The sequence below is a fragment of the Mastigoproctus giganteus genome, chromosome 10 (genome assembly GCF_048544385.1).
Source record: "Mastigoproctus giganteus isolate SK-2022 chromosome 10, ASM4854438v1, whole genome shotgun sequence".
Taxonomy (NCBI): Eukaryota; Metazoa; Arthropoda; class Arachnida; order Uropygi; family Thelyphonidae; genus Mastigoproctus; species Mastigoproctus giganteus.
The window spans coordinates 112551955-113050500 of record NC_143584.1 but is presented as its reverse complement, the minus strand read 5'-3'; the positions used below and the strand labels follow the sequence as shown (position 1 = coordinate 113050500).

Below are 498546 nucleotides of genomic sequence, written 5' to 3'. Positions count from 1 at the left end.
ATTAGGTAAGGAACAACTGTTCAGAATGTCACAATACACAGCTGCACTCATGGTCTCACTGATGACAACCAGTAGACCAAGTCCAAACACATATCAAACCACATAAAACAGGCCCATACTATCAAACTCTCACGACGACGACCACGAAACAACATTGTTGGTGCAATACAATCTGTGCGATACTTTTCTTTGGGCACAAGCCACACCAATGTACAGTACTTCCATTTCATGCCTGTACCGTGTAGGCGGCATGAACAACTATAGTTGCCAACTGTGCGGCTTGCAACCAGAACAGTCCGGGTACCAGTTTATACCTTCAACCTGTCTGGTTGAAGGTATAAACTGGTAGACTGTCCAGTTTTTATACCTTCGGTTTTAACCTGCCACAAACCGGCAGTGAGAAGTGGCAGGTCAGTCATGCAATAAAGAAACTACAAATTCAGAGCCCCGCGAGATTTAAGAACGGGCTCTCTGTGCTCGTTAAAAAACCTTATGATAATAGTCGTCGAGCCGTTTTACCTTGTGACGCCACCGCAGTGGCCGTCCTGGCGGTATGGCAATTTCACCAGTGAGTCGCTATATTATATCTAGTTCAGTATGTTCTCAAAAAATACAAAAAAAAGAGAAAGTTCTTGTTTATATTTGCATGACTGACGGGTCAGAGAAGTCTACAATAAATCATGAATACAATATGTAGCAGTCAAGCGGCCTTGAAAAATAAGACTGATTTCTAATAAAGATTGCCGCCAAAATTCGTAGACAAAAACATAATTTTGTTTATTATTTTTGCATTTCGAACAGATTACACTTTCTTCCCCTCCATAATATATGGAGGGGAAGAAAGCGTGATGACGTGCATTGATGAGCGGCACAAGTGGAAAAAGTAACTATGATGTTTTTTTTTCCTTTCAAAACATGCTTCACTATTCCAAGTTTACTCTGTGTTGTTTTCCAATCATTCATAAAAATATCTAAACGATGCGATCGGCAATTGGATATTCAATAACAAAAGATTTCTGTTAAAATTCGCCAACACCGAAGGAGTTCCGCTGTAGTCGTTTTCAAAAAAAATAAAGCGCAAGGCGACATCAGGAGCGAACGAACACAGAATTACGAGTACATGTAAGGTGTGATCGCCAGAAATAAGTTGCCGCTCAAATTGTAAATAACTTATTTGTGTAGCATATTCTTTCAAATGCGTCTACGCTTGTTATTGATAGATTTAGGCAGCTTGCCTCAGCGTAAAGCAACCAAGTTCACTTTAAAATGTCATTATCAGTAGTTGAAACTGATAGATTGCTAGAAACTTTGAAAACATCTATTTTGAAATATTTTACGGGAATGTACAAAACCAGAGAATAAATAGAGCAGGAAGCTAAGGATAAACGAACGCGATATCTGTCCGGTTTCCTTGAAATTTAAAATGGCAACACTATTCATCAATCCACATCATGGTCTCCCACTGCTGTAATAATGCTTCTGTTCTCTGCACCAGGCGATGACGTGCATTGATGAGTGGCAACTTTGGCTTACAAGCAGCTATTAAGGGTACCTTTGATATTTCCTCTCACACTGACATGCTCTTGGGGCTATTAATCGTTGTCTACCTGAATTGGAATGAGCGGTTATTTTCTGTCTTCCATTAGCGTACAATGTATTTTCAGTGTTCTGTTCTTTTTTGCTGTTTGGCGAGTGGACATGCCCGCTATGTGAGACCCTTTATCAGACCTCTTGTGAAGGGATCCTTTCTTTCTTGAGAGCCTTTTCTCGTCTTATTCTATTTTATTTACTTCTAACTGACTGTATATTCTATTTACTTCTAACTGACATGCGTTTTATATTCTATTTACGTCTAACTAACTGACATGCGTTTTATATCCTATTTTTAACTGCTATTGCCATTTGCCTGTCATATGACCTCTGAAATTAACTCAATACGTGTTAGAGGATATGTAAATGAGATTATAATTAATTCACCCTTTATTCAGTTAGCTTAGAAAATTCTTTATGAAGGACAAAAACCTGGTAGAAAATTTGTTAATATTTTCAATGATGGTTTGAGATTTTTCCTTCAAAGCGAAATGGAAATTTACATTGTCTATTTGTCTATTCATAATTGTCTATTCGTACAATTATGGCTTTTTTTTTTTTTTTTTTTTTTTTATGTCTACACTCATCATCGACGTGGATATTTCCGGTTGTTAGTGAAAAAGTGACCTGTCAAACGAGTCATCGGCTAACCAGTTTAAAATGTACAGAACAAATCACGCCGTTGTTGGGATTATCATTTTAAATAAAAAGAAATGCTATAACAGTAATTCAAGACCACTAAATCAATTTTAAATTCCTAGAACTGCAGGAACATGTTATTAAGCTACAGGAAGTGGATCTGAATGTGAATATTTCAAACACTCGTAAAAAAACAGTCTAATCAGTGACAATAAATTAACACATTTCTCATGTGTAAGCCTTGATTACATCAGTTTTAACTGCAGACGGAAGCAAGACATTTATGCAGGCCTTTCACTTAAATGCGTAAGCATGCATATAGTGATGTAACTACTGGCGGCAAAGATGCGGCTGCATGGGTCCCACTTAAAATAACAGAACCTCTCTCTCTCTCTCTCTATAGCAGTTCACTTAAGAAGGTGTCATTGCTCTCTCTCTCTCTGAAAGCAGAAGACAAACATAACAAATTACAAAGTAAGAAACGTAAATGACCAAAGAAAAATCAGGAAATGAACTCTTGTATTTACATTCCCTTCAGAAATTAAAAGAGAGAAATGCTATGAACATTATTAAAAATTTTTTCGAGGAAACTCATTTTTGTTTGTCAGCTTTTGCAAATATTAGTTTGTATCACCTTGTGGTTTCATTTTCAAAGTTCAAAGTATGAAAGAAAGTTGTAACTTGCTTTGATATAAGTAGATATACCCAGTGAAAAGCTTATAGTCACTATTTTACCTGTTAATTAATACTCGTAATTGATTAAACTACACTAGCGCTCAAAAGTTAAAGAACAAACACGAAAACGTAAATAAATTATGGCAAAACTTTTGCGACAAACTTATGCATTATTAAAACTTATGCATTATTAAAGTCTTAATAATGCATAAAAACTGGACAAATTACAGTTTTTCAAATGAATTCATGAAAATGGCACATCGAAAATATACACTCCGCCTAACAAATTTTTGGAATCACATTTCGTTTTTCTTAATTTTCAAAAAGTTTTTATTAAATTAGGACTAACTTGTTTAACAATTTTTATTAAAATATTTTCTATTATGTATAAATATCAAAAAAACTGAAATAATATTTAAGAAATCTCTAGAATGTTCGAGATTATTCCAGAAAGGTGTGGAACACATAATTCAGCCTGCAATTGACGGAGTCTTGATCCCCTACATCGAAAAGCAGAAAGATCTGGGTGTGATCTTAGACAGAAAATTAAGATTCCATCATCATATAGAAGAACTCTGTGCCAAATCCAACAGAAAACGGTGGGTTACCAAGCAGCCCTTGCTACATATTCAGTACACAAACCTGATAAAAATGTATATCAGGACGATAATTTTTGGAGGTGTACTGTATGGAGGAGAGCTGTGCTCGGCTGCAAACACCACATTTAAGCCATTAAACGCCGCAGAATACTGGCTCCTGAAGTGGGCGACCTGGAAGTGTCATCTCTCACTAGAGCAGCACACAACACTAATGGGCAAAGCCCTGAACTTAACTAGGTTTTCAGCATTAATGCATGAAAGAAGACTCATCTTCACCATAAAAATGATCGCTGGGAGAGTCTCAGCGCCCAGCAATTGGGACACCGTGTGCTGACGGATCCCCCAGCCAGCTCACCGCTCCACTCCCAAGCTTCTTACTCTTCCTTCGAGGCTACAGTTTAAATATCACTTGCTCCCGTATTAAAAGCTCCATCTAGTTCAATCCCTGGATGCTTACTTGTGTAAAATAATAGATAATAAAAAGTATAGAAGGCTCATCCTAGATCTGCACGTTGTCTCCACAACTATCAACTGACTACAGATTGTTACGGCTGGGCATGAATCTCACAGAAAACTGAACTCAAGTTAAAATCTCTGAACTAAAGGAAAAATCTTTGAAAAAAAAAACTTTCGTTAACTTAATTTGTATTATTTTTATTTATTTATTTTATTTTTTTTTTGTATTATTAGTTTTCCTTTCAAGTTAATATTATCTGCTATAAGATTTTTTTTTTTTTTTATAATACATAATTTGCTTATAATTTAATCTTTATAATACGGCACCCCTGGCATGGTACCGTAAAGGGTTTTGGACAGTAGTGGTACCTGCGTGTACCTTACAATAAAGATCATATTATTATTATTGCTCATATTATTTCTCCCTGATTGGAGGTTCCACCTAATGACGGGTGGTTGTTGCCATGTCTGGTGTTACTGTTGGTTGAGGAACTCTGACTATCCTACAGGTGTTCAGGATTGCGACTTTCTAGAGTTCCTTGTAGGTGTTTGCTGGGAGACCCATTGCTGCTAAGCTCTTACGTAGGGTTTTTGGCACCATACCGGTGGTTGACACGATTATCAGAATGGTCGTTACTTGTTGCATATGCCACATCTCTTTGATCTCCTGTCTTAGGTTCGTGTACTTTCTGATTTTTCCCCCCATTGGTTTTTGCAGTGTTCGGTACCGCTATGTCAATCAGATAGGTAGCCTTTTCCTTCTTGTCCACAAGGGTTATGTCCGGTCTGTTGTGAGGGATTGTATTATCCGTTATTATGGCGCGCAGTCCCAGTACAGCTTATGGGTTGGGGTCTCTAGTACTACCTGCGGTTCGTACTTGTAGTACGGTACACTTTCTTTGATATTATTTCCTCTCTAGCTTCTGATGTATTATCCTGGCTACCTGGTAGTGTCTATGAGTGCACTCAGTCTGGATGATCATCTTGCATCCCGCGGTGATGTGTTGGATCGTTTCTGAGGCCAGGTGGCATCGTCGACATGTGTCATCGGACACTCTGTGCTCCTTAGCAATGTATTTTCTATAGTTTCTGGTGTTGATTACCTGGTCTTGGATGACGAGCATGAATCCTTCAGTCTCAGGGAAGAGCCCACTCGTGAGCCATGCATTGGAAGCAATTTTATCTATGAAATTTTATTATTATTATATTATTATTATTATTATTATTATTATTATTATTATTATTATTCCTGAATGTCGTAGAACACTGTAGAATATTCTTTAATGTGGCAGAACATTACAAGATTCCTGAATGTGGAAGAAAGTTATAGATGATTCCAGAATATTCTGGAAATTGGGGATATTGTTTCAATACTATTAAAGATTATAAAAGATTGTAAATAATATAAATCGAGGAGTAAGAGCTGTAACTTATAAAATCGAACACCCATCATTCAGAAAGAGTATTTGGTGCAAGTTTCATGTGTCTCGTGATAAACATGGCAAGAAATAAGGAACTGAGTATTGAAAAAAGCAGTGCTATTATAACTCTCTATAAAGAAAGTTATTTGCTGAGAAGGATTGGCAAAAAAAATAGGTGTTTCATTTGAAGGAGTACAAATTACCATTCGACGATTCAAAGAAGACTGGCAGTTTAAAAGACAAACTACGAAAAGGACAACAGTACGTAACAACGCAAGTACAAGATAAGATCATAACACTGATTTCTAAACGAAATCGACGATTTACTGTATCAGAAATCCGAACTGAGTTCAATAGGAACAGAGAAACTTCCGTGTCTACACTAACATTTCGCCTTAAACAAGCAGGACTTCATGGTCATGCAGCATCCAGAAAACCCTTATTAAAATCGAAAAGAACATTAAAAAAAGCACTTTTCCTCTTTAATTGACCAATTAAAGAGGAAAAACGTGCTGGATGAATCCAAATTTGAAATTTTTGGATCCAAGGATAGAGGTAGGATGATCAACTAAATCAAAAATGGTGAATGCACATTGTTTAGTGCCTACAGCCAAGCACGGTGGTGCTTCCATCATGATCTGGGTTTTTTTGGAGTGGGTTACATCGCCAGAATTGAAGGAATTTTAAGAAAAGAAGGCTAAAAAAACATTCTCGAACATAATGCAATATCCTTTAGACTTCGACTTTGTGGAAGAAATTTTATATAACAAGACAATGACCTGAAGCACAACTCTTAGCTGTGCAGTGACTTTGTAGAAACTAAACAACAGGAGGGGGTACAGCAAATTACGATGTGGTCCCCCCAATGGCCTGACTTAAACCCAATACATCTTTTATAGGATCATCTAGATGTCAGTTCCATGAATTCTGCCCAGCTTCACAAATTCACAGGAAACCTTGAAAGTCACTTGGAATAACGTTATTGAAGACACTACGATAAAACTAATCGCCAGATTGCCACGTCTATGTAAAGGGAAGCAGCATCATCAACTATTTTCAATCCACTGCAGGATGAAGGCCTCTCCAGCAACTTTCCAGTTCCTTCTGATTTGAGCACTGGCCATCCATTTACTACCCAAAAACTCATGAATTTCATCTATCCATCTCCGCCTTTGTCTTCCAGGTTTTCTTCTAGCTCCTCTTGGGTACCATTCTGTTATTTTCTTAGTCCATCTGTCATCATGACTTCGAGCTATGTGTCCTGCCCAAGACCATTTTAGTTCTTTAGTTTTGATAAGAATGTCCTTTACTTCAGTTTGCTGCCTAATCCATGTGTTTCTCTTCTTATCTAACAGTCTGATTACCAATATAATTCGTTCCATTCTTCGCTGTGTAGTTCTCAGCTTCTCTTCCATTCTTTTGGTGAGTGCCCAAGTTTCACTTCCATAAGTCATGGTGGGGAGTTTACACTGGTTCATTATTTTACGTTTCAGACAAACTGGGATATTGCTCTTCAGTATGTGACTATATTTCCTGAATGCTATCCATCCAAAATTTATTCTTCTCTTGACTTCCAGCCATTTATCATTATTACAGCTAATAACTTGTCCCAGATAAGTATATGACTCCACCTTTTCAATTACTGCTCCTTCAATCATTATTTCCCTTTCCGTGGCATACTTGTTCATCATTACTTTTGTTTTAGCCATATTCATCTTTAGTCCAAAATCCTTACTAACTGTGCATAACTGATTAAGATTTTCCTCTAATTCTTTGGGATCGTGGCTTATAACCACAATGTCATCTGCAAATCGTAAATGGTTTAGGTACTCTCCGTTCACATTGACTCCTTTCTGCGACCAGTCTAATCTTCTGAAAGCTTCCTCAAGGGCAGCAGTAAACAGCTTCGGAGATATTGTGTCTCCTTGTCGAACTCCTTTCTCAATTTTAAATTTCCTACTGTCTTTGTCTAGTCTAATAAAGGAGGTAGCACTCTCATATATTTTCTTCAAAATCATAATATATGGGGTATCAATGCCTTGTCTTTCCAGTGCCCGAAACATTGCCTTATGCTGTATGGAGTCAAATGTCTTTTCATAATCCACAAATGCCAGGCATAATGGTGTTTTATATTCATTTGCTTTCTCCATTAGCTGTGATATTATGTGAAGGTGATCCATAGTTGAGAATCCTGTCCTAAAGCCAGCTTGCTCTTTCGGTTGATTCTCATCAAGTATTCTTTCTAATCTGTTAGTAATGACCCTTGTGAACAACTTGTAGATGTGGGATAACAAGCTAATTGGTCTATAATTTCCAATTTCTGATTTATCTCCTTTCTTATGCAGCAAAACTATGATTGCATTATTCCACTGCTTAGGCGTCACACCTTTTCTAATGCACTTTGTGAAGAGCCTTGCCAGTTTTTGTGTTATGTCTCTTCCTCCCAATTTTAACAACTCTACAGAGACTTCATCTTCCCCTAGGGCTTTCTGATTCTTCATTTTCTTCAATGCTTGTTCTACCTCATCAGGAAGAATATCGGGTATGTCGTATGTGTTGCTACTTTGCAATCCATCTTCCCCGCTGCTGGTATCATTCCCTCGCTCCTTGTATAATTATCTATAGTAGTCTTCTGCTATTTGAATTATGCCTTCTCTGCTATTTATAAGTACACCATCGCTATTCTTCAGTTTCAGTATCATTTGTGTTTCTGTATTACTGCTCATGGCTGCTGATTTAAATTCTTTGTTTTCCCTTAATGCTTATTCTACTTTTCTTGTGTTAAATCTTCTTATGTCCTCTCTGAGTCTCTTTCTAATGGCTTTGCATAACTCAGTATACTCAATTTTCTCCCTGTCAGTGTTTTTCTTGCTTTTCATTTGTCGTCTTCGGTTCATCATGACAAGTGTTTCTTGACTAATTTTTTCTTCTTTGGATTTCTTTTTCCCTATAGGTTTCTTGGGCTTTATCACTTTCAGAAGGTTGTAATATTCCTCGTCGACATCTTGGTCCTGAGCAGTCTGCAGAAGCTCAAACTTGTTTTTAAGTTCCAGTACATACTGCTTTTTCTCCTCCTCTGTTATCTCAAAGACCTTTGTATTATTTACTCGAGTCAGTTTTTTCCTTTCCTTTCCTACATCTATATCAAGTGTATATCTTACCATTCTGTGATCACTTCCAACATTTACCTTATTCAGGACGGTAACATCATTCACAATATATCTTCTGTTAGTGAGGATGAAGTCGATTTCATTAGTTGTTAATCCATTTGAACTCTTCCATGTCCACTTTCTGTTCACCCTTTTCTTGAAAACAAGTGTTCATTACTGACAATCCTTGAGATCCTGCAAATTCTACAAGTCTTTCACCTCTTTTATCATTATCAATCCACTGCAAGAAGAAAACCTCCTCAACAATTCATGTTGAGGGAAATGGACCATAATCTGGCACGCTAGTCCAGTGCGGGTTGGCAGATAGATTGTATTTATCAGTCAGGGGTTTGAATCCCAGTCTACTCAAAGAGCGTGTGCTATTGCACTCGCGCTCCTGACCACTCGGCTAGGGAGGCTGTCCACATCTATGCAAGGCAGTGATAAAATCTCGTGGAAGATATTTTGATTAAAAATCAATATAGTTGTTAATATTAATCATTTCAATATTTTTTATGTAAATTTTTCAATATTTAATTAAAAAAAATCAAAACACTGTACTTTGTAGTGTGTTGTTGCTTTTTTGTATTAAGCCTTACATTGTCACAGCTAATTTCAAAAAATAAATAAATAAAATAATAATAATAATAAATAAATAAAATAAATTTAAAAAAAATAACAAGTACTGTTATCATACCTGTGATTCCAAACTTTTATGTGGGAGTGTACGCGAGTAACAATACCAGCTTTACATCGAATCCCCATGCTGGGAACGACAATACTAATTAGTGCAGGAGACATCAATTCCCATTTTTGTGTAAGGGCTGACACAATCTTAGCGAACCTTCTATGGGGAAGGAGCCGACCGGGCTAGCCGAATGGGTAAAGTGCCTGTCTGGTAATCCAAAGGTCGCGGGTTCGAATCCCGCCTCGGGCTTGGATCAGAGTAGTGCAAAAAACCTTGAGAGGTGTATTATGGCCACAGAAGTCAACGCGCCAACAACTAACAAAAAAAAAAAAAAAAAAAATGGGGAAGGAGGAGTGCGAATGGGAACCATCGTACCTCGAGCATCCTACGGACCCCTTCAAAAATGAAAAAAAAGTTCGCGGACCACCTATATATACACTGATGTTCAAAGAAAGTGCATCATCCCTTAACATGGCAATATTTCTTACGGATTGCATCAGATAAGATTGACACGTGTAGGTAATGACGTAATATCAGCTGTTGCTTTCAGCTATATAAGCACGCTCTGCTCTGCAAGCGTTGCCGTCATTGTGTCAGAATGGCGAGTTACGTGCAGTTGACGCCAGGAAGAAAGAGTGAGATTGTTGCTTTACGTGAGGAAGGATGTTCTTCCCGTCATATTGCTTATAGAGTGTCTTGTAATCAGTCTGCAGTGAGTAAATTTCTTTCCAAACTCAAGAATACTGGTTCTGCTAATAGGAAAAAAGGAACCGAATGCAAACGAGTCTCTAAGACAAAACAGGACCGTGTTTTGAAGCGCTTATGCCTTAAAAACCGTAAAGCTTCTTCGTCTGAGCTGAAAAGAGAATGGGAAGAACATACAGGAGTGGTAGTATGGAGAGCAGTAACAGTCAGAAGATGCCTCTTCAAAAATGGACTTGTAGCCCGTCGTACTAAGAAGAAGTCCCTCCTCACACAAAAAAATGAAAAGACTCCATTAATTTGGTATAAGGTGCAAGTCAAATGGACCCAGGAGCAGTGGAAGTCAGTTCGGTTATTTTCTAGGTATACATCCAGTATAGTCTATAATGAGAAGAAATTCGACCTGCATGGCTCTGATGGGAGACAAACGATTCGCTGTAAACATGGTGAAGTATTCTAAGTGTAATGTAAATTTATCATCTAAAACAACTCCAAGATGTTTAACCTGAGGAACAAGAGGTATCGGTTTATTTTCAATAACTACCTTCGGTGGACGATAAGGTTCAGCCATGTGAATCACCATTCATTCACTATGCCTTGAAACGCGGATCCACCATTACCAACCTACTGCAAACCACCAACACTATTCTGGGGGGCTCTACAAGATAGGGCTGAGATGGTAATTGTTTATCTGGATATCCAGTCTGTATTCGACAGCATAGACATCCAGCCCCTCCTGCAACTTTGTGAGGACAGATACCAGATAAAAGGTCGTAAGTAGCTACTTCTTGAAGTAGCTACTTACGACAAGGGTCTTTGACTGTGAATAAAAAATGTTTCACAAGGAAAGTTTGTGTAGGTGTTCCCCAGGGCAGAGTTCTTTCAGGGCTCCTCTTTACGGCTGCCATCCACCCATTTCTGTGCCAGCAAACAGAATTTATCAGTTATGTAGACGCCTTGAAGCTCCTCTATCGGATCAACGGGACCGCTCGAACTGATTCTGTTTCTGAAACCATTATCAACAGCCTTAAGAATCTGATTACATACTTAGCACAGTTTTCTCTTAAGATAAATCCAAACAAATCTGCACAAATGGTGTTTTCACTTAAATCAAACCCAACGCAACTAAACCTGGAAATCCACAGACCCACCATCAAATAAGATAAATTACAGAACCCCATCAAAAAAGATAAATCCAAACAAATCTGCACAAATGGTGTTTTCACTCAAATCAAACCCAACGCAACTAAACCTGGAATTCACAGAACCCCCATCACCCCAGTCACCAAGCACAAAGATCTCGGCGTTGTATTCGACCCTAAACTCAGTTTCAAACACCATGTTGCAGACATTCACAACAAGGTCTGCAGATCAAGATGGCTTGCCAAATAACACCTCCTTCATGTCACAGAGCCTGAGTACATACTCCAATACATATACCGGTTTCTGCAGCCAGTCATCACTTACGGTTCAGAAAGCTGGGCGTCGGCAACGAAAACGACGGTAAAAACCATTGCAACCGATGACTACTGGCTTCTTCGGTGGGTCCTCTTCAAGCATAAACTGTCACCACTCACACATACTTCAGATATCACCCAACTTCTATTAAAATACAGAAAAGTCTCCAAACGGATATTCGCCCTCCGCTTGCTCGTGTCAATTAAAATGATAGCAGGTGAAGTCAATGCGGCAGATGTGCAGATGTGCAATTGGAGGATCCCCTCGAAACCCTTAAGAGGCCTCCCCTCTCTACAGTCTGTGGCGTGGAGGCCCAGGATAGGTGATAGATTCCTGCCAATGGAGCTGCTCCACAACGTCCAGGAGATGGATGTGGACTACAAAAGTTCATAGAGGACAAATCGTACAGAAGACGCATCATCAGGGAACAGCTTTCGTCTTCAACCGAGTGACCGCGATCGCCTTTTCATCGCTTTTCATTTGTTTTCATTTCCATGTTAATATCAATTTTAAATGTAAAATATGTAATTATACGTTTTATGTTCTAATATATGTTTTATGTAAATTTTCCTGTATTAGTTATTTCATGTTAAATCCCTAGAATTGTCGCTGTTGTGGGTATTATTGCATCAGGCAATCATGTAACCATTCACTGCCTGCAATAAAGATATTAATAGTAATCAAGCTTACCATTCGTAAGCATCATCGCTGTTTTAGAAGGAGAAATCCTGAGTTTGCTATTCGAAGCCCAGTGAGCAAGACTGTTCACCACTACTCCAATTTTATGTTCAATTTGTTATCTAGATTTAGCCTCTACCAACAAAACCAAATCGTCCGCAAAAGCTATCTTATGACACTCAGACTTATCAAAGGCTAACCACAAGTTTAAAACCAAGTTCAAAAAAACCCGGCCCAACACTGATCCCTGAGGACATCCGCAGTTTATAACCCTCTCATATTTCAAATGCTAGGACCTTACTATGAATTTCCTGTCACTTAAATAACTTATTATTATATATAGCATATACGGGCATTTTAATAATCTTAATGCTAATAGAACACTCTCGAACCAAACAGTATCGAATGCTCCTACAAAATCAACAAATAAGGCCAATATATACTTGCTATTAGATTGCTTATTGAAATTCACTAAATCATTGATGGCGTCCTCAGTAGAGCAACTCCATTTTAAAACTATACTGAAACTTGAATTCGAAATTTCTATCCAAAAACAAAGATTCCAATCTTCATAGTATTAATTTCTCAAAAATTTTACCTAAATTTGCTAGTAAGGAGATTGGGCGAAATCCCCTTGAATCAGTTAAAGGCTTTACCGGTTTCTGAATCAACTTCAATAAAGCAATCTTCCAAAATGAGGGAAATATCCCCTCAAGAAAACATTTATTAAATACATTTAATAACACATCAGGACACAACTGTGTGGCTCTAATAATGCAATTATTTTCAATTTCATCCAACCCTGGGGTCTTATTTATATTTAACTTAGAACACACAAACATTAACTCACTTAAATTGAACAAGTCTGTGTCGTTAGAACCCTGATAAGCTCTGTTTTCCTCCCTAACTACAGCCTGATACGCAGTACCCTGGGCTTCACAGTCAGCTAAAAATAACTGATCTGTAATAGACTTGATAGTTGTAGGCCAATTACAGGATTCCATATCATCAGTTATGACACTACTTATCAGATTATTAATATTTAACTTGTTTCTACATATTTTAAATAATTAATCCCATGGGTCATTGTTCCCAACAGACAAAACTAAATCTTGCCATGCCTTGAGTTTATGAAAATCGATTGCCTTATATTGTAGTAGTAGTAGTAGTAGTGGCATGTGATGCAAGAAATTATGCAGCATCAGCCAAAAAAAAAAAAAAAAAATCACACCGTTCTCTCCAAATTGCTGTCCAGTTCCTCCTTTAATTTATTTAACTTATCAACTTCCACAATGACAGATGGAAGTTTGTTCCAGCAATTAACCACCCGCTGGCTAAACGCAAATTTCCGCACATCTATTCTACATCTGTCTTTTCTTAATTTGAATTTATGCCCCCCTTAGGTTAATCTGAACAAGTGGAAGGATCCCATCAGAATTCAGCGTGCTCAATCCATTCAAGGCCTTATATACCTCATTCAGATCACCGCGCAGGTGCCTAGTCTCCAGCCACTGCAATTTGCAGAACTTAAGCTTCTCTTGGTAACAGGATCCCATCATTCCCCTCACCAATCTTGTTGCCCTTCTCTGTACACGCTCAAGCAAATCCACATCCTTCCTAAAATGAGGCCTCAAGACCTGTACGCAGTACTTAAGGCGTGGTCTGACCATTGCCTTATACAGAGGAACAATCACCTCCTTTTCTCTGCTAGCAAAATTCCTATATATCATTGACAAAATTCCATGACCTGCCCTGGCAGCCTGTCTGCATTGCTCAGAAAACTTCATATCTGACTGAACAATTACTCCCAGGTCTTTTTCATTTTCTACCACCTTAAGTGTAGTACCACACAGTTGGTACATTTATCTGGGGTTACTTCTACCCATATGCAGTACTTTGCATTTGTCAAGGTTAAACTTCAGTTGCCACTTCTTAGCCCATCTGCCCAAATTTTCTAGATCCTGTTGCAGTAGCACACTGCCATTACTGTCATTAACAACCCCTGCCAATCTTTGTATCATCTGCAAACTTCGACACTAAGCCTGATATACCTTCATCAATATCATTGATAAATATACAAAACAACAGTGGACCTAACACCGAAACCTGTGGGACTCCACTAATAACATTAGTCCACGAAGAGCAGCACCCATTGATTACCACCCTCTGTCTTCTCCCACTCAACCATCCTTTTATCCATTGTAGCAACTTACCCTTAATACCATTCTGCTATAATTTGTACAATAGTGTTCCATGCGCAACAGTGTCAAAAGCTTTCCTGAAATCGAAATATATGATATCAAAATTATTTTTTGAATCCAGTTCCTTTGTAACCACGTCATAATATCCTATCAAATTTGTCAGATAAGGCTTTCCCTTAACAAACCCATGCTGTGTCTGAATTATTGCTGCAGTCTTGTCTAGATGATCCTGCAATGCATCTTTAACCAGTGACTCCATTATTTTACCCGGAACAGAAGTTAAACTAACTGGTCTGTAATTACTCGTGTCACCCTTCGATCCCCCTTTGTGAATTGGGGATACATTTGCACATCTCCAGTAATTGGGAATCTCCCCTGAGTCAAAGGATGCTCTCATAATTATGGCTAAGGGTTTGCTTACTTCCTTTGCCGCCTCCTTTAATATAACTGGATAGAGCCCATCCACCCCAGGTGCCTTTTTGTTATGTTTAACTTCAACAATTTTTCCTCCCCTTTGTTCTCAGTTATTACAAAATCACTAAGCACCCTGCTACAATTTGATAACCTTCTGGCATTTTCAATCCTTAATAACTCCTCATGTGTGAATGTAGATACAAAATACTCATTCAGTTTGTTTGCTATCTGAGCAGGATCATCAACAGTCGAACTATCGATATCAAGTGGACCAATCAGATTCATCCCCTTCCTTTTAGAGTTTATATAAGTAAAGAAATCCTTGCTGTTTTTCTTAGCATCCTTTGCCAAAGATTTCTAGTAATCTGCCTTCGCCTGCCTAACCTCCTTTGTGACCTGATTACAGACTAGCTTACATCTGCCATAGGCTTCTGAGTCGCTTAATAATTTATATGCGTCCCATGCATTTTTCTTCTCTGTCACGAGTCTCATTAGTTCATTTGATAACCATTTAGGCCTAAACCTTGAACAATATTTCTTAATAGGTATGAAACTTTTGGTAGCTTCCACCATTCATTCCTTGAATGCTCCCCACTTAGAATTTGCTGTTGGTAACATCGTCAGTTGAGTCCACTGTACAGAATTTAAAAACTGTCTAAGACCACTGTACTCATCTTTACGGAAGCAAAAACCCTTTCCTTTACCCCTGATGGTAATTATATCTTTAAGTAAATCCCACATCAGTACATTGTGATCACTGCCACCTAGTGGTTCCTTTATCTGCAAATTTTTAACACTGTACACGAATGATCACTGCTGATAACCAGAACAAGAGTATTATCCTCTCTGGTTGCCTCTCGAACCTGCTGCTGCAGAAAACAATCATCCAATAAATCCACAAAAGTCTGACTAGTGTGTGAGTGACCAACCCACAAGTTCCAGTCAATATCTGGGAAGTTAAAATCCTCCATTATAAGACATTCTGATTTACTAGCCCACTCTATTTCTCTGTACAATTGTTCACTGTACTCATTCGAGTCATTACGCCTATAACACACTCCTACTCTTATTTTTGCTTTCGCAGTGCTTATGTCACACCAAACTGACTCAACACTGCACTGTTCATCTATATCGACTGGATGCACTTATTTTGATTTTATGTTTTTCTTAATTAACAGCATGACACCTCCTCCCTTCCTATCCTGTGTATCCTTTTTGTACACATTGTACTCCCCAAATTCCAACTCTGCATTCCTAATATCAGTGTGACACCACGTCTCTGAAATCCCAACAATATCCGCCTTTGATGTCTTGACCAACACTTCAAACTCATCAAATTTATTTACTATTCTTCTAGCATTGGTATACAAGCAAGCATACATGCACCTATTCCTATTCCTAGTTACCCTGACGCATCCCATATACCCACCTGTTTCACGATGACTGCCATCAGTCCCTGAAACCCCCAACACCTCTCGCTCCAGGTTGCTACTTATTCTAATAGAAGTTGTGCAAGAATCACCATCACCTCTGCCTGCCGCTACTTTTAACCTTTTAGTCTGTGAATCCCCCCCCCCAAGCTAGCAGTTTCCCGACTCACCTAACATTGCCTCGATAGCATCAGCAAATATTCTTGCACCCTTTCTATTTAAGTGTATCCCATCCCTGTAGAAGCAGTCTCTCCTGTTAACAAGCACAGACCAGGCTGAAAAAAATTCTACCCCTTGAGCCTTGCACATTCCCTCCAGGGCCGAATTGATTGACAAGGCTCTCATCATGTACTCCCTCCTATCGTGTCTGGGCAGAATTTTTCTAGGTCTCAGCCATACCTCGACTTCTCAATCTCTGATCTTAATATAGATAATTCATGAGACCACCATGGTACATTGTATGCCCTATCTCGTCTCCTTCTTGCAGCAAATCTCAAGGCATTATGCATAAATGATTGAAAAAAATAAACTAACTCAGGTGAATTCAATTTATAGAAACTGAGTTTAATTTCATTTGTAATATTACTCCTAATTATACTATCAAATATATCCCAATTAATTTTCCTGAAATTAAACCTTAGGCACTCCTAAAAATGTGTCTCAAACAACTGTCCATCCATCAAATTAATATAAAACACAACTGACCTATGATCACTACTAGTAAAATTAGTAATTACATCCCAATGAAATAATCTCCTACTTAATTGGTAAGAAGCCAAGGTTATATCAATATTAGAGCTCCCGTGAACATTATCAAAAGTGTGTGGTTTGTCAGGTAAATTTAATATAGTCAAATTCTGACTAAGAATAAATTCCTCCATTTGAACTCCCCTAATATCAGCAGTATAACTATACCACATATGGGATTTAGCATTAACATCCAAAGCTAGAAGGACATTCCCTCCAGAAATAAAATCCATAACACATTCCAATAGTTGGATGAAACAATCGATACTCACACTTGGAGGACAATAAGCTGAGACTATATAAAAAGACACAACCACTGTATTAATATGAATACATGTAATATGAGTACAGTACAGAGACTAGAAATCACTGTCACATTTAATTTTTATTTAATATCATTGTTGCAGTTTTAGGCTTAACCCTCTTGGTATGGATCACATTGGCAGTTATTGGAAAACCTGTCACCCTATATGAGCCAGCAAATACTCCCACATAAGGCTCCTGCAAACACAATATATCGAAACTATTCAATCATGACCACCCTGGCTTCATCCGTAACAATTCGAGCTTTCGGTTCATTTAATTGTATATATTTCAAATATACTCCTGGAATATCAAAGCTAACATTCACTGAATTCAAACTACTCATTACAGATACGCGTACTTGCAACTTCCATTGCTCTGAGAAACTCAGGACATTTGGGATCTCTAACAGAATGATCACTTATCCTTCCACGTCTTTTACAATCAATGCAATTTACTGACTGATCCTTACGCTGGCAATCCTTGTAAATGTTCCCTGATTGGGCACAATGCTCACAAGTCACGTTTTATGAGAACAAAATGCAGAAGAGTGTCTATAACCTAAACATTTAAAGCACTTTGTAACAACTATGAATTTCCGGAACTTATGAGAATTATAACCAAGATAGATTCTATCATTGCAAAATACATTTTTGATGGTAAACTTATGACCCAATTGGTTACTTTAGGTTTTAACCCAGTGTTAAACCTAAAGATTATTCCTTCTTTCACCTCCTGCTCACTAAAACCATAGTCAACTAAATTTTTGTAATACAGATCCTGGGGCATTTCCTCTTCACTGTTTTGTTTGGGTACATCAAAAATTAATATAGTTGGGTTTGTCAGCTTTACCTTATCTGCTTTAATACCTTTATCTTGAAATTGCTCCAGACTGGCTATTCTGTTTAAATCCTCAAATTTCTCAAATCCTTCAAAAATAAAGGGGTAAAAAAAATAAATAGAAAACCCCTTTATTTTTGTACTATTATTAATTTTAGACTTCCCAACCTTTGGTTTCACATTGTCTGTTCTAACCTGTCCTCCATAGTAAAAGTTTCCCTTATCATCGACAAACGTCTCCTGGACGACATCAGATTGAAGCTTATCTGCGTAAGAGATCTTCTGTTCACTACACACACTCAACACAGGTTGGCCCCTGACTAGCTCCTCAAACAAACCTGCCCTAACTTGTAGCTCATCAATCTTTGCCTCTAACTTTTCGTTGTCTATCAACAGCGCCATAGTGGTGGTCTCCATATCAACACATTTGTCCAGAACGAAATTCGACACAACCTTGATTACTTTGTTGGCTTCATTAGTTGTGTAATCAACAATTAACTTCTTCAGTTTAGACACCAATTCAAAAATAGAGTAACTTGTAACTGTGTCGTTAGAACCCTGATAAGCTCTGTTTTCCCACTAACCACATCCCGACAACACTGTTCGTGAATGTTTGACACAATAATGAACAAGTTTCTACCAGGTTTCGCTCAGTTGCGCTGCTGCAATAGGTGCCGTATATGTATAGTGCTGACTTTAAAGGTGATGAAAGTGCTATAGTAAGAAATCTTTTGATTTTGTGTGCAAATGCTTAAATTTATTTTCTTTTAACAGATTTAACTAAAGTTACTAAACCCTATCAAAATGGATGTTTTTAAAAAAAGAAACTGAAGCGAACAAGAGATAAAAAAAAATGATGCATTAATACTAGCTTCGCAGTCGTCTGATTTAGATCTACACGTTTAAAATGTAAAGAAACAAAAATTTAAAAATTATGCATTCAGCCCTCTTGGAAATATGATTATTTGGTAACAGATAATAGTAGTGGAACTGGTGTAATTTGCTTATTATGTCAGGCGTGTTTGGCTGGCTATCAGAAGTTGAATTGTGAGACATTGCCGACCGGGCTAACCAGGTGGGTAAAGTGCCTGCCTGGCAGCCCAAAGGTAAAGTGTAAAGTGTAAAGTGTGTTTAGGGTCAAACGGCATCAGGGGTTTCCCCCATCTCCGCGTTGCTTTCATTGTGGGTGAACCAGTTCGCTGGGAAATGCCAGAAATTTAAAAGTGTATGGATATTGTATATGTGTAGTGTCATGTACCGTTGTTCATCTGGTCGTTTAGCCGCTGGACCCCTACTGAGGCCCAACGTTGCCCCACTTTCGCCCCGTGGAGGCAGACCAGGAAACACCAGTAGACTAAGATTTACTCTGGCAGGTCCTGCCGCTTAATTTCCTGAGATTTCGGGGTTAGGACCTAAAAAAAAAAAAAAAAAAAAAAAAAATATATATATATATATATATATATATATATATATATTTGGTAAATTCGATGAGGAATAACGCTAAATTTCTGAAAGGCCGAGTGTATGGGCGAAAAACGTAATTTGGAGATGATTAAATCAATTCCGACGTGTAGGGCATTCGCTTGCGTATGTGCAGGTAGAGTGGGTGGGGAGACTGAAGTCTGGGGGGGGGAAGACAGAAGTATGGAGTCGAGAGAAGAGGCAACCCCAAGTCACAGTGGGGCGTGGGGCATGCCCATGCCCCACCAGAAGGGAAAGTGGGAATGGCGAGGAGGGGAGGAGACAGTAAGACCGTCTCCCCCCCCACACACCGGGAATAGGGATATTAAAGATGAAGGAGGCTAGGGCGCCCTCTTCAAGTCGCCAAATAGCGTTTGGCAGCTGTGCTGCGTTAAGTCTCTTTTCTTCAATGTCGAGTCGATTTCAGTCCAGTCGCTCATGGGGTAAGCCCGTCCTTGTGTTTTTCACTAACTTGTCTCTTAACTTGTGGTGGTCTTTCGTCAGACACGATTTATGGTAATTAGCAGTTTTCTCCTCTCGAAGAGGTCCTGGGCATATTGAGAAAGTGCTCTGTATTCCTCTTCTGTGTCAATGAAGTGGGATTCCAGTCCTTTCGGAAGATAGTGTATATTTGTGATCAGGATGCCTCTGAGATCTTCATATTCTAGGCAGTCGTAGACCAAGTGATTCCAGTTCTCGACCTCCCCACACGTGCAGTTGGGGTCCTCAACAAGGCCGAACCCGAGCAGTTTCTCCTTAAAGGGGCCATGACCAGTAAGGAGCGAAGTCAAGGGCTTCCCCGGAAAGTACCAGGCCGGTTGCTTGGGGTATATTTTGCTAAGGTCGGGGAGGAATTTTCTTGTAATTTCTCCTTTTGTTGTATCGGTCCATCTTTGTTGCCACTCCCGAAGTAGGTAGGCCTGTAATCGGACTTTTTCTGTTTTAGTACTACTCGCTGGGTCAATTATGAAATCCTGAAAGGTGGTAGCAACCCCCCTGGCATGCAGGAAGAGCAAGCCAGCTTTTACAGTCTCCAAATCGAGGGGAAGCGCTCCAGCAAGCACCTGCAACGCCGGTGTGCTTACTGTTCTGCATACTCGTGTGGTTGTTAATAAAATAGTCCTTTGTATCATATCTAGAGTTCTCCTATTGATTGCAAGCGTTGTTTTGCTGTACCACACTGCTGCAGCATAAGTTATCGCAGGGATGAAGGTTGCCTTATAATACAACATTAGTGTTGGTTTTTTTAATCCCCAGTCTTTTCTCGTAACCCTCGCCACCAGTGCCGAGTAACGTCTTATCTTCGTCCTTATACTTTTTTTTTTGTATATTGCAGGTGAGGTTGAAAGGATAAGTTTTTGTCTAGAATAACTCCTAGATATTTCATTTGGTTGGCAAGTTTAATGGTCACACCTTCTATTTTAATTTGGGGTGGGCGCCGTATTTGAAGGGTTCCTTTTAGCAGAATAGATGTGGTTTTTGTCGGTGAAATTTTTAACTGGTTTCTTGTAGCCCAGTTTTGTATTTTCTGTAGAGCTTGGTTTGCTGTGGTTTCCAGTTGAGCTCTTGAGTCAGCCTCAATGGTAAGAATAAGGTCGTCTGCAAAGGCCTGGGCCCCAACCAGCCCCAGGTCCAGGTTCAGGAGCTCATCGAGGACCATGTTCCAAAGGAGTGGCCCCAAGACAGACCCCTGCGGGCAGGTAGAGTGTATTTAGTGTCAAGCGGCACCAGGGGTTTCCCCCATCTCTGCGTTGCTTTCATTGTAGGTGTGCCAGTTCACTGGAAAGGCCAGAGATTTAAAAGTGTGTGGATATTGTATATGTATAGTGCTATGTACCGTTGTTCTTCTGGCCATTTAGCCGCTGGACCCCTGCTGAGGCCCAACGTTGTCCACACTCATTCCCGTGGAGGCAGGCCAGGTATATCAGCATTATAATTAATTACTCTGGCAGATCCTGCCACCTAATTTCCTGAGATTTCAGTGGCTAGGACCTAAAAAAAAAAAAAAAAAAAAATTTGATCTTTCGCGTGGGGGGGTAAGAGTGCTAGGATTTGAAAGGCCGAAACTATTGGCAAACAGTAATTTGGACATGATTAAATTTGGACGTGTAGGGCAATCGCTTGTGTAGAAATAGAGTAGGGGAGGGAGACTGAAGACTGGGGGGGAGACAGAAATATGGAGTCAATAGGGAAGGCGACCCCAATAGGTGTCAGTGGGGCATGCCCATGCCCCACCAGAAGGAAAAATGGGGGTGGCGAGGAAGGGAGGAGACAATAGGACAGGCACCTCCCCCCCTGCCAGGGAAGTGGAGTGGAAAGAAAGCCAGGAAAGAGTGCCCAGTTCGGTCGCCATTTGGCACACTGGCAGCAAATCTGCTGTTCAAGGTGGGGAAAAAGATATGGGTCCAACGAAGCAGTCGGAACCAGTTCCCCGATGTCATTCATTGGCTATGTGTCCATCCAGGTAGGCTGAGGTCAGTCACATTTATGGGTTATATACACGACCAGGGTAGTCTCTTGGAGTGTCTCTTTTGCATCCCGGATGGGTCTGGTCCTTTGATCCTGTTTCCATCATCAGGAAGGGTGGTCTAGTGCTGCTTATAGTCCGGTGTTGTGGAAGTTTAATGTCTGCTACAAGGCGTACTGTGCCCTTGGTCGCGGGTTCGAATCAGGCTTCGGGCTTGGATCACAGTAAAATGCAAAACCTTTGGGAGGTTGATTTTGGTCACAGAAACCGATGCGCCAACAACTAACAAAAAAAAAAGTGAAAGACTTTTCACCATAGGAATTTTCATGAAGCTTATCCCAAATTTAGTGATATTAGAAAAACTAAACTTCAAGAAGAAAAAAAAAAACTTGAAAAGCAGAAAAATATTTGAAATTATAGTAGTAAAGTGTTATCGAATGAAATGTCATTTATTTTATCAAATATAATTGCAAAAAAAAGTGAAATAATAAAGTGGTGAAATAATAAAAATTTGTGTGATGTCATCATTAGAAGTGCTTGCCAGCGTCTTACCAGAAAAACAGAAAGCTACCTTGATTAGCTCCGCCAAAAATATTCCTTCGAGTAATGATACAGTTTCAAATCGAGTTCAAAAAATGGCAGATGTAATATTCAATGAATTATTAGGTAGAATCGAAAGTTGTGTATTTTTTTCACTGGCACTTGATGTGAGTCGACTGATGTTTCGGGCATATCACAAAAAGATTTTATTTCTTCAAATAAAACCTCTTCATATAAAGAAATATTTCATTTTTTTATTTCTTAAAATAAAGAAAATATAAAGCAATAAAGAAAACCTTTTTAATGAAATTTTTACAGAAGGTTTCAAGATTACTTTCATTCGGGGTCGACATCTTCAGCCATTTAAATGAGTTAAATTTGAGGCTACAGGGAAAAGATAAATTTGCGGTAGTTTTATACGAGGAGATTATTGCATTTGAGAAAACCTTCAAGTGTTTCGGAATCAAGTTTTAAAAGGAAATTTGTTTCATTTTCCTACTCTTAAAAAATGTCTAGAGGAAACTGCTGAGAAGTGCCCATCGTTTGCAGAGGCGAACTGGCCATAACACTTACCGCGGAAAGCCCCGGTGGGCCGGAGGGCGATGTGATTTGGCCATAAACACGAGTGCATGAGGCCGCTGCAAGTTTTCCCCGTTAAGAATTTTTGACCTAGTCCACCCATTATTGTTTGTAATCAATGTAATCAAAGACCTTAGTGACCAATTCCAAGAAAGATTTGAATACTTGAAAGAGCACCTCCCAAAATTTGAATTAACGATAAATTACAAAAATTTGAAATCAGTAACTTGGAACAAATGTTCAATCAAAATGAAGTAGCAGCCGTCGAGTTAGAACCTGTTGATATTCAGCCGTTTTTAGTTCTGAAATGTCTTTTCCAACGCAAAACTATTTTAAAATTCTGGGGTTCTTCCGACTCCAACAAATTTCCTTTATTACAAAGAGAAGCGTTCAAAGTACTTTCTATGTTTGGATCAACATACGCGTGTGAAAGTGCTTTAAATCATTAATGAACAATATCAAAAACAAAAAAAGGACAAGATTGTTGACATCATATTTGGAAGAAAATTTGCGAATATCTCTTTATAATGGAGAAATTAATTTCAAAGGTTTGCCATCATCTCTTCAAAGTCAAGGTTCACACTTATAAAGTAATAAATATTAGCACCCAAAATTTTTAATTAAGAACTATAATTCTTGTATGAGTAATACGGCTAAAAAATTAATTAAAGAATGCATTTTTAATCTTTAAGCAAAAAAAATTATATTTTAATATATGGGGCTCGCCCGTACTGTAAGCTGCAAAATCTTGCTCACTTAAAGCAAAAAGTTTAAGAACCCCTGGATCACAGCGAGATGCTAATCGCATTTGTGGCTTAGCATTAGTTGAGGCATATGATACAAGAAAGCAAGTTTATAGAGCATCAGCCAAAAAACCTTTCCAATTCACCCATCCGATCACTCTAAATGTTTGTCTAGTTCAGCCTTAAATTTATTTAAGCTATCAACTTCCACAACAACAGATGGAAGTCGGTTCCAGCAATCAACTAGCCGCGGACTAAAGGCAAACTTCCGCATATCTATTCTACAACTGTCTTTCCTCAATTTAAATCTATGCCCCCTCAGGTTCTTAATCTCAAAAAGTGGAAGTATCCCATCAGCATTGAGCCTGCTCAAACCATTCAAGGCCTTGTACACCTCAATCAGATCACCTCGCAGATGCCTAGTCTCCAGATGCTGCAACTAACAGTTTAAGCCTCTTCTGGTAAGAGAACCCCTTTGTTCCTCTCACCATTCTTGTTGCCATTCTCTGTACTCATTCTAGCAACTCTACATCCTAAAATGAGACCAGACCTGTACGCAGTACTCAAGGTGTGGCCGACCATTGCCTTATACCAGGGGTGGCCAACTTATTTTGTGATGCGATCTACTTTTTTTTATTCAAAATGTGCCGCGATCTACCATCTCAAGAATTTCACTGCACATGGTTAAAAGAGTTAATCAACACACATTGAAAATTGCTGTTTATAAATTTTAAAATTAAATACAATTCAGAATTCTTATCTTAAATTAGCATATATTTAAATTTTTAATTTATGTGAAGTTTGTGTCTTCATGTCATCTGCCAAGTTTTCAAAATCGGGGATATACTGTGATAAGGTCGACAGTAAAGAATCTTCTGTTATGCAAGTCCGTAAGAATAGAGCGATTCTTCGGTTTTTTTTTTGGTTTTTTTTCCCAAATACGAAAAGCAATAGGTCTATGATAAAAGAAATAAGATACAAAGGGTAGACAAGATACATCCAAGTTTCTGGCGAAAGTCAGATCAATACAAGTGTTATCGAGCATTGTCGCCATGGTCTGAACGTAAGTGAGATTAAACTCGCGTTGCATAAAGTTCTGGAGTGATCGGTTTCGTGACACATCGACATTGAAGTCACCGGTGATGATGATCGGCATATGCAGGTCTGGCTCGATACTGGGGATTATTTTCTTTATACTTTTCGAGTATTGCAGCAGGGATTGATAGATACAACATTCTGTTGCTGAATGATGGAATATATTCAGCAACATTCTATAGCTGAATGATGGAATATATTCAGCAACATTCTATTGCTGAATGAATCGGGCTCCATCGATTCAATGGGGTAGTTGCTCTCCATCACTTCACTGTCGTCGAATGCTTCCCAGTTTATTGTAACGTTGTACAACGGTCGATTCACCAAATAACGAAGTCAAACCTTTATGACAGATTTCTTCAAGAAACCACTCAAATATGTAGATTTGTGTATCAAGTTCTTCTTTATATTCACGTTGAAAGCGTGATCGTCGTCCAAACGCCGAGGAAACTGCTGCACCATAGTGTTCACGTCGACTGGCACGTTTATGACTTGACCCACTATGCCGTACTTGCCCTCAAAACGAAGCCTCCGGATCTGCATGAATGGCAAACGTGGTGAAATCAGCCGTGCACTGATCGGGTCCAACGGTGGCAGTCCGCTGTGCTTCGATGGATACTTGAAACCGTTCGATCGCAACAAGTTTGGAATCTTATTGCTGTCCAGTGATTTTCTGCAAGCACTGCACAACTTGAAATCTGCAACCGCTTCGCCCGGGAACGTGTTGTGGAGCAGTAGCATGTGTTTTGACTTCACTGGCTTCAGGTCTCGCAGAAACCATAGTCTGTCACACACATCACATTTATGACCGAATGGATTGTTCACAAACGTGCTCTTGAAACGCTCACTCGCCGACCGCCAATGGTCTTCCATTGTCACCGATCTTCCGAAATCCACATCCATTTCGTAAAATCCGAAGCGGTGGCATAGTCACTTACGTCATTTTCATCCATGGGTTCGTGTGCCGCCGCAGAAGTGCTAGCGCTGCTTCCATTTTTTTTCGCTCCCGATACTTCCTTATTCGTTCCGACCCAGACATTGGGGTATTATTGCAAAGCAGACGAGCTGCTCTTTCCCGTCGTATGCGTTCGACATATTTCTGGCTCGCTTTCCGGCGAGTATAGGCGGACACTGTGAAATTTCTAAAATTTTTCAACTTCAATCCACATTGTCTTCACCAACACTGTATTGAAATTTAATTATTTCGCATTAAACCGATAGATATCGACGAGACCTGTTGATTGACACTAAAACGAGCTTCGTACCACGACTGAGTGCGAAGTTATACTGGGTGGAAGTTTCCGAAGCGCGGCGGATCTTACAGAAAATGGCGGACCCACCACTGCCACACGTGTGGCGCATCGCGCTATCTGAAGGTCACTGACAAATCTTTATTCCCTGAATTATCGAATGATATCAGTTTGGTTTGGCTACCTTTAATACTTTACAAATTATTAAGCCAAACCTTATCGAATGATTTCGTTACACTCAACTTTTCGTCCCGTACCCCCTAGTACTGTTCTGAATTTAGAGATGTATTGACGTCAAAAAAAAAAAAAAATTGTGAGTTACCCAGATAGAGACAGAGACAGAGGGAGAAGTAGAAGGGAATCACCAAGAAGGAGTAATGATAATATCCAGCTCAGTACCCTGGGTGTGCAAAGCCCATACCCACCAGATGTAAGCCCCTGGGGTTAATAAACATATGCTAAAAGTGAGTACATATCATAGTTCAGTGAGAGTTTGGAGCTTACGCTCTAGGAATTCTGAAAAGTTGTGACACTTTGCATCAGAAAATTTGAAAAAAAAAGAAGCTATTTTTAAAAAATGAGTTAACCTCAGGCCTCCGTAGCCGAGTGGGCAGGAGCGCGAGTACAGTAGCACACGCTCTTTGAGTAGACCGGCGTTCAAGCCCCTGACTGCTAAATACGGTCGATCTGCCAACCCGCACTGGACCAGCGTGGCAGATTATGGTCCATTTCCCTCAGCATGAATTGTTGAGGAGGCTTCCATCCTGCAGTGGGTTGATAATGGCTGCACTTTACTTTTACTTTTTTCAGTCACAGTTCTGAGCTGATGCACCAGAATGTTTAAAATCTACGACACTTTTTATCTGAAAATTTGTATATGGTGAGGTCAATGTCGTAACTACAAAAGTGAGCCCCAATGCAAAGTTTAGTGTAGGTCCCCCCTCCTGAAAATATTTGTTTTGGTAAAAATAAAAAATCTTTAAAAACAAATCCTTAAAAATTGCCCTGGAAGCAGCAGTATGCTAATACCATTTCACCTCTATTCATTGCAGTGTATTTTTTTTTAGCTTGTGCTGTGCAGCTAGCTAACAAAACAAAAAATAGCTTCTTGTGAAAAAATTATTGTTCACAGACAGTAAATTTTTTATCAAAAACATAACTAAAAAACTTACATTTTTAACTCAATTAAATTTTTTTCTGTTTCGGGCAGGAGGGCCCAATGCACTGCTTGGCATAGTTACACTACTGGTTATGGTAATCTAGCAGTTGTTCTTTACTTTGGTATCGAGGAGTCACAGCGTGACAGTCTCCCTGCGCTTCAGCTGCGACCTGTGACTGAACCAGTGATCCCATTCTAACGAAGCACGAATGTTGTCACCTCTGTCCATCTCTTTTCTGGGAATTTACGACATAAAAAAATTAAAATTAAATTTTCTATTTATACTCCGGCACGACAACCAAGTCAGTAGAATTTACAATAAATCGCCAATACAAATATTTACTGTATTTAAACCCCTGTCCACTTAAGGAACGTATACTATGCACTCTCGCTCCTGACCACTCGGCTACGTCAGGCCTTAACACACTTTTAATAATTTAGAAAGAATTAAAAATATCTTTTTAAATACTGTACTTTTAATGGTTTTATTTTTAAATTATATTTTTACTGAGAATTTAAACTTGCTGTTCGGTGCTTGCGTGTTGGATTGTCCCTCTCCGATGCGTGTAAGGAATTTCTTATTTCAGTAAGAACGAATTAAGAAATAGTTTTTGTTTTTAACTGTAGTTAGCATTGTTAATTTTAATTTCCTATGCTGATAGCAGTGGCATTTTCGCTACTGCCTTAAATAAAGTAATAAAATTTTAGGGTTACATAAAAAACACATATATAGATATACACTGAGTGATCACTTAATTATGACCACCTACCGAATACTTCGTAGGTACTCCTTTTGCTCGCAGTACAGCAGCTATCCGACGTGGCATTGATTCAACAAGATATCATAGATTCAACGTGGCATTGATTCAACAAGATATCAGGAGGTATGGCCAACTGTGTGTAATGCGGTGAGTAATGCAGGTATGGAGGTGATTGGTGTATCCAGACGCCTGATATGCCTTTCCATAGGGCCTCACAAGTGCTCTATGGGATTGATATCGGGGGAGGTCGGAGGCCAATCGATATGCTGGAAGTCTGAACTGTGTTCCGTAAACCATTCCTGCGCATCAATCGCCCGTTTTCATAGGAGGTGGTCATCTTGGAAGACACCATCGCCATTCGGGAAAAAGTGTAACATAGAGGGGTGTACACAGTCAACAAGCAGTTGACGATAGCGGAGACCACTGATACGTTGTTCCTCGTGCACCAGGTGTACAAGTTCCTGCCAGTGAAACATGCCCCACGCCATACAACTGCCTCCACCGGCCTGCACTTTTGGTACCATGCATGATGGATCAAGAGCCTCATGTTGTTGACGCCAAATCCATGCACGACCATCCACGGTGTGGAGTAAATAACGTGACTCATCTGACCAGAACACCTTCTTCCAGTCTTCTAACGTCCAATTTGCATGCTCTTTGCACCAGGCGACTCTTTTACGATGATAAACCTTAGTTAGGAGAGGATGCCGGAGGGGTCGTCTGCTGGTATAGCCCATACGTGCGATGCATGGTCATGCTAGATATTGTACCAGGTTGGCCCATGTTGTATTGGGTAGTCAACTCTTCAACAGCGCTGCGCCTGTACGAGTCGTCGGACCCGGCTCTTACCTCTAACATCAACCTTTCGCTGACCTTTGCAGTTTTGTCGTCGGGTCGTTGTTTGACCATTTTTACGCCAGCCCTGGTACACTTTTAACTACGGCGGCTCTCGAACACTGCACCAGTTCAGCCGTTTGGGAAATGAAGGCACCAGCTCGTCGAGCACCCACAATCTGTCTTTTATCAAAGTCCGATAAATACTTCCTTTTATCCATCACGCGCGGAATTTTACTACCTACTGAACCACTGACACCTTATCTATGCTACGTAGGTCGACTAACTTCGCACTCTCGTACGTCACGTGTTCAACGGGTCGCATTTCCTTTTCATAGGAGGTGGTCATAATTCAGTGATCACTCAGTGCATACTGCACATTACACATTTTCATATATAGGGTGATTCACTACCAGTGTGACAAACTTGCAGGAGGTGTAGGGAGCACAAAGACGAATCGGAATCATATAGCATTGCAGGATCCGAAATGCCTTCGTCATGCGGTAGAGGACGTTGAACGGGAGGTCGCGTGAACAGCGATCCCGCTGGAAGTCAGCATTTGCGAACCGGTTCCCGAGGCAGTAGGATAGACGAGTATTCAAACGTTGAACTCGCTGACATGCACCTCGCGTATGGAGCTGCGGACTGTAACGGGCGCCCCGCTCTGTACCAGGAACCTTTCCCGCACAGGCGTGCTCCTCATCATACGATTTTCGCACGTGTGCACAGAAGGTTACGTGAGACTGGTTGTTTCACGAGAAGTACCATGAATCGAGAGCGAACAACGAGGACGCCAGGCAATGAGGAGAATGTCCTACATCTTGCAGAAGGCAAACCGAGTACGAGTACTCGAGCGATAGGCCAACGATTGGGTATTTCCCAATCCACTGTATGGAGGATACTGTCAAAAAACCAAATGAGTTCATACCATCTGCAACGCGTCCAATCATTGGAGCCTGCGGATTATCCACTCCGGAGGACTTTTGCTACTTGGTTTCTTCAACAGAGTGCGGCAGACAGCACATTTGCTGCGTCCGTATTGTTCACGGAGGAGGCAAGTTTCACAAGTTTCAATCAACATAACGCCCATTTGTGGGATTTAGAAAACCCCCACGGTACGCGAACACGTGCAACTCAACGCCGTTTTTCTGTCAATGTTTGGGCCGGCATTGTTGGAGACTACCTCATTGGACCGTACCTTCTGCCCCCTCGTCTGGACGGTAGGGCATACTTGATCTTTCTACAGCAAGTCCTGCCCGAACTTATTTTTTATTATTATTTTTTTTATATTGAGGGTCTAGCGGCTCCTGGGATTTCTCCCATCTCCGCGAATGTTCTATGTATCGGTGACAGTACCCTGTCAAAGCCAGAGATTTAGAAGTGTGTGGGTCATGAGTAGTGTTATATGTTGTGCCCATTGTTTATCCGGCTTATTGGCCGCCAGGCCCCTAATGGGACCAGACGTTGTCCATACCTCGCCACGTGGAGGCTAGCCGGGTGTTACCATTGAGTCAATTGTACTCTGGCTGGTCCTGCCACTTACTTTCCTGGGATTTTAGTGGTTAGGACCTAAAATAAAATTGGAACGACCGCGGTTGATTTTAAATAACTTACATTAAGCACTAATATGGGGTTGACGCTGAAAGCCTGTTTCTGAAGTGCCTAAAAGGTTGGGCGAAATTTTTTGGTGTATTTAAATTTGGACGTGTAGGGCTATACGCTGTGCAAGAAAAAGTGCTGGGAGGGGAGAATGAAGGCTGGTGGGTGAAATAGGAAGAAGAGGGTCGATAGGGTAGGTGACCCCCAATTTTTCAGTGAGGCATGCCCATGCCCCACCAGAGGGAAGAAATGGTGTGGCAGGGAAGAGAGGCGACAGCAAGCCGTCACCTCCCACCCCTGCCGGGTGTGGGAGTAAAAGAATTGCACTGCACAAGAGAGTGCAGAGCATAGAGCCAATATGGCTCCGTTGAGGCAGCAACTTGGAGTTCTCTATCTTCGTTGGTCTTCTCTGTCATTGGTAGCCATATTTTTCCTCAGCTATGAACACTGGTCAGGTCCATTGTTGGTCTGTTAGCTATGGCTGTGGTTCTCTTCATCATGGGAAGATCCGCAGCTCCATGGGGTTATTCTTGCGATCGCTGGTTTTAGATGATTAGTAGTAAGCAGGTTCCTGGGCGAGGTTCTCCTTGAGTCCTCTCCACGCATGTTCTGTGTTTTTTTTTTTTTTTTACCTTCTGTAGATGGCTATCAATGTTTTACGCCTACCAAATAGTTTTTGGGCATATTCCTTTAGCTCCCTGTATTCCTCAAGTGAGTCCAATAGATGTGATTCCAAGTTCTTGGGGAGGTAGTGTATTGCAGTGATCAGTCTGCACCTGAGGTCCTCATAATGGGTGCAATCACACATAACGTGCTCCCAGCACTCAAGCTCCCCACAGGCACATCTCGGATCCACCTCAATCCCCAGCGCTGCCAGCTTGGCTGTAAAGGCCCCGTGACCAGTCAATAAATAGGTGGTGTATAAGCCAGGTTGAAACCAAGTTGGGGGACTGGGGTACATCCTGTCGATGTTCGGAATGAATTTCCTGGTGATATTTCCCTTATTTGAGTTGGCCCAGCGCTCCTGCCAAACTTGCATCAGGTGTTTTTGCAGCCTTGTCTTTTCATTTTTTTGTGGTGCATTAACGTCCACAGTACAGCCATGGTATGTACAAGGTATTCCTTTCTCTATGTGGTAGTTCATTCCCCTACGCATGATCTCTTAGTCAAGGGGAAGAGCTCCGGCCAAGACCTGCAGCGCGTGGGTACTGGTTGTCCTACAAGCACGTGTAACTGTCAGTAGGATTGTTCTTTGCGTTGCATCAAGGATGCGTCGGTTTACTACAGTTCCTGTTTTGGAAAACCATATTGCTGAGGCGTAAGTGATGATCGGTAGGAAGGTTGTTTTATAAAACAATGACAAGGTGCGTTGGTTTAACCCCCCAGTCCCGCCTGACGATCCTAGCCACCAATCCAGAGTATCTTTTGATTTTGGCTCTGATATAAGTTAGATGGTGTTTAAAAGTAAGATTACCATCCAGTATAACTGCTAAATATTTTAACTGGGTCACTAATTTTATTGTGGTAGGTCCACCTTTATTTGTGGCGGTCTACGTATATCAAGCTTGCCTTTTAGCAGGACGGAGGACGTCTTTGTTGTTGATATCGTCAGGCAGTGGGTTCTGGTCCAGTTTTGCAATATCAGCATTGCCTGATTGGCCTTTTCCTCTAGCTGGGCCCGGCTATCTGCAGCAATGGTGAGGACCAAATCATCAGCAAAGGCCTGGGAGCGCACATCACCAAGGTGCAAAGCCAAGAACCCATCCAAAACCATATTCCACAGGAGCGGCCCCAGAACAGAACCCTGGGGACAGCCCCTGTGGACATCACGATTCACTCTACCATAAGGTGCTTCCACGATGATGCGTCTCTCGGAGAGATAAGACCTAATTATGGAATATAAGTTAATCGGCACATGTGCCAGCCTTAGTCTTGCCAGTACGCTCGGCCACCAAATGGTGTCGAACGCCCCAGCGAAGTCAACAGAGATGGCTAGAAGATATTTATTATTGCAGTTTGCTGCTGATTCCGATAGGCTACGCAAGGCTTCCACAGTAGACGAACCCTTCTTGAATCCGTATTGCGATGTCTCTGTGAGTTTCGCTGCCTGGTAATGCTGATTTATCCTTGTACAGAGTAGTCTTTCAAGCAGTTTGCTTGCAACCGGCAGCAGGGCTATTGGCCGATAGGAGTTTGGCAGGTGGGGTGGTTTGTTCGAATTTTTGGCGATTAATTTTACCTTTGCTGTCTTCCATTTTTTGGGGAAGATGCCCTTAGCCAAGCAGCTGTTATATAGGTGTAAGAGGAGGTCTGGAACGATTTCCACGGTCTTCTTAATAATTTCGGGTTCTAAGTAGTCCAGGCCTGGACATTTATTATTTCTTATCGTGGTTGCCATTTGTTGTAGTTCATCCCGTGTGAAGGGTGGCTCCTGAGTGTCTGTTGAGTAAACTTCATTATCTTGACAGATGATAAGTTGCTCTGGCAGTGATGGCTCTATTGGTTTCGGGAAGATGGCATCCAATATATTGCTTATAGATTGTTGCCACGTGGTGGTATAATCACCTTGTGGTGTCTGGGTGGTTGAAATGACTTCCCCCCTGGGAAGCACATGTTCCTCAGTCGTTGCGCCGCTCAATGTGGTTCCAGCATGATGGGGCTCCGCCACATTATACCAATGATGTCCGCCAACACCTAAACGTTACATTTGGACAGCATTGAAAAGGGTGTGGTGGTCTGATTCATTGGCCTGCTAGATCGCCGGACCTATCATGCCTGGACTTCTTCTGCTGGAGTCAAATGAAGACATTGGTGTATGAGAGCCCCGTTGAATCAGTTGAAGACCTCGTCGCTCGCATCTCTGTAGCTGCTGGGGAGATTCGAGACACGCCAGGAATCTTCCAGAACGTTAGGGATTCCATGCGGCGGCGCTGTGAAGCCTGTGTGACTGCTTCTGGTCGAACTTTCGAACACCTTCTGTAGCATGGCTTTTTGCCAATGTAAAATTTGTCATTAAAATGATTTCTGTTACACTAATGAGTTGCTGTTTCTGTTCTTTTTCTTTGCTTACGCGACCTCCCGCATGACGAAGGCATTACGGACCATGCTATGTGATTCCGATTCGTCTTTGTGCCCCCTACGCCTCCTGCAAGTTTGTCGCACTGGTAGTGAATCACCCTGTATACTGCACATTATACGTATATGGATCCTGGCCTTATGGGTAGTACAGTTGGTATAATCACCGTCCTCGTCACACATGAAGACATTGGTGTATGAGGTGAAAAAGACCTGAGATTGAATTCTGTCAATGAAGCGAGAACGTATTATGGGCCTTTTTTCACACGTAGCTGAGTTAATCCGTAGTTGGTTTTTAACTGCCGAAAACTGGGGTTTTTCGTCCAGCAAACAGCAAATCGACCACAGAACACACGCAATGTACCAACATATTGCATAGAGTGCAATATGGCCTAAGTTGCTGATGTGCCTAAAACTCTGCAACATAGTGTATGGTGTTGATTGTCAAACAGCACTGGGAACCCCCCAACTCAGCGTTTTTATTCTCTGTATTGCAGTACAAACTCTGTAAACATACAGAGATAATGTGAGTTTTGGTGTTGGTTTGCATAGTGTGTTGTTGGGTTTTATTGGTCTGTTGTTACTCCAGCATTTTGCACCGAGGGGCCCACGTTGGCCGTCCACCGCCGCGAGGAAGCATCCAGGTACGGTAAGTAGTAGGTATACTCTGGCGAGGGTGAACCCTGGTCTGCGGCTGAGGTTGCCAGGGAGCACCCACAAAAAGAGCTGAAAATATTTTATTGGAAGGGAAGAACAAGGGTGATAGTTCAAGTGTTTTAGAAATAGGGGGTGAAATAAAAAGGGGTGAATGATTGGAAGACTATCCACCTGAAAATTAGAAGTTATAGGTTTTTGATAGTTAAATGGGTACCCCTGTAAAAGGAGCCCAACCTCCACAAGGGGAGGAACTGACAAGAGCAGTAAAAGGTTCCTGATGGTAGGGTCCACCAGGCGAAGAAGTTGGGTTGAAAGGTGGGGGAGGGGAAGCAGGGATTGTAGTGAAGAAAAGTCGGGGGAACAGGCCGCCCTATGGGGGAGGGAGATCGCACTGTGGAAAGTGCTTTTTGTTTCTTCTTCTCACACCGGTTGGAGCAGCTGCAGTGGGTATCGACTAAACCTACATCATGTTGCCTGGGGTCATAACATCAACAAAACAAGAGGAGTTTCCTACTAGGTTGCCCCCCACTGTTGCCTAGATTGGGGTGAGGGCTGCTAGAATAACACACACAATTTTCGTGCACTCAACCCAACTGCACACATGTCATGCTTACACAAGACACATTTTTTTCCTTTAACATATTTAGGGGCAGATTGGAAAAACACATGGCACCCATTTACATTTATTATCATTCAGAGACAAAACGCAGGTGCCACCTGAATATGACAACTACCTAGACAGTTACTTTTTTTCTTTTTTTTTCTTTTTTTATGCTGTTCACCAACGTTCTCTCAATCACTATACAGTTTACACAGGGGACTATGGCATTCATCCTCATTTACACAACTTAACCTGTAAGGTAGTGTGTATGTCTATGTATACCCAGTCTATGGTGACTCCCGGAAACAATCCATCTCCAACAATTATCTCTGTGCTAGATTACAGACTCTGTAAAACAGGCCTGACATGTAACGTTAGTGTCTGTTCTGTTTGCGTGAGTTAATGCATGTACTGTTATATGTGTTGTTTATGCCAGGCCTCTTTGTCACCAGGGATCAGCCATCTCCTAGGCAACTTTTGCCTAGTGTCCATTCGTCGGCACGTGGAGTCGGACCTGTATCCAGTATCTATCAGCAGTCTCTGGAGGTAATGCTATACCAGAACTGCGAATACCCCGTACTAGGCAGTCCAGGCCAGTGAACTGGTAAAAAAAAAACAAACAAACAAAAAAAAAACTGTACTTGCTTAAATCTGCAAGTTGATTACTTCCACAGGAAGAAGTGCTATATATATGGAAGAGAAAAAAAATTACCTTCTGCAATTCATTAATAGTGTCCTCTTTTCAATTACCTGAGAACAAAAGATCTGCAATGCCTTAAATTTCCGACTATCTGTTAATGTCTGTGCTCTTCCAGTATTAAAACTATGTCATTAAATTCCAATGTAAGTTTCATACAACTGACTATCAAACAGGCCAAATTCACGCTGACCTCCGGCCCACCGGAGTTTCCCTGGTAAGTCTTATGACCAGTCCGCCTCTGACTACTTTCAAGTTACACGTACCGCAGGTTGAGAAACACTGGCTTACGCAATTTAACTGTCATTGTGATGGCCGTCACTATATGCTGTAAGAGATCTGCCGTATCTTCAGTAATTCAGAATGTATTATTATTTTTTTAATATATACTGTAGTTAGCTTTGTATTTTCTAATTCCTGTGCAATACAGCGCAGGAATTAGAAACACATAACGTAGATTTTAATAACCATAAAATTTCCTTAAATTGCCTTAGAGTTTTATAATAGATTTTAACGTAGATGTCTCCATAACGTAGATTTTTAAAATAAAAACAGTGGATATATAGCAGTAGTAATTTCTCACATACTGTAGATCTTTACAGTTTCATCACGTTTACGATTGTATTCATTGCTCACGACCGGCCCACCATAACACAAAATTTTCAACCTTTTCAGTTTTAAATTACATTAGAAATTGCAGTATTATCATTAACGTAAAAAACTCGCTTACCTTTTAGTTCAAAAATTCTTTTTAGCAAAATCAAACTTCAATGAAAGAAAAAACACAGTTATAAATTTCGCTTTCGTAATACAATAAAATTTAAATTAGAGTATCATTAGGGGAATTTAATACCCTCACACGCATGCCCCAATTTTAAATCGTTTATTTATTTTTATTTTTTTTTGCGGGGAAAAATAAAATGCAAAATTTAAAAAAATAAATAAATAAAAATAATATATATATATATACTTCAATTTTAAATTTATTTATCATATAAATAAATTTAAACATAATTTGGATTTTTCCCGCAGGGTCTTATATGTTAATTGGTAATACTGAGATTTATTATTATTATTATTGCTATTTATATTATTTCTCCCTGATTGGGGATTCCACCTCGTGACGAGTATTGCTACCAAGTACACAGGGTGGTTGTTGTTATGTCTGGTGTTACTGTTGGTCGAGGAACTCTCTGACTGTCCTACATGTATTCAGGATTGCGACTTTCTGGAGTTCCTTGTAGGTATTCGCTGGGAGATCTATTGCTGCTAGGCTGTTATGTAGGGTCTCTGGCACTATACCTGTGGTTCACACGATGATCGGGATGGTCGTTATTTGTTCCATATGCCACATGTCTTTGATCTCCTGTCTTAGATTCGTGTACTTCCTGATTTTTTTCCCCATGGGTTTTCTGCAGGTTGCCAGTGTTGGGTACCGCTATGTCAATCAGATAGGTAGCCTTTTCCTTCTTGTCCACAAAGGTTATGTCCGGTCTGTTGTGTGGGACTGTCCTATCCGTTATTATGGCGCGGTCTCAGTACAGCTTGTGGGTTCGGGTCCCTAGTACTGCCTGGGGTTCGTACTTGTAGTACGCTACACTTTATTTAACCAACTGGTATTTCCTTGCTAGCTTCTGATGTATTATCCTGGCTAACTGGTCCTATCTATGACTATGAGTGTACTCAGTCTGGATGATCACCTTCCATCCAGCAGTGATGGGGGATCGTTTCAGAGGCCAGGTGGTATCGTCGACATGCGTCATCGAACACTCCGTGCTCCTTGGCTACGTATTTTCTATAGTTCCTGGTGTTGATTACCATGGCTTGGATGCAGGAGCGGATTAAGGTCGGTTGAGGCCCCAGGCGCCGAAGAAAATATTGGGCCCCTTAAAAAAAAGAGAGAGACAGGGAAAATAAAAATACATGTTAACAATTTTTTTAAATAAATAAAAAATATTATGTACTATTAATGTTTTATTTCCAATAAAATTTGAATATAATATATGTATAATATAATTAATAATAGCATAATAATAATCACAAAGTTTTGAACTAATAGTTGAACATATTAGTTTAACTATTAGTTGAACTAATATGTTAACTAATTTGTTGGGGTTTTGCGTGGGCCCTTCAGAAGTCGGGGCCCAGGGCGCGCGCCCGTTGCACCCGCCGTTAAATCCGCCTCTGCTTGGATGGCGAGCATGAATCCTTCAGTCTCGGGGAAGAGCGTCCCACTTGTGAGCCATGCATTGGAAGCAATTTTATCTATGTGATCTTGATGGAGATCATTATAGTGTCTGCCATGGAGTGTCTTCTCTGCCCATCTTTCTGACTTCGTTTGTACCTCCTGGTTGGAGGGGAGCTCCTCGCTTAGATTGAGGGGGTACACCGCTTGTTTATCTTCCTTATGGCTTGGTGGAGTGCTGCTGTGTGTTTCTGGAAGTAATCCTTCAGGTGAACTATCGCTGTCTTGTGTTGCCCAATGAGGTCAATCACGCCCCTTCCTCCTTCTTCCGGGCAATCGTCATTCTCTCCACGGTAGATTTCGGGTGGTGTTGGCTGCTCTTGGTCATCATTGTCCTTGTCTTTCTCATGATGTCCCCCAGCTCGGTGTTAGTCCAATCTATGACCCCGAAGGAGTATGTTAGCACTGGATCTGTATATGTGTTTATGGCTTTAACTGTGTTCCCTCCGTTCAGCTTTGCTTTCAGCAGGCTTCGGGGTCTCTGATGGTATTTTTCAGTCAGGCAGGCCTTAATTTCTTTGTGCTGAAACTGCTGAGCCTGCATCATCCCCAAGTATTTGTAGGCGTCTCCCTCTGCCATGGCTTCGATCTCTTTACCAGTCTGCAGCTGGTAGTATCAGTTGACTAATTTTCCCTGGTGCAATACGTGGGACTTTCATTGGTCTAGACCAAATTCCATCCTAATATCATTGCTGAATTTTTCGGTGATCTGGAGTAGTTTCTAGAGGTGCTTCTCGGTTCGTGGGTAGAGCTCGATGTCATCCATTTACATCGGGTGGGTGAGGGTGTATAGGTTCTTCCTTCCTTCTTTCAGCTTAGATCCATACTTGCTACTGTTGAGCATGGTGGATAGCGGGTTAAGTGCTAGTCAGAACCACAATGGGCTCAGGGCATCTCTCTGAAAGATTCCTCTCCTGATGGGGATTGGCCTGGTTGTAATGTTTTCGAACTTAATGGTGGTATTCCATTTCGCAATCGTTTCTCCTAGGAAGTTTGTCACTATTGGGTTTACTTTGTAGATGTTCAGTGCCTCTATTAGCCAGCTATGAGGCACCGAGTCGAAGGCCTTTCGATAATCGATGTAGGATGTGTACATGTTGCGGCGCTTCTTGTAGGCTTGCTCCATAACCACAGCATCTATGGTTAATTGCTCCTTGCATCCTTTGCTCAGCCATTTGCATCCTTTCTGCTATTCGGCCATTATGTTCTGACTCCCAAGTGAACTGATATCTTCCTGGTTATGCGGCTGATTAGGATCTTGTACATTGCTGGAAGGCAAGTGATTAGCCTATATTTCGCCGGGTTTCTTGTATCTTCGTCTTTAGGCTTCAGATATGTGATTCCTTGAGTGAGAAACTTCAGGATTGTCTCTGGGTGCCTTATCATTCAGGTGAACTGCCCTGCTAGGTGCTTGTGTGTGCAATTTAGCTTCTTGTAGTTGTGGACGTTATCTATTCCTGGAGTTCGCCAGTTGTGAGAGTTCTTGATCGTCTGTTTTACTTCTTCTTCTTCTTCACGAATCTCCCACCCTCTCATTTCTTGTACGTCTTGGTTTTCTTGCGTTCTAGTTCTATCCAGGGGGGCTCGGCTGTTATGTCTTACTTCCGTGCTCCATATGTTTCCCCAGAACTTCTCAATCGTCTCCTGCTTGGGTGGTCCGTTCCCTTCTTTTCCGTCTTCTCCGAGACTCCTGTAGAAGCCTCTTTGGTCCTCATCGAAGATTAGGTTGTTTATTTTCTTCTGGGAGCAGCTCTTTGTATCGGCGTAGTCTCTTGCTGAATGCAAGAAGGTTCTGCTTCAATGTGTCCGAGTACTCTACTATTCTCTGATTTTTTTTTTTTTTTTTTTTGTCTCATGTTTGCTGTGGACGCTGTCTGAGTTATGAATTATTCGGTCTCAGGCGTAGAGAGCAAGGTTTTTTTTCCCCAGAAACTGGGGTTTTTTTCGTCTAGCAACCAGGCAAATCGATCAGCGAACACACGCAATTTACATACAAAATATTTATGGATAGATGTAATGATTTACAGGGAACCCAAGTACGTAATTTGGTTTTTGGACGCTGTATCTCTTGAGAATGCTCTTCACTTTTCCAATTAATTTCTTTCTCCTATTGCCTTGTTGGTACTGGGTCAATTGGCCTATCTTGACTCTTAATTCTTCTATATTTATTTAGCTGAAGTCTTCTTTTCCAAACTATATATAGGTGTTTTCGGTTTTTCTCCTGCTGGTTTCTCTTCCATCAATTCTCGTGACTGCTACAGCAACACAATACCTGGCTGTGTGGATGGCCTTCAGTGTTGCACCATTGCTGTCGAGGTAATGCTGTATTATGTGCCGATTGTGGTTGTCTGTGACTCACCACAAGGTTCTATTCGGCCTCTGCTTCAGTATCACGTGAGTTTTTGTGGGGTCCATTCCTTCAAATTCTGTTAAGGCCTTCTTCCACTCGTTCTCTGTTCTGGATATGGATATCATGACCCTGTCTCTTTCCACTTCAGCTGCTGTTGGTTGTATTTCTTCTTGCTCTTCCTCCTCTGGTTCGGTGGTGGTATGTTCTTCCTCCTATGCTTCCTTATTCTTTATCCTTTGTAGTTGATCTCTCACCCTCTGCCATGGCCAGCTTGATTTTTACCAAGATTGCAGGAGCTATCAGGTTCTTAGTGACGATGGTTCTTCTCTGGTCCGCTATTCGCTGTTCGGTGACCTGAATATCCGGGAATCGTTCCAGCCATTTGGTATGAAGTCTCGCTCTGTAAGTTGTCATATCGGTCTCCAGCTTCGTTATTTTGTAGTATGCTTGCATGATGTATGTATTCATTTCGATGCTCATTTCATGTGTTGGCATTTTCTCCCTTCCTGGGTGGTCACTAGCGCAGTTGCACAGGAAGCACTTCCAGTTGGTGGGGCTGGATGGTCTTACCCTTTTCTTGTTGCAGCCATACGGGGGACAGCGCCACTTGCTCCACTGTCTCGTTCTCGGGAGACCGTCTCTGATTTTTCGAATAGACTCCTCTGTCTAAGGCCTGAACGCGAGTGACTTTATCCTGCGCCACACTCGATTCAGTATGATTAATATTTCTCTGCGACAACATCCATTGGAGGTGGACCTCTTTAGCTTCGGCTTATGTCCAGTTGTGGTTCTCGGGTGCGACGCCAGATGGCGCCACAATCTACTTTAGCCTCTACTCCGACCTTTGGGTAGGTAGGTCCCTTGGAGCAACTTTCACGATATTAATTTTTTATTACTATTAATTATTTATTATTATTATTATTATTCTAATTTATTACTATTATTATACTGGTCTCCCAGTGTATTGGAGCCACATTCGCTTCCGCTAAGGCGGTACTCGAACTCGTGTCCATCAGGCTGGTAGTCCAGTGTCGTAGGGCCATCGTGCCCCTATTATTATTATTTCTTCCTGATTGGAGGTTCCAGGTGTTCGCTGGGAGACGTATTGCTGCTAATTGTTATGTAGGGCCTTTAGCAGAATACCGGTGGTTGACACTATGATCCGGATGGTCGTACCTTGTTGCATATGCCCCATCTCTTTGATCTCCTGTCTTTGGTTCGTGTACCTCCTGACTTTTTTCCGCGTGGGTTTTCTGCAGATTCATCACTTATTATTATTATTATTATTATTATTAAACATATGGTGCGAGGAAGCCTGAGGCTTATGCTGCACCAGCCAAAAAAAAAAAAAAAAAAAATTTCGAGTTACCCTGAGAGAGAGAGAGAGAGAAAGAAAAGTAGAAAGGAATCATCAAGAAAGAGAAGAATGATGATATCCAGTTCAGGACCCTTGGTGTGCCAAGCCCATACTCAAGAAATATGAGCCTGTGGGTGAATATGTTTTTTTTTTTTTTTTTTTTATATTCTATCACTCATTTCCCCGTCTTAGCCGTTTAGTACAAGTCCCACTGGTTGAGAAGCTGCATTAAAATCAAGTTACCTCGATGTGTGAAATCAGAGAACTCGGAAATAAGGAATGGGCTGGCTGCGGTCCAGATGCAACGTAAATGGCTACTGGTATGCAAGCCGCAAAATCAAGACGTATACTTCCACAATTCTTTCTCTTACTTCATAACTAAATATAAATAGACATAATAGATTTCATATAACTAACTAAAGAGGCGCTAGTAATGCAGCTATATAATCGTACCTAGAAACGATTCAGTCTAAATCCATAATTCGGTAGTGTATATATTAGCAATTGGGTGGTATGGCAAATTTCGTGTTTATACGCTTGTGTGGAATAATGTGTAGAACAGAGTAAGCCTATATATATATATATTTTTATTTATTTATTTTTTACACCGGAAAGTTGGGTTTTGTGCTTCATTTTACTACAGTATTTTGAAGTGTGATATCAGTTGGGGTTACTGATGATTCAAATTGTAGGAGATGTAGCATGCAAACTTAGTGCACGATCACTATGTTCCGCAAGAATATTTGTCGTGGATAATCCATGTGTAATTGGTTCCCGAACTATGCTTCTCTGATCCCAAGGGAACCGCGAACAGTTCCCAGGTGAATTATGAATAATTTTTGTTATGGCTGCTTTGAATTATACTTATTTTTAAAAATAAAATCTGAACATCATTAGACTGGATGTCGCACCTGACACTGAGAATTCAGTTGTCTACAATCACTCTCTAAAGGACTTTGTGAGAAAAAAATAACACAATTCTTCGCACTAGTAGCCTATTTGAGGTACGATTGATTCTGTACTCAAATAGTGACAGTTTATTCAGTTATTTTTTGTATCCGTCTGAAAAAGGTAGATTATAAACATATAATAAATCAGTTCTGAGATATAAATTTTTAATACCTATCGTTCAGATCCCATATCGGTGGTATTCAGTGGTGAGGATCGGTGGTATTTTTCGAAGCCAAATGGGGTCCGCGAGCAAAAAAGCTTGGGAACACTTGGTAAAAATGTTGAGCTAAAAATATTGAAATGTATTCGCAGAGCGTGGTTTATATTAGTATATTGACATGCTAGTGTAAACCCTTGGGGGTGAGGCGAAGAGAAGGAATTAATAACGTTTTAATCACACATTTTACTTATTCACTTGTAGTCCCAGGGGCTCTCATCTGGTGAATATGGGCTTGGCACACCCAGGGTCCTGAGCCGGATATCACCATTCTTCTCTTTCTTGGTGATTCCTCCCCCCTCCTCTCCCCTCTGGGTAACTCGGAATTTTTTTTTTTTTTTTTTTTTTTTTGGCCGGTGCAGCATAAGCCTCAGGCTTCCTTTTTTTTTTTTTTTTTTTTTTTTTTTTTATGAAAACCCCAAACACGAAAGGTATCAAAACCTATAGTACTTAGTACCGTGCAAGGGTTGAAGGAGAAGTGTGGGGGGAGGGGGATGCCGGAAACTTTGCTCTAGAGACTAAACATGGGGTTCACCACTTCAAGCCTCCAATAAGCAAAGTGGTGGTATTTCACCGGTTGATGAAAGTCATCTACCACCTACTTATTTGCACCATATGGCTAATAATAATAATAATTCTGATGCAAACAGTCAATTACAAGAGCCACAAACAAGATTCTCAAAAGCACAAGTTTGATCAAACAGGTTAGTTAAACTGTGTTCAAAATCATAAGCAGCAAACTGAAGTGACAAAACAACAACATAGCAAGTCCTGAAACAGCCATGGGACAGCAATGGGGAATAATGGAGAGTGGTCCAAAAATATAAATAATAATAAAGAAAGAAAGAAAAATAAACAAAATAAAACAATAAGTTCATTTATAATAAACAAGCAAATACTGAAAATATAAAATACAATTATATTCTTGCTAATTATGACAAAACAAGTTTCAGCAGATACAATAAAATAAGATTAACTGTATGGTAGAACATATATTACTCATAACAAGTACTATTATTGAAAAATGATTAATAAAATCTGGATGGAGGGAGAGAAAGGATATAATGGATTAATTCAGGTTCATTTGAATGTGATTTAACATGTGGCAAAGAAGAGCTTTACTCTTAATTAATAAGGCAGGATCTAAATTCAGTGAGTGGACAAAAAATATTAATGTTAGGTGGAAAGTGATTCTCTACTGTATGCAATTTGTTTAATAATGAGGTTATGCCGACCGGGCTAGCCGAGTAGGTAAAGTACCTGCCTGGCAACCCAAAGGTTGCGGGTTCGATTCCCGCCTCGGGCTGGATATCACAATGGTGCCGAATCAACTAGTTGGTTGGATATCCCGGCAACGATACACGAAGGAAGCAAGAAAAAACTGGTTCCTTCTTGTATTGATCACATCATACGAAATAAATAAATAAATGAGGTTATTATTAGTTTAATTCTTGAGGATTTCCTAGGAATTTTTCATACCATGAATTTCCAAATTTCAAAGCAGTCCATAGTGGAATTACACAATTTGCAGAATAATAAAAGGCACATTATCAAAAAAATGATTAGATAAGAAGAGCTGATGAATGCAGCTCACTTTTAGTACCAAATTACATAAAATTTTAGATACACGAAACTGAAAAAAGCACATTTCTTCATTTTTGAAAGCTGTTGCAAGAGACTAATAAATAATTATTGGAGTATGAGTCTATTTGCCTGAAAAATCTGTGCTAAAATTACATGTTGACACATGTAGGCAGGAAACATCAAAAGAGTTTTCTCTGAAATAAATGGTTATCTGCTATTAAAACAACAAAACAAATTTTTCTCTCTCCTTCAACCAGAAATACATTATGAAGGAAAATATTTGGACACCCATAGCATTGCCACATTTTAAAATTCAAAAAGGAAACCTTTTTTAAAATTAAATATGAATTGCAGGTATATAGTATAATAATATTAAAATTATAAAAATAATTATAATTTTTATAAAATAAATTTATATTATATAAAATATTATGTAAATAGCATCATATATTGTATTATATAAATAACATAATATATTATATTATTTATAATATAATATATTGTGTAATATATATTATATAATAACATAATATATTATATTATTTATATAAAATTTCACCCCCTATTCATTTTACTTTCTTCTCTGAGGCTTATATACTTTTTGTAGATGTGGTCTCCATACTTTGAACACAGTATTCCAAGTGCAGTCTTATGACTGCCTTATACAGTGGCATTAGGATCCTCAGTATCTCTACGAGCAAATATTTGATAAATTATCGATAAGACTGTGGGCCTTCATTTTGTTTGGAGAATTCCGTGTTCTATCATTTCATAAATGCCAAATCTTTTCTTTCTCCATTGTTTTTAGTTTGATCCCACAAATTGTATATGTTAGGAGCTGCCGTTCCCCAAGTGTAAGTCCTTGTACTTTGCTGCATTAAAACTTAGCTACAACTTTTCTAACCATCCCATCTATTTAAGCTAACTTAAAGAAGCCCTGCATAGCTTTGATCATTAACTACCACTGACCTTATCAACTGCAAATTTTGACATCACACCCTGTATCCTTTGCCATTTAAGAAAAAATACAGTGATCCAGTACCAATTCTTTGGTAACCCCACTTCTTACATTAGCCTAACATGGAGAGTAATCATTAATTATAACCCCTCTTTTTTCTACCCAGCAACCACCTTCTGATCCACTGTGTGATCCAAACAAGTTCCAGCTTATTAAATACTCTTTATTGCACAATGAGAACAATGAACGCTATATACAAAGCTCTTCATGGCTTCAAACAGGAATCACCTACAGCCATTTCAGTCAAAGTATTCAATGTGGATCTTGTAACCATTATAAGATACAAATTAAATCATAAATTATTGTAAAATTTACCTTACAGAATTTAGATCAGCAAATAATCACAGTTAATTAAACAGAACTTTATCTACTATGAACTTAAAAATTTAGGCCTACAAGGTACCAAAAATAATGAAAAGGTAAGAATTAAATTTGACAAAATTACTGAAATTAAATTCACAAAATTAATGGAAGAAAGGAAAACAAGTTATAACAAGTTATTTAAATAAATTGAGGAAAAACAAAAATTTTTGTGCTAATCTCTTTATCTAATTTTCCATCTTCTCGAATATAACTGCATAAAATATGTTGGTATAAAAAGCTTAGTAGCTTTTATGATTACTTCCCTGAAACTTCCAGTTTAGAATTTTCTAAACAGGAAGTTTAGAAGTTCTTAACATCTTTGCCAGCCTGTTGAATAGAATTTAAAAACTGTTTAAGACCATTATAGTCACCTTTAAGAAAGTAAGATGCATTCCCATTAAATGCCACGTCATTAGTTTATGATCACTGCCACTTAGTTTCTTGGTTCCTTTATCTAGAAATTCTTAATGCATAAAGAGTTATTGCACTATCTTGTTGCCTCTAACATGCTGATGTGGAAAACAGTCATTCAATAAATTCAGGACTGTTCTGTTACTATGTGAGTGACCAGTCCGCAAGTTCCAGTCTGGAAATTTAAAATCCCCACAATAAGACATGCCGATTTATTGACCTGTTTCATTTATTTGTTCAGTATACTCATCACAATCATTTGACTTATAACTTACCCCCAATTTTGTTTGCTTATATTATACCAAACTGACTAAACCATATATTAGCAGCCCATATCAACTGGATGTGCTGCCTTAGATTCTATATGCTTATTAACCAAGAGCATAACTGCTGCTCCTCTCCTGTCTGTCTTTCTGTACACAATGACAAGTGTCCAAAAAGTTCTCAGAACAGGGTACATAAAATCTATTAATAAATTCTAAAATTGGTTATTTTTATAGGTTTAAGTCTTGTAAAACAACATAAAAAAAATTCTATGTAAATATCTTATGCATTTTCTAAAATTTAAAAACTTAACATTTGATTTTTTAAGTTGGTAAGTGGAAGAAGGATGAATATCCAGAAAATTAAGCATCATTCATCACTGAAGAGGGCAGGCATGCTAAAGAAATCCATGAAAGAATGACTAGAGTTAGGGAAGCATTGCCCAGTTATGCTACTGTTGCAGGCTGGTCAGCAGAGGTTAAAAGACAACAGAAGTCAGTCAAGTGCGATTCAAGATGGCTTGCCATCTAGAGTAATTAATTCTGAAGCAATTAGTATTAGTCATGACAACTGATACTGTAAGAAAGCAAGCTTATACAGCATCAGCCACAAAAAAAAAAAAAAAAAAACCCTTCCCATGTCACCTGTCCATTGCCTCCTATTGTTTGTCTAGTTCTTCTTTGAATTTATTCAAACTACCCATTTCCACAACAGATGGAATTTGTTCCAACAACCAGCTACCCACTGGCTGAAGGCAAACTTCTGCACATCTGTCCAGTATCCATCCGTACTCAGTTTGAAATTATGCCCCCTTGTGTGTGTAGTGTGAATAAGAGGAAGGATCTGATTGAGGTTTTATGCCATCAGTATTGATAAAGAAAAACCTCAATCAGAGACCACTTTGCAGTCCTCTAGTCTCCAGATACTGCAATTTGCAGATTTTAACTCTTTCTTGGTAAGAGCACACTTTTGTTCCCCTTGCCAATCTTGTTGCCCTTCTCTGCACCTGTTCCAGCAGATCCGTATCCTTCCTAAAATGAGACCTCTAGACCTGTATGCAGTACTCAAGATGTAGCCTAACCAATGCTTTATACAATGGTATAATCACTCCTTTTCCCTTCTAGAAGAATTCCTGTATATCATTGAAAAAACCCCATGAGCTGCCCTGGCAGCCTGTTTGCATTGCTCAGAGAATATCATAACTGACTGCACAATTACCCCAGATCTTTTTCATTTCCACTACCCTAAGTATAGTTCTACATAGTTAGTACATTAAACTGGGATTATGGCCATCCATATGCAGTACCTTGCATTTGTCGGTGTTAAACTTCATTTGCCATTTCTCTGCCCACCTGAATTTTCTAGACCTTATTGCAATACCTTGATTACTGTCATTAACCACCCTGCCACATTTCTATCATCTGCAAACTTAAGATGTTAAGTCTGAGGGGCTCACATCTGGTGAGTATGGGCTTGGCAGACCCAGGGTCCTGAGCTGGATATCATCATTCTTCTCTTTCTTGGTGATTCCTTTCTACTTCTGACTCTCTCTCTCTCTCTCTCTCGGGGTAACTCAGGAATTTTTTTTTTTGGCTGGTGCAGCATAAGCCTCAGGCTTCCTTGCACCATATGGCTAATAATAATAAGTGTGATATACCTTCATCTATATCATTAATAAATACAGAAAACAACAAAAGGCATAATACTGAGTCCTTGGGAATTTTTATTTTATATTTTTTATTGCACTAGGCAGAACTAGACAACCTTCCTGGCAACCCTGCCACCTCTTTACAATACTGTACTGATAATTACAAACTTGCAGCCACTAATTAATACCTGCTTCATTATAAGACATAGCAGTCCATATCAACTGCATTAGTCCTTGAAGCTCTGTGGTTCATGTAATTTGATTTGAAGTCCCTGCCACAAAGAGTAGCTAATGAGAAATTGCAGTAAGTTCTTGCAATCTCAATGTGATATCCATTCCGGGAAAAGTCTTTATAATAAATGAAATATAATCTGGAAAGCTGGATTCCATACTGTGGATGTATGCTTATCGATAAATTGCAGTCAGAAGATGAACATAGGACTGCTACAAATGCATAATTTTCATTAACCTTCAAATATGCTTGATTAGATGTTGATGTTTCCAATGGCCTCGTTGAGTACACTGATTTGACCAATCAGTGATGAAATGTACATCCTGAAGCACCTATCCTCATTGACTACTCTGACTTGAAATACCACCCAGTAAAACTAATGATGAACTGGCCTATTCATACTAGCCCTCCTGCAGCTAGTAAGAATGATGTCTGCTAGCCTTCAGCTTGATTGTCTAGTACTGTTGATGGTCTACTAGTCGCTGAAGCTCTTGCCTGCAGCACACGGAGCTGCATTGTACAGCTGTTGTTCACAGTGTAAGGAACCACTTTGCAGTAATCTAAAGATTGTCAAGTGAAGCAGCCCCTCTGAGGATACCAGGCGCCTCTGTAGGCAGGTGGGCAGAAGCAGCAGTGCGTATCACACGCTTCTTGATTAGACCGGTGTTTGAGCCCGTGACCACCAGATATGGAGGATGCAGAAAGGTCAGGGAATGACCACCGCATATACCCAGAGCAATATGGCTTTAGTTGCTAATGCTCCTAAAAACCAAATAACAACAACTGAGGATACCATGTTGTAGGAACTGTGCACTCCTTGGAATTTTAATTTCCATATGATGTAGCTGGAAGATCAACCCATACAGCAAGGATCATTCAAAAAAATGTCAGAGCTTTCACTGCTTGGTTGTATTTGTTTTTGATATGATGTTGCAAGCATCACAGTTATCTCCTTTGATGTCCTCTTCAGTGGTTACATCCACTGAAGAGTACGTTAGTTTTCACCTCCACAAGGAGTAGTCACCTTTTACTGAAGATGATGTTAGTTTTACATGAACGTCACCTGTGGTTAAATAACTTCTTCCATTTTGCTTGCTACAGCTGAAAGAAACATTCTACAGATATCCCTGTCAATCATAAAAAACTGTAGCACACCAAGCCAGTGCACCACACAGAAATGCAAGTATCATCTTATCTTGTGCTATTCTCACACAAGAATGGTGTTTCGCTGTGAGTGATAGCTACATTTGTATTTTCACAGGGTAAGCTACCCACCATTAATTCAGGTACCACACATCCTATGCTTACCCTGACTGCAGAATTCTCTGTTCCAATGGCCATTGAACCACTCCACAAACATTAGTCCATGAACAGTGGTGTCCATTGATAACTGCTCTTTGTCTTCTCCAACTCAACCATTCCTTTATCCACAGCAGTAAATTGCCCTTAATGTGACATTGCTCCAATTTGTACAATAGTCTTTTATGTGCAACAGTGTCAAAGGCTTTTACAGGAGTAGGCGCATTATAACTGTACTCCTGTCTAGATGGTCCTACATTACTTCTTTAACCAGTGACTCCATTATTTTCCCTGAAACAGAAGTTACACGTCAATTCGTTTTGTGAACTGGGGATACATTCTAACATCTCCAGTCAACAGGGACCTTCCTGGAATCCAAACATGCTCTCATAACTATGGCTAAGGATTTGCTTTCTTTCTTCCTTTGCTGTCCCCCCCTTAAAATAATTGGATAGATTCCATCCACACCAAGTGCTGTTTTCATGTTTAGCTTCAACAATTTTTCCCCACTTTCCTCTCAATTATTAGAAAATCAGTCATCTCCCTGTTTCAAATTGATAAACTTCTGGCATCCCCTTCCCTAAAGAATTCCTTGTGTATGAATGAAGATTCAAAATTCCTGTTCAGTTTGTCAGAAATCTGAGCAGGATCATTAAGTCCGTGCCCGTGATCGAGTCCGTGCCCACCAAATACGGAGGATGCGGAAAGGTCAGGGAATGACCACTGCATATCCCCGGAGCAATATGGCCTTAGTTGCTAATGCTCCTAAAATAAAAAACCACAACAAAACCACAACCCTCTAGTCTTGACATAAGTAAAGAAGTCTGTTGGTTTTCTGTGCCAAAGACTACTCATAATCTGCCTTAGCTTGCCTAACCTACTTTGTGACTTTATTGCAGACTAGTTTATATCTACCGTAAGCTTCTATATCACCTAATAATTTATATGCATCCCATACTTCTATGCCATTGAGCTCATCAGGTCATTTGGCATCCATTTTGGTATAAATTCTGAGCAGTATCGCTTAGTTAATATAAAACACTTGGGCTGTATGATTACCTCTCTGAACACTTCTCATTTGTCATTTACACTTTTTAACATTAATTTGTTCCACTGAAAAGAGTTAAAAGATTGTGTGAGCCCATTATAATGACCTTTGTGAAAAAATCTCTTCCCTTTAACCTTGACAGTAGCACCTTCTTTGAATATCAATACACCATGATCACTGCCACTTAAAGTTTCCTTTTTGAAGATTCTCAGTACATGATGAATCACTGCTGTTAACCTAGATCAAGAATATTGCATTTCGTTGCCTCTCCTCTGAGTTAGTATAGAAAATCCAACAAATCGAGAAATGATCTGCTACTAAGTGAGCTACCAAACCATGAGTTTCAATTTATACCTGGAAAGTTACAATCATCCATGCCATGACATTGATTTGCTAATTCACTCTGTTTGTGAGTTAATCATAACATTTGGTTTATAACAGGTTTATAACAAAGGAACAGTTTCCAACTGTTTCTTTGTTGTTCCTGTGTTTATATCACATTAGAATTTACTGAATATTAAACTGGCATAAGTCTACTGGTTTTACTGTTTTAGAATGTGTTTTTTAACCAAAAATATCAACTTCCCCCATCCTCCTGTTATGTCTGCCCTTTCTGTACACTATGATCATCACAGCTATAAACTATGCTCCTGGTATTAGTGTATAAGCAAGTAAATGTACATCTGTGTTTTTGGTAACTGGCAATTACATGGTCTGTGTAATTTCCAGTCCCATGTGAACCCCCAGCAGGCCTTGTAATCCTGATACTTTTCTCTCCAGCTGCTGCATATCCAAGTAAAAGCACTGCAAGAATCACTTTTGCCCTCTGCTTACAGCTACCATTAAACTATTTGTCTGTGTGTATTTCAAATGATTGTTCTCTATAATTTTTTATTGTTATAAATTTTTCATGGCTTTCTTATTATTATTATTGAATGAACATTTTAAATAAGCAATTTAAATATTTTAAAAAGGCATTAAAATGAAGTTAACATTTCAGTTTCCTGTCCTGAAAAAGACCAAGAGTCTGTGCATTGTGAATATTTGTTTATCCTGCTTGATAGATCTTCCATACGAATGAAGACTATATGTATCACCATCTGTGGCATAAGCTACTGTTTTAAATTTCAGTATGTGATGACAAACAGTTCCCTTAGGATAGGATAAACAGGATAAACAGTGAACACTTGATCCTTTGAAAGTATCACTTAACATGTCTGGATCAGTCTCATCAGTTGAGGGAGAATTGAATGCCATAATTAAAGAGGTAACACATTACTGTTAAATAAAAAGTAAAAAAAAAAAATTAATGTTTATGCATGTGTATCTAATTTGTAAATCATATTTTAAAATTTCTAAAGTTCTTTAACATCTTCAATTTTAAAAGTTATATAAAATTTATGTTGAAAGAAGGATATTAAATGGTTGTTCATAAGGAATTAATATGAAGTAAGAATTACACTTTCATAATCCAGGTGTAATTCCTGGATTCAACACAGAATGAATCCAGAAATGTTAAGTAATTACAGTAAACCCCCGCTATTCGTGGTATCTGTATTCGTGGTTTCGCGTATTCGCGATCGCTGATTTAATATAAAATGAAACCTAAAAAAAATGTGAATTTTAAAGCGCTGTGAATATTTTCCGCCATAAAATAACATGGGCATGGCTAAAATTATCTTTCCCCGTCAAAACAGCGTTCAGTGGGTGGGGGGGGAGGGGTGACAAAATCGCGAGCGTGGATGTTTCTCGCTAATCCTTGTTCAGTATGTGTTGTGCGCTTGTCATGGAAGGTTTGGTCGTTTGCTTTTAATTTATATGCTTATAAATTGAATAAATTTATCAATTTATAAATTGATATGCTTACAAAAGTGATAAATCTACCGTTTTGCAGTGTGTTAGTGTAAACAGACTTTTTCGAGTGTGTTAACGGAAGAAAGTGCCTTTATTGTGGACAAGTTCTTTTTTACCCGTACAAAAATATGGCTACGAATAACAAGGGAAATGTGAAAATATCAAAGAAGGTGATGACATTAGCGAATAAAATTGAGTTATTAGACAACATTTTTAATGGTGAAAGTGTCTCTTCAATGGCAAAACATTATAAAATCAATGAGTCAACGGTACGATCAATCAAAAAATCGGAAGAAAAAAAATCCGCCGTAGTGTCCGTGAAAACACGCTAATTGCTTCAAAAATTTGCTCTGTAACTCGTGATGTTAAATTAGAAAAAATGGAAAAGGCTTTAAATCTGTGGGTAGAAGACCGAACTCAAAATAAGATTCTGTTAAGTTCACTCATCATTTGTGAAAAGGCAAAACTCCTTTATCAACACTTTAGCGAAACTGGTAGCACTGGCGGATAAGTTTTTTTTTTGCTAGCAAAGGCGCTGGTTTGAAAGATTTGTTTGAAATTTCTAATAAATATTACATTTAATATTAAATTGTTTCTTATTTTCATTTCGATGCCATATGCTTTCATATCACTATGTACTGTCTATGTACAGTCATATTATGAAGGTACATATAATACATACACAGACAAAATTTTAGACTAGTTTTTCTTATATATTTCATACTTTGGAACGGAACCCCTTTATTACTATGGGAGCCATAACTCAGTATTCGTGTTTTCGGTATTCGCGACATTTCTCAGGTATGTAACCCCCGCGAATAGCGGGGGTTTACTGTATGTATGTGGGAACTTTAGTTCGTTAATAGTAAACTATAATCCTCTCTTCATAATAACATTTGCTTTATAACATTTCACATAGCTTAATTAGCATCATTCTTATTTCACATTAATTCTCTATATGATTGACTTGCAAGAGATATGTTTTATGTAATGTTAATCTTTTTGGGATTGTTGAATGAATGAACATGAATGAAAGAAGAGGGATTTTCTTTCAATGTAACATAGTAACACAGCCTGCAAATAGTATTACAAAAGTCATGCAATATTATTATTCTCATCAAGGGATAATATTTTGAATTTCTAGTATAGTTGGAGGTGATCACTTAGGTGGGAACCAATATCATCATGGGTTGAGATGTGGCTTCCATGCTATAGAGAGGAATAGCAGAGCATTGTGACACTAAGCGGTACTGGGTAGTGTCGCTAATTGTAATATCACCACTTTGCTTTATGGAGGATTGAATTAGTCAAATGTGACTGCATCTCTTTTATCATGTAGTATGAAGTAATGTATTTTAATGTTATGATGGTTGAGACTAAATTGATTATGGTTCAAGATTACAGTTTTAAGACCATTTTTTTCAAGATGACTACCAACTAACAGAAAAACCTGATGGTAATGCCCCAGGAGGCTTCCACTTCAACCAGTGAATCTTACTACCAACTATAAATGGAGGAAATCCAAGTAGTGTGTATGTGGGGGAGCATTAGCAAACCTAATTTGTTAATAAAATAAAATTAATTAATAACTTAAGTTAAAAAGTTTATATTATTGATAATAAATTAAATTAATTGTGGATTTTAATTTTGTTAATTTAGTATCTCGAACACCTTGGTTTGGATGAAACTGTACATTCATTTGAAACAGAATGCCAGAAGCTTGGTAAACCCGTTCAAGATAATGCAGGCAGTTCCAGAAGAGATAAAAGGATTGTAAAAATTCAGGTTGCTTTTTTTTTTTTTTTTGTATTAATATTTATTTCTAATTTTAGCAAATTAGAAGATTCAGTTCATTGTATTTGAATAGCACTTGTAATGAACAACAATATTAACCTTTCTTTCTCTTCCCCCCCCCCCCACTTTAGTGACAAGACATTTTTGTATAATTTGAGACATTACCAGTTAGCAAAAGGTGCAATTTTAACATATGTGTATTATTTTTCTGAAATATAAGCAGAGTGTTTTTCTTTATGATAAATGTGGGGTTTTAATTTACTGGAAAATTTAAGATACATTAAAGAAAATATCAGTAATGACAGACATTAGGAGGATAAGATAAGACCAACAAATTTTGTCACTTCAAGAGCAAGTTTAATTTTTGCAGTCTCTTGGATTAAAATCTTGGAGAAATTTTGAGGTTGAGGTATTAGTTAATATTCAATTCCAATAAATGTAAACAACATAGGAATATCAGAAACAGTGGCATTCTGTTATATATTTACCATATGCAGAATATGGTAAATATAATGGGTACAGAAAGGATAGACATGAAGTGAAGGGGAAGGAGTTATGCGTTTAATTGCCAGGCATATAGAGTAAGGCAAATATTAGAAATTAGAAACAATTTCCTCAAAACAGACACTCCCTCCAGTATGGATGTGGGCACTTTAATAGGTGGGTTTTTTTTTTTTTTTTTTTTTTTTTTGCATTTTCAACTTTCCTGGACCATTCACTTTCAAAGGTGAGTTAACGCATATATTTTTATAGATACTACAGTGCAACCTTGATATAATACACAGTGGCAGAGCCAGGGTAAGCTCAGCAGGTAATTACATCTCCTGATGCTGAAATCCAGTATTGTGGCGCATTTTTATGAAAGTAACCACGTTATACATTGTACAACTTACTTAAATATTTATTCAATGTTTCTAAAAATATTAACTTTTATACGTATAATTCATCATTCTTTATAATCAAATTACATGCATCGTACAATGACTTTAACAGATTTTTGAATATATTGTATGACATACAATGTATATACGATGATTATTATTATTAACTATATGGTGCAAGGGAGCCTGAGGCTTATGCTGTATCAGCCAAAAAAAAAATAAAAATTCTGAATTACCCTGAGAGAGAGAGAGAGAAGTAGAAGGGAATCGCCAAAAAATAGAAGAATGATGATATCCAGCTCAGGACCCTGGGTGTGCCAAGCCCATACTCACCAGAAGGTGTTGAGTAGCATGGCAACTGTGGGCAGTGTCAGCTGTGAGCTGACAATTGAATGTTCTCAGTTGTGTTTTGTTTTTTATTGTATCTATTATAGTGTCAAAATATTAAAAATGGTATGCTATCAAGATATGTGCATAATTTAATAATTACTTTAAATATTAGACTCGGAGCTGGATTAAAGTTTTTTTTTTTAACCAAGGGCTTCTGGGCCAAAATTTAACAACCAAAAAAAAAAGAGATCATACTGGAAAATAAATTATGAAAATAATTGAAACATTTTTTGATTATACGTTCCTTTAATTATGAAAAATTTTAATATATTATTAAAACAATAACAAAAAATGCAATATGATTAAAGAGGCCTATGCGCTCTGGATTCATTATTATCAAAACTAAAATTACTGTAACACAGAGCGAAAACGGATACAAAAATAGATTGTGACAAGTTTAATAATAGGAAATATACATATATTAGATTAAATACATACAAACAAAAAGCTTTCGGTTATTTTGTTTTTTGGTTGTATTGCGTGAATTAGAGGGTCGTGCATTTACAAGTGTACCAGATCCCATTACCTTTTGGTGTCGCTACATGGACGATATGTTCGTGGTTATCCCCAGAAATTCAGGTGACTGAATCTTAGACCACCTCAATTCTCTGTTGCCTTTCATAAAATTCACCATCGAGCTAGAGTCGGACAACATCATACCATACTTAGACACCCTTGTCCGGCGCGAGGGCACGCCCTCGAAGACAACTGTCCATCATAAACCAATGTGTGTTGGCCAATTTACCAACTTCCGGTCAGCACACGCACGTAGCCCTCTTCTTGCCACTGCACGAACCTTGCTAACTCATGCCTGGACACACTCTAGCTCTGTAAATGAGAGGTGCACCGAAATTGCTAAAGTCAAGGTGGATCTTATGAGGTGTGGCTATCCCATCAATACCCTTGACAGGTGTGACCTACAGACACATGGCCACGTAGCGACCAACAGAAACATCCAAGGTAATGACTCACCCTTGAGCGCCTTTATCCCATATTACCCAGACCTATCACAACAGGTTTGTAGAGTCTTAAAATCACATGTGTACGACTGGCAGAAAATTACGATCCCTCATCTCTAAAGTAAAAACACCGGTCCCCACCTTACTACAAAGCGGATTGGTCTACCGCATCTCTTGCCGTGACTGTACTAGCTGCTACATCGGGGAAACTGGGAGATGGCTCATCCGCTTAGCGAATGTGGAGCACTCAGCTATTGCTGAACACGTTTGGGCAACCCACCACGACATTGACCCACACTGTGATGTCATGATTGTGGATAAGTCCCACCACTATCGACGACGTGCCTGGTTGGAGTCATTGAACATCAAATGCTCCAATACCTCAGTCAACAGGAACAGTGGATGTCAAGTCCACCCTATCGTCGAAACAGCAATCCTGACTATTGACAAACGCTGGCAACGTCCACATGCATCACAGCCACAGGCTTCAACATCCAACAATTAATCAAGCACTTCACGAACAAGATTGGCAGTACATGCCCTCATGTTCTATTCTTAACTGTCAGTTTAACTGAGGAAGGTTGACAAAACAACCGAAAGCTTTTTGTTTGTATGTATCTAATCTAATATATGTATATTTCCTATTATTAAACTTGTCACAATCTATTTTTGTATCTGTTTTCGCTCTGTGTTACAGTAATTTTAGTTTTGATAAAAAATACAATACAATTATTTTGTTGTTTAGGCAATATACGCATATAATATAATGAAAATGAACTTGGCTAAAAAGAGGAAACTGTCAGGAAATGAGAGAAAAAAGAAAAATGCTCTTGATAAAGCTAGTCAAAAGCCAGAAAAAGACAGTGATGTTATTGAAATAGAAAGGATTCATGTTGATACTTATTAGATTTTGCTGATATGTTGAGAGAAGATTTTAAGTGGCCTACTGATCTATGTCTTTTAAGATTGGTAATTTAACCCCAAATTTAATAAAGAACATTTTGGATTACGGCCCCTGCTGGCCAGGAATCAAAGATCAATATTTTAAATTTGATAACTTTTCAAGAAGACATTATTTTTACAATGATGACATTACGAAAAAATGTGTTATGTGATCTTGGCTAATTTATTTGCCAAGAGTAAAAAAAAAGTTATTGTTTTTGTTGCTGGTTATACATAAATAATGGTGGATTTACAAATTTTATAAAAATCACAGGTAAACTAAAACAACATGAGAAATCAGCAAGTCAAAAAATTGACCATATACATTTTTTTTTAAAATGTATATGGTCAAATTGAGACTGAAAAAACCAAGGTTCTGTTATAAATTTAGGTATATAGTGTACTCTATTTTAAATGATGTGAGTTTTTTTGAAATGTCAGTATTTGCCGTTAAGAGGGCATTATGAACATGGAGGAAAATCTACAAGTGAAGAAAATGAAGGAAGTTTCTTAAAATTAGTAAAATTGCTTGCTCACTATTATGATAAGAATCTTGCAAATCATTTGCAGCAGTGCAAATGCAATGAAACATATTTAAGCCTCCAAATCCAAAATGATTTCATTTACTCGTCAGGACAAGAAACTTTAACATCAATTATTTGCTGAAGTTAAAAACGCAAAATATTACAGTTTAATTGTAGACTCCATGATAGATATATCTGGTTTGGACCAAATTATTTCATTAAGATATATTGGTCCTGCACGTCACCACCAAATACGGAGGATGCAGAAAGGTCAGGGAATGACCACCGCATATCCCGGAGCAATATGGCCTTAGTTGCTAATGCTCCTAAAAAAAAACCAAAACCAATTGGTCCTGCAGGTTTGGTTATGGAACAATTTATAAAATTTGATGTTCTTCCTAGTTCATGTGACGAGGATTGTTACAGTTTGGTACTGAAATTTTTAAATGATTTTGACTTAGGTTTAAAATAGGCCAAGATGTGATGGAGCAAATGTAATGTCAGATGGTGGAATCGGTCTTCAAAAAAGGATAAAAAATATAGTGCTGATGGCTGTGTATATTCATCGTTATGCACATAACTTAAATTTAATTGTTACTGAATCCACCAAAGTTGCATCGAAGCAAAAACATTTTTTGGCACAGTTGAGGCCATTTATACTTTTATAAATAGCAGCTTGCCTTGTTTGAAAATACAGCCACTCCCCGACTTATGTAAGGGTTCCGTTCCATGGAACTCCACATAAGTCGAATTTTACGTAAGTCGGAATTTCCCTAACGGCTAATGCAGCACTCACAACTATTCGTGCTGAATTTGATTAAAGTAAACAAGAAATGTTCAATGAACATGTAAATAGAATTATTTATTCAATTTTTTTATCTTATGCATAGGAACTTTTGTATAAAAGTGTACAAAATTACAAAAATTTCAAAGTTATAAAATTGCAAAAAGAGAGGAGACAAGCATAACGTCAGCAAGTTTTACCTTTTAAGCATCATTGCCAGAATTAACTTTCCATCTGATAAGCATGCCACTGTGGAAGTTGAGGGCTGTGGAGATTTAGAAGGGGTTTTTTCCAACACATCACAAAATTTCTCTGCAGCTGCAGAATCGGCACTGGCGACTTCACCACATACTTTAATGTTTTGGAAACCAGTGCGATGCTTGAACCTATTAAACCACCCATTGCTTGCCACAAACTTGACTTGGGGTTTGCCATACTTATCCTTAATATCTTCATAAATACTTCTTGCTTTTGCTTGAATGGCCATTAGAGTCAGGGGCACTTGCTTCTGAATCTGATTTTCCATCCATATTATTAATAGCTTTTCCATCTCCGATATAGCACCTGAATCCCTGTTTTGTGATCACTGTTGATCTTAAATGCTTTGATCCTTTAGCATGTTCTTTTATACACACACTGTCCCTTAAAATAGTAATCAAAATAGTAAGCAAGACCTAATTCTGTGCAATAGATGACAAACTTTGTCCTGCTTCGTACTCTTAATTAATCATCTTCATTTCAAATCAATTTTGTTTCATTTCCTAGCACTGCCAGCACTTGCACTTTCCGTTAGTCCCTTTCCCTTCACCATTGTAATGAGTAAATAGGAATGAAGAGAAGATTCTGAAAATTTATTTATGTTTTTTATATGATTGAAGATTTCAGTGAAGGGAAACTCATTTCATCATAATACCATAACGTGAAAACCCACAGAATTCCAGTTATCGGTATTATTGCAAATGCAATAAGATCGAGTTTACTACATATTTATAATAGATTGAACTAACAGAATAGCCTAATAAACCAGAAAGTGCAAATTATATTATTGTTTTATGGTAGTGACCCCCAGAAATGTATTTTAGAAAAAATATCACAAAAGCATTCAAAATTGATTCTTATAATGGAACATATGATAATGATGAAAGTGTAATGCAATTTCCATTATAAAAATGACCTTTTAGAGAGATAATTAGCTTAGTTATATAGCGAAAATTTCAACTTCTGAGGTCTTGGAACGAATTACCAAAAAAAACAATGTATTATTGGGTTCACATTACGATATTTTCATGATACTTCCATTTATTCCTATGGTATGCAAAATATGCTTCCATGATTTTTTTTAAGTTTGCACTGGCCGGCAAAAACTTATGTAAAGTCGGATTTCTGTAAGTCGAGTATTACGTAAGTGCTGGGGGGGGGGCTGTACTGAAGAAGGAACAAGAACTTTGCAATAGCATGTCTTGCTATTTAACACTAAAAATGCTTTCAGAAACTTGGTGATCTAGTAGGATTTTTATCTTGATCGTAATAAAAGTAAATTTACTGACAATTTACAACATAGTTATGCTTTCTGTAAATGGAGAAATTGACTTACCAGTAAAAGCAATGGTTTTGGGGTGCAGAATACTATCACCCATAGATACATTTGAATTTTATGTATTATTAACAGTCTGAATATCAGTTTTAAACACAACCAGTGTTTTATCAAAATTTTTATAGTCTCCATCAATAAAAGTTGATGATGCTCATATCTTCCTACCAAAAATCAATGAGCAATCTTAGATCAGATGAAAAATTCACAAATAATTTGGAGGAATCAAAACAACTTGCAATATTATGCAGTATAACTCCTGAGTTTCGGCAATTTAGAGTAAGAACAAAAAAAAAGAATGTTTTCAATGATAAAACAAAAAACAACTCAATAAGGGATCCCATTGGAAAATTTAAGACTGAAACATATAACATTATTCTGGACACAGTAATAGAAAATTTTACTGATAGATTTCAGGATGTTGACAGGAATTTTAAATCCCAAAACTTTTCCTGCCAAAAGATGGGTTTCAGATATTGAAATCAATTATCTATCAGTGCTTACTGAATTTTACAAAAATGACATAAATGCCGATGATGTTCTAGCTGAATTTAAATCTTTTAAGTCATTTTAGAATATTCTGAATAGCAGAAATAAAATTTGAAGATATAATTGCATTTATGTTGGCAAATAATTTGGATGTAATGTATAAACAATATATTAATATTATATAAAATTTTTCTAATCATAGAAATCACTAACGAGTGTATCAATTGAAAGAAGTTTCAGCAGATCAAAACTGAATAAAAATTATCTTTGAAGCTCAATGGGAGAAGAGCACCTATCTTTCTTAGCTCTTTTAAGTATTGAGCATGATTTATTATTGCAGTTAAATTACGATCAAGTTCTGGAAATGTTCTCAAATATGAAATAAAGATTTAAAAAATTTTAAATAATCTTTTCTTTAAAACTTTCTGCCTTTTGTATATCAATTTTTTTTCTTGTAATATTTTATTTATGAATAATTTTTGCACTTTACAGGAATACCTCGCATAGCGCGGTTTCGAACAGCGCAGGTTTCGCTATAGTGTGGTTTACAAATTGAAAAAAAATTAACTGCGTTACGTACCAATACATTTGATATGTATGTATGTATGTATGTATTATAATGCTAGCACGTAGCCAATGCATTATGGATTCAAGGCCACGCTGCCTGTTGTCGCAACTCCCATTATATACGGACTCTGCTAGCATTCATACATTCGTAAGCAGTCTAGATTCCGAGCGGTGAGGTCGTTCACAGTGCGTAAGCTGTACAAATATTTTTCGCTGTGTATTTTTATTAAAGATTATTTTTTTAAAAACATTGCACCTTTATACGCAAATATGAGTGGAAAGCAGAAATGTAATGGTGCTGAGGGTTCTTCTAGATCCAAACATCGAATGAGGTATGAAAGTAAGGTAGGCGTTGCAAAATGACATTTGATGTTATAAAGAGATGTATGCAGATAAAAAGAAGAGAACTGTGCAAACTAAGCTGATCAGTTATTTTTCAAAATAAAAATACAGTACATACTTCACTTATATTCTTTTGGTATATACATACTGCAATAAAAAATCTTTTGTACTGTACTTACTAGTATTTTCATTTTTATCATTTTAATTTCTTTTTTATGCAAGAACTTTGTGTGTGTCAATTTATAGTAAACAAACACTTATATATTTTTGCAACTTGGCCCATATAATCAAATTGTCGGAACGCATTACATTAAAATACATACTAATAATACCTCGATCAGCGCGGTATTTTTTTGGCACGAATTAACCGCACTATGCGAGGTATTCCTGTATTTTGTTTTACATGTTTATTTTCATATTTATATAGGTATTGCTTATATTTTATACATATATGATATATATGAATAGAAATACTTATACAGGCACTTTCTGGCTTACATAATACTCAACTTACGAAAATTTGAGCTGGCCGGGCTAGCCAGGTGGGTAAAGTGGCTGCCTGGCAACCCAAAAGTCACGGGTTCAAATCCTGCCTCGGGCTTGGATCAGAGTAGCGCAGAAACCTTGGGAGGTGCATTATGGCCACAGAAGCTGATGAGCCAACGACTAACAAAAAAAAAAAAAAAAAAATTTGACTTTATGTAAGTTTTTGCCATTTGGTGTAAATGTAAAAAAAAAAAATTGTGGAAACATATTTTGCATCCTGTAGGAATAAATGGAGGTATTTTGAAAATATTGTAATATGAACCCAATAATACATTGTTTTTTTTTTTTTGGTAATTCGTTCCTCAGTAGTTGAAATTTTTGCTATATAACTAACCTATTTATCTCTCTAAAAGGTGGTGCCTCCGTAGCCAGGTGGGAAGGAGCAGCAATGTGGAAAGGTCAACGAATGACCACCGCATATTCCCGGAGCAATATGGCCTTAGTTGCTAATGCTCCTAAAAACCAAATAATAAACAAACTGCCACACTACTCCAATTTGTGCAGCAGTCTTTCATGTGCAACAGTATCAAAGGCTTTTCTAAGATCCAAATATATGACATCAAAGTTATTCTTTGCATCCAGTTCCTTTGTGACTACATCATAGTATCCAATCAAATTAGTCAGACAAGAATTCCCCTTACCAAACCCATGCTGTGTCCGAGCTATAACTGAAGTCTTGTCTAGATGATCCTGCAATGCTTCTTTAACCAGTGCCTTCATTAATTTCCCTGGAACAGAAGTTAAACTAACAGGTCTGTAATTATCTGTGTCTCCCTTTGATCCTCCTTTGTGGATTGGGGTCACATTTGCACATCTCCAGTCCATAGGTACCTCCCCTGAGTCCAGGGAAGCTCTCATAATTATGGCTAAGGGTTTGCTTACTTCCTTTGCTGCCTCCTTTAATATAACTGGATAGATTCCATCCACCCCAGGTGCCTTTCTTGTGTTTATCTTCAACAATTTTTCCTCCACTTTACTCTCAGTTATTACAAGATTATCTAGCTTACTGCAGAGTTGAATGCACCTCTGGCATTCCCCTCCCTGAATAACTCCTCAAGTGTGAAAGTCGATGCAAAATATTCATTCAGTTTGTTAGCTACCTGAGCAGGATCATCAACAGTTAAACCATCGATATCAAGTGGACCAATCTGATTCATCCCCTTCCTTCTAGAGTTTACATAAGTAAAGAACTCTTTGCTGTTTTTTTTAGCATCCTTTGCCAAAGATTTCTCGTAATCTGCCTTCGCCTGCCTAACCTCTTTTGTAACTTGGTTACAGACCAGCTTATATCTATCATAGGCTTCTGTGTCACATATTAATTTATATGTATCCGATGCATTTTTCTTCTCTGTCACATGTCTAATTAGTTCATCCGACATCAATTTAGGCCTAAATCTTGAACAATATTTCTTTGTTGGTGTGAAAACCCTAGTGGCTTCCAAGATTAATTCTTTGAATGCTTCCCATTTTGAATTTGCTATTGGTAACATCATCAGTTGGTTCCACCGTATAGAATTTAAATACTGTCTCAGACCACCATAGTCAACTTTACGAAAGCAAAAACCCTTCCCTTTACCCTTGATGGTAGTTATCTCTTTGAGTAAATCTCACTTCAGCACACTGTGATCACTGCCACCTAGTGCTCCTTTTATCTGCAGATTCTTGATGCATGAAGAATCACTACTGATAATCAGATCAAGTGTATTACTCCCTCCAGTTGCCTCACCAACATGCTGCTGTAGAAAACAATCATCCAATAAATCCACAAAAGCCTTGCTAGTGTGTGAGTGACCAACCCACAAATTCCAGTCAATATCTGGGAAATTAAAATCCCCCATTATAAGACTCTCTGATTTACTGGCTCACTCTATTTCCCTGTACAGTTTCTTATTATACTCATCAGAGTCATTAGGCCTAAAGCACACTCCTACTCTCAATTTTGATCTCCCAATGCTTATGTCACACCAAACTGACTCGACACTGCACTATCCAGCGATGTCGACTGGCTTCACTTCCTTGGATTTTATGTGTTTCTTATCTAACAGCATAACCCCTCCTCCCTTCTTGTCCTGTCTATCCTTTCTTTACACATTGTACTCCCCAAATTCCAGTTCTGCACTTCTTATGTCTGTGTGACACTATGTCTCTGATATCCCAACAATATCTGCCTTTGATGTCTTGACTAGCACTTCAGACTCATCGAATTTATTAACTATACTCGTAGCATTGGTGTACATGCAAGTATACATGCACCTATTTCTACTCTTAGTTACCCTAACACAGCCCATGTATTTACTTGTTCCACTATGACTCCCAGCAGTCCTTGAAATTGCCATTGCCTTGCTTTCCAGGCTGCTGCTCAATTGCATTTCAATAGAAGTAGTGCAAGAATCACTTTTACCTCTGCCAGCAGCTACTGTTAATCTATTAGTCCGTATATCCCACCAAGCTAGCAGTTTTCTGACCCACATAATTCTGCCTCTATAGCATCAGCAAATATTCTTGCACCCTTTCTATTTAAGTGTATCCCATCCCTGTAGAAGCAGTCTCTCCTGTTAACAGGCACAGACCAGGCTGAGAAAAATTCTACCCCTTGAGCCTTGCACAATCTTTCCAGTGCCAAATTGATCAACAAGGCTCTCATCATATACTCCCTCCTGTCGTGTCTGGGCAGAATTGCAAACACTTTCAAATTCAACCCCCATAACTCACGGCTTTTTTTCAGCATTGTCTTTTACTTGTTAAGTAATTCTGCCGGTCTCATACTCTTAATATCATTAGTGCCAACATGTTCAACAATATCACCCTTTGTGCCCTTAAAGGATGATATCTGCCCTATGTCATCAACCTTTGCCCCTGGCAGACATACCCTGGTCCTGTTCTATCTATCCTTTTTGCACAATATGTTCCCCGTTTCCCTGACAACAGAGTCAACTACAACAACTAGTTCCTTTGGGACCAGCGCATTCTGCCTTGGGGGTTGCTGCTGTGTTGCGTGATGTTCAAGTGCAAGCTCTGGCATTGATGTGGGCAGCTGGGAGCTTGGCGGGCCCTCAATTTAAATCCTTCGAGGGCATCCCCCCTGTTCTTTAAGCTCTCATATAAGCCCATAAAAATGCCGAGTTGGCGCTTGATTTCCTTGCACTCCTTACATCGCACACACACAAAGACATTCCCCTTGCTGGCAATATCATGTCCCGTTCCTGATTGCTCCACAAACATTAAACAAGCAGTGCATTTCATTAGACTGTGATTCAGAGGACAACTGCCCCCCCTCAGTTCTCCCCTGAGCCACAGCACTTCCACTAGTTTGAGCCTTTTGCTTTGCTGCTCTGAGTCATGATTTCTATTCAAGTTCAATAAAATTCCAATACAAAATATAACCCTAAATCTATATCCCAATGCAGTTATAACACTATATATATGTATTTCGGTATCGAATATCTCCGAGTTACATTATATGACTTTCTTATCCCCTGTCAACTTATATGTATTAATTTATGATGTTATGTTTGTAATAACTAGGTCACTATATTTATTTAGTTAAAAAAGTAAAATTCAATCGACAATGAAATTTAATGAGATTAATAAATTTTACTGATTAATTGATACTACTATACTCGCTATATAGTTTTCCGTTAAACCTCACGCTATCTTGTTTTCCGTTAAACCTTACGCTAGCACACGTATCTTTGATTATATCTCATATGTAATATGAGATATAATCAAATGATGATGTATACTACCTGGGTAGCAGAAATGATGGAAGTTCAGAACCCATGCATAAACAACCTTTTTCAAACTCTTGGATATTTAGTCAAGAAATAGTTTTAGATATTTATTTAACATGAAATACTGTAAGATAGTAAAGTAATTATAAGGAAGGGTGGGAAATGTTGTTTCTTTCTTTGGCAGTTCTTTACTTTTTATTTAATTTTATTTTACTTTATTGTTTATTATTAGTTATATTTTGCAGCTTACAATAATATACCTATGTAAATCTAAGCAGACGCCATTAGAGAATTTTTAGTGTGAACCCCCTAGAACACTTTCATGAACCCCCAGGGGTTTGCGAACCACCGGTTGGGAACTACTGCCATAGCTCATGGAGCTTTGTGGCTATTCTTTTTCTTTCAGCCTTGATGGTGTTGGCTGTGTCGAGCTATTCCCAGAAAATCTGTGGGTATGCCCTTTTTAAGTCTATAATACAAGCCTCTTTTGGCTACTTCCAGTTAAACTGGGAGAGCTCTGGCCAGCACCTGTAGTGCGGGCATGCTAACTGTGTGACATGCTCTGGTAATAGTGAAAAGTATTGTCCTTTGTATTGATTCTAATTTATTCCTGTTCCTTACTGGCCAAGCAGGTGAACTACACACCGGCTCCATAGGTGATAACATTAAGAAAATTGCACAGTATATGATTGCCAGGGTCTTTCTTTTGAGTCCCCAGTCTGCCTGACTGATCCTGGCTCATACCTGCATAATTTCTCACTTTCTGTTTCAAGTAGGTCAAATGGGGATAAAAAGTTAATTTTGAATCGAAATGTGGAATCTTACTTTTGAATCGAAGACTACTCCAAAATATTTTAGTTCTTTTAACATTTTTATAGTGGTGGTGTTAATTTTGTGGACATCTTATGTCCAAATTCCCTTTTAGAAGTATTTGTTTGGTTTTGTCAGGCAATATTTTGAGCATGTGCATTTGCCCACTCCTGCAGTTACAAGAGGGCAGCATTTGATCTCTGCTCTATAATCACTCATATGTTACCTTTTACAAGGAAAATCATGTCATCTGCAAAGGCCAAAAATTCATCCAGAACAATGTTCCGGAATAAAGAATAAATGATATTCAATCGCCTGTCAATTCCTGGAACCTTGCGTGTACTGAGACACTTCTCTCTGTAAGGTAGCTGTTTATTACCTTATAGAGGTTTTGTGGGGCATTTGCCTGGCAAAGCCTCCTAAGGACACTAGACCACCAGAGTGAGTCAAATGCCCCAGCAAAGTCAATAGAGATTGCCAGCATATATTTCTCCTCTGAGTTTTTAACTGTTGTCAGTAGGTGGTGCATAGCATCCTCCATAGAGTTGCTCTGCTTAAAACCATACTGATTGTTGGAATGTAAACCTGCTTCTGTGTAGTATTGAGCTAATCTGCTATATATTAGTCTTTCATATATTTTCCCTAGTAAAGGGAGTAGGGCTATTGGTCTATATGATTTGGGATTGGTAAGGGGTTTCTCAGGGTTTTTGAGAATTAGTCTGTTTTTTTCACAGCTTTTTTCCATATTTTTGGGAATATACCTTCCGGCATACAGTTATTATACAGTGCTATTAATTTGTCTGTTGCTATTTCTGCTAATTTTTTGATAATCTCAACCTCTAAGAGGTCAAAATCTGGGCATTTATTGTTTTTGGTTTTAGATAGTGCTATTTAGTATTAGTATTAGTATTGGCCGCATGGTGCACGAAAGCCTATGGCTTATGCTGCACCAGCCAAAAAAAAAAAAAAAAATCCAAACAAAACAATGATAAAAATAAAAAAAATAAATAACTAAATAATAATAATTAAGAAAAAAAAAAAAAGGAAATTAAACCTATCATCCTATGCGCTTCCCTTACCCGAAAGTACTATCCAGATGACCTTTGAATTTCCCCAAACTGTCGGCCTCTACCACCCATCAAGGCAACTTATTCCAGTAATTTATAACTCGCTGGCTAAAATAAAACTTCCTGCAGTCCAATCTAAACATTTCCCCCCGTAACTTGAATTTATGTCCCCTAGTTCTAGCATCATTTATAATCTTGAAAATTTTGTCCTCATTCATTTTATTGATGCCTCTCAGAGCCTTAAACACCTCAATCAGATCTCCTCTAAGGTGTCTAGTTTCCAAACTCTGCAACCCACATATTCGAAGTCTTTCTTCATAAGGACGCCCTTTTGCCAATCTCACCAGGCGAGTTACCCTGCTTTACACCCTTTCAAGAGGCTCAATGTCTTTCTTTAGGTGCGGTCTCCATACTTGAACACAGTATTCCAAGTGTGGTCTAACATAAGCCTTATATAATGGGATTATCACGTCCCTATCTCTACTTGCAAAAGTTCGATAGATCATCGATAGGACACCATGGGCCTTCCTTGCAACCTGTTTACAATGCTCAGAGAATTTCATGTCTGACCATATCACCCAAGTCCCTTTCCTCCAGTACTGGGTTTAGTTGAACTCCACCAAGGAATAAGTTTTTTTGGGATTACTGTTTCCCAGGTGTAATACCTTACACTTTGTTGGATTAAAGCACAGCTGCCATTTTTCTGACCATTCCTGAAGTCTATCTAGGTCTCTCTGAAGAAGCTCAGCTTGACAGTGATCATTAACTACTCTACCAATTTTAACATCAACTGCAAATTTAGACATCACGCCCTCTATCCCTTCATCAATGTCGTTTATGAAAATTAAAAACAACAGTGGTTCTAATACTGATCCTTGGGGAACCCCACTTCTTACATCAACCCAATCTGAGGAATAGCCATTTATCACAACCCTCTGCCTCCTGTCCTGAAGCCATCCTTCTATCCATCTAAGGATTTTCCCAGTGATTCCAACCTGTTCCAGCTTATAAAGAAACCGCTCATGTGGGACTGAGTCAAAAGCTTTGCTGAAATCTAAATAAACAATGTCGAAATTATTCTCTAAATCCAGCTCGTGAGTGACCCTTTCGAAATAGCGAACCAGATTTGTTAAACACGATTTTCCCTTTACAAAACCATGCTGAGTATCCTTGAGAATTTCAATTCGATCCAAATGATCCTGAATTCCATCCTTGATCATTGCCTCCATGATTTTCCCCACTACTGAAGTCAGACTGACAGGTCGGTAATTTCCAACTTCACTTTTAGAGCCACCCTTATGTATGGGAGATACATTTGCACTTTTCCAATCCAAGGGAATCTCCCCAGAGTCTAGTGATGCTCGCATAATTAGCCTCAATGGTTCAATGCACTCGCTTGCTGCCTCTCTTAAGATTATAGGGTATATTCCATCAACTCCAGGAGCCTTACTGGTCTGTAGGCTCGAAAGTTTTTTCATTAAATAATCTTGCGAAATTTCAATATCATTAATTGCATATTTTTTAACTTTGCTCCCACAATTTCCCATTGCCACAAAAGGCTTTTCATTTGTAAATATCGATGCAAAATAACTGTTGAGTTCATCTGCAGCGGCAGCTGGTGTATTTATTACTATCCCCTTTCCCTTACGTAAAGGTCCAATCTGGTTTGTCCTGCTCTTCTTGGCATTTGTATATGTGAAGAATTCTTTATCCCCCCTCTTTGCTCTGTTTGCTAGTGATTTCTCATAAACTGCCTTTGCCTGTCGAACCTTTTCTGTGGCTCTATTACACATCACCTTGTAGCTGTTATAGGCTTCAGTACTTTTTATTGCTCTGTAACCTTTCCATGCCACCTTTTCTGCTCAAGTAATGTGGCAACTTCACTATTCATCCAACTTGAAACCCTTCTTGTGGAGTATTTTTTTAATGGTATATACTCATTCAAGGCATCTGTGATTAATATTTTAAAAGCGTACCACAGTTCAATTGTATTCATTCTCTGCACGATATCTACCCAGTTAATAGAGGCCATGTAGTACCTTAAGGCATCGTAATTTCCTTTTCTGAAATTAAAACCCATTCCTTTGCCTTTTACTTCTGCTGCCTCTCTCGTCATCATCCACTGTAGAACTCCGTGATCACTTCCTGCTACTGGTTCCTCTACTGTCAGCCCTGTTATGTCATCTGATTCATGAGTGATGATGAGGTCTAGGATATTCTTTTCTCTAGTACTTTCCCTGACATGTTGATACAAATAACAGTCATCTAGTTGATTTAAAAATTTTGTTCCCCATGTCGAGTTTCCTTCCCATTTACTCCAATCAATTAGAGGCAAATTGAAATTACCCATAATAAGGCATTGACGCTTACTTGCCCATTCCATTTGCATGTAGAGGGGCTTTTGTCATAACCTTCACAATCAACTGGTCTGTAGATTACTCCTACACGCATATACCTTTGTTTCCAACTATCTCACACCATACAGACTCTATACTAGCATGTGAAATGTCTGAATCCGGGAAAGCTATCGTCGCGCTTAGGCTGCTTCTGATAAGAAGCATTACCCCACCACCCCTTCTATCTAACCTATCCTTCCTAAATACATTATACAAGCCGTACTGAAACTCATCATCCCCAATTTCCGGGTGGCACCACGTCTCTGTAAGTCCTATTATGTCCGCGTTACTTGTTTTAACCAGCAGTTCGAATTCGCTCATTTTATTGACGACACTTCTAACATTACTGTATAAACAATTAAGATTTACTGTTCTTGTATATTTAACAACCCTAACACAACCCTTGAAGTTTTTTACGCTCTCTTCCCTGATATTAGCTACCCGCTCACGTGAAACGTCTTTGACCCCAGAACATCTAGATAATACGTCCAGTTGGGGTAACAGATAAGAACTCTTAAGGTATGTGCAAGGGTTACATTGACCAATATTATCAGATAAATGCGTGTCAGTATTACCCACATCCCCCCCCCCTAACTAGCAGTTTCCCTGAACCTTTAAGGTATCCTCAATAATACTGGCAAAAACCTTTGCACCACCTTTGTTTAAGTGTATCCCGTCTCTACAAAACAAATTCCTTCTACCTACAAGTGTGGGCCATGCTGATAGAAATTTATCTCCTAAAGCCTTGTCGATTCCTTCAAGTCTTGAGTTAATCCACAAGGCTCTTAACATATAATCCCTCCTATCGTGTCTGGGCAGAATTGCAGACACATAGACATTATGGCCTAGCTCGCGACATTTCCTCAGCATGGTCCTGTATTTTTCCAACAAATCGTCAGATCGTGTACGTTTAATATCATTTGTCCCCACATGAATAATAATATATTCTTTACCCCCTTTAAAATCTGACAATCTGTTGGTGACATCATCAATAGTTGCTTCCGGCAGACATACCCTCGTTCTGCTCCACCTATCCTTATTACAAAAAATATTCCCTGTTTCCCTGACAATGGAGTCTCCTAATAAAACAGTGTCCTTTTTAACCAGAGTAGTTTGCACTTGGTTTTTCTGTTTTGAGGCTCGAATCGGGTGTGCATCACTTGGTAGATTGCTGGAGTTTTGAGTCCCTGACGAGCTCCCAGATGCATTATTTTCGAGGGCAAGCACTCATTTTTTCAGGGACTCAAATTGTTCCATCAGTGCACCAAATTGTAATTTAAGATCGGTGTACTCCTTACGTCGATCACAAAGAAAAGAATCCCCAGGTGAGGTAGGATTAGTCACCAGGTCGACCTTGGAAAACATTCCTCGGGTTCCACAACGGATTAAATCATTACTCACCCATAAATCGCCATCTGCTATTTCCGTGTGAGTCACGATACCCTGTGATGTGTTTAAGGCAGATCTCGTAACTACCATTATAAAATTAAATAAATATCAATGAAAGTAACTTTAAAAAATTATATCTATAATATTATTAAAATCAAACAGTTACAGGAAAACCTATAACAAAATAATCCAACAATATCTAAATAAATCAAATATTTAAAAGCACTATCCAAAAGTAAACCACTTAACTGAGGAGCCCTGTCAAAGCGCGTCCGCTCACCTCGAATGCCAACGTAGAATATTTCGAGGTCTTGTATAGTAAACAGAGGTTCGATATTGGCATTGTCATATTCAGTGTTTTCTTTTATAATGTCTAGCTGGGTGGGAGAATGATCCCTAGTTAAGTCTGAGTAATACTGTGTAAGATGTAAGACTGTGTTATTTACAGAATCTGCCCAACATAGGGTTGGGGTTCCATCTGGTTTGACAATAGTTTTTAAGACATCTCCTCTTGGCAGCTTGTTGGTCACTATTCTGTAGTCAACTCCCCAAGGGTTATTGTTTTCAGTAGTTCCCACCAAGACTTCCAGCATTCCCTTTTCTTGTCTCTTGCGAGGGCTGTATACCGATTCCTGAGAGTTCTATAAGAATCTCTCAGTGCATCCACCTCATTTTCTGGCCAAGATGTTCTGGCTCTTTGGAAATTTTTCCTCACCTGGAGCACCCTTCTCCTAGGTATGGTCAGTACCAACTGTGCAGTACTACACTCAGGGTAGAGGAGAATGAAAATGACGTTGGTGTAATTGTGCAGTTAGATATGAAGTTTTCTGAATAGTGCAGACAGCCAGGGCAGCTCATGGAGTCTTGTCAATTGTATACAGGAATTTTGCTAGCAGGGATAAGGAGGCGATTATCCCTTTGTTTAAATTTTTCAATTTAAAAACAGTGGCCACTATCTCCCCACTTGCCACTGTTTCAAAATTGGAAAACAAGTTTTCCAATTTTAAAACAGTGGCAAGTGGGGAGATAAACACCCTGCCTAAGCTAAGCATCCCACCCCTCCTGGTTAGGCCACACTTTGAGTACTGTATATAGGTCTGGAGGCCTTGTTTTAGGAAGGATGTAGAGCTGCTGTAACTAGTACAGAGAAAGGTAACAAGATTGGTGAGGGGATCAAAGGGTTGCTCTTACCAAGAAAGTTCTGGAGACCAGGCACCTGCAAGCAATCAGATTGAAAAGTATAAGATGTATTGAACTTGCTCAAACCCCTTAAAGGGGTTTGAGCAAGTTCAATGCTGATGGGATTCTTCTTGTTCAGATTATACACTTGAGGGGGCATAAATTCAAATTGAGGAAAGAGAGTTACAGAATATGTCTGGAAATTTGCATTTAACCAGCAGGTGGGTTGTTGTTGGAATAAACTTCCATGTGTTGTTGTGGAAGTTGATAGCTTAAATAAATTCAAGGAAGAACTGGACAAACTTTTAGGGCAAATGAATGGGTGACATGGGAAGTGTTTTTTTTTTTTTTTTTTTTGCTGATGCTGTATAAGCTTGCAGCTTAACTCCATTATTTGGGTACTACTTATCTCTGTGCTGTGGGCGTGGTCATAGAACAGAATGATTGTACAGTCAAGTTCTGTGATTGGGTGATTATTGTTAAATCCATTTTCTTTCTTATTGTTTTGTGTCGTTGAGGAGCGGTGGGGTGCTTAGCTTAGGCAGGGTGTTTATCTCCCCACTTGCCACTGTTTTAAAATTGGAAAACAAGTTTTCCAATTTAAAAACAGTGGCAAGTGGGGGGAAAACACCCTAGGCATATCAACCTAGGTGGACAGTGGGTGAGGAAAGCAGTGGCACCTGCCAATCACTGCTTTTTTTCCTGTTTCTTTGTCGAAGTATGGCTAGTACCGAAGAACTGAAGTTTCACCAAGCTTGCTTTCTTGCATCATATGCTCTACTAATACTAATGCCAATATAAGGGGCCATAAATTTAAATCAAGGGGAGATAATTGTAGATTGAACATCCAAATATTTTCCTGTAGTCAAAGAATGATTGACTGTTGGAACAAATTCCACCTAAGCTTGTGGATTGTGAAAGTTTACTAAATTTAAGGAAAGTTTGGGTAAATAATTTAAAGAAATAGATATATGAAGTTTGGAAAGAGGATGCTGGTTATTTATGTTATTTTCTTATTATTTTGCTTATTTATATTTTTGGTTGATGCTACATAAGCTTGCTTCTTTGCATCACTTTGCAGTACTAATACTGCAAAGTGATGTGCAGTATTAATACTGCAAAGTATTAGTATTTGCAGTATTAGTACTGCAGTATTAATACTGCAAAGTAATCAGCACCAGTCTGAATAGAGTTAGCCTATATTTTATTTATTTATTTTTTAAATAAAAGTAAAGAAAAGAATCTTTAAGGATAAGTTGCATGCCATGTTTTTGTGAGTTGTTTGTGGTTGCCTTCTTTCTGAAAGTTTTCAAAAACAGCTTAGTGATCATAACGAAAGAGGACACATTACATTATGTCAGCAGTTCTCAAACTTTTTTGACTTGCGGTACCACCTTTCAACATATTTTTATCACAAACCACTATTCTCTATATTCTCTGAAATCATATAATAGTTCTGCACTTTTATTATAAAATATTTCCAGTACACCTGGTCGTCGACTTACGACCTATGCGACTTACGACCGGCCGCACTTACGACCACAAAAAAAAAATAATAATAATAAATTAATTAATCGATGACGGGAGGCCTGAAGACAGCACCAGGCACATACACCCAGTCACTCTCTCTCACATACACCCAGTCGCTTTCAAGTATCTGTTGCGTGTGGTGTATTAATTAAAATTCTACTGAAATACGCATAAAATGTTTAGTAAAAGGAAAATGACTTCATCTACATATACACCAGCTAAAAAGTCAAGGAAAACTATTGATTTAGAGTGTAAAATGAAAATTATCCAGCAGTATGAAGGCGGAAAGAAAGTGAATACGATAGCATGTGACTTGAAGTTATCACATTCCACGGTATTGACGATACTTAAGGACAAAGAAAGAATTCGGGAAGCTGTGAAAGGTTCTGCACTTATTAAGTCTACAATTTTAACCAAACAACGACAGGAACCCATCCATGAAATGGAGAAATTGTTGTTTATGTGGATGGAAGATTTAATACAAAAAAATACACCCATGAGCCTTCACACAGTGCAAGCAAAGGCTAGAAGTTTGTTTCAGTTTAAAATCACGCGCCGGAGACAATTACACAGAACTGGGTGGTTTAAGCGTTTTTAAAAAAAGATTTTCTTTGCATAATGTCTCTATAAATAAACATTTCCTACCTCAACCCAAGAACATGGCCCTGACGATGCACAACCCAGCACAAGCAAAGATTGAAAATTGATTTTGTAAATTTCATTTGTATTAATTTTTACATTAATTTTAGATTGTATTTTTGTGTTTACAGTACATTATGTACAATATAATTATAGATTGTAGTTTTGTTTTTTTATAAACAGTATGAATAATAAACCAATTAAAATGTAGAGAACGTTTGAATTTAACCTCATAGAGAGAGAGAGATAGCCTAGGCGTAGAAACGAAGGTATATTCAGTATCGCTAAGTAAAAGATAAAAACATTACTGTATTTAAAATGAAAAATAAAAGATTATAAAAATAAATCATAAAGATGATAAAAAGATTAGAAAGGTTAAAAAATACTGTTAATAAATATATGGCCGACATACGACCAGATCGACTTACGACCTGTCAGTCAGAACGGAAGTCGGTCGTAAGTCGACGACCAACTGTACTATGTTTTTATAAGTAATAATATTGCATAATAATATAAAATTATTATTAAGTACCTATACATAACAATGGTCTTTAAAAATGAAAAAAATTTAGTATTTTTTTTTTTTTTTTTTTTTTATGAAAACCCCAAACACGAAAGGTATCAAAACCTATAGTACTTAGTACCGTGCATGGGTTGAAGGAGAAGTATGGGGAGAGGGGGGATGCCGGAAACTTTGCTCTAGAGACTAAACATGGGTTTTACCACTTCAAGCCTCCAATAAGCAAAGTGGTGGTATTCCACCGGTTGATGAAAGTCATCTACCACCTACTAAATATGGAAAACATATTTATTTACCATGATATAGATAGTAAACTAATTATAAGGAATTGTGGGAGATGTGGTTTCTTTTGTTGCCAGTTCTTTACGTTGTTTAATTTTATTTTACTTTATTCTATCTTTATTTATTACAGTATTAGTTTTAATTTTTTATATCCCTTTTACCACAGCCAAATGATGCGATACATATGCACTTTTGCACCCATTCCTTCCCCCACTAATATCCCATCATGCATGCTCGCTATGGGGAGATAGAGGCCACTGTTTTTAAATTGAAAAATTTAAAAACAGTGGTAAGTGGGGGGAAAACACCCTAGGCATATCAACCTAGGTGGACAGTGGGTGGGGAAAGCAGTGGTATATAATTAATATTATGTAAGGACAAGTGACCCAGACCACAACTAAATATAAATTTTTAACCGAACCATATATATTAATATTAACTATTTTGTAGATTACAAAAAATATACCTATGTAAATCTCAGCAGATACCATTTAGTGCAAACCACTGGTTGGGAACTGCTGCATTATGTAAAGCAAAAAATTTTTGTATGAATATTTTTATCAATTTATAGTTAAAACATATAATGAACCTCTTTGGCTATCTGAAATGCAGTGTGTACTTAAGATCGGGATACAAACAATCACTATTATAATAAAATTAAAGTGTATTACTGAAGGATGGCATGGAGATATAATTCATTCCTTTACACAAGCTTAAAATCTGAAAATGGATTACAACAGAATGTAATTTTCCAATGCAAGTTTCTTATGCCTGAAACAGTGACTCCTGTCTAGGACATCAACTAAATTAATAAAAGTATTCATAGAAATATTTTTAGCTTTAGCCAGGGAAATGTCTTATTTCATTATAAGTTAACCTGCATATATCTCTAACTTTAATACACTTATCAGTTAGAGATTGTTCTCAGCACCTTCAGTTTCATTATTGCTGGTATCCTTCATTTTCATGATTTGTGAGCTGACAAGAATAAAGGCAAATGAAAAATTAGGCACTTGAACCTGCATAGAGTAAAGCCAGTTGTGTAATTCTTAAAGAAATTACAGGTAATTCTCAGATGTTTCATGGTACTTCCTATCCCACTTCTTTGTTCACTGAATTCTTGTCCTTATTTCACCATCAACTTCATTGCTATCATACCATTAATATAACAAAAATTTTTGTGCTGGCTGGTGGGCTGGGAAATATGCTAGATTTCGGAATGCCATATGAGTTTGTACTGTATTGATATGCTGTAAATATCTAGAAACCACTTCCTTCTGGAAGATGAAAATAAATTAGTTTATAATTAATATTAAAAACAGGAGTAGCTCAAAGCTGTGTATGTATACTTTTGATTAGATTTGGAATACAGAATGACATTAATATATACAGAGTAATTCAAAAGTAGTTTCAACTTTGTGAGCCCGTGATTTTAACTTAGTAAAATGTACCAGCAACAGTAAAATATGCCAGTATATTTTAAACTTGTCAACATACCAGCACTGCGTAAAAGTTGTTGTCGTAACATTTTTGTTGGTGTTTAAGTATTGATTCCTTTTCTACGAATATTGTTTTATCAAGATGTATTAGGTGATAGACACTTCACTGAAAAAGAATTTCTCCCATTTTTATAGGCAGACAAAGTGTTATTTGTTATTCATTCACAATATTATTTACAGTTTAGTACCTTTAAAATTGATAAAATATATATGGCCACAACTGAAAACACAGAAATTAATATAATTTCTGTGTTTTCATCAAGCTCTCAGCTGACCACATTAATGCCAGAGCTTGCACTTGAACATCAAGCAACACAGCAGCAAACCCCAAGGCAGAATGCGCTGGTCCCAAAGGAACTAGTTGTTGTAGGTGACTCTATTGTCAGGGAAACAGGGAACATATTGTGCAAAAAGGACAGATGGAACAGGACCACGGTATGTCTGCCAGGGGCAAAGGTTGATGACGTTGTAGAGCAGATGTCATCTTTTAAGGGCACAAAGAGTGATATTGTTGTACACGTTGGCACTAATGATATTAAGAGTAGGAGACCGGCGGAATTACTTAACAAGTACAAGTCGATGCTGAAAAACAGACAAGTTAGGGTTGAATTTGAAAGTGTCTACAATTCTGCCCAGACACAATAGAAGGGAGTATATGATGAGAACCTTGTCGATCAATTCGACCCTGGAGAGATTGTGCAAAGCTCAAGAGGTAGAATTTTTCTCAGCCTGGTCTGTGCTTGTTAACAGGAAAAACTACTTCTACAGGGATGGGATACACTTAAATAGAAAGGGTGCAAGAATATTTGCTGATGCTATCGAGGCAGACTTAGATGGATCGGAAAACTGCTAACTTGGGGGGATACACGTACTAATAGATTAACAGTAGCTGCTGTCGAGGAAAAAATGGATTCTTGCACTACTTCTATTGAAATGCAATTGAGCAGCAGCCTGGAAACCAAGGCAATGGGGATTTCCAGGACTGCTGGGAGTCATAATGGAACAATATACTTGCATGTACACCAATGCTAGGAGTATAGTTAATAAATTCGATGAGCCTGAAGTGCTAGTCAAGACATCAAAGGCAGATATTGTTGGGATATCAGAGACATGGTGTCACACAGACATAAGCAGTGCAGAACTGGAATTTGGGGAGTACAATGTTTACAGAAAGGATAGACAGGACAGAACAGGAGGAGGGGTTATGCATTAGTTAAGAAACACATAAAATCTAAGGAAGTGCATCCAATTGACGTTGGTGGACAATGCAATGTTGAGTCTGTTTGGTGTGACATAAGCACTGGGAAAGGAAAAATGAGAGTAGGTGCGTGTTATAGGCCAAATGAATCTGATGAGTATAATGAGCAATTGTGCAGAGAAATAGAGTGGGCCAGTAAATCAGAGTGTCTTATAATGGGAAATTCTAATTTCCCAGAGATTGACTGGAATTTATGGGTTGGTCACTCACACACTAGCAAGACTGTGGATTTATTGGATTATTGTTTTCTACAGCAGCAGCAGCATGTTCGGGAGGCAACTAGAGGGAGTAATACTCTTCATCTGATTATCAGTAGTGATTCTTCATGTATCAAGAATCTGCAGATAAAGGAAGCACTAGATGGCAGTGATCACAGTGTGCTGAAGTGGGATTTACTCAAAGAAGTAACTACCATCAAGGATAAAGAGAAGGATTTTTGCTTTCATAAAGGTGACTACGGTGGTCTGATATAGTATTAAATTCTGTATGGTGGGACCATCTGATGAGGTAACCAACAGCAAATTCAAAATGGGAAGCATTCAAAGAATTAATCTTGGAAGCTACTAGAATTTAATTTATACAGGTCCGGGGGCCTCATTTTAAGACGGATATAGAGCTGCTGGAACAAGTACAGTAATACCCCGAAGTTACGCGATAGGTGGGTCCGACGAAAATCGCGTAAGTCGAATTCGCGTAAGTCGGGGTAAAACTTTGCATATAAATACATATAAATTTTGCTTAATTGGGACCAAGGACTAACAAAAACACTAGTTTAGAAGAAAAATATTAATAAAATTGCAGTTCTTTATACATATTAATACAAAATATGTATTAAAAAAACAAATGACTTACGTTAAAAAGTTATTTCGATGTCGATGGCTTCATAAAATCTAACAAATTCGTCTGACGACACAGCGCGTTCTTTTTTTCACGCAGAATTTCTTCGTAGCAAGCTAATAATTTTTTTTATTCCTTGCTTTGTAGCTATAACGCGTTCTTCGTTCCATGTGCTTTTCGCCGTTGCTTCATTTAGGCCTGTAGCACGTGCAATATCACATGGTCTTTCATTTCGCTCAAAGCGTTTCACAATTTCATATTTTTTCTCTATCGACAGAGGCGGACTGGCCATAAGCCTTACCGGGGAAACCCCGGTGGGCCAGTGTGATTTTGGCCATAAACCATAGTATGAGGCCACTATAAATTTTCCTGGGTAAGAATTTTTGACCCAGTCCGCCTCTGTTTATCGATAACTGCTTTTCTTTTTCTCTCTGAATCTGCAGTGTCTTCACCAGGACGCTTCCTTTTCACACCTTTTAATTAAGTATTTTACTCATTTTTAGGGAATAAAGCACAATTACAAAACGAGGAGGCACGCTTGATACGTATAAACAAAGCTGCGCGCATGTAGCAACTGAATAAACAACACCATAAAGGCAGAGATACGCTATTAACACCTCACATTTCTAGGGGTTACTACCATAAAACAATAAAAATCCAGTTGCGTTTCTGCTAGTGGAATCTGTTATAAACTGGTAGTAAACTCGATCTAATTGCATTTGCGATTATACCGATAGCTGGAATTGTGTTGGTTTTTACGTTATTATGGTGAAATGTGTTTCCCCTTCACTGATATAAAAAACATAAAAGCAGCAAAGTTGAATTTTGTTCATCTTTCGCTCTCATTCTCCGCCGTCGCACCGTATATCGATAACATATGAAAAACGACCTTGAAGATAGTGGGCGGCAGCGTTGCCAAACGAAAAAATCAAGAACCGCGTAACTCCGAGTTCGCGTAAGTCGGGGTAGCGTAAGTCGGGGTATTACTGTACAGAGAAGGGCAACAAGATTAGTGAACAGAACAAAGGGTTGCTCTTACAAAGAAAGGCTTAAGTTTAGCAAATTACAGTGTCTGGAGACTAGGCACCTGCGAGGTGATCTGATTGAGGTCTATAAAGCCTTGAATGGTTTCAGCATGCTCAATGCTGATGGGATTCTTTCTCTTACTCAGAATAATTGCGTGAGAGGGCATAAATTCAAATTGAGGAACAACAGTTTAGGATAGATGTGCGGAAGTTTTCATTTAGCCAGTGGGTGGTTGATTGCTGGAACCAACTTCTATCTATCATTGTAGAAGTTGATAGCTTAAATAGATTCAAGGCAAAACTAGACAAACATTTGGAGCGAGTGGATGGGTGAAATGGGAAGGTTTTTTTTTTTTTTTTTTCGCCTGATGCTATATAAGCTTGCTTTCTTGCATTGCATGCATTTGGTGATGCTAATGTTATTATTATTATTATTAGCCATATGGTGCAAGGAAGCCTGAGACCTATTCTGCACTGGCCAAAAAAATTTCTGAGTTATCCTGAGAGAGAGAGAGAGAGAGAGAGAGAGAGAGAGAGAGAGAGAGAGTAGAAAGGAATCACTAAGAATGAGAAGAATGATGATATCCAGCTCAGGATCCTGGGTGTGCCAAGCCCATACTCACCAGATGAGAGCACCTGGGGCAAATATATATTTTATCAATGATGGAACCCCAAATTAAAGACATTTTCACATATGCTTATTCATATGCGTATGTGGCCCTTATGTATATGCCGTCACTCTTAACCTACAAAAAAACGTTTATATTAGAAGCCCACAATAGGCAACATCTTTGCTTCGCTCACTGCTGCAAATCACACTGTGTAATCCCCAAGGGATTTAGAATCAAAGACTCTTTCCGTCATGACTGAATAAACCATGCTTGCTTGAATTTCGGCCTGAAAACCTTAAGAATTTGTATTCTTAAGGTTTTCAGGTTTTCTTAACCTTTTCTAACATCATTCAAATTCTATGCTCACAGGCTGTCAGCAAGACTGAGATATACTGCTTGCTCTGGCAGAATAAATTTAACAACTTGCTGCACGAGCCCTTCACCGTCAACAACGCACATAGACACCACTCAGAGGTTGACTCGTTTTATTTTGAATTTAAGCAGTAAACAGCATGAACTTTTAACCTCTGAGATGAAATTTACCGTCCTCTCATGGAAACCTCCTGTCACACAATTAGCCATGGGAGTGGAGACATCTCTCGTTTGTTTGCCGGAGGAAACAGCGAACGAGATCCATTTTAAAATCCCCTCAATTTTGTAACATATCAGTCCTGTCACTTCAAACCTTAGCCGCCACCAAGAAGATGGTCTCTTACGTCATTCAGAAGAGGTGACACCATTGTGGTCCTGCCTACAGATAAAGGGTGGCACACTGTAATTATGGACAGGTGTGAGTATTCACATAAGGCTCTCTCTCCCCCCCCCTGCATGATCACAAAGTATACGAACCCTTACAGGACTCTCCTGTTAAAATTTTGGAGAGATTAGAATCTAAAGTCAACAAATTGATACACAGCTGGTTTACATGGAGCGAGGGGTGTTGGGGGTTTCAGGGACGGATGGCAGTCATCATGGAATAGTTGGGTATATGGGATGTGTTAGGGTAACAAGGAATAGGCATAGGAGCATGTATGCTTGTATGTATACCAATGCTAGAAGTATAGTAAATAAATTTGATGAATTTGAAGTGTTGGTCAAGACATCAAAGGCGGATATTGTTGGGATAGCAGAGACGTGGTGTCACAAAGATATAAGGAATGCTGAACTGGAATTTGGGGAGTACAATGTGTACAGAAAGGATAGACAGGACAGAAAGGGAGGGGGTGTTATGCTGTTAATTAAGAAAAACATAAAATCAAAGGAAGTGCACCCAGTTAATATAGATGAACAGTGCTCTGTTGAGTCAATTTGGTGCGAGATAAGCACTGCGAAAGGAAAAATAAGAGTAGGAGTGTGTTATAGGCCTAATGACTTGAATGAGTACAATGAACAATTGTACAGAGAAATAGAGTGGGCCAGTAAATCTGAATGTCTTATAATGGGGGATTTTAACTTCCCAGATATTGACTGGAACTTGTGGGTTGGTCACTCACACACCAGTCAGACTTTTGTGGATTTATTGGATGATTGTTTTCTGCAGCAGCATGTTCGAGAGGCAACCAGAGAAAGTAACACTCTTGATCTGGTTATCAGCAGTGATCATTCGTGTATTAAGAATTTGCAGATAAAGGAACCACTAGGTGGCAGTGATCACAGTGTGCTGAAGTGGGATTTACTCAAAGAGGTAACTACCGTCAGGGGTAAAGGAAAGGGTTTTTGCTTCCGTAAAGGGGAGTACAGTGGTCTCAGACAGTTTTTAAATTCTGTACAGTGGGATCAACTGACGATGTTACCAACAGTAAATTCTAAGTGGGAAGCATTCAAGGAATTAATCGTGGAAGCTACTAGACTTTATATACCGATTAAGAAATATCGTTCAAGGTTTAGGCCTAAATGGCTATCAAATGAACTAATGAGACTCGTGACAGAGAAGAAAAATGCATGGGATGCATATAAATTATCAGGTGACGCAGAAGCCTGTGGCAGATATAAGCTAGTCTGTAATCAGGTCACAAAGGAGGTTCGGCAGGCGAAGGCGGATTACGAGAAATCTTTGGCAAAGGATGCTAAGAAAAACAGCAAGGATTTCTTTACTTATATAAACTCTAAAAGGAAGGGGATGAATATGATTGGTCCACTTGACATCGATGGTTCGACTGTTGATGATCCTGCTCAGATAGCAAACAAACTGAATGAGTATTTTGCATCTACATTCACACGTGAGGAATTATTACAGTTTGAAAATGGAAGAAGGTTATCAAATTGTAGCAGTGTGCTTAATGATTTTGTAATAACTGAGAGCAAAGTGGAGGAGAAATTGTTGAAGTTAAACATAAGAAAGGCACCTGGGGTGGATGGGATCTATCCAGTTATTTTAAAGGAGGCGGCAAAGCAACTAAGCAAACCCTTAGCCATAATTATGAGAGCATCCTTGGACTCAGGGGAGGTTCCCACGGACTGGAGATGTGCAAATGTGTCCCCAATTCACAAAGGTGGATCGAAGGGTGACACGAGTAATTACAGACCAGTTAGTTTAACTTCTGTTCCGGGTAAAATAATGGAGTCACTGGTTAAAGATGCATTGCAGGATCATCTAGACAAGACTGCAGCAATAATTCAAACACAGCATGGGTTTGTTAAGGGAAAGTCTTGTCTGACAAATTTGATTGGTTATTATGATGTGGTCACAAAGGAACTGGATGCGAAAAATAATTTTGATATCATATACTTGGATTTCAGGAAAGCTTTTGACACTGTTGCGCATGGAAGACTACTGTACAAATTGGAGCAGAATGGTATTAAGGGTAAGTTGCTACAATGGATAAAAGGATGGTTAAGTGGGAGAAGACAGAGGGTGGTAATCAATGGGTGCTGCTCTTCATGGACTAATGTTATTAGTGGAGTCCCACAGGGTTCGGTGTTGGGTCCACTGTTGTTTTGTGTATTTATCAATGATATTGATGAAGGTATATCAGGCTTAATGTCGAAGTTTGCAGATGACACAAAGGTTGGCAGGGTTGTTAATGACAGTAATGGCAGTGTGCTACTGCAACAGGATCTAGATAATTTGGGCAGATGGGCTAAGAAGTGGCAACTGAAGTTCAACCTTGACAAATGCAAAGTACTGCATATGGGTAGAAGTAACCCCAGAGAAACGTACCAACTGTGTGGTACTACACTTAAGGTGGTAGAAAATGAAAAAGACCTGGGAGTAATTGTGCAGTCAGATATGAAGTTTTCTGAGCAATGCAGACAGGCTGCTAGGGCAGGTCATGGGGTTTTGTCAATGATATATAGGAATTTTGCTAGCAGGGAAAAGGAGGTGATTGTCCCTCTGTATAAGGCAATGGTCAGGCCACGCCTTGAGTACTGCGTACAGGTCTGGAGGCCTCATTTTAGGAAGGATGTAGATTTGCTTGAGCGTGTACAGAGAAGAGCAACACGATTGGTGAGGGGAATGAAGGGATTCTCTTACCAAGAGAGGCTTAAGTTCTGCAAATTGCAGTGGCTGGAGACTAGGCACCTGCGCGGTGATCTGATTGAGGTCTATAAGGCCTTGAATGGGTTGAGCACGCTGAATTCTGATGGGATCCTTCCACTTGTTCAGATTACGAACCTACGGGGACATAAGTTCAAATTAAGAAAGGACAGATGTAGAATAGATGTGCGGAAATTTGCCTTTAGCCAGCGGATGGTTAATTGCTGGAACAAACTTCCATCTGTCGTTGTGGAAGTTGACAGGTTAAATAAATTTAAGGAGGAACTGGACAGGCATTTGGAGGGAATGGTGTGATGATTTTTTTTTTTTTTTTTTTTGGCTGATGCTGCATAAGCTCCTACACTTGCTTTCTTGCATCATGTGCCACTACTACTACTACTACTACTACATCTAACAAGATCTCAAAAACTGTATGTTGGTAAGTAACTTTGTGCAACCTATTGCCAATTTCCACAATTTTATGTGCTCCTGAAGATCCACAAACCGGGCATTCCCCTAAGATCCATTGTTTCCTGCTGCAACTCACCTACATATGAACTTTCAAAGTTTATTGCCAGACTGTTAACACCCCTAGTAGGTAATACCAACCATACTGCTTCCAACAGTGTAGAATTTCTGCACCTCATTAAAGATCTTGTGACCTCTGAAGACCAGGTTATGGCCATTCTCCTTTGATGTACTGTAGTCTCCTTATTCACTTCTGTTCCAGTACAACAAGCCATTACCTGTGCGCGATATCTTATAGACCATGATACCACCTTATCTGACAGAACCTCGCTCTCTACTAATGATATTTGTGTGGCCCTCAACCTATGTTTGACTGGCAGCAGCTTGATTGTGTTTGGCAACTCTCTATTCCATCAGATCCATGGCACGGCTATGGGAGCCATAATCAGTTCGATCGTGGCCAACATTGCAATGGAGGAGCTGGAGAGCTGTATATTTTCAAACCTGCCCATCACCATTACTCTCTGATGCCAATACATGAATGATATTTTGCCGCAACACATCAATTCCCTGTCATCCTTCATCCAGTTTACCATCAAACTAGAAACAAACAACACCCTCTCCTTTTGGGATGTTTTAGTACAATTCTTGGACTTGCGTTTAAGAACTTCAGTTTATAGAAAACCCGTGTGTGCAGGCCGGTTTACAAACTACTGGTCTGCACATGCTCCCAGCCATTTACTTAGTACCACAAGCACCTTACTTTCCGTGCTTCTACCCATTACAACTCTATAGATGAGAGGCTGTTGGAAAATTCAAAGATAAGAGCTGACCTTTCAAGTTGCGGCTATCCTGCTCACATTCTAGCCAAGTTTGATTAGAAGCTTGTGAGCTTGTTTTCACAGCTGAATTCACCTTGTAACAATGAAGTAATATGAACCGCCTACATTCCCTACTACCCAGGCGTTTCAGAACTCCTTTCCAGAATCCTACATTATTATTATTATTAGCCATATGGTACAAGGAAGCCTGAGGCTTATGCTGCACCAGGCAAAAAAAAAAAAATTTCTGAATTTACCCAGAGAGAGAGAGAGAGAGAAGTAGAAGGGAATCACCAAGAAAGATAAGAATGGTGATATCCAGCTCAGGACCCTGGGTGTGCCAAGCCCATACTCACCAGATGTGAGCCCCCAGTAGGAAATCACAATCATTTATCTCTTGGGTGAAAGCACCAATCCCCTCCTTCCTACTTAGTGGTCTGTGTACCATATTACATGCCCTGATTGTGGTAGATGGTACATGGGCAAAACCACTAGAAGGCTACAAGATTGAGTCTCGGAACGCGAAAGGGTCCTTGGTCCACTGACTGAACACTCCTCCATTGCCAAACGCTATTGGTCTGAACAATATGACCTTGATCCCTGATGTGATGAGATTGTTGATCACTCACATAACTACTGCTAATGGTCATGACTTGAATCGCTACACATAGCCAAATGTAGTAGTATCTTGAACCGTAATGGATGTGCTCATGCATCCAATTATGGAGGCAGCTGTTTTACAATACGACGAGCACTGGTATTACTTCTCACATACATACCTTACATTCTCAGCACCAAGTGTCTGATTCTGCCCAGTGACTCATTCATTGTTCCTTCCATATAACATTCAGCAACCTCGTGCATGCTCCTTACTCTGCCTAACACATGATCACGCCCAGTCTTATATTGATATTCCATATGGAACATATTTGTTTATATAATGTTCAGCTGAAGAAGGGGCACATTGCCCTGAAAGCTCCTGTTTGTTTATATCTTAACTTAGTTAAAATAAATTAGCATTAGCATTTTACCGTAAAATGCAATTTTTTATAACTCTTTTTGGGTGGGGGAGGGACATGATCACATCTGCATTATACCCAAAAAATGTGGTATAACAAGGTGTGGTATATTGAGGTTGCACTGCATTTAACAGGGTATGAATAAATATATTACCATTTTTGTAAACTGCTGATTAGCTCACAAAAATGGTAATATTAATTACCCATTAATTACCACTAAAATTTAAGTAAAATTGATCTTGTAATAATAGAAATGGGTATATGTGAGCTGTTCATTTTGTTTAGATATTTGTTCATTCAAAACTCCTCAAGTAATATTGCAAATAGTTCTGCATCCTTTGATTGGCAAAAAACCCTCAAAATAAACCCTCAAATGCAGCTGTTTAATTAATTCAGTGTCCTGCTAAATTAGACTGATATCTAATAAGTAAATATACCTAATTTAAAGTGTATTTCTTGTGCATATAATGGCTGCTTGATTTGCAATAATATTAATACTAAATTTGATAATAAAATTATACTTTTTGATAGTATTACAGACAGTTGGATTATCTTATTACAAACACATGCATATGTACAGAATATAAGAATGGAGAAACTGGAAAATAAAAAATAAAAAAAACCCATAGTGAAAAGAATAATGTACTAAGAAGACTGGATTATACCAAGCAGCCAAGCCAAATGTCATAGAATATATAATTACAAATAAATATAATTACAGTAACAGTATAATTAAGGAGTGGCTGGGCGCCTCCGTAGCCAGGTGGGAAGGAGCAGCAGTGTGTAGCACACGCTTCTTGATCAAACCGGGGTTCGAGCCCGTAACCACCAAATACGGAGGATGCGGAAAGGTCAGGAAATGACCACCGCATATTCCCGGAGCAATATGGCCTTAGTTGCTAATGCTCCTAAAAACCAAACAACAACTTAGCATGCTAACCCAGTGTAATGCCCATTTCTCATGGGCACATGTGGTAAATAATAAATTTTAGATATATAATCCTTACAGAAGTGATGGAGAAATAAAGTCTATGTCAAAAAAAAAGCAAGAGCAAGCAAACAAACAGAACAGAACTTAGCTTTGAAGAGATGGGACTCCATCAGAAAATTGATTCTCTGTGACAGCCTAATTGTCATGATACATTGCAGTCTGCCACTTGTTTGAAGGGGTCTAGATTTGATTCTTGCTAATGACTGGGGATGTTTCTCAAGTCCTGTTCACTCAAGCTACAGTTTTCCAATCTCAGACAGAGGAAATAGTGTTTACCCTGTGAGCTATTCCAGAGTTTTCAGGAAATTTTCATGAAAATTGCATGAACATACATGGCTATAAACAAGTACATGTAACCAAATGAGTGACAGGTTAAAGACTATAACCAGATGGATGGACACACTTAGTAAGAACATTAATTGCAATTAGATGAATTGCTTAATGGCAAAAGAGTGGCATTTTTTCAAGGATCTCCTTTAAAAAATGCTATTGTTTTATTACTTTGCTCCTTTATGAGTTTAAAGACTTCAAGGAACATACTTGAAATGAAGTTGGACCTCAGGTGAAACCTGAGTCTGAGCCAGATCAAACACCTGCCAAAGCAAAAGAATTGCCACTTTTCCTTGTTAGCAGTATGTTCAGGGCCATCCTTTCCATTAGGCACTGTACCTAAAGCCTACTGTATTTTTAAAGTTTTGGAAATTACTTTTATTTTAATCGGCATGGTAGTATATACATACAATACACACCACTCTTCAGAAATTATCTGGACATCCCTGTTTTCATAGTCAATTGGTCACTTTCTGGGATAAAAGTGACTCAGATGACTTTATAAGGATGTATGAGCCACACAGTTGGTTATTCTTATGACATGTAGAGATAAACTGACTGATTTAAAAATGGGGGGAGAAAAAAAAAACTTTTTGCGCACTACAAAAAAAAAAAACATGACTAAAATTAGTAAGTAGTCTTTATTACTATTATAAAAAAAAATAATAAATAAATAACAGTAGTTGAAAGTTTCTAATGAGAAATTCGTTGCTGTATAATTCTGTACACAGTTACACTTATGGTCATCACAGCCACATATGACTGGTAAACCATAAAACAAATTTGTCTCTAAGTAAAAACTTAAGAGTAGTTGCACAAACAGTGTAAACTGTTTGTGCAACTACGTGCCCATATACTTTTCTCTGTGTGCTTCTCACGGTATGGATGCCACTGGTTTGCTATCTATAGTCTACATCCAGAATCATTGATGTTGTCACAAAATGGAAGTGTGACATGGTCTTCTTGTGCATCTTTACAAAAATAATGCACAGGAAGACTATGGAAACTTTTTCTATGTGACCAGAGAGAGTACTTGGAAGGGTAGTACAACAATCTTGTCAAACATCCCTTCAAAACCATCAGCTAGGAGTTTCAGCCATCAACAGGGGTTTAAGTCTTTATTAGTACAGCACGTATGGAACGACACAACTTTTGGTTTCATGGTGTACTAGTAGTATGTAAGCCAAACATTATCGCCAACTGCATTCAGTGGTCTAGTCTTGTGTGGCACAGTGAACACCATAATAGATCTATAGAGCAATGGAAATCAGTTATGTGGAGTGACAAATCTCTCTCTACACCCTATTTTGAGCAGATAATTGTAGAGAATGCTGGGAAAAATTCTGCTGCTAGAGTGTACTGTTGCTAACAATGAATGATCTAAGTTGTTGATGAGCTTAAAACCCAAAAACAACCAACAGTGAAGTTTAGAGAAGGTGAGATTATGGTATGGAGCTGTTTCTCGTGATATGGACTAGGACTTTTGGTGATTGTGTGGAGAATCACAAACGCTGACACCTACCTTAACATATTAAAAATAAAAGAAATATCAGATTAGGGTCACTCTGAGTCACCACATATCCATGTGTTTTATGTCTCCATAAATTGCATGTGTTCTTTGGCTGTATTGCCTTTTTTTGCTTTACGAAAAACCAGAGTTTCCAGGGGGAACTTACTATCCACACTTGAGACCAACTAATTATGAGCTTTCTTCACTTAGCTGGAAAGTGAAGAAAGCTCATAAGTTCCTTGCATCATTGATAGGATTTGAACCTGGGCCTTTTCCACTCAGCGTAGAGAAGATAGTGATTACAACCACTGTGCCACCCACGCAGATGTCTTAATGTATTGGACAATTCTATGCATCCTAGGTTGTGGCAGTTCTTTGGTACAGACCCATGTACCCTACCCTATGCCATACTTCCGGTACTGTTTGTTGTTGTTATTTGGTTTTTAGGAGCATTAGCAACTAAGGCCATATTGCTCCGGGATATGCGGTGGTCATTCCCTGACCTTTCCGCATCCTCCGTATTTGGTGGTGATGGGCTCGAACCCCAGTCTAACCAATAAGCGTGTGCTATGCACTACTGCTCCTTCCCACCTGGCTACGGAGGCACTCCCTTACTGTTTGAGAATGGGTTATGGACTTTTATGTATATGCAAAAACTGAAATGACCTATGTGGAATCTAATTTGAATGTTTGGAAAACTTATGGAATGAATCTGAATATTGGATGAGGGCCAGACCAACGTATCTGACATCACTAGCTCAGTTGGTTACTGTTCTCGTACGAGGAATGGAGAATTATACCTACTTCGGTCTAATATTCATTGTTGGTAAGTCTAATCATTGTTATGTAGTGTGTGTTGTGACATTAAAAAAAATTAAGCTTTTTATCTTATTTATTTATTTTTTTTTTTTACCTCTCCAAGGATGTACGTAACCAAAGCTTTTCTTGATTAAGTATGGAAAAAGTGGTAATCTCTAGTAATATGTAAGCTGTTTTTCAGTTCATTCCCACCTTTCTTTATCATTAGCAGTTTTGCTATTCTAAATTGAATGTCTTATTTGAATAAAGGATCGTGTGCTGCTCAATTAGTCAAAGTGGAATAGATCATGTTCTGCTCAATTATTCAAAGTGAAGTAGATCATGTGCTGTTTATTCATTTGTTCATTTAGAGTACATTTTTATGTTTAACTGAATATGCTGAAAGTGACAAATTTAACTGAATATACTGCAATTGACAAATAAGTAGCTGGTTCTTTTCACAGAGGTGAATGTTTACTTTTGCGAGCGTTCTGTGATTTGCATTTCACTTATATATTATTTATTTTTTTTTGATTTGGTAGTTGTTGGCGCATCGGCTTCTGTGGCCATATTGACCTACCAAGGTTTTTGCAGTACTTTGATCCAAGCCCGAGGCAGGAATCAAACCCGCGACCTTTGGTTTGCCGGGCAGGTACTTTACCCACTCGTCTAGCCCGGTCGGCATATATTATTTATGCATCTGTAGTTGAAGCAAGGTAGGGGAGAACTTGGGGCTTAGAGAGGAACAGGTATCCTGTGTGTTATCAGACACGCAGCCTAAAACACTGATGGATCCAATATCTCTCTATTACAGAAGATTTAGGAGAAGTCCGGTTGGCCTGCCTCCCTAAAATCCATTCATGTACACCTCGATGGTAAGCCCTGTTACGTCACTTAGGTGGCAACGAACGTATAGAGTGGTTCTCTTCAAGACGCCTGGTCAGTGTGAAGAGGAAAAGACCAAACCTTCCAGCATATGACAGCACGAGAAAACACATGGCCCTCAGTCCCCAGCAGCTTTTACTCTCCCTCTTACGGCAGCGAGAGAATCAGAGTGGAAGCAGAGGGTGCTAAGAATCTCTGGGTACGACCAGGCTGCCATGCACGGAAACTGAACTTGGCCTGTTATAATATAAGGTCACTCATCAGTGAAGACAGGATATTAGAGCTGGAAAAGGAATTAGAAAATGTCAATTGGAATATCATCGGTTTGGCTGAAACAAGAAGAAGAAATGAATCCCTTATAAGTTTATCAAGTGGAAATCTGCTGTACACTAATGGAAACAGTGAAAGGAGTGAAGGTGGAGTTGGGTTTCTGGTCCATAAAGATTTTAAAAACAACATTTTGGAATTCAAAAGTACATCACCAAGGGTGTCAAGACTAATACTCAAGATTTCTAAGAGGTACAAGCTAAAGATTATAATGATTTATGCACCAACATCGAGCCATGATGATGAAGAGGTTGAAGAAATATACACCGAAATTGAGAGTCTTCTAGATGAGCAGAAAACCCACTACACTATTATTATGGGGGACTTCAATGCTAAGGTTGGAAAAAGACAAAATAGCGCAGAAAGGGGAACTATAGGAAATTTTGGAATTGGTGAAAGAAATGAAAGAGGTGAAAGACTTGTAGAATTTGCAGAATCTCAAGGACTGTCAGTAATGAACACTTTTCTCAAGAAAAGGGTGAACAGAAAGTGGACATGGAAGAGTCCAAATGGATTAACTACTAATGAAATCGACTTCATCCTCACTAACAGAAGATATATTGTGAATGATGTTACCGTCCTGAATAAGGTAAATGTTGGAAGTGATCACTTAATGGTAAGATGTACACTTGATATAGATGTAGGAAAAGAAAGGAAAAAATAACTCGAGTAAATAGTACAAAGGTCTTTGAGATAACAGAAGAGGAGAAAAAGCAGTATTTACTGGAACTTAAGAACAAGTTTGAGCTTCTGCAGACTGCTCAGGACCAAGATATCGACAAGGAATATTACAACTTTCTGAAAGTGATAAAGCCCAAAAAACCTATAGGGAAAAAGAAATCCAAAGAAGAAAAAATTAGTCAAGAAACACTTGTCATGATGAACCGAAGATGACAAATGAAGAGCAAGAAAAACACTGACAGGGAGAAAATTGAGTATACTGAGTTATGCAAAGCCATTAGAAAGAGACTCAGAGAGGACATAAGAAGATTTAATACAAGAAAAGTAGAACAAGCATTAAGGGAAAACAAAGGATTTAAATCAGCAGCCATGAGCAGTAATACAGAAAGACAAATGATACTGAAACTGAAGATTAGCGATGGTGTACTTATAAACAGCAGAGAAAGCATAATTCAAATAGCAGAAGACTACTATAGAGAATTATACAAGGAGCAGGGGAATGATGCCAGCAGTGGGGAAGATGGATTTCAAAGTAGCAACACATATGACATACCCGATATTCTTCCTGATGAGGTAGAACATGCATTGAAGAAAATGAAGAATCAGAAAGCCCTGGGGGAAGATGAAGTTACTGTAGAGTTGTTAAAATTGGGAAGAAGAGACATAACACAAAAACTGGCAAGGCTCTTCACAAAGTGCATTAGAAAAGGTATGACGCCTAAGCAGTGGAATAATGCAATCATAGTTTTGCTGCATAAGAAAGGAGATAAATCAGAAATTGGAAATTAAAGACCAATTTGCTTGTTATCCCACATCTACAAGTTGTTCACAAGAGTCATTACTAACAGATTAGAAAGAATACTTGATGAGAATCAACCGAAAGAGCAAGCTAGCTTTAGGACAGGATTCTCAACTATGGATCACCTTCACGTAATATCACAGCTAATGGAGAAAGCAAATGAATATAAAATACCATTATGCCTGGCATTTGTGGATTATGAAAAGGCATTTGACTCCATACAGCATAAGGCACTGTTTCGGGCACTGGAAAGACAAGGCATAGATACCCCATATATTATGATTTTTAAGAAAATATATGAGAGTGCTACCTCCTTTATTAGACTAGACAAAGACAGTAGGAAATTTAAAATCGAGACAGGAGTTCGACAAGGAGACACAATATCTCCGAAGCTGTTTACTGCTGCCCTTGAAGAAGCTTTCAGAAGATTAGACTGGTTGGTCGCAGAAAGGAGTCAATGTGAACGGAGAGTACCTAAACCATTTACGATTTGCAGATGACATTGTGGTTATAAGCCACGATCCAAAAGAATTGGAGGAAAATCTTAATCAGTTATGCACAGTTAGTAAGGATTTTGGACTAAAGATGAATATGGCTAAAACAAAAGTAATGATGAACAAGTATGACACAGAAAGGGAAATAATGATTGAAGGAGCAGTAATTGAAAAGGTGGAGTCATATACTTATCTGGGACAAGTTATTAGCTGTAATAATGATAAATGGCTGGAAGTCAAGAGAAGAATAAATTTTGGATGGATAGCATTCATCAAATATAGTCACATACTGAAAAGCAATGTCCCAGTTTGTCTGAAATGTAAAATAATGAACCAATGTATACTGCCCACCATGACTTATTGAAGTGAAACTTGGGCACTCACCAAAAGAATGGAAGAGAAGCTGAGAACTACACAGCGAAGAATGGAACGAATTATATTTGGAATCAGACTGTTAGATAAGAAGAGAAACACATGGATTAGGCAGCAAACTGAAGTAAAGGACATTCTTATCAAAACTAAAGAACTAAAATGGTCTTGGGCAGGACACATAGCTCGAAGTCATGATGACAGATGGACTAAGAAAATAACAGAATGGTATCCAAGATGAGCTAGAAGAAAACCTGGAAGACAGAGGCGGAGATGGATAGATGAAATTCATGAGTTTGTTTTTTTTTTTTTTTTTTTTTCGGTAGTTTTGGCGCATAGGCTTCTGTGGCCATAATGCACCTCCCAAGGTTTTTGCAGTACTTTGATCCAAGCCCGAGGCGGGAATCGAACCCGCGACCTTTGGGTTGCCAGGCAAGCACTTTACCCACCCGGCTAGCCCGGTCGGCCATGAGTTTGTGGGTAGTAAATGGATGGCGAGTGCTCCAAACAGAAGGAACTGGAAAGTTGCTGGAGAGGCCTTCATCCTGCAATGGATTGAAAATGGCTGATGATGATGATGAGGGGAGAACTTGCATATCTACAGTAATTTCACAGATAAGTCCTGTTCATAGATTGTACTCTGTGAAATTACTACATGAGAAGAAATCTCAGTTCCCCCCCCCCCCCCACCCACATTTCCAGGTTAAGGGTATGCGTTTCATACTTGAGAAATCACTTAAAATAGTAACTGGTTCTCCGTTATAGATGTTACTCTTACCAGTTTATATTTTAAAATTAGCATTTTGCAATAAATTGCATTTTCAGAGTCACCTATATTATATCTGAAACCACATAATGGTATGTTGAGTTTATGCTGTATCAAGTTTTCTTTCATGATGCAATTTGACTAATCTTTATTCTCTGTGCTTAATTGATTCTTGAGTGAGGTGATATCATGAATATACTGAGAATTTGAACTTTTAACATGGCCAATCAAAGTGGTTATAGGCAACTGAAATTCAGATATTTATGCTAGTTTTATTAGCTATCTTCATAGAAATGTCATTTAGTTTCCAAGTGTTTGTTATGAGGTGACATTGTGAAAAGTATAGTTGGATATTCATTAATTATAGTTGGACATCTGTATAGTTGGATATTCAGCATGGCCTATTCACTTTCTTAAAATGAGAATATAGAAATATCAAACAAAAGGGTTAAATGGCTATTCTCTTGTATAGTAATATTCTGCCTGGATTGAATTTGCCATTCAGTTTTTTTTTTCCTGAAAAAAGTTGATCTGATATAAAATTAACATGTTTATTTTCAAAATTAGCACCAAAAAATCTGTAAAAATCACTAAATTTCAATGAAGAAACAAAACCTTTTTTATGGTAACAGAATATTATAATTCTTTTATTACAGAGTGAATTGTTTGAGTATTTTGATCATGGAAAGAGACTAGAATTCTTTTCGGCTTGGGAATCTTATGTGTCATCAGATGTACGTGATGGGGACTCATACTGCCAAAAATTGGAATTTCAACTGCATATCCATTTTGCTGTTTATCCACTTCGGAGGAAAGATTTATGGGTAATTTAGTTTTCATAATAATTTTGCTATTCAAGGATAGAACATTTAAATATGTAATAACTATGTATTGAAAAAACTAATACATATAATTATTTTTAAGACATCTGTATAGTTAATCAATACAGATTAATTTCTTAAAGATAGCTTTAAGAAACTTTCTCTGTACTTTTGAAATTTGTCATTCATAGTAGAAATAAGAAATGTGCCTGCACATGTAAAATCTGTGAATAGTGAGACGAAGATCTTATGGGAAAGGGGAGGTTAGGTTTTTACCTTGCAAAATGTTTTGCCATAAATATATTTCAGTACTGCAACAATATATTATATACATACTGATTGGTCATTCATTTTCTACATAGCATATATCTGCTAGATATATGCTATGTAGAAATCTAGAGTTTATCTGTCTAGATAATAAATCTAAAAACCTTTTCATCATATACATAGCATATCCTATCGAATTATTATATTGATTTGCTAACTGTGAAACTGCATTTTCTATTGGCTAGAATCGCCATATAATTCTGCAAGTTTTGATTTGAAACAAAATAAAAAAAAGACATCTGAAATTAAGAAACAAATAAGTTTGTGCACCAAATTGATATGTTGGTCGGTCGGTCCAGCTAATCATTGATAACATATAATTCAATACAAGTGTTGTCAGTAAGCATACAGATAAATTCAGAGACTTAAAAAATATTTTCAGATATTTTCATATTGTTATTCCTTTGACAGTGGGGATAGAAGCTTTTTACAGAGATGCAGACAGTTGATTTATCATTTGAAGGAGACAATTATCTTCAGCAATATTATATGATATGACAGATATTTGCAAGAATATTATGCCAGTAGTACAGGTAAACTATGGCAGATTATCTAAAATATTTGATTAACCAGACAAACCTTGGTCCCAATTAGTTCGGATAATCGACATTTTACTGCATTGTTACTTTTCTCGTACACAATTTTACTTGACAAAATTGTAACCAATAAAAAGACGTTATTTCAAAGATGCTTTAATAAAGGTATTAAAATAAAATCCTTCACAACAAAAATTTAACTTTTAGCTTACAGAACAAATTTAATATAAAATGATAAACCTCTCTTATATTATAAATATAAAATATCAGTGAGACTTCTGTTGCTGCACCATTGACGGCAGATACTTTACATCAGGCTTATACTTTGTAACTTTTAGAGCTATGTGCACAGCACTAGTTTCATCCGTAAGACCGTTCCTATGACTAGACTTAACAAAGTTCATCACTGAGAACGACTCACAAGAATATGTTGTGAGAAAATTGTTAGTAATATGCTGTTGCCAGATTTTTTAAACAGACAAAAGTTTCAGGAATGGAATTCCAGACTTTTAGTACCTCATTTTCAGCAGTTTTCTTTGCTAATCCCATCACTAATCATTCCCTTTCAGTATTTTCTAAATCAGCTCTGAGATCAATAAATTTTTGCCTCCAAATTGAGCTGTTCTGAAAATCGGTCAATTGCATCTCAAAATCATCCAGGTTGATCCACTGAAACATTTTCAGGTTCAGTTCAGCTAGTTTTACACTGCCTGCAAACTTAATGAATTTTGTTATTAAGTTTGCAGGTTTCTTCCAATTCTCTGAAGTTACTTCATTGTTTTCCCTGGAACAGAAGTTAACAGATTACGCTAACAATTACTAACATCACCCTTTGACTCTCTTTGTAAAATGGGGATACATTTGCACATCTCCAGTCCAAAGGAACTGGAGATGTGCAAATCTACAATCCAGGAATTCTTCCATAATTATGGCTAAGGGTTTGCTTACCTCCTTTGCTGCCTTCCCTAATATAATTTGATAGATAGAGGCGCCTCCGTAGCCAGGTGGGAAGGAGCAGCAGTGCGTAGCACACGCTTCTTGATTAAACCGGGGTTCGAGCCCGTCACCACCAAATACGGAGGATGCGGAAAGGTCAGGGAATGACCATCGCATATCCCTGAGCAATATGGCCTTAGTTGCTAATGGTCCTAAAAACCAAATAACAAACAATAACATAATTTGATAGATCCCATCCATTCAATCCAAGAACCTTTTTTACGTTTAACTTCAACAATTTCTCTTCAACTCTCCTCTCAGTTATCACAAAATCATTTAGCTCCCTGTTAGAGCTTAATAAACTTCTGGCATCCCTCTCCCAAAGAATTTCTCGTGTGTGAATGTAGAAGTAAAATACCTATTCGTTTGTCAGCCACCTGAGCAAGATCATCAGCAGTTAAACCATCAATATCAAGTGGGCCAATGTGATTCTAACCTTTCTTCTGCTGTTCAGATAAGTAAAGTTTGCTGCATTCTTTTCATTTTTTTTCCGGAGACTCATAGTTTGCCTGAGATTGCCTAACCTGCTTTGTGACTTGATTGCACAGCACTAGTTTATAGCTATCATAGGCTTCTATGTCACCTGATGATTTATATGCATCCATCTATTTTTCTTCCTCTACTGTGACTTATTAGTTCATCTGACATCCATTTAACTCTAAACCTTGAACAGTATTTCTTGGTTGGTATGAGAATCCTAGTAGCTTCTATGATTGTTTCCCTGAATACTTCCCATTTAGAACTTGCTGTTGGTAAAATCATCAGTTGCTCTCACTGTATAGAATTTAAAAACTGTCTGAGACCACTGCAGTCACCTTTATGGAAGTAAAAGCCCTTACTTTTACCTTTGATGATAGTTGCATCTTTGAGTAAATTCCACATTAATACACTGATCACTGCCATTTAGTGGTTCTTTTATGTGCAGATCCTTAATGCATGAAGAATCACTGCTGATAATCAGATCAAGAGTATTTCTCTCTCTTGTCTTTCTAACATGCTGTAGAAAATGAATGACTTTTCTTCATGAGATCCACAAATGTTTTGCTAGTGTGTGAGTGAATAATCTGCAAGTTCCAGTGAATATCTGGAAAGTTAAAATCTCTCATTCTAAGACATTCTGATTTACTGGTCTACTCTGTTTCTCTCTATGGTTGTCATTTACACTTATCATAGTTATTAGGCCTACAACACGCTAACACATTCCTGCTCGTTTATGTTTTCCCAGTACTTATGTCACATCAAACTGACTGAACGTTGCACTGCCTGCCCTTGCCACCTGGATACACTGCCTTAAATTTAATATGCTTCTTCACTAAGAGCATAACCCCCTCCCTCCTGTCCTTTCTGTACATATTGTACTCCCCATATTCAAATTCTGCTTTTGTTGTGTCTGAGTAATACTTAGAGCAACAGCATCTGGAGAGTTTAATTCCTTTTCCTGTTTAGTTATTAGAGTTTCAAGTGACCCAATAAATGCAATTGTGTCAAGTAATATGCCCAATTGATATTGCAAAATTGCATCATGAAATCTCAAAATTAGGTTGATTGAATTGCATGTGTGAACCATGATGGTTTCATTATTTTAATAAAGTTTTCTGAAAATTCAACTCTGGCATCTAGATCATTCTCACTAGTGCATGATGCAATTTAGGAATGTAAACCTTGTATCCTGATTCTTAATTTAATTGATTTTTTTTTTTTAGGACAGACTAAAAATTTCATAACATTGTATATATTCATATTAATTAGTTCAGTTTTTAATTAAGTTTAAATTTTTAATTGTTCAGTTGAGCTACGTATTGGTTGCTTTCAGCACACCATTGTTTTTCTTCCACTCAACATCAATCATCTGTAGTTGTGGAGCATATATTTACTTTGTTCCTATTCCTTTTATGTGCATTAATTAATAGTGCTTAAAACATTATAACTGGGTCAGCAAGTGAGTGCAGTTAATGTTTTGTGAGAACCCCCACTGGACATCAATTCACCATCCTACATAACTGGGTGCAATCTCAGGCTGCTTCAATATTCCTGAGGACGTCAGTATTCACCAGCTTGTGAAATATCATATAATGTTAAGTGTTAACTAATAGTAAAGAGGTTTTAGAGAAATATATTGTTTATTATACCTTCGTTCGGTCGCTGTCCACTATTTTGCCAGCTAATAGGCCTTCTTCCATGTGGTAGGGAAGGTAACCTACAATGACTATGGGTTACTACTTTCCTACTGTGAAAGACCAGTAGGATATATATTATGTTTACTTAATGGTTGGTTGCCTGTGGCTGTGTGGTCAGTTAACTGCTATGACAGAATTGCAACTTACTTGTCTTCCTTTTTTGTGATTGCCTAGTTGGGCATAACAACCAGTAGGGTGATTATCTGATGGACTGTCTACAATATGTCCTTGTTAGTTCAGTATCAGATTATTCAAAATGATACATATTTCGAAGTTGCCACCATTCCCTAACCAGTATATAGGGTTTCCAATGAATGTTTACAATGAAATTCCAAGTTTGAATGGAGTCTTGTGACTTGTGAAAAGCTTGTCTAATTCAAAACACTGTTGAAGACATACAGGCAAACATTATACAGTATTTGGCACCTTTTAAATTTTACATTTCTGTTCACCTCCTCTCCATGAACCGTGTATGGGATCATGGAAAATTCATGTAACTGTAACTTGTATTACACTGCGTGCGTAATCAATTTTGTTTACAACATGGGGAAAAAAAAAAAATACACTGATCATTAATGATACAAAACAGTGCAAGTGCTGATTATCTTCAAGTATCTACTTGTATGCACTCAATTTGAGTAAGAATGATAATAAATGTTATAATTCTCTCTCAAATTGAGTGCATGATAATAAATATTCTTCAAATAAAAAAAAAAAAAAATTCAGAAAAAAAATTGGCAATTCTTCCTAAAAAATTCACAAGCTGGGTACGTGCAATACTTTTCGATTCTTTTGCTTGTAATAACAGAGATTGCGAGTTTTGTTTTTGCTGCCTATCTGAGACAGAGAGAGAAAGCATCGATATTTTTGGATTAATTTGCTGTTTAATACTTGTAATTCATGTAAAAAGGGTGAAAATTTTCCTCTTATAACACTGCTCTGCTTATTCAGTAAACTTTGTACATAGCATTAATCTATTCTTGCTAATTAGTGGGGGAGAGAGAGAGAGAGAGAGAGAGAGAGAGAGAGAGAGAGAGAGAGAGAGAGAGAGAGAGAGCACCCAGTGTATTTGCAGAGCTTCAACCCCAAGCCATGCTTTCAGTTCATTGACATTCTCAATACACTTTCAAAGAAAGTGTTTTCTTTGAGTTTGCCACTGAAAATTCCAAAAATCTAATTATCATGTAAAAAGTAAAAATGCCGGACCAAATAAATTCTACTTGGACAGTATGAACTGTGGGGAACTAAATAGGCACCCATAGTTCACCATTTAGAGATTCATGTTTACATAAACTTTTTATGCCGACAGTGCTAGCCAGGTGGGTAAAGTGCCTGCCTGGTAACCCAAAGGTCTCGGGTTCGAATCCCGCCTCGGGCTTGGATAAAATGCAAAGTAAAATGCAAAAACTTTGGGAGGTGTATTATGGCCACAGAAGCCGATGCACCAACAGCTATCAAAAATAAATAAATAAATAAACTTTTTATGCTATATGTGAAAAAAATTTTAAAGTTATATTTCATTTTAATTGGTTTTATTAAGATATGGTAGCGCGACTTACTCATTTGAACAGCTATGAATGACTGATTTCAGATCTGAATAAACTAGAACAGCAGTTCCCAAATTGCGTGGCATAGAATATTTTATATTTTTTAGGGAAACACAGCGACACTCAACATCTGTTGAACACTGTGCGAACTAGTAGCTCAAGGTAGTTCCCAGTTTCAACATTACTTATTAAGTTTTTTGGACCTAACTACTTCATAAATGGAACTGTTTGTAAGCTGCTGTCCACAGCTGGAGTGAAACTTCACATGTTTTTATAGTTTGTATTGCTCCCAGTAACTACCAGGAGCCTCCGTAGCTAGGTGGGCGGGAACAGAAGTGCGTAGCACACGCTTCTTGATTAGACCTGGGTTCGAACCCATGACCACCAAATATGGAGGATGCGGAAAGGTCAGGGAATGACCACAGCATATCCCCCGGAGCAATATGGCTTTAGTTGCTAATGCTACTAAAAACCAAATAACAACAACAGTAACCACCATGTCAAAGTTTTCTTTTTTGCTCATTGTGATAGGTTTGGTGCAGCAGGGGTAGCACAACCCCCATATTTTTTGAACAACATATATTTCTGCTTATACACTGAGTGATCACTGAATTATAACCACCTACCTAATACTTTGTAAGTCCTCCTTTTGCCATCAGTACAGCAGCTATCCGATGTGGCATTGATTTAACAAGATGTTGGAAGCATTTGGGTCTGGAAAACAAGATGCAGGATATTTCAGAGACTGCTGGGAGTCATTGCGGTACAAGTAAACACAGGAACCTAAATAGCCAGGTGGGAAGGAGCAGCAGTGCGTTGCACAAGCTTCTTGATTAGACCAGGGTTCGAGCCTGTCACCACCAAATACGGAGGGTGCGGAAAGGTCAGGGAATGACCACCGCATATCCTGGAGCAATATGGCCTTAGTTGCTAATGCTCCTAAAAACCAAATAACAAACAAACAAGTAAACACATGGGTTGTGTTAGGGTAGCTAAGAACAGGAACAGATGCATGTATACTTGCGAGTAAACCAATGCTAGGAGTTTGGTAAATAAATATGATGAATTTGAGGTATTGCTCAAAACATCAAAGGCAGATATTGTTGGGATATCGGAGATGTGTTGTCACACCTTATAAGAAATGCAGAACTGGAATTTGGGGAGTACAATGTGTACAGAAGGATAGACAGGATAGGAAGGGAGGAGGGGTTATGCTATTAGTTAAGAAACACATAAAATCCAAGGAAGTGAAGCCAGTCGACATCGCTGGACAGTGCAGTGTCGAGTCAGTTTGTGTGACACAAGCATTGGGAGATCAAAATTGAGAGTAAGGCTGTGCTATATACCTAATGACTCTGATGAGTATAATAAGAAACTGTACAGCGAAATAGAGTGGGCCAGTAAATCAGAGAGTCTTATAATGGGGGATTTTAATTTCCCAAATATTGATTGGAATTTGTGGGTTGGTCACTCACACACTAGCAAGGCTTTTTTGAGTTTATTGGATGATTGTTTTCTACATCAGCATGTTCGGGAGGCAAATAGAGGGAGTAATATTCTTGATTTGATTATCAGTAGGGATTCTTCATGTATTGAGAATCTGCAGATAAAGGAACCACTAGGTGGCAGTGATCACAGTGTGCTGAAGTGGTATTTACTCAAAGAGGTAACTAACCATCAAGGGTAAAGGGAAGGGTTTTTGCTTTCGTAAAGGTGACTACAATGGTCTGAGACAGTATTTAAGTTCTATACAGTGGGACCAACTGATTATGTTACCAAAAGCAAATTCAACATGGGAAACATTCAAAGAACTTATCTTGGAAGCTACTAGGCTTTACATACCAACTAAGATCAAGGTTTGGGCCTAAATGGATGTCAGAGGAACTAATGAGACATGTGGCAGAGAAGAAAAATGCATAGGATACATATAAATTAACATGTGACACAGAAGCCTATGATAGATATAAGTTGATCTATAACCAAGTTACAAAGGAGGTTAGGCAGGCAAAGGCAGATTACGAGAAATCTTTGGCAAGGGATGCAAAGAAAAACAGCAAAGAGTTCTTTACTTATGTAAACTCTAGAAGGAAGGGGATGAATCAGATTGGTCCACTTGATATCAATGGGTCAACTGTTGATGATCCTGCTCAGGTAGCTAACAAACTAAATGAATATTTTGCATCGACATTCACACGTGAGGAGTTATTCAGTGAGGGGAATGCCAGAGGTGTATTCAACTCTGGCAGTAAGTTAGATAAAATTGTAATAACTGAGAGTAAAGTGGAGGAGAAATTGTTGAAGATAAACACAAAAAAGGCACCTGGGGTGGGTGGGATCTATCCAGTTATATTAAAGGAGGCAGCAAAGGAAGTAAGCAAACCCTTAGCCATAATTATGAGAGCTTCCTTGGACTCAGGGGAGGTACCAATAGACTGGAGATGTGCAAATGTGACCCCAATTCACAAAGGAGAATCAAAGGCTGACACAAGTAATTATAGACCTGTGAGTTTAACTTCTGTTGCAGGAAAATTAATGGAGGCACTGGTTAAAGAAGCACTGCAGGATCATCTAGAGAAGACTTCAGTTACAGCTTGGACACAGCATGGTTTTGTTAAGGGAAAGTCTTGCCTGACCAATTTGATTGGATACTATGATGCAGTCACAAAACAACTGGATGCAGGGAATAACTTTGATATTATATATTTGGATCTTAGAAAGTTTGATACTGTTGCACATGGAAGACTGCTGCACAATTTGGAGCAGTGTGCCTGCCATTGGAGGAAATTTCTGCTGTGGATAAAGGGGTGGTTGAGGGGGAGAAGACAGAGAGTGGTAATCAATAGACACTGCTCATTGTGGACTAATGTTATTAGTGGAGTCCCTCAGGGTTCAGTGTTGGGTCCATTATTTTTTTCTGTATTTATAAATAATATTGATGATGGTATATCAAGCTTAATGTCCAAGTTTGCAGACGATACAAAGGCAGGCAGGGTTGTTAAGGACACTACTGACGCTATGCTGCTACAACAGGATCTGGAAAGGTTGAGTAGATGGGTTAAGAGGTGGCGAATGTAGTTTAACATTGACAAATGTAAAGTAGCATATGAGAAACAGCAACCCCAGAGCAACGTATCAACTCTGTGGTACTACACTGACAGTGGTAGAGAATGAAAAGGATCTGGGGGCAATTGTGCAGGCAGATATGAAGTTCTCTGAGCAGTGCAGTTGGCCTGTAAGAGTAGCTCATGGTGTCTTGTCAATGATATACAGGAATTTTTCTAGCAGGGATAAGGAGGTGATTATTCCCTTGGATATGGCAATGGTTAGGCCACACCTTGAGTACTGTATACAGGTCTGGAGGCCTCATTTACAAAGGGTACTAGGAAAGTTTTGCAATACAGCTTTGTTTATTTAATTTTTTCAAAGTAATTTCCTCTACATTCAATACACCTCTCCATCCTCCGAAACCAATCTTTAAACCAGTTCTGCCAAGTTTCACTAGGGAGTAAAGCACACTCGTTGTCCCAATCCCGTAGAAGGTCCTCATCACTGGAAAACCGCCTCCCTTTTAGCTTCATTTTCACATGCGGGAACAGTGCAAAGTCGCAGGGAGCAAGGTCTGGTCTGTAGGGAGGGTGCTCGAGAAGTTTCAGTCCTGTCGTGATCAAATATTCGGTGCAGGCTTTAACGCGGTAAGCTGGAGCATTATGGTGATGGAGGTACCAGGTGTCCATTCTTGACTTTGGCCGCAGGTTCTTCATAGATCCAATGACTTTAGGCAGGCATTGTTCAGTATACCACTTAGCTGTGACTGTCTTCTGCGTGTCCAAAACAACACGTTCCACAATTCCACTCGATTTGAAAAATACAGCTATCATTTTCTTCTTTACAGATCGGGATTTTCTGACAATTACGGGTGTGTCGTCATCATCAAAGACCCAAACTTTGTTTTGAGCCTTGGTCGGCAGATCGTAATAGTACAGCCAAGTCTCGTCACCTGTCACGATGTTGTTCACATACCGAGATTGTCCCTTATCAAACTTTTTAACATCTCCCGGCACCAAGTCACACGTCATGTCATCTGCTCTTCAGTCAGTTGATGCGGCACCCAGAGAGAACAAAGTTTCTTCACATGCAAATGATCTTGCAGAATCGAATGAATTGCTGGTGCATTTAGGCCCAAAGTATCCTCTATCTGTTGGTAGGTCACTCGCCTGTTTTCGTCAAGCATTTTCCTCACAGCAGTAACGTTTTCCTCCGTAACTGACGTTCGTGGCCTTCCCGGCCTCTCAGAATGCTCCAGAGTGAAATTTCCCTTTGGAATTCTCTATACTACCTGAATATCGTTATACGATGTGGACAATCATCATCTAGTGCAAGAGTCATTTCTTCTAAGCACTGGTCTATGGTTAAACCACGCACGAAATTATACCGCAAAACTGTCCTTATCTCATTTCGTGACCACGATGCCATCGCAAGCACTTTACACTCTCACTACTAATGAATAACTGAGCCCATCGACTTGGCGCGGCGGCTACTATGCACGTATGAACATGTCTCAACATGCAGCAACAAGCAGCTGCCTGTGATTCATTGTTGTGTCATATTGCAAAACTTTCCTAGTACCCTTTGTAAAGGATGTAGAGATGCTGGAAGGAGTACAGAGAAGGGCAACAAGATTAGTGAATGGAACAAAGAGTTGCTCTTACGAAGAAAGGCTTAAGTTTTCCAAATTACAGTGTCTGGAGACTAGGCACCTGCGAGGTGATCTGATAGAGGTGTACAAAGCCTTGAATGGTTTGAGCATGCTTAATGCCGATGGGATTCTTCCTCTTTTTTTTTTTTTTTTTTTTTTATGAAAACCCCAAACACGAAAGGTATCAAAACCTATAGTACTTAGTACCGTGCGTGGGTTGAAGGGGCAGTATGGGGGGAGATGGATGCAGGAAACTTTGCTGTAGAGACTATCTCAGAATAATCACCTGAGAGGGCATAAATTCAGATTGAGAAAAGACAGATGTAGGATAGATGTGCGGAAATTTGCCTTTAGCCAACGGGTAGTTGTTTGGTGGAATAGACTTCCATCCCTTGTTGTGGAAGTAGATAGCCAAAATAAATTTATGGCTCAGCTGGATAGGTATTTTGAACAAACGGAGGGTGAAGTGGAAGTGTTTTTTTTTTTTATGGCTGATGCTGCATAAGCTTGCTTTCTTGCATCATATGCCTCTACTAATGGTAATGTATGGCCAACAAAGCTGTGTGTAATGTGGTCAGCAATGCAAGTATGGAGGTGATTGGTGTATCCAAATGCCAGATATGCCTTTCCATAGTGTCCCATAAGTGCCCTATGGGATTGATATCGGGAGGCCAATCAATATGCTGGAACTCAGAACTGTGTTCCTCAAACCATTCCTACAAGTGCCCAATGGCTCGGCGCATTGTCATCTTGGAAGACACCATTGCCATTTGGGAAAAAGTGTAACATAGCGAGGTGTGCACAGTCAACAAACAGTTGATGATAGTGAATACCACTGATACCTTGTTCCACATGTACCAGGGGTCCAAGTTCCTGCCAGTGAAACATGCCCCACACCATACAACCGCCTCCACTGGCCTGCACTGTTGATACCATGCATGATGGATTAAGAGCCTCATGTTGTTGACGCCAAATCTGTACACGACCATCCACCGTGTGGAGTAAATAACGTCACTCATCCAACCAGCATACTTTCTTCCAGTCTTCTAATGTCCAACTTGCATTCTCTTTACACCAGGCGACTCTTTTACGCTGATGAATCTTGGTTAGGAGAGGATGCTCTAGAGGTCTTCTGCTGATATAGCCCATATATGCGAGCGTGTGATGGTCATGCCAGATATTGTTCCGGGTTGGCCCATGTTGTATTGTGTAGTCAACTCTTCAACAGTGCTGTGTCTGTTCGCCTGTACGAGTTGTCAGACCCGGCACTCACCTCTAACCTCAACCTTTCGCTGACCTTTGTAGTTTTGCCGTTGGGTGGTTGTTTGTCCATTTTGACGTCAGTCCTCGTACACTTTAACTACGGCGGCTCTCGAACATCTCCCACCAGTCCAGCCATTTGGGAAATCGAGGCACCAGCTCGTTGAGCACCCACAATCTGTCCTTTATCAAAGTCCAATAAATCCTTTCTTTTACCCATCATGCTCGTAATTTTACTACCTGCTGGACCACTGACATGCCAAGTAGGTCGACTAACTCTGCATTCTTGTATCTCACAAATATATGGTCAATGGGTCACATTCAGTTTTCATGGGGGTGGTCATAATTCAGTGATTAGTCAGTGTACCTTACCTTGGATACAGAAATATGCATCCAGTTTTATTAATTCTGCTTAAAATTAAGAAAAAACATTACAGTCATAAAATATCAATATGAAACTATTAGGCACGTCTATTTTAGAGGATAAAATCATTCAGCTTGCAAAAATTCAAATTTACGAAATGCATATATTTCTGCCTTGTAATTATGCTTGTGGGCCTTTTACACTTGATATTCTGTTTGGAAGATATTATTCATAATAATATGATTTACAAAATAAATAATAAATAAAAATCATTTTATGTAATAAATGAAATATAAAATGATTAAAATCTGACTTATGAAATAAAAAGATTCATTACTGTTATATAAAAAAAACACCGAAGAACTGAACTTATTCTTTTTTATCAACCAAAGTGCTCTTCAAAAAATTAATTGTAAGAATGATTGCAGTGAAAGAACAACCCTTTCCACAGTTCTCACATGTTTTCAGGTAATTATTTTGGGAAATACTTAAAAATATTCCTCCAAAGATGGGTCTAAACTTTATTTAGAAGTTCAGAAAGATTACAGCAGAGAATGGCATGGATACTGCTTCTTTTTTTTTTTTTTTTTTCCAGTGCAAACTAATAAAGCTACTTTCTTCTGGAAAATGGACAAACTAGAACCGCAATCATTTGTATCAATTACCTGAGCATTACTTGTCAGAAGATGCACAGATAAGAAAACTAAAAAAAAAAAGTTAAAAAATTGTTCTTGTGGGGCCTGTCTGATTCTTTCATGCAGCTACTATTTTAAAAACAAAGTATCACTTCAAAAACAACCTGAGAAAAACAAGGTCTATATTTGGGGAGGTAGGGAAAGTTTCAATCATTAATCTTCAACAAAAAAAAAAAAAAAAAAAAAAAAGTCACTTAACAGGTCTCTTGTGACTACTACCATGTTAAGTTTAAGAAAAGAGATTAGCACTTAGAATAAATTCAAATGTTTACAAAAACATAAAAATGCTTTATGGTGCGATCCTCTGCCACTTCAGTGTCTATAAAGACAGTAAAAGCCATAATGAAAATCTACAAGTTCATGTAATTTTAGTTTAGTTTAATTTTATTTTTACGGAATTAAGTTGCTACTCAGTATGGCCAAATACTCTTTAAGTTGAAATATTGAGATTAGAAAAGATTCTCATTTATCTCTTGTTGTAGCTTCATTCACTTACAAACTCACTAAACTGAACAAAAGTAATCAAGACCTTGGAAAGTTTTTTGATTACTTTTTCTTGTACTCTTAAGCTAGTGGTGAGATTCATTATTTCTTGTTTAGATATTGAGTGACCATTAGTGGCCTAGTTCTAGGTTATGATAACTTGTGGAGACTATTCTTTGATATCTCCTTAATTGATAGCAATTAATTACTAATAAGTAATTAATTGCTATTGAGATTAAGGCTGCTCTTGTTAGCTTAATATAGGGATTATGGTTATCATTATTAATGGGGGTCATATTATTATTATTACTAATGATATATGGATTTGAATTTGTTTTATGTGTGCAGTTGGGTTTTACAGAAACCATCGTTTCCCAAACTTGATTGTAAAAAACCTTGATTGTTAAAACTTTTTTTTTTTTTAATTTTTGCATATTTGAAGTGTGCAACACTTTTTGTATAAGTACAATTTAACATTATTTTTCCCACTTATTAATAGATCATGTACTGGATATGACATATTCACTCAACGTGTTTGTATACATAATAACTTTTTTTATGTCGAGCACATTTGTTAATTTTGAATGGATTTCTATAATACTTTATGCGTGGCACCTCCATAGCCAGGTGGGCAGGAACAGCAGTGCGTAGTACACGCTTCTTGATTAGACTGGGGTTCGAGCCTGTGACCACCAAATACGGAGGATGCAGAAAGGTCAGCGAATGAGACCACCGCATATCCCCGGAGCAATATGGCCTTAGTTGCTAATGCTCCTAAAATCCAAATAACAACAACTTTATACGTTGTTTTCCTAATAGGAATTGTGCATTAATGATATATTTTTTTTTATTTTGAGTTTGTTTTCAAAAATAAAACATATTTTAGTATTAATTATGTATTTTTTATTTCAAAAACCAAATAGCCACAAAAGAATGTGTTCTGTAAATATATTGTAAGATGAAAAGAGTTTAAAAACAGAAACGGGACTTCTATCAATAAACATGTCTTTTGTTTCTCTTAACGTATTTGTTATATTAATAAAAAAATTTTCTTTGTACTTTCTGCATATGTAGTATTTGTTTGTCATTAAAATGGTTTTAAAAAGACCTATTTTGTGCCCTTGTTCTCAGGTGTGCTAACAATGGCCACATATACAAATTAGACCCTGCAAACCATTCCATCAGAACAAGACCACAAATGTGACTTTTTTTTTCTTTTTTTTTTTGAAAACATGACAGATTACGACACACGAATATTGTAGATGCAGAATGTTCAACAGTTTGTTTCCTTATAGTAACACATATGTTAATAGAAACAAAAGCATGCTTATTAACAGAAATCATATTCAAGTTTTAAAAGTCGAGTTATCACTTAACTAAAACTCAATAACAAAACAAACATAAAACAAATATTTGAACTTCCCCACCTTTAACAGGAATATTTCAACTCCATTAATAAAAGCAACCCATAAGAGATTCAGAAATGTTGCCAAATTGTAGTTAAATACAAGGGTGATTCAATAAATAAAGACACAAATGATATTCTATAAAAGTTGGTTTATTGAAAAATCATTGAAAACTTTCATTTTCAGTATAGTTTCCCTTAATGTTTTGCCCGTCCTATCTTTTTACTAGGCTTTCTATATTAGGCTAGTTATGCATTGCCAACTAAATTGTTGTAGCAATAATTAAGATACTGATTGTGGCACTCTGCACATGCATGCACTGGAACAGGACAATTGCTAATATTTGTGCAGCTGCAGTTAAATAATGGACTTTATTCCTTAGATGAGGAAAGTATATAGCAAAAAGCAGTTTGTAGGTCCAGTCAGTACTTAAACTTTTAGAGGGACAGTTTATAAATTATACAATAAAATTTTAATTACTCTAAAAGATATTTCTGAATGAAGAAATATGATGAGTTTAAGAGTCATATAAGTTTTAAATAATACCATTTTCAGTAACACACTGCTTCTTTACATTTCTTACAGACTCCTTCACAAAATTTTAGGAACAAATTATTTCATTGATTTTTCAAATTGACTGTGGACATAGTCCTTTCTGCAGATCACCCACCTCCTAAACTTAAGCTTATAGTAAACAAGAATCGATGACACTTTGAATATTGTGTCACAGTAACAAAAGAACTGGATGCAAAAAGTAATTTTGACATTATATGCTTAGATTTCAGAATAGCTTTTGATACTGTTCCACATGAAAGACTGCTGTACAAATTGGAGTAGTGTGGCATTAAGGGAATGTTACTGATATGAATAAAGGGATGGTTGAATTGGAGAAGTGGTTATAAACGTTACTTCTCTTCTTGGGCTAAAGTTATTAGTGGAGTGCCCAGGGTTCACTGCTGAGCCTGTTGTTCTTTTCAGTATTTATTAATGATATTGAAGAATACATATACAGGCTTAATGGCTAAGCAGATGATGCAAAGGTTGGCACTGTGGTTAATGACAATCAGGTTAAATATTTCAACAATATTTGGAAGAATTAGCAGCTGGGCTGAGAAGTGGCAGGCTGAAATTTAACATTGACAAATGTAAGGTACTGCATATGGGTAGCAGTAATCCCAGATTAATGTATCAACTGTAGTACTAAAATAATGAAGATAGTAGAGAATGACCTGGGGATAATTGTGCAGTCAGACATGAATTTCTCTGAACAGAGAAGACAGGCTGCTAGGACAGTGCATGGGGTTTTATCAACGATATAGAGAAATTTTGCCAGCAGAAAGGAGGAAGTAATTATTCTGGTGTATAAATAAATGGTAAGCCCACATTATGAGTATTGCATACAGGTCTGGAAGTTTCATTTTAGGAAGATGTGGGGCTAATTGATTACTTAAAGGGACACAAATTTAAATTGCATTATTGTGCAGGAGAGATGTGTAGAAATTTGTCTTTAACCAGAGGGTAGCTGATTGTTGGAAAAAATTTCCATCTGGTGTTGTGAAAGTGTGTAGTTTAAATAAATCTGAGAAAGAATTAAAGAACTTAAGAGAGTTGTACAGGGGATTTGGAAGTGTTTTTTTACTGATGCTAATAAGCTTCTTTCTTGCATCATTTGCCAATACGTATACCATGAGTAACAGGTCACAAACCTTCCTCCACTCGATAGATCAGAACTTTTTTTTTATATACAAACATTTAAGAAACTATTCAGGAAAATTTTCAAAAATATTTGTATTTTAAAACACTATGTGTGATATATGCGCAGCAAGAAACTTTTGTTACTAGTATGCGTGAATACGTTCAGACAGACACATGCATCCTATTTCATACAGGGAACAGTCTCATTTCTTCAAGAAGAGAGCACATTCTATCTTTTTATGAACTGCACCAAAAAAAATTGCCTCTGTTGAGACTTTCACTTAAAGCAATGTGTTTCATCCAAGGAACTTAACAGATGCTGAACTAAAGTTGTGTCCTCATGAAGTATAGTGGTTTTGCCACTTGTCACCTGTTTGGAAAGATCTGAGTTTGATTCCTGCTTATGACTGGACAGGAATATCTTAAGTCCTCTTCATTTGGGACTGCAGCTATCCAATTCAGGCAGAGGGAATAGGACCCCACCCCATGAGTTATTCTATGTTTTTCAGCTTATACAATGTGCAAATTGACCATGAAATACTCTTGTACAGACATAAAATGGTGTGATATGGATGCATCTAAAACCAAACGACAACAATAACTAAAGTTGGGAGTGTACATGTCTATGTACACTCCCAACTTTAGTTATTGTATGCCTAGACTTGTAGTAATAAAGAATTCATTGTCTTTGCGTTAAAGTCAATTTTAAAAATATTCCCTGACTACATAATTATCTGCAAAATGCTTCTCACATTAGGCTTCTTTCATAGGTCCATACAATTGAAATCACAAGGTGATAGGTCCAGGCTCTGGACAGGACGAGGCTCAAGCCCAATTTCTGTGATTGTCAGTTCACGTAACTGAGAACTGTGTGGAAGGACATTATCCTGCAGCAAAACATCTTTTTGTCAATCTGGGATTTTGCAAAGTAATGCAGACTTGACCTTGTCTTTATCAGAATAATACTGTAGATAATTGTGTCAGATAGGCTACAATTATGTGTCCCAACAAATAAAACCTTGCCTGCTGATGATGGTCTTGTTTTGAATTTTTGTTATCAGTGATCCTGAGCGTTTCTGCTCTGTTTTGGTCTTTTTGAATCAGGCTTATGTTTATGATCCTTTTCACAAGTCCACATGCAAGAAAAAGGTGTCATCATCAGGCAAGTGAAAAAAGTATCATTAATCAAATACTGATTTTTTGAGTCTTCAATTTTCTGATTTTTTTTTTTTTTTTTTTTTGAAATTATAATTCTTAGTCTTATGCTCATCCATCAACATTTTGGTACCCACCTTCCTTATGTTCCTAATTTAACTTATTGAGAATGATTGAAGTGTCTACAATTTGCTTGATATTAATTCATCAATTTTCAAAAATCATTCATTTTACATGATCATTTGAAATGAAGACTTCAACTTCAAAAATTTAAAAATAATTCAAGAATCTGTTCTAAGAGCAGTCTTTAGGTGCATTTTCATATATATATATATATATATACTATCATTGATTTAAATATTAACTTAAGTTAAATTATAATAAAGTGAATAAATAAATAAATAAATAATTAAGCATTCATTAGAGGCAGCAACATACAATTCCTCCATATGAAGCTGAAATACATCCAATATTTTAAATTAAATAAAATAAAACATAAGCCAGTAGTATGGCAAAAACTATAGAGCGAAAATTAACATAAAAATAACCCAAATAAACAAACGAACGAAAAAAAAAAAAAAAGAATAGATATAAATAGTAGCCCAGAAACCCTTGTATAATTTCGAACTTTAAATCCAATTAACAAAAACTATACAAAATTTAGGATAATGCCAATTACATATTAATTTAGCGGTAACCCCCCCCCCCCCCCCGAGAGGTACCAGTTCTGAAAGACGTGGTATTTCGGAACTGGTACCGCTAAATTAATATGTAATTGGCATTATCCTAAATTTTGTATAGTTTTTGTTAATTGGATTTAAAGTTCGAAATTATACAAGGGTTTCTGGGCTACTATTTATATCTATTCTTTTTTTCGTTCGTTTGTTTATTTGGGTTATTTTTATGTTAATTTTCGCTCTACAGTTTTTGCCATACTACTGGCTTATGTTTTATTTTATTTAATTTAAAATATTGGATATATATATATATATATATATATACACACACACACACACACTAAGTTGCTGTCTAAAAACTACCACCAACAACAGCTGTGGTGGCATTTGTTGTTTTTACTTATTGAAACATTCTCGTAAGTTGATTGTGCAGGTATTTGTTTATATTTGCATGTTTGTGTACATTCTTGTTATCTGTAATTCCATTTCAACACAAGAAAAATCTGCTTAATATGTAATAAAATGTAATCCACATCATTTTTGTTATACAGGTGAAAGATGAAGTAGAAGAAGCCATGTTTCATTTCCGTTATTATCTTGATACAAAAGGATCTGCTCTTAGTCAGACTACTGAATTGTTACCATATTATGCATTGCCATACGTAGCAGTTCCCAATTCCCATCCCTCTTTTAAAGATATATTTCAGGTAATGAATTATTTTTGATTATTATTTCTTAATATTTTAGCTTTTTTTCTAAGAAGTCATGAAACAAGCTAAATATACAGTAGCGCATAAAATCCGAACGAGCCAGCATTTATTATTATTTTTTTTTATGCTGTTGCCATAAAATAATTATGGTAAGCTCTGATTATTGTGATCACATTTGCGAATTGAATTTTGATTTTATATTAAACGGAAATTCTAATAAGTAAAATTTGGAGGAATGTTATCCACTGGCTATAAAAATGAAGATATAAAGCACAAATTTGCACTTTTATTACCTTACCAATTAAAAAAATTAAATATGTGAAATTCAGAAGAATATTATCCACAGGTTAGCAAAATAAAAATAAATTTATGTTTGTGTACATAGCTTTAATTAATATACATACAGTACTAACTTAACATAACACTTTGTAATCTGTTATTCAACACACTTTGTAATTGATATTTCTGTTCACTGACGATTTTTTTTTTTGGATTGTAAAATCTAAAAGAGTAAAAAAAGATAAGCATCAATCAATAACAAAGAACATGGCACACAGAAATTGTAACTAACATGATACACACGTGAAATATGGCGTAAAAATTTACAAAGTTTAGATATAGGAATGAAGAAAAGATTCTGAACATTTATTTACAGAGTTTCGTTTTACTGTACTCTTGTAGTTATGGCATCTTCTTTCTCGTCTTTTAAAAGGAAGCTGAAATTTTTAATAGTTGAATCAAATATTGATTTTAAACAGACTTTCAAAGGGAGAAAGCAGATCTTCGTTAGCAAAATTTTGCAAGGTTGGAAAATCAACCATAAAAGACAAAATCAACAAGGAAAAAATTTTAAAGTTTGCATCGAAACTTGATCCAGATGATGGTGCAAAAAAAAAAAAAAAAAAAAACTATGAGAACACCTAATGACCCATCTCTCTAAGATGCTGCTTATTTGTGGTTCATACACAGAGATGAAATTGAGGAGAATCCATATCTGGGTTCCCCATAAATTTCATCTTTGTTGTGTGAAAAAGATTCTGGATTTTAACAAAAAATTAGACAGTCCCTCCGATTATAAAGCCAGTACAGGCTCGCTAAAAAACTTGAAATCACGGCGTGGCATTAGAGAACTTCACATTGAAGGGGAAATTTTATCTTGTGATTTTTCTGCAGTGGAAAACATTTTTTAAAGAAATGTTTATCAATCTTATGGAAAGTGAAGGATATTCCAAAGATGACGTATACAACGCTGACAATACTGGAATAAACTGAAAGTCACTACCTCGAAAATCTCTTGCATCTCACCATAAAACATCTGCTCCTGGGTGTAAAGTGAGTAAAGGGCAGGTTACAGCTATGTTTTGCACTAATGCCAATGGGATTCATGCTTTGCCATTGATGTTGATAGGAAACTCAAAAAGCCCGTTGATAGAAATATCAAACCCCATTGTTTTAAAAATGTTTCCTGTCTCCCCGTGTGTTATAAAGCACAAAAAAATGCATGGTTGAACTCAAGTGTTTACTGATTGGTTTACCAATGACATTTTTATTTCAAATGTCAAAAGTATCGTGAACAAAAAGGCAAAATGGGCAAGGTCTAGACAACACGCTATCACATCCTTCAGTAGAAACATTAAACAAAATAGACAACAGATTCAAGGTCATATTTCTTCCCTCAAACGTTACTTCACCCCTCCAACCTATGGACCAGGGAGCTATTGAAAAGTTGAAGAGAATGTACAAAAAACAAGTCTTGCATCATTTACTTCTAGCAGAAAACAATGAAGAAAGCATCGTAGCTTTATCAAAAAAGTTCAGTCTCAAAGATAGCTGCTACGTGTTAGCTGGCATGCTGGAATCACTCACTGCACAGAATTTAAAAAGTTGCTTTGAAAAAACTGTGTGGCCTATTGCAGAAGAAACCATAGGAAATAAGCAGAATTGAATTGAAGGAGATGGGGAACAAATACTGAATGAGATGATCAACTTGTTTCAATCAATCCTTGGGTTTGAAGATTGCGATGAAACAAGGGCATGGCTGGAAAATGATATTGATGCTACAGGATTACCTGTTTTAAATAAAAACGAAATTGTGAATGTAAAAGAAACTGAAGCTCCTGAAAATGATATGGATGAAGATGACGGCAAAGAAAATGACAACACTGGGCATACTTATGCTGAGTCATTCGCCACACTAGAGACTGTGGTGGCTTGGTACGAGCAACAAACCGAATGCTGTCCAACTCAACTACTCTTGCTGAGAAGAGTGAGAGAGCAAAGAAACGAAGTTTGAAAATAAGGTAGTAGAAAATAAGTGATTATTTTCATTAGAGGCCTATAAATATGTTTTATTGTGACTGAAAGTTACATTTGTTTTATTACCTGTGAATAAAAATACACAAGTACAACTTAGTGTTTTTATTTCTAAACTTGCTAAACCTGTTTTTTAGTTTCCAGAACAGTATCTTTTATGAGTTCAAAAGTCCAAACTACTCACTGTCTCAGTTAGTTCGGATTATCAGCGCTCTACTGTATTAGGAATGCAGGCATTTAACATATGTATTAATAAATTTATTATAGTTGCACACAGAGCGTATTTTTTCTTCTTTTCTTCTTTTTCTTCTTTTATTTATACGCTCTGTGTGCAACTATAATAAATTTCTTAATGAATCCAGAGCGCGTAGGCCTGTTTCATTATATGTATTAATGTATACCATTGTTTAGAAGGAGGTTTTCTCTATGGAGATCTTCAGGGTAATGCTCTTATTTTGGAAATTTTCTCTTAAGATTTGTCATAATTATTTAAAGTTCTCTGTGTAACCTGTGATGTCATATGAAAGGTGGTCAAAAAAAATTGAAAAACATTGTATTTCAATGTTTTATGCAGTTTTAAAATTTAATTTGATTTTAGTTGAATGTCCAGCAAATCTAGCATCATTTGTAATCAAATTTTTGACCAAAGAGGACAGAAATGCAAAAGGGTGACACGAGTAATTACAGACCAGTTAGTTTAACTTCTGTTCCGGGTAAAATAATGGAGTCACTGGTTAAAGATGCATTGCAGGATCATCTAGACAAGACTGCAGCAATAATTCAGACACAGCATGGGTTTGTTAAGGGAAAGTCTTGTCTGACAAATTTGATTGGTTATTATGATGTGGTCACAAAGGAACTGGATGCAAAAAATAATTTTGATATCATATACTTGGATTTCAGGAAAGCTTTTGACACTGTTGCGCATGGAAGACTACTGTACACATTGGAGCAGAATGGTATTAAGGGTAAGTTGCTACAATGGATAAAAGGATGGTTAAGTGGGAGAAGACAAAGGGTGGTAATCAATGGGTGCTGCTCTTCGTGGACTAATGTTATTAGTGGAGTCCCACAGGGTTCGGTGTTGGGTCCACTGTTGTTTTGTATATTTATCAATGATATTGATGAAGGTATATCAGGCTTAATGTCGAAGTTTGCAGATGACACGAAGGTTGGCAGGGTTGTTAATGACAGTAATGGCAGTGTGCTACTGCACCAGGATCTAGATAATTTGGGCAGATGGGCTAAGAAGTGGCAACTGAAGTTTAACCTTGACAAATGCAAAGTACTGCATATGGGTAGAAGTAACCCCAGAGAAACGTACCAACTGTGTGGTACTACACTTAAGGTGGTAGAAAATGAAAAAGACCTGGGAGTAATTGTGCAGTCAGATATGAAGTTTTCTGAGCAATGTAGACAGGCTGCTAGGGCAGGTCATGGGGTTTTGTCAATGATATATAGGAATTTTGCTAGCAGGGAAAAGGAGGTGATTGTCCCTCTGTATAAGGCAATGGTCAGGCCACGCCTTGAGTACTGCGTACAGGTCTGGAGGCCTCATTTTAGGAAGGATGTAGATTTGCATGAGCGTGTACAGAGAAGAGCAACACAATTGGTGAGGGGAATGAAGGGATCCTCTTACCAAGAGAGGCTTAAGTTCTGCAAATTGCAGTGGCTGGAGACTAGGCACCTGCACGGTGATCTGATTGAGGTCTATAAGGCCTTGAATGGGTTGAGCACGCTGAATTCTGATGGGATCCTCCCACTTGTTCAGAATACGAACCTACGGGGACATAAGTTCAAATTAAGAAAGGATAGATGTAGAATAGATGTGCGGAAATTTGCCTTTAGCCAGCGGGTGGTTAATTGCTGGAACAAACTTCCATCTGTCGTTGTGGAAGTTGATAGGTTAAATAAATTTAAGGAGGAACTGGACAGGCATTTGGAGGGTATGGTGTGATTTTTTTATTTTTTTTATTTATTTATTTTTTTTTTGGCTGATGCTGCATAAGCTCCTACACTTGCTTTCTTGCATCAAGTGCCACTACTACTACTACTACTAAATCCATGATAGAATGTTTGAAGAAGTCTCGCCCAGTTATGCTATTGTTTGCAAGATGGTCTGTCTGCAGAGTTCAAAAGAGGATGAGAGTCAGTTGAAGTTGATCCAAGGTCTGGCCAGTCATCTGAAGAAATTGAAGAAAATATTTCAGAAAACAGAAGAATTAAAGCACCTGAACTTGAAATATTTCCCATGAAAGCATTTTAACATAAATACATGAGCAGTTGGGAATGTCCATAGTTTGTGCAAAATGTGTTTCCAGAAACCTTTCCATTAATGACAAACAACAGAGTGTGGAGCCATCAAAAGGGAATTTAAAATGAATTCATGTTAATCCAGATAAATATTTATCCTTTTTGGTGGTTGTTATGAAACTTGGCTACATTTTCCTGTAATTCATTTTTAATTTCCAGAATTTTTCGCTTTCTAATTTCCAAATTGGAAAGCACACAGTGAAAGCACAAGGGGTCTTCACCCCTGAAAAAGTTTTGAACCCACACATTAGTTTGAAAAGTGTTAGCCTCAGTTTTCTGGGACGCAAAAGGATTATTGTTAATTGAAAATATATGCACATTATTTTGTGTTGTGTTATTGCCTAATACCACAATAAAAGAAATATTATGCCAAAGTTAAAATCTGCAATTTGGGAAAAAAAGCAAGGAAAGTTGGGTCATTAGGTTTCACCTCTCTATGGCAGTGCACCTTTCATGGGTGCACTGCCATAGTGCACTCAACATTTGTGTGAATTTTATAAAATTCACACAAATGTTGGTTTGAACAATTAATGACCCCCACCTGTACAGCCTAGGTCTGGCTCCAAGTGACTTATTTGTTTATGGAACTCATTTTAAAGATGAACTAAAAGTGGCTGTGGAAGCGAGGTTTTATGCCCACTGCCCAAACTGAAGAAATTTTTTTGAAGAATTAAACTCTTTGCAGATTAGATTCATTAAGTGTATTGACCCTGAAGTGCATTCAGGGTCAATATATTGAAAAATAAATTAGATAATATGAACCAGAGCTGTAATGCTCAATACATTCTACGTTAATATCAATATTTGTAAAATAATAACAGAAGTTTACCTCAATATAGATAGTACGTAGAACACTTCCATATGATACTCTCCAGAAATTAAAACGAAAAAATCGAAAATCTTACATTAAAGTAACAAATAATTAAAAATCAATTTAACACAATTAAAAATCAGTTTAATGCAATTAAAAATAAGAAAATTAAAAGAATTTAATGAAAAAATTGCAAAATGATTTTTCTTCCTGAAGTTGACAACGCTTTTTGACCGTGTTTCGTGATCACAAGAATGAAAATACAGGAATTTCATTCCTGTGATCACAACATACAAAAGCATAGAATTTTGTGCCTGTATTTTATACTCTGTTCTCAGAACTTTTTGACCATCCCTCATAGTTCCTTTCATAAAAGAGCTTTCTATCTGTACTTAAGACCCCTCTACCTTCTGTAACATTATGAAAATGTAATTTGAACAAAAAAATCTATGTGAAGTGATACTGTTCATAGCTAGAATCAGAGGTTACAATAATGTTTTTATAGTTTTTTTACTTTGTTTCATAATTCAGAGATATATTAATTTTGCTTTAGTACAGGACAAGTCATGTAGAGCCTATAGAAAGTCTTCATTCATTTGTTTATAATGAAGTCTGCAGATGCAACAAGAGGTGTCATAAATGACATTGTTTTTTGTCATCTAAGCACACCACTATTTAGACCTGCAGAGAGTAATCTTTTTTTGGCAAAGGATTAATTCAGAAGGAAAAAAGGTTTGCAGGCCATGTTATAAATGATATCTTTATTTTTTTATTTATTGTTAATGATATTAAATATTGACCAATGCCTTCAACCTAAGCAAGTGCCTGTATTGAGATGGTCATTATTATTATTATATAAAATAAGATTTATAAAAATGTTAAAAGTGCTTACATATATGTTATCATTTCGTTGTACTAAACCAAAGCAACAAAACCAAATAAATACTGGAACTCCCAATTTACATAATGCATGACTTACGTAAAATCAACTTTATGCTAGTTTTTGCCAGCTGGTGCAAACTGAAAAAAATATGGAAACTTATTTTGCATCTGTAGGGATAAATGATGGTATTGTGAAAATATTGTAATGTGAACCCAATAGCATATTGTGGTTTTTTTTTTTTTTTTTGGTTTTTTTTGTCATTGTTCCAAGTCCTTGGAAGTTGAAAATTTTGCTATATTACTAAGCTATTTATCTTTCTAAAAGGTCATATTTATAATGGCAATTGCACTACTCTTTCATCGTTATCATACGTTCTGTTATAAGAATCAATTTTGAATGTCTTTGTGATATTTTTCTAAAACACGTTTCTGGAGGTCATGCCCAAAAAACAATAAAAACAATTTGCACTTTCCACTTTATTGGGGTTTTCTGTTAGCCCAACCTATTATAAACGAGTAGTAAACTCGATCTTATTGCATTTGCGATAATCCCAATAACTGGAATTCTCTGGAGTTTTTATTATTGGTAAAATGTGTTCCTCTTCACTGAAATCTTCAATCACATAAAAAACAAATTTTCAGAAACTTCTCTTCATTTCTATTTACGTATTACAATGATGAAGGAAAAGGGACAACAGAAAGTGCAAGTACTGGCAGTGCCAGGAAACAAACAAAATTGATTTAGAAATGAAAATGATTAAGAAGTATGAAGCAGGACAAAGTTTGTCATCTAGTGCACGGAATTAGGTCTTGCTGCTTCAACAGTGAATACTATTTTAAGGGACAGTGCACGTATAAAAGAACATATCAAAGGATCAATGTACTTAAGATCAACAGTGATCACAAAACTGTTCAGGTGCTATATCAAAGATGGAACAGCTATTAATAATATGGATGGAAAATCAGATCCAGAAGCAAGTGCCCCCGAGTCCAGTGGCCATTCAAGCAAAAGCATGAAGTATTTGTGAAAATATTAAGGATAAGTACAGCAAACCCAAAGCCAAATTTGTGGCAAGCAACAGGTGGTTTAATAGGGTCAAGCATTGCACTGGTTTCCAAAACATTAAAGTATGTGATGAAGTCGCCAGTGCTGAATCTGCAGCTGCAGATAAATATTGTGATGTGTTGGAAAAAATTATTGATGAAGGTGGCTATTCAACACAGCAAATTTTTAACGTTGATGAGACTGCTCTGTATTGGAAAAAAATGCCAGATTGAACATACATTGCCAAAAAGGAAAAGACAATGCCTGGTTTCAAGGCTTCAAAAGATAGGACCACACTCTTGCTTTGGGCTAATGCAGTGGGAGATTACAGATTAAAATCACTACTTGTGTACCATTCTGGAAATCCTCGTGCATTTAAGGGCATCAATAAAGCTACCCTACCTGTGTATTTCCGATCTCGTTATACAGGGCGTCTCAAAAATATTGGTACAAATGTTTAGGGGAGGTAGGTAACATCTAAAGGAATGTGAATCGCATAGGAACCCATAACCAGAAACGTCACCGTAAGTCGGTAGACGGCGCTGTTCATCAGTTCGCGAGAGGGAAAATTTCTTGTTTACTCATTCAAGCAGTAGTTGCCGCATGAAGAGCATGCATCGATATATGAACTGTGAGCTGGCAGACATGCACCTAGTGTATGGATTTGCAGAGGACCCACATGGTGTGTGCCCCCATGTGGCACAACATCGCATACCTGTTACCATCCCGCATATACTCCGCTAAATATCGGATCTTTCTTGAACAAGTTCTACCAGGGTTACTTGATGATGTTCCAGCAAATGTGAGACGCAACATTTGGTTTCAACATGACGGGGTGCCTGCCCATTATGGAAGGTGTATTCGTGACCATTTGAATAGGCGTTTTGGGTGTCGATGGATTGGCCGTGGTGGACCCGTTGCCTGGCCCCCACGCTCACCTGATTTATCGAGCCTTGATTTCTTTCTGTGGGGAGGCCCTCAAATCTATCGTGTATGAATCGCCTGTGGAGACAGAAATGGATCTCGTGACGAGACTCGTCTGTGCTGCTGCTACTGTCAAAGAAAGTCCAGGTGTGTTCGACCGTGTCCGCCAATCCATGCTGCATTGGTGTCACGCATGCATTGCATTTCGTGGTAGAAGCTTCGAGCATCTGTTGTAACATCATGGAATGCATCCATCTCGTACTCCATTGTTAATATTATGTCAAATAAATGTTTTCCACTAATTACTGTCATTTCTGCTTCTTGTGCCTCTGCTACTACTTTCCCGTGACGTTTCCGGGTTATGGGTTCCTATGCGATTCACATTCCTTTAGATGTTACCTACCTCCCCTAAACGTTTGTACCAATATTTTTGAGACACCCTGTGTGTGTATATATATATATATATATATATATGGTGATTGTAGTGTGCCACAACAAAGAAAAGGTTGAGAAATGTTGCTCTAATATATACATTTTACCACTCTTCCTTTTACTACCATTCCATTATTTCATAAAAGATTATATATATATATATATATATATATATATATATCTGTAAATTCAAAGGGATTATTTGCATAAGTAATATTTTAACAATTTTTGTTGCACCCCAGGTTACCTAAGTACCAGCTTTATATTCTTTTCACTTTCCTACCCCTAAAATTCTTCAACACTCTGAGCTATTAGTGCAATACGAAGTGTCTATTATTATCCTAAGTACCTTCCTAACTTCACCTCCCATTAGCTAAATAGCCAGACATTGACTGCTAATTGTAACAACATGCATTTAAATGCATATATATTTATATATATATATTTCTATTTTAGCATGTGGATCTGACTTGGGTTGCTGCCACAAAATAAAGTATTCTTCCAAACTTTCTCCTTTCTGTTGAATTTTCCTCGTCAAGGAAAAATTTTCTGTTAAATTTTCCTCATCAAGGTTTATACTGCATAGAAATTTAAGTTATACTTACGTGTCAAAATTAATTGCCATTCAGGCTGTGGAAGTATTTGTAAAATGTTAATTAAATGGAACTTAATTTCATTAAGTTCCATTCCATTTGGGGTAAATAAATTACAGAATACCTTCAAGAAACACTAGATTGGCACTTAATATATATCTTTACTCTAAATAAAAGAATTAAATCTCTGAATTTGTTTTCCCCAAATCCTTAATTAATATTGTTTGTGTAAATCATATAAATGTAATGTGAATTCTATTGTAGTCAGTTGCCCACTCCTAATGGGTTGATAGGACCAGGGAATGTCTGCCAGGGGCAAAGGTTGATGACGTTGTAGAGCGGATATCATCTTTTAAGGGCACAAAAGGTGATATAGTTGTACACGTTGGCACTAATGATATTAAGAGTAGGAGACCGGCGGAATTACTTAGCAAGTACAGGTCACTGTTGAAAAAAAGCCATGAATTAGGGTTGAATTTGAAAGTGTCTGCAATTTTGCCCAGACACAATAGGAGGGAGTATATGATGAGAGCCTTGTCGATCAATTCGGCCCTGGAGGGATTGTGCAAGGCTCAAGGGGTAGAATTTTTTTCAGACTGGACTGTACTTGTTAACAGGAGAGATTGCTTCTACAGGGATGGGATACACTTAAATAGAAAGGGTGCAAGAATTTTTGCTGATGCTGTCGAGGCAGAGTTAGGTGGGTCGGAAAACTGCTAGTTGGGGGGGGGGATACAAGGACTAATAGATTAACAGTAGCCACTGGCAGAGGTGGAAGTGATTCTTGCACTGCTTCTATTGAAATGAGCAGAAGCCTGAAAAACAAGATGCAGGATATTTCAGAGACTGCTGGGAGTCATTGCGGTACAAGTAAACTCATGGGTTGTGTTAGGGTAGCTAAGAATAGAAACAGGTGCATGTATACCTGCGTGTACACCAATGCTAGGAGTTTGGTAAATAAATTTGATGAATTTGAGGTATTGCTCAAAACATCAAAGGCAGATATTGTTGGGATATAAGAGACGTGGTGTCACACAGATATAAGGAATGCGGAACTGGAATTTGGGGAATACAATGTGTATAGAAAGGATAGACATGACAGGAGGGGAGGAGGGGTTATGCTATTAGTTAAGAAACACAAAGTCCAAGGAAGTGAAGCCAGTCGACATCTATGGACAGGGCAGTGTCGAGTCAGTTTGGTGTGACATAAGCATAGGGAAATCAAAATTGAGAGTAGGAGTGTGCTATAGGCCTAATGACTCTGATGAGTATAATAAGATATTGTACAGGGAAATAGAGTGGGCCAGTAAATCAGAGAGTCTTATAATGGGGGATTTTAATTTCCCAGATATTGACTGGAATTTGTAGGTTGGTCACTCGCACACTAGCAAGGCTTTTGTGGATTTATTGGATGATTGTTTTCTACATCAGCATGTTCGTGAGGCAACAAAAGGGAGCAATACTCTTGATCTGATTATCAGTAGTGATTCTTCATGCATTAAGAATCTGCAGATAAATGAACCACTAGGTGGCAGTGATCACAGTGTGTTGAAGTGGGATTTACTCAAGGAGGTAACTACCATCAGAGGTAAAGGGAAGGGTTTTTGTTTTCGTAAAGGCGACTATGATGGTCTGAGACAGTATTTAAATTCTATACAGTGGGACCAACTGATGATGTTACCAACAGCAAACTCAAAATGGGAAGCATTCAAGGAACTAATCTTGGAGGCTACCAGGCTTTACATACCAACTAAGAAATATTGTTCAAGGTTTAGGCCTAAATGGTTGTCAGATAACTAATGAGACATGTGGCAGAGAAGAAAAATGCATGGGATACATACAAATTAATGGGTGACATGGAAGCCTATGATAGATATAAGTTGGTCTGTAACCAAGTCACAAAGGAGATTAGGCAGGCAAAGGTAGACTACGAAAAATCCTTGGCAAAGGATGCAAAGAAAAACAGAAAAGAGTTCTTTACCTATTTAAACTCAAGAAGGAAAGGGATGAATCAGATTGGTCCACTGGATATTGATGGTTCAACAGTTGAGGATCCTGCTCAGGTGGCTAACAATCTAAACGAGTATTTTGCATCTACATTCACGCATGAGGAGTTATTCAGGAAGGAGAATGATGTAGGTAAAGTAAACATTGGCAGTGAGCTGGATGATTTTGTAATAACTGAGAGGAAAGTGGAGGAGAGATTGTTGAGGATAAACATAAAAAAGGCACCTGGGGTGGATGGGATCTATCCAGTTATATTAAAGGAGGCAGCAAAGGAAGTAAGTAAACCCCTAGCCATAATTATGAGAGCTTCTTTGGACTCAGGGGAGGTACCCATAGACTGGAGATGTGCAAATGTAACCCCAATTCACAGAGGATCAAAGGCTGACACAAGTAATTATAGACCTGTTAGTTTAACTTCTGTTCCAGGTAAATTAATGGAGGCACTGGTTAAAGAAGCACTGCAGGATCATCTAGACAAGAATTCAGTTATAGCTCAGACGCAGCATGGTTTTGTTAAGGGCAGGTCTTGCCTGACCAATTTGATTGGATACTATGATGTAGTCACAAAAGAACTGGATGCAGGGAATAACTTTGATATTATATATTTGGATCTTAGAAAGGCTTTTGATACTGTTGCACATGGAAGACTGCTGCACAAATTGGAGCAGTGTGGCATTGGAGGCAAATTGCTGCTATGGATAAGGGGATGGTTGAGTGGCAGAAGACAGAGAGTGGTAATCAATGGACACTGCTCAACGTGGACTAATATTATTAGCGGAGTTCCTCAGGGTTCAGTGTTGGGTCCGTTGTTGTTTTCAGTGTTTATGAATGATATTGATGATGGGATATCAAGTTTAATGTCCAAGTTTGCAGATGATACAAAGGTTGGCAGGGTTGTTAAGGACACCACTGACGCTATGCTGCTGCAACAGGATCTGTAAAGGTTGAACAAATGGGCTGAGAGGTGGCAAATGAAGTTTAACATTGACAAATGTAAAGTACTACATATGGAAAACAGTAACCCCAGAGCAACATATCAACTCTGCGGTACTACACTGACAGTGGTGGAGAATGAAAAGAACCTGGGGGTAATTGTGCAGGCAGATATGAAGTTCTCTGAGCAGTGCAGACGAGCTGCAAGAGTAGCTCATGGTGTCTTGTCAATGATATACAGGAATTTTTCTAGCAGGGATAAGGAGGTGATTATTCCCTTGTATAAGGCAATGGTTAGGCCACATCTTGAGTACTGTATACAGGTCTGGAGGCCTCATTTCAAGAAGGATGTAGAGCTGCTGGAACGGGTACAGAGAAGGGCGAAAAGATTAGTGAATGGAACAAAGGGTTGTTCTTACGAAGAAAGGCTTAAGTTTTGTAAATTAGCATTAGCATTAGTAGAGGCATATGATGCAAGAAAGCAAGCTTATTCAGCATCAGCCAAAAAAAAAACACACACCACTCCCATTTCACCCCTCCGTTCGTTCGAAATACCTGTCCAGTTGAGCTTTAAATTTGTTCAGGCTATCAACTTCGACAACAAGTGATGGAAGTCGGTTCCACCAACCAACCACCCGCTGGCCAAAGGCAAATTTCCGCACATCTATCCGACATCCGTCCTTCCTCAATTTGAATTTATGCCCTCTGAGGTGATTATTCTGAGCAAGATGAAGAACCCCATTGGCATTGAGCATGCTCAAAGCATTCAAAGCCTTATACACCTCTATCAGATCACCTCGCCGGTGCCTAGTCTCCAGACTCTGTAATTTGCAAAACTTAAGCCTTTCTTCGTAAGAGCAACCCTTTCTTCCATTCACTAATCTTGTTGCCCTTCTCTGTACCCGTTCCAGCAGCTCTACATCCTTCTTGAAATGAGGCCTCCATTCCTGTATACAGTACTCAAGATGTAGCCTAACCATTGCCTTATACAAGGAATAATCACCTCCGTATCCCTGCTAGAAAAATTCCTGTATATCATCGACAAGACACCATGAGCTACTCTGGCAGCTCGTCTGCACTGCTCAGAGAACTTCATATCTGCCTGCACAATTACCCCCAGGTCCTTTTCATTCTCCACCACTGTCAGTGTAGTACCGCAGAGTTGATATGTTGCTCTGGGGGTTACTGTTTCCCATATGTAGTACTTTACATTTGTCAATGTTAAACTTCAGTTGCCACCTCTCAGCCCATCTGTTCAACCTTTCCAGATCCTGTTGCAGCAGCATAGCGTCAGTAGTGTCCTTAACAACCCTGCCAACCTTTGTATCATCTGCAAACTTGGACATTAAACTTGATATCCCATCATCAATATCATTCATAAACACCGAAAACAACAACGGACCCAACACTGAACCCTGAGGAACTCCACTAATAACATTAGTCCACGTTGAGCAGTGTCCATTGATTACCACTCTCTGTCTTCTGCCACTCAACCATCCCCTTATCCATAGCAGCAATTTGCCTCCAATGCCACACTGCTCCAATTTGTGCAGCAGTCTTCCATGTGCATCAGTATCAAAAGCCTTTCTAAGATCCACATATATAATATCAAAGTTATTCCCTGCATCCAGTTCTTTTGTGACTACATCATAGTATCCAATCAAATTGGTCAGGCAAGACCTGCCCTTAACAAAACCATGCTGCGTCTGAGCTATAACTGAATTCTTGTCTAGATGATCCTGCAGTGCTTCTTTAACCAGTGCCTCCATTAATTTACCTGGAACAGAAGTTAAACTAACAGGTCTATAATTACTTGTGTCAGCCTTTGATCCTCCTTTGTGAATTGGGGTTACATTTGCACATCTCCAGTCTATGGGTACCTCCCCTGAGTCCAAAGAAGCTCTCATAATTATGGCTAGGGGTTTGCTTACTTCCTTTGCTGCCTCCTTTAATATAACTGGATAGATCCCATCCACCCCAGGTGCCTTTTTTATGTTTATCCTCAACAATCTCTCCTCCACTTTCCTCTCAGTTATTACAAAATCATCCAGCTCACTGCCAATGTTTACTTTACCTACATCATTCTCCTTCCTGAATAACTCCTCATGCGTGAATGTAGACGCAGAATACTCGTTTAGATTGTTAGCCACCTGAGCAGGATCATCAACTGTTGAACCATCAATATCCAGTGGACCAATCTGATTCATCCCTTTCCTTCTTGAGTTTAAATAGGTAAAGAACTCTTTTCTGTTTTTCTTTGCATCCTTTGCCAAGGATTTTTCGTAGTCTGCCTTTGCCTGCCTAATCTCCTTTGTGACTTGGTTACAGACCAACTTATATCTATCATAGGCTTCCATGTCACCCATTAATTTGTATGTATCCCATGCATTTTTCTTCTCTGCCACATGTCTCATTAGTTCATCTGACAACCATTTAGGCCTAAACCTTGAACAATATTTCTTAGTTGGTATGTAAAGCCTGGTAGCCTCCAAGATTAGTTCCTTGAATGCTTCCCATTTTGAGTTTGCTGTTGGTAACATCATCAGTTGGTCCCACTGTATAGAATTTAAATACTGTCTCAGACCATCATAGTCGCCTTTACGAAAACAAAAACCCTTCCCTTTACCTCTGATGGTAGTTACCTCCTTGAGTAAATCCCACTTCAACACACTGTGATCACTGCCACCTAGTGGTTCATTTATCTGCAGATTCTTAATGCACGAAGAATCACTACTGATAATCAGATCAAGAGTATTGCTCCCTCTTGTTGCCTCACGAACATGCTGATGTAGAAAACAATCATCCAATAAATCCACAAAAGCCTTGCTAGTGTGCGAGTGACCAACCCACAAATTCCAGTCAATATCTGGGAAATTAAAATCCCCCATTATAAGACTCTCTGATTTACTGGCCCACTCTATTTCCCTGTACAATATCTTATTATACTCATCAGAGTCATTAGGACTATAGCACACTCCTACTCTCAATTTTGATTTCCCTATGCTTATGTCACACCAAACTGACTCGACACTGCCCTGTCCATCGATGTTGACTGGCTTCACTTCCTTGGACTTTATGTGTTTCTTAACTAATAGCATAACCCCTCCTCCCTTCCTATCCTGTCTATCCTTCTGTACACATTGTACTCCCCAAATTCCAGTTCTGCATTTCTTATAAGGTGTGACACCACATCTCCGATATCCCAACAATATCTGCCTTTGATGTTTTGAGCAATACCTCAAATTCATCAAATTTATTTACCAAACTCCTAGCATTGGTGTACACGCAGGTATACATGCACCTGTTTCTATTCTTAGCTACCCTAACACAACCCATGTGTTTACTTGTACCGCAATGACTCCCAGCAGTCTCTGAAATATCCTGCATCTTGTTTTTCAGGCTTCTGCTCATTTCAATAGAAGCAGTGCAAGAATCACTTCCACCTCTGCCAGTGGCTACTGTTAATCTATTAGTCCTTGTATCCCCCCCCCAACTAGCAGTTTTCCGACCCACCTAACACTGCCTCGACAGCATCAGCAAAAATTCTTGCACCCTTTCTATTTAAGTGTATCCCATCCCTGTAGAAGCAATCTCTCCTGTTAACAAGTACAGTCCAGGCTGAAAAAAATTCTACCCCTTGAGCCTTGCACAATCCCTCCAAGGCCGAATTGGTCAACAAGGCTCTCATCATATACTCCCTCCTATCGTGTCTGGTCAGAATTGCAGACACTTTCAAATTCAACCCTAATTCACGGCTTTTTTTCAACAGTGACCTGTACTTGCTAAGTAATACCGCCTGTCGCCTACTCTTAATATCATTAGTGCCAACGTGTACAACTATATCACCTTTTGTGCCCTTAAAAGATGATATCCGCTCTACAATGTCATCAACCTTTGCCCCTGGCAGACATACCCTGGTCCTATTCCACCTATCCTTTTTGCAAAGCATGTTCCCCGTTTCCCTGACAATAGAGTCACCAACAACAACCACTAGTTCCTGTGGGACCAGCGCATTCTGCCTAGGGGTCTGCCTCTGTGTTGCTTGATGACCAAGTGCAAGCTCTGGCGTTGATGTGGGCAGCTGAGAGCTTGATGGGCCCCTCAATTTATTTCCTTCGAGGGCATCCACCCTGTCCTTCAAGCTCTCATAAAGGCCCATAACAATGCTGAGTTGTCGCCTGATTTCCTTGCACTCCTTACATCGTGCACACACAAAGACATCCCCCCTTGGCAGTATAATGCCCCGTACCCGACTGCTCCGCAAACATCAAGCAAACAGTGCATTTTGAAAGACTGTGATTCAGAGGGCAACTGCCCCCCTCAGTTCTCCCCTGAACCACAGCACTCCCATTAGCTTGAGCCTTTTGCTTTGCTGCTCTGGTCAGAGTCATGATTCCGATTTAATTCAATAAAATTTCAAAACAAAAATTGAATCCTTAAGTTATATCCCAAAACAGTTATATTATATATTTTTTTTTTTCGGTATCTAGTGTTTTCTACGAGTTCCCTTTATACAACTTCCGTATCACGTGTACCACTATAGTTATGTATTAATTATTTGTTACGATTAAGTCGTTATATATATATGTAGAGTTAAAAATACAATTTAATTGACAATAAAGTTTATCAAGATTAATAGATTTACTGATTAATTGACAATATTATATTATGCACTATACTACACTAAGCTTATGCTATCGTGTAAAAATGGCGGGAATTCTCGAACGGTACTTCTACGGACTCGTAAGTATTGATTAGCTTCCAAATCTCGCTATCTCAATTTAGAATAAACTAAGGATCCTGACTAGGTCTATAATCTACTTATAGAAGATAATTTGATATAACAATTGGTTAATAAATCGACTAAATTTGGTTAAAAAAAAAAGACCTCTCGTTCAATTTGTAACACGTGGATTTGATACCGTTACCGATACTAAGTAATACCTACAAAATCTCTGTCTAAGTTAAACTTTAAACTAAGTATCGTAACTAGGAATATAAAGCTACTCTAGAAAATAAGTTAATATGACAATTTAAGCTAATAAATCAGGAAAAACTTCTCTGTTCCAAGAGCTTCAAGGAATTTCGACCGCACAGGCTAACCTCGACCCAGATTTGGGTACTTACACCTACAAAATTTTCATTTTGTAGGTGTAATTACAGAGTCTGGAGACTAGGCACCGGCGAGGTGATCTGATAGAGGTGTATAAGGCTTTGAATGGTTTGAGCATGCTCAATGCCAATGGGATTCTTCATCTTGCTCAGAATAATCAGCTCAGAGGGCATAAATTCAAATTGAGGAAGGATGGATGTTGGATAGATGTGTGGAAATTTGCCTTTGGCCAGCAGGTGGTTGGTTGGTGGAACCGACTTTCATCACTTGTTGTTGAAGTTGATAGCCTAAACAAATTTATGACTCAACTGGACAGGTATTTCGAGCGAACGGAGGGGTGAAATGGGAGTGGTGTGTTTTTTTTTTTGTCTGATGCTGAATAAGCTTGCTTTCTTGCATCATATGCCTCTACTAATGCTAATATTCTGCTAATGTTGATGTCACTTTAACTTTGTACATTATATTATATTAATTGTGAATGTGCGTTTTTTTTTTGTTTTTTTTTAAATAACTGATACTATTTTAATTCTTTTATTAAGAGAGTGTTGGGAACCATTCTTTTCTAAGTACCTTTGGACACCCTGCCATCTGGGATGGGTCAGAAATTTCCTGTTAGATTGGTTATCGTATAATTTATTATATACACTATTCTGATCAATAAACTGATATTGTTATTATTATGTTATAATTATCTCAAAGTTAAAAAAAACTAACTGATATAGCTGTTTATGTTAAAGTATCTGCTGCTGCTATGAATATTTTATTTTGCAAAATAAAATTTAGAATGAAATTTAGAGGTCTTAATGCCAATTAAAACCTATAAATTCCATAAGAGGTCTTAATTGGCATTAGGTTTGTAAGCTTCTAAATCAGTGCTTTGCAAACTTTTTTTTGTGCCAATACATCATATACATACTAAAAATAATTCACCACTCCACCTAGAATTTTGTAATTATTCAACGCACTACCCTTGGTTTCCTTTTCTTTTAGTTTAATGGTGAATGCTGTGGTACTCAGCTTCCTTTGCTTTCAACAAAAAACATGTAAATGAGAGTAAGAGAAAGTGAGGAAAGATATGCTAAACATAAGCTAAACCAAGGTCATCTTAAATCAGTTATATTAGTTATTAGCTTTCAAAGAGAATGTGTTCCATAACTTATAGCGGGCGCCTCCGTAGCCAGGTGGGAAGGAGCAGTAGTGCATATCACATGCTTCTTGAGTAGACCGGGGTTCGAGCCCGTCACCACCAAATACGGAAGATGCGGAAAGGTCATTCATTTAATCAAGCTAAACCAAATGGCCACCTGAGCCGTAGCTCATCTGCCACTTACAATCATAACTGTTTTATTTGTTAATAACCTTGGTCAATCAATCTTTAACAAAACAACAAACAATTACAAAAGTCTAACTTGACTAATGACATAAATCAAAAGACAGCACAACCTTTAGCCTCGCGGCGGAGTCGGCATCTCCGCCCCCACCACGAGTTTCCGTCCCCACCACGAGGAGGTAGCTTGCCCTATCTAGTGAAACATAGTCTGGTACCTGCCAGACTAAATAATAATAACAACAATTGATCTTTCAAAAAAATTCATAATAACAATTGATCATACAATACTCACACCGGTCCAGTCCCTGCGAACCCCAACACTGACGTTACTGTGACCGATGACCCCCAGTCACCACCGGGAGAAGTCTTCCTACAATTACTAAAAAAGGGGTAACTCCACATGATACCAACTAATCTTGTTCAGTTCTTCTCTTTAAAGTATCAACCGCCTTTAAATATTCTGGACAAGTTCGATCGTTAGCACCATGTGCAGAAGGCACCTTCCTCCTCCAGCAATTTACACATTTTGGAGCATCTGCTCTTTGTGTACAAGACTTAAAAGTATGACCACTCCCGGCACAGTGACTGCAGAACTCGCCCGCATCACAGTACCGGGCCACATGGCCATACGCCATACATTTATAACATTGCGTCGGTGTCCACAACTCCCAAACACAGTATGAGCTCCAATTCAAAAACACTCTTGAATATTTTAAAAGGTATCTCCTTACACGTGGGGAAACCTCCACCACTACATTGTACCCTGGAGAGTTCCTTGCCTTATTTTTTGCGAGTATTTTTATCTCGGAAAGAATTTGGTCTTTACTGACGAATCCGTCAACCAAATTCCTTTCCCACAATTCATTTTTTAGGGACTCTCGATCTACATCTGAATCAACATCAAAAATTACTAATCTTGGCAACCGATGAAGGGGCCTTTCAACCTCCATCCCAAGCTTTTGTACCTCCGTACACTCTTCGAATTTCTTAACATTGACTTCAGAAGCAGTTTCGATCATTACCCTTTTATTTCTTATAGGTCGAACTGATACTATCTTGACGTCAGTTAAGACGGGCAACTCGTCCCATCAACTCACTCTTAACTTGGTCACTAGTACTATATTTGTCCGCCTTTGCCTTCACTATAATCATTTTATTCTTGGACTTTACCTCACTGGAACTGACAGCCTCTGCATATGATCTTTGAACAGCCACTTCTTTTTCTTTCTGTTCCATCAAAGTGCTCAACTTAGTCTCAAGGAGCACATTTCGAACAGTCAAAGACTGCACTAACTCAGCCATCTTGTCCCAGTATCCCATTACAATATCTAGATCGTGTACACTTGGTTTTTTTAAAGCCGATACAAAAAACCTTAATTTACTTCTATAAAAATCCAAATTCTCCAAGGTGGTAGGTTCTAACATACACCGTGCATATTCCGAGGACTTCTCCTGTGAATCAAAAGGTATCTTCTGTCTTGAACTCTTCCCGTCTGGAATTCTTTTCTTTACAGGTGGTCTACTCGAGACCTCTCCTGTGACTTCTTCAACTGAAGACTCCGAGTTCTCCTCCGAAGATTCTTCCACTGGAGGGACCGGAATCTTTTTCCTAGTTCTTGGCATTATACTCTACAACTTTCTTGACCACTCACAAAATTTTGATTACACGAAATTACAAAAAGAACCAGTCCTAAACAAGCTCTATCTACCAGCTGAGGGAACAATCACCTCAGCTGCCCAGCCCAGACCACTAGGAGGAAGAGCCTCTTCAAACAGTTTGTCGTTCAGGGATCCAAACAAACAGCCGCACTATCACAAGACCAAACAAGTCGCAATGATAAAGTTTTGACCAACTAATCAACAAATCATTTGGTACCTGGGCCATGCGGAAAGGTCAGGGAATGACCACCGCATATCCCGGAGCAATATGGCCTTAGTTGCTAATGCTCCTAAAAACCAAAAAAACAACAACATAACTTATAGCCACCAAATTTGAAGACGTCAATGGATTATTCAGTAATTGTATTTTAATCAATAAATTACATCAGTATATGCAGATTGAAAACAATTCTGATGTGATCCAAAATTTGGTGCACCCACTGTGGAAAACTCTGTTCTAAAATTTTAGATATAAAAGAATCAGTCAGCATTGACCATTTAATGTAGGTTTCGAAAGCTAAAAATATATAATTACATTATGTTATGTAATGTAGTGTTTTGTTTATGGAGTTATCTAGGTTTGGCAACGTAAAATTAATAAGTATAATACAGTATATCCTTGATTTAATGGACTATTTGGGGGGATAAGGGTCTGATATTGCTGATTATAATATCCATTAAATCCAAACATCCGTAAAATAGCATCTATATGAAACCAGAAGTCTGTTAAATAACAAATGATATATTTTGCAACCCTTATTTAAAAAAACAAATTTTGCTGTATATATATATTACATATCATGCATTAGAAAATATTAATGAATTACTTGTCTCTCTTTTGACAAGGAAAAAAAAAAAATAAAAAACTGAACATTGTGTAGTCTACTCAGAAGAGGAATCTCTTTTCTCCTCTTCCATGTTTATTGTCAGTCCTGACAATGTGTTTGACGTCATTGAGATGACACAGGTTTGGTCAGATAATTGACTTGAAAAAGCTTCCAATTTCAATTGTGGTTTGGTGTTTATGAATAATAATCTCTCTGAAAATCAGAGTCATATGGCTGAACTTCAGGATCAGATGGCGAGTTGATAAAGGTGGTCAAGTCATTGAGATGAGATCTTAATTCAGGTAGCCTGATTTTGCAAATTGGTGGCCCTTCTTCCTCCTCATCATTTTCTTGCTTTCTTTGTCCTTTTTTTATCATAAGCCATAACTTCTTTTATCAAAAGCAGTGACTATCTTCCTCTCTGTCATCACTCGATATCCCAGAACACCCTCTTCTTCTGTTACACCTTTTTTGCCAGCATTCGTAATTGTCCTGTGAAAGTCACTGACCTCACAACCATTGAATTGTAAATTGGCATCCATGTTATTTAAAAGTTTTTTTTTTTTCATCCATTTTTGAGTGTTTGGTTGTTTACTGCTTCCCAAGCTGATGCAAAGTTTAAAATTACTGATTTTAGACACAAAAGATGATATTGTTGTACATGTTGGCACTAATGACTTTAAGAGTAAGAGATCTACAGATTTACTTAATAAGTACAGGTCAATGCTGGAAAAAAGTCGCGAGTTAGGGTTAAATTTGAAAGTGTCTGCAATTCTGCCCAGGCACGATAGGAGGGAATATATGGAGAGATCCTTATCAATCAATTTGGGCCTGGACAGACTGTGCAGGGCTCGTGGGGTAGAATTTTTCTCAGTGTGGTTTTTGCTTGTTAACAGGAGAGATTCCTTCTACAAGGTTGGGATAGACTTAAATAGAAAGGGTTCAAGAATATGTGCTGATGCTATTGAGGCAGTGTTAGGCAGGTTGGAAAACTGCTAGCTTGGTGGGGATACATGAACTAATAGAGTAACAGCAGCTGCAGGCAGGGGTGAAAGTGATTCTTGCACTGTTTCTATTGGAATGAGCAGCAGCCTGGAAAATGAGGTGCGAGGGATTTCGTAGAGGGCTTGGAGTAATTGCAGACAGGCTGCCAGGGCAGGTCATGGGGTTTTGTCACTGATATACAGGAATTTTGCTAGCAGAGAAAAGGAGGTGATTGTCCCTCTGTATAAGGCAATGGTCAGGCCACGCCTTGAGTATGTATACAGGTCTGGAGGCCTCATTTTAGGAAGGATGTAGATTTGCTTGAGCGTGTGCAGAGAAGGGCAACAAGATTGGTGAGGGGAATGAGGGGATCCTCTTGCCAAGAGAGGCTTAAGTTCTGCAAATTGCAGCAGCTGGAGACTAGGCACCTGCGAGGTGATCTGATTAAGGTGTATAAGGCCTTAAATGGGTTGAGTACGCTGAATTCTGATGGGATTCTTCCACTTGTTCAGATTATGAACATAAGGGGGCATAAATTCAAATTGAGGAAAGACAGATGTAGAATAGATGTGCAGAAATTTGCCTTTAGCCAGCGAGTGGTTAATTGCTGGAAGAAACTTCCATCTGTTGTGGAAGTTGATAGGCTAAATAAATTTAAGGAGAAACCAGACAAACATTTAGAGGGAATTGTTTTGTATTTTTTTTTTTTTTTTTTTTGGCTGATGCTGCATAAGCTCATACACTTTCTTTCTTGCATCACATGCCACTACTACTACTATTATTGCAGAACAAGTAAATACATGGGCTGTGTTAGGGTATCTAAGAATAAGAACCGGTGCATGTACACCAAAGCTAGAAGTAAAATAAATAAATTTGATGAATTTGAAGTGCTGGTCAAGACATCAAAGGCAGATATTGTTGGGATATCAGAGACATTGTGTCACGCAGATATAAGCAGTGCAGAATTAGAATTTTGGGAGTACAATTTGTACTGAAAGGATAGATAGGGTAGGAAGGGAGGAGGGGTTATGCTGTTATTTAAAATCTAAGGAAGCGCATCCAGTTGAAATTGGTGGACTGTGCAATGTGAGTCTGTTTGGTGCGACTTAAGCACTGGGAAAGGAAAAATGAGAGTAGGTGTGTGTGTGTGTTATATATAGGCCTAATGACTGTTGAGTACAATGAACAATCGTGCAGAGAAATAGAATGGGCCAGTAAATCATATTGTCTTATAGTGGGGGATTTTAACTTCCCAGATATTGACTGGAACTTGTGGATTGGTCACTTGCACACAGCAAGACTTTTGTGTATTTATTGGATGATTGTTTTCTGCAGCCTGTTCGAGAGGCATCCAGAGAGTGTAATACTCATGATGTGGTTATCAGTAGTGATTATTCGTGCATTAAGAATTTGCAGATAAAGGAACCACTAGGTGGCATTGATCACAATGTACTGATGTGTGATTTACTTAAAGATATAATTACCATCATTGGTAAAGGGAAGGGTTTTTGCTTCTGTAAAGGTGACTACAGTAGTCTCAGTCAGTTTTTAAATTCTGTACAGTGGGACCGACTGATGAAGTTACCAACAGCAAATTCTAAGTGGGAAGCATTCAAACAACTAATCTTGGAAGCTAATAGGATTTTCATACCAATTAAGAAATATTGTCCAAGGTTTAAGCCTAAATGGATGTCAGATGAACTAATGAGACTCGTGGCAGATAAGAAAAATTCATGCGATGCATATAAATTAACAAGCGACACAGAAGTCTATGGCAGATATTAGCTAGTCTGTAATGAAGTCACAAAGCAAACTTAAGCAAGTAAAGGCAGATTACCAGAAATCTTTGGCAAAGGGTGCTAAGAAAAACAACAAAGACTTCATTACTTATATAAACTCTAGAAGAAAGGGGATGAATCAGATTGGTCCACTTGATGTTGGTGGTTCAACTGTTAATGATCCTGCTCAGATAGCTGATAATCTGAATGAGTATTTTTCATCTACATTCACACATGAGGAGTTATTAAGGGAGGAAAATGCAGGAAGTTTATCAAACTGTAACAGTGTGCTTAATGATTTTGTAATAACTGAGAGCAAAGTGGAGGAGAAATTGTTGAAGTTAAACTTAAAAAAGGAACCTTGGGTGGATGGGATCCATCCAGGTATATAAAAAAAGGCAACAAAGGAAGTAAGCAAACCATTAGCCATAATTATGAGAACATCTTTGGACCCAGAGGAAGTCCCCATGGACTGAAGATGTAAAAATGTATCCCCAATTCACAAGGATATCTAAGGGGGGTGACACGAGTAATTACAGACCAGTTTGCAGATGATACAAAGGTTGGCAGTGTTTATAATTACAGTAATTGCATTGTGCTACTGCAACAGGATCTAGAAAATTTGAGCAGATGGGCTGAGAAGTGGCAACTGAAGTTTAACATTGACAAATACAAAGGGCAAATGCAAATGGGTAGAAGTAACCCCAGAGAAAGACAAAGATATATCAGTTAGATATGAAGTTTTCTGAGCAATGCAGACAGGCTGCTGGAGCAGGTCAAGGGATATTGTCAATGATATACAGGAATTCCGCTAGTAGGGAAAATGAGGTGATTATCCCTTTGTATAAGGCAATGGTCAGGCCATGCCTTGAGTACTGCATACAGCTGTGTAGGCCTCATTTTAGGAAGGAATGTAGAGTTGCTTGAGCATGTACAGAGAAGGGGAACAAGATTGGTGAGGGGAAGGAATTGATCCTCTTACCAAGAAAGGCTTAAGTTCTGCAAATTGCAGTGGTTGAAGACTAGGTACCTGCAAGTTGATCCGATTGAGGTGTGCATCTGAGATCTTACTCTTGTTCTGTGTTACACTGTTATTCTACACTGTTACACTACTTTTGTTTTTCGTTCTTGGAAATTTACTCAGATTCAGCCAGTCCCTAAAAAGGATGACAGATCTTTCCCATCGAATTATTATACAATTGTACCTACCTCTACTTCTTTCCAAAGGAATGGAAAAATCCATCAAACCAACTAAACCAGTCCACCAAACCTTCTGTCTGATCAGTGATCTTCAATATGATTTGTGTCATTGCTGATCTATTGGCTTATATTACTCAGCTTTGTACAAATTCAATGGAAAAGTTTCAAAGTTTAAAACTTGAGCAGTTGCACCGAACATTTCTAAGGCTTTTGATAGTTTTTGGCATAATGGTCTTATAAACTAGCTTCCATCTTATGGATTGCTGACTATTTTTTTTTTTTTTTTTTTTTTTGCAATTGTGTATCCAGTTTTCTCTCTTTTTACTGTTCCATGCAAGTAATGGTTGGTCGTCTTCTAACTTCTCCACTAACGTTTACTTTCCCAAGGTTCAGTTCTTTCTCCCATTCTTTTTCTCTTGTATATTCATGACCATCTCCTGCTGACTGGAAATCCTATCCATAGTTTTGCTGATGATAGTGTGCTACGTTCTAATTCGAATTTGCAAAACCTTGTCCTGCACAAAACTTCTTCGACTTCTCACATATCCTCCACCAATTCCTTTGCTGATCTCCAAATAATTCTAAAGAAGCCTTAATTAATTTCAATCCATCCAAAACTCTGGCCTGTCTTATTTTTCTCAAAAAAGTCTAAATCCATGGAGTTCTGCTCCCACATCTGGGGTTGATGCCCCCGAACCTCTTGAGCTTCTGGGCTCAATTCAAAGGAAAGCAGTCAGGTTAATTAATGGCTTCTCTTATAATATCACTCCATATCTGTCTCATAGATGTTTAGTTTCTGCTGCATGCCTTTTCAATAGATAATACTTCCATGGGCACTGTTCTTCTGAATTGACATCTATAATCCCCTTCCAAACCAGTCTGAACACTTGCTGCAACCAATCAGCATACTTTTGCTGTCCAACCGCAAACTCACAAAATCAACTTTTATTCTCCCTTGTTTATCCCTTCTGCTTCTGTATTTCACAAAAATTACAATCTATAGAAATTCAAGTTGTTGTTGTTGTTGTTATTTGGTTTTTAGGAGCATTAGCAACTAAGGCCATATTGCTCCGGTGCGGTGGTCATTCCCTGACCTTTCCGCATCCTCCGTATTTGGTGGTGACGGGCTCGAACCCCGGTCTAATCAAGAAGCGTGTGCTACGCACTGCTGCTGCTCCCCACCTGGCTACGGAGGCGGCGAGTGAGAAATTCAAGTCTAATGTCAAATATTTTGTTTTTTCAACCTGGAACTCATACGTGGTACCATGTAGTATAGGTTCTGATACCTTTCATGTTTGGGATTTTCGAGAGAGAGAGAGAGAGGTGGAACATATGCTGGTCTTTCACAAATCCGCAGAGAGTAAAATCTAAAGTTAGATCACAAATAATTGTGGGGGCTACAAAAACAAGAGGGGTGTGAAAAGTTTGTATCCTGAGTATGTAAAGGTATTGATACAACATTAAAAATTTCTGTTTCACCCACAAAGTTTCATGTGGTTTCTTTTTTTAATTATGGGTCCTGAGGTCAATAAAGTTTTGTAATTGAGGAAAGATGGACAAAATCAGTCACCGTGCAATCATTAAATATTTGGGAAAAGTGGAGCTAATACCAAAGGCAATTCATTAGGATATGCTTACAATGCTGGGGAGAGTATACCCCCTTCCTATTCCATGGTTAAGAAGCAGAATTTAAATGAGGGAGGGAGAGCCTACAAGATGACCTACACTGTGGAAGATTTGCAATGTCTGTCACTCCAGTATCTGGTGTGATCTGGTGATGAGCGATTGAAATATGAAAGTGTGTACCACATAATAACAGAGGTTCTCACTATGAAAAAGGTGTCAGCACAATGGGTCCCAAAGTTGTTGACATCAAATCAAAAACACACACAAGTGTTAAATCAAGTGAACATTTGCATCGTTTTCATGCAGATCCAGCAATCCTTGAAAGATTTGTTACCATGGATATAGGTCCATCACTTTTAGCCTGAGACAAAGAAGTGGTCCAGACAGTGGAAAAAATACAGCTCTTCTCCCCCTCCAAAGAAAGTCGAGTCAATCCCTTCTGTTGGACAAGTTGATGACATTGTTTTTTGGGATGCTGATGGAGTGTTGCTAGTGTATGTATGTATGTACGTATTTAACTGTCGAAGGGTGGCACCCGGACATACATCCATCTCCACCAATTTATCATATAATATCATGTTCTCATAATGGCCTGTTAGTGTAAGTGTGTGTAATGTGATGTAAGTGAAACAGGCTACTCCTCTGCCACCAGGTGATAGTCCATTGGGCAATTACCACCTGGTGGCCATCCCTGGCACGAGGAGCTATGCCTGGATCTATTAACTCTTGCTGTGCATATTGCACCTAAATCCCGCACCCACCAGTAAGGGTGCAAGACTGGTGGGTGCCAGCAGTCCCGCTCCTGGGGTGCCCACACCCAAGAGCCAGCAAAAAAAAAAAAAAAAAAAAATGCACCAACTAGGAGAATACATCTTACTAGTGAGTGCAACAATCCTGCCTCATGGTCATTCCACAAGGCCAGCCAAAAAAAAAAAAAAAAAAAAAATTTCTCCCCACCTCCAAGACAGAATGCCTATCCATCCAGAGGAGGGGAGAAAAAAAAAAAAAAAAAAACAGGTCTTTACTTAGTCAGTATTAGTAACAACATGTATACTCCTCCTCCTTTTATTAAATATCAGCCTGCAAAACCATTGAAATTCTACAAAATTCCTTTCATTAGACAGCCAAATTAATTCAGAACCCCTAATAAAATTAGGTACCAAATTAAATAAGTCTAATCTAAATTCATCATATAAATTGCATTCATATATGATCCCATGTTTCCAACCTTCCACAAACACAGTAAGGATCTTCCACTAAACTAAACTGATGCAACTTACTTTTTAAGGAACCATGCCCCGTAATCAAATATGAGCATTCCATACTTGGATAAAACCAGCGATGCAATTTGTTATTAAAATTAAATTCAACACTAGGTATAAATAAATAAGTTACTCTACCAGTACTACTGGAATCCCAATGGTCCTGCCATAATTTAATTAATTTCACCAAAATTTCTTTCTTCTGTTTGCTAACTGCAGAAGAAACTTCATTAGTAATCCCCAGAAATGTAATTTGTATTCCTTTTCTTATAAAATAACAAAAAACTCTATACACGACTGTTAAATCCAAAGGCAATACCCCCGCAATCACCTGTAGAGCATTAGTCGAAACCGTCTTACAAACACGCAAAATAGTTAACATTATTCTTTGTATTGATAATAGTTTTTGTTTAAATTTTACATTGACAGTACGAACATACCAAATTGATGCAGCATACGACACAATCGGAATAAAAATAGCTTTATAATATAGATACAAAATGCGTTTACCTAGTCCCCAATCTTTTCTGGTAACCCTAACTATAGAAGCAGTGTAATTTTTTATTTTCCTACTTAAATAATTCAAATGTTGGGAAAATAATAACTTATCATCCAAGATAACCCCTAAATATTTTACCTGGGAAACAAGAGGAATTTGTTTACTGTTTACTAATAATCGAGGCGGTCTGTTGTAGTCTAATTTTCCTTTTAATAACATCATGACAGTTTTAGAAGATGAAATTTTTAGTTTATTTAATGTAGCCCAATCAGTCAAATCCTGAACAATAACCTCCATTCTACTTTCTAATACTGCTCTAGATCTTCCTGTCACACACAAAACCAAATCATCAGCATAAGCCACCTTATAACAATTAGGGACTGTTCTACTTAACCACTGGTTTAAGACCAGATTCCATAAAATAGGACCCAACACAGATCCTTGTGGACAACCGCGATCAATAATTCTATTAAAAGTTAAATGTTGGGATCTTATAATAATCTGTCTATCCATTAAATAACTTTTAATAATTTGGTATAACAAATTGGGACAATTTAATTCTCTTAATAAAAAAAGCACACTTTGATACCATACAGGATCAAATGCTCCTTCAAAATCTATAAATAATGCTAACACATATTTCTCACCAGAATTTACACTAAAATTAATCAAATCACGTAGGGCATCCTCTGTTGAACTATTTCTCTTAAAACCATATTGATATTTAAAATGAAGATTTTGTTCGTTGAACAATTTCTCTAGCCTTAACAACAACAATCTTTCCAATATTTTGCCCAAATTTGCTAACAAAGAAATGGGTCTATAACCCCTAGGATCAGTCAACAATTTGCCAGGTTTTTGTAATAATTTTAACAGAGCAATTTTCCAAAATACTGGAAAAACTCCTTTCAATAAACACTTATTATACATATTAACCATTATTTCTGGACACAAGTCAACAAACTTTTTAACACAATTATTTTCAATCAAGTCTAAACCTGGTGTTTTATTATCCCCAACCTTAGAACATACAAATTTCACTTCATCAATATTAAACAATTCCATCTCAGATGATCCAGTGTATTGTTCATTCCCCTGTCTAATTTGTTGCTGCTGTACACTATCTTCCCCACAATTGTCATTCAAAAATAAAGTGCTAGTAATAGTAACAATTGTAGAATACCAATCAGTAGACTCAGTATCATTTGAATACACAGTATTAATTAAATTATTAACATTCAACTTGTTTCTAGTTAACTTAAACAACAATCCCCATGGCTCACTATTTCCAGTAGTACAAACCAATTCTTTCCATGCATTAAATTTGTGTTCAGAGATTGCTTTATGGTATTCTCTCCTCTTAATTTTATACATTTCTTTATACCTTAATGCTTCATTATTACTTCTACCCCTAACCCTTTGAAAAAGCTTCCTAATTCTAAACACTTCCCTCCTTAATACTGATAGCTCCAAAGACCACCAAGGTACTTTATAACCTCTCTGTTTTCTTCTCTTAGCAGCCAAATTTAAAGCATTAAAAATAGAAGATTGAACAAAAAATGCATATTCAGAAGCAGTTAATGAATTTAAATTGTCCCTAGTATAAACTGAAAAACTATCCAACACAGCACCTTTAAATTTATCCCACTTAATATTTTTATAATTAAATCTCAAAGTATCATCTGTTGACATATCTGTATTGCTAATTTCAGATAAATTTATAATTATTACAATAGCTCTGTGATCACTGTTAGTCATATTTGTAACAACATCCCAAGAACTGACTCTTCTATTTAATTGATTATTTACTAAGGTGATATCAATATTGGAAACACCATGAATGTTATCAAAAGTATATGGTTTAAAAGGTTCATTCAAAATACTTAAATTATGACATAAAATGAATTCCTCTAATTGAACACCTCTATAATCAACCATATCACTATACCACAAATGTGATTTTGCATTAGCATCGGTGCCTCCGTAGCCAGGTGGGAAGGAGCAGCAGTGCGTAGCACACGCTTCTTGATTAGACCGGGGTTCGAGCCCGTCCCCACCGAATACGGAGGATGCGGAAAGGTCAAGGCAATGACCACCGCATATTCCCGGAGCAATATGGCATTAGTTGCTAATGCTCCTAAAAACCAAAATAACAAAATAGCATTAGCATCCATTGCTAAAATAAGATTACTAGAAGCTACAAAATTCATTACATTTTCTAAGTATTGCACTGAAATATCAATATTAAATGAAGGTGGACAGTATAGAGATACTAAATAAAATGATATCACATTAGTTGAAACATGAATACAAGTAGCATGTTCAGAGCAAAGACTAGATATAACAGTGATATTAAAACTCTTATTAAAAACTACAATAGCAGTTTTAGGTTTAACTACAGTAGTGTGTATAACATGAGCAGTTATTGGAAATCCAGTGACCTTACAAGAGTTTGCAAATGTACCTACATAAGGTTCTTGGAGACAGAATATCATAACCTCCTTCAATCATACCAACTTTAATTTCATCCATGACATTTCTTGATTTTTGCCCATTCAATTGAACAATTCTTAAATAATTTACTCTATGATCATACGTACTAGCATTATTCATCATAATTAATTCGCATACTTGCAATTTCCAATGCCCGGATATATTCAGGACAATTAACATCTCTTATAGAATGATCATGAATCCTTCCCTTCCTTTTACAATTAACACATTTTGGAGTACCATCCTTATCTTGACAATCACTATATTTATGCCCCCCGGGCACAATGCCCACAAGACAGTCCTATGTGTACAGTTACCAGCTGAATGCCCGAATCCCAAACATTTAAAGCATTTGGATATTATTACAAACTTTCTGAATTTAAAAGAAGCAAACCCAATGTATAACCTATCACAAGCTAAGATACACCTGTGTAATTTTGGATTCATACTTATAACTCAATTATTATACCTGGCTTTAGATCCAGTACAAAATCTAAATAATACACCCTCTTTAACTTCCAATTCAGTAAAACCAAAATCCTTAAAGTTCTTATAAAACAAGTCCTCAAAAAATTCCTCCTTTTCCACATCCTTTGGCACATCATATACTAAAATTGAAGGGTCTGAAAGTTTAATGTTGTCTAGTTTTAAAACTTTATTTACTAACTGTTCAGAATTGATAATTTTATTCAAATCCTCCCTTTTAACTGTTTCAATCAGCACTCCCTTATTTCTTATCATTTTTAAATTTCTAATTTTAATGTCCTTAAAGCCTTCTTTCAGGGATTGAGCCCCGACATCCTTCACCTCTTGACTGGAAGTAAATTGAGTATTGTCTTCTGCTCGCAATATAAGAGTATTGCCCTGTTTTTGCTGAATGTTTTTAGGTTGATGCCAATGACTTCCATCTAACACACCTTCATTGATCCTTTAAAACAACTTGAGCACCCAATTGCCCCTTTACAACACCTGATTTCAATTTATCTGCATAAGAAACTGCCTGTTGTTCTCCAATTGTTGACAGCTTGGACTGATCTCTAATAAGATCATCGAATAGATTGGCTCTTAATTGTAGCTCATCAATCCTAGCCTTCAAACGCTCATTATTAATGAGCAAGGCTGTAGTGATTATCTCCATGTCAACCCATTTATCTAGTATAAAATTTGATGCTGTCTTTATAACCTTGTTGGCTTCGTTCGTGGTGTAATCAACCACAATCTTCTTTAACTTTGTAATGAACTCATATATTGTATTTACATCCCCATATCTAGATCTTTGCTCGTATATATTGTTGACTATTATGTTGCTTTCTCTGACATTGGTACCTATGCTTCGTCTGCTAATATCCCCAGAAGAATTGTCAACGTCAACATTAAGAAATTCTGAATGAGCCTCTGAAGCATCTGATATCTTTGGCGCTGATGTTAACTGTAAATCCTGTATATCCTCTCTGATCTCTTCACTCTGTGTTCCCTGATCTATAACACCATTCAGAACCTCAACAGCTGTCATGGAACCTACATCTTTATCCTCATTCCTTGTACCACTAACTCCTGGATTAGAACTGAAAGTTGCACCTTGAACTGAAGTTGAACCAGCTTTAACATTCTTAATTTTATGCTTTGGATCTGTTGGCTTTTTAGCCACCTCTCCGTGTAGCCTGGGAACTCGCGAGGAGAGGGGGGAAAGTGCCAGGCTCTTCTTCTCTTCCTCCCCCCACCTCTAGGATTTTTCTTCTTATCCATATTTTAAACCAGATAATTGATCAACTCAGAAACACCAGAAATACAGTAACTATCAGCAGGAAAACCCAATTACGTTTCCCGCTAAATTACGTGTCCGCCGACTATGATCGTTGCCACATGGCAGCCAAATTGGCTCTGCCAATGCGGTAATCCACAGACACTTAATCAAATAGCAATATTACAAAAGTTAATTATTATTTCACCTTGAAACTATTAAAAAAAAAAAAAACAGCTAAAGAAACTCTTCAATAGTTAATGTTAACGAACACACAGCAATCACCTTCCAAGAGTGTTGCTAGTGGATTACCTTCAGAAAGGTCAGACAGTCACAAGGGCATATTATGCAGATGTTTTTTTGTGAGGTGTTTGCATTAGAAGAACAAAGGGAAATGCCAAGGAAAAAGCCAGGAAAGAAGTCTTGTTCCACCAGGACAACATGCCTGCTCAAAAGTCTGTCATTGCCATGGCTGTACTGCATGAGTGCAACTTTAAAATCTTGGCCCATCCCTCCATATTCATCAGATCTACACAACACTGACTTTCACTTATCTCCTAAATTTGAAAAAATACCTGTTTGGCATCCATTTTTCTACTAAGAATGTTGTCGTTGCTGCAGTGGATGCATTCTTGGAGGCCCAAGAAAGTGTTAAAAGTGAAAAGTGTATTGACTCCTAAGGGGACTACATTGAACAGTAACATATTACCAGATTCCTCAAAGAAATCCTTCATACTCAGACCACAAACTTTTCAAATGCCCCCCCATGTATAAACCTATTTAAAGGTAATCCTATTTAAAACAGAGGATAGAAGTACTGAGAAAAGCATAAGTTGTGAAAAATGCAATAAGCAATCACTAATGAGCAGCACCAATTCACATCCAAATTCACTTTATGATCTAAAAGAAGTTTGAAACAAGTTAGTTAATGTATGCAGTGTTGTTACTTTTCTATTAGTATTACTATTTTAGCAAAAAAGTAATAATTCATGATTTAAAGCAAAAACATAAGCAAAAAGTAATGACTTATTTTGGAAGGGTCAACAAATCATTCTAAAGAGCAAAATATAAAATTTCACAAATCGATTCACTGTAAGTTATGTGTGGACAGATGGACAAAGAAATAATAATTAGCAGATTTATTTTGGTTCAATTTTAATGAAATTTGGGATGGATCTATAAATCTTTCTTAAATTCCTAAATATAAAATTTCATAAAATTCCATCCACTGGGAATTGAATTATTATGTAAGGAAAGGGGGAAAAACTGCTGGATTTCCATTGGTCTGATTTCAATAGAATTTGGAATAGCTCAACAAATCATTTTAAAAGGCCCATATATAAAATTTCAAAAAATTTATCCTCTTGGAGTTGAGTTGTTACATGTATATGGACAAATGTATGCATGTAAAGTTGTGTGTGTGTGTGTGTTGTAGTAAGCCCAAATGTGAAACTTGTATATACTCAACAGAGACTAGGCACGAAAAAATGCATATTGGTATACTCATGAAAGGTTAAAGGTGTTCCATGTCACTCTTTCTTGACTGCATAGATTTGTGAATCTAAAAAGGATCACATCTGGTGAGTATGGGCTTGGCACACCCAGGGTCCTGAGCTGGATATCATCATTCTTCTCTTTCTTGGTGATTCCTTTCAACTTCTCTCTCTCTCTTTCTCAATTTTTTTTTATTGGTTGGTGCAGCATAAGCCTCAGGCTTCCTAGCACCATATGGATTATAATAATAATAATAATAGTAAAAATATCACTATTTGATCTTTAGTGATTCTTGGTAATTTCTTTTTAAATAGGAAAAATCCATTAGTCATTCTTGGAGCTATTACAAAACTTTATTACCAAACTTATTTATTGTAAAGTGGGTGCTATTTTTATGTTCAGGAACCAAACCTTGATATATAGTGGCAGTTCCTTAGCCATGTACCAATTTTCTCTTATTTGACTATTCCATTCAAACATACTTTAAAAGTTGATACAAATTATATACTACCAACATTTAGATTTGGAAAACACAAGATTTAGTTTTTAAGTGAAAAAAGCCAATTTTTATTTTTAAACCAGATATTGGCCTTGTAATTAAATTTCACTGACAGTATATACTCATTTTATATTGAGATACAGCCATTGGATTGTCAACCAGTGCTAATTTTTTAAAGAATACCATATTGGAAATTAGCACTAGGATTTTTCTATCTATAGATTTCTCTTTCGGTTTTTGGACTTATTTCTGTGTGGATTTTCTATCTGAGAGATTCCCTGGCTTCCTGCCATGATGAACATAATGTACTTTTTCATTTGTTACTTATAGGCTATGATGGTACATTCAATAAAGATTTATTTCTTTTATGCATTATCTGTTAGCTACCACCAAGTATCATTGCTTCAGGGATGATACTATTGCAGTTTATTATTTAAAAGGTGTGTGATATTATGATTTTTTTTTTATAATTTTTAATGATTATAATTATGATTACTATTTTTATCATGTTTAGCATTATTCTAATATCAAATATCTTTAGGATTCCTGGGTGAGTGAACTTAGAAACCGGCTTGAGACATTTCTTTGGGAAGTACTGAAAGACTCTATGCATACTCCACAGCAGCCTCGTCTTTTAGAACTCTATGTATCCTTTTTTTTTTTTTTTTCCTATCTTCTTCTTTTCTTTTACAATCATGTAACTGTTCAGCATTTCATCACATAATGGATTTCATGTAAAATTACATTGTGGGGATTACACACCATCCAGTTATTTAAATAGTTCTTAGTTTTATTTGGAATTAAATTTGTTATACTCTTCTTTAAATATGAAAATGGTAAATAGAACAGAAAGGGTTATACTTCTTATTGGTAAGTGCATAGACTAGCACACCCAGTTGATAACTATATTAATAGTGGCAAAATGACGCAAGGAAACAAATGATATACACCAGTCATTTAAGAAAATATACCTGTTTCATTTGCCCATCCCTTGTAATAATTTGACCACTTCTTGTTTAAATTTATTCAAACTAAACACCTTCATAACACCAGGTGGAAATTTTTTTTAACAATCAGTTATTCTCTGGATGAAGGCAAATTTCTGGATATCTCTCCTGGAACTATCCTTTTCCAATTTATTTCCCCTTGTGTGTGTGTGTGTTATCTAAGAAAGAGTAAGGATGCCATCAGCACTTAGTTAACTTAACCAATTAAGAGCCTTAAACATTTCAGTCAAGTTTACTTACAGGTATCAGTTTCCAGATGCTGCAATTTACAGAACTCATCTTTCACAATTTTCTGCATCTGTCTGATATTAAGAGTAGGAGTCCGGTGGAATTACTTAACAAGTACAGGTCACTATTGAAAAAAGCTGTGAATTAGGGTTGAATTTGAAAGTGTCTGCAATTATGCCCAGACACGATAGGAGGGAGTATGTGATGAGAGCCTTGTCAATCAATTCAGCCCTGGAAATATTGTGCAATGCTCAAGGGGAAGAATTTTTTTCAGCCTGGTCTGTACTTGTTAACAGGAGAGACTGCTTCTACAGGGATGGAATACACTTAAATAGAAAGAGTGCAAGAATATTTGCTGATGTTATCGAGGCAGTGTAGGTGGGTCGCAAAACTGCCAGCTTGGGGGGATACAAGGGCTAATAGGTTAACAGTGGCCACTGGCAGAGGTGAAAGTGATTCTTGCACTGCTTCTATTGGAATGAGCAGCAGCCTGGAAAACAAGATGCAGGGTATTTCAGAGACTGCTGGGAGTCATTGCAGTACAAGTAAACACATGAGTTGTGTTAGGGTAGCTAAGAATAGGAACAGGTGCATGTATACTTGCGTATACACCAATGCTAGAAGTTTCGTAAATAAATTTGACGAATTTAAGGTATTGCTCAAAACATCAAAGGCAGATAGTGTCGGGATATCAGAGACGTGGTGTCACACAGATATAAGAAATGCAGAACTGGAATTTGCGGAGTACAATGTGTATAGACAGGATAGGAAGGGAGGAGGGGTTATGCTATTAGTTAAGAAACACATAAAATCCAAGGAAGTGAAGCCTGTTGACATCGCTGGACAGTGCAGTGTTGAGTCAGTTTGGTGTGACATAAGCATTCGGAGATCAAAATTCAGAGTAGGAGTGTGTTATAGGCCTAATGACTCTGATGAGTATAATAAGAAACTGTACAGGGAAATAGGGAATACAGGGAAATAGAGTGGGCCAGTAAATCAGAGAGTCTTATAATGGGGGATTTTAATGTCCCAGATATTGACTGGAATTTGTGGGTTGGTCACTCACACACACACTAGCAAGGCTTTTGTGGATTTATTGGATGATTGTTTTCTACATCAGCATGTTCAGGAGGCAGATAGAGGGACTAATACTCTTGATCTGATTATCAGTAGTGATTCGTTGTGCATTAAGAATCTGCAGATAAAGGAACCACTAGGTGGCAGTGATCACAGTGTGCTGAAGTGGGATTTACTCAAAGAGGTAACTACCATCAGGTGTAAAGGGAAGGGTTTTTGTTTTCGTAAAGGTGACTACGAAGATCTGAGACAGTATTTAAATTCTATATGGTGGGACCAACTGATGATGTTACCAACAGTAAATTCAAAATGAGAAGCATTCAAAGAATTTATCTTGGAAACTACTAGGCTTTACATACCAACTAAGAAATATTGTTCAAGGTTTAGGCCTAAATGGATGTCAGATGAACTAATGAGACATATGGCAAAGAAAAAAAATGCATGGAATACATATAAATTAACGGGTGACACGGAAGATTATGATATATATAAGCTGGTCTGTAACCAAGTAACAAAGGAGATTAGGCAGGCAAAGGCAGATTATGAGAAATCTTTGGCAAAGAATACAAAGAAAAACAATTAAGAGTTCTTTACCTATGTAAACTCTAAAAGGAAAGTGATGAATCAGATTGGTCCACTGGATATTGATAGTTCAACTGTTGATGATCCTGCTCAGGTGGCTAACAAACTAAATGAGTATTTTGCATCTACATTCACACATGAGGGGTTATTCAGGGAGGAGAATGCCAGAGGTGTATGTATGTATTCTGGCAGTGGGCTAGATGATTTTGTAATAACTGAGAGTAAAGTGGAGGAGAAATTGTTGATGATAAACATAAAAAAGCACCCTGGGTGGATGGGATCTATCCAGTTATATTAAAGAAGGCAGCAAAGGAAGTAAGCAAACCTTTATCCATAATTATGAGAGCTTCTTTGGACTCAAGGGACTGTAGATGCGCAAATGTGACCCCAATTCACAAAGGAGGATCAAAGGGCGACACAAATAATTATAGACCTGTTAGTTTAACTTCTGTTCCAGGAAAATTAATGGAGGCACTGGTTAAAGAAGCACTGCAGGATCATCTAGACAAGACTTCAGTTATAGCTCGGACACAGCATGGTTTTGTTAAGGGGAAGTCTTGCCTGACCAATTTGATTGGATACTATGATGCAGTCACAAAAGAACTGGATGCAGGGAATAACTTTATTATATACTTGGATCTTAGAAAGGCTTTTGATACTCTTGCACATGGAAGACTGCTGCACAAATTGGAGCAGTGTGGCTTTGGAGGCAAATTGCTGCTATGGATAAAGGGGTGGTTGAGTGGGAGAAGACAGAGAGTGGTAATCAATGGACACTGCTCATCGTGGACTAATGTTATTAGTGGAGTCCCTCAGGGCTCAGTGTTGGGTCCATTATTGTTTTCTGTATTCATAAATGATATTGATGATGGTATATCAAGCAAAGTTTGCAGACGATACAAAGGTAGGCAGGGTTGTTAAGGACACTACTGACACTATGCTGCTGCAACAGGATCTGGAAAGGTTGAGCAGATGGGCTGAGAGGTGGCAAATGAAGTTTAACATTGACAAATATAAAGTACTACATATGGGAAACAGCAAACCCAGAGCAACATATCAACTCTGTGGTACTACACTGACAGTGGTAGAGAATGAAAAGGACCTGGGGCTAATTGTGCAGGCAGATATGAAGTTCTCTGAGCAGTGCAGATAGGCTGCAAGAGTAGCTCATGGTGTCTTATCAATGATATACAGGAATTTTTCTAGCAGGGATAAGGAGGTGATTATTCCCTTGTATAAGGCAATGGTCAGGCCACACCTTGAGTACTGTATACAGGTCTGGAGGCCTCATTTCAAGAAGGATGTAGAGCTGCTGGAACGAGTACAGAGAAGGGCAACAAGGTTAGTGAATGGAACGAAAGGTTGCTCTTACGAAGAAAGGCTTAGGTTTTGCAAATTACAGTGTCTGGAGACTAGGCACCAGCGAGGTTATCTGATAGAGGTGTACAAAGCCTTGAATGGTTTGAGCATGCTCAATGCTGATGGGATACTGCCTCTTGCTCAGAATAATCACCTGAGAGGGCATAAATTCAAATTTTGGAAAGACAGATGTAGGATAGATGTGCGGAAATTTGCCTTTAGCCAGCCGGTAGTTAGTTGGTGGAACAGACTTCCATCCCTTGTTGTGGAAGTTGATTGCCTAAATAAATTTAAGGCTCAGCTGGACAGGTATTTTGAACGAACGGAGGGGTGAAGTGGAAGGGTGTGTTTTTTTTTTTTTTTTTTTTTTTTTTGGCGGATGCTGCATAAGCTTGCTTTCTTGCATCATATGCCTCTACTAATGCTAATATAGAAGCTTTAGCCCAAGGACATGAAGACAAAGATTTAAAGCCCTCCTGCAGAAAAGGAAAATGGCTTTTTAAAATTCAAAACAACTCTTAGAAAATATATAGACTGAGAACTGAGAGAAAAATTTCAGAACTTGTAGTCAAAAATGGTAGACTGGATTCCTTCTTTGTCCAAGTTCTTAGAAGAAGACTAATATCAATGTTCTTCTGTGCATTGTGAAAGTCATTTCTCTTTAATAAACTTCTTTATTAAAGAAGGTTTACACTGGTGTAAAACCTAAAAGAAGAATTTCTGGTAGCGAAATATCAAATTTATGGTACTGTTACTTTTATGGGGTTGGGAGGGGGATATATCAAATACTGAAAAGGGAGGGGGATATATCAAATACTGTAACGAGAAAAGGGCAAGTTTGGGCTTTGGTACTTCAGCATCTTGAATTTTTCCCAGCCATGATGTCATGATATGGGGGAGTCAGTCAACTTTGGGGTTCGAGCCCGTCGCCACCAAATACGGAAGATGCAGAAAGGTCAGGGTATGACCACCGCATATCCCGGAGCAATATGACCTTAGTTGCTAATGCTCCTAAAAACCAAATAAACAACAACAACAGTCAACTTTGCCTGGAGGATGCAAGGCTTTTTGAATAGAATTTTTTTTTAACATAGCATATACCTGCCCATAAGAGAAACTGTTTTTACAGGAATGATATACGTACATTTAAATAGAAGAGGTGCAAGAATATTTGCTGATTCTATTGAGGCAGTGCTAGATAGTAGGAAAACTATTAGTTTTTTGTGGGAAGATACACTGACTAATAGTTTAATGACAGCTAGAGGTGAAGTTGTTTATTGCAGTGCTTCTACTGGGATGTGGAGCAGTAGAAAGCAAAATGTGGGAGATTACAGATCATGTTGGGGACTCTCGTGGGACAAACAAATGTATGGGCTGTATGGTTACTGAGAGCACAATCAGGCAGGCTTTTACTTGCATTATACACTAATGCTAGGATCATAGTAAATAAATTTGATGCATTTGAAGTGTTGTTTAAGTCATGAAATGCAGATATTATAAGGATATCAGAAATGTGGTGCCATTCTGACATAAGGGATACAGAATTTAAATAGGGCGAGTATGTGTACAGAAAAGATATGTATATGTAGCTTTTCCGGAAATTCTTAGGTGCTAAGGATTCCCTGAAACCATATGTCTCTGTTGAGCATCTCTCCAGGCAGTATGTCATATTGGTTTGTGTGTTTAGCAACATGTTTTGTTGTGTTGTATACTGGCCTCTTAGCAACTGCCTAAAAATGTCACCTGAAAAATTTGCCTGCTGGCTCCTGTCCCTGCATCTTGTATAAAAAATTAAAACTTGGTTTTAGGGCCTCCAACCACAAGCCCTGAGTTGGGCTTGTGGTTGGAGGCCCTAAAAAAAAACCCATTAAATAAAAAATAAAATCATATTGGATGTAATATGATTTTAAGATGATACAGAATGAGCCTAGTGCAGGTCTTCTATTTCTAAAATTTTCTGTAAAAATAGCACAAATTGTTTCTCTGTTAATGTGAAGTTGTTCTTCCATCATATGAAGAATCATTTGACAGTCAGGTGAAATCAGTATACAAATGCTTGTTTCTGAGGTTTGAAGCATTTTTGTATGTTTGTGGTGCATGTCATCCTCCAGATTATAGCCAACATGAAATCTTTCAAACCAGTGAAAAACATGAGTAAGATGAGTAAGATTGTTACTACATGCTTGTTTTACTAATTCATAATTTCATTCTCACTTTTTCCCCAATTTGAAACAAATGTTTGCTCTTTGTTCCATCATTTAATACAAGGTAATACCTTGAACAATGCAACGTGCACACAGGTGTAGGTGTTTTGCACATCAAAAATGACTGTGTGCAAAACACCTACAATACTCAAATATCCTTCTTAGAGGGAAACAGTCATATAGACAGCTGCCACAGTATACTGCATTGTTGTCCTACTTGCTTGTAATGGATTCAGTCCTGTATCAATATCTACGCATTCCTCTTGACAAGTAATAGCACCAATTAAATTGATAATCTTCATAATTAGACTTAAATGTGTTTTTATCCTTAAATTTTTCCACTAATTTAGAAGAACTACAAAAAGCCAATATATAATTTACTGCTTAATGACTGATTCCAAAGTTTTTGAAATTAATGGTTATATGAAATTTAAGCCACTAATTAGTGGCTTAAATTTCTACTTGTCTGTGTGAAGGGTATTATTAATGTTAATCCATTTTGAGTGTCTATACCTGCCTTTAAGCAACATGGTGTCTATATCTAAGTGACTATTATTTGTATGATTTTAGCTTTGCAGCCCACAGATGAGTGCCTAAGTCAATGTTTCTTAACCTCTGTGCCACGGAATATGGAAAAAATATGTAAATGAAAAAAATTTAGATGTGTTTCTTTTGACTGCCAAAATAAATTATACTAAAATAATTAATTTAATAATTGAAACATAAGAGCTGCTAAAAACAAAAATTGAGCATTACTTCCCATCCCTTGATACCAAAAAATATTTGTGGATAAGAGACCCATTTGCAACAAGAAACCTTCCAACATTAGAACTCAGTCTGCAAGAGGAGGAAGAATTACTTGGGATCCGTAGTGACCAGTTGCTGGAAATTTACTTTAATAACACTAATGTTAGCAAACTTTGGATCAAAATTCAAAATGAATTTCCACAAATTTCAGAAATGGCAATTAGAATTGTATTGCTGTTTTCCACTTCCTGCTTATGTGAAAGTAGGTGGAAGATTAGCTGAGAGTAAGCCTATCCACAGTAAATCCTCATATTAAAAAACTGTGCACTCCCATCAAACCCAACCATCTCATCTCACTGATTAAAATGTTACAATTGTATTTTTGATTGTTTTTATATAATTATGTTAATTTTTTACATATTTTCTTTTAAATTCCATGTATGTTCAAAAAAATTTCTTTTAAATTTCATCTAATTCATGTAACTTAAAACAAGAGATATTAAAAACATTTAAAACAAATAATAAGTGTATTATTAAATATACCTAACAGAAATAACTTTCCGTCTGTGAATATATAAGTATAGTAGTGATTGTAGTTTGCCGCAAAATTTTAGTGTCTTTAAAAGTGTGCCGCAGCAACAAAAAGGTTGAGAAACACTGGCCTAAGTTACATTTTGGCCCACTTGTGGTTAGAAGTTGGACAGCCTTGTCTTAAAGTGATATTTCTGCATTTTTGTCCCTTAAATATTTTATTACATAGATTTTGAACTTGAATAATCTAAATTTTTAATTTCTTTAAGTATATGTAAATTTATTGTTAGAAAAATTGTGCTTTAACATTTTTTCAAGACATGCAATGATATAGCCCTAAAAGGTAAGTTCTTTGCCTCTTAACTGTTTGGTATCTAAATATAATAAAGTGAGAATGAGTGGCATAATTTTTTTTTAAAGTGATTAATGTAAAAGTTTAATTAAAATTTCAGAGAATGAGGTGGGAAAGCTGTGTGCTCATTTAAATTACCTATGTATAAGTTAGCGCTAAGCATGTTTACATGTTGCAAATGTCAAGAAAGCAAAACTATCTATATAAATAATACAAAATAAAATTTTATCCACTTCATTTGTCCAGTCCTTCAAATTTATTCAAATTATATACTTCCACAATGCTAGGCGGTAGTTGATTCCAACAATCAGTCTCTGGCTGAAGGCAAATTTCTATGCATCTATTCCAAAACCAGCCTTTTTCAATTTAAAATTATGCCCCATTATGTATCATCTCAGAAAAGGAAAGAGGTTACCAGCAATTAGTTTGCTTAACCCTTTTAAAACTTTAAACACCAGTTTGCAATCAGTAGCTAGTACTCCTCAGTATGGTACATTTAGATCTCTGCTATGATCAAGTGATATTTTCTCTTAAATCCAAAATCAAAACCTAAAGACAGATTTCATTATAAAAATCCATAAATAGTAAAGGGTCTTTTGTTAAATTTTAACCAGCATGTCATATCCTTCTCAAGTTCAGTTAACTTTAGTTAGATCACCATGCAAATGCGTAGTTTCTGTATTCTTCCATTTACCGAACTCCAGTCTTTTTTGGTAAGAATATCTTCTTGTTGCTCTTTTTACCCATTCAAACAGATCTGTATCCTTTCTGAAATAAGGTTTCCAAAGCCTTATGCAGTATCCTGGATGTGGCTAAACTTTATGGTTTAGGTTTAACTTTATGCAGCATTCCAGTTGAGGATCACTTTATACAGTAGCATAATCACTTTGTTCCTTAGCATTCATGTGGTAGATGACTTTCATCAACCGGTGTAATACCACCACTTTGCTTATTGGAGGCTTGAAGTGGTGAAACCCATGTTTAATCTCTAGAGCAAAGTTTCCGGCATCCCCCTCCCCCCATACTTCTCCTTCAACCCATGCACGGTACTAAGTACTATAGGTTTTGATACCTTTCGTGTTTGGGGTTTTCATAAAAAAAAAAAAAAAAAAAAAGTATGTTACCGACAGAACTCCAAGAGTTGTTCTAACACCTTGTCTGTGCTGCTGAGAGAACTTATGTCAGATTGTACAATTATTCCTTTTTGCTTATCAGCTACCTTGAGTTTAGTGCTCCTCAGATGAATGTTATTCTGGGATTATGACTAGCCAAATGCTGCACTTATCTGTATTTATCTATGTTAAACCTCAATTGTCATATATATATATATATATATATTTTAGCTTATCTGCCTAGTTTTTCTAGATCTCTTGATCTTCTTAAAATATCATAATCTGATTAATATCATTAATCCCCTCACCCATTTCACCTTTATATCATATGCAAACTTATAACTTCTGTTGAAACTACATTCTGTCTACTCTCACTGAAACACCTCTTTATAATAATAATAACTTTCCCTAATGCCACATTGCTCCAATGTATTATATCAATTGTTTATGTGAAATAATATCAATAGCTTTGCTGAAACCTAATTCCATGACGTCAAAATTATTCTATGCATCCAAATCCTTTGTGACAACCCTCCTAGTAGCAAATCAGATTTGCTATGTGTAATCCTCTTTAAGCAAATCCACATGTAGATGCACAGTTATTCAATTTGTCAGCAACATATACAAGGTCATTAACAGTCTGTAGTTATCTACTTCATTCTTTGGACAAACTCTTTGAAGAGGAGAGACATTTGCAAATTTCTAGTCTATAGGAACTACCTCTGAATCCAAGGATGCTCTCAATATTATAGCTAAAGGTTTAACTACCTCTTTTACTGCTCCTTTTAATATAATTGGTTTTATTCCATCAGCCTCAGAAACTCTGTCATAAATACATCACAAAACTGCCTTACCCTTGATAGTAGTTCTTTCTATGATTAAATACCACATCAATGTAGTATGATCACTACCACATAGTCGCTCCATTAGTTGAAGATTCTTAATACAAGATTAATCACTGCTGATGATCAGACTTTTAACTGCACCAGTTTCTCTTCCAACTTTCTTTCATTTATCATAAAGTCAGTTAACCCCCAATCAACATTTACATGTACATCTGTTATTATAGTTGCAAAATATTTATTCAGTTTGTTAGCAACCTGTGTAGGATCATCAATAGTTATGCTGTTTCTATAGAGTGGACATGTGTGATTAATCCCTTTCCTTCCAGCATTAACATAAGAAAAGAATTCCTTGTTACTTTCATTTTCACTCCTTGCCAAAGCTTTCTGATAATCTGCCTTAGCATACTTAACACCCTGAGCCACTTGATCACAGAATAATTTCTACTTCCTGTAGGATTTTCCCCCTGACAATTTATAATTGACCATGCATTTTCCTTTTATGTCACTAAACTCATCAATTCATCTGTCATCGTGCCTCCGTAGCCAGGTGGGAAGGAGCAGCGGTGCGTAGCACACGCTTCTTGATTAGACTGGGGTTCAAGCCCGTCACCACCAAATACGGAGGATGCGGAAAGGTCAGGAAATGACCACCGCATCTCCCGGAGCAATATGGCCTTAGTTGCTAATGCTCCTAAAAACCAAATAACAAACAAACAAACAAACAATCATCTGTCATCCATTTTGATCTAAATTTTGAATAGTATACTCTTTGTTAATGTAAAAAAGCTTAATGGCTTTTGTGATTACTTCCTGGAACACTTTCCCATTTGGCATTAGCATTTTTTTTTTAACATCATTAGTTAGTCCACTGAAAAGAGTTTAAAAAATGTGACTCCTTTTAATCACAATATGAGTCCTAGAGCAATCACAATTTTCCCATTTCTAAAAATGTAACAATCCAGTCCTACCTCGAACTTGCCAAATCCTTTACCTTAACTACCCTGAGAGAAAACTTATTCTAGAGATCAACATCACGTTGCCCAAAGGTGAACTTCATGAGATGTAATGTCCTACTGTTCTACTACTTCCCAAAATTTTATATTTGTATCCCCTTATTCTTGTTTCACTTGTCAACATGAAAATATCTTCCTCATTCATCTTATGCCTTTAAGGGTCTTAAACAACTCTATCAAGTTGTCTCTAAGGTTGCCCAATCGCTGCTGTCCATATCTTTTAAGACATTCCTCACAGAGCCAATCCTTAGCACTCCCATCCAATCTAGATTGTTGTTCTTTGAACCTACCCTAGAAGTTCTGTGCCCTTTTTTTTAAATGAGGCCAGCAGATCTAAGTAGCTGAATACTCCAAATTGAGGTCTTTCCATTCTTTATAAAGAGGAATCGTAATGACACCCTTCTCCTGGATTTCAAAAATCATATTGATTATTGATAGTACACCCTGAGGCCTTCCTAGCTGCTTACACTACAGAGAAAACTGCATATCTGCATGTATTGTAACTCCTAAACCTTTCTCAGCCTGAGAAACCTTTAATTCACATACCCTAATTGAATTTCTTTGATTTTGCCTTTGGATTTCTTTTCCACCAAATATAAAACTACATTTAGCCACGTTAAACATCAGATGCCAATTTTCACCCCATATGTGTAACTGATCTGATTCATTATGGAGCAGCATAGCTTGTTCTGATTGTTAATCATCCTACCCACCTTTAAATAATAGCAAACTTTAACTTTATGAATGGGTGAGAGATTTGGACATCTTCAATCCAAAGGAATCACCCCAAGTCTAATGGTGACTTCCTGTGTAACATATGAGTAGCAATTCCTTCCTGCATTCTTTAATAAAACTTGGTGCACCCCATCTACCAGTTTTGCCATATTCTCTTTCAGCATCGGTGCTTTTTCTGAATAGATATATTGAGATGCTTCTGAGACATCATATTACTAATCTTACTGCAGTATGATTCTGTTTCCTACCGTGTTCAAATGTGCTTCAATTGTAAAAATGGATACAAAAGTGGATCAATATACAGACGACCCCCACTTTATACGATTCTGATCAACATGTTTTTTGAATTAGCATGGTTTATAAATTGTTAAGTTATAAGTTATAAGTGTTACCAAAATTGATTTAACATGGATTAAAATTCACTTAACACGGTTGTTTTCCAGATAGTTGCTCAATAATTGCTTAGAAATTATTCAAATGATACATGCAAACTTTGGTTGCCATGGAAACCTCTGCACTGGTTTCCATGGCAACAGAACAAGTGAATGCATTTGCTTTCTGTGAGTGTCAATCCACCACTGTATCAGTGACCTGCCTGCTGTTGTATACCACATGTTAATTCCCTGCTATGTTATTATTGCAAGCATTTTTATATTAAAAATTAATTATTCTCAACCCTTAACTATGGATAAAAGGAAAAATGAAATACAGAGTGCATGTACTAAAAAGAAGCAAAAAGTTCTTTTTAAAACTTGAGAACAAAAACTTGAAATAATTAAAAGATTCAAACGTGGTGATAAGAAGGCCGAAATCGGCTCTGCTTTAGGAATGAATGCTGCAACAGTGCGAACAGTTTTTGCAACAAGCTAATGAATATAAGAACAAAGGTCAAGTGGCATCAACTTCAAAGGCTGTGCAGTCCACTAGAAATCGAAATGATAAAATTATTGAAATGGAGCGATTCTTGTCAATTTGAGAAGATGCAATCAAAAACGAATCCATCTTAGCACTTATAGCATTAAATGAATGCTTTAAGCCTATTCTCCATGTTGAAAGAAGACAACAAATCATAAGGTGGGAAAGGTTTTGTTGGTAGTTCAGGCTGGTTTCATTGTTTTAAAAAAAGAACTTGATTGCATAGTGTTAGAATTCAAGGTGAGCTTGCAAGCGCAGATGTGGATGAAACAGCATTATTCTGGAAATGAATGCTTTCCAAAAAACTTTTCTTACCAAAAGAAGAAAAATCTGTACCTGGTTATAAATCGTCAAAAGATCAAATAACAATTTTAATGGTGGTAATGCTGAAGGAGATATCAAACTAAAACCCATGGAGATAAACCATACTCAAAATCCTAGGGCACTCAGAGGGTACAGCCAGCAAGCACCTAGTCATTTGGCATGCCAGTAAGACACCATGGGTGACTAAGCCTCTTTTTGAAGACTGGTTCAACACTTGTTTCTGTCTATCGGTCAAGAAGTATTGTGAAGAAAATAATCTTAGTTTTATAGCTCTATTCCTTTTGGATAATGCCCCTGGCCATCTCACGTTGTAGGTGACTTATGTGAAAATGTGATGATAATATTTTTACCATAGAATATGACATTAATTTTACAGTTTATGGATCAAGGAATCATTGCAACTTTTAAGGCCTATTGCCTGAAAAGAACTTTTGAACAGGCAATTCAAGTCACTACGGGTAACAAGTTAACAAGCCAATTACACCAGTGGAGTTCTGGAAAAATCATAACATTAAAAATGCAATTGAAAATATTCGTAAGTCGTGGCATCAAGTGATATCAAGCAACATGAAAGCTGTGTGGCAAAATCTTCTGCCTCATTGTACAAACAATTTCATAGGCTTTAGTCGGCAAGTAACTTCTGTTGAAGAAATAGAGAACATCAGGCAAGAACTGGGCTTTAAGGAAGTAGACACTACAAATGTTCGGGAGTTATTAGACTCATATTCCAAAGAACTGAGCGATAATGACCTCCTTAATATCAATCAGCAACATACTTATGAAGGCAGTGACTGCAACGAGGACGAAAATGCACCAACAAAGAAAATCACTTTAAAGGAATTCCAAGAATTGTTTTGCATTGCTAAAATTTTAAAACAACAATTTATGGATTTCGACCCTAACCTTGATCACAGCATGCAAGTCTGCTGAAACATAGACAATGGTTTGAGCTGCTATGGTGAGATGTATACAGAGAAAAGGAAACAAAAGCATGTGAAACTACTGTGGATAAATATTTTTTACGGAAGTAAATTACATATATGAACTACATAATAAACTGAATTGTTTCAAACATCTTTGTTCTCTTTTATATAGTTATATTAGCAGTAAAAACAGCTATTTTAAAAAATTTAGTAAAGATTTTGAAAGCCCTTTGGATAAATTACAGTATTTTACATTGGTTATTATATTCAATTAACACATTTTCACTTAACACTTCATGGGATACATTAACCATGTAAAGCAGGGGAATCCCTTGTACAATGGCAATGGTATTCATTTGCCTCCACCTCACTACATAAAAAGGAACCTTGATAGTATCCATTTTGCTGTCATAGGAAGCTGGCACTTGGATATGGCTGCTTTTTGTGTTTCCATCTTAACATGGCATTGACTTGGAGTACATTGTGTCTACTTCTGACTTTCATGTTAAGCTGTTTTTGGCTTCCTCAGTAGGGAGGGAATGGGGAGGAAGGAAAAAAATGCAGCATTATTAAAGGAAAGCTACATAGTGGACATTTAAACGGTTAGATTTAAAAATCAGTTGTAGAGATGATATTAAATAGATATATTCATGTTTCCTCATGAATATAAAATGGTTTCCAAATCCATAGTTTATAACAAACAAACTTTCCATTACATTAGTTCGTTAAAATTAAATCATAATTGCTCTCTTCCTGAGCTATCTGTCTTATGAAACGTTGATAAAAATAAGAAATAAGTTAGTTAATGAAACACACTGCAGGCGCCTCCGTAGCCAGGTGGGAAGGAGCAGCAGTGCACCGCAGCACACGCTTCTTGATTAGACCAAGGTTCGAGCCCGTCACCACCAAATACGGAGGATGCAGAAAGGTCAGGGAATGACCACTGCATATTCACAGAGTAATATGGCCTTAATTGCTAATGTCCCTAAAAACCAAATAACAAACATAACAAACAAACAAACACTGCATACATTAACTAACTTATTTCTTATATTAATATACATTAACTTATTTCTTATTTAAAATAGTAATTCATGATTTATAACAAAAAAAAGAGCAAAAAGCAACAACTTTTATGTACAAACAGAGAATTTCATTTCTACACATCCACTGCATTGCACATTCATTCTACCAACTAGTTATATGGCAACAAACATTGTAGATATCCGCTCTAAAACTGACGTTGTAGAGCGGATATCATCTTTTAAGGGCACAAAAGGTGATATAGTTGTACACGTTGGCACTAATGATATTAAGAGTAGGAGACTGGCAGAATTACTTAACAAGTACAGGTCACTGTTGAAAAAAAGCTGTGAATTAGGGTTGAATTTGAAAGTGTCTGCAATTCTGCCCAGACACAATAGGAAGGAGTATATGATGAGAGCCTCGTTGATCAATTTGGCCCTAGGGTAGAATTTTTTTCAGCCTGGTCTGTACTTGTTAACAGGAGAGACTGCTTCTACAGGGATGGGATACACTTAAATAGAAAGGGTTTGTTTGCCGATGCTATCGAGGCAGTATTAGGTGGGTCGGAAAACTGCTAGATTGGGGGGGGAGATACAAGGACTAATAGATTAACAGTAGCCACTGGCAGAGGTGAAAGTGATTCTTGCACTGCTTCTAATGGAATGAGCAGCAGCTTGGAAAATAAGATGCAGGATATTTCAGAGACTGCTGGGAGACACTGGGGTACAAATAAACACATGGGTTGTGTTAGGATAGCTAAGAAAAAGAACAGGTGCATGTATACTTGCGTGTACACCAATGCTAGGAGTTTGGTAAATAAATTTGATGAATTTGAGGTATTGCTCAAAGCATCAAAGGTGGATATTGTTGGGATATCAGAGACGTGGTGTCACACAGATATAAGGAATGCAGAACTTGAATTTGGGGAGAACAACGTCTACAGAAAGGATAGACAGGATAGGAAGAGAGGAGGGGTTATGCTATTAGTTAAGAAACACATAAAATCCAAGGAATTGAAGCCAGTCGACATCGCTGGATAGTGCAGTGTTGAGTCAGTTTGGTGTGACATAAGCATTGGGAGATCAAAATTGAGAGTAGGAGTGTGCTATAGGCCTAATGACTCTGATGAGTATAAGAAACTGTACAGGGAAATAGAGTGGGCCAGTAAATCAGAGAGTCTTATAATGGGGGATTTTAATTTCCCAGATATTGACTGGAATTTGTGGGTTGGTCACTCACACACTAGCAAGGCTTTTGTGGATTTATTGGATGATTGTTTTCTACATCAGCATGTTCGGGAGGCAACTAGAGGGAGCAATACTCTTGATTTGATTATCAGTAGTGATTCTTCGTGCATTAAGAATCTGCAGATACAGGAACCACTAGGTGGCAGTGATCACAGTGTGCTAAAGTGGGATTTACTCAATGAGGTAACTACCATCAGGGGTAAAGGGAAGGGTTATTGCTTTCGTAAAGGAGACTATGATGGTCTGAGACAGTATTTAAATTCTATACAGTGGGACCAACTGATGATGTTACCAACAGCAAACTCAAAATGGCAAGCATTCAAAGAACTTATCTTGGAAGCTACTAGGCTTTACATACCAACTAAGAAATATTGTTCAAGATTCAGGCCTAAATGGATATCAGATGAACTGATGAGACATATGGCAGAGAAGAAAAATGCATGGGATACATATAAATTAACATTTGACACAAAAGCCTATGATAGATATAAGTTGATCTGTAACCAAGTTACGAAGGAGGTTAGGCAGGAGAAGGCAGATTACAAGAAATCTTTGCCAAGGGATGCAAAGAAAAACAGCAAGGAGTTCTTTACTTATGTAAACTCTAGAAGGAAGGGAATGAATCAGATTGGTCCACTTGATATCGATGGTTCAACTGTTGATGATGTTAGCTACCTGCTCAGGTAGCTAACAAACTAAATCAATATTTTGCCTCTACATTCACACAAGAGGAGTTCTTCAAGAAGGAGAATGCCATAGATGAAGTAAACACTGGCAGTGAGCTAGATGATCTTGTAATAATTGAGAGTAAAGTGGAGGAGAAATTGTTGAAGATAAATACAAGAAAGGCACCTGGGGTGGATGGGATCTATCCAGTTATATTAAAGGAGGCAGTAAAGGAAGTAAGCAATCCATTAGCCATAATTATGAGAGCTTCCTTGGACTCAGGGGAGGTAGCCACAGACTGGAGATGTGCAAATGTGACCCTAGTTCACAAAGGAGGATCAAAGGCTGACACAAATAATTATAGACCTGTGAGTTTAACTTCTATTCCAGGAAAATTAATGGAAGCACTGGTTAAAGAAGCACTGCAGGATCATCTTGACAAGAATGCAGTTATAGCTCAGACACAGCATGGTTTTGTTAAGGGAAGGTCTTGCCTGACCAATTTGATTGGATACTATGATGTAGTCACAAAAGAATTGGATGCAGGGAATAACTTTGATATTATATATTTGGATCTTAGAAAGGCTTTTGATACTGTTGCACATGGAAGACTCCTGCACAAATTGGAGCAGTGTGGCATTGGTGGCAATATAGCAGTCTTCCATGTGCAATGATACTGTTGCACATGGAGGACTGCTGCACAAATTGGAGCAGTGTGGCATTGGTGGCAAATTGTTGCTATGGATAAAGGGATGGTTGAGTGGCAGAAGACAGAGAGTGGTAATTAATGGACACTGCTCATTGTGGACTAATTATTAGTGCAGTCCCTCAGGGTTCAGTGTTGGGTCCATTGTTATTTTCTGTATTTATAAATAATATTGATGATGGTATATCAAGCTTAATGTCCAAGTTTGCAGACAATACAAAGGTTGGCAGGGTTGTTAAGGACGCTACTGATGCTATGCTGCCCCAACAGGATCTGGAAAGGTTGAGCAGATGGACTGAGAGGCGGCAAATGAAGTTTAACATTGACAAATAAAAAGTACTACATATGGGAAACAGCAACCCCAGAGCAACGTATCAACTCTGTGGCACTACACTGACAGTGGTAGAGAATGAAAAGGACCTGGGGGTAATTGTGCAGGCAGATATGAAGTTCTCTGAGCAGTGCAGACTGGCTGCAAGAGTAGCCCATGGTGTCTTATCAATGATATACAGAAATTTTTCTAGCAGGGATAGGGAGGTGATTATTCCCTTGTATAAGGCAATGGTCAGGCCACACCTTGGCCTCCTGAAATGAGGCCTCCAGACCTGTATACAGGTCTGGAGGCCTCATTTCAAGAAGGATGTAGAGCTGCTGGAACGAGTACAGAGAAGGGCAACAAGGTTAGTGAACGGAACGAAGGGTTGCTCTTACGAAGAAAGGCTTAAGTTTTGCAAATTACAGTGTCTGGAGACTAGGCACCGGCGAGGTGATCTGATAGAGGTGTACAAAGCCTTGAATGGTTTGAGCATGCTCAATGCTGATGGGATATTGCCTCTTGCTCAGAATAATCACCTGTGAGGGCATAAATTCAAATTGAGGAAAGACAAATGTAGGATAGATGTGCGGAAATTTGCCTTTAGCCAGCAGGTAGTTAGTTGGTGGAATAGACTGCCATCCCTTGTTGTGGAAGTTGATAGCCTAAATAAATTTAAGGCTCAGTTGGACAGGTATTTTGAACGAATGGAGGGGTGAAGTGGAATGGTTTTTTTTTTTTTTTTTTGGCTGATGCTGCATAAGCTTTCTTTCTTGCATCATGTGCCTCTACTAATGCTAAAAAAAACATATCCAATGCTTCAGCTACAACATATGGTATATGGATAACCTAAGTTATACGTATGACAAAAATGAGAATTGTTGGATTTCTATTGACTTGATTTCATTTAAATTTGGACTGGCTCAACATATCTTCTGAAAGCGCCAAATATAAAATTTCGTCAAAATCCATTCACTGGAGTTGAGTTATTACATGCTGATGGATGGACAAAGAAATAATGCTCAGATTTCTGTTGGACCAATTTTAATGAAATTTGAGATTGGCTCTATAAATATTCTTGAAAAGCCCAAATCTAAAATATAAAAATCCATCCACTGGAAGTTGAGTTATTAGATGAGGATGGAAAAATAATAATTGTTACCAGATTTTTATTGGTCTGATTTGAATGAAATTTGGAATATCTTGACACATCTTTTTTTAAAAGGTCCAAATATGAAATTTCTTGAAAATCTGCCCACTGTGAGGTGTTGTATGCAGACATGCAAAGACAATAGGCACATTATGTATCATATCTGCTAATGTGCCTAATAACATAAGGAAAGCCATAGTGTAGTATTTTTTTTTTTTTTAGGAAAACTCCAAACACGAGAGGTATTAGAACCTATAGTACTTAGTACCTTGGCGCCTCTATAGCCAGGTGGGAAGGAGCAGAGTTGCATAGCACACGCTTCTTGATTAGACCGAGGTTCGAGCCCGTTACCACCAAATATGGAGGATGCGGAAAGGTCAGTGAATGACCACCGCATATCCCGGAGCAATATGGCCTTAGTTGCTAATGCTCCTATAATATAAAATAAAACCAAATAACTTAGTACTGTTCTTGGGTTGGAGGTTGAGAAGATGAAAGAAGTTATTTGTTGACATTAGACTTGAACTTCTGTAGACTAATGAAGGAAGGAAAGACATACGAAGGAAGGTTGTTCCAGAAAACGGCAGTTGAATGACTAAATGAGGAAGATGAAAAGTTGGTTCTGAGTTTGAACTTGACAGTAAATGGATGTTGGCTGGTGTCGGCACGTGTTCTGACTGTTTTGAATGAGAGAGTGGGAATAATGGAAGCCAATTCAGAAGAACAGTGCCCATGGAACTATCTGTAGAAAAGGCATGCAGCAGAAGCAGTATGTCTATGAGACAGCGAGTGAAAAGATTCTGTTAGAGGGGAGTCATTAATTAACCTAATTGCCCTCTTCTAAATGGAATCTAGAAGGCTGAGAGAGGTTTTGTGGGCACCGCCCCAGATGTGGGAACAATATTCCATGGTAGGGTGGATTTGCGATTTGTACAGAATGAACAGCTGTTTGGAAGAAAAGTAATGCCGAAAGCGAAAGAGAAAATCAAGTTTTTTAGATGCAGAGGAAGCAATATTTGTAATGTGCTTGTGTCAAGAGAGATTAGAAGTCAGGGTAATCCCCAAGAGAGATATATCATTTTGCTAGAAATTGAAGTGTCACCAAAGATAAGCATAGGAGCAGAAGAATCCTTTTTGCAAGATATAAGACAAGACTGAGTTTTAGAGGGATTGAAATCAACTAAGTTGTCTTTGCCCCACTGGAGAATTACCTGGAGATGGGCATTGAAGGAATTGGTAGCAGATATTCAAAAAGTTGAAGCTGATTGAGCAGGGTAAGGTTTCTCAAAATGGAATGTGGAATGCAATGTGGTATCATTGGCAAAACTATGGATAGGATTTCCCGTCAATGGAAGAAGGTCATAAATATACAAGAGGAAAAGAGTTGGGAAAAGAACTGAACCTTGGGGCACACCAGCATTAGTGAAGAAGTTAGAAGACATAGAGCCATCTACCATCATTCTCAGTGAGCGATCAGGGAGAAAACTGGATAACCAATTACAAAACACAGTTGGCAAACCATAGATGGAAGTTTGTTTAGTTCTTTTCCATTGAATTTGTCCATAAGTGGGTAACATAAGCTAGAATATCACCAGTGGATCGACACTGACGGAATCCATACTTGTGATAGTTGATCAGACGGAAGGTTTCTAGGTAGTTTAAGAGTTGGCGGTTAATTGATTTCTCCATTACTTTAGAAAGAGTAGAAGTAATTGCAATGGGATGATAATTGGATGGGAAGGATTTGTTACCCTTTTTAGGAACTGGCTGGATATGAGCAAATTTCCAAGCAGAAGGAAAAATACCTTTGGAATAAGAAAGTGAAAAAATGTGACAAAGAACAGGAGTAAGTTCAGGAGCACAGGTTTTGAGAACAAGTGCAGAAATACCATCAGGACCTGGAGATTTGTTAGCATCAAGATTCATCAAAATCCTTCTGACATCATTTTTACGGAGGACCACAGGAAGCATTGAATGGAGTGTGCTAGGAATGGTGGGAGGTGTTTTACCAAGATCATTAATACATGAGTTGGAAGAAAAATGTGATGCAAGCAGGTCAGCTTTAACCTTGGCTGAAGTGACAACAGAACCATCTCGTTTTGATAGAGGTGGGAGCAGAGATGGGCAAAAGTTGCGGCCAATAGCTTTGGCAAGAGACCAGAATGCTTGGCTGCCATTAGTGCAAGAAACAAGTTTTCTACTCTTAGCCTGTTCAAAATCTAGTTTGGACTGATTAATAACTGCTTTACAATTGTTGCGAACTTTGGTGTAGGCAGAAAATGAAACTGAAGAATTGGAAACAAGCCAATTACGATATGCAACATTCTTCTCTTAAACAGCCTTAGCACATTTATTGTGAAACCAAGGTTTAGATAAAGGATGAGATTTTAAAGTGGGGTGTGGAATAAAAGGATTCCATTCCTACAAGAATAATTTCACTGACACGATCTGAGCAAACGTTGACATCAGAAGTTTTGAAACAGTGATCCAGCCAAGGAAAAGAAGAAAAGAAATCTTGCAGGTCATCCCATTTTGCATTCTTGTAATGCCAATCAAAACAAGGTTGGGAATAGCCATGAGATAAAGGCTTCATTGGAGAAGAGACAATCACCAAGTTGTGATATGAGGTGCCTAAAGGATCACTGACTTCGATCGTGTATTTAGAAGGGTCATTTGTGAGAAAAAGATAAAGCATATTGGCTATATGGTTAGATTGTCCAGTATTCTTGTAGGTAAATGAACCATCTGTGTAAGGTCATTAGTAATTGCAAATGCCTCAGCATCTCGACCAGCTGGATCGTTGTGACTAGAAAACGGAAACCAGCTGAAGTTGTGGACATTAAAATCACCAAGGGAAATTACTTCACTGTTAGGAAAGTTGGACTGGAGAAAGTCAAGTTGCAATGAGAGGAAGTCAAAGAGCTCCAAGTGATTAGTGGAGTTGGGAGAACAGTAGAGACAGCAGATGAATTTGACAGTACAAGGTAGAGAGATTTTAAGCCAAAGAAGATCGAAGAGAGGAGATTCCAAATTATCAAGTCTCTGACAAGGCATATCGGTACGGTCATATGAAGAAGTACCACCTTTAAGGCTGAAGGAATCATATAGCGAATAATTTGGGCAACTGAGATGAGCAGTAGTTGAATCAATCGATAACTGAGATTCTGTCAGAAAAAGTACATGGGATTTGGCAGACAGAAAGTGGAAATGAATGTCGTTGAAATTAGAATTGAGACCACATATATTTGTGAAATGAAGTAGGAAGTGTTTGGGATGTTTAGATGTTTTCACAGATAAGCTTACTCTATTAGTTTGACAATTCATGGTGTAATCGATAGTAAGAAAAAGTGGGGGGGGGAGTAACATGCTGTATGAAGTAATGAAATTTTTGGATATGGCCTACACATGGTAAGAATATAGCCAAAGTAACACAGTTTGTCTGTTTTTTGACAGTTTACATCATTGTCTTTTCAACTTGCAACATTTAAAAGCAGTTAAATTTCAGTTGTGCATCTCAATATATAAATTGTTAAACCACATCATAGTGATTGCAGAAATTGTAGACATTTTACACTATTAGATCTATATTCTGCAATTTCTGAAGACTGTAGACTATATATAACAGAATATATATATATTCTGCTGTACATGTACTTAATTGCTGTTCCATAATTGTGCCTTTATTTTGTTGAATATTACATCATTTCATTTAAGATGTCCGTCAAGAACTGAAATCAGCAGAGAAACGTTTGGAAGAATCAGAAAAGAGGTGTGTTCTTCAAGCAAAGAAATTGGAAAAAATTCAAGTAATTTCTTATTTTTTCTTTAATTAAATAAAATATAAATGTATAAGAATTGAAAACAAAATTGAAAAGTGCATTCTCTTATAAATTCTTCAAATTTAAAATCTTATTCTTGTTATTTTACTCAAATTATTTTTTGTAAGTAGCTTATAGACCTAGTAAGGATCGTTAGTTTATTCTGAATTGAGACAGCGAGATTTGAAAGTTAATTAATACTTAAGTGTCCATAGATTTACCGTTCGTAATTTCCCACCCTTGTCTTTGTCATATGATCGTTATATATTCAAACCTAGATAGCTTTAGTATAGTATAGGTTATAATATTTTCAGTGATCGGTAAAATCTATTAAACTTGTAGAACTTCGTTGGCATTTAAATTGTACTTTTAACTAAATACATATACCGACTTAGATTACAAACGTAACATAATTAATTAATACATAACTGATACGGAAGTTATATAAAGGGAACTCGGAGATAATTAATACTTGACACTAAAAAATATATATTCCGTTATAACTGTGTTGGGAGATAAGTTAGGGTTATAAAATGAAATTGAAATTTTATTTAAATTAAAAGAAATCATGACTCAGACCAGAGCAGCAAAACAAAAGGCTCAAGCTAATGGAAGTGCTGTGGCTCAGAGGAGAACTGAGGGGGGCAGTTGCCTTCTGAATCACAGCCTTCTAAAATGCACAGCTTGCATGATGTTTGTGGAGCATTCAGGTACGGGACATGATATTGCCATGGGCGTCTTTGTGTGTGCGTGATGCAAGGAGTGTATCGAAATCAGGCAACAACTCAGCGTTCTTATGGGCCTATATGAGAGCTTGAAGGACAGGGTGGATGCCCTCGAAGGAACTAAATTGAGGGGCCCATCAAGCTCTCAGCTGCCCACATCAACGCCAGAGCTTGCACTTGGTCATCGCGCAACACAGCGGCAACCCCCAAGGCAGAATGCGCTGGTCCCAAAGGAACTAGTAGTTGTTGGTGACTCTATTGTCAGGGAATCGGGGAACATGCTTTGTAAAAAGAATAGGTGGAACAGGACCAGGGTATGTCTGCAAGGGGCAAAGGTTGATGACGTTGTAGAGCAGATATCATCTTTTAAGGGCACAAAAGGTGATATAGTTGTACACGTTGGCACTAATGATATCAAGAGTAGGAGACCGGCAGAATTGCTTAACAAGTACAGGTCACTGTTGAAAAAAAGCCGTGAAATAGGGTTGAATTTGAAAGTGTCTGCAATTCTGCCCAGACACGATAGGAGGGAGTATATGATGAGAGCCTTGTTGATCAATTTGGCCCTAGGGTAGAATTTTTTTCAGCCTGGTCTGTACTTGTTAACAGGAGAGACTGCCTTCTACAGTGATGGGATACACTTAAATAGAAAGGGTTTGTTTGCTGATGCTACGAGGCAGTATTAGGTGGGTCAGAAAACTGCTAGCTTGGGGGGAGACAAAGACGAATAGATTAACAGTAGCCACTGGCAGAGGTGAAAGAGATTCTTGCACTGCTTCTATTGGAATGAGCAGAAGCCTGAAAAAAAAAATGCAGGATATTTCAGACTGCTGGGAGTCATTGCGGTACAAGTAAACACATGGGTTGTATTAGGGTAGTTAAGAATAGAAATAGGTGCATGTATACTTGCGTGTACACCAATGCTAGGAGTTTAGTAAATAAATTTGATGAATTTGAGGTATTACTCAAAACATCAAAGGCAGATATTGTTGGCATATCAGAGACGTGGTGTCACACAGATATAAGGAATGCAGAACTGGAATTTGGGGAGTACAACGCCTACAGAAAGGATAGCCTGGATCGGAACGGAGGAGGGGTGATGCTATTAGTTAAGAAATACATAAAATCCAAGGAAGTGAAGCCAGTGGACATTGCTGGACAGTGCAGTGTCGAGTCAGTTTGGTGTGACATAAGCATTGGGAGATCAAAATTGAGAGTAGGAGTGTGCTATAGGCCTAATGACTCTGATGAGTATAATAAGAAACTGTACAGTGAAATAGAGTGGGCCAGTAAATCAGAGAGTCTTATAATGGGAGATTGTAATTTCCCAGATATTGACTGAAATTTGGGGGCTGGTCACTCACACACTAGCAAGGCTTTTGTGGATTTATTGGATGATTGTTTTCTACATCAGCATGTTCGGAAGGCAACTAGAGGGGGGGGGGGTAATACTCTTGATCTGATTATAAGTAGTGATTCTTCATGCATTAAGAATCTGCAGATAAAGGAACCACTAGGTGGCAGTGATCACAGTGTGCTGAAGTGGGATTTACTCAAAGAGGTAACTACCATCAGGTGTAAAGGGAAGGGTTTTTGTTTTCGTAAAGGTGACTACGATGGACTGAGGCAGTATTTAAATTCTATACAGTGGGACCAACTGATGATGTTACCAACAGCAAATGCAAAATGGGAAGCATTCAAAGAACTTACCTTGGAAGCTACTAGGCTTTACATACCAACCAAGAAATATTGTTCAAGGTTTAGGCCTAAATGGATGTCAGATGAACTGATGAGGCATATGGTTGAGAAGAAACATGCATGGGATACATACAAATTAACACATGACACAGAAGCCTATGATAGATATAAGTTGATCTGTAACCAAGTTACAAAGGAGTTTAGGCAGGCGAAGGCAGATTACGAGAAATCTTTGGCAAGGGATGCAAAGAAAAACAGCAAAGAGTTCTTTACTTATGTAAACTCTAGAAGTAAGGGGATGAATCAGATTGGACCACTTGATATCGATGGGTCAACTGTTGATGATCCTGCTCAGGTAGCTAACAAACTAAATGAATATTTTGCATCGACATTCACACACGAGGAGTTATTTAGCGAGGGGAAAGCCAGAGGTGTATTCAGCTCTAGCAGTAAGCTAGAGAATCTTGTAATAACTGAGAGTAAAGTGGAGGAGAAATTGTTGAAGATAAACACAAGAAAGGCACCCGGGGTGAATGGGATCTATCCAGTTATATAAAAGGAGGCAGCAGAGGAAGTAAGCAAACCCTTAGCCATAATTATGAGAGCTTCCTTGGACTCAGGGGAGGCACCCACAGACTGGAGATGTGCAAATGTGACCCCAATTCACAAAGGAGGATCAAAGGCTGACACAAGTAATTATAGACCTGTGAGTTTAACTTCTGTTCCAGGAAAATTAATGGAGGCACTAGTTAAAGAAGCACTGCAGGATCATTTAGACAAGACTTCAGTTATAGCTCGGACACAGCATGGTTTTGTTAAGGGGAAGTCTTGCTTGACCAATTTGATTGGATACTATGATGCAGTCACAAAGGAACTGGATGCAGGGAATAACTTTGATGTTATATACTTGGATCTCAGAAAGGCTTTTTATACTGTTGCACATGGAAGACTGCTGCACAAATTGGAGCAGTGTGACATTGGAGGCAAATTACTGCTGTGGATAAAGGGGTGGCTGAGGGGGAGAAGACAGAGAGTGGTAATCAATGGACACTGCTCGTCGTGGACTAATGTTATTAGTGGAGTCCCTCAGGGCTCAGTGTTGGGTCCATTATTGTTTTCTGTATTCATAAATGATATTGATGATGGTATATCAAGCAAAGTTTGCAGACGATACAAAGGTAGGCAGGGTTGTCAAGGTCACTACTGACACTATGCTGCTGCAACAGGATCTGGAAAGGTTGAGCAGATGGGCTGAGAGGTGGCAAATGAAGTTTTACATTGACAAATGTAAATTACTACACATGGGAAACAGCAACCCCAGAGCAACGTATCAACTCTGTGGTACTACACTGACAGTGGTAGAGAATGAAAGGGACCTGGGGGTGGTTGTGCAGGCAGATATGAAGTTCTCTGAGCAGTGCAGACGGGCTGCAAGAGTAGCTCATGGTGTATTGTCAATGATATATAGGAATTTTTCTAGCAGGGATAAGGAGGTGATTATTCCCTTGTATAAGGCAATGGTCAGGCCACACCTAGAGTACTGTATACAGGTCTGGAGGCCTCATTTCAAGAAGGATATAGAGCTGCTGGAACGAGTACAGAGAAAGGCAACAAGATTAGTGAATGAAATAAAGGGGTGCTCTTACGAAGAAAGGCTTAAGTTTTGCAAATTACAGTGTCTGGAGACTAGGCACCAGCAAGGTGATCTGATAGAGGTGTATGAAGCCTTGAATGGTTTGAGCATGCTCAGTGCTGATGGGATTCTTCCTCTCGCTCAGAATAATCACCTGAGAGGGCATAAATTCAAATTGAGGAAAGACAGATGTAGGATAGACGTGCAGAAATTTGCCTTTAGCCAGCGGGTGGTTGGTTGGTGGAACAGACTTCCATCCCTTGTCGTGGAAGTTGATAGCCTAAATAAGTTTAAGGCTCAGCTGGACAGGTATTTTGAACGAACAGAGGGGTGAAGTGGAAGTGGTTTCTTTTTTTTTTATTTTTTATTTAATTTAATTTTTTTTTTTTTGGCTGATGCTGCATAAGCTTGCTTTCTTGTATCAAATGCCTCTACTAATGCTAATGCTATTCTGTGATATGAAACATTGATTCTCTTACATGAGTAACTTGTGTGATAAATATGCTGCTTACTTTTAATAAATAATATTAAAATTATTTATTAAAAGTAAGAATATATTATTACATTAACTGTATAAGAATATTAATATATGCTTGACATATTCTCTAAAATGATGAAGGCAGCAAAAGTCGTAAAATATTTGCTTTAATATAAAAATATAAAAAAAGCTGATAATTGTAGCCTATGTATTCTTCATTTTTTTATTGTTTCAGAATTTGCTTATCTGATTCCTTTTAAAGATATACTCTGTAAGGTGAGAATTTGTTCCACTAGCCAATTAGCATATTAGCAAAAAGCTTTTCTTGCATTTGGTCTAGTTATAATTTTTTAATTTAAATCTTTCCCTTTGTGTGTGTGTGCGTGCGTGCACGTACACACTACTCAAGAAAGGGAAACAGTCAGGATTGGCACTAGCATTCGTGGCACGTGAGGCAAAACCTTGCAACTTCAAACTGCTAGCTTGGGGGATACACAGACAAAGGTTAACAGTGCCAGCCGTAGGAATAGGCAAAAGTGATTCTTGCACTGCTTCAATTAGAATGAGCAGCAGCCTAGAAAGCAAGACAATGGAGATTTCCAGGACTGCTGGGCGTCATAGTGGAACAAATAAATACACGGGCTGTGTTAGGGTATCTAAGAGTAGAAACAGGTGCATGTACACTTGCATGTACAGCAATGCTAGGAGTATAGTTAATAAATTTGATGAGCTTGAAGTGCTAGTCAAGACATCAAAGGCAAACATTATTGGGATATCAGAGATGTTGTCACACAGACATAAGCAGTGCAGAATTGAAATTTGTGGAGTAGAATGTGTACAGAAAGGATAGACAGGATAGGAAGGGAGGAAGGGTTATGCTGTTAGTTAAGAAACATAATAAGCAATTGTGCAGAGAAATAGAGTAGGCCAGTAAATCAGAATATCTTATAATGAGAGATTTTAACTTTCCAAATATTGACTGGAACTTGTGGATTGGTCACTGCACACTAGCACTTTTGTGGATTTATTCGATAACTGTTTTCTATAGCAACATGTTTGAGAGGCAACCAGAGGGAGTAATACTCTTGATCTGATTATCAGTAGTGATACTTCATGAATTAAGAATCTGCAGATAAACTGTAACTGTAACACAGCCTATATTAGCATTAGCATTAGCATTAGTAGAGGCATTTGATGCAAGAAAGCAAGCTTATGCAGCATCAGCCAAAAAAAAAAAAAAAAAACCCACTTCCACTTCACCCCTCTGTTCGTTCAAAATACCTGTCCAGCTGAGCCTTAAACTTATTTAGGCTATCAACCTCCACCACAAGGGATGGCAGTCTGTTCCACCAACCAACCACCCGCTGGCTAAAGGCAAATTTCCGCACGTCTATCCTACCCTATAAAGGAACCACTGGGCAACAATGATCACAAATGTATTGATGTGGGAATTATTTAAAGATGTAACTACCATCAAGTCTAAAGGGAAGGGCTTTTGTTTTCATAAAGGTGACTACAGGAGTCTCAGACAGTTTTTAAATTCTGTACAGTGGGATCAACTGATGATGTTACCAACATTGAATTCTAAATGGGAAGCCTTCAGGGACTTAATTTTGGAGGCTACGAGGCTTTTCATTTGAACTAAGAAATACTGTTCAAGATTTAGGCCTAAATGTATGGGATGCATATAAAGTATGAGGCGACACAGAAGCCTACGGCATATATAAACTAGTCTGTAATTAAGTCACAAATGAGGTTAGGCAGGCAGAGGCAGATTAAGAGAAATCCTTGACAAAGGATGCAAAGAAAAACAGCAAAGAGTTCTTTAGTTATGTAAACTCTAGAAGGAAAGGGATAAATGAGATTGGACCACGTAATAGTTAAGACACAGCATGGGTTTGTTAAAGAGGAAGGTCTTGTCTGACCAATTTGATTGGATACTATGATATGGTCACAAAGGAACTGAATGCCAAAAATAATTTTGATATCATATACTTGGATTTCAGGTTGATGCTGTTGCACATGAAAGACTGCTGTACAAATTGGAGAGGTATGGCATTAAAGGTAAGTTGCTACAATGGATAAAGGGATGGTTCAGTGAGAGACAACAGAGTGGTAATCAATGGACACTGCTCTTCGTGGACAAATGTTATTAGTGGAGTTCCCCAGTGTTCAGTGTTGGGCTCACTGTTCTTTTGTAGGCACCTCCATAGCCAGGTGGGCAGGAGCAGCAGTGCGTAGCACATGCTTCTTGATTAGACCGGGGTTTGAGCCCGTGAGCCACCAAATACAGAGGATGCGGAAAGGTCAGGGAATGACCACCGCATATCCCCAGAGCAATGTGGCCTTAGTTGCTAATGCTGCTAAATAACAACAATAACAATAACCGTTGTTTTGTATATTTATCAGTGATATTGATGAATGTATATCAGGCTTAATGTAGATGTTTGCAGATAATACAAAGGTTGGCAGGGTTGTTAATGACAGTAAAGACAGTATGCTACTCCAACTAGATCTAGATAAGTTGGACAAATGGGCTGAAAAGTGGCAGCTGAAGTTTAACATTGACAAATGAAAAGTACTGCTTATGAGTAGCAATAACCAAAGAGAAATGTACCAACTCTGTAGTACTACACTCAGGGAAGTGGAAAGTGAAAAAGACCTGGGGCCATTGTGCAGTCAAATATGAAGTTCACTGAGCAGTACAGAGGGGCTGCCAGGGCAGGTCTTGGATTCTTGTCAATGATATTTAGGAAATTTGCTAGCAGGGACAGGGAGGTGATTATCCCGTTATACAAGGCAGTGGTCAGGCCACACCTAGAGTACTGTGTGGAAGTCTGGAAGCTGAATTTTAGGAAGGATGTAGAGTTGCTAGAATGAGTACAAAGAAGGGAAACAAGATTGGTGAGGGGAACAAAGGGGTGCTCTTACCAAAAAGGCTTAAGTACTGCAAATTGCAGCACCTGTGAGGTGATCTGATTGAGGGTATAAGGCCTTGAATGGGTTGAGCAACCTGAATGCTAATGGGATTCTTTCTTTTGCTCATATTAAGAACCTGAGGCAGCACAGATTCAAATTGAGGAAAGACAGTTGTAAAATAGATGTGCGGAAATTTGACTTTTGCCACAGGTAGTTGATTGGTGGAATAGGCTTCCATCTTTTGTTGTGGAAGTTGATAGCCTAAATAAATTTAAGGCTGAGCTGGACAGGTATTTGGAATGAATGGAGTGGTGAAATGGCAGGGTTTTTTTTTTTTTTTTTTCACTGATGCTGCATAAGCTTGCTTTCTTGCATTGTATGCCTCTGCTACTGCTAACATTGCGTAATACAGAAAAGCATCTGCACTCTACACAAACCATTAAAAGAAATCACTTAACAAAATAGTTTATTAATAATTCCTAAAATTAGATGAATTTTCAAAATTCTGAGTTGTAAAGCATTAACAAGAGGTGTGAGTAAAAACACTAATTTATAGAAGGTAAGTATAATAAATGAAAGATGTTATAATACATTGGTATATAAATTTATTAAATTAATAAAGACTGTATTATTAATTATTAGAAAAGATGTAAATTTAAAAATAAAAAAATGATAAACACAAAGATGCTTAACAAGTATTTTCAAAACAGAAAAATATAAAGGGTTACAAATAAACAAATTTTACATAACCTCAATCTTTCTGACTTTTACATCTGCAAATTCATTTAAAAGTTCAGAATAATCAATGCTTTCTGATAGCTCTCTTTTTCTATAGAAATTACCTCTAGCACTACTAAATGATCTTGTCATTGTCGTTCTCATGTGGCCCCGGGTGCCAAGCGTTCCGTGGCCAAGCGATTCTAGTGCGTTTTCCAAAGCGTTTTTCTACAGAGAACATTTGAGCGAACAGTTTCTATTTCAGTTTGAAAAACCGTTTTCTTGATTTCTATAGCATAGTAGCTCTCTCGCACTACAAGAAGTAGGCAGAAGCCCAGAAAGGGAAACCACCTTTCTGTTTTTTTCTATTAGTACTAACTTACTAACCCAGCCGCTTGGTCACCTCGTGGTACTGCTCCTGCCTCCCCGTGGCGGGGCCAGAAACCTGGGTGGTAAAGATAAACCCCCAGGGCGAAAAGGAGCTATCATGGATTCAAACAATTTTCCACCCTTAGAGCCTTCAAGCTCAAGACAAGAATCCTGTCATGATAATATTAATTAACCAAAAAGGCTTCGAACTGAAGCACAGCATCCAGACATCCCTAATTTTCTTGTGATACACTCTGTGTCCACGCAGCCCGTGGGCAAGTTATCACCATTTATGATTCAAAGACATCTAGAATCTATTGCAGGATCTCCAAAAATGGTGAAGCGACTACAATCAGGAGATCTCCTGGTTGAAACAGCCACATCCAAACATTCTGAGTGGCTATTAAAAACAACTACATTTGGCGGATTACCAGTGTCTGTCACTCCTCACAATACCTTAAATTCATCTAAAGGAGTCATCACAGAATGGGACTTAATTACAATGTCTGAGGAGGAATTAGTCCAAGAACTTAGCCATCAAAAGGTAATCGCTGCTAAAAGAATTATGACAAAAAAAGATGGAAATCTCATTCCAACTCGTTCCATCATTTTAACTTTTAGTACTCCTGATTTGCCATCCTCAGTAAAAGCTGGATATTTAAATTGTCGAATTCGTCCATACATCCCAAATCCTCTTCGCTGTTTCAAATGCCAAAAATATGGCCATTCACAGCAGGCATGCAGAGGTGATGCCATCTGTCCTATTTGTGGAGCAAAAGATCATACACAGGCAGATTGTCCAGCCGCAATTCCCATTTGCCCCAACTGCAAAGGCAATCACCCTGCCTTTTCTAAATCATGTGAGATGTGGAAAACAGGTAGGACAATCCAAAAATACAAAGTAGAACATAAAGTCACATATCCTGAGGCACGCAGACAAATAATGTTGACCATGCCAAGTCCATCATATGCCTCTTGAACCCGCAGTTTTCATACAACTGCAATTCAAACAGATGTCTCAATACCGCCCAACGTCTCGCTAGCTAATTGGGTTAAAACAACCTTATCAACCACTGGAAAAGAAAATTCTAAAACTAAAACCAGCCATGCCACCAACACCCCAATTAGTATCCCAACTGATACTGTGACAGTCTCAAATGATGCAGAAAGATTGAAACCCAATAAAGACTCTAAGGAAACTGATCCACCAACCAACACTATGGAAGTGGATATACACCAAAATGATGAAGACCCTATCCTAGAACTCCATGCCAATAACACTATGGATACTGGACGTCCATTATTCCCAAAAAAAGACCGAAAAAAATGCCCTGCACATAAAAAACAGTCAGATGAATCATCTTCAGCCAAACCAAAATAATGCCTAACATCATACAGTGGAATTGTAGAGGACTAAGCAGCCATTCTGATGACATAAGGGATTTAATCTCTCAGTTTAACCCCATAGGTATATGCCTACAGGAAACATTCTTGTCACCCCAAGTTTTGCCGAAATTCTCAAATTTTATGATATACAGACAAGACAGAAGCCCAGAGTCTTCTGCCCGTGGAGGAGTAGCCATTCTTGTAAATACTAACATACCGTCCAGACCGATCCAATTAAGAACCAGCCTAGAAGCTGTGGCAGCTCGGATTGCAGTTGGTATTTCAGTTACCATTGTTTCGATTTATATTCCACTATCTCTATCACTGGCCCAATCAGAACTTAACAACCTCATCGCACAACTTCCAACTCCAATTTGTCTTTTCGGTGACTTTAATGGACACCATCCATTGTGGGGATCAGCTACAATGGACAGAAGAGGCAAGTTGATCAAGGAATTTATATATAATAATGACCTAAATTTATTAAACTCTGGATCTCCTACCTACAGGATCTACTTCTCAAATTGACTTGTCAGTTTGCTCACCTTCCATCTTTCCAATCATGACATGGTCTGTATTAACTGATCCTTTTAGCAGTGATCACTTTCCGATCATTTGCTCCTTACAAACAGGAGTAACACCAAATCCTGATAAACAATCCTCTTGGAAGTTTAAAAAGGCGAACTGGGATGGCTATTCTGCTCAAATACTTCTAGACAGACTTTACGTTAAAAAAGAACCTATTGATGATGTAAATACTTACATCACCAATCAGATTCTGACTGCAGCAAATACCTACATTCCAAAATCCAAGACATATCACAATCACCGAAATCACTGGTGGAATGCAGATTGCTTCACTGCCAAACAGGAAAAAAACCGAGCTTGGAATAATTTCCGTAAGAATCCCACCACTAATAACCTCATTGCTTATAAAAGGTTTAAAACAAAAGCAAGGCAGATTAGACGGAAAGCGAAACGAGACTCGTGGATCGCTTTTGCCTCAACAATCACAAAAGACACCGACACACGCCTCATTTGGAAAAAAATACAGGCACTAAATGGGAAATTTGCTCGTATGCCCTCTCCAATACTTCATTGGAAAGGGAAAGACCTATCTACAGCTGAAGAAGTTGCTAATGCACTTGCTGAATCATTTGCTACAATCTCTGCTTCTGCCTCCTATGGGTCCACATTTCAGAACATCAAAGCTAGTGCAGAACGATATAAAATCAACTTTTTCACGCACCGTTCTTTCCCGTACAACCAACCCTTTACGTTCATAGAACTTCAAGAATCGTTAAACAGATCTTCAAACAGTGCTGCAGGCCCAGATGGAGTTCATTATGTTATGCTGAAGCATTTAATTCAAGAAGATTTGAGTACCATGTTAATCTTTTATAATCGGATATTCTCTGAAAATGCCTATCCTTCTTCCTGGCGTCATTCTTTCATTATTGCTTTACCAAAACCAGGAAAAGATCATTCCTGTGTTGAAAACTATAGGCCAATATCTCTTACAAGCTGCCTGGGTAAAATTTTCGAAAGAATGGTTCACACTAGGCTTACTTACATCCTGGAGTCACAAAATCTCCTTCCAGATCATCAGTATGGCTTTCGGAAGAATAGATCAACGCTGGACGTGCTTATCAAAGCCGAATCTCATATCTGCAATGCCTTTGTCATGAAACAACATCTAGTCATGGTCAACCTAGATCTTGAAAAGGCATTTGACACTACATGGTGTCATGGGATTATTATGGACCTTTACCACTTGGGGTTTAGGGGCCATTTGCCGAAAATAATTCAAAATTTTCTGCAATTGCGTTCTTTTCAGGTCCGATATAAAAATGTACTCTCTGCATCCCACATTCAGGAAGAAGGAGTCCCGCAGGGATCGATACTTAGTTCAACACTATTTTCAGTCCGAGTTAGCAGCATAACACGAGACATCCCAAAAACTGTTGAAACTTACATGTACGCAGATGACCTTACAATTTCTTGTCGATCTCAAAGTATGAACACCATCGAACGGCAGCTCCAACTTGCCATTACCAAAATACAATCGTGGACTTCACGGAATGGCTACAGACTATCAGAAAAGAAATGCACTCTCACCCACTTTTGCAAGAAACGAGCTCTCCATCCCGATCCGGAATTACAAATAAACAATATTCCAATCCCGCTTGTAAGTACCGTTAAATTCCTTGGAGTGATATTAGATAGCAAGCTGAATTTTCAAGCTCACATCTCTCATTTAAGAAATACATGTCTAAAGCATCTGAATATACTGCGATCAGTCTCGGCTATGTCATGGGGCACTGATCGGTATACACTATTGAACCTTTATAGAACTTTAATCCGGTCACGGCTAGATTATTGTTGTCCGGTGTATGACTCTGCCAGGAGCACTACTTTACAACGTCTAAATATTGTCCAGCACAGTGCTCTCAGGACTGCGTTGGGCGCTTTTAAGACTTCTCCAATCCAGAGTCTCTATATCGAAGCACACGATCCTCCATTACATCTTCGTAGGAAATCATTACTGCTCCACTATGCTACTAAGATTCAGAGTCTTCCATCTCACCCCAGTTGGGAGTATCTTTATAATACTCGGTGGGATTTGATATATGACAGCAAGCCAAATGAAAACAGACCTGCTTCACTAAGGATTAAAGAGCTTTCTCAGAGTTGGAATATCAATTTAAACGATATTTTTCAGAACACAACTGCACCTGTTCCACCTTGGACATACGTTTCTTCCTCCCACGATACACATTTTTTGGAGTGGGGAAAGAATACTGTACCTTCCTTTAATATCAGGCAGTTGCACTTAGCTCACACTACTCTGAACTCCCATGCCTGTAAAGTCTATACTGACGGATCCAACACAGCTACTGCGGTTGGTGCAGCTGCAGTTTTTCCTTCTCTAACGGTTACTGCTTCACTACCATTAGTCTGCAGCGTCTTCACAGCCGAATTATATGCCATCAAATTAGCACTCAGTAAAATTATTGAACTTTCCATCTCACCTGTCATAATTTACACTGACTCGCTCAGTGCTGTTTCTGCCATAAGGAAGAATTTTTCATCTTCTCATCCTACCTTGAAACACATTCATTCTCAGCTATTTTCCTGCAGTGTGTCTAATCAATCAATCAGTTTTTGCTGGATCCCTGGCCATTCTGGTATTCCGGGAAATGAAAGTGCGGATCTTGCAGCTAAAAATCCTCAACCAGCTGGCCCAGAACATCCTCAGGTTCCTTACACTGATTATAAGCCTGTTATTCGCAAAGCAAGTTACAACAACTGGTCACAGATCTGGAAAAGTAACACCAACAATAAACTTTACCAGATAAAGCAAGAACCAAAGCTGTGGCTCTCAGGCTTTCGACAAAACAGATGAGAGGAAGTAGTACTGGCAAGACTCAGAATTGGACACACTCATCATACTCATCTGTTCCTGCTACTGGGAGAAGATCCACCCCAGTGTTCATCCTGTGACAGTCAACTTACTGTTAGGCATTTCCTCTTTGATTGTCCCCTATATTCAACCGTACGGTCAAACACTTTTCAGTCAGTCTCTAGGTTGAACCTCTCACATGATTTAACTCATATCCTGGGAAATGAAGCAAACATAAATGAACTTGTAATATTTTTAAAACGTATTGGCCTATATAGGAGTATTTAATTTAACATCAACAGTGTTATATTTCGACTAAATAAACTATGAGCAGACACAATTTGGCCTCAGTAGCCCTTGTGTCGTTAAGCTAAATAACAACAACAACAACAACATCGTTCTCATGTAGTTTTTAATTATCATTAATTTTAAGAAACTGCATTTTCCCGTAGCCACATGTACAGGTAATGTGAGAAAAATATTTAATGCAATTATTACGTTTGGAAACAAAGACGGCAGTTCATTATTATGCAAGTATTTCAGAATATCTAAAGGGTAATGAATATCAGTGGGAAGAGATAGATCTAGTAATTCTTTATTAAAGCTCTCTCCCTTTAATATCGTTATGCTCACCATTTGTAAGAGATAGTTGTAAATCTATGCAGCCTTTGCCTAAATCATCTTTTGTCATTTCTCCTAATGCTTTAAAATTATACAAAAAGTGGAACTTTCTACCATGATCTTCCAATAACTTGAATCATTCTTCAATAGAAGCTGTTGCTTTATCTAAAACAGTGAAGTAAAATTCAATCTTAAATTTGAGTATGGTGACCAAAAAAAAATTCATTTCATGATTCATAATCGAAATTTTTCTTTTTTTTCTTTTTTTTTTTGTTTCGAACTCTTAGAGGTACAATATCTTTAAAAGTAGTTTCTATGCCCAAAGCATTGTAAGTTTGGTAGAAATTTGTATTAGTTTTTCAAACCCTGCATTAGAACATTTTCCTACTAAAAAATCTTTAGCTTCTTTAAGGAGTGTTAAACATTCTATAAGATTTAAACATGGGTTCCACAAAATCTTGCAAACCACATTAAGCTTTTTTAGGATACCATACCATATCACAACTGAAAATATAAATTTTAAAGTTATTATTTTTCTTGCTAGTGACTCTGCTAAATGATGAGACATTGTCATTTTCATTATTTTCTAACAACTCCAATAGTGCATCATATATACCACCTAGATGATATTGCAGTGGTTCAAGAGCATCTATGCAACTTAACCAATGTGTTTCAAACAGAAGTTTTAAAGTTGGTGGTGGAACATGTTTTAGCCCACCTAGAATTAGAACTGAAAAAATATACATAAAGCTCTTGGATGGTATTAAATAAAGCAATTTCTTCTGTTGAGGCCAATACAGAATCATTAATCACTAAATTTAATGAATGATTTGCACAAGGAATGAAAAATGCACGTGGATTTCAATTTAATATTTGCCACTCTATACCTAAATTTTTACCTTCCGTGTTTGCCCCATTATTGTGTCCTTCCCTGCATAGATCACCCAAAGGGGTTAAACATCATATTTGTATGTAAGTTACATACAAATATGATTCTAATGCACTAACCTGTTACATTAACTAAAACGTAATATAATTTAGCACTTAATTTTTACAAACGTACACAAAAATACTATGTGTAAGTAAAATGCACTAATCTAAAATGTCCTCTAGAACACATTTAAAATTATTTAAGATTTTTCACTAATACTACATAAAAAAAGTAAAGACTTTACCCTTAAATCAAAGAAGCCAGTTAATCACACTTTGTATGTTGATAAAAATATATTTGTTTCTTTGCAGTTCGACAGATGCACTTAGCATTAGTTGAGGCATATGATACAAGAAAGCAAGCTTATACAGCATCAGCCAAAAAAAAAAAATAATAAAAAAAGAACCCTACCCATTTCACCCATCTGGTCACTTCAAATGTTTGTCTAGTTCAGCCTTAAATTTATTTATGCTATCAACTTCCACAACAACAGATGGAAGTCTGTTCCAGCAATCAACTACTCGCTGGCTAAAGGCAAGCTACCCCACATCTGTTCTACAAGTATCCTTCCTCAACTGCTTAGTCTGAGCAAGCAGACGTATCCCGTCAGCATTGAGCCTGCTCAAGCCATTCAAGGCCTTATTATACACCTCAATCGGATCACCTCACAGGTGCCTAGTCTCCAGATATTTCTTAAGTTCTGCAACTTGCAGAATTTAAGTCTTTCTTCATAAGCACACCCCTTTGTTCCTCTCACCAATCTTGTTGCCCTTCTCTGTACTCATTCTAGCAACTCTACATCTTTCCTAAAATGAGGCCTCCAGACCTGTATACAGCACTCAAGGTGTAGCCTGACCATTGCTTTATACAAAGGGATAATCACTTCCTTGTCTCTGCTAGCAAAATTCCTATATATCATTGACAAAACTCCATGACCTTCTCTGGCAGCCCTTCTGCACTGCTCAGAGAACTTCATATCTGACTGCACAATTACCCCCAGGTCTTTTTCATTCTCCACACTCCCTGAGTGTAGTACCACACAGTTGATACATTTCTCTTGGGTTATTGCTACCCATATGCAGTACTTTGCATTTGTCATTGTTAAACTTCAGTTGCCACTTCTCAGCCCATCTGCCTAACTTTTCTAGATCCTGTTGCAATAGCATACTGCCTATAGTGTCACGAACAACCCTGCCAACCTTTGTATCATCTGCAAACTTGAACATTAAGCCTGATATATATTCATCGATATGAATATATATCATAATGTTATATGTAATGTTATTAGCGGTGCCCCCCTAGGGGGGCCACCACTAATAACATTAGTCTAGACAAAACTTCCCTTAACAAACCAATGCTGTGTCTGAACTATTGCTGCTGTCTGTGTGATCCTGTATCATGTCTTTAACCAGTGACTCCATTATTTATTTTCCCTGAACAGAAGTTAAACTAACAGGTCTATAATTATTTGTGCCACCCTTTGAACCCCCTTTGTGAATTGGGGATACATTTGCACATCTCCAATCCTTGGGGACATCCCTTGACTCTAAGGATGCTCTCATAATTATGGTTAAGGGTTTGCTTGCTTCCCTTGCTGCCTCCTTCATTATAACTGGATAAATTCCATCTGCCCCAGTTGCCTTTTTTATGTTTAACTTCAATAATTTTTTCTCCACTTTGCTCTCAGTTATCACAAAATCATTTAGCTCCCTGTTAAGAGTTTGATAAAGTTCTGGCATTCCCCTTCTTGAATAACTCCTCGTGTGAATGTAGATGCAGAATACTTATTCAGTTTAGTAGTAGTAGCATGTGATGCAAGAAAGCAAGTGTATGAGCTTATGCAGCATCAGCCAAAAAAAAAAAAAAAAAAAAAAAATCACACCATTCCCTCCAAATGCCTGTCCAGTTCCTCCTTAAATTTATTGAACCTATCAACTTCCACAACGGCAGATGGAAGTTTGTTCCAGCAATTAACCACCCGCTGGCTAAAGGCAAATTTCCGCACATCTATTATACATCTGTCTTTTCTTAATTTGAATTTATGCCCCCTTAGGTTCGTAATCTGAACAAGTGGAAGGATCCCATCAGAATTCACGTGCTCAACCCATTCAAGGCCTTTTATACCTCAGTCAGATCACCGCACAGGTGCCTAGTCTCCAGCCACTGCAATTTGCAGAACTTAAGCCTCTCTTGGTAAGAAGATCCCTTCATTCCCCTCATCAATCTTGTTGCCCTTCTCTGTACACGCTCAAGTAAATCTACATCCTTCCTAGAATGAGGCCTCCAGACCTGTACGCAGTACTCAAGGCGTTTATCAGCTACTTGAACAGGATCATCAATAGTTGAACCATCTATGTTAAGTGAACCTATCTGATTCATCCCCTTCCTTCTAGAGTTTACATAAGTAAAGGTCTCTTTGCTGTTTTTCTTTGCATCCTTTGCCAAAGGTTTCTCGCAATCGGTCTTCGCCTACCTAACCTTCTTTGTGACTTGATTACAAACTAGGTTATATCTGTCGCAGGCTTCTATGTTGCCTGATAATTTATATGCATCCCATGTATTTTTCTTCTCTGCCTCAAGCCTCATTAATTCATCTGACATCCATTTTAGGCCTGAACCTTGAACAGTATTTCTTAGTTGGTATGAAAAGCCTAATAACTCCAAGATTAAGTCCCTGAAGGCATTCTCATTTAGAATGCACCATTGGTAACATCATCAGTTGATCCCACTCTATAGGATTCAAAAAATGCCTGAGACCTCTGTAGTCACCTTTATGAAAACAAAAACCCTTCCCTTTACCCTTGATCGTAGTTACATCTTTAAGTAAATCCCACATCAGTACAGCCGACCGGGCTAGCCGAGTGGGTAAAAGTACCTGCCCGGCAACCCAAAGGTCGCGGGTTCGATTCCCGCCTCAGGCTTGGATCAAAGTACTGCAAAAACCTTGGGAGGTGCAATATGGCCACAGAAGCCGATGCGCCAACAACTACCAAATCAAAAAAAAAAAAAAAAAAAAAACCACATCAGTACACTGTGATCACTGTCACCTAGTGGTTCCTTTATCTGCAAATTCCTAATGGATGCCTTATCACTGCTGATAATCAGATCAAGGGTATTACTCCCTCTGGTTGCCCCTTGAACATGTTGCTGTAAAAAAACAATCCTCTGATAAATCGACAAAAGTCTTGCTTGCGTGCGAGTGAACAACCCACAAGTTCCAGTCAATATCTGGAAAGTTAAAATCCCCCATTACAAGACATTCTGATTTACTGGCCCATTCTATTTCTCTGCACAACTGTTCATTGTTCTCATCAGTGTCATTAGACCTATAACATACTCCTACTCTCATTTTCCCTTTCCCAGTGTTTATGTCACACCAAAGAGATTCAACGTTGCACTGTCCACCAACATCAACACCACCCCTTATTAGCAAACTTTTTCTATATTGACAAATTGGTGTAATGCAATCATCATGATGAAGAACAACTTTGATAACATAGCAGTCTAGTACACTGGTGTGCAAAACTTAAGGACCAGTCAGGTTTTCACCTGTAGCTTTTCATAGGAGAGCCCTGAATATGGGAAAAGCATACCAAAGGAACCTCATGAGGTACAGAAATGATGAAGGAAACAACACCGACACAACAAAAACAAAACGGTACAGAGGAACTTTATTCAAAAATGGCAACATAGCACTGGCTGCCATGATACAGATGCATCACTGCTAAAGATGGAAAGATGGAAGAGGTGATGCTCAATAGGAGATGGCCACCCCCTAATGTCAATGCAGGCTTTGCACCACGTGTCCATACTTAGAACAACGTTGTTGATAAGTTCTTCCGGTAACACATCCGTTCCTCTGTCAGTGCCATCTTCAGCTGGTGAACATTTTCTGGTGGGTGTGGACGTGCTGCTAGGCATCTCCCCAGAGCATCCCATATGTGTTCGATGAGATTTAGATTGATGGAACCTGTAGACCAATCCATACGAACAATGTCCTCACTTTCCAAAAGCATATCAACAGCTGCAGTGTGATGGGGTGTGGCGTTATCATCCATAAACATGAACTCGGGGCCAATGGCACCTCGGAACAGACGCAAATGGGGAGAAGTAGAGTAGTGATTCCCGAATTAAGTTAAAATAAATTAGGGAATCCTCCTGGTTATGCTATCGCAGAAAAGTTCCTTTGATTTTCCAGAATTTCAACACAATGTTTCTAGAAAGTTTTGGGATTAATAGGTTGTAGACTTCTACACCCATAATTAGGTTGGTTAGATTACAAACAAACAGTACAACTTTAGCAGAGAGGTTAGCAAATGGTCTTCACAAACTGCATAGTTCTGTTAAGTGAGTTAATTTTTGTGTAAAGCTCATTGGTTTTTTGATATCTTTCTATTTTAAATTTGTCGGAAAATTATTGTTTTCATTATTCTAATTAAATAGGTGTATTTACTTTTTAATCAGACATGTAATTGAAGAGATTTCTGAACTGACAATAGTGATGAATTTTGGCATCTATTTTGGATATCAGTCAGTACTGGTGATAAGTACAATTTTTTATTACCTTTCACTAAATATGTCAATTTAAATGTGATGTTATCAAATAATGATTTATATGATTACTCCACATTTAACCACTCATTGAAGAAGGGATCACTGTGGTTCCTTCAAACTTTCTTCTTTTGTTCCTTTTTTTTTTTCCCCTGTCTCTCTTAAGTAAGTGTCTGTATTTGCCCATTAGGATGCTGCAGTGGGCGCTTCCCCTTGCATATTTCAGGAAGCATTTGCATCATGCTTTTTGCAAGTACTGTGCCACTATGCTTCCCTGGGTGAGCATAGGCCCCTGCTTATGTATTCAAAAAATTTTTATTTTTTCATTTGGTAACATATAAATAAATAAATCATTATTTAATTACACCTTATCATACCATGTTAAGGAAAGTGTTTCAAATGGCAACAAGTAATGCTGAAGATGTGCTACATACAGAAAAAAAATTAAAAAATCAAATTCAAATTACCAATGAAAAAATATATATAATTTTAGAATACAGTGGATTCTGGTTGTTTGGGACACATTGTTACTAGTGCACCTTGGCCCGGTTAAGCAGCTGCCCCAATTATGCAAAGTTTCACGTAAATACTTAAAAATGCGGTGGGCCCCCCACTTTATGATTAGTTCACTATACAATCAAATCACATTATGATGGACTCTCCATAATAAAATACCATTCGCTATACGATATGTAGTAAGTGCTGGTCATTGTAATGACCTTTGTGAATTGGATTTTAATTCTATTAAATAGCTATTCTAATAAGTGAAAATAGCAGGAATATTATCGACAGGCTATAAAAGTAAATATATAAAGCACAAATTTACTCTTTATTACCTTACCAATAAAAATTAATTGATATGTGAAAATCGAAAGAATATTTTTCACAGGTTAGGCAAAATAAAAATTAATTTACCCTTACGTACTGTAATATGTACATCACACTGACTAACTGATATTTCTGTTCACTGACTTCTTTTTTTGTTTGGGTTGCAAAATTTAAAATAATAAATAAGATAAGTAATCAATAACACGGCATGCACAAATTGCAGCTAACACGATACACACAAGTGAGATACAGTACAGAGTAACAAGTTTACAAAGCGTAAAAATAGGAATAAAGAGAAGATTCTGAAAATTTATTTATGTTTTTTTATATGATTTAAGATTTCAGTGAAGGGGGAAACACATTTCACCATAATAATGTAAAAACCCACAGAATTCCTGCTATCAGTATTATCACAAATGCAATAAGATTGAGTTTACTACCTGTTTATAATGGATTTCACTAACAGAAAAGCCGATTGAAACCAAAACTGCAAATTGTTTTTATTGTTTTATGGTTGTGACCTCCATAAATGCACTTTACACCACGGGATCTGATCAGAGACAATTGGGGATAATCTCGAGTGCTGCAGTCTCCTGCCCTGATTAAACGGCATTTGGCTATTTTCTCAGTTAGGTTCTGGTCTCTAAGAATTGTCCCAAATAAACGGCTGTCCCGATTAACCAGTGGCCCAAATAATCGGAATCCACTGTACTTTAGGAGGGACTTATGCTCGCTAGGCATAAGTCCCTCCTTATGGTCCTTTGAAAAGCTTGTCGCATCTGCTGCCTGAAAAAAAACACACAAAAGAATAAAGTTTAGGAGGGGGACCATAGTGATTACTTTCTTAAGGAGGGATTGGCCCTGTGAAATTCCCAAAGCACACATGTATCTTTCATGGCCTGCATAATTGTGCATATGGGGAATACAGAATTTGAATATAGTGATGATTCAGAGAAAGTTCCTGTATTCAAAATGACTCCACTAATTTCATAAAAACATATGCTTGATATTCAACTCTTTCCCAAAAATAAGTTATTCTCAGTACAGCAGCCTCTCAAATCAAACACCCATCCCAAGGTAACATTGCCAACATTTTGTGTTATGGAGCAATGGTCAGCACAACACAATGCATTTGTCTATAAGAGCCATTAGCATTATTTCTGCCCTGTGAATATATGACCTTCTGTTATTTATCTTGCCAGAGCTTCAGAGAAGAGTCCAGATAACTGCAAGATGCATGTGTGCAGCGCCCTGACACAGCACTGCCACAACTCCTTTTATTTTGTTTTGACTTTAAGAACAGCTCATCCTGATCTGTGCTTGCCAATGTACATATTTTGTATACTTTATTTAATTGAAACATTTTCTTGTTAAGTGTAGATCAATATCAGCAGATACCAAAATGTCAGTTTGTGGATAAATATGATTGCAAATACCACTTAATTAGCATTAGCATTATGTTATTAGTGGGTAGCTTCAGGGAATAATGCTCTTTTCATGTATGTAAAGCTAGTGTAGCTTCCTGTCCTAATAATGAAGTGCATAAACATGTTTGCACCATTCCCTATATAACACCTTTATTGAATTGTGTCTTTAACGTAATTTATTTGTTACTGAAGTATTTGCTTTCTATTCATTGGTATTATTTTAATTCTAGAACAAAAACTGTCCTGTCATTGTTTGTTAATTTTTTTTTGTTTAATGACAGATATTCCTTTCATTTTAGGATGACTGTCAGAAACTGATGGCAGTAACATCTTATTTAATCACTGCTTTAGAATCAGCTGTCCGAGGAGACCTGGTATGTAGGTTTTCATTAAGCATTAATTTTTTTAGATTGTGAAAGTATATAAATATATTAGCTACATCAAATGACATTGTTATGTCATTTGATGCTTGGGTGTGACTTGAGCTGTGCAGCTGAGTGCTCGATTGGTCCTTCTCTTTTATTCCTTTGAGGGTGTTAACCCTCAAGCCTTTCCATCAGAATACTGAATTTGCAGCCCTTAACCTCTTCATGCTCTTTACAACACACACACACACACACACACACACACACACACACACACACACACACACACACACACACACACACACACACACACACACACACAATGGCATCCTGTCTGGCTGGATCATGTGTGGCTAAAGGTAGCTTTACAAAGTGGCAATAAGCAGAGTACATTATAAAACGTTGATTCGCAAGAATGTACTGCACAGAGAACTATCATTGGCAGTTCTCCCAAGCCAAAGCATTCTGTCTCAAGACCTTTGAGCCTTTTGCTTTGTTGCTTCTAAATTTGAGAATACCACACGAGACTACTAACTAAATTTGAGAATACTACATGAAATTAAATATTGCTACCCTATATCTCAATTATTTGGCAGCAGTATTTGCTGCACTATTTTAAGTTATGTGCTATATGATACAGTTATGTTATGAGATTGAATTTGTATTGCTGTAAATTCATAGTGTATGGACTTGATAAGAATGCTTCTAATATTAACTGTACTCCTATGGAATTACATATAAGACTACTAAATTCCATTTATATTGTTCTTATATCAATGCTATAATTGATACGACATTTATATCATTCTTATGTCAGTACTATACAATGCCGGCTATATCGTTCTTATATCAATGCAGTAGCAATGGTGGCTGACTACAACTTTAATTTTATAAGCAATTTTGAAAACCGAGTTAAGAACAAATTAACCAACAGATAAACAGTAACAAGTGCATTACTAATTTTAAACTAAAATATATCAAAAATCAATAACTTTTGGTAATAAAAAAGTCAACTTAGGAGCTTCCAAAAAGCAGTCTGTTCACTGTAATCTCAGTGGCAGGTTTTTTGTCACAGTATATTTAGATTTTAGTAAATCTCTTAATACTATCCAAAGTGAATGCCTTTTTGCATAAATTGGAACAGTATGCCATTGATTGGCAGATAGTGTTGGATAAAAGGTTTGTTAAATGATAGAAAACAAAGGGTGGTTATAAATTGCTAATGATATGAGTGAATGAGAGTTCCCACAGGGTTTAATGCATGATCCCTTGTTGTTTCTATATTTGCTAACAACATTGTTAAAGGCACATCAGGCTTATGTCAAAGAAGTTTGATGACGATACAAAAGTTTGAATGGTAGTAATTAAACAAGGTATGGTGCTTCAACAAGACCTAGATAAATCGTCCAGTCTGCTGAATGACAATTAGAGTTCAATATTATTGAACTCTAATTGTCATTAATAAAAAGGAACCTGTGTAATCCAATGTGAATTTCTCTTAACAATCTAGCAAGCTGCCAAAACAGCAAATGTTGTTTTAGCTATGATGTACACTAATTTTGCTAGCAGGTACAAAGAGGCAATTATTTTCATTATACAGTAAAACCTCAGTAATTCATACTAAAAAAGGGAAGTGACAGTCCAAATTATCATGGTACATCAATATTTCAAGTTGTAGTCTATAAAAACAAGCAAATTTGTTCACAATCTGGCAATTTAGAAGGTATTAACAGAAAAAAATATGATGGCCACATTTGGTTTTGGCAGGTTCCTGGAACATTTCAGAGTACGTTATCACAGTTATGAAGTTTGCCAGTGGTACCTCTCACCATTTGAGTGTGTTTCCTCATTGTTCAGGCTTGGATCATTGGTCATTGTTTCCGGAACAATTAATGTCATGCAGTACATTGACATTCTAGACAATTCTGCTCTTCACTGTGGCAGCAATATGCAAACTGCTATTTTCTGTTTCAGCATTATAGTTTACCATGTCATACTGCAAAGCTTGCAGTGACTTGGTTTGCAGACATGAGTGTACAAACACATTATTGTTCTGCCTAGAGTGCCAACCTTCACTCCATCGAGCACCTTCATGATGAACAGGAACATGAGCCTTGGATCAGACCATTGTGCCCATAGGACACACGTATTTCAGTCACTCTTATCTTTTGCGAGGAGAGGATCCCCCTCTATGCCCTATCTGTCACACACACAACAAACAGTAGAACATGTACTGATTACTTGTCCAGCTTTTGCAGATGAGCGCTGAAACTCCTTCAAAGAGCTAAACAAACATCACTCCCTCACTCTCAAAACCATACTGGAAGATAGAAAAAATATAGCAGATGTTTTTCAGTTCCTCAAGAAAATAAATTATTACAATCAAATATAAAACTAAATATTATCTCTAAAGCAAGCTGTAGTCATTCTCTGTTACTCTTGGAAATCATTAGCAGCAATATACGAATTAAAACAAAACCATTATATAAAATATAAAATTTTACAGGTGCATTTTAGCCGCAGTAGCTCTTGCGCCAAGAATTCTTAAATCAAATCAAATTATTGTGCCCATAATAAGTAGTTGAACTGATTGAATGCATTGAGACAGGAATGGGCCAAAATATCACCTTCCTGTTATCAGAAATTGGTTTCAAATCTGCTGAAGGATGCTGTGTGTAATTAAGGCTAAAGTTGAGCCAAAACATTATTAAATATTATATTAGTAAAAGGTTTTTTGAATCATGCCGATGTTCAATTGCTTTTGGCAATATCATGTGCATGTGTATATATATTTTTTTGTCTTATTACAAAAGTAGTTTTTACAGCCTTATCTTAATTGGTTCTTTTTTTTTCACAAGCACATTTAATGTAGTAGATCGACAAAACAGTCACCTTATGCAAAAACTTTCAATTCATAAAAATATTCATGTTTTATTTAATTTTACAATGAAAAACAAAAATATTTCGTTTTCCATTTTGTAAAGTACCACATTTCATTACGTAATTATATCTGCCATTTTGGGTTTTTCTGTTAATGCTACACCAGCATGTTATGGAGTCTTCATACTTGATACGTTAGTTATATCTGTGTCAGAACTATCACTCTGTAAATACACTCTTTATATAAAAATTAATATACGGTAATTCTCTGACTTACATAAGCCAAGTTACATAACTTCAGACTTACGTAAATTTTTTTTCACAAAAATTTTTTTTTTTTTTTTTTTAGGTTTGTAAAATTTAAAACTAAAAAAAAAAATAATAATAATAATAAGCAATCAGTAACAATGAACACAGCACAAACAAATTGCACAAGTGAGATGTGGACAGAGTGACAAGTTTACAAAGCTTAAAATATAGGAATGAAGAGAAGATTTTGAAAATTTATTTATATTTTTTTATGACTGATATTTTTTACATATAACTAATATGTAAAAAATATATAGCAAATTAATTGAAAAATATATAACTATTTTTCTTTATTCTTCTGAGGATATTATCTGGTTTTTGTAATTTTGGCATATCAGGGATATAGTAGCAATATTTTATTAGCCATTCCCAAGTTACGTAAAACTCGACTTACGTAAGAAGTCCTGGAACGTATGTTGGGGACATACTGTATTCTGAAATAAATAACATCTGTAATATTAGTGAGGCTTAATATAAGATAAAAGTAAATAATTACTGTTCAATTGAATATCTATATTTAGAATGAATAAATCCTTTAGATTAAGTTATTTGTTTGGGTTTTTTTTTCCCCCTCTCTTGTATTATCTTGTTTTCTTTCTAGTTTTCAAGATGTGATACTTTCTTTTTAATAATCCTTTAATAATAAAAAAAAATTGAATGAAAAATATAATTACCACTTATACTACATTATTTGAAAACATCTGTTTATCGGGAGAATGCATATCAGTGTTTTTGAATATCAGTTGTTACTGTGCCTAATGCTCCTGTTGAGGTAACACACTTTTAGAACAATCAGCTAAAACTCCTTTTGTTTTTATAAATAACTTATAATTGTCCTCACATCAAATAAATTTTATGCAGGAGGAAAATAAAATAATCATAAAGTCAGTGTTCCCAAATGATCCTTATTTCTTCTTATTATTTTTTTTTTCTTTTCCTGTTTTATCCTTATTTTAAAATAAAGTAGTTAATTCTTTGTTTTTTTATCTCATTTTTTGAAACAACATAGTTTAAGTTAGTAAGGCCAAATGATGCAAGGAAGCAGACTTTTTCTGCATCAGCTAAAAAAATAGTAATAACGAAACAAAATATTCATACTACAGTAGACTTGAAATAATGGCACATTGAGATCAGATGTATACATACAGCGCAGATATCTTACAGTGCCGTAAAAAAGAAAATGGCAAGTCAGTGAGTACTGTGTTTATGTTTGCCATTTTCAAAGTGAATTCTATACTGATATCATGGATTATACAGCTGTTTTACATTTATTTTAAATTAAAAAACCCCCACTATGGCTCCTAAAGTTAATAAACCTCATACAGAGAAGAAAACAAGAACAACATTAAAGCTTAGTAACAAATTTGATATAATCCATACTATTACATTAGGATCACCTGGAATGTTAATTCGTATACCCTTGGTATTGTATTTGTAAATTGTGTGTGTTCTCTGCTCAATTTGCCTGTTTTGCCGGATGAAAAACCTCAGTTTCTGGGGGGGAACTTTGCTATCTATGCATGAGACCCACTAACTCAGCCACGGAGTGAAAAAAGCCTATAAAAGTTCTTTGCGTCATTGGCGGGATTCGAACCCAGGCCTTTTCCACCCAGTGTGGTGATGACAGTGATGATACCACCGTGCTACCCATGCAGACTAAACTTGATATAATAAAGAAAATAGAATGGGATGTAAGCAGAAGTGTATTAATGGCAGAATATAACATTGGTTCATCAACATGTTTATGTTTTTTTATGTGTAGTTAATAAAATTGCATTCTTAATCTCTCTATTTCTTATTTGGCCTCATTATTTCTGCATTAAATACATTAAAAATAAAACTTTCTAGATAACATAAAAATCAAAATAACGGCACCTTCGGGGATTCAAGGTGCCATTATTTCGATTTTTAAGTTTACTGTATTCTCGTTCCCACAAGGTAACCATCCAATTCCTCTTTGAACTTGCCACGACTGACTAGTCATAGGTGAATTTTATGATATCCATTCCTCTGCTTTTCCCTGAGATTTTATAATTGTACTCCTTGTTTGTTACCTTACCTATGAGGAAGAATAGATCATTTCATTGTACTCAACCTCTTTAGTGTCTTATAGTCAGATCTCCATTTAGATGTCTAGTTGTCAAACTTTATAGCCCACACCTTTTAAGCTATTCTTCATATGTACATCATTTGTTCTCATCGCTAATCTGGTCACTCTACATTCAACCCTCTTCAGAAGCCCATGTCTTTTTTTTAGGTGCTGTCTCCAGATTTAAATACAATACTCCAAATGCAGCCTAATTGTCATCTTGTATAGAGGGATAATTATCCTTTTCCCTACTAGCAAAGATTCTGTAAATCACAGACACCATGTTCCTAGCTGCCTGTTTAAACTGCATGGAAAATTTTGTCAGCATGGATCATAACATCTAAGTAATTTTTAGTTTTTTAGCTCTTCTCCCCCAACCACTTTTAGTACTTCTCCCTCTAACTTATACATGACTCCAGGATTTGATTTTTGTTTTCCAGATGCATAATTTGCATTTTGAAGTATTAAATTTTAGTTACATTTTTCCAATCAAAGTCTTTTTGAAACACCATGGCCTGGGGCGCCTCCGTAGCCAGGTGGGCAGAAGCAGCAGTGCATAGCACACGCTTCTTGATTAGACCGGGGTTCAAGCCCATGACCACCAAATACAGAGGAGGCAGAAAGGTCAGGAAATGACCACTGCATATCCTCGGAGCAATATGGCCTTAGTTGCTAATGTTCCTAAAAAAAAAAAAAAAAAAAAAAAAAAAAAACAACAAGCATGGCCTGGTTTGGCTTGTTAACACCCCTTCCCACCATTAAGTCATCAGAAAACTTTGATGGCTTCCCTTGGATATGCTTGTCAATATCATTTATGAAAATTAAAACTAGGAGTGACCCGAACACCATGCCCAGATGGAACTCACTTGTTACACTAGTCCACCCTGAAGACTGACCTTTTATGACAACCCTCTCCTATTATTTAGCTGGCCCTGTGATCCAGTATAGGATCTTGCCAGTAACTCCAACTTCTTCTAGTTCACACAACACCTTTCCATGTGGAATGGTATCAAAAACTTTATTTAACATCTAGATATATAATGCCAAAATTGTTATCTACATTTCACTTAAATTGCATCATAGTAGCTTATCAGACTGGTCAGACATGGCCTCCCCTTAACCATATCCAACACTTCCCTAAACAAAATCAGCACTTGTTACAGAATATCCTCTGTCCCCTTGACCTGTATATATAGGTTTAGTGTACAGAGGAAAGTCCCTCACAAGTGTTCAGCTGGAAGTTTATAGGAAGATTTCAGATATTCATGCATCTTCTACAGTTTTCTGGAAAGTCTACATTTCTTCCAGATTTAAATTATTTTTTTTTTTCTATTTTACATGTGTATTTATTATTTCATTTTATTTATCAATGTAAACTTCAAAGTCGCCAATAGATGGCTCTACGTGTGTTTAGCACTGGAATTCTTGATCATATATTTACTATATATGGCAGGCAGGCAGGCTTTCAGTTTCTTTGTCTTTTACAGTAGCAGTATTTGCAAGTTTTATGTGATTTATTCTTCCTTAAATGATTATTGGTGGCTTCCCTTAATTATTTGTATTTAAAAATTCTTTTAAAAATTCACAGCTTACAGGGGATTGATTTCTTTTCTGTGAGTATTGTCATCTAAAATTATATTGTGATATAATACTACAAATAATTCTTTCTTTTGTCAACTGGCATTGTTATTTATATTTGAAGTAAGTGCAACTGAGAACATATAGTTTGGTAAACAATTTGTAGGTTATTAAAGTGGTGAAAGACACTTGGAGAAAAAATAAACACATCCTCTATGTAGAAAATGACAGGATTTTTTCCTCCATAGAAAAAGCCATGAGTTAGGGCTGAATTTGAAACCACTGAAATTTTTCCAAGGCAATAGGAAGAAGCTCATAATGAGATCCTTGTCGGTCAATTCAGTCCTGCAGATATTGTGAAAGGCTTGTGGGGTAAAATTTTTCCTGGCATGGCCTGTTCTTCTTAAGAGATCAGGCCATGCTAAGTTAGGAGCAGAGAAAGTAAGTTTCATGAATTTGAAGTATTGGTTGTCATTAAATGCTGACAATAGGAATATTGGAAACATGATTCTACTCTGATATTGAGGGTGCAGAATTTGAATAAGGAGAGTACAATGTGTACAGAAAGGACATGTGGTAGGAAGGAGTTGTGTTTTTCATTAAGATGTGTGTAGCTTCTAGAGCAACACATTTAGTGGACATAGATTGCCAATGTTTATTACAAGACTGAGTCAGCCTGGTGACATAAACACTGCTAAACAAAAATGGGAGTAGAAGTCTGTTGTACCCCAAAAGACTGTGATGAGTATAATGAATAGCTATACAGATATATAGAATGGGCCAGCCATTCAGCAGGTCTTATTATGGAGAATTTTAACTTTCCAGATAGTGATGAGAACTGAAGAATTGCGATCAGTAGCAGAATATTTCTGAATTCTCTAGATGGCTGTTTTCTATATTGACATGTTAGAGAGGCTACAAGAGAAAGGTTATTCTTAATCTGATTATTTTTGTAGTTTTTATAATATGTATTTTTATAATAAGCTCAGACATTATTTAAACTCTTTTTCATTGGGATTAGCTGTTGTCAAAAAATGTAGATGCTAAATGTAAACAATTTGTAGGTTATTAAAGTGGTGAAAGGCACTTTGAGGAAGTATTCATGGAGGCCACTAAGCTTTTTATTCCAAATAAAAGTTATTGCTCAAGGTTTAGTCCTAAATGGATGTCAGATGAGTTTAATTGCAGAGTAGAAAATGCATGGAAAGATTATAAATTGTTAGGGGACACAGACTCCTATAGGAAGTAAATTAGTCTGTATTCTACTGAAGCAACTCTTGGGAAAGTGTCTTCACAATATGAGATTGTTGCATTACATACAAAACTGAGGCTGTTGCTCTACCCCCTTAGACTAATGTTCTGTGATGGAGTGAGACTTTTGCCAGAAATTTGTTTGGCTCTTATGGAATGAGACTTTTGCCAGAAATTTGTTTGAGTTTGTAAACTTCTGCACCATTGAGCTTCTCACATTTTGTGGATATTTCTCATTATCATTTTGTCCAGTCATTCACTCATGGTTCTTCTTTACCCACCCACAAAGTGCTAGCAATCACTGAAACTGGGTAACAGCACAGATTTTAAATGAATAGCAATATGCTTTTCTATTGTAGCAGTTTTTTTATTTCTTATCACTGTTTCAATTACATGTGCAAAGTATTTTTAGCTTGCACCTTAGTAAATTTAAAAAGTCAAGAACCAGATTTAAGACATTCTTTTCTGTTGAATCAAATTTTAAGGGTCTCTGTTCTTCAAAACAGATTTTTCATTTTTTTTTTTTTTTTTTTATGTTGATTATATTTTAATGTACCTAACTACAACCTTGATGACAATATAAAAATTGTGATTTTGTTGTAAATATGTTTCAGGAGACAATTCCCTCAATGGAGATATCCATAAAATTATCTATTAATAAAATTTATTATTGTTGTAGTTTTTTTTCTTCTTTTTAATTGTGATGTTTTTGAGTAGTTCGCATTTATAGTACTAAAGATATATTAATAAAAATTACTCATCACTAAATTTGTTACTGTTTATTGTTTTCCAGGTAGATATGGACAGTGTACTATCTTCATGTGCTAGTCGTTTCCCTGATGTTTTCAAACTTCAGGAAATTGAAAACAGTTTCTTAGAATTATCTTCAATATCCAGAGAGGGTGGAAATAATTCTTCAAAAACACATTTTACAAAAATTTCTTCAAATCAGAAAATTAGGTTTGAAATTAATCATTCTTAAAAATTTATAGCTTATCATGTCTGAGAAATATGTACAACATTCAACAGTTATTTATATTCCTTTATTTATGTATAGAGCTTATTTTAACAAAATGTTTCCATTTCTATGTGAATATGTTAAATGGTGTGTGTGTGTGTGTGTGTGTGTGTGTGTGTGTGTGTGTGTGTAGGTAGTATGCATATTGCACAATCAGGTTGGTATTCTACTACAAAAAGACACATTCGCTGCAGCTAATATACTAGTATATCAGCTGTTTCAAAACAGTTATAGTAAGTTTTAAAACCCTTGGGCCATTTCAGGGCATATATCAGGATATGAAAAGATTAAAATTTTTATTCTTTAATAATTTGATTAATAAATTATTTATTAAACACAAAAACCGTTGTTCAGGAATAGATTCTTCCATTTTGCATTTTAAGATCAAAAAATATACAACTCTTCAGAGAGATGATGTTTCAGCTGCTACACAAAAAAGATAGTATTTATGCAAATAGACCGGTGAATAAGTGTTCTTGTTGCAGATGGAATTTAAGTATGACATAATATCTGAAATATCATCCACCAATTCATTCTTTTTGTAAGCCATCCTCCTAGCATTAATGCCAAATGTGAAACATTTTCCATCTTGAAAAAAAAAAAGTGGTTTTAAACATCCATATGAATATTTTGGCTGTAAACAGGAAAAATATTAAGTTTTTGCTATGAACAGACTTGTCTGGGGGAAAAAAAAGCTGCCACTAATTTAAAATATTCCACATTTTAAATTAGTATGGGGAAAAAAATATAGTATATTTTTCATATGTGTTGACAGGTTAGATTTGTTTTATTAAAGATTTTATCTTTTAAAATCAGTAGTTTTTTGTTAATTAACATTAATTAATCATTTGACATTTTTTTATGTTTCTGTTTGCAATGAAAATAAAACTGAAACACTTTTATAAGAGAATAAAAAAAAAAAGGAAATAACAATAAAATATGCTTGGTTTTTTCCATGATGACAAGCTTAAGTTTTTTGTTGTTCTATGTGATGAACATTAATTACGTATTATTGATTTTTGATGAGACCTTGCAGAACACTGTTCTAAGCATTCCAGCTAAAAACGAATTGTAAAAAGTAACATTCTGATTGGTGACTATGAGAGCTTGAAGAGTTGGGTGGATGCCCTCAAAGGAATTAAAATGGGGGGGGCCATCAAGTTCTCAGCTCCCAACTCAATGCCAGAGCACACTCTTATGCACCAGGCAACACAGCAGCAACCTTCAGGGCAAAATGCACTGGTCCCGCAGGGGCTAGTTATTGTTGGTGACTCAATTGTCAGGGAAACGAGAAATATATTGTGCAAAAAGGATAGGTGAAATAGCACCAGGGTATGTCTGCCAGGGACAAAAGTGAATGGCATTGTAGAGCAGATATCTTTTAAGGGCACAAAAGGTGATATTGTTCTACACGTTGGTACTAATGACATTAAGTGTAGGAGATCTGCGGATTTACTAAGCACGTACAGGTCAGTGATGAAAAAAAGTTGGTAGTTAGGATTAAATTTGAAAGTGTCTAAAATCCTGCCCAGACATGATAGGAGGGAGTATATGATTAGAACTTTGTCAATCAGTTCGGCCCTGGTGAGATTGTGCAGGGCTCGTGGGGTAGAATTTTTCTTAGCGTAGTCTGTGCTTGTTAACAGGAAAGATTGCTTTTACGGGGATGGGATACACTTAAATAGAAGGGATGCACGAATATTTGCTGATGCTATCGAGGCAATGTTAGGTGGGTCGGAGAAATGCTAGCTTGGAGGGATTCACAGACTAATGGAATCACAGTCGCCGCAAGCAGAGGTCAAAATGATTCTTGCTCTGCTTCTATTGGAATGAGCAGCAACCCAGAAAGGCAATTGCTGGGGATTTCAGGAACTGCTGGGTGTCATAAAACAAGTAAATACATGGACTTTATTAGAGTAACTAAGAGTAAGACTAGGTGCATATATACTTGCATGTACACCAATGCTAGGAGTATAGTAAATAAATTTGAAGTGCTGGTTAAGACATCCAAGGTGGATATTGTTGGGATATCAGAGACGTGATGCCACTCAGATATAAGGGATGTAAAATTGGAATTTGGGGAGTACAATGTGCCAGACAGGATAGGAAGGGAGGAGGGGGTTATGCTGTTAGTTAAAAAACACATAAAATCTAAGGAAGTGCATTCAGCAAAGGCAGATTATGAGAAACCCTTGGCAAAGGATGCAAAGAAAAACAACAAAGAGTTCTTTACCTATGTAAACTCTAAAAGGAAAGGGATGAATCAGATTGGTCCAGGGGATATTGATGGTTCAACTGTTGATGATTCTGCTCAGGTGGCTAACAAATTAAATGAGTATTTTGCTTCTACATTCACCCATAAGGAGTTATTCAGGGAGGTGAATGCCAGAGTTGAGTTAAACTTTGGCAGTAAGCTAGATGATTTTGTAATAACTGAGAGGAAAGTGGAGGAGAAATTGTTGAAGCTAAACATAAAAAATGTCCCGGGGTGGACGGGATCTATCCAGTTATATTAAAGGAGGCAGCAAGGGAAGTAAGCAAACCATTAGCCAAAATTATGAGAGCTTCTTTGGACTCAGAGGAGGTACCCATGGACTGGAGATGTGCAAATGTGACCCAATTCATAAAGGAGGAGGAGGATCAAAGGCTGACAGAAGTAATTATAGACCTGTTAGTTTAACTTCTTAATGGAGGCACCAGTTAAAGCCAGTGCAGATGGGCTGCAAGAGTAGCTCATGGTGTCTTATCAATGATATACAGGAATTTTTCTAGCAGGGATAGGGAGGTGATTATTCCCTTGTATAAGGCAATGGTCAGGCCACACCTTGAGTACTGTATACAGGTCTGGAGGCCTCATTTCAAGAAGGATGTAGAGCTGCTGGAACAAGTACAGAGAAGGGCAACAAGGTTAGTGAACGGAACGAAGGGTTGCTCTTACGAAGAAAGGCTTAGGTTTTGCGAATTACAGTGTCTGGAGACTAGGCACCGGCGAGGTTATCTGATAGAGGTGTACAAAGCCTTGAATGGTTTGAGCATGCTCAATGCTGATGGGATACTGCCTCTTGCTCAGAATAATCACCTGAGAGGGCATAAATTCAAATTGAGGAAAGACAGATGTAGGATAGATGTGCAGACATTTGCCTTTAGCCAGCGGGTAGTTGGTTGGTGGAACAGACTTCCATCCCTTATTGTGGAAGTTGATAGCCTAAATAAATTTAAGGCTCAGCTGGACAGGTATTTCGAACGAACGGAGGGGTGAAGTGGAAGGGTTTTTTCTTTTCTTTTTTTTTTTGGCTGATGTTGCATAAGCTTGCTTTCTTGCATCATATGCCTCTACTAATGCTAATGCTAAAAGCAATGCAGGATCATCTAGACAAGACTTCAGTTATAGCTCGGACAGAGCATGGTTTTGTTAAGGGGAAGTCTAGCCGGACCAGTTTGATTGGATACTAATGATGTGGATACAAACGAACTGGATGCAGGGAATAACTTTGATATCATATATTTGGATCTTAGAAAGGCTTTTAATACTGAACAAATTGGAGCAGTGTGGCATTGGAGGCAAATTTCTGCTATGGATAAAGGGATGGTTGAGTGGGAGAAGATAAAGAGTGGTAATCAATGGACACTGCTCATCGTGGACTAATGTTATTAGTGAAGTCCCTCAGGGTTCAGTGTTGGGTCCATTGTTGTTTTCTGTATTTATAAATGATATTGATGATGGTATATCAAGCTTAATGTCCAAGTTTGCAGACGAAACGAAGGTTGGCAGGGTTGTTAAGGACACTAATGACAGTATGCTGCTGCAACAGGATCGAGAAAAGTTGAGCAGATGGGCCGAGAGGTGGCAAATGAAGTTTGACATTGACAAATGTAAATTATTACACATGGAAAACAGCAACCCCAGAGCAACATATCAACTCTGTGGTACTACACTGACAGTGGTAGAGAACGAAAAGGACCTGGTGGTAAATGTGCAGGCAGATATGAAGTTTTCTGAGCAGTGCAGACGGTCTGCTAGAGTAGCTCATCGTGTCTTGTCAATGATATACAGGAATTTTTCTAGCAGGGAGAAGGAGGTGATTATCCCCTTGTATAAGGCAATGGTCAGGCAACACCTTGAGTATACAGGTCTGGAGACCTCATTTTAAGAAGGATGTAGAGCTGTTGGAACGAGTACCGAGAAGGGCAACAAGATTAATTAATGCAACAAAGGGTTGCTCTTATGAAGAAAGGCTTAAGTTTTGCAAATGTCAGTGTCTGGAGACTAGGCACCTGTGACGTGATCTGATTGAGGTGTATAAAGCCTTGAATGGTTTGAGCATGCTCAATGCTGATGAGATTCTTCCTCTTGCTCAGAATAATAATCACCTGAGAGGTCATAAATTCAAATTGAGGAAAGACAGATATAGGATAGATGTGTGGAAGTTTGCCTTTAGCCAGAGGGTAGTTGGTTGGTGGAACAGACTTCCATCCTTTGTTGTGGAAGTTGATAGCCTAAATAAATTTAAGGCTGAGCTGGACAGGTATTTGGAATGAATGGAGGGGTAACATGGGAGCAGTTTTTTTTTTTTTTTTTTTTATAAGCCTGATATACCTTTATCAATATCATTGATAAATATACAAACAACAGTGGACCCAACAGCAAACCATGTGAGACTCCACATTAGTCCATGAAGAGCCCATTGATTACCACCCTCTGTCTTCGCCCACTCAACCATCCTTTTATCCATTGTAGCAACTTACCCTTAATACCATTCTGCTCCAATTTGTATAGTAGTCTTCCATGTGCAACAGTGTCAAAAGCTTTCCTGAAATCCAAGTATCTGATATCAGAATTGTGATTCATTAAACCAGACGACCTTCTTCTAATCACTCAAGGTCCAGTTTTGATGCTCGCATGCCCATTCTGGGTGCTGCAGCCAGTGAACCGTGGTTAGCACCGGCACTCGGAGCACCCTGTGGCTACACAGCCCGATTTTCAGCAAGGTTCGATGTACTGTGTGTTGTGAAAAGTTACTCCCGTCACCAGGAAATTCTGGCGAGTTGTGCCACAGTCACCCTTCTGTTTCCACATACCATCTGGTAGAGCCTTCGCTCACCTCACAGCTCATCGAGCTGTTGGACAACCACAGCTCGATGAGCTGTGGTTGTCCAACACCTCGCCAGCAGTTCATGGGTTTTCTCTCCTCGGACCACTTTCAGACTAACCACGGCTGACCGTAAGTACCCCACCAGCAGTGCCGTTTCAGATATGCTCTGACCCAGTCATCTGGCCATTACAATTTGGCCTTTGTTAAACTCGCTTAAGTCCGCTGCCTTTCCCATCTGAAGAACAAGAGTAACACTGATTAACGGAGCTCAGTAGCAGGTGTTTTTTATACCATGTCCCGACCCGCGCATGTGTCATAGTTCACCTGCAGTTGCTTCGATTTGCATAACGACTCGCTGGTCATAATGTTTTGGCTCATTGGTGTATACTGTATATCTGATCATTTATTGGCAGGCTGGTGCACGATTTTATCACACGAACTTTCCATAACTTCCACTAAAAGCACCCCCTGATCACTACTGAGCAGACTGTGGGCGCATGCCAGCACTTTTCAACCTGGTGTTGCTTTAAGAGAGATTTTTTAGCTATGGGTCACTGGTGATCATTTTGAAGCGAGTATCATATCGGACATAGAGATTGAACAGTGATTTATGATTCCTTATTGTATCAGACAGTGCTGAAATGCATCGGAAAGAATTAAAGAGATGAATGAAGCATATGGTATTGAGTGTGTTGATAGGAGGGCCATGTTAAAATGACACAAGAGTTTCAGTGAAGGCTGTGTGTCTGTTGTTGATGACCCAAGGCCTGGTCAGCCTTCCTCAACAACTCCTAAGCAAATTGAAAATGCTCAGGAAATCTTGGTTGAAGACGGGCGATTTACACTTCATGAATTAGCTGTTTCAAAGGCCATTTCATATAGTAGTGCTCACAATATTGTGAAAGATCACCTGAAAATGTCACAAATATATGCCCACTGGATTCCACACAGTTTGACTCCAGCAAAAACAGCAAAGAGTAGTGACTTGTGATAAAACTTGGATTTTTCACTATGATCCAGAGACAAAACAATAGTCGAGTGAGTGGAGGCATTCTGATTCATCAAGGCCTAAGAAATTTTGAGCTATTCAGCAGTATCCTGTAAAGCACAATGAATGTTTTGCGGCATCTGCCATATTTGTTTTACCTTTTACTCTTTAATTTTTGTTCTGCTCTCAAAAATTAAACAGCACTTAAGATTTCAGGGTTTCAATAACAAAGTTGAAATGGTCACTGCCATCAGCGGGCACCTCTGTAGCCAGGTGGGAAGGAGCAGCAGTGCATAGCACACGCTTCTTGATTAGATCGGGGTTCGAGCCCGTCACCACAAATACGGAGGATGCGGAAAGGTCAGGGAATGACCACCGCATATTCCTGGAGTAATATATGGCCTTAGTTGCTAATGCTCCTAAAAAAAACCAAATAACATAACATAACATAACTGCCATCAGCAAGGCCCTTATTCCATAACGGTTTTTTTTTAAATAAGGAATCCACATCCTGTGATATTTCCAGCTATGCAAACTGTCTTTGGTCTTCTACTTTGCTTCTCATCTTCTAGACTCTCTGTCCTCAAAATACTCTTTATCACTTGAAAATTGTTATACTGTAACATTTTTTGTTTTCCCTAATATTTGACAAAATTCTGTTATTGCAGTTAGTTTTGTTCATTTCATTGTCATGCATAAACACAATCATGTTATAAAAGCAGTGTAGCTGGATACATGCTGTAATGGCAAGCCACTACATATGCTAACAATAAATATCCTACACTTGAGGACCACATAGTTGGGCAGTTTCTGCTCTGCAACTGATGCACCATCACGAGTCTCAGGACTTTGCACAATCATTAGCAAAATGTTGGATTTATCATACCTATAATTTTGAATAAATTAATATTAATTGATTTCTATTTCTAGTAAGGTTCACGAACTCATGCTCCCTCCTTTGGATTTTTCGAAACTTAAAAATGATTTGATCAGTTTAGAATCACGAGCAAGAACACTACTACTTCAGGCACTGCGATGGGTGAGCAACCCCCTTATTTCTTATTTTCTTATTATTACTTATCTTTCTAAATTGCATGGAAACTTAGGTTTATTTTAATGTAACTAGTAGTTGAAATATTCCACAATAGATTGAGTTTATTTTTAATAATAAGATGAGTGCATTTTTATCATTTTTCCCTAATATATTCAGAATAACTTACATACATGATCAATTTCTTATTGCAAATAGACTTTTTTTAAAGTCATTTTACAAAAAAAAAAAAAGTATTTCAAATATTTAACACTTCTTTGTTTGGAGAATAACTGGAATTGGTATAATTTAATTAGTATAATTGGTATATCACGTGAGGAGTTATTCATGGAGGAGAATACCAGAGGTTTATCAACCTCTGGCAGGGAACCAAATGATTTTGTAATAACTGAGAGCAAATTGGAGGGAAATTGTTGAAGTTAAACATAAGAAAGGCACCTGAGGTGGATGGGATCTATCCACTTATATTAAAAGAGACAGTAAAGGAAGTAAGCAAACCCTTAGCCATAATTATGACAGCATCCTTAGAGTCATTGAGGTACCCATGGAATGGAGATGTGAAAATGTGACCCCAATCCACCTCCACAAAGGAGGATCAAATCCTCCTTTGTGGAGGAGATTCGATCTAACAGAAGTTAAACTAACAGGTCTATAATTAATCCTTTTGGATTAATTATAGACCTGTTAGTTTAACTTCTGTTCCAGGGAAATTAATGGAGGCACTGGACAAAGAAGCACTGCAGTATCATCTAGACAAGATTGCAGTTATAGTTCAGACACTGCATGGGTTTGTTAAGGGGAAGTCTTGTCTGACCAATTTTATTGGATATTATGATGTGGTCACAAAACAAAATGGATGCAAAAACTAATTTTGATATCATATACAGTAGAGCATCGATAATCCAAACTGATTGAGACCAGGAGGAGTTCAGACTTCCGATTTGTTTGAATTTGTGAACTCATCAAAAATGCTGTTCTGTAGACTAAAAAAAAAGGTTTAGTAAGTTTAGAAATAAAATCACTAAGTTTTACTTACGTATTTTTATTCATAGGTAACAAAACAAATGGAAATTTCAGCTACAGTAACACATATGTATAGAGTAACATGTGTTACTACAATAACACATATGCTTTAACGAAAATAATTACTTATTTTGGGCTGTACTATTTTCAAACTTTATTTCTTTGCTCTCTCACTCTTTTCAGCAAGAGTAGTTGAATTGGGCAGCATTCAGTTTATTGCTCGTACCAAGCCATTGTATTCTCTAGTGCAGCAAAAGCCTCAGCATGTGTAGGCCCACTGTTGTCATTTTCTTCATCATCGTCTTCGTCCGTATCATTTTCAGGAGCTCCAGTTTCTTTTACATTCACAATTTCATTTTTATTTAAAACAGGAAACCCTGTAGCATCAAATATCATTTGCCAGCCATGCACTTGCATTGTTGTAATCTTCCAACCTTCAGTGCAATCTTCAAATCTAGAGATCAGCTGAAACAAATTGATCATCTCATTCAGTATTTGGCCCTCATCTCCAAATTGATTCTACTTATCTCCTATGGTTTCTTCTGCATTAGTCCACTGTTTTTTCCAAGCATTTTTTAAATTCTGCACAGTGAGTGATTCCCACTCATCAGCTAACATGTACCAGCTGTCCTTGAGACTGAACTTTTTCGAAAAAGCTACAATGCTTTCTACATTATTTTCTGCTAAAAGTAAATGACGCAAGACTTGTTTTTTGTAGATTCTCTTCAACTTTTCAATGGCTGCTCCCTGGTCCATAGGTTGGAGGGGTGAAGTTACGTTTGGCGGAAGAAACACGACCTCGAATCCATCGTCTATTTTGTTTAATGTTTCCACTGAAAGATGTGATGGTGCATTGTCTAGGGTGAGGGAAAGCTTGCCCATTTGCCTTTTCATTCATGATACTTTTTTTGACATTTAGAATAAAATCGTCAGTAAACCAATCAGTAAACACTTCTGAGTTCATCCATGCATTTTTTTGCATTTTATAACACACAAAACAGGAAACATTTTTATTAAAAAGGTTTCTTTGATTTTCCTATCAACATCAATGGCGAAGCATGAATCCCATTGGCATTAGCACAAAAAAAAGCTGTAATCCACTCTTTACTCACTTTAAACCTGGGAGCAGCTGTTTCACGGTGAGATGCAAGAGATTTTCAAGGCAGTGACTTCCAGTTTATTCCAGTCTCATCAGCATATACATCATGTTTGAAATATCCTTCACTTTCCATAAGATTGATAAACTTTTTTTTTAAACAATTCTGCTGCAGCAAAATCGCAAGGTAAAATTTCTGCTTCAGTGTGAAGTTCTCTAATGCTGTGCAGTGATTTCAAGTTTTTTAGCCAGCCTGCACTGGCTTTATAATCTGAGGGAATACCTAATTATTTGTTAAAATCCAGTGCCTTTTCATACAACAAAGGTCCAGATATGGGTTCTCCTAAACTTTGTTTCTCTGTGTGAACCACAAATAAATGGCACCTTGGAGGAATGGGTCATTAGCTGTTCTCATAATTTTTCTCTTTTTTTGCACCACCATCATCTAAATCAAGTTTCAGTGTGAATTTTAAAATTTTTTCCTTGTTTTAATATCTGTTATGGATGACTTTCCAACCTCGTAAAATTTTGTTAACAACGACTCACTTTTTTTCCTTTGAAAGTCTGTTTAAAATCTCAATCTTTGATTCAATTGTTAAAAATTTCTGCTTTTAAAAGACAAGAAAGAAGATGCCTTAACTACAGTACGGTAAAATAACTCTGTAAATAAATAAGTTTGTTGAATAACAGAATAAAAATTGTTATGTTTAGTTAGTATTGTATGTATATTAATTAAAGTTATGGTACCAAGCATAAATTTATTTTTATTTTGCAAACTTATGGATAATATCCTTCCAGTTTTCACATATCATTTAATTTTGTTAATTGAAAGGTAATAAAAGTGTAAATTTGTGCTTTATATCTTCATTTTTATAGCCTGTGGATAATATTCCTCCAATTTTCACTTATAAGAATTGCCGTTAAATAAAATCAAAATTCAGTTTGCAGATGTGATCACAATAACTGACACTTACTGTAATTATTTTATGGCACCAGTATAAAAAAAAATAAATGCTGGCTCGTTTGGATTATTGACGTTTTGAATTATTGATGTTCAGATTTTTAACGCTCTACTGTACCTGGATTTTAGTAAAGCTTTTGATACTATTGCACATGGAAGACTACTGTACATATTGGAGCAGTATGACATTAAGGGCAGATTGCTGCTATATATAAAGGGATGGTTGAGTGGAGTGGGAGAAGGCAAAGTGGTAATCAAAGGACACTGCTCCCCAGGGGTCGGTGTTGAGACCATTGTTGTTTGATGTATTTATTAATGATATTGATGAAGGTATATCGGGCTCAATGTCCAAGTTTGCAGACAATAAGAAGGTTGACAGGGTTGTTAATGACACTAATGACAGTACACTACTGCAACAGAATCTAGAAAAGTTGAGAAGATGGGCTGAGAGGTGGCAACTAATGTTTAACGTTGACAAACATAAAGTAGTGAATATGGGTAGCAGTAACCTCAGAGTAAAGTATCACCTGTATGGAACCATACTCGGGGTAGTGGAGAATGAAAAAAATCTGCGGGTAATTGTGCAATCAGATATGAAATTTTCTGAGCAGTGCAGACAGGCTGCCAGAGCAGCTCATGGGGGTCTTGTCAGTGATATACAGGAATTTTCCTAGAAGGGATAAAGTGGAGGTTATCCCCTTGTATAAGGCAGTGGCAGGCCACACCTTGACTACTGCATACAGGTCTCAAGGCCTCATTTTAGGAAGCATGTAGAACTACTGAAATAAGTACAGAGAACTGCAGTGAAATTACTGAGGGGAACAAAGGGTTGCTCTTACCAAGATCAAGTTGAGTTCTACAAATTGCAACATCTGAAGACTAGGCACCTGCAAGGTGATCTGATTGAGGTGTATTAGGCCTTGAATGGTTTGAGCAAGCTCAATGCTGGTGGGATTCTTCCTCTTGCCCAGATTAATCGCCTGAGGGAAGATGGCTGTAGAATAAAGTGTGGAAATTTGCCTTTAGCCATTAGGTGGTTGATTGCTGGAACAAACTTCCATCTGTCATTGTGAAAGTCAACAGCTTTAATAAATTCAAGGCAGAATTCGACAAACACTTGGAGCGAATGGATTGGTGAAATGGGTAGTGTTTTTTTTTCCTTTTGGCTGATGCTGTATAAGCTTGATTTCTAGCATCATATGCCTCTACTAATGCTAATTTTTACTAGGTTTTTGCATATTTCTTGTCTTAATTTATATAAATAACAATGTGTAAAAAAAAAAATACTTATGCAATTATTTAACTGTTTCTTATTTGGTTTTTGGTTTTTGGTTTTTTTTTTAGGAGCATTAGCAACTAAGGCCATATTGCTCCGGGATATGCGGTGGTCATTCCCTGACCTTTCCGCATCCTCCGTATTTGGTGGTGACGGGCTCAAACCCCGGTCTAATCAAGAAGCGTGTGCTACGCACTGCTGCTCCTTCCCACCTGGCTACGGAGGCGCCTACTGTTTCTTATATGCATTTTCTGCTTTTAATTCAAAGCTGTCTCAATTTTTTATCTGTCATTATTTAGGCAAAAATTAAAAGAATTGAATATTTGTGTGTTCCATATAAGTGATTTTTTTTTTTTTTTCTTCTTCTGTGGCTGAGAAATGAGGATATAAGCTGTTTCTATTATGTTTGTGGATGTTATATCAGTCCAAAGTAGGCTTAAGTGTAACACCATTGGTGACACAAAGTTTTGTACTGCATGTAAATTTTATTTTGGATTGTCTAGCCATAGCTACCAACTCTGGATTTATGATAGAGAATCTGTCTTTTTAACTCAAGTTGATCCCGTCTCCACCTCACCATCATACTTTTTCCAAAAGCATCATTTTTCTTCAATTTCCTTTCACAAAAATTTATAAAACTGCATTAAAATCATAATTTTTAAAAATTCAGTGAATTTTTTCCTAATTTCATTAACAAATATAGCTGTGATAAACACCTATGAATAATTTGCTGTAATTGTTCAGTTAGCCATAAAAAAAGTACACTACAGCCCAGGGGTATGATCATGGGCACTGGCAGGATATTTTGAAAGGTGGCGCAAAAAAAAAAAAAAAAACACTATAGTAGAACATCGATTATCCAAACTGTGAATTATCTGAAACACCGCTGCCCCAAAAAATAATAAATCAGCACAGAAATAGTCTTAATTTGTTATTACAGGAGTTAAAAATCAAATGTTGGCTTTAACTGCTGTGTAGACCCAGGATAGTCTCCTGTGACCTTGTTGCATCATTAATTTCTGTTGTGAGCACAGGAGTATGGTGGGGGGGGGGTTGGCTTTCACTCAGTCTGCTGCGAGCCACTGCAGTGCGAGGTTATTTCAGGCTTTTTGTTTCTAATCACTCACTGTTGAGGTTTTTGTTCGTGGCTATTTCAAAGAGAAATACTGTGTCGGTTTGCTTTTTAATGTTAATACTGCTGCCCCTTTGTGTTAATAATGGTGTCTACCAGCAAAAGAAACTGAAATGTGTTGTCAATAGAAGACAAGATAACAATTATTAATAAAAGGGCAGAACTGGTGTATATCTTGCTAAGATTTTTAACATTGGTAAAGCAACCATATCTGACATAATGAGCAGAAAAAAATTAAATTCTGAAGTTTACTTCAAAGTTAGATTATGAACGCAGCTCCAAAAAAAGGAAAACTATGAAAAAAGCTAGTGATGAAAAATTAGAAGACATTGTTTATGTATGATTTCTACAAAAAAGAAGTCAAGGTGAAACTATTTCTGGACCTCTGTTATGCGAAAAAGCGTTACAATGGAATCAAAAGATTAAAAGCCCATCTGAATTTAAACTCAGTATCTGCAATAAGGCCTCTAAGGTTGAGATTATTCATACCACAAATTTAAATATATACACCAACCATTTAAAACTGATTTAATAGTAAAATAAAATAAAATGATACAAAAGACTGTAAAATAATATTTACAAAAATTTGATTATTTACAAAAAACTAGTTTACAACAAAAATAAAATAAAATAAGTAAATAAGTTAAAATGCATTAAAATATAAATTTAAAAGTGATAAAAACACTATTGAAGCTTTCGGAGGTGTCTGCCTCCTGCCTCAGCAATAATGAAACTTAAGCGACACATCCTTAAATACCAGGTTCACGGCACATGTGGATGACCAGGCGCATACTCGGTATTCCTTTCACTTGAACCGGAAGTGGTCTGGGGACGTGGAAAACTAAAACATTTATCTCTGGCAAAAACCGCCGCCTCAAAAAGGGGTGAAGCCTAACTCCCCTGTCTCTGTTCATGCTATTGTTGCCAGAGGATCCAATCCACAGACTTTCCAGCCCATTTACGGTCCCAGAATCTATGCGCCCGGTCAATGATGACAGCGTTGCTGGGGGAGATCTGGTGTTGTTTTTCCCAATAGTGCTCGGCAATGGCGGATTTATTGAGTTCTGCGGTCCATATCGCTCTTGAATGTTCCCCCAGACGGTCCTTGAGATGCCACCCTGTCTCCCCCACGTAAATATAGAGAAGGACGAGATGATGATGTCATTAGATGTCATATCATTATTCACGTGTATCGCCATAGCACATGGGGTAGAATGTGTGAAGTTGGCTTTACAGAAGGATAATACCTTAAGTGCTAGATCCCACCTAAACATAGAAGATATATATTGTGCTGTTGAATTATGTCTTTCTAGTACAACCTTGGTTTTTCCAAGGAGTGATGTATAAACAGGTTCGTGGCACAGCCATGGGTTCTCCAATCAGCGCCATTGTTGCAAATCTGGCTATGGAGGAATTAGAGAATAGGGTTTTTGCTATGCATAAGTGGAAAGGATATGTTGATGACATGTTCACTATTGTAAAGAAGGGGAGAGAGGAGGATGTGGTCTCATGTCTCAATGGTTTCTGCCCCTTTATAAAATTCACCTCAGAGGTAGAAATAGATGGCACCCTCCCATTTCTGGACATAATGATATATAGGGAAGGCCCCAGACTTAGAACCAAGGTTAGAACACGACATAGGAAAGCAATGTGTAGGGGCCAGTATACACATTATAGGACAGCACAGACTGCCCAACATAAAAATAGTGTGGCCAGAGCACTTTGGGGTAGGGTGAGGACACATTGCAGCACCTCTGAGGAGGGGGAGAAGGAAATTAGGCAAATTACGACAGATCTTATGAGGTGCAGTTACCCCCAGAGGGTTATTGATAAATACAATAGAGAGGAAGAGCCCAATCGGGTAGTTCCGCCTGTACCGCTTACCACAGTGTATGTTCCCTACTATCCGGGCCTGTCAGATCGCACTGCGAGGATGCTTTGCGACTTTCAGACACACTGTGTGCAGCTTCCGGGTCGGAGGTTGCACACAGTAGTGTCACAGGTCAGAGACCCCATTACTAGGGATTCTAGTAGTGGGGTCGTATATGAGATCACATGCCCGGATTGTGGGGAATGTTATGTGGGGGAGACAGGACGGCGTCTCAAGGACTGTCTTGGGGAACATTCAAGAGTGATACGGAACCGCAGAGCTCAATAAATCCGCCATTGCCGAGCACTATTGGGAAAAACAACACCAGATCTCCCCCGATAACGCTGTCATCATTGACCAGGCCCATAGATTCTGGGACCGCAAGTGGTTGGAAAGTCTGTGGATTGGATACTCTGGCAACAATAGCATGAACAGAGACAGGGGAGTTAGGCTTCACCCCCTTTTTGAGGTGGTGGTTTTTGCCAGAGATAAATGTTTTAGTTTTCCACATCCCCAGACGAAGGAGCAGCAGTGCATAGCACACGCTTATTGATTAGTCTGGGGTTCAAGCCCGTCACCACCAAATACGGAGGATGCGGAAAGGTCAGGGAATGACCACTGCATATCCCGGAGCAATATGGCCTTAGTTGCTAATGCTCCTAAAAACCAAACAACAAACAAACAAACAAACGTCCCCAGACTACTTCCGGTTCTGGTACAAGTGAAAGGGCCGACCGGGCTAGCCGAGTGGGTAAAGTACCTGCCCGGCAACCCAAAGGTCGCGGGTTCGATTCCCGCCTCGGGCTTGGATCAAAGTACTGCAAAAACCTTGGGAGGTGCAATATGGCCACAGAAGCCGATGCGCCAACAACTACCAAATCAAAAAAAAAAAAAAAAAAAAAAACAAGTGAAAGGAATACCGAGTTGCGCCTGGTCATCCACGTGTGCCGTGAACCTGGTATTTAAGGATGTGTCACTTAAGTTTCATTATTGCTGAGGAAGGAGGCAAATGCCTCCAAAAGCTTCAATAGTGTTTTTATCACTTTTAAATTTATATTTTAATGCATTTTAACTTATTTACTTATTTTATTTTTGTTGTAAACTAGTTTTTTGTAAATAATCAAATTTTTGTAAATATTATTTTACAGTCTTTTGTATCATTTTATTTTATTTTACTATTAAATCAGTTTTAAATGGATGGTGTATCTATTTAAACCCAGTACAGGATGGCTGAAAATTTTCAAATCTAGCCACCTTACAAGGGAGCTTTAAATTCAAGGAGAAGCTTTATCAGGGGATGTCCTAGACGCAGAAGCTTTTAAACCCCAAGGGCTCACCGGTGAGTATGGGCTTGGCACACCTAGGGTCCTGAGCTGGATATCATCATTCTTCTCTTTCTTGGTAATTCCCTTCTACTTTTTGAGTCTCTCTCTCTCTCTCTCTCTCTCTCTCTTAGGGTAACTCGGGAATTTTTTTTTTGTTTTTGGCTGGTGCAGCATAGGCCTCAGGCTTCCTTGCACCATATAGCTAATAATAATAATAATAATAATAATAATAATGAGTCTTTTCTGAAAATGGTGGAGGAAGAAAGTTTTCCAAGGATGACGTTTACGATGCAGATGAAACTGGTCTTAATTGGAAGCCACTCCCTCGTAAATCACTTGCTCTATGACGCGAAATGGCTGCTCCTCGTTTCAAGGCTAACAAACAGCATGTTACAGTTATGGTTTGTGCAAATTCAAGTCAAGTGGACAGCACGTTTACCATTGTTGGTGATTGGGAAATCCAAGATGCTTTAAAGGTGTAAAGTGCCTACCACCATTTTTTTGGATTGGTTTAGCCAAGGTTTTATTCCAAGTGTGAAGAGCCATCAAGAAAATGAGGGTAAAGGTGGTAAAGTTATGTTTATTATCAATAATGCACCATCCCACTCCCTTCTTGAAAAAATGAATTCAATTGACGAGAACTTCATTATCAGGTTTTTACTGCCAAATGTTACATCCCTGCTGCAGCCAATGGATCAAGTTGTTATAGAAAAACTAAAAATATGTACAAAAAAACAAGTCTTGCATTGTTTGCTGCTACCAGAGGGAGATGAAGACGGCGTGGTTGAGTTTTCAAAGCTCAACATTAAAGATTGTTGCTACATGTTAGCAGATGACTGGAACATGTTGATAGAGAGAAATCTGAAAAAGGCATGGCATAAACTTTGGGGTGCTGCCAGAGAGACGGTCACACATATGCAAGATTTGAATGAAGATGTAGGTGAGATTGTAACTTTATTTCAAGGGATTCCTGGGTTTTCCGAATGTGGACAAGATGATGAAGAGGCATGGTTAAACAATGATGCTGATGATCCTTGTTATCCATATTTTAACTAAAGAAGAAATTTTTGCATTAGTCCAGGATGAAGAACGTGCTGACTTTAAACAAGGTGATTCTGATGACGAAGAAGAAGAGGGAGCAGGCCCGCTCGTGCAGAGGCTTTGCTGGCTAGAAACTGTAATGGCATGGTGTGAGCAACTGTCTGAATGCAGTTCTACAGTGATATTGCTATTAAAGAGGATGAAAGACCTCGCCACAAAAAAAAAACAGTCTTGCATGTTTCAAAGAAATATTCAAGATTACATGTTTTAAACCTTTCCAACATTCATTATACTCTTATTTGTGGACAATTACTAGTGTTTGTTTATTTCTGTTTATGTAAAAAAAAAAAAAAAAAAAAGGCGTTATTTATAGTTTAAACCATGTAAAACAATTAGGTAAATTCAAAATAAATGTAATATATAATATTCAGTTTCTTCAAAACGTTTTGATTATTGTTTACAAATTATTTCCTATATCAATTATTTTTTATAATTTTTTTTTTTTTTTCTTTCTTTCTTTTTTTTTTTTTTTTTTTTTTATGAAAACCCCAAACACAAGAGGTATTAGAACCTATAGTACTTAGTATCATGCTTGGGTTGGAGGTTGAGAAGATGAAAGAAGATATTTGTTGACATTAGACTTGAACTTCTGTAGACTATAATTTTCAGGAAATATGTATGAAGGAAGGTTGTTCCAGAAAACAGCAATTGAATGAATAAACGAGGAAGATGAAAAGTTGGTTCTGTAAGTTTGAAGTTGGACAGTAAGTGGATGTTGGAAAAGTTCAATGAAACACAAGCAGTTGCTCTTGACATCTCAAAGGCTTTCGATCGTGTTTGGCATAAATGTCTTCTAAATAAGTTTCCATCTTATGGTTTGCCAACCTGGACTGTTTTGAAAGAGAAAGCAGGAATTATAAAAGCCAACTCAGAAAAACAGTGCCCATAGAAGTATCTGTAGAAAAGGCATGCAGCAGAAACAGTATGGCTATGAGACAGAGAGTGGAGACAGTCTGTTAGAGGGGAGTCATTAATCAACCTAAGTGCCCTCTTCTGAATGGAATCTAGAAGCCTGAGAGAAGTTTTGGGGGCACTGCCCCAGACGTGGGAACAATATTCCATGGTAGGGAAGATTTCCAATTTGTACACAGTGAACAGCTGTTTGGAAGAAAAGTAACGCCGCGAACGAAAGAGAAAACCAAGTATTTTAGATGCAGAGGAAGCAATATTTGTAATGTGCTTGTGCCAAGAGAGAGAGATTAAAAGTTAAGGTAATCCAAAAGAGATATACGATCTTGTCTACAAATCAGAGTGTCACCAAAGATAAGCATAGGAGCAGAAGACTCCTTTTTGTGAGATATAAGACAGGACAGAGTTTTAGAAAGAGTGAAATCAACTAAGTTGTCTTTGCCCCATTCCGATCAGCATTTAAGGAATTGGTAGCAGATATTTAAGAAGTTCAAGCTGATTGAGCAAGGCAAGGTTACTCAAACTGGAAAGTGGAATGCAATGTGCTATCATTGGCAAAACTATGGATAGGATTTCCGCTCAATGATAGAAGGTCATTAATATACATGAGAAAAAGAGTGGGGGAAAGAACTGAACCTTGGGAAACACCAGCATTAGTGAAAAAATTAGAAGACAGAGAGCCATCTACCATCACCCTCAGTGACTGGTCAGAGAGAAAACTGCATAACCAATTACAAAAAACAGGTTGGCAAACCATAAGATGGAAACTTATTTAGAAGACATTTATGCCAAACACGATTGAAAGCCTTTGAGATGTCAAGAGCAACTGCTTGTGTTTCACTGAACTTTTCCATTGAATTTGTCCATAAATGGGTAACATAAGCCAGAATATTGCCAGTGGTCGACACTGACGGAATCCATACTGGCGATCGTTGATCAGACAGAAGGTTTCTAGGTAGTTTAAGAGTTGGCGGTTAATTGATTTCTCCATTACTTTAGAAAGAGTAGAAGTAATTGCAATGAGACGATAATTGAATGGGAGGGATTTGTCACCCTTTTTAGGAACTAGCTGGATATGAGCAAATTTCCAAGCAGAAGGAAAAACACCTTTGGAATAAGAAAGTGAAAAATGGCAGCAAAGAACAGGAGTAAGTTTAGGAGCACAGGTTTTGAGAACAAGTGGAGAAATACCATCAGGACCTGGAGCTTTCTTATCAAGATTCATCAAAATTCTTCTGACGTCCTTTTGATGGAAAATCACAGGAGGCATTGAATGGAGCGTGTTGGGAATGGTGGGAGGTGTTTTACCAAGATCATTAATACAGGAGTTGGGGAAAAAATGTGATGCCAGCATGTCGGCTTTATCCTTAGTTGAAGTGACAACAGTTTTTTTTTTTTTTTTTTTTTTTTTTAGGAGCATTAGCAACTAAGGCCATATTGCTCCGGGATATGCGGTGGTCATTCCGTGACCTTTCCGCATCCTCCGTATTTGGTGGTGACGGGCTCGAACCCCGATCTAATCAAGAAGCGTGTGCTACACACTGGTGCTCCTTCCCACCTGGCTACGGAGGCGCCCAAGTGACAACAGAACCATCTGGTTTTGACAGAGGTGGGAGCAGAAATGGGCAAAAATTTGCAGCCAATAGCTTTGGCAAGAGACCAGAATGCCTGGCTACCATTAGGGCAAGAAGCAAGTTCTTTACTCTTAGTCTGTTTAAAATCTAGTTTGGACTGATTAATAACTGCTTTACAGTTGTTGCGAGCTTTGGTGTAGGCAGAAAATTAAACTGAAGAATTGGAAGCAAGCCAATTACGATATGCAGCGTTCTTCCCTTGAGCAGCCTTAGCACATTTATTTGAAAACCAAGGTTTAGATAAAGGACCAGATTTTAAAGTGGAGTGTGGAATAAAGGATTCCATTTCTACAAGATTAATTTCACTGACACGATCAGAGCAAACGTTTGACATCAGAAGTTTTGAAACAGTGATCCTACCAAGGAAAAGGAAAAAACAAATCTCGCAAGTCATCCCATTTTGTATTCTTGTAATGCCAAACAACACTAAGTTGGGAATAGCCATGAGATAAAGGCTCCATTGGAGAAGAGACAATCACCAAGTTGTGATCTACGGTGCCTAAATGACCACTCACTTCGGCCATGTACTTAGAATGGTTGTTTGTGAGAAAAAGATCAAAGTGTGTTGGCTGTATGGTTAGGATTGTCTGGTATTCTTGTAGGTAAATGAACAATCTGTGCGAGGTCATTAGTAATTGCAAAAGCCTCAGCATCTCGACCAGGTGGGTCTGTGTGACTAGAGAATGGAAGCCAGCTGGAGTTGTGAACATTAAAATCACGAAGGAAAATTACCTCACTGTTAGGAAAGTTGGACTGGAGAAAGTCAAGCTGCAAAGAGGGGAAGTATAAGAGCTCTAAGTGATTAGTGCAGTTGGGAGAACAGTAGAGACAAAGCAAATTTGACAGAATGAGGTAGAGAGATTTTAAGCCAGAGATGATCAAAAAGAGGAGATTCCAAAGTACCAAGTCTCTGACAGGGATTATCGGAATGGACATATGCACAAGTACCTTTCAGGCGAAAGGAATCATACAGCGAATAATTTGGGAAACTGAGATGAGCAATGGTTGAATCAACCGATAACTGACATTCTGTCTGAAAAAGTACATGGGGTTTGGCAGACTGAAAGTGGAAATGGACATCATTGAGATTAGAACTGAGACCACATATATTTGTGAAATGAACTAGAAAGTTTGGGAGGTTTAGATCTTTTTACAGATAAGCTTGCTCTATTACTTTGAGAATTCATGGTTAATTCAATAGTGAGTAAAAGTAGGGGTGGTGGACATGTTGTATAAAGTAATGAATTTTTGTATATGGCATACACATGGTAAGAATATACCCAGATCCTTGACATAACGTGGCCTCGACAATGCCCCCACACATACACACTACTCTGACTCCCTCCAGTCACTATCTGGCAGAGCAGAGGTAGCAAGAATATACACTAGATTGTATACATAAAATGAGTTTGATAGAACTTAACAGAATAAATTTTTATTTTTTCAGTATATTGTAACATGTTCATAATTTTAGTTGAAATTTTAAGTGGAACATTTTTAAAGGTTATTTTGGAAAAAAAAATTTCATCAGTGCTCTGTTTTGATGTTTTTTACTTTAACAAATTCACTACTTACTCACATAAATATGTGGTATCGGATTTTTAATCCACTTGGAGGGAAAACCGCTCTACTTTTAGAACTTTTTCTTCCAATTTGACAGAATAAGATTGAATATTTTTGAAAAACAACCTTCGCTGGAGGCTAATTAATTCAGTCCTAGATAGAAGAAAACACAAAAATGTCTCTTCCCTGCCCTTTTCAATTCTAGGTCAGAAAGGTCATTAGAAAAGCCAGCAGCAAAAGTTTTAATCTTTTCTTAAAGGTAGTTATAGTTTCAACTAGATAGATAACTTAATGTGTTACTGGTTGTCATTGACTGGGGAATTGTCACTGGAAATTCACATGTGAGTTATGTCCTTTTGCCTTATACTTGTTTGTTTGTTATTTGGTTTTTAGGAGCATTAGCAACTAAGGCCATATTGCTCCTGGATATCGGAGCAATATGGCCTTAGTTGCTAATGCTCCTAAAAACCAAATAACAAACAACAACAACAGCTCCTGGATATGCGGTGGTCATTCCCTGACCTTTCCACATCCTCCGTATTTGGTGGTGACGGGCTCGAACCCCGGTCTAATCAAGAAGCATGTGCGATGCACTGCTGCTCCTTCCCACCTGGCTACGGAGGCGCCTTTATACTTGTATTGCATATATGCAGAACTTTCTTTAGTGATGGAGATTCGTGTGTGTGTGTGTGTGTGTGTGTGTGTGTGTGTGTGTGTGTGTGTGTGTGTGTGTGTGAGAAATGTAAGGAATGACCTTGGATTAAAACTCAATGTATGTTGAACGGTGTTCGCCTGAATTAGCATTAGTAGAGGCATTTGATGCAAGAAAGCAAGCTTATGCAGCATCAGCCAAAAAAAATAATAAAATAAAATAAATAAATAAATAAAAATAACCACTTCCACTTCACCCCTCTGTTCGTTCGAAATACCTGTCCAGCTGAGCCTTAAACTTATTTAGGCTATCAACTTCCACGACAAGGGATAGAAGTCTGTTCCACCAACCAACCACCCGCCTGGATCTTCCAACGTAAAATGCACTGATTTTGCAGGAGGCAGTTGTGTGGGGGGGGGGGATTCAATTATAACAAAAACCAGAAATATATTCTGTAATAAGAACAGATGATATAAGTATTTAATTATCTATTTTTAAAGGGTGATCTTCAGTGTATGGTCCCACGTTTGGGGTGAGAGAGCTATAGAATGACATGTTAGTAGCATGGATGAAAATTACGCCTGCATCATTACTGAGAGCACTTGTGAGTGACCTGTAATTACCTCATGCACAGAAAGCGACATTGAAATAGACACAAAAATTAACACCAATCATAAATCATCTAGAAAAATGTGTTTAAACAGTTATAAGGAATGCAATAAGGTTATAGAAAGCAATAAAGTACAAATATTACTGACTAACTGAATCATAATCCCCTGTCTTTTTTGTCCTGAATCTCTTTTAGCTCCTCTTCCACAAGCTTATATATGACTCCAGGATGTCTATTCCTCAAATGCATAACCTTATATTTAGAAGCATTAAACTTTTGTTGCCTTTTTTAGACCATATGTGCAGCTGATCCAAATCTTTTTGAAGTAACATGGTGTGGCCCAAATTGTTAACCACCTTTCTCACCTTCAAATCACAATGAACTTTGAAAGCTACCCTTGGATATCCTCATCAGTATCATTTATGAAAATTAGAACTGTGTGGGGACACAACACTGAGTTGTAAGGGACTCCACTTGTTACACTTTGTCCACCCTGAAAGCTGACAATTTATAACCCCTCCACGTCCCCAATCTTTTAGCTAACCTGCAATCCAACAAAAAATCTTTACCATAATTCCAATTTGTTCCAGTTTATATTTTAGCCTCTGTCGTGAAGAATGGTATCAGAATTTTTACTGACGATTCTTGTATCATAGAAATTTGCTAGATTGATCAGAAGTGAACTTCTCTTCACGAATCCTTGTTGAGCTGGTCCTGCATTACATCTTTAACCATAGATTTCATGATCTTATCTACTACCGAAGTCACATTCGCTGTCCATTAGTTGCCCAACCCCTCTTTCGCACTTCCTTTGTGGATTGGAGACACAGCACATCTCAGTCCAACAGGGGATCATACAGAGTCTTATGACATTCTAGTTAACATTCTCAATGGTTTTATCCACTCACATGAATACTTTTTTAATTGTAACTGAATATTTATCATACTCCTCTAACTTCAGTAACATTTCTAACAAACACTTCTCTGAGATTATTTTATCCCTTATTTTGCAGCAACCTGATTCCTTAGCATTAGCATTAGCAAGGGCACATGATGCAAGAAAGCAAGCTTATATAGCATAAGTCAAAAAAAAAAAAAAAAAAAAACACAGACCCTTCTCATTTCACTCATCCACTCACTCCAAATGTTTGTCTAGTTCTGCCTTTAATCTGTTTAAGCTGTCAACTTCTACAATGATAGATGTAAGTTTGTTCCAGCAATCAACTACCCGCTGGCTAAAGGCAAACTTCCGCACATCTATCCTACAACTTTCTTTCCTCAATTTGAATTTATGCCCTCTCAGGCGATTATTCTGAGGAAGAGGAAGAATCCCATCTGCATTGAGCATGCTCAAACCATTCAAGGCTTTATACACCTCAATCAAATCACCTCGCAGGTGCCTAGTCTCCAGACACTTACATCCTTCTTAAAATGAGGCCTCCAGACCTGTATACAGTACTCAAGGTGTGGCCTGACCTGACCATTGCCTTATACAAGGATAATCACCTCCTTATCCCTGCTAGAAAAGTTCCTGTATATCATTGACAAGACACCATGAGCTACTCTTGCAGACTGTCTGCACTGCTCAGAAAACTTCATATCTGCCTGCACAATTACCCCCAGGTCCTTTTCACTGTCTACCACTGTCAGTGTAGTACCACACAGTTGATACATTACTCTGGGGTTACTGCTTCCCATATGCAGTACTTTACCTTTGTCAATGTTAAACTTCAGTTCAATGTTAAACATTCTCCAAATTTGCTTTCAATTAAATATCATTCAGAAGTATCTGTTCAACTCATGTCATTTCTGCTGGGCTTTTTATCCTTCCTCCTTAACTGCAACCAGTTAAGGGACCTATTTGATTTTCTTTTTTTTTTTATTCACATACAAGAACTCTCTATTCCTATTCTTAAATCTCTCTTTGCTAGTGCTTTCTTTGTAATCAGCTTTTGCCCACTTACTACATTAGTGTTTTTGTTACATATTTTTCTATAATGTTCTTATAAATTGGAATTATGCAGTAGGCTGTAACTGTCCCATGCTTGTTTCTTTGTAGGCTACCAACCCGTTTTGGCATCCTACTTTTATGGAACTTCACCACTGAAACAAATATGTTTGTGGCATCCAGGATAAATTGGTATTGCAGGTGTAATGCAGGTGCTGTTTTGCTCTCCATTTCAGATGCACTTCCTGCCTGCTGAGTTTGTTGATGTGATGATTAAATCTCTGTGTTAAAAAAACATCATAATATCTGCTTACGTGACTTTATAATATCTGTAACAGACACTTTTAGGAGTGTGCATATGTATCATGTTTAGATAAAACACACGTAAATGACTATATCACAAATTAATTTTTGAAATTTGTAATGAGATTCAGAATGCCCTATACAAGTAATGAGAGTTGTTGTGAGATAGGTGCATTTCAACACATGTAGTGTACACTGACCAAGCAAACTGATGGAGTTGCATAGGCTTAGGTTCCTTGGAATAGTTGTAACAACACCATAGTGAGCTACAACACTACTAGTTGTTTGTGAACCCTGGAAAACGACGTGCAAGTCATGCAGAATAATATTTGAGATTGGATAATGCTTTCTATCATAGGTATCATCCCAATAGTGAAGTTAAGTTTGAATGTGGGGGATGGAGTATCATGTTATATAGCTGCTGTTTTATAGTTGAATCTGAATGTAAGTTTTTGTGCTGAAAACTGTAAATTTTGCATCATGGTTACACTCTGGAATTTTGAATTTTGGACAACTTCATGGTTACACTCTGTGAATTCTTTGGCACTAGGTCCTTACTTTTCCAACATAAAATGTTCCAGTGCACAAAGTCAATTATATGAAACTGGTTTATAGAAAATGAAGTTCGACAGTTGGCTTGGCCACACTAGCATCTCATTCTTAATCTTCTTTAGATTATATTTTGTATGAGCTGAAATTCAGTGCAGAATTGAGACCAAACCTTTATTTACTGGTATAATAATTGCATTGAAGGAAGAATAGTACCAGATTCCAATTACTGTCATGAACTGGCTAGAACTATGAATGTGAATTATGCCTAATTTTCTCTTGTGATTTCTATAGTAAAAATCCATTTTCATCAATAGTACTGGTGTCCAGATACTTTTTGAGAAGATTGTATATAATTGCATATCAAGTAGGCATTCCTCATGAATCTGAATCAGTAATATTAAAAATTATCAGCTTAAAGTTAAGGAAATGCCGCATTTTAAATATGATAAAAAACTTTCTAACATACAAATGTTCACAACTTTTTTTTTTTTTTTATTTTCTCTTATGTGTCAGCGACTTACTAAATCTCAACCTGGAGAACAGAGAGCAGCTGTGTTACATTCATATCTTAGTAATGACATCCTTGGTTGTAGCAGTTCATCTGAATACAGAGTATGTATATATATTTTTAAATTAAATTTTTTACAAGAATTTTTTTTGATGTTTTAGATTAAGTTAGTGGTATTCACTGTAATTTGAGAAGGAATCAGTATGGATAAAGGAAAAGTTTTAAAAGGCTATAAGTATACTAAAATATATTATATTAAATAATAATATATTTCAGTATACTATTACAGACAACTTCTCACCAGTTGTCTGTAAAAGTACCAATTGCACATTGTCAAAAGCAATAATTAAAAGCAACTACAGGTAGCCCTCGAATAACACAGTAGTTTGGTTCATACTCGTGTTTCAGGCTGCTGTTTTTGAATCTCCTGTCATAAATCATCTCCAAAAATTTTTTTTAATACTACTGAAAAATGACATGGTGATGCCTTGGTTGTGTAATCAATTGAGATTAAACAGTACCACCTGAAATTACTTAACACCTTTTTTCAACACAAAAACATCCATAGATATACATGGGAGCGACCATCACTTCAGCAAAAATCAATTATAAACTTTATAATTACTCGCCAGAAGTCGGTATGGACGACAAAAGACTGCAAGGTAATGGGAGGTGCCAGCTGCAGGTTGGATCATTACCTGTGATTGCAGAAATATTATTCAAATACCAGAATAAATGGCAAGTGAGCCCTAATATCATCAGTAAATACAATAGGGTAGTAGAAGAAATTGCTTATAAACTGGAACTACTATCTCGCAGCAGTATTAAAGATCTTTACCATCAAAGACTCTAGAATCATCTATCTCACATTGGAGAAACAGAAGAGGTGAATATCTTATATAACAGCATTGAAACTGCCATACACAAGGCTGCTAAATGAGGCGCTAGGCCTAATAGATCACAAATGTAAGCAACAGTATTGGTGTAATGAAAAGGTAGCAGGTTTGGTGAAAGAAAAGAAAAGAGCCTATAACAAATGGTAATGAATAAAAATCAGCAAAATAGACAATAATACAAAAGGTGCAATAGAAAGTTAAAAGGAAAATTGCTGAATCCAAGAATGTTGCATGGGAGAAAGGATCCCAAGAAATTGATAGCTCATTAGGAGGAACACAGTTATCCAAAACCTGGCGAAGCTTGAGAGCACTGAAAACAAATGAATCTTGATTGAATAAGAACTTTATAGATATGCCAACATGGGGAAAATCATTATAATAACCTCCTAAACAAAAGACGATCTCAGTATCAGAGCATAATTACCCCTTCAGCAGTAGATAAAAGGGAGATAGAAATTACAAAACATCAAGTTCTTGACTGTGCAAAATTAATGAAGAACAAAAAATCTCCAGGCCCTGGGAACATAGCGATGGAACTAATTAAATAACCACCAAGTCTTTTCGATCTGATAGCACAGCTGATTAACAGATGTATACAGCTAAGGAAAACTCCAAATGAATGGAAAATAAGCTATGTTTCATCCACATGAAAGATGTTTTATTTTATGTATAAACATCTATGGCGGCTTTGGTAACAGGTATAAATATCTCTGGTAAAAATATCCCCGGAAAAAATCTGCATTTTTTAATTATTATTATAATACTTAACACACATTACTGACAATAATCACAATTTAATTATATCAAAATCACAGATTAAAATTTGCAAAAAATCATAAAAATTATAATCAAATGTTTAAGTATTATAATAATCTTAATAATACTTAAAGGCTATAAAGCATTTAGGGTGTAAGCCTCAAGCTATGGAAAAGTCTAGACCAGTGTTTCTCAATCTTTTTACTCTCGTGGCACATTTTCCAAAGAAGAAAAATTTCGCGGCACACCTACGTAGTCATAGAAGAAGAAATTTCTAAATTTCGCGGCACACTTGGAAAATTTTGCGGCACACCCTTTGAGAAACACTGGTCTAGACTATGTATAAGTATAGTGCGAAAGCATCAATAATACATAGCCAAATCTGAATGAACAGAATATTAGCAAAGCGGCATCGTTTTAAGTTATATCTGATATCAAGTTCTTGACTATGCAAAATTAATGAAGAACAAAAAATCTCCAGGCCCTGGGAACATAGCGATGGAACTAATTAAATATGGACCATCTGACCAATATCCATCTGAGAATAAGTATTCTCTATTGCAGTGAAATAGTAATTTGTATTGATTTCTGCATCACAGTATCAAATTTTGCGATTTTTTCACTGTTTAATATTAGAAGTAACCGTTAGTCAAAATATGGAATTGTACCCAAGATCTGGAGTTTACCTATTTAAATAATCTTATTATAATAATAAGAAGAAAATGGAATATTTTTTCTGGGATTCGGTGGCACTAGAGAAAAACTTTTTAAATTTTTGAACAGTTTGATCGAAACTGACTTACTCACTTACGCTACTTAGAAGGTTGATGTTGAACAAAATCTCAAGAAGCAGATTTTATTAAAGTCTGCATTTTATTCTTGCATAATATTACTACCCGCTTTCTTGCATAATATTCTGGTCCACTAGCCAAGCGTTATAGTGATCAAGTGATTTCCACGTGATTCATAGAGCGTTTACTTCAGTTTGAAAAGTTTTTTTACATCCTTGTTAATCAATAACAAACTTAGTCTTACTAATTGTAAGCAAGTTTAAGAAAGGAAAGCCATCTTTCTTTCTTTTTCCTTTAGACTAACGCTTAACTTTTTATAGCACTTGGTCATTCTAGCGGCACTGCTCCTGCCTCCTTGTGGCAGGGCTGGTAACCTGGGAGAAAAATCCACTTTCCCAGGGCTGAAAGGAACAAAGATGGATAACAAAATGTATCCACCTTTAGAGCCATCGAGCTCAAAATTAGTAACAAATGACACCGATGATGACTACTCTCAACCGTAGTGGTTGAAAACAAGCCCTCGTCAGGAGATACCAGATTTCCTCATCTTACATTCACTATCAAATCTGCCTCTGAGCAAATTATCACCCTTCCTAGTGCAGAAATGCATTGAGTTTGCTGCTGGTTCACCTAAATCGGTAAAGCGACTCCAGTCGGGCGATCTTCTGATAGAGACTACTCAACCTCAACATTCTGTGAAGCTATTAAAGCTCACAACCTTTGGAAGACACCAAATAAAAGTTACACCTCGTGCCACCTTAAACTCCTCTAAGGGAATAATAACAGAATGGAACTTATTACTTGTATCAGAGGAGGAAATTGTCCAAGAATTACACAATCAAAAGGTAATCCAAGCAAGGAGAATCAAGACCCAAAAAGGTGGTACTCTGGTTCCAACAAGGAGTATAAATCTTACTTTTAGCACTCCTAACTTACCAACATCTGTAAAAGCAGCCTACCTACATTGCTGTGTCCCACCGTATATTCCAAATCCAATCAGGTGCTACAAATGCCAAAAACACGGACACTCACAAACTGCATGTAGAGATGAGGCAATATATCCCAACTGTGGTTCAAAGGAACATAACCAATCTGACTGCACCATTACCACTCCACATTGCCCAAACTGTAAGGGTAACCATCCGGCTTTCTCAAAAACATGTGAATTATAGAAGCAAGGAAAAAAAATTTAGAAATATAAAATAGAAAACAAAGTGACATACTCAGAGGCGAGAAGACAGAAAACAAAACAGAGACAAAGCGCAAGTATGCCACAGCAACTCAACATTTCCAGTCTGTTGGAATCCAGACTGAAGTATCAGTTCCTCCAAATATATCTATTGCGAATTGGACACATTTGTTGCTCTCTATTTCAAAACAGTGTCCTATACAAACTAGTGAACAAGCCAGTAATACTCCAATTACCATACCAGCCAATGTTCCATCGACAGTAAAACCAAAAGTAACAGAAACTATGAAACTGCAAGCAACACTCTCCATCTGAATCATGACAAACATCATGATTCAGATGATGGAATCCTAGAATTACATGCAGCCGATGAGATGGATGTGACCTGCCCCTTCTTTTCTAAGAAAGACAAAACAAAAATAGATTGATATTGATACAAGCAAACTACAACTAAAAAGCAGTCGGAACCAAAACCAACCCATAAAACCACATAATGGAAAGAATCCTTCAGTGGAATTGTAGAGGCTTTCGAAATACAAAAGATGATTTGCAGGATCTCATAGATCAGTATGCATCAGCTGCCATAGCTTTACAGGAAACTCTTAAATTCTCGAGTGTGTCCTACCATCAAAACCTATGCTATCTATAGACAAGATAAGAGTATTTATACGCCAGCTCATGGAGGAGTGGCGATTATTGTCAGAAACAATATTCCATCCAAACATGTTTCTCTTCAGACTCCTTTTGAAATAGTGGCAGTGCACATCATAATTGGTGTCACTCTCACAATAGCTTCTATATACCTCCCTCCGAATTTCTCTTTCTCCTCAGAGCCTAATAGATCAGCTACCACCTCTCTTCTGGTTATTCAGGGACTTCAATGCTCATCATCTGCAATGGGGATCTCCAGCAATAGATAAAAGGGGCAAACTAATAGAATTCCTGCTTGATATTCATCATCTTACCCTGTTAAACCTGGTGATATCTTATCCTGTTACTCTGGTGAGCCTACCTATATCCATTTGTCTACGGGATCCATGACTGCTATAAATCTCTCAATCTGTTCTCCTTCCATATATGCCAATATGGAGTGGTCAGTTCTTGATAACCTACTAAACAGTGATCATCTACCGATCCTTTGTAAAATTCAAACATGAGTAAACTTGTCCCCATTGCAGTGTTTCAACTGGAAATTCCGTACGGCTCTCTGGCATGAATACGCCTCCCTCTAATTCAGTTTGATGATGATATAATCTGGTCCCAGCCCATAGATAATGTGACCGATCATATAATCAACCAGATATTACAAGCTGCTACTTCTGCAATACCTAAATCTGTGCCTGGGAAAGGTAAACACAGCAATTTCTGGTGGAATCAGGATTGCACACATGATAAACAAGAAAAAAATAGAGCTTGGAATTTATTTCGAAAATTCCCTACAACTGGTAATCTCATTAACTTTAAAAGACTCAAGGCCAATTTCGGCAAAACAAGAAGAAAAGCGAAGAAAGATTCCTGGATAAGCTTTGCTTCCACCATTTAAAAACGCAAACGGACAACTGACTCATCTGGAAGAAAATCCAAGCACTTAATGGTAAATACGTGCATTCCCCAGCATCAATCCTAAACTGGAAAGGACAAGAGTTGTCTACACCAACAGAAATAGCAAATGCATTAGCCGAATCTTTTGCCAGTGTATCAGCAGTGTCCAAATACAGCCAAACTTTTAAAAAAAATTAAGTCATCTGCAGAAAAACATAAAATAAACTTCTCTACCATGGTATCACACCCGTATAATCAGCCATTCACATTAACAGAACTCTTACAGTCTCTCAATAAAACATCCAGTACTGCTGCTGGTCCAGATGGAGTCTGCTATATTATGTTAAAAAAAGCTAAATAACAAAGCAATAAACTCCCTGTTGAATTTCTACAACCAAATATTTTTAGGAAATGTTTATCCGCACTCCTGGTGTCACTCGATTGTACTAGCATTTCCAAAGCCAGGGGAGGATCATACCATCCCGCATAATTACAGGCCAATTTCGCTGACTAGCTGTTTAGGCAAAATCCTAGAAAAAATGGTTCATAGGTGCCTAACATGGTTTCTGGAAGCTAACAATCTGCTAAACCGAAATCATTATTGGTTTCGGAAAAAATCACTCAACCTGAGACGTGATGATCAAAGCAGAAGCTAACATCCACAATGCTTTCGTAAGGAGACAACATCTGGTTATGGTTAATCTTGACATTGAGAAAGCCTTCGATACCACATGGCGATATGGTGTCCTCCAGGACCTTCATTCTTTTAGATTAGGGGGGGTAGATTCATACAAACCCCAATTCATACAAAACTTCTTGCACCACAGAACGTTTCAGGTCAGATATATGAACAGTTTATCTAAATCATTTGAACAAGAGGAGGGTGTACTGCAAGCATCCATCCTAAGCGCAACATTATTCACAATAAGAATTACAAATATGACACGAGACATACCAAAAACAGGTGAATCATACATGTTTGCTGATGACTTCATTATCTCTTGTCAGTCATAAACTATAAATGCCATTGAAAGGCAAACTTCAACTATCCATAATCAGAATAGAATCGTGGTTACAACGAAATGGATATTCCTTAGCAGAAAATAAATTGACTGCAATTCATTTTGTAAAATATGCAAATTACATCCGGATCCTGAAATATATTTAAAAAACAACCCAATTCCTCTTACCAACAATTTTCGTTTATTGGGTTTATATCTAGACAAGAACGGCCTGTCTAAAGAAACTGAACATCTTAAGAGATGTCTTCGCTAACTCCTGGGGTGCTGATAGACACTCCCTCTTACATCTTTATAAAACTTTAATTCAGTCCCGCTTAGATTACGGATCACCTGTTTACGACTCTGCAAGAAACAGTTCCTTGCTACATCTGAATACCATTCAACATAGTGCACTAAGGATAGCCACGGGAGCCTTCAGAACATCTCCAGTCCCCAGCCTGTATGCTGAGGCAAATGAACCTCCGCTGCATCTCAGACGAAAATCCTTACTATGTAGCTATGCTGCAAAAATTAAAAGTATTCCATCTCATCCCAGCTGGGAATACCTGTTTGACCCTCAGTATATAATGCTATACATTAGGTTTATTATGTATGCTATACATAATAAACCTAATGAAAACCGCCCAGCGGGTCTTAGATTGCAAGAGCTGATGCCTGATTAACTTTCAGCATATCCTCAAAGATGATACTCTTGAACATCCCCTGGATTCATTCCATACCTCCTTGTGATAATTTCTTTCTGAGATGGGGAGAAGGCTCCCTGACAAACAACAACTTACAGCAAGTACATGAAGCCCACACCTTCAGAGAATCTGAAAACTCAGAGAAACTACTTATTTATACTGATGGCTCAAAAACAGACGAAGCTGTAGGTGCTGCAGCAATTCGTTCTACCTTCTCAATAGCTGTGTCTCTTCCTACAGAATGGAGTATCTATACCGCAGAACTTATGCAATAAAACTAGCCATAGATAATATAACCAAGCAGCAATTCAAGCAATCTCTTATATATACAGATTGCCTTTCAATCTACTACTTCTTCCTACCATCACATTCTGAAACAGATCCAGTCTCAATTATATCAATATCAAACATCCAACCAGATGGTCACATTTTGTTGGATCTCTGGTCATGTTGGCATTCCAGGTAATGAATGTATGGCTTGTGCTGCTGAACATCCTGATAATGGATCTTTCTGGCATCTAAAAGTGCCGTTCACCAATCTCCGTAGCCGAGTGGTCAGGAGCGGGAGTGCAGTAGCACACGCTCTTTGAGTAGACCGGGGTTCAAGCCCCTGACTGCTGAATACGGTCAATCTGCCAACCCGCACCGGACCAGCGTGGCAGCTTATGGTCCATTTCCCTCAGCACGAATTGTTGAGGAGGCTTCCATCCTGCAGTGGGTTGATAATGGCTGCACTTTACCTTTTTTTTTTTTTTTTTTTTTTATTAAAACAGCATATAGGAATCAATGGGCTAAACTGTGGCAAACTCAAGTCAATAATAAACTATTCCAGATTAAAAAAGAACCTCAACTGTGGACTTCTAGTTTCATGAGAAGCAGGCGAGAAGTTGTTTTGGCAAGACTTCGAATTGGCCATTCCTATATAACTCATCTGTTCCTGCTTATGGGAGAGAACCCTCCTCAATGTTCCTTCTGTCAATCCCAACTAACAATCAAACATATTTTCATAGTGTCCCCATCCCCAATATTCAAGTATCCAGAAATCCAGTTTTTGCTCTCTGTCCAACTTTCAGGAACCTTTGACTTTACAATACATACTTGGCAATAATGCAGATTTGGAAGAACTGTTTCAATACTTGATAAGCATTAATATATATAATCATCTCAGATAACTATATTATAAAAGTTTCAGCCATAAGTTAATCACGAACAGGCACAATATAGCCCAGGAGGTCCTTGTTCCAAAAAACACCCAACACAACAACAGCATAGTATTCTTGCATAATTTTATCTCGAAATCTTATCGCAATTGTAAAACTGTTTAAATTTTTGAATGGTTTGATCGAAACATACTCACTTACACTATTTAGAAGATTGATGTTGAACAAAATCTTGAGAAGCAGATTTTATTAAAGTCTGCATTTTATTCTTGCATAATATTACTACCATCTGCTTACTCTACCGAATCAATGTTAGAGTAAATCACTAGAATAAAATCGTTACCAATCGATTTTACTCTAGTGTTGCCATAGATGATTTCACATCAAAATTTTCGTTATCCATCAGTTGCTTCATTTCCATTATATTAATTGCGTCATTTCCGTTACAAGAAAATTTCATTACCAATCGATTGTACTCTAGTGCTGCCATAGATGTTTTCACATCAAAAAGCTGGATCCGGGGAACTGCAGAGGCTTAAGTGTTAATTGAACTGTGTCCAGACTTTACTCTAAAGTGCTTCAGTTAAAATTACAAGAGGAGGTAAAAGATAAGTGAAGAACAAAATGGATTTAGGTCAGGTCGCTCTTGTGTGGACAATTTGTTTGTTCTACAACAGCTAGTGGAGAAAAGAAAAGCAAAGAAATAGAGATACCTTCTTTTCCTTCATCAATTGAGAAATGGCTTATGACTGCGTTTCAAGAAAGGAATTATGGAAAGCCCTTCAAAATATGTCAATTAATCCAGAGCTTGTGGAAGTGATTAGGGAATTTTGCGATATACTAAGTTGAGAATGCTTTATATAACCCAATCTATCCAACAAAGGAGCTGAGACAAGGATGCAGCTTATCACCTTTATTGTTTAATGTTTTCTTGGAATGTGCTTTACAAGAATGGAAAACAGGCTGTTATGGTTTGGGAGTACCAATTAAAGACAGATATTTTTGGAGTGTAAATTTTGCCAATGATCAGGTTATCATTGCACAAGAAGCTTATGATTTAGAATACACACGGAGAAAATTGTATCTTATACACAACCAATGCGGCCTCAATATCAATTTTACAAAGACAGAACACCTAAGCACAGCTATCCTGATGAACTGGAAGTTACAGTCTATACATCTAAAACTTGTTGACTTTTCAAATATCTTGGATGTAGTTTAACTAAGGAAAGATTGGGGAAAGAGAAAGTTTACATATGAATTGATCAAAGTAGGAAGATTTTTAGTGCCCTCAACTCTGTATGGTTGGACAACAATATCTCCGATAGAACTAAAAAACTTTGGACAGTCGTTAGTGGAATAAGTACTTTGCTATGACTGTGAGGTGTGGACACTGAAGAAGGGTGACAAAAAAGAAGCTTAGGGCCCCTAGAGATGGACTACCTATGTCAGAGTGCTAGGGTTTCTAGGCTAGAGAGGATAACGAATGAGGAAATAAGACGTATTCGTGCAGATGAAGATATTATAGAATGAATAGAAAATAGAAGATTGTGATGGTTTGGACATCTGCTGTGCATGAATGAAGAGAGATGGCCTAAAATTATATAGATGAGTGGATGCCACAAGGGAAGAGAAGGCAAGGATGCCCTAGAAAAACATGGAAGGAAGGTGCAATATCAGCCATGAGAAAGAGAAAATTGAAAGTTGAAGATGCCCACGTCCGGCGACTTTAGAAAATGGGAACGACAAGGCAGCAATCTGCCATATTAAGTTGAACATAAATCAATTGAGATTACTTCCTCCATATCAAAGATCATGATTACCATTTGCTTCACTTTTGATTATTGTTAACAGCATTTTTGGATGAGGTGACAACTGGTACCTCTACTCAGCAGAATGGCTCTTGAGTGCAGCACAAAATTATGTATCAAGGATTTATCAATGGCAACAATTCTCTTTAAAAAAATTTTACCTTCTTTTCTTAATATGTGAGAAGCTAGTTTGTAGTGAATTTTTAATGTGCTTTTTCAGCTAAAATTTAATATAATAAATTTTTAGTCACCTGATGCAATCTCTTTGCATATTACTCATCTGTCTTCTTCCAGTATAGCATATATAAAGACAACTGATGCATCATACATATCAGTCAAAGATCTTTTGTATTACAGGTCATCTTCATTGCTTGCACAGCTTCCTGCCCTTTGGAATGTCAATGCAAAGCAGTGCTACCAGTCAGGGTAACTTCACTTGTGTGGGGACAGGCATTTTGTGTGTGTGTGCTGAAATACAAATCAAATTTCATAATAGGTGCCATTAATGATTTTGAGATATAATAACAGGAATGGCAAATGCAGTCAATATATCTGAAAATGGTACTCCAGTGGCACACTTCCCTCAACAATCATATTCAAAGTCAAACATCTGTTGTTTAACATTATCAAAATTACTCATCTTCATTGATATTTAATCAGATTTTTGACAAGCATATATTGATATTTTTAGGAATGAAGGAATACAAAACTGGTTATAAACTAAAGAATGCATTTTCATGATGAAAACTTTATTAGTTGTTATTGTGGTTGTCATTGCTTCTTTTTCATTGATACTTTTGAATCTTATCCCATTTATTCTTCTAATTATAATTTTATACTGTCTGAAAAGTACAAATCCAATGATTGAATATATTTGATTTAATGATACTTGTATAAATCACTTTACCAACTCTTTCTTTTTTAAAACTTCTTTAATCAAGTCTATCTTTCTGACCTGCGAATAGAAGAATTCTGCAGTCAAATCCAGAAAATAAACATATTTGATCCAGTTCTTGATGTGAGTAGATGTCATTTTACCAGAGGAATTCTGTGACAAATTATTAATTTGAAAAGAATAGATGGCAACAGCATCACATCTACTGTAGCTCAATTGTATTATAAAAATTTAAAAAAATTAAAAAATAAGGAAACCATGTCAACAAACTGAGAGTGATCAATACTAGAAGGCAGTATCATATTAATATTTTGTTTTGTCAAAATAAAGAACTATCTTTTAAAATAAGAGAATTACAACAAAAAACAATCACGATCCTTAAAACTTCTCCATTTACCAATAAAAACAGAAGAAAACGAGTCAGCCAGCCCTTACTTACCACTTGGCATTAAGTAGTCCACTGCAGTAATGCAGAAATTTGGAAGATTCCCACCATACATATGCATGCTCTCATCCATAATTAGTACAGTCGAAGCTCTTTTTAGTGACCCTCTTTTTAACATCCCAACACGTTATAACGTCATATGTGGTTGGTCCCAATTTCTCATTAACCTAATACTATTTTACATTCAGTAAAATGACCTTGAAAATAAAAGGATTTCTCTATAATGACCATAAATTTCTACCTCTTAATCTGAATTTTCACTTTCTTATATATATTCTCATTTAAAAATGACAGAACAGTTCAAATATATTGAGTAATTGCAGCCTGACTGTGAGAAATTATTTTTTTAGATTTTCCACGCTCTTGTCTCATAGTGTGGTAATCAAATTAACATCGACTAGAAGTCGGTCACAGTGGATGTTTATTGATATAGTTCCAAGAAAGCAGATAATTAGAATTTTGCAAACTGTGTTCTGCGGAACACTAGTATTTCGTGAGATGTGAACCAGTGTTCCGCGAAAAATTGTAATTAATAATTAAAAAATAAATAAATTTTGCATATTTGTAGCATACGCCACTTTTGTATCATTATAATATTTAGCATAATTTTTTTTGTTATTAATATACTGGCATAGACTAATAATCAAATAGACTGTGGGACACTTCATTTTGTTGGGCTTTGCATAGAGACATCAACGAAAAAGTAGCAATGTGGTGATCTAGTATGCCATTCGTGTGTAGTTTAGCCTGGAGTACACAGGATGAAGGAGAGGAGAAGAGAAAGTGAACCGATATCATAACTAAACTCACTTCCTTGTATAAATTTTTTTTTTTTTTTGATAATTAGTATTTCGAAATATTATTATTAAAATATGTGACCATGGATTTGTGGTTGAAAAAAAGGAACTTAAAATGAGAAGCAAAATACTTCTAGTAGTGAAACTGTGATCAATGAAAATGAACACAATATTGTCACACTTCAAAGTGAGGATGAACAATGGCAGCCTTTTCTTCCCCAAAAATCCGAAGTGGAAAAACAGGAACCAACTAATAAAAGATCAAAACGAAAATATAATGACAAGTATTTGAATTTCAGCTTTACATGTGTTGGAAATAAAGATGCCTCCGATGCACAGTGCATCATGTGTAATAAAATATTAGCAAACAGTTCTTTGGATCCCACTAAACTTGTGTTCTGTGAATATCTTGTGAGATGAATAGTGTTCTGTGACTAAAAAAGTTTGGGAAACACTGCTGTAGATAATGGTGTGCATTCTAAGACTGACATTGCCAAACAATTCCACATTCCTGAGAGTACTCTGTTAACTATTCTGAAAGAACGGAAAAAGATTGAAAGTTTAGAGAACTCTACAGCTGCACCGGTAATCCAGTTTTTTAAAAAAAATTACTGAAGGATGCTATTAAATAAAATTGTGCTGTCTTGAAAGCAAAATTCAATGCTAAATCAACATCCTGCAGGCAATGTATTTATGTGTTTAAGCATGGAATGAAGCTGATGAAAAATTGATCGCTAACTGCTTCGAACATGCAGGATTTACCACCTTGAATGATGCATTGTGTGAAGTTAGCATTAGTAGAGTTTTCTCGTAGCTTTCTTGCATATGATGCAAGAAAGCAAGCTTATGCAGTATCAGCCAAAAAAAAAAAAACCACTCCCATTTCACCCCTCCATTCATTCGAAATACCTGTCCAGCTGTGCCTTAAATTTATTTAGGCTATCAACTTCCACAAGAGGTGGAAGTCTGTTCCACAAACCAACTACCTGCTGGCTAAAGACAAATTTCCACACATCTAGCCTACATCTGTCTTTCCTCAATTTGAATTTATGCCCTCAGGTGATTATTCTGAGCAAGATGAAGAATCCCATCCGCATTGAGCATGCTCAAACCATTTAAAGCTTTATACACCTCTATCAGATCACCTCGCGGGTGCCTAGTCTCCAGACACTGTAATTTGCAAAACTTAAGCCTTTCTTCATAAGAGCAACCCTTTGTTCCATTCACTAATCTTGTTGCCCTTCTCTGTACTCGTTCCAGCAGCTCTACATCCTTCTTGAAATGAGGCCACCAGACCTGTATACAGTACTCAAGGTGTGGCCTGACCATTCCCTTATACAAGGGAATAATCACCTCCTTATCCCTCCTAGAAAAATTCCTGTATATCATTGACAAGACACCATGAGCTACTCTTGCAGCCCATCTTCACTGCTCAGAGAACTTCATATCTGCCTGCACAATTACCCCTAGGTCCTTTTCATTCTCTACCACTGTCAGTGTAGTACCACAGAGTTGATACGTTGCTCTGGGGTTACTGTTTCCCATATGCAGTATTTTACCTTTGTCAATGTTAAACTTCATTTGCCACCTCTCAGCCCATCTGCTCAACCTTTCCAGCTCTTGTTGCAGCAGCATAGCGTCAGTAGTGTCCTTAACAACCCTGCCAACCTTTCCTTCTAGAGTTTACATAAGTAAAGAACTCTTTTCTGTTTTTCTTTGCATCTGCAAACTTTGACATTAAGCTTGATATATCATCATCAATATCATTTATAAATACAGAAAACAATAATGGACCCAACACTAAACCCTGAGGGACTCCATTAATAACATTAGTCTACAATGTGCAGTGTCCATTGATTACCACTCTCTGTTTTCTCCTCCTCAACCATCCCTTTATCCATAGCAGCAATTTGCCTCCAATGCCACACTGATCCAATTTGTGCAGCAGTCTTCCATGTGCAACAGTATCAAAAGCATTTCTAAGATTCAAATATATAATATCAAAGTTATTCCCTGCATACAGTTCTTTTGTGACTACATCATAGTATCCAATCAAATTGGTCAGGCAAGACTTTCCCTTAACAAAACCATGCTGTCTGAGCTATAACTGTAGTCTTGTCTAGATGATCCTGCAGTACTTCTTTAACCAGTGCCTCTATTAATTTTCCTGGAACAGAAGTTAAACTCACAGGTCTATAATTACTTGTGTCAGCCTTTGATCCTCCTTTGTGAATTGGGGTCACATTTGCACATCACCAATCCATGGGTACCTCCCCTGAGTCCAAAGAAGCTCTCATAATTATGGCTAAGGGTTTGCTTACTTCCTTTGCTGCCTCCTTTAATATAACTGGATAGATCCCATCCACCCCGGGTGCCTTTCTTGTGTTTATCTTCAATAATTTCTCCTCCACTCTCAGTTATTACAAGATTATCTAGCTTACTTCCAGAGTTGAATACACCTCTGGCATTTCCCTCGCTAAATAACTCCTCATGTGTGAATGTAGATGCAAAATACTCGTTTAGTTTGTTAGCCACCTAAGCAGGATCCTCAACTGTTGAACCATCAATATCCAGTGGACCAATCTGATTCATCCCTTTCCTTCTAGAGTTTACATAGGTAAAGAACTCTTTTCTGTTGCCAAGGATTTCTCATAATCTGCCTTTGTCTGCCTAATCTCCTTTGTGACTGGTTACAGACCAGCTTATATCTATCATAGGCTTCCATATCACCCATTAATTTATCTGTATCCCATGCATTTTTCTTCTCTGCCATATATCTCATTAGTTCATCTGACATCCATTTAGGCCTAAACCTTGAACAATATTTCTTAGTTGGTATGTAAAGCCTAGTAGCTTCCAAGATAAGTTCTTTGAATGCTTCCCATTTCGATTTGCTGTTGGTAACATCATAAGTTGGTCCCACTGTATAGATTTTAAATACTGTCTCAGACCATCGTAGTCACCTTTACAAAAGCCTTTACAAAAGCAAAAACCCTTCCCTTTACCCCTGATGGTAGTTACATCTTTGAGTAAATCCCACTTAAGCACACTGTGATTACTGCCACCTAGTGGTTCCTTTATCTGCAGATTCTTAATGCATGAAGAATCACTACTTATAATCAGATCAAGAGTATTATCCCCCCTCTAGTTGCCTCCCAAACATGCTGATGTAGAAAACAATCATCCAATAAATCCACAAAAGCCTTGCTAGTGTGTGTGAGTGACCAACCCACAAATTCCAGTCAATATCTGGGAAATTAAAATCCCCATTATAAGACTCTCTGATTTACTGGCCCACTCTATTTCCCTGTACAGTTTCTTATTATACTCATCAGAATCATTTGGCCTATAGCACACTCCTACTCTGAATTTTGATCTCCCAATTCTTATGTCACACCAAACTGACTCAACACTGCACTGTCCAGCGATGTCGACTAGCTTCACTTCCTTGGATTTTGTGTTTCTTAACTAATAGCATAACCCCTCCTCCCTTCCTATCCTGTCTATCCTGCCTATACACATTGTACTCCCTAAATTCCAGTTCTGCATTTCTTATATCTGTGTGACACCACGTCTCTGATATCCCGACAATATCTGCCTTTGATGTTTTGAGCAATACCTCAAATTCGTCAAATTTATTTATCAAACTTCTAGCATTGGTGTATACGCAAGTATATATGCACCTGTTCCTATTCTTAGCTACCCTAACACAACCCATGTGTTTACTCGTACTGCAATGACTCCCAGCAGTCTCTGAAATACCCAGCATCTTGTTTTCCAGGCTGCTGCTCATTCCAATAGAAGCAGTGCAAGAATCACTTTCACCTCTGCGAGTGGCTACTGTTAACCTATTAGTCCTTGTATCCCCCAAGCTAGCAGTTTTCTGACCCACCTAACACTGCCTTGATAACATCAGCAAATATTCTTGCACTCTTTCTGTTTAAGTGTATTCCATCCCTGTAGAAGCAGTCTCTCCTGTTAACAAGTACAGACCAGGCTGAAAAAAATTCTACCCCTTGAGCCTTGCACAATCTTTCCAGGGCTGAATTGATCGACGTTTTGCATACTTCTTCCTCTATTAATTTAATACTGTAGTATATATTATAAATAAGTTTATACTATATTGTATTGGTAGAATTACATTAATTATTCAAGCTTTTACTTGTACATTAAACAATCGGTGTAACATCCTTCTGATATAAAACCGTTTTTCTCATTCTCCTGGAGAGTCATTATATAGATTTTCGACCAGTGGTGGAATTCAGCCGGTTCGCACCGGTTCGGCAGAACCGATACCTAATTTTTTGTTGAGTTCGGTGAACCGGTTGTTAAAATGGCACTTGTGATCAGGGTTCTCTCTAAGGTGGGCTCCTGGTATTCTATGCCATTTATTAATTCAGCAAGAAATTTTCGTTTAGTATCGATAAAATGAAGAAAATGTATGTTCTGACTGATGTTTATCAATGATATAAGCATTGTGCTTTGTTTATAAAAGTTTATGATATGACCACACGTGGACAGAACCAGTAAAAATATTCAAATATATTTGCACATATCCGCTCCTGCTCTATAATATATTAAAATAAAACATTTTTAAAATTTTTTGCAGTAGCCCTTAAAAGGATAAAAAGGCAACAGAGTTTGACAGATTTTTTTCAATAAGAAACCAAAATCAGAATTTGTTGTATTAGAATTGGCCTTGGATTCAGTTACATCATCAACAATTTTCGTTGAACTAGTTGAATTGGAAAAACATGATGCAGAGACAATATGTTCTTCAGTTATGGAAATTTTAAATAATGTTGGGCTTAATAAGAACTACCTAGAAAAAAATCTAATAGGATTTTGCTCCGATGGTGCCAACGTTATGCTTGGGAGAAAATCTGGAGTGAGCACTAGGATTGCAAAAGAGTTTCCAAACATAATAATATGGCACTGTTTAAATCATCACCGCCATCTTGTTTTAGATGATTCGATAAAGGAAACAAAACAAGTAAATCATTTGATAAGATATATACTATTTTTCATCAATCCAATAAGAACCAAATTGAACTTTCCAAAATATCCAAACAACTTGGAATTGAAATTATAAAGATTGGTAGAGTTTTGGGACCATGATGGGCTGCCTGTAGTTTAAGGTCAACCCTAGCTGTGTGGCATGCTTATCCAGCGCTACATTACTATTTTTATTCAAATAAAAAGTACTTAGGTATGGCTGCCCACCTTGAAAATATATATTTTATAACTGATTTGGCATTGATGATTGATATTTTAAACGAAATTTCTCTTCTTTCAAATGCACTGCAAGCAAGAAATATAGACATAATAAAGGCTGAAAAACTCGTGATAAGATCTATTAAAGCATTTCAAATGCTTGGAAAGGAAAAGGGTCCATACGAAAAAAAAGTTGATGAATTAATTACTTCAGAAACCTTCAAAAATATAAAATTTGTAGAAAATCATCGATTTGTCTCGGGCTTCCTCGAGAAAGACTTTTAGAAAACATCGTAACGAATTTGAAAAAAAAAAAAGACTAATGGATTGTGAACATTTAAAAGCAAGTTGTAGCCAATTTCAAGATAGGAATAAATTACAATTTCTCAATTTTTTGGAGCCAGATTACTGGAATATTGAAGAAGTACTAGTTCCATGGAAAGCAGCTGAAGAACAATTGCTCGTATTTAATGACATTTTTAATTACCAAATTGATATTAATGATTATCGAGATTTCTTGGAAAATGTTTTAAAAAATTCCCAAAATTATGCAATTCCTGAAAGTGTTCAAAGAGCTAAAAATATTGTCAAAACAATTGCTGTAAGTTCAGCAGAAGCGGAAAGGGGTTTTTCAAAGATGAACATAATATGTTCCGAGAAGAGAAGTCGCCTAACTGTTTCTAATATATCAAACACAATGACTATTAGTCTAATCGGCCTACCTCTAAAGGAATGGGATCCTACTCCTACAGTGGTTAAGGATAAATCACTCAGCCGATGATGCTCGGATAAAAGCGAAGAAAATTGCAAGCGAGGACGCCAATCAAGAAACAATGTGGAAATATCCTAAATAACAGTTTTATTGTTTTTTGTCAGGTATTATTTAATATTTTTTCATTAATATTTAAAACTCTTTCTTATAACATAATCTAGTTTTGTGGACCTCTTTTATTGTTCTTATTTAAGTATTAACTGCATGAAATAATAAACTACCTTTCGGTGTATAGTTTTTTATACTTAGAATGGTTATTAGGGCAGCGAACCGGTTGTTAAATTATTTGAATCCCACCACTGGTTTCGACTGTATATCGTTGAGCAATGCAAGCAGATTGTTTCCAAAAACTGTACATAAATGTTGCCAATGATACCAACCCAAATGTTGGTGAACTGTTACTGATGTAAAGATTGAAATAATCATAAGGATTTTCCTGTGCCCCCAGGTGTCAATTATGAAAATTGATGATACTAGTCCTGCAAACAATGCCTCAGATGCAAAGAGAAGTGAAGATCAACACATTGCTTCATAAACCACTAGCAGAATCTGTCATACTGGAAAATTGTTTGGTGAGATTTTCTATGCTCACTTGAAGTGATAAGGATGTAGGTTATTTTGAAGAATCCTTGAGACTGTTACTTGTACTTATCCTTGCCACTACCTTTCTCATGCTGGTTCAGGATGGTTTCTGGTAGAGATGCCTGACTTCCCTGCCATTCATTAAATGCATGTACCCAGTGGTGTCTTACATTTTCCTGTAAGGACCATATTCAAAGTTAAATTTGTTTTGTGGTCCGCACTGAGTGATTCAAGAAAAATTAGTGTGTTACATTTTCCATATCTTGTTGTAAAAGGAAGTTTCTATTTTCGTGTTACCATTTTTTATTTTCAGGCTATATATAAAAAATGCAAATTCCCAACACTTATGTGCAATCATGCAGCCCACATCTTTTGTGGGCTGCATGATTCGACGTGGTGGATTGCTTCTGGATGCAATGGAGGGGACTGTGGAGGGAAATGCCCTAGGGGTAGACCAAAAAAGACCTTCATTGGGACATTGCTGGATGAAGCAGGACTTCAAAACTTTGAGAAACTTAAACAAATGGCAGGAGAGACAAAGATGGTGACAGCTCATCAGAAGAACTGACCAGTCACAAGACTGAATTACTGATGATGATGATTAAAATTATAAAAATAATACTTAATTTTGTTTTTAAAAAAAATACTTTCCTTTTGTTTTTTTAAAAAAATACATTATTTTTACTTTTAATGCTCACTTCAGAAAATTTACAAAAGGATCATCACTGCTTTTCAATATTAAGGTGAATAAATAAATATAATGATGCACCTAATGTTTTGTAACTTTGAACACTTTTCTTTTTGCAACACTCCTTTATATTGATCATAAGATTTATGCTTGGAATAGTAGTGTTGTTTTAAAATTATATTCTTTAAAAACTGACGCAGTCTCCTCACACACCAAACACACTGCTTTTTCGTCGTACTTAATGAAGAAATAGTCTTCAGTCCACCTTCAATTAAAAACATGACCCAAATTGACTTTCCTCTTTCAAACCATTTTTAAGGATGATTTTTTAATTTAGTACAAAGTAATAATAATTCAGTGCAATGAATGTTATATCAAAATAGTAGAATTTCACAATATGAAAGGATTGATAAGTACATAAGTATTTTGCTAGTTTGAACCAGAGCTATAATGCTCAATACATTCTACATTGATATCGATATTTGTAAAAGAATAAGAGAAGTTTACCTCAATATGATACGTAGAACACTTCCGTATGATACTCTCCAGAAATTAAAATGAAAACAATTAAAAATCGAAAATCTTACATTACAGTAAGAAATAATTAAAAATCAAATGAACACAATTAAAAATCAATTTAATGCAATTAAAAATTAAGTAAAAATTTAATTTAACGAAAAAAATTGCAAAATGATTTTCCTTCCTGAAGCTGACAATGCTTTTCGACCTTATGTTGTGATCACAGGAATGAAAATTACCAAATAAGGGTGAGTATGGAACTTAAATAGAGATTATTTGTCTTCGCACATGCATGTAAAGGACCACGAGTCCGAGATTAGATGGGGCCTCCATAGCCTGGTGGGCAGGAGCAGCAGTGCATAGCACACGCTTCTTGATTAGACCGGGGTTCTAGCCCGTGACCACCAAATATGAAGGATGCGGAAAGGTCAGGGAATAACCACCACATATCCCCGGAGCAATATGGCCTTAGTTGCTAATGCTCCTAAAAACCAAATAACAACAACAACAAAAGTGCTGTTGTCACTCTGATTGACAAATTTACACTCCATCTTGTACTGATGGATATTTGTTAGTGACTGAATGTACTATTTCCTCTCATCATCTGCAACAGATTGTTTTGTTGTTGCACATATACCTACAAAAAACAGCAGATCAAATTTTAAAGAAATACTTATTGTAGAGCAGCCACATTATGATAATTTCACTTCATGCATGCACTGCATCAAGTGAAATGTAATGTAGTTGTTTTTTCGATACGTGGTTAACGTTTTATTGTATTGATTGACCAAATTGGTAAATAGTGCCGGGTCTACTTCGAGATAAGTGGAGGTATCTGATACAACTGACTCTAACTTATTAATATCGGGTTTACTGAGTATTACCACTGTATCACCTTTGTCAGCTCTCTGAATAATAGTAATGTCTTTATTTTCCCGAAGTTCGCATAAACCTGAACTGTCATGTGTATTCAATTTAGGAAGTCTCGTTTCTTTTATGTTATTCACCACCTGGTTAACTTGTTGAATAAATAAATCTTTTTGTGTAACATTACAAAGCCCAAATTCAGTATCAATTATGCACTTTTTGTTAGGTAGTTTTCGAGGTAGTAAATTGTAGTTTAATCCTTTGGGTAAAAGTGAAATCTGGTCCTGCAATAGCATATACAAGGAAAGATTTGTAACCTGTTGATATGTCGGTTTGTTGAAAGTTAGGCAAGGCAGTGTTCGCAAACTAGCTGAAGTATTCTGCTGTAGACCATTGTGCATATGTGGGGGGGGGTCCTCACAAAACTTGTATGCATTTGGTCGCAAGCTCGCAACAATGTGTCAGAACTCGTGTGAATGTGTCTTGACCCTCCCGATAATGTATTCGATTTGTTAACGTTTCTGTTTTTTATTTCCGAGGCCTATGCTTCACATCGCAAATCTATGGAGGTCTTCGATACAAACCAATCATTAGGATGCAGATAATTTTTAAATTTGTCGCGAAGTTTCCTAACTTGGGAAAGGTAGTTTTGTTTATTAGAATACTGATATCTTTAAGGCAAGCTTAACTATATTACGTGATGTGGTAAGTGCTAGTTGTTTAACGCCTGAAGCTTTATGATTTAAATTGACCCTGGAAAACTTCGGAATGATGTTGTTTTGAAGGGCAGTACTTTAGAAAAGAAATGTGGTAACTTTGGGTCAAGTATTTTAGTGTTAATCTAATGTGATTTTGCACCAAGGTATTCAAAAAATCCCCCATAATTGTGTGTATCAGTAGGTTATACCTGGAGAGAAAGGAAGTGAATAAAATAGTCAATAAGAGATTAAAAATGAATTTGATAGTATGAAACAGAGCTATAATGCTCAATCCATTCTATGTTGATATCAATATTTTACCTCAATATGATATAGAATGCTTCCGTATGATAGTCTCCAGAAATTAAAATGATAACAATTAAAAAATCGAAAATCATACATTACAGCAAGAACTAATTAACAATAATTAAAAATCAAATGAACACAATTAAAAATCAATTTAACACAATTAAAAATTAAGTAAAAAATGAATTTAACGAAAAAAATTGCAAAATGATTTTCCTTCCTGAAGCTGACAATGCTCTTCGACCATACATCGTGATCGCATAAATGAAAATTACCAAATAGGGGTGACTGTGGAACTTAAATAGCGATTATTCATCTTCGTGCATGCGCATAATGGACTAAGAGTCCAAGACTAGATATGGCCGGTTAACATAAAATCCTTTAGACAGGCAATACAACTTGGGATTAAGAACTACGATACACTATTTAATAACCTTAAGGACTGTAGACTTGGCGGTAGTGATAATTTAATATCACTAGATGTTACCTTGTTATATACAAATGTAAACATTGAATACACATTAGATATTCTTTGGGATATGTTAAATAATAACTCTATACCGATTAATTATATGAAGCTTCCTATTAAGGAAATTTTTTCACTTAATTAAACTCTTAGTTGAAGCCAACTATATCACCTTTCGAGACAAAGTATACAGACAAATTTTTGGTTTGCCAATGGGATTAAGTGGTCTAATATCGGAGATGTATCTCTCAACGATTGAATATATAGCATTATTAGCATTAGTAGAGGCATATGATGCAAGAAAGCAAGCTTATGCAGCATCAGCCAAAAAAAAAAAAAAACCACTATACATTTGATGCCTTGTCTACCCCGTATCACCATACTATGGGCGGTATTTAGACAATGTTCTAGTCATTACTGATAGTAGCACTATCCAAGACATTTTACATTCGTTTAATAATATTCATTCTAGACTCAAATTTACATTGGAGAGAGAGAATACGGATACTAAGTCATTAAATTTTCTAAATTTCATGCTTACTCGGGATGCAAATAAAATCCAATTTAACGTCTATCGCAAAACTACAAAAGATCAATTGTCTTTAATCAGTTTCTGAATGCTTATAAATGTTCAATGACGGAATCTGCTTTGGGCTCAGAAATACAAATATTAACCAGCAGATTCTTAAACAGGGGTTACTCACTTGCTACAATAGACAGAATTAGGGTACAAGCTAATGATAGAATAAAAAAAATACACCAACCAACAATAGTAATATCAAAAAATACTTTATTTCTGTCTCATATGTTGAACAGTGGCACAAACAACTTAACAGATTCTTTAAAGATACCAAATTTAAAATTGAAGCCAGGCCAATACGGAAATTACACACTATACTGAACAATCACTCAGTCCTTTCCTCATTCGCAACTCAAATAAATGACCTAGTATACAACATTTCTTGCGGTGATTGTGACTCATCTTATCAGGGTTCTATGCTGTTTCCTCTGAATTTGTGTTAATCACCACACGGCCTCAGTTTGTGCTTCTCGTTCAGCAGTGTCAGAATTAGCCTTTCGTGCCGTTAATGAAAAACATATTTTTTTATTTAACGAGGCCAAAATACTTAAGTGTCCAACATAATTATACAAGGCTATTAATTGCAGAAACCATTGAAATTAAATTACATGAGAATTCTGTTAATGTTCGCCGGCCATATCTAATCTTGGACTCGTGGTCCTTTATGTGCATGCGCAAAGACAAATAATCCCTATTTAAGTTCCATGCTCACCCCTATTTGGTAATTTTCATTCTTGTGATCACGACATACAGTTGAAAAGCATTGTCAGCTTTGGAAAGGAAAATCGTTTTGCAATTTTTTTCGTTAAATTAATTTAAATTGATTTTTAATTGTGTTCATTTAATTTTTAATTGTTTTCATTTTAATTTCTGGAGAGTATCATACGGAAGTGCTCTACATATCATATTGAGGTAAACTTCTCTTATTCTTTTACAATTAAGTATTTAGCTTACATATGACTGCACTGAACTACATGTGCATGTTTGATACAGTCCAGCTCGACGTTTGCATGCCTGTACACATTGTAATACAACTCTCTAAAATGCTGTTTTAGTTCACTTTCCACGTGGGCCGTATAAAAATTATACATGGACACTATTAATGTACACCATTTCAGCATTTGAATAATGATTTGTGTCCACCAAAATCTGTAATAAGATGAAATAAAAGCCAATTTGAATTTAAAGAACACTGCTAACAGTGACACCAACACCATCGGGAGTAACCGCATGGCTATAAATCATTAAGGAAGAATTTGCAGACTTATTTGAACTTTTCTCATTGTTTTGGCCACTAGAACTACTCCTCAACTGTGGTCAGACTTTTCAGCATCGTTCTGTATATTTTATTAAGTGAAAATAATTTACATTTAAAATAAAATAATATATTATTATTTTATTTGGTTTTATTTTTTTCAGCAACGGGTATTGCATATGATGAGAAATACAACTGAAATTCTTCGTCAAACCTTAGCTCGATTTCTAAATGCATTTGCTTCTTTTAGTAAAGGTAAGAATAATGAAGAAATTTCATCCAACATTATAGTCATTATATATATATATAAAGAATATATTTGTAAAATGTTAAGAGAAGTTTACCTCAATATAATACATAGAACTCTTCCGTATGATACTCTCCAGCAATTAAAACAAAAAAATCGAAAATCTTACATTACAGTAAAAAATAATTAAAAATCAAATGAACACAATTAAAAATCAATCTAACACAATTAAAGAAATTTAATGAAAAAATTGCAAAACGATTTTCCTTCCTGAAGCTGAGAACGCTTTTTGATTGTTTGTTAGTTTGTTTGTTATTTGGTTTTTAGGAGCATTAGCAACTAAGGCCATATTGCTCCGGGGATATGCGGTGGTCATTCCCTGACCTTTCCGCATCCTCCGTATTTGGTGGTCACAGGCTCGAACCCAGGTCTAATCAAGAAGCGTGTGCTGCTGCTCCTGCTCACCTGGCTACGGAGGCGCCACCTTTTTAACTGTATGTCATGATCACAGGAATGAAATTACCAAATAGGGGTGAGCATGAAACATATGTATAAAGTATATGTATATATATTCTTTTTATGCTTTTCAAAACATATTATTGATGGTAAACTCTGTTTTATTAATGCATTTAGGGTGCATGTGGAACTTAGAATATATTAGACCATCATATGTTGTCTTTATAAATTTCTGTTCATGGGTCGATTTGCATGTTGTACATGCTGAGAACCTTGGAATAACTCATATGGAACCCTACTCTTCCACCTGAGATCATTTAACCACTGCCTTAATTGAAGTGGACTTTAGAAATACCTCCTATCATAGGTGGGAATCAAACCCAGACCTCTCCAAATGAGTGACTAGTAGCAAAACTGCTGTCATGATGGAATAATGGTATATGTCTCAAGTGTCACAGTGAAATAATATAATAATTAAGCAGCAAAAGCTTATGTCAGTTGAATCTCGATTCTCAGTCTATTTACTTAAATTAAAGCTGAAATAAATTTTGATAATAAAAAATAAGTATTTAAAATCATAATGCATTCTCTGAGAAAGTGTGTATTTATTGTATTTATATTAAGGAAATTTTTCAAAAAGTTTTTCGTTAATTTGATGAAGTGGTGCAAAAAGTTGCACACTTTTCTCAAAGGAGATTTAAAATCCAAGGATTTTAAATCCTTGTTTTTAATGTCTTTTACTTCATTCATTCAAGTGCAAGTAGAACAAAACTTGTCTATTGTTTAACTATTGACTTTTGTATACATGAAGTTTATATTTTCAGGATGTATCCCAAAATCTTATTCACTTTGCTATGAATGTGGTTAACTTTAGCAAACACATGGCATCTGTGACTTTCTGGATTATATTTCCTTAATTTTCTTCTCAAAAGAGAATTAAGTTCACCTTTTTGTTTCATAAAAGCTTTATTAGCTTTTTTATGGGAACAGCTTTTTTCCTATCAAGATGGAGCAAATTCTTTGCTCTGGAGTTAGTTGTTGTTATGGTCAGAGGTGGAGAAGTTACTGACAGACTGAGTTGAGGTGATATCATTAGGAAATAAATAGCCAAGTGAGCTTTGAAACTAAAGGTTTATGTTACTCCTTGGATTAATATAAAAAAAATCTATATAAAAAAAAATTAAAATAAAAAAAAATATATATAGACACTAATACTTCAGCAAAGAGGCCCAGAACTGAAACCCCACCATGTCCATCACCTAGATACCTGATAATCCATTCCACCAGAGAGAGGCCCATAGGGAAAATGTCACCCTTCTTTATTCAGAAGAATTAAGGATTTTAGAAGAGTTGGCAGGCTCCCTTAAAACTCTGAAACAGCTACATTCTGGGAATATCCTCATTGAAATCAAGTGTGATGAAACTCAGAACAGCTTCTTTGAGCCACCTCTATTGGGGGAATGCCAATTACAGTAACACAGTGCAAGACACTGAACTTGTCCTGATGTGTCATCTCAGAATGGGACCTCCCTGAAGAGTCGGAAGATGAGATCTGTTCAGAACTAAAATTGCAAGGAGTGACAGCTGCAAAGCAAATGTTTGCATGTAAGAATGGGAATCTTGTGACAACTAGATACCTTATCCTTACTTTCAATAAGCCAATGTCTCCTAATAAGATGAAAGCTAACTATCTGAACTAGACAATATATCCATGTCTTCCAGACCTATTAAGATGCTTCAGGTATGAAAAATATGAACACTCAAATGGCCTGCTGTGATGCACTTGCATGAATTCGGTGTGATGCAGAGGACCATGAAATTACAGTTACAGCATTATAATAAATTCATACAGATGGCTCGAAGTTAGAATCATGTGGGATCTGTTGCTGTCTTTCCCTACAGTACTATATCCGAGAAGATTTTGCAAAAGACCACAAAATTACAGTTACAAAACCCACCTGCATTAACTGTCAAGTGGGAGCAAGGGCACCCTGCATACTCTCGAACATACCAGAGGTGGAAGGAAGAAAACAAAATGCAGACTTAAGACAAAGAACATTTCATACCAGGAAACCAAAAAAGCAATTAAACCAGCAAATAGCAGTAAGGCAACATGTGCTTAAAAGGTTGCCAATAAATTTCCATTGGGACACAAATGGAATTGAATGTACCATCAAAAGAGTAATTTGTGTACATTATATCCTATTACAGTTTGACTCCATACAGCATAAGGCAATGTTTTGGGCACTGAAAAGACAGGGCATAGACACACCATACATTACGTTTTTGAAGAAAATGCTACCTCCTTTATTAGACTAGACAAAGACAATAGCAAATTTGAAATTGAGAAAGAATTCGATAAGGAGACAATATCTCCGAAGTTGTTTACTGCTGCCCTTTAAGAAGCTTTCAGAAGATTGGACTGATTGCAGAAAGGAGTCAATGTGAACGGAGAGTACCTAAACCATTTACAATTTGCAGAGTTAGTAAAGGTTTCAGACTAAAGATGAATATGGTTAAAACAAAAGTAATGATGAACAAGTATGCCACAGAAAGGGATATAATGATTGAAGGAGCAGTAATTGAAAAGGTGGAGTCATATACTTATTTGGGACAAGTCATGTATTTACCCATATGATGGGCCATTTATCATTCACAAGTTGTAAATAGCTCTCACCCTTATGAAGGCACTTGCTTTCAGACCAGATGACATCCATTATGAAATGATTAAATGCCTTTCACCAAAATCCATTGACCATCTGCTCTTCCAATACAACAGGATCTTCCTTGAAGAGGAATTTCCAGACATCTTGCAGAAAACAACTGTTCTTGCTTTTGCTAAGCAAAGAAAGACTTAAATTTCCAACAGAATACCATCTCATTGCTCAGACTAACTGTTTGTACAAACTATTTAAGAGAATGGCCAATGCTCATCTTACATGGTACTTAGAATCAAATGACCTCTCTCCAACATACAGTGCAGCTTATGAAGAAACAAGTCCACTTTAGACCACTTAATTAGATTGTTGACATCTATTCAAGTTGCTTTCCTAAAGCGAGAGCATCTGGGGTCAATATTAGTATGAGCAGAGGCAGGCATATGATGCAAGAAAGCAAGCTTATACAGCGTCATCCAAAAAAAAAAAAAAAAAACCTTCCCATTTCACCCATCCATTCACTCCAAAAGTTTGTCCACTTTTCCCCTGAATTTATTTATGCTATCAACTTCACAACAACAGATGGAAGTGTGTTCCAGCAATCAACTACCCCGCTGGCTAAAGGAAACTTCTGCACATCTATTCTACAACTGTCTTTCCTCATTTTGAATCTATTCCCCTCAGGTTCTTAATCTGAGCGAGCGGAAGTATCCCGTCAGCATTCAACCTGCTCAAACCATTCAAAGCCTTATACACCTTGATCAGATCACCTTGCAGGTACCTAGTCTCCAGATGCTGCAGCTTGCAGAACTTAAGTCTTTCTTTGTAAGTGCACCCTTTGTTCCTCTCACCAGCCTTGTTGCCCTTCTCTGTACTTGTTCTAGCAACTCTGGTTCCTTCCTAAAATGAGGCCTGCAGACCTGTACGCAGTACTCAAGGTGTGGCCTGACTGCCTTATACAAAGGGATAATCATCTTCCTTGTCTCTGCAAGCAAAATTCCTATATATCATTGACAAAACTCCATTACTTGCTCTGGCAGCCCGTCTGCACTGCTCAGAGCACTTCATATCTGACTGCACAATTACCCACAGGTCTTTTTCATTCTCCACCTGCCTGAGTGTAGTATCACACAGTTGGTACATTTCTCTTGGGTTACTGCTACTCATATGGAGTACTTTGCATTTGTCAGTGTTAAACTTCAGTTGCTTCTTCTCAACCCATCTGCCTAACTTTTCTAGATCCTGTTGCAGTAGCATACTGTCTTTATTGTCATTAACAACCCTGCCAACCTTTGTATCATCTGAAAACTTCGACATTAAGCCTGATATACCTTCATTGATATCATTGGTAAATACACAAAACAACAATGGGTCCAGCACCAAACCCTGGGGACTCCGCTAATATCATTAGTTCATGTAGAGCAGTGTCCATTTATTGTCACTCTCTGCCATCTCCCACTCAACCATCCCTCTATCCATTGCAATTGCAGTAACTTGCCCTTAATGCCATACCGCTGCAATTTGTAAAGCAGTCTCCCATGTGCAACAGTATCAAAAACTTTCCTGAAATCCAAGTACATGATATCAAAAATATTTTTTGCATCCAGTTCCTTTGTGACCACATAGTAGTATCCAATCAAATTGGTAAAACAAGACTTCCCCATGCTGTGTCTGAGTTATTACTGCTGTTTTGTCTAGGTATCACCTCTTTAACCAGTAACTCCATTATTTTCCTCAGAACAGAAGTTAAACTAACAGGTTGTGTCACCCTTTCAATCCACTTTGTGAATTGGGGATACATTTGCACATCTTCCAGTCCATGGGGACCTTCCCTGACTCTAAGGATGCTCTCATAATTATGGCTAAAGGTTTGCTTACTTCCCTTGCTGCCTCCTTCAATATAACTGGATAGATTCCATCTGCCTCAGGTGCCTTTTTTATGTTTAACTTCAACAATTTCTCCTCCGCTTTGCTCTCAGTTATTACAAAATCACTTAGCTTCATGTTAGAGTTTGATAAACTTCTGGCATACACCTCTTTGGATAACTCCTCGTGTGAATGTAGATGCAAAATACTCATTCAGTTTATCAGCTGTTTGAGCAAGATCATCAATACATCAATAGTTGAACCATCTATGTTAAGTGGACCAATCTGATTCATTCCCTTCCTTCTAGAGGTTACATAAGTAAAGAGCTCGTTGCTGTTTTTCTTTGCGTCCTTTGCCAAAGATTTCTCGTAATCTGCCTTCGCCTGCCTAATCTCCTTTGTGACTTGATTACAGACTAGCTTATATCTGCCATAGGCTTCTGTGTCGCCTGATAATTTATATGCATCCCATGCATTTTTCTTCTCTGCCACGAGCCTCATTAATTCATCTGACTTCCATTTAGGCCTTAACCTTGAACAGCATTTCTTAGTTGGTATGAAAAGCCTAGTAGCCTCCAAGATTAAGTCCCTGAAGGCTTCCCATTTAGAATTCACCATTGGTAACATCATCAGTTGATCCTACTGTATAGAATTAAAAAACTGTTTGAGACCACTGTAGTTGCCTTTATGAAAACAAAAACCTTTCCCTCTACCCTTGATGGTAGTTACTTAATCCCCATGCAAACCTGAATACCTCAAAGTATTATCTCTGAGTGGGACCTTCTCAATTTCAATGAAGAAGAGATCCTCAGTGAATTAAACAAGCAGTGTAGTAAGATTTAATCTCCTAAGAATTTACTGGTAGTTAAACTGTGTTACCCTTTTTTGTAATCACATTTTTGCCTCAATGCTAGCTCTCAGGGTAACTCTATTTGACCTTAGCATCTAGGCAGATGTATTGTAATACTCAATATATTGGTTTATTGTTAATTATAAATACGTTGCCTGTTTGATTTCATTGTGCAGACTTCCACCAACTCGTTGAAAAATGCATTGTTGCCATCACACGCACACACACGCACACATACACACAAGCAAGCCTAACAGTAGTTAATGTGTACTATGACACTGTCCGTTGTGTGGAACAATAGTCAAAAAGAGAGAGAGAGAGAGAGTGGGTAAAAAATATGAGAAAAAAGTTTTAAGTATTAACACTAAGTTTGAAAGTATATAATTCTTTTTATAGCTGAGAAACTGTTCAAGTTGTCAAAAAAAAAAAGGATATTTGTCTGATTAATGACCATTCTGGTTTATAACCAATAAGGTTAGACAAGAGAATCAAAAATAAGTTATAATTTGCCTAGTTAGAATTGTCATGTTATGGGCACTAACAATTTAGAAACTATAATTTCCTGCAGATGGAAGCTGTAACCAAAAGCAGATTTTAATAGCACTTGAACTCATTTATCAAATGCGTTGATTTGAGCCAAATATCAAGGATAACTTGGTAGATCCAAATTATTTAAAACAGCATCCTCAGCTGTCTTCTTCAAAGATTCCAAATAGCATGATGGAAATTTCAGCACCATCAGAGAAACTTTATATTGAAGAAATTCGTCCCATGTTTCTGAGAAGGATTCATCCCAAAACAATTGTAAATAAAATAATCCTATTCATAACCATACAGAATATTCTGATGTTAATATTCATGTGACTGAGAAACTCTTTCTGTTTTTGATGCTCCTATTGGTTTGTTCTTAAGAATACCTAATTCTTTTTAGTAGCTAAGAAACAGTTAAAGAGTTGTCAACAAAAACATTAATCTAATTAATGACTTCTTTCTGGTTTATAACCAATAAGAATAGGCAAGAGGATCAAAGATAAGTTATAATATTATTGAAAAGGAGCTGTGTTAGATTCAGTACTTTTTTGGAACACTAGCACATTTATGAACTTAACAGTGTGACATATTGGAAGGTAATTAAGAAAGCTAGAACCTGATTATGGTGGTGAGGAGGAACCCCAAAGTTAACTTGAAAACAAAGTTTAATAAGGGAATAACTGCAGTTGAATTTTTTTTTAATTTATCTTTTGGGAACCACAAGACATTTAGCTTTTAACTTAATTTGCACCTAAAGGTTAACAGCAGTGAATAATAGAAATAAAACAGATCACTATTGGAAAAAAAAAATGGGAACATCACTAAAATCCAAAACCAGATTCTGACATTTAATAAAAGCTGGATTCCTAAATTGTTTAGTGTGAACATATATATATATATATATATATATATATATATATATATATATATACCATAATTAGATAAGTTATAGTGCAAGAACCCTCCATAGTTTGAAAATCGAGGCAGACCCCGGCTGACCGTACTCCCGGTAAAAATGAAAAAACATATATAATAGGTTAATTAATATAATAAGCCTTACGTGGGAAAATTAATAACCTGCAGTACGTCCTTACGTGACGTACTGCAGGTTATTAATATTGCCCTTTTTAAATATATGAGCTACTACACTTCGAATAATATGGAGGGTTCTTGCACTATAACTTATCTAATTATGGCATATCTAACGTCCGATGTAATGTTCTATCTCACGATGGCATTAATCAATTCGTTCCATATTTAACGTGCAATATTTTATGTTAACCTTTTAAACGCAGTAATATTACGATTCTATATATATATACCAAACTCACTACTGTGCGTTAAGTGCTGGACGTATAATCAATTTGAAACAGCATGCAGAGGTACACTTGTCTGAACCAAGTGTGGAAAAACAATCGTGATAGTCAGAAATAACAAATCTAATGCCACAAACTATAAAAGAAAACATCTGACATATTTCTAAATGGAAGCAATGTAAAAAGGAGAGAAAAAAGTCCCTATGAAATATAAACAAGAAAGCAACACAACATACCAAAAGGTAAAAAAGGATAATACAATTATGTTGTATAAATAGATCAGCATATACTAAAATAATTCACAAGCACCACACAATAGGAATGCAGATAGAAATTTCTAATCTTCCAAATGAATCATCATCTTTTGTGACACCTATTAGCCACACCTCAATGAAAAATCACAAAAAGTTTGGTATCGGATTGGGGTGAAAAAATCTGCAGTAAGTTGCAAATGGGACAATTTGAAAAAGTGACAGGCTTTGCTTTTCAGTTGCTTGCAACCAGAGCTATAAAGATTGAAGCAAAAGTATGGTAAAATAGCTGTAGTATCTTAATTATTTCCTGTTTGAAAACAGATTTATACAAAAGTTGTTGGACACGTGTCTAATTAAGGTGTACAAGAATTAATATTCTGCCCAGTTATTTTCAAGTTGCAGTATCATTGAAAGATTTTAAAAAGTATTTTAACAAATGGGCATCTACCTTTCTTATTAGCATGTTTTTGTGGGTTTTGAGGGTTAGAATAAATAGAATTTTGAAAACATTACATAAATGTTTGTAGCCATCCTGTGTATGCCTGTGTGCGTGTTTGCATGCACATTTACAGAAGAGATTAATGACATATATGTCACAAGATATTCCAGAACATTCTATTAAGAAATATTTGAAGCTCCTTTCGGAAAGTTTTTTGACCGTATAAAGAAGTGTTAATGGCCACTGAGGAAGAATAGTAATGGAGTGGTTTGGTTGTGGTGAAGTATTAAGTGGATGTCTTTGTGCTAATGGCAGTATTTATTGTGATCAGGCAATGCAGTGAAGACCATATATATTAGACATAGCAATAAAACAGAAGTATAATGTGTAACTTGTATACCAACGTAGAGCTCCTGAAAGAGAAAGTTTTGAAGTGATGAATATAGATCCAAGCATCCTGGATAAACAGCTTGCTCAACAGATCAATGATTTTATGATGAAACATATAACTGGTGGGGCAGTTATGATAGATGACGATACCCTGTAGCATAAATTCAATGCCAGCAGTGGTTTATTTAATTCAGAAGAAACATCACAAAGCAGTTCTACTACTTATCATATCTGTCAAAATTCCACCAACAGAACATTAAGGTTCGGTTTATTGTAAAAAAAAAAAAAAAAGATATAAACAAGGTTGTAAGGGTAGAGTAAAAGACAAAATTGCTCCTCAAAAAGAGATATATCAAATTGTTGCATCATTTATGGAATTGGAAGGAAAGAAATCAGAGAAGCTTAGAACGTCAAAAAATATACAGAATAGGTTGGCATCAGTCTTTCCAACTTTGAATGTGAAATGGATTTTTTCCCCCCTTTCCAAGCCTTTATAGTGATATCATAACTTGAAAACAACTAGAAAAAACATATACCTTAATTAAGCACACAGTATATCCAACAATTTTTGTTTAAACCTGTTTTCCTCTGCTTTTGCTTCAACCTATACACTGAGTTGGCTTTACATTAGCAATACCCTCATGTAAGAATGGACTGATCTGTGATGCTGGCTCAAAGTCAGGAACAGCCGATTGTAGTTTGCATACATAGCGATCAGTTTTTGAGTTTCTGCAAGGAAGAATAGGTTGGCATCAGTCTTTCCAACTTTGAATGTGAAATGATTGTAGGGCAAGATGTATAAGTGCCAGTATCTCAACAACAGCCAACATGGTTAAGTGCACCTCTTCTGTGGTGTTACAAATCCACCATGACTAGCTCAATGGCAGTCGAACAACCAGCTAAAGGTCACAAGTCAGATGGCCAGGTGTTGTTGAAACCTGTGGTGAGAACTGCATGTCTCATCTCATAGCACAGCAGCAACATAGCACATTTGTCCAACTAATCCCCCAGTACAATGTAGGAAAAGCAAGATCAGCATTTACATGGACTGTGTGCCAGACATTAGCTCATATAGGCTATGGCAGTTGTTGGCCATCACAGGTACCTGTTCTCACTGCAAGACACAAACTGTGCCTTGCATGTGTATGTCAGAACCAACACTGGATCGCTGGTGGGAAAATGTGTCGCCTGGTCTGATGAATCGCTTTCAAACTTTATCATGCTGATGGACGTATCTGCATTTAGGAAAGCAACATGTGATCATGACACCTGGTGGATGCACTTTTGGTGTTTGGTAGGCTGGAGGTGATGGCATTATGGTTTGGGGACTGTTTTTATGTCCTGGCTCCTATGATTATCGTTAATCACTGTCTTGATGGGAATTCCTACCTCTCTAACATTGCTGACCAGGTACATCCCTTCGTGATAACAGTGTATCTCCATCTCCAACATATAAAGCAACAACACAACTTGTCTAAAACCAGTTGGCAGGTTGTTAACTGATTTCAGGAACATAGCAGTGGATTCTCTGTCCTCCCATGACTCAACCCAATTGAGCATGTTTTGGACCTACTGGAAAAGAACATTCAGTGCTGTGACCATCCATCTGAAAAGTGCAGTCAATACCAACACATTGTGCAATGCATGGGTAGCATTATCACAGGACACCCTGCAACACCTTCCAGAGCCCATGCCAAGGGCTGTATTACAGGTGAAAGGTGGCCCACGAGGTATTAAGTAGATGTTGTTACTGCAAAGCGAACTCAACATATAACTGTAGTTGTGAATGATTGCAAAACAGAACCTAACACACTTTTTCATATTTCTCCATTTGTAATTCACTGTCATCGACTCTTCAGCCCACTGATTCTGGACTGTCATAACCTTCCCTTGTAAACCAAAAAAACAGGAAAAAATGGTTAACACAGCAAACGGCATAAAATATTTAAACCAATTAGATGATTGTTATCTATATTATTTATATCTGTATGCCACTAAGAGTAAAAATATTCTGGACTCAAACAATGCTAGTAATCCTGATAGTATCATGTATCAGATTGCCACTTGGGAGTCTAAAATGCTGATGGATCTGAATTCAAGTCTAAGTTGAATTTCTGCTTTCTACTGCCATTTCTACAATTCAGATCGTCTGCTTGCACTTTTTTTTGTGCTGCGGGTTTGAATGTTAGTTACCCTGTGCAACTTCAAAAAATACTATACCTAGTATGGTGGAATCACCCTTGTGTAAACCAATTAAATTAGAGGTCAAGGAATGGAATTCATACTACATAGAGGAATGGCTGACCCTTTGTGACACCAATTCATAATTGGTAGATGACTTTTATAACCTTGTGAAATACCACTACTTTGCTTAATGGATGCTTGAAATATGAAAACTGTGTTTTTGGTCTCCATATCAGAGCTCCTGTAACTACCTTTTCTTCTGTCATGCAGTATGCATCATGTCTTTTGAGATTATAATGGACATCATCATGAGGAGATTAATATTCCTTAAATTTCAAGGATACATCTTTAAAAATATTTTTACAGGATGAATGCTACATAATCCACTGTACCAAACTTATTAGTTAATGCTAATAAGTTTGTTGTGTAGTTAATGCTCTAGGAGGCATTCAGATCATCTAGATAATCTTGCTGCCCCTACTCTGCCAACTGTGATGGTGGGAGTCTGAGCAATTTGCTAAATTTAATGGCTACTGCCAAGGTCTCATTGTGTTAAGGAGAGGTGGATGTATTTTGCTGTTCATACACCATATCTAAAAATTTTATAAGTTTGTACATGTTCCCTGCTAACTTTTACATCAGCTATATCATTAATAATCAAACTAATGGAACAAAAAAAAAAACTCAAATTTTCACAAATATACTTGATTTCATTTCTGATCTCAACGATAATCATCTTCAATCTTCCAAGTCCCAGTTACTTTTACTAATAGATCTCAGTTATCAGTTTCTCCAACCACTACTCATCTCATTTGCCCTAAGGTTTCTTATGCTTTAATTGTGTACTTATCTGTTCATATGTCTGCTCTGATATTCCTTATCAGAAACTGCTAAACTTGGAGTCTCCTCTAATTTAAAATAATTGGGTATGTTTTCCAGTTTTTCAATAAGTTTTGTTTTCTTCTAACTTTTATTCAAGTTATGATATATTTTTTAAATAATAAATTCATTTCTTATTTAAGAACGGAAGGAACACAATGAACTTTGATTAGAGGGGCTATACAATATACTCATTTGTTCACCCCGTCTGCAAATAGGAATGAAAAGAAAGTTGTGGAAAAATTAATCTATTTCAATAGTAGGGATTATTATATATTATATAAATATTATTGGAATTACATTTATTAACATTCACTTAAATAATTATTAAAAATCTATAGGACGTACTTACCTCTCACAGTGCCCTCAGCTGCTTGCTGTGCTTCAGGATAATTTACTGGCTAATCAGGTACAAGATTCAGTAACCAGAGATATGACACTAGGTACTCTTCAAAAGTTAAGCATGAGGTATGTTATTTTTTTATTAATATAATATTGCTTTGTGAAACTGAAGAATAAATTTCGATGGGTATCATGTTCCTCCTAATTATTTAAATTTAATTTCATTTCAGAATTTAAATGAATTCTGCATAATGTTTTATAATAAAGATTTGTGTCCATTGCTACTTAGAAAATGCCTTATATTAATAAACAAGTGATTGTGTTTAGAATCTTGTGGCTTGGGTGGAAAAATTAAATAAATAAATTTCTGTGAAGACATAAGATGATATATACAGGAATTATCCACTTTCAATTTATGCTGGTGTTTTATTTAACTGATTTATTAATTTTACAGAAAACATACTACCATGTATTTTCAATTGCCACCTTGCACCTTCTTGACGTGTTTTTTTATATAGTACAATGTCATAACTAAGGCTCTGTTTAGTCTCCTGTTTTTAGAGATATTGATTCACCCCAGATTTTCTCCAGCAGTTCTCCGTGTGATTTAAAGCTGATTTTTTTCAAGCTGGAGAAGGTATTCTGTTTCTTATTCTTACCGTCATTTGTTCACCTTAAAAATAAAAATTCAGAATATCTTATGGAAAAAAAATTTAACACCTTGTAACATAAAATGTTTGAAAATTCTAAAAATTCCTTGCTAGATGCAGCTTTTGCTTCATTTGTTCTGCTCCCACATTGATTAAAAAGCCTTAGTCTGTAGGTAGTAATCTGTTTTTTTTTTTTTTTTTAATGATTGAGGTGATCATTGCAGAAGAGCTTGTATTAGAATTACTATTAGTAGTGGAAAATAATGCAAGAAAACAAGCTTATACAGCATCAGCCAAAAAAAAAAAAAAAAAACCTTCCCATTTCACCTATCCATCACCTCCAAAACTTTGTCTATTTCTTACTTGAATTTATTCAAGCTATCCATTTCCACAACGATAGATGGAATTTTTTTTCCAGAAATCAACACTTGCTGACTAAAGGCAAAGTTCCACACATCTATTCTGCAACATCCTTCCTCAATTTCAATTTATATCTCTCCCATGTGTTGACACCCACAGAGTAAAAGGTAGTGTAGTCTGAGCAAGAGGGTGAATCCCATCAGCATTGAGCTTGCTCAATCCATTTAAAACCTGAAACACCTCAATCAGATCACCTTGCAGGTCTTCAGATGCTGCAACTTGCAAAATTTAAGCCTTTCTTCATAAGCACACCCCATTGTTCCTCTCACCAATCTTATTGCCCTTCTCTGTACTTGTTCCAGCAGCTCTACATCCTTCCTAAAATGAGGCCTCCGGACCAGTATGCAGTACTCAAGATGTGGCCTGGCCATTCCTTATACAGTGAGATAATAACCTTATCTCTGCTAGCAAAATTCCTGTATATCATTGACAAAACATTCTGAGCTGTCCTGCCAACCTGTCTACACTGCTCAGAGAACTTCATATCTGACTGCAAAATTACCCCAGGTCTCTTTTCATTTTCCACCACACTAAGTGTAGTTTCACACAGTTGTTAGAGTACTCTAGAATTACTGTTACTCAGTGGTGTAGCTACCATGTAGGCAGGCAAGGCAATTGCCTCCAGACCATTTAGGGGCCCGGCGTCTTTGGATGTCTCCTCTTTTTGAAATTTTCATTAATTAAGTAGGGGCCCGAACATGTTCTTTGCTTCCAGGCCCGAAAAAGGGTAGATACACTACTGCTGTTACTCATATGCCATACTCTGCATTTGTCACCATTAAATTTCAATTGCCATTTCTCAACCCACCTGCCTAATTTTTCTAGATCTTGTTGCAGTAACATTACCATCATTAACTACCCTCCCAACAATTATATCATCTGCAAATTTAGACATTTAAGCCTGATATATCTTCATCAATGTCATTAATAAATAGAGAAAACAATGACCCCAAAACTGAACCCTGGGAGACTCCACTAGTAACATTAGTTATTAGTGGAGTCTCCCATGAAGAGCAGTGTTCATTGATAACTCCTCTCTGTGTTCTCTCATTTAACCTTCCCTTCATGCATAAAGTAACATGCCCTTAATGCCACACTGCTCTATATTTGAAGAGCAGTCTTCTATGTGCAACAGTATCAAAACCTTTCATGAAATAAGATATCAAAATTACTTCTTGCATCCAGCTCCTTTGTGACTGCATCATAGTATATAATCAAATTGGTTAGACAACTTTTTCCCCTTAACAAACCCATGCATTAATACATTCCTGTCTAAATGGTCCTGCATTACTTCTTTAACCAGTGATTCCATTAGTTCTCTGGAACAGAAGTTAAGCTAACAGGTTTGTAATTACTTGTGTCACCCTTTGATCCACCTTTATGAATCAGAGATACATTTGCACATCTCTAGTCCATGGAAACTTCCCCTGAATCCAAGGACGCTCTCATAATTGTGGCCAATGGTTTGCTGTCTCCCTTAATATAATTGGATATATCCCATCTGCCTCAGGTGCCCTTCTTATGTTTAACTTCAACAATTTCTGTTCCACTTTCCTATGTTATTACAGAATCATTTAGCTCCCTATTAGAGTTTGATTACCTTCTGGCATCCACTTCACTAAAGAATTCCTCATGTGTGGATGAGGTTGCAAAATGCAGTTTGCCAGCAATCTGAGCAAGATCATCAATAGTAGAACCATCAATACCAATGTGATTCATCCCTTCCTTCTAGTGTTTACATTAGTAAAGAAGTCTTTGCTGTTTTTCTTTGCATCCTTTGCTAAAGATTTCTCCTAATCTTTCTTAACTTGCCCAACCTCCTTTGTGATGATTACAGAGTTGTGTATGTCCTATGAATTTAATTTTTTTTTCTCTGCTGTCAAATCTCATTAATTCATCTGACATCCATTTAAGTCTGAGTTTTGAACAGTATTTCTTAGACGTTATGAAAACTCTAGTAGATTCTGATTATATTCTTGAATTCTTCCCATTTAGAATTTGCCAATGATAGCGTCATCAGTTGGTCTCACTATATAGAATTTAAAAACTCTCTCTGATCAATGTAGTCACCTTTACAAAATCAAAAACCCTTTCCTTCACCCTTGGTGGTGGTTACATCTTTAAGAAATCCCACATCAGTACACTGTGATAACAACCACTTAATGTTTCTTTTATCTGCAGATTCTTAATGTGTGAATAGTCACTGTTGATAATTAGATCAAGAATAATACTCTCTTTTGCTACCTCTCCAAAATGCTGCTGCAGAAAACAGTTATCCAGTAAATCCACAAAAGAGTTGCTAGTGGGTGGGTTTTCCAACTTACAAGTTCGAATCAATATCTGGAGTTAAAATCCCCTATTAGAAGACACATTTACTGGCCCACTTTATTTCTGTGTATAGTTGTTCATTTTACTCATCAGTCATTAGGCCAATAACAGTTCTGACTCTCATACATGCACCTGTTTTTACTCTTAGTTACCCAAACTCAACCCGTGTATTTCTTGTTCCAAGATGACCCACAGCAGGCCTTGAAATCCCCGTTATGTGCTTTCCAGGCTGCTGCTTTTCCAATAGAAGCAGTAACTCTGCCTGTGGTTGTTGATCTGTTAATCTGTGTATCCCCCAAAGCTAGCAGTTTTCCAGTCCACCTAACACTGCCTCAATAGCATCAATAAATTTTCTTGCACCATTTCTATTTAAGTGTATCCCAACACTGTAGAAGCTGTCTCTCCTGTTAACAAGCCCAGACTATGCTTAGAAAAATTCTACCCCACATGCCTTCACAATCTCTCCAGGGCTGAATTAATTGGCAAGGCTCATCATCCTATTGTTTCTTGGCAGAATTGCAGAAACTTTCAAATTCAACCCTAATGTGTGGCATTTTTTCAACATTGACCTGTGCTTGTTAAGTAATTCCACAGTTCTTTTACTCTTAATATTATTAGTGGCAACTTGTACAACAATATCACCTTTTGTACACTTAAAAGATACTATCTGCTCTACAACGTCATCAACTTTTGCCCCTGGCAGAGAAAACCCTACTCATATTTTACCTATTCTTTTTGTACAATATTATTCCCTTTTCCCTGACAGTAGTCACCAACAGTAACTACCTCCTATGGGACCTAAATGCAGTTATTGTTGCAGTCTGGCTTGGGGGTTGTGGCTGTGTTGCTTGATGCACAAATGTAAATTCTGGTGTTGAGGTGGGCAGCTGAGAGCTTGATGTCCCCCCCCCTTCCAATTTAATTCTTTTGAGGGCATCCACCTTGTTCTTCAAGCTCTCATAAATGCCCATCAGAATGCTGAGTTCCTACCTAATATCCTTAACTGTTTACTCAAACATTTACAAACATATCCTCTTTGGGTGTATCATGTCCCATTCTAGATAGAACTACAAATGTGAAACAAGTAGCACATTTCATGAGGCTGTGATTCATAGCATAGTCCACTCAGTTCTCCCTGAGCCAATTAAACATCACTTCCACTACATTGAGCCCTTTGCTTTCTGCTGTATACTGGGGCATGATTGCTTTTTAAATTCAATATAATTGAGAATACCAAACCAATATACTTAAACTCTATTCACCAATTATGCAGCAATAATGCATTACACTATCAATTTTACATTATATGTATTACTCTTATCAGGTTTATGTTATACGTACTACGTTGTTGTTGTTGTTGTTGTTATTTGGTTTTTAGGAGCATTAGCAACTAAGGCCATATTGCTCTGAGGATATGCGGTGGTCATTCCCTGACCTTTCCGCATCCTCCGTATTTGGTGATCGCGGGCTCGAACCCCGGTCTAATCAAGAAGCGTGTGTTATGCACTGCTGCTCCTGCCCACCTGGCTACGGAGGCGCCATGTACTACGCTATCCAGTTTACACTATACTGTTTTATGTATTATGCTGCACTGTTATATTTGTAAAGTTATAAGTTAATTATAATAGTTAAAAAAAATTATCTAATTAATGCCAACCTATGTAATTTGAACTTTCGAGTTATCTAATTACAGCAATAAAAACACTAGAATTCTCCTACCATGCACTACTGTATAGTTAGGGGATGACAATATGGTTTTTTTCCATGAAAATTAATTATTATAATTAATAACCATTCTTATACCATGTGAATATATTATTAATTTCACATGGTATAAGAATGATTATTAATTATAGTAATTAATTTTCTCAACAGTGTAAGTTATGAGATACAACTTCGCACTAAATCACCGACACAGATGGTCTTCATATATTAAGTTGTAACTTACAAAATCACTACGTAAATTTAAAATTTAACTAACGATCATGACTAGGACTATAAAGCCATTTATTGAATATGATTTAATATATTAATTAGATCAATAAAACTCAATTTTTCAAAAAACTCATCTGTTTCCAGGTGCTCATAATTCTTCAACTTCATATTGGGAAAGAAATATTGCGGAAAAAAAAGAAAAAAAACAATTGTATTATGAAACAAATTAGTTAATGTATGCAACATGTTACATTTCAGGCATGATCGATTTTTTTTTTTTTTTTCCTTCTTTTTCTGTGGTTAAAAGAAGTGAAAAGTAAATATAGTAATAGTAATCGTGGCATGTGATGCAAGAAAACGAACTTATGTAGCATCAGCCAAAAAGAAGAAGAAAAAAAAAAAAATTCACACAACCATTCCCTCTAAATGTTTGTCCAGTTCCTCCTTAAATTTATTTAACCTATCAACTTCTACGACAGATGGAAGTTTGTTCCAGCAATTAACCACCCGCTGGCTAAAGGCAAATTTCTGCACATCTATTCTACAGCTGTCTTTCCTCTATTTGAATTTATGCCCCCTTAGGTTCGTAATCTAAACAAATTAAAGAATCCTATTAGAATTCAGTGTGCTCAACCCATTCAGAGCTAAGGCCATTGTAGTAACTTATGCCTCAATCAGATCACCTCGCAGGTGCCTAGTCTCCAGCCGCTGCAATTTGCAGAACTTAAGCCTCTCTTAGTAAGAGAATCCCTTCATTCCCCTCACCGATCTTGTTGCCCTTCTCTGTACACGCTCAAGCAAATCTACATTGTTCCTAAAATGAGGCCTCCAGACCTGTATGCAGTACTCAAGGTGTGGCCTGACCATTGCCTTATACAGAGGGACAATCACCTCCTTTTCCCTACTAGCAAAATTCCTGTATATCATTGACAAAACCCCATGACCTGCCCTGGCAGCCTATCTGCATTGCTCAGAAAAATCCATATTTGACTGCACAATTACTCCCAGGTCTTTATCATTTTCTACCACCCTAAGTGTAGTACCACACAGTTGGTACGTTTCTCTAGGGTTACTTTTACCCATATGCAGTACTTTGCATTTGTCAATGTTAAACTTCCATTGCCACTTCTCAGCCCATCTTCCCAAATTTTCTAGATCCTATTGCAGTAGCACACCGCCATTACTGTCATTAACAACCCTACCAACCTTTGTATCATCTGCAAACTTCGACACTAAGCCTGATATACCTTCATCAATATTATTGATAAATATACAAAACAACAGTGGGCCCAACACCGAACCCTGTGGGACTCCACTAATAACATTAGTCCACGAAGAGCAGCGCCCATTGATTACCACCCTCTGTCTTCTCCCACTCAACCGTCCTTTTATCCACTGTAGCAACTTACCCTTAATAAAATTCTGCTCCAGTTTGTACAGTAGTCTTCCATGCGCAACAGTGTCAAAAATTCTGCTCCAGTTTGTACAGTAGTCTTCCATGTGCAACAGTGTCAAAAGCTTTCCTGAAATCCAAGTATATGATATCAAAATTATTTTTTGCATCCAGTTCCTTTGTAACCACATCATAATATCCAATCAAATTTGTCAGATAAGACTTTCCCTTAACAAACCCATGCTGTGTCTGAATTATTGCTGCAGTCTTGTCTAGATGATCCTGCAATGCATCTTTAACCAGTGACTCCATTATTTTACCCGGAACAGAAGTTAAATTTACTGGTCTGTAATTACTCGTGTCACCCTTCGATCCCCCTTTGTGAATTGGGGATACATTTGCACATCTCCAGTCCATGGGTACTTCCCCTGAGTCCAAGGAAGCTCTCATAATTATGGCTAAGGGTTTGCTTACTTCCTTTGCTGCCTCCTTTAATATAACTGGATAGCTCCCATCCACCCCCGGGTGCCTTTCTTGTATTTATCTTCAACAATTTCTCCTCCACTTTACTCTCAGTTATTACAAGGTTCTCTAGCTTACTGCCAGAGTTGAATTCACCTTTAGTTTTCCCCTGGCTGAATAACTCCTCATGTGTGAATGTCGATGCAAAATATTCATTCAGTTTGTTAGCTACCTGAGCAGGATCATCAACAGTTGACCCATTGATATCAAGTGGACCAATCTGATTCATCCCCTTCCTTCTAGAGTTTACATAAGTAAAGAAATCGTTGCTGTTTTTCTTAGCATCCTTTGCCAAAGATTTCTCGTAATCTGCCTTCGCCTGACTAACCTCCTTTGTGACTTGATTACAGACTAGCTTATATCTACCATAGGCTTCTGTGTCGCCTGATAATTTATATGCATCCCATGCATTTTTCTTCTCTGCCATGAGTCTCATTTGTTCATTTGACAACCATTTAGGCCTAAATCTTGAACAATATTTCTTAATGGGTATGAAACGCTTAGTTAGCTTCCACGATTAATTCCTTGAATGCTTCCCACTTAGAATTTGTTGTTGGTAACATCATCAGTTGATCCCACTGTACAGAATTTAAAAACTGTCTGAGACCACTGTACTCACCTTTACGGAAGCAAAAACCCTCTCCTTTACCTCTGATGGTAATTATATCTTTAAGTAAATCCCACATCAGTACACTGTAATCACTGCTACCTAGTGGTTAATTTATCTGCAAATTCTTAATACACGAATGATTACTGTTGATAACCAGATCAAGAGTATAACGCTCTCTCTGGTTGCCACTCGAACATGCTGCTGCAGAAAACAATCATCGAATAAATCCACAAAAGTCTTACTAGTTATCTCCTTATCAATTAGTTACTAAAATTATAACTTTATAGAACACTTAATAAAACTCCAGTCTTACATTCTCTAAACTTAGCCTTCCAATTTAATTACAATTGTAATTAAGTACTCTTCTTAATTAATTAATTACTCTTGTCCCATATACAGTTGACCCCTGCTTTATGATTGGTTCACTGTACGATCAAATCACTTTACAATGAACTCTCCATAGTAAAGCTGTTCACTATGATATGTAGTAAACTATGATTCTAATAAGCAAAAATAGGAGGAATATTATCCACAGGCTAGAAGATATAAAGCAAATTTACACTTCATTACCTTAATAATTAACAAAATTAAATGATACATGAAAATAGGAAGAATGTTTTCCATAGGTTAGCAAAATAAAAATGAATATGTGCTTATAAAAATAGCTTAATTAATGTTTTAATATATACATGCTAACTAATTGATATTTCTGTTCACTGATTTTTTTTTTTTTTTTTGTTATAAAATTTAAAACAGTAAAAAAGATAAGCATTCAATAACAAAGAACACGACATGCACAAATTGCCAATGACACAACACATGCAAATGAGATACAGAGTAACAAGTTTCCAAAGCTTAAAAAAATAGGAATGAAGAGAAGATTCTGAAAATTTATTTATGTTTTTGATATGATTGAAGATTTCGTGGAAGGAGAAACACATTTTTACCATAATAGCCCATTGAATTCCAGCTATTGGTATTATCGCAAATGCAATAAGGTTAAGTTCACTATCCATTTATAATAGGTTGTACTAACAGAAAAGCTAAATAAACAGGAAACTACAAATTGTTTTTATTGTTTTATGGTTGTGACCTCCAGAAATGTGCTTTAAAATATCACAAAGGTGTTCAAAATTCATTCTTATACCTGAACATATGATAACGATAAAGCGGCTGTTCTACTAACCAGTGATCACTTTAACCGGTGCCTACTTATTTCACTTTGCATTTGTCTGCAACCGGATCATGTGGTCCTTCCTCTCAGCCAATAGCGTCATTTGTAAATGTGTTGGCCATGTGTCTTCTTTTTTCATCTTTTAGTTGAAGTGATTTTTTTTTTGTGCTTTAATCAATATATTAGTTTTAATCAGTTTTTTTAATCAATATGTACAATTTCTATTATAAGATTTTAGCTTCTGAGATCTTGGAACGAATTACCAAAACACAATGTGTTATTTGGTTCACATTACGATATTGTCACGATATGATGGTGTCTCTGGAATGGATTAATATTATAAAGCTGGGGTCCACTGTACTTTTAAGTCACTTTTCTCTCTCTCTCTCTCTCTCTCTCTCTATATATATATATATATATATATATATATATATATATATATAGAATATCATTAGAAAAAGTAAATCAATCCAATAATAAGAATACCATCAAGGACTTAAGAAAACGCAAAAAAAAAAAAAAAAAAATTATTATTATCGCTTTTTACCGACAATCTAGATGACTTCAACTGGGGCCAACCACCCAGAATGAAGGCAAAAAACGACAAGAAGTTCTCTGTTTCTGTGATGATCAATATATGCTAAGTAATTTAAATCTAAACCAAATATAAACCAGTATAGGCCGAATATAAATCGAATATAAATAAATCGAATGAAGATAATTAATTAAGAAAAATTTTGAAATATTAGAATCAAAGGTAAGAAATATAAGTAAAATATAAATGTAAGCATATATTAATCATCGTTGACCCGACAGAGAACGTAATTTAAGGATTAAAACAAGATTAAATATATAATACATACTACATTTGACCGTATCTAGGACATAATGTAATAGTCGTCAAAATAATAATGTGGTGCCCCCTATGTGATGGATACGGTAAAAATAAATAAATAATTAAATTAAATTAACACAAAGAGAAACATGCAGATAGTAAGAAGAAAAACTAAAGGAGTAGGAAAAATAGAACCTGAACTCCACAAAGGCGAAAAATAGTGGTATAGATAAGAAATAGTTTCTCCTACGTCCTCGGATTGCCCTAATAATTTCGGAGAAATAAAAATAAAGAGTGTAGGACAGCTTAAAGGCATTACAAGATATAAGTTGTGGCTCGGGTATGCCTGGGATCGCAAACCCGTTCCTATAGTAGGACCCTGAGCTGAATTTGCATGTTATCTCAGCGTGAATTTAAGTAAATTTAAATGAATTTAACTATATGTATTAAAAAAAAAAAAAAAAAAAAAAGATACACTGTAATTTGCAAGCCGGTGGGTACAAGTTTTCTACGCCGTAAGACACCAAGAATGCAAAGTGTATCCTATTTACATATATACATGGCACTAAATATAACGATTTTATTGAAAATTATATTGAAACGATAGGTTCAGAAAACAAATTTTTGAAATTAATTATGCTAATTGCTTTCCTGAAGTGATATTTCAGGTAAGCGATAGGGAAATTATTATTAATCAACTTGCCATACAACGCTGTTAAGCCTGTTGAACAATTTTTTTTACTATTGCAGATATAAGCAATCCTTAAACATTGCGATAAAATTATATTAGCATGCACTGATTTTGATACATTTGATTTCCAGTTTGTAAGGCTGACTACGTTAAAATTAAATGCATCTCTTTTATTATATACGTTTACGTCTATTTTATTATTATGTAATATTTCTATATGAAGATCCAAGTAATTTGCTATAGTATCGGAACTATTAGTTTTTTCCAACACAAGCTCCCCTGGATATAATCCACTGTAATCCTGGACAAAATGTGGACAATTAAAAACACATATATCATCTACGTATCTGTATATAAGTAGGTTATATTGAAATTCTCTTTCTGTATAATACAGATAAAGGTTTGCGATTATGCTTGATGCTGGACTTCCCATAGGGGTGCCAGTCACTTGTAAGTATAACGAAGTTCCGTCATATACATAATTATTAAAGATGCATAATTTTATTAGAGAATCCCAATAGGTTAAGTCAACCTTTATAGCATTTTTATTTTCTAAATATTGTTTCTGGAGGACGACTTTTAAATTATCAAGATTAATACTCGTAAATAGACTGTTAAAGTCAAATGTTTGTATTTGATGAATATTGTTATTTTTTATAGCATTTATAATCGGTAAGTTATTATTTATTATAATAGTTTTATTTAAGTTATTTAATATAATTTTAAGTAACTTTTCTAACGTTTTTCCGGGAAATTTAGCATAACTATCTCTACATGATGTTATGAATCTAAAAGCAATGGGTGATTTGTGAAATTTGGGTATGCAATATATAAATGGATATTTTAGGTTATTATACTTTAACTTTAATTTTTTTATGCAATGCAATTAATTTTTTGATTATTATATTAGAAGAAGATGTTATCTGTTTATATGTACGGCTAGACTGTAGTTCATTTTTTATAATATCTATATAATATGATTTACATATGATTGCATAATTGCAAGCAGCTTTGTCAGCGGGAGTTATTATAAAATGTTCATGTATATCTTTGAGCTGCCTATTTATTAATTTGGTATTATATAGATTATCCTGTACGAATTTCAATTGATTATATTTATTAGATATGATATTAAGCATTGTAAATAACCACATGTGATAAGCTTCAACCGGTATATTATGTTTGTATGCTGATCTTATGCAGTATTTTAGTAAATCTAGATATAACAATTTTTTTAAAAATTAGATTTATTAATAGGTGGATTAGGTCGAAATTTAAAACCCAGTGATAAAATATCTCTAAGTTCGGGATATGGGATTATATCTAAATTGCCGGTTATAATGTGATTATGGTTAGGATCCACGTATCTATGAAATGAAGGTTTGTGACAAACACATGTATCCTGTCCGATGTTAATATTGTGAAGGTTTGTAGCTATTGTTTTATAGTTACACACTTTAAGACCAAATGGTTTAGAATATCTAAATCTGATATTAATATGTAAGTTATTAATAGGCAGCAAGTCATTACGTAAATTAATAGTTTTATGTATATCTAAATCATCCATCATTTTATTTTGAAAGTATAAGATGAGGACAGAGTTTTCAGGCTGCTTGCTAACATTCAAAATATTAATTCTGAATTTAAAAATATCCAATATAATGTGCATAAGGTGGGAGGATGCAAAGACGTAATCATTGGTTTTTCTATATAGTGCTTTGAGTACACTAAGTTTAATACTGAAAAGTGTGTTGTGAATTTTACTAATATTTATAGGATCCGTATCCCACATTTTGAATAAATCTATAAAGTCTCCTAGATGTTCTCGGTTGCTTTTATACGTGTTGGATTTACTATATTTCCTATTGCGATTATCTTTACGAAGTTTGGCAATTTGAAACATATTATAAACACAAATATCTTTTAAATTATTCGTCATATATTTTTGATTAAATTTATTATTTAGACCGTATGGATATAGTGTTTTATATTGTAACATGCTAATTTCTTCTTGCAATAATCTTTCATTTGCGTTGTTAATTACGTTAAGTATTGAAATGAAAATATTACCAAAAGTATGTTTTTGGAAATGTCTGAATTCAATATCATGTTCCAGATTACCTGTTTTCTTACTGGATTTGTTATTATAAGTTTTAATATCGGAACGATGAAGGTTCATTCTGATATTTAGTTTATTGCTAGTTTGACCAATATATTTAACATTGCATGTACGACAAGTGATCATATATATAACATTATTCATTTTACAGAATATATGTGAATTCGTATTCATTGTAGCATGATTTGGATGCATATAGGGGCCTATATGCATATAGGGGCCTAGATGCCTATATGCATCCAAATCATGCTACAATGAATACGAATTCACATATATTCTGTAAAATGAATAATGTTATATATATGATCACTTGTCGTACATGCAATGTTAAATATATTGGTCAAACTAGCAATAAACTAAATATCAGAATGAACCTTCATCGTTCCGATATTAAAACTTATAATAACAAATCCAGTAAGAAAACAGGTAATCTGGAACATGATATTGAATTCAGACATTTCCAAAAACATACTTTTGGTAATATTTTCATTTCAATACTTAACGTAATTAACAACGCAAATGAAAGATTATTGCAAGAAGAAATTAGCATGTTACAATATAAAACACTATATCCATACGGTCTAAATCAGTGTTTCCCAACCTTTTTTTTACCATGCCCCACCTAAGTCTTTCTAAAATTCTGATGCCCCCTATGTAACGTTGGGAAACACCGATATACATATTTTTTATATTCAAAAATTGAATTATTTCCTAAATGAAGCCTAATTACAACTTGTTCAGGACACAAAACTTAGGTTTTAGGAAGAAATCATTAGGAAATTATTAAGAAAAAAACAGTAAGTAAATTTTCAAAACATATAATGGACAACTAAAATTCAAGTACAAAATAATTTATATGAAAGATTTTTTTATAATATTTTAATTTTTAGTAATTATTATTTAATTGTTTAATAATTTCAACATTCCATGTGAAGTCACTTCTAGATGAGTGCACTAAATTTAGTGAGACCCTTGTGCTTGATGCTTGCCGCAGAGAGATTTTATATTGGGCTCCAATTTAGTCAGCTTCAGTCTCAAGTCTCCCCGTTTTGTGATATCCAGTCGATTTCTTTTCTTTAGGAACAAATCATTTATGGCACTAAATCCACATTCAGCTAAATATGAAGATGGAAACGGTAACAATAGCTCTCTTGCAAAGTTGGTTGAATTTGGGTATTTAATTTCTGTTTCATCACAAAGCCATGCCATCGCTCCTTTTATATTGAATAAAGTTTTAACTGACTCATCATTTTGCATTTCTGAGAGTTCTTCTTGGTACTGCATTGATACATCAGACAAATCCACTAACATTGGTTGCATCATCCAGGTTGGAAAATCAATTTGTTTTAAATCAGAAAACCTTTCTTTTAAATCAGCGGACAGAATTTTCAGATGATCGACAATAACAAGTACAGCAGTATCAGTCACTTCACATTTTTGCAGCCAACGAAACTGTTCAAAATTTTTGTTACAAATATATTTTTGACATAATTCAATAAATGTAATGAAACCAAATATCTTCGCTTTTGCATCGACGAGAGTTTTATTTGTTCCTTGAAGTTGTTTATTTAATATATTTAGTTTTTCAAAGATATCGGCTAAATAACTCACAAATGCTTCACCATCGACCGTTAACAGATGCTTCATTTCAGGTTTGTCACTTAAAAAGTCACTAATAGTATCAAATAGTTCCATGAATCTTTTCAAGCAAGTTCCCTTTCGAGAGCCACCTTACTTCAGTGTGAAGTAAAAGTCTCACATGGTCTCCATTTTGTTCTTCACAAAAAAGCTTGAAGAGACGCTCACATTTGGCATTAGCTTTAATAGCATTGACACATTTTATAACTGATTTTAGTACTTCATTAAGAACAGGCGAAATATTTTTAGCTACCAAGTTTTCCCTATGAATAACACAATGCACAAGAAGCATTTCTGGATTCTCATCTTTCATCAATTTTAAGCAGCCATTTTTCTTGCCCATCATATTAGGAGCACCATCTGCAGCACAAGATGTTATATTTTTCATTGGTATATTATTGTCATCTAAGTAATTTTTTAGCTTATTATATATATCTTTGGAGGTAGTGGTGCTCTCTAATGATTTACAGAATAACATTTCTTCAGCAAAATTACCTTTATCAATATATCTCACATAAGTTATCAGTACGGCTTCACTGTCTCTCAAAGTTGATTCATCCATTTGCACTGAGAATTTTCTTGTTTTCAGCTTTCCAACAAGTTGTATTTCAATATCTTCACTCATTTCATCTATTCTTCTGCTAACAGTATTGTTATTGAGTGGCATAGCTTTCACGTCTTTGTCATCTTTTTCCAGAACTGTTTTAAGAAATGCTGATATTGATGGTTTGATTAAATTCTCTCCTATAGTATGATTTTTCCCAGATTTAGCAATGAGTAAAGAAATTTCATAACTAGCCTCAAGAGTACGATTGACAGTTGCAGTATGAGCAATAAACAGAGACTTTAATGTTGCTCTTTTTTCAAAATTCTTCTTTAAAGTTTGAAAGTAATCTAAATCTGAATTTACATGAGCATTATGTTTCGCCTTCAAATGCGCCTCAAGACGACCTCGCTTCATTGATTCGTTGGTCAAGCATTGTTGGCATAAAAGACAAAAAGGTGACCTTTGATCGTGGACAGCGGGTATGAAACCAAATTTTAAGTATTCCTCTGAATACTGACGAACTTTTTTTTTACTTGCACTACTCATTTTACTGCGCAACTGAAAGAAATAAATATAAGATAAATCAAAAACTAAAAATAAACTATGCATTAAAGTTAATTTAATTTTATTTTAATATATCAAAATTAATTATTAGTACGCTTTTTGAATGAATAAATCACACGAATTACTGAATTCGGGCTATTAAATCTGTGGTCTCTGTGAACAAGCAGATAAGTCTAATTTGTCAAAAATGAGATAAGTGCACTATAATAAAGTATTTATTATTTACTATTATGTGACACGCAGCTATCTTCGTTATTGTAGTTTTAGCGTGAGTAATAAATATTTGTATATTCGAATATATGCGTGTTTATATGAGAGTGTGAAGTTTATTTTTCCTCTCCTGCAAATTCGAGTTTTTGGACTTATTTGCTTATTTACTGAGACCACAGAAATACATATATGACAAATACATACCATTGTATATCACGGTTCTTCATTAATAATAATTCTGTGCGTGGACAAAGTAATTTTTATTTTAATCTGAGATCGTCAAACCTATCCAAATGTACAGTCACGATGCCCAAACGAGCGTTTGTATGAAAGGAATTACCTATTTCATATAACATGCTGAGTTTGCGGTAGGCTACAGTAGACAACCACTTTGCTTGCACATTGCATATGCCATAAGCAATCGTCCAATACAGTATGTACTATTCCTTCACTAGGCATAGTAAGCAATACTCTCCGAGCAAACTGTAGTTGATATTACTCCAAACTTTCAAGTGCAGCTCTATAGAAAGTACAACATTTAACGAATGCTTATTTAAAATTGAGATACCAACAATTCTTCTTTTGTACAAGTTAAATCATAGTAGGCGGTTGTTTTAAACTCTAGACGAGCAATTTTTGAATTGCCCCCCTGAACAATCAAATTGCCCCCATGTGGGGCGTGGGACCCACGTTGGGAAACACTGGTCTAAATAATAAATTTAATCAAAAAAAAAAATATATGACGAATAATTTAAAAGATATTTGTGTTTATAATATGTTTCAAATTGCCAAACTTCGTAAAGATAATCGCAATAGGAAATATAGTAAATCCAACACGTATAAAAGCAACCGAGAACATCTAGGAGACTTTATAGATTTATTCAAAATGTGGGATACGGATCCTATAAATATTAGTAAAATTCACAACACACTTTTCAGTATTAAACTTAGTGTACTCAAAGCACTATATAGAAAAACCAATGATTACGTCTTTGCATCCTCCCACCTTATGCACATTATATTGGATATTTTTAAATTCAGAATTAATATTTTGAATGTTAGCAAGCAGCCTGAAAACTCTGTCCTCATCTTATACTTTCAAAATAAAATGATGGATGATTTAGATATACATAAAACTATTAATTTACGTAATGACTTGCTGCCTATTAATAACTTACATATTAATATCAGATTTAGATATTCTAAACCATTTGGTCTTAAAGCGTGTAACTATAAAACAATAGCTACAAACCTTCTCAATATTAACATCGGACAGGATACATGTGTTTGTCACAAACCTTCATTTCATAGATACGTGGATCCTAACCATAATCACATTATAACCGGCAATTTAGATATAATCCCATATCCCGAACTTAGAGATATTTTATCACTGGGTTTTAAATTTCGACCTAATCCACCTATTAATAAATCTAATTTTTAAAAAATTGTTATATCTAGATTTACTAAAATACTGCATAAGATCAGCATACAAACATAATATACCGGTTGAAGCTTATCACATGTGGTTATTTACAATGCTTAATATCATATCTAATAAATATAATCAATTGAAATTCGTACAGGATAATCTATATAATACCAAATTAATAAATTGGCAGCTCAAAGATATACATGAACATTTTATAATAACTCCCGTTGACAAAGCTGCTTGCAATTATGCAATCATATGTAAATCATATTATATAGATATTATAAAAAAATGAACTACAGTCTAGCCGTACATATAAACAGATAACATCTTCTTCTAATATAATAATCAAAAAAAAAAAAAAAAAAAAATTAATTGCATTGCATAAAAAATTAAAGTTAAAGTATAATAACCTAAAATATCCATTTATATATTGCATACCCAAATTTCACAAATCACCCATTGCTTTTAGATTCATAACATCATGTAGAGATAGTTATGCTAAATTTCCCGGAGAAACGTTAGAAAAGTTACTTAAAATTATATTAAATAACTTAAATAAAACTATTATAATAAATAATAACTTACCGATTATAAATGCTATAAAAAATAACAATATTCATCAAATACAAACATTTGACTTTAACAGTCTATTTACGAGTATTAATCTTGATAATTTAAAAGTCGTCCTCCAGAAACAATATTTAGAAAATAAAAATGCTATAAAGGTTGACTTAACCTATTGGGATTCTCTAATAAAATTATGCATCTTTAATAATTATGTATATGACGGAACTTCGTTATACTTACAAGTGACTGGCACCCCTATGGGAAGTCCAGCATCAAGCATAATCGCAAACCTTTATCTGTATTATACAGAAAGAGAATTTCAATATAACCTACTTATATACAGATACGTAGATGATATATGTGTTTTTAATTGTCCACATTTTGTCCAGGATTACAGTGGATTATATCCAGGGGAGCTTGTGTTGGAAAAAACTAATGGTTCCGATACTATAGCAAATTACTTGGATCTTCATATAGAAATATTACATAATAATAAAATAGACGTAAACGTATATAATAAAAGAGATGCATTTAATTTTAACGTAGTCAGCCTTACAAACTGGAAATCAAATGTATCAAAATCAGTGCATGCTAATATAATTTTATCGCAATGTTTAAGGATTGCTTATATCTGCAATAGTAATAAAAATTGTTCAACAGGCTTAACAGCGTTGTACGGCAAGTTGATTAATAATAATTTCCCTATCGCTTACCTGAAATATCACTTCAGGAAAGCAATTAGCATAATTAATTTCAAAAATTTGTTTTCTGAACCTATCGTTTCAATATAATTTTCAATAAAATCGTTATATTTAGTGCCATGTATATATGTAAATAGGATACACTTTGCATTCTTGGTGTCTTACGGCGTAGAAAACTTGTACCCACCGGCTTGCAAATTACAGTGTATCATTTTTTTTTTTTTTTTTTTTAATACATATAGTTAAATTCATTTAAATTTACTTAAATTCACGCTGAGATAACATGCAAATTCAGCTCAGGGTCCTACTATAGGAACGGGTTTGCGATCCCGGGCATACCCGAGCCACAACTTATATCTTGTAATGCCTTTAAGCTGTCCTACACTCTTTATTTTTATTTCTCCGAAATTATTAGGGCTATCCGAGGACGTAGGAGAAACTATTTCTTATCTATACCACTATTTTTCGCCTTTGTGGAGTTCAGGTTCTATTTTTCCTACTCCTTTAGTTTTTCTTCTTACTATCTGCATGTTTCTCTTTGCGTTAATTGCGTTAATTTAATTTAATTATTTATTTATTTTTACCGTATCCATCACATAGGGGGCACCACATATTATTTTGACGACTATTACATTATGTCCTAGATACGGTCAAATGTAGTATGTATTATATATTTAATCTTGTTTTAATCCTTAAATTACGTTCTCTGTCGGGTCAACGATGATTAATATATGCTTACATTTATATTTTACTTATATTTCTTACCTTTGATTCTAATATTTCAAAATTTTTCTTAATTAATTATCTTCATTCGATTTATTTATATTCGATTTATATTCGGCCTATACTGGTTTATATTTGGTTTAGATTTAAATTACTTAGCATATATTGATCATCACAGAAACAGAGAACTTCTTGTCGTTTTTTGCCTTCATTCTGGCTGGTTGGCCCCAGTTGAAGTCATCTAGATTGTCGGTAAAAAGCGATAATAATAATTTTTTTTGCGTTTTCTTAAGTCCTTGATGGTATTCTTATTATTGGATTGATTTACTTTTTCTAATGATATTCTATAGACATTGTGGGTGTATTGCATGATTGCTTGCAACTGCATTAACCCATAAATATTAGTTATTGTCTTTTAACTTTCTTGCTTTTCTTTATTTCTTGCTTTCCTTTTATCACTAATATAACTATTAATATATATATATATATATATCTTTTTGTAAGCAACAGCACATTCATGTGTCTTACTTAACAATACACAAAACGTAAACATTTTGTCTAAAGCTAACAATACTGCATTAAAACTACATTTAATATGTGAATTTCTTTTATTCTATACAATTTGTATTAGTAAAATAATAAGAGGAGTTTACCTCAATATAGTGCGTAGAACACTTCCGTATGATACCCTCCAGAAATTAAAACGGAAAAATCGACAACTTACCGGTACATTAGAGTAAAATATAAATAATTAAATAAACAATTTAACACAATTCAAATCAATATAAAATAATTAAAAATCAAATTAACGCAATTAAAAATCGTTTTGAATATTTTCGTTTGATTCTTTTAATTGTGTTAATTTGATTTTTAATTATTTTATATTGATTTGAATTGTGTTAAATTGTTTATTTAATTATTTATATTTTACTCTAATGTACCGGTAAGTTGTCGATTTTTTTCGTTTTTTCCGTTTTAATTTCTGGAGGGTATCATACGGAAGTGTTCTACGCACTATATTGAGGTAAACTCCTCTTATTATTTTACTAATATTATTATCAACGTAGAACATATTGAGTAAGCTCCGCAAAAACGATAAGTGTTTGCCTTTTATTTACATGATTGTTGTTTTATATTGTACTTAATACGTAGTCATATAGTTATAGTTACGCTGGTTATTTTTTTATTTTAATTTAGATAAAGAGTTTTTGTGGATTTTACTTACGATAGGTAAAACCGTTATTTTTGTGTTCGATTTTTGTAGCCATTGTTTTTGTAGGGAATTCAAATTTTTTAATTGAGGTAGCTAGGTAGCTCTAACGCATAATTATATAGTAATACGCTTCACTGTTTCTATTTAATAGTTTCTATTCAAATACTATTGACATTTACTTTATTGATTTTATTAATTTAAACTACCATGCCCCAAACTAGAGCAGCAAAGCAACGGGCACAAAGTGGCAGGAGTGCTGTGACTCGTGGAAGAACCGAGGGGGGCGATTCTCCAACGCGTCACAGCCTAAAAAAATGTGCAACTTGTGAAATGTTTGCCGAACTCTCTGGAACGGAACATGATATTGCCATGGGGGATGTCTTTGTGTGTGCGCGATGTAAGGAGTGTAAGGAAATCAGGCGACAACTCAGCGTTGTTATGGGCCTATATGAGAGTTTGAGGGACAGGGTGGATGCCCTCGAAGGAAATAAATTGAGGGGCCCATCAAGCTCTCAGCTGCCCACATCAACGCCAGAGCTTGCACTTGGTCATCGCGCAACACAGCGGCAAACCCCAAGGCAGAATGCGCTGGTCCCACAGGAACTATTAGTTGTTGGTGACTCTATTGTCAGGGAAACGGCGAACATGCTATGTAAAAAGGATAGGTGGAACAGGACCAGGGTATGTCTGCCAGGGGCAAAGGTTGATGACGTTGTAGAGCGAATATCATCTTTTAAGGGCACAAAAGGTGATATAGTTGTACACGTTGGCACTAATGATATTAAGAGTAGGAGACCGGCAGAATTACTCAACAAGTACAGGTCAATGTTGAAAAAAAGCCGAGAATTAGGGTTGAATTTGAAAGTGTCTGCAATTCTGCCCAGACACGATAGGAGGGAGTATATGATGAGAGCCTTGTCGATCAATTCGGCCCTGGAAAGATTGTGCAAGGCTCAAGGGGTAGAATTTTTTTCAGCCTGGACTGTACTTGTTAACAGGAGAGATTGCTTCTACAGGGATGGGATACACTTAAATAGAAAGGGTGCAAGAATATTTGCTGATGCTATCGAGGCAGTGTTAGGTGGGTCAGAAAACTGCTAGTTGGGGGGGATACAAAGACTAATAGTTTAACAGTAACCGCAGGCAGAGGTGAAGGTGATTCTTGCACAACTTCTATTAGAATAAGAAGCGACCTGGAGCGAGGGGTGTTGGGGGTTTCAGGGACGGATGGCAGTCATCCTGGAATAGTTGGGTATATGGGATGTGTTAGGGTAACAAGGAATAGGCATAGGAGCATGTATGCTTGCATGTATACCAATGCTAGAAGTATAGTAAATAAATTTGATGAATTTGAAGTGTTGGTCAAGACATCAAAGGCGGATATTGTTGGGATAGCAGAGACGTGGTGTCACAAAGATATAAGGAATGCAGAACTGGAATTTGGGGAGTACAATGTGTACAGAAAGGATAGACAGGACAGAAAGGGAGGAGGTGTTATGCTGTTAATTAAGAAAAACATAAAATCAAAAGAAGTGCATCCAGTTGATATAGATGGACAGTGCACTGTTGAGTCAGTTTGGTGTGACATAAGCACTGCGAAAGCAAAAATAAGAGTAGGAGTGTGCTATAGGCCTAATGACTCGAATGAGTACAATGAACAATTGTACAGAGAAATAGAGTGGGCCAGTAAATCAGAATGTCTTATAATGGGGGATTTTAACTTCCCAGATATCCGAGTGGGTAAAGTACATGCCCGGCAACCCAAAGGTCGCGGGTTCGATTCCCGCCTCGGGCTTGGATCAAAGTACTGCAAAAACCTTGGGAGGTGCAATATGGCCACAGAAGCTGATGCGCCAACAACTACCAAATCAAATCAAATCAAAAAAAATCTTCCCAGATATTGACTGGAACTTGTGGGTTGGTCACTCACACACTAGTCAGACTTTTGTGGATTTATTGGATGATTGTTTTCTGCAGCAGCATGTTCGAGAGGCAACCAGAGAAAGTAATACTCTTGATCTGGTTATCAGCAGTGATCATTCGTGTATTAAGAATTTGCAGATAAAGGAACCACTAGGTGGCAGTGATCACAGTGTGCTGAAGTGGGATTTACTCAAAGAGGTAACTACCGTCAGGGGTAAAGGAAAGGGTTTTTGCTTCCGTAAAGGGGAGTACAGTGGTCTCAGAGAGTTTTTAAATTCTGTACAGTGGGATCAACTGACGATGTTACAAACAGTAAATTCTAAGTGGGAAGCATTCAAAGAATTAATCGTGGAAGCTACTAGACTTTTCATACCGATGAAGAAATATTGTTCAAGGTTTAGGCCTAAATGGTTATCAAATGAACTAATGAGACTCGTGACAGAGAAGAAAAATGCATGGGATGCATATAAATTATCAGGCGACGCAGAAGCCTGTAGCAGATATAAGCTAGTCTGTAATCAGGTCACAAAGGAGGTTCGGCAGGCAAAGGCGGATTACGAGAAATCTTTGGCAAAAGATGCTAAGACAAACAGCAAGGATTTCTTTACTTATATAAACTCTAAAAGGAAGGGGATGAATATGATTGGTCCACTTGACATCGATGGTTCGACTGTTGATGATCCTGCTCAGATAGCAAACAAACTGAATGAGTATTTTGCATCTACATTCACACGTGAGGAATTATTACAGTTTGAAAATGGAAGAAGGTTATCAAATTGTAGCAGTGTGCTTAATGATTTTGTAATAACTGAGAGCAAAGTGGAGGAGAAATTGTTGAAGTTAAACATAAGAAAGGCACCTGGGGTGGATGGGATCTATCCAGTTATATTAAAGGAGGCGGCAAAGCAACTAAGCAAACCCTTAGCCATAATTATGAGAGCATCCTTGGATTCAGGGGAGGTTCCCACGGACTGGAGATGTGCAAATGTATCCCCAATTCACAAAGGAGGTTCGAAGGGTGACACGAATAATTACAGACCATAGTTTAACTTCTGTTCCGGGTAAAATAATGGAGTCACTGGTTAAAGATGCATTGCAGGATCATCTAGACAAGACTGCAGCAATAATTCAGACACAGCATGGGTTTGTTAAGGGAAAGTCTTGTCTGACAAATTTGATTGGTTATTATGTTGTGGTCACAAAGGAACTGGATGCAAAAAATAATTTTGATATCATATACTTGAATTTCAGGAAAGCTTTTGACACTGTTGCTCATGGAAGACTACTGTACAAATTGGAGCAGAATGGTATTAAGGGTAAGTTGCTACAATGGATAAAAGGATGGTTAAGTGGGAGAAGACAGAGGGTGGTAATCAATGGGTGCTGCTCTTCGTGGACTAATGTTATTAGTGGAGTCCCACAGGGTTCGGTGTTGGGTCCACTGTTGTTTTGTATATTTATCAATGATATTGATGAAGGTATATCAGGCTTAATGTCGAAGTTTGCAGATGACACGAAGGTTGGCAGGGTTGTTAATGACAGTAATGGCAGTGTGCTACTGCAACAGGATCTAGATAATTTGGGCAGATGGGCTAAGAAGTGGCAACTGAAGTTTAACCTTGACAAATGCAAAGTACTGCATATGGGTAGAAGTAACCCCAGAGGAACGTACCAACTGTGTGGTACTACACTTAAGGTGGTAGAAAATGAAAAAGACCTGGGAGTAATTGTGCAGTCAGATATGAAGTTTTCTGAGCAATGTAGACAGGCTGCTAGGGCAGGTCATGGGGTTTTGTCAATGATATATAGGAATTTTGCTATCAGGGAAAAGGAGGTGATTGTCCCTCTGTATAAGGCAATGGTCAGGCCACGCCTTGAGTACTGCATACAGGTCTGGAAGCCTCATTTTAGGAAGGATGTAGATTTGCTTGAGCGTGTACAGAGAAGAGCAACACGATTGGTGAGGGGAATGAAGGGATCCTCTTACCAAGAGAGGCTTAAGTTCTGCAAATTGCAGTGGCTGGAGACTAGGCACCTGCGCGGTGATCTGATTGAGGTCTATAAGGCCTTGAATGGGTTGAGCACGCTGAATTCTGATGGGATCCTCCCACTTGTTCAGAATACGAACCTACGGGGACATAAGTTCAAATTAAGAAAGGATAGATGTAGAATAGATGTGCGGAAATTTGCCTTTAGCCAGCGGGTGGTTAATTGCTGGAACAAACTTCCATCTGTCGTTGTGGAAGTTGATAGGTTAAATAAATTTAAGGAGGAACTGGACAGGCATTTGGAGGGTATGGTGTGATTTTTTTTTTTTTTTTTTTTTTTTTTTGGCTGATGCTGCATAAGCTCCTACACTTGCTTTCTTGCATCAAGTGCCACTACTACTACTACTACTACTACTACTAGTAGTAGAGCTCTGATTCATACTATCTAATACAATTTGTATGGAAAAAAGACAAATTTCTATTTGTCCAATTTTAATGAAATTTGGAATGGCTTGACGAATATTTTTAAAAGGCCCAAATATAAAATTTCATGAAGATCCGTTCACTGGGAGTCCCTCTGTTACATGCAGATGGATGGACAGACAGATGGATAGATTGACGCACTACATATATGTGAATTGGCTTAAAAACAGAATAATTAGTTGGTTAGTCTTTTTTGTTTCATAATGCAAGCAGGTGAATGGGGTAAATTTTTTCCTCAAATTTTAACATTTATAGCCTGACTGTTTATGAATATTTCTCATTAACTTTTTCTTCTGGTTAATAATAACACAAGCAGTCTACAAATAAATGAGGAAATTAAACTATTGCCATCATTTTGTAATGGCAATGATTTGAAAAAAAAAAAAAAAGTATGGAAAATGAATAGTCATGCCTTATCATTTAGAACTTTATAACACAACCATAAATAATTTCTCCCTTTTTTTCTTTTTTTTTTTTTCAGCAGTGTATGCCAGTTGCAAAATCACCTACTGCCAGGTCTCTCACTGCAATTGAGGGGAAGACATTTATTTACTGAGGAGTTGGGGGCGAAGGCTCCCGACTGTTAAAGACCTTGTGGGCTGTACAGAAATTTCGTTGTGGGGACAGAATTTATAGTTTTGCCACTATTGTATGCACTGCTAAAATAAAATCTGTTCATAATGGCAGTAAGTAGTGCAAAACTTTGGGGACAAAAAAATATTTTTCTTCATATAAATAATATGAAAAACTAACTTCATATCCACCCAAATCATAACTCCGAGATTCCTTTCTTCCTCTGCTGTTTTTAATTTGGCCCCACTAATTTTATAAGTGTATGGCCTTGCATTTTCCTGCATTAAAACACAGTGCCACTTTTATAACCCTCTCTGAAGTCCTCCCAAGTCAACAAGCACTGCTTGGCACTTTACATTTACCACTCTCCCAATCTTTACATCATTTGCAATTTTTGACATCAGTTCCTCTAATTCCTTCATCAATGCTCTTTATGAAAATCAAAAACAAAAGTGGTCCAAGAACTGATCAGTGGGACAAGAACTGATGAATGGGACAACCTGGAACCAATCCTAAGGATTGGTTCCAGGTTGTCCCATTTTCTCATGTTATGCCAATCTGAAGATTATCCGTTAATCACAATCCCATGCATCTTGCCCAGCAGCCACCAGAAGTTATCCAAGCAGTGTAGTCAGGTGGCCAGAAAAACCCAGTGTCATATCAGTGATTTACCAAATAATGTAAACAGGAAGAACAGGTGGATGGGGTTATGCTTTTAGTTAAGAAACATATTAAATTTAAGGCAGTGCATCCAGTCGACATGGGTGAACATTGCAATGTCATTATTATTATTATTATTAGCCATATAGTGCAAGGAAGCCTGAGGCTTATGCTACACCAGCCAAAAAAAAAATTTCCAAGTTACTCTGAGAGAGAAAGGAAAAAGGAAGAGAGAGAGAGAGAGAGAGAAGTAGAAAGGAATCACCAAGAAAGAGAAGAATGATGATATCCATCTCAGGACCCAGGGTGTGCTAAGCTCACACTCACCAGATGTTGAGCCCCTGGGGTTGTTTTTGAGTCAGTTTGGTGTGATACAAGCACTGGGAAAACAAAATTGAGAGTAGGAATGTGTTAGCATTAGTATTAGTGGAGGCATATGATGCAATAAAGCAAGCTTATATAGCATCAACCAAAAAAAAAAAAAAAAAAACCTTCCCATATCACCCATCCATTCACTCTAAATGTTTGTCTAGTTCTGCCTTGAACTTATTTAAGTTGCTGACCTCCACTATAACAGATGGACGTTTTTCCAACTGTCAACCACCCACTGGCTAAGGGCGAATTTCTGCACATGGATTCTACAATTGTCTTTCCTCAATTTGAATTTCTGTCCCCTCAGGTGAGTAAGCTGAGCAAGAGGAAGAAGAATCCCATTAGCATTGAGCTTGCTCAATCCATTCAAGGCCTTATACACTTCAATTAGATCACCTCATAGGTGTCTAGTCTCCAGAAGCTGCAATTTGCAGAACTTGAGCCTTTCTTGATAACACCAACCCTTTGTTCCACTCAGCAATCTCATTGCCCTGCTCTGTACTCATTCCAGCAGCTCTACATCTTTCTGAAATGAGGCCTCCAGAACTGTATACAGTACTCAAGGTGTGGCCTCACCATTCCCTTATACAAGCGGACAATCACCCATTTATCCCTGCTAGCAAAATTCTTGTATATCATTGACAAGACACCACAAGCTACTCTTGCGGCCTTTTTGCACTGCTCAGAAAACTTCATATCTGACTGCACAATTACCCCCAGATCCTTTTCATTTTCCACTTCAGTTGCCACCTTGCAGCCCATTTGCTCAAATTTTCCAGATCCTATTGCAGTAGCATAATGTCATTGACAACCTTCATATCGTCTGCAAACTTAAACATTAACCCTGATATACCTTCATCAATATCATTGATAAATAGCAAAAACAAAAATGGACTCAACACCAAACCCTGAGGGACTCCACTAATAACATTAGTCCATGAAGAGCAGTGTACAATCTTCCATATGCCACATTATCAAAAGCTTTCCTAAAATCCAAGTATATGATATCTAAATTATTCTTTACATCCAGTTCCTTTGTGACCACATCATAGTATCCAATCAAATTTGTCAGACAAGACTTCCCCTTAACAAACCCATGCTGTGTCTGAACTACAACTGCAGTCTTATCTAGATGATCCTGCATCGCTTCCTTAACCAGTGACTCCATTATTTTCCTGGAACAGAAGTACAGAACAGAACAGAACTTTGTGAATTGGGGACACATTTGCACATCTCCAGTTCATGGGGGGCCTCCCCTGAGTCCAAGGAAGCTTTCATAATTATGGCTAAGTGTCTGCTTACTTCCTATGCTGCTTCCTTTAATACAACTGGATAGATCCCAGGTTCCTTTCTTATGTTTAATTTCAACAATTTCTCCTCCACTTTGCTCTCAGTTATTATAAAATAATTTAGTTCCCTGCCAGAGTTTGACAAGATTCAGGCCTCCACTTCCCTACAGACCTTCTCATGTGTGAATGTAGATGCAAAATAATCATTGAATTTATCAGCTACCTCAGCAGGTTCATCAATAAGTGAACCATCGATGTCAAGTGGACCAATCTGCTTCATCTCCTTCCTTCTAGAGTTTACATAAGTAAAGAAGTCTTTACTGTTTTTCTTTACATTGTTTGCCAAAGATTTTTCGTAATCTGCCTTTGCTTGCCTAATGCCCTTTGTGACTTGATTATAGACTATCTCATATCTACCATAGGCATCTGTATCTCCTGATAATATATATGCGTCCCAAGCATTTTTCTTCCCTACCACGAGTCACATTACGTCATCTGACATTCATTTAAGCCTAAACTTTGAACAGTATTTCTTAGTTGGTATGAAAAGCCTAGTTGTTGTTGTTGTTGTTGTTGTTTGGTTTTAAGGAGCATTAGCAACTAAGCCCATATTGCTCCGGGGATATGCGGTGGTCATTCCCTGACCTTTTCACATCCTCCGTATTTGGTGGTCATGGGCTCGAACCCCAGTCTAATCAAGAAGCATGTGCTAAGCACTGCTGCTCCTGACCACCTGGCTACAGAGGTGCCGAAAAGCCTAGTAGCTTCCAAGATTAATTCCTTCAATGCTTCCCATTTAGAATTTGCTGTTGGTAACATCATCAGTTGGTTCCACTGTATAGAATCTAAAAACTCTCCTAGACCACTGTAGTCATCTTTACGAAAGCAAAAACCCTTCCCCTTACCCCTGATGTAGTTACATCTTTAAGGAAATTGCACATCAGCACAGTGTGATCACTGCTACCTAGTGGTTCCTTTATCTGCAGATTCTTAATGCATTGCTGATAATCAAATCAAGATTATTACTCCCTCTGGTTGTCTCTCGAACATGCTGCTGTAGAAAACAATCATCCAGTAAATCCACAAAAGTCTTTCTGGTGTGTTTGTGTGACCAACCCACAAATTGCAGTCTATATCTGGGCAGTTAAAATCCCCCATTATAAAACAATCTGATTTAATGTATATCATTGACAAGATTGGTACTGTTCTTTTGTGCTACTGATTACACTATGATATTCCAGTCAAAACACCAATACGAAAGTGATAAGGTAGTGAGTTGTAACTTACAAAGTAACTAGCTAAAATTAAAAAATATGCTAACGAATGCTACTAAACCTATTTAATCTATTTGTAAAACACAAATTAACACGTTAACTAATCACAAATAAAAAAGATATATGCCCAAAAGGTGATTAAACCCTTCAAAATATTTATTTATTACAATTTAAACCCTACTATTCTTCTGAGCTACTGGTTGTGCTATGATATTCCCACCAAACACCGGCACGATACCAGTATGAGTAACAAGTTATAACTTACAAAATCTCTTGCTAAACTTAAAAAATAAGCTAACAAATACTACTAAGCCTATTTAATCTATTTGTAAAACACAAATTAATACGTAACTAATCAAAAATACAAAACTTATCCATTTGCAGCAGCTACAGAAGTCTGTCTTCGCCAAGCGACGGGTGGTGGCCATCATTAGACCTATAACACTTGGCTGTGTTATAGGCCTAATAACTATGATGAGTATACCAAACAGCTATACAGAGAAATATAGTAAATCAGAATGGCTTATAATGGAGGATTTTAACTTTCCAGGTGTTGACTAAAATTTGTGGGTTGGTCAATCACACACTAGCAAGACTTTTAGATTTATTGGATGACTGTTTTCTACAGCAGCATGTGTTAGAGAGGCAATAAAAGGAAGCAGTACTCTTGATCTGGTTATCAGCAGTGATTCTTCATACATTAAGAATCTGCAGGTAAAAGACCCACTAGGTGGCAACGATCACAGTGTACTAATGTGGAATTTAATTAAAGACATTCTTTGTAAGGATAAAGGGAAAAGCTTTTGCTTTCATAAGGGTGACTACACAGGTCTCAGACCATTTTTAAATTGTGTGCAGTGGGACCAACTGATGTTGCCAGCAGCAAATTCTAAACGGGAAGTATTCAAGGAAGTAATCAAAGAAGCTCCTAGGCTTTTCAAACCAACAAAGAAATACTGTTCTAAAACAGTATTTCTAATTTCTAATTAGGCTTTTCTAATACCCTAGAACAGGGTAGTAGAGAATGAAAAAGACCTGGGGGTAATTGTGCAGTCATATGTAAAGTTTTCTGAGCAGTGCAGACAGGCTGCAAGAGTAGTTCATGGGGTCTTGTCAATGATATATAGAAATTTTGCTAGCAGAGATAAGGAGGTCATTGTCTCTTTGTATAAGGCAGTGGTCAGGCCACACCTTGAGTACTGTATACAGGTCTTGAGGCCTCATTTTAGGAAGGATGTAGAGCTGCTGGAACAAGTACAGAGAAGGGCAACAAGACTGGTGAATGGAACAAAGGGTTGCTGTTACCAAGATAGGCATAAGTTCTGCAAATTGCAGTGTCGGGAGACTAGACCCCTGCCTAGTCTCCAGGTAATCTGGTTGAGGTATATAAGACCTTGAATGATTTGAACAAGCTCAATGCTGATGGGATTCTTCCTCTTGCTCAGATTCTGCACCTGATGGGGCATAAATTCAAATTGAGGAAAGACAGTTGTAGAATAGATGTGCAAAATTTGCCTTTAGCCAGCAGGTGGTTGATTGGTGGAACAAACTTTCACCTTCTGTCATTGTGGAAGTTGACAACTTAAATAAATTCAAGGATGAACTAGACAAACTTTTGGAGTGAATGGATGGGTGAAATGGGAAGGGTTTTTTTTTTTTTTTTGACTGATGCTATATAAGCTTGCTTTCTTGCATCATATGCCTCTACTAATGCTAAATGGATGTCAGATGAACTATTGAGACATGTGACAGAAAAGTGCATGGGATGCATATAAATTATCAGTTGACAGAGAAGCCTATAGGATAAATAAATTAGTGTGTAACCAAGTCGCAAACGAAGTTAAGCAGGTAAGGTAGATTATGAGAAGTCTCTGGCAAAGTAAAGCAACAAAGACATCTATGCTTATATTAACAGTACAAGGAAGAGGGTTTGAATCATATTGGGCTACTTGATGTCAATGAATTAGCTGTTAATGATCCTGCTCAAGTTGCTGAAAAATTGAATAGGCATTTTGCATCTACTTTCACACACAAGGAATTCTTAAGGGAGAAGAATGCCAGAAGTTTAACAAACTCTAACAGGAAGCTAAATGACTTTGTGATAACTGAATGGAAAGTTGAAGAGAAATTTTTGAAGCTGAACATAAAAAAGGCACCTGGGTGTATGGTCCACGGAAAATAAAGGATTCACTTATTAAAGAAGTTATGTAGGACCATTTGGATGGAATGCAATATTGCAGTCACAGCTTGGATTTGTTAGAGGCATAATTGTGCAATCAGATATGAAATTCTCTGAACAGTGTAGACATGCTGCCAGGACAGCTCATGGCGTTTTATCAGTGATATACAGAAACTTTGATAGCATGGATAAGGAAGTGATTATTCCTTTCTTCAAGGCTGCATCTTGAGTATTATATACAGATCTGGAGGCCTCACTTTAGGATGGATGTAGATCTGCTGGAACATGTGTACAGAAGGGAAACCAGATGTTGAAGGGAAGAAAAGGGTTCTCTTATGTAGAAAAGCTTCATTTCTGCAAATTGCAGCATCTGGAGACTGCACCTGCAAGTCAATATGATTGAGATGTTTAAGGCCTTGAATAAATTGAGTAAGCTGCATATTAATGGCATTCTTCCTCTTTGCTGAGACTACACACATGAGGGAGCATAAATTCAAGTTGAGGATGGTTGGTTGCAGGATAGATACGCAGAAATTTGCCTTCAGCCAGTGGGTGGTTGATTGTTGGAACAGGCTTCCATCTGTTGTTGTGGAAGTGAATGATTTGAATAAATTCAAGGAAGAGCTAGATATATTCTTGGTGGATTTGGATGGGTGAAGTGTGTAATGGTTTTTTTATTTTTATTTGTTTTTTATCTGATGTTATATAAGCTTGCTTTCTTACATCATTTGCCACCACTACTACTACACCGTGTGATTCATCTTAGAACCTTTCCAGTAATTCCAACACATTCCAACTTATACATTAACCTCTCGTGACGTCTGAGTCAAATGCTTTGCTAAAATCCAAATAAACTATGTCAAAATAGTTCCCTGCATCCATCTCATGACTAACAGTGTCAAAAAAAAGGTAACTAGGTTAGTTAAACGTGATTTTCCTCAAACCATGTTGTGTGTCCTGCATATTGCTATTTCTATCTAAAAGTCCCTGATTGCACTCTTAATCGTTGCCCCCAAGATATTCCTAACCAACCACTGAAGTCAGACTGACCCAGCTGTAGTTGTCTACTTCACTCTTAGAGCCACCTTATGTATTGGCAATAGGATTGAAAAACTGCTAGCTTGTGGGGATACATAGACTATAGATTAACAATAGTTGCAAGCAACAATGTAAGCAATTCTTGCATTGCTTCTATTGGAACATACAACTGCCTGGGAAGCATGATGTTAGGTATTTCTGTTGCCTCTATCATTCTCTCAACTCCACTAATCACTTAATGCTTTGACTTCCTTTCTTTGAAGCTTGATGTTCTCAAGTCCAACTTTCCTAGCAGTGAGGTAATTTTCCTTAGTGATTTTAATGTTCACAACTCCCGTTGGCTTCCATTTTCTAGTCACATAGACCTAGCTGGTCAAGATACTGGAGCTTTTGTAATTGCTAATGACCTAATACAGATTGTTCATTTACCTTCTAGAACACCAGACAATTAACACACAACCAACCTAAAATTTCATCTTTTATCTAAACCTTGTGCATTTAATCCTTTAGATAAAAGATTAAATGCGCAAATGCTGTTCAAGACAAGAATGTTGCATATTGCAGTTGGCCTACATCCATATCTCCAGGTTAATTTCAGACTATGCCAATGCTCACAAAGTTATAAAGCAGTCATTAATCAGTCCAAACTAGATTTTAAAAGGGCCAAGAATAGAAAACTTGCTTCTTGTGCAAATGACAGTCAAGCATTCTGGTCTCTTGCCAAACTATTGGCTGCAACTTTTGCCCATCTCTGCTTCCACCTTTGTTAAAACCTGATGGTTCTATTGTCACCTCAGCTAAAGATAAAGTTGATCTAGCATCTTACTTTTTTTTGTAACTCTTGTATTGATGATCTTGGTAAACCACCTCCTACCATTCCTAGTACATCCCATTCGATGTCTCCTGATGGCATTTCTCCACTTTTTCTGAAAACCTGTGCTCCTGAGCTTTACTCCTGTTCTGTGTCACCTTTTTACACTTTCTTATTCCACCTGTGTTTTTCCATTTGCTTGGAAATTTGCTCATATTCTGCCAATTCCTAAAAAAAGGGTAACAAATCCCCCCCATCCAATTATCGTCCCATTGCACTTATGTCTACTCTGTGTAAAGTAATGGAGAAATCCATTAACCATCAACTCCTATACTATCTAGGAATCTTCCATCTGATAAATGATCGCCAGTATGGATTTCATCATTGTTGATCCACTTGTAATATGCTGACTTTTGTTAGCTATCTATGGACAAATTCAATAGAAAAGTTTGATGTAAAATTAAAATGTCAAGAGCAACTCAAGCATTTGCTCTTGACATTTTAAAAGCTTTTGATCATGTTTTGGCATAAAGGTCTTCTAAATGAGCCCTCATCTTATGGTTTGCCAACAGTTTTTTTGTAATTGGATATCAAGCTTTCTTTCTGACTGCTCACTGTGGGTGATGGTTGACGGCTCTATCTTCTCCACAAATGTTGGCGTTTCCCAAGGCTAAGCTGCTCTTCTGCCAATAGCTCTTAAACAACAACAAAGTTTCCCAAGGTTTAGTTCTTTCTCCCACTTTTTTCCTCTTGTATATTAATGACTTTCTTTGATTGACTGTAAATCCTATCCATAGTTTTTCTAATGATAGCACATTGTATTCTATCTTCAGTTTTAGAAATCTTACTCTGCAAACAGCTTTAACTTCTCGAATATCCACTACCAGTTCTTTAAATGCTTATCTCCAGGTAATCCTCCAGTGGAGCAAAACTAACTTAGTTAATTTCAATCCTTCTGAAACTCAGAAGTTGCAAAAAGAAGTCTACTGCTCCAACAGTCATTTTTGATGACACATGGATTTCTAAACAAGATCACATATCTCTATTAGGGAATACCCTGACATCTAATTTCTCTTGGCATAAGTGCATCAAAATATTGTTTCCTCTGCATCTAAAAACCTGGGCTTTCTCTTTCACACTGTGTTACTTTTCTTCTAAACAGCTGGCACTCTGTACAAACTTCAAATCTGCTCTAACATGGAATATTGTTCCCATATCTGGGACGGTACCCCCAAAATCTCCATCAGGCTTATAGACTCCATTCAAAAGAGGGTAGTCAGGTTAATTAATGACCCATCTCTTACAATTTCTCTCTCCACTCTCTGTTTCATAGAAGTTCTGTTTCTGTTGTATGCCTTTTCTATAGATACTTCCATGGTTACTGTTGTTCTGAATTGGCTTCTATAATTCCCACATCCACTTCCAAGCCAGTTCAAATGCATGCCACAACAAGTAAGAATTCTTTTACCGTCCATCTTCCAACTCACAGAACCAACTTTTCTTTTTCCTCATTTATTCCTTCAGCTTCTGTTTTTTAGAACAACCTCTCTTCATACATATTTCTTGAAAATTACAATCTACAGATATTCAAGTCTAATGTCAACAAATATCTTCTTTCATCTCAACCTTCAACCCATGAATGATACTAAATACCATAGGTTCTAATACCTCTTGTGCTTGGGGTTTTCGTAAAAAAAAAATATTGTATCAATGTACTGAACTGAATTGACTGTTGATTCTTCTTTCCAAAATTTGGTGTGAATAACACCTTTAGAGTCTCAAAAAAAAAAAAAAAAACAGTCATCATTACTTTGCTAGCTGATGATTTGACTTTGTATTTTTGGTGGGAAGACAGATATCTTTTGTGTTTAAATTCTTTGGACTGTCTCTTGTTTTCCGTATCTCATATCATAATAGCAAATCCGGGGTTCATCCCCACTTGTAGTAATGTTTGAAAATGCATTCTTTTTGCATGGACAGGATTTGTTGACTTGCATCCTATTGTTATCTTTTCATTTCTTCCATAAGCCTCCTGGGATGTATCTGTTTCTATACCCTGTTTCTGTATCTTTCTATCCCCTAGCCCAGAGCCAAATGTATTCATTAGAAATCCTTAAAGTTTCAGCGATATCTGATTTTTTGATCAGATATATCACTGAACGTTTATGATCACTGACAATAGCTTTGCCAACTTTACTACCGTTGGTAAAACCCACTGATAAACATTGCTTATATCAGCAATGTCATCCTTGTACATGGATAGTAATTGGCAATGAATTTCTCCAGGTAATTTTTGGCACTCAGAGACTCAATAACTGCATATTGTGTGAATCCTATGTTCAAAAGAGACTTCCATTTAAAACAGTAACTTATATTATAAATGAATAACAGAAATGCTAGTGAAAGAAATGAAATATGCAAGAAATGCTAGTGCACGTACTAACTAGAAACTATTAGCTACATGCAGAACTTAACAAAATCTTGCTGTGCTACCTAGCATTGAGTTTATGAACTAAGCGTTAGTTTTCAGTCTTGTAAATCATTAAATATTCAGTCTTGTAATATTCTGCAGAACTAGTGGCATTCCAAATGGCAGTTGAACATTTCCAAACCGTGTAGTAGTAGTAGTAGTAGTAGTAGTGGCACATGATGCAAGAAAGCAAGTGTAGGAGCTTATGCAGCATCAGCCAAAAAAAAAAAAAAAAAAATCACACCATTCCCTCCAAATGCCTGTCCAGTTCCTCCTTAAATTTATTCAACCTATCAACCTCTACAACGACAGATGGAAGTCTGTTCCAGCAATTAACCACCCGCTGGCTAAAGGCAAATTTCCGCACATCTATTCTACATCTGTCCTTTCTTAATTTGAACTTATGTCCCCCGTAGGTTGGTAATCTGAATAAGTGGAAGGATCCCATCAGAATTCAGCGTGCTCAACCCATTCAAGGCTTTATAGACCTCAATCAGATCACCGCGCAGGTGCCTAGTCTCCAGCCACTGCAATTTGCAGAACTTAAGCCTCTCTTGGTAAGAGAATCCCTTCATTCCCCTCACCAATCGTGTTGCTCTTCTCTGTACACACTCAAGCAAATCTACATCCTTCCTAAAATGAGGCCTCCAGACCTGTACGCAGTACTCAAGGCGTGGCCTGACCATTGCCTTATACAGAGGGACAATCACCTCCTTTTCCCTGCTAGCAAAATTCCTATATATCATTGACAAAACCCCATGACCCGCCCTAGCAGCCTGTCTGCACTGCTCAGAAAACTTCATATCTGACTGCACAATTACTCCCAGGTCTTTTTCATTTTCTACCACCTTAAGTGTAGTACCACACAGTTGGTACGTTTCTCTGGGGTTACTTCTACCCATATGCAGTACTTTGCATTTGTCAAGGTTGAACTTCAGTTGCCACTTCTTAGCCCATCTGCCCAAATTATCTAGATCCTGTTGCAGTAGCACACTGCCATTACTGTCATTAACAACCCTGCCAACCTTTGTGTCATCTGCAAACTTCGACATTAAGCCTGATATACCTTCATCAATATCATTGATAAATACACAAAACAACAGTGGACCCAACACCGAACCCTGTGGGACTCCACTAATAACATTAGTCCACGAAGAGCAGCACCAATTGATTACCACCCTCTGTCTTCTCCCACTTAACCATCCTTTTATCCATTGTAGCAACTTACCCTTAATACCATTCTGCTCCAATTTGTACAGTAGTCTTCCATGCGCAACAGTGTCAAAAGCTTTCCTGAAATCCAAGTATATGATATCAAAATTATTTTTTGCATCCAGTTCCTTTGTGACCACATCATAATAACCAATCAAATTTGTCAAACAAGACTTTCCCTTAACAAACCCATGCTGTGTTTGAATTATTGCTGCAGTCTTGTCTAGATGATCCTGCAATGCATCTTTAACCAGCAACTCCATTATTTTACCCGGAACAGAAGTTAAACTAACTGGTCTGTAATTACTCATGTCACCCTTCGATCCACCTTTGTGAATTGGGGACACATTTGCACATCTCCAGTCCGTGGGAACCTCCCCTGAGTCCAAGGATGCTCTCATAATTATGGCTAAGGGTTTGCTTAGTTGCTTTGCCGCCTCCTTTAAAATAACTGGATAGATCCCATCCACCCCAGGTGCCTTTCTTATGTTTAACTTCAACAATTTCTCCTCCACTTTGCTCTCAGTTATTACAAATTCATTAAGCACACTGCTACAATTTGATAACCTTCTTCCATTTTCAAATTGTAATAATTCCTCACGTGTGAATGTAGATGCAAAATACTCATTCAGTTTGTTTGCTATCTGAGCAGGATCATCAACAGTCGAACCATCGATGTCAAGTGGACCAATCATATTCATCCCCTTCCTTTTAGAGTTTATATAAGTAAAGAAATCCTTGCTGTTTTTCTTAGCATCTTTTGCCAAAGATTTCTCGTAATCCGCCTTCGCCTGCCGAACCTCATTTGTGACCTGATTACCGACCAGCTTATATCTGCCACAGGCTTCTGCGTCACCTGATAATTTATATGCATCCCATGCATTTTTCTTCTCTGTCACGAGTCTCATTAGTTCATTTGATAACCATTTAGGCCTAAACCTTGAACGATATTTCTTAATCGGTATATAAAGTCTAATAGCTTCCACGATTAATTCTTTGAATGCTTCCCACTTAGAATTTACTGTTTGTAACATCGTCAGTTGATCCCACTGTACAGAATTTAAAAACTCTCTGAGACCACTGTACTCCCCTTTACGGAAGCAAAAACCCTTTCCTTTACCCCTGACGGTAGTTACCTCTTTGAGTAAATCCCACTTCAGCACACTGTGATCACTGCCACCTAGTGGTTCCTTTCTCTGCAAATTCTTAATACACGAATGATCACTGCTGATAACCAGATCAAGAGTGTTACTTTCTCTGGTTGCCTCTCGAACATGCTGCTGCAGAAAACAATCATCCAATAAATCCACAAAAGTCTGACTAGTGTGTGAGTGACCAACCCACAAGTTCCAGTCAATATCTGGGAAGTTAAAATCCCCCATTATAAGACATTCTGATTTACTGGCCCACTCTATTTCTCTGTACAATTGTTCATTGTACTCATTCAAGTCATTAGGCCTATAACACACTCCTACTCTTATTTTTCCTTTCGCAGTGCTTATCTCACACCAAACTGACTCAACAGAGCACTGTTCATCTATATTAACTGGGTGCACTTCCTTTGATTTTATGTTTTTCTTAATTAACAGCATAACACCCCCTCCCTTTCTGTCTTGTCTATCCTTTCTGTACACATTGTACTCCCCAAATTCCAGTTCTGCATTCCTTATATCTTTGTGACACCACGTCTCTGCTATCCCAACAATATCCGCCTTTGATGTCTTGACCAACACTTTAAATTCATCAAATTTATTTACTATACTTCTAGCATTGGTATACATGCAAGCATACATGCTCCTATGCCTATTCCTTGTTACCCTAACACATCCCATATACCCAACTATACGATGATGACTGCCATCCATCCCTGAAACCCCCAACACCCCTCGCTCCAGGTCGCTTCTTATTCTAATAGAAGTTGTGCAAGAATCACCTTCACCTCTGCCTGCGGTTACTGTTAAACTATTAGTCTTTGTATCCCCCCAAACTAGCAGTTTTCCGACCCACCTAACACTGCCTCGATAGCATCAGCAAATATTCTTGCACCCTTTCTATTTAAGTGTATCCCATCCCTGTAGAAGCAATCTCTCCTGTTAACAAGTACAGTCCAGGCTGAAAAAAATTCTACCCCTTGAGCCTTGCACAATCATTCCAGGGCCGAATTGATCGACAAGGCTCTCATCATGTACTCCCTCCTATCGTGTCTGGGCAGAATTGCAGACACTTTCAAATTCAACCCTATATCACGGCTTTTTTTCAACAGTGACCTGTACTTGTTGAGTAATTCCGCCGGTCTCCTACTCTTAATATCATTAGTGCCAACGTGTACAACTATATCACCTTTTGTGCCCTTGAAAGATGATATCCGCTCTACAACGTCATCAACCTTTGCCCCTGGCAGACATACCCTGGTCCTGTTCCACCTATCCTTTTTACAAAGCATGTTCGCCGTTTCCCTGACAATAGAGTCACCAACAACTACTAGTTCCTGTGGGACCAGCGCATTCTGCCTTAGGGGTTGCCGCTGTGTTGCGTGATGACCAAGTGCAAGCTCTGGCGTTGATGTGGGCAGCTGAGAGCCTGATGGGCCCCTCAATTTAGATCTTTCAAGGGCATCCACCCTGTCCTTCAAACTCTCATATAGGCCCATAACAACGCTGAGTTGTCGCCTGATTTCCTTACATCGCGCATTATGCCAAATATGTGTACATATTTGGCATAATGCCACTAGTTCTGCAGCTTAAATATTAAAAATTCTGATAATTCTTTGTGTGACACTGAAATTGCTATTTCAGTGTCACAGAAGGAATGATCAGAAGTGCAGGCAAATTAACAAATGAATAAGTTGCACCAAGATATACAGTTGATTAAAATATGGGAACAATCAGGTGGAAGCTTTAGCTGTTATAAAAATTATTGTAGAAATCGTGGGGTTCAAAAACAATGCATGTATGATGCATTTAACAGGCTTCTATCTTGCAAGAGACTGTAGAGAATGCTGAGATGTCACATTCGACACCAATATCAGCAACTTTGATAGAGGTTAGATTATCGAGGCTGGATGGTCGCTCTGTTGTGTGGCAGAACATGTGGACTGTGACAATACTACAGTGCACAGATGGCAGTAGGAAGGTAGTATGATTACTTGTTGAATGGGCAGTGGAGCACAATGGAGAACTGCAGAACAGGACAATATCTTATCCATTGACAGGTTTATGCCATACCTACAGCCATGCTGGCTACCATCTGATGAACTGTAACATCAGCTGGCTGTCACCCATCACCCGTTGAACCGTTGCATGCTGACTGGCAGAAGGGGCCGCCATGCATACTGGCCATTGCTTCGACTAAGTTCCAATAGTGAACAGTGTCTGGAATGGTGTCACGCGTGGTTTATCTGAGATACAGAATGATGTCAAGTGGTCTTCAGTGATAAATCCCACTGCTGCTTGGGGCCCGATGATTGACACACGTCACATGCACATGTGGCAACAACATGGTGAACACAATGATCCTAGAGCTATTATTGAATCCCATACTTTATTCCCTGCTGGTGTTATGGTGTGAGGAGTGATCAGTTTTGATAGTTGGTCATCATTGGTGTTCATCAATGGCAGTCTGATTGCTCTCTCCTTTCTTATGGGGGGTGCTGATGTTATGATTTATCTGAACAACACCCAAACGCATAACTGCAGGGATTTCCTCTAAGTTTCTTTGTGGTGTGGACATACTGTCTTGGATAGCCAGGTCACAAATTTCTCTCCCAACAAGCACATGTGAGGTATGATTGGATGCCATCTACAGAGCTATTTGCAGCCAGCACTAACTACAGATGTTTTGTGGAAGCAAGTGCAAAAAGCTTGGTGGGAAGTGTCAGAGGAGATTTTTTAACACTTATACAACTCAATGCCAAGACATTTAGCTCAGTGTTCGCAACCATAGTGGAATTATATCGTATCGATCTGTCTATTGTAAACATCATTTTGTGTCATTAAATGTGTTCACACACACACACATTGGTATCTGCAACTTTTTTCATGTATTTCTTGACTTTTCTCTTAAGTAATGATAGTCAAGAATTCCTCTGTATTCCTGTTCCCCTAGGGCAGTGGTTTTCGACCTTTTTTTAATAATGGCACCCTTAAGTAATTTATTTTATTTTGTGGCACACCTACTCAATTTTCTGCATGTTAGATCCGAATCTCTCTCTGTGTGTATATATATATATATATATACTATAATATTATATAATATTATAGTATATAATACTGTACTATACTATTAGTATTATATTATATTATACTATATTATAGTATATAATGCTGTACTATAATATTATATATATATATATATATATATAATATTAAAAAAATTATGATAGTAATTATAAGGATGTACTTTTTTATAATGGAATAAATACTTAAAATTTAAAAAAATAATAATAAGTTTAAGTAACTTAAACCCAAATTGCATGGAGTGTTGTTGCAGCACCCCAGTTGAAAACCACTGCTCTAGGGTGCTGCAATTTCAATGTCATAGAGTGACATTGAAATTGAAATAAAAAAAATATTTAAAGAAAAGACCCACTCATTTCTCATTTCCCTACCAGGTTAAACACTTCATAACAAACAGATGTAATAAGTGAAAAATGCAGTATTATATTATGCAAGATACGTAGGAATATTAAAAAACAAAACAATGCCCTCACAAGGACAAACTTAAACGAAAACTAGGAAACGATAGGAGGGTGTATATGATGAGAGCCCTGTCGATCAATTCGGCCCTGGAAAGATTGTGCAAGGCTCAAGGGGTAGAATTTTTTTCAGCCTGGTCTGTACTTGTTAACAGGAGAGACTGCTTCTACAGGGATGGGATACACTTTAGCATTAGCATTAGCATTAGTAGAGGCATTTGATGCAAGAAAGCAAGCTTATGCAGCATCAGCCAAAAAAAAAAAAAAAAAAAAGTAACATAAATAAATAAAAATAACCACTTCCACTTCACCCCTCTGTTCGTTCGAAATACCTGTCCAGCTGAGCCTTAAACTTATTTAGGCTATCAACTTCCACGACAAGGGATGGAAGTCTGTTCCACCCACCAACCACCCGCTGGCTAAAGGCAAATTTCCGCACATCTATCCTACATCTGTCTTTCCTCAATTTGAATTTATGCCCTCTCAGGTGATTTTTCTGAGCTAGAGGAAGAATCCCATCAGCATTGAGCATGCTCAAACCATTCAAGGCTTTGTACACCTCTATCAGATTACCCCGCTGGTGCCTAGTTTCCAGACACTGTAATTTGCAAAACTTAAGCCTTTCTTCGTAAGAGAACCCCTTTGTCCCATTCACCAATCTAGTTGCCCTTCTCTGTACTCGTTCCAGCAGCTCTACATCCTTCCTGAAATGAGGCTTCCAGGCCTGTATACAGTACTCTAGGTGTGGCCTGACCATTGCCTTATACAAGGGAATAATCACCTCCTTATCCCTGCTAGAAAAATTCCTATATATCATTGACAATACACCATGAGCTACTCTTGCAGCTCGTCTGCACTGCTCAGAGAACTTCATATCTGCCTGCACCACCACCCCCAGGTCCCTTTCATTCTCTACCACTGTCAGTGTAGTACCACAGAGTTGATACGTTGCTCTGGGGTTGCTGTTTCCCATATGTAGTACTTTACATTTGTCAATGTTAAACTTCATTTGCCACCTCGAAGCCCATCTGCTCAACCTTTCCAAATCCTGTTGCAGCAGCATAGTGTCAGTAGTGGCCTTGACAACCCTGCCAACCTTCGTATCGTCTGCAAACTTGGACATTAAGCCTGATATACCATCATCAATATCATTTATAAATACAGAAAACAATAAAGGCCCCAATACTGAACCCTGAGGGACTCCACTAATGACATTAGTCCACGATGAGCAGTGTCCATTGATTACCACTCTCTGTCTTCTCCCCCTCAACCACCCCTTTATCCATAGCAGCAACTTGCCTCCAATGCCACACTGCTCCAATTTGTGCAGCAGTCTTCCATGTGCAACAGTATCAAAAGCCTTTCTAAGATCCAAGTATATAATATCAAAGTTATTCCCTGCATCCAGTTCTTTTGTGACTGCATCATAGTATCCAATCAAATTGGTCAGGCAAGACTTCCCCTTAACAAAACCATGCTGTGTCCTAGCTATAACTGAAGTCTTTTCTAGATGATCCTGCAGTGCTTCTTTCACCAGTGCCTCCATTAATTTTCCGGGAACAGAAGTTAAACTCACAGGTCTATAATTACTTGTGTCAGCCTTTGATCCCCCTTTGTGAATTGGGGTCACATTTGCACATCTCCAGTCAATGGGTACCTCCCCTGAGTCCAAGGAAGCTCTCATAATTATGGCTAAGGGTTTGCTTACCTCCTTTGCTGCCTCCTTTAATATAACTGGATAGATCCCATCCACCCCACGTGCCTTTCTTGTGTTTATCTTCAACAATTTCTCCTCCACTTTGCTCTCAGTTATTACAAGATTCTCTAGCTTACTGCTAGAGTTGAATACACCTCTGGCATTCCCCTCGCTGAATAACTCCTCATGTGTGAATGTCGATGCAAAATATTCATTTAGTTTGTTAGCTACCCGAGCAGGGTCATCAACAGTTGACCCATCGATCTCAAGTGGACCAATCTGATTCATCCCCTTCCTTCTAGAGTTTACATAAGTAAAGAACTCTTTGCTGTTTTTCTTCGCATCCCTTGCCAAGGATCTCTCGTAATCTGCCTTCGCCTGCCTAACCTCCTTTGTAACTTGGTTACAGATCAACTTGTATCTATCATAGGTGTCCGTGTCACGTGTTAATTTGTATGTATCCCATGCATTTTTCTTCTCTGCCATATGCCTCATTAGTTCATCTGACAACCATTTAGGCCTAAACCTTGAACAATATTTCTTAGTTGGTATGTAAAGCCTAGTAGCTTCCACGATAAGTTCTTTGAATGCTTCCCATTTTGAATTTGCTGTTGGCAATATCATCAGTTGATCCCACTGTGTAGAATTTAATTACTGTCTCAGTCCATTGTAGTCGCCTTTACGAAAGCAATACCCCTTCCCTTTACCCCTAATGGTAGTTACCTCTTTGAGTAACTCCCACTTCAGCACACTGTGATCACTGCCACCAAGTGGTTCATTTATCTGCAGATTCTTAATGCATGAAGAATCACTACTGATAATCAAATCAAGAGTATTACTCCCTCTAGTTGCCTCCCGAACATGCTGATGTAGAAAACAATCATCCAATAAATCCACAAAAGCCTTGCTACTGTGTGAGTGACCAGCCCCCAAATTCCAGTCAATATCTGGGAAATTAAAATCCCCCATTATAAGACTCTCTGATTTACTGGCCCACTCTATTTCTCCGAACAGTTTCTTATTATACTCATCAGAGTCATTAGGCCTATAGCACACTCCTACTCTCAATTTTGATCTCCCAATGCTTATGTCACACCAAACTGACTCGACACTGCACTGTCCAGCGATGTCGACTGGCTTCACTTCCTTGGATTTTATGTGTTTTTTAACTAATAGCATAACCCCTCCTCCCTTCCTATCCTGTCTATCCTTTCTGTAGACATTGTACTCCCCAAATTCCAGTTCTGCATTTCTTATATCTGTGTGACACCACGTCTCTGAAATCCCCACAATATCTGCCTTTGATGTTTTGAGCAATACCTCAAATTCATCAAATTTATTTACTAAACTCCTAGCATTGGTGTACACACAAGTATACATGCACCTGTTCTTTTTCTTAGCTACCCTAACACAACCCATGTGTTTACTTGTACCCCAATGATTCCCAACAGTCTCTGAAATATCCTGCATCTTATTTTCCAGGCTGCGGCTCATTCCAATAGAAGCAGTGCAAGAATCACTTTCACCTCTGCCAGTGGCTACTGTTAATCTATTAGTCCTTGTATCCCCCCAATCTAGCAGTTTTCCGACCCACCTAACATTGCCTCGATAGCATCAGCAAACATTCTTGCACCCTTTCTATTTAAGTGTATCCCATCCCTGTAGAAGCAGTCTCTCCTGTTAACAAGTACAGACCAGGCTGAAAAAAATTCTACCCCTTGAGCCCTGCACAATCTTTCCAGGGCCGAATTGATTGACAGGGCTCTCATCATATACTCCCTCCTATCGTGTCTGGGCAGAATTGCAGACACTTTCAATTTCAACCCTAATTCACGGCTTTTTTTCATCAGTGACCTGTACTTGTCAAGTAATTCCGCCGGTCTCCTACTCTTAATGTCATTAGTGCCAACGTGTACAACTATATCACCTTTTGTGCCCTTAAAAGATGATATCCGCTCTACAACGTCATCAACTTTTGCCCCTGGCAGACATACCCTGGTCCTATTCCACCTATCCTTTTTACAAAGCATGTTTCCCGTTTCCCTGGCAATAGAGTCACCAACAACTACTGGTTCCTTTGGGACCAGCGCATTCTGCCTTGGGGGTTGCCGCTGTGTTCCGCGATGACCAAGTGCAAGCTCTGGCATTGGTGTGGGCAGCTGAGAGCTTGATGGGCCCCTCACTTGTAATCCTTCGAGGGCATCCACCCTATCCTTCAAGCTCTCATATAGGCCCATAACAACGCTGAGTTGTCGCCTTATCTCCTTACACTCCTTGCATCGCACACACACAAAGACATCCCCCATGGCAGTATCATGTCCCATACTTGACTGCTCCGCAAACATCAAGCAAATAGTGCATCTTACAAGGCTGTGATTCAGAGGGCAACTGCCCCCCTCAGTTCTCCCCTGGGCCACAGCATTCCCATTAGCTTGAGCCCTTTGCTTTGCTGCTCTGGTTTGAGTCATGATTTAGATTTACTTTCAATAAAATTTCAATTTCTGTACAAAATTAAATCCTAAACTTGTATCCAAACACAGTTATAACGCTATATTTATGTTTCAGTAACGAGTGTTATCTACGGAATATTTACGTTTCAGTAACGAGTGTTATCTACGAAATATTTACGTTTCAGTAACGAGTGTTATCTGCGAAATCCCTTTATATAACTTTCGTATCAAGTTATGTTACGTAACCTAAGTGGTTATATGTATAATTAATTATGTTAAATATAATTAATTATATTACGTTTGTAATCCAAGTCGCTATATGTATCTATTCAAACGTACAACCCAACTGCTAACGAAGCTCAACTAACGCTATCTAGTACGGTATATCGTATCACAAAGGCGGGAAAATTACGAACGGTTAGCGGAGTTGAAACACGTGGAAACCTTTACCGATACTTTTATGCAATTACAAGGCCGAGTAAAGAATAAATACACCAAATTAATCAGAAAATCACAAAATAATGTTATACTACTAAATTTAAATCAAAAGTTTTAGAAAAACAATAATTTCAAATCAATAAATAAGAAAAATCCACTTAGCGGCTTTGAAAACGACCGTCTCTAGTAGCCTCGTCAGCAGACTCACTTAAATAGAAAGGGTGCAAGAATGTTTGCTGATGCTATCGAGGCAGTGTTAGGTGGGTCGGAAAACTGCTAGATTGGGGGATACAAGGACTAATAGATTAACAGTAGCCACTGGCAGAGGTGAAAGTGATTCTTGCACTGCTTCTATTGGAATGAGCTGCAGCCTGGAAAATAAGATGCAGGATATTTCAGAGACTGCTGGGAATCATTGAGGTACAAATAAACACATAGGTCGTGTTAGGGTAGTTAAGAAAAAGAACAGGTGCATGTATACTTGCGTGTACACCAATGCTAGGAGCTTAGTAAATAAATTTGATGAATTTGAGGTATTGCTCAAAAATCGAAGGCAGATATTGTGGGGATTTCAGAGACGTGGTGTCACACAGATATAAGGAATGCAGAACTGGAATTTGGGGAGTACAATGTGTACAGAAAGGATAGGAAGGGAGGAGGGGTTATGCTATTAGTTAAGAAATACATAAAATCCAAGGAAGTGAAGCCAGTCGACATTGCTGGACAGTGCAGTGTTGAGTCAGTTTGGTGTGACATAAGCATTGGGAGATCAAAATTGAGAGTAGGAGTGTGCTATAGGCCTAATGACTCTGATGAGTATAATAAGAAACTATACAGGGAAATAGAGTGGGCCAGTAAATCAGAGAGTCTTATAATGGGGGATTTTAATTTCCCAGATATTGACTGGAATTTGGGGCTGGTCACTCACACACTAGCAAGGCTTTTGTGGATTTATTGGATGATTGTTTTCTACATCAGCATGTTCGGGAGGCAACTAGAGGGAGTAATACTCTTGATTTGATTATCAGTAGTGATTATTCATGCATTAAGAATCTGCAGGTAAATGAACCACTAGGTGGCAGTGATCACAGTGTGCTGAAGTGGGATTTACTAAAAGAGGTAACTACCATTAGGGGTAAAGGGAAGGGTTATTGCTTTCGTAAAGGCGACTACGATGGACTGAGACAATATTTAAATTCTATACAGTGGGACCAACTGATGATGTTACCAACAGCAAATTCAAAATGGGAAGCATTCAAAGAACTTATCTTGGAAGCTACTAGGCTTTACATACCAACTAAGAAATATTGTTCAAGGTTTAGGCCTAATTGGATGTCAGATGAACTAATGAGACATATGGCAGAGAAGAAAAATGCATGGGATACATACAAATTAACACGTGACACAGAAGCCTATGATAGATACAAATTGATCTGTAACCAAGTTACAAAGGAGGTTAGGCAGGTGAAGGCAGATTACAAGAAATCTTTGGCAAGGGATGCAAAGAAAAACAGCAAAGAGTTCTTTACTTATGTAAACTCTAGAAGGAAGGGGATGAATCAGATTGGTCCACTTGATATCAATGGGTCAACTGTTGATGATCCTGCTCAGGTAGCTAACAAACTGAATGAATATTTTGCATCGACATTCACACATGAGGAGTTATTCAGCCAGGGGAAAACTAAAGGTGTATTCAACTCTGGCAGTAAGCTAGAGAACCTTGTAATAACTGAGAGTAAAGTGGAGGAGAAATTGTTGAAGATAAATACAAGAAAGGCACCCGGGGGTGGATGGGAGCTATCCAGTTATATTAAAGGAGGCAGCAAAGGAAGTAAGCAAACCCTTAGCCATAATTATGAGAGCTTCCATGGACTGGAGATGTGCAAATGTGACCCCAATTCACAAAGGAGGATGAAAGGGTGACACAAGTAATTATAGACCTGTTAGTTTAACTTCTGTTCCCAGAAAATTAATGGAGGCACTGGTTAAAGAAGCACTGCAGGATCATCTAGACAAGACTTCAGTTATAGCTCAGACACAGCATGGTTTTGTTAAGGGGAAGTCTTGCCTGACCAATTTGATTGGATACTATGATGCAGTCACAAAAGAACTGGATGCAGGGAATAACTTTGATATTATACTTGGATCTTAGAAAGGCTTTTGATACTGTTGCACATGGAAGACTGCTGCTCAAATTGGAGCAGTGTGGCATTGGAGGCAAATTGCTGCTATGACATATGGTATATGGATGCCATATGGATTCTTGGCATATGGATTATTTTGAATTCAATAGGGCTTCAGTGAGAAACTCACATTGTAATTGCTTAGATAAAGAGAAAAAAAAGGTTTTAAAAAGTTGAGGGGGAGAAGACAGAGAGTGGTAATCAATGAACACTGCTCATCGTGAACTAATGTTATTAGTGGTTGAGGGGGAGAAGACAGAGAGTGGTAATCAATGGACACTGGTCATTGTGGACTAATGTTATTAGTGGAGTCCCTCAGGGTTCAGTATTGGGTCCATTATTGTTTTCTGTATTTATAAATGATATTGATGATGGTATATCAAGCTTAATGTCCAAGTTTGCAGACGATACGAAGGTTGGCAGGGTTGTCAAGGAGACTACTGACACTATGCTACTGCAACAGGATCTGGAAAGGTTGAGCAGATGTCCTGAGAGGTGGCAAATGAAGTTTAACATTGACAAATGTAAAGTACTACATATGGGAAACAGCAACCTCAGAGCAACGTATCAACTCTGTGGTACTATATTGACAGTGGTAGAGAATGAAAGGGACCTGGCGGTGGTTGTGCAGGCAGATATGAAGTTTTCTGAGCAGTGCAGACGGGCTGCAAGAGTAGCTCATGGTGTATTGTCGATGTTATATAGGAATTTTTCTAGCAGGGGATAAGGAGGTGATCATTCCCTTGGCAATGGTCAGCCCACACCTAGAGTACTGTATACAGGTCTGGAGGCCTCATTTCAAGAAGGATGTAGAGATGCTGGAACAAGTACAGAGAAGGGCAACAAGATTAGTGAATGGAACAAAGGGGTGCTCTTACGATGAAAGGCTTAAGTTTTGCAAATTACAGTGTCTGGGGACTAGGCACCAGCGAGGTGATCTGATAGAGGTGTATAAAGCCTTGAATGGTTTGAGCATGCTCAATGCTGATGGGATTCTTCCTCTTGCTCAGAATAATCACCTGAGAGGGGATAAATTCAAATTGAGAAAAGACAGATGTAGGATAGATGTGCGGAAATTTGCCTTTAGCCAGCGGGTGGTTGGTTGGTGGAATAGACTTCCAACCCTTGTCGTGGAAGTTGATAGCCTAAATAAGTTTAAGGCTCAGCTGGACAGGTATTTCGAACAAACAGAGGGGTGAAGTGGAAGTGGTTATTTTTTTATTTTATTTTATTTATTTATTTTTTTTTTTGGCTGATGCTGCATAAGCTTGCTTTCTTGCATCAAATGCCTCTACTAATGCTAATGCTACTGCTAAACTAATTCATGATAGGCATGAAGAGAAGCTGTTCTAATCGTGCTAAATATTGAATATATATGCATCATGTATGGCATCCTATTCCTGTGGAAGGAAGACTTCTCCACAATGTATTAATTGCAGCATGGAAATAACCAGCAAACATTATCTTAGAAAAGAGGTTCTGATTTAGGGAGATGAGGAGGCCTCCTCCCAAAATCGAATTTTCTAACATGTATTTCATTAAAAAATTTTGAAATTAGAATAAGGGAAGTGAGATGACAAGGTAAAACCATATGAATTGTCATTATTTTATGATTTATTTACATGCTTGGAAAGTTTTTCTAGGATTTTTGGATTTTTTTTATCTGCTTTTGTAAGTCGTATCAAACTTTGTGATGTAAGTTTATGTAATCAGAGTTTTATTAATGTTAGTTTAGTAAGATGGCTAACTGATGCAAGGAAGCAGACTTTTTTTCTGCATCTGCCAAAAAAAAGAAAAAAAAAAAAGAAATGATCATTCATTCTCCATCATCCCAGAAAGTAACCATCCAATTTTGTTTCGAGCTTAAACTTTCTTCCTGAGTCATCTTGGCAGGTTATTTATTCAAGTAATCTACAGCACACTGGTTGATAGTAAATGTTGTGCCACTATTAAAAAAATGAATTCCATCCTTACAATACAATTATTTTTTTTTTTACTAACTAGGACAGGGCAGGTTGAGAAAAACTGCCCCATACCATTGTATAAACTTATGAATAAACTTACACAGATTTATTACATATCGGTGGGAGCTGTTGTTCAGTAATTCTTTTAGTTACTCATGTATTGATAAGTTTATAATTTTTGTATTAAAAAAATTATAAATATTAGACATGACCACTGAGTTTAGTAATCCTGAAGTTCAATGGAAACTTTTCTGCTAATGTTAACTCTATCAACCAAGGTATCGTGCATTCACAATTGTACTACTGTCTCCTTGAAGGCCTACAAACATTTATAGCTGTCTTGTATATTTATAACTATGTCTTACACATGACTAAATATCAGCAGAGGGGTATTCAGATATTATTGTTAGGGCAGTGTATGTTTTGTTTTCAAGGTTCTGTTAATGCAGTATCAACAAATTATCTCTGTATTAAATTAATGAAAATTAAATTATTAAGTTAATGCAAAATCAACAAATATGGCATAATTTGTTGATTTTGCAAAAGCTACTATAGCACATCTTTGTAGAGTTTCAAGGCAATCTATAGCCTCCAAGGTACAGATTGCCTTGGAACTTTACAGAGATGTGCTGTTGCCATCTATTAAATGGGTTTAAAATAATAACTGTTTGTTAATTTTGAAAATTAACATACGAAGATTTATTTTTGCCTAAATTTAAGAAATGCTGTGTGTAATTTAGATATAGAAGTTAATGAAACTGAATAAAATAAATGTAGAGGATATTACTACAAAGAAAAAAAATAAATAGTGATGATTTTTTATGATTTATTTTTTTTTTATTAATTTGTTTTTTAATTTGATTTTGATTTTATTTTTGACAATAATCCCACTCTTATGTTTGGCTATAAAGTCAGAATATGAAACATTCAAATAAATTGAAAAGCATAGGAATAATATTTTAAAACATTTATGTACATAGTTTTTCAATTTTTATGAACAGATTTCTCAAAGATTCACCATGGATCATGTGCATACTATAAAGAAACCTGCTCACAAAAAGGTGAGCAGGTTTTTTAATTTGGTTGTTTGCCAAAATCCATAGCAAGCAACTTAGTCATTTATGATAATATTTCTGTATTTAACTGCTTTTCTTTGGTGTTATACCAAAATCCATTTAGAAATTGTGAATAATGTTAGATTTTTTTTTTTCTCTTTAAGATAGGTTATTTAAATTCAATAGATATTTCTCTAGATTGGTTTTTAAAAAAATTTTAATGATTATCAGTGAATTCTCAGAAGTAGTGAAGTTGAGAAAAGTATGGAATTTTGAATTTGTTTCAATGAAAATCTTTATCAACCACAATGTGTTGTTTCATAACAGAATGGGAGGTTGGTTTACTGATGATCAGAATGTTATCAAAAGATTTGCTGTGAAACTTTTAAATCATTGATAAGGAGAAAAGCAATTTTCAAGTTCAATATCTACTAATATATTTTGACAAAATAACAACCTACCCTTTGGTTCATGGCATATGGATTATAAGGTTACTGTTCCCAGTTTTAATTCAGTGATGCAAAGTAATTTTATTTGAATCTCTCTATAACAAAAGTGAATGATATTTTAAATGGCATATCTACATTTGCAGCACTAGAAATTACATTATAGTTTTCTCATAGTATACAGATTATATTGTTACTGTTCCTACTTTTTATCCAGTGATGCAAAGTAATTTCATTTGAATTGCTGTACTATTTGAATCTCTCTCTCTACAACAAAGGTGAATGATATTTTAAATGGTGTATCTACATTTGCAGCACTAGAAATTACATTATAGTTTTCTTCAGTAATATTCCTGTTATTAAAATAGTGACATGAAACATTATTAATGTAGAAAGTTAGAAATATAACCTTCTTAACTATTTTTAATTTTATTTAGACACACGCTTCAGAACAATATGATTGATTCTGGTGTGATAGAATGGCTTATAGAAACACTTGGCAATCCAAAATGTCTTACAGATTATGGCCTAGAATATGCTGTAGCACTATTCATGAATCTCTGTCTTAGATCAGCAGGTATTATGTTCTTTTATACTAGCAATTTATTGTTTAATTTCTTTAATGTTTATTTAATGTAGAAGGTTAGAATGGAACCTCAATTCAACTTCATTAATTATTTTTAATTTCATTTATTTATATACTTCAGAACAATGAACAATTCCACTGTCATTAATGTAAATTCTCAATATTTTAATTTTACAGAAAGATGGCATCACAGTTATAATAGGAACATTGTAACTTTAATGAGACTCTGTCATTGCACTTGAACTGCTTGCTTCTTACCATTAATTTATTTTGAATTCAATAGGGCTTCAGTGAGAAACTCACATTGTAATTGCTTAGATAAAGAAAAAAAAAAAGGTTTTAAAAAGTTGTAACTTACCTGTTTAATTGATTTTGTAAAACCACAAGAATATTGTAACTTTAATGAGACTAGGTCATTGCTATTGAACTTCTTACTTTTAATTTATTTTGAATTCAATAGGGCTTCAGTGAGAAACTTATGTTGTAATTGTTTAGATAAAGAAAAACAAAGGTTTTAAAATGTTGTAACTTACCTGTTTGATTGGTTTTGTAAAACCGCGCTACTACAATTGTCTTCTATCTCTGTAAGTTCATTACATAGGTTTAAAAAAAAAACTAGCTGGGGGGGGTTGGTCTGAAGATTAGTAAAATAAAAATGTTATGTACACTGAAAGGACAGAATTCATAGGGTTCCTGGGCAACACGATGCTGTCACCCCTCTTGCTAGTGGATGTACCCACCATTTGGCAGGTATATAGGTACACTGCATTCATGTAGATGGTAATTCGATGTCAGTAGTAATAAACGTCATGAGTTAACAGACTTTGAAAAAGGGATGATAGTGGGTGCCGAAAGCATGGGTCACTCTATCGCAGAGGTGTTACAGAAACTGTTTGTTATTTTGTTTGTTATTTGGTTTTTAGGAGCATTAGCAACTAAGGCCATATTGCTCTGCGATATGCGCGGTGGTCATTCCCTGACCTTTCCGCATCTTCCGTATTTGGTGGTGATGGGCTCGAACCCCGGTCTAATCAAGAAGCATGTGCTATGCACTGCTGCTCCTTCCCACCTGGCTATGGAGGCGCCATTACAGAAACTATCCATGATAAACAGTATCGAGAGAGTATCAGGAATAAGCCATTTCCGGAATGACATCTCATCGTGGACAGTGCTGTGAGCAGAGATAGGTGATAGATGAACATGGCTGTCGACATCTGTCTTACATTGTTTCAGCCAACTGGAGAGTGACAGTGGCACAAATCACTGCAGACTTCAACAAGGGAGGTTCCAGAAATGTCTCCACCAAGACCATCAGGCAATCATTAGTCATAATAGGTTATGGGAGCTGCTGACCCACCACAGTCCCATTGCTAACACCACAACACAGGACTCTGCGCCTCAACTGGGAAAAAGGACATCGACACTGGACCTTGGATGACTGGAGACTAGTCTCCTGGTCCAATAAGTCCCATTTCCAGTTATTTCGAGCAGATGGGTGAGTGCATATCTGGCAGAGACTGCGTGAAGCTATGCACCCGTCATGTCAACAAAGAACTGTTCAGGCAGGTGGATGGTTGGTAATGGTCTGGGGCTTGTTCGACTGGCACATGCTGAGACCTGTGGTACGTTTAGATGCATCTCTGAATGGTCCAGGTTACATGTCCATCCTTGCAGACCATCTGCATCCCTGCATGGTCCTCATTCACCCACAGGGCAATGGACTCTTCCAGCAGGACAATGCACCTCCCCACAGAGTCATGGTGACTAGAACATGGTTCGAAGAGCATTCCACAGATTTTACCACCATGGATTGGCCTCCTCGTTCATCAGACATGAACCCTGTGGAGTACCTTTGGGATGCTGTGGAAAGTTCCATTCAAGCTTTGGATCCTCCACCCAGGAATGCAACGGAATTATGGACAGCAGTGCAGCAGGCATGGATGGAAATACCTGTGGAATGCTTTCGTGAACTAGTGGACTCAATGCCTTACCGTGTGACTGCCCTTATCTGGGCAAAAGGTGGGCCTACCTGTTACTAGGTAGGTATCCCATGATTTCTGTCCACTGAGTGTACTTCATATCTGATGAAAAGACTTGCTTCAAGTTAACAGTCATTATTATACAAGTAAAGTTGACATTTGCATATACAAATATACTCTTAACATTCTATAATAAAGCCATTGTTGGTATTCTTTCAGTTGACAAGGAAAATTTTTCTCATCAACTGAAAGATATTTTTTATTGTATTTTGAAGAAAAGGGAATTCTTCACAGGGTAATAATAGAATTTTAAGATTTAAAATAAAAGAAATTAACACATTCTATGAATATTACCATTGACAAAATAAAGCAAGGAAACAAAGCTTACACATTATTTACTTCTACAAGTTAAGAGGGAGATAGATAAATTTAATATACTGTTAAAATTAAAAAAGATGATAATTAAGGGGGCGGGCGCACTGTTTCGAAGGAGACTTTGCCTTCTTTTGGGATAGAGATAAAAAACTTTTTATTTATTTTTTATTTATTTTTCTTTTTATGAAAACCCAAACACAAGAGGTATTAGAACCTGTAGTACTTAGTACCATGCATGGGCTGAAGGTTAAAAATATGAAAGAAAATACTTAGCATTAGTGTTAGTTGAGGTATATGATGCAAGAAAGCAAGCTTATACAGCATCAGCCAAAAAAAAAATCCCGTTTCACCCATCCGGTCACTTCAAATGTTTGTCTAGTTCATCCTTAAATTTATTTAAGCTGTCAACTTCCAACAACAGATGGAATTCTGTTCCAGCAATCAACTACCCATTGGCTAAAGGAAAACTTCTGCACATCTATTCTACAACTGGCTTTCCTCGTTTTGAATCTGTCCCTCAGGTTCTTAATCTAAGCAAGCGGACGTATCCCATCAGCATGCTCAAACCATTCAAGGCCTTATACACCTCGATTAGATCACCTCACAGGTGCCTAGTCTCCACATGCTGCAACTTGCAGAACTTAAGCCTCTCTTGGTAAGAGCACCCCCTTTGTTTCTCTTATCAATCTTGTTGCCCTTCTCTGTACTCATTCTAGCAACTCTACATCCTTCCTAAAATGAGGCCTGCAGACCTGTACGCAGTATCAAGGTGTGGCCTGACCATTGCCTTATACAAAGGGATAATCACCTCCTCGTCTCTGCTAGCAAAATTCTTATACAGCAGATTCTCGATTAACTGGTATCAGATTAACCGGGAAACTTCAAGACTCCAAATGAAAAAAAAAAAAACCAGAAATCATAAAATTCAAGTAATAACTAGAATTGGTATAAACAGATGTTTTGCAAGTGGTAAATAAGCGGCAAGTGGCATTATAAGTCGTCATTGGGAGATTAGTGTACCTATTATCTTGCAATCCCCACTGTTTTCACACCCGCTGCTCAAAAAAAAAGAAAAAAAAAGAGAGACCAAATGTTTAGTTTGTTTTAGTGCGCCGTGTCGATTGTTATGTTCCATTGCAGCCCAAAAGGACAAATTTTGTTTTGTTATTTTTGTCAGGGATGTCCGAATTTTTTTATAGTAATTTTTTTTTTTTTGTTTAGAAATCATGAAAATGATGGGTAAATGCAAAAGAGTTGCGTTTTCAGTTAAGCAAAACTTGAAATCATTCAAAAGTTTGAAAATTGTGCATCCATTAAATCTCTAAGGAACCATTATAATGTTGGTGATCAAACCATACACAACTTCGTAAAAAATAAAGGGAATCTATTAGATTTAAAATCGACACTGCAAAAAATAAAGGGAAGCATCGTATTGGATACCCGAGTAGTGCGTGGTAAGTTTTTTCGTTTTTTATCTATCGCCATGTTTATTTACGTAGGTTGCTGAACATTTTTCGATACAGTAAGTCCCTGAATTACGCAACTACGGTTTTACGTAAATTTTTTTTCACTCAATTTTTTTTTTAGGATTGTAAAATTTAAAACAAACAAAAATAATAAATAAATAAAATAAGCAATCAATAACAATGATCACAGCACCCACAAATTGCACAAGTGAGATACGGAGTAACAAGCAAAAAAATAGGAAAGAAGAGAAGATTCTTACAATTTTTTTTTTTTTTTTTTATATGACTGAAGATTTCAGTGAAGGGGACACATTTCACCATAATAACGTAAAAACTCACAGAATTCCTGCTATCGGTATTATCGCAAATGCAATAAGATCAAGTTTACTACCCGTTTATAATTAGATGCATGAACAGAAAAGCACAGTAACCTGGAAGGTGCAAATTGTTTAATGGCAGTGACCTCCAGAAATGTGCTTTAGTAAAATGTGAGTTTGTGTGAGGTGATAATAATGTGTTTCCCCCTTAACCCTGTGAAGTTCTTTTCAGAAAATTTCATTTTGACCGTTATCACGGTGCCGACTAAGAGAATAAGTGACAGCGCTTCTAGTAAATCTATCAACAAAAGGAAAGCCATCGATTTGGATCAGAATTAAGGATGTATGAAAATGGCCAAACGTTAACAAGTATTGCGCAGAATTCAGATTTGTCAATAATAATATAGTAGCAATGTGTTATTAGTCATTCCTGAATTACGTAACACTTGACGAAGTAAGAAGTCCTGGAACATATCTCTTACATATGTCGGGGACTTCTGTATTTTTGGATTAACCAGGAAATCGATTATCCAGGATTTGTTTTTTACTATCTATCCCGGAAAATCAAGTGTCCACTGTATATCATTGACAAAATTCCATGGCCTGCTCTGGCAGTCCGTCAGCACTGCTCAGAAAACTTCATATCTGACTGCACAACTAACCTCAGGTCTTTTTCATTCATCACCTCCCTGAGTGTAGTACCACACAGTTGGTATGTTTCTCTTGGGTTACTGCTACCCATATGCAGTACTTTGCATTTATCAATGTTAAACTTCAGTTGCCACTTCTCAGCCCATCTGCCTAACTTTTCTAGATCCTGTTGTAGTAGCATACTGTCTTTACTGCCATTAACAACCCTGCCAACCTTTGCATCATCTGCAAACTTGGACATTAAGCCTGATATACCTTCATCAATATTGTTGATAAATACACAAAACAACAATGGGCCCAGCACTGAACCCTGGGGGACTCCACTAATAACATTAGTCCACGTAGAGCAGTGTTGCCATCTCCCTCTCAACCATCCATTTATCCATTGCCTCAACTTACCCTTAATGCCATACTGCTCCAGTTTGTACAGCAGTCTTCCATGTGCAACAGTATCAAAAGCTTTCCAGAAATTCAAGTATATGATATCAAAATTATTTTTGCATCCAGTTCCTTTGTGACCACGTTGTAGTATCCAATAAAATTGGTCAAACAAGACTTCCTCTTAACAAATCCATGCTGTGTCTGAACTATTACTGCAGTCTTGTCTAGGTAATCCTGTATCACCTCTTTAAACAGTGACTCCATTATTTTCCCCAAAACAGAAGTTAAAATAACAGGTCTATATTTATTTGTGTCACCCTTTGCACCCACTTTGTGAATCGGGGATACATTTGCACATCTCCAGTCTAGTGAGACCTCCCCTGACTCTAAGGATGCTCTCATAATTATGGCTTAGGGTTTGCTTACTTCACTTGCTGCCTCCTTCAATATAACTGGATAGATTCCATCTGCTTCAGGTGCCTTTTTAATGTTTAACTTCTACGATTTCTGCTCCACTTGCTCTCAGTTATTTAAAAATCACTCAGCTCCCTGTTAGAGTTTGATAAACTTCTGGCATTCCCCTCCTTGAATAACTCCATGTTCAAATCTAAATCTTGAACAGTATTTCTTAGTTGGTATGAAAAGCCTGTAGCTTCCAAGATTAATTCCTTGAAGGCTTCCTATTTAGAATGCACTGTTTTTAACATTATCAGTTGATCCCACTGTATAGAATTTAAAAACTGTTGAGACCACTGTAGTCACATTTACGGAAGCAAAAACCCTTCCCTTTACCCTTGATGGTAGTTCCATCTTTAAGTAAATCCCACATCAGTACACTGTGATCACTGTCACCTAGTGGTTTCTTTATCTGCAGATTCTTAATGCGTGAATAATCACTGCTGATAATCATATCGAGAATATTTCTACAGGAACATCGAACATGTTGCTGTAGAAAACAATCCTCCAATAAATCCACAAAAGTCTTGCTAGCATGTGAGTGACCATTCCACAAGTTCCAGTCAATATCTGGAAAGTTAAAATCCCCCATTGCAGGACATTCTGATTTACTGGCCCACTCCCCAGTCCAAAGTCTCTATATAGAGGCAAACGAACCACCACTCCTCCTCAGAAGGAAAATGTTACTCCTCATCTATGCAACCAGACTTAAAAGCCTTCCATATCATCTGAATCAACTGCTCCTTTTCAATCCTGAAAGGATAACATTCTGTAACCTACTGAAAATAGACCAACTGGTATTAGACTAAAAGAGTTGAGTACTGCTGGAATGTTCATTTTGAAAACACACTGAGAGAAACCAAAAAACTGATCTGCCTTGGTCCTCAAACCCACCTTGCTGCGACACCTTTTTTTCAACAATAGGGGAAAAGTCCCTGGAAATCTGTTACATCAAACTACTGCACGAAGGACATGCTGCTAGCAATGCGCAGAGCTGCTTAATATATACTGATGGCTCAAAATCAGATGCCGCCATAGGTGCTGCAGCAGTCTTTCCCTCTTTCACAGTATCTGTATCTCTCCCAGCTGAATGTAGCAGTTATACTACTGAACTGTATGCAATCCATCTAGCTATAGACAATATCAATATCTGTCTCAACACTAAGAGTTTAATATATACAGACTACATGAGTGCACTGTTCGCAGTAAGTAACAATTTCTCAACCCCCACATCCCATAGTAAAAGAAATCCAATCTCGTCTAAATCATTTGAGGAATAGCAATCATGCTGTAAGTTTCTGTTGGATTCCAGGGCGTACTGGCATTGCAGGCAGTCAAGCACCCAAACAGCAGTTCACCTCCATCTTACCAAGTACCCTATATTGATTTCCTAAAACATACCTGACATACCTGTAGGCACCAGTGATTAAATATTTGGAAGACACATACAAACAGTAAATTATTTGAAATTAAACCACAAATACGGAGCTCCAGCTTGAGAACACAGGCATGAAGAAGTAATACTGGCAAGATTGTGCATAGGACACACACACCTGACCTACCTGTTCCTGCTCATGGGCAATGACCTCCTATATGCACGCATTGTTCATCACAACTTATAGTTCGACATATTCTGTTAGACTGTTCGTATTATTCCCATATTAGGTTGGTTTTGTTATTATTTGGTTTTTTTTTTTTTTTTAGGAGCATTAGCAACTAAGGCCATATTGCTCCGGGGATATGCGGTGGTCATTCCCTGACCTTTCCGCTTCTTCCGTATTTGGTGGTGACGGGCTCGAACCCCGGTCTAATCAAGAAGCGTGTGCTACGCACTGCTGCTCCTTCCCACCTGGCTCCTTCCCACCTGGCCCTCCCATATTAGAAATACTACCTTCCTCTCTCTCCACTAACTCTCTCCCCACCTATTGGGAAACAGTGTCAATCTGGATGAGCTTTTTGCTTATCTTAAACAAATTAGACTTTATGAATATATCTAATATCAAATAAGGCAAACTCCGGCACTTCCAAGTATTTGAATAGGCACATTTTGGCCTCAGTTGCCCTTGTGCCACTAAACCTCTACATTACCACTGGCCCACTCTATTTCTCTGCACAATTGTCCATTTATCTCATCAGATATTGTACTCATCAAAGTCATTAGGCCTATAACACACTCCTACTTGCATTTTCCTCTTCCCACTGTCACACCAAACTGACTCGACATTGCACTGTCCACCAATGCCTATTGGATTCACTTCTTTAGATTTTGCATTTCTTAACTAACAGCATAACTCCTCCATTCCTATCCTTTCTGTAATATTGTACTCCCCAAATTCCTATTCTGCACTGTTTGATGCCTCCGTAGCCAGGTGGGCAGGAGCAGCACTGTGTAGCACACGCTTCTTGATTAGACCGGGGTTTGAGCCCGTGACCACCAAATACGGAGGATGCGGAAAGGTCAGGGAATGACCACCGCATATCCTCGGAGCAATATGGCCATAGTTGCTAATGCTCCTAAAAACCAAATAACAACAACTGCACTGCTTATATCTGTGTGACACCTTATATTTGATATGACTGCTTATATCTGATATCCCAACAATATCCTTTGATGTCTTCACGCTGAATTAAATTAAATTAATTAAATCAAATCAATTTATGTCAATTAAATTCATGATTTTAATTGGCATTTTAATTTTAATTTTGATACATAATGTAGTTACTTACCACATAAGTGGTAAGTAACTACATTATGTATGTAATGCAGAATATTTTATATGTACAAATTTTTGAATACTAAATGTTTTGACCAACATTTGTGCATCTTTTCATTACCATTTATTATTGATTAAAAAATATCCTGTGGCACAGACTGCAACTCACAAATACATGTTTCCTTATGGGAATACAGTGCTCGCTTTGTGCTGATTCACTTAATGGTGTTTTTCCAGAACGAATTATCAACGTTAAGCGGAATCACCTGTAAATTCAAAAAGCAAATATACACACACATAATATTAGCTCAGTAGAATGGCTGAAAGAAATACTGAAATGCTTATATTATTATTTTTTTTTTTATTACTTTTTTTTTTTTTTTTTTTTTTACTTTCAGGAAAAATAAAGTGTGAAGCATTCAAAGAAAAAGTATTATGGATTTTGAGCAATCTTCTTAAACATGAAAATAATGAGGTATATTTTAAATAAATAATTTATAATTAGTTTTTAATGTCAACAGTATGAGAAACAAAACTTGATGTCTGTACTTCTGTGCTTAATATTTAAGTATTTTTAATATTATTAAAAAAATTTCATGAATATTAAATTAGATTATTAATACTTTCCAAATAATTCAAGGAAAGAAGCTTATGTATCATCAGCCTCAAAACAAAATAAAAAAAAAAAAATACTGAATTATTATTCGTGTGCCTTCTATTCCTATCTTTTATCTTTCATCCATTTAATTAGTCACTTTTTAAATTATATTATATCAATAAAATCAATACACAGTTACTTGAACAGAATTATAATTATTTACAAACCATCATGCATTACACTTACTAGTTACTTTATCAGACATATTTACTTGCTGGGCAGAACACAAACAAATAAACAAGCAAAAAATAATTTTATAGAACAGTGAACCTGTAAAACAAATTTAATAAAAACAGAAAAAAGAAAGATGAGGGAACCATCGGCATGACTTCATCAAGAAAAATTCATTCCTGTAGGTTTCCCGAAAGTAATATTTCCAGAGTAAACTGCTGAGATTCAGCCAAGCATTCACTAAAGTGTCAGGAAAATTTTTTTTGTTGTTGAAAGATTTATTAGTGAAATCTTATATATTATGCTTAAGTTCTTCAAAATAAGAGAATTTCAAAATCAGAAAGTTTCTGATTCAAAGTAATCTGTTTATGCTGGTTTCTGCTCAGTCTCTTTTTCGGTTTCCCCCCTGAATCATTAAATTTTCTGAAATATAGGAAGTTCACATTGTCTCTTCATTTGTCATTTTCTTAATTTGTTGTTGTTGTCAATCGTGTGCACACCATGGTCTGTTATAGTGCACATTGAGACATATTGCTGTTAAATCAGTTTGCTTTGTGTATTTATTGAAAATTTCTTATAAATTTCATTGGAACCTTAATGATATTTTCAATTATTTAAATATTTTCAAAAATAATATAAAAAAGCTGAAAATATCTGCACATGTTTTAATCCACTTCTTACTGTTATTAATGAAATTAATGTAAATTTTCTAATGAAGTTTATATTTGCCTTTAAAGTAAGAATTTGACAAAAGTGCTAATGAAAATGTTTTTAATGCTAATCATGGATGGTTTAATCACCTAAATGTAATTTATTGTTGCTAAGAGCCTTACAAACAGAAATTACAAACAGAGTAAAATCTTGTTAATACAAACTCGGTTTATACAAAGTACTCATTTATATGAAGCACATGCCATTCCCCTGCGAAAGGATAGGCTTTTATATGTAAATATATTCATTTATTGCAAAATTCGGATAATATATATTACAAAGTTCGTTTTAATCCTGTGAGATATAAGTATTGTTATTTTGTATGTTTAATGCAAATCTTGGCACAGTTGTCTGAATTAGGGAACTGGATTATTGGGACAATAATCCAGTTCCCTGTTTCCCAAAGGATGGCACTTACTTGTTAGAATTTACTTTTGTGTAAACAAAACTAATTTATGGTAGCTATAACATAAGTGGACTCTGAAAAACATCATTGTGAAGGAAGAGCTCTTAAATTAACTAAAGAATAAAAACAGTTTTTCTAAGTTGCTTACATACACTCCCTTATTCTCCACAAAATTAAGGTCAGTTGCAATTGTTACACCAGTTCAAAGAGCCTTTTGCTACAGTACTGTATAATCTATTTTTATGACATTTTATTTGAGCTGATGTCATTTTTGGAACTTGTCTTTAAATTAATTTAAAGTTTGTTTATATTAAATCTCATCTAGCAGTGTTATGGCGATAAAACATAAATGGATGGAATTAAGCCTGGAAATTATACAAGAGGAAACTGAAAATTATACAAGAGGTTGATAGGATGGAATGAAGCAAAATAGACATTGCAAAGGAATACAACATCCCTTTACCTACTTTATCAGCGCTTCCGTAGCCAGGTGGGAAGGAGCAAATATGGAGAATGTGGAAAGGTCAAGGGAATGACCACCGCATATTCCCGGAGAAATATGGCTTTAGTTGCTAATGCTCCTAAAAACCAAAAAAACAAACAAACAAACCTACTTTATCTACAATACTGAAAAACTAAAAAAAGCTTGAAGTTTGTGACACTAGAGCAGCGAAAAAAAAACAGGAAATTAATTCATGGTGCAAAACATGAGGAGCTTGAAACAAAACTCCCAAAATGTGTGCATCTAATTTGCCAATATTGAGTCCAATTTTTCAAGAAAGGACAAATTATCTAGCTGAACAATATGAAATTAGAGACTTCAAATGCAACAGGGGCTGGCTCCCAAGATTTAAAGATCGAATAATTTGGTTTTGCGAAATGTTTGCAGCAAGTCTGGATTAATCAACAAAGAAAAGGCTGCAGACTGGTTGTGTTCTGTACAGTCCATTCTTGAAAAATATGAGGCACAGGATATTTTTAATCTTGATGAGACAGGTTTATTTTATAATTTGCTGCCAAACAAAACATTTGCTGTTTGAGGAGAGTCTTGTCGTGGTGGAAAATTAAGTTCTGTTATGCTGCAATTCAGATTGCAATACAAAACTACATTCACTTGTGTTTGGTAATTTTCCAAGCCAATTTGTTTTAATGAAGTTAGCCAACTCCCCTGTGATTGAGGCCAATAAAAGTGCTTGTTTTCGGTCAAAATTTTTCACTCTTGGTTATCAAAAGTGGACAGAAGAATGGCTTCAGGAAAAGGCATTCTGATGATTCTAGATCGTTGTACAGCACATTCTGCCAGGACACTTAAGTTGACAAATATACGGCTGTTTTTACTTCCCAGTACCACCAGTTTTATACAGCCCCTGGATCAAGGCATTATTTATAACCTTAAGAGAGCATGTAGAGCCTGCCTGATAAGGTACTTGAACTGGAACATAGCAGGAGGGAACAATTTTCAGCCAAATTGGAATGTCTTGGATGCTGTCTGCAATCTTGTTATTGCTTGGGAGAGTATTGCATCAAGTGTAATGATTAACTACTTCAGAAAGAGAATATTTGGAGAGAATATCATCAAAAAACATGATCCAGCAGATGGATGTGATAGCAACATTGAGGAATGGGGGAATCTGAAGGAACATACAGATTTTGTTGGTGAATTTGAAGAGTTTGTGATGGTGGATGATGAAGTTGCTACCACAGCAATGCCAACACCAAAAGATCTGCTGAGCATCAAGCAAACCGATGATGTTTTTGTTACCAGCAAAAGTGAAAAAGCACACCCACACTGCCATCTGAAAAAGATGCCCAAAATGCATTGAGCATAATTGAAAATGTGTTGGCCTGCAGTAATATTGATAAAGAAACAACTATTGTATTTGATAATGTCTGTGCTGTAAAAATGCATATAGGACAAAAACTGTGCAGACAACATTGGATTCTTTCTTTAAATTAGATTAATTTATTAAAAATTTATTGATTTGTATGTCTTTTTTTTTTTTTTTTTTTTGTTAGTTGTTGGCGCATCAGCTTCTGTGGCCATAATGCACCTCCCAAATTTTTGCAATTTACTCTTATCCAAGCCCGAGGCAGGATTGTATCAGACCTTTGGGTTGCCAGGCAGCCACTTTACCCACCTCGCTAGCCTGGTCAGCTTGTATGTCTCCTTTTATATTAAGATTGTAATTCTTTTTACTGTGATACTAAAATATTGTATATATCAAAATATATACAGGCAGTTCCTGCTTTACGAGTTCCTAGGTTTAAGAGTTATTTTTTTTAAAGTACTAAATATCAACAAAATTGAAAATATGAACATTAAATGCAATAAATAAATGCTGCTAAACATTCATAAATATGCCATTTCAAGCCACATACAATACTACTGTGTATTACTGTGCTACTACTGTACATGCATTTGTTCGTTTGTTCAGGCAGAGATGAGGAGGGAGGTCCAACTCTTAAAGAATTTTAGAGAGAATTCCATATTTTAGATGCAATCAAAATAATTAAACGAGCCTGGGACAAAATTACAGAGAAGAACATGAAGGGTGTTTGAAATAAATTGTCCTCAGTTTATTGATAATTTTGAAGGATTTCAAGAACCAGCAGAGATTGTACAAAATGAAACAGAAGCGGTTGCTAACCAATTGCAGCTTGAGGTTTCTATAACTCACGTTACTGATCTGCTTCAAGCACACAATGGAGAGCTCACAAATGAAGACCTGACCTCCTTGAAATGGCAAAATGTGAAGAAGCTAAGGAAGAAGATTTAACAGCTGAAACTCCTGTTTGTTCCTTTACTCTCAAGTGGCTCTTGGAAGGTTTTCAACACAGAAAAAGCAATTGAGATTTTCGAGTCACAAGATTCAAATTTCAAGAGCACTAGAAAAGTTGCTACAGAATTAAAAAGTGCTTATGCATGCTATCGTGAAATTTATAAAGAAAAGAGAAGACTGGCCTGGAAACGTGACTCATGAAGCAGCATTTACGAAGAAGATTACTCCTTGTGCTTCCAACAAACCAACAACGAGTGTGGAGCTAACAATGAGTGTTGAATCATCAACGAGTGTGCATTTAGTCGATAATGATGAAGAATAAACATTCTTTACATTTGTATGACAAATAATTTCTTTATTATTATAATTTGCTTGATTTTAAAGGCTATGTTGTCATTTATTTGGATAAATAAATCATTGTTTAAGCACAAACTATTGTTTTGTTGACCTTTATTTAACGTTACTATGGTCAAATTTCATAGTTGAGAACGTAACCCCTGTTTTTAACATTACATCTATGGGAAATAAATTCCCACTTTACGAGCACTCACTAGGAACGAATTAACTCGTAAAGTCAGGAACTACCTGTACTATAGAATATTTTAATTTCCATTAATTGTTTTTCTCTTAGTTTATCCTAAAAATAAAATAAAACCTTTAAAACATGTGTTATTCCTATTACTATATTGTTAGACAAAGCTTTTGTTTTTATTATTTTATTTTATTAATTTAAATTAATTTATTTTTCATTTATTTTTGATATTACTATTGCTTATTATTATTCTTAGATATATAGCATGTACCAAAAAAAACTAAAATTTTGACACTTTTGGAAGACCTTTTTACTACAAACCTAGTTATTACAAAACGTAAAACTTTAGGTCCCTCAAGGGACCTAAATACAAAGTTCAAACTTTGTATTGATGAGATTCGACTGTAAAAGCAAATAACCAAAAATTAATTCTTTCTTTAACAAAAGGCCACAATATCTGAGTCCTTGCAGAAATAAACTGGTGAATTTTTTGCTTATTTATAGCTTACATGCATGAAGTTTATTTTAAGGAGAAAAACATTTGATGACCTGAAAACATGAATTATGTGGGAGAGGGCAAGACGTTAAGTAAGGAGGGGTTGAGTAGCCAGTTATTTTCCTTTGATTGGTATTTAGTCTTTTTTTTTTTTTTTTTTTTACCTTTATTAAAAGTGATGTGTGAGCTTAAAGAACAACTGTGCTTTTATTCACATAAATAAAATAATTTTTTTGCCTTTGGAACAATTTTTGTGCAGTGCATGCCAAATGCAAGTAATACACATGGAGGTTGATTTGTAATAGTAATAATATTTGCCATATAGTGCAAGGAAGCCAAAGGCTTTTGCTACACTGGCAGAAAAAAAAAATACAAATTATATGCTTCCCAAACTATCCAGTTGATCTTGGAATTTATTCAAACTGTCAGCCTCAACTACCTGTGAGGGTAACTTGTGCCAACTATGAATGACTCACTGACTAAAAGAAAACTTCTTAAAATGTAATCTAAACCTCAAGCCCTGTAATTTTAATTTAAGACCCCTAGTTCTGGAATTCTTTAGAACAGTGAGAGCAATGTACACCTGGATTCCTGTGTAGATGATCCTGCATTACTTCTTTAAACTAACCAGTGACTCCATTATTTCCCCTGGAACAGAAGTCAAGCTAAGAAGTCTGTGATTATTCATGTCTCCCTCAGATCCCCTTTGTGAATTGGGAATACATTTCCACATCTCCAGTCATTACGGACCTCCTCTGAATCAAGGGATGCTTCCATTATCGTGGCTAAATGTTCACTGACTTCCTCTTTTGCTGCTTCCTTTAATATAACTGGATAGATCCCATCCACTACAGGTCCTATTTTTATGTTTCGCTTCAATTATTTCTTCCACTTTTCTATCAGTTATCAAAAAATCATTTAGTACCCCACCAGAATTTAAATCACTCCAGGCATCCTCATCTCTAAAAAATTCCTCATGTATCACTGTAGATGCAAAATACTGAGCAGGATCATCAACAGATAATCCATTCATATCTAGTGGACCAATGTGATTCAACCCCCTTCCATCTACTGTTTACATAAGTAAAAAAGTCATTTCTACTTGTCTTTACCAGTGACTTCTTGTAATCTGCTTTAGCTTGCTTAGTGTCCATGACTTGATTGCAAACTAGCTTATATCTACTATAGACAAAATCTGTATCACCTGATAATTTGTATTCATCCCATGCATTTTCATTTTTCTTCAGTGCCAAAAGTCTCATCAGTTCATTTGATATTCATTTAGGACTGTGCCTTGAACTGTATCTCTTAGTTGGTATAAAAACCTAGCACTTCTACAATAACATCCCTGAATGCTTCCCATTTAGAATTTTATATTGGTAACTTCATCAGTTGTTCCCATTGCATAGAATTTAAAATCCGTATAATACTGCTGTAGTCACCTTTACAAAAGCAAAAGCCCTTTCCCATGTCTTTGATAGTAGTTATGTCTTTAAGTAATTCCAATATGAATACATTGTGACCACTGCTGCCCAGTGGGTCTTTTACCTGCAGACTTTAATGCATGAAGAATCAGTGCTGATAACTAATTCAAGAGTACTGCTTCCTCTTGTTACCTCTCCAACATTCTGCTGTAGAAAAAATAGTCATCCAATAAATACAGTAAAGTCTTGCTAGTGTGTGAGTGACCAACCCACAAAGTCCACTCATAATCTGGAAAGTTAAAATCACCCATTATAAGACATTCAGATTTGCTGGCCCACTCTACATAGTTGTTCATTATACTCCTCACTTTCATTAGGCCTATAACACACTCTTACCCTCATTTTTGTTTTCCTAGTGCTTAAAAGATCTATATTTTACTACATTAGTGTTTTGCTTATTTTCAGAGATTGTTTTTGCTTCTTAATCCTGCTATAATTACAAATTGCTATTAGCTCTGCCATTTAATTATACCTTTGTACTCTGAAAATATTGGGTATATACTCATAATAATTTATATTATGAGTATATACCCAATTTAATTAATTTTTAAATAACTTCTTATTAATTTCAGATTTTATTTTCATAAATAGATTCTACCATATGTGAATGGAGCTTTGTATAGTGTGCTCTCAATCTCTGATATCAAACAGCATGCAATAAAAATGGTATTTCTTTTATTACTTTGTTACATATATATTTTTTAATTGTGTTACTCTTTTAAATTTTGAAAACTGTGATCTTTTTCATGACATTTTAAAAATATTTGGAGTACCTGTAAAGTAAAGATGGACAGTTAATGGCCTTTCTCTACTCGTGTACGGACTGCAAGGTTTTTTTTTTTTTTTTCAAAAGCAGTATTATGCGTTTATAGTAAATTTTTTATATTGTTCCTTTTTTTTTTTTTTTATGTGATTGCAAACTTAAGAGTATTATGTGAGAGACATATGGCATAAATTAACTCTTAAATATTAAGTTTAAAAAAAAAAAAATAAAAGAAGACATTTAAGAGCCTTGTGTTAATTTGAGCAAAATTGTGTGTTAATGAGATTTAATCACATAAAGTTAGGTTGTCACATACTTATATTATTTAATTATGTTATTCTTAATGTCTGTATCTTCCTTGCTGTTCCAACCTAGGGTTGGGTCAGGTGAATTAAAGCCATCCATCTTTTTCTATCTTCCCAAATCTTATCTTCTGTCATTCTCCCCACTCAGTTCCCTTTTTTTTCATATCTTCCATAATCTGATCTCTCCATCTTTTTTGAGGTCTTCCTCTCTGCCTCTTCTTCTCCATTTTCATCTCAAACATTCCTCTTGGTATTCTGTTCAAGTTCATTCTCTTCATGTGGCCAAATCATCACAAATGTGATGCAGTCATCTTCTCCCTCAAACTTCTATTCTCAAATTCATTTTAATATCAATATTTCTAATTTTGTCTCTTCTAGTTTTAGCTAGCATAGTTTAGCATAGCTTAACACCTTCGTTTCCATTGCTTGGATTCTCCTAGTATTCTTTTTATTCATCCTCCATGTCTCAACAGCATAGGTCAAAATAGGGACAAAATATGTCCTATTTATCAGCTTTTTACACTTCATCGAAACTTCCCTAGCCCATAACAGGCTGTTAACATTACAGAAGAAACTCTGCTTCTGTTCTTGTTATTTCCATATCTAGGCTGCCATCCTTTGTTAATACCCTCCCTAGGTACTTAAAATTGTCCACCACTTTCAATATTTCATTCCCTAATTTTATCCCTTTTTTACTCACTTCTCCCCCTCTATCCATCACCATCTCTTTGGGTTTTTTGGCTACTCATCCTTAGCCCATACTCACTAACCACACTTTCCCAGTGTGTTAGTTTCACTTGAAGTTCTTCCTCATTGTTTGCCCAGAGGACATCATCTGCAAACACAGCTGTTCCACCTTTTGTGTTCCACCTTGAAGTGGGAAATTATCGACCTGTCAGTCTGACTTCAGTAGTAGGGAAAATCATGGAGGCATTGATCAAGGGTGGAATTCAGGATCATTTGGATCGAATTGAAATTCTCAAGGATACTCAGCATGGTTTTGTAAAGGGAAAATCATGTTTAACAAATCTGGTTCGCTATTTCAAAAGGGTCACTCACGAGCTGGATTTAGGGAATAATTTCGACATTGTTTATTTAGATTTCAGCAAAGCTTTTGACTCAGTCCCACATGAGCGGTTGCTTTATAAGCTGGAACAGGTTGGAATCACTGGAAAAATCCTTAGATGGATAGAAGGATGGCTTCAGGGCAGGAGGCAGAGGGTTGTGATAAATGGCTATTCCTCAGATTGGGTTGATGTAAGAAGTGGGGTTCCCCAAGGATCAGTATTAGGACCACTGTTGTTTTTAATTTTCATAAACGACATTGATGAAGGGATAGAGGGCGTGATGTCTAAATTTGCAGATGATGTTAAAATTGGTAGAGTAGTTAATGATCACTGTCAAGCTGAGCTTCTTCAGAGAGACCTAGATAGACTTCAAGAATGGTCAGAAAAATGGCAGCTGTGCTTTAATCCAACAAAGTGTAAGGTATTACACCTGGGAAACAGTAATCCCAAAATAACTTATTCACTTGGTGGAGTTCAACTAAACCCAGTACTGGAGGAAAGGGACTTGGGTGTTACGATACGGTCAGACATGAAATTCTCTGAGCATTGTAAACAGGTTGCAAGGAAGGCCCATGGTGTCCTATCGATGATCTATCGAACTTTTGCAAGTAGAGATAGGGACGTGATAATCCCATTATATAAGGCCTATGTTAGACCACACTTGGAATACTGTGTTCAAGTATGGAGACCGCACCTAAAGAAAGACATCGAGCTTCTTGAAAGGGTGCAAAGAAGGGTAACTCGCCTGGTGAGATCGGCAAAAGGGCGTCCGTATGAAGAAAGACTTCGAATATGTGGGTTGCAGAGTTTGGAAACTAGACACCTTAGGGGAGATTTGATTGAGGTGTTTAAGGCTCTGAGAGGCATCAGTAAAATGAATGAGGACAAAATTTTCAAGATTATAAATGATGCTAGAACTAGGGGACATAAATTCAAGTTACGCGGGGAAATGTTTAGATTGGACTGCAGGAAGTTTTATTTTAGCCAGCGAGTTATAAATTACTGGAATAAGTTGCCTTCGTGGGTGGTAGAGGCCGACAGTTTGGGGAAATTCAAAGGTCATCTGGATAGTACTTTCGGGTAAGGGAAGCGCATAGGATGATAGGATTAATTTCCTTTTTATTTAATTTTTAATTTCATTTTATTATTTTTATTTATTTATTAATTATTATTATTTATTTATTTATTTAATTTTTGTTTTTATCATTGTTTTGTTCGGATTTTTTTTTTTTTTTTTTTTTTTTTTGGCTGGTGCAGCATAAGCCATGGGCTTTCTTGCACCATACGGCCGTTACTAATACTAAATACTAATACTAAATACTAAATTAGACAATGGAAACCAATCTGAGTCCCCAAATTTTGTCCTCACACAACTTTCACACTTTGGATACACATTTTTAATCATCACAACCTCCCCTCCCCCCTGTCTATTACCATTCTCCCCAGACTTTCCCACATTTTTTTTCTGTTTGCACACATATGCAAACAGAAAAAAGTTTTGTCATATGCCTTTTCAAGGTCTAAAAATGCCAGAAAGAGGCTCTCAGAAAACTCTCAATGTCTTTCTAGCAATTCTCTTAAAGCAAATATCAGGTCAATTGTTGACTTTCCTCTTCTAAATCCATACTGTTCTTCCCTCATTCTCTCTTCTATTTTATTCCTTAGTCTTGTCTTGAACACTCGCTCAAAAATTTTAGCACAATGGCATAATAAAGTGATTCCCCTACAGTTGTTACATTCTCTTCTGGACCCTTTCTTAAAAATTGGTATGATGATGATTCCCTTTATCCAGTCATCTGGAATTCATTTATTTTTTCCAAACTAGGCTGATAATATCATACAGCCATTTTAATCCGATATTGCCAGCAGCTCTAATAACTTCAAATGGTAATATCAACTCCAGCTGATTTTCCATTCTTTATTTCTTTCATTGCTTCTTTTACTTCACCAAGACCAACTTTTGGGCTCTCTTTTCCCACTGCAAAGTTTTCTCTTCTTACACCATCTTCCTTTCCTTTGGTATTAGCATTAAACAGGTTTGTAAAATAGTATTGCCACTGTTTCCTGATTTCCTTCTCATCTGTGACTTATTTTCCACCTGCATCAACTAGGCAATCTGGTTCTTCATTGTTCCTTTTCTTATTCCTCAGCATCCCATATATCATCTTCCTATTTCCATTAATATCTTCCCCCAATTTTTGTGTAAACCCCTTCCAAGTTTTGTCCTTTTCCTCTTTTACAATTCTCTTTGCTTCTTTTTTCTTCTAATTATATGCCTTTCTCTCCTCTTCCAATTTTGTTTTCATAAATTTCCTGAAAGCATTATTCTTCAGTTTCACTGCCCTTTTAACTCTGTGATTCCACCAGTGTGTTTCTCTTTCTTTTCTGATTCCTCCAGTTCTTCCACACACCTGTACAGCAGTTTGTACCAGCACCTTATTAAATTTTTTCCATTCATCATTGACACCTGTCATTGTACTTGGTACTTTCTCTTTGATCTTCTTTTCAAACTCCTCTCTTATCTCTTGATTCTGCAATTTCCAGATCTTTATCTTTTGTCCAGTTCTACTCTTTTTATTTTTTATTTTCAACTCATATCTTAAATTTGACCACCAACAGTCTGTGGTCACTGTCCATACTTACTGAGGGTATAACCTTTAGCTCTATCACCTTCCTACTCCATATTCTATCGATGATAAAATAATCTATTACTGTTTCATATATCCATCCCAGCCGTATCTCATTATCTTATGGCTTAGCTTCTTGTCAAACCAAGTATTACTTATTTTTAGTAATAAGTAAGTATATTCAGTATATTCAGTGTTCCAATTCACAGTTCAGTGTCCAATCTATATCATTTTCCATTATTTTCAGTCCTGCTTTGACTCTTCTGGTTTTCTGTAGCACTTTTTATCCACTGCTTGCTTTTCTGGGCCTGTCACAACTTCTCCAGAGCCCCATTAGCCAGTACAAAAGTGCTCTGTTACCACCATGTCCATGTGGCTCAGATGTGGGGTTGGTTGGATTTTGTTAGGCTTATTCTTAATGTAAGTTACATAATATATGATTAATCCTCAGTTTTGCTGTAATTCGTGTGACTTTTTTTTGTACTTAATTTAAGCTTTAAAATCAGTTATATCAAAGTTAAGAGTTATTTTTAGTGTTTGGAAGAGGTGGGATGAATAACAAATCTATAGTTGAGTGAATTTTGTCAGCTATGTCAAAAAAAATACAGGTTTCAATCTCAGTGCAACTTGGAGTAGTCTTAAGAGTTTTACTGGGTTATCTTCATAAATAAAAGTCTGAAGACAATTCAGAAACATGTATTCACTCCCTTCCTTCATCAGTTTGGTTAAAAGTAGTATTTTTGCCTATTATGATACCACTAAAAAAAGAGAGATGTGGATCCCTCTAAGTCAGCACACTCCACTGTCCAGTAGTAGTAGTAATGGCAAATGATGCAAGAAAGCAATCCTATATAGCATCAGCCAACCAAACATTTCACCCATCCATACCCTGAGCAGTGCAGAGATGCTGTCCTGGCAGCATCTCTGCACTGCTCAGAGAATTTCATATCTGACCACAATTACCTCCAGGTCTCTCATTCTCTACTACCCTGAGTGTAGTACTAAACAGTTGATAAGTTACTCTGGAGTTACTGCTACCCATGTGCACTACCTTGTATATGTCAATGTTAACCTAGATCAATGTTAACCAATTTTCCTAGATCTTGTCACAGTAGCTCACCCTGATTACTGTCATTAACCAACCTTCTAACCTTTGTATCATCTGCAAACTTTGACATTAAGCCTAATATACCTTCATCAATATCATTGATAAATATTGAAAACACCAATGGATCCAGCACTGAACTCTGGGCAATTCCACTAATAACATTAGTCCCGAAAGAGCAGTGCCCATTGATAACCACCCTCTGTCTTCTTCCATTTAACCATCCCTTTATCCATAGCAGTAACTTGCCCTCATTTGCACAGCAATCTTTTATGTGCAACAGTATCAAAAGTCTTCCTGAAATCCAAGTATATGGTATCAAAATTATTTTTTGCATCCATTTCCTTGGTCACTGCATCATAGTAATCTATCAGATTGGTTAGACAAGACCAGCCCTTGACAAATCTATGCTGTGATTGTATAATTGCATGCCTGTCCAGATGGTAATGAATATTTCTTTAACCTGTGATTCCATTATTTTCCCTGGAACAGACATTAAGCTAACAGGTCTGTAATTACTCACATTGCCTTTTGATCCCCCTTTATGAATTGGGAATGTATTCACACATCTCTAGTCCATAGGGACCTCAATCCAAGACCCTGAATCCAAGAATGCTCTCATAATTATGGCTAAGGGTTTGCTTACCTCCTTTGCTGTCTCCCTTAATATGATTGGATAGATCTCATCTGCCCCAGGTGCCTTTTTATGTCCATCCATTTCAGTTATCACAAAGTCATTAAGCTCCTCATTACTTTGATAAACTTCTACCATCCCCTTCCCTAAATAATTCCTCATGTGTGAATGTAGATGCAAAATACCTATTCAATTTGTCCGCAACCTGAGCAGGGTCATCAACAGTTAAACCATAGACGTCAAGTGACCCAATGCGATTCAACCCCTTTCTGTTAATATAAGCATCAAGGTGTTTGCTGTTTTTCTTTGCATTCTTTATGGGAGACTTCTCATAATTTGCCTTGTTTGCCTAACTTCCTCTGTGACTTGGTTGCAGATTAATTTATATCTACCATAGACTTCTGTATCTCCTGATAATTTTTATGTATTCCATGCACTTTTCTTTTCTGCCACATGTCTGAACTTCATCTGACACCCATTTAGATCTAAGCCTAGAACAGTATTTCTTTGTTGGTGTGAAAAGCCTGGTCCCTTCTTTGATTACTTCCCCGAATACTTCCCATTTAGAATTTGCTGTTGGTAACATCATCATTTGGTTCCACTGCACACAAATTAAAAATTATCTGAGACTTTGTCAGCTTTAGGAAAGCAAAAGCCTTTACCTTTGCCAGTAGTTATGTCTTTAATTAAATTCCACATTAGTACACATTAATGTGTAAATGTGTACATGCATTAATGTGGAAAGTACACATTCCACATTAATGCATGAAAAATCACTGCTGATAACCAGATCAAGAGTATTGCTTCCTCTTGTTGCCTCTCTAACATGCTGCTGTAGAAAACAGTCATCCAAGAAATCCACAGTCTTTCTAGTGTGTGAGTTACCAACCCACAAATTCTAGTCAACATCTGGAAAGTTAAAATCCCCCATTATGAGATATTCTGATTTGCTGGCCCACTATTTCCCTGTATAGCTGTTTGGTATACTCATCACAGTCATTAGGCCTATAACACATTCCTACACCTCAATTTTGTTTTCCCAGTGCATTTATATCAAATAAACTAGCTCAACATTGCACTCCACTTGTGACCCAAGTCAACTGGATGCACTGTCTTAGATTTAATATTCTTCTTAACTATGAGCATAACCCCTTCACCTCTCCTGTCCTTCCTGTATACATTGTACGGCCTGTATTCAAATTCAGCATCACTTATATCTGAGTGACATCATATCTTTGCTGTTCCTACAATGTCTGCATTTGATGACTTAATTAGTACTTCAAATTCATTAAATTTATTTACAATGCTCCTAGCATTATTGTACATGCAAGTAGACATGCACATGTTCTTACTCTTAGTTACTGTAACACAGCTCATGTATTTGCTCTTCCAAGATGATCCACAGAAGGGTCTGGAATCCCAGTCACCTTGCTTTCCAGTCTGCTGCATGTATCAATAGTAACGATGCAAGAGTCACTTTCACCTCTGCCTGTGGCCCCTAGTTAAACAATTAGTCTATGTATCTTCCCCCCCCAAGCTAACAGTTTTCTGACCCACCTACCACTGCCTCGATAGCATCAGTAAATATTCTTGCACACTTTCCATTTAAATGTGTCCCATCCCTGTAAAAACAGTCTCCTGTTCACAAGCACAGACCATGCTGAGAAAAAGTCTACCCCCATGAACCTTGTACATTCTCGTATACTCACTCCTATCATGTCTGGGCAGAATTTCAGACACTTCAAATTCAGTCCTAACTTGTAACTTTTTGCCAAAATTGCCCTGTACTTGTTAAGGTAGTCCTCAGATTTCCTACTCTTAATATCATGTGCCAACATGTACAATTTTGTTTCCTTAAAAGATGATATCTGCTCTACAACGTCATCTACTCTTGCCCCTTGCAGACATACCCTGGTCCTGTTCCACCTATTCTTCTTGCACAACATATTTCCCATTTCCCTGACAATAAAGTCGCCGACAATAGCTAGCTCCTGTGGGATTAGCACATTTGAAGATTGCTGCTGTGTTGTCTGATGCATAAAAGCAAGTTATGGAATTGAGTTGGGCAGCTGAGAGCTTGATGGGCCCCATTTTAATTAATTTTTTCGAGGGCATCTACCCCTACTCCTTAAACTCTCATAAATGTCCATCAGAACGCTGAATTAGTGCCTAATTTCTTCACACACACACACACACACACACAGAGCCTGGCACACACAAACCCATCAGTTTTTTTATCTAAACGTATAAACAACTAGAAAAAAAAATAAAATTAGAGGACTGGTTAATTTCTGATAAGTACTGTTACTGTTAAGACTTATCAGTCTTAACACTAACAGTATTTTGCAAGATATGATGTGATTAATGTATGGACAGAAATGATATTTATGCCTGAATACCAGTCTGAGTTCTGCTGTGGACCAGTGCCAGCCCTTAAATCACCATTTCAAGAAACTTTGCTCTGTATCAGAAACCACCTAAGGAACAACCGGGTTGGTAGTTTGACTTGAGTTATTGAGTTACACATTCACACTGATAATTACTCCAAATTTATAAAACAACATTTGTTGCCTAAATAAAATAATCACACAAGAAATATCTTATGTTAATATATTCTCCAAGAATACGTGCTAACACTACATATAAAAAAAAAAAAATATATATATATATATACACAGGCAACCCCCGTATAACACGGCACTTCTACAACACAGTTTCGCTCTAACATGATTGAAAAATTGCAGCAATCCTCGCATGACACGGTACTTGTATAACCCAGTTAGAGAATTGCTGGGAAAACCCTGCTATTATGTTAGATGTAATTTTCCACGTTTCCATTCCTTTTTGTGAAATCCTGCTGTTGACTCGCTAGTCGTTATCGCCTTGGTGATATTTTTCTAAAGCACATTTCTGGAGGTCACTACCATAAAACAATAAAAACAATTTTCTTTTTCTGGTTTATTGGGCTTTTCTGTTAGTACAGTCAGTTATAATCAGGCAGTAAACTCGATCTTATTACATTTGCAATAGTTCCGATAGCTGGAATTCTGTAGATTTTCACGTTATTATAGTAAAGGCGCCTCCGTAGCCAGGTGGGAAGGAGCAGCAGTGCGTAGCACACGCTTCTTGATTAGACCGGGGTTCGAGCCCGTAACCACCAAAATACGGAGGATGCGGAAAGGTCAGGAAACGACCACCGCATATTCCCGGAGCAATATGGCCTTAGTTGCTAATGCTCCTAAAAACCAAATAACAACAACAACAACAATATTATAGTAAAATGTGTTTCCTCTTCCATGAAATATTCAATCATATAAAAATACATAAATAAATTTTCAGAGACTCATTACTCCGTATCCCACTTGCACATATCATGTTTGTTGCAACATGTGTGCTATGATCTTTTTTATTTATTAAAGCAGAAAAATCCAGATTTTAAAGTTTTATTACTATTGGATAACTTGCCAGGCCATCCAAAAGGTTTAAGTCATCTAAACTTATAAACATTGAAGTAATGTACCTACCACCTAATATCTACCTTTAAAACTTATTACATCAGAAAATTGTTACAATGGATTTTAAAAAAAAATTGATTCCAAATCTGTTGAAGTGATGGAGGCATGGAAACATTTTTCAATTTGGACTGTATCAAAATCAGAATATTCAAAATCATCACTCAAAGAAGTAAAACCATAAATATTAAATGCACGTTGGGAAATTGTATGGACAGAGTCAGTTCATTCAGGAAATATGGTTGAACCGGTGCGATAGTAGAACTTGCTAAGTTGGTAGGAGGGGAAGGTTTTGATTATATGACTACTGAAGACGTTCAAGAATTACTGGTAGAAACAGAGGCTGGTTAAGCAGATTTGGTGGAAATGGCATCGGAGGTAAACCAAATCAAATCAAATCAGACGATGATAGCACAGACAAAAATTCTGAAGATCCAAATTTTACACTAAAAAACATTCTATATAATATTGGTGTAGATACACCATAGAAAACTCTTAAACGAAAAAAACTACGTTTGTAGTTTGAAGGGGCATCATTTTATCTGTATCTCATATTGTGCTCCTCCTTCACAATGAGTTTCCATGTATTGCACTACCTCGAATAAGTAATGCTTCACCAAAAAAGAAGACTATTGTTATTTATTCTTGGTAGGTACCACCACCCAGACGGCACCGTTTCACCTTTTTTTTTTTTTTTTTCCCCCGTTTAAGAGTTTCCTATGGTTTATTTACACCAATATTATATAGAATATTTACACTCTTAAACATATGATGCTTTATTGCATCAATCTTCGTTTTAACTAAAAAACATACGGGAAGGCATAAACTTAGCCGAGCAATTAGAATCTTATTTTTTGAATGCAGATCCTTCGACTGAAAGGAACACAAAGTTCAAAAGGGAACTTCAAAAATGTTTAGCTCCATACCAAGAAATTTACAAAGATCTATCAAGCAAAAGTAAACAAACCCAGATTATTGATTTTTTAAAGAGAGCAAAAGATACACAAAATCTAGATGCTGCAGAGTTCAGAAGGTGACATTCTGCAACAGACAAATCGTTCTATTTTGATTGTGCTTAGCAGCAATGAAGAGGAAGAAAATTAAATGAACGTACATTATCTGACATGTAAGTATCACAGTTTGTAAGGTAAGACATTTGTTCAGTTATTACTATTTAAGTTACTACTATTATAAAATTAAAGTTAAAATATTTAGTTATTACTATTATAAAAATTAAGTTTCCGATAGTTATAAAAAAAATGGTGTATTTTTGTCAGCTTTTGGAACATAACTCCCTCTCCCTTTTTGTACTGGTTCTTCATCATCATCATCAGCCATTTTCAATCCACTGCAGGATGAAGGCCTCTCCAGCAACTTTCCAGTTCCTTCTGTTTTGTGCAATGGCCATCCATTTACTACCCACAAATTCATGAATTTCATCTATCCATCTCCGCTGTTGTCTTCCAGATTTTCTTCTAGCTCCTCTTGGGTACCATTCTGTTATTTTCTTAGTCCATCTGTCATCATGTCTTTGAGCTATGTGTCCTGCCCAAGACCATTTTAGTTCTTTAGTTTTGATAAGAATGTCCTTTACTTGAGTTTGCTGCATAATTCATGTGTTTCTCTTCTTATCTAACAGTCTTATTCCCAATATAATTCATTCCATTCTTCCCTGTGTAGTTCTCAGCTTCTCTTCCATTCTTTTGGTGAGTGCCCAAGTTTCACTTCCATAAGTCATGGTGGGGAGTATATATTGGTTCATTATACTGGTTCTTAGTTCCATATAACATGGTTTCACATTACACAAGATTTTGTAGGACTCAAACTGCCATGTTATATGAGGGTTACCTGTATATATATAATAATAATAAATAAATACTGAGGGGTGACTTCAGGTAAAGAAGGAAATTGACCAAAAAAATGACTTCACCAAAGCCAGAGGTAAGAGTTTAAAGAAAACAAATTAATATTACAGTCATCTGCCACTTACTGTAGAATTATGTTACAAGTTGGCAAAACAACTAAATCAAACCTAATTAAATAAAAATAGATGTTAAATTTACTCTATTACTTAAACAAATATTTCCTGCTAGCTTGGAGAGGGGAGGATATAAGCATGCATTCATCTTATGATTTTGGCTGAAGTAATGCTTGTACATATATATCAAGCATCCTTGTTTGTGCCTTTAACAGATAAGAGTTCTTGTTTGTTAAAATTAAAGGCATGATTTTAATTTCAGGAACAGGGACTGTGACAAGTTACGATGCTATACAGCCTCTATCAATTGGGAAGATATCAGAGGTAGGGTGAATACATTAGAATTATGAAATATCTTTAAGCAATAGTCACAGAAGCAATCAAGGAACATATAGTACTAAGAAAATATAGCACAATCAATGAGCACAGAGCTAGCCAGTCTAATAGAGCAGAAAAAGATGGCATCGAAAATTTACAGAATGATGAAAAGTACTGAAGAACTAATAGGCTAACCTTTTCTTTGGCTGGAAAAGGCAGATTACAAGAAATTGATGACTAAGAGAGCAAAGGTTGGTGACAAAAATTTCTCATATATGTTTATACAAATAAGAGAAAAACAAATTGGATTGAACTCATCACATGACCTAGCTCAAGTTTTGGATGAATTGAACAGGTACTTTGCATTGATATTTAATCATAATAAAAAGAAATATCATAAGGAGGGGAGAGACTGTGCAAATGAAGCTGAGCAGTATAAAATTATCGATATTGAAATTAAAAATGATTGTTTATTAAGAAAACTTTGAAATCTAAACTTAAAACCTCTTTGAAAAAAACTTTTATTATTATAAGTAATGCAATTTTAATTCATAAAAACTAGTTAAAGTAAATGTGCTCCCTTAAAAGTCATGCAGCTTCCTAATCTCTGCTGAAAACTTTCCATGAAATTGACACAACAAGTTTTCACCAGCCATTCTGATTTCTTGTGGAACTTCTCTTTTAATTCAGTGATATTTAAGGGGCAATTGTAAAAAACCCTTTCCTTCAGATATCTCCACCATTTTTTTTTTGTCTCAAATTGGAGAACTGCATGAAAAACCATTGCACAATCTAATGGTTGCAGTATGTACATAATTGCAAGAGTGAGATCATCGTACCATATTTTTTTGAGGAGTAGGAGGTAGAAATGGAACGAATGAATATATTCATTTATTGAAGGCATTTTTACAAAATGAGTTATGAAAACCAGGACTAGACAGTATAGTTTTTTTCCCAACAAGGTGAAACAACAGGAGCAAGCTACTGCATATAAATTTGGAGACCTCATTTTACAAAGGAGTTAGCTCTATTGGAATGGATGCAGAAAAAAGCAAAAAGATTAGTGAGGAGCACAAAAGTCTATTCTTACCAAAAAAAAAAAAAAGATCTGAGTGTTGAAAATATAAAGTGTAAAGAAACTAAACACCAATGAGAAAACCTAAATTGAAATGATTATGACTGATGGCTTTCTTTCTCAGATGAACACAAACAAGGGGAAAGAAATTTAAACTGGAAAAGGATGATTACAGAATAGATATGCAGAAATTTTCTTTCAGCCAAAGAGTAATTAATTGCTGAAACAAACTTCCTCCTGGAGTTGTAGAAGTAGGTAGTTTAATAAATTTTATGAAAGGATTAGACAAATTGCACTGGCCTAAAAAAAAAATAATAAAAATTTGTACCTGCATAGACAGCATTGCGGATTCTGAAGGAAATATATCTGCTGATTCCAAACCTACCAAAATTATGTCTCAACCATGTCTCCATTGAAAGATGTACTGAAATTTTAGTAACTTAATGAATGGCTAATTTCAAATATCATTTAGTGATACATATGCTATCTTAAAAATGAGCCCTATTCATTTTAAAATACAGTAGAGCATGAGTTATCCAGAATAATTGATGTCAGACCTCTTCCGGATAGCCAAATTTTACAGAAAATCAAACTTAAGGTAAGATTAAATAAATAAAATAAAAAATTAAATTAAAAAAATTATAAACCAATCTCGGAAAACAGAAACATCCATCCAGGCATTTTTATGTTTTTTTATACAAAACAGAAAAATTAGAAAGATTTTTAAATGTTCTCGGATTTTTTGCCTTACCGATAACAAACAATCTGTGCATCCCATGGCATTTGCACACACAGCAATTGTAATTTGCTCTTTTCTCGTCTTAAAACCTGGTGCAGGCATTTTCTTTTAGTGGTTATGGATTTTCTTGGTAATGCTTTCCATAATAAGCCCATCTCATCAACATTATAAACATTTTTTTTCTTGTAATTTGCTATTACTGAAGCAAACTTACAAGAACACTGCTGGTAATTCGTCTGCAGAAAGTTTCTCACATTGATTATCTAGTTCACATATACAGTGTCTCAGTTTAAAGTTTGTCAGCCAACCTGTGCTTGCCTTTAAAATCTTCATTACCTCTTAATTTTTGATTAAAATCTAATTCCTTTTCACACAACATTGGGCCAGACACTGGTTCTTTTAAACTTTGTTTCTGAAGAAACCAGAAATAAAGTGCAATCTCTAAAGCAGCATTTTCAGGTTTCAACATAGTCTTTTTCCTGCTAGATCTTCCTTCGCTCTCCTTAATCAACACAAATTCTCTTATAGCATTGGAATTTTTCTTGATGTTGTAAATTGTTGAAGTCCCCACACTAAAATCTTTTAAGAGATTTCCTAAATTTTCATGTTTTCTAATTCTATTAATAATTTCCATTTTTTTTTTTGTTGCAATGTTAAAACCATGCATTTTCTTTTCATTCACATTTTACCATAAAAAATTTAGAAAAATAATAAATCGCAGTTTCAGGCAGATATTCTTACTGATCTGAAATTCACTCGTGGTTTCTGAGAAAACCCAGTAGTTTCTGTGATATTTTTATACATTTCTGAAGGTCACATAGCATTCTAGAGGTCACAGCCATAAAACAATAAAAACAATTTGCAGTTTTCGATTTATTGGGTTTTTTTGTTTGCAAATTCAATTTGCAAACATGATCACTGTAACCAGCGCTTACTGTACTACCGTTAATAAAAAAAGAAAAGAAAGATCAGCCTTTCGAATTATACTGGATAACTGACTTTTCGGATAATCGATGTTGTACTGTACTTTCATCACTCATATTATGTACTACTTACATTCTATTTCCCTGGAAATGTTTTCCACTCAAAGAATTTTTCTTAAAGTCCATTTTGCTTTCCCTCTAAAGAAACCAGCGGTAATCTCCCATAATTGAAATATCCCTGCAACCTCATACTGCTTTTTCATCTTGGATCAGACCTAGACAAATTAGGCACATGCCTAGGGCCCGTAAATGGCAATAGACACAGCCAAAATTGGTGATATCCAGTAGCGTTATGATGATGAGCACAAGTGCTCGTGTTCCTTATAAAATTTGCAAATAAAATATACTTTCAAATTGTAACGTAGCTTCTAGTCAATATGTACGTGTCGCGGGTATGTTCAGATTTATATATATTTCCTTAGAAATATATGCAACTTAATTTGCTTTACATTTTTATATTGATTGTGTAATCCTAATTTTCCGAGAGCCCACATACCCTATTACTATTAAAGTAGGGCATAGGGTCCCCAGAAAATATTTTGCCTAGGGACCAAATACTCCAAAGATAGTAGTAGTAGTAATAGAGGCATGTGATACAAGAAAGCAAGCACATGAGCTTATGTAGCATCAGCAAAAAAAAAAAAAATCAATTTCACACAACTATTCCCTCTAAATGTTCTTCCAGTGAATTTATTTAATCTATCAACTTCCAAAATGACAGATGGAAGTTTGTTCCAGCAATTAACCACCTGCTGGCTAAAGGCAAATTTCTGCACATATATTCTACAACTGTCTTTCCTCAATTTGAATTTATGCCCCATCAGAATTCAGCGTGTTCAACCCATTCAAGGTCTTATACACCTCGATCAGATTACCTCGCAGGTGCCTAGTCTCCAGCCACTGCAATTTGTAGAACTTAAGCCTTTCTTGGTAAGAGGAACCCCTTCGTTCCCCTCACCAATCTTGTTGCCCTTCTCTGTACATGCTCAAGCAACTCTACATCCTTCCTAAAATGAGGCCTCCAGACCTGTATGCAGTACTCAAGATATGGCCTGGCCATTCCTTATACAGTAACGAATGGCCATTCCTTATACAGTAAGATAATAACCTTTTCTCCACTACCATAATTCCTGTAATATCATTGCCAGTACCCCATGATCTGCTCTGGCAGCCTGTCTACATTGCTCAGAAAACTTCATATCTGACTGCACAATCACTCCCAGGTCTTTTTAATTTTCTACCACCCTAAGTTAGTACCACACAGTTAGTACGTTCCTCTGGGATTTCTTTTACCCATATTCAGTTCTTTGCATATGTCAACGTTAAACTTCAGTTACCGCTTCTCAGTCCATCTGCCAAAATTTTCTAGATAGGCCCTGCTCATAATAAACATTTTTACAGGGACCCCAAAAAAAACTTTTCTCTAGTACCTGCATATCCTCAAGTTAGGACCTGTCTTGAATGTGAATATATCCTGATAAAAGCATTCCCCTTGATCATCATTTATATCTCCCAAATTTTGAGGAAAAAATCTGAGATGGGAATGAATAAAATGAATTTGCAAAGACATTAAGTACCCCTATCTTTATAATATTGCAATAAAGTTTACAACAGAGATTCATAATTATCTTCTTTCCGGTGTTATTTGCCAAACTGCTAGTTTAGTGTCCTCTAACTTTGTTTCAAATACAGGGTGTCTCAAAAATATTGGTACAAACGTTTAGGGGAGGTAGGTAACATCTAAAGGAATGTAAATCGCATAGGAACTCATAACCGGAAATGTCACGGGAAAGTAGTAGCAGAGGCACAAGAAGCAGAAATGACACAAGACAGTAATTAGTGGCAAACATTTATTTGACATAATATTAACAGAGTACAAGATGGATGCATTTCTTGATGTTACAACAGATGCTCGAAGGTTCCACCATGACACGTGATGCATGCGTGACACCGATGCAGCATGGATTGGTGGACACGGTCGAACACACCTGGAGTTTCTTTGACACTACTGCAGCAGCGCAGACAAGTCTCGCCCCGAGATCCATTTCAGTCTCCACAGGCGATTCATACACGATAGATTTGAGGGCCCTCCCCACAGAAAGAAATCAAGGCTCAATAAATCAGGTGAGCGTGGGGGCCAGGCAACCGGTCCACCATGGCCAATCTGTCAATGCCCAAAACGCCTGTCCAAATGGTCACGAACACACCTCCCATAATGGGCAGGCACCCCATCATGTTGAAACCAAATGTTGCGAGACACTCCTGAGGCAACGGCACGTGTGCTGGTAGTAGGATTATTCTGGATGGCATTCAACACACTTTCTTCCATGGCGGGAGTTTGTGTCAAATGTGGTCTGCCCGCACTACTCCTGTTACCTCTAAATGACCCATAATCGCACAAATTTTGATGCATACGCGCAAATAAACGGTGGTCCGGTACATGTCTGTCTGTCTGGGAAGCATTCTCCATAAATTCATTGAGTGGCTCATCCATTGCCCTCTGCCCTCTGCTAATCCATACACTAGGTGCATGCTCTTCATGCGGCGACTACTGCTTGAATGAGTAAACCAGAAATTTTCCCTCTCACAAACTGATGAACAGCGCCGTGTATCGACTTACGCTGATGTTTCCGGTTATGGGTTCCTATGCAATTCACATTCCTTTAGATGTTACCTACCTCCCCTAAACGTTTGTACCAATACTTTTGAGATACCCTGTATATCATCTTTGATGAGTTTCTTTATTTGAAATCCAGTGAAAATTCCTACTTTCAGTTTTGCATATGTTAAACTGAGAAATGCCTTCCTTTCTTTCACTAATCCAAGCTTTATATGCAAAGGTAGAAGAAGAAGAAGAAGAAGAAGAACTTTTTTTTGGTTCAGTCAGTGGAACATATTTTATATAATACAGAATATAGATTTTTATGAGGGAAGAGTAATATTACTTTCCCTCATAAAAATTCCTCTCTCTTTTCCCACTGCTGCTAAATATACTTTTATTGTGTTGCATGACTGTCCCACAAACATAAGAAAACAACAGTATTTTGTGAAACCAATCTGAAGAACAGTGAGTAATTCCAGTTACATTAATATCACCACAGACATTCTAAGCCAAGTCACTTTTTGCGCTCAGGTTCTTGGACATACTTTCATATGTTTCTTTCAAGCCCACAGCATGAAGTAATGGTGATAGTATTTGCCATATAGTGTAAGGAAGCCACAGGCTTTTGCTGCACTGGCAAAAAAAAAAAGAAAAAAAAGTAGATAAGAAAATACAAATTATATGCTTTCCTCCTCACACAGGTGACTATCCAATTGATCTTTGAATTTATTCAAACTGTCAGCCTCAACTACCTGAGAGAGCAGCTTGTTCCAGCAATCAACGACTCACTGGCTAAAACAAAATTTCCTACAATGTAATCTAAACTTCAACCAAACCCTGTAATTTGAAATTATGATCCCCAGTTCAGGATTTCTTTATAGCAATTAAAATTCCACCTTCAGTCATTTTACTAATCCCTCTCAGAGCCTTATAGACGTCAGTCAGGTCACCTCTGAAGTTCCTGGTTACCAAACTCTGTAGTAATCGGTCTTTCCTCATACAGTGATCCTTCTGCCAATCTCACCATTCGAGTTGCTCATCTTTGGATCTTTTCAAAAAGCTCAATGTCATTTTTCAGATCAGGTCTCCAAATGTGGTCTTACAATTGCCTTAGATAGTGGGATTGTGACCTCCCTATCTCAACAGGATGATATTCGATCAATAAATCATCAATAGAACACCATGGGCTTTCCTGGCTACCTGTTTACCCTGTTCAGAAATGTCTGCCTGTGTTGTAACTCCCAGATCCCTTTTCTTCTCCAGTGTTTATAATTCAACCCCACCAAGTGTATAATTTATTTGTGGGTTTCTGTTCCCCAAGTCTATTTAGCATCATTAAAACATAGCTGCCACTTCTCTATCTTTGAAGTCTGTTCAAGTCATCCTGAATGAGCACTGCTTGGCACTGATCATTAACAACTCTGCCAATCTTAAGTCATCTGAAAATTTTGACATCACACCTTCACTCTCTTCATCAATGTCATTTTTGAAAATGAGAAACAACAGTGGTCCAAGAACTAATCCTTAAAGGACCCCACTCCTGACATTATACCAATCTGAAGAATATCAGTTAATCACAGCCCTCTCTGTGCCTTTGCAGCCACCCAGCAATCCATCTTAGAATCTTACCAGTAATCCCAACCTGTTCAGCTTATACAGTAACCACTCATGAGGGACCAAGTCAAATGTTTTGCTAAAATCCAAATAAACCGTGTCAAAATATCTTCAAACAGGCCTATGGGGCTGGGAAATTCCATACTGCAGTAATTAAAGACAAACACCAGCCAAGGAATTAAAAATTTTTACTATAAAAATAAAATATACAGAAATAAAATATAACGAAAACACTATCGGAAGACTAAAATATTACAATAAATATAGTTAAAAATACCGAAACAATAAAATTATCTAAAATAAACTGGATTAAAAGAGATAAAACCTGAAGCTTTCGGAGACTGCTGTCTCCTTCTTCAATAGTGTTGTTGTTTTATCGTAGTTTATTTTATCGTAATTTATTGTAATATTTTAGTCTTCCGATAGTGTTTTCATTATATTTTATTACTGTATATTTTATTTTTATAGTAAAAATGTTTAATTCCTTGGCTGGTGTTTGTCTTTAATTATTCCAGTGTGTCAAAATAGCCTAATAAATTAATTAAGCATGATTTATTCTTAACAAAGTCATGTTATATGTCCTTCAGAATACCATATCTATCTAAATGTCCCAAGTGCACTCTTAATCGCTGCCTCTAAGATTTTTCCTACCACCGAAGTCAGACTAATCAATGTGTAGTTACCAGCTCCACTCTTAGAACCACTTTTATGTATTGGCAATACATTGGTACTTCTCTAAAATCCAAAGGAATCTCCCTCAAGTTCAAAGATGCCCTCATAATTAACCTCAATAGTTCAATACACTCCCACAAAACTACTGGGTATATGCCATCAACTCCATTAGCCTTACTTGCCATTATGCTCAAACGTTTTTCTAATAACAATCATCTGTAATTACGACATCACTAATTTCATGAGGCTCACTTGCACAGCCTCTTATCATCATGAAGGGTTTTTCGTCAGTAAAGACCAATGCAAAGTACTTATTCAATTCATTCGCAACATCATCTGGGTTATCTAAGACTTTCCCACACCCAGTGGACAAGAGTTTGATCTGATGACCTTTCTTCCTTGTATTCACATACATCAAAAATTCCTTATCCCCATTCTCTGCCCTCTTAGCTAATGCTCTCCGCAACACAGTCTTTGCCTCCCTAACCTTAATTGTGGTGCTATTAGCATTAGTAGAGGAAGAAACCAAGCTTATATAGCATCAGCCAAATAAAAAGAAATAAAAAAAATAAAAAACCTTCTCATTTCACCCATCCATTTACTCCAAACTTGTCTATTCTGCTTTGAACTTCTTTAAGTTGTCGGCCTCCACCAAGACAAATGGAAGTTTGTTCCAACTATCAACTACCCATTGGCTAAAGGCAAATTTTCGTACATCTATTCTGCAACTGTCTTTCCTCAATTTGAATTTATGCTCCCTCAGATGAGTAATCTGAGCAAGAGGAACATTCCCATCAACATTGAGCTTGCTCAAACCATTCAATGCTTTATACACCTCAATTAGACTCTCAGGTAGCAAGCTGTACTTGCTACCTGAGAGTCTAAAACGCTCATGGAACTGATATTCGGGTGACACTCAAGTCAAGTGGACCCAATTTCGGCGAAGTCCGGATGGTCTGTGACAGCCAAATCCTTTGCTTGCACCTTCATGATGGTCGGACTGTTAGTAATCCTGGGTATAACCTCCATGCACAAGTACATGGTGGGTGACCACCCAGGTGTGCACCAGCGTAAGCAGGGGTCAAGATGTGGCGTGCACACCACAACACATGGAGGAACGCCACCCCTCTATGTTACCAAGCAGTACTAGGTGGTAGATGACTCTCATCAACCGGTGAAATACCACCACTTTGTTTATTGGAGGCTTGAAGTGGTGGAACCCATGTTTAGTCTCTAGAGCTAAGTTCCGGTCAACCCTTCCCTATCTCTTCCATCATGCAGTATGATTGATGACTTTTGAGGTTATGATGAATGTCGTGGCGAGATCCAATATTCCTTACATTTCGGGGGTACAGCTCTAAAACAGTGGTCGCAGGCCACTAGTTAGTACACCAGACCGAACCTATTGGTAACTCTCTAGGAGGCTTCCAGATCAGCTAGTGCTACCTCTATCTTGCTACCTCTACTCTGCCAGATAGTGACTGGAGGGAGTCAGAGTAGTGTGTATGCGGCGAGCATTGTTGAGGCCACGTTAAGGATCTGGGTATATTCTTACCACGTCATATCCAAAAATTTCATTACTTCATACAGCATGTCCCACACACTTTTTCTTACTATTGAATAGACAATGAATTGTCAAACTAATAGAGCAGGCTTATCTGCGAAAAGATCTAAATCTCCCAAGCACTTCCTAATTCATTTCACAAATATAAGTGGTCTCAATTCTAATCTCAATGATGTCCATTTCCACTTGCAGTCTGCCAAACCCCATGTACTTTTTCTGACAGAATCCCAGTTATCGGTTGATTCAACTACTGCTCATCTCAGATGCCCAAATTATTCCCTGTCAGAGACTTGGAAATTTGGAATCTCCTCTCTTTCATCTTCTCTGGCTTAAATTCTCTCTGCCTCATTGTGTCAAATTCATCTGTTGTCTCTACCGTTCTCCTAACTCCACTAATCACTTGGAGCTCTTTGACTTCCTCTCTTTTCAACTTGACTTTCTCTAGTCCAACTTTCCTAACAGTGAGGTAATTTTACTTTGTGATTTTAATGTTCACAACTCTGGCTGGCTTCTATTTTCTAGTCACACCGACCCAGCAGATCGAGATGCTGAGGCTTTTGCAATTACTAATTACCTAGCACAGATTGTTCATTTACCTAAAAGAATACCAGGCAATCCTAATCATACAGCCAATACACTTGATCTTTTTCTCACAAACAACCCTTCTAAGTACACGGTCGAACTGAGCGGTCCTTTAGGCACTTCAGATCACAACTTTGGTGATTGTCTCTTCTCCCATGGAACCTTTATCTCATGGCTATTCCCAACCTCGAGTTGTTTGGCATTACAAGAATGCAAAATGGGATGACCTGCGAGACTTCTTTTCTTCTTTTCCTTGGTCGGATTATTGTTTCAAAACTTCTGATGTCAACGTTTGCTCAGATCGTGTCAGTGAAATTATTCTTGCAGGAATGGAATCCTTTATCCCACACTCAACTTTAAAATCTCGTCCTTTATCTAAACCGTGGGTTTTCCAATAAATGTGCTAAGGCTGTTCAAAAGAAGAATGTTGCATATCGTAATTGGCTTGTTTCTAATTCTTCAGTTTCATTTTCTGCCTACACCAAAGCTCTCAACAATTGTAAAGCAGTTATTAATCAGTCCAAACTAGAGTTTGAACAGGCTAAGAGTAGAAAACTTGCTTCTCTGATTGCTCACTGAGGTTGATGGTAGATGGCTCTCTGTCTTCTAATTTCTCCATTAATGCTCTTGCCAAAGCTATTGGCTGCAACTTTTACACATCTCTGCTCCCACCTCTGTCCAAACCAGATGGTTCTGTTGTCACTTCAGCCAAGGATAAAGCTGACCTGCTAGCATCCCATTTTTCTTCCAGCTCATGTATTAATGATCTTGGTAAAACACCTCCCACCATTCCCAACACGCTCCATTCATTGCCTCCTGTGGTCTTCCGTCAAAAGGATATCAGAAGGATTTTGATGAATCTTGATACTAAGAAAGCTCCAGGTCCTGATGGTATTTCTCCACTTGTTCTCAAAACCTGTGTTCCTGAACTTACTCCTATTCTTCTCCGCCTTTTTTCACTTTCTTATTCCAAAGGTGTTTTTCCTTCTTCTTGGAAATTTGCTCATATTCCGCCAGTTCCTAAAATGGGTGACAAATCCCTCCCATCCAATTAAACATCCCATTGCAATTACTTCTACTCTTTCTAAAGTAATGGAGAAATCAATTAACCGCCAACTCTTAAACTACCTAGAAACCTTTTATCTGATCAACGATCGCACCAGTATGGATTCCGTCAGTGTCGATCCACTGGTGATATTCTGCCTTGTGTTACCCATTTATGGACTAATTCAATGGAAAGGTTCGGTGAAACATAAGTAGTTGCTCTTGACATCTCAAAGGCTTTTGATCGTGTTTAGCATAAAGGTCTTCTAAACAAGCTTCCATCTTATGGTTTGCCAACTGTTTTTAGTAATTGGTTATCCAGTTTTCTCTCTGATCACTCACTGAGAGTGATGGTAGATGGCTCTCTTTTACAATACATAACAAATATTGCTTCCTCTGCATCTAAAAAACTTGGTTTTCTCTTTCACTCTCGGCGTTACTTTTCTTCCAAACAACTGCTCACCCTGTATAAATCGCAAATCCGCCCTGCCATGGAATATTGTTCTCACAACTGGGGTGGTGCCCCCAAAACCTCTCTCAGGCTTCTTGATTCCATTCAGAAGAGAGCAGTTAGGTTAATTAATGATTCATCTCTAACAGAGTCTCTCCACTCGCTTTCTCATAAATGTACTGTTTCTGCTGCATGCCTCTTCTACAGATACTTCCATGGGCACTGTTCTTCTGAATTGGCTTCTATAATTCCCGCTCTCTCTTTCAAAACAGTCCGAACACGTGCCGCCACCAGCCAACATCCATTTACTGTCCAACTTCAAATCCACAGAAGCAACTTTTCATCTTCCTCATTTATTCATTCAACTGCCGTTTTCTGGAACAACCTTCCTTCATACGTATTTCCTGAAAATTACAATCTACAGAAGTTCAAGTCCAATGTCAACAAATATCTTCTTTCGTCTTCTCAACCTCCAACCCAAGCATGGTACTAAATACTATAGGTTCTAATACCTCTCGTGTTTGGGGTTCACATAAAAAAAAAAAAAAAAAATTAGATCACCTTGCAGGTGCAGTTTCCAGATGCTGCAATTTGCAGAACTTAAGCCTTTCTTCATAAGAGCACCCCTTTGTTCCCCTCACCTGTCTTGTTGCCCTTCTTTGTACACATTTTAGCAACTCTACATCCTTCCTAAAATGAGGCTTCCAGACCTGTACACAGTACTCATGGTGTGGCCTGACCATTGCCTGCTATTCGCTAGCAGGGATCAGGAGGTGATTATCCCCTTATACAAGGGGATAATCACCTCCTTATCCCTGCTAGCAAAATTCCTGTATGTCATTGACAAGACCCCAAGACTTGCACTGGTCAGAAAACTTCATATCAGACTGCACAACTACAGGTCTCTTTCATTCTCCACTTTCCTAAGTGTAACACCACACTGTTTGTAAATTTCTTTGTAGTTAGTGCTACCCATATGCAGTACTTTGCATTTGTCAATGTTAAACTTCAGTTGCCACTTCTCAGCCCATTTGCCCAAATTTTCTGGATCCTCTTGCAATAGCTTACTGTCTTACTTACTTACTGATATACCTTCATCAATGTTATTGATAAATATACAAAACAACAATAGGCCCAAAACCGAATCCTGGGGGACATCACTAACAACATTAGTCCACAAAGAGCAGTGTCTGTTGATTATCACTGTCTTCTCCCATTCAACCATCCTTTTATCCATTGTAGCAACTTGCCCTTAATGCCATACTGCTCCAATTTGTACAGTAGTCTTCCATGTGCAACAGTATCAAAAGGAAAATCTTTCCTAAAATCCAAGTATATAATATCAAAATTATTTTTTGAATCCAGCTCATTTGTGACCACATCATAGTATGAAATTTGTCAGGCTAGACTTCCCCTTAACAAACCCATGCTGTGTCTGAACCATAACTGCAGTCTTGTCTAGATGATCCTGCAGTGCTTCTTTAACCAGTGACTCCTGGTCACTTCTTTAACCAGCGACTTACTAACAAGTCTGTAATTACTCGTATCATCCTTCAATCCCCTTTGTGAATTGGGGACACATTTGAACATCTCCAGTCCAGGGAACCTCCCCTGAGTCCAAGGAAGCTTTCATAATTACGGCTAAGGGTTTGCTTACTTCCTTTGATGCCTCCTTTAATATAACTGGATAGATCCCATTCACCCAAGGTGCCTTTCTTATGTTCAATTTCAACAATTTCTCCTCCACTTTGTTCTCAGTTATTACAAAATACTTAGCTCCCTCCTAGAGTTTGATAAGCTTCTAGCCTCCACTTCCTTACAGACATTCTTCATGTGTGAATGTAGATGCAAAATACTCATTCAGTTTGTCAGCTATCTCAGCAAGTTAATCAGCAATTGAACCATCAATATCAAGTGGACCAATCTGATTCATCCCCTTCCTTCCAGAGTTTACCTAAGTAAAGAAGTCTGCTCTTTTTCTTTGCATCCTATAACACACTCCTACTTTCAATTTTGCTTTCCCAGTGCTTATGTCACACCAAACTGACTCAATATTGCACTGTTCACCCATGTCAGCTGGTTACCCTTCCTTAGATTTTGTGTTTCTTAACTAACAGCATAACCTCTCCTCCCTTCCTATCCAGTCTATCCTTTTTGTACACATAGTGCTCTCCAAATTCCAATTCTGCATTTCTTGTTTCTGTGTGACACCATGTCTCTGATATCCCAACGATATCTGCCTTTGATATCATGACTAGCACTTCAAATTCATCAACTTGTACCTGTTTATTACAGGTCAACTTATACCTGTTGTAGGCTTCAGTACTTTTTATTACTTTGTAACTGTCCCATGCTATATTTTTCTGCTCTATTTGACCAGGTAGTTCTGCTGTCATCCATTTTGGCATCCTGCTCCTGCAATATTTTCTTAAAGGTATGTATTTGTTCATAGATTCTGTGATTTTTGCTTTAAAGGTATTCCATAATTCAAATGTATTTGCCATCCCTCAGCAATCTGCCTAGTTCACAGATGCCGTATAGTGCCTTAAACTGTCAAAGCCCCCTCTTTTGAAGTTAAAACCCATGCCTGTACCTTTAACTAGTGCAACTTCTTTCTTCATCTTCTAAATGACAATTGAACGATCACTTCCTGATAATGGTTCTTGTACTTTAAGCCCTGTGAAGTCATCTGATTTGTTAGTAATGATGAGGTCAAGAATATTCTCACTCCTACTACTTTCTCTAACGTGATGGTACAAATAATAATCTAGTTTATTTGAAAAAGTTTTCCCCATGATGAGTTTCCCTCCGACTTATTCCAGTCAGTCTGGGCCAGATTAAAGTCACCCATGGTTATGGATGACTTTATGAGCAGGGGCTCACATCTGGTGAGTATGGGCTTGGCACACCCAGGGTCCTGCTGGATATCATCATTCTTCTCTTTCTTTCTTGGTGATTCCTTTCTACTTCTCTCTCTCTCCGTTAGGGTAACTCAATTTTTTTTTTGCCAGTGCAGCATAAGCCTCAGACTTCCTTGCACCATATGACTAATAATAATAATAATAACAAGAAGAAGAACAAGATATTCTCACTTGCTTGCCCATTCCATTTGCATGTAAAGACTCATCATATTCTTTACAATCTTCTCCTCACAGGAAAGGAACTGATTAGAATGCATTTCTATTGCCAAAAAACTGCGTTTAAAATTATTTTGAGTCATCAATAAATATATGGAATTCATTAGGATTATGTTCAACTCCCATTTTCTTCAGAAGACTACTTTACAGAAACATACTATCTTACATAATGAACTATTTTGAAAACGCTTTGTGAATTCTGCTTGCTCTTTAGATAACACTGAACAACAAATTTTGGGTCATATTTTGTTATGGGCATGAAAGTAAGTTACTTCATAGATTTTGGGGTTTTTAACATGGAAATAGTGCTTATTGCTTAAGATGGCAGATTGGCTCTTGTTTTTGAAAAAAGTAGTGTTTTTTATTTATACAAGGTATTTTTTATTTATATGGCAGTAAGATGTAGCTACGAACATACCTGTATCAAATACAGGACCTTTTCACTTTTCACTTGTATTCAGCTCTTCGGGAGCAAGGTGCCTCCGTAACCAGGTGGGAAGGAGCAGCAGTGCGTAGCATACGCTTCTTGATTGGACCGGGATTCGAGCCCGTCACCACCGAATACGGAGGATGCGGAAAGGTCATTCAGGGAATGACCACCGCATATCCCGGAGCAATATGGCCTTGGTTGCTAATGTTCCTAAAAACCAAAATAACAAACAACAAACTTCGGGAGCATCCCTTTTCACCATCCAACAATAATCAACTAATGTTGTGGCACTCCATTTCCTTTTTTATCTTTGTTCCATCGCTGTGATGTCTTGATGGAAGCACTCACCATGTTTGTCACTGGCACCACAGTTCGGTGGGAAGAAATGGGTATATTCTTACCATGTGTATGCCATGTCCAAAAATTTCAATACTTCACACATCATGTCCCTCCCCCACATTTTCTTACTATTGAATACACCATGAATTGTCAAACTCATAGAGTAAGCTTATCTGCGAAAAGATCTAAACCTCCCAAACACTTCCTAGTTCATTTCACAAATATATGTGCTCTCAGTTCTAATCTCAACGATGTCCATTTCCACTTGCAATTTGCCAAACCCGGTGTACTTTTTCTGACAGAATCTCAGTTATCGGTTGATTCAACTAATGCTCATCTCAATTGCCCAAATTATTTGCTGTATGATTCCTTTCATCTCAAAGGTGCTACTTGTGCATATGTCCATTCTGATATTCCCTGTCAGTGACTTTGTAATTTGAAATCTCCTTTTTTCAATCTTCTCTGGCTAAAAATCTCTCTACCTCATTGTGTCAGATTCATCTGTTGTCTCTACCGTTCTCCCAACTCCACTAATCACTTGGAGCTCTTTGACTTTCTCACTTTGCAACTTGACTTTCTCCAGTCCAACTTTCCTAACAGTGAGGTAATTTTCCTTGGTGATTTTAAGGTTCACAACTCCAGCTGGCTTCCATTTTCTAGCCGTACCGACCCAGCTCGTCGAGATGCTGAGGCTTTTGCAATTACTAATGACCTTGCACAGATTGTTCATTTACCTACAAGAATACCGGACAATCCTAACCATGCAGGCAACATGCTTGATCTTTTTCTCACATACATCCCTTCTAAGTACACTGTCAAAGTGAGTGGTCCTTTAGGCACCTCAGATCACAACTTGATGATTGTCTCTTCTCCAATGGAGCCTTTATCTCATGACTATTCCCAACCTCGTATTGTTTGGCATTACAAGCAGTAGCGGATTAAGGTCGGTTGAGGCCCCAGGCGCAGAAGAAAATATTGGGCCCCTTAAAAAAAAGAGAGAGACAGGGAAAATAAAAATACGTGTTAACCATTTTTTTAAATAAATAAAAAATATTATGTACTATTAATGTTTTATTTCCAATAAAATTTGAATATAATATTATGTATAGTATAATTAATAATAGCATAATAATAATCACAAAGTTTTGAACTAATAGTTGAACATATTAGTTCAACTAATTTTTTGGTGTTTTTTGTATAAAGTTGGGGTTTTGTGTGGGCCCTTCAGAAGTCGGGGTCCAGGGCGAAATCCGCCTCTGATTACAAGAGTGCAAAATGGGATGAAGTGCAAGATTTATTTCCTTCTTTTCCTTGGTCGGATTACTGTTTCAAAACTTCTGATGTCAACGTTTGCTCAAATCGTGTCAGTGAAATTAATCTTGTAGGAATGTAATCCTATATTCCACACTCCACTTCAAAATCTCATCCTTTATCTAAACCTTGGTTTTCCAATAAATGTGCTAAGGCTGTTCAAGAGAAAAATGTTATGTATCCTAATTGGCTTGTTTCCAAATCTCCAGTTTCATATTCTGCCTACACCAAAGCTCACAACAATTGTTAAGCAGTTATTAATCAGTCCAAACTTGATTTTAAACAGGCTAAGAGTAGAAAACTTGCTTCTTGCCCTAATGTAGCCGAGCATTCTGTTCTCTTGCCAAAGCTTATTGGCCCCAACTTTTGTCCATCTCTGCTCCCTCCTCTGTCAAAACCAGTTGATTCTGTTGTCACTTCAGCCAAGGATAAAGCTGAGCTGCTAGCATCCCATTTTTCTTCGAACTCATGTATTAATGATCTTGGTAAAACACCTCCCACCATTCCCAACACGCTCCATTCAGTGCCTCCTGTGGTCTTTCGTCAAAAGCATGTCAGAAGGATTTTCATGAATCTTGATTCTAAGAAAGATCCAGGTCCTGATGATAGTAGTGGCATATGATGCAAGAAAGCAAGTGTTATGAGCTTATGCAGCATCAGCCAAAAAAAAAAAAAAAAAATCACACCATTCCCTCCAAATGCCTGTCCAGTTCCTCCTTAAATTTATTCAAACTATCAACTTCCACAACGACAGATGAAAGTTTGTTCCAGCAATTAACCACCCGCTGGCTAAAGGCAAATTTCCGCACATCTATTCTACATCTGTCTTTTCTTAATTTGAATTTATGCTCCCTTAGGTTCGTAATCTGAACAAGTGGAAGGATCCTATCAGAATTCAGCGTGCTCAACCCATTCAAGGCCTTATACACCTCAATCAGATCACCGCGCAGGTGCCTAGTCTCTAGCCACTGCAATTTGCAGAACTTAAGCCTCTCTTGGTAAGAGGATCTCTTCATTCCCCTCACCAATCTTTGTTGCCCTTCTCTGTACACGCTCAAGTAAATCTACATCCTTCCTAAAATGAGGCCTCCAGACCTGTACGCAGTACTCAAGGCGTGGCCTGACCATTGCCTTATACAGAGGGATAATCACCTCCTTTTCCCTGCTAGCAAAATTCCTATATATCATTGACAAAACCCCATGACCTGCCCTGGCAGCCTGGCTGCATTGCTCAGAAAACTTCATATCTGAGTGCACAATTACTCCCAGGTCTTTTTCATTTTCCACTACCTTAAGTGTAGTACCACACAGTTGGTACGTTTCTCTGGGGTTACTTCTACCCATATGCAGTACTTTGCATTTGTCAAGGTTAAACTTCAGTTGCCACTGCTTAGCCCATCGGCCCAAATTATCGAGATCCTGTTGCAGTAGCACACTGCCATTACTGTCATTAACAACCCTGCCAACCTTTGTATCATCTGCAAACTTCGACATTAAGCCTGATATACCTTATATCAATATCATTGATAAATATACAAAACAACAGTGGACCTAACACCGAACCCTGTGGGACCCCACTAATAACATTAGTCCAAGAAGAGCAGCACCCATTGATTACCACCCTCTGTCTTCTCCCACTTAACCATCCTTTTAGCCGACCGGGCTAGCCGAGTGGGTAAAGTACCTGCCCGGCAACCCAAAGGTCGCGGGTTCGATTCCCGCCTCGGGCTTGGATCAAAGTACTGCAAAAACCTTGGGAGGTGCAATATGGCCACAGAAGCCGATGCGCCAACAACTACCAAATCAAAATCAAACCATCCTTTTATCCATTGTAGCAACTTACCCTTAATACCATTCTTCTCCAATTTGTACAATAGTCTTCCATGCGCAACAGTGTCAAAAGCTTTCCTGAAATCCAAATATATGATATCAAAATTATTTTTTGCATACAGTTTCTTTGTAACCACATCATAATATCCTATCATATTTGTCAGACAAGACTTTCCCTTAACAAACCCATGCTGTGTCTGAATTATTGCTGCAGTCTTGTCTAGATGATCCTGCAATGCATCTTTAACCAGTGACTCCATTATTTTACCCGGAACAGAAGTTAAACTAACTGGTCTGTAATTACTCGTGTCACCCTTCGATCCCCCTTTGTGAATTGGGAATACATTTGCACATCTCCAGTCCGTGGGAACCTCCCCTGAGTCCAAGGACGCTCTCATAATTATGGCTAAGGGTTTGCTTAGTTGCTTTGCCGCCTCCTTTAATATAAGTGGATAGATCCCATCCATCCCAGGTGCTTTTCTTATGTTTCACTTCAACAATATTTCTCCACTTGGACTCAAAACCTGTGCTCCTGAACTTACTCCTGTTCTTTGCCACCTTTTTTCAATTTCTTATTCCAAAGGCGTTTTTCCTTCTGCTTGGAAATTTGCTCATACTCACCCAGTTCCTAAAAAGGTTTACAAATCCCTCCCATCCAATTATCGTCCCATTGCAATTACTTCTACTCTTTCTACAGTAATGAAGAAATCAATTAACCACCAAATCTTAAACCACCTAGAAATCTTCCGTCTGATCAATGATCGCCAGTATGGATTCCGTCAGTGTCGATCCACTGGTGATATTCTGGCTTATGTTACCCATTTATGGACAAATTCAATGGAAAAGTTCGGGGAAGCACAAGCAGTTGCTCTTGACATCTCAAAGGCTTTCGATCGTGTTTGGCATAAAGGTCTCCTAAACAAGCTTCCATCTTATGGTTTGCCAACTGTTTTTTGTAATTGGTTATATAGTTTTTTCTCTGATAGCTCACTGAGAGTGATGGTAGATGGCTCTCTGTCTTCTAACTTTTCCACTAATGCTGGTGTCTCCCAGGGTTCATTTCTTTCCCCCACTCTTTTCCTCTTGTATATTAATGACCTTCTTCCATTGACTGGAAATCCTCTCCATAATTTTGCCGATGATAGCACATTGCATTCCACTTTCCATTTTGAGAAACCTTGCCCTGCTGAATCAGCTTCAACTTCTCGAATATCCGCTACCAATTCCTTAAATGCCGATCTTGGGGTAATTCTCCAGTGGTGCAAAGACAACTTGGTTGAATTCAATCCTTCTAAAACTGTCTTGTCTTATATCTCGCAAAAAGGATTCTTCTGCTCTTTTGCTTATCTTTGGTGACACTCCAATTTCTAAGCAAAATGATATATCTCTTTTAGGGATTATCCTGACTTCTAATCTCTCTTAGCATAAGCACATTACAAATATTGCTTCCTTTGCATCTAAAAAACTTGGTTTTCTCTTTCGCTCTCAGTGTTACTTTTCTTCCAAACAGCTGTTCACTCTGTATAAATCGCAAATCCGCCCTGCAATGAAATATTGTTCCCACATCTGGGGTGGTGCCCCCAAAACCTCTCTCAGGCTTCTAGATTCCATTCAGAAGAGGGCAGTTAGGTTAATTTATGACTCCTCTCTAACAGAGTCTCTCCACTCGCTGTCTCATAGACATACTGTTTCTGCTGCAAGTCTTTTCTACAGATACTTCCCTAGGCATTGTTCTTCTGAATTGGCTTCTATAATTCGAACTCTCTCTTTCAAAATAGTCCAAACACGTGCCACCAGCAGCCAACATCTGTTTACTGTCCAACTTCAAACTCACAGAACCAACTTTTCATCTTCCTTGTTTATTCGTTCAACTGCCGTTATTTTGGAACAACCTTCCTTCGTACATATTTCCTGAAAATTACAGTCTACAGAAGTTCAAGTCTAATGTCAACAAATAACTTCTTTCGTCTTCTCAACCTCCAACCCAAGCACGGTACTAAATACTATAGGTTTTAATACCTCTCGTGTTTGGGATTTTCATTAAAAAAAAAAATAATAATAATAATAATAATAAAAAAAAAAAAAAACTTCTGATGTTTATTGTAATGTGGCAAATTGAGTGAAGGCTGTTGCTGCTTTCCACAATGTTAAAATTAAAAGTCTTTGGTACCATTAGTGAATATGCCAAATTTCTGTCAAGTTTCCTTCTTGTTATTTAGTTTGCTCAAAATTCATAGATCTTTTTGACTTCTTGCCAATTTTATTTTTGGCTGGCGCTACAAAGTCTGTGGCTTGCTTGCTTGCACTATAAGGCTAATGCTAAATCATGTTTGTGCCTGGTTCAATTACATATTTTAATTTTGTGAAAAGTAAAACGGTTTCTACTGATAGATAAGCAGTCTGCCTATTGGCGCTTCCTTCTTATGATGTGTCTTGGAGATGCAGTTATATTCTCTGTAGCCAGTTAGGCAGGAGCGGCAGTGCATAGCACACACTTCTTGATTAGACCAGGGTTAGAGCCCGTGACAACCAAATACGGAGGATGTGGAAAGGTCAGGGAATGACCACCCCATGTCCCCAAAGCAATTTGGCCTTAGTTGCTAATGCTCCTAAAAAAACCAAATATCAATCAATTATCCAATTATATTACTAAGTGTGACTTCCTTAAGGAAGTCACATTCAGTAATATGATTGGATTTTCAAGACAAATCACGAGAAGATTGCATCTTCAATATTATTCCAGTTGAAGATTTAAATATCACTCATATGTTATAAAGACTTCTCCAATATTGAAGATCCAATATATTCTTCAATATTATAATATTGAACACGTGTCAAGAATGTTAATCATACCATGTTAAAGGGAACAGGGGCTTTACAATCTTTAAGGATCTGTGGCATCATTTTCATGTACCAGCTCGTGGGTATGCCTAAACTTCAAGTCACCAAAGTGCAAAAATGTTATGGTAGTACTTAACACTTCCACACAGTGAAACTGTGAATGCATTAGTGATACCTAAAACTTTGATTAGATATACAAGTGTGACTTCTTTTATTAAATATGTCAAGTTGTAATCTGATGGCACCAGGACTGGAGAATATTGTGGATATTCAATGCACGACTCTCCATTTTCCATTAAAATATAAAATAATATATAACTTTAATTATACACTATTTTGGAAATAGTGTTCATTAAATTTGCTAAACATACAGGAAATTCAAACATTTTGTGTTTATGCGATCTCAGATGTCTTCAGTGTGATAATGGATTAAAAGTGAACAAAAACCATTTTTAGTTGGCAGTGCACAGTTGTGGATACTTGGTAGAAAATCATCACATGCCTTTAGTGCAGGTATGTTTAGTTTCTTTGGGCTATTTTAGTTGATCCCCTTAACAGTTTAGTTGCCTGTGGCTGTATGTTGTCACTTCCTCTAGATGATTGTTCAGCTCAGTTGACTGAGTGGGATTTGAGCATCAGGTATTGGCTGCTGGAAGGCTGCATTACTTCGTAAAGAATTCTTTTTTTTTTAAATCTAGAGTTTCAGTTTTGTTTTATTTTAGCTTTGACAGTATTTTGTTAATTATTTTAGAAAAATTTGAACGACTTCATATATAATAAGCTTCCTTGTATTTTCTTCTTGTGAACTGAACTTACTGCATGAATTTCAGTGGTCTTATAATCAGAGTCTGTGATTATTGGCTACTAAATGCTTTGCTGTCTCATTTTCTTTCATGTGTTCAAGGCAAGGTATTTGGACCCTTTTGATATGATTGGCTCATCTGAAAAGCACTTTATTTTGTATATTATTCGTATTTTCATAGGGTTGTAAAGGAGATCTGGACTAGTTGTTTTAACCTCTTGGATCTGTAGACATTTTTATTCCCTCCTTAGCTAATCTGGAGGTATGGTTGATTATGTTGATCACATAATGTATACAAATGTGTTCTGAGCTTGGGCTTTTTTTTTTTTTTTTTTTTTGAGAAAGAGAGAGACAGCAAGTCTCTCTCTTTCTCAAAAAAAGTGGCTATAACAGCATTCAAGACAAGCATAGTATTCCATATTTCTTATTTACTTATTTTTAGGATGATAGAAATTACCAAGTCACTGCATTTATCTAGTGTGACACAATTATTGCCACTTTGTTACATTCTTGAATATAATGCTTATGGTTATGCATATAATTGATTATAAGCATAACCATGAGAGATCCCTATAAATTTTAGCATTGAAAATATGAAAAATATCATTTCTAATGTGAATAGAAATATTTTTTCAAGTAATTAATATTTATTGAAATTTCTTTTTAAATCCTTTATTCAGAATCTGCAAGGTTTGTTAGAACAGATGATGAAAGACAGTTCAGCAGAAACTCATCGTCAGCTGGAGTGTGTGTTAAAAAAACTTTCTGCAGGTACCATTGCATATAGTTTTGGTTTTTTTATGTTTATTGTCAGTGTTTTTTAACCTTAACAGTTTTCCAATGGAACAAAATAATATTAACCTTTGTACACAGATAGAACTGTCTTGTCATTTTTATTTTATTTTATTGTACCATAAAAGAGTTAGCAAAAGTTTAAGATGCCGAAGTTCATGACAAAAAATATGCATTTAGTCAAAGCTTAATAAAGAGACAGCACTCACCTCAATAATCTGTTGCGGTTATATGAATCAAAAAACAGTAATGTGAGAAATCATTGATTAAACTAAAAACGGTGTTTAAAAATCTTGATAAGGAAGCATGGTTTAAAAAGAATAATCGAAAAACTTATCCTAGAGGAGGAGAGATGCACCATATTTTCCTCTAGTTGTCTGAAATTAAAATTAAAAAAGGATTAAGGCCAATAGTCGAGAACGACGGACTTTCGATGGTTCATCTTCAGTTGCCGATAAAAAGAAGAGTGAAAGGGTTGCTGTAGATCTTAAGTACCAGAAATGTTGTGCTGGACACGTGGTAATTTAATTTGCATGAAATTCCAAATGGTAGACAAAGTAACTGGAAGTTTTCTGTTTAAGACGTTAAAATCTGTGTTGAGACGATACCATTCTATTACGAAGGTTTCATATAGAAGGAGTTTGTAACTTGAATTTAATTTGACGATGGTTGTTGCGATATCAACTGAGGAGTTGTGGTTATGAGTGAGTACATGTTGAGACAGTTCGGTATTTCCTTGCTGTGTCCAAGAACTATGGACGTGGTAGTAAGCGCGAGTGTTTGTGATGGTTGATGATCCAAATTTATTAGTAGTGCTCCCGACGTAGCATGCGTTACAGTCGGGTTGACATTTGATTAAATAAACTATGTTGTTGGTGTCTTTAGTACCGTATATGCGGGTGTCTTTAGTGTCGTAAATGTCGAAAAAATTATAGAGATATCAGTGTTAGTGAAGATAAGACGTAATCATCTTATGATTTGGCAGTGATAAGGGAGAACAACGCGAATGTTGGACGGGTTGGATTTTTTATAACTGGGTTTAGAAACACTTAAACTACTAATCTTACTTTTAACAGTTGAAATAATTTGTCAGATTAGTTTGATGGGATATTTTCTGGCTGTAAATTTTTCAGTGAGATATTTTAGCTCGAAAGATAGATCATCCTGTGATTGGCATTACTTGAAGGCATTAAAAACTTGGTTGTAAAGAACTGATTTCTTTACACTAAGGGGGTGATGTGAGAGAAAATGTAGGTATTGGCCTGTGTTGGTTTTTTCCTGTAGATTTTTGTCTTAAGCCTGTTATTTTATTTATATATGGTTAAATTAAGAAAATTGATTGTGTTATTAATTTCTAGTTCTAAGATGTATCTTGGGTGTACTGAATAAATAAAACTTGTAAAAAGATCGTTGATGGTGTTTTGGTCTCCAATTATTGGAACGTCGTCTGCATACAAGATGTAAAGTTTAATGTTTGCCGGTTGTTATTTGGTTTTTAGGAGCATTAGCAACTAAGGCCATTAGCAACTAAGGAGCATTAGCAACTAAGGCCAACTAAGGCCACCGCATATCCTCCGAGGATATGCGGTGGTCATTCCCTGACCTTTCCGCATCCTCCGTATTTGGTGGTCACGGGCTCGAACCCCGGTCTAATCAAGAAGCATGTGCTACACACTGCCGCTCCTGCCCACCTGGCTATGGAGGCGCCAATGTTTGCCGGAAAAGGTTAAAGGGTCTGATGTTCAACCGTGGCAAGGTATATCTCAGATAATGGCACTGAGATACCTAGGCCCATAGGGAGTCCGAAAATCTGTTCATATACTTGGTCTTGAAAATAAAAGTGTCTAGCTTTAATTAGTACAGTAATGAGCTTCAGAATGCTGTCAATGTTGAAAGAAATCCGATTGACAAAGGTATTGTCCAAAGTTAAAAGGTTGTGTAGGGCCTGTAAAGTGAAATCGAGGTCTACATTAGTGTATAGGGACACTACATCAGAGGAAGCCAGTAAATTGCTCCAGGATAACGTGTTGTAGATCCTGAATTTAGAAAATTTCATGAGGGGAGAAATTATCTTGACCAGGGAGGAAGATAAATTTGTGAAGGTGGATTTGCTATAGGAAACAATCGGGTGTAAAGGGTGGTCTGGTTTATGGAGCTTAATAATGCCAAACATATGGGGTAAGATATTGTTACTGATACCTATTTGTTGTAAAGTGTGTAAGTTTATTTCATGATTTGCTCGTAGCCTTCTAAGCAAGATATCTGACTTGTTTTTCAGCTTTGAACTGGTGTAATTATTGTCAATTTTATAAGTTTGGGAGTCGGAAAGAACTTGTATTTATTAACGTAGTCCTGTTTATCCAGAATAACGATGGTGTTGCCTTTGTCGGCTTTTTTGGATAATAATATTGGGATTATTTCTTAACTTAACGTATATTAATTTATTGATGTTTAGACATATTAGACTGGGATGTAAAACGAGTGTTTATGACAGTGTTTGTTTCATAGCAAATGCGTTTTTACCTGGGTGATTCCCGAGTTTAGTTTGTAGTTCTATTATACAATTTTCTATAGGATAGTGCTTACTTTTTTCCATGAAACAAATGCTGTCATAAACACTCGTCTTACATCCCAGTCTAATATGTCTAAACAGCAACAAATTAATATACGTAAGTTAAGAAATAATCCCTCAAGAATAAATTGTTCTCATTATGCCCCTTAAAATCTAGCTGACACACACTGGTTCTAGTCCACCTGTCTATATTACAAAAAATGTTACATGTTTCCATAACAACAAAATCTTTTAACTTGAACCAGAGCAGAGTGCACTTAATTATTCTTTTGTGGGACCTGAATTGATGGAGAATCACTATAAGGTTACTAGAATATTGATTCCCTATTGAGTTCCCAGTTACTTTTGACTCTAGGGAAAGCACCCATTTCTTCAGTAACTGAAATTCTTCTAGCAAAGCACCAAGTTTTAGTTTGAGATTGGTAAACTGCTTGAATCAGGAACAAAGAAAAAAATTATCATTTGAACTGTGATTAGCAACTAGATTGACCTTTGAATACATGGCATAGGCTATGAAAGCCATGAGATCTTGATTCACACAGGAATTACCTATGGCTATTTCTGTCTAAGTCATGATATTCTTGAACAGTGTGTTCATTGTGGATCTTGTAACAACCACTGTTAAGTTTACAAAATATTATAGAAAATAAATAATGTTTATCAAAATTAAATTTAAAATATATTAGCATTAGCATTTGATGCAAGAAAGCAAGCTTATGCAGCATCAGCCAAAAAAAACCCTCCCATTTCATCCCTCCATTCGTTCCAAATGCCTGTCCAGTTCAGCCTTAAATTTATTTAGGCTATAAGCTTCCACAACAAAAGATGGAAGCCTGTTCTACCAATCAACTACCCGCTGGCTAAAAGCAAATTTCCGCACATCTATTCTACAACTATCTTTCCTCAATTTATAACTGTGTCCCCCTCAAGTTCTTAGTCTGAGCAAGATGAAGAATCCCATCAGCATTCAGCTTGCTCAACCCATTCAAGGCCTTATACACCTCAATCAGATAACCTCGCAGGTGCCTTCTTTCTAGGCACTGCAATTTGCAGGAATTAAGCCTTTCTTGGTAAGAGCACCCCTTTGTTCCCCCTCACCAGTCTTGTTGCCCTTCTTTGTACTCATCTAGCAACTCTACATCCTTCCTAAAATGAGACCTCCAGACCTGTACACAGTACTCTAGGTGTGGCCTGACCATTGCCTTGTATAACGGGATTATCACCTCCCTGTCCCTGCTAGAAATTCCTATGTATCATTGACAAGACTCCGTGACATGCCCTGGCAGCCTGTCTGCACTGCCCAGCGAACTTCATATTTGGCTGCACAATAACCCCCAAGTCTTTTTCACTTTCCACTTCCCTGAGTGTAGTACCACCCAGTTGGTATGTTTCTCTTCAGTTATTGCTACCCATATGCAGTACTTTGCATTTGTCAATGTTAAACTCCAGTTGCCACTTCTCAGCCCATTTTCCCAACTTATTAGATCCAGTTGGAGTAGCATACTGTCATTAACAATCCTGCCAACCTTTGTATCATCTTCAAACTTGGACATTAAACCTGATATACCTTCATCAATATCATTGATAAATATACAAAACAACAATGGGCCCAACAACGAACCCTAGAGAACTCCACTAATAACATTTGTTCACGAAGAGCTGTGTCCATTGATTACCACTCTCTGTTGTCTACCACTCAACCATCCCTTTATCCATTGTAGCAGCTTACCCTTGATGCCATACCTCTCTAATTTGTACAGCAGTCTTCCATGTACAACAGTATCAAAAGCTTTCCTGAAATCCAAGTATAGGATATCAAAATTATTTTTGGCATTCAGTTCCTTTGTGACCACATCATAGTATCCAATCAAATTGGTCAGACAAGACCTGCCTTTGACAATCCCAAGCTGTGTCTTAACTATTACTGCAGTCTTGTCTAGATGATCCTGCATTGCTTCTTTAACCAGTGATTCCATTATTTTCCCCAGAACACAAATTAAACTAACAGGTCTGTAGTTACTTGTGTCACCTTTTGAACCTTCTTTGTGAATTGGTCATACATTTGCACACCTCCAGTCCATGGAGACCTACCCCGATGGCAAGGAAGCTCTCATAATTATGGCTAAGGGGTTTGCTTACTTCCTTTGCTGCCTCCTTTAATATAACTGGATAGATCCCGTCCACCCCAGTGTCTTCCTTATGTTTAACTTCAACAATTTCTCCTCCACTTTGCTCTCAGTTAATACAAAATCACTTAACTCCCTATTAGCATTTGATAAACTTCTGGCACTCCCCTCATTGAATAACTCCTCATGTGTGAATGTAGATGCAAAATACTCATTCAGTTTATCAGCTACCTCAGCTATGATCATCAATAGTCAACCCATCTATGTTAAGTGGTCCAATCTGATTCATCCCTTTCCTTCTAGAGTTTACATAAGTAAAGAACTCCTTGCTGTTTTTCTTTGCATCCTTTGCCAATGATTTCTCATAATCTGCCTTCGCCTGCCTAACCTCCTTTGTGACTTGATTACAGACTAGTTTATATCTGCCATAGGCTTCTGTGTCACCTGATACTTTATATGCATCCCATACATTCTTCTTCTCTGCCACTAGCCTCATTAATTCATCTGACATCCATTTAGGCCTAAACCTTGAACAGTATTTCTTAGTTGAAATGAAAATTTATTATTAATAGCCATATGATGCAAGGAAGCCTGAGGCTTATGCTGCACCAGGAAAAAAAAAAGCTCCCAAGTTACCCTGAGAGAGAGAGAGAGAGAGAAGTAGAAGGGAATCACCAAGAAAGAGAAGAAGGATGATATCCAGCTCAGGACCCTGGGTGTGCCAAGCCCATACTCACCAGATGTGAGCCCCCGGGGTAAGCCTAGTAGCCTCCAAAATTAAGTCCCTGAAGGCTTCCCATTTAGAATTCACTGTTGGTAATATCATCAGTTGATCCCACTGTACAGAATTTAAAAACTGTCTAAGACCTCTGTAGTCACCTTTACAAAAGCAAAAGCCCTTCCCTTTAGCCTTGATGGTAGTTACATCTTTAAATAATTCCCACATCAATACATTGTGATCACTGTTGCCCAGTGGTTCCTTTATCTGCAGATTCTTAATTCATGAAGAGTATAACAAATAGAAAACAGTCATCCAATAAATCCACAAAAGTCTTGCTAGTGTGCAAGTGACCAATCCACAAGTTCCAGTCAATATCTGAAAGCCGACCGGACTAGCCGAGTGGGTAAAGTACCTGCCTGGCAACCCAAAGGTCGCGGGTTTGATTCCCGCCTCGGGCTTGGATCAAAGTACTGCAAAAAACCTTGGGAGGTGCAATATGGCCACAGAAGCCGATGCGCGAACAACTACCAAATCAAAAAAAAAAAAAAAAATCAAATATCTGAAAGTTAAAATCTCCCATTATAAGACATTCTGATTTACTGGCCCACTCTATTTCTCTGCACAATTGCTCATTATACTCATCATATTCATTAGCCCTGTAACATACACCTACTTCTCATTTTTCCTTTCCCAGTTCTTATGTCACACCAAACAGACTCAACATTGCATTGTCCACCAATATCAATTGGATGCATTTCCTTAGATTTTATGTGTTTCTTAACTAACAGCATAACCCCTCCTCCCTTCCTGTCCTCTCTATCCTTTCTGTACACATTGTACTCCCCAAATTCCTACTCTGCACTGTCTATATCTGTGTGACACCACGTCTCTGATATCTCAACAATATCTGCCTTGGATGTCTTCGCTAGCACTTCAATCTCATAAAATTTATTAACTATACTCCTAGCATTGTTGTTCATGCAAGTATATATGCACCTGTTCCTGCTTCTAGCCACCCTAACACAGCCTATATATTTACTTGTTCCACTATGACTCCCAGCAGTCCTTGCTTCCCAGTCTGCTGCCCATTCTAATAGAAGCAGTGCAAGAATCACTTTTGCCTCTGCCTGCGACCGCTGTTAACATTTTAGTCTGTGTATTCCCCCACACTAGCAGTTTTCCGACCCACCTAACACTGCCTCGATAGCATCAGCAAATATTCTTGCACCCTTTCTATTTAAGTGTATCCTATCCCTGTAGAAGCAGTCTCTCCTGTCAACAAGCACAGACCAGGCTAAAAAAAAATTCTACCCCTTGAGCCTTGCAAATCTCTCCAGGGCCAAATTAATTAACAAGGCTCTCATCATATACTCCCTCCTATCGTGTCTGGTCATAATTGCAGACACTTTCACATTCAACCCTAACTCGTGACTTTTTTTCAACATTGATCTGTACTTGTTGATTAAATCTGCAGATCTCTTACTCTTAATGTCATTAGTTCCAACATGTACAACAATATCACCTTTTGTCCCTGGCAGACATACCTTGGTCCTGTTCCACCTATCCTTCTTACAAAGTATATTTCCCGTCTCCCTGACAATAGTGTCACCAACAATACCTAGTTGCTTTGGGACCAGTGCATTCTGCCTTGGAGATTGCCTCTGTGTTGCCTGATGCACAGGAGTGAGCTCTGTCGTTGAGCTGGGCAGCTGAGAGCCTGATGGGCCCTCGTAATAATTTCTTCGAGGGCATTTACCCTACACCTCAAGCTCTCATAGACGACCATCAGAGCGCTGAGTTGGCACCTAATTTCTTGATACTCCAGACACCTAGCACACACAAAAGCATCCTCCTTGGCTAGATAATGTCCTGTTTTAGAAAGGTCGGCAAACATTTCACATTTCGCACATTTTTTGAGACTATGATGCGTTGGAGAATCCCCACCATCATTTCTTCCCCGAGCCATAGCACTCTCGGTAGTCTGTGATCTTTGCTTTGCAGCTCTAGTCTTGCTCATGATTTCCATTTACATATAATTTAATTTAATATTAAAGGAATTAAGCAAAAGCCAAAAGGATTATAATTTGCTGTTACCAACAGCAAATTCTAATCCTTAACAGTAAATGTGTGCTTTAGTATTAGCCATATAGTGCAAGGAAGCCACAGACAATTAGTCCAGTTAGATCACACTGAAATCTTCATGGCTATTCATGGGTCATCAGACAAAAGCAAATATATCTTCTAGAAATCCAAAGGGGTGAATTTTTAAAGGTTGAATTCTAGTTAATGTTATTTTCTCTGAAGATATGGAGCTCCTATATCATGATGTTTCAACTAATTTTATATTTGATTGTTTCTTCCACAGATTATCACTATTTCTTCTATATAATAGGTCCATTGTTATTTTTCAGTTTTATTTTCAAAACACATATCTTCATAAAAATAAAATTTGTCTTCAAAGGCCATCTTGTGGGCCATGTAAAGAATCCCTAGGGCCACATAAGTACTAGGGGCTGCAGATTGCACATTACTTGTCTAGAGTTATTGCAAAAATTGTTATATAGATAGAAAATAATTCCCTCTCTTTTCAGTGGCTGTTATCTGGACATACTCACGACAAAATATTCTACAAATAAAACTGAAAAATGTGTGAATAAATAATGATTTAAAGGTTGTAAATCAGATTAATAATGCCTAGCCTTTGCACATAACTTATACTATACATTTATTTCAGCAGAAGAAATTGCTGAAGCTACCAGCTCTGATGATGAAGATGAGGATGAAGTACGTATTTTGTTCAAACTTATTAACTTATGTTAAAATAATTTTTGTGCTTTAATCCAATGATTTCCTTAAAAGTCCTTCATTATTATATCTAATTGAATAAGAATATTTTAAGAACTTTTCTTGCCAAGTTTAATTTGAAAGAATGTTGCATTCACTTACAGTTAGATTAAAACTTGAAACCGACAGTCCTTTACCAAAATTGTAAAATTAGATAAAAATTAATTAAATCTATACGTGCTTAATCACTGGTCTAGACACATTGAAAATTGTTATATAGATAGATATAGAAAATAATGTCCCCCTACTAATTAAGGAAATTTAAACATAGTCAAAAATTATATAATACTAATATTATTTTGCCTTTTAAAAATTATGAAAAGTACAAGGAGTGAACTATGGTTTCATTATGGCTTGAGTGAAAATAATCTGAAGTCCTGAAAAATATTAACTGAAAATATTCCTATTATTTATTATTAATTTTATGACTAATTTTTAATATTACAAATAATATAAATATACAAAGTTTAGTCATTCTTTAATTAAATAAATTGATGAATTTTTAACAACAGACAAAATATGGGACTCTTTAAAGTGCAGCACCTTTGGCATCTGCCCTAGTTAGCCAATACCAAATCCCATCCTGATTGCAAAGGTTTTGTATTCAGGATGGGATTTATCCTCTCTTATGTTTGTTGGACAGTAGAGTCTAAACTACCAGTAAATGTAGTGGTCTCAATACTCACAGTGAACAACTTCATTCTTACTGTTGAGAGGCCATTAAGTCCTGTAAGAGACTGTTATAGCAATATCTCATTCCTCAAACAAATGGCAGACTAACCTTCATCACTGTCATTTGTTTGAAATAGTATAGTACTAAGGTAATTTATGGAAATACAAAGTTTTCTCCACTGTGAGCATTATTACTGTTGCATTTATTACCATGTGCTCAGAATGTGAAGAAGGTAATAAAGCAAACTTGAAGACTAACTTATTTGCCAGGAGTAACTCACTTGGAAAAAATCTCCTACATCTCCACTTGGGACCAGCTAACTCAAACCCATACAAGACCATCAGAATTCTCAAACCCTTTCAAAATGATGTGCAAAGAGGATTTCTCCTGTCTTGTTTTTTTGGACAGCAGAGCCTAAACTAACAGTAAATGTAGTGGTCTCAATACTCACAGTAAACAATTTCATTCTTACTTGTTTTATCAGGAAATTGTCACTAGAAATCACCTGCTACCTGATGAGGGTACCTGCTACCTGTAACAGACTGTAATAGCAATATCTCATCACTCAAACAAATGACAGACTAACCTTCATCACTGTCATTTGTTTTAAATAGTGGAGTATTATGGTAACTTATGGAAAAACAAAGTTTGTACCACTGTCAGCATTGGAGGCTTGAAATGGTGGAACCCATGTTCAGTCTCCAGGGCAAAGCTCTGGCAACTCCCCCCCTCATCTCTTCCAATATGCGGTATGATTGATATCTTTTGAGATTAAGATGGACATCATGGCAAGATCCAATCTTCCTTACATTTTGGGATTACAGCTCTAAAATGATGTTCACATGCCGGTTGCTAGATAGTCCACTGGACCAAAACTGTTGGCAACTCTCCAGGAGGCTTCAGGATCAGCAAGTGTATAATCTCACTGCCTCTACTCTGCCAGATAGTGACTGGTGTTGTTATTTGGTTTTTAGGAGCATTAACAGCTAAGGCCATATTGCTCCGGGGATATGCGGTGGTCCTTCTCTGACCTTTCTGCATCCTCCGTATTTGGTGGTCTTGGGCTCGAACTCCGGTCTAATCAAGAAGCATGTGCTATGCATTGTTACTCCTTCCCACCTGGCTATGGAGGTGCCATAATGACTGGAGGGGGGGTCCAAGTAGTGTGTATGTGGGGGACATTGTCAAGGCCATGTTATGTCAAGGAGTTGGGTATATTCTTACCATGTGTATGCCATATCCAAAAATTTTATTACTTCATATAGCATGTCCTTGCCACCTTTTCTTCCTTCTGAATACACCATGAATTTTCAAAATAATGAAAAAAACTTATCTTGTGAAGAGATCTGAACCTCTCAAACACTTCCTCATTCATTTCATAAATATACGTGGTCTCAGTTCTAACTCAGTGATTTCCATTTCCACTTACAGTCTGCCAAACCCCATGTAATTTTTCTTAAGAAATCCCAGTTAATTGAATGATTTGTAGAATTTCTTAAAATACCGATTTAGATTGACTCAAGTTAATAGTGTAGCTTAATTTTTATGGTACTCACCTTTTGTATATAATCTGCAATTGATGCTTGAGATAGGATGGATACTAATTTGAATTTAAAATTGGGATTAATATGGATAAATTTAATTTTGAAACAGAATTAAAATATGCCCAAGGAAATAGAAGTGCACATCTTCGTCCTTGGTTGTCATAGAATTTAAGGTTAAAAATGGTTGAAACTATATCTGTAGATCGAGGAGGCCAATAGCCGTAACGAATTGGCTTTTGTAGTTAGCATCTTCAGTTGGCGATGGTGAGAAGGAAGTGAAACATGTGTATTTAAAGGACTCTATGTTCCTGTGATGCTCTTTGATACATGCGGGAATCTCAGGTGCATGAGATTCCAAACCGGAGAGAGATTATAGGGTAATTTGGCATTTATTACGTTAAAATTAGAATAATGGCGAAACCATTCTATGATGAGGGCTTCGTACTGAAAAATTTTAAAACTAGATTTCAATTTAATGATGGGGATGGCTGAATCAACTAAAGGAGTGTGATTGTACATGTAGTGTGAGTTGTGTGTTTGATTGTCCTGTTCTAAAGCTATTGTAATGATAATACGCTCGTGTATTAGATGTTGTTGTGGAGCCGTATTTAGAGGTGGTGCTACCAATGTAGCATGCATTACAGTTTTGTTGGCATTTGATTAAATAAACAATATTGTTCATGTCACTGATTTGATATTTATGTGTATCTTTATATGAATTAAACATTGATCCTAGTTTACTGTATGCTGAAAATGTGAGGGTGATGTCGGTACCGGCAAATACTCGACGGAATTCTCTGGCAAGATTACTGTGGTAAGGAAGAACGATATGTATGTTACTGCATGTAATGTGTTGGGATAGTTTGTTGATATTATTTTGGGTGGTGGAAATAGTTTGTTGAATCAGCTGAAAAGGGTATTTTCTGGATATGAATTTTTCTGTAAGGTATTGAAGTTCGTTAGATAGATCATCTTGTGTGGAATTGTATTTGATGGCATTATAAATTTGGTTGTAGAGGACGGCTTTTTTAGTACTAAGTGGATGGTGTGACTCAAAATGTAAGTATTTTCCAGTGTGAGTGTTTTTCCTGAAAATTCTAGTTCCGAGTTTGGTGTCCATTTTGTATATGGTAAGGTTAAGGAAATTAATTTGTCCGTTTTCTTCTATTTAAAGATTATCAATTATGGTTTTGTTCCCTATTATAAGGATGTCATCTGCATATCGTGCATATAATTTGATCTTCGAAGGGAAAGGTTGTAATATTTGATTCTCTATGGAGGCTAGGTAAATTTCGGATGGGGGGGGCTGAAATTTCCCCCATCTTAAATTCTATGACAACCAAGGACGAAGATGTGCACTTCTATTTCCTTGGGCATATTTTAATTCTGTTTCAAAATTAAACTTATCCATATTAATCCCAATTTTAAATTCAAATTAGTATCCATCCTATCTCAAGCATCATTTGCAGATTATACAAAAGGTGGGTACCGTAAAAATTAAGCTACGCTATTAACTTGAGGAATCCCAGTTATTGATTGATTCAACCACTGCTCATCTCTGTTGTCCGAATTATTCACTGTATGATTCCTTTCGCTTCAAAGGTGATACTTGTGCATATGACTGTTCTGATATTCCCTGTCAGAGACTTAGTATTTTAGGATTTCTTCTTTTTGATTTTCTCTGGCTTAAAATCTCTCTACCACATTTTGTCAAATTCATCTGTTGCCTCTATCATTCTCCCAACTCCACTAATTCACTTGGAACTCTTTGACTTCCTCTCTTTGAAACTTGACTTTCTCCAGTACAACTTTCCTAAAAGTGGGGTCATTTTCCTTGGTGATTTTAATGTTTACAGTTTCAGCTTGGCCAGCTGGGTCACACAGAGACCCAGCTGGCCAAGATGCTGAGGCTTTTACAATTACTAATGACCTCGCACAGATTATTCATTTAACTACTAGAATACCAGACAGTCCTAACTGCACAGCCAACATGCTTGATCTTTTTCTGACAAACAACCCTTGTAAGTACACAGTTGAGGTAAGTGATCCTCTAAGCACCTCAGATCACAACTTGGTGATGGTCTCTTCTCCAGTGGAGCCTTTTTCTCATAGCCATTCTCAACGTCGTGTTGTTTGTTATTACAAGAATGCAAAATGGGTTGATCTGTGAGCTCTCTTCTTTTCCTTGGCCAGACACAGTAGTGTCTGGCCACATCTTCTGATGCCAGTGTTTGCCCGGATCTTGTCAATGAAATGCATATCTTCGACGACACTTGGTTTTCTAGACAAGATCCCATATCTGTGTTAATGATTACCATGACTTCTAATCTCTCTTGGTATAAGAACATCACAAATATTGCTTCTTCTGCATCTAAAAAATTGGGTTTTCTCTTTCGCTCTCAGCATCATTCTTTTTCTAAACAGCTACTCACTCTAAACAAATATTAAATCCGCTTTAACTTTGATATAGTGTTCCCACATCTGGGATGGGAACAATATTCCGAACAATATTTTGGAGCCTCCAGAACCTCTGTCGGGTTTCTAGATTCCATTCAAAAGACAGCAGTTAGGTTAATTAATGACTCATCTCTAATAAAGTCTCTCCACTCTCAATCTCATTTTTTTTTTTTTTTTTGGCTACATGCCTTTTCTATAGATACTTCCATGGGCACTGTTCTTCTGAATTGGCTTCTGTAATTCCTGCTCTCTCTTCCAAAGCAGTCCAAACACATGTCGCCACCAGTCGTCATCCTTTTACTGTCCAACTTCAAACTCACCGAACCAACTTTTCTTCTTCCTCATTTATTCATTTAACTTCCATTTTCTTTAACAACCTTCCTTCATATGTATTTCCTGAAAATTACAATCTACAGAAGTTCAAGTCTAATGTCAACAAATTGCTTCTTTCACCTTCTCAACCTTCAACCCATGCACAGTACTAAGTACTATAGGTTCTAATACTTCTCATATTTGGGTGCCTCCGTAGCCAGGTGGGCAGGAGCAGCAGTGCGTAGCACATGCTTCTTGAGTAGACCGGGGTTCGAGCCCATGAGCCACCAAATACGGAGGATGCAGAAAGGTCAGGGGATTACCACTGCAGATCCCCGGAGCAATATGGCCTTAGTTGCTAATGCTCCTGAAAACCAAATAACAACTTTCATATTTGAGGTTTTCATTTAAAAAAAAAAAAAAAAAAAAAAAAAAAAATTGACTATTATATTTACTAAGTAGTTTAAATTCCTATTGGCCGAAAAACACAGAAGTATACAAGAAAAGCCGTGCATTTTCGTAAATACAGTTAAATTAACAGCAGCAAGACTGCCTTACTCTCCTGAAAAATGCATGTGCTCAGAACATGAGAAAAGTAATAAAAGCAAACTTGGAGACTGTCTAGCTCATTCACCAGGAGTAACTCACAAAAAAAAATCTCCCACATCTTTCACCACCATTTGGGAACAGCTAATTCATCCTATAAAATAAGACCATCAGAATTCTCAAACCCATGAGGGCAAAGTGACTGAGCATACTAACCCAAAAATCTATATTTGTCTATATTGAAAAAATTTTTAATATGGATTTATCATTTTGACTTTTTCGTATGGTTAATTGCAATACATTTTTTTTTTTTTTTCCATTACAGGCTTTTTGCCAAAATCTGTAATTTTAAGAAATTCCATCTAATATTGTTTCCTGACAACCAACATTACAGTAGATAAAAAAATAGTTCATGTGATACTGTGTTCATGTAATAACCAGATAATACTGTGCAAATGACAACATGTTTTCCATCCATTGCTTCTGTGCAGTTTGGAAAGTTCCATGTGCTATCAAATTCACAAGAAACTGTTATCCATTCTTCCTGATTTGAAGGCAGCTGAAACTTTTTTTATGAAAGTATCAAATACAAAAGGTATTAGAACCTCTAATACTTAATATCATGCATAGGTGGAAGGCTGAAATAACAGAAGATACTTATTAGCATTAGACTTCAATTTTGGTAGATTGTAATTTTCAGGAAATGCATGTAAAAGAAGATTATTCCAGAAGCAGAAGAGAAGGGATAAATGAGGAAGAATAAAAATGAGTTTGGAAATGGACAATGTAAGAATGCTGGCTAGTTACAACAATTATTTGGATTAGTTTGGAAGAGAGTGGGATAATTACACATGCCAGTTCAAAAGAACTAGTGCCTGTGGAAGTAGTTATAGAAAAGGCACACATCAGAAACTGAATATGTATGACATTCTGAGTGGAGAGAATTCGTAACAGATGAGTCATTAATTAACCTGACTGCCCTGTTTTGAGTGGAGTCCAGGCAACCAACCAACCCAAATATGGGAAGATTATTCATTGGTAGGGTGAATTTGAGATTTTTACAGAGTGCATAGTTGTTCAGAAGAAAAGTAATGCCAAGAGCAAAAAAAAAAAAGAAATCCCAGTTTTTTTTATGCAGAGCAAGCAGTATTTACAATGTGCTTATGCAAACAGAGAGAAAGAGAGAGATTAGAAGTCAGGGTAATCCCTAATATACATTTATATTTATCCATGAAAAATATGCAATTAAGAAATCTTTTCTTCTTGCGACATTTGAATTTTTTATAAATCTTTACTTAGGTGAATATCAAAGTAATGATTTACAAACAATCATTTTGTAAATGTTATTTCAATAGTATTTGAAATAAAATTATCTCTTTAACAAATTTACCATTTTGCTTCAACTGTGTGTTCTATTTCTTCTCTTTTGCTGTAATAAAATATAATAGTTATTTCTCAAGAAATAGTTCTTAAAAATATATAGGTACTCATATCTTGGAAATCAATATCTTTTCTATCTGTTCAATATACATTACATATGAATATTCTATCAACATTGAACATCATGATTTCATGATGAACACTGTATTCATATGTTGTATTGATTGACAGAATAATCATCATCGATACAATTATTCTGTATTCTATCAATGTTGAACATCAGATTATTATTTATGGTAGCACTTTTTATCCCAGGAACTTAAAACCTGTTTATAGCAACTGTTTATAGCAAGTAGATTACTAAGAACACCTATTATGATAATACAAAGGGAAAAAATGAATTTTAGATTGGAGAACAGTAGTCATCCATTCCCCTCATAAAAAAAATTATATATTTTTTGTTTTTTTATTAAAAGGGTAAAGAAAAAAGAAAACGTAAAGTAACATTAAAAAGAAAAAGTAAAGAGTATTAAAACCCCAAACTTGAAAGGTATTACAACCTTTAGTACTTAGTACCATGCGTGGGTTGAAGGTTGAGAAGACTGATGACACTTGTTGACGTTAGACTTGAATTTTTGTAGATTTTAATTTTTGGGAAATACATGTGAAGGAAGGTTGTTCTAGAAAACAGAAGTATCAGGTATAAATGAGGAAGAAGAAAAGTTGGTTCTATGAGTTTGAAGTTGGATAGTAAACAGTTGCTGACTGGTTGCAGCATGTGTTCTGACTGATTTGAAAGGGGGGGGGGGGAGGATTATAGAAGTCCACTTAGAAGAAGAGTGCCCTTGAAAGTATCTATAGAAAAGGCATGCAGCAGAAACAGAATTTCATTCAAACATAGGGTGGAGAGACTTTGTAAGAGATGGGTGATTAATTAACCTAACTGCCATCTTTTGAATGGAGTCTAAAACCCTGTGAGATTTTATGTGGGCACTGCGCCAGATGTGGGAACATTATTCCATGGTAGCAGATTTGAGATTTGTACAGAGTAAGTACAAAGAAGAAGAAAAGAATCGCTGAGAGTGAAAGAGAAAACCCAGTTTTTAGATGCAGAGGAAACAGTATTTGTGATGTATTAATGCCAGGGAAATCCCTAATACTAATAGATATGTGATCTTGTCTAGAAATCTGAGTGTTGCCAATGATAAGCATTGGAGCAAAAGAATCCTTTTTATGAACTATAAGACAGGACTGAGTTTTAGAAGGATTGATTTTTATATTTATTAATGAAGACTTATCAAGCTTAATGTCTAAGTTTGCAGATGATGATGTGAAGATTGGTAGAGTGATTAATGACCGTAATCAGGGGTATGCTTCTACAACAGGATCTAGAAAAATTTGCTGATGAGCTGAGAAATGGCAATTGAAGTTTAACATTGACAGATGGTTGCAGGATAGATATGCAGAAATTTTACTTCAGCCAGTGCATGCTTTATTGTTGGGATAAACTTCCATCTGATATTATAAAGGTGAGTAATTAACATAAATTCAAGGAAGAACTATACAAATTGTTAGGAAGGGGAAATTATAGAAGCCAATTCAGAAGAAGAGTGTCCTTGAAAGTATCTATAGATCAAGTGTGTTAGAAGGGGTGGTTAAGTGATATGGATATTGTTGAGGGGGAAGGTTTTTTGGCTGGTGCTCTATTAACCTGCTTTTTTGCATAATTTGCCACTACTAATACTAAATATCAAGTCCTAATGTGTATTAATGACCTTCCAGTGAATGCAAGAAGGTCATTGATATCCAAGAGGAAAAGAGTGGGAGAAAAACTGAACCTTAGGGAATATCAGCATTAGAGGAAAAGTTAGAAGACAGAGAGCAGTCTGCCATCACCTACAGAAAGAGAGAGAACTGGATACCCAATCACAAAAAAAACAGTCAGCAATCCATAAGATTTAGAAGACCTTTATGCCAAACACGATCAAGCATGTTTGAAATGTATTCAGTAATGATATTGATGATGGTATATCAGGCTTAATGTCCAAGTTTGCAGACAATACGTAGGTCAGCAGGATTGTTAATGACACTAATAATAGTATGCTCTGCAACAGGATCTAGAAAAGTTGAGCAGATGGGCTGAGGTGGCAACTGAACTTTAACATTGACATATGTAAAGTACTGCATATGGGAAGCAGTAACCCCAGAATAACGTATCAACTGTGTGGTATTACGCTGACAGTGATAGAGAGTGAAAAGGACCTTGGGGGTAATTGTGCAGGCAGATATGAAGTTTTCTGAGCAGACGGTCTGCAAGAGTAGCTCATGGTGTCTTATCAATGATATACAGGAGTTTTTCTAGCAGAGATAAGGTTTGTTTGTTATTTGGATTTTAGGAGCATTAGCAACTAAGGCCATATTGCTCCAGGATATGTGGTGGTCATTCCCTGACCTTTCCGCATCCTCCATATTTGGTGGTGACGGGCTCGAACCCTGGTCTAATCAAGAAGCTTATGCTACGCACTGCTGCTCCTTCCCACCTGGCTGCGGATGCGTGCAGAGATAAGGAGGTGATTATCCCCTTGTATAAGACAATGGTCAGGCCACACCTTGAGTGTTGTATACAGGTCTAGAGGCCTCATTATAAGAAGGATGTAGAGTTGTTGGAACGAGTTCAGAGAAGGGCAACAAGATTAGTGAATGGAACAAAGGGTTGCTCTTACGAAGAAAGGCTTAAGTTTTGCAAATTACAGTGTCTGAAGACTTAGGTACCTGCAAGGTGATCTGATTGAGGTGTATAAAGCCTGGAATGGTTTGAGCATGCTCAGTGCTGATGGGATTCTTCCTCTTGCTCAGAATAATTGCCTTAGAGGGCATAAATTCAAATTGAGGTAGGACAGTTGTAGGATGGATGTGCATAAGTTTGCCTTTAACCAGCGGGTGGTTGATTGCTGGAACAAACTTCCATCTGTCGTTGTAGAAGTTGATAGTTTAAATAGATTCAAGTCAGAACTAGACAAACATTTGGAGCGAGTGGATGGGTGAAATGAGAAGGGGTTTTTTTTTTTGGCTGATGCTATATAAGCATGCTTTCTTGCATATTATGTGCCTTTGCTAATGCTAAGAGCAACTGCTTGAGTTTCACCCAAACTTTTCAGTTGAGTTTGTTTACATATGGGTAACATAAGCCAGTATATCAAAAATGGATCAACGCTGATGAAATCCATATTGGTGATCATTGATCAGGTTCAAGGTTTCTAGATAGTGTAGGAGTTAATGGTTAATGGATTTCTTCATTACTTTAGAAAGAATAGAAGTAAGTGCAATGGGATGAAAATTGCATGAGTTGTAATTAAAAAGGCTGTTTAATTACAAGTGGCCAGAGATCAATGAGAGCATCACTGAACTCTGGGAAGATTCCATTTGACACGTGAGAGGTTGTAATGTCTGAAAACCAATCAACTCAATTTCATGTTACTAATATCATAGTTATGAATTCATCGTAATCTAAAATTAAGGATAATTCTAGATTATTGTTATTATTAATGATTGTAATCATATAATCATCGCCAATCGTGATTGTTTGGCTTAATTAATGAAAAATATATTAGAAAAAAAGATAGTAAAGAGTCTTTGTCTTTTTTGATAATGATTTTTTAACATCTTCAAATATTCCGAGTGAATATTTGAAGATGGTAACAAACTTTTTTGTGATTTGTTTATTGGAATTAAATTTCAGTTACCAAACATAATTTAGGAGAATTCTCCTTAGAAAAGGAAAATTATATTTGAAATGACTGATATTATTTTAACTTTTTTATCAGTATATTTGTATGGATGATTATTTCAACTTAGGAAGAAGTGGAATTAGAACCTGAATTAGATAATGATGATCCTGTAATATCTGAACCTGGTGAATTAAATGGAGAAAAGCTCCTGGTCTTGGAGTATTCTGCTGTAAGTTTTATACTGTAGTCTTTTAAAATACATTACATTAAAATATTATATTAAAAATATGCAGTCATAAAATTAGTCATTTTTACATGTGCACTATTTCAAAATTTACCTTTTGATGTTGTAAATAAATATTTATTGCTATTTAATATCATTAATACTATTAATTTAATAATGTTTAGATAAAATATTAAGAGTGAATAATTGTATTTATTTGCTGCTGGAAAAGGAATACCATTTCCATATGAAAACTTTGAACCTTAGGCTTATACATTACATAAGACTTTCTAGCTGTTAAAAGTTATAATGTTAATACATATCTATTTGTTTTGTTATTTTTCTTGAAACATTATAAAATAAATCCATAATTTTATTTTCATTTTTTGTGCAGAGGTAGTTTGGTTTCAGTGCATGGTATTAGCATTAGTAGAGGCATATGATGCAAGAAAGCAAGCTTATGCAGCATTGGCAAAAAAAAAAAAAAAAAAAAACCACCACTCCCATTTCACCCATTCCCTCCATTCGTTCCAAATACCTGTCCAGCTGAGCCTTAAATTTATTTAGGCTATCAACTTCCACCAACCAACTACCCGCTGGCTAAAGGCAAATTTCCACACATCTTTCCTCAATCTGAATTTATGCCCTCTCAGGTGATTACTCTGAGCAAGAGGAAGAATCCCATCGGCATTGAGCAGGCTCAAACCATTCAAGGCTTTATACACCTCTATCAGATCACCTCGCTGGTGCCTAGTCTCCAGACACTGTAATTTGCAAAACTTAAGCCTTTGTTCCATTCACCAATCTTGTTGCCCTTCTCTGTACTTGTTCAAGCATCCCTACATCCTTCTTGAAATGAGGCCTCCAGACCTGTATACAGTACTCAAGGTGTGGCCTGACCATTGCCTTATACAAGGGAATAATCACCTCCTTATCCCTGCTAGAAAAATTCCTGTATATCATTGACAAGACACCATGAGCTACTCTTGCAGCCCGTCTGCACTGCTCAGAAAACTTCATATCTGCCTGCACAATTACCCCCAGGTCCTTTTCATTCTCTACTACTGTCAGTGTAGTACCACAGAGTTGATATCCATAATATAATTTAATATCGCTTATAAAGCAACACACAGCAGCAGTACACATGGAAACAATGGAATGGTATCTGCTGAATACCAGAATTAAAGAATGGAAAGATTGGAAAATGGATTGCAAACATCACTGTGTTCGTGTGGCGACCAATGGTGTTTGCATAATTTGGAAAGTAGTGCAAGATGTTTTGGAAATGTAGTCACATTTAATGTATTTAAAGAAGCAGACTGGAACACTTTTCAAAGTAAAGCGTATACTGTATGCAAATTTTTGGAATGTTCATTAAATATTAACAAAAAAATTGAGTGGGAGAAAAAAAATGGTTATCAGTTGGCAGTGCTCTTCTTGGACTAATGTTATTAGTGGAGTCCCCCAGGGTTCAGTACTGAGCCGTTGTTGTTTTCTATTTATTAATGATATTAATGAAGGCATATCAGGCTTAATGTCTATGTTTGCAAATGATGATGTGAAGATTGGCAGAGTGGTTAATGACAGTAATCAGGGTATGCTACTACAACAGGATCTAGAAAAATTAGGCTGATGGACTGTGAAGTGGCAATTGGAGTTTAACATTGACAGATGGTTACAGGGTAGATGTACAGAAATTTTACTTCAGTCAGCGGGTAGTTTATTGTTGTTGTAAAGTACTCCCTTCTGATGTTGTAAAGGTGAGTAGATTAAATGAATTCAAGGAAGAAGTATACAAATTGTTAGTATAGGTGGATAAGTGATATGGGTATTGTTTCTTTTTGTTTTTTTTTTTTTTTTTTTTTTGGCTGATGCTATATTAGCTTGCTTTCTTGCATAATTTGTCACTACTAATACTAAATACCAAGTATGGGAAATACATTAATCGTAGTCCTAAAAATTTTTTTCTATAACTCTTGAAAATATCCTGATTTTGAAGTTTAATAAATAATCATCAACTTGAACCTTAGAAATATCTCCTGTTAAAAGTCATTATAGTGAGGGGCAGTTCTAGGATTTTCTAAAGGGAAGGGCTAAAGCAATGTTCCTGGTCATTGCTTTAGCCCTTCCCTTTAGAATCAATCATTAAGTAATCAAGATGTAGCAGTAAAAATATTCCACATTATTTTAAATATTGTAGGGGCTATAGCCCCTTCAGCCGTTACTTGGAACATCCTCTGATTATAGTGATTAGGATTATGATTTCAGCCTCCTGAATGTATGTAAATCTTAGCAACATTTCTGAAAGGTAAAAAATATGTAAAATCAACTTTGTAATGAAAGATTTTGAAAAAGTGAGCTTTGAACGTAAAATGTCATGTGTATGAGGAAATAGTTTATTGATATTACTGAGTGTTAATGAGGACAAATGATGCAAAAAAGAACTTATTCCACATCAGTCAAAAAAAAAAAAAAAAAAAGGTTGATCATAATTTTCTCACTTTTAAAACGTAACACTCCAGTTCTACCATAAATCTTATCCCACCCTCTGTCTCAGTACCTTGTAAACTAATTGTTCTAGTAGTCAACAATATACTGCCTAAAGTTGTGAACTTCAGAAGACCTAAACTTCCAATTCTTCCCAAAATTTTATATTTGTGCACGCATGTTGTTTCTTCACCTGCCAGTTTGAAAATGCATTCCTCATTTATTCTTCTTCTTTTAAAGGCCTTAAACAATTTTATTTGGTCATCCCTAAGGTGTGTGTCTCTCCTGACCAAAAACACCAACTCAGGGCACCCTGGCCCTATGACTTTAATCCTGCTATCTCGAAGTCCATGGTACTTCTCATCTTCCCTACCTCCCATTCCAATGCTTCACCTGTGGGTCATGCCACCATACATTTGCTGTTCTTAACAGTGCTCCACCCATAGAGGGTGAGTTGCCTCTACAGGGGTATCCCTTCTGTCCCCATTTTTCTACATTCCTGCTGCACGTCCTCCAGTCATCGACCTCCTTCACCTTCATCTATCCTCCAAGCTAGAACTGTCGCTCCTTGCAAACAAAAACTTCAGGGTGTGGGTTTTTTTTTTTTTTAAAACCTCTGGCAAATCCTAGTGTTGCCAGCTCAGGCAACACCAGCATTTGCCCCAGCCAGAAACCTCACACCCTACTTCCTGGTAATGGAGAGATAACAGAGGGACCTTAGGATTTCCAAGGGCCCACAGCTGGAAGACCAGACGAACAACAGACCAACAAAACCCAACACAACATGATGTAGACCAGATATTAACACACACTATCTGGCTTTCACAGAGTTTGTATTTCATCGCAAAAGCACACAACATGTAGTAGTAGTAGTAGTAGTAGTAGAGGGTTAAGGGAGACACTAGTGCCGCTTAACCTGCAACGCTATAGACTATAAACTGTAAGTTTATGGTGAAAATGCTACCCTTCACTCACACTGAGTTGGTGAAACAGTACATATTAGAAACAGTAAAAGTGTTAGAGGAGGGGAAGAAACAGTTTAAAAGTTTTTCAAAAGATTCCTTTATCAAATGATACGGCTACATGACACTGTCATAAACTCACAAACAGTGTAGCTGATCAGTTACTTGCTGAATTGTCTGCATGCAAACACTTTTTCTTAGCCATAGACAAAACTTTGGACTGTACAGATACAGCCCAGCTTGCTGTTTTTGTGAGATTCTTTAATGGTAATATATTTGTTGAAGATTTGCTGGGACTAATAGCTCTACATGAACAGACAACAGGAGAAATAATCTGTTATTAAGTTTTAAAATGATTAACTTCCAATGCATTTAGAACTGAAGATGTGCTTTCCATTACAACAGATTGAGCTCCAGCTATAATAGGTGAAAGCACTGGGCTTGTTGGCAGACTTAAAGAAACAAAACACAGTCTTATTTCTTATCACTGTATTACACACTGAGTGATCACTGAATTATGACCACCTACGTAATACTTCGTAGGTCCTCCTTTTGCCCTCAGTACAACAGCTATTGATTCACCAAGATGTCAGAAGCGTTTAGGAGGTGTGGCCAGCCAAGCTGTGTGTAATGCAGTCAACAATGCAGGTATGGAGGTGATTGGTGTATCCAGATGCCTGATATGTCTTTCCATAGTGTACAACAAATGCACTATGGATATTATATCCAGGGAGTTCGGAGGCCAATCGATATGCTGGAAGTCAGAACTGTGTTCCTAAAACCATTCCTGCACAAGTGCCCGATGGCTTGGTGCATTGTCATCTTGGAAGACACCATCGCAATTCAGGGAAAAGTGTAACATAGCAGGATGTACACAGTCAGCAAGCAGTTGACATTTCAAATTACTAAATCTTTGCCAAGGAATACCAGAGTAGACATATGAACAAGTTCCACCTTTGAAATGAAAGGAATACAGTGAATAATTAGGAGAACTGAGACACAGTAGGTTTTTGATCTAAACATTTCCTTATAATATGGCTGTGCTATATCCAACTATCCTACATAGGATTCCAGAATTTTCATATACAATATCTTACAAATTTAATTTACAGCTAATTGAGAAGACTGTGTCTGCTTTCACCAAGTAATATCTGATAACAATCCCAAGTGTGAAGTGTTTCTTTTCCATTTTATCTATATGCTATTATTTTAAAATGCAGATGATGCGAAATGTAAGTATGTCTTAGTCTTTATGACCAGCCAGATTCATTCAGTATGAATAAGTCTTCTAGAACTGAAATCAAATTGATTCTTTAATCCCAGTTTGAAATTGCAGCAATTCTCAAAGTTTTGCTAGGCCCTGATGTTCGTGCTATGCAGTCCAACACTATTGTTATATAAATGGAATTTTAAAACACTAATTTTTATTCAAGAGCTTGCACAAACATTTAATTATAGTTTTCCTGCATGTTTATAATAAAAACAATTCATATTATATCTTTCTTTCAGCATGCAGTCTTTCTACCAAGAACAAGAAAACAAGAAGAGGTCAGTAAAATTTAAAAAGACTTTAAAAAGCCATATAAATCAGCTAAAAGACATTCCCTTAATTTAGTGGCTAGCATATTCTATATATTATTGTATCATGTAATACTAATAGTGAATGTAGGCTGTGATTGATTTTAATTTTATATTATATTTCTGTGTCTGTTTTAAATTACTGAAAACATTAAGGCTGAAGATACGTGATTTTCTTGGAGGTTAGCTGTGTAACTGCCCATTATCCTGACCACTGAAATCCAATCTGTGATTGTCATGAGCTCAATGATACCATTAACCAAGATAAATGATTGTTAGCAATAAATTACTTGAAATTGGCATGTAGAATAATTTAAATAAAATGTTAATGATCTTTCCAGGTAAGATAACTTGCATTTAAAAGTCTTTCCTGATTAGGAAAGTCTGTTTATTTATCCTGGGAAAGTTGAATAAAACTAGTTTATTTTTGCTGTATTAATTTGGAGCATATAATCTAATTTCAAATCTTAGTTATTTGCAATAAACAAAAAATAAAGTAAAACTTGTCCCCAAGACAAATAGAATAGTGACTTGCAGTTGCATAGTGAACATATTAGCATTTTAAAATGAAAATTTGAACCCTGTTAGCATTAGTAGTGGAATATGATGCAAGAAAGCAAGCTGTTTGTCTAGTTCTTCCTTGAATTTATTTAAGCTATCAGCTTCCACAACAACAAATGGAAGTTTGTTCCAGCAATCAACCACTCACTGGCTAAAAGCAATTTCTGCACATCTGTCCTTCATCAGATTGAATTTATGCCCCATCAGCATTAAGCTTGCTCAAACCATTCAAGGCCTTAAACACCTTAATCGGATCACTTCACATGTGCCTAGTCTCCAGATGCTGCAATTTGCAGAACTGAAGCATTTCTCGGTAAGAGCACTCCTTTGTTCCCCTCACCAATCTCGTTTGCCCTTCTCCGACAAACGAGATTTGTGAGGGGAACAAAGGGAAACTCATTCCAGCAGCTCTACATCTTTCCTAAAATGAGGCCTCCAGACCTGTATACAATACTCCTGACAGTTACCTTATACAAAGAGATAATCACCTCCATATCCCAGCTAGCAAAATTTCTGTACAGTAATACCCCAAAGTTACGCAATAGGTGGGTCTGACGAAAATCGCTTAAGTGGGGCTGACGAAAAGTCGAATTCGTGTAAGTCGAGGTACAATTTTGCATATAAATACATATAAATTTTGTTTAATTGGGACCAAGGACTAACGAAAACACTAGTTTAGAAGAAAAATATTTAATAAAATTGCAGTTATTTATACATATTAATACAAATTATGTATTAAAAAATAAATGAGTTACGTAAAAAAGTTATTTCGATGTCGATGGCTTCGTAAAATCTAACAAATTTGTCTGATGACACAGCGCCTTCTTTTTTTCACGCAGAATTTCTTCATAGCAAGCTAATAATTTTTTATTCCTTGCTTTGTAGCTATAACGCGTTCTTCGTTGGGGTCTGTTTTCTAAAATTTTTAAGCCCTTTTCAATTGAGCTGAGACCTTCTGTCAAGCTTGCAATTGTCACGTGCTTTTCTGGTGGAACTAGGTCTGAAGTGTCGGATAATTCAGTGACGTTTTGCTCACGCATCTCTATGAGCTAATTCATTGTCAGCTCCTCGCTATGTGAATCCAACAGCTCATTGACATCATCACCATTGACTTCCAAATCTAATTGCCTGGCAAGATTAACAACTTCTTCTATCATATGAGCGACATGATCAGTTTCTGGTGTTGTTTTCATCTCGTTTTTGAAAAAAAAATGGACAAAGTTTCTTCCAGACACCATTCAATGTTTTTTAGTGAATTTCATCCCAAGATTCTTCAATGATTCTTACAGCATCTAAAACATTGAATTGTTTCCAAAAGTCTTTAACAGATATCTTACTATTTTGTCTCATAGCTTCATTCAGACTTGCAAATGAACACCTCGTGTAGTAGGCCTTGAATGTTTTGATGACTCCCTGGTCCATCGGTTGAAGCAAACTGGTTGTGTTTGGAGGCAAAAACACAACTTTCACACATCAGTCGAAATTAATTAGGGTGGCAGGAGGGTGACCGGGTGATTGTTAATAAGAAGGATCAATTTAAATGGAATCTGTTTAGACTTGCAATAACGTTCGACTTCGGGTATGAAGTGGTGACCAAACCAGTCCTCAAAAACGGAAGCTGTCACCCAAGCTTTATGATTTGACTTCCAAATCACTGGTAAGCTAATTTTAGATATATATTTTAAAACTCTTGGGTTTTCAGAGCGATATATTAAGAGAGGTTTTAACTTGCAGTCACCAGCTGCATTCCCACCAACCATCGTTGTCAATCGGTCTTTGGAAACCTTAAAGCCTGGAAAGTTTTTTTTTATTCGTGAAAACGAAGTAATTTCCGACAAAAGTCGAGCATGAATTTGAACGCACACATATAAAAATGACAGTTGGAATGCAAATTCTTGTATATGTGTGCAGCTCATGCGGCAGCAAAGTTGAATTTTGTTCATCTTTCGCTCTCACTCTCTGCCGTTGCACCATATATCGATAGCATATGAAAAAACAACCTTGAAGATAGTGGGCGGCAGTGTTGCCAAACGAAAAAAATCAGGAACCGCGTAAGTCAGGGTAGTGTAAGTCGAGGTATTACTGTATATCATTGACAAAACCCCATGAACTGTCCTGGCAGCCTGTCTGCACTGCTCAGAGAACTTCATATCTGACTGCAAAATTACCCGCAGGTCTTTTTCATTCTCCACTACTCTGAAGTCTGTACCATACAGTTGGTATGTTACTCTGAGGGTTACTGCCCACGTACAGTACTTTCCATTTGTCAGTGTTAAACTTCAGTTGCCACTTCTCAGCCCATCTGCATAACTTTTCTAGATTCTGTTTCAGTAGCATACTGTCACTGCTGTCATTAACAACCCTGCCAACCGTTGTATAATCCACAAACTTGGACATTAAGCCTGATATACCTTATTAATATCATTAATACCTCCCTTAAAGAATTGGGATATTGTGATCAGACTGATAAGAAGGTTCTTGACACTTCAGAATGGCCCAGAGCTTGTGTTTAGTAACAAAAGCCAAATTACTAGGAGACAAGTATCATATTTCAGTATTCTCAATGATTTTGAAGGAATAATTGTCAGAAAGTGATCATGCAGTTTTCATCTGGAAGATGAACAAAGATGTTGCAGTAGTTAAAAGTAAAGACACAGGTTTTAACTTCAGAAGAAGGGACTCTGACAGTTTAAGGCACTATATGATATCTGTGAACTGGGTGGATTGTTGTGGGATGGCAAATTCATTTGAATTATGGAATACTTTTAAAGCAAAAATCGCAAATGCCATGACCACATACATACCTTTAAGAAAATATTGCAGGAGGAGAGTACCAAAATGGATGACTACAGAGCTGGCTGGTCAAATAGAGCAAAAAAAAAAGATAACTTGGGACAGTTACAGAGTGGTTAAAAGTACCGAAGCCTGCAACAGGTTCAAGTTGATTTGCAATAGTACCACAAATAAGGTCGGGGGGGGCCAAGGCTGTGTTCAAGAAAGCATTGGCTAAGAAAGCAAAGAATGGGGACAAGCAATTTTTCGTGTATATGGATAAAAGGAAGAAAAAAGTGAATCAGATTCGACCCTTGTGCACTAGGTGTGGGTAAGCCTTAGAGAACCCAGCTGATTTTGCGGATGAATTGAACAGGTACTTTACATCTATCTTTACTGACAAAAGACCTGTCGTGTTGAGAAGAGGCTGTGTGAGTGAGGCTGAGCCATATGAAATTAATGATGTCATAATTACAGATGATTGTTTATTAGAAAAACTTTTGAGCATAAAAGCAAGCAATGTTCCCAAAGTTGATGGCATATATCCTGTTGTTTTGAGGGAGTGTATTGAACCATTGAGGTTAATTATGAGGACATCTTTAGACTTGGGGGGAAATTTCTTTGGATTGGAGAAGAGCCAATATATCACCACTACATAACAGTGGTTATAAAGTTATAAGTGATTATATCACCACTACATAACAATAGGTTCTAAAAGAGAAGCTGGTAACTACACACTGGTTAGTCTGACTTCAGTGATTAAGAGTGACATTTAGATAGATATGGCATTCTGAAGGACACATAACATGGCTTTATTAAGGGTAAATCATGCTTAACTGACTTTAGTAGGGCTATTTTGACATAGTTACTCATGAGCTGGATTTAGGGAATAAGTTTGATATATGGTAGAACCCGGATAATAGTTTTCCAAGGAACTGGAGGTTTAGAACTTCTTACGCAGGAAAATTTCTTAGAAGGGAAAGTGATCTAGGGGTATGAAATATTAACTACACAAATAAAAATGAAAAGATACCCATACATAAGTTAAAGATGATTTTTAAGTACTATTTTAGAATTTATAAATATTTTACTCTGCCTATGGGAAACTTTTTTTAAACTGAAGATTTCTAATTGCTTAACATTCTGCTATTGGTAAACTCATTACCAAGTTGGAAGAATGAGCTCCTGTTGAGTTTCAACATACCTTAAAAGGTCATAATTACAGTAAGACAGAGCAACAATCCACTAAGTAATTCAGAACTGTTCACAACCATCAGAACTTAATGCTTAACATGGTCTACGTATCCAATTATGGATATCGATGAAAACAATTGCAATATGTCACTTCCATTATATCAAAATGTTTCTACTAAAAAGGTTTTAGCACGAAAGCCTCAGACTACTGAAAATTCACTAATCAAACAAGTTAGTGCTTAGCATCATTTTAGTTCGTAGTGAACAACCGAAGTAGATGAAATGGCATCGTTTCTGTTATATCTCATATTGTGAATGCCTTCACAACAAGTTGCCCTGATATTGAACTACCTTGAATAAGCAAAACTTTGCCAATGGATTCGCGGCAAATACTACCACCCCATCACCCTTGAGTGGCAGTATCTGCCGAGAATAAGTAACAATTGTCTTCTACATTGGCAAAGCATTGCTTATTGGAGGTAGTGCAATATGAGATATAACAAAAATTATGCCATTTCACCTACTTCAGTGGTTTACTATGAACTAAAATTATGCTTGGCACTAACTTGTTTGATTACCAAATGTTTATAGTGTTTAATAGTTTTTAATTTTAAAAATAAATAATTTCTATATTTAAAAAACATTAAGTGGGAAAATGTCATTATTATAATACATTGTGTATTCTTTATCACAAACTTTTTATGCAGGAAAACTTTTTACCCAGGAAAGTAATACGTTACAACATATAGAGATAAAATTGGGACTTAAGAAACCAAACCTAGTACAGGATAAAACAATAAAACTTCTTATGCGGGAATTTCTTATCCGGGTTCTACTGTAGTTTATTTGGATTTTAGAAAGCCATTCGACTTGGTCTTTCATGAGAGGTTACTGTATAAGCTTGAACAGGTTGGGATTACTGGTAAGGTTCTAAGATGGATTGCTAGGTGGCTGCAGGGCAGATGGCAGAGGGTTGTGATTGATGAGTATTCCTCAGATCGGTGTAACGTCAGGAGTGAAGTCCCTCGAGGATCAGTTCTCAGACCACTGTTGTTTCTCGTTTTCATAAGTGACATTGACGAAAGGAGAGAAAGTGCTATGCCAAAATTTGCAGTGACTCCACCATGCCTCAGAGTTGTTAATGGTCAAAGAAGTGGCAGCTATGTTTTAATGCTACTAAATGCAAGGTCTTACACTTGGGGAATAGCAACCCACAAATAAATTATACATTTATTGGGGTTGAATTATAAACATTGGAGGAGAAAAGGAATCTGGGAGTTACAACACAGGCAGACATTTCTGAAAAGGGTAAACAGGCAGCCAGGAAAGCCCATGGTGTTCTATTGATGATTTATCGAATATTATCCTGTAGAGATCGGGATGTCATAATCCCACTGTTTAACGCAATTGTAAGACAACATTTGGAATACTGTTTTCTAGTGTGTGGAGACCTCATCTAAAAAAGAAGTGCATGTGTACTCTGTATGCACGAAAGATATTTTATGTGAAAATATCTTTGACGAAAATGTGAAATGGAAATGTTGCAAATTATGTCACTTCCTAAATGACATCAGTGCAGTCACTAAAGTTGATTCGGTAAGTAAGTAGAGGGCATGAGCCCGCTACTTACCAGTGGAAGGTCAAAGACGTTACCGATTTCAGCCTGTTTGAACTTGTTCTTTCCAAATGTCAGTAGCATCATCACTCATGTTTTCTTGTTCTATTTCTTCCTTCAATTTTCTGTTATGCTGTCACTTGATAGGTCACACGTTAAGTATATAAGTTACAACGACTGAACTCTTGGACTATTAATTCTTGCCTCTTGACTTTTAATTTCAACAGAGTTGAGCATGTCAATGCTTAATTTTCTTGTAATTTCAATGATGTCAAACTCAGGATACTCATTCATAATTTCAATAATTTTATGTTTTAAATTTCTAATCCCACGATTGGTCTTATTTATGTATTCAATGACATAAGCAGCACAAGAATATTCTTCCATGATGAATTGAATGTCCATGTTAGACTTTAAAATGCCAGACACAAAAGGATTGAAGGGATTATGCCATTTTTGATGAAATGCTTGTTTCAGAAAGACTTTTGGCCGAATAATACCAGCTCGAAGTAAATTGATATATATTCCGAATGAAGGCGATTTTCTTTAAAGAAGTGCACCATGTTAGTATATTCGTTGTCCTCTAGACAACGAACATTGTTTTCTGCTTTTGGCATGGGAATTGAAATCATTGTAGATTTTGATGGCATAAATGGAACTTCAAACGACAAACCTGTTTGTTGGTAGCTTGGATCCTTTTGTAACAGGTAAAAGTATGTTTGTGAGTTTGGAGTTTCATATTACCAGAGGCTTTTGCAGTAGAAATGGACATGAGCTTATTTACTTAGCTAGTGTTGTGTTCATATCATTTCCCATAGGTTCTTTAGGAGCATTATTAAGCCACAAAAGAATACGAGCTTGTGGACTGCCACGACGTTGATTTTCGATCTGTTTAAAATAGTTCACAATGTAATATTTTGAAATGGGCTGAAACGCTTAGACAAAAGTAAAGTTAAAATACAATCCACAAGTTTATTAAAATGAATCGCACATGTTATGGCATCTTCAATAACTAATGCCGCCATTTCCATAAAATGAAGAGCTTCTGCTTGCTCATCAAGGATATCCAAACCGTTACGTGTTAATTTGTATAAAATTTTTAGCAATTTAGGCCAATCAATTTCGTTTGCACTCAAAGTTAAGAAGAAAAACTCAAAGTACTCAAAGTTAAGAATGTAGATTTACCCAATTGTCTGATCATCGCAAATAGATCTCTTACGTTGTGTCTAGTAATAAGTTGAATTAGGAATCAATTTCAAAAATGCTAAATTGTTTTCAGTGCAGTTATTGACATATTGTCAAGATTGGATTTGTTCTTTGGTGAGCTTAGTGTCTTTTCTGACATATTTAAAAGCAACTGTTAATGAATCTTGAGTTCTTAGTCTCGTTATTTTCTGGTCATATAAAGAAGATGATAAAGCATCACTCCTCGCCGATCTGAATGATGAAGTTCGCTCAATGCCATCATAAACTTTTAAATTATCTGTAAACTCTCAATACTGACCAAGGTAAATGCTAGGAAAGGACAATTCTTTGGCATGTTCGTCAAAAAGTAAACTTTGTGGAACATTTCATCCACCAGGAACTATTCATAAATATTTGTCATCGCTCCACAAAAGAGTTTGTTGTTGAGTGACTAAACTTCTTCAATAGGTATAGCTTCACTCATTTCATCACGTGTAGGAGCATCATTGTGTTCCATGTTTTCATCGAAGAATACTTCATCAATCTCGATATCATACAGATGATACACAGGAATCGTAAGTAAAAATACTTTAACCAAACCCTTACATCTCGTTTACTAACCAAGCCGATTAAATAACTCAATTTGTGTATTTTTACATTTGATATGAACATTAACGCAATAATCATCATCTATTCTCCAAGGCAAATAATTGACCACCGAATTAACATTTACAGGGAACATTTATAATTTGGCCCAAAATTCCATATTGACCGAAACCATGTCTTAGTCTTCTAATTTATATGAATGATATATGAGGAGAAATGAGTCCTCGACTATTAAATCCAATTGAGGCAGATGAGATGGAATAGCAGGATAAATGAACCGTTTCTGTTCGAAAATGTTAGCATTAGCATTAGTAGAGGCATTTGATGCAAGAAAGCAAGCTTATGCAGCATCAGCCAAAAAAAAAAAAAAAAAAAAACACTTCCACTTCACCCCTCTGTTCGTCCAAAATACCTGTCCAGCTGAGCCTTCAACTCATTTAGGCTATCAACTTCCACGACAAGGGATGGAAGTCTGTTCCACCAACCAACCAACCAACCAACCACCCGCTGGCTAATGGCAAATTTCCGCACGTCTATCCTACATCTGTCTTTCCTCAATTTGAATTTATGCCTTCTCAGGTGATTATTCTGAGCAAGAGGAAGAATCCCATCAGCATTGAGCATGCTCAAACCATTCAAGGCTTTATACACCTCTATCAGATCACCTCGCCAGTGCCTAGTCTCCAGACACTGTAATTTGCAAAACTTAAGCCTTTCTTCGTAAGAGCACCCCTTTGTTCCATTCACTAATCTTGTTACCCTTCTCTGTACTCGTTCCAGCAGCTCTACATCCTTCTTGAAATGAGGCCTAAAGACCTGTATATAGTACTCTAGGTGTGGCCTGACCATTGTCTTATACAAGGGAATAATCACCTCCTTATCCCTGCTAGAAAAATTCTTGTATATCATTGACAATACACCATGAGCTACTCTTGCAGCCCATCTGCACTGCTCAGAGAACTTCATATCTGCCTGCACAACCACCCCCAGGTCCCTTTCATTCTCTACCACTGTCAGTGTAGTACCACAGAGTTGATACGTTGCTCTGGGGTTGCTGTTTTCCATATGTAGTACTTTACATTTGTCAATGTAAATGTTTGATTCCATTCAAACATTTGTCAATGTTGGAATGGAATCATTTTTGAGAGATGCTCGACAAGTATTACAAGCCTTCATAGCCTTTAAGTCTGCAGTTGGAAATTATAGGAGAAGTTACGGTTAACCTCCTGGACTGCAAAATTTTACATAGTTTTCGTATCATTATTGATTGCAGAGATCACAAACAGCTCTAAATGCATTTTTCAGGAATTGTCATTCAAATTCTTTATAGGAGTCACAGTCACGTTCGATGTTCTTGTAAGTGATTTCACGCTCGACCACTGTTGAAACCTGTGAAGGGTCTACAACAGGCGATTGAGCTGAAATATTTTGTTTCTTTTTGGATGATGCAATCAAAGCTGGTTGTTGCAGTATACTCTTCTAGCCAGTTCAGGAATCAATTTAAAATCCTCAGGTAATTCATTTGAACTCAAATCTTCTGGATCGAAATCATTAGGAAGTTCTTGAATATAATTTAATGATGTCGATGGTCCAGCTTCTTGATGAGAAGTTGATGTTGATAAAAATCTTGAAAAGCAGATTTTATTCAAGTCTGCATTTTTTTTTTTTTTTTTTTTTTTAATTCTCTTTATGTTTTTGAACTCGTTCCTTTTCGACGTGAGAGGCTTCTTTGGTGGTTTCAAAGCTTTTATTTTTGCATAATTTACTACCCCCTGCTTACTCTACAAAATTAACGTTAGTGACTGAGTTAGCGTCATTTAGGAAGTGATGGCATTTCCGTATCTTAGTATGAGCGATGCAACGTTTTATTCTCACACCAGCTATTTACTCTACCGAATCAACATTAGTGACTGAGTTAGCATCATTAGTGTCATTTAAGAAGTGACTTGGATTGCATCATTTCTGTAAGAAAATTTCATTACCAATTGGTTTTACTCCAGTGTTGCCATAGATGTTTTCACATCAAAAGACATTGAGCTTCTTGAAAGGGTCCAAAGATGGACAACTTGAATGGTGAGATTGGCAGAAGGATGATCGTATCAGGAAAGACTCCAATTATGTGAGCCACAGAGCTTAGGAACCAGGCACCTCAGAGGTGACCTGATTGAGATGGAATAGGTTTATAAGGCTCTGAGAGGGATTAGTAAAATGAATACAGGTGGAATTCCACTGTTCTAAAGAATGGATACCATTAATAAGCTAGTAGCAAGAGAATGCAACGTAGAACGAAAGAGTGGAGAAGATTGAGTGGTGAATGAGCTGGGCACTGAATAATAGAGTGAAATAGGAATGGAGATGAAAGGGAATGAATGTTAGTTTTGGTGAGAGTGACACAGTAAGGGAGCAAGAGAAAGTGAATGAGTGCTGTGGTAAATGTGAAGGAATGAATGTAATTGGCTGCATGAATTCACAGTTAAAAATAATTTATTTAGTTATACTAACACAATAATTTATTTAGCGATGCTAACACAATTTGATCTATATACTAACAATACCTGCACGTACACTGTACTCCTCCCTGGCCTGCAGTAATGCATCCAGGCATGCACTACAACTGAAAAATATTAGTAAGTTGGAGTGCCTGAGGAGGGTAGAGTGCAGAGCAGAAAGAAAGAACTGAATAAATGAGCTAAATGATGCTGGAAGAATAAATGAGAGTGTGATGTGAGTATGAAAGAACACAAAACACATACTATTAGATATAAGTAATTACTAACCAACTACTTATAGATAACTCTGTCATAATCCTAGTTATTAGATATTAGTAATTGAAAGAAAATGTAAGAAAAAAGCATAAAATAGAATGGAAGCTAAGTGTGAATGAAGAGTTGAGTGAATTAAATTGTCTCTGCCCCCCACCCAAATAGGATGATGGGATGGATGGCCCATTTGGCCCAATGCCCATCCTAGCAGACACCATGCCATGGTGCGGGATGCTGACACTGGCCAGTGTGGGATAGAGCACCAACACAGGCACTCCGACATAGGAATTCCTATGTTGGAGTGCCTGTGTTGGTTATCAACTTTAGCTCCTTATATGTGTCATTTTCTTTCTCTTTCTTCGTTGGCTCTTTTCTTTACATTTCATTATGACAAAGGTCAGGAATTGGCTAACCTTGAAATGTATCCATAAATAAAAAAATGTTTTTGTAAATACTACATCATTGCCATCTTCTGATGCTGATGAAAGATTTTCTCATTTGCCACCATGACCAATCTACATTAATCACACGAACGTATTGATTAAATTTTTCGGAAAATGGTTGTGCTGAAGGTGAATTTACAGAAGATTGAATAGATGCAGCAGCATACTCGTGTTATTTATGTACTAAAGGGGGGAAGAGTTCAATACCAGTTAAGGAGGTTTTTGGTCAACTACTAAAAGGTTCAATTGCCTCCTTTGTTTGGGGTTTATATATAAAAAAAATTGCATTTCCTCAAACTGCAGTTGACAAATGTTTTTTCCTTGTATGTAATTATCATAACAGGAAACAATATTTTGAATAACACTGTGAATAAAACTATTTGTAAGTTACAATAAAAAATTTATTCTTACATTATAAATAAGAGTTTATTTGAATAACAAATAAGTGAATAATCTTATTCACAATCTTATTCAAATAAGAATTTGTAATAAATCTTAAAGTACCATTTTTGATTGCTCAATTCAATATTCTAGCAAGGGCTTATTTTTCTAATACTTACTTTAACAATAATGGTATTTTAATGATAATTAGAATACCTCAGCCTATCCTTTTCAATTTTCATTTGATTTCCCAGATGGATGCTGACACGACTAATAAGAAACATGAATAAAAGGTAAGTACCAGAACAATAAGCCTTTGCTAGAATATTGAATTGAGCACTTTTTATTCTTATTTATTTTGAATAAATTTTGCCCAACATTTCTGGGAGAACAGTGGCAACCTTTGACAAGACTATTTAAAGAAGTTAGAAGTGGTGAGAAAATGGTGAGGACTCAAATCAGAAAAAGAACTTCTGAATGGCAAACTTTTAGTGAAAGCAATCCTAAACCAGCCAAGCAATCTGATAATTGTAGGTATGTTATGCTGACACATGCAGAAAATCTGTTCATGTTCCTCTCTTCTGACTTGAGTAAAGCAATTGTCTTGTTTATCTTAGTATTAGTATTATTATTGGCCATATGGTGCAAGGAAGTCTGAGGCTTATGCTGCACCAGCCAAAAAAAAAATTCTCAAGTTACCCTGAGAGAGAAAGAGAGAGAGAGAAGTAGAAAGGAATCACCAAGAAAGAGAAGAATGATGATGTCCAGCTCAGGACCCTGGGTCTCCAAGCCCATACTCACCAGATGTGAGCCCCCTGGGGATATTTTTATGTCATTGTTTTGAAATCAAACATAACTGTTCAATCCAGTGCACCTCACTTATACATACTGAGATCATTCATTACTCCTAAGTTGTTGAAAAATGTTATATGCAAATTTATTATACCAACAGTTTTTAAATCTTCCACTTTTGGAAGCTGATTACCATAGCACATAAACCAAAACAATGATTCTGACAGTCAAAAGTATTTCTGTCATGGTCACTGAGTTTTTAAAACAAGAGAACATTCTGTTCTTTTGTTCAGTAAGAAGGTACTTATTTGCTTCGTGTGACTACATGGTGCACAAGTTCCCATTATAAAACTGATGTTCTTATAACTGCTGAGGTGTCACAAATTTCATCAGGCAGTGTGCCATCTTAAAATTTGAAATTTTTATCAAGTTTCCAGTACTTCTTGCATTTTTAAGAACCTTCCAGACACTTTTTTGAAAAAAGAAAGAATTGATGTATGTTGGTTGGGAAGCTGACAAGTTCACAAAGAAGCTTGAAGTACAATAGGGTTTTCGTGTACATGAACTTAGTGTGCAGTGCTGCTCATATGTGTCTGTGCATGGTTTATACAAGCTTGCCTAGTTTTATCTTAGTACAATAGTTTTCTATAGGGGAATCCCAACTTAACATGAATCTCATTTGTGCTGGGGCAGCAGGAACGTCATGTACTTTGAGATACTGTATAACAGAATGTCCCCCCAAGTCCTGCATATATTATACCAATTCCTTGTATTCCGTGCTGAGTGTGTGTGAGAGAGAGAGAGAGAGAGTATTCAGCCAGGTGAGAAAAACAAAAACTGATTTAAGATCTTCTGTTTCTGATGAAGCTTTGGAAATGCTTTTGATAGCCCAATATGGATAGCAAGGCCATTGTTATGAACAAAACTTCGACTCATCATTTCTGAAGAGATCAAAATCTGCAATCCTACCAGCTGTCGTACCAGCCTGTTTGCAATGCTCAGAGAACTTCATGTTGGACTAATTAATTACCCCATTTTTTTTTCCTTTTCCATTACCTTAAGTGTGTAACACTGAATTGGTGTGGTATTTTGAGGTTACTATTTCCTCTATTGGGATTACTGCTTCCTATATGCAGTATCGTACAATTTTGGATGTTGAACTTCAATTGCCTGAGTAATCTAGGCCTTACTGTAATATCTGTCATTAATCATGTTGCAGATGAAACAAATTTTGTTTCATCTGCAAACTTTGATATGATGTCATTAGTATCATTAATAAATATTGAAAACAATAAGGGGATTGTCACTGAAGGGGAAGTACCGCATATGGGTAGCAGTAACCCCAGAGTAACATACAAACTGTGTCTTACTACACTCAGAGTAGTGGAAAATGAAAAAGACAGATACAAGAACTGATATGATATTTTAATGCCAACAGCTGTCATTATAACCAGATATCCTATTTTAGAATCTAGAAGATCCAGTCACTTCAGCATTACACAATAATTATCTTTAATATTCCTGTAATTGTAATAATGATTTATTTAATTTGATGATTAAGAAAAATTTAGTGTATGTAACACATCATAGCATTTTTATTTACATTTAAAATATTTTGGAGCATATGTAGCTTACAGATAATTCAGAAAGTGGGAGTTGCTCTCTGTGAGTAATATTTAGTGGCAAAACCCAATTGTGAAGTGTTTCCATTCTTAATTTATGTGTGCATTAATAGTTTGAAAATAAAAATGATACTATGATACACATTTATAATAGAGTGGATAAATTACAACTCTTCAGCACCATCAGCTAGGTCACACTTGTCATAGATGAATAGTGGCACTGAACATAAGATAAGCCAAATTTGACCAGTGTAAATCTGTCTTCTAGAAATTAAACCAAGTATTGAAGCTTCACAGGGCCCTAATTTATATTTGAATATATTATATTTTGTTTATATATCTCAGATGATTAAACAAGTATCTATGTAAAAATATAAAATAATAATTGTTGTATTCATATGCACATTTATTTTTTGCCACACAGATTGCATCCTTCCCTACTGCTTCGAAAACCTCACAACTCTGATGAGTAATTATTAAATTATAGTTATTTGCAGTTGGCAAAGGATATTTCCAAAAGGATTGTAACATGAAACAGCTTAGAAAGCATTGCCATTGATATAAAGTTAAGCTCTGAAGCTGACATCTTTGAAATGATCAACCAAACAATATAGAAATTTCCATGATCTTTGCCAGATCATGGATTTTTCTATATTGTTTGGTTGGTCATATCATCACAGTAATGAATGAATAAATAAATAAATAATTGTACTTCAGCAGTATATGACCATTTTATTAGGACCATGCAGGTTTGAGTTATATGCAACATTCTGTGCAAAAATATGTAAATTAAAGAGGTCATGTAGTGTGTGCTGTTTGCAGGAAAGATGAGGAATGGGCAAGATCTCACAGACTTCTGAAAAGGTATGATTACCAGTGCACATTTAACAGTGGTACAGCATACAGGTTTGGCTGCACATGTTGAGTGTTAAAAAATCAATATTGTTCATTAATTTTTGACATAGATAGATGCAGCTACAGTTAAAAATGTAAGGTGAAAGAGCACGTTTTTGGGTACAAGGTTACTACAAATGTTGGTCAAGATTTTTGCAGCTCCAGCGAACGCTAAGGTTTCATTTATATTTAGTTGTTTTATTGACTTAATTGTTATACTAAACTATTTTCTATAAGTAGCTTTATAGTTCTAGCCAAGCTCCGTGGTTTGTTTTGAACTTAGCTAGCAATTTTGAAAGTTGATACTTAGTGTCCATAGATTTTGTGTTCATAACTTGCTGCCATTGTTATACGATACGGAATACCATAAGGTTTAACGTAAGGGTAGATAGTGAAATATGTAGCAGTGTATTAGAAATCTGTTAGATTAGTATTATCAATAAAATTTATTAATCTAATTAAATTTCATTGTTAATTAAATTTATACTTAAATGGAATCATGACCCATACTAGAGCAGCAAAGCAGCATTCACAGAATAGCTAGAGTGCCGTGGCTCACGGGAGAACCGAAGGGGGCAATTCTCCCATGCATCACAGTCTTAAACAATATGTGAAACGTGAAATGTTTGCAGACTGTCTAGAACAGAACATGATCTAGCCAAGGAAGATGTCTTTGTGTGTGCTAGGTGCAGAGACTGTGAAGAAATTAGGTGCCAACTTAGCGTACTGGTGGGCATCTATCTATCCAAGATTGAAGCATTGGATAAATGCCTTGAAGAAATTAATATGAGGGGCCCATCAAGCTCTCAGCTGCCCAATTCAATGCCACAGCTCACTCCTGTGCATCAGGCAACACAGTGGCAATCTCCAAGGCAGAATGCGCTGGTGCCAAAGGAACTGGTTGTTGTCAGTGACTCTATTGTCAGGGAGATGGGGAATATAGTATGCAAAGAGGATAGATGGAACAGGACCAGGGTAGGTCTGCCAAGGGGCGAAGGTTGATGACATTGTAGAGCAGATATTATCTTTTAAGGGCACAAAAGCTGATATTATCATACACGTTGGCACTAATGATATTAAGAGGAGGAGACCGGTGGAATTACTTAACAGGTACAGGTCAATGCTGAAAAAAAGTCGTGAGTTAGGGTTAAATTTGAAAGTGTCTGCAATTCTGCCCAGACATGATAGGAGGGAGTATAATGAGAGCCTTGTCAACCAATTCGGCCCTGGATTGTGCAAGGCTCATGGGGAAGAATTTTTTTCAGCGTGGTCTGTGCTTGCTAACAAGAGAGACTGCTTCTACAGGGATGGGATACACTTAAATAGAAAATGTGCAAGAATATTTGCTGATGCTATCGAGGCAGTGTTAGGTGGATCGGAAAACTGCTAGTTTGGGGATTCACAGACTAAAAGATTAACGGTAGCCACAAGCAAAAGTAATTCTTACACTGCTTCTATTGTAATGAGCAGCAGCCTAAAGAGTAAGTTGCTGGGGGTTTAAAGAGCTGCTGGGAGTCATCATGCAACAAGTAAATACATGGGCTGTGTTGGGGTAACTAAGGGCAAGAACAAGTGCATGTATACTTGCATGTACACTAATGCTAGAAGTATAGTAAATAAAATTGATGAATTTGAAGTGCTGATCAAGACATCAAAGGCAAATATTATTGGGATATCAGAGACATGGTGTCACACAGATATAAGCAGTGCAGAATTGTAATTTGTGGAGTACAACATGGATAGAAAGGAGAGAGAGGATAGGAATGGAGGAGGAGTTATGCTGTTGGTTAAAAAATACAAAATCTAAGGAAGGGCATCCAGTTGACATGGGTGGACAGTGCAACGTTGAGTCTGTTTGGTATGACATAAACACTGGGAATGGGAAAATGAGAGTAGAAGTATGTTATAGGCCTAATAATCCTATGAGTGCAATGAACAGTTGTGCAGAAAAATAGAATGGGCCAGTAAATCAGAATGTCTTGTAATGGGGGATTTTAACTTTCCAGATATTGACTGGAGCTTGTAGGTTGGTCATTCGCACACTAGCAAGACTTTTGTGGATTTATTAGAGGATTATGTTCAAGGGGCAATTAGAGGGAGTAATACCCTTGATCTGATTATCAACAGTGATGATGCATGCATTAGGAATTTGCAGATAAAGGAACCACTAGGTGACAGTGATAACAGTGAACCGAAGTTGGATTTACTTAAAGATGTAACTACAATCATGGGTAAAGGGAAGGGTTTTTCTTTTCATAAAGGTGACTAAAGAGGTCTCAGACAGTTTTTGAATTCTAGTGGAATCAACTGATGACGTTACCAACAGTGAATTCTAAATGGGAAGGCTTCAAGTACTTAATCTTGGAGGCTACTAGGCTTTTCATACCAACTAAGAAATACTGTTCAAGGTTCAGGCCTAAATGGATGTCTGATGAAAACACAAAAACCTATGGCAGGTATAAACTAGTCTGTAATCAAGTCACAAAGGAGGTTAGGCAAGCGAAGGCAGATTACGAGAAATCTTTGGCAAAGGATGCAAAGAAAAACAGCAAAGAGTTCTTTACTTATGTAAACTCTAGAAGGAAAGGGATAAATCAGATTGGACCACTTAACATAGATGGGTTGACTGTTGATGATCATGCTCAGGTAGCTGATAAACTGAATGAGTATTTTGCATCCACATTCACACATGAGGAGTTCTTCAATGAGGGGAGTGCCAGAAGTTTATCAAATGCTAACAGGAAGCTAAGTTATTTTGCAATAACTGAGAGCAAAGTGGTGGAGAAATTGTTGAAGTTAAACATAAGGAAGGCACCTGGGGTGGACGGGATCTATCCAGTTATATTAAAGGAGGTAGCAAAGGAAGTAAACAAACCCTTAGCCATAATTATGAAAGCATCCTTAGAGAAGGGGAGGTCACCATGAACTGGAGATGTGCAAATGTATCCCCAATTTACAAAGGGAATTCAAAGGATGACACAAATAATTATAGACCTGTTAGTTTAACTTCTATTCCGGGGAAAATATTGGGGTCACTGGCTAAAGAGATTGATACAGGATCAACTAGACAAGACAGCAGCAATAGTTCAGATACAGCTTGGTTTGTTAAGGGAAAGTCTTGTCTGACCAATTTGATTGGATACTACGATGTGGTCACAAAGGAACTGAATGCTAAAAATAATTTTGATATCGTATACTTGGATCTCAGGAAAGCTTTTGGTACTGTTGCACATGGAAGACTGCTGTACAAATTGGAGCAGTGCGGCATTAAAGACAAGTTAATGCTGTGGATAAAGGATTGGTTGAGTGGGAGATGGCATAGAGTGGTAATAAATGGACACTGCTCTATGTGGACTAATGTTATTAGCAGAGTCCCCCAGGGTTTGGTGCTGGGCCCATTGTTGTTTTTTGTATTTATCAATGATATCGATGAAGGTATATTGGGCTTAATGTCCAAGTTTGCGGATGATACGAAGGTCGGCAGAGTTGTTAATGACAGAATGCTGCTGCTGCAGATGATACAATGGTTGGTAGTGTTGTTAATGACACTAAAGACAGTATGCTACTGCAACGGGATCTAGAAAAGTTAGGCAGATGGGCTGAGAAGCGGAAACTGTTTAATATTGATGCAAAGTACTTCATATGGGTAGCAATAACCCAAGAGTGACTTACCAACTGTGTGGTACTACACTCAGGTAGGTGGAAAATGAAAAAGACCTGGGAGTAATTGTGCAGTCAGATATGAAGTTCTCTGAGCAGTGCAGATGAGTTGCCAGAGCAGGTCATGGAGTTTTTTCAATGATATATTGGAATTTTGCTAGCAGAGACAAGGAGGTGATTATCCCTTTGTATAAGGCAATGGTCAGGCCTCATTTTAGGAAGAATGTAGAGTTGGTAGAACAAGTACAGCGAAGCACAACAAGATTGGTGAGAGGAACAAAGGGGTGCACTTATGAAGAAAGGCTTAAGTTCTGCAAGTTGCAGCACCTGGGGACTAGGCACCTGCGAGGTGATCTGATTGAGGCATATAAGGCCTTGAATGGTTTGAGCAGACTCTATGCTGACGGGATACTTCCGCTTGCTCAGACTAAGAATCTGAAGGACGTAGATTCAAATTGAGGAAAAACAGTTGTAGAATAGATGTGTGGAAGTTAGGCTTTAGTCAATGGGTAGTTGATTGCTGGAACAGACTTCCATCTGTTGTTGTGGAAGTTAATAGCTTAAATAAATTTAAGGCTGAACTAGACAAACATTTGGAGTGACCGGATGGATGAAATAGGAAGGGGTTTTTTTGTCTGATGCTGTATAAGCTTGCTTTCTTGCATCATATTCCTCGACTAATGCTAAAAGTTGCTTGACATGTGAAGCAGATTAACAAGTGTAGTTTGCTACCAAATGATGGAAAAACAAAGCTTTGTATTTAATATGAGAATACTACAAGGTGGCAGTACCTTCACCATGTGAAGAATCCTATAAAGAATGCTCTATGGGAACCTGTATGGATACTACTGATCTCAGAAACTAAAGAGAAAATGTAGCTATGTTGTTGCCAAGAAATTTAAGTTCTTTTGTACTAATGGAAGAGTGCTCATAAACAGGAAAACACACAAGGCATTGGACACTGTAAGAGCTGTAGTGGTGTGAGGCATGTTTCCATAGCTTACTCTTTATCCCACTGGGACACCCTAAACAAGAGAGTATCTGAACGTTGTTGTGGATCAGGTACACCTGACAGTGTTGCATGTTTACATCTAAGAATATGGATACTTTCCTTAGGATGCAGTAACAAAGGAACCAGGTGCAAAAAATAATTTTGACATTATATACTTAGCTTCCAGTAAAGCTTTTGACACTATTCCCTATAAAAACTATTGTGCACACTGGAGTAGTGTGACATTAAGAGCAAGTTACTGCTATGAATAAAGGGATGGTTGCTTGGGAGAAGAAAGAGAATTGTTATCAATGGACACAGCTCTTTTGGGACAAATGTTATTTGTGGAGTTCCCCATTATACATTTAAAACATGTTGGACACATTGTTTTCTATGTTTATTAACGTATTCATGAAGGCATATTAGGTTTAATGTCTGTGTTTGCAGGTGATATGAAGGTTGGTTAATGACAGTAATCAAGGTATGGTACTGCAACAAGGTCTAGAAAATTTAGGCAGTTGGTCTGAGAAGTAGCAATTGAAGTTTAATATTCATAAATGTAAGGTACTGCACATGGGTTGCAGTACTCCCAGATTAACATACCCAACTGTAGTATTATACAGTCAGGTACGAAGTTCTCTGGATAGTGCAGACATGCTGCTGCTGTTGTAGCAGCATGTCTGAATAGTGCAGACATGCTGCTACAACAGCTCATACAGTTTTGTCAGTGATATAAGTGCAGGTGAAGGTAATTATCCCGTTGTATAAGGTCCATGGTTAGGCTACATCTTGAGGATTGCATACAGATCTGGATGCCTCCTTTTAAGAAGGATCTGTTAGTTTGGATGCAGAGAACATGAATGAGATTAGTGAGAGGGAACAAAAGACTATTCTTACCAAGAAAGGTTTCAGTTCTACAAGTTTCCACTTCTGGAAACTAGACACCTGCGATGAAATCTGGTGAGATGTTTAAGGCTTTGAATGGATTATATAAGAAGAATTCTTCTCTTATATGGAATTCTTCCTCTTGCTCAGACAATACCATGGGAAGGCATAAATTTAAATCAAGGAAGGATGGCTGCAGAAAAAAAATGTGTGAAAATTTGCTTTCAGCTAGCGGTTAATTTGTATAAATTTAAGGAAGAACTAGAGATTATTAGAGGAATTGGACAGGTAATGTTGGAAGGATTTTTTTTTTGTGTAAGTTTGCTTTCTTTTTTGCCACTACTAACACTAACTAAGCAAATGCCTTGATGTTTATCTGGTTATATTCATTGCCACTTCATACTCTCTTACATGAACTGGCATACATCGCATTTTGTACATTAACACTTAGTATTCTGATTTTTTAATGGCCATACTTCTTGAATTCTTGCATACTCGTTAATGTAAATTAAAAGTCAGTACCTTTCTGAACGAATAATAAAATTAAAACTGATATAATCCTGATGGATATTTTAATTTTTAAGTTTTTTTTTTCATAAACAGTATGAAATTGGAATGGCCTCCGTAGCCAAGTGGTCAGGAGCGGGAGTGCAGTAGCACACACTCTTTGAGTAGACTGGGGTTCACGCCTCTGACTGCTAAATATGGTCGATTTGCCAACCCGCACTGGGTCAGCGTGGCAGATTATGTTCTATTTCCCTCAACATGAATCATTGAGGAGGCTTCCATCCTGCACTGGATTAATAATGTCTGTAGTTTTTATGGCAGTTGGAAAACAAGACTGATCTTATGAGACGAGTGTTCCTCAGCACTGCAGTCAAGTTCAGCAAAAATTGCTGCCATTTCAGAATGTAGTGTAAGCTTAACTGCATGTCTCTCCTGTGTCTGTGTTGTGGAGAGACAATGGAACAAAGAGCAAATGTCAAGTTTTGTGTTCAACTGGGCGAAAGTTTCACAGAAATGTTTCAAAGCATGAAACAAATGTATGGAGAGAATTGTCTGTCTCGTGCCTGTGTGTTCAAGTGGCATAAACATTATGCTCATGGAAGACAAATGTCCAGGCCCAGCAAAAACAGTTTGAATGCCAGAGTTGATTGAAAAGATGATTGAATAGGAAATCATTACCAATGACTGATGTTCAGTGCTCTGAATGATTTCAAAAGATCTGTGCATTGATAAGGAAACCATTCAGCAAATTATAACCCAGGATTTTCAGAGAACTCATTGAGGCCACTGAAAGCAAACCCAACTTTCCGAATCCGATTGTTATGGGTGACAAGACATGGTGTTTTCAGTACAGGGTGAGTATCCCTTATCCGAAATGCTTGGAACCGGAAGTATTTCAGATTTTGGAACATATGCATATACAGTCAGTTCCCGGGTTTACGAATTGTTGTTTTTTTTTTTGTTTTTTTTTCCCAAGTATCAACAAAATCGAAACTATGAACATTGATTGCAAAAAATGAATGTTAAACATTCATAAATACTGCATTTAAAACTACACTCGTAGCTATAGATACAGTATACCCCCGCTTTACGATATTAATCCATTCTAGAGACACCATCATATCATGAAATTATCGTAATGAACCGAGTAACACAGTTTTTTGGTAATTCGTTCCATGACCTTGGAAGTTGAAATTTTTGCTATATAACTCTCTGAAAGGTCGTTTTTGATTGTATTAGTTACCAATTCAGATCATTAAAATGCACTACACTTTCATCGTTATCATATGTTCTGTTATAAGAATCAATTTTGAACTCCTTTGTGATATTTTTCTAAAACACATTCCTGGAGGTCATTACCATAAAACTATAAAAACAATTTGAGCTTTTCTGTTAGTGCAAGCAATTATAAACCGGTAATAAACTCCATGTTATTGCATTTGCAAAAATACCGATAGCTGGAATTGTGTGGTTTTTTATGTTATTATGGTGAAGTGTATTTCCCCTTTACTGAAATCTTCAATCATATAAAAAACATAAATTTTCAGAATCTTCTCTTCATTCCTTTTTTTTTTTAAGCTTCGTAAACTTGTTACTCCGTGCAAATCGTGTTAGATGCAATTTGTGTGTTCCGTTAAAAAATGCATATTCCACTTGTGACATAATATCATTGCTCAAACAGTTTTGGATTTTGGAGCATTTCGGATGCTCAACCTGTACAACCATGTAACGAAACAACAAAGTGCTGAATGGAAGTCACGAAAAGTTCTTCAAGAAAGATAAAAAAATCAATGCTCATGCTCATCGCTTTCTGTGATATCAAGGGAATTATTCCCAATGCCCAATGTTACTGCTGCCTGCTATATGGACATTTTGAAATGTTTGTTGCACAGAATCCATTGTGTACTGCCTCACTCAGTATGGAGAAGATGGCAATTGATTCCTCTTGAATGACAATTTACCAAGCTCTCATTGTTTGGGAGTTTTTGGCTAGCAAAAAAAGTCTGCATACTGTTATACTGTTGTACCTACCATATTCACCAGACTGTGCACTAAGTTGTTCAAGGCACCACTGAAAGGCTGTTATTTTGATGACATTGACGCCATTCAAAGAGTTGTGACAGAAACAGTATACCAGTCATGGTCTTTCATTCCAGTCACTTTGTAATCGTTGCATGCAGTGTGTGGATGCAGGAGGGAGTTACTTTGAATAAACCAAGGTTAGTTTACTCATGCATGGATAATTCATTTTTCCAGCATCATTCTCATTTTCCAATTGCCACACTGTATATTGAATGAAAATTTTGTATTTATAAATTTCTGTGAAAGATTAGTTCATTACATTAACTATCAATATATGTATGCTTTGTATTGATGAAGGGTGTTATGTACAGCATTGTACCTTCTGTATACAATAAAGAGTTCTTCTTCTTAATATAGATACCAGATGAGCCCCTCATTCAGCAGCAAAAGGTTCTACTATCGAGTCCTGTTGGAGAAAGGGAAGAAAAGGATTCATTGTCAGTTGGCTTATATATACCTTTGAGTGTATTGTAACATAATTTCTTTGACAGGATATTTCTTGGAATGTCGTGTGTGTATATAAAGGTGTACTGAGTGAAAATTATTCTCCATTTCTTGTTTTGTTCACTAATTGTACAATATTACAAAATAATTTTTATTTGTTTGATAAAAAGCCTAGTGCCATACATATTAATTGGGATTAGCAAATTTTTTTCAGTACCCATATGAAGGAATTCATTGATTTGAATGTCTGTGTTGGGGGAGAGGGGATATGTCATTCCTAACCAAAGTCCTAGAAATTTTAAATGGCTGGACTGGATTCAAACAATAGATATACAGTATAAGACCATATATCTGGCTTGCTTGAAATTTGAGGATTGCCAGATAACTTTACCGAAATTTGGAGACAACGCCTAAAATGTACTAAAAATACAGTGAAATCTCTCTGAAATGGATGCCACTGGGTCAGAAGAAAGCATCCACTATAGTGAGGTGTCAGCTTTTCAGAAGTCAGTGTTACCAGTTTCAATAATTAAAAAAAAATAAAATTCACTGTAACTGGTTGTTTGCAGTGTTTTTATATTTATTATCACAGTCCGGTATATATTCACATAACCCCCCTACATATTCATTGGTGTTATGTGTCAACACTTCCCGCGAAAATCTGTACTCTCTCCCAAATGGTCCCACATATTTACTATGTATGCCTAAACATTTACACAACCATTTACAATTAACAGAAAAATGTTTAAATGTGTTTTACAATAATGAGTAACATTTTAGACCCGTGTTTTGAAAATACTGTATCAAAATTTTATTACATAGTTAAGAAAAATGCATGCACCAGGATATTCACGACAGGATTCAGTACTCCTCAGTAGTATGGGTCTCAGAGGCTGAAGAAGAAGTAGAGTTGGCTGATGTTGAGACTTCTGATTTGGGGGGGGGGGGTATGAGGAGTTTTAGGCATCAATAGAAGTTTTCCTTTTCAAGAAGATTGTGATGGGAAGCTGCTGCTTCTTTTGTTTGAACTCATTGAACATGACTGTGTATTGTGTTAAAATATAGTCGAGGCTTTCCTTGAACTTCATTGCACAAATCACGTTGTCGTCATATTCATAGAAGAAGTCCACAAGGTGTTTGGGGTCATGTGTTGCCTGTGCTGGGTTTTCCAGGTCAAACTTCTTCTCCTGGCATGGTTCTTCCTCATCCTCAGGGTTGGAACAAACAAGCTCCTCGAGTTCATCATCCATTAGTGTTGTTGCCTGTCCATCAATTAAATCATTGATGACCTCAAAATCTATGCCCCTATACTCCTGGCCAACTCCTTAATTTTTGCGATGGTTTTTATTTTTTGCTGTTCGTCTGGAATGATTCGTAGTTTGTCTGGAATGAAGTCATGCACTACCTCGGGCCACAAGCTCTTCCAACAGGCATTTACAGACTTGTCCATGATGTCTACCAGTGCATGTTTTATTAGGAAGAGACTGTCAGCTACGGTGAAGTCCTTCGAAAACTGAATAACGTTTAGGTTGTTGTCGCTGCTCGTGACCTCAGTGATTCGGTCCACACACCTCTTCATGTAGTTGGCCTTAAAGGCCTTAATTTCCCCCCTAGTTGAGCTGCTGGATAAGGGAGGTAGTGTTAGGGGGTAGAAAGACCACCTCTACGTCTTCATTTGCATAGTCTTGTGAATCACTTTGATGTCATGGGACATTGTCCAGCAAGAGGAGGACTTTAATTGGAAGCCCCTTTTCCTCCAGATATTCCTTGACTTTGGGATATGGCACCTCCATAGCCAGGTGGGAAGGAGCAGCAGTGCGTAGCACACGCTTCTTGATTAGACCGGGGTTCGAGCCCGTCACCACCAAATACGGAGGATGCAGAAAGGTCAGGGAATGACCACCGCATATCCCGGAGAAATATGGTCTTAGTTGCTAATGCTCCTAAAAACCAAATAACAAACAAACTAACAGACTTTGGGATGAAGCAGTGGTGGAACCAGTTCAGGAAGAGGTCCTTCATCATCCAGGCTTTTGCATTCCACAGGCAGTATATTCTTGTTACATCCTCTAAGAGCTCTTGGGTTTTGTGTGCAAAAAATTAGGGCAGGCTTTGTCATATGGCCTGCTGCACACTAACAGCGTAACCCGATCTAATGCCACCTTAAATTCTGGGGTCTTCTTCTCTTCGATGGCTATATAGGTGTGATGAGGCATCTTCTTCCAGAACAATGCCATCTCATCGGCATTGAAAACCTGTTCAGGTTTATATCCCTCCCCCTTCATGAGCTTCTTGAGTTGCACGGTGTAGGCCTTAGCAGGCTCATGATCAGCTGAAACAGATTTGCCCGTAATCTTTACATTACGGAATGATTGACTAATTTTACAGCTTGAAGTACTGTTCATCATCCATTAAATTCTTAGCAAAGCTCATTATCATAGTACTCGCCTCTGAGATCAAGTTAAAATTAAAAATTCCATGAAAAATAAAAAAGAGTAAAGGTGAAAATTCAATTACATTAATTGATTAAATTTTAAAACATATCCCTAGGAAGAGAGAGTGCACCACCTTTTCCTGGTTGTCATTTATAAAATTGTATGAAAGAATTCACTTGTTAAAAAGCCAAGAGCTGAAAGTCAAGCTTTCGATGTTGTCGTCATCAGTTGGTGAATGACATAAGTTAGTTAGTTAGTTATTTGGTTTTTTAGGAGCATTAGCAACTAAGGCCATATTGCTCTGGGATATGCAGTGGTCATTCCCTGACCTTTCCACATCCTCCGTATTTGGTGGCGACGGGCTCGAACCCCGGTCTAATCAAGAAGCCTGTGCTATGCACTGCTGCTCCTTCCCACCTGGCTACGGAGGCACCGTGAATGACATAAGCTGTGAGTGATAATTTATAGTATCACAATACCCCAGGATGCGTCATGTTAAACATGTGGGAATTTGATTCGTTTGAACTGCCATATTGGTGATAGATTCAAGTTAATCTGTTGTTTAAAATTTCGTATGATCTATTTTGGCAAAACCATTCTATAGCAAGGGCTTCATACTGGAATATCTTATAATTCGATTTTAGTTTAATTAGTGTAATTGCATTATCTATTAATGGATCATGATTAAAAGAATGTACATGTTGACTAAGTTCGGTCCCTAGTTGGTCTGATTTGAAACCATTGTAGTGATGGTATGCTCTCATATATTGGGTGTTTTGAATGGTCCAAATTTTGTGGTGGTATTACCTATGTAGCATGCATTACATCCTGGTTGGCATTTTATAAGGTATATTATATTGTTTTTATCATGGATGTTATATTTATAGGTTTCTTTGTATTTGCTAAAAAAAGTACTTAGTGTATTATATGATGAAAAAATTAATGTGATGTGTACCTCTGAACGTATTATGGAGCTGGGGTGTGAGTTGGTTATGGTACGGTAGTGTAACTATAGTATTTTGTGTATGACCAGTACTAATGTTATCAAGGAATATTAATTTTTTCTTTTACGGCTAATATGGTTTCTTGAATTAGCTGTTTGGGGTATTTTCTAGCTATAAAGTTTTTCGTCAGGTATAGTAGTTCTGTTGTCTTCTTGGGAATGGTTTTATTTAATCGCATTGTAAATTTGGTTATATAATACTGATTTTTTTGTACTCTAGGGGTGATAGGAATGAAAATGTAAAAATTTTCCTGTATGTTTGCATTTTGAGTTTATTGTCAAATTTAAAAAATTAATGCTATTGTTTTCCTCTAGTCCTAAAGTATATTTAATCTGTTATGGATGGAATTGGTGACCTGGCTAGCCGGGTGGGTAAAGTGCCTGCCTGGCAACCCAAAGGTCGTGGGTTCAAATCCCGCCTCGGGCTTGGATCAAAGTACTGCAAAAACCTTGGAAAGTGCATTATGGCCACAGAAGCCGATGCGCCAACAGCTACAAAAAAAAAAAAAAAAAAAAAATGGACAGAATTGAATTTTTGTAGGAGTTCATCAATAGTGGTCTTATTGCCAATGATTAATACATCATCTGCATATCACATAAATAGTTTGATCTTGGGGAGTAAAGGTTTTAGTATTTGGTTTTCCATGGTAGCAACATAAATTTCAGAAAGTGGGGTGGATATGCCTAAACCCATTGGGAGGCCGTATACCTGTTCATATATTTCATTCCTGAACCAAAATGTTTTGCCCAAACTAAAAGGCTTCTTAATTCTAGAATACTATTGATGTTAGGGGCGTTTGATCTTAAGTGTAGGGTCCATTGCTAATAATTCCCCTAATTTTTGTCACGTGTAGGTCGACGTTTAGATTAGTGTAAAGAGATACAACATCGTAGGATGCTGATATGTCTCAGTCTGATATATTAATGGTATTAATTTTTTCGTATGCTTGGTTTGTGTTGTGTATTCTGAATTCTGATAATCTCATTAATGGTGATATTATTTTTCCAAGCAATGTTGATAAGTTGGCAAAAATAGAGTTTTTGTATGAAATTATGGGTCACAATGGATGATTTATTTTATGTAGTTTAACTTTCCCAAATATATGTGGTAGAATGTTATTCTGAATACCTATGTTTTTTAAGGTACGTAAATCAATTTCTTTTTGAGTCCCAAGTCGTATGAGAAGATTCTCGGATTGATTTTTTAGTCTAGTGATTGTATAGATATTACTATTTTGTAGGTGTCCTCGTTGGAAAGAATCTCTTGGATTTCTTTTATGTATTTTTATGATATACATCCACATTATCATTCAGAATGCTGATAAATGTGACACAATAGTAATTCTGGACAAATCTACATACATCAAAAAAATCGAAGGGATTTTTTCCTGATACAGTTACTTTAGTAGTAATGTTTTTAGAATATGAACAACAAATTATTAAATTAAATTCTTCTGTTTATACTCCGGCACGACAACCAAGTCAGTAGAGTTTACAATAAATTGTCAATACAAATATTTATCGTATTTAGTAATCACGGGCTTGAACCCCGGTCTACTCAAAGAACGCTTTGTATGTACCACATATATTTGGGACAGTTAAACTACATAAAATAAATCGTCCATTGCAACCCATAATTTCATACAAAAAAATATACTTTTGCCAACTTATCAACATTTCTCATAAAAATAATATCACCATTAACGAGATTATCAGAATTCAGAATACACAACACAAACCAAGCATTCGAAAAAATTAATATCATCAATATATCAGACGGAGACATATTAGCATCCTACGACATTGTTTTTTTTTACACTAACGTAAATGTCGATTGCACATTACAAAGATTAGGGGAGTTATTAGCAATGGACCCTGCACTTAAAGATTGAACATCCCTTAACATCAATGGTATTCTAGAATTAACCAGCATTTTAGTTAGGGCAAAACATTTCCGGTTCAGGAATGAAATATATGAACAGGTATACGGCCTCGTAATGGGTTTAGGCATATCCGCCCCACTTTCTGAAATTTATCTTGCTGCCATTGAAAACCAAATACTAAAATCTTTCCCTCCCCCAAGATCAAATTATTTATGCAATATGCAGATGATGTATTAATTTGATGAACCATTGATGAACTATAAAAATTCAATTCCATCCATAACATATTGAAATATACTTTAGAAGTAGAGGAAAACAATGATTGTTTTCCTCTGCTTCTAAGAGAAATTCACATATGAATATAAAAAAGAAGAGATTGAATTAGATAGGTCCTATACTTGATTAAAGTGCAAGTCATAAAAAGCCAGCAGAAGTGGCAGATGAGTTGAATATGTACTTTGTAACAATCTGTACAATTTAAAGACCATTCAAACCATGAAGGATCAGTGAAAAGGAGTCATGCTGCTCTCAATTAAGTAATATATCAATCTCAGAGAAGAGGATAAGAAAAACTAGTGAAGCTTAGCAAGGTTAATTCAAGGAGTAGATGGTATACATCCTGTTATACTAAAGAAAGTTTCATGTGAATGCATCATCCATTGGGGTTGTAGTTAGATCATCTTTAGATGTCAGGATGATACCCCTGGACTGGAGAAATGCTAATGTCTCCCCAAACTACAAAGGAAAGATCGTGGAATCTGTGGTGAAGGATGCTATGGAAGGAATGAATTCCATAATTATTAGTTAATTATGTTTAATAAGTAATTAGAAAATTTCTTAAATGAGTATGAATTTTAGAAAATTGTAACATAAGGGAATTTATCATTATAAAGATATAAAATCAATGTTTGTAGCCATCTGTTATAAATAAGGTGCTTATGATCCATTCCTTTATGATATTTCTTGCTGTAAGTATTCATTCTTTCTACGAAAAAGGAAGTACACTCTCTCAGCATCGTAGTTTGCATCATAATTAGATATAAAATTGGTGCCAATGAATTATCGTGGAACAACAGCATGTTTCATATGGTGATATGTGGAATTGAACAAGCTCAGTGCTGATGGCATTCTTCCTCTTGCTCAGACTATACACGAGGGAGCATAAATTCAAATTGAAGAAAGATGGTTGCAGAATAGATGTGCCGGAGGTTTGCCTTCAGCCAGTGGGTTGTTAATTGTTGGAGCAAACTTCCATCTGTTGTTATAGAAGTGAGTAGTTTGAATTAATTCAAGGAAGAACTAGACAAATTATTGGAGAGGATGGACAGGTGATGGAGTGTGCTTTTTTTTTATTTCTTTTTTTTTTTTCTCCCCTCCCTAAGCTGTTGCATGACAAGCTTACTTTCTTTTATCATATGCCACTACTACTACTAATGTATTCTGCAACAGAGAAGAGAGATTTGGGGTGGGGGGGGGGGAGAATACGTGTTAGCATAAAATGTAGTGGAAAAATAAAAGTTTGATAATTGTTATTTGTGTGAGAAGAACAAATTTAAATAAATATTTCACAAATATGAGTTTTTGTCCTGTCAGTTATTGAAAGTTGATGAAACTAAACTTTTATTGAGAAACCAAGTGTTGTATGATTTGGAGTTAAATAGACCATTCCCAGCACACAGTTATAGCATGTGTTTGGTCCATTTGATATCGATGGTTCAACTGTTGATGATCCTGCTCAGGTAACTAACAAACTGAATGAATATTTTGCATTTACATTCACACATGAGGAATTATTCAGGGAGGGGAATGCCAGAGATGAATTAAACTCTGGCAGTGAGTTAGATGATTTTGTAATAACTGAGAGGAAAGTGGAGAAGAAATTGTTGAAGATAAACATAAGAAAGGCACCTGGGGTAGAAGGAATCAATCCAGTTACATTAAAGGAGGCAGCAAAGGAAGTAAGCAAACCTTTAGCCATAATTATGAGAGCTTTCTTGGACTCAGGGGAGGTACCCGTGGACTGGAGATGTGCAAATGTGATCCCAATCCACAAAGGAGGATCAAGGGGATACACAGGTAATTACAGACCTGTTAGCTTAACTTTTGTTCCAGGGAAATTAATGGAGGCACTGGTTAAAGAATCATTGCAGGATCATCTAGACATGACTTCAGTTATAGCTCGGACACAGCATGGGTTTGTTAAGGGGAAGTCTTGTCTGACCAATTCGATTGGATACTATGATGTAGTCACAAAGGAACTGGATGCAAAGAATAATTTTGATATCATATATTTGGATCTTAGAAAGACTTTTGATACTGTTGCACATGGACGACTGCTGCACAAATTTGAGTAGTATGGCATTGGAGGAAAATTGCTGCTATGGATAAAGGGTTGGTAGAGTGGGAGAAGACAGAGAGTGGTAATCAATGGACACTGCTCTTTGTGGACTAATGTTATTAGTGGAGTTCCCCAGGGTATATCAGGCTTAATGTCCACGTTTGTAGACCACACAAAGGTTGGCAGGGTTGTTAATGACACTAATGAAAACACTAGACTGCAACAGGATCTAGAAAAGTTGAGAAGATGGAGTGAGAGACGGCAACTGAAGTTTAACCTTGACAAATGTAAAGTACTGCATATGAAAAGCAGTAACCCCAGAGTAACGTATCAACTGTGTGGTGCTACACTGACAGTGGTAGAGAGTGAAAAGGACCTGGGGGTAATTGTGCAGGCAGATATGAAGTTTTCTGAGCAGTGCAGACGGTCTGCAAGAGTAGCTCATGGTGTCTTGTCAATGATAATCAGTAATTTTTCTAACAAGGATAAGGAGGTGATTATCTCCTTGTATAAGTCAATGGTCAGATCACACCTTGAGCACTGTATACAGGTCGGAAGGCCTCATTTTAAGAAGGATATACAGCTGCTGGAACAACTGGTATTGGTATTGTTATTTATTTCTGATGCAAGGAGCTTGTTCTGCAGTTGAGCTTGCCATATAAGTGTCCACTGTTCCTTACATACATGTCTTATATAGGATCTATAGTCAATATATGGAATGTAGTAATCTGTGAATGCTATGTTGGATGATTGTTTTACTGCATAATCTTCTTTTTCATTCCCTGATATTCCAAAGTGGCCTGGGATCCAACAAAAGATGACTACTTGCTGGTGTTCATGGATATGCATCAGCTGAGTTTTTATTGTTATTATTACAGGATGTGTTGGCTAGGAAGAATTTTGCAAGGCTAAAAGTGCACTCTGTAAGTCTGTATATATTACACTTTTTTTGGATGGACAGATGGAGAATATTTTCTAGGGCAAGGTTGATGGTACATAATTCTGCTGTATAACTGCTGCATTGATATTTGCAAGCAAATGTTTTCCCCAGTTTAGGAAATAGCTGTCACAGGATGCTTTAATAGAAGACCATGGAGGATATGCACTGTTTGAATCTTGGATGACTTTGTCAAGATCTATATTCCAGGTTTGTTATAATGCCTGCAATCTGATGCCAGTAGGTTGAACTGCTCTAGGTTTATTTCTATAGTGCATTGAGAACTGTGGATCATTAAGCATTGGCCTAAGGGGTGAGTAGTTAGACTTTGAATTTTGGCCGCATAGTTCAGGAGTAACATCTTTCTCCTGAGTTTGTGGGGAGGTTCGTGGGCTTCAATATAAAGACTTTGTACTGACGATGTTCTGTAAGCACCTACAGAAATCCAGAGGGCAGAATTTTGAATAGGGGCAAGCCATGCTAGCACGCTTTCCCTAGCAGAACCATACACCGGGGCACCATAATCAAGGCGAGATCCAATTAGGGCTCTTTACAAGTGAAGTAAGGTGTAACGATCTGCACCCCATGATGTAGAAGAGATAACTCTTAGTAAATTCCTTTTTTTTTCTGGCAAACAGTCCGTAGATGTTTAATGTGTTCTGAAAAGTTCAATTTATTATCAAAAATCACACCAAGAAGACGAGCGTTGTTCACAACAGTGACAGGTTGATTTCTTAAATGTATTTCTGGATCTGGGTGCATCGTTCATTTTTGTTACAAAAATGAATTACACTTCATTTCTGATAAGACAGTCGGTAACCATTCTGTGCCATCCATAGTTCGATATTATTAATTGATGTTTGCAGTTGCCTCTCAATAAAGCTCATGTTTTGTGAACTGCAAGAGACAGTCAGGTCATCAGCATGAAGGTATGAATTCACTGTACTGGGAATAATTTTGGTCATCTGGTTTATTCTTATTGCAAACAAGGTTGCACTAAGAACAGAACTGTGATGGACTCCTTCTTCTTTTATATATGTTTTGGAAAGGACTTGCCGATAGCAAACTTGAAAGGTCCTCTGCTGTAGGAAATTCTGTATGAAGTAAGGTAAGTGACCTCTCAGATCCAGGGAATGAAGATCTCTCAGGATACCAAAACGCCAAGTGGTGTCAAAGGCTTTCTCTATATCGAGACATGCCACGACAAGATGTTTATTTTGGATAAATGCATTCATAATATTTGTTTCTGCTTTAATCATGAGATCCAGGGATGATTGATTTTTCCTGAAACCAAATTGATTATCGGATATCATGTTTTGGGAATCAAGGTACTATGTTAGTCGACGGTGTATTATTTTTTCTAGGATTTTACTTAAGCAGCTGGTGAGAGAAATGGGTCTATAATTATTAGGTATAGAGAGATCTTTCCCTGGTTTGGGTATTACCAGTACAAAAGAGTGATGCCAGGAACTGGGGAATGAACGTTCCATGAAGATGCGATTATAGAATGTGAGTAGTAAAGATAGTGATTTATTATCTAGGTGTTGTAGTATATTCCATCAGGGCCAATAGCGCTGTTCTTTGCAGTGGATAGAGCCTCTTGAAGTTCTAGCATAGTGAGTGGTTGATTGTATGGTAGAAAGGATTTGGTTCTGAAATTCAGATGAGATTTTTCAGCTGAAGCCTTAATCTTCTGAAATGATGGTTCATATGCCGTTGATTCAGTTAACTGTGAAAATACTGTGCCTAGGGCATCTGCAATCTCTGCAGGAGTACACAGTTTCAACCCATTCCAGGTGATAAGTGGGGAGGACAATGGGGGGGAATTTTCCATTTAATTGCCAGATTTTTCTCCATATAATTCTTACATCAGTATTTTTATTACTTTCAGTTGCAAATCGAATCCAAGAGTCTTTTTTTGCTTTCTTCCTAATATGGCAGGCTTTGGCTCTAAGTTTCTTGTAGTTTATAAGGTTAGCAGTGGTAGGGCATTTGCAGAATAAATTCCACGCACAGTTTTTTTTCTTTTTTTGCATTTCTACAGTCCTCATTCCACCAATAGTTTCTGCTTCTACAGATACTTGACTGTGATTGTGGGATGCAGCTACTAGGATATGTTCTGTAATATGGTTGGCAGCTTTGTCAGTTGAATGATATTCAATGGCATGATTATTGAAGGATACATGAGAAGCATACTTTGTCCAATCTGCCTTGGAAAATTTCCATTTTGTGCTGGTTTCTGAAGTTTTCCAGTGTGAAGTTTGTATTTTACAGATTATTGGGTAGTGGTCACTGTTGAGCGGATTGTCCAGAACTGTCCACCCAATACTACGGAAGAGGATCGGAGAGCAGATGGATAGATCTATTGCAAAGACTATTCCTGTTGGGAGGTGGAGATAAGTTGATGAGCCAGTATTTAATATGGTTAGATTTTGTCTGTTGACAAGCATTTCAATGGGTTGTCCTCGTGCGTCTGCATTGGGAGATCCCCACAATAGATTGTGTCCATTGAAGTTGCCCAATAAACAGAAAGGGGGTGGCAACTGCAGAATGAGATCTTCAAGTTCTTGAAAAGTACAAGGATAACTGGGTGGCAGGTAGATAGAAACCAGTGTTAGGCTAATGCCAATTGCTATTCGCTTGGCAACAGCTTCAATGGCAGTTTGTAGCGGAATGCGTTTACAAGGGACTCATGAGTCCACGAGTATGGCTACCCCTCCATGAGCATTAGTGGTAGTAGATCTGTCTTTCCGAAAGAGAGTATAATTTTTTATCGAGGGAGACAACTGAAGCGTTAAATATGTCTCTTGTAAGCAGATTCCAATTGGATTATGGTTCATAATTATTTTGTGGATGTTGTTGTTGTTGTTATTTGGTTTTCAGGAGCATTAGCAACTAAGGCCATATTGCTCCGGGGATATGCGGTGGTCATTCCCTGACCTTTCTGCATCCTCCGTATTTGGTAGGGACGGGCTCGAACCCCGGTCTAATCAAGAAGCATGTGCTACGCACTGCTGCTACTTCCCACCTGGCTACGGAGGCGCCTTTTGTGGATGTCATCAATATTGCAGCGAAAGCCTCTGCAGTTCCATTGGATGATGTTTTTAATTGTTTGGATTTAAATGGAGAAGCTGTGTCTGTCTGCTTTTTGAAAGTCTGTTTCAGGCAGTCAACTTTCATTTTCTCTCTCTTTGAAAAAACAGATCTGGTATCTATTTCGTCTTCTGGATGGATTTCCAGAATGGTTTCATTTTCTTCTTGATTGCAAGTCTCATTTGTGTCCATAGCAGAAGAAGATTCAGCATGCTGTTTGTTAACGGGATCAGAATTTTCTCTTTGAGCAGGTCTTACAGTAGTTGCAGGAGCAACAGGTGGTATCGTGACTGGCATGTTACTAGATCTGTTTGAAGTCTGTTGCTTTGAGGACTGTGGTATGGAAGAGAGTATAGATCGAGCCCATTCAGAAATAGAGATGCTTGGTGGTATTGATGTATCAGTCTGAACGGATATTGTATGAAATTGTTTGGCAGCATCAGCATACATATGTTTTGGCATCAGTTGCTGTATTTGTTTTCTTGCTTCTGAAAATGATACTTTTTTTTTTTTCCTGTCTTGTACTTCTGGATTTTCTTTTCATATTTCCACTGGTCACATGTTTTAGAAAAGGCTGGGTGGTTGCCTTTACAATTAGGGCAGAGTGAGGACTGTGATTTACAATCAGCCAGCTTGGGCGTGTTCCTTTGAGTCACGGTTAGGGCATACAGCATCACCTCAACAGACCATTTGGGAGTGTCTGAATTTCTGACATTTATAACATCTTAATGGATTTGGAACATATGGGAAAAATGCGGCAGTTCAGATATCCCACTTTCACCGATGAAGGTAGGTTATCGGATATCATGTTTTGGAATCAAGGTACTATGTTAGTCGACGGTGTATTATTTTTTCTAGGATTTTACTTAAGCAGCTGGTGAGAGTAATGGGTCTATAATTATTAGGAATAGAGAGATCTTTCCCTGGTTTGGGTATTACCAGTACAAAAGAGTGATGCCAGGAACTGGGGAATGAACGTTCCATGAAGAATTGCCTCCTTTTGATTTTCTGTGGCTTAAAATCTCTCTACCCTATTTCAGATTCATCTGTTGTGCCTCTCATTCTCAAAACTGTACTAAATGCTCAGAACTTCACTTCCTTTCTTTGAAACTTGACCTTTCCAGTCAAACTTTCCTAATAATGAGGTAATTTTCCTTGTTAATTATAATGTTTTAGAACTCCCAGCTGGCTTCAGTTTTCAGGTTACATAGACCAACTGGTCAATTTGCTGAGTCTTTTGCAATTATTTTTTATTTTCTTAAATGACATCGTTTAAGGGATAGAGAGCTTGATATCTAAATTTGTAGATGATATAAAGATTGGTAGAGTAGTTAATGATCACCACCAAGCTGAGCTCCTTCAAAGTGACCTATAGAGACTTCAGGGATGGTCAGAAAAGTGGCAGTTGTGCTTTAATTCAGAAAAAAGGGTGAATTAAATGTCAGTACGATGCTGTGAGTTGGGATAAGTTCACCGTCTTTCTTCAGCATAATTCTTTTTGCTTGTGTGACCTTCTGATCTTGTAATTCATTTACAATTTCCTCCTCTGAGACGTTCATTAGGTCCCATTCTAAGATGACACTTTTGGAGGTATTGAGTTTAGTATGTGGTGACACCTTGACTGGAATTCCACCGAATGTGGTGAGTTTAAGAAGGGACTCAGAGTGTTTGGAGCTGGTGGTCTCAACCAGTAGGTCGCCAGATTTAAGACTTCTCACCATTTTCGTGGAATCTGCTACACTTTCCAGCCATTTCTGTATGAGAAATGGCGATAGATTGCCTAAGGCCTGATTTGTTAAAGAATGCAAGATCAGGAAACTTGGATGTTCTACTCTGGAAGCATCTGTCTTCATTCTCTTTCTGGTGGTTGCATCATTATTGGGTTGGTGCAAATCCATTGAATTTGGATTTCCCAGTTAATCTAAAAATACAGAAGTTGTTGTTTTTTGGTTTTCAGGAGCATCAGCAACTAAGGCCATATTGCTCCGGGAATATGCGTTGGTCATTCCCTGACCTTTCCACATTCTCCGTATTTTGGTGGTGACAGGCTCGAACCCCGGTCTAATCAAGAAGCATGTGCTACCCACTGCTGCTCCTTCCCACCTGGCTATGGAGGTGTCATAAATACAGAAGTCCCTGACATACGTATGAGATGCGTTCCAGGACTTCTTACTTCGTTGAGTTTTACATAACATCTGAATTCAGCATGATACTTGTTAATGTTTGACCATTTTCATACATCCATATTATTTTAATTTTCTGATCCAAATTGATCGCTTGCCTTTTCTTGATAGATTTACTAGTACTTCTGTCACTTATTCTCTTAGTCGGCACTATGATAACGGTCAAAATGAATTTTCTGTAAAGAACTTTGACAACAGCACTTTTGGCACTGTTGCACATGGAAGACTACTGTACAAATTGGAGCAGAATGTGGTATTAAGGGTAAATTGCTACAATGGATAAAAGGATGGTTGAGTGGGAGAAGACAGAGGATGGTAATCAATGGGTGTTGCTCTTCGTGGACTAATGTTATTAGTGGAGTTCCACAGGGTGTTGGGTCCACTGTTGTTTTGTATATTTATCAATGATATTGATGAAGATATATCAGGCTTAGTGTTGAAGTTTGCAGATAACACTTCGACACTAAGGGTTGGCAGGGTTGTTAATGATAGTAATGGCAGTGTGCTACTGCAACAGGATCTAGAAAATTTGGGCAGATGGGCGAGAAGTGGCAAATGAAGTTTAACCTTGACAAATTCAAAATACTGCATATGGGTAGAAGTAACTCCAGAGAAACGTACCAACTGTGTAGTACTAAACTTAAGGTGGTAGAAAATGAAAAAGATCTGGGAGTAATTGTGCAGTCAGATATGAAGTTTTCTGAGCAATGCTGCCAGGGCAGGTCATGGGGTTTTGTCAATGATATATAGGAATTTTGCTAGCAGGGAAAAGGAGGTGATTGTCCCTCTGTATAAGGCAATGATCAGGCCACGCCTTGAGTACTGCATACAGGTCTGCAGGCCTCATTTTAGGAAGGATTCAGATTTGCTTGAGCGTGAGAAGGGCAACAAGATTGGTGAGGGTAATGAAGGGATCCTCTTACCAAGAGAGGCTTAATTTCTGCAAATTGCAATGCCTGGAGACTAGGCACCTGTGCGGTGATCTGATTGAGGTGTATAAGGCCTTGAATGGGTTAAGCACGCTGAATTCTGATGGGATTCTTCCACTTTTTCAGATTACCAACCTAAAGGCATAAATTCAAATTAAGGAAAGACAAATGTAGAATAGATGTGTGGAAATTTGCCTTTAGCCAGTGGGTGTTTAATTGCTGGAACAAACTTCCATCTGTTGTTGTGGAAGTTTGATAGGTTAAATAAATTTAAGGAGGAACTGGACAAACATTTAGAGGGAATGGTTGTGTGAAAATTTTTTTTTTGGCTGATGCTGCATAATCTCATACACTTGCTTTCTTGCATCACATGCCACTACTACTACTTCACAGGGTTAAGGCGAAAACTCACTATTATCACCCCGCGCGAGCTCAAATTTTGTTAAGGCACATTTCTGGAGGTCACTATCATAAAACAGTTTGCACTTTCCGTGTTATTGGGCTTTTCTGTTCGTGCATCTAATTATAAACTGGTAGTAAACTCGATCTTATTGCATTTGCAAAAATACCGATAGCTGCAATTCTGTGGGTTTTTATGTTATTATGGTGAAATGTGCGTCCCCTTCGCTGAAATCTTCAGTCATATAAAAAAAAAAAACATAAATAAATTGTAAGAATCTTCTCTTCTTTCTTATTTTGTTGCTTGTTACTCCGTATCTCACTTGTGCAATTTGTGCATGCCATGATCGTCATTATTGATTGCTTATTTTATTTATTTAGTTATTTTGTTTGTTTTAAATTTTACAATAACGTAATTTCATAATTCAGAGACTTACTGTATCAAAAAATGTTCAAAAACCTATGTAAATAAATATGGCAATAGATAGAAAACGAAAAAACTTACCACGCACTATCACGTGTCCAATACGATGCTTCCCTTTATTTTTTGCACTGTCGATTTTAAGTCTCTAGCTTTCCTATATCTTTTATGATGTTGCGTATGGTTCAGTCACCAACATTATAATGGTTCATTAGATATTTAAAGAATGTGCCAATTTCAAACTTTAGAATAATTTCTAGTTTTGTTTAACTGGAAGCACAACTCTTTTGCATTTACCCATCATTTTCACGATTTCAAAAACAAAAAAAAATTTTACTATAAAAGAAATTCCGACATCCCTGACATAAATAATGAAACAAAATTTTTCTTTTTGCAGTATGGCAGAACACAACGATCGACACAACGCACTAAAACAAACTAAACATTTGGTCTCTTTTTTTTTTTTTTTTGAGCGGCGGATGTGAAGACAGCGGGGGTTGCGAGATACAGTAATAGGTTTACTAATCTCCCAATGATGACTTATGATGCAACTTGTGCTTATTTATGACTTGCAAAACATCTATTTACACCTTTCTATTTATTACTTGAATTTTATGATTTCTGGTTGTTTTTTTTTTTTTTTTTTTTATTATTTGGAATCTTGAAATGACCCGGTTAATCCGATCCCGGTAAATCGAGAGTCTGCTATATACTAAATATGATACACAAATTTTACAAAACAGCCACAGTAGTCTAAGGTACATACATTATGAATCAAACTCATTCATTTCCCCATTTATTCAGATTTTTTTGACACATGTAGAAAACAGAATACCAAACAACCATTTGAATAAAGAGCAGCAATGAGTTATTACTTTCTAAGTAAAGCAATATTTACAGTATATATTTTTTAAATTCCTTTTCCTTTCAATTCTTATAACAAAAAACAATGAAGACTGCAATACTAAATTTACAAGCTATACAAACTCTTATTATTTTATAACAGATTAATAGAAGATGCATAATTCTGCAAACAACAGCATAGCCAAATTAGAACACTTCAGTTGTCATTAGAGGAACATCTATTTCTAATCTTCCAAAAACAAATGGTTCTGAATTAACAAAGGTTTTTTCTCAAATGAGAAAATTCTCTGTAGATTATAAGATATTATTAGATTAAAGTTTACATTTTTTTTTTTTTTTTTTTTTTTGCTTCTTACTAGCTAAGAATCAAGTGTATTTGTGCACATGATTCATTTTTTAATTGAACTTGTATATTGCTATAACTGTGTGCATAAATTACCTGCCACTGGTCAAGGCAATTAGTTTGATAAACTTCAAAGCAGAATCGAATAGCCACCTTTTGACAATAGTGAAGATATAAATAATATATATATTTTTTTTTTCCAGAAAAAACTACTACTTTGTATTATGTAGCCTTTATATTACTGACTCTCAGTATGTTCTAAAAAAAGGGCAAGAAACCTAAGGTGATGCTTTGGCAAGAATCACAAACAGCACAGCAGTTCTCTCCAGTTGATACATCATAGGAATCTTTATTGATTTTCAGTGCACTTGACCCAGTCTGCTAACTGGGCATCCTGCAGTATATCAAGGCTGACAAGTGCCTCATGGAATTGCATGAAGTAATCAAAGGTTGCTTTTTTGCATAGGTGTGCCATGTTCAGACCAGGTTACATTAGCTCACCCAGGTGAGCAGGAGATGCTCTTGGGGCTCAGTCTTGGACAATTGTTCGACAAATGGTTTTTTGGACTTCGGTAGATATTCATAAAGTTGCCTTTGCTGATAACTTCCTTAACCTGCTGTAAGGAAATCATCAGCAAAGGTGACATAAGTTGAATATCAAATAATGGACCCTCCTGGTAGAGGTCTTCTATAGCTGATATCAAATTCAAATCACATTTGGTCCTTCAAAATCTTTCAGCACTCTTGACTACAATGAACTTCACTATCCTCCTTACCACCAATAGTAGTATTGCATAGTCTGACAGACCCCACAGACAAATATTTAATACTGGTGACTCACAGGTTGGAGATTGGTAGTTATTACTTTATTTACCTTCTTATTGGCAACTTTAGTCTTGTATATGCTGCTGTCTGGATTAATTTATATTACTGTTCACTGTATAAATATTGTGGGTCTCTGAGAGAGTACCCAAATAGCTTTTACTTTACTTCATTTTGGCTCACCTCATCCAGTTGATCTATAATGGAACATTTTTCATCACAGTGAAGATTATGCTGCTGCAACAGGATCTGGAAAGGTTGAACAGATGGGCTGAGAGGTGGCAAATGAAGTTTAACATTGACAAATGTAAAGTACTACATATGGGAAACAGTAACCCCAGAGCAACGTATCAACTCTGCGGTACTACACTGACAGTGGTGGAGAATGAAAAGGACCTGGGGGTAATTGTGCAGGCAGATATGAAGTTCTCTGAGCAGTGCAGATAAGTTGCAAGAGTAGCTCATGGTGTCTTGTCAATGATATACAGGAATTTTTCTAGCAGGGATAAGGAGGTGATTATTCCCTTGTATAAGGCAATGGTTAGGCCACATCTTGAGTACTGTATACAGGTCTGGAGGCCTCATTTCAAGAAGGATGTAGAGCTGCTGGAACGGGTACAGAGAAGGGCAACAAGATTAGTGAATGGAACAAAGGGTTGCTCTTACGAAGAAAGGCTTAAGTTTTGCAAATTACAGCGTCTGGAGACTAGGCACCGGCGAGGTGATCTGATAGAGGTGTATAAGGCTTTGAATGGTTTGAGCATGCTCAATGCCAATGGGATTCTTCATCTTGCTCAGAATAATCAGCTCAGAGGGCATAAATTCAAATTGAGGAAGGACGGATGTCGGATAGATGTGCGGAAATTTGCCTTTGGCCAGCGGGTGGTTGGTTGGTGGAACCGACTTCCATCACTTGTTGTTGAAGTTGATAGCCTAAACAAATTTAAGGCTCAACTCGACAGGTATTTCGAGCGAACGGAGGGGTGAAATGGGAGTGGTGTGTTTTTTTTTTTTTTTTTGTTTTTTTTTTGGCTGATGCTGAATAAGCTTGCTTTCTTGCATCATATGCCTCTACTAATGCTATATATTTTAGTTTGTTTTTTTTTTATATTATATTAAAATGTTTTTGGTTTATCTTATTATTAAAATATTATTATTATCTTATTGAAATGGTTTTGATTTACCTTATTATTAGTGAATTGAATACTATAACACAGTACAAATATTTATTACATATATGGGCAGAAATACAAATCATTTGTCATTTTTCTTTGAAAAATGTTAATTTCAAAGTTTTTCTTAAATATTGTATAAATTTGTTGTTCTGGAATAATACCAAAATTTGGCATTATTCCAGAATAACTTTGGCATTACTTGATAATTTCATGTTTCTATTTTATGATACCAACGCCCTTTTTAAAATTTTAACAATAATTAATAAACTTTTAGTTTCATTAAAACTAATGAGCATTTCTAGTGGCCAAAAAACACAGTATATACAGGATTTTGAATCACTACGAGTACAAAAGAGTACTGGTAGTGATTTAATTTTATTAAAAAATAAAAAAATAATAACCTAATAAGTATTATTACTTTCTGGTAAAGGTTAGGCACAATTTAAAACACAATTTCTTTTTTCAGATATTAAAATTGAAGTTTGGGGTCTGTCAGACTACCCATTGCCACTTGTGTTATGAAACTGAGCAGTACTTCTGCTGGGTTAAGGGTCATCTTGACTCCACCTGCCTGCCCACCATTAGGTTTAACCAACAAATGATTTGCAATGTTATTTGAAACACTTAGGCATCTGCTGAATGATAAACTCCTGTTTTGCTACATTAATTACAAGTACAAAAAATTCATGGCCATGTTTGCATGTATTACTAGAAGGAAAGGGAACTCAAGTGACACTTTATGGATCTCCTGAATACAAAAACCACTTGAAGAATGTGTCCAATATTGTTATAGGGCAGCAATATAGTTTTATATGGTAGAGACGGTAGCCATTGTAAAAAATCTAGAACAAATGGATTCTAACCATTCTTCAGTATACATATACCTGCAGTACTGTTCTCTACCCCTGTCCTTTAAATGATAACAGTACATCTTCTACTGGATCTTCATTTATTGTGGGCTTGCCTCTTTCATTAGGGAGAATTTACCTATGGACTTCTTGTAGTTCAGTTTCACATTGATTTTAAGCGGGAAAAAAGCAAGGGTTTGGTAAGAAATCATCTGCATTTGGCAACAGAGATGGAATACCAATGCCAAGTGCCAGAGTACCAAAATATTTATCCCAATTATCCAGTTTGTGGAATTTCAATTAGAAAATGATTCCTTAATTTCAAATTACATCAACCAAATATCTCATACCCACCTATATATACTTGTGATTTCTTCAAGGATCAAGAATATGTCCTTTACAACTGTCAGTACCTGTATCAAGTATCACTCATGATGTGCGTCATATATGGGACTTTTCACTTGTCATGAACTGACAGGCATCAATTCATGAAAAATAGAGAAAGTTTCAAGATTTTCACACATTATTTGGACACCGCCTTCAAGAATAGATTGGCCATCAATTGCAGCAGCTGAATTCTAATATGCGAGCCTCAACCAAGTCTGCTCTTACTAGGAGTATGATAACCTTGACATTGAGTTTTGGCTGGCCAGAGTGGGGGGGTGTGTGTGTGTGTGTGTGTGTGTGTGTGTGTGTGTGTGTGACTATCATTGCTATATGTCTTGTTGCTACAAATTTTTGAAATTTGTAGTAACAATCAGTTTGAGATCACATTTAACTGTTCTTCAAAATTTTGTATATCAGCACTTTTGTCAACCACGGACCAAAATTTTCTCCAAATTTATTTAATGGTAAACTTAAAAGAAATTTTATTCTATGCTTGTGTTGACATATCTTTGATGTCATGATTTTCATCGAAACATATCCTTTACATTCCATTCTTTAAACTCCTTCGAACTTGTACCTGAAAAGGTGTTATCTAGAATATGAATAGCCTTTTCAGGTAAATTTTTTCACCACAAATTGTTTCTCTACAGAAGATATAATTCATTAAAAAAAAATTCTTTGAACAATGTAGAATCCATCAACACTGATTTTTGTGAACAGTTGTAAACTAGTAAAGAAAAAAAAAATTTAATTTTTAAAAGCTCTAGTGTAGTTACCAATAGCAAAAAGTTGTATTTTGTCAAGTTCTCCTACCTGTGTCATGTCTATTGCATAGGTGTTCCTGCTCAATTTTTTTTTTTCTGTCGATGATTGACCTTAAATCTGTAAATTTTTGGACAGCAAGCTATTCAGAAGGTCATTTTTACCCATAAATACTCATTACTTATATACCATTATATTTTTTTCAACATGCAAGCAACTTCGTCACTTGTGTAAAAAATTCATTACTTGCCAGTGTCTTTTTTTTTTAAATTTGGGTCCATTGATTGGAATTCATCTTCATCTTTCTTGGTTAAACTGCAGTCATAAAGCATTTCTGGGCCCCGGGTGCCAAGCATATTTCGAGGCCAAGCGATATTTGTGAGATTCATAAAGTGCTCTTCAAAGGCGATTAAAGTTATTTTTAAGTTCATACATTTCTCTAAAGCCTTATTTTTTTTTTTTTTTTTAAACCATTCTACACTTGAAAAACCACAACTTAGGACACAGGAAGGAAAACCACCTTTCTTTTTTATCCATATTTCTAGGTCACTAACAAACTAACGCTTTAACCGCTTTAACCGCTTGACTTCCTAGCGGCACTGTTCCTGCCTCCCCGTGGTGTGGCCGGAAACCTTGGCAGATAAGTCTTCTTGCCAAGGGCTAAAAGGAGCGAACATGACAAACACAGACCATCAGGATATTGAGAACGATAATTCAAAGAGACAAAAGACTGATCAGATTGAGCAACCTTGCCCATCGTTCTTAATCATCCACTCACTTACTAGCCAGCCTGTGAATAAATTGTCTCCCTTTGTCATACAAAAACATCTGGAGGGTGTTGCAGGATCTCCCAAGATGGTGAAGAGACTGCAATCAGGAGACTTACTAGTAGAAACCACGAACCATAGACATTCTGAGAAGCTGTTACAACTCACAAGCTTTGCTGGCATTCCAGTTAAAATATCTCCTCACACAACCCTAAATTCATCTAAGGGTGTGATATCCAGTTGGGACCTATTAAACATCACCAAAGAAGAAATAACCCAAGAGCTGCAGGGACAACACATAATTGAAGCAAGACGAATAATGATTATAAAAAAATAATCAACTTACACTTACCAGAAATATTATTCTTACCTTCAATACGCCAAACTTGCCCTCCTCTGTAAAAGCAGGTTACTTACTTTGCCGCATCCGCCCTTACATTCCAAACCCTTTAAGGTGTTATAAATTCCAAAAGTATGGCCACTCACAAACTGTATGCAGAGGAGTTCCCGTCTGCCCCAATTGTAGATCCTCCGATCACATACAAAGTAACTATACAGCTACAAAAATGACCTGCCCAAATTGCAAAGGTGACCATCCTGCATATTCTAAGACATCTGAAAAGTGGAAAACCGAGACAAAAATAGTAAAATACAAGGTTGAGAACAAAGTCAGTTACCCAGAAGCCAGAAAAGTAGTTGCATCTATTATAACCAAAAATATGACCTATGCCAATGCTGTAAAAAAGTATCAAACTGTCTCCACTCAAACTAATGAAACAGTTCCCACTAACAAATCAATTTCTGATTGGGCTATAAATGTTCTTTCTAAGCAATAATCCAAGTTCTCTGACCAGGCAAATAATACTCCCCTAACAATACAAGCAGCATCTCCTACTCCAGTCATAGATACTATATCTCATAGTTCAAATGCAAATGTAGTGAAAAATATTCAGGACACAACCATGGACACAGATGGCATATCCATACAGGAAGATCCCCTCCTAGAAATCCATGCAGAATAAGAAATGGACACAGGTCGGCCAGTTTTCTCCAAAAAAGATAAACCTAAATTGGAACGTCATAAGCCAGTAACCTTCAAAAAAACAGTCAGATACAGCTCTATCAATTAAACCCAAATAATGCCTTGTATTTTACGATGGAATTGCAGAGGCTTTCGTTGCAACACAGATGATATCCATGAACTAATTAACCGATATTCTCCAGATTCCCTTTGTCTTCAGGAAACTTATCTAACCTCACAAATATCTCCTTCGATAAAGAACTATTGCCTTTATCGAAGAGATCGTAATACAGTAAATGCTGTCCATGGTGGTGTAGCAATCCTGATAAATTCAAAGATCCCAACTAAACATATTTCACTTCAAACTGAAATAGAAGCTGTTGCTGTTCATATAACTCTCCATATTTCAATAACACTTGTCTCAATATACCTACCACCAAACCATACTTACTGTTTAAAAATCTCTACATACAGATACCTCCACCTCTCTGTATATTAGGGGATTTTAATGGGCACCACCCCTTATGGGGGCGATCCTAAACTAGACACACATGGTCGACTCGTTGAAAGCTTTCTAGAGTCACAAAACCTCACCATACTCAATACTGGTACACACACACTCACATACAATTCCCAACTGGACACACCTCAGCAATAGATCTCTCAACAATTTGTTCTCCAATACTGCTTCCGACCATAGAGTGGTACATTTTAAATGATCCTATGGGCAGTGACCACTTTCCAATCATATGCAACAATTTTTTAATATCATTTTTTAATTTTAAGACTCCTTCTAACAAACTCCGCAGGAAATGGAAATTTGTTCGTGCAAACTGGGCAAAATTTCGATCATCAATCTCTTATAGGGAAATAATCCAGCTCCAGAATATTGATAATGTAACAGATTACATCACGTCACATCTCCTAAAAGTGGCCAAGAACACAATACCATTATCAGATCCCTCTGGTTGCAAGCATTATAATTATTGGTGGAATGAGGAATGCACAAAAGCAAAGAAAGCAAAAATTAAAGCCTGGAATTTATTTCGGAAATGTCCAACCTCATTAATTTTAAGACACCCTATTCTAGACGAAATAAGAAGCATATTACTACAAATTGAAGAACGTCATCAACTGGTCACCTTCTGCTGGATTCCAGCTCATTCTGGCATTTTGGGCAATGAACTGGCTGATAAAGCTGCAAAAAATCCAAATTACCTTAGACTTAACAAATATCTCTGTTCCATCATCAAACTATGCATTAACCATTCAGGCTGCATGCCTGTCAGAATGGACAACAATATGGCACTCTCAAAGTAATAATAAACTCTTTCGATTTAAACATGATCCGAAAATTTGGCTCTCTAGTGTCCGCACATCAAGACGAGAAGAAGTAGTCGTTTCAAGGGCAAGAATAGGTCATACTTATCTGACCCACCTTTATTTACTCACAGGGGATGACCCACCAGTGTCCACTTTGTAATATAAATCTGAGTATTAAACACATTCTCATTGATTGCCCTTACTATAAACAAAACAGAACTTCAGCCCTGCTATCACTGGTTAATCTTGGTAAACCAATAACTTTAAAGAATCTCATTGGAGACAATGCAAATATTTCCAAATTTTTCAACTTCTTAAAGCAAACTGGACTTTTTAATCAATTCTGAATTTATGAAACTTTCTCATTTCTTTTTATAATAAATGAATAGGTGCATTATAGCCAAAGTAGCTTATGCGCCATCAAACCCCCATAACAACAATAAAGCATTTCTGAAATGTGAAGTTTTGCTTTCTTTAAGAATGCAACATGAACTTAAAGACTTCTTAAGCAATCTGAGTGTGACATCCTTCTAGATTTTTACAATTTTTTTAGTCTTACAGTAGCCTCATCCACACCTAATTTACTAACGTTTTGTTTTAGCATCTCACCCTTATTGATCTTTTTAGTGCCTCTAACTTAGCTTTCATATAAATAACTCACTGTCTTTTATTCCATATTTTTCATTAATGTACAGTAATTTTACTATTGCAAACATAATTCAGGTATTGCAGTTTTAAAGCAAACGTGCAACTAACTCTGAGTAACAACTGAAAACTGTTTAATCTAATCTGCTACACATAAATTGGTATGAAGGGCATTCTAGGAAAGCAGGAAGTTTATCTGGCAGGATAATTAAGCAAGCAGGCTTCTACTATAGATAAATTAATTTAGAATGTTTTAGTTTTTAATGCCAAGCAGTTTCTCAACTTACATGTTATAAAATATCTTGCCATTTTCAGTAACCATCAGTAAATGTTTTATGATTAACTCAGTTCACTTCTTAACTAAATGTACATTTCTTTTGATTTATAAAGTGAGAATAATCCATCTAATGAAGAAAAAGAAGAAAATGATCAGACTAGTGATCAGCAAGTGTCGTTAGCTACAGCACCGCCATGTAAAAATTATTCCACTCAAAAAGAAAAAAATGAAAAAAATTCCAGAAGTAACAGTGTGCCTCCACCAATAGTTCTTTCTGTGTCAGCATCTCCTCAACATATACAATCAGCTTCAGAACCAGCTACACCTAGTAAGATGTTTTCCCCCACCCATATTAATATAAATTAAATTTTAGGCAAACTTATAGTATGACTGACTCATTTTGTTGAGACCAGACTCTGTTGCACTGTTAGAACAGTCTGGTCCCAATTTGAAAATGTCATTGGTTTGAGGAGTGACTTGCAGCTACCCCTCAACTAATCTAACCTTTCATTATTTGTAGAAGAATAAGAGAAATTTATCTCAATATGATACATAGAACACTTCCATATGATACTCTCCAGAAATTAAAAAGAATAAAAGATTTAACTCAAAATGATTACCGTAAAAAATCACTTGAACACAATTCAAAAATTAACTAAAATTTAAAAAACAGTTTTTAAAAAATTAATTAAAAATCAATTAAACAAAAATTTTGAAAATGATTTTCCTTCCTGAAGCAGACAATGCTTTTTGAACGTGCGTTGTGATCACAGAAATGGAAATCACGGAGTGTGTGAGCTTGAATCTTAAATACAGAGATTTGTCCTCGTGCATGAACATGAAATGCTGCGATTATTTGTCTTCGTGCATGTGCAAAAAAAGACCACGAATCGGAGATTAGATATGGATGACTAACGTTAGTAGACTTCTCGTGTAATTTAATTTCGGCGGTTTCTGTAATCAATAGTCTTATATAATTATGTTAACCTCTAAGTATTTAATCTTGTTAAATAAAAATGTATGTTTTTTATTAAGGGCATGAAAAGCCATTTCTGACGCTGCTGAACAAGAAGCATGAACTGAGAACGCATGCTGTTTTACTTGAACAACGAGTGGAAATCACATAAATCTTTGATAAGACGAGTCACAATCACTGCCAGAAATGTATGCCAAGTCATTTATTTTTGTCGCGAAAGGGAAAAGGACTGAGTGATTGAATTAGTAGAATTAGTAAAGGCATATAATGCAAGAAAGCAAGCTTATACAGCATCAGCCAAAAAAAAAAAAAAACTTCTAATTTCACCCATCCACTTGCTCAAATGTTTGTCTAGTTCTGCCTTGAATCTATTTAAGCTATCAACTTCTACAATGACGGGGGGAAGTTTGTTCTAGCAATCAACCATCTGCTGGCTAAAGGCAAACTTCTGCACATCTGGCCTACAACTGTCTTCCTCAATTTGATTTTATGCCCTCTAAGGCAATTATTCTGAGCAAGATGAAGAATCCCATCAGCATTAAGCATGCTCAAACCATTTAAGGCCTTATACACCTCAATCAGATCACCTCGCAGGTGCCTAGTCTCCAGACACTGTAATTGCAAAACTTAAGCATTTCTCCATAAGAGCAACCCTTTGTTCCATTCACTAATCTTGTTACCCTTTTCTGTACTTGTTCGAGCAGCTATACATCCTTCTTAAAATGAGGCCTCCAGACCTGAATATAGTGCTCAAGGTGTGACCTGACCATTGCCTTATACAAGGGGATAATCACCTGCTTATCTCTGCTAGAAAAATTCCTATATATCAATGACAAGACACCATGAGCTACTCTTGCAGACCATCTGCACTGCTCAGAAAACTTCGTCTGACTGCACAATTACCCCCAGGTCTTTTTCATTCTCTACCCCTGTCACTGCAGTATTACACATTACTCTGGGGTTACTGCTTCCCATATGCAGTACTTTACATTTGTTAATGTTAAACTTCAGTTGCCACCTCTCACCCCATCTGCTCAACTTTTCTAGATCCTTTTGCCGACTGGGCTAGCCGGATTGGTAAAGTACCTGCCTGGCAACCCGAAGTCACGGGTTCGAATCCTGCCTCGGGCTTGGACCAGAGTAGTGCAAAAACCTTGGGTGGTGCATTATGGCCACAGAAGCCAATGCGCCAACAATTAACAAAAAATAAATAAATAAATAAAGATCCTTTTGCAGTAGAGTACTGTCATTAACAACTCTGCCAACCTTCATGTTGTCTGCAAACTTAGACATTAAGCCTGATATACCATCATCAATATCATTAATAAATACAAAAAACAAAAATGGACCCAACACTGAACCCTGGGGAACTCCACTAATAACATTAGTCCACAAAGTGCAGTGTTTATTGATTACCACTCTCTGTCTTCTCCCACTCAACTGTCCTTTATCCGTAGCAGCAATTTGCCTCCAATGCACACTGCTCCAATTTGTGCAGCAGTACCAAAAGCCTTTCTAAGATCCAAATATATGATATCAAAATTATTCTTTGCATCCAGTTCCTTTGTGACCACATCGTAGTATCCAATAAAATTGGTCAGACAAGACTTCCCCTTAACAAACCCATGCTGTGTCTGAACTATTAATGCAGTCTTGTCTAGGTGATCCTGCATGACTTCTTTAACCAGTGACTCCATTATTTTCTCTGGAACAGAAGTTAAACTAACAGGTCTATAATTATTTGTATCACCCTTTGAACCCCATTTGTGAATTAGAGATACATTTGCACATCTCCAGTCCATGGGTCCCCTCAGTCTAAGGAAGCTCTCATAATTGTGGCTAAGGGTTTGCTTACTTTCTTTGCTGCCTCCTTTAATATAACTGGATATATCCCATCCACCCCGGGGGCCTTTTTTATGTTTATCTTCAACAATTTCTCCTCCACTTCGCTCTCAATTATTACAAAATCATCAAGCTCACTGCCAGAGTTTAATACACCTCTGGCCGTCCCCCCTCTGAATAACTGCTCATGTATAAATGTGGATGCAAAATACTCATTTAGTTTGGTAGCTACCTGAGCAGGATTATCAACAGTTGACCTATCGATATCAAGTGGACCAATCTGATTCATTTCCTTCCTTCTAGAGTTTACATAAGTAAAGAACTCTTTGCTGTTTTTCTTTGCATCTTTTGCAAAAAGATTTCTTGTAATCTGCCTTGGCCTGCCTAACCTCTTTTATGACTTGGATACAGACCAGCTTATAGCTATCATAGGCTTCCATGTCACCTGTTAATTTATATGTATCACATGCATTTTTCTTTTCTGCCACATGTCTCATTAGTTCATCTGACATCCATTAAAGCCTAAATCTTGAACAATATTTCTTAGTTGGTATGAAAAGCCTGGTAGCTTCCAAGATTAATTCTTTGAATGCTTTCCTCTAGTTGCCTCCCAAAAATGCTGTTTTAGAAAACAGTCATCCAATAAATCCACAATTTGTGTGAATAACCAACCCACAAATTCCAATAAATATCTGGGAAATTAAAATCCACCATTATAAGCAATCTAATTTACTAACCCACTCTATTTCTCTCTACAGTTGTTTATTGTACTCATCAGAGTCATTAGACCTATAACACACTTATACTTTCAATTTTGCTTTCCCAGTGCTTGTGACACACCAAACTCACTTGACACTGCTCTGTCCACCACCCATGTTGACTGGCTGTACTTCCTTGGATTTTGTTTCTTAACTAATAGCATAGTCCCTCCTCCCTTCCTATCCAGTCTATCCTCCCTGTACACATTGTACTCACCAAATTCCATTTCTGCATTCCTTATATCTGTGTGACACCGTGTCTCTGATATCTCAACAATATCTCCCTTTGATGCTTTGACCAACACCCCAAATCCATCAAATTTACAAATTTGTATTTACCAAAACTCGTGGCATTGGTGTACACGCAAGTATATATACACCTGTTTTTAATCTTAGCTACCCTAACACAGCCCATGTATTTACTTGTTCCAGCAGTATGACTCCCAGCAGTATCTGAAATCCCCTGCACCTTGTTTTCCAGGCTGCTGCTCATTCCAATAGAAGCAGTGCAACTATCACTTTCACTTCTGCTGGCGGTGAAATTACACGCAGTACTGAACTGATTGTTCATTATAGCATGCAATTTCCATATTGGTCTGGCCACTCTTAAATTCGGTATCTTTAAAGAATCTGTTAAGCTGCTTGTGCCACTGTTCAACATAAGGGACAGAAATAAAATATTTTTTGATGTTACTGTTGGTTGGTGTAGTTTTTTGTATCCTATCCTTAGCTTGTACCCCAATTCATTTATTCTTAAACAGGGGAACCCCTGTTTAAGAATCTGCTGGTTAATATCCGCATTTTTGATTCTAAAGCAGATTCCATCGTTGAAAGGAAGTGAATGAAATACTCGATACATACAATTATGGGAGATTTTTTGAACATTTTGGTGCAAAACTACATTAGATTAACATTAAGATACTCAGCCAAAGTCTACCATATTTCTTTTCTAAAATATTACCTTCAGAACAATATCGTTCCAAAATTTGCCAGGCTACATTTAAATCATAAAATTTCAGGCACAAAGCAACTAGCACTTGCTACATCGCATAATGTAGTTAAACTTGCCTTAAAATCTCGGTATTCCAATAAACAAAAATACCTTTCCCAGGTTAGGAAACTTCACGATAAATTAAAAAATTATCTACATCCAAATGATTGGTTTGTATTGAAGACCTCCATAGATTTGCGACGTAAAGCACAGGCCACAGAAATAAAATATAGACATGCTAATAAATTGAATACATTATCGCGGGTATCAAGACTGATTCATATGAGTTCGAACACATACTCGCGGGCTTTTGGTCTAGTGCATACGAGTTCGTTCCCCCACACACACACAGGTGTACAATGTACTATCACACAATCAGAATGCTTCGGCCAGTGCTCGAAAATCCCTTCACCCAACATGTAATGTACCTACATATAAACAGGTTACAAATCTTTCATCGTATACACCATCGCAGGACCAAATTGCACTTTTATCCAAAGGATTAGATTAAATTATAATTTACCACAAGCTACCTAAAAGACAGTTTTTAATAGATATTGAATTTGGTCTTCGTAATGTTCCACAAAAAGATTTATTTATTCAAAAAGTTAATCAAGTGGTGAATAACATAAAAGATATGCAACTGCCTAAATTGAATAAATATGAAAGTTCAGCTTTATGTGACCTTCGGGAAAATAAAGGCATTATTATTCAGAGTGCAGATAAAGGGGATACAGTTGTAATACTTGATAAGCGCCTCCGTAGCCAGGTGGGAAGGAGCAGCAGTGCGTAGCACACGCTTCTTGATTAGACCGGGTTCGAGCCCGTCACCACCAAATACGGAGGATGCGGAAAGGTCAGGGAATGACCACCGCATATCCCGGAGCAATATGGCCTTAGTTGCTAATGCTCCTAAAAACCAAAACAACAATACTTGATAAAACTGATTATATAAATAAGTTAGATTCAATTATAACAGATACCTCTACTTATCTTGAGGTAGACCTGGTACTATTTACCAATTTGGATAATCAGTAATGTAAAACATTAACCATGTATCAAAAAAATGACTACATTACCATGTCTCATTTGAAGCAATTGAAGGACAGAACATACAACATTCCTGCAATTAAAGAACGGATTTCCTATATGCCCCATCCAGTGAGAATGTTAACATACAGTAACATTCTCACTGTATGTTATTTCCTTATATACGAATGTAAACGTTGAATGCACATTAGATATTCTTTGGGATATGTTAAATAATAATTCTATACCAATTAATTATATACAAATTAATTATAAACCAATTAATTATATATAAACAAATTTTTGGTTTGCCAATGGATCGAGTCTAAGCGGCTTAATATCAGAGGTCTGTCTCGCAACGATTGAGCATATACATTTGACACCTTTTCTACACCGTATCACATACTGCGGGAAGTCTTTAGACAATGTTCTGGTTATTACTGATAGTGGCACTATTCAAGAAATTTTACATTCGTTTAATAATATTTATCCTAGACTCAGTTTTACATTGGAAAGGGAAAAGTTTTCTAAATTTCACACTTACTCAGGATGCAAATAAAATCCAATTTAACATCTATCATAAACAAAGAACACTGGTATGCTTCTACGTTATAACGGCTATCACCCATTCACCTACAAAAGAGCTATTATCTTTAATCAGTTTCTCAATGCCTATAAATTTTTAACAAAGGAATCTGCTTTAGACTCAGAAATATGGATATTAACTAGCAGATTCTTAAACACGGGTTACCCCCTTGCTACAGTAAACCAAATTGGGGTACAAGCTAAGGACAGGATACAAACTACACCAACCAACAATAGTAACATCAAAAAATACTTTATTTCTGTCCCATACATTGAACAGTGGCAAGCAGCTTAACAGATTCTTTAAAGATACTGAATTTAAGATTGTGGCCAGACCAATATGGAAATTACAAACTATACTGAACAATCATTCAGTCCTTTCCTCTTTCAAGACAAAAATAAATGACTTGGTATACAACATTTCTTGCAGTGATTGCGACTCATCATATCAAGGATCTATGCGATTTCTGCTCATTGTTCGCATAAAACAGCACGTCCTCAGTTCGTGCTTCTCATTCAGCAGTGTCAGAAATGACCTTTCATGCCATTAACGAAAAACATACATTTTTATTTAACAAGGCCAAAATACTTAGTGTCCAACATAATTATACGAGACTTTAATTGCAGAAACCCTTAAAATTAAATTACATGAGAACTCTATTAATGTTTGTTATTCATATCTAATCTCCAATTCGTGGTCTTTTTTGTGCATGCGCAAAGACAAATAATTGCGGCGTTTTATACGCATGCATGAGAACAAATCTCTCTATTTAAGATTCAAGCTCACACACTCCATGATATCCATTTCTGTGATCACAACACACATTCGAAAAACAGTCTTCTTCGGGCAGGAAAATCGTATTTCAAAATTTGTGTTTGATTGAATTTTAGTTAATTTTTGAATTGTGTTCAATTTATTTTTTATGGTAATCATTTTGCGTTAAATCTTTTATTCATTTTAATTTCTGGAGAGTATCATATGGAAGTGTTCTGCATATTATATTGAGGTAAATTTCTGTTATTCTTCTACAAATATTGATATCAATGTAGAACATATTGAGCACAATAGCTATCAAACCTTTCATTATGTAATTTAAGGCTTAGGCTTAATTATGTTATTTTGGCTTCAGAGTAGACAGTATCCTCAAGTACCTATCCCTTTATGAAGTTTGTAACTTTTAGGTAGTTTGCCTCACATTCAGGAAAATGTGACTGGTGCAAAGCATGGAAAGTGTTAAAAAACAACTTAAACCAATAGGACTAGTGATGCCACATCAGACTGCTTCAAATAAAATAAATTCACCATATACGATTGTCATTGAATTCTGCTAAATATATGCCATACTATATCAAGACTGATAGAAATAATCTTCAGAAGCACTTTAAGAAAGTACCTCTAAAATTATTTCTTTCGGTCTCAGTGCAGTGTGGTGTAAATACCATAGATTTGTAATCTCACATATTTTGCTCTTTGCACCATACTATATATATTATTATCTTTTCAAATTTAAATCTTTGTCTCATCCTAGAGCTAACTGAGACTCTGCTGTCAGAGTTCAAGAGCTGTTTTTAAGGTCTACCATTTTTTGGGTGATGCTGTATAAGCTTGCTTCCTTGCGTCACTTGGCACTACTAATAGTAATCACAAAAGATTATTACTTTATATGGCGCCTCCGTAGCCAGGTGGGAAGGAGCAGCAGTGCGTAGCACACGCTTCTTGATTAGACCGGGGTTCGAGCCCGTCACCACCAAATACAGAGGATGCGGAAAGGTCAGGGAATGACCACCGCATATCCCGTAGCAATATGGCCTTAGTCGCTAATGCTCCTAAAAAACCAAAAAAAATAAAAAAAATTACTTTATGTGATTAGTATTGTTTATGGAAGACCTTGTTGCACCTTCATCTGCTTAACTTTTGCAACCCTGGAGTATTTGTTCTTCAGTCTGCCACTTCTCCTCCCAGAATTAGCAAATGGACAATAAATTGTCTACAGTCTCTCAGTAACTCCATTATGCATATAAAACTTAGTTTTCTGATATCCTCTCAATTTATACTAATGATTCAGAATCTGGATTCTCTGTAGGATATGTAGTTTTTTTCCAAACAATGTTATCTTACATCAGGTTCCCCCATATAGTATTTATACTGCAGAGATTCATGTGAGAGAAGTTGTGATGAGGCCTATTAATGAGTTCCCTATAGGCTGCAATGGATACACAGTATATTACCGATCCAATTCTGTGTTAAGATTGCAAAACGCCCTGTTCCTATCTGAAATCTGGTTTGGAAGCTTGCATATTGTGAGTTCCTAGTCACACTGGAGCCAAAGAAAATTAATTAGTAGGCGACACAAGTTCTAACTATAGATCAGCGCTCAGTTATCCATTATATTTGCCTTGAACAAGGAGGCATTATGGCAAAAAAGGAAACATATGAGGAGCAAGCAAAATTTGCCAGACTGGGGCAATAAAATTAATTTAAACTTACATTAGTCATATGTTGGCATATAGGACCATATCCCTTTCAAAGTAGTGCTCTCCTAGTTTATATATCAATCCCAGCACTTCTTCCACTATTTGAAGCGTCTCTGGAAATCCTGTTTCTTGATGCTGTCCAACACTTTCTGCGATCCAGCTTGAATTTTTGCAATCTCTTCGAATCTGCATTCTTTTAATTTGATTTTCATTTTGGGGAACAGAAGGAAGTCACCATGAGGGGTCCAAGTTGGAAGAATAGGGAGGGTATGGGACAGTTGCCATTTTATTCTTGGCTAGAAACTGCTGAACCAATAAAGCCATGTGAGATACTATATTCTCACAATGCAGAAGCCAATCTTGAGTGCAGGGCCGTGCCAAGCAATTTTAGCACCTGAGGCAAGAATGAAAAATTGTGCCCTCCCATAAAATATTTTTAAAAAAATAATAATTAATTTTAAAAAATCTAACTTATTTAAAATACATTTCTGGTACACGGTTTAATAAAAAATTAAAATTGAGGGTATAAAAATGACAACCAGTGGGGCGACAACCATGGTGGTGCTGGAGCGCAGAGCTTGGTATCTGTACAGTGGCACAACAAAGATTTTTGTCTTGCAAAAGCAAGATGATAAATGGATTGGAATAATCAAAACATAAAATTGAAAACATTGGTATTTATTTAATCTTTCTTTTGGTGCCCCTTTCAGCTTTTAACCTGAAGCAAGAGCCTCATTCATCTCACCCTCAGCACGGCTCTGCCCGAGTGCACCATTTGTCTTGGCATTTTCTCCTGACACCTTTTCTCAAATGTCTTAGGATCCCAATTAAAAACTGATGTTTTTCAGTTTGGCCTGGTGGAAGGAGAAACTTTGATGTATAATTTCCTCATTGTTTTAAAAGAAAAGAATCAGCATGCTCTTGACATTTTATCTGACCAGCTTTGGATGTGGAGATGATGGACTTTTCCACAGGGAGGACAGCTTCTTTGTTTCCCAAGTTTATGACAAAAATTTTTTGCCAATTCGCTGTTCCTTAACATCCACCATCTTACTCAGCTACATAAATCGCAAGACATACTCGGCAGAAACACACTTAAACATCAATTTCACAAAAGCACAATGTCCGATTGGCATAAAGCTGATACTCAACGAGTCAATTAGTTCAACAGTGTCTAATTGTACACTGCGATACTGTGTTATTTCCCTGTGCTGCTCTCTCGCTGAAGGTATCATTTGAGAAGAAAGATTGTTTTTATGTATTATGGCATTCACAGTGCTGTCAAAGAACTTCAATCTTTCCTGACCATTAGCAGAAAAAAAATCTGCAGGCCACCTTCACACCAGCAGAAATCTTCATGGGCTTGATAGTACATGAAACATGCAACCCTGCAAAAAAGACTAGCAGTTACTGCAACTCAACTTATTTTTGTTTCATCAGTAAACAAAACTTGCTGCAATTCTTCTTCAGCATAATGTTGATTCTCTCTAGTCCACTTGAAACTTTTTTCTTTTTTCTTTTAATGATAAACCTGACCATGAAAGGTATTAGAACCTATAGTACTTACCATGTATGGGTCTTAAGTTGAGAAGACAGAAAAGCATGTTGACATTAGACTTGAATTTCTGTATATTGTAATTTTCATGATATATATGTGAAGGGAGGTTGTTTCTGTGAGTTTCAAATTGGATAGTGAAAGGATGCTGACTGAATATGGCACGTGCTAGGACTGATTTGGAAGAGAGTGGGGTAATTGCAGATGCCAATTCAGAAGAACAGTGAACATTGAAGTATCAATAGAAAAGGTAGGAATGTAGCAGAAACTGAATATCTGTGAGAAAGAGTGGAAAACCTTAAGAAGCAGGTCACTGATTAACCTAACTACTCTCTTTTAAATGGAGTCAAGAAATGTGATAAGTTTTGGGGATACCACAGCAGATGTGGGAATAATATTCCATCATAAGCAAATTTTAGGTTTATACAGAGCACATAGTTGTTTAAAAGAAAAGCGAAGTGGGAAAAAAAAAAAAAAAAAAAAACTTTTTTTTTCTTTCTTTCTGTTTTTTTTTTTGATACAGAGGAAGGAAGCAATATTTATGCACTTATGCCAAGACAGATTAGAAATTAGGAAATTTCTAGTAGAGAGATATGATCTTGTGTAGAAATCTAAGTGTCATCGAAGATGTGTTGGAACAGTAGACTTTATTTTGCAACATCTAAGACAGGACTCAGTTTTAGATTGATTAAAGTTAACTGATTTTACTTTGCCCACTGAAGAATCACCTGGAGATCGGCATTTAAGGACTTGATGGAGACTGTTTGTGCAGGACATTTCTCAAATAAGAAGGTGGAATGCAATGTGCTATCATCGGAAGAACTGTGGATGGGATTTCCAGTCAGTGGAAGAAGACCATTAATATACAATATGAAAAGAGTGGGAGATAGAACTGAACTTTGGGGAACACTAGTATTAGCAGAGAAGTTAGAAGACATCACTCACAGTGAGTGGTCAGAGAAAAATCTGGATACCGAATTGCAAAAAACAGTCATCAATCCACGAGATGAGAGTTTGCTTAGAAGACCTTTATGCCAATCATGATTAAAGGGCTTAGAAATGTCAAGAGCAACTGCTTGAATTTCACCAAACTTTTCCATTGAATGTGTTCAGAAATAATTAACATAAGGCAATATATTACCAGTTGATCAACACTGATGAAATCCATATTAGTGGTCATTGATCAGACAAAAGGTTTCAAGGTAATTTAAATATGGAGAAATCCATCAGCAGTTGATGGATTTCTCCATTACTTTAGAAAGAGCAAGGGTAATTGTGATAGGGCAATAATTGGATGGGAGAGATTTTTCACCTGTTTCTGGAAATGATTGAATATGAGCAAATTTCCAAGCAGAAGTTAAAACACCAGTGGAATAAGAAAGTGCAAAAATTCAATACAGAACAAGAGCATGCTCAGGAGCACAGGTTTTGAAAACAAATGGAGAAATGCCGTCAGGACCTAGATCTTTCTTGGCATGCTTGAATTTCACCAAACTTTTCCATTGAATGTGTTCAGAAATAATTAACATAAGGCAATATATTACCAGTTGATCAACACTGATGAAATCCATATTAGTGGTCATTGATCAGACAAAAGGTTTCAAGGTAGTTTAAATATGGAGAAATCCATCAGCAGTTGATGGATTTCTCCATTACTTTAGAAAGAGCAAGGGTAATTGTGATAGGGCAATAATTGGATGGGAGAGATTTTTCACCTGTTTCAGGAAATGATTGAATATGAGCAAATTTCCAAGCAGAAGTTAAAACACCAGTGGAATAAGAAAGTGCAAAAATTCAATACAGAACAAGAGCATGCTCAGGAGCACAGGTTTTGAAAACAAATGGAGAAATGCCGTCAGGACCTAGATCTTTCTTGGCATTAAGATTGTTCAGGATTCTTCTAACAGGCTTCTGTTGGAAGACCAGAGGAAGTGAAATAGATTATCTTATAAGAGATTTAAATCTATCCAGAGGATCTGCAGAGTGTTTAGGGTCAAGACTGAAATTCAAGAATATGCTGGAACCAGGAATAAACTTTTCATATTATAGATATCATGATAAAGAATTGGTCTCCCATTTTTCTGAAGAAAGCTCAATGATATATTGCTACAGCATTCCTGCAGTTATGAAGATTTTTTGAATTTTCCACCAACAAAAAGAGTTGAGGCTATTTATTGACTCAAGGATATGAAGCCAAGAAAACCGCAGGGACTCACATCTGGTTAGTGTGGGCTTGGCACACCCAGGGTCCTGAGCTGGATATCATCATTCTTCCCTTTCTTGGTGATTCCCTTCTGTGATTCCCTTCTACTTCTGACTCTTGTTTTCTCTCTCTCAGGGTAACTCAGAAATTTTTTTTTTTTTGGCTGATGCAGCAAAAGCTTCAGGCTTCTTGGCACTATATGGTTAATAATAATAATAATAATAATAACTACAAAAATGTTAAAACTTCTTTTGTGAAATATTCAGTACAGGGATTGTGGTTGGTACTGTATAGAGATTTGAGATTTTAAAATTATTGGTCTGCTATTTGGCCAACAACTTGATTACACAAAAATGCCTTGCTTTCTATGTAAGTTAGATAGTTGAAGAAGAGGTAAACATTGGGAGAAGAAAGTGTGGCCACTAAGACACTCTCTGATACCAGGTTCTAGAACAGGGGTCTGCAACCTTTTTTTGAGTAAAAAGCCATTTTTGATCTAATTAAAAAAAAGAGAATCTGAAGAGCCACATCTCAGCTCAAGCTGGGGGGGGGGGGAGAAGTTTTTAAGAAATGGAATAAAGTGGGAAGGTGTTTTATTAAAAAATATATATTTTTTGAAATATTATTTATTAATATAGAAAAAATGTAACAAACTTCCAATTTGGTAAGAATTAATGTTACTTTTGCTGCTGAACTTCTTGAGCGAGTCTCAACATCAGGCAAGTATGCCACAATTTTCATCTTTAAACACACTGAGAGACTCAGATTTTTCAGACGATTTCTTGATTTATTTTTAATGTTCATGTTCGAAAATATTTGCTTGTAGAAATACGTCGAACCAAAAACTGAGAGAAGTCCAACATAGCTCCACACATCAAACATAATTTGATCTTGCTTTTTCAACTCATCTATCGCCATCTATTTGTGTAGAATTGCAAGGGCACCACCCTTTTGACTCTCCAAATCCTCAATTTCAGTTTTAAGGCATTTTAGTCTTGCACTCCATGTGTCCTTGATTTTTAAGTCCTCTAACTCCATTTCAAATTGTGCTTCATATGGGCTAAAAGTTGAAGAGCCACCGCAGTTACATGTTCAAAGAGCTACAGGTTTCCAACCCCTGTTCTAGAACATTAAAGACAAGCCACCAATAGATCAAAACAGAGTACTGCTACCTTCTCTACATATAAAGCTAGATTTAATGAGACAGTTCGTTTAAGCCCTGAATAAAGAAAGAAATTTGCTTAAAGTATGTTTTCACTAAATTTCCATTGCTTACATACAAAAATAATCAAAGAGGAATTTTTGTATTTGAAAAATACAAAAAATAGACTCTGTATTTGAAAAATCCATGACCCAAACTGAATGTGACACTCAGATTAACTATAAAAATGCAATTTTTTTGGTAAATAGTAAACACCCAGATTATGAGACCATCATGAGTGACATGCTTGAGAAGTGCAGAAAACTACGCTGGAATATGAGTTTTAAGGTACACTTGCACTCTCATCCCAACTATTTACCAGAAAATTTAGATAGTTTAAGTGAAGGGTGGAGAAAAGATTCAATCAGGATATAAAAGAAATAGAAAAGTGGTACCAAGGGGGAAAGAATATCATTATGATGGCCAACTATTGCGGGATGAGGAAATCAAAAAGGCACAAGTTTAACACAGTCTAGTGTATAAGAAATCCAATTTACATCCATCTGTGCTTGACAGAACATAGTCCTTGATATTTCTGTTCTTGTGCATTTTTATTGATATTTTTGTATAAAAGTAATCTATTTATAAAATGTGTAACGATAATCCAGAAGCACCTACACCAATATTTTTGTTTGTTTGTTTGTTTTTTTTCTTTTTTATTTGGAAAAAATTCTGATATGATAGAGCAAATTTCTAGTAACTTGAAATTTCCATTAAAAATGTAGTTCAGATCAGCAGTAAAACATCAGAGAACCTTTCTTAAGATATGGACCAACATAGCTGAGATTCTGTCACAAAACGTAAGTGGCTTGGCAGCTGTAGGTGTAAATGAATATCATTGAGATTGAAACTAAGACCGTATATATTTGTAAAATGAATGAGGATGTTTTTGTGAGGTTTAGATCTCTTTGCAGATAAGTTTATTCTATTCGGTTGACTAATCATCTCATTCAGTGATGTAAAGGTGAGGGGAGGAGGACATATATGAATTAATGAAATTTTTGATATGGCATACACATGGCAAGAATATGCCCAGCTCCTTAATGTAAGGTGTCCTTAACAATGTCCCCCCTTCCCATATACACACCACTTGGACTCCCTTTAATCACTAGCTAAACAGTGAGATTATTCATTAGCTGATCCAGATGCCTCCTACAGATTTACCAATAGGCCTAGTCCAGTGAACTATCTAGATTGTTAATTGAACAGCCTGATTTCAGACCCATTTCTTTCAACATTCTCCTTACAGCTATACCTTTTTTACATTAGTTATTTCTTTTCACTGTTTGGCAAGAGCAGGCAACTCTATTTTCAGTGCCAATACAGCAAAATTGATTATCTGCTATTCAAATTGACACATTTTCTTCTGCATTTACCTACTCTTTCACACATACTTCATCCACTTTTACCATTTCCTTTAATTTCCACTAATTGTTACTTTGCATACACCAATAATTTCAGCTTTTGTTTTTCCATATTTTTTTCAGTCTTAATTTTAGTAGCCTTCTCAGGAGTTTTTTGCTTCATCTTCACTACTACTTGAGTTAAATGAGTTAAATCTACAGTGGCAAAATTGCAGGATTGTTCTTGGAAAGTGAACCTTTCCCTGTTAATTTGTTTGTTTTTGTATCTGTAGAAAAAAGCATGCAGCAGAAACTGAATATATGATAGGGTCTAGAGCAAGTTTGTGAGTAAGGAATCATTAATTAACCTGATGGGCCCTGTTCTGGATACAATCTAGGAGTTAAGAGAAGTCTTAAGGTGCCACCACAGATTAGTATTAGTAGTGGCAAATAAGGCAAGAAAGCAATTTTATACACCATCAGCCAAATGAACCATCCCACAACATATATACATCCCCTCCAATAGTTTGTCTAGTTCTTTCTTGAATTAATTCAGACTAAAAACTTACACAACAATCAACCACCTGCTGGTGGAAGGCAAACTTCTGCACACGTGTTATGTAATCATCCTTCTTCAGTTTGAATTTATGCCCCCACATGTGTGTAATCTGATCAAGGGGAAGAATCCCATCAGCATTTATCTTGCTCAATCCATTCAAAGCCTTAAAAACCTCAATCAGATCACCTCATAGGTGCCTAATCTCCAGTGCTGCAATTTGCAGAAATGAAGCCCTTCTTAGTAAGAGTACCTTTTTTTTTCCCTCACCAATTTTGATTTCATTTCTACAGAAATAATTTCACTGATGCAATCTGAGAAAATATTAGGATTACTATATTTAAAACAATAGCCCAGCCGAGGAAAATATAAAGAAACATCATGCATATATCATTCCATTTTTTTCTCTTATAATGCCAAATGATACTTAGCAGAGAATGGCCGTAGGACATAAGTTCCATTGGAGAAGAGATCATCACTAAGATGGGATCTAAGGTACCTAGAGGGAACTAACATTAATTTTATACTTGACAGAGTTGGTGAGGAAAATAATAGTGTTAAGTGGGTAGTTAGGATTGTCTAGTATTGACTCTTCCTATTAGTAATAGAAAAAGTCCCAGCATTTCTACCAGCTGGATCTGTAGAAATAGAAAATTAAACCTAGATGGAGTTGTGAACATTAACAATACGAAGTTAAATTACTCACTGATAGAAAAGTTTAAGTGGACAAAATGTAGTTTCATAATTTAAAAAAGTCAAAAGTTCTGAGCCATTTGCAGAGTTGGGAGAATGACAGAGGTAAAAAATGAATTTGATAGAATGAGGTAAAGCGGCTTTGAGGCAGAAGAGATCAAAAAAGATTCCAAATTAAGAAATCACTGACAAGAAATAACAGAGTCAACAAATACACAAGTAATGCTGTAGAACTGAAATGAATAACAGTGCCTCAAATTATTATTATTATTATTAACAGTCATATGGTGCAAGGAAGCCTGAGGCTAATGCTGTACCAGGGGAAAAAAAAAAGTTCTCGAGTTACTCTGAGAGAGAGAGAGAGAGAGAGAGAGAGAGAGAGAGAGAGAGAGAGAGAGAGAGAGAGAGAGAGAGAGAGAGAGAGAGAGAGAGAGAGAGAGAGAGAGTCAAAAGTAGAAGGGAATCATCAAGAAAGAGAAGAATGATGATATCCAGCTCGGGACCCTGGGTGTGCCAAGCCCATACTCACCAGATGTGAGCCCCCGGGGTTGGTGCCAGTGACTTTTTTTAGAGTCCGTAGCCTAGCGAAAGACCATTATAATGTCACTAGGTTGTCTGTCTGTCCGTCTGTCACAGTTGTATCTCTGGAACCACTCAACCTATTGACTTGAAATTTTGCATGGGTTTCTACATCTGTGGGCCAACATAACGCCATATTGATCGTTGTTGACAAAAATTTGTCTGAGAAGTGGGGGGGGGGTGCAAAAATGTTGCTGACAACCTATAACTTATTATACACTATTGGAAAGAGCTGAACAAGTAGGTTTAAAATATATTTAAAAGTAAAAATGGCAGCACCAGACAGGAAAATATGAGTGATTTTCGTGTCCCCACTCTATTTCCGTCACTAATGGAGTTAAGAATTTAAAAATCACATTAGCTATGCTTTATTTGATGCTTATCAAGGGAAAACTATTCTGATTGAAATCTATCATTTACTTTTTGTGTTAAAATTAAAAAAAAAAAAAAACAATTTTTTATTGCACTTCAATAGCGTGCTTCTTTGTACTAAGTAACTCTCCTTTTGGTGACAAAAAAGTTGCTATAATTCTATAACTTATAGCAGTTAATTCTATAAAGATCATTTATAAATTTTGCGACGAGAAGTATTTTTTAACAATTTTTAAAGCTGGAGTTGTCCCGGCAAGGAGGTACTCAGAGAGCCAGTGTTGTGGTGGTGGTGGTGGGGAGGCGCCTGCACGGAGTCTTGGATGGCCCTCACCTACCAGTCGCTTGTCATTCACAACAACTGGAAAGACTCAAATAGACAATGTTTTTGTTAGTTCCTCAGTTTTAGGCCAAGCCAGGGTACTAGAAACTTTTTTCAGTTAACATAAAGCTGTCTATCTGAGATACTACACTAATGATCATTCGTGGCTATGGACCTTCATCCTGAGTGCCCAGGACACAGTAGTTGAACGATTTATTTATTTTTTTTTTTTCACCTTATTTCTAGTACAGGTTTCTTTGTAGCCACAGTCTTCCTGTAAACCTAAATCATTCTGTAGTAATGGAACTAATCATCAACTAGCAATTTTTATTTACATTCCACCAGAGGCAAAGCTATAAATTCCGAGCCCCCCCCCCCCCCCCAAGCCAGATTGCTGAACTGCTCCCATATTATCTTTAACAACCTTACCAAACCATCATTCCCCCCCTCCCCACTTCCCATCCGTGGTGGTGGACCTGGAGGTATGGTAGTTTTGGAACTGCCTCCTACACTGGTATATAGTAAACTACTGTTACAACAAAGTTTCACTATGACAAAAAATTTCTAAGTCTCAGCTGACTTCTCATTATTATTAATGCTTTGCTAGCCTCATTTGAACAAAATAGTTTTGAGGAAAAATTCAGTACAACAGATTACTTTCAAAATCCACCCTATGCCTAAAATGTACTAGTTTAAAACAAAACTACTTTAAAATTATGAATGGCATTATGCAACCCATATTATAAATATGGGTATGGAGAATTAAATGGTAAAAACAAAATTGACATATTAATATGAGAAAAGTAATAATAAGTTATAACTATGGTACCATATTTCTGATTGTATGATATTTCTTATAAATAAAATATGCTTTCAAAATGGCACTCTGAATAAAATATTTTTATATTGATAGTACACGTTTCATCATTTTATTTATTTACTATTGATTTTAAACTTGATATTTAAGTAAAATAAAGCAGAAATTATCACATATATACATTAAAAAAGTGCAGAAAAATTTATATATATACAAACATAATGATTATTTTGAAATAATTTTTTTTCATATTCATTAGAATGAAGTCTAGGTAAAACAAAATGATTTTTTCACCCTTGAAAAGTTAGTTAAGAGATTTTACTGTATATCTTTCCTTTTTCTAGCTAATTTATATTTTAGCTATCATCTTCATATTGGCTTACAATAGAAACAATAGCTCCATCTTCACCCTCTACATCTGTTCTACTCCAGCTACTACCATATTGTGCAAAATGTATAAGCAGCAACTAATAAATAAATGAATAGACAATCTTTATTGTATACTATGCTATTGCATACTATACAAGTAAACCCTCTACAGCTGTTACAATAGGGGGATTACAATGAGCAAAATGAAAGAAAGCAGTGAAGACAAGAAGATGCGCATAAAAATCTTGTGTTGCAGCTATCAGCAGTAAAAAGGAAAGGTAAATAGTATAAAAAATAAATATAAGATAGCATAATACAAATTACAAACAAAGATAAGTAAAGTGTAATGCATTGTAGGGATGTTACTATCTTGGAAAACAGATAAGTTAATATTGTAAAGGGCATGGTTATGTCCATATTATCTGTAGATTTGGAAATATTTCGCAGTGTCTTTAACTTCCTCCATCTTATTCTCTTAATCTTAAACCTTGAATATTTTATCTATAAAACTGCTATTTTTAGAATGAGGTAATAAATTGCATATATATGATATTTAGGATAGGCCGTATGTCAGTTTACTAGGAAATAATTTGTGCAATTTAGATTGTGAATTCAATTTCATGTCCATATTACTTTATTAATATTATATTTACATGATGTTATTTATGACATTAAAGTTAATTGTTCAAACCGTTTTCAACAATTACTTCCCAGTATATTACTTTTCTTCTTGCTAAACTGACACATGTCCCACCCTGTATATATTTGTAAAAGGTATTTTTCAAATAATTGCACATGGTAAATATTGTATACATCTTCAGAACTTGACTTTGAAGCCACTGAACTTGTGAGAAAAATAACAGGAGAGCCATCAAAGACTTTAGTAGAAGCAGTTAATAGTCCTAATCCTGCTGCAGTTAACATCAAAGGTTTGAAGTGAGTGTAACTGTCTTTAAGTATATAATTATACTACTTCCTAAATGTTGACCTTCTTTCTAAATGTATAAGTTATATAACTTGTATAAGAGTTCTTTTCACTTGATAATGAAAAAATTTTAATTAAAGTGTGAAAATCCATTAATTATATTATTATCTGTATTATACTCTACTACTAATTCTAAATATTCTAAATCTACTAAATCTTAGAGTGAGTAAAATTCAGGGTTTACAAAACTTCCTAGCGAAAACTGACTTAAAATAAATTTATGAAATTGTCGACTATTCATGTGATTACCATCAGCGCTCATCACTTGAGGCACTGCACATAGCTATCAGTAATAGTACCATGAATCACAATAGGGGAGTACACTTGCATCCCCAATCTGGAATCTGTTGTTTTGCAGTGCGATGAGTGCTGGCGATTTTCACTTATACGTAATTCTGCTCTATCGACACCAGACTCATAATTCATGATCATGCTCGGCTGACTTTGGCTGTTTTAACCAACGTTATATATACTGCAATACACCATTCACTGACTAAGCTGATGAAGAGGCACTTCATCTCAAAAGATGCTGTATATTTTATTAGTTTGGTCCATATTTTATTGTATTTTAACACTTTTATCGTATTATATTTTAACGCTTTTATTTTATTTTATATCTGTTTTAGTATTTTATGTAGATATTATTTATTTATTTTAATAAATTTATTTTAAGTCAGTTTGTCAGGCATCACTAGAAAATTTAGTGATATGGAACCCGAAGCTCAAGGCCTGTTTTCCAAAATTTGGGGTTTCTACTTACCAGTTCTTAACCTCATTTATAATAACGAATTTGGTAAATGGATACAAAGTCCAGCTATTCATTTGAATCTCTGCTTCAGTGAAGGAGGTGTGCTTCCATTTCAATGGAACTGTTAGCAAAAGCAAGCAGTTATTTTATATAATAATAATAAATGACACTATTATACCACATGAAATTATTAACAAAATAGGTTTTATTAAACTTATAGAGAATACAAGCCCAGTTTCTACACTAAATTGTTAGCAGGTGACATTTCAGAATTCTTACCAAACCCCATCATCAGACCATAAATACCATGGGGGGGGGATAGAAGAACATTTAACAAGTATATAAAATAAATTGACAGATAATAAATCAGAAGTAATTACAACTAAAATCTTTAATTTTAGGTTATGTTGAAGACAATGTGATGTGCGTTCAGGAACTTAGAATCTATAACCATTATAAATATAAAACACAAGGTAAAAATGTAATCACGTAAACTGTACATACCTATGGCTCTCTGGATATGGCACTTTTACCTCCTATATTGCAATTCAGTTACAACCATACCACCTTGTGCAAGGACTTTACAAAAGATAACAAGGTATGATTGCTGTGCAAGGTTATTAGGTAAATACAGAACACCCTGAGGGCAAAGTTCATGTGCTGGTTGTAGGCTATAGCCTAGAACCAGTCATCTTGTGGCCTTTTACCTCAGAGTATTCTGTATTCATTTGATTGCCTTGCACCATAATCCTACCTTGTTATCCTTTATAAATCCCCTGCACAAGGCAGGTATGGTTGTAACTGAATTGTGATGTAAGAAGAAAGAGGGTGTATCCAAAAAAAAAAGCCAAAGATATGTAGTTTTATGGTTATAGGTTCTAAGTTCCTGAATGCACATCATATTGTTTTTAACATAATCTAAAATTAAAGTTTTTAGTTGTAATTACTTCTGTTTATTATCTATCAATTTATTTTACATAGTTGTTAAATGTTCTTCTAGTTTCCCCACCCCCACAGCATTTATGGTTTGATGATTGGGTTAGTAAGAATACTGAAATGTCACCTGCTAACAATTTAGTGTAGCAATTGAGCTTGCATTTTATTTGAATTCAATAAAATCTATTTTGTTAATAATTTTGCATGGTATAATAGTGTCATTATCATACCAGTTTATTATTATTATATATAGTATACAATATAATAGCATAGCTTAATTTAATTTATTATGATACTCACCTTTTTATAATCTACATTGATGTTGGAATAAATTGGATGATAATTTTAAATTTAAGTTAGCATGAATAAGTTAGGATTTAAAAACAGAATTAAAATGTGCGCAAGGAAGTAGAAGTGCACGTCTTCGTCCTTGGTTGTCAATGTTGAAATTTGAAACGATTTTAGTTATACGGTTGGAAACAGAAGGCCAATAGCCATAACAAGTGGCTTTCGTTTTACACGTCTTCAGTTGGCAATGGTAGAATGAGTGTAAACGCGTGTATTTAAGAAGACTAGGTTCCCGTGATGCTCCTGGATACACGTGGGAATCTCAGTTGCATGAGATTCCAGACTGGTGCTATGTTATAGGGTAGTTTGGAATTTAATACTTGAAGAGTGGAATGGCGGCGAAACCATTCTATAACTAGGGCTTCATATTGGAAAATTTTAAAACTGGATTTTAATTTGATAATAGGAATGGCTGAATCTACTAAGGGGGTGTGGTTGTGGGATTGAACATGTGTTGCTAATTCGGTATTGGGCTGCCCCATCCTAAAGCTATTGTAGTGGTAGTAAGCACGTGTGTTTGATGTTTTCGTAGAACCGTATTTTGTGGTGGTGCTACCAATGTAGCAAGCATTACAGTTATCTTGACATTTTATTAAGTAGATGATATTATTCATGTCACTAATGTGGTAATTTTGTGTATCTTTATATGAGTTGAATAATTAACCTAGTTTATTGTAATGTGAGAATGTAAGGGTGATATCAGTACTTTTGAATAAACGGCAGAATTGGTTGGCAAAATTACTATGGTAAGGGAGGATAATACGTGGATTATTATTGGACATGCGATTGGGTGGGTTGTTGATATTATTTTGGACTGTGATAATAGTTTGTTTGATTAATTGAATAGGATATTTCCTAGATATGAATTTACTTGTAAGATATTGTAGTTCATTATTAAGGTCATAATGTGTGGAACTGTATTTTATAGCATTGTAAATTTGATTATAAAGGACTGCTTTTTTTGTGTTGAGGGAGTGATGTGATTCAAAGTGTAAGTATTTGCTCGTGTGAGTATTTTTTCTGAAAATTCTTGTTCCTAGTTTTGTATCGCTTCTGTATATAGTGAGGTTTAGGAAATTAATTTGTCCCTTTTCTTCCAATTCCAGGGTATATTTTAATCTATTATGCATGGAATTAAATTTGATGAAAAGATCATTTATTGTGGATTTGTGCCCTATTAACAGGATATCGTCAGCGTATCGTATAAATAATTTAATATCAGGGGGTATGGTTGTAATATATGATTTTCTACAAAGGCTAGGTAAATTTCAGATGGGGGGGCTGAGATTCCTAATCCCATAGGATGGCCGTAGGTTTGCTGGTAAATCTGATTAAGAAATCGGAAGTATCTGGCATCTAATAGAAAGGTTGTAAGCTCTAGTATGCTATTAATTGAAAGGGAAGTGCGATTCGATAAGGTTTTGTCGTCTGTTAAGAAATTTCGTAAGTTTTGTAATGTGGACAGCAAATGTACATTAGTGTACAATGAGACTACATCAAAGGATGCTAGGATGTCATCATTGGTTATTGTGATAGAATTTATTTTTTCAAAGGTTTGGGAGGTATTGTTTACTTTAAATTTCGAAAATCTGGTGAGGGGGGGGAGATAATACCTTTCTATTAGATGACAGATACCTCCGATTTCTTAATCAGATTTACCATCAAACCTACGGCCTACCTATGGGATTAGGAATCTCAGCCCCCCTATCTGAAACTTACCTAGCCTCCGTAGAAAATCATATATTACAACCATACTCCCCGATATTAAATTATTTATACGATATGCTGACGATATCGTCTTAATAGGGCACAAATCCACAATAAATGATATTTTCATTAAATTTAATTCCATGCATAATAGATTAAAATATACCCTGGAATTGGAAGAAAAGGGACAAATTAATTTCCTAAACCTCACTATATACAGAAGCGATACAAAACTAGGAACAAGAATTTTCAGAAAAAATACTCACACGAGCAAATACTTACACTTTGAATCACATCACTCCCTCAACACAAAAAAAGCAGTCCTTTATAATCAAATTTACAATGCTATAAAATACAGTTCCACACATTATGACCTTAATAATGAACTACAATATCTTACAAGTAAATTCATATCTAGGAAATATCCTATTCAATTAATCAAACAAACTATTATCACAGTCCAAAATAATATCAACAACCCACCCAAACGCATGTCCAATAATAATCCACGTATTATCCTCCCTTACCATAGCAATTTTGCCAACCAATTCCGCCGTTTATTAAAAGTACTGATATCACCCTTACATTCTCATCTTACAATAAACTAGGTTAATTATTCAACTCATATAAAGATACACAAAATTACCACATTAGTGACATGAATAATATCATCTACTTAATAAAATGTCAAGATAACTGTAACGCTTGCTACATTGGTAGCACCACCACAAAATACGGTTCTACGAAAACATCAAACACACGTGCTTACTACCACTACAATAACTTTAGGATGGGGCAGCCCAATACCGAATTAGCAACACATGTTCAATCCCACAACCACACCCCCTTAGTAGATTCAGCCATTCCTATTATCAAATTAAAATCCAGTTTTAAAATTTTCCAATATGAAGCCCTAGTTATAGAATGGTTTCGCCGCCATTCCACACTTCAAGTATTAAATTCCAAACTACCCTATAACATAGCACTGGTCTGGAATCTCATGCACCTGAGATTCCCACGTGTATCCAGGAGCATCACGGGAACCTAGTCTTCTTAAATACACGCATTTACTCTCATTCTACCATTGCCAACTGAAGACGTGTAAAACGAAAGCCACTTGTTATGGCTATTGGCCTTCTGTTTCCAACCGTATAACTAAAATCGTTTCAAATTTCAACATTGACAACCAAGGACGAAGACGTGCACTTCTACTTCCTTGCGCACATTTTAATTCTGTTTTTAAATCCTAACTTATTCATGCTAACTTAAATTTAAAATTATCATCCAATTTATTCCAACATCAATGCAGATTATAAAAAGGTGAGTATCATAATAAATTAAATTAAGCTACGCTATTATATTGTGTCAGTTGTAAATGGTACTTTAAGAGATCTACAATTTTCGAATTATATATAATATATAATTTACTGTATGGATAGAAACCATGTGATGCCCTTTCCCAACTGTATTACAAGCAATTATTATTACTTGAGAAATGAGAATTCCCATTGGCAGTTTCCATTCAAACAAGTAGTAGTTATTGTTGCAATAGAATGCAAAGATGCTTGGTTACAGAAGATTCCCATACTCAAATCAATCCAGGAATTGCAGTCTAGACAAATGATCATCTGCCCACTCTGTAATTCATAGGTCCATACTTTTTTGATGACTCTCTTAATGGTAATTCATGTCTTTTAAATATTTTGTAAGATGTTGAAAAAACATCTTGCAAAATATAACATTTATGAAATGCTTTTAGCAACTAAGCATATTTTTTAATTCCATAAAGACTGTGAGAAACCTCCATTTACCAGTATAGGCAGTGAGTAATTGTATGATTTATTATCAGGGGCAAATATATAGGATGTCATGGTGTAGTTGAGTAACCATCATAAAGCTCCAGTTTGTCACACTTTACTTGCTTTCTGCTTGATATTTGAAGTCTCTTAGAACAACTTTCAATTGACTAATTTAAAGATAACATCATCTGCTAATTTTTATGCAATTCATTGCATAAAAATTAGCAGAGAAACATTTCACTTAGACAGGAAACCAGACTTATATTATAAAACAGTTCAAATATCTAATGTAAATACTGTATATTAAACTAAATAATTTTTTATATGGCAGCTTACTTTTGTAAGTATTAAGTTTTCCTATTGCAGTGGATTTTTATAACACCCTATACATAGCAATATATTTTACCGTTCTTCTGATAGAAGAATGGTAGAATATGCAAGTTCAGTGATAGGTTTGAATTTGTTGATTCCACTCCTCAAAAAGCATACTATCTCAAAACAGTTGGATATGTGATTTTCAATTGGATCTGTAGTAGTAGTAGTGGCATGTGATGCAAGAAAGCAAATGTATGAGCTTATGCAGCATCAGCCAAAAAAAAAAAAAATCACACCATTCCCTCCAAATGCCTATCTAGTTCCTCCTTAAATTTATTCAACCTATCAACTTCCACAACGACAGATGGAAGTTTGTTCCAGCAATTAACCACCCACTGGCTAAAGGCAAATTTCTGCACATCAATTCTACATCTGTCCTTTCTTAATTTGAATTTATGCCCCCTTAAGTTCGTAATCTGAACAAGTGGAAGGATCCCAACAGAATTCAGCGTGCTGAACCCATTCAAGGCTGTATCAGATTGTGCACCCCCAATTTTCTGTGCAGCTTCCATTCAAACCAAATAGCAGCTATTGTAGTAGTGTGCCAGGGTGCTTGATTGTGCTCAACTTATACTACAGTATTATTTCAAAGCCTATAGCATTATTACTTGAACTATCAATAAAATTTCATTGCATTCAAATCAGATGCACAGTGCCAATTGACATGGTACAGGAAACAGCAAAAATGGACTGTGCTCTTTCAGTCTAATGAACATGTTGGAGTCTGAAAAATGTTTTGAAGGCATTTTGAAAAGAATGTGTTGTCCCAAGTGTGGGGTGGAAGGTGTTTAATATGATATTGCATCAGCCACGAACTAGATTCATTTTGTGGATAGCATCTACAGAACTACAAATGTCAAAATCTTAGTATTAATAGTAGCAAATGACATAAAGAAGCAAGCCTATCCAACATCGGCCAAAAAAATCACTTCTTTATCCCCTCTAATAATACTGGCCAACATGATTTTCTCCCTAACTAAATATATCAGCTGTTTAAAGTCAATTTTTATGCATAGATTTCAAAAATAATTCTTAAAATTTCGTGTTATCAGTTATCACGATTTCTACATATACAGATTTTTGCATTTACCCATAATTCATTTATCTTATTACAATTTAGAAAGGTAAATATGACACTGATCTGTTGTGTTACTTGCAAATAATAATGTTTGCCTGTGCTTGATTGTGAAGATTAACATGTTTAGTCTTATCTGTCTCCCTCCCACCTCCCTTTTTGAGCAATGGAAAGACAGCCTGAGTATATATACAGTTTATATGCATATTGTATGTTGCTTGTTTCTTCTGCATTTTGCATAGCATTTTCATTGTTAAAATGTTTGAAGAAATATTTGAAATACTAGAAGAAAAGTAAGTGTCTGAATCACTCGCACAATTTCTGCTATGTGTGGACATTTAAAAAAAAATTCAGAGGAATAAAATCTGCAGTATTACTAAACATAGATGCGCTATAGCCACCACAGCTTATATGCCACTAAACACCCATAGCACGTGCACAGACACACACTACTAAACATGCAAATTCTTTGTACATTTGTTGCAAGATTGGTAATGAGAATAAAACTTTTGTTCCGCATATGTGCTGCATTACCTGCACCACAAATCTGAAGATGTAAACTGGAAAAATTAAAAGTATGCCTTTTCTGTACCTATGGTGTGGTGAGAATAGTGCAACCAAATTGATGATTGCTATTTCTGAATGACAGAAATACTAGGGATATCTAAAAAAAAGCAAAGCAGCATAAAATATCTTAACATATCATCTGCAATAAGTCTCCTATTACCAGATCCCCCAAAACCATGAGATAAAGGAAGCAGTAATGAATATAGCGAGGAGTCTTCTTATGTAGACTTTTCTGGAATTTCCACTTCAACAGATTTTAACTACCAACTAGAAAATTCTTAATGTGCTGCATGTAATTAAGCAAGAAAGGGTGAATGATTTAGTTTCTGATTTAAACTTATGGCGAAGGTAAAGAAAGCCTGCACGAGAAGCACGCAAAAGTTCGATGGAATTTGCTGGTAAAAGTACTTTGCCGTAACGGCATTTGTATTGTTGCTCGCTCAGTAAACATATAGTGGGTGTTATCAGTCAAGAGTAGAAATTGAATCCCATGGGAGATTGAAACCCTCCCAAATTGGAGGGGGTAACGTGACCTTTTTTCTTTAGAATCACTGATGGACTAGTGGATAAATTGTTTATTAAGAAAAAAAAAAAAAAAGGCAAAGGAAGCCCACACGAGAAGCACAGCAAACTACGAAAAAGTTTACCCATGAAACTATGTTTTTCTATGTCAGAACTTCCAGTATGACTCTGTTCATGATTCAATTAGTGATTCTAAAGAAAAAAGGTCAGGTTACCCACCCCACTCCACTTTGGGAGGGTTTCAAGCTTCCGTGGGATTCAGACCGATCATCATCAGCCATTTTCAGTCCACTGCAGGATGAAGGCCTCTCCAGCAGAGGCCTTCATCCAGACCGATAACACCCACCATCTGTTTACCGAGCGAGCAACAATACAAATGCCGTTACGGAAAAGTACTTTTACCAGTAAATTTCATCGAACGTTTGCATGCTTCTCGTGCAGACTTTCTTTACATTAGCCAAACTTACTTAAAAAGCAAACAGAATACCTTGTTAAAACAGTGGAAATTACTTGAAGCAGAAACCAGAAGCACATACCATCTTCAATATTTTGTTATGGAATATGGTATGTACTTCTGTAAAGATATTCATAGCTCCTTAACAGACTGGGCAATGAACACAATACTAATGAATGTTAGTCAATAGACTACCATTCATTGGTAATGTGGCCTCTTGCCACCACACAGCATTGCTGTGTTGGTGGCAGTATTGGTGGCAAGATGATGCATCGTGACATTGAGGATGCATGGGTTGCCATCATTGGCCTAACAGTTGCTACTCTGTCCACTATCCATCCACTCTTGGAACACCTTAACTGCAGCACTCCATGAAATTCACAGTTTCCCTAATATTGCCACTCTTTGATTAGTACCCAATAGTCATCCCTTTTTTGAAGTCGGTCAGATCACTCCTACCCATGCCAATGAAGTACTTCATATGGACTGTATGCCATGAACCTAACGTATCACATTTACTGATCCCCACTGCAATACATGTACCACTAGGTGGGAAGGAATGGCTGATGGCTAAAACATGGAGAGAGGAGTCGTAATATTTTGATTGAGCAGTCTATTTCTTGATGCCTCATAATTACATTTAAAAGCAGTTTATCTGCACAGTAGAAATGCATTCCTACTTGTTTCTCTACTTCATGCTTGGAAAAAATGTGAAGGTATGTTTCTTTCAAAATCCTGAATGCAATAAAGTATAACATGATTTTGCTTGGAATATCTATAGTGACCTTAAGGTAACTGGATTATTTGCTGTTCTGTTGAGAGGTTTCAGAAAAATATATTGTGCATTTAAGGTTTTTTTTTTTACCAGAAATTTGTGAAAACCCTTCTATGATATATTCATGTATTCATTAAAGTCAAAGGTGGCCCAACCCAATATTAATTTTCTTAATAAATGCAAGTTGTATTCTGAACAATAGTAAGATCAATCAGATTAGTGCAGTTTTGCTTAGTTAGCATTAATAAAGGCACATGATACAAAAAAGCAAGCTTATTTAGCATCAGCCGAAAAAAAAAAAAAAAAAACCTTATTTCACCCATCCACTTGCTCCAAATGTTTGCCTAGTTCTGCCTTGGATCTATTTAAGCTATCAACTTCTACAATCACAGGTGGAAGTTTGTTCCAGCAAACAACCACCCGCTGCCTAAAGGCAAACTTCCACACATCTATTCTTTTTTTTTTTTTTTTTATGTGAACCCCAAACACGAGAAGTATTAGAACCTATAGTACTTAGAACCGTGCTTGGGTTGGAGGTTGAGAAGACGAAAGAAAATATTTGTTGACGTTGGACTTGAACTTCTGTAGATTGTAATTTTCAAGAAATACGTATGAAGGAAGGTTGTTCCAGAAAATGGCAGTTGAATGAATAAATGAGGAAGATGAAAAGTTGGTTCTGTGGGTTGGAAGTTGGACAGTAAATGGATGTTGGCTGGTGGCATCACGTGTTCGGACTGTTTTGAAAAAGAGAGTGGGAATTATAGAAGCCAATTCAGAAGAACAGTGCCCATGGAAGTATCTGTAGAAGAGGCATGCAGCAGAAACAGTACGTCTATGAGAAAGCGAGTGGAGAGACTCTGTCAGAGATGAATCATTAATTAACCTAACTGCCCTCTTCTGAATGGAATCAAGAAGTCTGAGAGAGGTTTTGGGGACACCACCCCAGATGTGGGAACAATATTCCATGGCAGGGCGAATTTGTGATTTATACAGAGTGAGCAGCTGTTTGGAAGATAAGTAATGCCGAGAGCGAAAGAGAAAACCAAGTTTTTTAGATGCAGAGGAAGCAATATTTGTAATGTGCTTGTGCCAAGAGAGATTAGAAGTCAGGGTAATCCCCAAAAGAGATATATCATTTTGCCTAGAAATCGGAGTGTCACTGAAGATAAGCATAGGAGCAGAAGAATCCTTTTTGCGAGATATAAGACACGACTGAGTTTTAGAAGGGTTGAAATCAACTAAGTTGTCTTTGCCCCACTGGAGAATTACATGAAGATCGGCATTTAAGGAATTGGTAGCAGATTTTCGAGAAGTTGAAGCTGATTGAGCAAAACAAGGTTTCTCAAAATGGAAAATTGAATGCAATGTGCTATCATCGGCAAAACTATGGATAGGATTTCCAGTCAATGGAAGAAGGTCATTAATATACAAGAGGAAAAGAGTGGGGGGGAAAGAACTGAACCTTGGGGGGACGCCGGCATTAGTGGAGAAGTTAGAAGACAGAGAGGCATCTACCATCACCCTCAGTGAGCGATCAGAGAGAAAACTGGATAACCAATTACTAAAAACAGTTGGAAAACCATAAGATGGAAGTTTGTTTAGAAGACCTTTATGCCAAACACGATCAAAAGCCTTTGAGATGTCAAGAGCAACTACTTGTGTTTCACCGAACCTTTCCATTGAATTAGTCCATAAATGGGTAACATAAGCCAGAATATCGCCAGTGGATCGACACTGACGGAATCCATACTGGCGATCGTTGATCAGACGGAAGGTTTCTAGGTAGTTTAAGAGTTGGCGGTTAATTGATTTCTCCATTACTTTAGAAAGAGTAGAAGTAATTGCAATGGAACAATAATTGGATGGGAGGGATTTGTCACCCTTTTTAGGAACTGGCTGGATATGAGCAAATTTCCAAGCAGAAGGAAAAACACCTTTGGAATAAGAAAGTGAAAAAAGGCGGCAAAGAATAGGAGTAAGTTCAGGAGCACAGGTTTTGAGAACAAGTGGAGAAATACCATCAGGACCTGGAGCTTTCTTAGCATCAAGATTCATCAAAATCCTTCTGATATCCTTTTGACGGAAGACCACAGGAGGCATTGAATGGAGCGTGTTGGGAATGCTGTGAGGTGTTTTACCAAGATCATTAATACATGAGCTGGAAGAAAAATGGGATGCTAGCAGGTCAGCTTTATCCTTGGCTGAAGTGACAACAGAACCATCTGGTTTGGACAGAGGTGGGAGCAGAGATGGGCAAAAGTTCTGGCCAATAGCTTTGGCAAGAGACCAGAATGCTCGGCTACCATTAGGGCAAGAAGCAAGTTTTCTACTCTTAGACTGTTCAAACTCTAGTTTGGACTGATTAATAACTGCTTTACAATTCTTGCAAGCTTTGGTGTAGGCAGAAAATGAAACTAAAGAATTAGAAACAAGCCAATTACGATATGCAGCATTCTTGTCTTGAACAGCCTTAGCACATTTATTGGAAAACCAAGGTTTAGATAAAGTATGAGATTTTAAAGTGGAGTGTGGGATAAAGGATTCCATTCCTGCAAGAATAATTTCACTGACACGATCTGAGCAAACATTGACATCAGAAGTTTTGAAACAGTAATCCGACCATGGAAAAGAAGTCTCGCAGGTCATCCCATTTTGCATTCTTGTAATGCCAAACAACACAAGGTTGGGAATAGTCATGAGATAAAGGTTCCATTGGAGAAGAGACAATCACCAAGTTGTGATCTGAAGTGCCTAAAGGCCTGTCACTTCAACCACGTACTTAGAAGGGTTGTTTGTGAGAAAAAGATCAAGAGTATTGGCTGTATGATTAGGATTGTCCGGTATTCTTGTAGGTAAATGAACAATCTGTGCTAGGTCATTAGTAATTGCAAAAGCCTCAGCATCTCGACCTGCTGGGTCGGTATGACTAGAAAACGGAAGCCAGCCGGAGTTGTGAACATTAAAATCACCAAGGAAAATTACCTCACTGCTAGGAAAGTTGGACTGGAGAAAGTCAAGCTGCAAAGAGAGGAAGTCAAAGAGCTCCAAGTGATTAGTGGAGTTCAGAGAATGGTAGAGACAACAGATGAATTTGACACAATGAGGTAGAGAGATTTTAAGCCAGAGAAGATGAAAGAGAGGAGATTCCAAATTTCCAAGTGTCTGTCAGGGAATATCAGAATGGACATAGGCACAAGTACCACCTTTGAGGTGAAAGGAATCATACAGCGAATAATTTGGGCATCTGAGATGAGCAGTAGTTGAATCAACCGATAACTGAGATTCTGTCAGAAAAAGTACATGGGGTTTGGTAGACTGCAAGTGGAAATGGACATCGTTGAGATTAGAATTGAGACCACGTATATTTGTGAAATGAATTAGGAAGTCCTTGGGAGGTTTAGATCTTTTCGCAGATAAGCTTGCTCTATTAGTTTGACAATTCATGGTGTATTCAATAGTAAGAAAAAGTGGGTGGGACGTGCTGTATGAAGTAATGAAATTTTTGGATATGGCATACACGTGGTAAGAATATACCCAGATCCTTGACATAACGTGGCCTCGACAATGCTCCCCGCATACACACTACTCAGACTCCCTCCAGTCACTATCTGGTAGAGTAGAGGTAGCAAGATTATACACTAGCTGATCCGGAAGCCTCCTAGAGAGTTACCAATAGGTTCGGTCCGGTGTACTAACTAGCGGCTGGCCTGCGAACACCGTTTTAGAGCTGTACCCTCGAAATGTAAGGAATATTGGATCTCGCCACGATGTTCATCATAACCTCAAAAGTCATCAATCATACTGCATGATGGAAGACATAGGGAAGGGGTGACCGGAACTTAGCTCTAGAGACTAAACATGGGTCCACCACTTCAAGCCTCCAATAAGCAAAGTGGTGGTATTTCACCGGTTGATGAGAGTCATCTACCACCTAGTACTGCCTGGTAACATTGAGGGGCGGCGTTCCTCCATGTGGTGTGGGTGCCACACCTCGACCCCTGCTTACGTTGATTCACACCTGGGTGGTCACCCACCATGTACTTGTGCATGGAGGTTATACCCAGGATTACTAACAGTACCAAGCAGAGGATTTGGCTGTCACAGACCATCCGGACTTTGCCGAAATTGGGTCCACTTGACTTGAGTGTCACCCGAATATCAGTTCCATCAGCGTTTTAGACTCCCAGGTAGCAAGTACAGCTTGTCTGGCATATCTGAGAGAATGTCTGTGACAACCTCAACCGTCTTTCCTCAATTTGAATTTATATCCTCTCAGGCAATTGTTCTGAGCAAGAGAAAGAATCCCATCAGCATTGAGCATGCTCAAACCATTCAAGATTTTATACACCTCAGTCAGATCACCTCTCAGGGGGCGCCTCCGTAGCCAGGTGGGAAGGAGCAGCAGTGCGTAGCACATGCTTCTTGATTAGACCGGGGTTCGAGCCCGTCACCACCAAATACGGAGTATGCGGAAAGGTCAAGGAATGACCACCGCATATCCCGGAGCAATATGGCCTTAGTTGCTAATGCTCCTAAAAACCAAATAACAAACAATAACATCACCTCTCAGGTGCCTAGTCCCCAAACACTGTAATTTGCAAAACTTAAGCCTTTCTTCTTAAGAACAACCATTTGTTCCATTCACTAATCTTGTTGTCCTTCTCTGTACTTGTTCCAGCAGCTCTACATCCTTCTTAAAATGAGGCCTCCAGACGTGTATATATTATTATTATTATTAGCCATATGGTACAAGGAAACCTGAGGCTTATGCTGCACCAGCCAAAAAAATAATAATTCTCGAATTACTCCCTGAGAGAGAGGTAGAAAGGAATCACTAAGAAAGAAAAGAATGATGATATGCTCAGGACCCTGGGTTTGCCAAGCCCAAGCCCATACTCACCAGATGTAAGCCCCTGGTGTTAAATTTTACTCAAGGTGTGGCCTGACCATTGCTTTATATAAGGGGATAATCACCTCCTTATCCCTGCTAGAATAATTCCTGCTAGAATAATTCGTGTATCATTGACAAGTCACCATGAGCTACTCTTGCAGACCGTCTGCACTTCTCAGACAACTTCATATCTGACTGCACAATTACCCCCAGATCCTTTTCATTGGTGCATTATAGCCTTAGTTTCTAATGCACCAATAAAACCCAACCAACCAACATCCTTTTCATTCTCTATCATTGTCAGTGTAGTACCACACAGTTGATACATTGCTCTGGGGTTACTGCTTCCCATATGCAGTACTTTACATTTGTCAACATTAAACTTCAGTTGCCACCTCTCAGCCCATATGCTCAACTTTTGTTGCAGCAGCAGCAGCATACTGTCATTAGCAACTCTGCCGACCTTCGTATCATCTCCAAACTTGGACATTAAGCCCGATATACCATCATCAATATCATTAATAAGTACAGAAAACAACAATGGACCTAATGCGTGCACTCTGGGGAACTTCACTAATAACGGTAGTCCACGAAGAGCAGTGTCCATTGATTACCACTCTGTCTTCTCCCACTCAACCATCCCTTTATCCATAGCAGCAATTTGCCTCCAATGCCACACTGCTCCAATTTGTGCAGCAGACTTTCATGTGCAACATTATCAAAAGTCTTTCTAAGATTGAAATATATGGTCAAAATTATTCTTTGCATCCAATTCCTTTATGACCAAATCATCGTATTCAATCAAATTGGTTAGACAAGACTTCCCCTTAACAAATCCATGCTATGTCCGAGCTATAACTGAAGTCTTGTCTAGATAATCATGCAGTGCTTCTTTAACCAGTGGCTCCATTAATTTCCCTGGAACAGAAGTTAAACTAACAGGTCTGTAATTACTTGTGTCACCCTTTGTGAATTGGGATCACATTTGCACATCTCCAGTCTATGGGTAACTCCCCTGAGTCCAAGGAAGATCTCATAATTATGGTTAAGGGTTTGCTTACTTCCTTTGCTGCCTCCTTTAATATAACTGGATAGATCTCATCCATCCCAGGTGCATTTCTGATGTTTATCTTCAACAATTTCTCATCCACTTTGCTCTCAGTTATTACGAAATCATATAGCACACTGCCAGAGTTTAATTCACCTCTGGTATTCCCATCCCTGAATAACTCCTCATGTGTGATTGTAGATGCAAAATACTCATTTAGTTTGTTAGCTCCCTGCACAGGATCATCAACAGTTGAACCATCTATATCAAGTGGACAAATCTGATTCATCACCTTCCTTCTACAGTTTAGAAAAGTAAAGAACACTTTGCTGTTTTTCTTTGCATCCTAGGCACCTCCGTAGCCAGGTGGGATGGAGGAACAGTGCGTAGTATACGCTTCTTGATTACACCTGGGTTCAAGCCCGTCACCACCAAATACAGAGGATGCGGAAAGGTCAGGGAATGACCACCGCATATCCCGGAGCAATATGGCCTTGGTTGCTAATGCTCCTAAAAACCGAATGACAAACAAACAATCTTTGCATCCTTTGCCAAGGATTTCTCGTAATCTGCCTTTGCTTGCCTAAACTCCTTTGTGACTAGGTTACAGATCAGCTTATATATATCATAGGCTTTCGTGTCACCTGTTAATTTATGTGTGTGTCCTATGCATTTTTCTTCTCTCTCACATGTCTCATTAGTTCATCTGAGGGCACCTCCATTGCCAGGTGGGCAGGAGCAGCAGTGCATAGCACACGCATCTTGATTAGACTGGAGTTCGAGCCTGTGACAACCAAATACGGAGGATGCGGAAAGGTCAGGAAATGACCACCACATATCCCCGGAGCAATATGGGGTTACTGCTTCCCATATGCAGTTGCTAATGCTCCTAAAAAAGTAAAAGTTGAAGCACACACAAACACAACACAACACAAACAGTTCATCTGAAATCCATTTAGGCCTAAACCTTTAACAATATTTCTTAATTGGTATGAAAAGCCTAGTAGTAGCTTCCAAGATTAATTCTTTGAATGCTTCCAATTTTAAATTTGCTGTTGGTAACATCATCAGTTGATCTCACCGTATAGTATTTAAATACTGTCTCAGGCCACCATAATCGCCTTTATGAAAGCAAAAACCCTTCCCTTTACCCTTTTTTTTCATGATAGTTACCTCTTTGAGTAAATCTCACTTTAGCACACTGTGATCACTACCACCTAGTGGTTTCTTTATCTACAGATTCTTTTTAATGCATGAAGAATCCTACTGATAATCAGATCAAGTGTATTACTCCCTATAGTTGCCTCCCGAACATGCTGCTGTAGAAAACAATCATCCAATAAATCCACAAAAGCCTTGCTAGTTTGCAAATGACCAAATCACAAGTTCCAGTCAATCTGGGAAATTAAAATCCCCCATTATAAGACAATCTGATTTACTGGCCCACTCTATTTCTCTGTACAGCTGTTCATTATACTCATCAGAGTCATTAGGCCTATAGTACACTCCTACTCTCAATTATGCTTTCCCAGTGCTTATGTCACACCAGATTGACTCACTGCATTGTCCACCCATGTCAACTGGATGCACTTCCTTAGATTTTATGTGTTTCTTAACAAACAGCATAACCCCTCCTCCCTTCCTATCCTTTCTGTACACTTGTACTTGCTAAATTCCAATTCTGTATTCCGTGTGACACCACATCTCTGATATCACAACAGTATCTGCCTTTGATGTTTTGACCAACACCTCAAATTCATCAAATTTAGTTACCAAACTCCTAGCATTGGTGTACATGTAAGTATACATGCACCTGTTCCTATTCTTAGCTACCCTAACTTGTATTTACACCCATGTATTTACTTGTTCCGCAATGACTCCCAGCAGTCTCTGAAATCCCCCAGACCTTGTTATCAAGGTTGCTGCTCATTCCAATAGAAGCAGGTAAGAATCACTTTCACCTCTCTCAATGGCTACTGTTAATCTGTTAGTCTGTGTATCCTCCCCCCCAAGCTAGCAGTTTTCTGACCCACCGAACACTGCCTCGATAGCATCAGCAAATATTCTTGCACCCATTCTATTTAAGTGTATCCCATCCCTGTAGAAATAGTCTCTCCTGTTAACAAGCACAGACCAGGCTAAAAAAATTCAACCCCTTGAGCCTTACACAATCTCTCCAGGACCAAATTGATCAACCGGGCTCTCATCATATACTCCCTCTTATCGTGTCTGGGCAGAATTGCAGACACTTTCAAATTCAATCGTAACTAACGCTTTTTTTTTCAACATTGATTTGTACTTGTTAAGTAATTCCACCAGTCTCCTACACTTAATATCATTAGTGCCAACGTGTACAACAGTATCAGCTTTTGTGCCCTTAAAAGATGATATCTGCTCTACAACGTCATCAACCTTTGCCCCCTGGCAGACATACCCTGGTCCTGTTCCACCTATTCTTTTTGCACAATATGTTTCCCATTTCCCTGACAATAAAGTCACCTACAACAACAACCAGATCCTTTGGGACCAGCGAATACTGCCTTGGGGGGTTGCTGCTATGTTGTGCGATGTTCAAGTGCAAGCCATATGGTTCAAGGAAGCCTGAAGCTTATGCTCGGTAAAATAACCGAAATATCATCTTAATGTATAGTAATGTAGGCGAACAGCCTAATAAACTATATTATTAATTTTCACGTGGTATAAGAGTGGTTTTAATTTAATAATAACCTTAGCCATCACACTCATATTTTTTTGAGAAGTTTCTCACTTGTGCTGTTTAAGATTACAAAACTTTTCTTGCCCACAAGTGGCCAACCTAGTAAAATTTCTTTTGAATTTCTGACTTCTAAAAGGCCATAATTAGTAATATCAAAAATCATTTAACTAGAAAAGGGATGGGGAGCTATTATTGAAAATTGGAATTTTTTTATATTTTTATATTACTTGATATGTCTCAAAAGGATTTTTATTCATAGTGTACATGAGTATACCGTTGCATTCAGTTCTCGGCCAAAGATTCCTCGTACTCCTGAAGTTGGTGTGATTACTCCTTCTACTCCAGTCAAAAAAAGTCATGGAGAAACCTATGTTGGTGTAAGGGATACTATGTCCCCAAAAGTTGCAGCTAGCAGTCCACCTCTTGAAGCAAGAAATAGAAATTTAGGTAAAGATGAAGCTTTTTTTTAAAAAAAAAAAAAAAAAGAAAAAAAAAAAGAAAGTAATTTGTAATTGTGTATTTTTTTAATTGAATAACGAATCAATAATATTGGTTTTATTTTAAACATTTCAATAGTTGATGGAGTCTTATATATATATTTTTTTATATTTAATTTTATTAGTACACAGTTCCCCCAACTCATCAAGGATAGATCCAGCCCCCCCCCTTTTTTTTTGTTGTAGTGGAAACAATGTATTAAAATTTTTCTGTTTTAGAATAGGGGAACAAATACTTTGGTCTGAAGAATTACAAAAGTTTTTCCAGTCATTTATATTATAAATACTTTTTAAATAAATTGTCATGTTCAGCAGATACTTGTTGACATTAGTGTTGAATGTCTGTAGTTTGTAATGTTCAAGAGATACATATGTAGGGAGGTTATTCCAAATAACCTAGTTACAAAGAAGTTTTATGAGGATTTTGTACAGAGACATTGACGTTGAACCACTGCACTGATGGCAAGCAGCATGTTGTTCACCAGCATTTTTGCTTGGTCAACTCCAAAAATAACACCCATGAAGAAATACACATAGCTGCCAACTCTGCATTTACAATGGAGAAACTTGTTTTACTTGTTTTGACCCTTCTTCCTCTCACTATCATGGTATAGTCGATGATAAAGATTTTCTTCATTTTTTTTGCTAAAACTGAGTTTTTCCTCTATCTTTTTCTTTAAAAAAAAAATAATATATATAAGTAAAAGATATATATATATATATAAGTAAATTTTTTTCTCCTGTTTAATTCCAACAGTCAGGTCATTTGTAATGTCCATAAAAGACATCTGCTTTCTTTACGCAAAAAATAACTGAAAGCGCTGTAAAACACCACCAAATCCAACGGAAGAGCTCCTCCAATTACTTACAGAGCATTTGTCAACACTGTTTTACATACATTCAATATTATCAGTAATATGATTCTTTGAATTGAGAGTAACTTCTGTTTGAATTTCACCTTACCTATGTTAGTGGTCAGGAGCAGGAGTGCAGTAGCACACGCTCCTTGAGTAGCCCGGGGTTCAAGCCTCTGCCTGCTAAATACGGTCAATCTGCCAACCCGCTCTGGACCGGCATGGCAGATTATGGTCTCTTTCCCTCAACATGAATAGTTGAGGAGGCTTCCATCCTGCAGTGGGTTGATAATGGCTGCAGTTTATGTTAGGATACCAAATTGATGCCCAATATTGTGCCCCCGTATCCACTGATTCAGTTACCCGCAGACAAAAAATGAAAAAACTTAACGTACTACTCGTGTATCCAATACGATGGTGATTTTAAATCGAATAGCTTCCCTTTATTTTTTTACAATGTCGCATATAGTTTGGTCACCAACATTATAATGGTTGATTAGAGATTTAACAGATGTACCGTTTTCAAAGTTTTGAATAATTTCAAGTTTTTGTTTAATTTAAAAGCACAACTTTCTTTAATTTAAAAGCACAATTTAAAAGAAACAACTTTCTCAGTTGTAATAAAATCAGCCTCTCAAAAAAAAACAAAAAAAAAAAAAATTTGACATCCCTGATATAAATAACAAAACAAAATTTGTTCTTTTGCAGTGTGATGGAACACAACAATTGACGTGACACACTAAATAAAAAAAAACATTTGGTCTCTTCTTTTTTTTTTTTTTTTCTGTTTTGAGCAGTAGGTGTGAAGCCAGTGGTGGTTGCAAGATAATAGGTACACTATTATCCCAATAAAGACTTATAACACTGGTTCTTGTCGCTTATTTACGACTTGCAAAATATCTGTTTATATATATTTATATATGTTTATAAATATCTAGTTATTACTTGAATTTTATGATTTCTGGTTGATTTTTTTTTTTTTTTTTTTTTTTTTAATTTGGAGTTTTGAAGTGTCCCGGTAAATCGAGAGTCTGCTGTACTTTATTATTACCGTATTTAATGTTGGTCATGTCTTACTGTGTGTTTAATTTATCAATTAAACTTTATTATATGTATGTATGTACAAGAAAATCACGTTATATATGGGGTCAGCAGGTGTTCGCTTATATCTGCGGTTTCGGCCATCCACGAAACGTATCCCACGCAGATATGGGGGTCTTACTGTACTGTAATATTGGAAGAAATATGGCCATATGAGACAGATGTAGTATACGCTTGCCTAACCCCCAATCTTTCCTAGTTATCCTCACAATAGAGGCTGTATAATTTTTAATCTTATCTCTTAAATGTTCTAAATAACAATTTATCATCCAGGATTAAACCTGTGAGACAAACACCCCCGGGGGCTCACATCTGGTGAGTATGGGCTTGGCGCACCCAGGGTCCTGAGCTAAATATCATCATTCTTCTCTTTCTTGGTAATTCCCTTCTACTTCTCTCGCTCTCTCCCCCTCCCTCCCTCCCTCCCTCCCAGGGTAACTAGGGAATTTTAACTTAACTCTTAATGTAAGGTAACTCTTAATGATTTTGTATAACAAGTCTGGGTATGACACTTTGATACCACACAGTATCAAATGCCCCTTCGAAATCAATGAATAAAGCCATTACATATTTTTCAGCAGAATTCTGCCTGTAACTAATAAAGTCATTTATAGCATCCTCTGTAGTACAGTTCTTTTTAAAACTGTATTGATAATCAAAATTCAACTGTCTATCACTAAACAACTTTCTCAGTTGTAATAAAATCAGCCTCTCAAAAATCTTTTCTAGATTAGGCAATAATGATATTGGTCTATAAGCACTTGGATCAGCCATTGGTTTACCAGGTTTTTGAATTAACTTGATCAAAGCAACCTTCCAAAACCCCGGAAATGGACCAGGACCAGGGTATGTCTGCCAGGGGCAAAGGTTGATGACGTTATAGAGCAGATATCATCTTTTAAGGACACAAAAGGTGATATTGTTATACATATTGGAAATAATGACATTAAGAGTAAAAGATCTGCAGATTTACTCAACAATTACAGGTCAATATTGAAAAATGTCGTGGGTTAGGGTTGAATGTGAAAGTGTCTGCAATTCTGCCCAGACACAATAGGAGGGAGTATATGTTGAGGGCCTTGTTGATCAATTTGGCCCTGGAGAGATTGTGCAAGGCTCAAGGGATAAATTTTTTTTCAGTCTGATCTGTGCTTGTTGACAGGAGAGACTGCTTCTACAGGGATGGGGTACACTTAAATAGAAAGGGTGCAAGAACATTTGCTGATGCTGTCGAGGCAATGTTAGGTGGGTCGGAAAAAGGCAGAGGCAAAAATGATCCTTGCACTGCTTCTATTAGAAAGAGCAGCAGCAGGGAAAGCAAGGCAATGGAGATTTCCAGGACTGTTCGGAATCATAGTGGAACAAATAAGTACATGGGCTGTGTTAGGGTAATGAAGAGTAGAAACAGTGCATGTATACTTGCATGTACACCAATGCTAGGAGTATAGTTAATAAATTTGATGAGCTTGAAGTGCTAGTCACGACATCAAAGACATATATTGTTGGGATATCAGAGATGTGGTGTCACACAGATATAAGCAGTGCAGAGTTGGAATTTTGGGAGTACAATGTGTAGAGAAAGGATAGACAGGACAGGAAAGGAAGCGGTGTTATGCTGTTAGTTAAAAAATGCATAAAATCTAAGGAAGTGCATACAATTGATATTGGTGCACAGTGCAATGTTGAGTCTGTTTGGTGTGACATAAGCACTGGGAAAGGAAAAATGAGAGTAGGTGTGAGTTATAGGCCTAATGAATCTGATGAGTATAATGAGCAATTGTACACAAAAATAGAGTGAGCCAGTAAATCAATGTCTTATAATGGGTAATTTTAACATTCCAGATATTCACTGGAACTTGTGGATTGGTTAATCACACACTAGCAGGATTTGTTGGATGACTGTTTTCTACAGCAGCATGTTCGAGAGGCAACCAGAGGGAGTAATACTCTTGATCTGATTATCAGCATTGATTATTCATGCATTAAGAATTTGCAGATAAGGGAATCTCTGGGTGACAGTGATCACTATGTACTGATATGGGAATTACTTAAAGATGTAACTACCATCAAGGCTAAAGGGAAGGACTTTTGCTTTCGTAAAGGTAACTACAGGGATCTCAGACAGTTTTTAAATTCTGTACAGTGGATCAGCTGATGATGATGATGTTACCAACAGTGAATTCTAAATGGGAAGCCTTCAGGGACTTAATTTTGGAGGCTACTAGGCTTTTCATTCCAACTAAGAAATACTGTTCAAGGTTCAGGCCTAAATGGGATATCAGATGAATTAATGCGACTCATAGCAGAGAAGAAAAATGTGTGGGATGCATATAAATTATCAGGTGACACAGAAGCCTATGGCAGATATAAACTAGTCTGTAATCAAGTCACAAAGGAGGTTAGGCAGGCGAAGGCAGATTAAGAGAAATCTTTGGCAAAGGATGCAAAGAAAAACAGCAAACAGTTCTTTACTTATGTAAACTCTTGAATGAAAAGGATGAATCATATTGGACCACTTAACATAGATGGGTTGACTATTGATAATCATTCTCAGATAGCTGATAAACTGAATGAGTATTTTGCATTTACATTCACACATGAGGAGTTATTCAATGAGGGGAATGCCAGCAGTTTATCAAACTCTAACAGGGAGCTAAGTGATTTTGTAATAACTGAGAGCAAAGTGGAGGAGAAATTGTTGGAGTTGAACATAAGGAAGGCACCTGGGGTGGACAGGATCTATCCAGTTATATCCAACACTCTTCTTTTAGGATAGCTCTAAGTGCATATAGAACATCACCAGTTCAATGTCTTTATGTTGAGTCTCATGAACCTCCACTTAGCATCAGAAGAAAGATGTAGCTGATGAACTACTCAGCTAAAATTAAAAGCCTGCCTACTCATCCCATTTGGCCACTGTTGTATGATCCTCAGTGGAAAACCTATTATGCAAATAAACCTAGAACATTTCGGCCTATTGGTATCAGGCTGCAGAATCTAACAAATAGCTGGAGGCGCCTCCATAGCCAGGTGGGCAGGAGCAGCAGTGCGTAGCACAAGCTTCTTGATTAGACCGGGGTTTGAGCCCGTGACCACTAAATACGGAGGATGCAGAAAGGTCAGGGAATGACCACCGCATATCCCCGGAGCAATATGGCCTTAGTTACTAATGCTCCTAAAAACCAAATAACGTACAGATTCCACTTTTCTTTATACACAGATAGCAGATCTAAATTTGCATACCTTCTCTGATGCTTTTTCCTTAATTTAAAAGTTTCCTTTCTTAACTCCGTAAGTTCTGCAGAAAACTGGCTTGTTCACTAAACGCTTTTTCTTCATACTTTTATCACAAGATTTTATAATTATTGTAGTCAATTCACTAGTATGCTTGTGAATTGACTACAATAATTTTCTGCTGTCAGACTTTCCCAGTTTACACTATTAACAGCATTTAAATACACAGTTCCAAACTTTATCCAATCTGCACTTTTAGTTAAATATCTGTTAGTATCATATATTACTCTAATTTCATCTTTGGGCACTATATTGAAGGAGATACTGTTGTGGCCACTTGTTTTATAATTCTCAATCACTCTCCAATTCTTAATCTTATTCTTGACCACCTTAGTTGCAATTGTAACATCAATGTAGGACTGACCATGTACTGCCGAATAAGTAGGATCATGATCTACAGTATTTAATACCTCCATTCCAGAAGCAGCAAGCGAGCAACTATTCAAGCATCATATCTCTATCATCAGAGGTCTCACTGCACCACAGTGGGGATTTATCATTAGAATCCATTGCCACCACTACTCCACAGGAGCCCAATGTCCTATAAACTTCTTCCAAATAATCCACATAATGCTCTATGCTTCCTGACGGCTGACAATAAATTGTTATGAAGTATGCTCTATCAAAGCCACCTATTATCTCACAACAAATCATGTTTTCCCCACATAAAGAGATGCAATAGAGTATCAAAGAATATTGTTTGTTGATGTTTACTGTTTGTCTTTTGGTGAAGGTTTTTTATGTAATTGGAATACCAAAATTATTGGATTAAAATATGTTTTTTGTGAAGGAAATATGTAGATAATTAGGGATGACATAGGCTCCAACAGTAGGTCCTAAAAAGAAAAGTAAAAGGTTGTCGGCAGTGAAAATGAACACTAGAAATCACGTGTTTGAACTGGTGGGTTTTTGGTGATTTATATATTATTCTTCTCGTTTCATTTGATGTAATATTACTTTTTGTTTAGAGGTTCCTTTATACGATGGTTAGTTTGTTCTGCTCGGGTTTTTTGGCACATGGACGTAATGCATCACTTTCCTTCAGGTAACCCAAGGGCTCACATCTTGTGAGTATGGACTTGGCACACTCATTATCCTGAGCTGGATAGCAACATTCTTTTTTTTTTTTCTTTTTCTTCAAATATTCCTACAGGGTTGGGAATACCCATATTGTGAATTAAGCAGTTGACACCAACTGTGTTAAAGCATGTTGAATTAAAATAAAATAAACACAAAAAAAACCAATTAAATAATTTAATATTACTCAGATAAAATGATGTAAAAATACTAATTACAATAAATACTATTTATAATAACTTTACAATTTACAATAAATTATACAGTAATACAACCAATAAAATATACAGAGATAAAAGTGTTAAAACCAGAGCCTTCAAAGGCATCCGCCTCCTTTTTCAACAGCACACTTTACCTTGCAGTACACCCTTAAATACCCGCAGGCTCACGGCACTCCTCACGTGGTTCAGAAACATGTGCAACGTTCTCCTCGTGTTACAGAACCGGAAATGGCTTGGGAGCATGCCAGGCGGAATCGTTCATCCCATCCAAGGATCACTGCCTCAAAGAGGGGATGAATACATATTCCCCTGTCTCTATTAATAGTATTATTCTCAGCAGAACAAATCTGCAAGAGCCACTTGCGTTCCCAAAATTCTCTTTCTTGGTGATTCCCTTCTCCTTCTCTCTCTCTCTCTCTCTCTCTCTCTCTCTCTCTCTCTCTCTCTCTCTCTCTCTCTCTCTCTGAGTAATTCAGAAGTTTTTTTTTGTCTGGTGCAGCATAAGCCTCAAGCTTCCTTGCCCCATATGGCTAATAATAATAATAAAACTTTAGTGACGACTAACTCTTTATCTTTAATTATAATGGCAGTCATTGGTATTGCTCCTTCCGATATAATTTTTATACATGGACTAGTTGTAGTCCCTTTATCCCTGCTCTTCTTGTTTACAATTACATTGTTATAAACTTAGCTTGGTGAGCTCGCGCTTGTAAATATATCGTACAATTTTCAGAAAACCACTGATAAGTCAGTTATTTTTTTAACTCATTCCATATATTTTTTTTTTCGATAGTTAGAATTTTTCCCCTGACAGAAAATCCTGTCCAGATTAACAGAAAGTCCGGATCATCGGGGTCTGGATTAATGGGGTTCTACTGTATTTTGTGGATAGCATGTTGCCTGCAAGCTGTGGTCCAGCCAGATCTGACTTAATGCCAACCTTTTTTGTGATTTTTAAATGGAAATAAATTTAAGAAAATCAAATGGTTAAAGATGTAATCAGTATTATTTACATAGCATATTATATTGCATATAAAATACATCTTATTAATCTTTTTATAAGTGATTTGATAAGTTCTGGTTTTTTGTTACAGCTACTAAAATGGTACTGAAAAAAGGACTACAGAAATAACAATTCTAGCCATTTCTTGGCCATTTTAAAGATCCTTTTTGCTATTTCATTGTATTACTGAATAAATAAATAAAAATCATATGGGTGAGTTATCATTAATATAAAAATTTGCAAATAATTACCCTGTGCAGTGATATAATTAATAATAAATTTACAACTAAATTTATTATTAATATAATAAGTGGTTATCACTAGTTAATCACCTTAGACTGACAGATCCCAAATTTTCTTTATTTATGAAAGTTTTTGTGTTTTGTGAATTCTGTTTATAGTATACCATCTAGATCTTTTACTGATGAATACCGATACTTATTAAATGTAATATTTTATTTTTTTAATAAAAAATTCAAATTTGCAATAGTTTTTTATGCCTAAATTTCACTGCAATAAAACTTTTATTAATTCTACTGAAAAGAAGTAGAGGGGAAAATCAATATAAACATGAAACTGTAGCCTCATCCATTTTAAAATTATAAATCTTTAAGCACATGAAAATTCATTGTTATGCAGAGGCTGTATTAATATGTTTTGTCAAATAAATAAATAATAATGCCATGAGTTGAAATCAAATTAAAATGCATACACTTTACCTGCATTCAATTTTAATCGTGAACACCTGCTCTCACTGAGAGACCAAGGGCCAAATATTCAGAGGAGAGAAATCATGTGTTATGGTCAATATTTCTTGACGAAGATCTTGATAGAGGGAACAATGGATGCCAGTCTTCCACAGAACCATAGTCTTGGGCTTATGTTTAACTTAGAGATAAATACCGTTGTCTGTGGTCATGCTTAAGTTGCTAATATTTTAAATTGTGTAATATTACCAGGATAGGTGAATCTTCTATATGTTTAAAAATCTGAGACACTGCCAGAAAAGCTGTTTTGATGTTTACTGACTTCTCATCAGCTGGTAAATGGTCTGCATTAGTGAGTGTATACTGAATTGTGAATAACATTTGTCTAAGTGAACAGTCAAACAGTATACGGAAGTAAAACATCCATTTTTAAATTTTATGTTTAAAAATAATGATACTTCTCTCTTAAGTTGAACATAATACCAAACTATAAGGTCAGAGGGGTGAAAAGCTAATAGTCTGTGGACAGAACAAAGTATTCCTATGATTCTGATTATGGTCGAGACACTTGGATTGCAGCCCAAATGTGAACCAAAGATATCCAGTTCAACTATGGTAATCCTGACTCTACATTGGCTAGAGAATCAGTTATTCCTGAAATTAGACTAAATTCCAGAAGGATGGTGACAAAAAGCTTTCCTATATTTAAATAACGAAACCAGGGAGAGATACCATGAGAAAAGAAAAGTTCCAGCAGAATCATCATTAAACAGAATAACACGAAGATTCATTCCTTGTAAGTGTGTAAGGACTATTACAGATTTATAAAACAGAGTAGATTTAATGCAAACTTAATGGTTTAAAAAACTTCGGAGTGAAAAACAATGTACAATAACACTTCAAGTAGTAACTCACCAAATTTAAATGCAGTTTAAAAAATGTATTTTTTTTAATTACAGATCCGGAAGTCAACAAAGTTTTGTGAATAAGGAAAGATGGAAAAAATCAGTCACCATGCAGTCATCCAATATTTGGGGAAAAATGGACTAATGCCAAAGACCATTAGCATTAATAGAGGCATATGATGCAAGAAAGCAAGCTTTCTTCCTTGAATTTATTTAAGCTATCAACTTCCACAACAACCAATGGAAGTTTTGTTACAGCGATCAACTACCTTTTGGCTAAAGACAAATTTTCGCACACCAATTCTGCAGGTGTCATTCCTCAACTTTAATTTCTGTCCCCTCAAGTGTGCAATCTGAGCAAAAGGAAGAATCCCATCAGCATGAAGCTTGCTCAAACCATTCAAGGCCTTATACACCTTGCAGGTGCCTAGTCTCCAGACATTGCAATTTGCAGAAATTAATTTGTTCTTGGTAAGAGCAACCCTTTGCTACCGCTCACCAATCTCGTTGCCCTTCTCTGTACTTGTTCCACTAGCTCTACGTCCTTCCTAAATTGAGGCTTCCAGACCTGTATACCGTATCCAAGGTGTGGCCTGACCATTGCCTTATACAAGGTGATAATCACCTCCTTATACCTTCTAGCAAAATTCCTATATATTATTGTCAAGACCCCATGAGCTACTCTTGCAGCCTGCCTGCACTGCTCAGAAAACTTCATATCTGTCTTTTTTTTTTTTTTTTTTTTTTTTTGTTAGTTATTGGCACATCGGTTTCTGTGGCTATAATGCACCTCCCAAGGTTTTTGCAGTACTCTGATCCATGCCCGAGGCGGGATTCGAACCCGTGACCTTTAGGTTGCCAGGCATGCACTTTACCCATCCGGCTAGCCCGGTCGGCATATCTGACTGTGCAATTATTCCCGGGTCTTTTTCTTTCTCCACTGCCTTAAGTATAGTACTGCACAGTTGGTATGTTACTCTGGGGTTACTACTACTCATATGCAATACTTTGCATTTGTCAATGTTAAACTTCAGTTGCCAACTCTCAGCCCATCTGCTCAACTTTTCCAGATCCTGTTGCAGTAGCATACATCATTACTGTCATTAACAACCCTTCCAACCTTCATACTGTGTGCAAAGTTGGACACGGTACGAAGCATGCTATACCTTCATTAATATTATTGTTAAATATAGAAAACAACACTGGGCCCAACACCGAACCCTGGTGGCTCCATTAATAACATTAGTCCACGAAGAGGACTAATGTTATCTCCTTGTTAGAGTTTGATAAAATTTTGGCATTCCCCTCCCTAAATAACTCCTCGTGTTGAATGTAAATGCAAAATACTCATTCAGTTTGTCAGCTACCTGCTCAGGTAGCTGTCAAAAATAGCAACAGCCGAATCATCAGTATCAAGTGGACAAATCTAATTCATCCCCTTCCTTCTAGAGTTACATAAGTAAACATGTCTTTGCTGTTTTCTTTGCATCCTTTGCCAAAGATTTCTCGTAATCTGCCTTTGCTTGCCTAACATCCTTTTTGACTTGATTACAGACTAGCTTATATCTGCCATTAGCTTCTCTGTCCCCTGATACTTTATATGCATCCCACGCATTTTTCGTTTCTGCTACGAGTAACATTAGTTCTTTCATTTAGGCCTAAACCTTGAACAGAATTTCTTAGTTGGTATGAAAAGCCTAATAGTTTTCAAGATTAATTCCTTGAATGCCTCCCATTTAGAATTTGTTGTTGGTTATGCATCAGTTGGTCACACTGTATAGAATTTAAAAACTGTCTGAGACTACTGTACGAAAGCATAAACCCATCTCTTTACCCCCTGATGGTAGTTACATCTTTAAGTAAATCCCACATCAGTACACTGTGATCACTGCCACCAATGGTTCCTTTATCTGCATTAATGAATGAATAATCACTGCTGATCATCAGACAAGAGTATTACTCCATCTGTTTGCCTCTCGAACATGCTGCTGTAGAAAGCAATCATCCAATAAATGCACAAAATTCTTGCTAGTGTGTGAATGACCAATCCACTAGTTCCAATCTATATCTGGGAAGTTAAAATCCCCATTATAAGACAATCTTATTTACTGGCCCACTCTGTTTCTCTATATAGTTGTTCGTTGTACTCATCAGAGTCGTTAGGCCTATAACACACTCCTACCCTCATTTTTTCTTTCCCAGTGCTTAGGTCACACCAAACTGACTCAACATTTCACTGTCCATCCATGTCAACTGGATTCACTGCCTTAGGTTTTGTATTTCTTAACCAACAGCATAACACCTCCTCCATTCCTACCTTCTCTCTCCTTTCTATCCGTGTTGTACTGCTCAAATTCTATAATTCATTGAGGATATGGTTACATCATTGTTGTAGCATGCCCCTTCTTATTCAGTGGTTAAGAAGTGGGCAGCAGAATTTACACAAGCGAGGGAGAGCCTGGAAGGTGACCCACGTTGTGGAAGATCTGCAACGTTCATCACTCCAGAAGTTGACACTGTCCTTGATCTGGTGATGAATGATAAAGGGGCGACCATTCAGTACATTGACAGCATCTTGGGCATTTCATCTGAACATGATAAAAGAGATTCTATGAAAAAGGCGACAACAGATGAAAAATGCACAAAATGACAATTTTGTGCATTTTTCATTTCTAGCCCATTTTCTTGCAAGGTTTTTTGACCATGGATGAGACATGAGTTCATCACATTCAGCCTGAAACAAAGGGGCAGTCCAAACAGCAACAACACCTCTTCACTCCCTCCAAAGAAAACCACACGCCTCCGTAGCCAGGTGGGAAGGAGAAGCATTGCGTAGCACACGCTTCTTGATTAGACCGGGGTTCAAGCCCGACACCACCAAATACGGAGGATGCGGAGAGGTCAGGGAATGACCACCACATATCCCGGAGCAATATGGTCTTAGTTGCTAATGTTCCTAAAAACCAAATAACAAACAAACAAACAAACAAACAAACCAAAGAAAACCAAGTCGATTCCTTCCATTGCAAAGGTGATGTTATCAGTTTTTTGGGATGCTGATGGAGTGTTGCTAGTGGATTATCTTCAGAAAGGCCAAATAGTCACAAAGCCATATTACACAGACCTTGTGAAGTGATTACATGAAAACAGCAAAGAAATACAGAGGAAAACTCTGCAAAGGAGTCTTGTTCCACTAGGACAACATGCCTACTCACAAGTTTGTTGTTGCCATGGATGCACTGCATGAGTGCTGCTTCAAATCATGGACCCCCTTCCCCACCTATATTCATCAGATCTAGTGCCATCCAGTGAAAACCGATCTCAAAAGCTTACATGTAATTGAGATGTATAAGGCCTTGAATGGTTTGAGCAGGCTCAGTGCTGATGGGATTCTTCATCTTGATCAGATTGCTCACCTAAGAGGACATAAATTCAAATTGAGGAAAGACAATTGTAGAATAGATGTGCGGAAATTTGCCTTTAGCCAGCAGATGGTTGATAGTTGGAACAAACTTCAATCTGTTGTAGGTGGAGGTCAACAACTTAAATAAGTTCAAGGCAGAACTAGACAAACATTTGAAGTGAATGGATGGATGAAATGGGAAGGTTTTTTTTAGTCTGATGCTATATAAGCTTGCTTTCTTCCATCATATGCCTCTACTAATGCTAATTTAGCTCACCTGTTCTTGTCAGCTGTCACTGGTGTATCAAAATTCTGTGAATGAGAATACAACTCCTAAATTTTAAAAAGTGTCCAGTTTTTTCTTATTGCATTAACCAACGAGAAAACATATGAGTTATAAAAATGTGTTTCTGAAGCAAAAAACAATGTTTGGAATTCCTTGCATATAATCAGATCTGTGGTGAAAATGGGGAAACATTTATAGTTGTCTGTGTAATCTCATTAAAAAGTCATATATATTTAGGACAGAGGTGGGCAACCTCCGGCCCAGGGCCCAACTACAGCCTACAAATGGGCATAATCCGGCCCGCAGTAGTTTTCAAAATATATTTATTATATATATTTTTGAATTAATGGAATTTCTGACGTAAATTTAGAAAATATTCTATTCATTGCTATGACAAATATCAGTCCAGATAATGGTTCACTGATAAAAATAAACAGTATCAAATCTCATTAAATATTATAAAATATTACAATTTTTTTTGCTGGAATTGTATGTATATTTTGTTACTATAATTGTATTTTTGTATTTTGTTTTTCTTATTAATAAAATTAGATGTAGTGTATAAATATTACAATAAATAACATAAAACTGTTTATGACAATTTTTTCATTATACACCATTTTAATAATCCTAAAAATCGTGGAAAGCTAAAAAAAAATTTGGCTAGCGTGTACCTCACAGTCATTTTATTTGGCCCGCCATTTATAAAGGTTGCCCACCCCTGATTTAGGAGGTAGAGAAAAGGCACACAATGGGAACAAAAGGGTTACTCTTACCAGAAAAGACTTCAGTTCTGCATATTGTGGCATCTGGAGAATAGGCACCTGCGAGGAGCTCTGATTGAGGTGTTTGAAGCCCTGAATGGATTGAGTAAGCTAAATGTTAAGGACATCCATACTCTTGCTCAGACAGCACACACACACAAGAGACAAATTTAAACTGAGGAAGATGGTTGCAGGGTAAATGTATGGAAATTTGCTTTCAGAGTGTAATTGCTTGTTGAAACAAATTTCCACCTGATATTCTGGACATAGGTAGTTTGAATAAATTTAAGATAGAATTGGAAAAATGATCAAAAGGTTCAGACAGGTGATGTGGGAGGGTGGTTTTTTTTTTTTTTTTTTTTTTGCTGATTCTGTATATAAGCTTGCTTCCTTGAATCATTTCATGATTACTAATAATTTTGTATTTAAACTGAGCACCAAATGGTTTTAAAAATTTTATTGAGTTTTCTGTCAAAATATGATCCTGTTCACTTGATTAGTACCATTTATATTGTTGTTATTATTATTATTAGCTATATGGTGCAAGGAAGCCTGAAGCTTATGCTTCACCAGCCAAAAAGAATAAAAAAAACTTTCTGAAAAAATTACCTTGAGAGAGAGAGAGAGAGAGAGAGAGAGAGAGAGAGAGAGAGAGAGTCAGAAGTAGAAGGGAATCACCAAGAAAGAGAAAAATGATGTCAGAACTATTATCAGGTCTTCGGTCCCAGAAATTTTTTTTTTTTTTTTTTTAATATAACCAAATATCTTGTAAATTAAATATGTTGTGTTTTTTACTGGCTGGTCCCAAACCAATACAATTATTACTGAATTAAATCTTGTAAAATACTCACATATTTCTTTTTCTTTTTCAATAAATTAACTCTTAAAATTAAAATTAACTGGTAGTAAAATATTCTTACCAAAATAATCAGCATTCTGATAATTTAGGAATGTGTTCTCATATACTTGATTCATATTTTGAAAGAAATTCTACAAATCATAGTAAATGGCCATTATTAGACAAAAGAATAATTATAATCAATTAAAAAATAATAATAATTATATGGGAAGCAGCAATTCCATTCCATAATTCAGAATATATTAACCAGTGACATTTGCTTATTTCATTATCATATTATATGACTTTTTCCTGTTAAATATTTTTTAGCAATATTAAAATTTAACAAGCCATATGTTAATATCATTTATTTCTGCAATGCTTACATGTTGATTGTAAGTTAGATCACACTAATGATATCAAGAGTAGGAGACCGGCAGAATTACTTAACAAGTACAACTGTAGAAAAAAAAAAAGCCTTGAATTAGGGTTGAATTTGAAAGTGTCTGCAATTCTGCCCAGACACTATAGGAGGGAGCCTTGTCGATCAATTTAGCCCTGGAAAGATTGTGCAAGGCTCAAGGGGTAGAATTTTTTTTCAGCCTGGACTGTACTTGTTAACAGGAGAGACTTCTACAGGAATGGGATACACTTAAATAGAAAGGGTGCAAGAATATTTGCTGATGCTATCGAGGCAGTGTTAGGTGGGTCGGAAAACTGCTAGCTTGCGGGAAGACAAAGACTAATAGATTAACAGTAGCCACTGGCAGAGGTGAAAGTGATTCTTGCACTGCTTCTATTGGAATGAGCACAAGCCTGAAAAACAAGATGCAGGATATTTCAGAGACTGCTGAGAGTCATTGCAGTACAAGTAAACACATGGGTTGTGTTAGGGTAGCTAAGAATAGAAACGGATGCATGTATACTTGCGTGTACACCGGTGCTAGGAGTTTAGTAAATATATTTGATGAATTTGAGGTATTGCTCAAAACATCAAAGGCAGATATTGTTGGGATTTCAGAGATGTGGTGTCACACAGATATAAGGAATGTAGAACTGGAATTTGGGGAGTACGTCTACAGAAAGGATAGGAAGAAAGGAGGGGTTATGCTATTAGTTAAGAAATACATAAAATCCAAGGAGGTGAAGCCAGTCGACATCGCTGGACAGTGCAGTGTCGAGTCAGTTTGGTGTGACATAAGCATTGGGAGATCAAAATTGAGATTTAGAGTGTGCTATAAGGCCAAATGACTCTGATGAGTATAATAAGAAACTGTACAGAGAAATAGAGTGGGCCAGTAAATCAGAGAGTCTTATAATGGGGGATTTTAATTTTCCAGATATTGACAGGAATTTGGGGGCTGGTCACTCACACACTAGCAAGGCTTTTGTGAATTTATTGGATGATTGTTTTCTACGTCAGCATGTTCGGGAGGCAACTAGAGGGAGTAATACTCTTGATTTGATTATCAGTAGTGATTCTTCACGCATTAAGAATCTGCAGATAAATGAACCACTATGTGGCAGTGATCACAGTGCGCTGAAGTGGGATTTACTCAAAGAGGTAACTACCATTAGGGGTAAAGGGAAGGGTTATGGCTTTCATAAAGGCGACTATGATGGACTGAGAGAGTATTTAAATTCTGTACAGTGGGACCAACTGATGATGTTACCAACAGCAAATTCAAAATGGGAAGCATTCAAAGAACTTATCTTGGAAGCTACAAGGCTTTACATACCAACTAAGAAATATCGTTCAAGGTTTAGGCCTAAGTCGATGTCAGATGAACTAATGAGACATATGGCAGAGAAGAAAAATGCATGGGATACATATAAATTAACATGTGACAAAGAAGCCTTTGATAGATATAAGCTAGTCTGTAACCAAGTTATAAAGGAGATTAGGCAGGCGAAGGCAGATTATGAGAAATATTTGGCAAAGGATGCAAACAAAAAAAACAGCAAAGAGTTCTTTACTTATGTAAACTCTAGAAGGAAGGGGATAAATCAGATTGGTCCACTTGATATCGATGGGTCAACTGTTGATGATCCTGCTCAGGTAGCTAACAAACTAAATGAATATTTTGCATCGACATTCACACATGAGGAGTTATTCAGCGAGGGGAATGCCAGAGGTGTATTCAACTCTGGCAGTAAGTTAGAGAATCTTGTAATAATTGAGAGTAAAGTGGAGGAGAAATTGTTGAAGATAAAGACAAGAAAGGCACCTGGGGTGGATGGGATCTATCCAGTTATATTAAAGGAAGCAGCAAAGGAAGTAAGTAAACCATTAGCCATAATTATGAGAGCTTCCTTGGACTCAGGGGAGGTACTCACAGACTGGAGATGTGCAAATGTGACCCCAATTCACAAAGGAGATTCAAAGGCTGACACAAGTAATTATAGACCTGTGAGTTTAACTTCTATTCCAGGAAAATTAATGGAGGTACTGGTTAAAGAAGTACTGCAGGATCATCTAGACAAGACTACAGTTATAGCTCGGACACAGCATTGTTTTGTTAAGGGAAATCTTGCCTGACCAATTTGATTGGATACTATGATGCAGTCACAAAAGAACTGTATGCAGGGAATAACTTTGATATTATATATTTGAATCTTAGAAATGCTTTTGATACTGTTGCACATGGAAGACTGCTGCACAAATTGGAGCAGTGTGGCATTGGAGGCAAATTGCTGCTATGGATAAAGGGGGTGGTTGAGGGGGAGAAGACAGAGTCTGGTAATCAATGGACACTGCTGCTCATCATGGACTAATGTTATTAGTGGAGTCCCTCAGGGTTCAGTGTTGGGTCCATTATTGTTTTCTGTATTTATAAATGATATTGATGATGGTATATCAAACTTAATGTCCAAGTTTGCAGATGATACGAAAGTTGTTAGGGTTGTCAAGGACACTACTGACACTATGCTGCTGCAACAGCTGAAAAGGTTGAGCAGATGGGCTGAGAAGTGGCAAATGAAGTTTAACATTGACAAATGTAAAGTACTACATATGGGAAACAGGCAACCCCAGAGCAACGTATCAACTCTGTGGTACCACACTGACAGTGGTAGAGAATGAAAGGGACCTGGGGGTGGTTGTGCAGGCAGATATGAAGTTCTCTGAGCAGTGCAGATGGGCTGCAAGAGTAGCTCATGGTGTAATGTCAATGATATATAGGAATTTTTCTAGCAGGGATAAGGAGGTGATTATTCCCTTGTATAAGGCAATGGTCAGGCCACACCTAAAGTACTGTATACAGGTCTGGAGGCTACATTTCAAGAAGGATGTAGAGCTGCTGGAATGAGTACAGAGAAGGGCAACAAGATTAGTGAATGGAACAAAGGGGTGCTCTTACGAAGAAAGGCTTAAGTTTTGCAAATTACAGTGTCTGGAGACTAGGCACCAGCGCGGTGATCTGATAGAGGTGTATAAAGCCTTGAACGGTTTGAGCATTCTCAATGCTGATGGGATTCTTCCTCTTGCTCAGAATAATCACCTGAGAGGGCATAAATTCAAATTGAGGAAAGACAGATATAGGATAGATGTGCGGAAATTTGCCTTTAGCCAGTGGATGGTTGGTGGGTGGAACAGACTTCCCTCCCTTGTCATGGAAGTTGATAGCCTAAATAAGTTGAAAAGACTCAGCTGGACAGGTATTTCGAACGAACAGAGGGGTGAAGTGGAAGTGGGTTTTTTTTTTTTTTTTTTTTTTGGCTGATGCTGCATAAGCTTGCTATCTTGCATCAAATGCCTGTACTAATGCTAATTTTAGCCCTCTCATTTTCTGAGTCTTCGTCTTTTTTCCTTCTAATAATAATAATATGTTTTTCTTCATTAAAATGTTTTGTCAGTAGTAGTTCAGTACAGAAAAACAGGTAACTGGAATAAATAGGCATTGATATTTTATACTGATGCCTAAGAATATGAGACATTAGTATAAAATATACTGATGCCTCATATTCTTAGTTGCTTTTGCTTAACACACACACACACACACACACGCACACGACCCATCCCTACCACTGAATTCAGAATGTCCAATTTGTGGTTACCCACCTTCTACTGTGATACAAATTTATGGATAGTCGATTCATTGCTACTTCTCCGTTGTAAGGAATTAAACCTGCTTCTACTGAAATCCTCATAATCATATCTGACAAACATAGCATCACAGTGTCTATGAAATAAAGCTTGGCAAACTGTATTTTTCATGCCAGTCTTGTGGCCGAAGCTGAACAATTACAAAAAAGCAGAACTGGCTGTTTTGGGCGGTAGCACAGTGGTCACCAAGAAGCTCAGGCAATCCTGACAGATACCAGCCAGAGTATGATGGGCAGTCTAGCTATCTCGTAGTGGTGTGTTGTCCCTCAAACAAATGCCAGGACGTAACAACAGAACTCAACATAATACTACTCATTCAACACAACTTTTCTGGCATTTACAGTACTGTATTTCTTCACAGCATACATATGGCACAGATATGGGAAACTGCAGGTGTCACCCCTGACCCTAACACTATGGTTACAATCACCATCCTCACCACAGTGGCTAGAAAAGGTCCAGTTCGAATCCCATCAATATTAATAGCATTTTTCGCTTCATCATTGAAGGAATCGGTCTCGGGCATAGAGAGCAAGTTTTTTTTCTCAGAAACTCCAGTTTTTCTTCCAGCAGAACAGGCAAATCAACTGGAGAACTTTATGGACCTAAAATGTGGGCAGATGAGCTCATTCTCTGGTGCCCAAATACATGTTGCATGTCATTTTTTTTTTTTAATATTTAACCCCAGGGGCTCACATCCGGTGAGTATGGGCTTGGCACATGTGGTCCTCAGCTGGATATCATCCTACTTCTCTTTCTTGGTGATTCCCTTTTACTTCCGACTCTCTCTCTCTCTCTCTCTCTCTCTCTCTCTCTCTCTCTCTCTCTCTCTCTTGGGTACTTCAGAAATTTTTTTTTTTGGCTGGTGCTTTTGCACCATATGGCTAATAATAATAAATAATAATAATAATTTTCCAAGTTATCTTTTTTTGCTCTATATTAATGTACTGTTTTCTTAGTGGTATTTTACACAGTCCTGTCCAGTCAAAACATAACCATCCAGTGTTTTAGCAATCAGATGTTCCTCCCCACCTCATGCCACACATGTGTCAGTGAAGATCGGTTAATGTGATACAGCAGATTCATGGCATGCAGTTCATACAAAGTACTTGATCGACATGGGCAAAGGATGTGATCTGAAAGGCTTCAAAAGGGGGATGATTGTAGGTTTGCAGTTGAAGGTTGTTGGCATATTATGGAACCTACAAATCTTGTGGGCTGTTTGCAGACTGCTGAAGTTAAGATGTTCCAAGAGGGACAGTTAGTGGTGGGTGTTGACTCCTCATTGGTGGTCATAGTGAACTCAGACTGCAGATTGTGGGAGCTGATAGATGGAAAATGGCTGACCATGGACTTTAACTAGACGACCACCACCAGCGGCATTTCTAAGACCATTATCCAACGAACCAGCCTCTATACGTGCATTTGGAGTAAACACCATGTTTGTGGCCACCCGTTGCCAACTATGCCAAAAGTTTACATCTGATCGCCACCATTGGACGAGTGGAAAAAGTTGCCTTTTCCTGTGAATCACAATTCCTGCTATGCTCATAAAAGGTAGAGAGGGGGTGATACGGCTACAAACTGAGGAGAGGGATCACTATGATGTGCTGCTCCATCAGAAGCAGGCAGATGCCATATGTTTTGATATGGGAAATGTCATTATGCCTAGACTGCTCTGAAAGCTAAATGCTCTCCATTTTTGCTTCAACATGAGTAGAACTTAGGATATAATTACCACCCCTCCCAACGCCAAGTGG

At 37.1% G+C, this 498546-nt stretch overlaps 1 protein-coding gene across 7 annotated transcripts; it reads left to right on the top strand.

Moving 5' to 3' along the window:
- The first annotated feature begins 41513 nt into the window (after positions 1-41513).
- LOC150079226 (lisH domain-containing protein ARMC9-like) lies at positions 41514-487571 on the top strand. 7 transcript variants are annotated; one of them, XM_090383946.1, is made up of 26 exons: positions 41514-41590; positions 51496-51762; positions 54009-54134; positions 95324-95491; positions 114054-114209; positions 149512-149616; positions 157024-157048; positions 171747-171838; positions 193836-193910; positions 202802-202968; positions 210038-210146; positions 228627-228725; positions 252720-252810; positions 264966-265092; positions 316876-317015; positions 325762-325838; positions 333193-333267; positions 367607-367697; positions 375872-375921; positions 386749-386850; positions 391803-391841; positions 415181-415260; positions 440236-440450; positions 459607-459721; positions 477991-478178; positions 485870-485986. In XM_090383946.1, exons 2-26 carry the CDS (start codon positions 51709-51711, stop codon positions 485905-485907), a joined length of 2604 nt encoding a protein of 867 aa, XP_090240072.1. In that variant the 5' UTR covers positions 41514-41590; positions 51496-51708; the 3' UTR covers positions 485908-485986. The 7 variants fall into 7 exon arrangements, with proteins under 7 accessions (XP_090240072.1, XP_090240074.1, XP_090240073.1 ...); XM_090383948.1 differs by lacking the exons at positions 41514-41590; positions 485870-485986 and adding exons at positions 41886-42023; positions 487445-487571; XM_090383947.1 differs by lacking the exon at positions 41514-41590 and adding an exon at positions 41886-42023 and having other exon boundaries at positions 375875-375921.
- The last annotated feature ends 10975 nt before the right edge of the window (positions 487572-498546 follow it).

What these genes read in the sequence shown, in the direction of transcription:
- LOC150079226 (XM_090383946.1), top strand. Translation starts at nt 51,709, where the DNA reads ATGTCTGGATCAGTCTCATCAGTTGAGGGAGAATTGAATGCCATAATT. An exon ending in CTCGTCTTTTAGAACTCTAT is followed by an intron (nt 149,617 to 157,023) that starts GTATCCTTTTTT and finishes CATTTTTTCAAG; the next exon opens with ACATGCAATGATATAGCCCT. An exon ending in TTCAGAACCAGCTACACCTA is followed by an intron (nt 440,451 to 459,606) that starts GTAAGATGTTTT and finishes ATACATCTTCAG; the next exon opens with AACTTGACTTTGAAGCCACT.